At 41.4% G+C, this 574,595-nt stretch overlaps 2 protein-coding genes, 3 long non-coding RNA genes and 3 pseudogenes across 60 annotated transcripts, besides 24 other annotated features; 6 read left to right on the top strand and 2 right to left on the bottom strand.

Annotated features, from left to right (window-relative positions):
- The first annotated feature begins 5,127 nt into the window (after nt 1–5,127).
- On the top strand, nt 5,128–89,926 carry LOC105376095 (uncharacterized). Of its 13 annotated transcripts, XR_007061586.1 has the most exons (12): nt 5,128–5,493; nt 18,070–18,211; nt 19,078–19,175; nt 21,253–21,373; nt 21,469–21,562; nt 43,617–43,715; nt 54,414–54,506; nt 54,665–54,898; nt 56,938–57,199; nt 62,173–62,250; nt 65,905–68,985; nt 75,855–76,759. It is a non-coding gene; the product is annotated as an uncharacterized LOC105376095 (long non-coding RNA). The 13 variants fall into 13 exon arrangements; XR_007061588.1 differs by lacking the exons at nt 5,128–5,493; nt 18,070–18,211; nt 19,078–19,175 and adding an exon at nt 89,669–89,926 and having other exon boundaries at nt 21,124–21,562; nt 75,855–76,373; XR_007061589.1 differs by lacking the exons at nt 5,128–5,493; nt 18,070–18,211; nt 19,078–19,175 and adding an exon at nt 76,766–76,802 and having other exon boundaries at nt 21,124–21,562; nt 75,855–76,373.
- Nucleotides 23,596–318,334, bottom strand: PRUNE2 (prune homolog 2 with BCH domain). 42 transcript variants are annotated; one of them, XM_006716984.3, is made up of 22 exons: nt 318,148–318,334; nt 266,324–266,428; nt 262,683–262,885; nt 258,735–258,898; nt 238,800–238,952; nt 235,852–235,946; nt 125,783–125,941; nt 116,981–123,578; nt 115,557–116,319; nt 67,643–67,722; nt 64,703–64,903; nt 56,959–57,132; nt 54,192–54,200; nt 50,406–50,508; nt 49,638–49,769; nt 48,691–48,777; nt 41,412–41,510; nt 37,243–37,278; nt 36,672–36,710; nt 31,560–31,607; nt 27,411–27,457; nt 23,596–26,820 (listed from the first exon to the last, which is right to left on the bottom strand). In XM_006716984.3, the coding sequence occupies exons 1-21, from the start codon at nt 318,181–318,183 to the stop codon at nt 27,436–27,438; spliced, it is 9,306 nt and encodes a 3,101-aa protein (XP_006717047.1). In that variant the 5' UTR covers nt 318,184–318,334; the 3' UTR covers nt 23,596–26,820; nt 27,411–27,435. The 42 variants fall into 42 exon arrangements, 41 of the variants coding, with proteins under 41 accessions (XP_006717047.1, XP_047278841.1, XP_006717046.1 ...); XM_047422885.1 differs by lacking the exon at nt 27,411–27,457 and adding an exon at nt 298,524–298,615; XM_006716983.2 differs by lacking the exon at nt 27,411–27,457 and having other exon boundaries at nt 56,959–57,129.
- Nucleotides 55,791–55,840: an enhancer, noted in NCBI's record as "active region_28479". NCBI's record gives its function as "activates an Ori minimal core promoter by ATAC-STARR-seq in GM12878 lymphoblastoid cells {active_cell/tissue: GM12878}" and the evidence as "EXISTENCE:reporter gene assay evidence [ECO:0000049][PMID:35858748]".
- Nucleotides 55,851–55,960: an enhancer, noted in NCBI's record as "active region_28480". NCBI's record gives its function as "activates an Ori minimal core promoter by ATAC-STARR-seq in GM12878 lymphoblastoid cells {active_cell/tissue: GM12878}" and the evidence as "EXISTENCE:reporter gene assay evidence [ECO:0000049][PMID:35858748]".
- Nucleotides 81,983–82,596: an enhancer, noted in NCBI's record as "H3K27ac-H3K4me1 hESC enhancer chr9:79284679-79285292 (GRCh37/hg19 assembly coordinates)". NCBI's record gives its function as "activates a minimal SCP1, AML or CMV promoter by ChIP-STARR-seq in primed H9 embryonic stem cells {active_cell/tissue: H9 hESC(primed)}" and the evidence as "EXISTENCE:reporter gene assay evidence [ECO:0000049][PMID:30033119]".
- Nucleotides 100,732–101,233: an enhancer, noted in NCBI's record as "NANOG hESC enhancer chr9:79303428-79303929 (GRCh37/hg19 assembly coordinates)". NCBI's record gives its function as "activates a minimal SCP1, AML or CMV promoter by ChIP-STARR-seq in naive H9 embryonic stem cells {active_cell/tissue: H9 hESC(naive)}" and the evidence as "EXISTENCE:reporter gene assay evidence [ECO:0000049][PMID:30033119]".
- Nucleotides 167,839–167,888: an enhancer, noted in NCBI's record as "active region_28481". NCBI's record gives its function as "activates an Ori minimal core promoter by ATAC-STARR-seq in GM12878 lymphoblastoid cells {active_cell/tissue: GM12878}" and the evidence as "EXISTENCE:reporter gene assay evidence [ECO:0000049][PMID:35858748]".
- Nucleotides 168,499–168,568: an enhancer, noted in NCBI's record as "active region_28482". NCBI's record gives its function as "activates an Ori minimal core promoter by ATAC-STARR-seq in GM12878 lymphoblastoid cells {active_cell/tissue: GM12878}" and the evidence as "EXISTENCE:reporter gene assay evidence [ECO:0000049][PMID:35858748]".
- On the top strand, nt 176,656–199,789 carry PCA3 (prostate cancer associated 3). 3 transcript variants are annotated; one of them, NR_132312.2, is made up of 4 exons: nt 176,658–176,775; nt 194,888–195,052; nt 195,925–196,107; nt 196,336–199,789. It is a non-coding gene; the product is annotated as a prostate cancer associated 3 (long non-coding RNA). The 3 variants fall into 3 exon arrangements; NR_015342.2 differs by lacking the exon at nt 194,888–195,052 and having other exon boundaries at nt 176,656–176,775; NR_132313.1 differs by lacking the exon at nt 194,888–195,052 and having other exon boundaries at nt 176,656–176,775; nt 196,060–196,107.
- Nucleotides 195,657–196,856: an enhancer, noted in NCBI's record as "CDK7 strongly-dependent group 2 enhancer chr9:79398353-79399552 (GRCh37/hg19 assembly coordinates)". NCBI's record gives its function as "activates an origin of replication core promoter dependent on BRD2, BRD4, P300/CBP, MED14 and CDK7 cofactors, with strong dependence on CDK7, by STARR-seq in HCT116 cells {active_cell/tissue: HCT116}" and the evidence as "EXISTENCE:reporter gene assay evidence [ECO:0000049][PMID:35650434]".
- Nucleotides 199,547–200,048: an enhancer, noted in NCBI's record as "H3K4me1 hESC enhancer chr9:79402243-79402744 (GRCh37/hg19 assembly coordinates)". NCBI's record gives its function as "activates a minimal SCP1, AML or CMV promoter by ChIP-STARR-seq in naive H9 embryonic stem cells {active_cell/tissue: H9 hESC(naive)}" and the evidence as "EXISTENCE:reporter gene assay evidence [ECO:0000049][PMID:30033119]".
- Nucleotides 200,049–200,548: an enhancer, noted in NCBI's record as "H3K4me1 hESC enhancer chr9:79402745-79403244 (GRCh37/hg19 assembly coordinates)". NCBI's record gives its function as "activates a minimal SCP1, AML or CMV promoter by ChIP-STARR-seq in naive H9 embryonic stem cells {active_cell/tissue: H9 hESC(naive)}" and the evidence as "EXISTENCE:reporter gene assay evidence [ECO:0000049][PMID:30033119]".
- Nucleotides 299,983–300,579: an enhancer, noted in NCBI's record as "OCT4-NANOG-H3K27ac hESC enhancer chr9:79502679-79503275 (GRCh37/hg19 assembly coordinates)". NCBI's record gives its function as "activates a minimal SCP1, AML or CMV promoter by ChIP-STARR-seq in naive H9 embryonic stem cells {active_cell/tissue: H9 hESC(naive)}" and the evidence as "EXISTENCE:reporter gene assay evidence [ECO:0000049][PMID:30033119]".
- Nucleotides 310,271–310,770: an enhancer, noted in NCBI's record as "H3K27ac hESC enhancer chr9:79512967-79513466 (GRCh37/hg19 assembly coordinates)". NCBI's record gives its function as "activates a minimal SCP1, AML or CMV promoter by ChIP-STARR-seq in primed H9 embryonic stem cells {active_cell/tissue: H9 hESC(primed)}" and the evidence as "EXISTENCE:reporter gene assay evidence [ECO:0000049][PMID:30033119]".
- Nucleotides 318,404–318,463: a silencer, noted in NCBI's record as "silent region_19964". NCBI's record gives its function as "represses an Ori minimal core promoter by ATAC-STARR-seq in GM12878 lymphoblastoid cells {active_cell/tissue: GM12878}" and the evidence as "EXISTENCE:reporter gene assay evidence [ECO:0000049][PMID:35858748]".
- Nucleotides 368,603–369,104: an enhancer, noted in NCBI's record as "H3K27ac hESC enhancer chr9:79571299-79571800 (GRCh37/hg19 assembly coordinates)". NCBI's record gives its function as "activates a minimal SCP1, AML or CMV promoter by ChIP-STARR-seq in naive H9 embryonic stem cells {active_cell/tissue: H9 hESC(naive)}" and the evidence as "EXISTENCE:reporter gene assay evidence [ECO:0000049][PMID:30033119]".
- On the top strand, nt 382,540–383,445 carry LYPLA2P3 (LYPLA2 pseudogene 3; annotated as a pseudogene).
- Nucleotides 423,926–424,426: an enhancer, noted in NCBI's record as "H3K4me1 hESC enhancer chr9:79626622-79627122 (GRCh37/hg19 assembly coordinates)". NCBI's record gives its function as "activates a minimal SCP1, AML or CMV promoter by ChIP-STARR-seq in primed H9 embryonic stem cells {active_cell/tissue: H9 hESC(primed)}" and the evidence as "EXISTENCE:reporter gene assay evidence [ECO:0000049][PMID:30033119]".
- Nucleotides 424,427–424,927: an enhancer, noted in NCBI's record as "H3K4me1 hESC enhancer chr9:79627123-79627623 (GRCh37/hg19 assembly coordinates)". NCBI's record gives its function as "activates a minimal SCP1, AML or CMV promoter by ChIP-STARR-seq in primed H9 embryonic stem cells {active_cell/tissue: H9 hESC(primed)}" and the evidence as "EXISTENCE:reporter gene assay evidence [ECO:0000049][PMID:30033119]".
- Nucleotides 426,409–426,922: an enhancer, noted in NCBI's record as "H3K4me1 hESC enhancer chr9:79629105-79629618 (GRCh37/hg19 assembly coordinates)". NCBI's record gives its function as "activates a minimal SCP1, AML or CMV promoter by ChIP-STARR-seq in primed H9 embryonic stem cells {active_cell/tissue: H9 hESC(primed)}" and the evidence as "EXISTENCE:reporter gene assay evidence [ECO:0000049][PMID:30033119]".
- Nucleotides 431,875–433,173, top strand: FOXB2 (forkhead box B2). The gene has a single exon (NM_001013735.1). It carries the CDS (start codon nt 431,875–431,877, stop codon nt 433,171–433,173), a length of 1,299 nt encoding a protein of 432 aa, NP_001013757.1.
- Nucleotides 433,174–447,098: 13,925 nt separating this feature from the next.
- On the bottom strand, nt 447,099–467,350 carry LOC105376096 (uncharacterized). The gene is made up of 4 exons (XR_929973.3): nt 467,270–467,350; nt 449,805–449,916; nt 449,615–449,711; nt 447,099–447,360 (listed from the first exon to the last, which is right to left on the bottom strand). It is a non-coding gene; the product is annotated as an uncharacterized LOC105376096 (long non-coding RNA).
- Nucleotides 450,264–450,922: an enhancer, noted in NCBI's record as "OCT4-NANOG hESC enhancer chr9:79652960-79653618 (GRCh37/hg19 assembly coordinates)". NCBI's record gives its function as "activates a minimal SCP1, AML or CMV promoter by ChIP-STARR-seq in naive H9 embryonic stem cells {active_cell/tissue: H9 hESC(naive)}" and the evidence as "EXISTENCE:reporter gene assay evidence [ECO:0000049][PMID:30033119]".
- Nucleotides 450,923–451,580: an enhancer, noted in NCBI's record as "OCT4-NANOG hESC enhancer chr9:79653619-79654276 (GRCh37/hg19 assembly coordinates)". NCBI's record gives its function as "activates a minimal SCP1, AML or CMV promoter by ChIP-STARR-seq in naive and primed H9 embryonic stem cells {active_cell/tissue: H9 hESC(naive and primed)}" and the evidence as "EXISTENCE:reporter gene assay evidence [ECO:0000049][PMID:30033119]".
- ATP5MFP3 (ATP synthase membrane subunit f pseudogene 3) lies at nt 452,610–453,027 on the top strand (annotated as a pseudogene).
- Nucleotides 476,240–476,440: a silencer, noted in NCBI's record as "peak7269 fragment used in MPRA reporter construct". NCBI's record gives its function as "represses an SCP1 promoter by STARR-seq MPRAs in K562 erythroleukemia cells {active_cell/tissue: K562}" and the evidence as "EXISTENCE:reporter gene assay evidence [ECO:0000049][PMID:32103011]".
- RFC5P1 (replication factor C 5 pseudogene 1) lies at nt 484,898–485,512 on the top strand (annotated as a pseudogene).
- Nucleotides 492,239–493,438: an enhancer, noted in NCBI's record as "P300/CBP strongly-dependent group 1 enhancer chr9:79694935-79696134 (GRCh37/hg19 assembly coordinates)". NCBI's record gives its function as "activates an origin of replication core promoter dependent on BRD2, BRD4, P300/CBP, MED14 and CDK7 cofactors, with strong dependence on P300/CBP, by STARR-seq in HCT116 cells {active_cell/tissue: HCT116}" and the evidence as "EXISTENCE:reporter gene assay evidence [ECO:0000049][PMID:35650434]".
- Nucleotides 499,697–500,279: an enhancer, noted in NCBI's record as "NANOG-H3K4me1 hESC enhancer chr9:79702393-79702975 (GRCh37/hg19 assembly coordinates)". NCBI's record gives its function as "activates a minimal SCP1, AML or CMV promoter by ChIP-STARR-seq in primed H9 embryonic stem cells {active_cell/tissue: H9 hESC(primed)}" and the evidence as "EXISTENCE:reporter gene assay evidence [ECO:0000049][PMID:30033119]".
- Nucleotides 540,587–541,095: an enhancer, noted in NCBI's record as "OCT4-NANOG-H3K27ac-H3K4me1 hESC enhancer chr9:79743283-79743791 (GRCh37/hg19 assembly coordinates)". NCBI's record gives its function as "activates a minimal SCP1, AML or CMV promoter by ChIP-STARR-seq in naive H9 embryonic stem cells {active_cell/tissue: H9 hESC(naive)}" and the evidence as "EXISTENCE:reporter gene assay evidence [ECO:0000049][PMID:30033119]".
- Nucleotides 541,096–541,604: an enhancer, noted in NCBI's record as "OCT4-NANOG-H3K27ac-H3K4me1 hESC enhancer chr9:79743792-79744300 (GRCh37/hg19 assembly coordinates)". NCBI's record gives its function as "activates a minimal SCP1, AML or CMV promoter by ChIP-STARR-seq in naive H9 embryonic stem cells {active_cell/tissue: H9 hESC(naive)}" and the evidence as "EXISTENCE:reporter gene assay evidence [ECO:0000049][PMID:30033119]".
- Nucleotides 541,605–542,113: an enhancer, noted in NCBI's record as "H3K27ac hESC enhancer chr9:79744301-79744809 (GRCh37/hg19 assembly coordinates)". NCBI's record gives its function as "activates a minimal SCP1, AML or CMV promoter by ChIP-STARR-seq in naive H9 embryonic stem cells {active_cell/tissue: H9 hESC(naive)}" and the evidence as "EXISTENCE:reporter gene assay evidence [ECO:0000049][PMID:30033119]".

Below are 574,595 nucleotides of genomic sequence, written 5' to 3' on the forward strand. Positions count from 1 at the left end.
AGTTCTAATTCAAGGACACAGTCAGGCTGGTGCACACAAGTGTGGGCCACAGAGATATTGGAAGATGGCATAGAACCAAGTGGGAAAAGAATAGGACCTTGGCTCTATCTAGAAAAGAGCTTCAGCTTCTCCTGGCAAAGCTTACACTAGTGAGGAGAGTTTGATGGTCAACACCAAACCCAGCTATAGATCATTGCAAGTGATCATCTTCAGCAAATGCTGTACAGAGATAGTTATGCTGATGTTACTGGTTGGTAAAATAGTGTATTAACTCCTTTAATTTTTTTGGTCATCTTTACAAATTGAGAGTTAGAAAGTATATGAAGATGTGACATCTGAAATCAGTAGCCAGTGTCCTGGTCCTGAGCATAAGTAGCAGTCACCCTAGTGACCTTAAGATTAGGACCCAACCAAGACCTTTCTGAACAGGCCATGCCTGAAAAAAGCAGATTAAAGGACTACAGCCTTTACGTAGTCCTTCAATCATATGTAGCATGATTTTGGGAGACCCAAGGAAGGGGCCCATCTAAAATCTAGGTGATTCAATGGCAAATCTGTGAAAGCCATTACTTCAGAATTCCCACCAAAAATTCCCACCAGACTTGCCTTTTTGGCCTAAGTTTTGGTTGGTTCTTAAAATGCAAATATCCTTGGGAGGGATAAACATTAAGCTTTATTGGTCACTTCCACTTTTGTATGAATGAGACAGTGCTTTCCTGACTAGGTCTGTTAAAGGAAGAAGCAGAATCAGATGCTTGAGTTCATGTAAAGAAATGCCCTAAAGAAGAGTGAACCAGGAATGGGGAATCTACATATGAGGAACAGAGTAGGATGTAGAGCAGAGGTTAGCAAACTTTTTCTTTCTTTCTTTCTTTCTTTTTTTTTTTTTTTGAGACAGTCTTACTCTGTTACCCAGGTTGCAGTGCAGTGGCATGATATTGGCTCACTGCAACCTCCACCTCCTGGGTCCAAGCAATTCTACCTCAGCCTCCTGAGTAGCTGGATTATAGGTGCCTACCACCACACCTGGCTAATTTTTTTGTATTGTTAGTAGAGACGGGGTTTTGCCATGTTGGCCAGGCTGGTCTCGAACTCCTGACCTCAGGTGATCCACCCGCCTCGGCCTCCCAAAGTGCTGGGATTACAGGCGTGAGCCACCGTGCCCAGCCCAAACTTTTTCTATAAAGGGAACATAGGCAATATTTTACTCTTTGCAATGCTTATTGTTTGCATTGCAAATACTCAACTCTGTCATTATAGAGCAAAAGAATGAGCATGGCTCTTAGAATAAAACTTAATTTACAAAAGTGAGTGGTGGCAGGCAAAATACGGCCCAAGGGCCACAGTTTGCCATCTCTTGTACAGAGGTAAAAAAAAAAAAAAAAAAAAAAAAAAATAACCATGGGCCTTGGAGACAGATAGACTTGAATCCAAATCCTATCTCTAATAACTACTAGATATATGGTCTTACGAAAATTAGTTGATCTCACTAATCCTCCTTTATCTCAAATGTAAAGTGGGATAGGAATACCGACCTCCAGTATAGCAATAAAGTCGAGAGAAGATTCTAAATATAAAGTCTTTAACGTTGTGCCTGGCACATGTAGACACCCAACAAATATTAGTCCCGCTTCTCTACTTTGACTTTTCCTTGAGCTGACATTGTTCAAAGTATGTGGGTGTGAATAAATTCTTTTTGGTCATTTGATTAACTGGTAATCAAATGGCAGATCCTAGAGAAGTAGAGTATGAACCAGGATATTTCTGGGATCCCATGTTTCTTGGAGTGATAGGATGAGACTTACTTGAGATGTTGCATGAAGTTTGGAAGTTACTAAAGGGAATTGAAGATTCTCTGTATCAGGACATCTTGGTTGCAAGCAAAATAAATTGACTGACTAATTGAAACAAAAAGTAAATTTACTGGAAGAATACGGTGCAGCTCATAAGATCCAAGAGAAGCCAGATAATTATATTTACAGCTAATGAAACAGCTGAAAGAGATCTTGGAAGAAGAATTTCGTATCAGTCTTGACATGGCTTCTAGAAAACTAAACCTTTTATATTGAAACATTTAGCCCAATATGCAAGACCCATGGAGAATTCAGATTGGATGAAGTTGGTGACAGGTCTGCCCCTTCACTGTTTTGGAGGGGGAAGACAAAGGATCTTGGGCAAGGATCTTCCAGGGGACTTCCTTAGTGGAAGAGCCGGCACCTGGATTTACAAACTGGTTGAGTGAAACTAGATTGTGGTCCCCATAGTCAGCACTCATGACAACAAAACATATCAGGATTATTGGATTATCAGACTCAACAAAACATATCAGGATTATTGGGATGAAAGGCCCCTTGTCCATCTGCTAAGGATTTCCCAACCTTGGCACTGTTGATGTTTGGGGTAGGGTAATTCTTGGTTGTCAGGGGCTGTCCTATGCACTGTAGAATGTTTAGCAGCATCCTGGTCTCTACCAAGTAGATGTCAGTAGAAGTCCCCCTTCCTCCCAGTTGTGACAACCACAAATGGCTCCAGGCTTTGCTAAATATCCCTAGGGAGAGCAAAATCCACTCCAGATTGAGAACTGTAGGGCTGGCTCGCATCCTGGGGATTCCTCTCAATGTCCAATATGCCTGGTTTGGTCTTATGTAACCACTCCCTTAAAGACTTGGTTGACCCAGAGGATAGGTTCAATTTAGTTCTTGTGATCCACCCTGCTTCCTGAGAGGATTCTTTATTGTTGAACTTACCACAAAATATTTAATGAACATTTTATTATGACAATTCTAACCATTCTCAAGTTCAGGTAAGGCTTGCATCTTCAGTGGCCTAGACACTCAAAAGCGAATGCATAGATAAGCAAATAAATATACGAATGGAAAGGACAGAAAGCATACATCCAATTTTATCATCTGCACAGTAGCTGTTGTAGTTCTTTCCTTTGCTCTACCCTAAACCTAATGCCTATTCTTCCTTTCTGATTTCTTCTGGGGGAATTACCACTCCCTCTTCCACAAATCATGCAGTCATGGGGGATTATAAAACCAGGTCCTCCTCTTCTCCTAAAGAAGCCCAAGGTTCCTGGGGGATTCCTGCCCCAGAGCCTTTCTCTAACATTGCCATACCTGTAGTGGCAGGCATGTGACCCAAGCTTAACCAGGTGGAATTTTCTCCCAGGAGTATGAGTGTGAAAGTGGCAAGGAAAAGAAAAGGGAGAAAGGAAAGGAATGGATGAGTGTGGAATGTTGGCTTCCAAAGGGACTTATAGAGCATCTGCTCCATTGTCCTCACTGCCTTGAGAGGCAAGTGGGGCTCAGCACTATGAGATGACTTTCCTAGGTTGCTGTGTAGGGAAAAAGTGGAGCTGATGGGGTCTTTGGGGAAGGAAAGAGAGAGAAAAAAAGATGGAGATGGGCAGAAGAAGGAGAGGGAAACCAAGCAAGAAGGAAGGGAAGGTGTTTCTCATGAAGGGAAGGTGTTTCTCTCATGAAAGAGAGAGAAAAAAAGATGGAGATGGGCAGAAGAAGGAGAGGGAAACCAAGCAAGAAGGAAGGGAAGGTGTTTCTCATGAAGGACGATGGTGTGGATCCACTCACTCATGACCCAGGGCTGTGGCTTGCCTGCCAGACCTTTGGGCTCTGAGGGAAATGAGACAATCTGGGCTTTGTCAACTCATGGACAACCTTCCACGTCTTCTTTGAAAATATGTGAGGCTGGACTTGGCAATAGCTTCCTCTTTGAAACAACAATTACTCCCATTACTGCCAATTCTTATTAAGCTCTATGTGCCCTGGCTATCAGGCCATTGCATGTATTTCTTCACTGATTCCTCCCAGAAAGCCAATGAGATAGATGATAGTATTGTCTCTATTTTATAGATGAAGATAGTGAGCATCAGAGAAGTTAAGTAACTTGTCTAAGGGCAGAAACAAAGTTTAAGCCAACACAGTTGCGAAACCCCTGACCACAGACAGTGGGGGGATTTACAGCTTAGATCCTGCTAGATCCAGGCCCTGGAGAAATGGAGGTGAGGACAGGAGAGTTCCTCATCTCCTGTTCCAGCTCAGACCTTGTCCTATCTCTATGCCTTCAGCTCTTTAAGCAGGACTTAGCTTTTCGAACTTGATTTTGATCTGGCTTTGGAAATGCAGCTGCCTTCTGCTGAAATGGTCCCACTCTCCATCTGGTGAATTAACTTGCTTTTCATCTCCTCCTCCCTCCCTTGGCCTGTGGGTCACCGGGCTACTCGATAGCACCTTGGCCAGAGAATCAATGGATAAGGAAGGGAAAAGAAGGAAAACTTAGCTCAACTCTTGTTACCTGAGGCAGCGACTGAAACCAATGCCCACAAAGGGGGTTTTGTATTTCCCATGAATTTAAAATGTTTCTGTCACTCATGCTACCAAATGTCCTGAGTTGGTGATCCAAAAAAGAATGCCGTCATTGTGCAAACAGGGCAATTTATAAGAAAATTCTTCACAGCACACAGCTATGCAGTAAAACCTCAACCCCAAGGAGCTCATTGCTAAGCTGTTTCTTTGTTTCTCCTGCCTTGATTGGGGGTGGAGGAGAAATGAGGGAGGAGTAGCACTGCTGAAAAGCCCAAGACCTTCAGGAGGTCCAAGTCCTGCCCCCCACCCTCTTTGTGGGTCAGTTCATGCCCCCCATGGCCTCTGTGCTACTCCCTCATCCCTACCCCCTCATTTTCTTTTCTGTCTGCCATTTCTAGTCCTGGTCAGGGAACATAAAAGCTTGGTCTTGAAATTGAGATGTCTCTATGCCAGAAAGTTACTAACAAATTACAAGCAGCTGCAGTCAACATTGGCTTCCGACAGTCTTGACCATTTGGGAGAATGTTTTCTGGTGGGGCTGGCAGTCAAGAGGAAAAGGAGGCCATCCTCATCAAAAGGGCAGCACGCATCTTTTGAAAACGTTCTCTTTTCTTTGCTTCTCTTTCCTTCTCTTTTTCCTTTCTTTTCTCTTGCTTTTTTAAATGCTCTCCCTCACAGAAGGAGGGGAGCCACTATTGTGCAAGAAAATTCTCTATTGGCTTGCAGCTTAGCGGTGCAGTAAAAGTTTGCTCACATGCTGAGGGGCAATTCCATTTTAGCTGAGGGGTGATTCTATTTCAGGCCTCAGGCTGAGAGAGAAACAAGAAGGTGAAAGTTCCTAATGTCATCAAACAAAATTACAACAAGTTTAGTTTAAAGATCTTAATTGGCTTTTATTTGTGATTCTAGAATCAGGCAATTCAGAATCTGCCTCATTCTATAAAGTAGAATGTTGTGATGAGCTGGGAAGAGGAGGTTGGTTTTACAAACAGAAAGGAGCTGAGGAAAGCAGAAACAGAGAACCGGTGGATTAGTCGTTTCAAAGTTACCTTCATTATAAAGATCAAGGCAGAGGGGATTTCCTCATCATGCTCATTGAGACTGGCCTGTTTGGGGATTTGGCTGTTATCTCTCTCTCTCTCTCTCCTATTTATTGGAAGTTCAGGTAAGCAACTTAGTTTTGGCTTGGTGGTATGGAACATTAGCATGAGTGACTCTATTTTGGTTTGATCTGTTGGGACTAGTGCAGGAGCTCATTTCAAACCAGTGGCCTCCTGTACATTTTATTTAACACTAATTTTGACTGAATTTCTTTCTTAACTTACTCTTCTTGAAAACTACTTCTTCTTCTTCTTTTTTTTTTTTTTTTTTTTTTTTTCAGAGGGTCGCACTCTATCACCCAGGCTGGAGTGTGGTTGTTACAGGAAAGGGGTCCCGATCCAGACCCCAATAGAGGGTTCTTGGATCTCGCTCAAGACAGAACTCAGGGTGAGTCGATAAAGTGAAAGCAAGTTTATGAGGAAAGTAAAGGAATAAAAGAATGCCTACTCCGGCCGGGCGCAGTGGCTCATGCCTGTAATCCCAGCACTTTGGGAGGCTGAGGCAGCGGATCACGAGGTCAGGAGTTCGAGACCAGCCTGGTCAATATGGTAAAACCCCATCTGTACTAAAAATTCAAAAATTAGCCAGGCGTGGTGGCACGTGCCTGTAATCCCAGCTACTTGGGAGGCTGAGGCAGGAGAATCCCTTGAACCCGGGAGGTGGAGGTTGCAGTGAGCTGAGATTGCGCCACTGCACTCCAGCCTGGGTGACAGAGCGAGACTCCATCTCAAAAAAAAAAAAAAAGAAAAAGAAAAAAAAAAAGAAAAAGAATGGCTATTCCATAGACATAGAAGCCCAGAAGACTGCTGGTTACCCATTTTTACAGTTATTTCCTGACGATAGGCTAAACAAGGGGTGGATTATTCTTGCCTCCCTTTTTAGATCATATAGGGTAACTTCCTGACGTTGCCATGGCATTTGTAAACTGTCAGGATGCTGGTGGGAGTGTAGCAGTGAGGACAGCCAGAGGTCATTCTAGTGACTGTCTTGGTTTTGGTGGAATTTAGCCAGCTTCTTTACTGCAACCTGTTTTATCAGCAAGGTCTTTATGACCTGTATCTTGTGCCAACCTCCTATCTCATCCTGTGAAATAGAATGCTTTAACTCTCTGGGAATGCAGCCCACTAGATCTCAGTCTCATTTTACCTAGCTCCTATTCAAGATGGAGTTGCTCTGGTTCACACACTTCTGACACAGTGACACCATCATGGCTCACTGCAGCCTTAACCTCCCAGGCTTAAGTGATCCTCCCACCTCAGCCTCCTGAGTAGCTGAGACTACAGGTGTGTGCCACCACATCCAGCTAATTTTTGTATTTTTTGTAGAGACAGGGTCTCACTATGTTGCCCAAGCTGGTCTGCTGGTCTTGAGCTCCTGGCTGCAAGCAATCTGCCTGCCAAAGGCCAGGTGTGAGCCACCGTGCCCGGCCTATTCTTAGACACCCCTTGAATGCCAAAGTGAATTAAATTTTCAACTCTATTTTCTCCTCCTTTGATCTTCTTTTAAAGATTTTGGGGGACATATTATTAATATGTTTCTAACATTTCATCATAAAAAGTCTCAAAGAGAGACAGAAAAAAGGTTACACTGCATCCTCATCCACTCTGGGTAATTTTAAAGCTAGCAAAAGTAGGGAAATAAGTGGAATTAAATAACAAACGGGGGGAGGGGGAACAAGATTCTCACTTTAGAATTCTCAATAATAAAGGCATCTCAGCTACACATTGACATGTAAATTAACAAGACTTTCATCTTTTTGGGGCTCGGCCTCTGGCCCATATCCTTAAAATGGGTCTTTAAAAGGAAGGCTCCTATTAGATGCTCTTTGTGGTCTCTTCCTTGCCACAGGGATTCATGATTATACCAAGGGCTTGGATGGTTGGAAGGCAGATGAAACCTGAGATTTGAACAGAGCCTCATAAATCTGTTGTTAGAAAAGCCAGCCTGCAACCCAGTTGATAACATCCTGGGGAGCTGCAGGTAGGACCCAGAGGAGGGAAGAGAGAGTGTGGGGCAGATCAGAGAAAGTTGTCCCTTGCCTCCCAGGGGTTAAAGTCAGCGTCTAGCCTGGGAGATAGAATCTTCAGTGGTCTAGACCAGACCAGAGCTTCCTGAACTTCAACAGCCCCAAAAACAACCGACCTGGGAATCTTAAGATGCAAATTCTGATTCAACAGGTCTGGGGGTGGGGGTGGGGGTGGGGCTGAGGGTGGGCGGCACTGAGAACCTGCATTTTTATCAAGCTCCTAAGCAAAGCCAGCTCCTAAGCTGCAACCTATGCAGGCTCTGAACTTGGTTTTAACACACTATTTTCGCCTTAAAATTTTAAATGATTTTTAAATTTGAACTTGTATTTTGTAAGTCTGATGGGGCAATCCAGCCAGCCGGAGACTAGAAGAGATCCACGCAGTGCAGTAGGAATATGCGTGGCCACAGTCTTTTGCGTTCCATTTGCATATAGTACTTGAGATGTCCCATGAGTACAAAATTTTGGTGGGAGTTCAGCAAGTCCTAAGCGGTGTGTTAAGGCTGTGACTTGGTAAGGTTTGAGTCACTGACAGCCTGGAGAGGCCATGCTTGCCATTGGTACCAGAACTTGCTATGAACACAGAAGGAAGGCAGTGATGTTCTAAGAAATATGAATGACCAAGAAACCCTGTCATATCCCTCCTGGGTTACTTCCCTATATTAGCCAACCACGGATGCTAAAATGATGACATAGAAGAGAAGGGAAAGTTCTTTTTCCTTTCAGTCCTTCCCTATCCTTCAGGAAGTGGAAGGTACTGTGAGTAGAATGTGTGCTTGTTAAGAAGTAAAACAAAAACAGTTGAGTGCCTTTATTTAGTGTTTCCACTGTTCTGGTAAGAACAAAATACACCTGTGTGTACAAGTTACAAAATACAAGTTATGTTATTTCAATGATTCCACCTTAGGAATTAAATGCTTAGATATTTGCATTTAAAACTGGCATTGCTTGATAAAAACGATGAACGGTAAATCCATGTTAGTCATTAAAAATGTTTTTTTAGTTAGAATGACATTAAATGGGCCGGGCACGGTAGCTCACGCCTGTAATCCTAACGCTTTGGGAGGCTGAGGTGGGTGAGTCACCGGAGGTCAGAAGTTCGCGACCAGCCTGACCAACGTGGCGAAACCCCGTCTCTACTAAACATGCAAACTTTTGCGGGGCATGGTGGCACACCCCTGTAATCCCAGCTATTCGGGAGGCTGAGGTGGGAAAATTGTTTGAACCCAAGAAGCAGAGGCTGCAGTGAGCCAAGATTGCACCACTGCACTCCAGCCTGGGCAACACGAGCGAAACCCAGTCTTAAAAAAAAAAAAGAATGACATTAAATGGCAAATATAAAACACCATGACAAGTTGAGAGACTGTGGAAGAAAGAGAGAAGCTTAACATGTTTGCAAATGTAGTGGCACTTTCCCCTGCTTTTTGAACAGGTGCCCATATTTTTATTTTGCATCAGGCCACACAGATTATGTCGCCAGCCATGCTCCCAGTTGATGCTGATGCTGCCAATTCACAGACCACACTTTTTTTAAAAAAATTATTTTTTATTGTTGTTGTTGTTGTTATTGTTGTTTGAGATGGAGTCTAGCTTCCTTGCCCAGACTGGAGTGCAGTGGCGCAATCTTAGCTCACTGCAACTTCCGCCTGCTGGGTTCAAGCCATTATCCTGCCTCAGCCTCCAGCGTAGCTGGGACTACAGGCGTGTGCTACCACGCCCAGCTAATTTTTTGTATTTGTAGTAGAGACGGGGTTTCACCATGCTGGCCAGGCTAGTCTCGAACTCCTGACCTCATGATCTGCCTGCCTTGGCCTCCCAAAGTGCTGGGATTACAGGTGTGAACCACCACGCTCAGCTGTTATTATATTTTTTAAATTGTCAAATAATAATTGTACATATTATTATTTTTTGTCTTTTTGGTAATAGCCGTCCTAACTAGAGAGAGATCATACCTTATTATGGTTTTGATTTGCATTTCCCTGATGATTAATGATGTTGAGCATTAAAAAATATATTTGTTGACCATTTGTATATCTTCTTTTGAGAAGTGTCTGTTCAGATCATTCATCCATTTTTTAATTGGATTACTTGGTTGTTTTTCTTTTGTGTTGAGATTTTTAAGTTCCTTATATATTCTGGCTATTAATCCCCTGTCAGACGAGTAGTTTGCAAATTTTTTCTCCCATTCTATAGGTTGCACAGACCACATTTTAAAAAGTGGGAGTCTTGAGCCAGGTTTTAAAGCCAGATGGACCTGGATTCAACTGCAGATTGTACTGCCTGCTAGTTGTTTTTGAAATCTTATATAATATGACGTATGAACACTGTTTTTCGCTCAGAGGAGTGGAGGAGTTAGGGCAGTGTAGCTCCTCCTGGCCCCCCTCAAGCTGTCCACCCACCCTAGTTCCTGGTTGATGGTCCTAGAAAAGCAGCCTCTAGTTCCTATCGAGTGGGGCAGGCTTAGAGAGCAAACAAAGACTAGAGTCTGAGAAGATTAATTGGTGCTTTTTATAGTCCATTCAGTAAAGGAATATGTACAAGAAAGGCAAAGCATTATCTTTCTGGCTTATCAGTAATAATAATTGTCTAGCTTGGTATGTGACATTTTTGCTCACATACTTTAATCTCTTTATCTATCCAATGTGGATGATAATTCCTCCCAGGCAGACATTCAAAAGACACTCTATTCTTTAAATTTTTCTTCCCGTCTGCAGATCTGAGGTGAACGAGGGCTACATCTCTCCCCTACTGTTGGTCGTTTACCTTTTGGTCCCTCTGCCAAGATATAAGCTCTTTGAGAAATGGAATATGTCATATCTCTATCCCAAACCCATCCCTGCATAGCCAACTCCACCACAGAATCAGTATTATTATTATGCCAATGTTTTATATTGGATGAATACAAATTATCTGCTTTAGCCAAGCAAAGGAAAGATTCAGACCGGGTGCAGTGGCTCATGCCTGTAATCCCAGCACTTTGGGAGGCCGAGGTGAGTGGATCACCTGAAGTCAGGAGCTCGAGACCAGCCTGGCCAACATGGTGAGACCCCATCTCTACTAAAAGGACAAGGATTAACCGGGCGTGGTGGTGGATGCCTGTAATCCCAGCTGCTCAGGAGGCTGAGGCAGGAGAAAGGCTTGAACCCAGGAGATAGAGGTTGCAGTGAGCTGAGATATTCCAGCCTGGGCGACAGAGTGGGACTTGGTCTCAAAATAATAATAATAATAATAATAATAATAATAGTAAGAAGAAGAAGAAGAATTTCAAAGTGCCATTGTTAAGATACTGCACATTCCCTCCAGATTCCTGTTATTATCTACTGTTAGTATTCTTCCTTCTCCTCTAGTCTATCCAAATCAAACAAACCCTTCAAGAATTAGCTATATGAATTTTGTGGGACTTCCAGGGGGTCCGTCCGATCCTAGCTCTGCTCTGTTTCCCCATCAGTGTCTTACCAGAATTTACTTATAAATGACTGCAGCATGTTCAGTCTTTCACGTTATTGAGAGTGAGGGAGAACGTCTGCATGTCAGAATCCCCAGCATAAGCCACATCTTTGGTCTGATTGGCTGACCCCCGAATCAATCCTAGTGGCTAAAGTCATGTTAGAGGTTGATTAGTCTAAATTTGAGATTACCTAAACTAATCACTCTGATGAGAAGAAAGTGATTCTGTTGATCCATTTAGGACATCTTCTTGCTGAAAGTGGGTTAATCCCAACCTAACAAACCACGATGGGCAAGGTAGTGGTAGAATAGCGATCGGTAGACAGTCTAGACATTTTCTTGACTTCTTATGACTGCTCTGATAGATCTGTTGTCTCTGTTAATAGACATTTCTTCTTTTAGGACTAGCCGGGCCCTTTGAGATAATAGCTTAGCTCTCATTTTATATAAACATAAGGAAACGAGGCCCCATGGGGAATAAGGAAGGAGCTTGCTCAAGATCACATGTCTTGTTAGTGGCAGAGCTGGGACTAAACAACTTGGTCTAGCCCTTAACCATACACTGTCCTGCCATTGAGGGATGTTGTACTTATATATTTTCTCTCCTTCTAAATACTAAGTTTCCAGGGGCCAAAAACAATGTATTCTGTCTGCACCATGGTATTTTGCTTAGAACAATAATGAAAACTTAGTTTAGGATTATAAACACATTAAGCAGACTCAATAATATTAGTGGAATGAATAAAAACTGTTTATCACCAAAGTGCCAAGCAAAAGTCACACAAGTTAAACTATTATTATTATTATAATCATCATCATTATTATTTGAGATGGAGTTTCACTCTTGTTGCCCAGGCTGGAGTGCAATGGCACGATCTCGGCTCACTGCAACCTCCACCTCCCGGGTTCAAGTGATTCTCCTGCCTCAGCTGGGATTACAGGCGTGCACCACCAAGCATGGCTAATTTTGTATTCTTAGTAGAGATGGGGTTTCTCCATGTTTGTCAGGCTGGTCTCGAACTCCCGACCTCAGGTGATCCGCCTACCTCAGCCTCCCAAAGTGCTGGGATTACAGGCGTGAGTCACCGCGCCTGGCCTAAACAATTATTTTTGAGTAGTTATCACTGTGATGTGACCAGAGAGATAATGTTTTTCCTCTCTTTTAAGTAAAAATGATACAGGAATTTAACCTAAAATTCTCAGACTTATGAATAGTTTCTATATATCAGAAAATCTTTATACCAATCATAGCCTTAGTTAAATGTATATGCATTCTTATATACCTATAGCTCTATATTTCTGATCTCTATATCTATCTATTTACCTATCTATCCATCTCTGGTATTCTTAAGAAAACACCTGTATGTAATGAAGGTGTAATGAAGAAGCCACTGGAGCCACTTGATTTATTAACACTGTTTTTCACTCAGAGTAGTGGAGGAGTTAGGGCAGTGTAGCTCCTCCTGGCTCTCCTCAAGCTGTCCACGTGCCCTAGCTCCTGGTTGATGGTCCTAGAAAAGCAGCCTTTAGCTCCTATCGAGTGGGGCAGGCTTAGAGAGCAAACAAAGGCTAGTGTCTGGGAAGATTAATTTATGCTTTTAATAGTCTATTCAATAATACCACAGATCTGTCACTTTATTTGTCTTTTCATATGCCTTGTGATTTTTTTGTTGAAAGCTGGACATGATATCCTTGGTAAAAGAAACTGCTATAAACAGGCCTTTGGTATGAGGTTTTATGTTTTTCTGGCAAGGACTTTGGCTGTGTTTGCTGTAGCAGTAGGTGTTGAAAGTTAAACTTTCATCTGATGTGCTTGTTTTTGTCTCCCTGTTGTCTTTGAGTTTCTCTAAAGGGCTCTTAAATTGTCACTTTTTTTTTTTTTTTCCTTGAGACAGAATTTTGCTCTGTCTCCCAGGCTGAACTGCAGTGGTGCGATCTCGGCTCACTGCAACCTCCAACTCCCAAGTTCAAGCGATTCTCCTGCCTCAGCCTCCAGAGTAGCTGGGACTACAGGTGTGCACCATCATGCCCAGATAATTTTTTTTTTTTTTGTATTTTAAGTAGAGATGGGGTTTTGCCATGTTGGCCAAGCTGGTCTTGAACCCCTGACCTCAGACAATCTGCCCACCTCAGTCTCCCAAAGTGCTGGCATTACAGGCATGAGCCACCGCACCTGGCCTTAAATATTCTCTAGAGACTTATTAAATAGTTCTTCCCATTGTTTTCCCCTGTTATTAAACACCAGCCCTATTAATGTGGTAGAAAATGTGTGGGGAAAGGAAGTGTTCTACAGTCCTGTAAATAGGTCTCAGACTTGTAGTGAGCCTGTGCCCCTCGGCTGGCACCTTCACCAGTGCCTCTCAGTTTTGTTTTGTTTTTCCCTCTCAGGTGAGATGGGAAGGCTGGAGCCCACTGCAGTTGGGTATTTTCCTTCACCCAGGTCAACCTAGGCTCCAGTTTCTCTTGAGGACAGGCATTGTTATTAAAAAACAGAATGTTCTGGGCAACTTTTTAAATGGCTACTTTCCCCCACCCCATGGGGGAATCACTTGGGAATTTTTCTCTGATCTTACAATGTAGCGGCACTCCTGGAGTTAAAACTCAAGAAAGTGTGGGGTTTGCCCTACAACAGCCCTCTCCCTGAATTTTTAATTCTCTCAGCCTTGTCCACGCTGAGCCTCCAGCCATTCGTTAGTGGCAGTTCAGGTTTTCCAGATAGGATGCTCGTTCCTTTGGAAGTTACTGCTCCTGGGCTTCTGCTCTGGTAAGTTGTGATTCTCTCTATCTGCATGTCAGTCTCTTCAGTTTGGGGGACAGCTGTTTGCTCTATGGCCTCAGTTCTCTGATGGATATAAGAAGAATTGTTAGTTTTCAGCTTGCTGGGTGGACAGAAGAGACAACTTCCAAGCTTCCTACGCACCTGACTGGAAACCAGAAGTCTCCCCCATCATTTAATTTAACTTTTCCAAATTGAAGTTTAGAGATATTCAGTCTCGCCTGGGTGTTGTGGCTCACATTTGTAATCCCAGCACTGTGGGAGGCTGAGGCAGGAGGATCGCTTGAGGCCAGGAGTTCGAGATCAGCCTGGGCAACATAGCAAGACCCCATCTCAAAAAAAAAATGTAAGAAAGAGATATTCAGTCACTCACACAGGAGGCAAAAAGCCAGAACTGGAGACCTTGGCTGATGTGACACCTAAGCTGTTGATCTTTTTCATGAAGGTGAGGCGAACACCTCAGAGACTGGCCTGGAGCCCTTTAGGAAGTTATTGCTGGGTACCATGCCTTTGCTTATCTCCATGGTCATAATGGGACCAGATTCCCGTACTCACTGGAGCAAATACAAGGCCTGTCCCAAATAGAGATGGGGAAGTGTCCCAGAGAGGTGCTTTAGCACTGTGCTTCCCTACCTTTCCCCGAAGCTTGTCCATATGGCCAAACAGGAGGACTCATAAAAGTTGAAAAACTCATTGGCTGAATAATGGTGGGAAAATGAGTATATTTTTGTCCAGAAAACATTCTCAAATGTGTGGGTCCCACACTCAGGGTGACAGTGTGGTATGACCCCAGACTCTGCCATTCATCTTGTACAAAGTTGTGTCTCAGCAGGTGTCATTGACATTGAACACAACAGCAACAGCATTCTCTGGGATTGTACAGCACGAAGCCTGACACCCTATACTTAATGTCAGGGAAACACTGTGCATGAATGAGCTGACAATTTGGGGATGGCAATTGGCCCAGTGTCTCTCCAGAGCCCAGCTTCACCAACCACAGATTATTTTCTGGCATCAGATGCTGTATAAGGGGCCCATATTCCTGGGGGAGCCTTCATGACAGGCTTAATTCTGAGAACTGCATCAGAATCTCCAGGTTTAGGGCAGGGTCCCATGACAGCAGGAGCTCTAGCCTTTTTTTTTCCATTATATAATTATTATTATTATTGAGACAGGGTCTCACTCTGTTGCCCAGGCTGGAGTGCAGTGGCATGATCTTGGCTCACTGCAACCTCTGCCTCCAGGGTTCAGGTGTTCCTTCCACCTCAAACTCCTGAGTAGCTGGGACTACAGGCACACACCATCACAACTGGCTAACTTTTGTATTTTATGTACAGATGAGGTTTCACCATGTTGCCCAGGCCTGAGCTCAAGTGATCCATCTGCCTTAGCCTCCCAAAGTGCCAGGATTACAGGCTTGAGCCACTGCGCCTGACCAGGAGAGAGTTCTAGCCTTTTGAACACTTTCATCTAGAAATTCCAGTATCCCTGGAAGCCTAAGCTGAAATTAGCTTGTTATTTTCTTGGGGCCACACTTACAGGTTTGAGTTTCTTTTGGGAGGCCAAGGGGCAGTTTAAGGACTTGTGGCAGCTGCATCCCCATCTCTCCTCTGAGCACTGGGCTCTGCTCCTTTATTCTGTAGGAGGGATTGGGATGGTGCTGATTATCAGGTGCTCAGGGGCATGGCCATGCTTCACCATGGCAGAGTTTGAACTGTGACAGGAGGTGGTAATTTCCCTCTGCAGGGATTTCTGTTCTATCCACTTACATGGCTTCAGGTAATGTTCATTTGTCACAGGATAATTTACCAAGCTATTTAGTGCTGTTTTCTACTCCCTGCCAAAAAAGATTTCAAAAGGAGGAAAAGGTAATTTTATCCTCGTTTCCAGGAAATTCTGGGCTGCCAATCTTAGAGGCCATGTATTAGTTATCTGTTGCTGCATAACAAATTATTCCAAATCTTAGTGGCTTAAAACAAGAAATACTTATTATCTCACAGTTTCTGTGAGTCAGGCATCAGCTGCTTAGTTGGCTCAGGGTCTCTTGTAAGCCTGGACTCAAGTTTGGCTATGGTTCCAGTCATCACAAGGAATATCTTGAGGAGGATCCATCTGCTTCCAAACTCACTCACATGGCTTTTGGCAAGCCTCAGGTACTCTCTGGCTGTTGTCCTAAATATCAGTTCCTTGCCACATGGGATTCTTTGTTGGGCAGCTCACAATTATGGCAGCTGGCTTCCCTCAGAGCAGTGAGGGAGGAAAAGAGAGAGGGGAAACAAGATTGAAGTCACTGTAGTTTTATAAGCTAATTTTGAGAGTGACATTTCATCACTTTTGCTGTGTTCTGTTGGTTAGAAGTGAGTCACTAGGTCCAACCCACACTCAAAGAAGGGGATTACACAAAGGCATGAATACCAGGAGGTGGAGCTCACTGAGGGTCCTCTTGAAGGTTGCTATTCTGGGTTATTAATTTTTTTTTTTAATGTGTGGTTCCCAGCCCCAAACAAAGTTGCAAGACATCTGTTATAAAGCTCTATCTAGGCCCCTGTGAGGAAGGTGAATTCGGCAGGGTGTTTCTTGGAAGGTATGGGGTCTGGAGATTGAGTTGAAAGACAAGGAGTTGCCCAAGGTTAGCAATGAGGCAAGGACTTGAGGAGCTGTGGAAGGAAAGTCCACAAGCATCAATTTCCTATCAGGAAGTATCCTATGTGGCAGCAGGAACTTTTGATGACGTAAACACGTTTGCTGGGGGCAATGAACATCAAACACCATGGTCTCAGTAACTACATAGAACTTACCAGATACCCTAAAGGTCAAAAAGCCTGCAGAGCCACCTGCCTTTGAATGGACCACAGGGTCTTGGACAATGAACATCCCCATAGCAAACATGTGCCAAAGATCAAACAACATTTTCTAGGCAATTTGTGACAGATTTCACCACTAAAGAGTAAAAGAGCCCACATAGTGACTGATATTGGGAGTCTTCTCATCCTAGTAAATGGGGATATCTTAGTCTTTTTGTGCTGCTAGAAAAAAATTACTACAGTGGATAATTTACAAAGAATAGAAATTTATTTCTCATAGTTTGAGAGGCTGGAAAGTCCAAGATTAAGGTACTGACATTCAGTGACTGGTGAGGGCCTTCTTGTTGTGTCCTCACATGGCACAAGGCAGAAGAGCAAAATAGCCCAGCTAGCTTTCTCCAGCACTTTATTTATTTATTTATTGTTTTTAGAGAGGGTCTCACTCTGTTGCCCAGGCTGGACTGCAGTGGCACGATCACAACTCACTGCAGCCTCAACCTCCCAGGCTCAAGCAATCCTCCCATCTTAGCCTCCTGAGTTGCTGGGACTGCAGGCATGAGCCACTACATCTGGCTAGTTTATAAAATTTATAAAATTTTTTATAGAGACAACATCTCCCTATTTTGTCCAGGCTGGTCTCAAACCCCTGGCCTCAAGCACTTTTCCTGCTTTGACCTCCCAAAATGCTGGGATTACAGGCATGAGCCACCGTGTTTGGCCCCTCCAGCACTTAAAAAAAAAAATTAAAAAGAGACAGGGTCCCTCTGTGTTGCCCAGGCTGGTCTTGGACTCCTGGGCTCAAGTATTCCTCCTGCCTTGGTCTCCCAAAGCGCTGTGCTGGGATTACAGGCATAAGCCATCGCACCCGGCCCCCTTTAGCATTTTTATAAGAGTTTAACCACAGCCATGAGGATGGAGTCCTAATGATTTAATCATCCCTAAAAGACTCACTCTTAATACCATCACACTGGGTCTTAGGTTCTAACACATGAATTCTAGGGGAACACCAACATGCAGACCATAGCAGGAGGTTAGAACCAGATATAATCTAATTTAGAAAAATTAAGCATCACATAGACATCTCTTTTATCATGGTATTATGAAGGTATATTATACTTATATTTATCACTTACTTCATCTTTATCACTCTTTGTAGTAGGTATCGCTTATTCTTTTTACAGAAAGAGGAACTGCAACCCAGAGAAGTGAATATATGTTTAATGAGCTAACACAGAAGAAGAAACCAGGGCTGGAGAACCCCCTGTATTGTGAGGGGTCATTTGGAATCACCTTACCTGGCTTAAACTAGCAAACGAGAAGGAAGGAAATATATTGACTAATATAATAGACAAGTCTGGAGTTAAGACTGCAATCAGGCTGCACCGTTGATTCAGGGGCTCAGTTAAAGCCTTCAGGATGCTGTTTCCCCCCCGTTCATCTCTATTGTATGCTTCCTCATTTTCAGGCTTCTTGTGGTAGCAGGATGCATCCCAGCAAGTTCAGACCTAAAACTTTCCAGATTCAAGTGCCCCTAAAGATGTGGTGGCTCTCACAAAAGTCCCTGCCAAATCGTATTGTGTCTTTCAGGTCACATATCCATCTCTGAGTCTGTCACTGGGAGAATGGGATGCTTTTTTGGACCAGGCCTGACTTACATACCCATCTGGGACAATAGGACTTTCTATGGGGACAACTTCATCTGTACATGGACAGAGACTGAAGAATGGAGGTAATCTCTCCAGGATTGAGTATTGTTGAGTAGAGGTATAGTTGATTTCCACTGGTAGAAATGATAACTCCAAAGATGACATTTTATTGCTCGATTGGATAGTACTCAAATTTTCATCTATTAGGTAATTCATTTGAACATTCCTGATGTTACGTCTCCTGTTTTCTGTTCTTTTGACCAGTCTTAACATCTTATTTAACATAATTAATTAATGAGTTAAACAAATCTTTAACATCTGTTCACTTTGTGTGAAAGTCATGTTTTTAACTTTCTTTTTTCTGAGACAAGGTCTCACTTTGTTGCTCAGGCTACGGTGAAGTGGCATGATCACAGCTCACTGCAACCCTGACCTCCTGCGCCTCAAGCGATCCTCCTGCCTCAGCCTCCCAAGTAGCTAGAATTACAGGGGGCTCCACCATGCCTGGCTAAGTTTTTAACTTTTTGAAAATTGTATTTCAACAATTGAGAGGAAGCTATCTTCCTCTCAGTATCTTCAGGGATATCATAGCTTTAAATTTAGCTAACATTTTAAACAACTTGCCATCCAGGTTAGCCAGACTTCTTGAAAGTGGTTCCTCCAGCCCCCAGCCAAGCTGCCCTGGCAGATGCTATCTGGAATTGAGATGAGCTGTTCCTTCTGATTCCTGCCCAAATTGTAGATTAGTGAGCAAAATAAATGAATGGTACTGTTTTAAGCCACTCAGTTTTGGGGTTATTTGTAACACAACAATAAATGAATGATACAAGGAGACTTTCCTTTACATACATCTTTGTCTGAAATTTTTACAACAAACCCTTGTTACATTTAAAATTTTGCTGTTGTTGTTATTTTTTCTGAGACAGAGTTTTGCTCTTTTGTTGCCTAGGCTGGAGTGCAGTGGTGCAATCATGGCTCACTACAACCCCGACCTCCTGGGCTCAAGCCATCCTCCTGCCTCAGCCTCTCAAGTAGCTGGGACTACAGGTGCGTGCCACCATGCCTAGCTAATTTTTAAATTTTTTTGTAGAGACAAGGTCTCACCATCTTGCCCAGGCTGGTCTTGAACTCCTGAGCTCAAGTGTTCCTCCTGCATCAGCCACCCAAAATGTTGGAATTACAGGTGTGAACCACCGTGCCTGGCCTACAATTTTTGAATACATATTTTGAGGAAAAATTAAAATTAGAAACGTAGCAAGAGTTTCTTTACGTACTTCCTTTACTTATATCCTAAGTGATATTCAATTTCAAAGTCATTCTAGTTGTCAAAAGATATTTCTTCAGCAAATACTGCTATGACAGTTACTCTTGATTTCTTAGATCATTTTTCACTGAAGAGAACAGAAAAGGTAAGGGAGGATGAAAGCTGTACCTGGACTATAAGGAAAGTAAATATTATCGAGGGCTGAATTTATTGTTCATTTTCTTTCCTGCTTGATCAATGCTCCTTTCCTGGTATCATGTTCTCCAAACTTCAGGTGAATGGATCAACCTTTTCCCTATTCTCGGTTTGGAGAAAGTGTTTTCCTGGGTTATATTTTTCATTTATAAGATATCCCCACCTATTGAAGGTGGGGGATTGGGATGAGGCTATTTTTGCTTCAGAACTCATTGGCCATTCCATTGTTCCTCAAGAGTGGCTCCACCATGCAAAGTGAGGGCTGGCTGGTTCTGGAGCTGGTTTTTCTCGGGCCCTACCGTGCCCTCTACACCTCACCTGTGTGCCCCGCTGAGAGCCTGCTTAGGCTTCAAGGCCAACTCAGATGCCCTAACTGGAAATCTCTTGATCTTGCCTGGTATTTAATTCCACTTCTTTTTGAAAACTAATTTTCCTTTGCAGAAACACCACTCCCCTACCTCAGTCACTATGGCTTGGTTGGGGCTGATTCCCTTCTCTCTCTCCAAGGGTAAACATACGACCCAGGCCCAACTAAGCCTGCATAATCCACCCCTTCAGTTACAGTGGTTGGCTCATAGACAGGCAACTAAGCCGGTCCAGTGACATGCAGCCCTGGGTCTTCTGCTGGGATTAATGGGAAGGAGGTGACCCTTTCCAGTAGGCTGAATCCCAGTTTGTGTGATTTCAAAGACAATGAGGTAGTACAGAAATTGTCTCATCAGCTCGGGGAAGTGAGAATTTACTAACCCCCTCCTCAGGGATTGGAGGGGGCACAGAGAAATGATGGTGGGAGTTTGTAGTCTGAGATTGAAACCAGGCTTTGAATAATCTGAGTTGTGCTAGTTGAAGTCATGGAGAAATAGCAGAAAAGCCTCCGTCTGAACATTGAGAAACACCTTGAGAAAACAGAGGAGCTCAAAGAGGAACTTGCAGAAGGCACCAGGGGTATGGTGGGCACAGTTTCCAGGCAGCCTTCAATCATCCCTATCTCCTGATAGTTACACCCTGTGTCCTACTCTCCTTTTGAGTGTGGCTAGATCTAGTGACTGACTTCTTTTAATTTTTTTTTTTTTTTTTGAATTTTTACTTTTTGGAGATAGGGTCTTGCTCTGTCACCCAGGCTGGAGTGCAGTGGGGCAATCATGGCTCACTGCAGCCTTGACCTCCCAGGCTCAAGAGATTCTCCTACCTCAGCCTCCTGAGTAGCTGGGACCACAGGCAAGTGCCATCTCACCTGGCTAATTTTTATATTTTTTGTGGAGACAGGGTCTTGCCATGTTTCCCAGGCTGGTTTCAAGCTCCTGAGCTCAAGCTATCCACTTGCCTCAGCCTCCCAAATTGCTGAGATTAGAAGAATGAGCCACTGTGCCTGTGACTTACTTCTAACCCACAGAATAGAGCAACAGTGAGAGGATGTCAATTCTGTGATAGATTGCAAAATATTGTAAGTTCCTAGCAGTCTTTCTCATTGGTTTCAATAAAAAAAAGCTGCTGTGCTGGAGGGACCCATGAGGCAAAGAACTGAGAGCAGCCTTTAGCTAACAGCCGGCAAGGAATGAGGTGCTTGGTCCAGCAATCACAGAGAAACTGAATCCTGCTGATGATCATGAGGGTGAGCTTGGAAGCAGATTCTGTCCCAGATGAACTTTGATTGTGTCTTGTTAGAAACCCTGGACCAACTCCTTGATTGCACCTGTGAGAGGCCCTGAAGCGGAGGGCCCAGCTAAGGTGTGTCTGGATTTCTGACCCACAGAAACTGAGATCATAAATGTGTGGTTTTAAGCCCGTAAGTTTTGGAATACAGTAGATCTTCATTATTCACAGATTTTGCACTTGCAAATTTGCTTACTCGCTAAAATTTATTTGTATCCCTAAAATCAGTACTCCAGCACTTTCACAGTCATTTACGGCATCTGCAGAGCAGTGAAAAATTTGAATTGCCTGAGATACATGCTCCCTGCTGAAGTCGCACAAGGTAAGGCTCTGTCTTCTTGTTTCAGCTCTCAGCAACAAGTATCCTCTTCACAGTCCATGTAGTTTCCTGTATTTGTGTTTTTGTTTTTTGCATTGTTGCGCTTTTTGTTGATTTTACTGTTTAAAATGGCCCCCAAGCTAGTGGGGGCTATTTGGTATTCCTAATGCAAGGAGGCTGTGATGTGCCTTATGGAGAAAATACCTGTTGCAGAAGCTTCATTCAGGCGTGAGTTATGTTCAGGCTGTTGGCTGTGAATTCAGTGTTATCAAGTGAACAATATACATTAAATACAATATCTTTAAACTGAAAAACACATAGAACAAACTTATGTATTGACCGGTTGCCCGAGGAGCAATGGATCAGTGTTCACTAACTCAGTGTTCTTGTTGACTTTATAGGACATAACTACTGTGAAAAATGAGAGTCAACTGTAATTTGTTAATACAGCAATAGATATTGAATACTGTGGGAAAGCAGGGTAATTCAGCTCACTGGTCTAAGGAGGAAGTTTCACAAGGAAAGCGTGATCCAGTGTTAAGGGCTATAGGTCTCTCACTAGAGGTAAGGCTAGAGAGATCATGGGTAGCAGTTATTGGTGTCTAATGTCTAAGTATCATTGGAATGGTTATATCTTGAGAAGAAATAATTTTGTCTAGTTAAAGAGGGTTATTTTGAATGGATGTGAATGAAACTATCTAGGAAAATCAGGCTCGTGAGGCAATCTGCTTGCTCCGTAAAGCCCACAGCTGTGTGAGGATTGATGTGTCAAAAGGCACCAGCTCTGAATTAAAAGTTCCATGACTGCACAGGATGATGCAACCCAGGGCGGGCTTCTGGCACGCTGCAGCACATGGACACAGCCAGCACAGGGACACTGCACACACAAGAGAAGCTGTAGAAGGGAATGGCTCCTCAGGGATCCACAGTGCCCCAACACAGCTTTTCTGTAATCTATGACTGAAAGTCTTGGCTTCCACGACTGAAGTTGTCTTCATTTTATTTATTTTTAACTTCAGCTTATAAAAGGCCCCTTATGATTTTGATTTTTAATTAGGCTCCCAACTTTATCACTGATCTCCATGCCCTACCCTTACCCAAATGAGTGTGTTAAGTCCTTAAATACACATGGATTTTGGATAATACGTAGTTTTGTGTGTGTATGTTTAACAGTTATGTAAGTGGCACTGTGCTATAAACATCGAGTTTGTTCTTTTTCCGCTCTACCCTATGATTTAAGTGTTGCTTTATGAACATATAGTATGTTGCTTCTCACAGCTGTGGTATACTAAAAGGTGTATTCAGCACGATTTACCCAGCCCTTTCCCTAGTGCTGGACACCTAGCCCACCTCCAGTTTCCACCACCATAGTTAGGTACGAGAGCAGAATGAATGTAGCAGTACGTCTTGTAGTTGAATGTCCTTCCTTTGCCTGCAATTACTTGTCAGCCTTTTCTTCTGTTTCTTCCCTTTCTTGGGTAGAGGACAATATCTACCAGAACTCATTTTTAGATCATGAGAACATGCAACGTCTCACTTCTTGTAGAGCAATTTCTCCTTTGGCTAGTCCAACAACTTTCTCAGAGGTACACATGTGTTTATTAAGTTAAAAAAATAGCACAGTGGTAATTCTCAACTCTGGTTTTGCCTGAAGGTTGTGAAAATGGGGAAAAAACCCCAACTAAAAATAAAATGATATTTAAACATTTTAATTTAAAAATAAATATATGCCATAAAAAGGCAAGGGGAAGAGAGAGGAAAAGACAAAAATCAAGTAACCATGAAACATGGAGATGTTTCCAAAGTAAGAAATCGCTTATCCACAGAGTAAACAACAGTTTGAAAGCTCGGTGTATTGAACTCTGAGATAGGAAAGGCAAAAATGAAGAGAGAATAAAGTTTGGGTGTACAGAAAAACCAAAATGTATACAGTCCTCCAGTACCAAGTGCCAAGCTAGATTGATGTTGAGATAAAACTGCTGCAAAGTGAAGCCAGAGAAAAATTCTTGCTGACTCAAAGAAAGAAAACCATCACATGCAGAATCAATTTTTATTTCTGAATTATACAGTGAGGCTATATAGATATATTGTGTCATTAAAGACTTTTATATTATTAATCTACATTATGGAGAATTTATTTACCAAAACGAAGTCTAACAGACACTTTATTCTGAGCAATCCAATGCATGATAGAAAAACCTTTAGATATATAAAAGATTAATTTGTGCACATCTAAATGTTTCTAAGGGAACAAACTACTGAGGCATTGTGATAAGACGAGAGTTGCAAACATAGTACCATAACTGAATATTTAAAATTACATCTTAACAAAGGCTAGGAGTAGTGACTTCCTCACACACCTCAGAGAATGTCTTAGAGAGTAACCCCATAGAACATTGTATGGCTTCAACAGAAACTTCAGGATTTTCTTCCACACTGAGCTACTGCCCTCAAACAAACTTTCTCACTCCTTGACACTATCTTCTGTGCAAATTTCTGTTCTTTCTCTTAATCAAGGAGCTTTGAGAAACAATGCTTTTGCCCCAATGACCCCTTGGTTCCCTTAACTACAGATCTATAGGAGAAATGCAAAGCAGTTCCCAGAAGTCAGAACCAAAGCAAGAATGTTCAGAGTGCAAGAGCTAGAGAGCTAAATCATGTGAATGTTTACCTCTGTCTACCTATCTGCTTAGGGATTATTTTTCTAGGATTCATCTAGGATTCTATTTACTTGGGGTGAATGTACATGGTAGCTTTTCCCTAGCACATGCAATTAAATTAATTTGTCTTTTAAGATAATAAAATAGCAGATACCTAAATATCAGAGTGGTTATGCAGCCTACAGAACAGCTGAAACAAAATCATTGGGACAAATGCCCATAATTTTCATGTAGGAAGATGAGGCTTCAAACAGCATACCACCTGAGTAGTTTTCCATAGATGAGCTGGACAAGTTAAAAATATATATATAAATGGTGAGATTGTTGCTGTGTCTGTTTGGCTATAACAAGAGCCCTCTATGAACAGCTCTATGCCCTCAGGTTTGCACCACTACACTGAACACTGGATTTTTCATTACTTCCTGTGACAGGGTGACCATGGAATTCATTTTACAAAATGGGATGCTACTGAGTGAAAGTAGCAAATAGGTGAACAAACAGGAATATTGGGTAACTGTATTTACGTCAACACTGTGTTCTGGGAGAGGTGTAATTTGGGCTTTCAAAAGTGGAGGTGGGCTGTGGGAGGGGGTGGGCTGTAGGGTTTTTCTGTCCAACAAGCCAGATGTTATGAAGGAGGAGATCCAACAGAACATACAATTCAACAAGATACTCGCTTGAAAGGATCAAGAGGAGAAAAGAGAAAACGATGGAGGCTTATGGAGGAAAGAGGGCTGAACTGCGTGTGTGTGGGCACGTGCGGAAGGACGGGAGGAGACAGAGGTGAAGCAATGAGGTCAGAGAAACTCAATCACCTGTGCAAAGATGTCGACTTTAAAGTAGTTACAAGCTCCTTCTACCCAGGACTCCAAATATCCTGGACAGCTCTCCCCAATGAATTTTCCACCATGAGACTAGGGTGGAACCGCTCTCACCCCTTCATTTTTATTTCTGCCAGCTTCTTTGTAATAGGAGACACTGGAGACTAAGAATGGTTCCCAGAGTGAGGCACGGACTTCAGCCAACACCTGTATATACTAAAGAAGTGCTTCTAAGAAGGCTTCATTTTGGCAATTGCAACCTAAGCAGTGATTTTGTGGCTAGGACTCCTCATGTTTTTCAGCAAGCCATTTCTTTTATTTCACTGTCTGTGGATGTCAAAACATTGATTTTTGACAAAAATAAATTAGTTTGCAGCCTCATTTGTCCGTTCTGTTAGAGAAACTATCTAAATACAAATTGGGGTGGAGTAGGAAAGGATGCGTTTGCTAGAGCAGGGGTCAGCAAACTTTTTCTGTAAACATAGTCAATGTTTTAGGCATTGTGGGACATACGGTCTGCTGAACTGCTCAGCTCTGCGGCTGTAGTGTGAAAGTAGCTGTAGACAGTACAAAAACAAGTTTGTGTGGCTGTGTTTCAGTACCACTTTATTTATCGGCACTAACATTTGAATAATTTTCATGTGTCATGAAATATTCAAAAAAAATTTTTCCAACCCAAAATGTAAAAACCATTCTTAGCTTGCAGTGGTGAGCGAGACTTAGCTGTGGTTTGCCACCCCACCTCACTAGAGGCCTACAGACTTGAAATCTTGTTGGCATTTTAAAGGGCATATGAAGACTATAAAGGAAATATTTTGTACATGAAAGTAATACTCATATTTAATTTTAAGCCTATGATCAGATTACGGTGTTTTAAAGCAGATCACTTTTTATAATGCATGCGAGAGAGGAATTCATGAATAACTGAATGCTACCAAATGATTTTTGAGTAGGCCACCTTGCACTTGAGTTCTTGGCACTTAAAAGGTAACCTCTGGAGCTGAGTTTATGGCCTGAAACTCAGAGAGCTACCAAACATGCAACACGGATTCTTAAATTTCACAATGTGGTGGTCACCAACATTCATCAGGAAAATGATGTTAAAAGACCAATTTACATAAAATATAATGCCCAATTTGACAACTAAAATAAAGTTGACGTGGATTAGAAAGCCCGGCTTCCCTTTGAGAAGTTAAAGGAGATTCTGGTAAACAAGAACAAAACGGGCACTTAGCTGATGATGGTTTTACACCTTGTGTGGTTTGTGGCTGTCCTAGTCAGGCTTAGGATTTTAAAGGTGGAGTCAAACAGGGGAAACTTTCCTGGGGAGAGTTGAGACCTGTGTACTTTAAACCTAATGCAATCACCAAAAGGAAATCCAGCTAATCTATGGAAACAAATCCACTCATACTTAACAGTGGATTAAAGGTATCTTACTGGTAAACACCAGTCTAAGGGACAAAGTATCACTACACCGTGTTAATGAAGTATTGAAATGGAAGGTCCTACTTTCTTGCTAAGGCTCAACTAAAATCTTTGAGGCACATAATTGGCAAAATAGGAAAGTACACACAATTTCATAAAATATCTTAAGAGTAAACAAACTTTCTATTTTTCCCCTTAGAAATTTAGAATGGCACCAGGTAGTGCAAAGTGGAAAAAGGTAACATCAGCCCTGTCTCTTTCAGGTAGATATGTTTCAACAGAACCATGAACCAGAAAAGCATCCTCTTCTTCCAGCATGGCCAACTAAGGCTTTTCTTTCAGCTTCAAGTCAATACTGCAAAGAAAAGAAAAAGAGAGAGAAACATGAGAAACCAAATGAGAGACATTTAGTAATGATTTGGGTAGCACTGTGTTTGCTTTTTTCCTCAAAGGACATACTGAAAATATTTAAATCATGCAAGTTTCTTATAATAGAAAAATCTGGTAAAACCCAATCCTCCTCTTGTCAGGCTTTTCTCCAACATATGAAATCTGTTTAGTTCTACAAAATCGTTTCTGGAAGCATTTTACACCTTTTCAAAATGATCCAGGGAGGTAAAAAACTCATGTAAAGGCTCATTCCCAAAGTCAATTAAGATAAGGAGCATTAGTGTATTCCAGAAATCATGCCATTTTATTTAATAAGTGACCTTTCCTTGTGAAGCAAACAAATGTTCTGCCTCAAGTAAGTAATGTCTGACAAGCACTAAATAGTAAGAAATGGTAAACAACAAAACAACACCAAACATTTTCTAGAAGCCAAAGGAATTGACTGAAAGGGGTTAGCCTACCTTACTGAGATGGATGTTTATAACTAAAGAAAAGCTTGTTTTTCAGAAGGTCAAATGGGTTCCCAAGTATCTGAGGAGTAAGCCTAAAACTCACTCGAATCACGTCTCTCTTCTGCTTCTTAGTGAACACAGCACAACTTCCTACCGCATCCACCCAAGAGGAAGAAAACCAAAAGCCAGTAAATAGAGGAAGAATTTCAGTTGCGATAAAAGAGAAACTATTAGTTTGCAAAGGGTGATTTGGCACGTATCTGTGGATTTTGCTTATCTCTGCTCCCTGAGCCATAAGCTTGCATGTTGCAAAGGTTACTGTGCTTTACTTGTGGAATTTGCGGCAGCTGAGCAGTGTTCATTCTAGAAGCTTTGCAAATAAAGCCACTGGCAACTCACGCTGCCTGCCCATCCAGTTTACAGTAGTAAAGTATCTTTCCTTTGAAATATAGTCAGCAATTCCGTCACTTATTAGCAGTGGGGACTTGGCCAAGTCACCCACCTTCTCTAAGTTTCCATTTCTGTATCTGTAAAATGGAACGGTCATACCGCTTTCACAGCTTGCTAATGAATAAGTCTAAAGCATTTTCAATTGTACATAATGAACATATCATAATGTCTGTTATTATTAGCAGCAATAGTACCTCGGTGGATTTTTTTTGTTGTTGTTTTGTGTGTGTGGTTTTTTTTTTTTTTTTTTTGAGATGGAGTCTTGCTCTGTCGCCATGCTGGAGCTCAGTGGTGCGATCTCGGCTTACTGCAACCGCCGTCTCCTAGATTCAAGCGACTCTCCTGCCTCAGCCTCCCGAGTAGCTGGGATTACAGGCAGACGCCACCATGCCCAGATAATTTTTTGTGTTTTTAGCGAGACGGGGTTTCACCCTGTTGGCCAGGATGATCTCGATCTCTTGACCTCGTGATCCGCCCACTTCAGCCTCCCAAAGTGCTGGGATTACAGGCATGAGCCAGCATGCCCGGCCCCTCAGTGTTTTTTTGAAATGAGCAAATAGCTCTTCGCTTTATTACCCTACTTGCAACAATCTTGTCTCCTTTGGAAAGCCAAAATCATCATGAATATTTCTAGTTTTCAGGCCCTCTGACTTGTTTTCTTACCTGCAGAGTTTGCTTTAGAGGTATCCTCTTTTTATCCACTGTGACCCCGACATCTTTTTCATATACCTTTACAAAACAGGTCATTTAAAAAATATACTGTTTTTGCTTTTAAAAGGTCCTTCCTGTTCCCGGAAATCTGTAGTAAGTTTGATTTGGTGATTGGAAATTTGATTCTTTCTCTCACGGTGTTGGTTGACTTTTTCCCATAGATGAAGAGAATATTTACTAAACCAAAATTTGGGGCACATCGTCTAAAAACTGCGAGAGTGGGTCAGAATATGTGAAATAGTCTTGGAAGCTTAAAAGAACATGGTCACCTTGTTTCACCATCGGGCCCCTGAGCTAACACTTACACCAGGATGCCCATCTCGATTATTTTTCGTACTGACTTTTTTGTAAATCTTCTAGGATTTAATTCATCCCTTCAGCTTTCGTTAACTCAAAAGCTAAAAGACTGGAACCTGTTTACCCAGTTTATGAAATAAATGAGATAGTCAAAAGTGAACAATTTTCTTGTAAGTAAATACAGGAAACCACTTGGAAGGTTAATATTTGAGAGAACAGCAACGTTGTGGAGTTAACAAAGCTATTAACAATGATGCTAATTTAAGCTTCTTCAAATAGAGCCACTCTTGATCACTGTACTTTAAACAAATATGTAAAAATATAAAAAGGCATGTTGCAAGTTTTGGAACATGAAGAAATTCATAAAATCCAAACCTAAAAGGGAAGGAGACAAGCACCCAGGGCTATTTAAAAATAAATAAATAAATAAATACATAAATAAATAAATAAATAAAAGTATCCTTTTTGGAAAAAAGAATACTTTTAATTAGAATTGAATATTCTTAATCCTCGGGCAAATGGGCTTAGTTTTCTATAAGCAACTTTTTCCTGAGACAGAGCAACCTTCTGATAATTTTACAATAGGCCATTTTTGTGTCTAACACGTATTAAATGAGGTTCCTTACAAACTGTCAGACAATATTGTTTAATGATGAATAAAAACATTTGCATTTTATGTAGAAAGAAGAAAATGGGCATAACCTTCCCTTCTGTCTCTGAGGAAAATGAGAGGCCACTACGATAACAGCACACACTCCATCTTATTCTTGGACTGATCGAGCCCATTGGAAGAACCCTTGCCCATTTTGCAGTGTATTCATTCAACACTAGCTCTGGAAGGTGTAAAATGCTTCCACACAGAATGCTCCTCTGTCCTTGATGGCCTACAGTGTAAAGGTGCCAGAAGAAGTAAATGCAGCCCTTATTCTAATACCAAAGAAAGCCAGAAATCCAGGACTGGAAGTCAGAAAAAAAAAAAAAATTCTTGGTTACTCTTGCCCCTTATCCTGATCTCATCATCCACACTGTGATCTTGTGCCTCTTAAGGGCTCAGGAAAGAGAGGGCTGAAGAAAGGGAAGACTTGAGAAGAATATGTTCTTCTAAAAAGTGGGAAGTAACAATAACAATTTGTAGTATCCCTCCCTCCTCCATGCCCAGCCCTGAAATGAACCCAGACAGGAAGCAATGGTTGCCCTCTTCCCAACCAAACAGCCCTACGTAGGAATAAGAAGCAAGACAGACAAGGCAAGCAAAGAAGTGGGTAAGCCCCAAGATGTAGCAGCGATGGGCCAGCCATTGGCTGGGCTTCCACATGTGCCCTCTCTGCTGCTTGTTAACTGTGGGCTCTGTTAACTGCTCAAGGGGGGTGCTGTTTTGCTGAGGGAAGAAATAGTTGCAAAAAGAATTATCGTGCACTGGGGAATTGAGGTATTATTGCTTTGCAGAATTTCATGTGCCAATTTCCTTGAAGCAATTGTTATCTTCATCTAAAAGAGGTGGGACAACAGTGACCTTTGGAAAAATAGCTGTGTGATTTCAAAGGTCTCTCTATGGTCTTTGTTCTTTTTTTAAAATTTTATTTAGAAAAAATAAATTTTCCTTGCAGAGCAGGGCTAACTCATAGGCATGCATCCAGAATTGGCCCAGTCTTTGCTCTTTGTGAACTTTTTCAGTTGGGACTGTCTCTGGAGTTTTTGTGCCTAAACTTCCTTTAAGTTGCAAGGTCAACATGGCAAATGTGAAGATATTTCACTATAATTTTCCAACTTCCTTTTGGACCTCAACGCAAAGGAGGTCCAAAGACAGCAAAAGGTGACAATAGAGATGAGACACATTTAAAACTGATCTTTCCCCTCTGCTTCCTGATTGCTAGGAACAAGGGCAATGTTAAATTCTCCACAACTCAAACCAAATTGGAAGCTCCTTGTCGGATGACCAAGTTCTCTCTGAAAGCTTGCTGGTGACCACAGTTTATTCCCTGAAACTGACTTGGCCACTAATTCGCTCTGTTCTCTTAGGTGAATAGTTTTGTCTTTCATTAAATTGGAAGTGGTACACCCATCTAGCATTAAGACCACCTCTTTCTGATTTAAAAACCATTGGCCCTGGAGCTATACTGCCAAGGTCCAAATTCCAGCTCTGGGCCATTTTTACAGCTGTAAAACAGTGGGCTGGTCAGATCGTCTCTCCATGCCTCTCTTTCCTCATCTGTGAAATGTACCTCATAAACTTATTCTGAGGATTAAAATCAGACACTGCGTGTGAAGCTTTTTACAGTCTGGAACGTGGTTAAGAACTCACTACATGTCCAATTTCTGCTTCTCACAGGATGGCAATCCTCTAAATAGATCATTCCTACAGTCTCATACAGGCTCGAATTCCTCCTGGATGTTGCAAAACAAGCACATTTTCTCTCCATCCACCAAAGTATTAAATGGAAGTTCCAACTTCCACTAATTAAAATAGAGATGATGTCATTCAGAAAGCAGAATTGCATTCCTCTTGCCCAAATGTTCTTACATCTGGTCCTAATATTCATTTTCTTCCCATTTTTGGATTGGAAAAATAGAATGCCATGTCCACAGGTTGTCCTTTAGAAATTTAAGGGGTGATCGTGAATGAAATGGTGTGAAGCTGGCAAATATAGCTTCAGGTTTCTAATTTCAGGAATGGAGCACAGGAAAGCTGAACATCTAAACAGGGTTTACCCAGTCCTCAGTGTGTTTTCTTTCAGAGCCCAGCCATACAACACTACAAGTAACCACATAGCTGTTATTGATGGTGAATTCTTACTCCTTCTCCATAGAAGACATTTCTGGATCATTGTAAAGGCAGCTAGTTCTGAGTGCAAGGAAAAAATAGGAAGCAGTCAACATTTCCCCACTGTCACCACTGTGAAAGCACAACAGATTTGAGGCATTTGAAACTGTTTAATGTGGTCCCATTGCTAATACTGAACAAATCCATACCTGAACAGATGATAAGATTAAGCTGTAACCCTTACCATTGGTTTTGAAATACAAGTGATTGCCCATGATATAAAAACACAAAGCAAAGATTAAAAACTCCAAACACCTCCAGTGGTCTCTTCTGTCCTCATTTTTCCCTGCCTTTTCAATTTGTCTTATTCAGGGGACATATTACAAAATTGTTTTGGTACCCCAAATAATAAAATACACACAGAGGAAAATCCCTCTCAAGCAGCCTAATTTTATTCACCCATGAACACAGTTAATTTTCAGTTTTCACGAGAATGAGGATTTCCCAATACACTGAAAGAAAAAATGTCAGCGTCAGCTCTCCTCATTGTTGTTGTTACAGAAATAACAGGACACTTACCACTCCATACAGCTGAGCTGTGTCCAGGTGATACAAATGAATCCTACCATTTACCTCAACTGAGTATGCCCAGAAAACAAATGTAACCTTATAAAATAATAAATAAAAGTGTTTTTATGGCATTTATGTTTTTTGTGTAGTATTAGCTGTTTTTGATATACTGGTGTGATTTCTCTGTGAGCAAATTTCAAATTTGCTTCCTATTAATTCTTGATGAATACTCATTACACCTCAACTTTTATACCCCTCCCATAATTTTTTTTTTTTTTTTTGAGACAGAGTCTTGCTCTGTCGCCCAGGCTGAAGTGCAGTGGCACTATCTTGGCTCACTGCAACCTCTGCCTCTCAGGTTCAAGCGATTCTCCTGCCTCAGCCACCCAAGTAGCTGGGACTACAGCTGCATGCCACCATGCCCGGCTAATTTTCATATTTTTGGTAGGGGTAGGGTTTTGCCATGTTGCCCCAGGCTGGTCTCAAACTCCTGGACTCAAGCGATCCTCCTGCCTCGGCCTCCCAAAGTGCTGGGATTACAGGCGTGAGCCACTGTGCCCGGCCTCCCATAAATATTTTATTATTGACAAACAAACACTATTCTATTTAAAGAGCTTCTATGATCCTTTTTAAGTGCAGTTGTCCTCTTAGTAATATAATTTCACAAGCTAATTTATCTGTTTGCACATAAGAGGATCCATGATGAAGGTCAGGTGTTTTGTTGAAAATGACAGGCGGCTATCTCCCCAGGTGAGATAGCAACCTTCCTTTCTCACTCCCCACCCTTCTTGCTGGTGGTCTGATATTTTTATAGGGAATATTTGGGAATTCCAGTGAGCAAGGACAGTCAAGTAAGTGTTGACAGCGTGCTAAAAAAAACCTAGCAAAGCTGGAATGGAATCAAGAAAGGGCAATCTTCCAAACTCAGCTTTTCTGCTTTTTAATTTTGAGTAATCCTCCCAAGGAAAACAGCAATTTGCAAACCCTTTAATACTGTCACTCCAAAGGCAACACACGGATGCTTCCCAATTTTCAAAATAAGAATGGTTCTAGGTATACTATTTATCCTTCAGAAGTATAATACTTTCTTTCCTGTATACAGCTAAGGTTTTAAAGAAAAGATAAGGCAGGCTGAGGAAATCACCTTCTGAAGTCAATTAGAGTTGGGGTGCAGTTTGAGTGGTGGTATGTGTGTGTGTGAGGGGAGAGGGAGAATGTTGAGAAACTAGTGGGCATAAAGCAAAACAGTGGACAGATAGGTTTTGTTCCCTGACCAAGTGTACGTTTGCCTTTGGTTAGACCTAGCCTGAAGCTTTCTGAACAAGTCATGTGGAAAGTCAGGCGCATCTGTCAACAGGAAGAACCTGGGCATGTCTGGCTTCTAACCATAGATCTGCAGTGATCATGTTTATCATACAGTTTCTCCTAGAATTCAGGGGCTACTTCAGAGGCTAAAAGGTAGTTGAAAAAATGTTGCTGGTGGCCGAGATGGTGGGATTCTAAGGCATTCCAATCACCTGTGGGGTCAACAGAGTAGAATTTTTTCTCTGTACACATTTTCAAATGTGCAAATATATTTCAATTCCTCATACATGTGATGTTACCATCAAAAAGGTAGGATCAAAAGATCCTAGAGGGAGGATTCTTCAGGCAGATGGCTTACCCACTGAATCCAAAGCAAGAGCATAGACCTCCAAAACAAATCTGATTATTTTTATTTGGCCCTTGACTTTTAGGCAGTGGTTCTCAAAGCTGGGTCCTGAGACCAGCAGCATCAGCATCACTGGGAACTTGTTAGAAATGCAGACTTTTTTTTTTCTTGAGACAGGGTCTCACTCCGTTGCCCAGGCTGGAGTGTAGTGGTAAGATCAATTAGCTCACTGCAACCTTGAACTCCAGGGCTCAATGGATCCTCCCACCTCAGCCTCCCATGTAGCTGGGACTGCAGGCACATACCACCATACTTGGCTAATTAAAAAAATTTTTTTTTGTAGAGATGGAGTCCTGCTATGTTGCCCAGGCTGGTCTCTAACTCCTGGCCTCAAGCAATCCTCCCCACTCAGCCTCCCAAAGTCCTGGGATTACAGGGCTGAGCAACCTCACCTGGCCAGAAATGCAGATTTTTAGGCTCCACTCTAGAGCTGCTGAATCAGAAACTTTGGGGGTGAGACATGGGATTTCGTGTTTTACCATGTGCTCCAGGTCATTGCAATGCACAATAAAGTTTGAGAACCCACTGCTCAACAGCAATGAACTGAATGTTATGCAAATTCATTAATTTATGCAGCATAAATTTACTGAGCATCTACTATGTACCAGGCACGAGCATAGTGCTTCCTTTAGGAGGGAGATCAAAATGTCTCAGGACCCTCTGAGCCATTTAGACACATTGGGAGAGGGTAGGTAGGGGTAAGGAAGAGAACAAAATAGTGGATGTGAGAGAAAAAAGAGAAAGCTACAAAACTACCCAAAAACAATAATCATTTTACTGTGGCAGCTAAGCAGAAAGAGTATAAATATAGAGGAAAAAAATCTATTAAAAGAAGCAAGATTTCATGGTAATAATGAAAGAAACATGACAATATGACTTTATGACAGGTTTGTCTGAAAAATTATTGATGTTCTTTCCCCCATCTTTTGTCTTCAAAATAGCGCTTTAATTTCATAAATATGTTATCATCCTGAAAAAATAAATCTGAAAGAAAACTGAAAAAATCTGAAAGAGAACTCTCACTGAGCGTTCTCTCTCTCTAGGAAATCTCATGATACAAAGCAATTTGAGTGCAGGTAAATGCTAAAGGGATGTTACACCAACACTCAGTTCCTTGATTACTAGTATTTTCCTTACTTCCACAACTTCTTGTTTGTGACAGTTGGGATCAAGACTAAGAAGATTTTTTAGAATAAAAAATTACACAGTTTTGAGTTTCATTATCTAATTGGGTGTCAGTTATCTTGAAAGAAAATGAGAAGACTGGAATATTGTAACAGTAAACTCCACTAATGCTAAACTTTCTAAAGCAAAAACCTATCCTTTAATTTTTAACACAAAAGATTGGCACACTACAAGCAAATAATCCTATAGGTTATTATAATAAAAATGTACCATAGGGGAAAAATGTCTAAATGGATTGTTTTAATGAGGAATTGGCATTTACAACTATGCAGAAAATGTCTATTAGTTAGATTTTATTTATTCAGAATTTATAGCTGTTAGGACATTGTCCAGGCCTTCTGCTTTTGCAATGTCTATTAAAATGGGAGCTGGTTTTAAAAATTAACAGCATAAGCAACATTTAAAATAGGGAAGAAACTTAATGTGCTTAATTCAGCAAACTTTTCAAATAGTACTTGGTTATATCTAACATGTATTATCAGAAAATTTCTTTGTAACTTGGAAACGAGAAAAGAGAATGACTGGATTTTTTTTTTTTTTTGAGATGGAGTCTCGCTCTGTCCCCAGGCTGGAGTGCAGTGGCATGATCTCGGCTCACTGCAATCTCCGCCTCCCAGGTTCAAACGATTCTCCTTCCTCAGCCTCCCGAGTAGCTCGGACTATAGGCGTGCACCACCATGCCCAGCTAATTTTTGTATTTTTAGTAGAGACGGGGTTTCACCATGTTGGCCAGGATGGTCTCGATCTCCTGACCTCGTGATCCACCCATCTCGGCCTCCCAAAGTGCTGGGATTACAGGGGTCTGACTTTCTATTGGTTGGGCTATTTTACAGCTCAATAGGGGCAGAGGTTAACTTGTAGTTTCTGTCCAGCAGAGATGCAAATAATTTCTGTCCAGTGGAAAAGACAACCTCAATATTACAGTTTATTGCCCTGTTGTTTATTAACCAGTTTTGTATCTAACCCAACAATCTTATCCAAATATTCTTCTATAAATTGCCTATAGATATCTAGCTGCTCAAATGTTCTTTGAACTGGCTTTAACACCTTAGTGGTTCCTGCATTAAATAATTAGTTGAATAAAATCATTGGCATGTGTTCATTTTATATTTGCATGAGAGTTGTAATTTTGCCTTTTTGAGATTCATACTTTAGCAATAGTGGGCAATGACTTTTGTTTTTCTATTCATCAAAATAGCTCAAAGGCTGTTAGTTAAGCAATATTTCCAAAGTCATTAAGTAAGTTGTTGTTTTAATTCATAGAAGGCCGTGAAATTGATTCTACAAAAATCTTCCAAATCTCGATGTGTTATTATTCCTCCCCACTGGTATGAATTAGTGAGGTTCTGTTGCCTCAATACCTAATGATCATCTCGATGTCACACTATATGTGGCAGTGCCTGTGATGTGCTCTTTTGTTGTGGTGCCTAGAATTGCGTGTACATTAAAAAACAACAACAACAGTGACAAATACATTCCTCAGTATAAGCAAGATCATGGGGAAAAATAGATTGTAGTAAGAATAATAGAGATTACATCTATCATAGGAGAAAGAGAATTTCTAAAGTGCATTATTATCAGGAAGCAGGAATAAAACACCAGGCATGCAGATTTTCCCAATTCAGTTCTGAAATGCAAGCCAACATCATGCCAGCCGCTAAACGAAAACCAAGTCTTACTTAGCTGCCTCTGATGCTTCCCTCAGTTCTTCATCCAGTCTGCAGGAGCAAAAATTATTGGTGTGGAAAAGAAACAAAAGAGAAGCAAGCACAGCATGAGACAGTCACTCAGCAAAGCAGGGCCAAATGAAAGTGGTGCATATGTGCTTTTCGAAACTGTCTTCTGGAGCCCTGAGACGTACTCCTTCCATTAAATATGTTGTCATTGCCTCCCATTCAGTGTTTATGTACATTTACTTTGCAAATTCCTTCATAAAATGTAGACATAAGTTGCAAAGGGATCAGAAACATGCTGGCTGAATAAAGCTGAAAACATCCACGTCAGTCTGGTGGGTACAGTTCAAGTTAGCTTGCAGCCTGGGCCAAGTCAGGGATGTATCTGGTTTAGTAGGTTTCAGTTGCAAATTAGGTTGACCTCAACAGCTTTACACACAGGACAAAGACTGAAAATGGCATACAAAAGACTGATACAGTGACCTCTTGCTCTGGTAGCTTGTTGAGGTCACCCACAAGTAAAACACTGGTGTACACACACAGGGTCCAGCATGAATAGGAGATCAGGAGATTTTACCTCACACTTCTCTTATAAGATCTCTCTTCATCGTACCTTACAAGATAAAAAACGAGTGCCATAAGGAAAATGAGCAAACAGATGGGAAAAATGACAAGTAAATGATTTAAATGACAGTCAAATCATGAGAGAAAATGCCTATCCAGATACAGTCATGCACCATGTAACATCATTTGGGTCAGTGATGGACCACATATATGGTAGTGGTCCCCTAAATTAGAATACCATAATTTGACAGTATCTTTTCTACGTGTACATACACAAATACTTACCATGGTGTTATAGCTGCCTGCAGTATTCAGTACAGTAACATGCTGTACAGGTGTGTAGCCTAGGAGCAACAGGTTATAGCAGATAGCCTAGGTGGTGTAGTGGTCTCTACCATCGGGGTGGTTTGTATAAGTTCACTATGATGTCTACACAATGATGAAAACATCTAAAGACGCACTTCTCAGAACATGTCTCTGTCATTAGGTGATGTATGATGGTAATAATAAAATTGACATTTGGGGGAAATCTTATTTTCATTAGAAAACAATCAATGTTTATAATTTATAAATATATGCAGTCAAACCTCATTATTTGCAGATTCTATATTTGTAAATTTGCCTCTTCACTAGCATGTATTTATAAACACAAAATCAATACAAAGTACTTTTTGGGTCACTTGTGGACATGTGCAGAGTGGAGAAAAATTTGAGTTGCCCAACATTCATGTTGCCACCTGGCAATGTGTGAGGCTCTGTCTTCTTGTTTCATACTGTAAACAAGTGTCCTTTTCACAACCTTTTTAGTGCCTTTTTTTCCGCTCATTTTTGTATTTTTCCTTGGTGATTTTGCTGTTCAAATTGGCTTCCAAGCATAGGGCTGAAATACTGTATTGGGAATACTAGTATTCCCAAGTGCAGGAAAGCTGTGATGTGCCTTATGAAGAAAATATGTGTATTAGATAAGCTTTGTTTATGCACAAGTTACAATACTGTTGGCCATGAGTTCAATGTTCATAAATCAACAATGTATACTAAGTAAGGTTCATTTAAACAGAAACACACATAAAAAAAGGTTATATATTGATTGATTGATGAAAACATTGTGACCAGATGCTTGCAGGAACTGAACATCCTGTATTTTCCCTTGGAACACTATTTCAGTATTCACTAATTAAGTGTTTGCAGTGACTTTATAGAACATAACTGCCACAAATAATGAGAATCAACTGTAACCAATGATTATAAATTTGGTTCTAGGTTGGGCAAGTTTTTCTTTCATTTAAGCCCTTTGATGACAGGCTCCATCTCAGCTGAGGACTGGTTGTGGGAGTGGCTGAGATTAGATCCTTTGAATGTTATTCAGTGATAAAAAGGAGCCATGGCTCGTATCCATTTGAAATTTGCAAAACATGAAATTGAGGTGATGAAGGTCAGTAACAGAAATGGCAGAAAGGACATCCCAAGGAGATGAATTACAGAAAACAGAACACATGGACATGTGGGCAGCACATGAATGGTGGTAAATTTCTTTCTCCAGAAAAAAATTTTTCCAACTAGAACCCTTCCTCCTGAAGTAACTTTTCCCAAATGGAGCCCTTGAAAACTGATGTGTGCAGTTGAATGAAAAATGTCCTAGGTATACTTAACTTCTCATTTGAACTTTCCCATATGATGGAGAGTCTCTAAAAGCAACAGGTGTAACAATAAATAAGATTCTGGATTGCGAACTCTGTGCTGGGAGGCTTTGCAAGTGCTTTGTGTACCCTGTTTGCATTCAACCCTCAGAACCATTCCAGGAAGTGCAACTTACTTCCTTACTTTACAGATGCTGAAGCTGAGACTCAGAATATTTTAATTAATTAATCATTTTAATAGATGACTTGAAGTCTCAGAGACATTGAGAGGTAGGAGAGAAGGTTCAAATCTAAGTCTCTAAAGCCCATTCACTTTTCATTCTATTGCCTCTGTCACACCATGGAAGTGTTACCGTGTTTACTTGGAAAGTGGTCAATGCTCAATTCCACTAGAAGAGAGAATGTCCTTGTCATCTTATAGAATGTGAGTGTTTCCATACTTCTTCATCTTTTTTTTTTCTTCTTCTTTTTTGAGACAGCGTCTCACTCTGTCAACCAGGCTTGAGTGCAGTGGTGCGATCTCGGCTCACTGCAATTTCCGCCTCCCAGGCTCAAGCAATCCTACCACTTTAATCTCTTGAGTAGCTAGGACTACAGGTGCATGCTACCACACCCGGCTAATTTTTGTGTTTTTTTCATAGAGATGGGGTGGCGGGGGGCTCACCATGTTGCCCAGGCTGGTCTTGAACTCCTGGACTCAAGCTATCCACCCTCCTCAGACTCCCAAAGTGCTAAGATTACAGGTGTGAGGCATCCCTCTCTGCCTCCATACTTTTTAAATTTAAAGAGTAGAAGTGGGATTTGAAGACGGAGTACACCTTTTTGAGGCAGCAGCCCAGAGCTATGAGGTATGCTGGTTGTGGAAACGCTGTGAAGCTAATGAGGGTTGAAGCCGTCATTAGGATCTAATGAACACTCCGTTTGATTCAGCTGAGCCCAGCTGACCACCGGAAGCCCAGTCAGTATCCTGTGTTCACGCCCGATATTGCTTATGTAGGAGAACCAAATGAATCTACTTCTGAGGTTTGAATTTTGAAGGATTCTCTGAGAGAGGTAAAGGAATCTACTAGAAAAGGACATGGGAATTTTAGTGCCAGGCTGACCTGAATTTGAATTTCCGTTCCATCTCTTCCTGGTTCCTACTTATACTGTGCATAAGTAACTTCCTACTAAGTTACGTCCCCTGCATCTGTAAAACAGGGGTTTACTATAAGAGTTAAATAAATGATATAAATAGAGCACTGCTATGCTTGGCATATCATAGACACACATTACATGAGAATTCTTTCCTTCCAGTTTCTAGGCTGGGCCTTTTTAATTAATTAATTAATTTTTTAAAGTGAGAGGACTCTTTTTTGGAATCCCAAACGAGAGGTACATTTTGCTATCCATTTTATGGAGGAAGATGAATGATACTTGCCTGTTTTCTTTGAGCTAATGGTTAAGTCCCTCTCCATTCAAATGAAATGAAAAAAGCTAGTGATTCAGATACAGTGAACAACAACAAAAAAAAAGACACACAGAAAACAATCGTTCTTTGCAACAATGTACCAGATACAACTGTTCATTCTCCGATATCCCTGTTTTAAAATCCCAGCTCCAAGTATTTATTTTGTTAAATTTTATCCTAGTTTTTGTAGCATCATCCTGAGACCTTCAGTACCCATGCAGGATGCTGACGCTGATACTGCGTTACCCTCTATTGAGCAAGGAAACCATTCCTCACCACCTCACCCACCACTGGGCAAATGCCCTCTACTTAATCATGACAAACAAAAAAGGTTTAGAAGAAACAGAGAAAGAGTTATTTCTTTCTATTTTCCTAGCATCATGCAGATAAATTACTTTGTATAAGACAATAAAGAAATCCAAGCTATGCTAAGACCGTCTTGTGTCTGTGCAGAGTGGGGGACACAAGAAACTGATACACTGTTAACCAGTAGAGACAGTATACCAATTAACCAATGTAACTGTTACTTTTTCCAAAGTGGTAGTAAAGTTCAAGCTAAAAATGAACAATAATCAAATAACCCCAGGAAAAGATTAGGTGAAAGAGGATCTAAAAGAACACAACAATTATCTATAGGTTATAGGAAAAAATTGTATTTATTGGAGGATATTTAATATTGTTTTAAAAATAAGATAGTGCCATTTCCCCTGTTCCAGAACTGACCTCTTTTCCAACCCACTTCTCCAAACACACACTTTTTTTTTTTTTTGATACAGGGTCTCACTGCCACCAGGCTGGAGTACAGTGGCACGATCACAGCTCACTGCAGCCTTGACTTCCCAGGATCAGGTGATCCTCCCATCTCAGCCCCCTGAATAGCTGGACTACAGGCAAATGCCATCACGCCTGGCTAATTTTTATATATTTAGTAGGAATGGGGTTTTGCTATGTTGTCCAGGCTGATTGCAAACTCCTGGGCTCAACTGATTCTTCCACTCAGCCTCCCAAAGTGCTAGGATTACAGGCGTGAGCCACCACACCCAGCCTCAAACTAGTACTATTTCTTAACACATCTCTGAAACTGTCAGGACTTACTTGATGATGCTCTCTGGAATGTGGATGCAATCCATTGGGATCAGCCCACTGAGTTCTGATAAGCTATTGACATATTTAATTTTACTGCTGAATTTTGAACTAAAAAAAAAAAAAAGAAAAAAATATGTATCATTAGTCACTACCTTATCCATTCTAAGGCTATTGCCTTTTCTTGAAAATCCTGATACTTAACACCTTGCCACAGCACTCTTACTAAGAGGCTAACATTATTTGACGAGTTACAATGTGCCAGACACTGTTTTGTTGTTGTTGGTGGTGATGTTTTATTCTGTTTTTAAAATTTATTTTTTAAATTGCCATGTAAAAAAGTATAACATGATGTTCTGAAATATGTATACGTTGTGGAATGGCTGAACTGAGCTAATTTACGTATGTATTACTTCACATGCTTTTTTTTTTTTTGATACTTAAAATCTACTCTCTTAGCAATTTTCTAGGATGCAATACATTGTTATTAGCTCTGGTCACCATGTTGTTCAATAGGGCTCTGGAACTTATGCCTCTTAACCGAAATTTTGTGGTTTTTGACCAACATTTCCTCACTCCCAACCCCCAGCTTCTGGTAACCACCATTCCACTCTCTACTTCTATAAGCTCAACTTTTTTAGATGCCACATATAAGTGAGATCATGCAGTATTTGGCCAAATGCTGTCTTAAGTGGTTTACACATATGAATGCAGGTATTTCTTATTACAGCCTAGTGAGGTAGACACTATTATTATCCTATTTTCAAAGATAAGGAAACAGATACAGAGCAGTTAAGTGTTTACCCAAGGTCTCACCATTAGTAAATGGCAGAGCCTATACTAACCTGGGCAGTCTGACTTTGGCATTCACACTCTTGACCATATATTGTGCGGCCTCCCGGTGGTTCCTGCTACTCTGAATAGTCACTACTTTATGCCTTGTTTGTCTCTGTTTACTTATTTGTTTGTAACAAACAAAAATCTTACCATTAGTTCTTTCAGAATCTACCAAGTTTGATGATACTTTAAAAATATATGTAAACTCATTTTTCTTTTTTTTTTAGTTTATTTTAAAAATTTTTGTTTTTTTTTTTTTAAAGTTTTAGGTTGAACGTTTATTCTGGATGAACCAACATTCAAAAATATGTTCCAATAATTGGATTTGAATTACAAACAGCTTTCATCTAAATGTGTTCGTTTTAGAGATGTGTAAATGCACAGAGAACAACTTGGAAGGATACCAATGAAACTGATAAAAGATTTTGCCTCTGGGGAAGGGGATTAGGAACAGGAATTGGTAATTGTTAAAGGAAGAACTTGGTCTTATGCATTTCTGAAGAATGCATTTTCTTTTTTTCTTTTTGAGACAGAGTCTCGCTCTGTCGCCCAGGCTGGAGTGCAGTGGCACGATCTTGGCTCACTGCAAGCTCTGCCTCCTGGGTTCACGCTATTCTCCTGCCTCAGCCTCCCGAGTAGCTGGGACTACAGGTGCCTGCCACCATGCCTGGCTAATTTTTTGTATTTTTTTAGTAGAGACAGGGTTTCACTGTGTTAGCCAGGATGGTCTCCATCTCCTGACCTTGTGATCTGCCCGCCTCAGCCTCCCAAAGTGCTGGGATTACAGGCGTAAGCCTCTGCACCCGGCCTGCATTTTCTTATTACTTGTGTAATGGCAAACTAATTTAAAAAGTATATCCAAGGGTCTAACATTCTTGAATGGTTTCAAATGAAAAGGTCTCTCTAGTCTACTGGGATCTTGCTGAGCTGTCTGCCATCTGTATTACCTTGTGTTCAACTACTATGCATTCTAGTAAGAAGCTTTTTTGAGGTGTGTCTTCTATCCATCTATCTTTAATACTTTACTTGCAATTTTGGCCCTGGGCCCAAGACACTTGTGAACAACCGTCCTCTCCATACAGTAGCTTCTGTCCCTCCTGATAAGTCTTGGGTCAACACACACTACCAGTGATATGCTACATTAAGCCTTTTTCCTCCTGTGGAGTTGTTGAGCTAAATACGGTTTTGATAAAAGACTGAGTGGGTGACTGAGAGGGAAAAGAAGTCATGCAAAAGGAAAACCTCCAGCTCCAGTGTTAACATTCACTGGAATTTCGCAGTTCTCTGAACATGCCATGTTCTCTCTTTATTGATGTATTTGTATCTGGCGTTTTGTCTACCTGTTTCCTCAACCTGGATTGCTCTTCTCTCTAATTTCAGCTGGCCAATCCTGCTAATCCTTTAAAACTCACCTGGAGGGAAGGCCTCCTTCTGCAAAGCCTCTCTTGATGCAGATTATCAGCTTTCACTCTCTACCAGGTATACCCCCAAACTCACCCTCACCTTGAGTCATCACCTCCTCAAGATGCAATTGTATCCTGTTATTGTAACTGTTCACTTGTCTGCCCATGTCTGCTCCAGGCTTTGTGCTCCTTAAGGACAGCAATCGAGCTATGTGATTTCCCAATCCAGTGCTTGGCACAGACAAATTACTAATTTTTTCCCCCAGCTTTTATTCAGGGGTACATGTGCAGGTTTTTACATGGGTAAACTGCATGTCACAGTGGTTTGATGTACAGATTATTTTGTCACCTAGTTAATGAGCATAGTACCTGATAGGTAGTTTTTTGATCCTCACTGTCCTCCACCCTCCACCCTCTAGTAGTCCCTGGTGTCTGGAGTATACTCAATGTTCAGCTCCCACTTATAAGTGAGAACATGCGGTATTTGGTTTTCTTAGGATAACTCACTTATGATAATGACCTCCAGCTCCATCCATGTTGTTGCAAAGGAAGTGATTTAGTTCTTTTTTATGGCTGCTAGTATTCCATAGTGTATATGTACTGCATTTGCTTTATCCAATCCACTGTTAATGGGCATCTAGGTTGATTCCATGTCTTTGCTATTGTGAATAGTGCTGCGATGAACATACATGTGCATGTGTCTTTACGGTAGAATGAGTTATATTCCTTTGTGTATTTACCCAGTAATGGGATTGGCAGGTCAAATGGTACTTCTGTTTTAAGTTCTTTGAGAAATCTCCAAACTGCCAATAACTCATTGTTTAAAATGAACTTGCCATATACCTCTATCATAGATGCTACCCTTCAGTAGCGAGAAGACCTATAATACATTTTAGTGATCTCTTTTTTCATATCTACAAGTTGCTAACACTGAAGTAAATTGACTCAAAGGAGGATCTTTAAAGAGGCTCCTACATGATGAAACTGTAGAATACAATTATTAAGTACTTGATGTAGGTTTTCTTTAGAATTGGGCAGACAATTGGTTTCAAAGACGGAGCCTATCATTTCTAGGCTGTGTCACCCTAGACCTGAGGTTGGTAAATGATAGCCCGTGGCTGAAGCCAGCTGCTGTCAGTTTATTATTATTTTTTTAGAAGCTAGGACTCACTCTGTCACCCAGGCTGGAGTGCAGTGGTATGATCATAGCTCACTACAGCCTTGGACTCCTGGGCTCAGGTAATCCTCCTATCTCTGCCTCTGGAGTAGCTAGGACTACAGGCACATGCTACGCTGCCTAGCTAAATTTAAAAAAAAATTTTCCAGAGTCAGGATCTCCCTATGTTGCCCAGGCTGATCTTGAACCCCTTGCCTCAAGCAATCCTCCTGCTTCAGCTTCCTGAGTAGCTGGAATTATAGGCACAAGTCTATCTGATTTTTATAGTCCCTGAGTGAAGGATGATTTCTATGTTTTTTAAGGTGGTTTAAAAAATGTAAAAATAAAAATATTCTATGATGCCGGCTGGGCGCAGTGTCTCGTACCTGTAGTCCCAGCACTTTGGGAGGCCGAGGCAGGCGGATCACTTGAGGTCAGGAGTTCAAGACCAGCCTGGCCAACATGGCGAAAACCTGTCTCTACTAAAAATACAAAAATTAGCCAGGTGTGGTGGCACATGCCTGTAATCCCAGCTACTTGGGAGGTGGAGGCAGGAGAATCGCTTGAACCTGGGAGGCGGAGGCTGCAGAAAGCAGAGATCATGCCACTGCACTCCAGTCTGGGCAACAGAGTGAAACTCCCTTTCAAAAAAAAGAGAATATTTTACAATGTAAAAATCATAGTAAATTCAATTTCGGTTTTCATAAATAAAGTTTCATCAGAGGCCAGGCATGGTGGCTCATGCTTGTAACCCCAGCACTTTGGGAGGCTGAGATGGGAAGGTCACCTGATCTCAAGAGTTCAAGACCAGCCGGGGAAACATGGCAAATCCTGTCTCTGCCAAAAATACAAAAACTTAGCCAGGCGTGGTGGTACATATCTGTGGTCCCAGCTACTTGGGAGGCTTAGGTGGGAGAATCACTTGAGCATGGGAAGGCAGAGGTTGCAGTGAGCCGAGATCGCACCACAGCACTCCAGCCTGGGGCAACAGAGTGAGGTTGTCTCAAAAAAAAAAAAAAAGTTTCATCAGAACACAGCCACTTACTTGTTTGCATGTTTCCTACGGCTGCTTTTGCTCTATAATGGCAGAATTGAGTAGCTGTAACTGAAATCATAGGGCCAGTGAAGCCTAAACTATTTACTAGTTGAATCTTTATAAACAATGTTTGCTGGTTCCTGCTTTAGACAATTTATTTGACCTCCCTGAACCTCAGCAGTTTTTCCTATATAATGGAAATAGTAAACAGTATCTGCTTCAGGCTGGGCATGGTGGCTCATGCCTGTAATCTCAGCACTTTGGGCCAAAGCAGGCAGATTGCTTGAGCCTAGGAGTTTGAGACCAGCTTGGACAACATGAGACCCCATATCTACAAAAAAATAAAAAAATTTAGCTGATTGTGGTGGCATACACCTATAGTCCCAGCTACTCAGGAGGCTGAGGTGGGAGGATTGCTTGATCCCAGGAGTCTGAGGCTGCAGTAAGCCATGATCGTGCCACTGCACTCCAGCCTGGGTGACTGAAGGCGACCGTCTCTCAAAACAAAAAACAAACAAAAAAGTATCTACTTCAGAGGACTGTCATTAGGTTAAATGAGATAATGCAAATAAGCACTCAATAAATTAAGCCATTATTAGTCATAATTTACCACAACACTGTTGCTATAATTTTATTATTACTGTTGTTGTTATTATCTTGAAGCTCCCTTCAATAAGTAGTGTTGAATTATAATAATGTTTAATAGCCTTACAGTAACAAATGTTTTCTTATTGTTAAACTACATTTGGCTTGAGGCTTTCTCTGTAGTTTGAGTTCCTAGGTAGCTAACTGCAACCTAACATAGTATGTAAACAAAATTCCAACCTAACTTATGAGTATATTTTTGCAAAGACTAGCTGAGTCTCAGCCAATCAAAGCAGCTGAGCTTCAGCAATCACAGGTTGCCAAATGATCAGACCATGACCATATAAGGCAAATGCTTCATCACACTGTACCCAAATAAGATAACTGCTGAGCTGTACCCAATCAAGCTATTTCTATACATCACCTTGCTTTTCTCTGGACAAATACTGTCTGCCCACTTTGCTGGGAGGAGCTCTCTGAACCTCTCCTGGTTCTAAGTCATGCTGGATTCATAAATCATTTTTTGCTCTAATAAACTGATTGATTTGTCTAAAGTTTATCTTTTAACATTACTTAATCAAGAAAAAACATTTGTTTTATAAGTGCTGAATTATTAAGCAAACATCGATGAATCAGTAACTATGCTAATGTTTACCTTTCTACCCATTAAACTTTTTGAAAGCTTATCAGCATACATTGATTCCTACTCCCTAGTTACAACATTTCCTGAAAATATTAAAATAAGTGGCTCTTTGTATACCTTAAATAGGTCTAATATTTTTGTTTGTTTTTTGGAGGCACAGTCTCACTCTGTTGCCCAGGCTGGAGTGCAGTGGTGTGATCTTGCCTCACTGCAACCTCCTCCCAGGTTCAAGCGATTCTCCTGCCTCAGCCTCCCTAGTAGCTGGGACTATAGGCACACCACCACCATGCCTGGCTAATTTTTTGTGTTTTTAGTAGAGATGGGGTTTCACCATGTTGGCCAGGCTGGTCTCAAACTCCTGACCTCAAGTGATCTGCCCGCCTTGGCCTCCCAAACTGCTGGGATTACAGGTGTGAGCCACCCCGCTTGGCTGCTCATAATATTTTTAAAAGCAATTTAACACAGTATGGTAAACAGCTAATCTTTGCCAGAGGGAAACTAGGGTGAATCCTGCTACTCAATTGAAGATAAATTGAAATTTTCCCATCTTAAAATTATTAATTAATTTCGTCTAAAAATTCTGATAACTTCGTTTTTTCAGTGGTTTCTTCTTGTGTATAATGAAGATAATAACAGTATATCATGTGATTGTTTAGCCTTCAGTTTACCATTTTAACAATTCTTGATTTTCAGGTATATTTTTCAGCATTAGCAATTGGAAGTGGGGAATAAGAATAATAAATAAATATAACTAAATACTTAACAAGAAAGGTAGAATTTGGAAGCTACAGTAAAATCTATGTACACACAAAAAAAAGATTTTAAAGTTTATCTTTTTCCCCAGAAGCAAAGTTATCAGAATTTTTAAAAGAAATTCATTAATAACTTTGAGATGGGAAAATTTCAATTAATCTAATCTGTACCCTGATGGTGGGCAAATTTTATTGTTTTTAAAGCTATCTAGAAAGTAAATACTATCCCTTTCATTTAACTATTTGAAGTCTTACTATATTATGAACATAACTTATTTTACTTTGCATCCCTAAGATGTAAGGTTATGCAAAACCTAACATAAAATAAGTGACAAATAAATATTCACTGAATTGAAACCAAGACTCCTCAGGGGTGATCAAAACACAGCTCTCAAAATGGCTGCCCAGACTCTATATAACTTTGGTAGTTATATAAACGTTGTGTAGGTCTATTCAGAAGAAATGGCACAATTGAGACATGATATGGCTTCTGTTTCTGCCCTTGATTCATCTTTACTTTCCATTGTCATATTACTCTACCTTTCTATTCTCTACATAATAGCATATCACTTTAAATGTATTATCTATTCTCCTTTCTAATGTGGCATGAAAATCCCACCACTTCATCTTCCGTGTTTATAGCAAGCAATTTAGAGGTCCTGTTTTATAATGATCTGGGGGAAATATTCATCATGACAGCATTTTCTCTCTTAATTCGGGATTCTTGATGAATAGTCCAAAGCACCTTTCTAGGAAAGACAGAGACAAATATATTTCCCTGGGTACTCTTAGTTTATGAATTCTTGTTTTTAGGACAATGAGTACATATTTTTTAAAACTACTAGTAGTACTTTTATTTTATGACAACATTAACTGTACCTTATAAAAGGTCGTGTCACAGCAAGGATTGTTCTGATGAACCAAGATGGATGAACAATGATGAATGATTTCAAATTCTTCCTCAACCTATTTTGAAAAAAGAAAAAAAATACATTACTCTTAACCCATTTTCAGTGGGAATTAAAACATAAAACATATTCCTAAATAAGAATATATATAATTTAAGTCTGGCATGGTAGCTCATGCCTATAATCCCAGCACTTTGGGAGGCCAAGGCAGGCAGATCACCTGAGGTCAGGAGTTTGAGACTGGCCTGGCCAACATGTTGAAACCCCATCTCTACTAAAAATAAAAATAAAAATAAAAATAAAAAAATTAGCTGGGCGTGGTGGTGCCCGCCTGTAAGTCCTGGCTACTCAGTGGGTTAGACAGGAGAATCGCTTGAACCCAGGAGGCGGAGGTTGCCGTGATCCAAGATCATGCCACTGCACTCCAGCCTAGGCAACAGAGTGAGACTCCAACAACAACGACAACAACAAAAATGTGTGTGTGTGTGTGTGTGTGTGTGTGTGTGTGTGTATAATTTTAGGGAGTTCTATGCAAGTTACTATTACCTGGTAGGAAGATATAGAATGGCCATGATTAATTACAAGAATGCTTTTTGAGATGTAATTTGAAACTTGTATGATTCAAACGTCATTTTCTCATAGAAGTAAATGTAAAATAGAATGGTTGTGTTCTTAGAGTGCATGAATCTATAACCAACATGGTGTATTTTTGTTTAATGATGCTTTTATTCTCGTCAGTATTACCTTTACTATTTTGAAAAGAATACATGCTTAATAGCAACTTAGACAATTTATTTGATCTTATTGAGACTTGGTTTCTTCTTGTGTATAATGAAGATAATAACAGTATACCATGTGGTTGTTTAGTCTTCAGTTTACCAAAATCAAAATAGTGATTAAATAATAGAGCCCACATACCGTCTGTCAATCATCTGGTAGCATTTCTTCATCCAGCCTAGCCCTGGCATCCTCCTTCTTGGGGTTGCACCATTCAAGTACACAATCATATAGTCTTCAGCTACCATCAACTCTAAAGTACTTATTACATATCTGATCACAGGAAGGAAGAGGAATGTTTTCAGTTCCCACATCCTATTGACACCATAATTACATAACATCAAAAGTACAGGGTGTATGAAATTTAAGAATGATTGTGCATATTACCTCTTTACCTTGGGAAGAATACAATTACCTAAGAGCATTCCTCTGAGAGTATTACTCATTTATCGGTATGGCTATCTATCTTTTAAATGGAGGTACACTAGAAAAATGTATGGGTTAGAAAGAATCCTGACTTTCAAAACTGTCAACAATGTTATCAAATACTAAGGGTAACTCAGGTTAAATAAGGGCAGATATTAATGAAGTCAGGTTATAGTCAGTCTTAGCTGACTAAGAACATGTTATGAAGGAACAAAAATAATACTTTGCCCAAAGGAAATGTTACAGAATTTTAAAATGCAAGCAAAATTCTGTTCATCTTGGTTTCAGTCTAGTCTACCCACAAAAGAGCTCCTTTAAAGGTTTTAGCCCCTTGAGCAACATTCCTTGACAGAAACCTTACTGACTTTTCACTGAAGGCTTAGAACATTCTACATCATCTATTTTCTTTAATTAAAGGTGCTCTATCTGCCATTACATGCCACAGACATTAACTCAAAGCACTTTGTCATAAGTATCACTCACAGGAAAAGATTTTCCATGACATAGTGGTAATCCGCCCGACTGCTGTCTGGCAGAAAACAGGCGGCAAACACAATGATGGCATTTAGACCGTCCCCATAGTATCCTGGGGGACAAACAAAAAGACACTTGTAACCAATTGAAAGCTCTTAACAAGGTAATATCTGACCTAATGGATAAATATGAAGCCTTGGCAAGTGTGTCTTTGTGGGTATATTAGCAGCATGAAATGGGGATTATGTTGACTATAGGTCTGTAGGTATATACCCATATAGTTATCTTTCAGTGGTTAACATCTATGTTTTATAGAGTGTTAAATATATAGGGCAATTATATTTGCATATGTAGGCTATTTATATATTACGGATGATTATATTGTTGTACATAGTTGTGAAGAGGGTGTGTAAATATTCGACATCACAAAAAAATGAGAGGGGGCAAGACTGACCTAAATGTCAGATTTATATCATACTAATACATAAGTACTTATACAGCACTTCTTTCTTCTGATGGCTAAGAAAGAGATTCTGTTTGATCCTCTATAGTTCTTTTTAGTCTTAGACACTGCTTAATTTAAAGGGAGAATTTAGCCACTGAAGTGCAACATAATCTCTCATCCACACACTCCAGTGACCAAATACTAGTGAGTAGACAAGTAAAACACCTTTATTTTGATTTCGAGGCCTGCAGTGCCCCTGGGATCAACAGACAGTGTGAGAACCCATGAAAAGTTCTAGCCAGGCCTTGTTCTGTCCAATATTTTACTACCATGTAATCACCAATGGGTATGTAGAGTTCTGAAAAAACTGACACATTGGGCTCTGGGAGGACTGGACCAGGCTTAAGCGTATGTCCTGTCCTCCTACTCAAAGCTTGGAGGAAATCTCTATTTAATGATTCTACAGTCCAGAGCTATATGACGTTCCCCCATCTTTTTTGCAGTAGAGTCACACTCTCTTTGTAGAGAACATCTTACTAAACTGCTTTTCAAGAGTTAATTAACTCCATCCAAATCTATATACAGCCAGGCCGGGCGCCATGACTCATGCCTGTAATCCCAGCACTTTGGGAGGCCGAGGTAGGCAGATCACTTGAGGCCAGGAGTTCGAGACCACCCGGACAGCACGGTGAAACCTTGTCCCCGCTAAAAATACAAAAATTAGCCAAGCGTGGTGGCACACGCCTGTAATCCCAGCTATTTGGAAGGCTGAGGCAGGAGAATTGCTTAAGCCTGCGAGGCAGAGGTTGCAGTGAGCCAAGATCGTGCCACTGCCCTCCAGCCTGGGTGACAGAGTGAGATTCTGTCTCAAAAAAACAAACAACAAAAAAACTATATACAGCCAATATTTTACTGCCACGTAATCACTCAGTGAGTATTTAGAGTTCTGAGAAAATTAACACATTGAGTTCTATTAAGGGGCTAAGGTTCTGAATTCTATGAAGAGGAAGAAAACTTCCTCTCATAAGAGGAGGAAAACTAAAGATGGGTCTGGCTAAATTATATTTGAGTAGTATAAAATTCTGTACTTTTGGGAAAACTTGAGAATTGCTTCCTGGTAACATGGAACTGAGGAGTGGAAGTGCTACTTGCAGGAGCTGCTGAGAAAACAGCAGGTGGGAAATGCGGAAAGTGTGGCCATTGAAACTCCGGGGGTCAAGGAACATGTAGATACATCTCAGGACACCATTCCCCATCTTTTGAAAGCTCTGGCATAATTTTGGAATTGCCCTGTCTTTTAAGTAAGCTTTATATTCCCATAGTTTCTTTGAAACTCACAGCAGGTGTCAGTCAGACCCCCACAGGTAACTATATGGAATGTCATGCATCTTTCACACTTAAAAAGGGAAGCAATGTGTGAATTTTTTATTTTTTAGTATCCCTGTCTAAACGATTGAAATTGATGTCATATAGTTTTGGACTGTTGAATCATTAAAGAGATTTTCTTCAAGCTTTGAGTAGGAGGACAGGACATACGCTTAAGCCTGGTCCAGTCCTCCCAGAACCCAACGTGTTAGTTTTTTCAGAACTCTAAATACCCACTGGTGATTTCATGGCAGTAAAGTAATGGCTGTGTATAGATTTGGATGGAGTTAATTCACTCTTGAAAAGCAGTTTAATAAGATGTTTTCTACAAAGAGAGTGTGACTCTACTGCAAAAAAATATGGGGGAAGAGAGCAAAACTAACTAAAAATATACCCAATTATGGGTTTGTGTGTATTACTAATTTGAGGTAGTTGTATACAGTATTTATACTACAAGTGGTGATACGGTGTTGTTGTATACAGTATTTATACTACAGATCTTAGAAGATGCTACCTATGTAAGTATTCAACTGATGCAACACATGTTTGTGAGAGAGCAACGTAGTAGCTTCTCTGGATATTTTTGCTTTCGTTCCATCTTTTCCAATATGCAGGGTATTTATCAACTACTTTTTAGAATGCAATATGAAGGAAAATGGCAGGAGGAGACATATCTTAATACAAAAATTGCTTGTTACAATAATTTCATTTCTGAAGATGCATAATTAAATGGAAATCCACAAAGGATATGGTGGCTTAGCTATACTAATCCTCATACCGCACAGATAAGCAATTCATCCTCAGCATGACGAAAAGACAGACGTTCATTAAAAGAGACAACAGACATAATGAATCCAACTTAAAAGCAAGAAAGCATCCTTTCAAAAGCGTTTTTCTAAATGTAGCAATCTGGCTCCAGAGTGTTACAGTAATTTCAAGATCATGACCACTCAGTTACTTTGATTTCTTTCTTTATTTCCATGAACTTCTAAGAAATTTTTTTCGAAAGGGAAAGACTGAGGTTTATAAACAGTACTTCAGATGTCATTTTAAATGGCAGTTCAGCTCACTGTGTAAATGCTGTCTGCCCTTGGAATGTTGCAGCGTCATGTTCATCCAAGTTTATTTAACTAAAGGAATACTACGGGATCAACCTACTACTTCATGATCGCTGTCTAAGTAAGAAATGTCTCGATATAAAAAGTATGGAAATTTATAAATGAAAATGAAAATTTATAAATGAAAATGTGTTATTTTGGGCAGAGAAGCTTTAAGAAGGGAAGAAGAGGCAAAAAGAGCAGGAAGAAAGTAGCAGGAGAGGGGATAATTAAAAGAGGGAAATAAAAGAAAGATTTCCACATGAAAGTTTTCCTCCAAAATCAAGAGCCAGTGCCGTTGGCAGGCTTGGGAGATATTTCAGGTAATACTGTAATTTTTCTATAGCTGCTTCCTGCTAAAAAAAGTTTAAATTTAAATTTAAAAAATCAGATAATACTATAATTGCAAGCAAAGTGCAATAACTAGAATGCATAGGATCAATCACTTTTTGCCCCTCCCAGATACCTTGAAGGGGTCAGCTAACCCCTCAATTTCTATTCTCAAATATGCAGCTTACTCTAGTAAAGTTTCCTGTTGGCAACAGCATAATTCATTTGAAGTCTGGTTTTTAAAACATTTCTTTCATTAGACTTTCTTCTCAATAAAGGTGAGGTGAATTCAAGGTGTATGTGCTGGGTGGGGTGCATGAGCAACCCCCCCCCAGGAGTCTCCTGAGACCCTCTGAAGCAAGGACGCAAACCTTACCTGAGTGACACAGACAGGCATGAAAGGGATGTAACACAAGTTTGCTGGCCAGCAATGGAATGGAGACAGAAGGAAAGATGTCACAGTCGCAACCAAAACATACACACACACACACCAGCCAGCAACTCTTCTCCTCATTCTTTCCAGGGTCATTTGTCCAGCAAGACTTCAGAGAAGGTTACCTGAATCTCCTATAATGAAATAAGAGAAGTAAAAAAAAAAAAAAAAGAAAAGAAAAAGAAAAGAAACTCCTTGTTAAAATTACTTGGCATTATTGTTCTCCATTATTTAAATGGGTTTCTCAGCTCCAAGTTCAAAAAAAAAGCCAGTTCTAGCCTCAGAGGGACCCCGTACTGTTGGCTGAGCAAAACCATTCAAACCCCTCTTTGCTTTTATTTATGCAGATGGCAAGGATATTGCTGTTGGCTCATAGGATGTGAACAGTGGTGTTGAGATTACCCTCATTTGGCTGATGATGTCATTGAGGCCCAGAGAAGGTAAGTAATGTACCAAGGTTACAGACTAGTAAGTGACAGAGATGGGTTTTGAGCCCCATTCTTCTACATTGTGTGCAATAGCTCATATCAAGGTCACTAAAGCTGAAGACTGAATTATTTATTCAAATACTGCCATCATGCACCAATATTCTCAACAGGTAGGACACCTGGCAGGGCCTGGCTTTGGGGCTAACTTCTGCAGCTCTTTTGATTGCCCCCACCTTACAGTTTTTGGCACAGAGCACTGTGTAGCTGGCACTTCTCTACTGGCCCGAATGAGAAAACTTCCTCAGAGCAAAATGTCAAGCACCAAATAAGATTCATGTTTACTGTGAAGTGATTGCTGCTTTTTAAATGCTTATCAGAAGCCGAAGGACAAACTCAGTAGGTTGGTAAGTAAGGAGATTTTTCATCATTATGGTCTAAGAGAGTGCTGTAAACTCCTAATGTGGAAGACAAAGCTTTAGCAAATTCAGAAGTAACATCTGAAGTATCTTTACCTACAGAGCACAAAAGCTGTTCAGGGTGTAGGAAAAGGTGGCATCTCTCTAAAGTTCCGGATGGGTGCAGCCAGAGGCACATTTCATGCAGGCTGGTGCCTGGAGAGGGCCAAGGCAGGGCTGGGGAGAGGGGAGGTGGCCTTCTCTTCAAAACAAACCAGACAGTCACACAGACAAAAACTGAGCTTGCGACACAGAATGGAGACGAGCAAATGGCAAAGGGAGGAGGTGGCAGGGACGGAGAGCACAGCAAACCAGGTTAGCCCTGAGGGCTCAGGTGAATTGTTACAAGACTGTGACAGGCAGAAGCAGTGGCTTTTTCCCAACCATCAGTGCACTGATGATAATCATTCTCTCCTGATTCAGACAACAGCCCACCTAAAGAACAAGCAGGCGAGTCTACTGGAGTATTAGCAGATAACTAGCCCTAGAAGAGCAGCAGGACCATGAGCTTCCTTTCAACACAGGGACTCTGCATTTAGGAGCTGATGTTTATAGGGCTTATCACTGGGTGACTTTGATGTGACAGACATTTTAATTTTTTAATACTTTTTAAAATGAACACAGACTACTCTTACAGGCAGCCTTTGTTTTGTTTCTATTTTCAAAAAGAAAACAAACCAAAAATATCTGATGGGTGGTGCAAAGGAGATGTGACCTGGGAAGATGGGGAAGATTGAGTGTTCCTCTTATGGTTTTCACATAAAAACAAAAGGGTTGACTCTACAGCCAGCTGTGTGTCACTTGCAGCAAGATGGGGCCAACTCTCATTCTGAAGGGCTACGGGCATGATTTCCCTTAGAGGAAACTGCTCCTGACCCCACAGCAGCTCTCAGCGGGGCATATTTCCATTTCAGGTCAAACAGTAAGGCAAGACAAAGAAAGGCCATGGCCAGGGCCAGGGACTGGCATTCACCTTTGCTACAGTGGTCAGGTTCCCTGGGTGGTCCTGATACTTATGTGGGGGTAGCAATGTATGGGATGGAAGGTGAAAAATCTGCTGGCGGAGAAAGGTTTGATTGAAATAACAGATCAGCCTTCTGCTTGTTATAATAGAAAACAAAAGCAGTGTTTTGAGGCAGTGCTAAGACTCTCATTTCCCTGTCCTCATTAAGGAAGAGAGAACTGAGAGAGCAACAACTGCCTTGTCAGCTCACACTCTTTCTGAACAGCTGGGTGGTTACAGTGGCACCTCAGGCTCGGGAAAGGAAGGCACGCAGCAGAAGAATCAAAATGCTGTCGAGGTTTTCTGAAGTTGACAATGTTAAATGTGTTGCTTCCACTCATCTGACTTTTTGTGACTCCCAAATTAATCAAGGCCACATATGCTCCAGGAGCCCTCAAGAAAGTGCTGGAAATACAAACACACTTTTCTCTCTCCCTTGTCTCTCACCAAACAGGTGGAGGCTTTGACTGGGGTTGGCTGTTGTCAGGCCTAGATTTAATGTAGTTTACTAGTTTACAGAAAGGCAAACTTCAGTTAGGGGAAACAATTACCAGGCTAAGTCTAAAAAAAAAATCCCCAAAGCTTCTGAAGAGGATTCAAAAGGCCATTTTGTAATGAGAAGCACCTCGGGGGTAGTGTTATGACACAGGCCATGGTGTCACATACTCTGTTCAGTTCAACCGTACAATGGACTGATAAGAATGCCAAACAGACATTTAAATTAGACAACTATGACTTTCAATAAATTTGCACAAGATGATCGCTATCAGATATGTAGCATGAAAAGCCCGTTTTATATTGGAAAGTTGTCTTTGCCTAGTAGGATTTCAAATGTTTATTGAATTGAATATGAGGAAATATACTTAGCTCTATAGTTCCCTGAATATTGGCTCTAGAATAGGGTCTTTGAGATGTCATGTTCCGGAGAAGTCTAGACTCACTTCATGATTTTAAATAAAATGGCTGCCCCTTCCCCATTTCCCAGATTCATGCTGAGCTCGACTACCTCCGTGAGAAATGACTCTCCTGTAGGGCTCGATGACCTTCATGTCAATGCGCTGCTCTTGTTCTCCAATGACCACTGTCCTCCAAAGCCGGTTGTCCTCCCGTTCCTCTTCGGCCGTATATTCTGGAATAGACTCTGACTCTTGGCCAGAATCTTTGTTGGCTGTGGGATCTTCTGGAAACAAAGCACAGAGCAAGGCTGAAGGAGCAAGACCTCCACAGTGCAGCTAAACAGCCAAATGGTAAGCTTTACAATACAGTACTCCTACGGGCAGCCTTTGTTTTGTTTCATCCTGCAGAAACAACCTGATCAAAGTCCTTGTTTTGTACAGCCTTTACAGAGCTTAGCACTATCCTGACCATATAAAGTACACTCAATGAAGTCTTCTTTTATTAACTGAACAACCACATCCATTGCTAAGGCCATGCTGAGGGGGAGACTAGGTGCAAAACTTAAGCTGTCTTGCATGGGTAGTGGTCCAAGGACCAACTCATCCTTGATCAGGGTAAAGAAAGATTGCAGGTCTTTCTAATGGGGTGAAAGGCTGTGTACTAGACTCAGAAAATCTTGGGGTTTTGGGGCCACATCTCTTCAGTGCTCAGAGTCTTTTGGGGCCCTCAGCTTGGAATCGTGATGATACTACAAGCCAAGACTCCTACTCTAAGACTCTTACAACTGGGCTGAGCCCCCTATTGGGAGCATATCTGGACATAAATTTGATATTACTTTCTATGTACTGTTTCAAAATATGCCACACCAAGACTTTATAGTGAGAAACAAACAACTTTGTAGACCAGAAATGCTCCAAGACCCCAAATGCACAAGACTCCCAAATTGATGGGTGCATAAGACAATAAAAAAGCCTACTGAGCATCCTCTGGGAAGAAATTTACTCTTGTGCATTTAAAAAAAAAAAGTAACCATTTTTATTAAAAAAATAAGCAGCAATTGTTTCCATTTTTACTAGAAGTATTAGTAGAGCTTAATGATGGTTATTCTTTGTATGTTTAAGTAATCTGAAAGAAAAGATTATTTATAACCTTCACAATAATTCCAAGACATTATCATTCTTATTTTTCCATTCCTGGAAAAGCACCATTGAATTTACACTGCATTTCACTTCTTTCTATGGCACTTTGATGATAATAACAGCACTATTGTGTTAAGTATTGACCTTGTACCAGGTACTAGTTGGTATTAAAATGGTCATTATACCATTATATTATTATACCATTGGCATTATATGCAAAAACTGACTCTGAAGTGGTTTGCCTCAGATCACAGTTACTAAACAAATATAGTCAAAACCTTTACCTTTTTCAGCCCTTCTAATCTACCACATTGTACCTTGAATGTGTGATTCTCTTTCTTATTTATTTTACAAAGAGACTGTGAGTCCCCTGGGCTAAGAAACTGTGCCTTGAATAACCTTTAATATTCACTTCCAGCAACCCACTCCCTACTTAGCTTACAAACTTACTCAGAGCACTCAAAAACAATTGGGAAGGTGGGTGAGTAAATTAAGAAAAACTTGGATAGTTTCCTGGAAATGGAGCTAATCTGTAAGGAAGCCACAACACTGCCATTATGTTCTGGAAGAATCTGCAATTATATATTCAGAAGTGTCTAATTACCAGTGACTTAGATAGCAAAATGAAGTTCGGTTGGGAAGCAATCCTAGCCTTTTTTGCCAACACCAACAGCTACCACCACCTACAGAGCCTTGGCTCACTCTGGCTTCCACTGTGTTCCCACCAGCATGCGGCAGCTTATCAAGGACACAGATCATAAACCACTGGCTTCAGGCCAAGCGTCGTGTCCCTTGTGCAAATCCACCCATCTCTTTGGAATCCCTTCCTGCTTCTTCCTTCCTACATGGGTTAGGACCCTAGGATGCTAATCTTATATCCCTTCCTGGAACTCAATTTCCCATCTGGTCTCTACTCCCCCAGAACTCTGGATTCTGAAGCAGGTTTGTATTCTGATGCTCTTGTACACACCCTCCTTTCCCTCTAGTGAACTTTCCATCCACCAGACCCTCTTCATCCTGTTTGGTACCCTCTGACCTGCTCTAGCTTTACCCTGGTCATCTCTGTGGGGTGAACGTAGGGTTGTTTTGTTTTATTTTCTGCAAATTTTATTAAAATTCCCTTATGTAAAAAATTTTTGATTGGGTGTGGTGGCTCAAGCCTGTAATCCCAGCACTCTGAAGGCCAAGGCAGGTGGATCACTTGAGCTCAGGGGTTCAAGACCAGTCCTGGGCAACATGGCGAAACCCAGTCTCTACAAAAAATACAAAAATTAGCTGGATATGTTGGCATGTGCCTGTAGTCCCAGCTACTTGGGAAGATCACGTGAGCCCAGGAGGTTGAGGCTGCAGTGAGCTATGATGGTACCACTGCACTCCTGTCTGGGTGACAGAGTGAGACCTTGTCTCAAAAAACAAAAATTGTATACTACTTTCTTTATTATGGTTATAGTAAAACACATATCACATAAATATAGTCAACTGATCTTAGACAAGGAGCAAAGGCAATACAATAAAGCAAAGATAGTCTTTTCAACATAGTGCTGAAATAACTGGGCATCCACCTGTAAAATAATGAATCTGGACCCAGGCCTTTGATCCTTCACAAAAGTTAATTGAAAATGGATCATAGACCTAAATGTAAAATTCAAAACTGTAAAACTTTTAGAAGAGAAAATGTAACTGGCCTTGGATGCAAAGATGACTTTTTAGATACAACACCAAAGGCATGATCCATGAAAGAAATAATTGATAAGGTGGACTTCATTGAAATTAAAACTACTATATAAAAGACAAAAATCAAGAGAATGAGAATAAGAAGACAAGCCACAGACTGGGAGAAAACATTTGCAAAACACATATCTGATGAGGACTGTTATCCAAAATATACAAAGAATGCTTAATACTCAACAATAAGGCCAGGTGCAGTGGCTCACGCCTGTAATCCCAGCACTTTGGGAGGCTGAGGTGGGTGGATCACGAGGTCAGGAGATCAAGACCATCCTGCCAACATGGTGAAACCCTGTTTCTACTAAAATACAAAACATTAGCTGCGCATGGTGGCATGCATCTGTAATCCCAGCTACTTGGGAGGCTGACACAGGGGAATCGCTTGAACCCAAGAGCTAGAGGTTGCAGTGAACCGAGATTGCGTCACTGCACTCCAGCCTGGCGACAGCACGAGACTGTGTCTCAAAAACAACAACAACAACAACAAAAACTCAACAATAAGAAAATGGGCAAAAGACCTGGACAGGTACCTCACAAAGAAGATATACAGGTGACAGGTAAGCATGTGAAAAGATATTCAATATCATGTGTCATTACAGAATTTCAAATTAAAACAATAGCAAGATACCACTACATACCTATTAGAATGGCCCAAATCCAAAACCCTGACACCAAATGCTGGTGAGAATGCAAAGCGACAGGAACTCGCATTCATTGCTGGTGGGAATGCAAAATGGTCCAGCCACTTTGGAAGAGTTTGGCAGTTTCTTACAAAATTAAGCATACTCTTACCTTACAATCTAGCCATCATACTCCTTGGTAATTACCCAAATGCACTGAAAATGTATGCCCACACAAAAGGCTTCACATGTATGTTTATAGCAGCTTCATTCATAATTGCCAAAACTTGGAAGCAGCCAAGACGTCCTTCAGTAGGTGAATGGAAAATAACCTGTGACTTGTCCAGACAATGGAATATTATTCAGCATTAAAAAGAAATGATCTTTCAAGCCATGAAAGGATATGGAGGAACCTTAATTGCGTAAGTGAAGGAAGCCAGTCTGAAAAAGCTGCATATTGTATGAGTCCAACTACATGGATTCTGGAAGAGGCAAAACTATGGAGACAGTAAAAGCATCAGTGATTGCTAGGGGTTGCGGGAAAGGGAGACATAGGCAGAGCACAGAGAATTAAGGCAGAAAAACGATTCTGTATGATACTACAATGGTGGATAAATGCTGCCACTATACATTTGCTTAAACACATAGAGTGCACAACTTGGAATCGTGATGATACTACAAGCCAAGACTCCTACTCTAAGACTCTTACAACTGGGCTGAGCCCCCTACTGGGAGCACATCTGGACATAAATTTGATATTACTTTCTATGTACTGTTTCAAAATATACCACACAAAGACTTTATAGTAAGTGAGAAACAAACAGCTGAACCCCTCATGTAAACTATGGACCTTGGGTGATAATGATGTGTCAATGCAGGTTCATCAGTTGTAACAACCCAACCACTTGGCAAGGGATGTAGACAGTGAAGGAGGGTGAATGTTTGTAGAGAAACAGGTACAGGAAAACTCTGTACTCTCCGCTCAGATTTGCTGTGAACCTAAAGTTGCTCTAAAGAATAAAGTTCATTAATTTTTAAAAAGCAAAAAGCATTAATGAAAGTACCAGGAATACAGACATGCTTCATGAAAACAATGAGAATGACCAATGCCACTTATCTGTTACTGTGTGATGTGTATTATTCTTCCTCTGCACATACACAGACACGTTTATTTTTCAAAGAGTATGATTATTCTATATATTCTGCATGTTCTATACAGATTGTTCTATAATTTGTTCCTATCATCTATTAAAACAGTACAGGTTTGAGACCAGCCTGGGAAACGTGGCAAAACCTCATCTCTACAAAAAAATATACCAATTAGCTGGGTATGGTGGCACATGCCTGTAGTCCCAGCTACTCAGGAGGCTAAGGTAGGAGGGTCACCTGAGCCTGGGTGGTCGAGGTGGCAGTGGGCTGAGATTACATCAGTGCACTCCAGCCTAGGTGACATAGTGAGGGCCTGTCTTAAAGTATAGATAGATAGATAGATAGATGATAGATAGATAGATAGATAGATAGATAGATAGAATAGGCTTTTTGTCTCAGTAAATATAAATCCTGCTCATTTTTAAGAGTAGCCCTCAAGTATTCCATTTTGCTGATGTCTTATAGTTTACCAATTCCATGGACACAACTATTAAAGAAAATTGCTTGAAAGAGAAGACCAATTGAATATATTTGATAGTGAGCTTCACAAATTTTCCATAAGCAAAATTGCATTGTGAGCAAAAACCCTGGCAGAGGTGTTTGGTCATCAGCTACTGAATAAAACAGGCAAATGGCCTGAAAACCTTTAGGCATTTGGTAGAGTAACGCTTACTTTTTTTTTTTTAGAGTCTCCCGCAAGTCAGGAAAACTGGATAAAAAGAGGCCTAAATGTGAGCAAGAGCTATCATGTTTGGCTTCAAGTATGTAAGTCCAATCTGGTAACAGACCCTTTCCCATTCATTGTTAGCATATTCACTGGGAAGCAGCATGGGCCAGGAACTAAGGGCAACAATGAGCTGTGTGACCTTAGGCAAATTACTTAACTTCTCTGTGCTTCATTGTTCTAGTTATAAAATGAAATAAATTAAATGAAAACTATATAATGAATTATATAATATAATGAGGTATATAATATACAATGAAAACTATATAAATGAAAAATATATAGTACAAATATATAATATATAATGAAACATATATAATGAAAATATATACACGAAAAATATAATATAAATGAAAAAGTATTCATTAAAAGAAAATAAATTATGGCCCAAATGTTTTTGAAAAACTATACCTTAAAAACCCCTATTTTGTTTAGAATGTACATTCCTGGTTCAAAATGGTCGCGTGAGAAACCTAAGAAACAGGCTGCTTTCAAGCATTTATTTCATACTTCAGAACTCAAACATATTTATAATCCAACCCTCTTATACAGTCACTTATCCATGTCCTCATGTTTACAAAATATAGCTATTCAGAGGCACTTTGTGTTTTCAAAGTTTCAACCTCTGACTATATATCTTTCATTTGAAAATTAAGGTAGATTTAAAAATTCAACTTAGTTTACAATTCTGTCCTTTGCATTTAAGACCTAAAACAGGGTTGTGGCCATTAAACTGGTTCTTTCAACACAGCTATGTTAACTACATTAAAAGAGCCATGTCAGCAAGTGGCAGTGTTAATTACCAGCTTGCCCAGCCACCACTGCTTTGCTCGACAGTTTTACTATGTTTAAAAATAAAAGGTTCAGATGTGGTGTGACAAAGCTCTCCTGACAAAAAGGAAGCAAATACGGAGGCAAGAGAGGGGCCAGTTGGGTCATGCCACAGTCTTCTGTGGGATTTTGTCAATATATTAGCAGGAAAGGAGCAGGAGCTGGTAGGGGCAACTGGGATGGATAGAGGAGCTGCTGAAGACTCTCTGGGATGACAGGAAATAGTACAAATTCCAGACCTTCTTTCACCTCCTATTTGTGTATTTCAACCTACAGAATCAACTACCCAGATAACTACAGAAATTCACACATGATAAAAATGCAATATAAAATCTCTACTTACACTAAAGAACTTACTCATGTAACCAAATACCACCTGTACCCCAATAACTTATGGAAAAAAAAAACTCTACTTAAGCATAATAGACTATAAAACAAGTCGTTTAGCCATTTCCTTTTTGAGGAAATAAAGCCTTAAGCTCTGTCAAGGTAGAGTCTGAACTGCACTGCTCATGTCGGCTCAATGACCATTGGTTGAAATAATTAGCTAATTTGGTGAATTTTCTAATTATGCTCTTCTAGGAGTGGAACTGCTAGAATTAGCATGTCTCTAAAAGTCAGGCCACCACTTAATTGTGGCACTGTATTGCTTTTAAGATTGCGTGAATTTTAAAAATGAATAAAAGCAATAGCTGTGTCCCAGACTCTCTCGCTTTCACTTTCAAATATTATAACTTCAGAGAATTCCACCCTGGCTAGAACTGAAACAGAAACTACATAATGCCATTTAAAAAAAAATGATTGTATTTGTACATATTTCTTAAACCAGATTTCATAGAGTAAGAGAAAGAACTAAAGAAAGACTGAAGTTCATATCAGGAGTGTCAGTCTTGGATGATCTGAAAACTTTTAATTATCTTCTTTTTTATCATTTCTCTCACTCCCCCTAAACCATCCCTTCCTTCCTTCCCACTTTATTGGAGACGCAGGATCAAATATAAAGTCCTTGCTCCTGTGGAGCATACATTCGAGTGGTAAGAGAAAGACAATAAAGATGCAAACAAATAGTTAAATAATACAATTTGAATTAGTGATACGTGGAAAATAAAATGAACACTGGGACAGAGAGTGACTAGGTGGTGGGAGTCGGGAAGTGGGAAGCATCTTTGATTACAGAGGTCAAGGAAGACTTCTCTGAGGAGGTGACATCTGATTAACATCTGAATAAAGAGAAGGAGTCAGTCACGTAAGGATCTGGGGAAAAGAACATTGCAGATAGTGGGAACTTATACAAGAAATTGGCAAGCTCTGATTTCTCTTCTTCAAATTTTATCGTCCTGATTAAATTCTCTTCCCCTGCAAACCCAGCCCCAGGTTTCTTGTAACACAGCATGTAACAGTCTTCCCTCAGCCCCAGTGCCTAGCATAAATGCTAGCACAGAGTGGGGGTTAATAAAGAGCAATGGTTATGTATGGCCTCTGTGACCCATACTTTCTCTGTCAGGCTCCAAACTGTCAATCATGGCCACCTATAACCTGAAATAAAAACAGAAGCTTCTAGAAATCACAAAAAGGATCCACTGGCACAAAAATGAGAGGTCTGTTAGAAAATCTTTTACTTATTTAGCATTTAACTTTGGCCTTGCCAACTTAGTGACTTACCATGGCCAGTGTACTCAAAAGAATCTGCTTCATCGGGGGTATCAAGTTCATCCACATTGATGTCAATTTCATCTGGACTGTCCAAGTTATCATCAGAGAGAATAGATCCTTCACTTTGGTCCAGAGAAAGATTGATATTTGGGGCTGTGAGCTTGATTCTCCGAGGATGAGTGTCATTAAGATCCAGAGAATTAGGAGGTTCTAAAGAAGAAAGAGAACAGCAACATCAAGTATTAAACCAGAGGAGCAATCTAAATCAAAAATTTCAAAATCCCAAATGCTCCAAAATCTGAAACTTTTTGAGTGCCAACATGACGTGTCAAGGAAATACTCACTGGAGCATTTTGGATTTCAGAATTTTGAATTTGGGATGTTCAGCCAGTAAGTATAATCCAAATATTCCAAAATCTGAAAAAATCCAAAATCTGAAACACTCTGGTCCAAGCATTTAAGTAAGGGATACTTAACCTATACGTGGCTGCCAAGAGTGGGTTTGGGCCCAGTGGAAAACATTTTTAAAGTCCTTTCAGCAAAAGCAGACCTGATAGAAATCTTTGTATGAGATATAGACACCCTTCTTGAAAGCAGCCCTCTGTAACTGGATCCTCCCAACCCCCTCAGCCTTGGCCATGTAGAAACAGGAAGTAGGAGTTATTACTAAATGGTTAGATAACTAGTTTTTAGAATTTCCCTGTTCAAGTTTGAAAACTTGAAATTGCTATAATAATTGAATTAAATTTTCACGGGGTATACTGCATAAGAAAAATAGTTAAGTTTACATATACAGTTGTCCCTTGATATCCATAAGGGATTGATTCCAGGACCCCTGGTGGAAACTAAAATGTACAGATGCTCAAGTCCCTAATATAAAATGGTGTAGTGTTGACATATAACCCATGCACATCCTTCTGTATACTTCAAATCATCTCTAGAATAATTATAATACCTAATACAAAGTAAATAGTGTTTGCACTGTGTTTAGAAATAATGACCAGGAAAAAAAGTTTGTACATGTTCAGTACAGATGCGATTTTTTTTTCTTTGAATATTTTTCTTCTGTGGTAGGTTGAATCCACGGATTTGGAACCATGGATAGAAAGGGCCAACTATATTTTCTAATCGTTTGTGTTGACTTTGCTCCTATGGAATGTACGTTAAGAACTTTGTCATGTTCACAGACACTCCCAAAATACTTCTTTTAGGTCCTGACAACTCTGTATATGATCTTCAGTGCCCTTTACCTGGCCGAAGTATCCTCCCAGGTAACATTCTTTGAACTCACCCAAGCAGTCACCAGCTCTTATGCCAATCTCGCTTGACATTGGTTCCCATAACATAAGTGACAATCTTATGTGTAGGCTCCCTCCTCTCATTGTAGTATGCATCTTCCCGCTCAGCTGCCTTTCATTTAATAGAAGCAGAGCTGGAGAAGTCATTTTTTAACCAAGCTTAAACTAACAAAACAAAGGTAGAGACATACCCTACTGTAGTATAATAAGAAATGTATTTGGTCTTTGGCCCTGGTTCCAGGCACAGAGGTCTTAAAACCCTTGTCATTTCCTAAGGTGGATAGTGTCAGAATTGAATTATAGGACACCCAGTTGGTGTTCATTAGAAAATTGCTTGGTGTGTGGCAAACAAAACAAAACAAAACCCTACACATCTGGTCACAGAAGTGTTCAGTGTGAGAGCAGAGTAGGAGAAAACAGTTTGTTGCCTTCACCTAAAACCAGAAATGACAGGATTCCTAAGCACGAAATATTTTGAAGACCATTTGGCATACCCTTCAACTCTGGAATTCTGGCTCTGGCCTTGTCCTGGAGAAATTGGCACTGTTCCCCTGTCAGTCATTAAGCTTTTTCTTTTCTGAATGGAACATCACCCAAACTCTGTTCTAGGTAATGGTTTTATGTATTACTTGAAAAAGGTTTCTATTGACAAGTAAGTTTCAACACTGAGTTTCTATATTTCAGGAATTTGCAGAGCAGTGATGTCCCAAAGAATTCTTTGTGATGATGAAAAGGTTCTATATTTGGCTATTGAGCACTTGAAATGAGGCTAGTGCAACTGAAGAAGAGCATTTTAAAAAATTGTTTTTAATTTTAATTAATTTAAATAGCCACATGTGACTAGCTGCTTACCATATCAGATAACCATAGCCTTAGTGCCTTTATCATTCAAAAGTACATTGTGAACTTGGAAGATTCAAATAAACATACTGTGGTTACCAAGCATATTTGGCCATAGAACATTTAGAAATAATTCTGTTACATGACTAGTATTTTGAAGAATGCATTTCAAATACTACGACAGAAAAGAAATGTAATTGCCTTCCTTCTTCCTACCACACTGTAGGCTTGGCTGAGAATACATGATTCAGGATCTTGGTATGATCCTGGAGTTGGTGTAATGCAAGAGAGTGACCCTGGAATACAGTGAGAGTCATATAAGTTGCAATTGAAAAATTAAATTCCTTTTTGTGTATGCCTTGGGTTGTAAACCCCTAAAATGTAGGGTAGTTGTTTTTTATTGTTGTTGTCTTGGTTTTGGTTTTGATAGTTAGGATACTGAGCATTCTTGATATCACATTTCCAATTTTAAACATTCTTACAATTATGTGTAAATGCGGAGAACTTAGACATTAGTCAGAATTTGGTACAATATACAGTAGCCAATTATCACAGGAACTGAAAACATTGGCAGATAAGGCTGTGGTCTAGGAGATAAAATGCAGCCCACACTAGCGAGCATCAGTATTCAAGCCAACTCTTAAATTAACCAAATGCAGCCTAACACCTTCATATCACACATTTCTTTTTTCCTCTCACTGTTATCACTGAAATCATAAGTTAGATGCACAGGAAATAATTCTTTCACTGAATAATGAAAACGTTGGGATACAGAATACCAACGAAGGAAATGAACAAATGCTGCTCTCACCAGGCCTCATGTCTGCAGCACTGGGACTCAGCACGCCCTCTTCAAAGGGGATGTCCATTCCTACATCCTCTGACAGTAGTCTGCAAAAAAAGCAAAGCAAAGCGCGTCAACAACAACTGTGTAAGACTTCATTTCTTTTGAAAAGGAAACCCACAGAGTCCAGGATAACATTTTCAACTCACTTAAAATAAACCATGTATGGGGACTGAATCCACTGTAAGTGGTCCCAAATTAAAGACTTTCTGCAGTTATGGTAAATGAGAAAAATGGACACCAATTTCACTTGCTTACATCAAGTCACTTCTGCTAGCTCACTTAATAAACACACACCAAGTGGGAAACTCAGAAATAGGAAATGCAAACAACTAATAAAATATACTTCGGGGACATTTAATATATATATATTTTTAACAACAGGGTCAATATATGTGCTTTGTACACATCTCTTACTCTGTAAATTTGAGTATTTTAATTAAATTCCCATGGACAGAGGGAGAGCATATTCTGTTGATCTCAGTTTTCATTTGTAAACTAGGGATATACACCTACTTCACCACGTTGTTTAAAGATTAAGCTACAAAAGTAAAGTGCCTAACACTCCTGAGCAGGCATAGACTGATGTTATTTTTCTTCCTTTTTTGAATATTTAAAGAGTCACTGTGAATATATGTTGGTGAAGATGGCTCTGGTCATGACTTCCCACCTCTTGTTTCTAATCAGTGCTGAGCCCACAACCATCTGTATTAGCACATTTGGTAAGAAGTGTAGGGAAACAGGAAATACCAAAGGCAATTGTGACGAATCTATATGTTCTTCTAAGAAGCTGACCACTGTTCACGATAAATTTCTCTTGATTTATTTTCATCCCTGGACCTTTGTTCAGTAAGACCCCATTTACCATAATATATATTTCTTCTCTGTGAGTTTCACGTAATTTCATTCACCTAGGGTGAGTCCTTATGATGTGGGCACTAACCTAATTTTAAACATGATAAACCTTTATGTTAAAGTTCTTAATTTAGTCCCCTTCTGCCTCTCTTACTGTACTTTGCACTATGTAACGCTGGATCTACCAAACCTTTGGAGTTTAATCTGCTTCTCCAGGATGCAAGTCAAATCCCCTACTGTCAATAAAGCACTATGATGAAAGAAAATAATCTGCACCCTTAGCGATTACTGCATTTGCTTCATTTATTCAACAAATATCTATTAAGTGTCTACTATGTGCCGAGGATATAGAGGAACAAAACAGACCCGTCTCATTCTCGTGGTGGAGTTGGGATGATGGAGCTAATACAATGACCCCTACCTTCAAAAACTCAGTGCTGCTCCCCTGGATAGAGGTAAGTGCCTGTGTACTTACCTACCAACTCCTGAGACCCCTTCAAAAGCTCAGCATCAGGGAGTTTCTTTGTCCACATTCTTCCTGTGGCTTTGACCCTGTGTGTTCTCTAAAACTAGACCTGTGCCCTGGTAGCAAAGGGGCATGCAAGAGGTTGGCATGTAAGACAGACAATAATGTATCAGCAGGAACAAGACAACCTGTGCCAAACAGAGATACACTATGATAGGTGGAATCAAACCACGTTATTCAGCAACAAAGATTGGGGAGGTATGCAAAGAGAAGATCTGCACCAGGCCCCAGTTTTGAAAGTCCTAGGACCTAGAGGGACAGATGTCTGGGTATCCCATGATCCTGCAGTTTTTGGAATTCCTTACAATGATCTTTGTCATTTTGTGTGTTCTCCTTGACATCAAACTTCTCGTACCTGTCAAGTAGCAAAATGCTGCTATTAAGAGCCACTGGGTTTAAATCTTAGTTCTACCACTTACTATGTTGGATTGAATTATTGAGCCTGAAATATTCTAAAGGCACATGTACATTATTTTTCTAGTTATCTGCCTAAGAGTCAACCTTGAACAAAAATAAAGATATCAGATTTCTATCTGCCTGACAGAGCACACAGGATGTGGGCCTTGGCATCAAAATAAATATGATGGTTTTAAAATAGATAGGATCAGCTTAAGTTTAATAGATTTTTTTAAACAATTGTGAATTATGGGCAACATCATGGAATAATTGCAGGAGTCCTGCCTGGATATGAGGTTTTAGTTCTGAGTTATAGTTCTGCTGCCAGTATCAACAAGCTGATTAACTCTGAGAAGATTAGTTGGCCATTTCTGTGATTTTAAAAGGGGATAATACCCAACATCACAGTGACTGTGGAGAATAAATACAATCCAAATAAAAGTACTCTGTAAGTCATAAAGCACTGTCTGAGTTTAAGGTATTACATACCCTCCACTTAAAACATAGTACAGGAGCAGTGGTTTAATTAAAGTATGTGTCATGGTTGGACAAATCATAATTAAGGTCACTATAATTTGGGCATTAGTCCAGGTAAAAGATAATCTTATTACTGCACAAATCTCCACAGAGCCTAGAAATGCTCCTCAACTCATTGATGTTAGAAAATAGAGCCTTTGCCTCTAAGTGCTCCTTTTCAACACAAAGCAGAGACCCTATGAAGAAGGCACAGATTTCTTCCCCCTGTGTTAGCATGCACCGGGGGAAGAAAAATGCTGAAGGCTGTGATCAGCGGATGACCCAAGGAGAGAGATTCACACAAACCCATGGATATTAAAGAAGGCTAGGCCGGGCGCAGTGGCTCACGCCTATAATCCCAGCACTTTGGGAGGCTGAGGCGGGTGGGTCACCTGATATTGGGAGTTCAAGAACACCCTGACCAAGATGGAGAAACCCCATCTCTACTAAAAATACAAAATTAGCTGGGTGTGGTGGCGCATGCCTGTAATCCCAGCTACTCGGGAGGCTGAGGCAGGAGAATTGCTTAAACCTGGGAGGCAGAGGTTGTGGTGAGCTGAGATGGTGCCATTGCACTCCAGCCTGGGCAAAAAGAGCAAAACTCCGTCCCACTCCCCCCCAAAAAGAAGGCTATAGGGACATGTTAGAAAACCCCTGGGACAGAGGGAAAGCTGAGCCAGAATAGCCTAGAAGCAAATCTAAGAGAAACCCAAGTCACGCTCTTTGTAAATACTTCAACCACATTCATACATTAAGCCCATAAACATTTGCAGAAATGAAGTGGCCAAACAGCAGTTGTTGACTAAGCAGGACAGCAGTTTTGTGATCAGTAACTGAAGCCTCTCAAGATCTGTTAGGTAACAAACCAGTCCAGTGTAAAGGTCTGTATTTTACTTTATCTATCTGTAGCCTCTACTTAATTTTGAGTTTCTTTATACAGAATGGAGCTAACCAAGAGGTTGAGGGAGTTGTAAACACAAGTCAGGCTGTACTATGGCTGAAACAGCTACATGTCTCCATCTAGAGGATGTATTAAAACTGCTTCATGGTTTCTTTGCTGGATGGTACTGTGACATTAACACCATGTGTGTTAGAAGATCAATGTATTATGACATATTGATCTTCACCAAGTATTTCTGGCTCTCTGCCTTTTGAGTGCATGGTAGTATTGCACTTTCCTGTCCCCTTTGAAGTTAGGGTAGCCACATGACTTGCTTTGGCTAATGAAGAAAGAGTGGAAGGGAGAGATGTCGCTTCTGAGCAGAAGGCTTAGGAGCAAGCGTGTGAGGAGCCACATCCTCTTCCCACATAGGTGGCTGTGGAGGGGCTCGGCCAGGCTGTGTCCCGAGTGCCTCTGATGAGCAGAGGCCTCGATGAAAGCTTGCTGGAAATGTAAACAAGAAATGAACTTTTGTTGTGTTTTGCCCTGAGATATTGTAGTTATTTGTTACCACATTACGATCTAGCCCATTCTTACTATATAGCTGGCCTTTATTGTTTCAAAGGGAATATTTGACTTATGCTATGCTCAAAAATTTATTTCCTGATTTGGGTAACCAATTTTCCACATTCTTAGCCCAGATTCATATTGACAGTAAATATCTTTACGTCTGGATTGCTAAAGCATCAAAGCATATAGGAACAAAAAGCTTGAAAAGACACTGAATGCTTTTAAATATTCTATAAGACTGAGTATTAATATATCACCTTTAGGGTTTTTGTCATAGCCTTTAATCACTTGCCAATTTACTTAACATTTTCTTTAGATTGACTTATTTTATTAAGGTTATTTTGAGAGGAATGTTTGTATCACTAGTGTACAGGTTGAGTATCCCTTATCCAAAATGCTTGGGACCAGAAGTATTTAAACCTTCCGACTTTTTTGGATTTTGGAATATTTGCATTATATACTACAAGTTGAGAATCCCTACTCTGACGATCTGAAATCTGAAATGCTCCAATGAGCATTTCCTCTGAGTGTTGTGTCAGCACTGAAGAACATGAATTTTGGAGCATTTTAGATTTCAGACTAGGGATACTCAACCATTATATGTAAACTTAAATCACTCACGTAAAATAAATGGTGAGTGATTTAAGTTACATAAAATAAATAACATATATAGAAAAAATTAAATATAATAAAAATAAAATAATACTATTAAATTTAAGTTAGAAACCCCTGGAATCTCACTCAGAGGTTTTTCCTCTTTGCTAAAAGAGAGATGTTAGGAAGTGTTGGCTAAGTCTGACAAGGTGTAAAGCCATGTATCATTAAAAATACAAGAAATGCTATATGAAATAGCATACTCCAAAAGTTACTAATACATTTCCAAGCTTAAAAAAATAAGATTAAGTCCACAGGTGCCAGAAATAAAGAGTTATTATAGAAGGCTGATAAAAACCTAGCACACAGGGTTCTTGCACTGGACACAGGACTTAGGGTCTCACAGCATAAGGGACCTCCTGGTGATGGAAGAAAGGCCTAGACCTGAACTTCTATATAGGGCTCTGGACCTTCAGGAACTTTCCCCTTAACAAAAAGGGGATGGAAAAAAACTCTCTCCTCTGGCCTTGGAGGTTTTGGGTAGAAAATAAAAAGCAACCAGTAGGAGCTGGAGACACTAGCTGTGGGCCGCTCATGTCTCAATTTATATTACCTGAATGATGTAGAAATGAATCAAGAAATTAAGATGAAAATTCATCTAGGATCACTGAACACCTAGGACCCTAGGGTTCCAAAAGAATCAGATGTGGGCCAGGCACGGTGGCTCACGCCTGTAATCCCAACACTTTGGGAGGCCGAGGCAGGTGGATCATGAGGTCAGGAGTTCAAGACCAGCCTGGCCAAGATGGTGAAACCCCATCTCTACTAAAAATACAAAAATTAGCCGGGTGTGGTGGTGCACACCTGTAATCCCAGCTACTTGGGAGGCTGAGGCAGAAGAATCACCTGAACCCGGGAGGCGGAAGTTGCAGAGAGCCGAGATTACATCACTGAACTCCAGCCTGGGCAACAGAGCAAGACTCTGAATCAAAAAAAAAAAAAAAAAAAAGAAAGAAAGAAAGAATCAGATGTGAAACCACTTGGTAGTGCTTACTTCTACAAGCAAGTTTCACTGGAAATCCAATTAGGTGCAAGAAAAAACTCTCTGAAAGATGAGCTCATATAAAAAAACCCTATAAACTACACTTGGGAAAAATACTTTGAGGCATTTCCAGGAGATGCAATAAATAGAAAAATTAGCAATAAAAGTAATAAAATAAAAGAATAGCATGAAAGAGGCCATAATGATTAAAGAATAATATCTAAACCTTTGTTGTGTTAAACCACTGAGATTTGGGGTTGTCATAGCAGGTAATGTCACCAAGACCTCAGTAGCCATTCTGCTTAAAAAAGAAACATCTAAAACATAATAATGCAGAAGTGTTGACAAGAAAGTGGTATTTTTAAAAAACAGAGAAATACTAAACACAAGAAAGCATTACAATATTATTATTATTTATCATTATTGTTAGTATTTTTTGGTACAGTCGTCCAGGCTGGAGTACAGTGGTGCAATCTTGGCTCACTGAAGTCTCCACCTCCTGGGTTTAAGCGATTCTCCTGCCTCAGCCTCCCAAGTAGCTAGGATTACAGGCACCTGCCACCATGCCCAGCTAAGTTTTGTATTTTTAATAGAGATGGGGTTTCACCATGTTGGCCAGCCTGGTCTCAAACTCCTGACCTCAGGTGATCTGCCTGCCTCAGCCTCCCAAAGTGCTGGGATTACAGGCATGAGCCACTGCACCTGGCCAGCATTACAGTATTAATGCCCAGCAAAACAGACTTCAGAAAAGGCATTATTAAGGCTAAAGAAAGTTATTATTTAGTGATACAAGGAATAATTCTTCAGAAGATGTAATAATTGAGAGCCAATGTGTTCTTAACAACATAGCCTCAAAATATGTAAAACAAAAATTGAAAATACATTATAAGGCAAAATAAATTTCATGGGGTAAAATCTGAGTATACCTCTCAAGAATTTATAAATTAATTTGAAAAGAAATATATAAGAATATGGCAGATCTGAACAATGCAGTAATATAGCTTGATCTAATGGAGAGATCTGCAGTCAATAAAAACACAGTTTTTTTTTTTTGAACTCACCAAAACTTACCATACGTGATGTCTCATAAAATACCAAAAGTCAACATCACATGTACTATATTCTCTGACTTCGGGGCCATACCTCTAGTTATCAATCACAAAAAGTCTCCAATCACAGTTTGGAGACTAAAAAACACACGTGTAAGTAACCAAACAATAAAGCCCTGCACATCCAAACTTGTGAAAGCAGCTAAAGAAGTTCCTAGAGGAAAATAAATAGCCTTAAGTTCAGATTTTAGGAAATAAGATGAACTGAATTAGCTAAGCATTCAACTCAGCCCAGGAAGTTATAAAAAGAAACATGCTCTTAGGTGACTTGATGCTATTTATGCTAAATCTTTGCACCTTCTCTAATGATCCTGAATACCACCAAATGGAGAAAGAACGGTGATAGAAATGGAAGTCTCCAATTTGAGAATGAAGCCCACGTATATTCGTAGATTGTGTGTTTCTGATACTTACATTTCTTCATATGGAAGGCTAATTGCAGTATGTGACAGAGAATGAAGGACAACAAATGCAGAACTTTTGGACATAAATGCACCTTCTTGCCTTTAGAACAGGTACAAAATTAAGCCCATTCTGCATTTTGTATTTTTTCAACGTATCTGAATCTGGAGGGATTTGACTGTTGTTGTAGGATTAGCTTTGCCTGAGATTAGGTTCTTTTTAACAGGAAATGAGCAGTGAGCCAAGAGCTGGCACACACATACCAGTAGCATTTCTAGATGGTAATGTTTCCTGACAGACACGGATATCCAGCAGCAGGTGGCACCCCTTTTCAGGAATAACCACTTTTACAAGATTGGCCACTGAAATATATACCTCCATAAAAAGTAAAGTAGCAGGTCATGACATGGGGTCCATTGTTCTTTAGAAAAATACTGACGGTTATGCTGATATATTTTGGGAAAATGATTACATAAAGAGAAATATCTCTTGTGTTAAGAGTTCCTTAATACTCTCCTGGCTTCTTTCTAGTCTATTAAGATCTGCTGGACTGATAAGGTTGCTGTCTCTAGAAACAGAGATAAAAAGAAAAAAGAAAACACAAACAAAACCTTTCATGAGGTGCTTGCCTTCCCTCGTTAAGAATATCAATTAGCCTATGGGCTGGAGGACTGCCATTTGAGGGTTCTTGTCTGATAAAGTAGGCTGCTCCATTTAAGCCAGCAGTACATGGCACCCTGTGAACCACAGAGTACTTATCAAATTACTCAAAGTAGGAGGTGAGACTGAAGCAGCACTGAGCTTCACACTTTGCCTAATCAAGCTAATCCCAAGACAGGAAATGCTACAATAGGAAGCTGGGGTCAAGCCCATGAAATAACGCTCTTTAGCAACAGTTCGCTAACCCAGCTGGGCCTCTCTCATCCTAGAACAGGTAAGCACTGTGGCCAGGCAGGGAGAAGCATCTTAGAAGCCAGCCAGCTGAAGAGAGATGAAGGAGGGAGGTGAGAGCTGGAAACTGACTGCACACAGTAGGAAGATAAGCGCCGAGCACTCGCCCAGACACCTTCTTTAGGGAATGTGCAAAACTGCAGAAACCACAGCTAAACATTCTCAGGTTCTCAGAGGTGGGGGACACGACGCAGCCTCCTTACCCAGGGTCAGATTCTAAAATTCTGCAGGGAGCAAAAAAATCACTTGTAGCTCAATGATCCTCAAACATTTTCTTGAATTGTTCCCTGAATAGAGTGTACATGGTTTTGCATGTCAATTTTTTTTTCTTTTTACAGTGAGGCTTAAACATGAAAATTTGAGGAACGCTGAGCAGGAATAGAAGGAAAGCCTACATTTTTATCATTTCAACCTCTTTGCTTTTCAGAGAATAATTAACTCCTTGGCTGTGAATGATGGATGCATGGAGAATTCTACCTCTTGCCTGCAGGCTATTTGCTAGCTTCTTTTAATATTTTTCCTATAACCTTAAGATCTATGAATAGATTTGTTTGTTGTGGAGAAGATTAAATTAGATGGCATAATCTCACATTGGAGAGGGGCATATACTTATTTAGGAAGTGAGTTTACAGTTCACAACCAGGATGGCTCAAAGGGATCTCAAACTGAACATGTTCAAAACCTAATCCCACATCTTCCTCTACGCAGATCCGCTACATCCTACCTTCTCTGTGACGACTTTGAAAAGTGTCCATGAATTCTTTGACACTCTTTTCAAAAGGTGGAGCCTAATTTCCCGTCCCTTAAGTGTGGACTGATGATTTGCTTCTAAAGAACAGAATAAGGTGGAATGGATGGTAGGTGACTTCTAAGGCTAGGTCCTAAAAAGCACTGTGTGCTTTGTTCTCTCTTGGGTCTCTCAGTCTGGGAGAAACCAGCTACCCTGTTGTAAGGACAGTCAAGCAGCCCTGTGGAGAGTCCATGTGGCAAGGAACTGAGGCTTCCTGTGAAAATCCAGGAAGGAACTGAAGCCTTCTGCCAACAGCCATGTGAACGAGCCATCTTGGAGGCAGATCCTGCAGCCTGGCTAATGTCTTGATGGCAACTTAACAAGATACCTTAAGCCAGAACCATCTAGCTAATACACTCTTGAATTCCTATTACAAACACTGGGAAATAATCAATGTTTGTTGTTTTAAGCTGCTAAACTTTGATATTATTTATTTTATTCATTTATTTTTTGAGACAGGGTCTTGCTGTATTGCCCAGGCTGGAGCGCAATGGAGCGATCTCGGCTCACTCCAGTCTCCATCTCCTGCGTTCAAGTGATTCTCCTGCCTCAGCCTCCCGAGTAGCTGGGATTACAGACGTGCACCACCATGCCGAGCTAATTTTTAGGAGAGATGGGGTTTCACCATGTTGGTCAGGCTGGTCTCCAACTCCCAGGCTCAAGTGATCCTCCCACTTCGGCCTCCCAAAGTGCTGGGATTACAGGCATGAGCCATTGCACCTGGCCGAGATTATTTATTATACAGCAATAGCTAACTAATACATTCCTCATCCTAGTGAATGTCTCTACATATCACCTGGGCACTCAAGCTCCCAAACTGGCATTCACTCTTACTTTCTTTTCTTTCCCACCATTTCTTCCTCATCCAGTTGGCCATCCAATCCTATAAATTTATGTCATCCTCTCCACTCCATTCTCACTACAAAAGCCTTAGTTCAAGTTCATTTTTTTCATGCAGAAACATCACCACCTTTCTGTTTACGATCGTCATCCCTACCTCCTCCAAATTATAACTAATATCCTTCTTCATCTTAACCTTGACACCACCTTCTTGTGTTTAAATCCTTTCAATTCACCACTTCAGGGAAAGAATTTGGCTTCAGAGAAGGGCTCACAAGGCCCTCTTGACCTGGCCCCTAAGCCCAGACTCAAGCCTCCTTTCTCATTCCCCACTCCCCACTTAGCCTTGCCAATCTTGCTGTCCTGTACTACTCAGTGTGGACATCTCCATCCTGGAACCTCGCCTCCATCCCACAGAATCGGGATCTGGGACCTCACCTCCACCCCACAGAGTAAGGTCCTGGGACCTCACCTCCATCCCACAGAGTGGGGACCTGGGACCTCACCTCCTCCCCACAGAGTCGGGTCATGTCCCATAGCACCCTGTGCTTACCTCACGTGGATGCTGCCATGTTCCTATGATTTCCTGTTTGAAATGTGTCTGCCCCCACTCCTCCCCACTGCCACCCTCTCCACACACACATGAATCTCCTGGGGGACAAGCACACCCAGTGCTTAGCACAGGGCTCAGCACATGGTGGAGATGAATGAGTCACTATTGAACAACACAGATTTAGACACGTGAAGGTGCCCTGCCCTTTGGGTAAAGTGCTCCTCAGAATGTCTCACCACATAGTGAAACTTGACCATAAAAATTATCTTCCAGGCCAGGCGTGGTGGCTCACACCTGTAATCCCTGCACTTTGGGAGGCTGAGGTGGGCAGATCACCTGAGGTCAGGAGTTCGAGATCTGTGGGCGGCAAGCCACCTAGGTGCCAAGGCAAAAGACTGAGGGCACGAGCTGTTTCAGTATAATAAAATATATAAAACAACAAGAATTATACTAGATCTAGATCATAGACATGATTATATATGAATATCATTAATCATTAGTTCGTAGCAATTACTCTTTATTCCAATATTATAAGAATCTTCACTCTATAATCATAACCTAGGAAAAACCAGGCCATACAGTGATAGGAGCTGAGGGGACATAGTGAGAAGTGACCAGAAGACAAGAGTGTGAGCCTTCTGTTATGCCCGGACAGGGCCACCAGAGGGCTCCTTGGTCTAGCGGTAATGCCAGGGCCTTGGAAGACACCCGTTGCCAAGCGGACCGTGGTCTAGCGGTAGTGTCAGTGCCAAGGGAAAACACCCGCTACTTAGCAGACCTGGAAAGGGAGTCTCTCTTTCCCCGGGGAAGTTTAGAGAAGACTCTACTCCTCCACCTCTTGTGGAGGGCCTGACATCAGTCAGGCTTGCCCGCAGTTATCCGGAGGCCTAACCATCTCCCTGTGATGCTGTGCTTCATTGGCCACGCTCCTAGTCCGCTTTCATGTTCCATCCTGTACACCAGGCTCTGCCTTTTAGATAGCAGTAGCAAAATTAGTGAAAGTACTAAAAGTCTCTGATATGCAGAAATAATGGCGTAAGCTGTCCTCTCTCTCTCCCTCTCTCTCTGCCTTGGCTGCCAGGCAGGGAAGGGCCCCCTGTCCAGTGGACACGTGACTCATGTGACCTTGTCAATCATTGGAGATGACTCACACTCCTTATCCTGCCCCTTTTGCCTTGTATCCAATAAATAACAGTGCAGCCTTGCATTCAGGGCCACTACCAGTCTCCGCGTCTTGGTGGTAGTGGTCCCCCGGGCCCAGCTGTCTTTTCTTTTATCTCTTTGTCTTGTGTCTTTATTTCTGCAATCTCTCGTCTCCGCACACAGGGAGAAAAACCCACTGACCCTGTGGGGCTGGACCCTACAGAGATCAGCCTGACCAACATGGAGAAACCCTGTCTCTATTAAAAATACAAAATTAGCCGGCTGTGGTGGTGCATGCCTGTAATCCCGGGTACTTGGGAGGCTGAGAAAGGAGAATCACTTGAACCCAGGAAGCAGAGGTTGGGGTGAGCCAAGATCGCATCATTACACTCCAGCCTGGGCAACAAGAGCGAAACTCTGTCACAAAAAAAAAGAAAATTCTCTTCCAACAAATTCCTTTTGATAAGAAGTTTAGCTTTTGTCAAAACATAATTTAGAAATATAGGTGATGCTTATGGGAGTGTTTTACAAAGAAGTCATCACTGTGAACCCAATTAGGCAACGGTCACTCTCTGGTGTGGCACATATTGTGCTCTCTCCTCCAACAGTAAAAGCTCTTTGATAATATTAGGAGCAACTGGGAGTGAATTTGAAAGAATGAGGTTCTTCCGAAGGGAAGGGGGAAAAGTAGACCATTGTTTTTCTTCAGAATTGGAGACAATCTTCAATGCCAGGGATGCCAGCATCTGCAGGACGCCCAAGTGAGCAGCAGAACTGGCTGGGCTGGCAGCATAGGCTCCTGCCATCTGCAGCCCCCATTTCACCTGCTCAGCATCTCCTGGGATTTACACTTTGGGAAGACTGCCTGCCTGCCCCACCCTCCTGCCCATAAGATAAGCTCACAAAGGGTCCCCTTCCCCACAGTGCAATGCAAAGCTGCACTCTTGCAGTCTGACTTCCTGCCCCAAGTAGTTCAAGAGTGTGAAGTCATCCAAATGCCTTGGACAAGCTGGCACCAGAAATATGAACCACAGGAACACACATAGATAAGATATTCCTTCAACTGCTGCTCAGCAGTTATATTTGCTAATCTGCAGGACATGGGAGGGTTGCCTTTGACTTTTCTGGAGGTGGAATCAGCACAGTGTTTCTGGAAGGGCTAGATACTGAATATGTTGGGCTTTACATGCTCTACAGTTTCTGTGGCAACAACTGAGCTCTGTTGTCCTAGCACAAACGTAGCTATAGACAATATGTAAATGCATAGGTATGGCTGTGTTCCAATAAAACTTTATGGACAAAAATAGGTGGCTGACTGGATTGGGCTTGGTGGGTAGCGTAGGGGGAGGTTTGACAACCGCTGTCCTAGAGTCTAACAACTTAAATAACATTTCATTTTCTTAAAGTTGAATATATATTTAAAACTGTGAAGCTCTCATATTGGTGCAAGTGGTACACCCAAATGTGTTTCTATAAGGAATATAAATTGAGGTACAGTTTTTGGTTGTAGTCATCAAAATTTTAAATACACATAGCCTTTGACCAGCTGTTCTAAGAATATATAGTGCAGAATACTCACAGGTATATACCAAGATATATGTAAAAAGATGTTTACTGTAAAAATACAAAAACAAAACTGGAGGGTTTTCAAAAACAGTCTGAATTTGATGATCATGCAAACACGAAATAATTAAAAATTTCTCAGATCTCTGATTTTCCCAACTGTGCTATGCTGAATCTTCCTTCCCTACATCATGCTATCTTGTTACTTTCAATTACTAAAATCTAATCTAGTTTAAAACATCCAGTTTCTCATCTAAAAATTCTATCTCCTTCACTCTCCTACCTGGGCCAACCAAAGCTGTGCTTCAGGGAATTTGGGATAGGAAGGGTTCTCCCATTCCTCCTCTTACCCCAGGATTCTGATCTGTGAAAAGGGCCTGGGTGGGAGGGTGAGGTGGAAGCTGGAGAGAGGCCTGGATCATTCTCTCACTCCTCTTCCCAGCCTGAACTCTGGGAGCCCCTCCCTCTGTTGGAAACTTGTAGGAGTTCCTTGAGGGCCTGTGGGGCCTCCCCACTGTACACTTCACTGATACAGGAGGACCGGCTTCATTCCACATCTTCCTTTTGTCCTCAGCTCCTGGCACTGCCTCTGGCTGGGGACTTCTCACCTTGGGAGGCATCGTCGTTTGGAGGGCTTCCATAGCAAAGTATCGCACACAGTAACTTCACCAACAGAAATTTACTCGCTCACAATTCTGGAGGTTGGAAGTCTGAGATCAAGATGTCATCAGGGTTGGTTTCTTCTGAGGCCTCTCTCCTGGACTTGAAGATGGCCATCTTCTCTCTCTGTTTTCACAGTCATCCCTCTGTGTGTGTGCATGTCCTAATCTCTTTTCCTCATAAAGACACCAATCCTACTGGATTAGGGCCTACCCTAATGAATTCATTTTAAAGAAACCATCTCCAAATAGAAGATAGGACTTCAACATATATGGATTTGGAGAGACACAATTCAGTGCATAACAGGTGGGATATTACAAAATGACTCAAATCTACTACTGTCCATGGGGTCACTGCACCCACAGAACACCTATACCACCTTGTCCCTCCACACAGTGATCACACTGTGTACAAGATCACACACAGTACAAGGTCACACCACCACCACCCTCTCAAGAATGTTCTTTTCTTTTCCTTTTTCTTTTTTTTTTGAGATGAAGTTTCACTCTTGTCACCCAGGCTGGAGTGCAGTGGCGTGATCTCGGCTCACTGCAACCTCCGCCTCCTGGGTTCAAGTGATTCTCCTGCCTCAGCCTCCTGAGTAGCTGGGATCACAGCTGCGGGCCACCACACCCAGCTAATTTTTGTATTTTTAGTAGAGACAAGTTTTCACCATGTTGCCCAGGCTAGTCTTGAACTCCTGACCTCAGGTGATCCACCCACGTTAGCCTCCCAAAGTGCTGGGGTTACAGGCATGAGCCGCCATGCCCAGCCTCGAATGTTGTTTTCATTGGCTCAGGCAGGATCAGGGCAGACCCACAGTCCAGTCTAAGCTGACTTCCAACTGGGCGTGAGATGCCAGTCTTCCTTGTGGAAGGAATTCCAACTCTTTACCCAGGACTCTTCTGGGGCAACCCTCACTTGGCTTTGGAGGAGCAGAAAGGGATGCACCCCAGTACTCCTAACAAGGCAATGACTTCATAATTCCCTCACTCCTCCCGAGTCTTCTGCTCACATGGAATGGGTTGAGTTGGGTAAATCTGAGTCACCTTTTAAGAAGCCTTCAGGGAAGCATCTACCCCAACTGCCAAGAGCTTCTTGCCCTCTCTCTCTTTGGGATAAAGAGTACTTTGCACCACTTTGCCCTCAGCCTTGGACCCTAGTTGTTCATTCAGTGACTTAACAAAATCTTCGGGGAGGAGCCAAGATGGCCGAATAGGAACAGCTCCAGTCTACAGCTCCCAGCGTGAGCGACGCAGAAGATGGGTGATTTCTGCATTTCCATCTGAGGTACTGGGTTCATCTCACTAGGGAGTGCCAGACAGTGGGCACAGGTCAGTGGGTGCGCGCACCGTGCGCGAGCCGAAGCAGGGCGAGGCATTGCCTCCCTTGGGAAGCGCGAGGGGTCAGGGAGTTCCCTTTCTGAGTCAAAGAAAGGGGTGACGGACGGCACCTGGAAAATCGGGTCACTCCCACCCAAATACTGCGCTTTTCCAAAGGGCTTAAAAAACGGCACACCACGAGATTATATCCCGCACCTGGCTCGGAGGGTCCTACACCCACGGAGTCTCGCTGATTGCTAGCACAGCAGTCTGAGATCAAACTGCAAGGCGGCAGTGAGGCTGGGGGAGGGGCGCCCACCATTGCCCAGGCTTGATTAGGTAAACAAAGCAGCCAGGAAGCTCGAACTGGGTGGAGCCCACCACAGCTCAAGGAGGCCTGCCTGCCTCTGTAGGCTCCACCTCTGGGGGCAGGACACAGACAAACAAAAAGAAAGCAGTAACCTCTGCAGACTTAAATGTCCCTGTCTGACAGCTTTGAAGAGAGCAGTGGTTCTCCCAGCACGCAGCTGGAGATCTGAGAACAGGCAGACTGCCTCCTCAAGTGGGTCCCTGACCCCTGACCCCCGAGCAGCCTAACTGGGAGGCACCCCCCAGCAGGGGCACACTGACACCTCACACGGCAGGGTACTCCAACAGACCTGCAGCTGAGGGTCCTCTCTGTTAGAAGGAAAACTAACAAACAGAAAGGACATCCACACCAAAAACCCATCTGTACATCACCATCATCAAAGACCAAAAGTAGATAAAAACCACAAAGATGGGGAAAAAACAGAACAGAAAAACTGGAAACTCTAAAAAGCAGAGCGCCTCTCCTCCTCCAAAGGAACACAGCTCCTCACCTGCAACGGAATAAAGCTGGATGGAGAATGACTTTGACGAGCTGAGAGAAGAAGGCTTCAGACAATCAAATTACTCTGAGCTACAGGAGGACATCCAAACCAAAGGCAAAGAAGTTGAAAACTTTGAAAAAAATTTAGAAGAATGTATAACTGGAATAACCAATACAGAGAAGTGCTTAAAGGAGCTGATGGAGCTGAAAACCAAGGCTCGAGAACTACGTGAAGAATGCAGAAGCCTCAGGAGCCGATGCGATCAACTGGAAGAAAGGGTATCAGCGATGGAAGATGAAATGAATGAAATGAAGCGAGAAGGGAAGTCTAGAGAAAAAAGAATAAAAAGAAATGAGCAAAGCCTCCAAGAAATATGGGACTATGTGAAAAGACCAAATCTACGTCTGATTGGTGTACCTGAAAGTGATGGGGAGAATGGAACCAAGTTGGAAAACACTCTGCAGGATATTATCCAGGAGAATGTCCCCAATCTAGCAAGGCAGGCCAATGTTCAGATTCAGGAAATACAGAGAACGCCACAAAGATACTCCTCAAGAAGAGCAACTCCAAGACACATAATTGTCAGATTCACCAAAGTTGAAATGAAGGAAAAATGTTAAGGGAAGCCAGAGAGAAAGGTCGGGTTACCATCAAAGGGAAGCCCATCAGACTAACAGCGGATCTCTCGGCAGAAACCCTACAAGCCAGAAGAGAGTGGGGGCCAATATTCAACATTCTTAAAGAAAAGAATTTTCAACCCAGAATTTCATATCCAGCCAAACTAAGCTTCATAAGTGAAGGAGAAATAAAATACTTTACAGACAAGCAAATGCTGAGAGATTTTGTCACCACCAGGCCTGCCTTACAAGAGCTCCTGAAGGAAGCACTAAACATGGAAAGGAACAACCAGTAGCAGCCACTGTAAAATCATGCCAAAATGTAAAGACCATCGAGACTAGGAAGAAACTGCATCAACTAACGAGCAAAATAACCAGCTAACATCATAATGACAGGATCAAATTCACACATAACAATATTAACTTTAAATGTCAATGGACTAAATGCTCCAATTAAAAGACACAGACTGGCGAATTGGATAAAGAGTCAAGACCCATCAGTGTGCTGTATTCAGGAAACCCATCTCACGTGCACAGACACACATAGGCTCAAAATAAAAGGATGGAGGAAGATCTACCAAGCAAATGGAAAACAAAAAAAGGCAGGGGTTGCAATCCTAGTCTCTGATAAAACAGACTTTAAACCAACAAAGATCAAAAGAGACAAAGAAGGCCATTACATAATGGTAAAGGGATCAATTCAACAAGAAGAGCTAACTATCCTAAATATATATGCACCCAATACAGGAGCACCAAGATTCATAAAGCAAGTCCTGAGTGACCTACAAAGAGACTTAGACTCCCACACATTAATAATGGGAGACTTTAACAACCCACTGTCAACATTAGACAGATCAACGAGACAGAAAGTCAACAAGGATACCCAGGAATTGAACTCAGCTCTGCACCAAGCAGACCTAATAGACATCTACAGAACTCTCCACCCCAAATCAACAGAATATACATTTTTTTCAGCACCACACCACACCTATTCCAAAATTGACCACATACTGGGAAGTAAAGCTCTCCTCAGCAAATGTTAAAGAACAGAAATTATAACAAACTATCTCTCAGACCACAGTGCAATCAAACTAGAACTCAGGATTAAGAATCTCACTCAAAACCGCTCAACTACATGGAAACTGAACAACCTGCTCCTGAATGACTACTGGGTACATAACGAAATGAAGGCAGAAATAAAGATGTTCTTTGAAACCAATGAGAACAAAGACACAACATACCAGAATCTCTGGGACGCATTCAAAGCAGTGTGTAGAGGGAAATTTATAGCACTAAATGCCCACAAGAGAAAGCAGGAAAGATCCAAAATTGACACCCTAACATCACAATTAAAAGAACTAGAAAAGCAAGAGCAAACACATTCAAAAGCTAGCAGAAGGCAAAAAATAACTAAAATCAGAGCAGAACTGAAGGAAATAGAGATACAAAAAACCCTTCAAAAAATTAATGAATCCAGGAGCTGGTTTTTTGAAAGGATCAACAAAATTGATAGACCGCTAGCAAGACTAATGAAGAAAAAAAGAGAGAAAAATCAAATAGACACAATAAAAAATGATAAAGGGGATATCACCACCGATCCCACAGAAATACAAACTACCATCAGGGAATACTACAAACACCTCTACGCAAATAAACTAGAAAATCTAGAAGAAATGGATAAATTCCTGGACACATACACTCTCCCAAGACTAAACCAGGAAGAAGTTGAATCTCTGAATAGACCAATAACAGGAGCTGAAATTGTGGCAATAATCAATAGCTTACCAACCAAAAAGAGTCCAGGACCAGATGGATTCACAGCCGAATTCTACCAGAGGTACAAGGAGGAACTGGTACCATTCCTTCTGAAACTATTCCAATCAATAGAAAAAGAGGGAATCCTCCCTAACTCATTTTATGAGGCCAGCATCATTCTGATACCAAAGCCAGGCAGAGACACAACAAAAAAAGAGAATTTTAGACCAATATCTTTGATGAACATTGATGCAAAAATCCTCAATAAAATACTGGCAAAACGAATCCAGCAGCACATCAAAAAGCTTATCCACCATGATCAAGTGGGCTTCATCCCTGGGATGCAAGGCTGGTTCAATATACGCAAATCAATAAATGTAATCCAGCATATAAACAGAACCAAAGACAAAAACCACATGATTATCTCAATAGATGCAGAAAAAGCCTTTGACAAAATTCAACAATCCTTCATGCTAAAAACTCTCAATAAATTAGGTATTGATGGGACATATTTCAAAATAATAAGAGCTATCTATGACAAACCCACAGCCAATATCATACTGAATGGGCAAAAACTGGAAGCATTACCTTTGAAAACTGGCACAAGACAGGGATGCCCTCTCTCACCACCTCTATTCAACATAGTGTTGGAAGTTCTGGCCAGGGCAATGAGGCAGGAGAAGGAAATAAAGGGTATTCAATTAGGAAAAGAGGAAGTCAAATTGTCCCTGTTTGCAGACGACATGATTGTATATCTAGAAAACCCCACTGTCTCAGCCCAAAATCTCCTTAAGCTGATAAGCAACTTCAGCAAAGTCTCAGGATACAAAATCAATGTACAAAAATCTCAAGCATTCTTATACACCAACAACAGACAAACAGAGAGCCAAATCATGAGTGAACTCCCATTCGCAATTGCTTCAAAGAGAATAAAATACCTAGGAATCCAACTTACAAGGGATGTGAAGGACCTCTTCAAGGAGAACTACACTCACTTGAGCACTGCTCAAGGAAATAAAAGAGGATACAAACAAATGGAAGAACATTCCATGCTCATGGGTAGTAAGAATCAATATCGTGAAAATGGCCATACTGCCCAAGGTAATTTACAGATTCAATGCCATCCCCATCAAGCTACCAATGACTTTCTTCACAGAATTGGAAAAAAACTACTTTAAAGTTCATATGGAACCAAAAAAGAGCCCGCATCGCCAAGTCAATCCTAAGCCAAAAGAACAAAGCTGGAGGCATCACACTACCTGACTTCAAACTATACTACAAGGCAACAGTAACCAAAACAGCATGGTACTGGTACCAAAATAGAGATATAGATCAATGGAACAGAACAGAGCCCTCAGAAATAACGCCGCATATCTACAACTATCTGATCTTTGACAAACTTGAGAAAAACAAGCAATGGGGAAAGGATTCCCTATTTAATAAATGGTGCTGGGAAAACTGGCTAGCCATATGTAGAAAGCTGAAACTGGATCCCTTCCTTACACCTTATACAAAAATCAATTCAAGATGGATTAAAGACTTAAACGTTAGACCTAAAACCATAAAAACCCTAGAAGAAAACCTAGGCATTACCATTCAGGACATAGGCAAGGGCAAGGACTTCATGTCTAAAACACCAAAAGCAATGGCAACAAAAGCCAAAATTGACAAATGGGATCTAATTAAACTAAAGAGCTTCTGCACAGCAAAAGAAACTACCATCAGAGTGAACAGGCAACCTACAAAATGGGTGAAAATTTTCGCAACTTACTCATCTGACAAAGGGCTAATATCCAGAATCTACAATGAACTCAAACAAATTTACAAGAAAAAAACAAACAACCCCATCAAAAAGTGGGCGAAGGACATGAACAGACACTTCTCAAAAGAAGACATTTATGCAGCCAAAAAACACATGAAAAAATGCTCATCATCACTGGCCATCAGAGAAATGCAAATCAAAACCACAATGAGATACCATCTCACACCAGTTAGAATGGCAATCATTAAAAAGTCAGGAAACAACAGGTGCTGGAGAGGATGTGGAGAAATAGGAACACTTTTACACTGTTGGTGGGACTGTAAACTAGTTCAACCATTGTGGAAGTCAGTGTGGCGATTCCTCAGGGATCTAGAACTGGAAATACCATTTGACCCAGCCATCCCATTACTGGGTATATACCCAAAGGACTATAAATCATGCTGCTATAAAGACACATGCATACGTATGTTTATTGCGGCATTATTCACAATAGCAAAGACTTGGAACCAACCCAAATGTCCAACAATGATAGACTGGATTAAGAAAATGTGGCACATATACACCATGGAATACTATGCAGCCATAAAAAATGATGAGTTCATGTCCTTTGCAGGGACATGGATGAAATTGGAAACCATCATTCTCAGTAAACTATCGCAAGAACAAAAAACCAAACACCGCGTATTCTCACTCATAGGTGGGAATTGAACAATGAGATCACATGGACACAGGAAGGGGAATATCACACTCTGGGGACTGTTGTGGGATGGAGGGAGGTGGGAGGGATATCATCGGGAGATATACCTAATGCTAGATGACGAGTTAGTGGGTGCAGCGCACCAGCATGGCACATCTATACGTATGTAACTAACCTGCACAATGTGCACATGTACCCTAAAACTTAAAGTATAATAAAAAAAAAACCAAAAACAAAAAAAACTAATAGCCAATATTTTTAATAAATTAAAATTACATTAACAGTTGACAAGAAACAGAATTATGCAAGTACTCTAAATCAAGCTTGTTTAACCTGCGGCTGCAGATGGCTTTGAATATGGCCCGATATGAATTTGTAAACTTTGTGAAAACATTAAAAAAAAAAAAATCTTCCACTCAAATTTTTTTTTTTTAACAAAAATGTAAGTGCTAATCTAAATGCCTATCAGTAAGGGAATGATTAAATATAGCATGAAACACATTATGGTATTTCAATGTAAAAAAAAATCTAAATGTATTGACATAGAATGGTATTTAAGACGTATCTAATGAAAACTCGTTACAAAATGGTACATTTAGAATGATACTATTTCCATAAAATTATATACATTTATATGCATTTTTAGATATGGATAATATCTAGGAAGAATACATTGTTAATAGCAGTTACCTATGTGGAGTAGGTACAGGGGCGAAAGGAATTCCTACATTTGATTCACTTACTTTTCTGTGTTTCAATTTTTAAAATATGAACATGTGGCAACATTTTCAAATAAAAGGTAATTTGAAAATATTAAGATTCTATGCACTTCTAGGAATTTTGGGCAAATTCAAGTTAATGTTAGAAAAAAAGAAGTGCCTAGTAAGTAGTAATTTCAGTTGTTTATCAGTAGCAATATTACGATGTCACATCCACTGCCACATAATCGGGGCTCCTGACATTTTCCAAAATAAAGTGTAGGAAGCAGCAGAAATAGCGAAGCACATGAGCTGAAATGTTACCATTGAAAAAGAAAGCCAGAAAAACCCGAGCTCAGATTAATCCATCATTATGGAGGTCCTGCTGTTCCCACTGTCCACATGTCTATTATATTTGTTCATCTTCACAAATATTTTCTGAAGGTCCGATCTGTGCAAACAGTGGGTATTTTAAAATAAATAAGACACACCTGCTTCTCATGGCAGTTGCTGTATATAGCTTGGCTGATTCATCTTTCGCAATAGGTTGATTTAAATGTATCTAATTCTATCCTTGCGTTGCAGTCTGTTTTCCAATATCTGCAGTCTGTTTTCCAATTCAATAGTTTCTCTTTTGCAATGGTCTTTTCACTTTGGTTTCTTTTACTGTTGCTTTGTCTATTTTGTTAGATTTACTTTTCTTTTTTCAGTTTTGGATTTTTTAAATTATTTGCTTAAAAAAAATTCATTATTTTATTTATGTTCTTGTCCTTAAAGAAAAAAGAAACTCCTTGATTTTCACATAGTATTTCTCTGACTTCGAAAGCCTTTATACTTTTAAAATTAGCATCGTTTTTGATAGGATCCCTTTAAGGCATTGTTTTCCGTTCCTGTTTCACAGGTGAGGAAAATGAGGCAGAGAATGAAACATTTCCATCTGGATGACCAAACCGTCAGCTCCTAAAGGGCCGCAGAGGCTGAGGGCGCTGCTGGCAGCCGGCCCTCTGTGGACATTTGCTGAATAAACAGAAGATATGTGCACCAGTGTTCGCTCCTTTGGGTGATACCATCCCATTTTTATTTTCTGGATTTCCTTCCTGATGGGTCCATTGTTCCTCATTTTCCTCTAGCATTAAATTCCTTTATCTTTTCATTCCCACACAGTCGCTGCCTGTGGTTGAAAATTGAGTCACCTCTCAGGCCCCAGTGACTTTCCTGGAGAAGTCCAGGAAGCAGGCCTGCTGCAAGATCCGGGCAAATTCCTGGAATCCATTCCCCGAGGTCAGCATATGAGCTCAAACCTGGGACTGACCGGGGCAGACATAAGAAGGAACACTTCCCCCACACCCCACGAGGATTTGCACTCGAGTGTTCCAAACCATCCTGGGGCGAACGGGACACAGTGGGGAACAACTGGTCATATCTTTATGCCAGCGTTTGCCAGAGCCTGCGCCCAGAGAACCAGCTCCACAGATCTATGCCAAAAGGCTCTATGCCAATTAAGTTTGTGAAGCATCATATATTATATTCTCTGGGGATTGGCCGGGCTTGGGGGCTCATGCCTGTAATCCCAGCACTTTGAGAAGCTGAGGTCAGGAGTTTGAGACCAGCCTGGCCAACACGGCAAAACCCCGTCTCTACTAAAAGTACAAAAATTAGCCAGACGTGGTGGTGGGCGCCTTTAATCCCAGCTACTCAGGAGGCTGAGACAGGAGAATCGCCTGAACCCGGGAGTGGAGGTTGCAGTGAGCCGAGATGGTGCCACTGCACTCCAGCCTGGGAGACAAGAGCGAGACTCCATCAAAAAAAAAAAAAAAAAAAAAAAAAAAGGAAGGAGAAAGGGAAAGGAGGGAGGAAGGGAGGAAAAAAGGAAAGGAAAAAAAGAAAAAATGAAAAGAAGAAAAGATTTCTTGGTCAAAATGAGACATACAAAACCAAACATTTCTAGAGGACATCTCAGAGTCTGTAACAGATTCTTGGGCATTATAAAGACCTTCCTTGGCCGGGCACGGCGGCACACGCCTATAATCCCAGCACTTTAGGAGGCCGAGATGGGCGGATGACGAGGTCAGGAGATAGAGACCATCCTGGCTAACACGGTGAAACCTCGCCTCTACTAAAAATACAAAAAATTAGCCGGGCGTGGTGGCGGGCGCCTGTAGTCCCAGCTACTTGGAGGCTGAGGCAGGAGAATGGTGTGAACCTCGGAGGCGGAGCTTGCGGTGAGCCGAGATGGTGCCACTGCACTCCAGCCTGGGCGACAAAGTGAGACTCCGTCTCAAAAAATAAATAAATAAATAAAAATAAATAAATAAAGTCCTTCCTCCCTTCCTTCGAGAAGCACAGGTCTGAGACATAACCCCAAGAGATATGTGGGCCTCTACGGACAGCTAGGACTGCATCTAACAAGAATCTAGTAAATGCAGCCTGAACTGCTCTGTGGTATTTTTATTCCAGAAAGCCTCAAGATTCAGGAGGCAGGCTGCCTGCACTTGAATCTTGGCTCTGACCTTTTAAAATGTGCAACCTTATACGAGTTACAGAATTTCTATATGCCTCAGTTTCCTTATCTGTAAAATGCGAAAAGTAACACTACTTACTTAGAAAGTTGTTGTAAGGATTAAATGCGTTGATTTAGGTAGGGATAGGGAACACTGCCTTGCCAATCATGACTGATGACATATAAGGATTAGATATTGCTGTTACCATCATTTCAGTAATTTTGTTAAAAATTAAATACAATAGTGGTTTTCAAAACCAAGTGACCTGGATTCCAATGGAATTTTTTGAAAAAATAGGAAAATCTATTCTAAAATTTATTTGAAATTTCAAGGGACCTCAAATAGCCAAAACAATCTTGAAAAAGAATAAAGCTGGAAGTCTTACACCTCCTAATTTTAAAACTAATTACAAAGCTACAGTAATCAAAACAGTATAGTACTGGCATAAACACTGATATAGCTGAGCACTGTGGCTCACTCCTGTAATCCCAAGTACTATAGGAAGGCTGAGATAGAAGGATTGCTTGAGCCCAGGAGTTTGAAGCTGCAGTGAGCTATGATTGTATCATGTCACTGCACCCCAGCCTGGATGAGACTCTAAAATAAATAAATAAAAAGACAGATATATAGACTAGTGGAACAGAATAGAGAGTCCAGAAATAAACCCATGCCTATATTGTCAAATGATCTTTGATAAGGTTGCTGAGACCATTTAATGGGGAAATTATTCAACAAATGATGCTGGGAAAACAAGATATCCACATGTAAAAGAATGAAGTTGGACCCTCACCTTATGCAATATACCAAAATTGCTCAAAATGGATTAGCAATAAAAACATAAGACCCAAAATAGAAACTTCTAGCATAAAACATAGAAGAAAAACTTCATGACATTGGATTTGACAATATTCCTTGGATATGACACCAAAAGCATAGGCAACAAAAGAAAAAATAGATGGGACAACATGAAACTTAAAACCTTCTGTGCATCAAAGGATGCAATCAAGAGTGAAAGGCAACCTATGGAATGAGAGAAAACATTTGCAAGTCATATATCTGATAAGGGGTTAATATCTAGAATACATAAAGAACTCCTGAAACCCAACAACAAAAATGTACATAACCTGATTAAAAAATGGGCAAAAGAAATGGGCAAAGACATTTCTCCAAAGATGATATGCAAATGGCCAACGAGCATATGAAAAGATGCTCCACATCACTAATCATTAGAAAAATGCAAATCAAAACTACAATGATATATCACTTCATACTCATTAGGATGGCTACTGTTAAAAAAACAAACAAAAAACAAACAAACAAAAAACCAAAAACCAGAAAATAACAAGTGTTGGTGAGGATACAGAGAAATTGGAACACTTGTGCACTGTTGGTGGGAATATAAAATGATGCAGCCTCTTTTAAAAACAGGATGGTGGATCCTCAAATCGATTAAAAATAGAATTACCATATGATTTATCAATCCCACTTCTTGTTATAAGTCCAAAAGAATTTAAAGTAGGATCTCAAAGAGATATTTGCACAACCACATTCATAGCAGTTATAGGCATAATAACCAATAGGTGGAAGCAACTCAAGCGCCCATTAATGGAAGAATGGAAGTATTAGTCCATTTTCATACTGCTACAAAGAACTACCTGAGACTGGGTAATTTATTAAAAAGAGAGGTTTAATTGACTCAGAGTTCTGCATGGCTGGGGAGGCCTCAGGAAACTTACAATCACGACTGAAAGCAAAGGGAAAGCAAGGCACATCTTACATGGCAATAGAAGAGAGAGAGCAAAGGGGGAAGTGGCACACTTTCAAACAACCGGATCTCGTGAGAACTCACTCATTATCATGAGAACAGCAGCGGGAAGTCTGCCCTCAGGGTCCAATCACCTCCCACAAGGCACCTCCCCCAACACATGGAGATTATAATTCAAGATGAGATTCAGGTAGGGACACAGAGCCAAACCATATCAATGGATAAAGAAAATGTGGTATATGCATACACGAAATATTATTCAGCCTTAAAAAGGAAGAAAATCCAGTCACAGGCTATAGTATGAATGAACTTTGAGGACAGCATGCTAAATGAAATCAGCCAGTCACATAAGCGAGTCACACATGAAAAAACAAAACAAAAAACCATTACTGTATGATTCCACTATCTGAAGTATCTAAAGCAGTGACATTCATAGAAACAGAAAGTAGAATGGTGGTTGCCAGGGGCCGGGGAGATGGGGAAATGTTGTTTAATGGGTATTGAGTTTTAGTTTTAAGAAATGAAAACGTTCTGGAGATCTAGGCACGGCAATGTGAATGTACCTACCATAACTGAACTGTACACTTAACAATGGTTAAGACGGTAAATTTTATGTTATGTGTTTCTTACCACGATTAAAAAAAAAAAAAAAAAGCAGGTGCCCTGGGAAAGGGTACAAGATAGGTTTTTCTAAGCTCACAAAACCACCTTTGGATCATAAATCTGAAGGTGGACAGCCTGACAGGGACACTTAAGAGCTGTGGGATCTGTCTGTGAAGATCTCGACTGTGTGGGTGCCCACCCAGGTGCACTACAGCTTGATGTCCTGGGACAGCTGATGCTTCCACCACTGCTTCAATTTAGGCATCATTTTTACCCCTGAACCACCAGAAAGGTGCTCTTCAACCGCTCCCACAAGGAGCTATATCCTATCAGCCTGTGGAAATAAATCATCTCAGAATGTCACATAAAACACTTGTAAAAGGATCCCAGATTTATGTTAAAAACTCCTTTCAGGGAATTCTTATCAGCTAGAGGTTATTAAAAAAACTGGCAATTAAATCTAATCTAGTCAGGGTGTATCTTTTTAAAGACACAATGTCACCTTGAAATTTTAAGTAAAGTCCAAATAGTTTATTTTTAAGATAAGCTGATATTTTAAAGATGTATTTTAAATACATTAGGAGGAACTCTGAGAGTCATGGGAAGTGGCAAAGGCAGAGGAGGTGACAAAATGAGACCTCCCTGGAGACCAGAATTAGCAGGAGACAGTGAAGGCGATAAAAATGTTAGGAGAGAGAAGAGATTTGGCTCTTGATCTTAGCCAGAAGCCCCTCAGTAGACGGAGTGATTTAGACTTTAAAAGAGGCTTTATTTTCTCAGAGATATTAATAAAAAAACTTTTAAAAAGTCTTATTCATTATAAAAACATAGTTTACTTATAGAAAACTTACCATATATTTTATATATAAAAATAGAATTATATATGATAGAAAATATAAAGGAAAAATATTCCTAAATTTTGCCACTATGGATGATCACTATTAACTTTTTTTTTTTTTTTTGAGTTGGAGTTTCACTCTTGTTGCCCAGGCTAGAGTGCAGTGGCGTGATCTCGGCCCACAACAACCTTCGCCTCCTGGGTTCAAGCTATTCTCCTACCTCAGCCTCCCAAGTAGCTGGGATTACAGGTATGCGCCACCCCGCCCGACTAATTTTTTGTATTTTTAGTAAAGATGGAGTTTCTCCATGTCCATGGTGGTCAGGCTGGTCTTGAACTCCTGACCTCAGGTGATCTGCCTGCTTTAGCCTCCCAAAGTGCTGGGATTATGGGCGTGAGCCACTGTGCCCAGCCCCACTATTAATTTTTTATTTTATTTATTGATACACAATAGATGTACATATTTTGGGGAGTACATGTGATAATTTAATACATTAATATAATTTGTAAAGATCAAATCAGCATCACTTGGGATGGCTATCACTTGAAATATTTGTCTATTCTTTATGCTAAAAAATATTCAAATTTTTCTTTTAACTATTTTAAAAATATATAATAGATTACTCTAAACTATAGTCACTCTAATGATCTGGCAAAAACTAGGGCTTAGTTCTTCCACCAAACTGTACTTTTAATTGACCTCTCTTCATCTTCTCCTGACCATTAAATTTTTTAGTGTATTCAGATGTAATAGTTAGCCCAGTGTCCTCCCCAGACTCTTTCTTCTTTTGATAACAGCACCTCTATTCCCCTTTGGGGAATAATTTCTGCATCACACTAAGTCCCAGGGTTTGAGGGATGAAGGTAATTTCCTTTCCCGTCAGAGACAGGCAACTGACCCAGGACTGACCAATCAACAGAGTCCCCGCCCCTGCCAGAGTGATTGGTTCCACGAATAAGCACGTGACACCAGTTCTTCCAAGGAGACTCAACCCAGATTTTGTTGAAACCTCTGGGAAAAAGAAAGCCTTTCTCTGGGGATTGCAGTTGACTGTAATGTAAACCTGAGGGCCTATGGAGAGAGGAACCCACTGTATTAAGAAACAGAGACAATGAGTGAAGGAAAAAAAATGGGTAAACATTGACTGCGTGGTTGGAGCTTTCTTATTCACTTCTTCCTAGAGCCAGATTAGTTCTTAGGTTTTCATAATATGAGCCAATTAATATTCTTTTTAACCTAAGCAGGGTAAGTTGAGTTTTTGTCACCCATCACCCAAAATGACCTCACTGATAAAACAGATTGGGAAAAATATGTATGTTCTCAGGAAGCTTACATGTGGTATATTCTTGATTATAGAGACAGGGTTAACTCCCATATAAAGGAAGTGCCAGGGTCATGAACCCTGAAATTAGGCACACCTTCATATATTTGTTGGATGAATGCATTTCGTTTATCACTCCTCTAATTCTGAATGCAAATGAAAGAATATCATAGAATATCATGGGAGGGGACAGGCCCTGAAACCTGATGCTAACATATATGTGCATGTATTTATCTATATATATATATTTATGCCCCCATAAATTATATTTGTGTATGTATATATACATATATACACATATGTATTTGCATACCCCATGAATATTTTTGTGTATACATAAAATATATATAGTATACATTATATGTACATATTATATATATATACACATATATACACACACACGAATATATATTGATGGGATACAATGTGATGTTTTGACATATATTTACACTGTAGAATGATTAGATTAAGAAAATTGACAAATCCATCACCTCACATACTTATGTTTTTTGTGGTGAAAACATTTAAAATCTACATTTTTAGTAATTTTGAAATATACAATGCATGATTATTTATTATAGTCACCACTCTACAACAGATCACTAAAGTTTATTCTTCAGATCTAACTGAAATTTTGTACCCTTTGATCAATCACTCCCCTTTCCTTCATCCGCTTTCCAGTCTCTGGCAACCACCATTCTACTCTACATCTACGAGTCTGAGGCTACTTTTTGAAAAAGCTGCTTGAGTTTGCCTGGCCTGCTAGTTTGTCTCCCAGCACGGTTTCTCAGAGACAAGTCAAAGGGAGCAGGGAGAGGAGGAGGAGTCAGCTGCAGACTCAACCCCAGGGCAGCTCCAGAGTCCCTGTGCTCCCTTCCTGTCTCAGTCTCATTTCCTCCACTTTCCCAATGGTTGGGGTCTAACAGATCTAAGTTAGCTACCTCTTCGCAGTGGCAAAATTCCAGGTTAACTTAGGGTTTCAATATTCTTTGAGGATTCTGGACTTCCTTAGATATCCAGCGTAAAGCTGATGGACTTCTTCAGGTCCCTTCATACTCATTGTCCCACAAGAAATTTCTCCTTAGCCTTTCACACCAGTTTAAGAAAAACAATGCTCACAAACAGGGAGGCAATCTACCCTGGTGGGGGTCAATGGGACTCACTCCACTTCTGCCTCTTATTTATTTATTTTTGAGATGGAGTCTCGCTCTGTTGCCCAGGCTGGAGTGCAGTAGCACAATCTCAGCTCACTGAAACCTCCACCTCCCGAGTTCAAGCAATTCTTCTGCATCAGCCTCCCGAGTAGCTGGGATTACAGGAGTGCACCACCATGCCTGGCTAATTTTTCTATTTTTAGTAGAGACGGGGTTTCACCATGTTGGTCAGGCTGGTCTTGAACTCCTGACCTCAAGTGATCCACCCTGCTCGGCCTCCCAAAGTGCTGGGATTACAGGCGTGAGCCACCGCGCCCGGCCACTTCTGCCTCTTATTAACCATGTAAATGTGCTAAAATTACTGACTTCTCTTAAGACTCAGCTTCCTTATCTGCAAAATGGGAATGAGAGGACAGATTTCAAAGAGATAATGAGTAAAGTGCTTGGCAAAAGTTCTATTATATGATTACATCTAATATTACTATTATATTATTAGAAGATGCTGGGTTACACTTAGCCTTCTATATTTACTCTGGGTCTCCAAGGAGGTTATGGATCCCCCTGAAGGGATGCAGAGACTCATCACTGAAGTACAATAAACGGTTTATGGGGTTGGGGGCCTGTCACCAATCACAGGACCATCAGGAATTCCTGGCACATATGCTGTCACATTCCTAAGGTATCTATTATGGGAGGAATTGCATCCTCCAAGATTCTTATGTTGAAGTCTTAACCCTTAGTACCTCAAGGTGTGTGTTTGGAAATGGGGTTTTTGCAGAAGTAATTAAGTGAAAATGAGGTCATTCGGGTGGGCCATAGTTCAATATGAATGGCATCCTTATAGCAAGAGGAAATTTGGACACAAACACACACAGAGGGAAGACCGGAAGACCAGAAGACATGGGGAGAAGACAGCCATATGCAAGCTAAGGAGAGAGAGGCCTCAGAAGAAACCAATTCTAGCAATACCTTGATCTCAGATTTCCACAACTGTGAGAAAATAAATGTCTACCGTTTAAGCCACCTCATCTTTGGTACTTTGTTATAGCAGCCCTAGCAAACCAATAAAGTATCAGATCTTCACCGGTATATCCAGTGTCAAGGAGGAGACTCTTGACTCTGGAAGGAGTATATCAGTCCTTTCATTCATCTTCTCTGCTAGAAAGCCCTTCTATGGCTGCCTGACAGATCTCCAGGGAGAGAGAGAAACCTAAGTTAGGCCCCTTGACACTGGGAGAAAGAGGTCATCCCGCTTACTTACATGTATCCTGCTGCACAGTATAATCACATTCTATGAAGCTAATTATAAGACTTGATTAATTTCATACCCTCCTGAGGGATACATTCAGTAATCATACGGCTCTGCCAACCTCTTGGGGAGAACTGATTCATTTAACCATCTCTTTTTCATTTCTATGTCTTCACTGTATAAATGTAAACAGATATTCAGGGAAGAAAATGTGCTTATGCTTTTAAATAATTGTTGTTCACAGAGTTATAGCATTACATGAGATTCCATGACTCTGTCTTATACATCACTCACATTTTTGGGTTACCAGGTCCCTGCTGATAGATGAAAGTACTGGAAAATAAACATAACAGCTCAATACCAGCTATATACTCATCCAGCTAATGGCAAGCACATAAAAAAACTTGGTGAGACACTCATCATAGGAAATCCAATCTCTGTCTTTATTGCAAAGACAGGAGCTCTTTTGTTTTTATTTTTGTTTTTATTTTTTTGTGACAGGGTCTCACTCTGTCACCCAGGCAGGAGTGCAGTGGCATGAACACGGCTCACTGCAGCCGTGACTTCCCAGGCTCAAGTGATCCTCTCACCACAGTCTCCAAGTAGTTGGGACCACAGGCATCCACCACCATGCCTGGCTGTTTTAAAAAAATTTTTGGTAGAGTCAGGGTCTGACTGTGTTGTCCAGGCTGGTCTGGAACTTCTGGTCTCAAGAGATCCTCTCACTTTGTCTCCAGAGTAGATGGGACCACAGGTATGTGCCACCATGCCCAGCTAAGTTTTTAAAAAAAGTTTTTTGGTAGAGATGGTGTCTCACTATGTTGCCTAGGCTGGTCTCAAACTCTTGGCCTCAGGAGATCCTCCCATCTTCGCCTCCTGAGTAAGTGGGACCACAGGTGTGAGCTACCACAGCTGGCTAAGGCATTTTTTGAAAATTTTTTCATAGAGATGGGGTCTCACTGTGTTGCCCAGCCTGGGGTCAAACTCCTGGCCTCGAGTGATCCTCCCACCTTGGCCTCCCAAAGTGTCAGGACTACAGGCATGAGCCACCGCACCCAGCCCAGCCATGAGCCTTGATTACATCTGAACTTAGTCTAATGTACAAGGAAAACTTCCCCATGGCCAGCCCGGGAATGAGGCTCAACTCCATCCCACATTTGCTTTCTTTCAATGATCTCTACTGACCTTTCTATAGATAAACAGTCTCTAGCTCTCCTTTCATCTCCATTTTACCTGTGTCCTCCTTACCTACCTCATGCTCAGCTGCTCTCTTGGGATCACACTATGTTGGTTTCACTCCTATTTTATTTTAGGAAGAACTATTTTTAGAACATCCAATTTCATCAACCTTTCCTGGATATTTCTGGGAACTGGATGTAGAAAAATATAATTGTTAAGGGGTAACACTGGTGGGCAATGGTGGCTTTATGAATGGGACTTTCATCTTGGGTTTGAGCAGCACTAAATCCTGCTTTTCAGGGCAATATTGAAAGCATGTGTTTGGTTTTCAATTTTTGGATTGGAAGGGATATTGAATGCTCTCTCTCTCCAGGTAAAACCATATCAAGATTGTTCTAGTAATCTGCCTAGGGTTTCCAAAGCAGACTGCCACAAGCTTTGACAGTTGTAGCTTCTTTCTGATACTCACTGTTTGTTTCTCAGGCCATTCATTCCGGTAGGAGTTCAACAAACATTTGAGTCCTAGAGCCATATGGAAAGTGTTAGCCTCGGGGGAGGCTGTATTACAAAAAGAATGGATCAGAGACACATTCTGCTCTCAGAGAATTTAAAATCTAGGAGGATAAAGAGGAAAAGACACATACAGGTTCACACAAAACAGCACAGGAGGGGCTAAAAGACATGAGAGTCCTACACGAATTTCAGAGATAGCAGCAGTTCCTCCAGATGCGGGGGTAGAGTAGAGCAATCTAGAAGCCTCCAATAAAAGGTGGTATCTGGCCCGTTAGTAAGCCAGGGAGGCAATGAGGATAGATTATATCTGAACTCTCCTGTTCTTTTTCTTCCCACTTTCTCCTCAGTTCCTGAGCCCACAATCAAGACTCATTCTGTTCTTGCAACCTATGAGTCAGAATCTCCTTGGAGCTTGTCACAGACAACATTTGGCCTCACCCCTGCCCTGAAGCTGGGTGTTCTCTTTCTATAGCAACTGCCCAGGAAGTAAGAGCCTGACCAGAGGAAAACGTCACCATCCTCTTCACACCCCATCCCAATAGGTACACCTCAGTAGATACAGAGGTCTGCAGACCTGCCCTCTTGGCAACAAAGAAAGTGTAGTCATAGAGACCATTGTCCAACACCAGGACCATGACCTAAGGCTGATGAATCAGATGTGGTTTTTCACTTGCAGTAAGTGTTGCTGCCCAAGTCGGCTCTGTCTTGTTCCATTGAGGAGAGAGTTTTGTGCTTTCTTTGCTTGCTTATATGAACTTATATCAAGTAACTCACCAAGGCTGCAGGTTCTCAGACACGAAGAATGAAATGATGACCTTTCACAGGGCTTGCCAATTCTTCTGTGGGCACCTCCCCAGTAGGTTCTCATCTTCCTCAATTTTCATGCCCTCTAGCTTTCTTCCGTGTCTGCAGTTCTAAAACTACCTCCCTTCTTTCCATCCCAGGAACAGTTCCAGCCTTGACTTCCAGTCTCAGGTGGATTGCCACTTCCCATCTGCCCTCCCATTTCTCTTGCATCATTGCCAGTCTATTGCAATCACAATACCCAGCTCAAGAAACATCAGCTTTCCATTGCTGACAAAAAACACTGAATACAGACTTCCTTGTTGCAGCCTCAGGGCCTCTTAACCATTTAGAATAATCCATCCTTAGCTTCTCCAGCTGCTCTACCTTTTAGGCAAAATGAGATTCTCTTAAGTCTCCCAACTCCAACCGATAGCTCTCCTGACTCCATAGCTGGGTTTATTATATTCCCTCCAGCTGCAGTGTTCCTTCTCCCAACCTATTGAAATCTACCTCATCCATGAATCCTGTGGTAGCCACTCTACAACAAAGGAAATGAAGCAACACTTTCTGACCTTTAAGCACCCAGAGCCCCACCGTTGTGTAATCTCTTATGGAATTGATTTCACTCTGTCCTTCACAGCCATTTATTTTACTCTCTCCTCCCCACACTAGAGTGAGGAGAGACTGCACCTTAGTTACCTTTGTATCATATGCATTTCTTAGGGATAGCATCCTGTTAATAATAAACACTCAAGTTCTGACAGTAGAGTTGTTTCATTTTCCCCAAATGCATATGAGTTTAAGGGTTGTAAATGAATTAGGAAATGCCACCTTATCCTAAAAATAGAAGAGTGGTAGATTTATTTTTAAGCCATGAAAAATGTTAACGCATGGACTAGATTTCTTTTCTTTTTTTGAGACAGATTCTTGCTCTGTCACCCAGGCTGGAGTGCAGTGGCATGATCATAGCTCACTGCAGCCTCAACCTCCTGGGCTCAAGGCATCCTCCTGCCTCAGCCTCCCAAGCAGCTGGAACTACAGGTGCATGCCACCACATTCAGCTAATTTTAAAATTTTCTATAGAGACAGGGTCTCTATAGAGACCAGCTCAGGCTGGTCTCAAACTTCTGGTCTCAAGTGATCCTCCTGCCTCAGCCTCCCAAAGTGCTGGGATTGCAGCCATGAGATACCGCACCAAGATTTTTTTCTCAAAGGCCCTGGGATGACAGGAAGTAGCACAAGGTCCAGAGCTAAGACCCCTGAGTTCTGATCCCAGCCAAGCCACTGATTGGGTGATCTTAAGACAATCACTCACTCTAACTAGGACTCATTTTCTGCCTGTAAACTCAAGAAGTGAATCCAAATGAATTCTAAAATTTAGTTCAGCTTCTATTACTTTAGCAGTTGAATTTCAGGATTCAAGAACAATACAAGGAATCAAACAACTATCAAAATAGCAGGCAAATAGGCAGCTATCAGAACAAGATAGAGCCAACCTTGGCAACAGCCCTCTAAGGAAAAGAGTGCTCAAATGAAGGGCATCTACTCCAGCTTCTTCTCCAATGCCCCTCTTATGGGGCCAGAAGTTTCAGACTAGCCTGAGCAACATAGTGATAAACCTATCCACAAGCATCTCATGATTCCTGCCAGGATTAATCCAGAAGGAGCCATGTTCTTTGTCAACCTGGCAGACAAGATACCAGGGGACAGAATCTGTCCTTCTCTACTTTTCCTTCTGCCCTTTCTCGCCCCTTCTTCCTTCCCCCAACTACCAATTACCCTTAACTTGGATTGGTAAGGAATTGAGAAACCATCCCAGATACAAATACTACTCTGGCAGGAACTTGGTTCATGTAAAGCCTCTGCCTGCAAAATCTTGACAATAGCAAACAGAGGGCAAGCAATTCCAGGCTAGTTAAGTAGGAAAAAAACCCAGCTTTTATTTGCTGTAGATAAACCTAAGCTTTTGCACTGTAACCTATATCAGGTACCTGAACCTATGTGCAAACCCTGCACCTTGTCCTCTAGCTAGAAAGGGTGAAGTTAAAAACTCAAGAAAGTACTGTGATCTCTTATTGGAGAGATAATCTTCCCAGGAGTACAAAGCCACTCAAGATTGAGAAACCAAGTGGAATGTAAATAGAAGTTCACTGGGATGTACCAAAGAGAGCACTAACCATTGGGGAAAAAAAGTTAATTTGACTTCTTGTTAATAGGAAGGAGAATCTGGCTCACTATCCTCAAGTATCTATGAGGCATTAAACCTTATTTAGGACATAAAGGGTAACTTTGCATTACAAAGCTACATCTCACAGGGATGTTTAGGTGCTGCTGACTTCCAATGACAATAACCTCATCTTGTTGTTCTGAGTTGGGGAACAAGGTCCACACCATTTTAGAGTACTGAGCTTTCAGTACCCTAAAAATGTTTAATTTGCCCATAGAGACATTTCCATAAAAGCCGTTTTGTTTTATTTTACCTCCCAGATAGGAAGTTTCTCTTAGCAATTAAGAGCAATTCCATGGGTCATTTTTTTGATTGCCAGGCATCGTAATCTAATTATTCCAGATTTTACATTCCGTGCATATTATCTGTTATGATTCTAAGAAAACTTTCATCAGATGAAGATTTTGGAATAGACTCATGCAGGAGCCGCTCCCATTTTCTCTACAGGAGGGGCGCAGGGCAGCCATCTGGCTGTAAGTGGTCCTGGAAGCTGCACTCACATAGCAGCTTACATAAGATCAAACCATGTCAACAGTTCACATCAAAGAGGGGGCAGTGGATGGAGATTATGCCCCCTTTCCCTTTCATCCACATGGCCAGTACCCTGATCTCTGGCAGAGTCACACTTTAAATCACTTCTACTAGGTAAGAGTCTACCGTTGTTTTCTAGTTACCACACAGAAATTTAATAACCTGTGTATTCCTGGTTGAAACTGACCAGGTAGTAATTTTTTTACTTTCTCACATAACTTAGTTTCTCAGTGAAATACTGATATCCTTTCAGTAGAGTATTCTTTCTTGATTTTGAAAAGACAAAGGGAACAACATAAGCCCATGTTTGAGGATGACCTATTTCTGCAGCTTAAAACTCAGGTAAGACTTAAAGGTTACAAGATTCTTTAGAAAAACAGATGCACTAGCTTCAATAGCAATTAGTAATAACATTTAAAAAATGCCTCTCTACCAGAGCTGTCCTGCTTGTCAAATAATCCAAAGAGACATTATATTTCTCATTAGGCAATAGTCCCAAACAGTTTCAAATCTGTCACTTCCTTTTATTTTTCTCTCTCCATTTTCATCATAAATATAAAGGAAAACAAAATGATTACAGCTGTGCAAAGTCTGTTTCCTGATTACCTGATAGCCAAGAAAGGGGCGGGGACAGCATAACGACCACAAGCTTTTCTAGGATGAGTGGATACGGAATAAAATGCAGCTGGCAGCTGTCAGTTGCAAGGGGCTGGGCAGAATTCGGCATCCTCTCATCCCCCTCCCGTCTCCCCCGCCAACTTCCCAGCAGCAAGAGATTAGTCTTTGAGAACAACACTCTCCATCTCATTCTGTCCTTCCCGTACCGATCTCCTAAAAGCTACACCAGGACCCACCTACCTTCTGAGGATGAGAGGAGGCTTTCTAACGGAGGGTGAGAAGGATGCACGACTACAGCTCTTCAGCATCTCTCTTCTGAGCAGTTAACTGGAAATACAGATTCGCCTCCATTTTCTGGTCACATGATCTCTGGCACATCTAAATAAGGATGATCACCTGCCTCCCAGATCTCCCCATGCAGCCGCTGTGGCTAGGGGGCACAGCTGGGGCTGTGCTGAGTTTCATTTGGGAATATACGATACCCTTTCACCCACGTTGTGGAGTCAAAAATGCTCTTTAATTTTTATGTCAGTTGAGGAAAACTGCTGCTACTCCTGCTCCCGAGTGAGACTGGATGTGAATGGGCTCAAAGCACAAGTTGTAAGGAATTTAGTTCTCTTGAAACCTCTTTTTAAAAAAAAATCCTGTAGTTTCACAGCACATACCTATATGACAGCAATGTAATTATTTTCATTGAATGAACAATGGTTAAGATCATAATAAAATGGACTGTGGAAGCATAGCAGGATTCATAAGGAAGTCCAGCTTCGGTCCTAGAGAAAGTTAGGATGCTTGTCTAAGATCAGTACGACTTCAGCGACTGGGAGAAAAAGGGGTGTGGAAGTTAACCTGTGGACCCTGCAGTCACAAGGCCAAGTTCAAAGCTGATTTCTACCACTTATTAGCAAGTGTGGACGTTACTAAACCTCATGGCACCTTAAGACTGCTCATTTACAGAATGGACAGTAATCATGATGTTCTTTAAAAATGGTAAGATAGCCGGGTGTGGTGGCACGTGCCTGGAGTCCCAGCTACTCAGGAGGCTAAGGCAGGAGAATCTTGAACCCAGGAGATGGAGGTTGCAGTGAGCCGAGATTGCATCGCTGCATTCCACACTCCAGCGCTGGCAACAGAGTGAGACTCCCTCCACCCCCTCCCCCCCTCCAAAAAAAAAAAAGGTAAGATAACCTATGTAGAGACTCTGGGTTAAAATAAACTCACAGTACATGTTAGCTACTACTACTATTATTAATTCTAAAAATGCCAGCAGATATATTGACACAATTAAGGCAAACAAAGTATTAATGAAATGTTTACAAAATAGAAAGGCATGTGTTTATTTGTATGATCTTCAAAAAATATATATTATCAGATAAACCAAAGACTTCTAGCAAAATGTCAATTTGGGAAATAACTAAATATCCAATGTTACATAATCTTTTTCTTTTTTTGATGGGGGGGGCAGGTGAGGAGGGGACCATGGCAGAATAGGGGGATGGGCAATTTTAGGTAATCTCCAATTGACCTAACTCTAATGGAATGGGAAAGTGAATTACTCAGCAGATGACCACCAGGGTAGGTGCTTAAGAGATGTTAGCACCTACTCTTTTTTTTTTTTTTTTTTTTTGGAGACGGAGTCTTGCACCATTGCCCAGGCTGGAGTGCCGTGGTGTGATGTCAGCTCACTGCAACCTCTGCCTCCCAGGTTCAATCGATTCTCCTGCCTCAGCCTCCTGAGTAGCTGGGACCACAGGCGTGCACCACCACGCCCAGCTAATTTTTGTATTTTTAGTGGAGACGGGGTTTCATCATATTGGTGAGACTGGTCTTGAACTCCTGACCTCGTGATCCACCCGCCTTGGCCTCTCAAAGTGCTGGGATTACAGGCGTGAGCCACTGCGCCCGGCCTTAGCTCCTATTCTTATGGTAAGAAAGGGAGTAGATGAAGAAGGTGCAAATTTTCTATCTTTATTTAAACTAAAAGCCTACAAAATTCTTCATAATTATGAATAGTCATGAAATAATTTCTCACGTGCCATGTATCTTTCAGCTATGAAGGAGACGGGGGTGGGGCCCACAGGAAGGTGTCACTTTGCAGGGTCACTGGCTGTCAGAGGTTCAGCAAAAGCATGGGTGAATTTTCCCAAATCATTAGGGGAGAAAAAATAACTTCGGAGCTGGTTGTATCTTGGGAATGTCTGCCCAGGGCAAAGGCTGAAAATGGGGATCTTGTCTTTAAGAAGTGCTGGCTCATTAGAAGGGGCTTCCTTCCCCATTTGGGAAAGGCAGCAACTGAAGGCTACAGAACAGACACTGTAACTAATTCTGTTTTATTTGTTTTGTTTCGTTTTTTTTTTGAGACGGAGCCTAGCTCTGTTGCCCAGGTTCGCCCAGGCTGGAGTGCAGTGGTGAGATCTCGGTTCACTGCAACCTCTGCCTCCCAAGTTCAAATGATTCTCCAGCCTCAGCTTCCTGAGTAGCTGGGATTCCAGGCATGTGTCACCATGCCCAACTAATTTTTGTATTTTTAGTAGAGACAGGGTTTCACCATATTGGCCAGGCTGGTTTTGAACTCCTGGCCTCAGGTGATCCTCTCACCTTGGCCTCCCAAAGCGCTGGGATTACAGGTGTGAGCCACCACATCCGGCCTAATTCTGTTTTAAATAATAATATCTGTTTTGGAACTTAGCAGTTGGCCAGGCACAGTGATTAAGTTATTGTCATCAGGCCAATCATAGATACCTTAAAAACATTTTAAGTAATACTTCATTAAATGGAAATGTGGGACATAGGTTATCACCAGTAATACTCCTTTTTGTCTTGCAAGATGTTCTCACAGATTGTGCCAGGGCAAAACAGTCCTAACTCAGAGTATGCTGGGCATTTGAGGAAATGCATTATTTTATTCATTATACAAAGGCAGTTAAAAAAAATTTTTTTTAAATAAGAATTACTGCTTAACTGCAGTAAATAGCATTCTATTATGTTGAAAAAAAGGGCACGTAGATGTCAAATTCTCCAGTGGAGTTTTAGTTATTCTCTGAGAGCCTAATTAATACTTTTAAATTATTATTTAATAAATGGAAGTTTAAAAAATAAATATAAAAAGGTCTTTGAAGATTACATATTATCAACAGCTGCTTGAGTTGATGGTATAATAGATGACTAATTAAATAAAACCATGTTCCTCTCTAATAAAAAAAGTTATTATTATTATTATTTGAGATGGTCTCACTCGTTCACCTGGGCTGAAGTGCAGTGGTACAATCTCAGCCCACTGCGATCTCCATCTCCCAGGTTCAAGCAATTCTCCTGCCTCAGCCTCCCAAGTAGCTGGGATTACAGGTGTGTGCCACCACGCCTGGCTAATTTTTTTGTATTTTTAGAAGAGATGGGATTTCACCATGTTGGTCAGGCTGGTCTCGAACTCCTCACCTCACGTGATCTGCCCGACTCAGCCTTGCAAAGTGCTGGGATTACAGGCATAAGCCAGCGCGCCCAGCCAGGAGAAGTTATTTCAAGGTGAAGAGATTATAATACCCATGGTATAGGCAACAGATGACCAAGAAGGAAAATTGAACAGACACACCTATTTTCTCCCCATGAGGATGAGTGACTAACAAAACTCTAAGAAAACTGAAAGGCTGAAAGAATCTTGGAGGAACTGTAATGAACAAGAAAGGCATGGGAACACTGAAAATGGGTAACTATGGCCTCAAATTACAAAAGAAGGAAAAAGATGGATTTGGTAACTTGAGAAAAGAAAGATGCATATTCCTTCCAAACTAAAACTAGCACATCTCCCTTGGGAAAAGAAGCAACAAATGCCAGAAATTATCACAGTGTCATTAGAAGCAAATTATGTTGAGCAAACTACCCTTTCTTTTCTATTCATTCAATCAGGCCTATTTATGGGGTGTCTAACATGTGGCAGGTGCTATTCTAAGCAACAGGGGTACCGTGATGAACAAGACAAACCAAACTCCTGCTTTCTTGGGGGTTATACTCTCATAGGTGGAGACAGATGCAACAGAATCAATTAAATAAATAAGTAAATAGAAGATCTTTTCAGATGGAAAAAAAAAAGTAGTAGCAATAAAATAAGGCAGAGAGATGGAGCAGAGTTCTCGACACTGGCAGTGTTGACATTTGGGGCTGGATAACCCTGTGTGGCGGGGGGCACTCCTGTGCACTGTAGGATATGTAACTGCATCCCTGGCCTCTGCCCATTAGATGACAGCAGTACCCACCCCAGTTGTGACAACCAAAATGTCTCCGACGTCAGCAAGTATTCCCTGCTGGTTCAGAACCGGCAGCTTGGACTTCTACAAAGGGTTACCCAATCCTGCACTGACTTTTTGATAGCCTTTGTTCCTGAAGAACTCTTACATAGATCTCAGAAACTGATCCTCCAATGTACTGGAGAAACAGTTAACTAATCGTGCACAGGAACATCTCAGGACAGTTTTCAGAGGCTGAGGTCCACCACTCTCCAATTCGGCTAGCTGCACTGAACAGCTTCTGTTTGCTTCGTCAGCTCTACTCTCCTACTTTCTCCATTTTGCTTTCTGCCCCAAGCCTCCCTCACCCTCCGACTTCCACTAGGTTTTTTGTTTGTTTGTTTGTTTGTTATCCAGGCTGGAGTGCAATGGCATGATCTCGGCTCACTGCAACCTCCCCCACCCAGGTTCAAGTCATTCTCATGCCTCAGTCTCCCGAGTAGCTGGGACTACAGGTGCCCGCCACCACACCCAGCTAATTTTTGTATTTTTAGTAGAGACGGGGTTTCTCCATGTTGGCCAGGATGGTCTCAAACTCCTGACCTCAAGTGATCTGCCCGCCTTGGCCTCCCAAAATGCTGGGATTACAGGCATGAGGCGCCACGCCCAGCCTCCACTAGGTTTTGACCAGTGAGGATCCCTGGTGGGAGATGCGGGGGAAGAGGCGGGAGTGCCTCCCGCTGGCCGTGTCCCTCACACTAGGTCACTATGCCTTTCAGGGTGGCCTTTTCTACCTGAAATAGTCTTTCTGGGTTCTGGTCATCACTCTGTCTCCCCACTCCTGGGGTCTAGGAAGAATAACAGCCGTACTGCTCCTGTTCTTGGGCTACGCACTATTCCTTGTGAGTTCCTCACACTTTGCCTCCATCTTCGTAAATACTCTCTTTATTAAATCTCTCAAATTTTCCTAATTTGAATGTGTCATCACTTTCTTGCTGTGCCCCTGATATGCGAATATACCCTGCTTTCGAAAGTCATGGCTTCTTGTCTTCCTCAAATACCAGCAATTTTCATAGAGATTTTTTTCCCCCTAAAGCAAGCAATGCCACTAGTTGTGATGTTTCAAGTTTCCAGCCAGAGAAGCACCTTGGGTTTTTCCTCAAACTAGAAGCCAATACAACACAAATGGACTCCTTTGTGGGCGTTCCTCCCACGGGGAAACAGAGTTGCACCACCTCATCTTGGCACTTGTGGCTCTCTCTGGCTGTAAAATCCCTCACCACAAAATACCACACCTATAAATATTTGGAAAACGTAAATGAACATTGAGGGGCTTTGATGCTCTCCCTTCCCTCTGGCCTCCAACCACTCGAGTTGGTCCCACACACCACAGATGGGGAGCAGCCCACTGACATGGCACAAGCACTCACAGATCCACCGTGGGAGCAAATATTTACTCAGGTATCAAAAAAGCCCAGTAGGTCACAAGACAGTCTGAGGAGTCAGGCATGGGTTCTGGCTCAGTCTGTCTCAAAATATCTCCTGTTACACTTTATGTGCCTTTCAACGAGATAACGGGAGAACAGGAATGAAAACATCAACCTATAGAAGCAGCTCAAGAGAAATGCTTGTTTGGGCAGCTGTGTTTCATTGACAACCACTGGGCTAGACAGAGAAGACTTAAATTTAGGTCCTAACCTCACCACTTTCTCATTTCTGGATGACATGAAGCAGTTCATGTGTTAAGTCAGTTTGCTCATCTGGCTGGGAAATGGGGAGAGGAACACTTGCCCTGTCTATCTCAAGTGTCATTTGGGTGGACCAAAGAAAATAATCTATTTGTCAGTCTGCAAGCACTTACTATGGAAAGTCTGCTCTGGGTAGGGCTGGCCAGAAATGTAGAAGTGGGTGGAGGGCATGACAGAGAGAGAAAGCAAGAGAGAAGAAGGAAATGAAGGAAAGAGACTAAGTCCTGAATTAAACTGCAAATGTAAAGGATTTTTTTTTTTTTTTGACAAAGTTTTGGTCTTTCACCCAGGCTGGAATGAAGTGGTGTGATCTCGGCTCACTGCAACCTCCGCCTCCTGGGTTCAAGCGATTCTCTTGCCTCAGCCTCCCGAGTAGCTGGGATTACAGGCGTGTGCCACCATGCCTGGCTAATTTTTGTATTTTTAGTACAGACGGGGTTTTGCCGTGTTGGCTAGGCTGGTCTCAAACTCGTGACCTCAGGTGATCCACCCGCTTTGGCCTCCCGAAGTGCTGAGATTACAGGCGTGAGCCACCGTGCCCGGCAAAGGACTTTTAATGATACTTATCACCACCAACTCACCAACATACCACACCAACAGATCAAATATAATTACAAAAATAAATGAACACAGAGTCAGTGCTAAGTTTGTTCTTCCAGGTTTGGTACAGGGCAAAGCCCAAAAATGGTGAATAGGCAAGGGCGCACTGGAGTTTAGAGAGCATCAACTCACCTCTGAGAAACGGCAAATGTTCAGAACTGGGGTACAGCTTGGTCTGCCTGATGTTTCTCAGGGTTCCCATTATCCAACACTGAGAGAAAGAGTCAACTGATTTTTAAAATCTATTTCTCATTTTCAACATTCACGTGGATAAAAGACCCAATGTACTAAACTCCCCAACCATAAGTCATAGACAGAAAAAGTCTGACTTCACGAAAAACAAAAAGATCTCACGGTGTCACTCATAAGCAGAAAGATAAATTCTTTTCTACAATGTTATCAGACATGAAAAAAGGTGAAAATTACTAATTTAAAAAGAAAAGATGCAGACAGATCACCATAGAACCAAATACACTGTGTTCGAAGGTCATCTTTATTTCAGGGAATACTGAATACCTCACCTCACAGAGCTAGGAAACAAGATACAGCTCCACAAGTATGAGGGTCAGGTGATGTCTCAATACTGTTTCAAAAGTACATGACACAACGATTTCCTCTCTTCTCCTTCCCCACCCCACCCCCACCCCCTCCCTCCATCCCCCATGGCTGCCTGTATCTCCAAAAGATTCATCAGTTGAATATCATCCCTTTTCTCAATCCTCTTGGAAATGATTTTTTAAAATTCCCTTGCACATTATTTCCTTGCTCATATCTATGGAAAGCCAATATATCTATATATCGATTATCACATTTTCATATAATTCAGATAGTGACTTTTAAAATTTTAATGACTTAATCCTTGTTTAACATATAGATCAGATTTTTTACTATAACCTGTGATAGTTAATGTTTATGTTTCGACTTGGCTAGGCTATGGTGCCCAGTTATTTGGTCAGACACCAGTTTAGATGTTGTTGTAAAAGTATTTTTTTAGATGTGATTAACATTGAAATAGGCAGACTTTGAGTAAAGCAAATTACCTTCCATAATGTGAGGGGGCCTTCATCCAATCAGATAAAGGTCTTAATAGCAAAGTCTGAAGTTTCCTGAAGAAGAAGGAATTCTCCTGAAGACTGCAGCCCAGAAACCTGCCTGCATTTCCAGCCTGCAGCCCTGCAGAACTCACATTCACGACTGCAATGCTGACTCTTCCTTGAGTTTCCAGGCTGCCAGCTTGCCCTATAGACTTCAGACTTGCCAGCCCCCATAATCGCATGAGCCAATTCCTTAAAATTCTCTCAGTAGCTAGCTAGATAGCAAGATGGAGATCTAAATACAGATATCTCCTATTTGTTCTGTTTTTCTGAAAAACCCTAACATGTAACCAAATTACCCCTTTCTTCACACATCATTCTTCCAATCATGCTTTCTTTAAAATAAACAGCTAAATGTTTCTTCCTTTTAAGAAAGGTCTGTGTGCTACAGATTACCCTGCAAATGTTCTTTGTGACTATGTAGGAAAGATCAGGCACATCCATCACTGTCTTGGGGAACTGGTATTTGATCCCCTGCTGGACAGGTCTATAGCTGGAGGATGACCAAGGTGTTGGCAAAGGATTCTGGAAAGATTGATCCTAGGGAACATGAATGCAGTGCTGCAAATCTCAAGGGAGAGAGGTTATCTTTCAGCCCTAGTAACAAGTTTTGTTAACAAGAGTCAGTAGGTGGCATATGAGGAGAAAAGGCATTTTTCTCATGCTTTCTCAGATTTTCAAAATGTGGCTTGCAGCTCTCAAAACAGTTTGGCAGCTAAGAGAGGCTGAGGCTGAAGGAGGGGAGGGAAGAAGCTGATTTGCAGCTGGTGAGTCATATTGCACATACTATGAACCTATTTCTATTTAAGAAGAGGCTTTCTTAATTTTCTTTTTTGCAGAATGGTCTTGATTTTGGATCTTCTGTTCTATGATCAGATTATGTGTCAGAAGATGTTTCCAGGTTTTTGTTTGGGAAACCACAGCTATCTCATTGTTTTGCTTCTGTGATTACCTTCCTGTCCCCATGGCTTCCTTCATAGTATTCATCCCAGTTCACTCAGCTAGCTTCTTACCCTCTTCTTTGCCTTTCCAAATTATGACCTTTCCTTTAGTGACTTTCATAAGCCCCTTGAGGAGTGCCTTCATAAGCCCCTTCTGTCATTAAAACATTTTTTAAAAATTTATTTTATAACTTTGTTGGTATAAAGACAAATCCACTTGAAAGTATAATAATTTTTTCTTCTGACTATAAAAGAAAATATTCTCATGGGCTCCTTAAAGTATCATGGGCCCTGGGCACTCTGTCTCCTGTGTCTGACAGAGAATAAGCCATTCCTGCTGCCTGCTCCATAAAGGCGCCCGAAACAGATATCTCTCCTCTTATTTCCTCACTTGTATAATTCTTGTCTCGCAGGGTTGCCCTATGTAAAGTGAAATAGCGCAGAGTGCTTAACACCTGGTCCAACAGCAAATAGCCTGTAGTTAGTACCCATTTTATACTTAAACTGACATTGGGCATTGACTAGCTTGACTTAAATATTACACTGCTATCTACCTTTTTACTTATGTCTAACTCTTTAGTTAAACTGTAAACTCCTAGACGGCTGACAGTATGTTTTAAACCAGTGGTTCTCAAGCTTTGGAGGGCATCAGGAGTTGCTGAAGCTCAGCTGGCTGGGCCTCACCCCCAGAGTTCCTGATTCCGGAGGTCTGAGTCGGAGCCGATAATTTGCATTTCTAACAAGTACTCAGGTGATACTGATGCTGCTGTTCTTAGGACCCCACTTAGAGAACCACAGTTTTAGACAACTCTTTATTCTCCCAAAATCTAGCACAGAGGGAGACTTACACATTCACAGTAAATTATTTATGCAAAAGATAATACACATGCCGGAGGGAAAATCTGCCCCATCCCCATTGTGAGAAAAGTTTCAGTACTACAAAAGCTGAGCAGAAAGGGATGAGCAAAGAAATCTTGTTGAAAGAAAAGGTGCTGGTGGCACAATTGAACACTGACTGTCATCTGTTGGATCTCGGGGCATGTGCAAAATGCACACAAGAAGCCAAACAATAGCTCAGCCAACTCATGGCTGCCTGAGTTCTGAGCTCAATCTATAACAATGCCAGCAGGGCTGCTGGGATCCATCTGCTACTCTCTTTCTGATAACGGATCTGGGGTCTCTCTGGAAGAAAATAGCTTGACAGGAAGAAAGAAGGATTAGGCCAGCTGACAATGTCTGGATTTATGAAGCTGCCCTGGAATATGGTAGAGCTTTTAACCCCTTCTGCACTTGGCTAATCCTCAACATACCCCAGCTATTCTTTCCATTGTCCTTGTTCCTTTCATCAAGAAATGTAATTTGTGAATGCCAAAGCTCCCCTGGACACATTCTGTTTCCACACAAATTAAGTTCCCAGAATTTAATACTGCAGGAAGCCTTGAGATCTTTCAGCCCAACTCACTAATTTTACGCATGAGAAAACCTAAGCCTGGGATTAATCCTAAAATGTATAATCAGTCATGGTAGAGGCAGGCTGGAATCCAGATTCCTTGACTCACTGTGGGTATGTGATGTGTATAGTCCTTTACACTCCCAAGCTGAGTAGCAAAAATATATCTTTTCTCGCTTTTTTTTTTTTTTGAGACGGAGTCTGGCTCTGTCACTCAGGCTGGAGTGCAGTCACACGATCTCGGCTCACTGCAACCTCCACCTCCCAGGTTCAAGCAATTCTCCTGTCTCAGCCTCCCAAGTAGCTGGGATTACAGGTGCTGCCACCACCCCAGCTAAGTTTTGAATTTTTAGTAGAGACGGGGTTTCACCATGTTAGCCAGGGTGGTTTCAAACTCCTGACCTCAAGTGATCCACTCACCTTGGGCTCCCAAGGTGTTGGGATTACAGGTATGAACCACCGCACCTGGCCGATATCTTTTCTCTATTACATTTTAAGGAGAAAACATGACTTTCCCCGTTACTTAAGTTACTTTTCACAATTTGTTCTTTTGTCCCTGGAAGCAGGTGGGCTTCATAAACACAAATGAAGAGAAATGAAGAATGCTAAACAGTTTCAGCAGAGACTGGAAGCTTGAGGGCAGTGATGACATCCTATTCCCTGATATATGCCCATTGGCTACCCAGAACCACGGCACAGAGCAAGCTCTCAAAAACCACATGGTGAATGAATGAATGAATGAATCACTGATTTAATGACAGTTTGCCAATTTCTCTGCCAATTAGGGAATGAATGTGTTACACTGAGATTTGGAGACTGCTGTGGAGCCTGTCTCTTATCTAACTATAAGTTAGGTGCTTACATAAAACCAGAAAATGCCTTGTATTTGAAAATATGAAAATGCCTCTGTATGCTAAGCGGTGTGTCAACTGAGAAAGTACAGGCTTTGGAGGTGGCAAGCTTCGAATCCCAGGTGTTCACTCTGGTTACTTAATTCTAGGCAAATTATAGAAAATTTCTGAGCCTTGAATCCCCCTACTCAACCCTACTCCTTCCATTCCCCCCACTGGCATGTTAGGATTAAATGAGATAATGTATGCAAACTGCCTTGCACATAGTAGGTGCTGATTAAATGTTAGTGTCACTTCCTTGTATTCCCAACTGCCTGTTGAAGAGTCATGTAGGTATTCAAGTAGGTGGGGTGGCAGTTGGGGGGTAGGTATAAGACTGAATGAAAATTGAAGGGGCTTTTTGGCTGAAAATGTACATAAATTATCATTATGGTTATAGTTATCTAGTAGCTGCTTTTACTGATGGTGTGCCTTGCATTCAATATAAGCAAAGCTGCTATCATCCAGGTATTCCTCATATTCCATAACCTCTAACCATTTCCCAGGTTTCTAAATAAATTGCTTTTCAGGAAAAAAAATAAATCTAGCTTTTTGCTTACCCATTTGGTCTTGATATCCTGGTTCCGAGCTCAAGGAACTCTGTCTCCTCCTCCATTTCCGTGTCAGGGATCATGTTTTTCTGAACAGGCTGTGGTGAAAGCATTTCCCATTCATTGTCATGGGTGACAGCCTGCAACGTAACTGCATCCGGGCCAGCCCTGCCTCGGCTCTTACTCTTCTGTGATTGGCTGACTGGACCAGAGGCTTCCTCTAGTGCCAAAGATTCTAGAGGCTTCATTTCTTCCAGAATCTGCAGCTGGGGACCCTCACCCAAGCCGAGTTCAGAGAACGGCTCCACAGTCTTGCCAGACCACCCAGGCCCTGAGTCCCTGGCATCCAGTGATGGATCACCAACCTCACTATGGCCCAAGAACATCCAACTCTGGTCTTGTGCAGGGCTTTCAAAAGATGATCTCGTATCGCTTTTAGAAGACATTTTCTCTGCAGAGAGACCTTTTCTTTCATTTAAGGAGGCTGGCTGACATGTGTCTGGGAAGCTTGCTAACTGAGTTCCCTGCAGCCCTGTTTCTTTGGAACCTACATACAATTCTAATTCAGCTATGCTTTCTCTTTCTTCACAGGTCTCTGGCTTTGAGTGTGAATTTTCTTCACGGTTTACAAGTATGTAATCCATGTGTAGTGCATGACGATCTTCATTCTTCTCTGTACATCTTTCTTCCTTGTATTCTGATTTTATCTGCTCAGGCTCTTTGGTAGGAATTGTTTTTTCTTCTTCCAATTCTGATATTTCCTTGCTGGCACCTAGAAGTGGAAGTTGAAAGTGAGAAGAGGAGAAAAAGGTTTAATTAACACATTGTGTGATTTGTGATCCTTGCAAATGATCATCTAAAAGAGGTAATTTAATATTTTTTATATATTTTATTTATTTATTCATTCATTCATTTGAGACAGAGTCCCGCTCTGTCACCCAGGATAGAGTGCAATGGTGTGATCTCGGCTCACTGCAACCTCCACCTCCTGGTTTCAAGCTATTCTTCTGCCTCAGCCTCCCGAGTAGCTGGGACTACAGGCACCTGCCCCCACGCCCAGCTAATTTTTGTATTTTTAGTAGACATGGGGTTTCACCATGCTGCCCAGGCTGGTCTCGAACACCTGACATCAGGTGATCCCCCCTCCTTGGCCTCCCAAAGTGCTGAGATTACAGGCGTGAGCCACCGCGCCCAGCTAGAAAATATTTTTATTTTGTAGAGTCATTCGATTTTCTCGTGCACTATCAGGAATAGGTATTACATATGCACTAGATTTTACTGCTGTTATAATACAGGACTTAGTGAGGCATGCCTTGAAAATGTAGTTAGTTTTCTCTCTACCCTCATTGGTAGGAAGAGTGTGTCTTACAAATATGCACTAGTTTAATCAACGCAGCAGTTTCTTGGAAGTGGAAGAATGGAATGTTTCTTACCATTTGGTGGTCCTATGTCTCCACCTGCTGGTAAATCAGAATTATCTGTTTCTACTTCCCAGTCAACGTTTGATGGAGACAAAATGTTGGAGCCTGCTCCTACCGGCAAATAAACGGACTCAGGGTCTTCACGAATATGCAGCACAGCCAGCTGGGATCCAGGCAGTCTGTTTTTGGTCTCAGCCTGGTTTCCCTCACTTCTTCGATCAGGAAGTGCAGAAAGCACTATCTCTGCTGCTCTGCATCCCAGAGATTCATCCTCTGGAGACCCAGCTTCCTCTATTGTTTCAGCACTCTGGGCAGGTTCTGTGAGATAAGACAAATCAAAGGGAGGTGTGTACGGTGCCAGCGACTGCTTCAGAGAATCTTCCTCCAAAGGAGGGTCACCACCATACAGGAAGTGTTCAGGCTCTCTCAGTAAATCTTCATCGATATTCTGGCCCATTACATCATATTCAAAATCACCCCACGAGGCTTCAGATGAGCAGATATCTTGCTTCCCTAGGTCCCCATCAACTGGCGTTTCCGGATGGCCTTCGGATAATGTCAGTTTACTCATGTCATCTATTGTTCCCGTGGATGTGTTGAGACCTGAGGCATCGCTGAAACTGTGGTCAAAGGCAGCTTCGCTTATATCCAGACAAGTGTCTGAGGCTAGCAAAGCATCAGGAACCAAGGCAGGATTCTCTGTGGATAAATGTGGATCACCATCAAACAAAGCTCTTGCACCAGGCTGACTTTCAGGAGAAAAGCTGTCTGATATCCAAGAACCGTCACCTTCTGGAGTTGGCTCTTGGTGAGTTACAAAAATGCTAGTTGCCACATTTTCAATCCTTGGGATTCTTCTGTCAACTGGTTCCAAAATTGGTGCCATATCTGGGCTGGCTCCTTTTTCTGATACTTGTAAACCTGTACTGTTGTCACCGTTTATTTCAGAAGGTTCAGGTGAACCTTTATGAGAGGCGGGCTGAGAGGAGCCCTTTATGTCTGCTTGATAGCCAATTGGAGGCAGCACAGTTGCGTTTTCAGAATCGAGTTCTGCATTGGATGGGACAAACTCCCGTCCAGGCTCATAAATGGGTTCTTCATCTATCTCTGGCTCAGTGAGACAAAGCTCACTGGATTCCACTTCAGGTCCCATGCAAGCACTGAGGTGCTTCTCAGTCTCTTGCTTTGCTTCAGAATCGTGACATATATCAGGGCTGTCGGAAGCCTGAGAATTGCTGTCATGTTCGCAGTGCGTCAGGATATCAGGATTCTCACCATCTGCTTTCAAACTGAAGGGCTTCTTAGCATCTATCCACAAGTCAGGCGCGGCAGAGGCCAGCTGCCCACCCTCTTGAAAGTTGCCATGTAAAATATCTGGCACAAAGGTACCTCGGGAGTCCTCACTTGGGGTAGAGCCATCCCATTCAGAGCCTGGCTTCATTATCAGTTGGGTGGGAGAACTGACAGCAGGAAAATTTTCTGTGGCAATGCTTGAATTTGTCATCTCACCTAGGTATGATTTTTCTTGTTCCCACTGATTTGTTTCTTGACCTTCATTAGTTGAAACATTAGATGTAACACAACTATTTTCCTCTGCGTGAGTAAAGGCTGTGTCCGGATGATCACAGACTGGCAGCATGGTGTCCTGACACTGCTCTTGGGTAGGTGTTTCAGGAGTCAGCTCATCACCAGCAGCAGACACAAAGGTTTGCTCTCTTGAGTCCTTTTCTTTAATTTGGTCTAATTTTACAAGCTGGCTGAACTTGTCAGCATCTGGGTCTGGCTGCCTTGGTTGAATGTTCCAGAGTTGCTCATGGGAGTTCTTCCCATTACCTTCCAGAAAGGGTGACTGATGGTTGTCACTAAAAGGATTAGTATAGTGTGTTTCCACGGGCTCAATATCACCCTGAACTGGTACTCCCCAGGGACTGGCATTTTGGTGTACTGAAGAATTTATCTCCAACACACCACTGGAGTCAGACAGCTCCCTTTCAAATGGACTTTCAATTAGTCTCCCTTCCTGGGGTGAGGCCTTCCACCACTCAGTGCTATCAGCTGAGAAGCCCAGCATTTCCAGTTGAGAATTATCTTCGTTCTTTGGGAACGAAGCTTTGGGAGATATTTGCCATGCAACATCTCCTGTTGTCCCTGTTTCTGGAGAAGATCTCTTCTCCTTCTCCACTGCTGTAATCTGCATTTCAGTCTCCGTTAATGGTGAGAAAGTCCAGGGATCAGGGCTGCTTTGTTGATTGTCACAGAATGGGTTTGACTTATTCTCATTCTCTGCTGGCTCTGAGCTGTCTAGGTAGTCATAAATATTTTCAGACTTAGGATCAGCTGTGACCAAGAACTTATTAGATTCATTCAATGAATCCCAAGCTCTGGATTCATCCTCAGCAACGTGGCAGTTGGCCACCTGGATCTCTTCCTCTATTGACTCTTCACCACCGACACTGTCATCATCAGAACCTGAGCTTGTTGAAATGACCCTGGCATCCTCTGGCTGCACAGTTGCAGAAATGTCATGTTCATTTTTCTCCTGGTAGCTAGCAATTAGATTGCTTTCCTGATGTGTCCCTGAATGTTCAGAATATTTGCCTGTTTCAGGACTGGATAAAGAGGAAAAGGAATCACCATCAACTGAGTCATTCCAGATCTCTAAAAATGTAGGAGTTTTGCGATCAAAGCTCTTTTCAAACTCATTTATTCTGTTTTTCTCTAAATCCTTCACTTTGGTAACTATTTCTACTTGGCCATCAGTGGTAATTAGTTCAGATTCTTGGTGATTCTGTTCACTCCAGTTGCCTTGGTTTTCTTCTTGATACCCAGAACTGGGTTGCTGGCCCCAGGAGGACAGTGCAACTGAAGAGTCATTTAACTCAGGACTTGATGCACTTGAATGAGTATACTCACTAGAAATAGTATCTCTGTCAAAATTTCCAGACGAACCGGCTCCTGGAAGGCTATTTTCAGACCCCTTAACGTCAAGATTTTTGGTTATCTCAGAACATGTGCTGCTGACATGCACATCACTGTCTATAGGGACGTCCCCAAAATCAAGACTTCGGGGAACTCTGTGAGGTGGCCCTCCACCCACGTTCTCTGGCTCTAGAAAGTTACATTCTTCAGTTTTCTCAAGATCCTTTTCAGGTACAGATACATATTTTGTGAAATTCATCCCATCTGAAGTCTCAGTAGTTTCACCTGAATTTCTTTGACTCATGAGGTGTTTTTCATGGGTATCTTTTGGCTGCAGGTTATCTGCGGACATCCCTGTTTGCACATCACGGGAGTCTAGATTGTAAGACCCCTCCTCATACTCTAAAACTTCCTCTGGTTCCTCGGTTTGAGGACTGAAAGTGACAGCAAGAGAGCTGATTTTGCCTGATTTAATGCAGATTTCCTGATGTTCAGATGCAACCAGAGAAGACAGTTCCTGGTCACTCTGCCCTTTTTCAGAAATCCCTGAGGCATTCTCCACACCAGAGGCGATCACCTCCTCTTCATCAAGGTGCCCCCTGTCAGTGGCTCCCTGGGCTTCCTTCTCACTTTCACTTTGTCCATCGCCATGACCTTTCCATGGATCTGGGTGTGGAAAATACCCTGGATTCTCAAGCCTAGTCGCCAAGGATGCTGCATCACTTTGCAGGGTTTCCCTCTCTGTGTCCTGCTTGTCAAGATGAGATATAAGTGCCTCTGATTCACTGGTTCCAGAGGCTGCTGGCGCATCTGGGGAATGAGTGTCTTTAACATTTGCTGAATGGCTGGGGATTTCAGGAGGCAATTCCCTTTGCTCTGAATCTGTGATATGTGAGGAGCCTGGTAACATGAATGATGACATGTCTTTATCTCTCATGACAGAATCCCAAATACTGTTTGCAATTAGCTGCCCACTTTTCTCATTCAATGTGTGATGTTCACTGGGAGCACTGTCCTTGGTATGCTCATCAGAGGCAGGGAGCTCCCAATCTACCTGATTTGCTTCCTGATACTCCAAGCCCCAGGGTTCCAGCTGTCTCACTGTAAATCGGGTTTCCGGCTCGGAACCTTCAGCCATGTATCCTTCTGTTTGACCATCACTGGGGATTGCCGCACCCCCACTGCAGTCATCCCAGTCCAAATCATTGTCCATATCTGAGATCGTTGCAGTGGACTGAGTATCCTCCAAAATCACTCTGTTCCACAAGTCGAGACTGTCAGGGGCCGTCTGCCGGGAGTTGGTGCTGCTGTGCAAAAGTGTGAGTTGTCGGTTTGTTTCATTGTACAGTTGCATCATGCTGGGGTCGTCGTAACTGGACTGGCTGCTTTCCCCGACGTCATCCTCCATGGAGATATTCTTACCATCTGTGTGCTCTGTCTTGAGTTCATTTTCATCCAGGTTGTGAGTGGTATTTATTTCAGAACTGTTATCTGTATGAGGTGAAGCCCACATGTCTAGGTTCCCAGGACCTGAACTGATTCGATTTCGAGATGACTGTTGCAGTGACTGAGGAGGAATGTCAGTCTCCTCTGCCGTGGAGTTACCATCTTTTGACTCAAAACCTTCCTCTTTAGCAAATGGCTTGTGTTCAGTTTCCTTTTCGTCTCCAGCAAATGTTGGTGATGTGTAAGAGTCTGAGGTGGAATAATTGGTATCTAAGGGGGAAGGCACCGAATCTTCTCCTAGGTTGGATGCACTGTAATCAGAACATTTGTAAGATAAGAAGGAATCTTCCCAAGGAACTAGGACATCTGACCCTCCTTTCTTCATATTCTCCTCAAAAAGGTTCCAGGAATCTACCTTTTCATATACCTTGCCCCTAGTTTTAGGATCCACTAAACCATTCTGATCTTCTTTTGGTGGCTTAGAATTAGTCCATGTGTGATCCAGATCAGAACTGGGATTTCCAGGTGCAAAGATGTGATCCCTGGAGTCATTGTTTTTCTTGCCCCAGATTTCTGGAGCTGCTTCATTGTTTATCTCACTGGGTGAATTGTCCAGTAGTTCTGAAGAAGAAAAGGCAAACCCACTTTTTGCCATGGCCCACTCATTCGGGTCCCTAACAGAAGGTGTCTTGCTGCTTGTTGGGTGCAAATTCCAGGTATTTTTTAAAGCTTCATCATGATCTTCTTTACCAAATGCACTCCAGGCTGGGAATGGCGCCACAGCTGCTGGTTCACCATCATCTGTAGGATTTCCCCAGGGCTCGGGCATGGCTGTGGGAGAGCGACCAGAATGCCACAAAGAAGCAAAGTCTTCTATCAGGTGGTTTGTTCCTTGGGGAGATGTATTTGGCAAAGGTGACTTCTCCATGGGCAGGTTCTGGAACGGCAAGCTTTCCTCATTTTTGTCTTGAATATCATTGCTACCCAGTTCAGGCTGACCAAATTCAGACTCCCAGGGACCTGACTTTGTAAATTCGAGGCTCTTTGGTTGAAATACAGAATCTGAGGCTCTCCTATCAATGGAGCTTGGCTTATGCTCTTTCCATGATTCAGGGCTCTGGAAAACAGATTCCTGTTCACTGGAACTCCACGCATCTGCAATATTTTTGGAGTCAATTTCCAAACCACCCCACCAGCTGCTGCACCGTGCATGGGTCTGAGGTGGCCCCATGTGACCTGTGTCAGTTGCTTTTTGGGTCATATCTTCTGTATAGAGTGAGGCTGGTTCTTCAGTGGATGGCGAGCTTTCTACTAAACTATTCATGGGTGTTGGTGGGATCCTCTTTCCAGTATTTTTTAGCCTTTCTGGGGAAGGGGATTCATCTCCCACAAAATCTGTCAGGCTCAAATTTCTTTCAGAGTTATCTCTGGGACTGTCTTGTCTCTGGACAAACTCCTCATCATGTTCCACAAGGCTATCTTTGCCAGCCCCTGACAAAAGTGAACTGGATGAATAATTAGACATGTTGGTTCCCATGCCATCAAGTCCTTCAGGCCCAGCGGGGAGCTGTCCTTCTGACAGGTCACTGTTGGGGAAGAAGTCATCTGCTGGGGAGTAGTCTGCAGAATGAGAAGATTGCTGGGACTGCCCAGAAGCCATGGGTGCTGGGTCAAAATTGAAGAGGTCGAAGTGCTCACCGTGTTCTCCAGACCATGCATGTTCCTCCGCCACCGCCCCTTCAGGGATGGGGCTGTAGGAGTCAAGCCCTGGGAGAAGGGTGTGGTGAGGCCCAGCACCTTCTCCCACGGGGCTGTCGTCACTGAGGAAAACAGAGCTCTCCTTGGATGAGCGGCTGCTCCTAATGGTAGCCAGTCCGCTGTCTGGGCTAACAAGGTCTACATTGGCATCCACCTGAGCCTGGTTAGAATCATTGAGATCTGGAGGGTTCTCTATGAAATTCACAGAGCTGGGTTGTGGCTCTATGTCAGAACCATACAATTCCATAATCCCAGAAGACCCCTGGGAGAGGGGGGCACTGCCTGCCACGGCTTCTGTTGAGGATGTCCGGCTATTGGAGACCATCTCTGGACACCTCCTGTTGATGACTTCCTTGACAACGAGAACCACCTGATCACAAGTCACTGAAGGGTCCTCTTGTTGGTACACCAGGATCTCATCACAGCCACAGTCAAAGGGCTCCAGTTCTAGGCAAGGGTTCTGACACTCTTCCAGCTCACAGCAAATCTGTCGGAAGGCACAGGAATTTGTGTCAGCACTCAAGCACTGTTGCACTTTGCAATTGCACTTTGCAATTTATCTCGCTTAATTTTTAAATATAAAATTAATCTGTGTTCATCTGTCTGAAAAAGAAGATCTCAAACTTAGAAAGTTCTGATTACTGTACCACCAACCCTTTCTCCAATTCTATCCAACTGTCTCTCTGTTTAATTCAAAATCCAGGTGCTCGATTTTGAAGGCTCCTGAACGTTTGGGTAAAGGAGTTTAAACCACCTATTCTTTCCTAACTGTAATATAATACCATCTTCCAATAGCAATGTAATTCGAGTTGCAAAAAAGCAGAGATAATGCATGTTGCTGACAACTATAGGAAAAGTGTTGGAATAAGGGGACAATATCAGGAGACAGGCTGTTGTTTGGGAGGGGGCAGCCAGGGCTGCTTGAACCTCTGATAGCTTCAGAATGCAAAAGAGAGAGTAGGAAAGACAAAGATGCTCCCGCAGTCTGATCTTTCCGAACAGCACTCAGGACCCCTCAGTCCCTTTCACCCCAGGTAACGGAGGCATGGAGCCCAAAACAGGCAAAGCTAACCTGGGAGGCAAGGGGACACTGACGGATGGTCAGTGTGAGGCCAGAACTGGGTTACGGCTTTCTGATTTTTAAGGAATGTCAGGAGTATTTTGTTGTGCTGGGCCTTTGAAATGGCCCCACGGGATTAGTAGAGATAAAATTAATAATAATAATAACAACCACCACTACCACCATGGAGCTCACATAGATACTACTACTACTACTAATTAACATTTATTGAGTGCTTTCATGTGCCAGGCATGGTTCTAAGGGTTTTATGATCATTATCTCTTTTAATCACCACAGTAATTCCACAAGGTAGGAACTCTTTTTATTCCTATTTTACCCATGAAGAAATGAAGATACAGGAAGATTAAATAACTTGTCCAGCAACACACAGCTAACAAGTGCTGGAGCCTGAGTTCTGTACCCAGGCAACCTAGCTGCAAAGGCTGACTCGGCCAGTGGTGTGACCACACAGGCCAAGAGGAACTCGCTAGGCCAGAGCCAGGACTCTGTTGCTTAAGATTCCAGCGATCCACCTCTGGCTATTGCTAGGATGGGGAGGGTGGGTGGGGAGAAGAGAGGAGGACTGGGGTCAACTCAAGAGCTTTTAACTCCTTCATCTGCTCTTCTACTTTTGTCTGTTTCCAATGAACCAATTTTCACATTGGTTTGAAAAAGGGGTCTACTGCTAAAAGTGATGTGAAAGCCGCCATGTTGTAGGCTTCCAAGGCCTAAATCCCGTCCCTGGGAAGCCAGTGACCAAAGATGAAATTTAGCTTTGAAACCAAATGCAGAGGAAAGTGATGAAAAAACCACAGGCTGGTGATGCAGGTCAGAGGAGGAGATGCTCTTTCACATTCGGACTTGAGAGAGCCCGAGAGTACCCATAGGCATGGGTCAAGAGAGCTACAGTGGAGCTCTTGGGGGACAGAAAGGAGGATGTAGAAAAGAAAGGGGCAGAGACTGTGCCTCTAGCCACCCATGGATACATAAGGCATTGAATCCATTAGTGAAGAGAAATAAGTAATGAAGCATCTGGGGCCCCGTGTGGCTCCTATTATAATGAATCATGTATGTTCTCATATTAGTTATTAAGTACACCTGGCTTGGTATATCCGATGGCCTATTTTGATTAATTTATCTAATTCTTTTTTTTTTTTATTTCCTAGGCCTTGGGTTAAAAGACTCAGCTATCAACCTGGAGGATAACTGATTACCTAGTCAGAGTTCTGGTACCTGGAGACAAACTAACTTTGATTAAAGCATCAGATCACCAGGTCTTAAACACTGGGCACCAAACCGGTCCTGGGACAGGGGCTAAACCTTGTCAGTTATGATCAGGGAGCAGTCCTAGAAGAAAATAGCACCCAAAGGAGAACTTGCTCTTTTGGGAATGAGAAAGAGCTAATGTTTTGCACTATGGATTCAGTCAAGAAGAGAAATGCTTTTGGGGCTTTCTTAAAAGGCCAAATGTAAAAAGTACCCCCATCATTTCCTAAAACTCAAACCTCTAGGACTCTACCTCTTGGGCTAATTGCTCATGAGCCACCAATCTGTTCTGTCTTGCACTGTGTGTTCTGAGAGCCAGCAGGTTAGGACAGAGGGAACATGACGGGGTCAGAGGAGGGGCTCACCTGACTGCACAGCTCCATGTTTTCTGAGTACACAGCAATCTGTCGTCTCGGCTGCTGCTCCTCTGACAGATAGCTGGAGAACAGGATGAGGACATCAAAACCAAACTTGTCTGTAAATGCTTTCAAGTCACTGGTAATATTGCTGTGAAATAGACAATTCTGAAACGACAACAGGAAATTTGATATTAATGTCAAACTGCCCAGCTGCGGGGAGTTGTTCCACAAATTTGTCCAGTCTTATGATGTATTTAGGAGAGATATTTATTATTTAAGGCAAGTGAAATACAGTTTGCTTTGAGAAGGAGTGGAAACTTTCATGCTATGGCTTAAAATACACTTTGCTTGTTTGTTTTCCCAAACCATGTAAGAAAGGAGTTTTTGCCATTATTAATAATAGTTTAGACAAAGAACAGATATCCTAAACATTTTTTTCTAAAATATTTATTCAGATGCTTAATTTGCAAATCCTATTTTCCCTCTTGTCGCTTATAGGATCTATATACGAATGTCTGCTATTGTTACAATTTATCACAATAAGAATAGGAGGAAGTTATTTCTTCCTGTATTTTTTTTCTAATGATTATTATTAACTCCAAGGAGAAATTCCTACGAATCAACATAGCTGAGTTTACTGGGTGATCTTTATTCCAGTGTAGAATTCTGGGAGATTTTTAAAAGAGCTGTGATGTCAGATTTGCTTGTTCTATGTGGCAGCTGTGGAGGAATGAATAATTGCAGAAAGGGATCCCAATACCTCAGATTACCCAGATGTGGCTCATATCATTTGCAAAAATGTTCTGGCTGCTTCAAGTTTTATTTACTGTATGTATGTACTTATTTATTTATTTTTGAGACAGGGTCTCACACTGTCACCCAGGCTGGAGTGCTGTGGCGTTATCTCGGCTCACTGCAACCTATGCCTCCTGGGCTCAAGCAATCCTCCCAGTTCAGCCTCCCAAGTAGCTGGGGCTACAGGTGTGTATCACCATGCCCAGCTAATTTATTGTATTTTTTTGTAGGCGTCAGGTTCTGCCATTTTGCCCAGGCTGGTCTCGAACTCCTGGGCTCAACTGATCCACCCACTTCATCCTTGCAAAGTGCTGGGCTTACAGGCGTAAGACCGCACCCGGTCCGGTCTTTGAGTTTTATTAACTACAATGAGAGCCACTTTCTCTGTGTGGGTGTCTCTCTTCCTTAAAGAAGTACAGTGAAGAACATATGCTAGCCCCTAACATAATGCCTGGCATATACTAGTTGTTCAAGAAATGTTTGTCGGATGACTGGAGAGACAGGTACACAAAATCAACCTGTGCTCCATCATCCATAATCTTCTATCATAGTCCACATATATATCTATCCTAGCACATATATGATCATACCACATAATTCATCAACTGACAGTCTATTGTGTCACTCAACAAAAAACACCATGATGTGCACTCAAGGGATTTAAAAGATTCTGTTCATTTTTTCTGATTATAATAGCAATCAGAATTATGCCTGTCATGGGTAAGATACTAAAACAACACAGAAATGTGTACCACAGAAAGTGGAAGTGCCACACACATCTCCTAGGACAGCCACTGTGAAGATGTGAACGATGCCGTGCAGAGAGTTGCAGATTTCCCCATACCCACATTAATGTCTATGTGGTCATTCTTTGAAACTCGTGGATTGGGTATTTGTGGCTTAGACTATTTACCAGCCACTTCAAAAAGCCATCATACCCGTACTCTGTAATTCTGCTGAGTTGAATCTCAAGGTCTGTGAGGCTCTGAAGAGGGCACACAAGACCCTGGGTAGGTAGGCAGGCAGGCCCCGCCCATCACGGGCTTCCATGTTTCGAGGAGGCTTTGCTGTCTACTCCAAGGCAGCCACTCTCATCTGGCATCTTACTGGGCCACTTTCCCTTTTTTGGTTGCAAGGAATTGCACATACGAATCCACAAAGGTCTCAGGATCTATTCTCATGCTGATGAACATCAAGGATCTATTGTAATGACATTTATGATCATATAAGTCATATGCGTTTGGAACATATGCTTTTGGAAGTGTGTGTTCCAAAGTGTGTACTGTCAGCTTTCATGCTTTTTATTTATTTTCCAAATGGCCTAATAACAATCTTTAAGTAGATGTTTAAAAAATTAATTCATCCACAATAGAAAGACATTAAATATTTAAAAGGAGATTTTTTAAATAATCAAAACTCATATACAATGTGTGTTCAACAGATAAAATTATTTCAAACCATCATTGAGGGTGAATCAAGAACCTCATTGCTAAACTTGTAGCAACTATGAACTGTAAAAAAAGATATAGCCCTGAAAAAAATAAAAAGAGACTACAACTAACTACAACTTATTTCCAGTAACTGAAGGCTTCAGCACAATAAGCCTTACAGTTTTCCTTTCTAAGTATTTTTCGTTATGTATATAAAGGCCTCCAAATACATTTATAAACCCTTGAAAGAAGACACACATTTCTAAGAGATTTTTACATATAACAAAATTCTCACTACACTCCTGGCCGGGTCACTGAAACAAGAGGGGGCAGGTTTTATTTGTATCTGAGCATAAGATTAAGAATCAGTAGAATCAACACTGTTCAAAGCCACACTTGTGGAAAGTTTCCTATTCAAAAATGCCGGCTGATCTCCAAACTGTTTTAATTCTTCTGTGTTAAACTGATGGCTCTAGGACCTCGATGGACTCAAGTCCAAAAGCATTGGCAACACCAGGCATCTTGTTGGAAATGCAGAGTCTCCGGCAAAACACTAGACCTATTGAAGCAGGATCTGCATTTTCCAACAATCCTAGGAATTGGAATGCACGTTGAAATCTGAAAAGCACTACTCCAGAGAGGGATTTATTAGTTGATATATTTTCCTACAAACCAGTCCTTTGGACTCTCTCAGCACTGTCACAGGACTTGTACTGACTCACACTGCCAGCTCTTTGTTCCTATGGCAACCTCATCATAAAAGTCCCCTTAGGGTGTGCGTTTCTGGGCCGATTTGCTACAGGTTCTCATTTAGCAGGTTGGGCACTGGATCAAGACTATATTTTCTTTTTCTTTATTTTTTTTTCAGAATGGTATAGGTATGTTTATTTTTAATTTAATTTAATTTTTAAAATTTTGTTTTAAGTCCTGGGATACATGTGCAGAATGCGCAGGTTTGTTACATAGGTATATGTGTGCCATGGTGGTTTGCTGCACCTATTGACCCATCATCTAGATTCCCTCCCCTCGCCCCCCAACCCCCCAACAGGCCCCAGTGTGTGCTGTTCCCCTCCCTGTGTCCATGTGTTCTCATTGTTCAACTCCCACTTATGAGTGAGAATATGCAGTGTTTGGTTTTCTGTTCCCATGTTAGTTTGTTGAGGATGGTGGCTTCCAGCTTCATCCATGTCCCTGCAAAGGACATGACCTCATCCTTTTTTATGGCTGCAGAGACTGTATTTTCATCATGTCCCTCAAGTGCTCTAGCTCAGTTTTCCCCTGGGTGACCCCAAATTCCACAGGACCAAATGAAGCACTGATAAATCAAAAAACTATTTGAATCACCTAGGCAAGTTAGAGAAACAAAATACATTTTACAATAACCCTAAAACAGATTCTCATCAGCTCTCCAAGCCAGATTCGATCTTACTGGCCTTGGGATAATGTCAAGAGTTTCATGTTTAAAACAGAATTAAACAAGGGAATGAGTGAGAATCTTCAGGATTCCAGGAGGCAGAGCGTGTTTGTTCTGCTTTTATGCCGGTGCTGTTTGCATAGGGGATAATTTATTATTGTCTTCTAGCTACGCAGGGAGTCATGTGCTGCGGTGGCTCTTATGTTGCTGACAAGCTAGGCTGGCCCTGAATAAACAGCACTTCATCATCAACACAACCCAACTGTAGATACAGGTTGGCATTTTATTCCCCCCATCTGCCTTCTACCTGATAAATTACTGTTTTAGTTACATGTATACAAATACTATTTGTTAATCTGCTCAAATGTCTCCAAAATGTTCCCCCCACTTAAATTAAAATTATATACGTGCATACATATATATCTCCCATTCAATTTACTAAGGATTTAGACAATAAAAGCACTTCCTGTTGAACTTACCACCCCCCCCACCAGCCACACACACCTTCTGCATTTGTGACCCCAGCCTATAACTGCTGCATGGAATTTAGGAAGTTACTTTATGAATCATTGCAACTGGGAATTGGCTGGCAAAATCTCATACTAATGCCAGCAGTTAGGGAGAATGGCAATTGCTCCCTGTCACAGCCCTTTGTCACTCGTGATTCCGAAGGGTCGATGACTAAACATTTTTAGAGGTCACGTGTCTTGTTGTCTGAGTAATTTCTAGTTTGGGAATGAGTGGGAAAGCCTGGAAACGTGGGGAGAAAAAGCCTTTGTTATTTCCTGGTCAAAAAAGCTAAGGTGTAGGTCCCAAGAATCCTAAAAGAAGTTGATGCTCATTATAACCCAGAGGAGGAAAACAGAAATAATACAGCTGTACCTGAACTAATATCAAAACCAAGATAGTGATAGTGATGGTGCCCCATAGATTACTCCATTCACAGCTGAAAGTGCAGATGCAGTGAAACCTTTCATTCTCACAATATCCTATTTTACGTTTTTCATTGCTCAGAAAAAGGCAGTCTTTATGCTGTCTGCTGGTAGCTTCAGTGCATCGTGTGAAACAAAAGTGATGTAAAGAATGTCTTGTAAACATTTCAGTAGATATCCTTGAGAGACAGAAACCCTCTTCTTGCATCACTCACACATGCTCACCTTCTGTTGTCTTCTCAGTCCCCCTGGTGGGGGATCTGGCTCCGTCATTTCACTGAAACTCTCTTCTCAAAAGTACCAAGCACTCCGAGGTTGCCAAATCCAAAGATAACATTCCATTTCTTACCCTACTTGATTCTCTACAGTATTCCATGAGATTGACCCTCCCTCTGTTTTGAAACACTTAATTCCTTCACCTTCCTGACACCACACACCTTGTTTTTCTCCGGATTCACCGACTGCCCTTCAGTTGCCTTTGCTGGTTGCTCTTCCTTATTAAGCCTCCAAATATTCACACCCAACTTTGTTTCCTGTCCCCTTTCTCTTCTCTCTTTCCACTTTCTCCTTGATGATCTTACCCAGCCACATGGCTTTAAAACCATTTGTCTGCCACTGATGACAGAATCTACATGCACATGAGATCTGCATGTAGCTGTTTAATAAGTATCTCAAGTAAAATATGGCCCACCGCCTCCTCAGTTGTGTCTGTCCTATTAAATGGCACCACCGTCTACCCAGTTATTCGAACCCAACATCTAGGAATTATCCTTGATTGTTTTTTTCCTCATCTCTCACGTAATTCACCAGCAAATCCTATTAACATTGCCTTTAAAATATATCTGTAGTCTAAACACGTCTCTAATATCTCTTCATCTCCATTGCTGTCCTAGCCACAGCCACCATCATCTCTTGCCAGAACTTTAGCAGCAGCATCACAGCTGGTCTCTCAGTAATGTAGTCTCCACATAGCATCAAGGGGCAGCTTTATTTTATTTTTTTTCCACCCCTTCCCCAAGAGGCAGCTTTTAAAAATATAAATTGAATAATGACACTCTCCTGCTTAAAGCCTACTGAAAGTTTCCCAATGCAATTATTATTATTACTTTTTTTTTTAGCTAGGAGGAAAAGGTTTAATGTCCTCAAGAATAAGAGTTAATATAAATCAATGAAAAAAGGATATATACCAATGGAAAAACTGTTACAAAACATAAAAGACAATTCACAACTGGAATTCAAATGGATAATAAATAGATCTGAACTCATTAATCAAAGAAATCCTTTAATAACACAAATTTTCTTCTTTTCTTATTATTGGTAAATATTTCCAAATGGGCACTATCAAACTTTTTTTTAGAAATATATTCTTTTTTTTAGGCCGAGCATGGTGGCTCACATCTGTAATCCTAGCACTTTGGGAGGCCAGGGCAGAAGAATCACTTAACTTAGGAGTTTGAGACCAGCCTGGGCAACATAGTGAGAGCTCCTCTCTAAAAGAAAAAAAAGATTAAAAAAATATATGTTCCTTTTTTTTTTCAGAGTTGGGGTCTTACTCTGTCACCCAGGCTGGAGTGCAATGGTATGATCATGAGTCACTGCAGACTCAACCTCCTAGGCTCAAGCTGTTCTCCCACTCAGCCTCCCTAGTAGCCGGGAATACAGGCGTGCACCACCATGCCCAGCTAATTTTTTTATTTTTTGTAGAGACAGGGTCTCACTATGTTGCCCAGGCTGGTCCTGAACTCCTGACTTCAAATGATCCTCCCACCTTGGCCTCTCAAAGTGCTGGGATTAGAGGCATAAGCCACCATGTCCAGCCTAGAAATATATCCTAACGAAATAATCATATATGTACACAAAGATTTGTGGACAAAGCTGTTAACTGGATTATTACTTTAATAACTAAAACTTACAAACAATCTAAATGTCCAACACTAGAGCAATGGTTAAGTAAATCATAGAATGGTCACACAAAGGATTGTTAAACTGCTATTAAAAGTTATGCTATCAAAGAATACTTAATGACACAGGAAAACACTCATGATACAGTGTTAACTGGAAGATAATTTTTATAACCACATAAAAGTAGAATGTCATTTCTAGACGTATTCAAATAATACGTATTGAATTCTAATATACAATGGACATTAAGATTCACTGATATTTATTAAAGTTGTCATAATTTAGCCAAATTGCTATTCTGAAACCTTATTGTGTCTCTCCATTATTTTAGGGAGCTCATGCCAAGGTAGTAAAGACCTACGAGTCAGCCAAACATGAGGTTAACCCTCGCTGTGACACTCACTAGCTGGGTGACTCAAATCAGTTACTTCATTTTCATGAGCCTTAGTTTCCTCATCTGTAAACCCTCACCTCATAGGACTGTTGTGAGAACTAAAAGCATATATAAAAGACTGGTCAAGTGCCTGACATATAGTAGACAATAAATATTAAGCCTCTTTCCTTTCCTGTTTTTTTATTATTATTTTTTAGGTTATTCTCAGGATTTATGGGATTAAATCTGATTCATAGAAAGTACTTTTGCAAGATTCTGTCTGTGGGGACTGGTTATGACAATTTTTGCCTTATGTTCTCCATAATATATGTGAACTTTCAAATAATAATCACACACATCTTTAAGTCATTTAAGTGATTTACATGTAAAATTCTTAGATGTGAGATGATGGAGGAAGTTGCACAAAGTTAAATATGAAGTAAACTCATATAAAAATGATGTAAGGTTTGGGAGGCTGAGGCGGGCGGATCACAAGATCAGGAGATCGAGACCACGGTGAAACCCCATCTCCACTAAAAATACAAAAAATTAGCCAGGCGTGGTGACCGGCGCGTGTAGTCCCAGCTACTCGGAGAGGCTGAGGCAGGAGAAGGGCATAAACCCAGGAGGCGGAGCTTGCAGTGAGCCGAGATCGCACCACTGCACTCCAGCCTGGGCAACAGAGCGAGACTCCGTCTAAAAGATGTAAGGTATAAAACCTACTGATAGGTCAGTGTTTATCTCATTATCAAATTTTCTATCCTTAATTCCAAGTTAGACTCAGTGAATGAGCTTCTGTCTGCCACTATGCAAACAACAGCTTTTAAAGCATTAAAAAAATGTATAGTGATTTTTCCTTCAGCTAAATCACAATGAATAGTCTTTTTCATCATTTCCACCGTTTCACCTCCAAGGGCCAAATGACCTTCAGTGAATTTTACTCCTGGTGCTAATACTTCCCACATAGGTCAAGCATTCTGGACTATACCTATTATAGTGTTGTCTTCCTCACAAATTACAGATGAAATATATTGAGTAAGACTTTTATTAAGAATAAATTACTTTCTAATGTCAGGAACAAGCAATTCCCAGATTTGTTATTTCTGGGTTTTTTTGTTTGTTTGTTTGTTTTTGCAGGAAATGGAAAAATCAAGTGAGTATATGTCACTTGTAGTAAAATGCTTGCAGATAAAAATAATTACCAAGATTAAAACACCAGTGTGTACGGCTGCATTTTTGGGAACAGTGAGTCTTACAAACACAGTGTGACAATTCCTAACTACCTTGCAAGCACAGTGGCCAGCCTGGACTGCTGAGTTACTGAAATTTAAGAGTACAGTTTGACATTTACAGTCTGCATGGATTTATTTCTAGAATGAGGGCTATTTTTTAAAATCGAGATATAAGAAAAATGCTGAGGTATGTACACAAATGTTCTAACTTGAAGGGATTATGATTTATGCAACCAAAATTCCATTGTAATATTTAAAACATTCAGCAATAATAAAGTCTGATAATTTTGACAGGAAAATGATTTATGAGAACACCACATGCATAAATTAAGAGATTTTATTTATTTTGTTTTTTGTACACTCTTTAATTGGTAAGCAAAGATATTTTCCATGTTTTTTCCAGATGTCATTTATTTATACTCTATTGTTCTTTTTTATTTTTGAGACAGAGTCTCTCTTCATTGCCCAGGCTGGAGTGCAGTGGTGTGATCTCGGCTCACTGCAACCACTACCTCCCAGGTTCAAACAATTCTCATGCCTCAGTCTCCTGAGTAGCTGGGATTACAGGCGTGTGCCACCACACCCTGCTATTTTTTTTTTTTTTTTTGTATTTTTAGTAGAGACAGTGTTTCACCATGTTGGCCAGGCTGGTCTTGAACTCCTGACCTCAAGTGATCCTCCTGTCTCAGCCTCCCAAAGTGCTAGAATTACAGGTGTGAGCCACCGCGCCCAGCCTACACTCTATTGTTCTTGTTTTTATGAGGCAGCCAAAGCATCATAGTAGTAAAAATTCACTGGGTCTATTAAAACTATATTAGACATCACATTTTGAAAAGAAAGTTAGACAGTACATATTATCATTCTTTATAGCTAAAAAGAGAGCCCTTTTGTGAAAATATTTTGTGAAAATTAAAACTACTACAATATGTACATGAATATGTAACACATATAAATGCCAATATAATCTTCATTTACGTCAATAGTATATTGCCTGACATAATTAAGTATTGCCTCTGCATTAAGTGCTCTGTTAAGTACTTTGCATCATCTCATCTAAACTTTAAGATGCCCCTGTGAGATAGGTAACATGGTCTCTGTTTTGCATTGAGAAAATGGAGGCTTTGGAAGGTTAAGTAACTGATGCCACCCAGCTCACAGCTCGTATGTGGGACAAATGGGACTTAAACCCAGGTTAGTTTAACTTCAGAGCCCATGTTTTCACTCCTGTTTTATCCTTAAATGAGAACATCCCTCCTCACCAAAGATATTATTGATTAATTCAGTTTTTAATAAAAATAGTTTTTAACTACTCCATTTATTTCAATTTGGTGTTGGTTCTCTCTTGTCACTACACACAAGCAAGCAACATCCTTGATTTTGACAATTGCTAACAATAATGCGCTGCTTACGTCTTTTGAAGATCGAACATTACCATGCTTTGTGAGCAATTTCCAGTTATTCATCTGCTCTATAAAATAGAACTGTAGGGTGACTGTTAACTATATGTAAGATCCTAAAATTGAAAAAACCCAAAACTTCTATAAAGAAGAATGTTGTGATATTCTTGCAGTAGTATGTACTTTTGAAAAGTTGGGCATGCAAGTGTACACAGGCAATGGGTGGGAAAACAGGAGATGTGGCATAATCACTGGTTATCCAGAAGTATCCTCACGTAGACTTTCTTGCTCTGGTAGCTTAGACACACAAGCAACGGAAGAAGCCTGCTTTACCATTCAGTATGTACAAATCTTATTATCTAAAGATGCTCCCAATATAAGCTGACTTACGTTCAAAAACTCAGAGAAACTAGAAATTAGAATTGCCAGAGGGGAGTAGAGAGGCTAAAGGGGCTTAGTTTTGGTTTGGTTTGGTTTTTTTCCTGACTTAGCAGGTTTCTTAACAGAAGACCATAAAAGCGAAGTCCTCTCACTAAGGTACAACTATGAAAGGCAATCATAATAATGTCATCCATCTGCAAATGCTTGATTTAGGTTAAGCATGTCGTAAGTATGAAAAGAAAAACCAAGAGTTCTTCAAGCAAAAGCTCTTGTGATGCCCTCTTTTGAGTTGAAGAATTCAAGAATAGAGGGGGAGATAACATGTTTATTGAAAACTGAAAATCACTGCTTTCTTGTCATGGAGCAAATATTTATTACCTCCTATAAGCATATCTTTCTTTTTTTTTTTTTTTGAGATGGAGTATCGCTCTGTCGCCCAGGCTGGGGTGCAGTGGTGCGATCTCGGCTCACTGCAAGCTCCGCCTTCTGGGTTCACGCCCTTCTCCTGCCTCAGCCTCCCGAGTAGCTGGGACTACAGGCGCCTGCTACCACGCTCGGCTAACTTTTTGTATTTTTAGTAGAGATGAGGTTTCACCATGGTCTCGATCTCCTGACCTTGTGATCTGCCCGCCTCAGCCTCCCAAAGTGCTGGGATTACAGGCGTGAGCCACCGCACCCGGCCAGCATATCATTAATGAAGGGAGAGAGAAAATGTTTGGGAGATAATTCATCTGAAAGCACAGGTTAAGAACTCCTTGAAATCAGGCTGGGTGCGGTGGCTCATGCTTATAATCGCAGCACTTTGGGAGGCTGAGGCGGGCAGATCACTTGAGCTCAGAAGGTCGAGACCAGCTTGGGCAACATGGTGAGACCTGTCTCTGATAGAAATACAAAAAAAAAAAAAAAAAAAAAATAGCCAGGCATGGTGGTGCATGCCTGTGGTCCCAGCTACTGGGGAGGCTGGGATGGGAGGATTGGTTGAGCCTGGGTGGGGGTGGAGGTTGCAGTGAGCGGAGATCCCATCACTGCACTCCAACCTGGGTGACAGAGCAAGACCCTGTCACACAGACACACACAAAAAGAACTTCTTGAAATGAAGTGGGCTGATTTCAGGCACACCTCAAATAAGGGAGTTAAAATTCTTTCCCATCTTTTTCCATCCCATCCTATCTTCCATAAAGAAGCACTGTTGTTACACAGACAGAGAGTTGGGCCTGGAATAAAAGTAGTCCCAGGCACTCTTACAAGCAGTTAATAATAGATTGAATACTTGAATGGGGGAGTTTCACAACCAATCAAAGACAAATAAGTCATCACCTCATTAACTAACAGCCTAATTTACATTTTCTTTAAGGACAGACCCATAATCAGGAAAACTTTCCTCTATTGGATGGACTTAAGTGCTTGGCAAGGAAAGGGCTAGACTGCTGTTTCCTTTAAGGGCCCCTTTTTGTTTCTGTATGTTTATAAGGATTTCTATACGGGAACGAATAATTCAGGACACACATGTAATGAAACCCCGCTCATTAGCCATGCTCTATTTTTGAAATGGTAGAACCTGGGCTACACTCTAGCTCCCAGATAAAAATAATAATAATGAATGATTTCTATAATTATGTATAGATTAAAAAAAAAGTCCCTGTTGGCTTGTTTTGAGCCATGAGCCTGAACACTGACAGCTTTATTTTCCTTTGTAAAAATAAATCATCTAGTTTGAACCCAATTTCAAGAAAGCAGGAAAACCTTTTTTCCTCTCTGGGTTCCCCTTTCTGATTTATGGAAACCACAAGGCAAGTCTCCAGAGCACTTTCTGCACGTGTGCATTGCACACACTTCTGATTTTTCTAAGCTGTGTCAATATTAACCTGACCAAATGAAGATCAAACTGTCTCTTTTGTTCCTCACGCTCCTTGCATGGGGAGCACAATATGGCTCTTGTCAGAGGTGCTTCATCATTTTGGCTCAATGAAAGTGTCAGTACAGTTTGGGATTCGTTCTTCATGGGCAGATATCCTGATGGGTCTAATGAAGCCTCTCTGCTGACAACTCATTTGCTAAAAATACCCAACCATCGCCAAGCTTAAGTGGGGAATATGGTTGTGCCCCCTTTGCTATCAACCCAATGAAAGTAATTAGTTTTTTTTGAAGTCTAAAAAAAAAATCTATCTATCAAGGCACACACCTTTCACCACCCATCTATGTGTTCTTGCTCATTTCCATTTGCTCACTGATAAACTTTATGACATTCTTAAATTGGCATATATAGGGTAAACACCAATCTTGGAGCACACATGCAGAGCCAGCAGTCTGTGTGTACCATTTGTTGCAGTCTAAGCTAATTACCAGAAACCCCCTCCTGAAAACAGATACACTCTGGGGTTTGTGGTTTTACTTTTGTTTGGAGATGGCTGTGTTTGAGAAGCTGGAGGAATCCCTCTTCAGGTAAGGATGCTGCTGTCATGACTGTCTCAGTCACAAGTCACAGAAACTTAACTGTAACTGATTTAAGTAGAGAAAGAAGTCAGCAGGATCTGGGGAGTGTTCCCACAGAAGCCAAGAAGAGCCTGAGCACGCGCTGGGAGAAGGGCAGGGGTTGCCAGGGATATGCAGGTCGTCCTGCCTCTCCATCCTCTTCTGGCTGCATTCTGCTGTCCTGCAGCCAACTGGCATCCTCTACACGGTGGGAACCACAGGTGGCTGCAGCATCTCTGTGTAGACCTTGCCAAATGAGTCACGACTCCCTTTTGGTCATGAGTTTGAAAACCCTGGAGAAAGAACTCTGGTTGTTCCCACTTGGGTTCGGTGCCTATCTCTGGGCAAAACAATTGAGGTAGATTGGAAAGACCACAAATCACAGACACCACACCAGTTATAACAAAGTTGGTGGGTAAGAGTCACTTCCTAGAAGAGGGATGCTGAGCAGATAAGCCCATAGGTGGGCACTTTAGACATCAAGCACGAAGGTGTAACACGCATACACAGGCACACGCACATACATTCTAACACACACATGCACACTCATCAGATACTTTCCCAAAGCCCCATTTTAGTTCCAACCAACCAAGCCTAGTTGTAGGGAGAATCATGATGCTTGGAAAGATAAGTTTAGTGAGACAATTTAGTTAACTTTTATTTTCATGTTAATTTTTATTTTACGCTCCAATTAAGGAGGGTATTAAAAAGAGGAGTGATAAATCTATAAAAGCGTTAAGCTTAGAGAATGAAAATTATGCTGAATCAATTGAAAATACATTGTACTATTTAAACAATCCAGGAAAAAGCAGTCAAGCCTCCTTAATCTTTATTCTTTCAGGTCAACATGAGGGTGTTTCTCTTTTTGGCCCTTGAAGTCTTCAGAAGCTCAAATCTCCACTATAACTGTCAAACTTCCATTGCTATTAGTACCATCTATGAGGCATTAAAATGCTTTAAATACAAATTTGAAATGTTCTACAGGCCCAGCCTTCCAGGCAGAGAATACCTGGGCTCACTCTGGTGGAACAAGAGTAGTAATTTAATTGTCATTATTTTATACAAGAGTGATTTATAGAAGGGCTCTAAGCAAGCCAAATACAGAAAAAAACCTAAATTCGTAACAGATAAAAAGTAATAACTTTAGACCAGGGTTTCTCAACCTTGGCACTACTGACATTTGGGGCTGGACAGTTCTTTGCTGTGGGGGCTGTCTTGTACCTTATAGGGTGTTTATAGCATATCTGGCCTTGACCCACTAGATGCCAGTAGCAAGCTCCCTGCCCTAGTTATGACAACTAAATATGTCCCCTGTGGGGCAAAATCACCCCAGTTAAGAACCACTGCTTTAGAGAAAAACAGCAGGAGACTCTTAGGAGCTTACAAAATAATTCAAGTCACACTCAACTGTTTCAGAAATCTTACTACATAAAGCAAGACACATGGTTAATTCTGCCTGGTTTAACAGGCAGGAGAACTAGAAAAGTAAATCAGGGATGGGGAGCATCTACATGAATACTTTTTATTAATTGGCCAAATATTTCCTTTTTCGAAGCCAGTAAAAATAACATCTTTCCATCAATTGTCTTTTAGTTTAGATTGCTGTGCTTATAAATGAAACCAAGCTTCGATTCTCTTAAACAAAGAAAACAGCAGGATGGTTTAAAAGAGCCAAGATTTTATAAAACATCTACTTCCTATTCCAGGAAAATGAAGTTTACCCAGGTATTTTCCAGAGTTGTTTCTTTCTTCTTCTTCTTCTTTTTTTTTTTTTTTGTCAAGCAAAGTTGTACTATTATTCCAACTTAGTTATGGGTAAACAGGGCTTTTTTTTTTTTTTTTTTTTTTGAAACAGGGTCTCACTTTGTCACCCAGGCTGGAGTGCAGTGGGGTGATTTCGGTTCACTGTAACCTCTGCCCCCAGGTTCAAGTGATCCTTCCACCTCAGCCTCCCCGAGTAACTGGGACTACAGGTGCAAGCCACCATGCTTGGCTAATTTTTGTATTTTTTGGTAGAGATGGGGTTTCACCATGTTGTCCAGGCTGGTCTTGAACTCCTGACCTCAGGTGATCTGCCTGCCTCAGCCTACCAAGGTACTGGGATTACAGGTGTGAGCCCCCCGACGCCTGGCCTTAAACAGGGCATTTTTAAATGCCAAATCTTATATTTAGGATTCCTGAAAAATCTATCTTTTATCTCCATAATGGTAACCTAAAATATGGCAGATATTTGAGGGTATAGCTATGTTATGCCACACTCATGGGGCATTACAACTGTTCAATGAATGGCTAGCATTCTTGCCTGATAACAGGCTACCAGCATCTTTGCCCAATAACTTAGGCTATGTGGAAAAACTCATCAAAACCCATTAAAACCCATTTCTGGGCCTGAATTATCTAAACCTGTATGTTCACATCTCAATCCATTCTCAACCCCGGCTATACCTAAGAATAGCCCAGGGAGCTGTTAAAAAAAAAAATACAAGTACTCACAGCCCACCCCATGAGATTTAAATTTAATTGGCTTAAGGGTGAGGCCTGGGTATCAGTATATTTTTCAAGGAGGTACATTGATTAATGTGCAGGTAGGGTGGAGAACAGGAGTCTGTATTGACATAAAGAAATATTTTCAATTTGTATTGTCTACACATAGTTTCTACATCAGTGATTCTAGTTTCTATTCTCTAGTCATTGACTGAACTTTGATAGTCACTGGGGAAAAATATAAATTCCAAAAACTTGGTTCATATTTGCGTATGTGTGTTTTTAAATAAGCAGCCCTAACTTCTCCAAATGAGCAAATAATAAAATGTAGTGCTTAAAAGAATAGGCTTTGGAATACAGCAGCCCAGGACTCACATCCTAGCTCCACAGCCTGTTATCTCTGCACCTTTAGGCAAGTTACTTATTAGGCTAAGCTTCAGTTCTTTCCTCTGGAAAATGAGTATAATAACCTACTTATAAAATGAGAAAATGTATAAAACACTTAGCTTAGGATCTCTCACACAATCAGCCCTCAATACATAGATGGTAGTCAGCAGCAGCCAAGACCCAACAGCTACAACTCCATTAACAGTAAGTTTATTTGTCAATTAGGGCATTAGAATAATCCATTTTCAGGGACAGTTTGGAGATTGTCTTTCTACCTTATGTATGTTAGAAATAGTCCTTTTTGCCCTAAGATTCTTTTGTTGCAGCCATTGTTTAAATTACGGAGCTACAGAATTTCTGATTAAAAGAACTCTCAGGTTTGGAGAAAGTGTGGGACAAATGAACCAGAGAGTGTAATGGAGCAATGGGTTCTCCAGGTGCTGTCTTTAGGATGTGATCTAAGTCAATGATCCTCAAACTTTAGCTGAACTCATGAATCACCTACAGGGCTTCTAAAAATACGGACACCTGGGCCCCACTTCTAGCGTTTCTGATTCAGTAGGTCTGGGGCTGTTAGTTCTAGCGAGCTCTCAGGTGATGCTGATGTGGCTGGTCTGGGAACCACAATTTGAGAACCACATTTTTATCTAAAGCAAGACATTTCATTTTTCTGAGCCTCAGGTTCCTATCTGTCAAAAACAAACAACAACAACAGCAACAAAAAAAGCCAGAGTCCATTAAGGTATAAAATTCTTGCTTCTACTTTGCTTGGCTCTTTAGAAATGAAAGTATACAGTAGCATTCTTCTACTGTATATTTTTTATATTAGCTGATATGATTAGGACAAGGAGTTGGTTAATTAAAAATTTGGCTAAAGAGGTAAACTGTTAAAAAGAAATGTTTTATTATAAAATAAAATAAAACGATCTTATTTGAATTCAAACATAAAATAATGCATCCATTTATAATCTTTTCATGTAGAACCAAGGTCTTTTAAAGTATTTTTTTCTTTTAAAATATTTAAAAGCATGGGTTTATAGGAGCTTTCCAACTTCTTTGTTGCAGCCATACATATAAAATTTAATTTTCCATTTCTAATTTCAATTTCCTTAATGTGGAATAAAAACTTAGACATATGTAAAAAAATCTGAACACAGACTCCTACATTTTTACAAGTCTGCCAATTTTTTATAGCTGTATTATCCTAATTTGAGACCATATTTTTCTTGAGAGCATGTTTCATTTCATTTTCTTGTCTTTCCAAAGCATTAATCTTAGAAATAACTACCTTAGTCCTATTTCATCAGTTTATTCAAGATTGTGTAATTATATTAACATGTACAATTGATTTAAATAGGTTTGGAGCAAACACAGCTGATACTTGGCAAACATTAAATGCAGCTAATCCATATGTACACACCTGTTCAGTCTAGAGAGTTTTTGGCTGGCTGTCAGCATTCAGCTAAGGTTATCGATGAGTATACGTTACAGGGTAGAGTGGACAATGTCATTTAGTTCAGTACATTAGTTAAGGGAAGATCAATAAAGAGAGCTTCTACTGTCAGAGGTAACTGTGCAGCCCTACCTCCTCACCTGTAGAAAAAAGATACATATAATCTTGTGATTTTGAGTCACAACATATATTAACCCACGCATCTGTAACTTAAACACAAATCACCTGGGATTCTTGCTAAACCACAGATTCTGACTCAGGGGGCCTGAGATTCTGCATTTCTACATGCTCCCAGGTGATGGCTGTGCTGCTGGTCTGTGCACCACATGTTGAGTAGTAAGATATTAACCAATGCTACCAGAAGCCATAAAAAAAGGAGAGGTTCTACCCCTGAAATAAAAGATGAAAGAGGGCCGGGTACGGTGGCTCACGCCTGTAATCCTGGCATTTTGGGAGGCCAAGGCGGGCAGATCACGAGGTCAGGAGTTCAAGACCAGCCTGACCAATATGGTGAAACCCCATCTCTATTAAAAGTACAAAAATTAGCCGAGTGTGGTGGTGGCACACGCCTGTAATCCCAGCTATTCGGGAGGCTGAGGCAGGAGAATCGCTTGAACTTGGGAGGCAGATGTTGCAGTGAGCTGTGATCGCACCACTGCACTCCAGCCTGGCGACAGAGCTAGACTCCGTCTCAAAAAAATAAAGAGACGAAAGAGATGAGGCAATCTGAAAGGAAACACCAAACATTCTTAACATCTCTCTTTTGCAAAATGCGGAACCCAGAGAGTGTGGAATTTATCTAAGTAGAATGCAGGATCTCAATATGATAGAGGAAATGATTTCACACTGAGAATATGGCAACAGAAGAGTGGCTTGCTGGTCAACCTCTCTCAGAAGATAGCTTAATGAGCAATGGGGCTTTCATATTTCATATTTCTTTATGCTATGAAAAATGAAAAAGATATATATACTTGCTGCTGTGGAAATATTCCAAGACATATTATTATATGGGGGAAAATCAAGTTTAACACACACATACACACACACACACTATAAACATATATTCCCTCTCTCTATCTATCTATCTATCTATCTATCTATCTATATATATATATATTTTTTTTTTTTTTTTGAGACAGGGTATTGCTCTGTCACCCAGGCTGGAGTGCAGTGGTAAGATGTCAGCTCACTGCAGTCTTGACCTCCCAGGCTCCAGCGATCCTTCTGCCTCAGCCTCCTGAGTAGCTGGACTGCAGGCACACACCACTATACCCAGCTAATTTTGTTTTTTTATTTTTTTGTATAGACAGGGTCTCATTATGTTGCCCAGGCTGGTCTTGAACTCCTGGACTCAAGTGATCCCCCCATCTTGGCCTACCAAAGTGCTGGGATTGCAGACCACCATGCCCGGCAGGAACAATAAATATATTTTTTAAACTTACAAAACAAAATTGTATCTTTCTAGTACGTACCAAAAAGAGCAAGGAGAAAATTCCAGAAAAATGTACACCTCATTGGTACACTTATTATTTAGAAAAAGGACTGGTATTTGAATGAGGGTATAAAAAGGCCTTGAGCTTTGTCTGCATTATTTAGATTCCTTTACAGTGTGAACAAACTCATGTATTATTTATGTAATAAACTAAACAAAAGAAAGAGTAGCTTGCAATTACATTTTGTTAGTGATCAAAGCAAACCTCCTTTGCTTATAGTAAAGGAGTCAAACCTTTTTACTCAGACACCCCCGCTGCTCCCACCACTAGCAAGCATCAGGTCCTCTAAGGGACCCTGATACGTGCATTTATGTCATAGAAAATTACACTTGGCCGGGCGCGGTGGCTCACGCCTGTAATCCCAGCACTTTGGAAGGCCGAGGCGGGTGGATCACGAGGTCAGGAGATCAAGACCATCCTGGCTAACATGGTGAAACCCTGTCTCTACTAAAAATACAAAAAATTAGCCGGGCATGGTGGTGGGTGCCTGTAGTCCCAGCTACTGGGGGCTGAGGCAGGAGAATGGCTCCAGGAGGCAGAGCTTGCAGTGAGCCGAGATAGTGCCACTGCACTCCAGCCTGGGGGGCAGAGCGAGACTCCGTCTCAAAAAAGTAAAAATAAAAATAAAAGAAGAAAAAAGAAAATTACACTTAAGATACATTCTTTGGGGAAAGGCAATCTTCTCTTTGTCTATCATGGTCTAGAACCTCTGAGAAATCTGCCCTTACCACCCACGCACATTTGGCTTGGTTTTTGACATGTGTTTTGAATCATCCTTCTGTTGCCTTTCATTTACTCTAACTTTAGAATCAAGCAACTGCTAAGGATTCCTTATTTCTTATACAGGGGCAAAGATGAGCAGCCCAGTTCTCCACAGTGTCTGGTTAGCAGGCCTGATTAACTTAAGAATGTGTAGTGTCTAGGTTGTATAGTTTGTCTGTGTCTGATTTTTCCTGGGGCTTGAGACATCACATTAGTAAGACTCAAAGAGCATTTATCTTTGCTGTTCCCAGCTTCTAGCACGTCTCTTGCTGACAGCTCTGTCTGAGCTGGACTGAATGAGAGACAGAAGTAGACCTCCAGCAGCCACTGGACCCTGGGCCTGGCTCATGATTAGAAGATTTCATGTCTGTATGTCTGTATCTATCTCTCTGATTTTCCTCCATTATTCTCAACTCTGTTCTCACTCTCATTCTAAAAGGCCACCAACAGACCACCGATTTCTCTTGGCAAGAGGGAAAGAGGAGTTTACAAAAATACCTCAGAAGACAGAACTGGACATCTGCTTCTCGTCTCCATTGCTGCCATTTATATAGATTTTTTTAAATTTCTGAAAGTAGTTAGGTACCTGGTTACTTGGGGAAATAACGGTAGAGTCATTTTTCTACCTGCTGAGAGAGATCGGTCTTCTGCCTGAGTAGCCACAGGTATGGGTGCTTGCTCCTGCATCACAGTACTCAGCCTCCCCCAGTACCACCCAACACACACAATACAGCACTGCCCCAACATCAAGAAAACAGATGGCAACATCTTCATGGACTGAAGTGCTACTGCACATCAACACAGCTTCATGGACTGAAGTGCTATATTGCACATCAACACAGCTTGTTCCAGACCACAAATATCTGACTTCATTCCTTGGCTCTCTAGTGTCTTTGCAATACTCATAAACCACAGATTCATTCATTCATTCATTCATTCATTCATTCATTCATTCATCTATTTGAGACAGGGTCTCACTCTGTTACCCAGGCTGAAGTGCAGTTGCACAGTCACAGCTCACTGCAGCCTTGACCCTCTGGGCCCCAGTGGTCCTCCCACCTCTGCCTCCCACGAAGCTGGGACTACAGGCACGCCTGGCTAATTTTTTTTTTTTTATTTTTTGTAGAGACAGGGTTTCATTATGTTGCCCAGGCTGGACTTGAACTCCTGAGTTCAAATGATCTGCCTGCTTCGGCCTCCCAGAGTGCTAGGACTACAGGCATGAGCCATAGCACTTGGCCCTATGAACTTTGTACAATATCAGAGGTAAGACAATTAATTAATTTGCCTGTACAATATCAAGAGGTAAGATAATTAATTAATTTGCCCTAATCTTCACACAATTCACAGAACAGGAAAATATAATAACTGTCATTTTACTCTTAGGGTTTTTCCTGCTACTGACTTTGTGATCCAAAAAGATTTTTTTTTAAAGCAGTCTGTTCCTTAAAAGTTTTAGTTGTTTTTTTTTTTTCTTTGAAAGATGGATAACGTTAATGATTTCAGTAATCCTGTAGCCAAAAACTAGTTTGATTATCAAAGAACAGTGTTTACTGAATGCCTTCTATGTAGGGGATTCAGGTTATTCAATGGAAGGGCTACTCAAGTCTGGGCATCATGAAAATGAGTTGATTTGTCTGTTTCCAGATTTGGCAGCATTCAAACACTCAGAAGTCCACAAAAAGGACCTCCCTGGAGGTTCCACAGAAGATCTCCCCTCCTTCTGTGGAAAGGAGGGGCTGGGTAGATGTTTGTAAGGTGCCTTCCAGTTCTGATATTCAATGATTTAATAATCCTAAAATGGAAAGACGTTCAGGAGGTAGGGGTCGAATCAGGGACAGAGGAGAAGGTGGTACAAGCACAAAAAAAGTTTAAATTTTAAGATCATCGAACCTACAGGAAAAAAGATGGTGAGATAGTGAAGTCAGGAAGACCCTCTAGCTCTCAAATGAGACAGACTTCTATTTGAATCTCAGCTATGCCACTTCTCATTACACAACTTTGGGTGAGTTACTTAACCTCGAAGCCTTGGTTTCTGTATCTGAAAATGAGAATAATAATACCTACTACATAGTTTATCAACAGGATTAAATGAGATAGTTCATATAAAATGCTAGCAAAGTCCTTGGAATATTAGAAATAACAGTTTAAAATAAAAATGAGTTCAGATTGTCACAGACATAAGCATTTTTGTCTGTCATCCCTTCTTTTGGGGAGGAATCCTCCTAACTTCATATGGCTGACATGGGGCTGTCTTTACCCCTAACCTGAGCTCTAGGTGTGGCAGGTGACCCAGGCCTAGCCATACTCTGTTCCATCCACTTGGCCACGGTGATGGTTTCAGGAATAACATGTGACCTGAGCGAGGCTACTCAAAGACTCCATAGGGGTTTTTGAAGCTCCCTGTTCCTCTGAGACACGGAGATCTAGGATCACATGAGTCTAGAGCTGCCCAGAGCCATCCTGGAGAGTCATGGAGAGAGGAGTGTCCCTGAGGATGAGGACAACACTGACAAACAGAGGCAAGGGGTGGAGAAAAAAGGCAAGCCCTGGAGCTACCCAGAGCCATCCTGGGGAGTCATGGAGAGAGGAATATCCCTGAGGACAAGGACAACACTGAGAAACAGAGGGAAGGGGTGGAAAAAAGGCAAGCCCTGATGGCACACTTGGAGTTTGAGTCCAAGAGTATCAGAAGCTAGATCTATCCTGGATTATCAACAGAGCAGTTTGTTGTTTTCCTTAAGCAAAATTGAGTTGAATTTCTGTCACTTACAACTGAAGAATAGAGAGATGAGGCCACAACTTATGAAAACCTACTGATTATAATCAGAGAAATGAACATTTGCAGGAGCAGAGGCCACACAAAGAGAAAAGCTTTTCTTCCAAATTATTACTTGTTTACGTTTTAGAAGCAGAGTCCCCCACATTTTATTGAGGAAGATAGTTTTCTTTCTTCTTTTTTTTTTTTTTTTTTTATGCCAGTTATGACTAGCAGCTAGCCCCGTAGTGGCTGACAATTAAGTTACCGAGATACCAAAAGAACTGGGGCTCCTACCAGCTGGACTCCTACGAGCCCAGAACAAGGGAATAGCAGGAGTAACTGGAAGGCTGACCATGGAAGACTTTAGGATCACTCATTAGGCTGCACCAGCCTAAGAAGCTTCCATCAAACAAAGGTTGATATTATCATATGCAAAGAATCAAAACTTAAAAGTGTAACAATACTTAAAGAGAAAGTAAAATTTTATGTCTATAGAACAATATTGGCTTTTCTACATATGATCAAAATAATCTTAATTGATGTTCACCAATTCTTTAGCTGGTAGTAAGATAAGAATTGGTGATACCCATTTAACAGATGAGAAAGCTGAAGCTCAAAAAGCTTCAAAAATATTCCCAATATCATACATAGTTATTTGATGCTGGAGCAGGAACTGGAACCCAAGTTTTCTAAGCTTTATTCTAGTACATTTACATGCGTCATTTGTTCTCATTTGAGGTTGGGCATCATATCTGATAAGAACATACAAGGAAATTTCTTATTTCACATAACATTATCTTTTAATCATTTTTCATTCCCTTACTGTAATCTAAGGAGAAAATATGAAATACCAAATTTGCATAGCTGATGAAAATATTTTTCAGCCTTAGAGATTAGTAGGGTTTGTGTGAGTGTGTGTGTGTGTGTGTGTGTGTGTATTCAAAATTTGTAAAGGGATACTTTTTCTATATACTTATTTTCAGAAATAGTATAAGCACTCTGGTGGTATGCTTTCAAGAGACTCAATGTGGGTGTGTGAAAAAAAACCACATAAAGTAAAATCAGGCACAATGTCATATGACATACTTTATGCTATGGATAATTTCTGGTCTGGTATCTAAAAGAAAGAGGAAGTTCCAGTGTAAACCTCTAGAAGGAAAACAAAATGAACAGAAGGTAAATAATTTAAGAATGGTGTGTTAGTCCATTCAGGTTGCAGTAAGCAAATAACACAAACTGAGTAGCTTATAAACAACAGAAATTTATCTTTCACAGTTCTGGAAGACGGAAAGTCCAAGATCAAGATCCTGACATACTCGCTGTCTGATGAGCACCTGCCTCCTGATTCATAGGCTGCCATCTTTTTGCTGTGTCCTCACGTGACAGAAAAGGTGAGGTTCTCTCTGAGGTCTCTTTTATAAGGGCAATAATCCCACTCATGGGGGCTCTGGCCCCATGACATGATCACCTCCCAAAGGCTCCACTTCCTAATACTATCATTTTGGGGATTTGGATTTTAACATATGAAGTTTGGGGCAACACAAACATTCAGACCGGCGAGTAGGGAGAAAATAAAGCACTTCTTTGTACATGACTTCATTCTTGGGCTTCCTAGTATTCCAGTACCTGAACATGGCAGCAGAAGAGGTCTAAATGGAAGCAATTATTGTATTATCTATTGCCTCATACAGGTTTTGAGAACCACAAGCCTTCCTACCCTCCACACTGACCCGGGAAAGGTGGGGCCACTCTATGTGGTGCAGCATCCTTCTTTATGGGACAGTATAAGATGGTAAATGGAGAGGCTACCCCATTTCTGTTCGCACACAGTTCTGCTGTCATCAACAGCAGCCAAGTTCTTTTCGTGTGTAGCTGTATTCCTTCTTGATGAGATAAAACTAAGAAATGTGCTCAATTGTAGCCTTGCTGTATAGAAAGCACAAGAGGCTACCTTGTACCTTCTCTTCCTTATTTACAGGTTAGAGTCTATTTATTAGTAAGCTGCCAGGTTGATGAGTCAAGGAATTATGAAGCTCTGGCAGTTGCTTGCCTCCAGCCCCATCCTTTCTTGAGACAAGCACAGATGAGCATTCAAACCAAGCTCAATATTGAATCACTGGCAGTGCTCGACTGTTCTGCTAACATCAGTGACAGCAGAAATTTATAGACACCGCTGCAGGGCAGCACATATAGGTGTGGAGTGCATGACCATACAAAAATATTACAGGTCCCGTATTCAGAAACTGTACCAGGAGCTATCTACTTTAGCAACATAGCCTCAGGTACAAATTTACATGCAAGAATTCATATTCTACCAAATAAATCCCAGGCAAACAGAGTAATGCAAAAACATATTTCCTGCTGTCAAGAAAATTTCTGGCAAAATTAATCAACCATTCATCCATTCAGGCTCTTTGCATACCCTTTTGTCAAAGAGGGAATACTAAGAGATTTCTTTTCTCTTCCATGCACTCATTTCAATGAATTGAAGAATCCATCAAGCTTGAGTTGATTTATTGAACTGTCTCTTGGCTCAGCAGTACAACTACAGCAAATGAACTGGTAACTTCTCCTAAAACCAGCAGTGATTCAATTCAACAATATCTGATTTATTTAACTCTTTATAATTCCAGATTTAACTTATTTTTGCATTTCTAAGCAGAACAATTTTTTGGATAAAACCTTGCATATTTGCATGCATTATTTAGTATTCTGAAAGCAGTGATTAAAACATACAGAGCCTAAGACTTCTTCTTTTAAGAGACTTTAATAGCACATTTAAATTAGGTAGTTTTTTAAACAACGACTTATTTAAATACCTACAGCTGTGTTTTAAATGTTTCAAAGTGTTTTTTTTCTGGTGGTTAATGTTAATATTAACATTAGATGACCAATCACTTTGGTTTAGAGCACTAAAAACATACAAAATGCTTATTTTTGTATTTAATCATTCTACCAGGTAAGGAGAATCACTGTGAGGGGATATTTAAGGCGTAAACATTAGCGAGCAACCGAGCTGACTGTTTAAACACGGGTTTTTTCACTAAATCGCGTCCACTGAGCCCCATGGAGCCCATTTATCACACAACCAACTTTGCATTTTTCTTTGTAAAGATGTACGACCTTTGCCTATTAGATTTCATTAGCAGGGCACCATACAAGGCTCCTTTGCACATGGCAGGATAGAAAGCTCAACATCCTCGCCTCGAGGATTTGTGGGAACAAGCTCGTCTTCAATCTTTGTCCCTGGGAGGCACTTTTAACACCTGCCAACCATAGCACTATCATCAGAAAAACATTTAGAGATTTATCTTCGGGCTGGTAATTATAAGAGATAATTTGTTTGGAGTATGGATAAAGTTGGTCTAGCATAAACAAACTAGAGGCTCAAATTACATGATGAACATCATTAACTATTGATTTAACCACTGCAGGTCTGCAGGCTCACTGACACTCTCTGAAGATGGCGGGTTCCTAAAAAGTCATGAGAGTTGAGGGATGCATTTCAGTGTATGCTCAGAGACATCATGGCTTTCATCATCTTCCTTCTTCTTCTGAGTAACCAACTCTAGGTAACCTCTGTTTAGAAGTCTGAACATTAAGCACAAAAGAATTATTTGATACTTCTCATGTTTTAGAATTGAAATTACTTTGCTTTAGGAAGATTTTTAGAGGGATGAAGTCAAAGGTAGCATGTGTCATAGAGCACATTAACCTTTCAAAGCCCTTTGAAAGACTTTGAAATATATTATTATCTTATCACAGCCTCATAATCACCCTGTGAAGTGGGCAGAGCTGGTGTTGGAATCCAATTTTATAAGAAAACTGACACGGGGAGGGAGCTAAGAGCTTAAGGGCCTCAACCAAACTACATTACGCATGGATTACCTCGTATATTCCACTATTCTTATCCCATTTTCCACAAAGAACACCAAACTGCAGAAGTAAAACAGGATACTAAGGAGGAAGAGAAAAATCTCATGGACAAATATATAGTAGATGTAAAAATAAATGCTAGAGTGCAGGAGTAGAATTCCTGGTTTGGATACCAGCTGTAGCCCATGCAGCTCTGTCATTAAGTAGTGATGTGGCTCGATGTGAAAAGTGACAGCCTCAAGCTCTCGGTTTAGAGCCATGCCTATAAACACAGGAAGTACTCAATAAATGACACTATTAATAGTCTTTAATGCTATCATGAATGATGATAACAAAAAGAATGGGGTTGGCAAGCACCACTGAGCCTTTCCCAAATATAAGTCTATATAATCGCTTACCAGAAATCCCTGGAACCAGGGATATAGTTTGTTACTGAATTTTTTTTTTTTTAATTTGAGAAAGGTAAAATGGTGCTTATAATGTATACTATGAATCAACCCAAGTGAAGCCTAGGGCAGCTCCCCTAAAGCACACAAATATATATGCATCAAAATATATAAAGAGGGATAAAGGCCATAAATATCACATCAGAGTTTGCTGTCAGAGTTTCAAAAGCCCTAGAGTTTTCGGAACTCTTTAGATTTCAAAATTGTAGATGGGGGACTACAGACCTGGATTAATTCTCAATAAAATGTTAACTATCCACCAGGCGCGGTGGCTCATGCCTGTAATCCCAGCTCTTTGGGAGGCCAAGGCAGGCAGATCACGAGGTCAGGAGTTTGAGACCAGTCTGGCCAACATAGTGAAACCCCGTCTCTAATAAAAATACAAAAAATTAGCCGGATGTGGTGGTGTACACCTGTAATCCCAGCTACTCGGGAGGGTGAGGCAGGAGAATTGGGTGAACCTGGGAGGTGGAGGTTGCAGCGAGCTGACCTGGGCGACAGTATGATACTCTGTTTCAAAAAAAAAAACAAAGTTAACTATCAAATATCCAGTGCTCAGTGAAAAAGAGCAGGGATCATTTCTAATTATATGTGGAGGTTAATTTAGAATTAGGCATTGAAGACCGGGCACGGTGGCTCACGCCTGTAATCCCAGCACTTTGGGAGGCCGAGGCAGGCGGATCACGAGGTCAGGAGATCGAGACCATCCTGGATAGCATGGTGAAACCCCATCTCTACTAAAAATACAATAAATTGGCCAGGCATGGTGGTGGGTGCCTGTAGTCCCAGCTACTTGGGAGGCTGAGGCAGGAGAATGGCGTGAACCCGGGAGGTGGAGCTTGCAGTGAGCTGAGATCGTGCCTCTGCACTCCAGCCTGGGTGACAGAGCAAAACTCCGTTTCAAAAAAAAAAAAAAAAAAGATTTAGGCATTGAAGGGTCATCTGGCTGAGCCCCAACACGAGTCAATTCAAAGAGAGCCAAAAGGCATTAAAATAAAATTGTATTAATATGAACTCTACTAATTAATACAAATGGTGGATTGTTTGAAATTTGCATTTGCTTTCTCAATGAAAAAACATCTATTGGTTCTCAAATAATGCAAGACAAATGTTTTCCTTGCTTAAGAATAAGAACCCTTTATATTTAATTAAACATTTTTATAATTAAAACATAAATTTTAATATTTAATTAGAATTCCCTCTTAGCTAGTGATCGAGGTAGATAACCAAAATTCCTCTAGTTATCAGGCATCTGTTGGCTGATTGAAGTTATATGTTTCTAAAAGTTAGAAAACTAATTTTGTTTTTTAAATAATCACAAATTCACATCTCACTATTGAGATGGTTTCTCCTAGACACTCTTACATATTGATTTCTCCTACACTTATTTAAATTAGTGATGCTTGAACCCCACATCAAATGAACTCTTTCCTAGAGATAGGGCCACATTAAGATTTCAAAGCTGATTTCTTGTCAAGATTTAAGGGTGAAGAATACACTCACAAAAATTTTAAAATAATCTATGTGTAGGAACCCAAAAATTCCATTAAGTATAATACATTTGCTAATCATATACAAATATGGCCTATAAATGCACTGTGGTGTAAGTAGTACTCATTTCCCCATCAGCTGAGTTTTTAATTTAAATACACTGACAGAATTAGTTCTCAACTATCTCAAGACAACTGTTTTTCTTTATGTGATTTTTCTCTAACCAAATTATTGTAGTTGGCATCCCTCTTGAAGTTATCAAGATATATTTGCCATAACCCAAAGACATGTGTCATGGAATAGATGGCAACTAACAGTATCAACTGATAGATTCATGAAACAGAATACAGAGCCCAGAAAGCATATCTAGGAATTTAATATACTGTGGAGTCCTAATTAGGGAAAAGGAGTCAGGCTGGTGGGACCAGGGGAAAGCAAAGAGATAAAGCAAATAAGCTAGGAATCAGCCTTTCTTCATGGTCCAGAACATACAAACAAAAAGAAGAAGCAGAAAAGCTATAGGTCTGCTTTTCTTTATGGGCCAGGACATATGGCCCTCCTGCGAAGGTAACTCACATACCTCACAAACTTCCTGCTTACCATCAAACGCCTCCATTTATCAAAACACCTCAGCTGACAGAAGAATGCAAGTTAGCTCCCCCTACCTTGGTGTTATCCATCAGGCTGAGAACAATCCTATAAAATCTCCAGCAAGCCTTTGTCTCCTTGCAGTCAGCTTCCCGCAAGCTTATTTGCCTGTTGCCTCCTTGCAACACATTTTCCTACGTTCTCTACTAAATCTGCCTTTCTCTACCTACAGCTGTCTTGGTAAATTCTTGTACTCCCATGCCACTGGCCCAGATAGTCGTGGCTCACCCACAACATATATGACAGGTTGGTGTTTCAAATTCACCAATCTGGCTGTTTTGACTAATAAAATGTTAACAACATAATTGGTATACATCTGAAGAAAGAATGCTAGAATTAAATTTCAGATGAATTAGAGATCTAAACGTAAAAATGTTAAATAATAAACTATTTTAAGGGAATCAGGAGGATTACATAATCCTGTACCTGGCAGAGCTTATTAAAAACACCAAAAAATTCAAAGACTGTGAAAGAAAAGAGACATACTTGACTTTAAGAAATTAATACATTTTTAAACTATATGTTAACATATCATAAAGCCAAAAGATAAATGATGGACTAGGAAAATTATCTGCAGTACTTATGATAAACAAATATTAATCCTTAACATACATAACTTTAAAAAAAATCAATTAGAAGAAAGTGAGGCTGGGCATGGTGGCTCGTGTCTGTTATCCCAACACTTTGAGATGTTGAGAAGGGAGGATTACCTGAACCCAGGAGTTCCAGACCCAGCCTGGGCAACATAGTGAGACCTTGTCTAGACAAAAAAGATCAAGAAAATTAGCTAGGTGTGGTGGCATGTGCCTGTTGTCCAAGCTACTTGGGAGGCTGAGGTAGGAGCATTACTTGAGCCCAGGAGGTCAAGGCTATAGCAAGCCAAGATTGTGCCATAGCACTCCAGCCTGGGTGATAAGGTGAAACCTATCTCAAAAAAAAAAGAAAGAAAGAAAAGAAAAAGAACAAAAGGCAAGCAATCCAATTGAAAAATATGCAAAAGACATAAACATGCAACTGAGAGAAGTAAAAGCAAATAGTCAATGAACATATGAAAAAAGGTTCAATCTCATGAGTAAATCAAGAAAAAACCAATTAAACACAAATGAGATACCATTTTTACTATTATACATCTAAGATTTTAAAGGGAGAAAAAGGTCTAGAGCTGCTAAGGATACAGGAAAACCTCTCAAGTTGATAATAGTGAGAGTCATATGGTTTGGCTGTGTCCCCACCCAAATCTCATCTTGAATTGTAGTTCCCATAATCCCCACATGTCGTGGGAGGGACCCAGTGGCAGTTTAATTGAATCACGAGGTCGGTTACCTCCATGCTGTTCTTGTGATAGTGAGTTCTCATGAGATCTGATGGTTTTATAAGGGGCTTCCCCCTTTGCTTGGCTCTTATTTTTCTCCTTCCTGCTGCCATGTGAAGAAGGACGTGTTTGCCTTCCCTTCTGCTATGATTATAAGTTTCTTGAGGACTTCCCAGCCATGTGGAACTGTAAGTCAATTAAACCTCTTTCCTTTATAAATTACCCAGCCTTGGGCATTTCTCTATAGCAGCATGAGAATGGACTAATACAGAGAGCTACAACAAAATTTTGGAAAATAATCTGACACTATTAATATTAAAAATAAGCATAGCATAAGGATCAACAATTCTATAGTTTTGAGAAGCTAGTCCATGAAATAAAGAGAATACTATGTAGAGATATACACGTGAGAATAGTTAATGTAGCATTGTTCATGGTAGCAAAAATTGGAAATAGTCTGACCGTCCCTCTATGGGGAACAGTCCCATAGAGGGACAGTCATGTCCCAACCAATCATAGCAAAGAATATCATGCTAATATTAAATGACCGTCCCTCTTGGGGGAACAGTCCCATAGAGGGACAGTCATGTCCCAACCAATCATAGCAAAGAATATCATGTTAATATTAAAAGATTGATATAAATATTGATCTTATTTGACATACTGTTAATAGGAAAAAGAAAATTCCAGAATAATGTGTATACTATGATTCTATTGCTAACATTGATATAATTACATATTCCATACTTCCATATATTTATTTCCATAAGTATGTATATATGTCTGTATGCAGTTGTGTAAACACAGAATTTGTTAACTTTAGTTACCTTGGGGGAAGGTAGTTGAGGGTGTAAGAGTGCAGGTCAATTTACTAAATATTTCTTCATATATTTTGCATCATTTTTCTTAATAAAACAAGCTAGCATTCTTTTTGCAATTTAAAAACAGATAAAGGGAAATGAGAGAATAGTAAAACAAACTATGAGGTTGTCTTTGTTTTATATTGTAAAGAATCTGGATAATATGCTCAAGTTTGTCTAAGTGCACTAATAAACACTAGTGGTTGAGAGTTAACTGAGGCGCCTTCAGCAACTCATTTGTTAAACAGTCAGTTCCTTCTGAACGAAATGCAAGTCATTATCTACCCACACAAGAAAAAACTCTGCAGATGCGTCTCCTATGTCAAGTTCAGAGGCTGTGTTATTATAATCATTTATTCTGTTGGCAAATACTCTTGTAAGATTTAAATTAGACAAACCAAACTTTCCAAGTTCAAAGTGATAAAGGGAATTAAAGCACTAGATGAGTGACTAGGGAGAACTCCTTCCAGAAGAGAGAGTGGACACAGAAGCCTTCCACAGTAGAGAGAGGCCTCACTGGTGATAGGCTGGAGAGCAAAGGGTCCCAGGGACTTGGGGATTAAATAGATACAGGTTTTTCTACCCCAAGGGCGGGGCTGTCTACTTCTGACTCATTTCTACACCTCTCCACAGCTGCCTCCTACCATCCCTCTAGTATACACAGCCTTACATCAAAGCAACCCACACACCCTTCCTACTCTAAACCTTGGAGGTGGGGCAGAATATGAACTTGCTGAGACTGTTAGTTTACAAAGGCATACCCTTCTATCACTTGCTGAGTTCCCACATGTTCCCCACACAATGGGTAATCTCTCTTTTCCCTTCCCTATCCGACTCCTACCCCTACTCTGAGCCCCTGTTTGTTTAATCGTCCTTGAGAAAGAAGCCCCGGCCCTTAAGTCTCATCCCAGGGGAGCTTGCAGCTCTCACCAGGGCTGTGCCTCACCCAGCTGCTGGACTCCATACCAGTCTATGTGGTGCCTTCTCTGCAGGTAGCAGACCAAAGGATGCTGAACACCACTCTATGCCTCGATGAACATCTTTATTTGGCTTATTAAAGCTGGGACAGCTTCTCCTAGACAAGGTTGTTCTCTAGGAGAAGGCCCAAGGTCAAGCCCTAGACTTTCCCCACCAAGCCTTACCATGACCATACATTTATTGCTTTAACAAGCCCTGGAAAGTTACACTTTCCAGCAAAGAGGGGAGAAAACAGGAGTAGGCACCCAATGAAACCACCTTTGCAAAATTATCACAGAAAATTATGACAGTGAAAGAGGTCTGATTTAACCAACCTCCACTGCCTTTGGCCTTCAAACTGCCCTTAATTATTCCTCGGTTTAGGCCAAGCTAACTTTGGGGGACATTAAGTTTATAGTTTAAATAATAACAGCCCTTCCCTAAAATTCAGCTGCCGTTGTAAAGCTAATGAAAGGCTACCAGGCTAGGATGAGAGGAATTTGAATTCTGCTGAGGTGTAGACATAAACAATTGCCAACCCTCATGCCAGAGATCACAAGACGTACAACTTCCCCCATCAATCCTACAGATAACATCACTATTGCAGAATCTAAGATTGGCCTTTTAGGATGTCTTTTCAGGTTTTCTGCAAGTCTGATGACTGATGACTCCACCTGGACCTGCCAACCACTCCTGTGGCCCCACTCATAAGTGACTCAGCATGTTTGATGTCCCACACCTCTATGATTGCACCCCCAACCAATCAGTAGCAAGCACCCATTGCCTAGTACCTCCCCCTTCCCCCAAACTATCCTTGAGAAACCCTAGCTTCTGATTTTGGTAAAGGCTGATTTGAGTAACAGTAAAACTCTGATCTCCCGTTTAGCCAGCTCTACATGTGTAAATAAAACTCTTTCTCTATTGTAGTTCCCCTGCTTTGATAAATTGGCTCTATCTGGGCAGTGGGCAAAGAAGAACCCACTGGACAGTCACACTATTGCTTCTGTCTGCCCAGGACCTTTTCTCTTTTGTTAACTCATCCCTCTCTCCGACCACAAGGATGGGCATGTGATTCAAGCTGCACTAACCATAGTATTTCACCCTCACTTCCCCTGGTGACAGGTAAAGGGAATAGCCTGTGTCCCTACAGGCATCAGTCAGTGTCCTGAGCTTGAAGAGAGAAGCCCTTTTCTCTGATGATGAGACTTTGCTATGTGCATCTAGAGCTGCTGACAGTCCCTGTGCTCAGAAGGGGAGAATAAGGCCAACCCAGAGGGCAGCAGGATGTGATATTGTGAAGTATGTGTGGTCTTTGTCCCATCTTCTGGCAAAAGCTCCTAAAACCCGTGGACTCTCCAGAGGGATAAGACTGTCTTATCTCTCTGAAGATAAGATGACTGATGACTGTTGGCTGGGGGCCCCTAAATAGCTTCAGGATTGGAACTGGTCACTGGAAAGATCAGGGCATTATTAGAGGCTTGGGACTTTCAGCCTCACCCCCCAACCTCGGGAGAAGGCAGGCAGGCTGAAGCTTGAATTAATCATCAATTGCCAAAGATGTAATCAGTCATGCCTATGTAATGAAGCCTCCATAAAAACCCCAAAGAGCGGCCGGGCGCGGTGGCTCACGCCTGTAATCCCAGCACTTTGGGAGGCCGAGGCGGGTGGATCATGAGGTCAGGAGATCGAGACCATCCTGGCTAACAAGGTGAAACCCCGTCTCTACTAAAAATACAAAAAATTAGCCGGGCGCGGTGGCGGGCGCCTGTAGTCCCAGCTACTGGGGAGGCTGAGGCAGGAGAATGGCGTGAACCCGGGAAGCGGAGCTTGCAGTGAGCCGAGATTGCGCCACTGCAGTCCGCAGTCCGGCCTGGGCAACAGAGCGAGACTCCGTCTCAAAAAAAAAAAAAAAAAAAAAAAAAAAAAACCCCAAAGAGCAGGATTTGGGGAGCTTCGGGATAGCCGAACACACAGAGGCTCCTGGTGACGTTGCATGGGTGGAGGCTCATAGGAGCTCACACCCCTTCTCACATGCCTTGCCCTGTGCATCTCTTCCATGTGGCTGTTCATCCACATCCTTTGTAGCGTCCTTTATAATAAATGGGTAAATGTAAGTGTTTCAGTTCTACGAGCCATTGTAGCAAATTAATTGAACCCAAGGAAGCGGTCATGGGAACCCCAATTTATGCCCAGTGGGTCAGAAGTTCCAGAAGCCCAGACTTTTGACTGGAACCTGAAGTAGGAGGTGGTCTTGTAGGACTGTGTCCTTAACTTGAGGGATCTGCTGCTAACTCAGGCTAGATGAATAGGCTTGTGCAACTCCCAGCTGGTGTCTGCTGGAGAAGGGTTTGATTGGTGTGCAGGGAAATACCGCCACGCATCTGGTGTGTCAGAGGTGTTGTGGTGTCTAAGAGGTAGAAGAGAGTTCACAGTTTTGTAATATGAGCTAGTGAAACCCTCCCATTAAAAGAAAATTCTTTTAACGAGAATCAGTGGGTTTTCTGTCTTTAAAACCAGAGTTTTAACTTTAACTTTTGCATTTAACTACTGCAAAAGTTACTGTTTGTTGAGCCTTCAATGTGCCAGGAATTGTACTATATTCTTTAAACACATGGTCTCATTTTGATTTTATGTTCCATGATAATCCTATTCTTTCCTTAATTTTGTAAGTGAGGAGACTGAGCCTCAGAGGGGACAATGTGCCTAAGGTCACACGAGGTCAGAGTAAGAGCCTCAATTCAAACTCGGTTCTGGTGGACCCCAAAGCCTCCAGCCACTACTTCTGTAACTGAGTTGGTTCCTGTATGTGCTAGGACAACTTCTTTTAGGGAAGAAAATCAACTGGTCCTCTTAAGAAATGGATACTTGAAGAAGTTCTTTAAGCAGTACTGCTTAAGGATGACAACAAATCCCACTGTGGCAGTTCTTCTGAGTACAACTCTGTCTTCCTTAACACGCTCACTCCTCCTCCATTCTCCACTTCTTTTTTTTTTTTTTTGGAGAAGAAGTCTTGCTCTGTCGCCCAGGCTGGAGTGCATTGGAGCAATCTTGGCTCACTGCAACCTCCGTCTCCCGGGTTCAAGCAATTCTCCCGCCTCAGCCTCCTGAGTAGCTGGGATTACAGGTGCAGGCCACCATGATGGCTAATTTTTGTATTTTTTTTAGTAGAGACGGGGTTTCACCATCTTGGCCAGGCTGGTTTCAAACTCCCGACCTCATGATCCACCCATCTCGGCCTCCCAAAGTGCTGAGATTACAGGCGTGAGCCAACGTGCCCGGCCCACTTCTCTTATACTAGGAATTCTGGTCAAAGGTCAGACATTTTCTGTCACCAAGAAGGCCTGCTTTCCCTAACAGAGTAAGAATGAATACTGATATTTGAGGCAGTAGATAAATAAGCTTTGGGGAGAAAAGATAGTTCAAATGCAAAATCCTTTATTTTTTCAACCAAATGTTGAGGTTCTATCATGTTTGCAAATCAAGCCAGGTTCTCAGAATACAAAGCTGAAGACAAGGTCCCTGCCTGCTAAGACCCTCAGATTGTCTGGAGGAGACTGGCCGGAAAGACAACCAGGCCAGCTAATGGGATGCAGTTATGACCAGAGGAGAGGCACCAAATTCTGAACGGGACATCTTTAGAGAAAATGTGGATTAGTAACTGCTATGGCTGAGGGTGGAGGAAAGATTGGGGAGTGACTGTTAATGGGTTTTGGGGGTAATAAAATGTTTTAAAATTAGATTATGGAGATGGTGGCACAGGTCTATAAATACACTAAAAACCATTGGACTGTATAATTTTAAAAGGTGAACTTTATGGCACATAAATGATATCTCCATAAAACTTGCAGAAGCAATTTGACTTGGAGCGTCAGTGGAGGCGTCTTAAATCTGGATGACTGAACTGCATTAGAAGAGGTGAGTGGGTCCAGCTTGGTGAAGAAGTAGGGAAAGGCATTTCAGGTGGATGGAATAGTGGCATGCAACAAGGCACAGACATGGGAAAGAGCTGCAGAATGAAACACCATACATCGTAGGAGCTGCCCACGGTTCAGTACAGTGGGTGCAGGGGTATGTGCTGAGTGGAGGGAGGTGAACCTAGAATTAATACGAGTGAGGCGGAGCAGGGACCCCTCTTAAGGGCTTGCCACCCACTCCCGACCTCCGTAAGCAAGGAAATAAAGGAAAATCTTGAGTTCCTTCAAGGGACATTCTAGGCACCTAGGTAGCCCTGAGAAGAAAATGAGCAACCTAATAGTCAGAAGGTAATAATGGCTTAAAACAACAGCCAAAGAAGTTAGGATTACAAGACGTCGGTTCCATGTAGAAACTAAAGATTACACTGTAACATATACCACTGAGTTGTTTTTCAGAAATCTGGCCTCCCACCAAGTGGAAAATGCCATCAGCTGGTACAAAGACCTCAGATAAGGGCAAAACTGAGGGCTGAACTCTGACTGCAGTTCTTTGTTCTAAATTTCTTCCTAAGGGTCCTGGAGAAAGTCAGTCCCAAAGTGCAGACGTTAACATTCCTTTCTTCTCACCCCCAAGTTTTCAGACAAAGCCCTGCTTCCTTAACCAACTGCAAATCAGAGAATCTTTGAATCCATCTATGACCTGTAAGCCCCTCACTTCAAGGTATTCTGTCTTTTTCAGCCAAACCAGTGTATAACCTCCATGTACTGATTTGTAGTTTTGCCTGTAACTTCTGATTTTCTGAAATTTACTCCTTCCTTTAAAAACCCTTGCGTGTAACCGTTAGAGAGGTGAGGTCTTAAGTGTGAGCTTCCCAGCTGTCCTTGCTTGGCACCCTGCAAATAAATGCCCTCCTTTCTCTTGCTGCAAAACCTCAATGTAGATGTTTGACTTTACTGCGTCAGGTGAGCAGACCCCAGTTTGGTTTGTAACACAAGGATCAGAAGTCAGTACCCTCATTTGCCAAGCAGGAAAGTACCACTTTAACTGGAAATGTATGGAGAGCCACAGAAGGATTTTAAGAAGGGAACAGGGCATGACAGATTTGCGTTTCAGTGTGAAAGGGCAGACTGGAAATGATTTAGATTCAAGATCAGAATCGCTTTCTGATCTTGAAATAGTATTTGCTCTGACCCTGGTTCCTGACACAGTATTCCTACATCCCTTAGAATTTCCCGGGTGATAGGAGCGTCTTTTTGTTCTAATGAGATGACACTTGGTGGGCTTCTGGGTGGGCTTCCGTGTTGAAGAACACATCCATGTGTCAGGAGGGTGGTGCATTCCAACACCAAAGACACAGAAGCTCCTATGCTCAGGACCCTTCTCGACCCCTAGGTACCTCTTCATCTGTATTCTTTGTCATATCTTCTATTATATATTAGTAATAAACCAATAAGTGTAAATGTTTCCCTGAGTTCTGTGAGCTGTTCTAGCAAATTATTGAACCAGAAGAGAGGGTCTTGGGAACCTCTGATTTATAGCCAGTTTATCAGAAGCACAGGTGACAACCCAGACTTGTGATTGGCATGGAAGTTGGGGCAGTCTTGTGAGACCAAGCCAATGAGGCTTGCACTCATTCCAGGTAAACAGTGTCTGAATTTAATTGAATTACAGAACACCCAATTGTTGTAGCAGAGAATTGCTTGGTGTGGGAAAAAAACACCCCACACATTTGGTGGCCAGAAGTACAGAGGAGAGGAGAAAATTAGTTTTCCTATGCATAGTCAATATCTCCCTGTCAGGGCCACAGCTTGCAGGGCCTGAAATCCAGTTCACAATCCCAGCCAAGATGCATTTACAAAGTCAGTTTTTGCGGTGGGGCACTGTGAACTGAAGGAAAGAGTCCCTCATTTGCACAAGAGTCCATGGGCTAGTCTTGATTGCTATGCTCTGGGTAAGACAAAAGGAGGTACTGAACTAAGGCAGTCGCAGTGGGAGCAGAGAGAAGGTGACATGCTCACATTTGCCTTGTTGAGTTTGAGGCGCTTGTATGAAAACCAAGAGAGCTGTATGCCATTCCTTGAAAGGTATCCTTATGTGTCTAGAAATCAATGAAAGGTCAGGCTTACAAATATAATTGGGAAGTTGCTAATGCAAACCTAAAGGATCGTTTGTGGGAATGTGGACTGGGATTGAGACTCTGTAGCAAAAGGCATGGGAATTCACTGTTATTTATTGAACCAGACTAGGAGACAAGTATAAAGATTAAGGAAAGAAATGATTAATGTTCAACAGAAGGCTCCTGCTGTATCAATTTGCCAAGCTTTTTGGCTCAACATATTAGCCCACCTAAATCTAGACCCGTAACATACGCATAACGCACAAGAAGTTGAACTTCCTTTTTGCCTCACAAATAGCCTCATCTAATGCACTCTGCTAAGCAGTCTGGATGTAAACAGCTGTTCTTTGCAAGAATGCTAGATGCTCTTCACTGACAGATGGCAGAAGTTCCCTAGGGGACACAGACACACACACACACACACACAGACACACACACACACACAGAAATCTTAGTAGGGTCAATAACATTGATATTCATCAATGAAGTTACTGAAATTTAGAGTCAGTGAAAGGCCTGGAATTAAAAGCATACTTAAGTTAGTGTGTCTTCTAGGCTTAATGCCAGCACAGATATTATTATTTTGCATACTTGCTATGAACAAAAACACTTTCCATTTTATATTTCACTTTTAAGAGTCAGAGATCATTTGCAACAGTTAAATCCTTAAATGCTTGTCCTATATACCTCTGATTTCCTTCTGCCCTTGTCACAGGAAATAGAAGGCCTTTAAATTTGTATCTTCGTGGGAAATGTACCAGGCAAATCCATACTGAAATATGGCAGAATAGCTCTGTTTGGTTTGTTTAAATCAATATATTTGGAAAAAAACCTCTCACCGAAAATACTACTAGAAACTCTTACTGATCCCTCCAACCTCCAGTCAAAATGAATAACTAAATAGATTTGGTTAGACAGTTATTGTGATAGAAAAGAAAGGATAGGGCTATTTAGATTACATTCTTTACCAAAGTCTAAGTCAGAAAACTAGTGGTGGTTTGGAAGCAGTGGATTTTGTTCCTATCAAATTTAAGTGTGGAGAACTATCAAATTTGGATCTCATGAAAAGCCATGACATCATTTAGGAGCATCCACTGAAATTTCTTCTCCCCAAGACAGATAGATTAGTTAGGCTCTTCATAGACTCATATAACTCTAAAATTAAAATGAAAGAAAAATCAAATATCAGGATTAGATGGGCCTTAAAAGCTATTTAGATCAACGACTGACTCAATTCCTGTTTTTTTTTTGGTTTTTTTTTTTTTTTTTTGAGACGGAGTCTCACTCTGTCGCCCAGGCTGGAGTGCAATGGTGCAATCTCGGCTCACTGCAAACTCCGCCTCCTGGGTTCACGCCATTCTCCTGCCTCAGCCTCCCAAGTAGCTGGGACTACAGGTGCCCGCCACCACACCTGGCTAATTTTTTGTATTTTTAGTAGAGACGGGGTTTCACCGTGTTAGCCAGGATGGTCGCGATCTCCTGACCTCGTGATCCACCTGCCTCGGCCTCCCAAAGTGCTGGGATTACAGGCGTGAGCCACCGCGCCCGGCAACTCACTCAATTCTTAAATGCCTTATACCTCACTCTTGCAGGCAGTTACAAAGCCGGGGATTGAACACTTCTACAGACGGGAAGCTCATGACCACATGAGATGTTCATTCCATCTTTGGATAGGATATTAGAAAGTTTTTTTCCTTATATGGAAGTAAAATTTTCTCCTTAACCTTTTTTCTATAAGCTTTCAGTCTCCTGAATAGAAGGTTAATAATAACAGCAAATATTTCAGCACTTATAATACAGCAGGCAACGCTCTGAGCATATCACAGGGATTAATTTATCAATTCCTCAAAATAATCATTTTGGACAGGTTAATAATGGTATTAATATCATTCCCCAATCTACATATAGAAGACTGGGGTGCAGAGAAGTTAAGCAAGACTACGTGCTTTAAAAATATTTGATCCAGCAGTTGGTTAGGGATACTGACTCCAGAGCCCAAGTTCTACCCTTGAATAACCCAAAGATTGGGTAGTCCAATCCTTGAGAGCATTTGAAAAGAGTCATTGGGCTGCCCTCTGATAATTCTAATAGAAAAAGAAAACTATTGCTTTTAACCTCATCTATTAATGAGATATTTAAACTATGTATTAACTCTAAAGAAAGTATTACTTTTTCAAAGATACACTGTTTTGTTTTTGTTTGGAGACAGGGTCTTGCTCTGTCACCTAGGCTAGAGTGCAGTGGTGTGATCACAACTTACTAGAGTCTCCACCTCCTGGGCTCAATGGATCCTTCTGCCTCAGCCCCTTGAGTAGCTAGGACCACAGGCAAGAGCTACCATGCCTGGCTAATTTTTGTATTTTTTGTGGAAATGGAGTCTCATTATGTTGCCCAGGTTGGTCTCAAACTTCTAGATTCAAGTGAGTCCTGCCTCAACCTCCCAAAGTACTGGGATTACAAGTGTGAGCCACTGTGCCCTCCAAAAATATGTTTTAAGCATATTTATTACTAAAGGATGCAATTTATATGAAACTTACAATATGACATTAGAACTGAGAGCCATCTGCTTATGTAGGCCTGTGTTTTCTACTGCAACAAAATTTTTAAAAAGCTCTTGTTCTCTGTCAGGAGTAATAAGGAACCTTGTGAAACAGATGACCTGTGGGTTCTCCATTCTGGATGAATGTTACAACACCTGAGGGTGCATTTTGAAAAATGACCCCCAGGCCTGCCAGTGCTCACCTCTCCCCTGAGATTCTGGTCCAGATAATCAGGAATAGGGCCACGCTTCAGTAGTTTTTCAAAGTTGCCTAAGTGCCAGCACTTTGGGAGGCCGAGGCGGGCAGATCACGAGGTCAGGAGATCGTGACCATCCTGGCTAACATGGTGAAACCCCGTCTATACTAAAAGAAATACAAAAAAATTAGCTGGGCGTGGTGGCGGGCACCTGTAGTCCCAGCTACTCGGGAGGCTGAGGCAGGAGAATGGCGTGAACCCAGGAGACGGAGCTTGCAGTGAGCTGAGATTGAGCCACTGCACTCCAGCCTGGGTGACTGAGCAAGACTCTGTCTCAGAAAAAAAAAAAAAAAAGTTGCCTAAGTGATTCCACCATACAGGCAGGGCTGAGAACCATGGATCTAGTGACTAGACATGGTTCAGATTGCAAACCTGTAAAAGGCCACATGGCTAGTAGGAGGCAAAAGATGAGACTGAGACTGGAACTCAAGTTTTATGACTTAATAATCTGGAATTTTTTCCAATGCGTGTTATTGTCAGCATCTCTTCTTTACACCTAGTCCCTTAAAAATAAAAAAAATAGCCCTTTGCAGTGAAAAGGATGCACATGTGAGTGAACATAGAGAAAAGCTAGTTTTAAGGCTGCTTCAGGTTTGAACTACTCAGAACCTGCTAATTTGTGGGAGTGGGGGTGGGGTGGGGAAGCAGAATAACAGATCTATCTCTGCTGTGTTAGGACTTCCCCTCCTTGATTTTGCCGTCTGACACATAAATTAGTATGTCCCAGGACAGCCCAACTTCACTAACTTCACAGAAACATTCTATCATGTCTTAGGTCCTAATGAATCATCTATCCATGAACGTCCCTTTTTATATGGGCACGCATGAACATCATTTTCTAAGGAGTGCCTTCGGGTGGTTCTTACCTTAATTCAACTCCTTGCTGAGTTTTACCGGCCAAACACTTCCTGTCTTTCTTTTGAATGCTTGTGGAGCTATGGTGGCAGTTTGTACACTTGCTTTGCATTTGACCAGTTAGGTAGGACGTTTCCTAAGTCCATCACCTTAGCTCTTAAAATTTCATTAAAACTTTATATCCTTCCGGCCAGGCATGGTGGCTCACGTCTGTAAACCCAGCACTTTGGGAGGCCAAGGCGGGTAGATCACGAGATCAAGAGATGGAGACCATCCTGGCCAATATGGTGAAACCCTGTCTCTACTAAAAAATACAAAAATTAGCTGGGCATGTTGGCACACTGCTGTAGTCCCAGCTACTTGGGAGGCTGAGGCAGGAGAATCGCTTGAACCCGGGAGGCGGAGGTTGCAGTGAGCCGAGATTGTGGCACTGCACTCCAGCCTGGTGACAGAGTGAGACTCGGTCTCAAAAAAAAAAAAAAAAAAAAAAAACCCAAAAAAACAAAAGCAAAAACAAAAAAAACTTTTTATGGTTCCTTATCGCTCTTTTTAATATCATTACTAATTTATCTTTTTTATTCATTCGACGATTAAACAGATACTTATTGGAGGACTTCTGTATTCCCAAACCCTGATTTATTTTTCTTTAAGGTGCTTTCTCAAAACATGAAATCACACTGTATATTTAATTGTTTATGTGTTTGCTATTCGTCTCCCCTGCCCCCAGCACAGCAACAGGGACTTTATCACGTTCACACCATATCTTTGATACCTAAAGCACTGGCTCATTCACGGTAGATGGATACTTACTGAATGAGTGAAGAAATAAACAAATGAGTAAACGAATGAAAAAAAGATAAACCGATGGAGAGAGAGAATGAGGGAGGGAGGAATGGATGGCTGGATGGGTGGTTAAGTGAACACCATGTGCCACTCTGGGGATATAAAAAAAAATACTCAGCTTCCTGCCCTAAAGAATTTGTGGCTAAGCATTCAAGAAGCTACACTGTCTAGTGGGGGTGTGGACAAAGAACGCTGGGAGGAGAGGGCAGGAATCTAGAAGCCTGCCTTGAGGAGTCAGGGAAGGCATTCAAGGGGCAAGAAGGGGTCTTATTAAAATGCAGATTCTGATTCAGATACCTCGGGGAGAATCTGGATTTCTCACAAGCTTCCAGGTAACGCTCAATCTGCTGCTGACCATACTTTGTTTTTGTTTCTGTTTTGAGTCAGGGTCTCACTTTGTCACCCCAGGCTGGAGTGCAGTGACGCAATCTCGGCTCACTGCAGGTCGACTTCCCTAGTTCAAACGATTGTCTCGCTTCAGCCCGCCAAGTAGCTGAGACCACAGGTGCACGCCACCACGCCCCGGTAAATTTTTGCATTTTTAGTAGAGACAAGGTTTTGCCATGTTGTCCAGGCTGATCTTGAACTCCTGAGCTTAAGTGATCCACCTGCCTCGGCCTCCCAAAGTGCTGGGACTATAGGCGTGAGCCACCGCGCCTGGCCAGGGGATCATACTTTGAGGAGCGAAACTTTCAAATAATTTCCTGGTGGTCCTTCCCTTTCACCTCCTACCAACCACCAGCTTTGGCTACTAAGAAAGTGAAAGTAGATGAAAAATATTTAAAATTAACAAACCTCAGCTCTTCACAGAGCCATTTTGATGAATATCTGAAAATCCCCCAACTAATGAGAGGTCATGTAAGTGCATATGTCAAAAGGAACTGCTTTTTTAAGATAAAAAATTACTCTTGATTTAATGTATTCCACATTTATCAGTGACTTACCCTAACGTCTCTTCTAATCTGCATGAAAACGTCTCTGTATATCCTGGATCACTTACGGCACCCAGGAACTGTGAAGCTGGCCTAAACCAGTCCCTGGCAGCTCTCCTCTTTGAATTGGTAAACCCCTGGGAGCTGCCTGTATGGCTCACTGGCCAGATGGCGCTGCTTCCCCATTCTTTCCAGAGTTGCATGGCTGTCGCAACTAGGAACCAGGCGCTGGCTTTCCATCCTAACATTTGAATGCTTCCTCCATCAGAACAGCTGCATTCTCTTTGCCAACACATGTGTTTTTCAAAATCTCATTAGACATCTAACATTTTCAGCCAGATTGTGTCCTGAAGGCACTGTGGCCTCCCAGGAGGATTCCCTGAGTCTGGAAAAGGTACTAGGATGAGGAAAAGGCAGGTTATTAAAAAGTGGGAAACAGAGGACCTGCTTCAAGTCTGCAAACCTTTGTCATGGAAGCAAAATGGATGTTTCACGCCAAGTGTGAGAAAGCCTCCATCACCAGGGACAGGGGGGTGCCTTGATGCTTGATGCTGTTCCCCACCCACCCTGCCCGTGCCCTGCCCCCCCGTGATACTTAAACTGCAGTATTTGCAGCATTTTTGGGGGGCTGGAATAGCCAATGCAAGCAAAGTGTTTAATCAGTATTAATCTCCCAGAATGTCACTGTTACCAGCTATCAATCTGCATAAATTCTACTGCAAAACTTTAGGAAGAAATGCTATTCAGAGCAAATGATGCATCAAATTCAAACAGGCCATCAAGACTGCTAATGGATTTTAATAGCAGCTATTACAGCATAATAGTATTTTCCCAACAGCTGTTTGTTGATACAATTCTGCATTTACAGGACCTTTATATCCAATCCCAGGAGATGGCTCACCATTCATTTATAATCATTTGGTTCCACCTACAAACAAATGCTACTTTATTTGCATTTGGAGATTGTGAATGGTCTGCAGATCTGACCTACTCCCACCTCATTCAATGAAACCAGCAGCGAATATTACAAGCTAGATTAATTAGTTAATATTTAGATGTACTAACTACTGCCAGAAAAATACTGTCAACTGGCAAACTCAAAGAGAAGCTTTTTTTGATTGCTTGGCTGCATTCTGAGTCATGTTAGTTTTGAAAACTGCTTTTTACTCGTATGTAAATGAGTAAAGGGCCTAAACTAGGATTCAGACTGAAATTTCAGAAACTAAAGCATCTATAAACCATTCTAAGTTTTTCTGCTTGAGATGACTAATATTAGAGAATGCCAATAAATCACTGCCAGAGTGAAGGGCTCAACTGGTAATAATTGCGATAATAACTGAAGTGAGGAAGAATTTATTAATGAAGCTCAAAGCTTTGTTTCTTGTGGAATGGTCAAGAGATTACAACAGGCCAGGCATGGTGGCTCATACCTGTAACTCCAGCATTTTGGGAAGCAGAGGCAGGGAATCACTCGAGACCAGCCTGGGTAACATGGAGAAATCCCATCTCTACAAAAATTAGCTGTACATGGTGGCATGCATCTATAGTTCCAGTGACTCAGGAAGCTGAGGCAGGAGGATCCCTGGGCCCCACCCAAAAAAAGAGAGATTAGAATAGATCCCGAAAGTCTTAGTGCAGTTTTAAGCTTTAATGACTTCAGAAACATGCATACTAAAAACTTACATAAAACATCATTTGAAAGTTTGTTTTCATTCCTTTTATACTGATTTAGTTCTGTGAATTAAAAAATTTTTTAAATAATAATTTTTTCTTCTGGTTAACCTTTGCTATCTTCAATCAGGAGACTATAACAAAATAGAAAGTTCAAAATACATTATTCAAAACTTATAAAACTAATAGAGTAAAAGAGATGAAAATAACTAAACTTCCAAAAGCAGCGTTTTGTAAGCTTATAGTATTTCTATATCTGACAGTATTAACGCATAAAACTGCACTGAGGCTTTTGGGACCAACTGTGTAGAACTTAAATAAATGCAAACTTGGTGAAACTAAGAAGTAATGCTGAAGTCACCCTCCTGTCCAGCCATGGGTGGTATGGTTCTTAAAGGAATCTGCATGCATAACTCCTAGTATTTTCAGTCCAGGAGGTGCTGAGGGGTTTCCTTGCTTAGTGCTGCAGAGAGTTGCAGAAGAATCAAGTGGGAATAACAATGATAGGAAATAATTGCTCTGTTGAATCAGGGTGTCTGGTTGTTATATCTTTAAAAAAATTTTTTTTTTTTTTTTTTAGACAGAGTCTCACTGTCAGTTAGGATGGAGTGCAGCACCGTGATACTAGCTCACTGCAGTCTCAAGCCTCAAGGGCTGCTCCCGCCTCAGCCTCCTGAGTAGCTGGGACTACAGGCAAGCATCACAATGCCCAGATGAATCACGGTGTTTGGAAAGGATGCAGGCATTTTCTACCCCACAGAACTTTACAATCCATACAAGCATTTCTCTCTACATTATCACATTTAACCCTCAACACAATCTGGATAGGTGGATAAGAAGGCTGAAACCACAGGAAATTTTTGTGATGGGTCCAGGAAAAAAAAAATTACGGGTAGCAAATGGCTGTGAATTTAAAGTCAAAGCTTCTGATCCTTTTCTATTCCATGATCACCCTTGACCAGGGGAACTGGTCCAGGCAACGTAGTCTAGGAGGGGCTCAGGGGGTTCAGACAGGAGCAGATCAGAAGGTGGCAAATAGGGACAAGAACCTAAGGTCTGCTCTGCTCCAGTGCAAAGCAGGTGTTTGCTGGAGAAGCAGACTTCATACTGGAAGAAACAAGCCCCTTTTAGCTGGTGGCCACTGAGCTGACTGAGTTACAGTCCCCTCGAGGTAGAGTGTTCAGCCACAGAAGCCTTGCCTGCTCACCTCCCCGTCTGGGTCTCCCTCCCTGGAGACCACCATTTGAGGTGTAATGGAAATAGTGCATTTGATGCCTGCCTCTGTCACAGAGTTTTTGTGTGACTGTGAACTCATACTTACCTCTGATACAAACAGGAAGCAGGGAGATACTGGGTAGAAGAGGGCAGTTCCCTTACCCCACCCTCAATCCTGGAAACCCGTATCCCTAAATGGGAATAAGCATTCCTGTTTTCACACCCAAATGTTGCCTTTTGGCCCACCACGCCCTGCTATCCTGTGCCCACACAGACCCCAAACCCCAGGCTCCATGAGCAGATGAGCAGAAGAGCAGAGGGACAGCAGAAGAGCAGCGTGGCAGAGAAGGAGAGAAGAAAAGGAGTGTCTGAACATCGAGAGGACTTTGGCTGGGGTCATTTGGAGAGGAGAGTGGCTGAACTCCAGGGGAAGATCATCTTCCCACTCCATTCCCTTTCCAGCTCCCCATCCATCCTGCTGAAAGCCATCTTCGTCTGGCAATAAAATCCCCCACATTTACCATCTTTCAATTTATCCATGTGGCCTGATTCTTCCTGGATGCTGGACAAGAACCCAGGTACCAAGAGGGCACTGAGCTGGTTAACACTTAAGCCATCTGTGGACTGCAGAGTTAAAAGAGCACTGTAGCATGCCCACTGGGGCTTTGGGAGTCACAGGCACCCAGCCCTAGATGCTACCACGGGGCCGGAGCCCAGAAGCACTCGCCCTGGCTCCTGCACCTGCCCATCTGCGTGCTCCTCCTCCCATAAGGGGTTTGAGCACACAGCTGCCAAACAGATGAGCCACACCCCTGTCACACGTCCTGCGAGGGCAGTCAGGGAATTCTCCAGTTTCACTTCCTTTGTACACTAACATAATAATAGTTATCCCCTACAATTTAAATAAATTAGTTTAAAAAGCTGGTGCACTTGGCAAAGAGCTTGTCCATTGGCTCTAATCTGGCTCCTTGGTGTAGAAACAGGGCTGCCTTCCTCTTCCCTGGGTACCTGGCAGTTGGGGTCTGTTGATGGTACTGCAACCTGAGCACCCGGCACACAGCAGGCACTCCGTATATGTTTCTGAATGAATGGATGGATATCAAAACCATACTCACATTTTCTCCATCACACACCAGCTACTTCCCTGGTACCCTTTTGTCCATTACTGATGCTATAGGATATTATTTCTATCATTTTCTTTTCCTCATCACCTAGGGCAGATATTTTGGAGTCACCCTTGATATCACTGCTCCCCCATATCAGTACCAAAGATTCTTCTCTTTTTCTCTAATCTACTTTTTCCCTTCTTACTTTAATAATTCCAGGTCACATGCTTATGACTTGTATCCAAAACCATTAGAATAACCTCACTGCTCTTCCTGACATCTGTTTACCCTGCATTAGTCCACACTACATGCTGCATCCAGATTAATCATCCTAACTATGACCATGATTTTAGCCAAAAGCCCCCCAAAAGGAACAGGTATCACAGTATTCCACATCACAGCCACGTCCTACCTCTCCACCCTCATCTTCTATGTGTCCTTCTAGACTCACTCTACTTCAACCAAGCCGAAAACCCTGGCTCTCTACATGCATCTTAGATTTACTGCATTCATGCCTAGCAAGAAACCTGTACATGTCCAGACTCGGGCCGGGCGCGGTGACCTGTAATCCCAGCACTTTGGGAGGTGGAGGTGGGTGGATCACTTGAGGCCAGAAGTTCGAGACCAGCCTGGCCAACACTGCGAAACTCCATCTCTATTAAAAATACAAAAATTAGCCGGGTGCGGTGGCCCATGCCTGTAGTCCCAGCTACTTGGGAGGCTGAGGCACGAGAATTGCTTGAACCCAGGAGGCAGAGGTTGCGGTGAGCCGAGATCACACCACTGCACTCCGGCCTGGGTGACAGACTGAGACTCTGTCTCAAAAAAAAAAAAAAAAAAATACTCAACAGAGGTTTGCTGAATTTAATCCAACCAAATTTAATAGAATTGCCTGAATCTTTATGCTGAAAAATGAATCTGAATTAGAAGCCTCATTTGGGGAGTTTAAATCTACCTCATGCCTTTCTTCCTCCTCCACCATTGGTCCTGTCTTCTGTGAGATTGCTGCCCCATCTTTTTTTTTCTTGAGTCATAATACACAAACTGGTCAGAAGTGGAACACACCATCAAGGAAGGGGTGATGCATCTGTGAGGAACAGTCACCTATATTTGTGTAAGTCAGACAATTCTCATTTGATAAAATGGTGTCGACAAAAATTAATCATCTATATACCTCAAGTCTATGTTTAGGGGCCTTTAATCCCCAAATAACAAAAGACTTAGTCAATTTAATTTGTAAGAATTCTACTTTTGTAGACCTGAACTGGATACAATTTTATCTCTGGACATCAAAGCCCGGGGTCAAATGATTGCTTTTCTCTTTTGCTGGGAGTTTTTGTTGTCATGTTTTATACTTTAGACATTTTACTTTTGGTCACTAGGTGGCTCTGAATTTCCATTAGAAAGTGAAAGTCTTTAGAAAACACTGGAAAACATACATAATTTTCACCAAATAATTTTAAAATACTTCATTCAACAATGATTGACTTGAGAATATTAATCAAAGTTTATCAAAAGACCCATAAACTCCAAATAGCACTCTGTCAATCTATCTTATGTAGATTTTGAGATAGATTATTTATAGCTTTACATGAATTATAGCTTTTGCATTGGTTATAGGTACAATTTTTAAATGATTCATAAACTCTGTTCCAAATAATGCCACTCTGGAGCTATATCATATTATGTATCATGTATGGTCAAACAACTGGGTCCGTCATATTTAAAAGACAACTTCAAAATACTGTCATATAACTTTAATGGCTTTAAAGTCTTTCCTAAGTGTACTTTAGCAGCCTCCAATGCATCTGGTGCCAACTCTGAAATCATTTTTAAGGTTAGCAATTTTAAACAAAAAGAATGGTTAGAACAAGGACCTTTAGCCAGTTTGGAAGTCACCAACAGTTTCCTTCTGTTGTTGGAAAAAGTGATTTCTTTGCCCTGAGTTCTACAACAACCATTAAATGTGCTGCATTTGACTCCTGTAAAGATTTAACTTTTTTCCAAATCTTTAATGACAATACTCTCTGTTATTTCATCAAAAAGTGTGTTAACATAGGAAGCAGTGATCCAAAGTCATTTCCGGATAACCTATTAATAAGGGAGGCAGGAATGGCGGTTGCAGAAATGTGCGCAGAGAGAGCAACTACCATGGGAATAATCCAGATGGCGGTCTGCTTGGCTCGAACTTTCTGGAAGAGGCCCATCTTTAAAATGCTTAATACCACTTTTTACTATAGATTCCACACATGTTCATTTCTTAACAAACTCTGAGAGAGGTGGTGAGATACTCTTGCAGTAATTTTACCCCCAGCCCCCTGGACCATCCTTTTCAAACTCTCCAAACTCTCCACGTTTCTTTTTACATGTTCAAAATGCAGGCAGTGTAGAATGACTGTCTGTGGCTCCTCCAGTCCTAGCTCTTGTATGGAGGCGGAGGTCCCTACATACACGACCACATGAGATTGAGCTCCAGAGTCAGGCCCTTCGCCATGAGCATGGCTGTGGACACGTAAGGAGCCTCAGTGGCTCCACAACTTGGCAATCTTAATCCAAACAAACCAGGTAAAACGTTTTTAGTTGGACTCAAGATAAATCCCAGGCAGAGCAATCCTCAAAAGAAACCAGCAAACTGGATATTTGGTTTCTGATTTACAATTTTTTTAAAACAGACAAAATAGCTTCCTTCACTCCCCACTGTGTCTTTGGCTCCAACCTCATTGAATGGTTGCCATTTCTGAGACACATCCTCTACCGCAAACCTGCACTCCTCCCACCTCGTGCACCATCTCCCCTTCTAGCTCCATCTGGCAATGTGTACTTTTCCTCAAGTCCTGTGTCAAACGATGTGAAGACTGAGGTCTTCTTCTGGTCGGGGCAGCATTATAGCATCATGACAAAAAGCCCAGGTGCTGCCTGCACTGGAAGTCAAGTCAATTACTGGTCATGAGATCTTGAGCAAGTTACTTAATTTCAGTTGCCACATCCATAAAATGGGATCATAGCAGGACTACTGGTGTCACAGAGTTACGTGAGGTTTAAATAAGTTACCTTAAAGGACTTAGTACAGTACCTGGTATACTATGTGGCTTAAGTATTAATAGGCTTTGCAGTAAGTGTAGTCATCTAAGTGAGCCATAACAAGCATAGGCGTGCTTCTGGGAGTGCTCACCCCAAGTCTGAATTAGACGCAACTACTCTCTACTCTCCTGGAGAAAACATACTCGTAATACCACTTCAAACACAAGCTGGTGGTGTACTTGCCCAGTTCTACCAATGAACTGGGATGACACAAAAGTAATGAACAGATGAAGTTTCATATCCCCCGTCCCCAAGAGAGGATCTGGTGTCGTCTATTTAGCTTCCTTGCCTCTCCTGTGCTCTCTGAGGACTGAGAGATTAAAAGCCACGTTGGTGGATACTGCAGAAGAGCAGGTGGGGAGGAGAATGGTATGGCAGTGACAGGAAGTGCTGGGAGGCCCAATATGGAGAAGGAGAGGGGTAGTGGGGAAGAGGGAGTGGGATAAAGGGCATGGGGAAGCATGGGGAAGAGGGAGCTTTCTTCTGTGTTTAGACAGTGAGAGGTGCCCATGAGTCAATAAATAAAAGAGGAAAGGAAATTTAATGAGTTGCCATGGACTAAGCACTTCGATTGAGTTACACTGTTTGAAAGATATTAGTAAAGATGGGAACTCACATTTGGACAAGACTTCACTAGAGGAGCACCTTAGGAATTGACCTGTGGATCTCAACTTCGTTAGGGTTAAAAGATTATTTGTTGGGCAAGGGTAGGACCAATAACCTCATTCACAATGCATTCATTGATTCGTTGATTCACAGAGCAAATACTTCTGAACAACTCCTGTGTTTCTGGCACTGTTCTAGGCACCAGTGATATAGGAGCCAACAAGACAGACATGTCACTGCTCTCATGGAGCTGCATTTCAGTGCATGGAGGCAGAAAACAAACAAACAAATAAATAAATAAATAAATAAATAAGATAATTTTTAATAGCAACGTGTCAACATAGTGTGACGGGAAGGAGCATGATGAGACAGAAGGAAGGTTTAAACTGGGAAATCTGAGAAATGGTATGGTTGTATGTGGGTTGGCATTCTTGCATGATGGGAGTGGCCACCTGCTTTCATATTCTGAAGTCAGAGTGTTCCAGACAGAAGAAATAGCAAGTGCCGAGAAGCTGGCATCAGAAAAACAGAGGGGAGATTTGTGTGGCTGCAGCCGAGGGAGACCAGGAAGATCTGCATGGTGGGAAGGACCTGATGATACAGAGGTCTGTAGGCCATGGGAATGGGTTTGGAATTTTATTCAAAGAGCTATGGGAAGTGACTAGAAGGTTTAAAGTTGGGGAAGAGGTTTTGTGTTTCTGTTATATTTGTGTTTTATACAAATTACTCTGGTTGCTGTGTTGATAGGACAGCAGAAGGGTAGGAGCAGGGACACCAGTTAAGTTATTGCAATGGTTAAGGTGAGAGGTGGTGGCTGGGCCTAGGCCTTTTTGGAGTGAACAAGCTATTTGCTTGGCTTCCATGATCCTTCTCCCTCCACTGGAATGGAAGGTACTTGATATTAGAGATTTTTGTCTGTTTCATCACTACTGTAACCCCAATGTCTACAACAGACTCTGGCACATAGAAGACACTTGTTTAATGTTGCTGACTAACTATACTGAGAGAGAAGAATGATGCAGAGCAGATTTAGAGAAAAAGTCAAAGGTTCTGTTTAGCACATGTTAAATTTGAGATACCCATTAGATATTTAAATGGAGATATCAAGCAGGCAAGTTAGAGATATACGTTTTGAGTTCAGTAGCAGATGTACATTTGTTGGGGGCGTGACATTAACATATAACCACTTAGAGTGGACATGCAGTTAGAGAAAAGTCAATGAGCTGGAACCAAGCTGGGAATTCCAACATGTAGAAGTTAAACACAAGAGGAGGAGCCAGCAAAGGAAACAGAAACAGAGCTTCCAGCAGGTGGGGGGCATTTGGAAGAAAACGATGCCATAGAAGCCAAGATGAAATAGACATCAAGGAGAAGGAAGTAGTCAATTGTTTTGAATGCTATGAAGAAAGATAAGAATAGGTAAATAGTCCTTATATTTGATAACAGAGGTCACTAGTGATCTTGATGAGGGGTTTCAATAGAATGGTGGGATTATATACCTCCCTGGATTCAACTGAGGTAAGGAAGGCATACAGAATAGAGACAGGCACTATAAACAGCTCTCATAATTGCATTCTAGCAATTAGCACACTGTCTGATGGGGAGGTGGCTCAATCTTTCTTGCATAACTGAATGAATGAGTAAACTATCTATCCATCCATCTATCCATCCATCCCTCCACCCATCCTTCCCTCCATCCATCCATGGGGTTTGAGCCTTCAAATGTAGAAGGCACAGCCTTATCTAGTGAGAAGACATTTGGATTAGGAGTTAAGAGACAGAATCATACATCCACAGTCACTGTTTAGCTTTCTGAACTTGTCCAAACCAGTGCTTTTCTGGGACTCACTTTCCTTATCTATGAAATGGAGAGGTTAGTTTAGATAACCTCTAAGATCCAGCTTTAAAATTCTTGACTGAAGGCCTAACCTTTAGAAATATCTCGTTAGAGGCCAGACGCGGTGGCTCACGCCTATAATCCCAGTACTTTGGGAGGCCAAGGCAGGCTGATCACGAGGTCAAGAGATTGAGACCATCCTGGCCAACATGATGAAACCCCGTCTCTACTAAAAATACAAAAAAAATAGCCGCGCGTGGTGGCAGGCACCTGTAGTCCCAGCTACTTGGGAGGCTGAGGCAGGAGAATCGCTTGAACCCTGGAGGCGGAGGTTGCAGTGAGCCAAGATTGCGCCACTGCACTCTAGCCTGGGTGACAGAGCAAGACTCTGCCTCAAAAAAAAAAAAAAAACTCTTTAGAAATATACCAAAGTAAATGCAATATCATTTTTGATTTTTACAAACTAGCTTCAAGCAGAAAAGACAAAAGCTTCAGGGGATACCATATGTTCACTCCCCAGGCAAAGCCTATCTGTGTGGGATTAATGACAGCATTGAGTGGGTGGCTGTGTGCCTTGTGGGAGAATACGTTACTAATGGTCACTGGAAGAAAAGGAGTCAGCTTTCTCTTTTCTTATGTCTTTAACGATGCTTAACTCTCCCTTATTTAAAATAAAACACATATTAGATTCTGCATCTGAACCAACATTAACATTCCATTTCTTTCTGCTAAATTAACTTTCTTGGACAACTGGATCATGTTCATGGATAGTGCCTCTCCCATCCACTTTTTCTGGGAATCTTGCTTTCCTTCCATGTTTTGGTCCTTACATACCTCCCTCGTTTCATCCTGCGCCACTTCCCCCCAATCACAGAGGTCCAGTCACACTCGTCTTCTTCAAACATGTCAATTTTGCTCCTGCTTTAGGGCCTTAGGATTTGCCATTTCTTCAGCCTGAAATGTACAATCCCCAGATTTTTTCATGTGTAGCTTCTTATCACATAGGGAGTCCAAACATCACTTTCTCTGTGAGGGCTTTCTCTCCAAAGCACTGTTCTGCGGTCCAACCCTACCACTGTCACTGTCAACTCATACACAGGCATACACATACACAACGCATACACATGATCACTATTCAAAATGACCATTTTCCTTATTTATTGTTTATCATCTACCTCTCCCACCTCGCCACACCTTCCCCCCAAGGCGAAGGTAGGCTTCGTGAAATCTTAACCTTGCCTGTCTTATTCACTGCTGTATTCTGGTATAGCGTCTCCAACATACTTACTGATGAATAAATATCTGTTTAACAAATAAACTCTCTCTCCTCTACTGAAACTATTGTTGGCAGTCACCAAGGACCTATTCAAAACAGAATCTTTGGCCAGGCACTGTGGGTCACGCCTGTAATCCCAGCACTTTGGGAGGCCGAGGTGGGCAGATCACTTGAGGTCGGGAGTTCAAGACCGGCCTGACCAACATGGTGAAACCTCGTCTCTACTAAAAATACAAAATTATCTGGGCATGGTGGCACACGCCTGTAATCCCAGCTACTCGAGAGGCCGAGGCAGGAGAATAGCTTGAACTCGGGAGGCAGAGGTTGCAGTGAGACAAGATTGTGCCACTGCGCTCCAGCCTGGGCAAAAAGAGCAAAACTCTGTCTCAAAAAAAAAAAGAAAGAAAGAAAAAAGCACAGATTCTTTATTTTCCTTGCTTTCCACTTCTTCCTTGCCCTTGACTCCATTGATCACCTCTTTAAAAAGAAAAAGAACTATTTTCCAGAACCTTCGCTTCTGTGACTGCATGACACTACTCTCATGGTTGTTTCCCTACCTTCTTTGTTGACTTCTCATCTTCCTCCTCCCCTAACAGGAGGCACCTTAAAGCCTCATCTCTTGACCCTATTTTGTTTTAATACATATCGTGCATCTCTCGTGAATCTTTAAATGAATCCAGCCTGCCCAGCACAAGTCTATCCAGGGGTGTAAAAACCCAGCTGGAGGGAGTGCACACTGGCTCCTATCTTCTATCCGAACACTGTCCTTTTCGGTGTTTTCAGCATTACCCTTCCATGCCCACTATGGCTATTCTCATCTTCCCTGGCTTCCTAACCCTCTTGGTTCCTCACTTTGGGTGTAAAAGAGCAAGGACTGGAAGTATTAATAATTGTACATTCACATCTCTCTGATCTTCCCTGTTCTTTCTTCGATGATTTGGAAACTGCCCTCCAGCTATACGTGCATCACAGCGGCAGGTCAGAGGGAGTCCTGTCACCTCCCAGCCCCACCAATCCCTCCCTGGCCATCCCAGCACGGCTGCCTGGTGAGGAGGATCACATAAGTCTAATTCCCCTCCCCAGAAAGCTTGGCTATACCTTGCCCTTGAACTAGTACTTCCATGTCAATGATTTTCCTTTTTTTTTTGAGATGGATTCTCGCTCTGTCGCCCAGGCTGGAGTGCAGTGGTGCGATCTCAGCTCACTGCAACCTCCGCCTCCTGGGTTCAAACAATTCTCCTACCTCAGCCTCCCAAGTAGCTGGGATTACAGGCCTGCGCCACTGTGCCCAGTTAATTTTTGTATTTTTAGTAGTGACGGGGGTTCACCATGTTGGCCAAGCTGGTCTCAAACTCCTGACCTCAAGTGATCCTCCTGCCTTGGCCTGCTAAAGTGCTGGGATTACAGGCATGGGCTACTACTCCTGGCCCCATTTCAACAACTATCAAGTCTGTCTGCAGCCGCACCTAGAACGTTCTCTGGGTCTCTTATCTTTGGGTTGATATATATATGTATATGTATGTGTGTGTGTGTGTGTGTGTGTGTGTGTGTGTGTGTGTGTATATCCCTGCTGACTAGATCATCAACAATTTTGTCAAAGTTGAAGTCATCTCATAAAAAATTCACTTCAGAAAATAATTTATGGTTTACCTCACCTTAATCTGACCACTTTCTTTTGAATTTCTTACCACCCAAGTAATTGGAATCTTCTATGATTTAATCACAAATCACTGGACATTTGCATGGTATGAGACTCTGTATGGATTCTATGCTACATTAAAATAAAAAAGAAATTGTAAGTCTTTACTTTGCATAATTCCTACCACCAAAAACGCTGTACTTTATAAAAAATTTAAATTACAGTAGTAATAGATGCCTTGTTTTAACAAGTCAAACAAAGATATATAACTCGACCCTTTCCAGTCCTCTCAGCAGACCTTCTCAACCAATATTGACAGTTTAAGAGATATTCTTAGAATCTTTCATTATGGTACTCATATGCAGACTTTATCAACCAATATTGACAGTTTGAGAGATATTCTTAGAATCTTTCATTATGGTACTCATATATGGGTTGGATCTTATTGCTTTGCTTTTAAAATAAGAGATTATTATACTCTGGTTTCTCTTCAGATCGTATAAATCTCTTGCCCTTTAAAATATGAGATTAAATTATACACACTATTCTGCAGCTTAAAACAATTTTTTACTTCAATACACTGGGGACATCCCTCAGGGTCAATACATACAGAATAACTGAACTGTTTTCCAGTAGCTCCGTAGCACTTCTTTGCATGGCTGTATCATAATTGATTCAATCCTTCCTCTATTGATGGACATTAAGGTTGCTTTCCATTTCTTCCAAGTGAAAAATGTTGTTAAGAGTTTCGCTCTTCTTGCCCAGGCTGGAGTGCAATGGCACAATCTCGGCTCGTCGTCGCAACCTCCGCCCCCCGGGTTCAAGTGATTCTCCTGCCTCAGCCTCCCAAGTAGCTGGGATTACAGGCACGTGCCACCATGTCCGGCTAATTTTCTATTTTTAGTAGAGATGGGGTTTCTCCATGTTGGTCAGGCTGGACTCGAACTCCCGACATCAGGTGATCCGCCCGCCTCAGGCTCCCAAAGTGCTGAGATTACAGGCGTGAAACACTTTCAATATATGTCGTTATATTCTGATGCTTGTATTTCTGTAGGAGAGCTTATCAAAGTAGGCTTGCTGGATAAAAGGGAACGTGAACTAAAAACTTAAATCAACATTTCTGGATTACTTTCAAAAAAGCGGTAGCAATTAAAATTACCCTGAACATTCTGTCATAGTTTCTCAAAAATACTTTAAAATAAAAAAGTAAATGTTTATGTTTCAAATAATTAAATTGAAAACAATCCTGAAAATGTATTATAAAGATTAACTAGACAAGAGCAGTGAAGTCCATTTCTTAGGATTAAAAACATAAAATTTATTAGCATCATAACCTAATGCAGATATCCTCCCAGAATATCAGGACCTTGCCAATTTATTATTGTTAATGCACCAAAAATGTATTCACCACAATTCTTCAGTCACTAAAAACTCATTTTTGTTAATTTTACTATAACATTTATAGTAAAACTTTTTGACTTCATTTGAGGCAACATTCTTTGAAGATTATTTTTACCCTTACACTTGTTTTCATTTAATTAGAGTGTGTTTATTTTAGTTTCAACACAGGCATTTTACCTAAGTTTATTCTAAGTTTCTCTGGACTTTGAACCAAATACTTTTGGGAATGAGAATTCCTTGGGCATTAAAATATCAAGGATTTTTTTAAAGTGATAAAGTTTCTTTTTGAAAACACATTTTCAATCCAATCTATTGCCTTATTTTTAAAATATGTTAATGGCTTTTTCAAATGAATATATGATTCAAAAATTGAAAAGGACTCAGGATCTGAAATGTTATCCTTTCATGAAATTGACATTCATCTAAAATGGATTATGAAATATCTGGTGAAATATTATGGTAAAATTAAAATTAAAGCTAAAAGTAAACCAAATGAAACTAACATTTCAACCACAACAAAATCCTGCAAAACTGTTGAAAGCATTCTAGGTTTATTGCAACAATTTGCAATAAACTTAATTAAATGCTGATATGATATTTTCTTTAAAGTTTAAATTTTGTTTTTTAACCAAGAGCAGCTCAGTCAACCTAATAAAGAAAGTGAAGCCCAAAATCATTCCAAATAGCAAAGGGACAGTGGAGAAATCCAGAAATGACTGCTCATAATGGTCAGTATGATTAGTACCTCAACTTTGATAATATCTCAACTATCAATGCGAAAGTAAATTTGTGAAGGAAGATACCAAAAATTAAATTTCAAAAAATCTGAAAAAGAAGAATTAGTAATTGATAAACTAATAACTAACTAGAGACACTGTAACACTTACTAAATTTTTGCTACAAATTACCATAAATAGCAAGCTAAAGTAGATATGCTTCTTGAGAAATCGACAAAAAATTATCTAAAGATACTAAAAGATTAGCAAAACAGAAAACGCCACAGAAATGATTCTAAAGAAATATTATATAAATTATGATCATAGAAACTAGACATGATTTAAATATCATATAAATTATATTCCCATGTGAAAGGTTGCAATTTTGATAACTGGTGATCAAATATATGTTTTTGCATCTTAAATATATTTATAAGAAAATGGCCAAACTATATCCCTCAATGGTCATCAACTTAGGCATTTCTTTAATGCTGATACAATAACAAAATGAAAACGAATAAACTCAGAGTTACAGAGTCCTCAAAAGCTGTCAAATATGAATTATTTCTTCATGCACTTAATAAGTCCTACTATATGCTGGGCACTCTTCTAGAAGAAAGAGCTATGAAGCAGAGTCCCTGCTCAAGGAGACAGACACAAACTGCAGCAATGTGACATGAAGGCAGGTACAATGAGGAAGACTACGGTGAGTCGGGGGTCAGGGATTGCTGGAGTGGTAGGGTAATAATGGCTACTTTATCAAGGTGTTTGGGTAACACTAAGCAGAGTATTGAATGGCTGCAAATTGTACACATCAAAGCAGTTGTACACATTGAGTAAATGAATTTTCAAAAAATTCAGCAAAAGACAGAAAACAGGAAAAACCAAACCTAAATGTCATTCTGACTGAAGAGCAGAGCCAAGAATCTGCTACTGCTTTCTGTTTTTATTTCCAATTATTTCCCAGAGGGAGAGGCCACTATACTCCGTGTACTGCCCACAAAAGCCACCAACCACTCAGGTGTGGTTTGCAGACCACACCCTAAGTGAGAAAGGAAAAGCCACTCTGGCTTATTTGACAAAAAGCAGAAATGCTCACCTTGTGACAAGGAGGACACTAATGGCGTGGGACTCAGTGGGTTCATGAAGATGCCAAACACAAATCTGCACTACAGCAAATTTGCCTATACGAAGTCCGAGAGCAGAGTATGTGGCTCCACACAAACTACCTTTTAACCCAAGAATCCTGGAATTCCACTCCTGGCTTTAAACCAAGGTGTCAGCTGGGAAAGCCACCCTTCCGCCCTTGTAAGCTGAAGGAAAAGGGCTTTTTGTGTGTTGCTCGTTGTTTTTATCCTATCCTGGCACCAAAATGAACCACTTTTTGAGAAGACACCAGTGCCCACTACAGAGGGAAATAACAGAATGATCATAGCTTCTTAGCTACTGGTATGGTGTGGCTTTCTCAGGGATGGACTCTTCAATAGTTACAATTATTTTGTCAAAAATATTTATTTTAATTTTTTTTTTAAATGGCAATAGTCATTTTGGGGGCTATGCAACCACAGCAATACATAGGTTGGGGCATAACCAATCACTTGCTACGTAGTCTTGAAACTCTGGGAACTGTCTGTCTCCAAGCTCTAAGCAAACTCTTAAAGGAAACCAAAAATAACCTTCTGTAGTTTTGCAAAAGTCTCCTCCCATGGACAAGGTTAACTGCAACTTGTGAACATGGTAAATTATTTTCTTTCTTTTTTTTAGAGACAGGGTCTTGCTTGTCCCCCAGGCTGGAACGTAGTGGTGCAATCACAGTTCACTGTAGCCTTGGCCTCCCAGACTCAAGCAATCCACCCACCTCAGCCTCCCCAGTAGCTGGGACTATAGGCACACACGGCTGTATCCAGCTAATTGTTTAATTTTTTGTAGAGACAGAGCCTCACTATGTTGCCCAGGCTGGTCTCAAACTCCTGGCTTCAAGCAATCCTCCCATCTTGGCCTCCCACAGTGCTGCGATTAACAGGCATGAGCCACTGTACCCAGCCTGACTATGTAAATTATTGACAGACAGTCACACATGGATTTCAAAAAATTAAGTGGCTTTAACAGAAGTTGGGAAGCCCAACCAAGTCACTTTTTGCTCCTTTCCTTCAACAGGAAAAATGTATGTTTCCTCCAAAACCTTGCCACCTGGGAAAAGGAACAATTTGTATTTAGAAACAAAAATCAAATCAACAATATAATTTCTTACATTGAAATTTATAACCTGAGATCCTACCAGCTTCCCCTACTTTATATTACTTTAAGTTCATGCTTATTTCCCAAGTTAAATTTACTTCACCAAAGCGGTCTTTTGTTGTTGTTGGGATTCATCCAGCTTAAGGAAAAACTTTGAATTACTGTGTGCACTGACTGAGAAGGAATGCAATAAACAGGCCATGTTACTTCCAAATCCTTTTCATTGAAGAAATAGAAATTTCTGTAAACCCTGGGAGAATACCAGAATGAAGAATGGGAAGAAAGGTTGATTTATAGCGGACAATCTTTTCTTTATTCATGTTATCTGGCTTCCTGTAATACATTCATCCCGCAGTCACATCACATACACACTAGTACATCTTTTTTTTTTTTTTTTTTTTTTGAGACAGAGTCTCGCTCTTGTCGCCCAGGCTGGAGTGCAGTGGTGCAATCTTGGCTCACTGTAACCTCCACCTCCCGGGTTCAAGGGATTCTCCTGCCTTAGCCTCCTGAGTAGCTGGGATTACAGGCACCTGCCAGCAAGCCAGGCTAATTTTTGTACTTTTAGTACAGGAGGGGTTTTGCCATGTTGGCCAGGCTGGTCTCGAACTCCTGACCTCAGGTGATCCACCTGACTCGGCCTCCCAAAGTGCTGGGATTACAGGCGTGAGCCACCGCACCCGGCCAAGTACATCTTATGTAGGTGCAGTAATGTAAGAATGTTTTTTTCCCTGTTCTATGTTTCAACTGGTAAAGGGAATTCAACAAGGAAACTTACTTAGGAGACCCCATGTGTTAATTTTGGTAAAAATAACCCCACAGAAAAAAGGTGGAAAGTAATTGATGGAATAAAGCAGGTAGAGAAATGAGACTCCTTTATAAAGAGAAGGAGCAAGTGAAAACTAAACGAAATGACTCTTAGAAGACAGTAGATCTATTTTAAGTCTTCAGGGCTAGGAAAGGACAGGTATTTTTAAACTTAATTGGGTCATTTCAAATAATAATTAGATTATTTACTTGAAAACTTGGGCAGAGTAGAGGGAAAAGAATAGGTTTGATTCTTTTTTATTTTTTAATTTTAAAAAAATATTTTTTTGACACAGGGTCTCACTTTATCCCCCAGGCTGGAGTGCAGTGGCACAATCATAGCTCACTGCAGCCTCAACCTCCTAGGCTCAAGCGATCCTCCCACCTGACCCCCCTGAGTAAGTGGGACTACAGGTGTGCACCACCATGCCCAGTTAATTTTTTGTATTTTTTTGTAAAGATGGGGTTTCACCATGTTGCCCAGGCTGGTCTTGAACTCCTGAGCTCAAGCAATCCACCTGCTTTGGCCTCTCAAAGTGTTGGGATTAGAGGCATGAGCCATCGTTCCTGGCCTCCAGTTCAACCCTTTTTTTTTTTTTTTTTTTTTTTTTTTGAGATGGAGTCTCACTTCTTGCCCAGGCTAGAGTGCAGTGGCACGATCTCGGCTCACTGCAACCTCCACCTCCCAGATTCAAGCAATTCTCCTGTCTCAGCCTCCCAGGTAGCTGGGATTACAGGTGTATGTCATCATGCCCAGCTAATTTTTGTGCTTTTAGTAGAGATGGGGTTTCACCATATTGGTCAGGCTGGTCTCGAATTCCCGACCTCAGGTGATCCACCCACCTCGGCCTCCCAAAGTGCTGGGATTACAAGTGTGAGCCACTAGGCCCGACCCAATTCTTTAAACCAGAATAAAATAATGATTTAAAGAAAGTTAAATATGGAGGAAACAGGGGAGCTTTAGCACCTTTGAGTAGTGAAAAGATTGTAGATTTTAGAGACAGAAAAACATGAGTTCAAATTCTGTTACCAGCTATGAATTACTTTTTGTTGCTGAGCTTCTATTTCCTCATCTATGTAATGGGAACACTAATATCTACTACACAGATGAGTTATGAGAAACAAAAATAATTTACATAAAGTTCTGGGCACTCTGTAATCACTCAGTGAATTATAAAACACCATACTTCAAGTCCCAAAGAAGAAAAAAAATTTGCCCTGTTACTTGCTAAGCTGAACCGAATAGGACCAGACAGAAAATCAAGTTTATTTGGTCGGGGGGAAAGAAAGGACTTTTTCACTAACCATCTGTGTGAAACACTGGAGGAGAAACAAGAGTCTTAGAATTTGGGAGTATAAATGAAAACATCCAGCTAGAATGCATCTCTTTGCAATGACAAAGAGGAACAATATTCTCAGAGGACCATTTTGTACTTTGTCTTTTTTTTTTGAGACAAGGTCTCACTCTGTCTCCCAGCCTGGAGTGCAGTTGCACGATCACAGTTCACTGCAGCCTTGACCTTCCAGGCTCAAGCGATCCTCTCACCTTAGCCTCCAGAGTAGCTGGGACTACAGGCATGCACTACCATGCCCAGCTAATTTTTGTGGTTTTTTTTTGTAGAGATGGGATCTCGCTATGCTGCCCAGGCTAGTCACAAACTTCTCAGCTTAAGCAATCTGCCTGCCTCAGCCTCCCAAAGTGTTGGGATTACAGGTGTGAGCTACTCTGCCCAGCCTATTTTGTCATTTTAAAAATCATTTTCTCAGTCTGTCCATATTTCTTCTCTTCAGGTATGCAAGGAATGTTATCTCTTTACATTTGCCCTAGAACTCCTCAAATTTTCTTGGATGTGAAAATAGTTGTACATCATCCCATTTCAGGCAAATTCTCTTGGGCCTTACCTCTCCCAGAAAAAGCACAAGGATTGCTCACCCGGCCTTCATGCCGGCTATGCAGGCCCATTTCTAACACATCCTTCTCTAGCCTTTAGCTCGGACCAACACCAAGTACCACCATTTCTATAACTTCCATTACTCCCCTCCTCCTATGACTACACATCCCTAAACCTAATTCCACTCTTCTCTATTTCCTTCCAAAAAATTCCAGCATTTTCTGGTGTGAGATTTGGGAGGGATAGGAATAAGAAAGAACACTGATACTACTTCTAAGCATCCCTTCTTTATAACTACAAAAGACAATCTCACGTGCACAGAGTAATCAACTCATGAGTAAATATTTAACATTTCAGTAAAGACAGTAAGCACAAATGAAATTTTTTAAATTTTTGTAAATTTTAGGGGGTACAAGTGCAGTTTTGTTACATGGATATTGAGTAGTGGTGAAGTCTGAGCTTTTAGTGTAGCCATCACCTGAATAGCAGACATTGTACCCAATGGGTAATTTTTCATTCCTTACCACCCTCCCGCCTTCCCACCTTTTGGACTCTCCGATGTTATTATTTCACTCTCTGTGTCCATGTGTACACACTGTTTAGCCCCCACTTACAAGTGAGACCATGTGGTATCTGATTTTCCATTTTTGAATTATTTCACATAGGATAATGATCTCCAGTTCCATCCATATTGCTGCAAAAGCTGAGTAGTATATCACGGTATACATTTACACCACATTTTCTTTTTTTTTTTCTTTTTTCTTTTTTTTTTTTTTTTGAGATGAGTCTCGCTCTGTTGCCCAAATTGGAGTGCAGTGCACAATCTCGGCTCACTGCAACATCCGCCTCCCGAGTTCAAGCAATTCTCCTGCCTCAGCCTCCTAAGTAGCTAGGATTACAGGTGCCCGCCACTATGCCTAGCTAGTATTTCTAGTTTTAGTAGAGATGGGGTTTCACCATGTTGGCCAGGCTGATCTCGAACTCCTAACCTCAAATGATCCACCCACCTCAGCCTCCCAAAGTGCTGGGATTAAAAGTTATGAGCCACTGTGTCCAGCCAGCAGTTTTTTTTTTTTTTGTATGTTTGAAGATACATGAAGCTTTCTCTTGAGTTTCTTTCTCATTACCAAAACACATACACACACACACACACACACACACACACACACACACACACACACACACACACAAAGGGCCTGGACCTTTCTTCCACTCAGCGGAGATTCTCGGCACTCCTAAACTGTTCCTCTTGGGTTGGGTTCCCACATCTGCCACTGCACCAATGCCATCAGGGTAGCTTCCTCTTGGGCCCTTCTTTCTCCCCTGCCCCATAGCCCTTGAGGTTGTATATTGCTGAGAGATGATGTTGTTTGAAGGAGAGAAGTGGGGGAGGGCAGAGAAGGGAAGAAATGCAATGACCCAAAGCATGTGAAACTGCTAGGGACAAAGGGTAAGAAAGACCATTCCAGGATTCCACAATGAAGTAGGAGAGGGGTGCCAACCTCAGTTTTAGTAGGGAGGCTTCTCAGACTGCCCTGTTCTCAACAGTGGGGAAAAAGTCTTCTGAGAAAGAATATAATAAGCACAGGAATGGTGGGAAGGCAGAAAATCGAAGTAAGCAGGAGCACTGGCCAGCCATGCCCACCATGCTCTGTAAAATGCTATCCCAGGCACAGAGCTCTGAGCTCAGCACACAGATGTCACTCCATACAGTTTGCTGGCTGACTGAAGAAATGAATTTCAGGGGCAAGGACTCCTTTGCGCCTTCCCAAATGTATTCATTTATTCAATTCAATAAATATTTGTTAGTCCCAATTTATGCAAGGCATTCTTGGGGATACAGTATTAAATAAAACAGACAAAAATCCCTACCCTCGTGAAAGTCACATTTCAATGCTGGTGAAACACAATACATATATAAACAAGTAGACATGTTATATGTCAATGGTTGATGGGGCAGTGCAGAAAAATCAAACAGGATAAGGTGGATAGAGAATATCAGGGGAAAGGGAAGTATTATTTTATATAAGATGGTCAGGGAAGATGTCACCATTTACATGACATTTGAGCAGAGAATTGAAATAAGTTCAGGGGGCTAACTATGCAGGTATCTAGGGAAACTGTTTTCTAGTCAGAGAGGGGACAGCAGGTACAAAGTCCCTGAGGCAAAAGCATGCTTGCTGTGTTCTAGGAAAAGCAAGGAAGACAGCATGTCTATAGCAGTGGGAGGTGGAAGGATAATAAACAGTAGGTGAGGTTAGAGGGGACCAAATCATGTATTTTCCATCCAGAGGTTCCCAACCTTGGCTGCACATTAGATTTATTCTAAGGAGCTTTTAAAAAATACCAATGACTGGGTCCCAGCCTAGAGTGATTAAATCAGAATCTCTGGAGGTAGACTTGAGAATCTGATGTTTGCAAGTTTCCTAGGCAAGTCAAGGCTGAGGAAGACTGCTGCAGGCCATTGTAAGAGCCAGGCGTTGATCTCATTCAACCTTTCCCTCAGCTCTTCTAGAGACAGCCAGCATTCTCTTATGGCACAAATACAGCCTTTCACCCTCACAGAAAGACACAGGACAACAAATTCAATAAATTAATTCACTGGCATGGATGATTTTCTCAGACTAATTGTTTCCAGTTTGATAGGAGACAATTAAAGGCTGGAAGGCACTGGATGCCTGATGATGAAGTGGACTTTCAAACTGGGGCACTACTGAAACGATGGGATGGCCAGAGACACAGGAGATCAGTTGGAGCAAGCTCAATAACAAAGTGGTTCAACGAGGACTTGGAATTGCATGGAGCTGGAGCTGAAGTTTAGCCCAATTGTTTACTAGTTGAGTGAATGTGGATGATTGGATGATCATTTCTCATCTCTGAGCCTCAGGTTCCCCATCCATAAAATGGGATACACAGTATGATCTATAAAGTGGGATATAGTATGATCTACTTCACTGGGTTATTTGAAGGATGAATTGAGATAATTTATTTCAGGTGCCTAGAACAATGCCCAGATTAGTACATTTGGTGGAACTGAGAAATGGCATAACACCAAATTTAATATATGTCAGATGTTACTATGATTATCATTCAATCTCATAGTTTTGTCATGGCCCAATTTATCCTCACTTGTGCCTCAACAAATTGAACTGTTAACAAAGGAATCTCTGGTCCTGGGTAATGGCTGAGCACCACTGAGCATTTCCATTCCAGTTGGCTTCTTGGGTTTGCTAGCTGCATCACTAGTCATCTTAAATAAATGAAGTTTTAACATTTCTCCAGTGATTTTTTTATCTCACCTTTGAAGATACTATGTTATGTGATTAAATAAAGAACTTGAGAAGAACAGGTTTCATTAAACATAAAATCAATGTAGACGCAAATTTTCTGGATGGGCAATACTTATGTTCACAGGAAATGCTTTAAAATATGCAGAAGATAATTAAATGGCAATGGACAAAGTGAAAAACTTAGACTTTTTTTTTTTTTTGGAAGTATCTGGATGTTCCTTAGTCACTTAAAGGAGAACTGAAAAATAGCAGTGAGTTCCACATAATCCAACCTGTGAGATTAAGGCTCTTTGTGGGGAAGGACAAAGATCTGTAAATTTACAGTTTCCTTCCAAAGCCAACGTCGAATTTTGAAACATATCAAAGCTCTTCTTCAAGACAAATAATCTATAGTACATCTTTCTTATGGGATGCACTTATGAAAAATGGTGGCTGTCAACATCTAGTCACTTTAGCTCTCAAAATGGTTCATTTTAAGAGAAAGTTTTAGAATCTCATATTTATTCCTGTGGAAGGACAGCATTGTGGCTTGGACTTTATAAGGTCTTTATTCAACTAAATAGGTAAAGAAACCTCCATGACAGGAATCTGAAACATTGTCCCTGGTGCTCATAAATTCTCCACTGTATTGTCTGAAATGACTTATCTCAGTCCTGACTGTGGGCTCAGATTTACTGTACAGTTCATCAACTTCTCAGCATGATGGATAATGAATGTTTCATTTACATCGCTAATTGCCAAGCCATGGTTCCTGCAACCTTTAACCCGTATGCTTTGTCCCATTATCACCATATGTCAATATAATTGCATTTAACATTCCAAATGATAAACTTTCCTCTATACAGAGAAATATTTTTCACAAAGAAATCGCATAAGGGCTGCTGGTAAAATATAAGTCTATTACAGGAAATGACAGGGATTCAACTAGAAATATAGGAAGATTCTCGTAACTAGTAAAATCCATCGTCAGACAAGGACCCTTGATTTCATATGTAGGAAAAATACTGGTATTTTCTTAAGGATTTGTCTTTGTTGCCTTTTAATTGAACAAATGCATAAAAAGAGATTCCTAAAGTAGTGCAACTAAACTTTCAGGCCTATGTAAGATCCAAGAAGTACATATTTTTTAAAACTGGTTAGCGATAGCTACATGACCCAATTATATTTTCTATATTTATTTGATTATCAGCCAGTAAACTCATAATGAAGCAGCTGCGCACTCCCCCAACAATTGAGAATTGAACAAATTTCCAGAGAGAAGTGAAAAATATCAAAAATTAAAATCCTAAACTTGAAGACAAGTTGAGAGACCATTTAGTCTGGCCACCTGTATCCAAGATTCATTTAAAACCAAGCAGCGGCCAGGCACGATGGCTCACGCCTGTAATCCCAGCACTTTGGGAGGCCGAGGCGGGCGGATCACGAGGCCAGGAGATCAAGACCATCCTGGCTAACACAGTGAAACCCTGTTTCTAATAAAAAAAAATACAAAAAATTAGCCAGGCATGGTGGCGGGTGCCTGTAGTCCCAGCTACTCGGGAGGCTGAGGCAGGAGAATGGCGTGAACCCAGGAGGCAGAGCTTGCAGTGAGCTGAGATCGCCCCACTGCACTCCAGCCTGGGCGACAGAGCAAGACTCCGTCTCAAAAACAAACAAACAAACAAACAAACAAAAACAAGCAGCAAGAGGGTTTTGTTTTTGTTTTTGTTTTTGTTTTCAGATGTGGTAGGTGTTTCCCACAAAGACAGCTACTGAGAACCAATGAGGAGCCAGCTCCTCCATCGTATCGGGAGATGCCCAGGTGGGGATCTGCCCAGGACCACGCAGGCTACGCTGCAACCTAGGGTGTGCCTGCAACCCTCATCCCCGTGTGTTTCCCATCTGAGAAAGTGGTCTAGGACATCCACCAAGTTTTTATGCTACGTACCTGAGAATAATCCATGACATTTTTTCCTCCCTAGTCCCCATAGCCAGTCCATCAACACATCCTATTGGTTATTACTTAAATAAATTAGATATATTAAATATCTATAAAAATGTATCTTGAATTTTTCTACTACATTTTGACTGCCCCCATCCTACTTCAAACCATGGTCACCTCTCCCATGGTCTATGAAGGCAGCCGCTAACCCATCTCTTTATTTGCATTGTTACCTGCTTTCCATTAACTCTTTGCCACATCCCTATCCTTTTTATAATCCTCCAGTGGCTTCCCTTGAACTTAAAATAAAGTCTGAAGTGTTCACTCTGGCCTGGGAGGGCTTGAAGGATCTGATCCCACCACCTCTCCAGCCATGCCACTCCCTCCCCTACACTCACTATGACACATGCAGTTTCTAATGAATTTTCTTTCAGTTTCCTGAATGTGCCGACCTATTTCCCACTTCAGAGCCTTTGCACTGCTGTTCCCTTTGCCTGGAATGCTCTTACCCCTAGTCCTTTCCTGGCCTATATTGTATATGCTTGGTTTATAAACTTAAAAATTACTTTCTTTGGAGAACTTACACACCTCCCTATCTAATGTAAAATAGGTTATATACATTTTCTTATAACAGCATCCAATCATTTTCTTCATAGCACTTAAATTAGTTTGAAATCTACATTTATATGCATGATTACTTGTTTAATGTCTTGCTTCCTGACTAAACTGAAAGCTCCAAGAGGATAAGAATTATGTGTATTTTAGTTCCTTATGTTCCTCGTACCTAGCACATAGCATATAGTGTTGGTGAATGAGTTAACGGTGAATGTCTTGGTATTTCACCTTTCATCCTGCTGGACTCTAATTTCCTATAACCAACGTGTACAGCAAAATGAATGGAGATGTTGGAGTCAGAATACAGGTAGGCAAGGTAATCAGAGACATAGAAAGCATTGGGAAAGCCTGGCCGGGCGCGGTGGCTCACGCCTGTAATCCCAGCACTTTGGGAGGCCGAAGCAGGTGGATCATGAGGTCAGGAGATTGAGACCATCCTGGCTAACACGGTGAAACCCCATCTCTACTAAAAATACAAAAAATTAGCCCAGCGTGGTGGTGGGCACCTGTAGTCCCAGCTACTGGGGAGGCTGAGGCAGGAGAATGGCATGAACCCGGGAGGTGGAGCTTGCAGTGAGCCAAGATGGTGCCACTGCACTCCAGCCTGGGTGACAAAGCGAGACTCCATCTCAAAAAAAGAAAAAAAAGAAAGCATTGGGAAAGCCTAAATGGTCTACAGGCCACTTGGAAGAGAAGTGACACAACTCTCAGAAAGGGAAAGAATGAATGAATGAAAGAATGTGCTTTCTGGGGAGGAACAGTCAGCATTTTTGATAATTTCTGAGAGGCAGGTCAGTGGAGTAGTTAAGACCATGAACGCTAGGGCCAGATTCTGCTTCTTCATATTTTTACAGCCTTGGGAAAGTTATTCTCTCTGTGCCACACTTTGTTTATCTGAAACATGAAGACAACTACAGCATCTTCTTTACAGAGTTCTTCTAAAAATTAAATGAGTTAATTTTTGTAAAATCCTTCAAAGAGTCCCAGCCATATGTTAAGTTCCATGTAAATACTTTGCTAATAAAAATAAAATTTTGGAGTTATAAGCGCAGAGTTTCTTGGATAATACTGTTCTATGTCCTAAGGAATTACAACACATATACTTAGTGTTTCAATGAACACCAAGATAAATAAGTGAAGAGCTAGTCCGCTGTGAGTCTCCTCAGTGACACAGGGCTGGATCACCATCGACGGCACTTTCTGAGTACTCAGTGCAGCAAAGAAAGACTACAGACATCTCAATGGCAGGGGTGAGTTACATGGTAGAACGAAGAATAGACCAGAAGCCAGAAGTGCTGGCCTTTAACCATATACCTGCTATTCGCTAGCTGTGTACCCTCTGCAAATGTCCTGGGTCTTAGATTGGTGTCTATGAATTAGACAATCTTTAAGATCTCTTCTAGCCTCCCCCATGTTACGTGTCATTTTCCTTAGGTTTCTTTTAAAGTGCCCAAAACAGTCCACATAGTAGGTATTGTGGTGATTAAACAGAAAGGCACTGAACCACAAAGCAGACACTTGATTAACATCAGTTGTATCTGACTATGCCTTTTTTTGTTTGTTTGTTTTTTGGAAACAGAGTTCCACTCTGTCGCCCAGGTTCGAGTGCAATGGCACAATTACAGCTCACTGCAACCTCCGCCTCCCATGTTCCAGCAATTCTCCTGCCTCAGCCTCCCAAGTAGCTGGGATTACAGGCATGCACCAGCACGCCCAGCTAATTTTTGTATTTTTAGTAGAGATGGGGTTTCACCATATTGGCCAGGCTGGTCTTGAACTCCTGACCTCAGGTGACCCACCTGCCTCAGCCTCCCAAAGTGCTGGGATTACAGGTGTGAGCCACTGCTCCCCAAGAAGTCATATGACCTGTGGGATCTCTAGAGGGGACCTCAAGAGAATGGTGTGTGTCAGGCACTGCACTAGTGACTTTATGTAGATTGCTTCATTTGTTCCTGCCAACAGCCCACTGAAATAAGTATTAAAATTCTGTGCCCAGTGAAGAAACAGAGAGGGTGTTTGTGATGCTCGGAAACCAATAATATTGTGTGTAGCTCTCAACTCAAGTTCAGGGTATGCTGACACCTTGCCATTTGTCTCCTCAAATGGTCGTATGTATTTCCAGGTGAGAAATAAGAAAGGCTGCTGACTTTACCATCTGAGGCCACACATCTGCTGAAATGGAGATAATTAACATCACTAGAAACAGCAAGATGACAATATAATGTCTAAGTAGTGACATGTTTTTGCACATTTCCAGCCCCTTTAAATATCCACACACACAGGAAGCACAAAAGGAAGCACAGAGGTAAGTGCTTTATAAAGCACTCAATTTCTACTCAGAAATTTTTGATGGCCTTAAGTTCCTCTACTCGTTTCTATCCTTCCTACTCACTGTCCTCCCGGAATCCACTACCGATTTTCTATTTCTTGCCTCGTATTGTCTGACTGGCTCACTTGGATTTATCCTCACGGAGTCTGGATTTTCTACCCGGGCTCACCTCCGTCCCTCCATATTTGTCCTCCACTTTCACAGATCCCTGGGAGAAATGCCCGGCCGCCATCTTGGGTCATCGATGAGCCTCGCCCTGTGCCTGGTCCCGCTTGTGAGGGAAGGACATTAGAAAATGAATTGATGTGTTCCTTAAAGGATGGGCAGGAAAACAGATCCTGTTGTGGATATTTATTTGAACGGGATTACAGATTTGAAATGAAGTCACAAAGTGAGCATTACCAATGAGAGGAAAACAGACGAGAAAATCTTGATGGCTTCACAAGACATGCAACAAACAAAATGGAATACTGTGATGACATGAGGCAGCCAAGCTGGGGAGGAGATAACCACGGGGCAGAGGGTCAGGATTCTGGCCCTGCTGCCTAAACTGTGCGTTCATAACCAAATCATTTCATATTTCTAACCCTCAAAACAAAGCTGTTGTAATATCTGATCTCTACGGTTCCTTCTGGGCCCAACATTCTCCATATATCCAGCCACACTCATTTTTAATATTTAGTTCCCAGATCTGTACTGTGACCTTTCTACACTGTAGAATAACATTACTCATTTTGTTCAAAGACCCTTCGTGTTGCTGCCTAATATGTAGCTGACTGTTTTTCCTAAGGAGTGTTCTGGCCCAGGGGATCTGTGAACAGGCTGGGAAGCATCTCAAGATCTTTCCAGGGTTATACTTACTAGCACACAGCATGATCATTACGGAGTGAATTATCTAATCAACATCATCCTCAGTGTCTTTGCCCATACTGAAATTCATTTCCCACTTTTGTGCCCATTCTCAAGACCTCAAAATGTCATTCCATTAATATCACAGGATTAACTTTTTTTTTTAACCTGGAAGAATTCAATGTTACATGCAGCTATGGGAATTTAATTACATATTTTGTTTTCCAGTGCAAAGATGACTAAGTCCTTTATCCCTCCCCTTTGTTTGATTTTTTTTCCAGTATAAAGTTAAAATGCTTAGCCTTGTACTGAGGCTGTATACAGCCACAGCCTCTCCCCATCCCTCCAGCCTTATCTGTCATCACCATCAACCCCTCCCATGCACCTAAACAAAATCTAACTTGTAATTCCTTGAACATGTCAGGCATACATTATTCCTTCTGCCTGAGAAGCTCTTCCTTGTCTCTTAAATCTAGAATGATGTAAAGTTTTGAATAAGTTGACTATCTTACTTCATGCAAAGAAGGGACACATATGAGATTCATCATCACATGAGACAGCAAATACTAAAAGTGTAATTTGATTATAAGAGTTTAGATAAATATATGAAATGCAAGAGCCACAGAGGGAATGTTTATGGGGCACGTTTGTAAGCCTGGGATGTGAAGCAAAGGCAGGGAACCTCATAGTATCTTATATAATATACTTCATTTCTCTATCTCTATCACAATATCCAACAAGCTTTTCACAGAATTCATGCAGTGCAAATCCCCAAAGGTAACCTTTATCCATTTCATGGTGAGTGCGCTTTAGAATTTTGGCAAATCATACTGGTCACTTATCTCAACTTTGAGATGTGTTTGTCCTTGTAGTTAATTGAAAGAAATAGGGCACTCTTGTGAGCCACTTTAGGGTTCACTCCTGGCAATAAAGAATTTACAAAGAGCTACTCAGGACCAGTTGTTAAGAGCTCTGTGTGTGTGTGTGTGTGTGTGAGTGTACATGCCAAAGTGTGCCTCTCTCTCTTTGACCCATTATTTCAGACTTAAAAACAAGCATGTTTTCAAATGGCACTATGAGCTGCCAATGATGTATCACCACCATATCTCATTATTCTCCAGTAAATGTGATAATAATGTCATCTGTTAACATAAAAAAAGTTTGACTTCACAAAAGCAGCTGGAAATGGACAACCACAATATGCATAAATCTAACTCCTACCATCAGCTACACACTGCTTGACATATATTGTTAGAAGCACCTCGCATTTGTGGGTTCTCTTAAGCAAAATACTTGCATTAGGTCTCAGCTGGGGCTGTGCATCAGGCGGTTTGAGAAATATTCAATTCTCAGCAGAAGCCAGAATTTGAATTCCCTCATCTTTTAGGAATCATTTACCAGGTTTGGAGAGGATTCAGACAGCTCAGGTGCTTTCACTAATGTCTCTGAACTTCTGTCCCTCTTTGTGTTCATGGATAGTCCAATAAATAATGTTATCTTTGAACTGATGCTCATAGGAGAGAATATAAGAACTCTGAGTGATATCAACATTAGGGATTCAAAGAAATATTAGATTTAAGCTCACACTGGTCAAAAGGAACCAAGATACAAAGAACTCTGAGCTGTCATCGTCCCCATCTCTGTGAGCCACAACCAACAGCAGGACCCAACGCATGTCTGAGATCCTTAAATCAAGGAAACCAGTGTCATGAGTTGAATTCTCCTATTATGGATGCTAGCTTCTGGCCATCTCTGGCTCTCCTCTTGACACATATTAGCTTCTAGCCTTTGCTTCCACGACTTTTATCTTTTCTCCAACACATCGCTTACCAATCCTCTCTCTGCTCTGTTGCTTTGGACTTCCCCACAAGAATTTCAACGACTCTCAAGTCTTTTCTTCCATCCCCACCACTAACCTGAATGCCTAGACCCTTATTTTTATTAATTTCCAATAGATGCTGCCTATGGGCTATATTGCTTTAGATGAACATTAGATATTTAAAGCTCAAGAGGTTCAAAATCCAACTCATTATCTTCTCTTTCTTTCACCTCCCTGCTCCTCTCCCTATATTACTGATTGCACTGAACAGCATGGTCCCCAATGTAGCCATGCAAATGAGAAACCCAGTGGCTCCTTGTGGTACATGCATGCAAGACTGCTGAAGCCAGAAGGATGACTGATTACGCCTCATGGGTGGAGGGGACCACTCCTGGGCCTTCGTGATTGTCAGGAGCAAGACCTGAGATGCTCCCTGCCTTCAGTGTCCTCTGCATCTCCCCTTTCTAATGAAGATCCATAGAATTTGCTACATTTGAGAATTCCAATTAGGAACTCACATGTTTTATCTGCCCTATCAATTTTTTAAACTTGCTGAAAATTAAGTTTTTTCAAAATCTGTCCTTGTAAATTACTTTTTCTTACAGTGTCTTGGCATACTATATCAACTTTGATTCTTTGTTACAACTTTTCTTACTCTTTTATCACCAAAGTGGCTTTTATTCTCTTTATTATTATTATTTTCTTTTACTACTATATTACGTTGTTATTATTTTGTTCTCTATAGTATCAATTTATTTGATTTAGTTTCAATTTATTTTTATTGCTGACTTTTAAAATAAGTGATTCGGGGGGTGGGAGAACAGGGGAGGGAGAGCATTAGGACAAATACCTAATGCATGTGGGACTTAAAACCTAGATGATGGGTTGATAGGTGCAGCAAACCACTATGGCACACGTATACCTGTGTAACAAACCTACACATTCTGCACATGTATCCCAGAACGTAAAGTAAAATTTAAAAAAAAGTGATCCTTTGCCATGTTTGTTAGCCTTTTTCTACATACAGTAGTTCACTTTTCCACTTATAAATTTATTTTTTTAAGGTAGAAAATTGCACACATCGCACATGCTCATCCCTTTGTCTCCATAGCCAAAGACACTGCTTTGCTCCAGTCCTGCAGCAGCTTCAACCTGGCCTGTTAATAGCAATGGCCTCCACGATGCTTTCATGGTCACTAGACAGTCCTCTCCAATCCCGCCTCCCACTGCCCACAGGAGAAAGCCCCGTCTAGTTGCACAGTGCCGAAGGCCTTAGAGCCCAGCTCCTCCCGACTTCCTCTCCTGTGACCGCAGCTTCCGGCCCTGTCTGTGCTGCCGCAGCTTCCCACATCTCCATGGTCACCAAGCGTTCCTTCCCACACATGGCCTCGGAACATTCCCTGTCTAGGATGCCTTTTCCCCCTTTCTTCCACCTAGCTTCTCCATCCTTTAAGATTCGGCTCAAGAGTCCCTGACTTCTGAAGCCATTACCAGCAACTAAAGTTCTTTGTGCCCTCACCTGGTTTTCTAATATTTGTCAATAGACTATGAGAGCCTTATAACTCACAGGACCTATTTCTTTGAAAGATTTGTGTCTCCTAAAGACATGGCATTTCCTAGGTAATAATTTCCCTAGTTTTACTGAAGACATAAGAGTCAAAACACCATCAAGCAACCATCAGATGTTAACTCACCAAACAGATATATTCTAGTCGAAAGAAACATCTCTTACCGTGGCTAGAGTTACCACAAGTAAATGATTGTGAATTCAGTTGATAGTTATTATATATACTGGACATTAAACTCACAAACCACTACTTTCCTCTTTGTAAACTTCTTAAGGTGCACTGTAGCACAGTGGTCCCAGGCATGCATTTGGAGCCAGAGTTCCTGGATTGAAAGGCGTCTCTATTCACCAGCCATGTGCCCTTGGGGAAAAGCTCAATCCTGCTCATCTGTAAAATGGGGGTGTTGACAACAATGACAGTGTGTGGCAAGTATTGAATAAATGCACAAAGAGCACTTAAAGCAGTGCTTGACACAACTTAAACATTTGAAATTTGTTCATTATCATCACTATTCCAATTTGACAATGAAGACAACCTGAGTGGGGCCACATCTGGTGACTGGAGATGGCAGAGATCACAAATCTTATAAGAAGAGAGAGAGACTCATATTTGCAAGTAGAGAGAAACTAATTAATTCTTGACACCTGGTTAGCACTCAAAACAGGTCTGGTTCATGGAATTAAATGAGTCAGGTCCCAATCTGTGTCTCTGTTTTATTAATGTGAATCTCAGGAAAGGGTATGTATATAAGCTTCAAGATGGAGTTAAGGTAGCTCTATCCTGGCTGTGCCTTGTTAGGAAGAGCAAGTATCATACAAACTCTCAAGGATCCTTCTCTCCCAGGGAAGACTCGTGGGAGGGAGGGCCTAGTAGGAGCTTGAGGTATTTCCTCATAATTTTCTTCAGCCTCCACCCTCATATTTTCAGATGGACAATAGATATGTTTACATTTTTGTGAAAAGTACTTTGCATGCACAGCTTCAAGACAAGCCCCTTCAAGTATTTATATTGCCATCTTGAGCCAATATAAAAATCAAGAAACTTCACCTTCCAGATAATTCCTCCTGCTTTGATAGTGTTTTACCTGTGACGATGGGCTTCATATCCACTGACCTTTCAAACATCATGACTCTTTGATGTAACCATAGCAATCACTATTATTCCCATTTTACAAAAGAAGAAATGGGGCTTGAAGAGGTTTTGACTTGCTGAAGTTTATGGCACTAGTAGATCATGGAGCCAAGACTCGACTCCCAGACTGTAAATCTCTCATCCAGTGGTCTTCTCACTGTATCCAGGAATCACACCTTCTTTCCAAATAAAAGCTGTTACTCTAGGGGGCTCCAATGTGGAGGCCTCTCCTCTGCAAATAGCACTTGGTGGATCAGCAGCAATATTCAAAACAGAGACGACTACTGGCACATGCAGCTTCCCTAGAAGGCCCTCCATTAGGAGTCGACCAAGGAGCAAGGTAGGAACTCTTCAATTAGATACCACCAAGCATCCCCGCAAGGTTTCCCCACACACTTATGGCTGGGAGACAGGGCTATGGTCAGTGAGGAGAGTTTTCTGCTTCACCATTGATTAACATTCTCCTGCCTGGGCCTCTCCTCTCTCCTCTCACATCCTGAAAGTCCTGGGTGATTGACAACCAGGAATTATTGTCTACGAATCTTCATTAACATCTTGGTGGTCCCTAATGATGCATCAGATATGGAGGGGCTGGGCAGGGGATTCTTCTTAGAGGAGCTCATGGCCCTGGTTCTAAGAATGATGCAAGAAGATCCTCAGATAAATGTGCAACCCCCTCTTTATCATGAACAAGGGTCAAAAAGCAAAGGTAGTAGGGGTGGGGCCACTTCTAAGTTAATTAAGCCTTGGGAAGTTGCAACATGAATTTCCAGATGGGCCAATAAAATGCAGGAACTGATAAAGAGTCCTTGTTCCAAGGGTTTGAATGCTCTTTTTCTCCATGAAGCTTCCTCTGAACCCTCCAGGCTGACTTTGTTCATACTCCAAGTAAGCATGCAGGTTTACTAGAAGGCGGTTTTCTAAAAGCTAGGCTACCTTCTGAGAGCAGCTTGAGGAAAGAGGCCATGTCTTTGTGTCCCAACAATTCCCATGCTAGCACATGGCCCAGTTTGTTGCAATAATGAATTAATCAATAGATTATTTAGTGATATGTCAATTATAGAAAACTACAGCACTTCTAGCCACAGTGACCTCTAGTTAACTAGTTAATGGGGAATTTTCATGCCAGTAAAACATAAGAACATATAATCAGTCACTTCTGACATCTGTATTCTCAAATCTAAGAAGCAGGCCACAATAAAACTGCTACTCTCCCTCTCTCTAGGTACCATTTGATGTAGTTGCCATTTGTTTTGTACCCACCAGCAGTAACCCACTTCCCACCCTGACTCCCAGGAAAGCTGCATTTAATTAAATTAGGATCGGTGCAGGAAAAGCAAAGGAAAAAAGTCCACAATAGATCTTATAAAAATAAGAAGGAGAAAGGTTGTGCTTTCTCATATTCACTGGATGTGGATGTGTGTTTGCCATAAATGAGACCTGCTGTGAGAATGATGCTGGGTTTCCCATCTGGCAAATATCAGATTGAGACACACAACAAGAAATGATGTTTTATTCTTGAATTAATTCCATTCAGTTTATTTGGAGTGTCATCATATTCAATAAGCACTCAAGAAACAACATGATTGGAAATCCAATGAGGCTTCCAAATACAATGGAAGACAGTTAATGACCAAACTTTTTGAAGTCAAGAAAAGCACATTTTACTACTATTTGGAATTCAAGTTTAAAACTGATTCTTTTAGATAAATACTGCATGATCTCACTTATACGTGAAATCTAAAATAGTCAAACTCGTAACAGCAGAGAGCAGAACAGTGACTGCCAGAGGTTGAGGGATTGCAGTTAATGGGGAGATGTTGGTCAAAGGGCACAAACTTTCAGCTATGTGATGAGTAAGTTCTGTGGACCTAATGCACAGAATGGTGACTACATACTGTAATATACTGTATTAATACTACTGTACCATATACTGCACCAATTATCATTGGTACAATAATACTGCACCAATTATCATTGGTACAATAATACTGCACCAATTATCATTGGTACAATAATACTGCACCAATTATCATTGGTACAATAATACTGCACCAATTATCATTGGTACAATAATACTGCACCAATTATCATTGGTACAATAATACTGCACCAATTATCATTGGTACAATAATACTGCACCAATTATCATTGGTACAATAATACTGCACCAATTATCATTGGTACAATAATACTGCACCAATTATCATTGGTACAATAATACTGCACCAATTATCATTGGTACAATAATACTGCACCAATTATCATTGGTACAATAATACTGCACCAATTATCATTGGTACAATAATACTGCACCAATTATCATTGGTACAATAATACTGCACCAATTATTATTGGTACAATAATACTGTACCAATAATACTGACTTCCTGAGTTTTATCTCATCAAAGGAAGACCACGGGGCATCCACTGATCATGGCTGAGGTGATACAACTGCATAGCAGAGAAAGGACTCAAGGAGTACAATGGATTTGGAAGAATAGATAAAGAGCCAGACTACCCTGTCCCCCGACTAGATTCAGAAGCACCTGACTAAGGGAGGGGGAAAGAATCCGAAAGGAAAGCAAGAAAGCTGAGAGGCTGGTGAGGCCTTGGGAGAGATGCTGGTAGGACCTGAGAAAGGGCAGGGGCTGGGGAGAAGGAGGGAGGGAAGGGAACACTTCAGACAGATTTGAGCATGCAGGGGCATGCTCCCAAGGAGGGTCTGAGAAAGTAGACAACATCAGTGTTTCCTGTGCCTTTGTGCGAGGCCAGGGTGGGAGCAGTGTATAAGTGGGGTACTGATATGGTTTGGCTGTATCCCCACCCAAATCTCATTTTGAATTATAGCTGCTATATTTCCCATGTGTGGTGGGAGGGGCCTGGTGGGAGGTAATTGAATCATGGGGGTGGCTCTTTCCCATGCTGTTCTCGTGATAGTAAATAAGTCTCTGATGGTTTTATAAAGGGGAGTTCCCTGCACATGCCCTCTTGCCTGTCACCATGTAAGATGTGACTATGCTCCTCCTTCACCTTCCACCATGATTGTGAGGCCTCCCCAGCCATGTGGAACTGTGAGTCCATTAAACCTCTTTCTTTTATAAACTACCCAATCTCGGGTATGTCCTTATTAGCAGCGTGAGAATGGACTAATACAGGTACTGAGGCAGGTCAGGACTAAAGTCTCACAGAGGACAGAACGAGAGGAATGAGAGGGCTGCAGGATGCTTCTCCACATGCCCCCCAGGTGATATTGTTAGGCAGAGAGAAATAGGCCGGGTCATCAGGATGCAACATTCTCATCTGCATTATTCAAAAAATAAATAATTCTATCAGCAAAACTAACATATTATGGTTTTAATGTACATTTTGTCCACTACTTAAAGATAAATATTTTTTCACAGATTTATTAGCTATTTAAGTCTTTTGTTCTTTTTTAAATGAAAGATTTAGCTATGTTCTTATTAATTTGTAAAGATTCTTCATAAAGATGTTACTATTTGCCAATAATAGCAAATATTTTCTCAACTTTATTTTTATTTTGGTCTTTTAATGTAAACATATTTGTTTCTCTAGATTCAGGCAATATTATGCTAGCTATCTAGCAAATGCTAGTACAGTATTCATGATATGCTAGCAAGGTACTTCATTTTAATTACATTTTCTCTAATGTCCTTGGTGTCCCTGAAAGGGGGGGCTTACTAGTCCATTTTACTGGCAACAAAACTGATGCTTAGGGCTAAAGAATTTGTCCAAAGTTAAAGTGCCAGTATAAGGAATCCAAATCCAAGTCTATTATGCCATGTGGGGTTTGGTACATCTTCTGCAATTATAATATACAGGCAAAGCAGAGTGCAGAAGGAGCTTCCTGACTGTGGCTTCTTATACTGGAGGAAGTGGCAAATTAGTAGAATAAAGGGACACCGTTTCAAACACTGAGAGATATGTATACAAAGAGTTAAGTAAATAATGTAAATAATTCTGCACATAGCAAACAATGAACAATAAATAATAATGAACAATAAACATGATCGTTATTAACCCAAGAGGAGGTTTACAAGCAAAAGTTGTAAATGTGTTCTGTAAAGGGGTGGAGGATTGACGAACATTTGCCTCAATGATTAACAGAATGAAATCGATGTTAGTGAATGAAGTTAATGAATGAAGCTAAGCTAAGGTCCATTATGGCTATCTAGGGGCCATCTCATTAGAGCCACTGATGGCAACAGATACTGTACTGAGAGACCCTGCAGCTGGCTTAGAAGGGTGACTCTCTTACCTTCCACCAGGTTCCATTCAAACCAGAAATAACTGTGAAGGGAGCAGGAACTCTGGGCATCATTTGCTCAACTACATATCACCAGTTTGAATTGGCTTAGACTTAGAATCATAGAAGTTTTTACTCAAGAGGTCACACACATCTAATTTTCAGCCCTGTTCCTACACCCTGCCCATTATTGTTCTTGAAAAAAGGAAAAAGAAAAAAAAAAGGCTCAGAGAGGTTACACAATTATCTTATGTTCACCCAGCTAGTTCATTACAAATCTAGGTCTAGAATCCCAGTCTTTTAATTCCCATTTCATAGTTCTTTGTTCCATACAACATGGTCTATAGCATTTCAGCAAATCTGATATTTCTTCCGGCCTGCTTTTCAAAAAGGCGTGGGCTATAAAGACATTATGAACTTACCCAGTAAGGGCTTGGGCAACCACAGATATCCCTTTGTTTCTTAACAATGCTTTGCTTTGTCTGAAGCCAAGCAGGTTTTTTTTATTGTTTTAATAAGGCCTACTTTAATAAGCCTAGTTACTATTTATTGAGCACTTAATATATATCAGGAACTACTGAGAATTTTACCTACACTAAATCTTAAAAACAATCCTATGAACTAGGTTTTTAAGTATCTTTTTCACCAACGAGATACGGTGCTTCAGAGAAAATAAATAAATATGCTGATATGGCAAATGGCGGAACCAGGATTTCAGACTCAGGCCCTGGGGCTCAGCCTCAGGAGGTATCTGGAGGCAGTAAGGTGGTGGCAAAGAGCGCGGCCTCCGAGCGAGCGCGGTCGCTCACGCCTCTAATCCCAGCACTTTGGGAGTCTGAGGCAGGGGGATCACGAGGTTAAGAGATCGAGGTCATCCTGGCCAACACAGTGAAACCCTGTCTCTACTAAAAATACAAAAATTAGCTGGGCGTAGTGGCCGGCGCCTGTAGTCCCAGCTACTCGGGAGGCTGAGGCAAGAGAATCGCTTGAATCTCGGAGGCAGAGGTTGCAGTGAGCCCAGATCGCACCACTGCACTCCAGCCTGGCGACAAAGAGAGACTCTGTCTCAAAAAAAAAAAAAAAAAGAAAAGAAAAGAAAGAAAGAAAAAGAAAGAGTGCAGCACCTGGAAGGGGAATCCCTGGAAAGAAAGCTTAGTTTCTTCACCATTTAGTAGCTGTCCGACCTCGAGCAAAGTTACATACCTTCTCCAGGCCTCAGTCATCTGCTATATATGTATAATGGGAATGCAAATACCAAGTAACTACCTCATGGAGTGGCCCTAAGAATTAAATAGGACAAATCACATTAAGTTTTAAGCAAAGTGTCCAGAACATACTCAGAATTTGATATGTATTACCAATTATTATAATTATTATTACTTGAATTATCAGTCTGTTGATGTAGACCTACTAGAAGGAAAAAATACCCTCCAATGCTCTTCTGCCTGCCACGAAGGAAGGCAAGAGAAGTTACTGGACTCCCACTGCTCTAACATATGGTCAGAGACAACAGAGAAGCCTTACCTGGGAATGGGGGCCTAATTGAATGACGCTGGCCAGGGTGACTGGGTTCCAGCTGTCGGATGCTGAGAGGAAGCTTTGGCCAATCTCCAGAATGAATATGCATGAACTATTACTCTAGCTAGGTCTCAGTATCATACCCTATCAGTATCTCGGGCACACATGTGTCCAAAGAGCAGATCTGCCTTCTAGATAATGCTACCATCAGTAACACTGGGCTTCAAAGACATCACACCGTCAAAACACCATAACTATGGTCACCAAACTGCGGAGACCCAGACAAACATTGAGAGAAGTCAGGCACTAGACCCAGACCCCTGCCTTTGAGAGGGGTCTTATTTCTGATCCCTCCAATGTCATTCTGTGAATCCCATCTTAGCAGACCCCATTGGATCTTGAAACAGCCCCAGCCCAGAGACAGTTCACAATTCAACTTGTCTTGGTTTGTGATTCAACCTGATTTTGAGTTACTAATAGCCCCTGGGGGGGAGCATGTTCTCCCAAAAGTGATGTGATCATGTTATCTCTGCCTTATGGTTTCTTGTACACGAGCCTAAAAGGGGAAAGAGGGGGCACAGAAAGGGGCAGAGGAAGGAAGGGGAGATAAATGCAAATATTTTGTTCACCGTAAAAATACAGAATTTTATTGACAGGATCCAAATACGGTACTTTTAATGAATCATGTAGTCCACCTTCTATACCTGGTGGTTAGTACATCCCATTAATTCAAAGCCCCAGGTGTACATAAAAATCACACATAACTTTTTTAACAAATGGCCAGAAACCATTTAATATTGAAGTACTTCTGCCTGGACATTGACTTTTCATATTGAGAAAATTTCTGAGAGAATAAGACTCAAACAGATAGATATTGGTATTGGGACTATAAGACTACCGTAAAACAACTGCAGAATCTGATAAATCAAGGGAACTAATTTACTGTTCCAATCACTCACTTCACAGGTGCCTCATTTCAAAGTTTAACCCAGGCTCTAATGTTTAAATCAAGTTTGTGTATAATTTGGGTAAATAAAATGCTTTTCTTTACAAAAGATATATGATCACTCATAAAATTTTGCCAGGTAAATTGCTTAAGAACGCACAGCACTCTTCTATTAGCAACCTAAGATCCAAATCTTGCTAGCTCCAAAGGAATTTTTTAAATAAGCAAGAAGAGGAACTGTAGAAGGGACCACGCAATGGACTGGTTCAATGACAATATCATTAAATGACAAGGGCTGATAAAATAAAGCCTCGCTACGATCATTACCCCAGGGCACAGGAGAAGCACACATGCTTCTCCTCCTGAGGCCCTCATGCCCCAGGAAGGATAGGCAAAGAAACATGCGTGGTGAGAAAGCAGAAATCTGAGAGGATTCTGTAAAAGAACTTGAATCATCAAGATCCTCATTTTGGCACGGCCCCCACCACTTCTTCCCCTGATTGGTGTCACAAGTGTCTGGCATGCACTTTATGCTACTCACACAACCTGTTTTACTATAAAATGGGTAGACTGAAAGAATGCCTCCTTACAGCTGGCATTTATGCATTTCCTAATTGTCATAGTTAATTTTGTATGTGTCAACTTGACTGCCACATGGGATGTCCGGACATTTGGCCAAACATTACATTCTAGGTATGTCTCTGATGGTGTTTCTGCATGAGATTAACACTGGAATTAGCAGACCGGGTAAAGCTGACCACTTTCCCCCGTGTGGGTAGACCCCATCCAATCAACTGAAGACTCAAATAGAACAAGAAGGCTGAGGAAGAGGGAGCCTCTCCTGCAGAACTTCAGTCTTTTCTGGCCTTAGGATGCAAACTGAAACATTCATTCTTCTTGGATCTTGATCCTGCCAGCTTTCAGATCAAAATTAATCTAGACGCTGTTGGCTCTGTCTCTCTGAAGAACCCTGACCAATACACCCATTTACTGAGATTGTTTCCAAAATGAAATCACACACTCACACATACACACACACACAAGCATTTAACAGTGTTACTACTGGGAGAGGAATTGGGGAGAAAAAAGGGTTTACTTTACATTTTGATCACTGTGTACTGTTAAAATTTTCTAACTTTATATATGTATTATTTTTAGTTTAAAAATAGTAATAGGAATTATCAGGTCAGAAAGAATGTATTTCATTAGTTATAGTTTCTCTTTTACGTTCTATATAATTGAAAAAAAATATTTCTATAGGTATAAATATATAAAAATGCACAGAAAAAGAACTGAAAAGGGATATACCAAATTGGCAATTACTTCTGGTTTGAGATTGAGGTGATGATAGTCAAGGGTGAGTTCAGCTGTTTTTGTTTGTTTGTTTGTTTGGTTAGTTTTCTTTTCTTGGTAACATATGCATATTTTACCAGATAATATAATTATATGCTTATTTATTGTTATTCAAGAGAAAGAAAACTAGATAGTTATTATTTTAAAAATTGTTTCCCAAAAGTCTGAAAATTTAGAAGTTACATTCACCAAGCCGTCTTTTTCCTTTGTTTAATAGTTCTACCATACAGTTTATATAGGTGAAATGTGGTTTCCTTTGCAAATGTCAAGGGTTTTTTAACTTGTCTTTTTCATAGATCTTGAACCGCCCCCCACCCTGCCCCCCGCAACCAAGTACACAGGATCACAAGGGGCCTAGCCATTGCCCGCTAAAAAGCAGCAGCAGTTCTGGTGCTATGTTTCTGGAATGGTAGAGAGGGGAAGGGGTTGATGTATCCATCCGGTGTTTTAAACAGAAGTCCTGATATATTCATAAACATACAGGCAGGGTCTGAAGGGGAGTAGGAATGGGTGCTGCCTGGCAACCACCCTCCTCCTTCCTAAGAGCAGACACTCTTTAGCTGCGCTTTTTGTTGGAGCTCACTTTTTAGTTCAAATCTTGCCCTGTTTGTCTTTACAGATTTTACCCATGTGATAAACACATAGGATGAGAAGCACCATCAGAAGGGAATTCCTTTTCTCCCCTCTCCCATGATTAAAGCAACATGGAACTGAATTTCATGAGTTTCAATATAACAACCCTATTTTTTAAATTTCTTATTCTTAATTGTAGTTAAAAAAACATAAAACATAAAATTTACCATCTTAACCATTTGTAGGTATCTAGTTCAGAAGTATTAAGTATATTCACATTGCTGGGCCACCAATGTTTAGAATGTTTTCATCTTGTAAAATGAAACTCAATATCCATTAAATAACATCTGTCCATTTCTTTCTTCACCCAGCACCTGGCAACTACCATACTGGTTCCTGTCTTTATGAATTTGACTACTTTAGGTACCTCAATAAGTGAAATCATACTGTATTTGCCTTTCTGTATCTGGCTTACTTCACTTAGCCTCAAGTCCTCAAGGTTCATCCATGTTCTAGCGCGTGTCAGAATTTCCTTCCTATTTAAGGCTCAGTACTCTCCCATGGTATGTTATACAACATTTTGTTTAACCGTTCATCTGTGAATGGACACTTGAGTTGCTTCCTTGGCTACTGTGTATAGTGCTGCTATGAACATGGATGAACAATCAAATATTTCTAAAGTCATTTTTGAAGTGATTGCCATGAAAAAAAAATGCTAAAAATTAAACAGTGGCATATTCTCAGAGGCCTACACCAGAGCACCTTACATGACCACATAAACCACAAGCCTCCCCCATCTTCTCTATTATTAGAGCGTCCTTAAGCACACAACCAGGCTGCAGATCTAAGAGGAGAAGGGTCCTATACTAAACGGTGTGAGTTGGTCCAGAATCTCTTATTGGATTTGACTTCCCATGACTCTTCTGCATCCTGGAAATAGTAAGATACCAAGGACCAAGATCAGGAGAGGAGGCTTTGAGGAAAAGGGACACAAGTTACTGCCCTGCCTACTGATAACTTTGGAAAAGAACTTTTTGGAGAATTACACTTAAGCCAGTCCAGATCACCCTGGCAGGCTTCTTATGTGGGACAATGTGATCAGAATTTAAGATCAGTGATTTTTGGCCAAACGCGGTGGCTCACGCCTGTAATCCCAGCACTTTGGGAGGCCGAGGTGGGTGAATCGCCTGAGGTCAGGAGTTTGAGACCAGCCTGGCCAACATGGTGAAATCCCATCTCTACTAAAAATACAAAAATTAGTCGGGTGTGGTGGCACATGCCTGTAATCCCAGCTACTCCAAAGGCTGAGGCAGGAGAATTGCTTGAACCCAGGAGGTGGAGGTTGCAGTGGGCCAAAATGGCACCACTGTACTCCAGCCTGGAAAACAAGAGTGAAACTCTGTCTCAAAAAAAAAAAAAAAAAAATCAGTGATTTTCCAATGAGTGTACCATGTGCAATCCATAGGTGTACTGCCAAATCTTGATCAATATGTAAAATTTATTTTTGCCACACTGAGCATACACATTATTACTACAGAGCCTTAATTTAATATTGAACAAGGAAGAATATGATGTTCAGGATGTGTGCATGGTGGGGGAAAGAGGCAGGATCATTTGTCCTAAGTTAAACATAAAAAGTGCCCTGTTACATCATGTTGGGTCCAGAGAAAGAGCATGTGGTTATCAGAACATGAAACAACTTTGATCCATGAGTATATTAAGCCTGGGTTGTCAGGGCAATAAAATTTCTGCTCCAACAAGAAGGCAAACAAAAGAACTGCGTGATCACTGTAGATATCTTTATAGATACCATAAAACTCTGTTTTGTTTAGTAGCAATTGTATTGCAGTTAATACTGACTTGTTTGGTATGGTTTATAGTTTATTGACACTCAAATATGACAGGAACAAAATATTTTTTATTAGGAAGAGTTTAGTGACCACAGAAGAGGCTTAGACCACCTACCCATAGGTGATAGAAAAAGAGGCTGTGAGACCCGCTGCTCAAATGCCTGTTTTCTAGAAATGTCCCCTAGTGGCAAATACCTATCTGGAATGGGCAGCAGCAGTGGCCAAGAGACCAAAGACCCCAGATGAAAATCTCAGCCCTCTCTCTTTCTTTTTTTTTAATTATACTTTAAGTTCTAGGGTACATGTGCACAACGTGCAGGTTTGTTACACATGTATACATGTGCCATGTTGGTGTGCTGCACCCATTAACTCGTCATTTACATTAGGTATTTCTCCTAATGCTATCCCTCCCCCATACCCCCACCCCGCGACAGGCCCCCGTGTGTGATGTTCCCCTTCCTGTGTCCAAGTGTTCTCATTGTTCAATTCCCACCTATGAGTGAGAACATGCGGTGTTTGGTTTTTTGTCCTTGCGATACTTTGCTCAGAATGATGGTTTCCAGCTTCATCCACATCCCTACAAAGGACATGAATTCATCCTTTTTTAATCAGCCCTCTAGCTTTCTATTAGAGACATGATTGAGAATTTATTTGGAAACAGCAAAGCAAAATGTAAATGAGGTTTTTAAAATTGTTATTTATGTGCAATAAAATAATAACAATTTGAAATTTAAAAGATCCAGATTAATTTTCCAACTCTTCTTTTTCACCTTTAATTGTCAGCCCAAAGTGCTGTTTGGTGTTTTGACAATGGATTGCTAATCTCTGTGAGGTTAAATAACTTTTGGATTTTTTGATTTTGTAATTTCCTTCAGAAAAGGAAGACATTGCGCCCTACTCCTCTGGATATAGAATTCACCTCTACAGCGAGCCTCACACCCCTGTTCACCTGGATGGATAGAGAAGCAAGGGCAATTTTCATCTATTGAAGATTACACATAAAATGTTGAATTGTGTGCATACGCTGTCATAGAGTGGAAACAAACACTGAATAACATCTGAATAAATTACAAGATATATTTTATACTTAACATTTTTCAAAAAACACCTCCTGCTGTTAAAGCCCATGTCCCATAAACATCTTCAGTAAAGCAGTGATAAAAGCAAGAATAACAACCTCCAAATGATAAATTGGTCAAATTTAGAGAAGCCTAACTAAGCAGTGTTTTCCTTACCAGTCAAACGCAAAGGTTACACACACATGCTCACCAACTGCCCTCTCCTTGTTTTTTGATTATAAAACAATGACTTCATTTGTGTAGGAACTAAATATGAATAAAAGCTATTAACCAAGGTCTAGTAGTTATCTAACAAATATTTTAATTGAATGATGTTTCTACACATGACAGTATTGCATTAGGACTGCTTGAAAAGAAAATATTCACTGCATGCAATTTAAAAACTTTTTTCTCTCTTTGAAAAGGATAGCCTCAAGTGAAACTGATTAGCAGTAAAGAATATTAGAAGAATATATTTATACCATAGTCTATGTTTGGAATGCAAAATAGATCTAGAAAATTTGGCATGGATACAACAATTCAACATCCCTTAGCAGATTATTAATGAAAAGTAATAGAAAATTAATTGGCATCTCTAATTTTTAAAAATGATTTCTTTAATAAGAGCTATTTCTACTGGGCCTTTTTTTTGAAATGAGCAACTCTTTTTCAAATATATTATCAAAACCATTTGGAATCATTCTGGAATCTAATCTAAAAACGAACATACCTATCTCTTAAATCTTACCAGGTTATAATTTATTAATTTCCACTTATTGTTAAAAAAAAGTTTAAAGGTAAACTCTGGTAGCGACTACCTTGTGGATATAATAATAAGTAATATTAAATAGTTTCATATAATACAGAGCATTCTCTGCTATTTTCTATAATGGTAAATGTGGTAAGAGTAACTTGAGAAGGAAGTAAAGCAGCAAAGCTCCTTGGTTAGTCAAAGCCATCAGTGCTGCGTACAGACAATGTTCAGAATCTGACCTAGGGCATCAATAAAACAACTAAGACAGGGACTCTTTCAATGACACAAAAGCGTTATGTCATTAATGGAGCTTGGATTGTAGCAATGTATTCTTATAAGGTGACAAATTAACCATATGGCTACCTCGTAGACAACAAAACTAAAATATATTAAACTCTGTGGGGTAAATACACCCACAGGCAAATCTAACATACTGACATTTTTAATACTAATTGAAGCTGATTGATTTACGTATTTTACGTTCTCAACTCTCCAAAATGATGTATTTAATGTTTTATTTTTAAACACAATTAAAAAATAATATATAAATATATACATACTGCAAATGTAATACAGATAACAAATTCATTTAAGCCCATTTATGCACATTAGTAACACACCATGTGGCAGAAAGACTAGGACTACAAGAAGACCCCTTGGCGATTTATTTTATATTAAATCCCTAATGGCCTCTCCTTATCTTTGCAAAAATATGCACGAAAGTCCAGACTATGCAGCCATTGAAATGAATGGTTATTTATTTGCTAAACGAGAACCCTATGTTTAATGTTCCTTAGACATAAGGTAGTCTGGAAAAGTCGCATTCCTACAGCTCCATACATCATTTATTTTACATACCCTAACTTCTCACAACAGGCAGCGGAAAAATATCTCTGAACAGCATTGTAAGTTGCTGAGATTTTTGTTTCCAATTCCATTACTGGAAGATTAAATGTTAACATGTTTACTTGCTTCTTTAGCAACAAAAACAAATTCATGTACCATCTTGGTGCCTGACACATACATGAATATAAAATGGGAGAAAGTTTGCAAATATCCAAAACTAAAATCAAACAATGGATGAGTATCAAAAGTTCGAACTTACAAATTAATCTCAATTAAATACCAGAGAGAAAGCTTCATGCACTTTAAATTTGTCTACAAAAAAAAAGTACTAATAATTGGAAAGTTCTAAGAGTGTGTTCTTGCTCTTTCAAAGAGTAAAGGTTGTTTTCCCCCTTTGTATAACATGCTTAAAATATGCCACAAAACTCAGCCCTGGACATATTGGTTTTTAATATTCATGCTGACATCGACACACTTTGTTGTCAAGTGATTTTCTATTAAATCACTTGATTTTGGTTCACACAACCAAAATGTTTCAGTTCCAGAGATATCCAATATCTGTAGGTGATAGGAACATAAGCAAACCCACATTGTTCGCTCTTTCCCTCAATGCCTCTCCATCTAACTTCTGACAGCCTCAGATAGTCAAAATCAAGAAGGTTTTCAAGGAGAAATGCCTTCTAAGATGGTGAGAGATGTAAAAGCAGCGTAATGAGATTTCATCTACTTCTTTGAAAATGTTGTGATATCATGGTCTCACACACCACTTTGGGAAGGGTGGTGATACATTGCCTTGGTGCTTCAACTAAACCTTCTAACAGAAGCATTTACAAAGACGCAAATACCTAGCATGGAAGAATGTGTGGAATGTGAAAAGGGACAAGACCACCTTCCTTATCTTGGAGGAAGCAGTAACCTATTTTTCTCTATAGGACATATACAGATAAGCAGAACAAGCAGTACTTGTAAGTTGCATTTGCAGGGTCCTGCTTGGGGCTAATTCTTGCCCTGATCCTAGGTAAAAACTCAGCCAATCCCCATGATTTTTTCTAGAAACTCTTAGTTAACATAACTCCCCAGGCATTTCAGTTCACAATAGGAGTCTCAATTTCATAATCAAAATGTTCAACCCCGTGTCGTAGTCAAAACTGCAATCTCAGAGAGGGTTCAGCCTCTCCCCTGCCCCAGCTAGGCTGGCTGCTGGTGGAAGGGGATGTGGTCTCTCTCCCTTTCCTTCTTTCCCCACCTGTTCCTTCTATCCCTCATTTATCTTCCTAGCTGTAGATTCCTGACCCACTTGGGTTGGTGCACAAGGAAGCAAGATGAGGTAAGAGGGGTAGAAAACTTAGCACTTCGCTGTTACTTTCCGGAGTCTGTAAATATTAGACTGTCTGTTCTTCGCAGGTGTTTATACTGACACTTTGTCTCATGGGTCACCTGTGGATCTGTCAGAGCTCCTATCTTCCGTCTCCCCTGGGGCCCTAGACAACTGGAATGCATTTCTATTCCTCATTTCCTAGCGCTTGGGAAGCTGGCTCTGCCTCTCACATCTCTCCGCCGAGAACTGCATTGTGTTCACTCTAAGTCAGGCCTCTTGGATGAGATCTAAGAAAAATGCACACTGCCTCTCTCACACATGGCCCAGATCAGCCTGTCTACTAGTCTGACAATTTTTCCAGGGTGCAGGCTGCTCAGGACAGCCACCTATTCTACACCCCACTGTGACGCCAGCTAGTCAGCACATTTTTTTCACTTTAGATTTCCACAAGTGAGGTACATGCCCACTGTGTCCCCCAAACTGCACGGGGCACACGGGCCTCTCTTTGGCGGGCTTTCCAAACTATTGCCCAGGCTTCGGTTGACCGATTGATGCCCCCGCCCCCTTCCTCACAGGGAACCCATGTGTTTCAAAATTTCTTCTCTTTTCTATTTCCAAATTCCAGTCCTTTCATTCCCTCTAAGAGGGTGAGAGGTTTAAAAGCAGTGTACTGAGATTTCATCTACTTCTTTCAAAATGTGTCATGGTCCCATATCACTTTGGGAAGAGTGAGCTATCATCTTGGTGCTTCAACATAACCTTCTAACAGAATGTTTCTCTGCAAGGTGTCTTCCATGTGCCCTCCAGAGCCAGGCTTTACCTTCCTCCACCCTGTTCTCTGTGACAGCACAGCGACTTTATGGACAGCATTGAGTTTCTTCTGGCTGCTGACTTCCTGTTAGTTTCAGCCAACAGAAAGCCCCAGTGGGTGCTGGGAAGGAGAAAGAGAGTGGGGGCAGCGTGCTTGTTCCTACATTTCCTTTTGGTTGGGGTCAGCATGAACTTGGCCATTCCTTGACCAAAAGGCCCTCTAGAGGTGATCCTTTCTTTTCAACCATTTCCTCCAAGTTTTTTGAAAACTTCTCTCTTCCTCTTCCTTTCAGGCTTAAGGTGGTAACTTCCAGGATGCCACCCTGTTCCTTGCAGTATTCCTCACACTGTCTTCATTTAATAAAATGGGCTGGATACAGTGGCTCACGCCTGTAATTCCAGCACTTTGGGAGGCCAGTCTCCTTCCTCACTCTTTGACTGGCTCCATGACTTCCTTTAACAGATAGAATGTGGCATGATCTTGTGGGACATCTGAGTCTCAGCCCCCAAAGTTCTCACTTCTGACATCTTCGAAGGTTTCTGTTCCCACATAAGAAGCCTGGGATGAAAGACCACATGGGGAGAGAGGCCCAGCTGCCCCCGCATTTGTTCCAGCCTTCCCAGCTGAGGCCCCCCACCGCATGCAAGTGAGGCCACCCTGCATCAGCCAGTCCTAGCCTGTCCTAGCCCGACTCCTACCACGAGTCAGCTCAGGCAAGACCAGCAGAATCATGAGAATACTACATTGTTTTAGTAAGTTGTGGTGTGGCTGCGCACGGTGGCTCACACTCGTAATCCCAGCAGTTTGAGAGGCTGAAGTGGGAGGATCACTTGAGGTCAGGAGTTCAACAGCAGCGTGGGCAACATAGGGAGACCTCATCCCTACAAATAATTTTTTTTTAATTAGCTGCTACTCAGAAGGTTGAGGTGGGAAGATCGTCTGAGCCTGGGAGGTCAAGGCTGCAGTGCGCCATGATAGTATCACTGCACTGGAGCCTGTGTGACAGCGAAAGACTCCGTCTCAAAACAAAATAAAAAATAAAACATAAAAATTCTGGTGTGCTATTGTACAGCAGTAGCTAAAGAAACACGGGCTTTCCTGTTTCTGACACCAGAACTACTAAATTGTGTCCACAGCTGGCTAATTTGTCCAGGCAGTTCCAGACTACTATGGACTAGGTAATCATCAATGGTAACAATTAATTGATTCTTCTGTGACCTAACATAGAATAATGAAGTAAGAACAGGACTTTTGAATCAGATGTCCCTGGACTGGAATGCCACTTTCTGGTTTCAGGTAGAGTATTTTCTCTCTCTGAGTCTTCATCACCTATAAAATAGATATAATCACCTATGTCATTAGAAGGGTGTCAGAATTTTAGAAGATAATTCATGTAAAGCACCTACCACTGTACTGGGAACATAGTAGGTACTCAATGAAGGGGAGCTCCCTTCCTCAGTATCTGTGTATATGCATGCATCCAAAAGTTGAAACCTGAATCAACTCTCTCTAAACCAGTGGTTCAAAGTGCGGTCTCTGAACCAGCGGCATCAGCATCACCAGAGAACTTACTAGAAATATAAATTCTCAGGCCCCAACCCAGACCTACTGAGTCAGAAACTGTAAGAGTGGGAGAGTGGGGCCTGGGAAATTTGTGTTCTACCAAGCCCTCCAGATGACTCCTATGCAAACTAGACTTTAAAAACCACTACTCTAGGCTAAGAGAAATCAGGATAAAAGCAAGTAACAATTTGGATGTTTCTTCAGTTTGCACTTGAAAAATGCTTTCGGATACACTGTTATGGTGTTACTGGACTCCGTGCAGAAAGACTCTAAGGTTTTCTGTCTGTAAACATTTTGGGGATAGGCAGTTTCAAATAATTGCTTTATTTAATTTAACACTTATGAGGGGCTTACCATGTGTCAGGCACCATTCTTTTTTTTTTTTTTTTTGAGACGGAGTTTCGCCCTGTCGCCCAGGCTGGAGTGCAGGGGTGCCATCTCTGCTCACTGCAAGCTCCGCCTCCCGGGTTCACGCCATTCTCCTGCCTCAGCCTCCTGAGTAGCTGGGACTACAGGTGCCCACCAACACGCCCGGCTAATTTTTTTTTTTTTTTTTGTATTTTTAGTAGAGACAGGGTTTCACCGTGTTAGCCAGGATGGTCTCAATCTCCTGACCTCGTGATCTGCCTGCCTTAGCCTCCCAAAGTGCTGGGATTACAGGCGTGAGCCACCGCACCCGGCCTCAGGCACCACTCTAAGCTTTTTGCAAATATTAACCCATTTAATCCTCAGGGTAATCCTTGGAAGTAGTTACTAGTATGATGCCATTTCAAAGACGGAACACACTGAGGTTAAGTAACTGGTGGAGGATCAGAAGCCGGTATGTGTCAGAGCGAAGACTCCAACCCAAGTAGATTCCATACCTTTAACCACTACCTCATACAATGTGTGTGTGTGTGTGTGTGTGTGTGTGTGTGCGCGCGCGCGTGTGTCTGTCTCTCTCTCTTAGACAGGGTCTTGCTTTGTTGCCCAGGGTGGAGTGCTGGAGTGCAATGGCATACCACAGCTCCTGCAGCCTTAAACTCCTGGGCTCAAGCCATCCTCCCACCTCAGCCAGCCTCCAAAGTAGCTAGCACCACCATGTCTGGCTAATTTAAAAAAAAAAAAAATTTCTTTTGGTAGAGATAAGAATCTCCCTATGTTCCCAGGATGGTCTCGAACTCCTGGTCTCAAGTGATCCTTCCACCTCGGACTCCCAAAGTTCTGGGATTATAGGCATGAGCCACAATGCCTGGCCTCGACCTCCCTGTACTATGATCTTTGCTTTCTGTCAAGGAAGGGTCAGCAATTTGCAACACTTCACAAATTCCCTGGTGGTCAGCAGCTACTCAGTATTTCACACCATGATATAATAAAGAGGTAATTATACAAATTATACACAATAATATCATATATGGGGAACTAGAATTTATCTTTTACTTGAAGATTCAAACAGCAGAGTGGTAAAAATGGATTAATGCTCTCTCTTGAGCATCCATTTCATGTTTAATCCTGAGAAACACCCAAGATAGACACAGGGAGAGAGGAGGGACCAGTGTGATGTTCATGGCATTTTCACAGACTGAGAAAACCCAGAGCTGGGACCAGGAAAGGGCCTTAGGAATTCTTGTTTTGCAGCTAGAGGGAGATTCCCTTTACAATTAGGGAGAATTAACTAAAGCTCTCGTCCCACTGGAAGCTGGGTAGCAGAACAAAATTATAAAACAATCGAGCACATACTGATGTCTGTCTGTCATTTTCTCCATTAGAAAGAACTTACAGGCCAGGTGTGGTGGCTCACGCCTGTAATCCCTTCACTTTGGGAGGCTGAGGCGGGTGGATCACCTGAGGTCAGGAGTTCGAGACCAGCCTGGCCAATATGGTGAAACCCCGTCTCTACTAAAAATACAAAAATGAGCTTGGTGTGGCGGCAGGTGCCTGTAATCCCAGCTACTCGGGAGGCTGAGGCAGGAGAATCACTTGAACCTGGGAGGCAGAGGTTGCAGTGAGCCGAGATCATGCCACTGCACTCCAGCCTGGGCAACAGAGTAAGCGAAACTCTGTGTCAAAAAACAAAAACAAAAACACCTTCCAGCTTTTTTGCTTTGCTTTGTTTTAAATTTCTAACTTGATGAAAGGTATGTGATGCTTGTGTTGTCTCTGTCACCAAACAAAAAGGACTGTTGACTTGGTTTCAAAGTTTCAAAAGTTAAGAGGCTCATTTTCTGTAACCTCATATTTCACATTGTATCACGTTAGGATATTGTGTGGGGATATCCCAACAAGTGCCTTTTGGGTTTGCACATGTCCTTCCCATCTCTTTTGCCCAATCTGAGTCCGGTTGTGCCTCTGGGGCTCCTCCCAATGGTTCAAGGGATTTTAAACTTGATCTACATTTGAAGCTCTCAGCCTATTTTCCAGATCCTCTGATACTCAAACATTATTCTTGCTCCCCTCTCATCACCCAGCCTTCTCCATCTCCTACACACTCTGAAATAATCTGTCAGAAGATCCTCATCCTGCCGTGCTGGCTTACTCTGGATCAAGAGACAAAGACTCCAGCTCTATCTCTGATGGACCGAGTAGGAAGAATCAGGCAAGTGCTTCACTAATTAACTGGATTACACGGTCCCCCCACCACCCATCAGCCAAAGGCAGGCATCCCAGTCTCTGTTGTCACCCTCACAGTCCTCAATGCACGCCTGCCACAGCCTGTCGTACATTGCTCATTATTCTCCCATTTGCATTCTTTCCTGTCTTTGTACAGCATGAGTCAACCCACCAGGTTTCCCAGAGCTTAATCCAGAAGGGACCCAAACACTAGGGGTAAGTCCATTTCACTGCTGCTTTTAACTCAACATCAATAACCATGCTCTCTCTCCTCCCTCCTAGTTCATATTCTTCTCTGTGCCTGGAATGTTTTTCCTTTGCCACCCACCTTCTACCACCCCCTCCTTCACAACAAACCTCATTTACGTGGCCAACTTCTGCATGTCCTTTACATTTAGTTTCAACATCATCTTCTCAAGGGAGCACTTTCTGATCTACCTCCCCTTCCCAAATTAGGCTATGTGCTTCTTTCGTATAGGTAGTGGCCCATTAGAGCCAATTATAATTGCCAATCATCCGTAAGCTTAGGGAAGACAGAAACCATTGCACTGCAATATTTAACCTCTATTTCAGGGACATAATAGCTACTCAATAATTTTTTTATTGAAGGGATTGGGAGGGGGAGCTGCATGATGAGAAATTACTTAATTGGTACAATGTATGTCATTTGGGTGATGAATTAAAAGCCCAGGGTTGGGCGCAGTGGCTCACGCCTGTAATCCTAGCACTTTCAGAGGCTGAGGTGGGTGGATCATGAGGTCAAGAAATCGAGACCATCCTGGCCAACATGGTGAAACCCCGTCTTTACTAAAAATTCAAAAATTAGCTGGACGTGGTCGCGCGCACCTATAGTCCCAGCTACTCTGGAGGCTAAGGCAGGAGAATCACTTGAACCAGGGAGGCAGAGGTTGCAGTGAGCTGAGATCGTGCCACTGCACTCCAGCCTGGTGACAGAGTGAGACTCCATCAAAACAAACAAACAAACAAAAAATCCTGATATGACCACTATGCAATCTATGAATGTAACAAAATTGCACTTGTAACCCATAAATTCATACATATAAAAAAGGATTTAAAAATAAAATAAATGTTTGATGACAAATGACCACGTTAATGGGTGATTAAGTGGATGGATAAAGTGAGTACATGCATTCAAGCCCTCCTTGTCAACCCTGGTGTCCCAAGGACACATCAACTGGTCAGATTGGCTGTAGACTGAGCTGGTGGTGTCAATGACTATAGTGTAGGTTGAGAGCTTCATTGTTTGGGCTTCACGGGCAGGAAGGTTCAACATGACTGTTTCCCTTTTGGTTTGGGATAAAAAGCAAGCACTGTTAAGTGCCAGAACAATGGAGCATCATCCACAGGTGCGCCTGGCATACGCATTTGCAGAGAAACTGAAAACTAGATTACATCATGGTATCATGAAAAGAATGTTAATCTAAAATGTTGAGGGGCAAAACATAGACACAAATCTTCACTGTCATGAACCACCTTTTCTAGAAGAGTCTTCTAAAGTTCATTTATAACATGAAAATAATAACAGACCTATTTCAAAGGGTAGTCATGGAGGTTCAATGAGAAAATAAAAATCAAATGTAAGGTATATACACTCAAAAAAGGTATGATAGACATTCAATGAGTGTTGGCTACTATTATGTTCATTTGCTAAAATTCAAATTATTCAAGGTATTGACTAGCACCATGCTATGAATACAATAAGCATCAAGTTATCCTTTTGAAGGAATACAAGAAGACAATAATAAACAACCAAAGCTTAGTTGTAGCATCTTACCTGTTTTCCTGTTTCCACCACTAGGCGACACCACTGACCTGTAATAATCCACTCTTCTCCAACAGGCTCAGCACAGCCATCCTTAGCAATCATGTCAATTAAGCAACAGTAAAAGAGATGTCTATCCTACACAGTAACTATCCTAAATTATTCCTTTGTTTGACTCTCCTTATTTCTCTGAGTTGCCACTGGCTATGTGGTATAAATTTGTTTTTTCATTTTAGCGTGTACTAAAAAAAAAGTCTTTGTTACTTAGGGAACCAATTCAGTATTGACCATGGATGGGAAACAGGCACTCTAACACAAATGTAGTCCACTGTTTCACTTTTATATAGATTTCTCTGTCACAAGAAAAGGGAACAATTTTCCTCTAGTTTCACAGCCTGCTTTTCTATGACAGGTTGATACAATGTAGTAATTAACCATTAAAATATTGCATATGATTCTCAGGAGCGTTACAGACAAACTAATTTAAACCAAGGTCAGGTCCCCAAATCAGCAAAATAACTCTGAAGGGAGGGGAGAGAGAATATAAATGAGAAGAAGTAAGCAACAGCTGCTATTAAAAGTAACACTAGGCAGCTAAAACTGGTCTGAGCACATTCCTAAAAATGTAATTAGCCAAATCCTTCCAGAAATTAAACCATCAAAATGACATTATAGTACACTTTAAAAATGTATTTACAGAGTGAAAGAGCAGTCATCCTAGCATATCACTATGTCCTGAGGGTTTCCCTTCTCATAAAGAAAAATGTAGACAGAATTAGATATTGTGCTATGAAGAAAGTTCCAAGTGTCACATATATTTTGTAAAAAGCTACGTCTTAATTCCCTCAGCAGTGCTAAAGTTGAGAATGAATTAAATCAATAGGCTGGTTTCTGGTTTCTTTGCCCAATTATGGGATGACTAAAATGACTAGAACAAAAGTCTACCAATGACTTTTCCAGATACCAACAGTTATTGGTATCTGGTATCAAAGGCAATGAATGAAGATAGAGGTGCTGAACTCTGCCAGTGTCGTGGAGCTTGTTTCTCAGAAAGCCAGACATTGAGACCTCATTTCCTTCATGAGTAAAAGGCCAACTTATCTCCTCCTGCTCAAGGATTTCAATTTCTAGACTTTCTGAAGGTCTAGAAACATACAAATTTTATTTATATAAGGTGCAGTGATGCATAAATTTATTCAAAAATGCTTTCTGACAATACGCCCATGCCCTCAAAGGTGACTGTGAACTTAAAAGAGAAGTCTTAAATAAGGAGCCAGAGGTGCCAGAAATACCCAATTTAAAGGGAAAGCCTTAGGCATTTTGGTGACATATGGAAAGACTTTTTCATAGCTTTTTAACCTGCATTACGAAGTTACTAGAAGGCAGTACAGTACTACCTAGGCAGAAGAAGTAGCCGTGAAGAATGGCGCTGTAGTTGCTGAAAAGGAGCATGTGGACATACGGAAGAGGAAAAAGCTGTGCAAAGTGTACTAAGAAAAGGAAAGAGGGGAAGTGATCAAACTGACATGGAAAATCCATGATGTTGTCCAGATGGTATTATCAGAACTCACGGGTATAGTCCAGGATGGTGAAAGCTCGGGAGGAAAATGATAATCCAGGATGCATCATTGCAGAGAGCAAGCTCTGTGTCTCTAGCCGAATAGAAGAGAGCAGAGAGCTGGGAAGACAGGGCTTCCAAGGCATGAGCCTAAGTCCCCAGCATGCATGATGACCAACAAAGGGAGGCTATGGTGGCTGTGATGTTTTGTGTCCAAAAAGAAAAGAATCTAAAGACTAATTATTTAATTTTATTTGTCCTTTAAACACAACCTGTTATCTTAGCTGCAGGGTGGCCCTACTTTCTCTTAATCTGAATTAAAATGGTTAACTATTGGAATACAATACCATTGGCCAAAGTACATGAAACCAACTAAGTAAATTATGAATCAGAAATCAAGGTTCTACTTTCTTCTTGATTGTTAAATAAATCACAATTCCTTTGTTTTGCATTTTAAAAAAAACTATGAGCACTTCTACTACGATATCTCACAAAGAGATATACTTCGACTACACACAAATGATTGGCATGCTAAAATTCTAGCGACCTTATGCTTATGCCCAACACCACATAAATTGTACACTAACAGCCCCTGTATATGCCAGACTGTGGTAGGCAAATAACAGAAGGATTTATAGAAGAGAATGTGACCGGAAGCAATTTTCTCTTGATGGCCACCTTCAGCTCCATCCCTCCCCAGATGCACATGTGTCTCTGCACAGCAAGAACTGGAGTCTAATTTCGCAGTGCTGTGCCGGAGCTGACGTGTAACTGTTGGCAAGAGCTGACTGTTAAATTTTCAGGCAATTTGCAAACCCGTTATTTGCAAGTTAAACACAGTCATTATAAAAATTAAATTACATAATTTGTGTTAAGTAAATTATGTTAAAAGCAAAAGTAATACATTCTCAAAACTCACCCCTTCTTAATCGTGCCATTATATCTACTGTTATCAATGTTCTTGGGGTCATTTACATCTGTACAGTAGAAAGGCTATATAATGATATACTTCTGCACATCTCTTCCCAAATCTGTTTTGATGATGTCTTGTTGGTATTTTGAAATTGGCCATGGTAAGAGCATTTACGCTATGGAAATTGGAAAATACTACAAATCAGAGCTTGTTTTATTGGTTTATTGATTGTCATGACCAGGTGTTGGCAAGCTCTGGCCCACAGACCAGTTCAGCTCACTGCCTATTTATGAACAGCCCATGCACTAAACACATTCAAATAGTTGTTAAGTTCCTCCATAATATCCTCAGTTTGGGCTCCTGGAATGCAAAGCCTAAAATATCTACTATCTGGCCCTTTTCAGAAAAGAATTGCTGACCCCTTGTCTAGACTCGAGAAAGTCATGGAGAAAAACTATACTAAAGATAAAACATAAAAGTGTGTTGTGTCTCTAGTCATCACATTGTGACTAGCATACACACACACACAAATAAGGAAATATTCTTCCAGTATTTGAAAACTATTCTTTAATTCAGCAAAGAAGTCACTTATATTGTTGACAAACAAATGAAGTTCAAGCATATTTCTTCATTGTTTCAGTTTCTTGTAAAGGGAGAATCAAAAACATCAACTACATTTTTGTTGCAATTACACTCATTCATCGATTGCAATGCAAGAGTTACACAAAAATTAACTAGTTCATTCTATGAGAATTAATTGGTCTTACGAAATTTACAATAAAAGAATAAAGAGTATACATTGTATACTATATATGATATATTGTGTATATCATATATATCCTTTATGTATTTATATGAGACAGAGTCTCTCTCTGTCACCCAGGCTGGAGTGCAATGGCACAATCTTGGCTCACAGCAACCTCCGTCTCCTGGGTTCAAGCAATTCTCCTGCCTCAGCCCCCCAAGTAGCTGGGATTACAGGCACCCACCACCACACCTGGCTAATTGTATTTTTAGTAGAGACGGGGTTTCACCATGTTGGCCAGGCTGGTCTCTAACTCCCAGCCTCAGGTGATCCACCCGCCTCGGCCTCCCAAAGTGAAGGGATTACAGGCGTGAGCCACTGCTCCCGGCCATGTATCATATATATCCTTCATATCAGTAATATGTAAGAGTGGGTTTTTTTGAGAACCTGTTGTTAAACATTTACTAGCATACCACTGCTGATTCCCCTTATAATCAATCTGGGCTGGTCTTCGGGACTCACATGAATAACAGAATATGCTGGTAGTGATATTCTGAGACACCTGAGGTTAGGTCACAAGAAGAATTGCAGCTTCCATCTGAGTCTCTTAGAAAACATGTGGCACTCTCTTGTGGCACTCTTTTAGAACCTAAGTGTTATGCTCTGAGGAGCCCAAGCCAGGTGACAAGTACCAATTGAGTTCCCAGTTGACAACCATCTGAACACAACTGCAGGAGACACTCTGAGCAAGAACCCCTCAGCCAAGCCCCCTAAAAACCCATAAAACTATGAGAGATAATGATATGTGGTTTTAAGCCTCTAGGTTTTGGGGGTGACCTGCTACACAGCAATAGATAACTGAAACACCATTTTATTCTGGGGAGGAGACAGTGAAGGGGTAGCTAATTGGGCCCATTGCATCAAGATCCCAGGAATCCAAGGTTGGGGTATTGCAGTCCTGGTTTATTCCATGCCTTTAGTGCAAAAACACACATGCAGGCATGTTGGGGGTGGGGGACTTAATGAAAAGGGAAATGGTTATGAATAATATATGTCCACATTTGCATATAAATCTGCATCACCTAACACTTTTCTTTACATGTATCAAATAAAATACCACCTAATGAAACACTAACTGTACCTATTTCACTCACTACGAGTCAACCGTATTTGGGCTTCCTAAAATGGCATGCATCTCCTCCCATAGTTTTCCTCCTTTCTAGATCAAGCCAAATAACTGTATTTGTGGCTAGAGTCACTAAAGTTCCCTGCAGCCTGTTGATGAAGTCGTATCCTCATCATACCTTATTTCACTGTTTCATTCCCATTTCACAGTTGCCAAGGAGAGTCAGTGGAGATTTCTGGGACCTGAAGAGGGTTTATATCTGGGGAGGATCTATGTTTCATATACCCCCGCCCCAATCTTCTCTACCTGCTCTGTGTGAATACATTTTTATCAGAGTGTTTCAGGAGAGGAGGAAGATCCAGAGCACCACCCTATGCCAAAGAAAGCATGAATGCAGAATGTGTAACTTCATGATGGCTAAACCTTGGATCCCTGCTTGTCTGAGTCCATACAGGCTGCAATAACAAAACACCTTAGACTGGGTAATGTATAAGTAATAGACATTTATTTCTTATAGTTCTAGAGGCTGGGAGAAATCCAAGATCAAGGAGCCGGTGGAACTGGTGTCTGGTGAGAGCCTGTTCCTCATAAATGGCACCTTCTCACCGCATATTCACATGGCAAAAGGGACAAACATGTCCCCGCAAGCCGTTTTATAAAGGCACTCATGCATTCATGAGAGCAGAATGCTCATGATCCAATCACCTCCCTAGTCCCCTACCTCTTAGTACTACTTCATTGGGGATTAAATTTCAACATATACATTTTGGAGGGGCACAAACATTCACACTACAGCAGTGTTTATATAATCCCTGTTGCAAAATCATAGCTAGAAAAAGTACTCAGGTATTTTGCACCACTTAGGGAAATACTGTTTATTTACAGAGAATCATAACTAGATAGACCAAGTTTTGTGATTCATTTAAGTCCATTTGAAACTGACCAATAGGTAAAGCAGAGAAAAGTTGTCAACAGAAACATCAAGTTGTCTCCAACTTGAGTTTAGCTGGAGATACAAAATAAGAATTCTGCCAGGTGCGGTGGCTCACGCCTGTAATCCCAACGTTTTAAGAGGTTGAGGCGGGTGGATCACCTGAGTTCAGGAGTTTGAGACCAGCCTGGCCAACATGATGAAACCCCATCTCTACTAAAAATACAAAAAATTAGCTGGTCGTGGTGGCGGGCACCTGTAATCCCAGCTACTCAGGAGGCTGAGGCAGGAGAATCACTTAAACCTGGGAGGCAGAGGTTGCAGTGAGCCGAGATTGTGCCACTGTACTCCAGCCTGGGCAACAAGAGCAAAACTCCATCTCCAAAAAAAAAAAAAAAAAGAATTATATTATAAGCATTTCTAGGTAAAGAGATTTTACAGACTATTTTTGGACATCTGTAGAAGGCACTACCTACATACAAATTGTAAATATTCTAAATATTATCAGCTTCAGCCACTTAGTACAATTTTCCAAAGACAAAGTGCTGTTGCTGCTGATATGATAAACCATTCTTTACACAGGGATTTTTTATTCTTTCATCTCGGTTACATCTCATTACCAAGAACCACTCATAGCTCAATAGGAACGAAAGTCCACTTTTCTGGGTCCATGTTTCACTCTTTTATCCTGCTAATGTCCTCAAGAAGCTAGGAATTATCCGTTCTAAATTAGTTTAAAATTGTAATTCACACTTCAAATGCCTCACACCGACTGACTGTTAAATCCACACAATCAAAGTTACCTAACTGTATTTGTCATTTGCTTTAAGTGCTTTTGGAATTTTCGACAAAATATGAACTAAGAACTCCTAATTCCCCAGCTACTCGGAGTTTGGTTATTTGGAGTTACTATAGTGCTCAAAAGTAATGCTGTTTTCATTTCAGTAAAAAATCTCTACCATTAAAATTTTTCACTAACTGACTGGGATGCTCTATATTTTGAACACAAATTTGAAAAGGCTAAATCACAGCAAGAAAAACCAGAACACCCACATCCTTGAATTCTAGAGACAGTCTGAGAAAAAAACAGACTTTTTCCTTCCTACACGATCTGTCCTATCCAATCCTTCTTTCCATAATCCTTTTTCCTATTACTTTTATCTACTTGACTTATCTTGCCAAATCTTCTCTGTATCAGGCACCAATAATTAGCTTCACAATGAGCACCTAGAACTTGGATTATGTTTATAGTTCAAAAATTAAAATGATTTTTTCAGGAAGCAAAGGTGTGAAGACTAAGAGGAAGAAAGTTTGGTACAAAGAGTAGGGAAAGAAGAATGCTAACCAAGGATTGCTTAAGGATGTCTAGGCTGTCTGACACCCTGAGTTTGGGGCAATGACTGATAGCTGATGACTTACTAGTGAACCCCTGAGTGGGCTCAAATTCTAATTAGTCTTGCATGCTGGCACCATGACCCAAGCAGTATACACAGGGCTAGAATAGGACTGGCCTGGGATTTGGGTCCTGGCTCTACAGATTAGAAAAATGATTTAACCTCTTTAGATTCCAATGTCCTTACCTCTAAGATAGAGATTATGGCAGACACTGGCTAATTATTTTCCAAATTGGTTCCTTTTCATGGGCACATCTATTTGATGACATTTTTCAGCCTCCCTCCAGTTACATGTGACCATGTGACTGAGCCAATGAAATATGAGCAGAAGTGATGAGTGTCACAACCAGACCAGATCCATAAAAAACTCCACCCTTGGCCCTCCAAGCTCTTCTCCCTGTTGACAGATAAACTGGAGATGTCCTCCTGAGCAACCTTGGAAACCACATATTGAAGATGGTCTCTGAATCACCCCTGGCCACCTGACTGGGAACACCAAATAGGATTGCTACATGAGTGAAAAATAAACAATTTCTGGGCTGAGTCACTGAGACTTGTTTATCTGTTCCAGCTGCTGGAGCTACCTTCACCAATACAGGGGTAATCATAGTACCTTTTACTGGGAGGATTAAGTGAGATAATGCTTACTCAACTGCCAGGTACACGGTAAGCACTCACCATCATCAACTTTTACTGTAGCAAGGAAGAGTTTACAGACCTGAACCCAGAAAGAAATGGATGCACTCAGGATTTAGAACCTAGAGGAGAGTTTTCACATATTTCTATTAGTTGGGCAAAATGGCTTTGAAAAGTCATCTTTTCAAAATATTTCAATATGCAAATCATATGCTCACCAATATGCTAAGCAATATGCTAAAGATTTACTAGTGATTTGCTGACCAAAATCAAATCATTCACATATTTTGAAAAGGTGAACTGGTTCAAGACCAGTTCAAAACTAACATATGCTCCCCCAAGAAACGCTATGCACTCTTTCACAAAATAAGAGAGTTAAATACTCTACAGGTACTTTCATCTTGGCCACCAACAAACTCCAAGCTCAATGAGAAATCATATTGTGTGCATAAAATTGGTAAACCAGATTTCAGACTGGTGCGCTGAGTCTCAAATCCTTGGTTACAGTGGCTCACTTATGCTTCACTGAGGCCTGAGTAAACGTTCCCTTTTGTCAGGAAGGAGTTTAGCAGTGATCTTGGGAATTCATTCTGGTCTGTGCTTTGAATGCTAATGGAAAACATTAGTATTTTCCCCTGGGCAGTACTCCAAGGTGCAGTATGGCTGGTAATCTCTGTGCAGGGCAGAATGAGTCAGCGGCCTCTGAGTCACTTTACCAGGATGCATCCCAGGCTTCACACAGCAGAGTGGCTGGTCATGAGGAGGTCTGAGGCCCAGAGCACAGCAGAACAGCCCAGAAAGAAAGAGAGAAAACGGCCCTGAACAATTCCCTCAGACTCCAGTTCTGAAGAAAGGAGATAAAATGCCAACAGCTGAAAGTCCTCACCGTTCCTCATTTAAAGGAAATTGATATGAAATAAAAATGTGGGAGCAACAGATGAAATATGCTTACCAGGCAGCAGGTTCATACAGGCAATCTTAAAATTTTAAGTTTTATTCTTTTAAGTTGTCTGAAAAATGACTACTGTCACAGTAGTATACATTAGGGGTTGAATTTTGTCCCACAAAAACTTTTATGTTGAAGTCCTAACTCTCAGCACCTCAAAATGTGACCTTATTTGGAAATAGGGTTGTTGTAGACATAGTAAACTAAGATGAGGCCAGGCGCCATGGCTCATGCCTGTAATCCCAGCACTTTGAGAGGCTGAGGCGAGTTGATCGTTTGAGCCCAAGAGTTTGAGACCAGCCTTGGGCAACATGGCAAACCCCATCTTTACAAAAAATGCAAAAATTAGCTAGGTGTGGTGTGCACACCTGTAGTCCCAGCTACTCAGGAGGATGAGGTGGGAGGATCCCTTGAGCCCGGGAGGTGGAAGTTGCAGTGAGCCTTGACTATGCCACCGCACTACAGCCTGGGCAACAGGGCAAGACGCTGTCTCAAAAAAATAAATAAATAAACTAAGATAAGATTACTAGATGGGTCCTAATCTATTATGTATCCTTATGAAAAGGGGAAATTTGAACACAGAGACATGCATAGAGGGAAGGTGATGTGAAGATGAAGGCAGAGATCCAGGTGATGCTTCTATGCACCAAGAACACTACAGATTACCAGCAAACCATCAGAAGCTAGGGGACAGGCATGGAGCAGATTCTCTCCCACAGCTCTTGGAAGGAACTTATCCTACCAACGCCTTGATCATGGACTTCTAGCCTCTAGAGCTGTGAGACAATAAATTTCTATTGTTTAAGACGTCTAGTTTGTGGTTCTTTGTTATGCCAGCTCTAGCACACTGATACAGCACATACACAAGAATAAATCATACTGCAATTGATCATAATAAAAAGTGATCAAGTCAGTGCATGGCTATTGTCCTTCCTGAGTAAAGACGCTAATAATGACTAACAGTCTTTTGGGAGATGCTTAAAGAAGATGTAATAACATTTGGTGTCAGCAAGGGAACCATTAATGTACTGCCGTGAGCAACCTTGCTTCAGTGGCACTTCATTAGAATGAAAAGATGTTTCTTCCCCTTAACGTTTTAATATACTGCTTTACTAGGGAGTAAACTAGGCCCAAGAAGTATAATCATTACCAGTTCTGCTGGCAAGGGAATAAAGGCAACGTTTGCTCTTTGATATCCATAAATTCTCTTCTGATGATCAAATCAACAAGCAACAAAAAGGCCACAAAGGATCAGGTGTAACAATAATCAACAAAGGGGATTCCAATATGTCATGTGCATTCCCCCACAAGACGCATGCTACTTTCACACTTGGAATGGCTTGGAGGCTGAGCGAAATGAGACTGCAGTTATCTTTTCCCACAGTCCCCTTATTAAGAAGAGCTGCCCCTCTGGCCATGCCTCTGATAAGGCCATTTCTACACACCGCCCCTCAAAATCTCATCCATTCTGACTTCCTGTACTGAGCAAAGCATTGAAACTCTATTATTGTAATTACTTGCTTTTTATGTATTTCATTCAGTAACTTATATAACAATGAATATTTGTGAGATAACTACAATAAAAATGAGAGACAAGGGGTTTAGAAGCTTTCTTCTTATCAGAGTGCCAGATAACCTATAACTATTGAAGGCAGTGGTTTCTACCTCCCAAACTCAATGGTTCCCTCTGAAGAGCATGCTGTGTAAGTTACAGGGAGATAAATCTTTCTAATTTTCTGAATACTTCTACCCAAGAAAATTAACTGGGTCATCAGCCGTATAAAGGCCATGACTTACACAACGGTAGAATTACAGCATTGCAAAGAACCATTGAAAATGCAAGGAATCTTCATTCCCATATCCCCGACATGCTGCAGAACCTATAGTTGATTTCTGCCAGTGACAACAGCTAACGACTTTGCAAAGCCTCCCACTCCGTTTTTGGAGAGCGGGATAAGCATACTTTCTATAAATATGTGGGCCATTTTTCATCTGCTTGATGTTATCCTTCAACCATAGTTGTCTGGAAGAAACTGGTTGGGAGAGGAAAAAGTAGGCTGCTTTGGATGCCTAGCTAAGTGGCTTTGCTTTCCTAGCTGATTTATTTAAATCCAAAAGGAAATATAAATCAGATAGCAAAGGGGCGAACTGCAAACACCCATAAGTATTAACTAAATATTTGCATTTACTAAGCATCTACTATGTGCCATCACTGTTACAGAAAACTGAAGAGAGAGAGAAGTCAGATACCATCAGTACCCTCAATTAATTTAAAATACTATCAGACCATGATTAGAAATATTAAACAAATTCAAAAGCAACGGAAGATCTAATGTAAAGAGTGAAGTCCTAAGTTGGTCACCTAGACTACATTTAGCTAGAGTTCAGAGGGTGGTAATAAAAAATAGTGAATCTGTAAGAGTTATCATGATGCACCTTGGTTGACCATGCTTTGGAGGATGAGCAAGATTCGGAAAGTCATAGGAACTAAGAAGGTTTCTTTGAGAATACACCTAGATTCAAAGAGCAATTATATAACTGTTCCAAAATCCACAAAATAAGATTGTGAGGATTCTGTCAATATTTTTTAAAGTGAGGTTAATGGGAATGAGAAAGGAATGCTGAAATATAATCAAATATGAGTAGGGATTGGGAAAATACCACTGCATCACAGGACAATCTACAGAGAAAATTAAACTCTGACATTAACTTGGGAATTTTTCCAGCAGACAGATTGGATAACTGATTTGCATTTTTTCTTTCAAGGAAGATACAGGATGTTACTAAGGAGGTTTTTTTTTTCCACTTCTCAGTCATCTTTAATATCCCCATTATGCAAAAGTGAAAAGTTCTCATTCAGCCTATAAGAGTTTAAACTGTGTACCCTTCTTTATTATACACAAATGTCCTCCTTTCCTCCAAGATCATATAACACTTTCAGAGATGTGCTTAACCACCTGATTAATTACTGGACCTCTGTAAATTACTTTCAAGATTAAGATGATTATTTTATCACTTATTCTGCTTGATAGACATTTACAGTTTAACACATCTGACAAAGCCATTTGCATACCCCTATAATATAAATTGAGGTACATTAAAGCTACAGTAAGTCTGTAATATGAATAGCCTTAAAATAATTTGCTAATTACAGACAGTTCCCTAAGCAATTACAAGACATTCTATGTTAATTTAGGAAGGAATTCCAAACAAGGCATTTAAAACCTAATAAGATGCCATTAAATGAAGGAAGACAGAGGAGAGGGGAACAGAGAAAGAAAACCCTAAGGCTTGAACTAGTAGAAATGATTCTTAGAGCTACTGACCCTTGCAAGATCCATGTTTTCCTTGGGTTCTTAGGCACAAAGCAGAGTTCTAATTGATGGTGATTATATAGTTACTACCTCACAAATTGAATATATTTGTTGAATTGATTCACATCAATAACTAGTCATATGGAGCACTTATCAATCTGAAAGTCCATAGAAACAGTTGAGTCAATTTATCAAGTGCATACAATGAGAACATGCTCTGTAAACTGTGAGGTGCCACCAAACATCACAGTTTGCCTCCTAGTTTTCATACAGATTTATAAGCTGAATTATAATGCGTATGAACTGGAAATAAATTTGACAAAAAGATCACGAAAAGAAAGCACCTGGCTTGCTCTTGGGTTTTCTGAGGATGTAGACACCAATATGAGTGCCTGCTATTCCAGAGAAATATACACATTGATATAGTCAACATCACCATGAGAAAAAGAAGAATAGGTCGGGTGTGGTGGCTCACGCCAGTAATCCCAGCACTTTGGGAGGCCAAGGCAGGCAGATCATTTGAGGTCAGGAGTTCAAGACCAGCCTCACCAATATGGTGAAACCCTGTCTCTACTAAAATACAAAAATTAGCCAGGAGTGGTGGCGGGCGCCTTTAATCCCAGCTACTCAGGAGGCTGAGGCAGGAGAATCACTTGAACCCAGGAGGTGGAGGTTGCAGTGAGCTGAGATGGTGCCACTGCACTCCAGCCTGGGTGACAGAGCAAGACTCCACCTCAAAGAAAAAGAAAAAAAAAAGAATGGCAACACACAATTCTAAAAACCAAAACACAAATTCCTATAGAGCATATTTCATCTCCATAAACTCGACCTAAGAGCTAAGTGCCCAACCAAATGTAGATAACCTGGTAAAGACAATACAACAGTAAAGAAATACACAGACTTCTACAAATGCACAAATGTGCCTCTGTAAAATATAGTTCCCATTAGTTAGGTTAATTAAGATTAACATATAAGTCATTGAAAACTCCCAAAGTAGACAAAAGATAACTCACCAAGGAAACACACAAAGACAAAAGTAGCATTCGCTCTGAGCCATTCAGTTAACAGTTTGGAAGGAGGTTCCTTGTTAAGTAATACTTGAGTTGTCACCACTGATTACCAAAATGGCATGCATTCAAATAGTTTTGAAGATCAAAAGACAACTTGCTTTTTTTTCTTTTTTCTTTTTTTTTTTTAAGAAAAGTTCTATGAACAATACAGGGTGGTACACAGAAAATATGGAAGTGAACCTAATCACACATATCATAATTGCTATTAAACAGGTTAAATATACACCCACATCTGAGTGTTTGTTTTAGGCTTTGTTTTACTGAGATGAATGAAAGAGCATTCATCTTGAGAATCCAGGTTTGGCATTTTTCATTGACTTAGCATAGTGTTTTCACCCAAATAATAACCTGCCACTATATTCCAAGTCAAATGTATCACAAAGAAGCAAAGGACTATCATGGACTTATCCAATGGAGAGAGTTACATTCCAGTTGCTCAGACTGCAATTGTGGGAAATCAATCAATGCTAAAAAAGCATTCCCACCCTTACCTCAAGGTTCATGCTCACAGTACTAATGGCCACTTTTATTTCTCCATCTGACAGCTCCTTTAGATCTTTCAACATTGTCTGTTCAATACTTAAACCTGTGGATGACAGGAAAAAAAAACATTATGTTATACTTGAGGGATTTTTTTTTTGTAATATCAAGCGATGTTTTGAAGAATTTACTCTGTAAATTTCATTCTTTGCCCCTCAAATGTCACTTTTATCCACAATAAACACACACACACACACTAAGGCAATAATCACATCACGTCTGCATCAGTTAGGATCCCAATAGGAAAAATGCACCTCTTTTGCTGCAAAAGAAGATGTGTTAATGGCAGGACACTTACAGAGATGTGGGCTGGGTGAGAAAGTGAATAAAAGATGATGAGGCATCCAGAGACTAGCAAAGGGACCCAGAAAGAAAACAGAGATCTGTAACTTGAGAAGACTGGCTGCAGAAACTTCCACCTAAGCAGGAAGAAGGCAAGGAAGATCCACTACAGTCTCATTCTTCTCCTCGCCTCCATCCCTACCTGTTCCTAACTCTTCCTATTGGTCAAACCCAACCAGAAGCCAGTGTTGTGGGAGCCCATAAGATTAAATACTTAGGGGTCCACCTCTGGAGCCCCAGAGCAGACAAAGGCAGGGAATAAAAGGGTGGCGGTGGACAAATGAAGAAAAATTAACATCACCATGCAAACTAGTTAAGTAACACCAAAGAAAGCCAAAACTGGCTTTCAGGCTGCATTTAGGTAAGCCCCCATGTTTTCTAGTATAATTTCATTCAAAATGCACTTTACAAATGTGACTCGTAAGACTATCTTAATTAAGTTGCTTACCCTCGTAATAGGCTCTGACAATAAGAGTTATTAAATTCCCTAATTAATGGGAGTAATAATCCAGAATGGCTAAATTATCCAGAACTGCATAGTTGTAGTCAGTTGACCAATGGAACTCAATGAAATCTATCACAGTAAAGCAGCAAAGGATCTGGCTCGACATTTAATTCTCGCGCTACATTATTACGTCTGATTAGGCCTACTCTCTTGGGAGGAAGATCTATAATAAAGCCTGGTAAAGCACTGCACCCTTCCCAGACGTATGTTAAGGCTTCAGAGACCACTGCTTGCACTACCTACTTACAATGCTCTGTCAATCACATGAGGAAACAGACAGGCACTAAATATTTTTCTTTGACTCAAAAATTGAAAAGCCACAATCTTTCACAATGCAGCGTAAAATGATTCATTGAAGACATTGTGACATTAAAAGTTTGGTGTCATTGTGAAAATGAATGACAAAACACATTCCCTTGTGCAGCATACACACAAGGACATGCACATCTATGCATAGGTAACAGAAGGTGCAATGGACGCTGCAAAGGCCCCACCCCATTTCCTCAAACTTTCCCATCCCAGTGCACCCAGCATGATGCTCCACCACCAGCACCTGCCTCTCTTTTCCTGAGGGCTTTCCTTGGCCACCAGAGCCTACACTGGAGAATTAAGGCCCCCTGGGTCTGAGTAGCCCACACTCTTCCAGTGGTCTGCTGGTAAATGTTTAACGGCCAGTAACAAATCCTGATTTGTAGTGTTTGTCAATTTCAGGGATCTAAATACTCCTACCATGGCTGATCTCAAGCTACCAATCATCACTCAACTCACAAAATTCCTGAACATTTAACCATCAGCTCCTGGAGCCGAGATGAGCACACCACTGCATCCCTCAGGTGGGACAGAGTTTACACTCTTTCTCATGGTCTCTGGTGGGATTAAGCTCTGGTTTCCCATGGAGCCAACTTGCTTGCTGAAGCATTCCATTCCCCTATCAGTGTTGACTGGAACCACCTCCCACATAAACCACTTTGCCTCAGGCTCTGCCCCCTCCTGCCCCTGGGGATGGGGTTCCTGAACTAAGAGAGAAAGTTATGTAATTTAGTGTTTACATCTTAAAGACATATAGGCTGGGTTTAGGCCTTGCCTGGCCACCTGCCTGCTATGTGTGTTTGATGTTGGGAAAGCAATGAAGGCTTTCTGCACTTCAGTGTCCTCCCTCACCTGCAGACTGGGACGTCAAAGCACTGACTCTTGGGGTTGTCATGAGGAGGATTCAGCAAGAACATCCTTGCCAAGCTATGCCATCAAAACCTGTATACAGTAGGTATCCAGTGAATTATAGCCTTTTGTTATTGTAAAACAGTTGATCCAGGAAATTCACTGTCCTGACAAAGCCTAGACTCTGACAACAGTTTCTTCAACATAGCCATCTTCTCACTCATTTCCTTCTCAAATTAACTGATTTATGAAATCCCATTGTGCTTGATATTGCTCCTTCCATCTTCTCAAAATAGAATCCTATCAGCATAAGGATTGCATGTAATAATGCACCTGAGATATGCACTAGAGACATGAATTAACCACACATCCAGACACAAAGGCCTCGGAGGAGAGGCCACAGTACAAGCTGTCTATTTGCAGGGGAGTCAACATTATGTGCCTGAAAACCTTCCACCAGCACAAGCAATAGGAAGAAGGTGAAACACATTCAAATGTACCTTCTCAGCTGGGCATGGTGGCTCACACCTGTAATCCCAGCACTTTGGGAGGCCGATGCAGGTGGATGACTTGAGGCCAGGAGTTCGAGACCAGCCTGGCCAACATGGTCAAGCCCTGCCTCTACTAAAAATGCCAAAAATTAGCTGACTGTCATGGTGCATGCCTGTAATCCCAGCTACTTGGGAGACAGGCATGAGAATCACCTGAACCCGGGAGGTCGAGGTTGCAGTGAGCTGAGATCATGTTACTGCACTCCAGCCTGGGGGATAGAGTGAGACTCTGTATAAAAAACAAACAAAGAAACAAATATACCTTCTCAGGTCTGATGATGCTCCATGCCACAAACCATCCCTACTCGGGAGGGACAAGAGAGCTGGGGACAGAGTCACTCACCCTGAGCACTGAACTGGGTCTCCTGTAGGACGTTGATGATGTCCTCTCTTGGAGGCAAGTTAGGAAATTTTTCTTCCAGGATAGAAAGAATTTCCTCCTGCTTCTCTGAGATCTTCTCTGATTCCATGGTCATCCACTTGAAAAGAATGCTACCTGAAAGGTATGAATAAAAATGCTCTTAAAGCTTTCCAGCCAAGCCAGAACAGGGGCCAAGAAAATCAGTGTTTCCTGGCCTCTCAATCTAAGCTTTCCATTTCTGTCTCTCACCTGGACCAGAGTCCTCCACACGTAACATTCAAGAGCCAATTTTTAGAAAACAATTGAACCATCATCCAGCTTCATTATTCTCCAAGTACTGCTCTCTACAACTTAACTGACCCTAGCATACTCTATGGTACAGAATTCACAGATAAAGGAAAAAAATGTGTATATTCCCCCAACCCCACACAAACACACAAAAAGATATGCATTGGTCTTAAATGATTTCAAAAAGGAAGTTAGTGGTAAACTATTTAAAAGTCTAATCAGCCTTATTTCCTTTAAAGGACCAGAAAGAATACTGTTTCCACTCATTATATTATTAATTTTACATACAAACTTCTTCCTTTTCACACTAAATGAATGTATAATCCCACGGTCAACAGCTGAGGAATCTGACAAGGTGGCTAACCTGACGTCCATTTCTGATCTCCCAAGCATCATACACAGTTTTAAAGTCATTTACAATTATCTAATTATAAGGACTCACAAGCTGGGTCTAAATCACAGGTTTAAATTACAAAGTAATTTTCCAGTGTGAAGGACCTTGCACAAACTCCTGTGACTTCTGTGGATAATCTCATCTTGAAAGGGAGGAGTTAGCACCCCATACGTACTCTTACTCTTCCCTGCATTCCAAGCCCAGATTAACACAGAGTCACCATGGGAGAGAGAAGTTTCGCTTAATGACAAATGATTAAGCTCTCTAAAAATCCCCAAATCTGTTGACTAATCAAAGTACTACCGTCTCTGTTTCAGTGTAGCCTTAACGCCAGTCATGGGGGAGGGAAAATGGAAAATAAATAAAAGAGGAAAGAAGGTAAAAGGGGAAATAAAGCATCCAGTGAGGGAAAACTATGGTACCCAATCCAAACACATGGCCTGAGACCTACAGAACCTAGAGATGAGGTCTACATTTACCATCAAACATGCTGGAAAGTCCCAAGCAAGTCGTCTGGCCTCCGTTTCCAGTTTCCCATTTTTAAAACAGGAATAATACTGCTTTCCCAGCTCACAGTGTTATACTAAGCATCAAATGAATGTAAACATCATAAAGAAAAGTAAATATTGCTAAATATATTTAAAGCATTTCATCCATTCATTCCCTCACAAACAATTACTGAGTGCCTTTTATCGGCCAGGCAGGGCTCTATGCTAACGATTCAAGATTAGGCTAGAGATAACCTTGCCTCTTGAAGCTCACGGGAGATTAGAGGTTACAAATAAGTAAGCACAGACATTTTCAATAGCAGAGAATAAGAAATATTATGGGTGAAATACATAGTACTCTGAATCTAGGCCAAAATCTAGGGTTCAGAGGAGTCTTCCTAGAGAAAGTTAACCTAAGCTGAGCTTGAAGGATAACTAGGGACTTAAGGCAAAGACAAGAGGGAGGTCATGATCCAGAAAGAGCCTGTGCAAAGGCACTGAGGTGGGAGGGAATTGGGCCAGTTCAAGGAACAGAAAGCAATTAATTACAGGTAGATGGTATGATTTTAGCAAGGGAAATGTTGAAAAATTAGGTTGGAGAGATAGAGATAGATAGCGGGACCATGAAGGGCCTTACAAGCCGCCTTAAAGTTTGTCTTTTATATTTTAAGAGGGATGAGGAATCTTTCAAGAGTTTTAAGTAGGGAAAGTAACATGCTCACATTTATGTTTTATAAGAATCACTCTGGCTATCATGCAGAGAAAAATTTAGATAAGGAATATGGGGAGAATCAGTAAGGAGGCTGTTTTGGATAAGAAAAAAGGAAAGAACAGTCAGCACACAGAACTAAACAGATTCCATTTCAACAGTCATTTGAAGGTGGAGGGCAGCCAGCTGGATTTTGTGTATACCCTGTGGTCTGTCAATCTCTGACATAAAACTCATACTATAAAGATTATTTTTCCAGCCGGGCGCAGCGGCTCATGCCTGTAATCCCAGCACTTTGGGAGGCCAAGGCTGGTGGATCACCTGAGGTCAGGAGTTTAAGACCAGCCTGCCCAACATGACAAAACCCCATCTCTACTAAAAATACAAAAAATGAGCCAGGAGCGGTGGCGGGTGCCTGTAATCCCAGCTACTCGGGAGGCTGAGGCGGGAGAATTGCTTGAATCTGGGAGGCGGAGGTTGCAGTGAGCTAAGATCACGCCACTTCACTCCAGCCTAGGAGACAGAGTCTCACTCTGTCTCAAAAAAAAAAAAAAAAAAAATTCCCCTCTTTATTAAGGCAATGGTAAATATGAATTTCAGAAAAGATCTTCATCTGCCTCTCGCTCTGATAGACTGCTTGTACTAAGAACAAGGATAAAAGCTAAATCAAGTTTTTAAAAATCTGTGAAAGTATCACAGAGTTACCCAAGTAACTGTCTTGGAAGCTAAGGTCCTGGAGAGAGGGTAAGTGCACAGAAGTGAGCCCAACATTTGGTGTTGCTTTTCCTCTTAGGATATTTGCTAATTCATAAGTGATAAAATAAGCCAATAGGCTGAAAAAATTAGCAAATCTAACAGAAGTTTAACAGCCTATGGAGACAAAAACTAAAGTTTAGGGCCCTCTACAGAAAAGGAGTTTTAGTTAAGTAACCCGGTTTTGAAACAGGACCCCTAGAGAGTTATATCCTAGGACAAGGGTTGGAAAACTACAGTCTGGAGATAAAATCTGGCTAATTGTCTGTTTCTATAAATGAAGTTTTATTGGAACACAGCCATGTTCATTAATTCGCATATTGTTTATAGATGCTTTTGTACTATATTGACAGAGTTGAGTAGTTTCAACAGAGACTGCAGACACACAAACCCTAAGATATTTACTATCTGGACCTATACCAACCCCTGCCTAGGGAGAAGGGTGAAGCAAAAATGGATCAGTCTTCCTGAGGACCGAAATCCTGATTTGAATTGGCTTAAGCAGAGAATAGTTTTGTTTTGTTTTTTTTTTTTTAATCTGCCACTCTTCAAACTGCCTTTGGGGTTCAAAAGTAAATCCTCTTGAGAGCAAAATAATTTTGTCATCTTTAGTCTCATCATCTCCACATTTTTCATATACACTATTCAGCCATCCATAACAAATTGCCAATCACAAAGGAAATAGAAGAAATGACTGGAAACTCTAGAAGAATAAACTCATGAGGAAAAGAATAGAAACAGAATCAGAGGGGATTTTAAAAATAGCTGAAGAATTACAATAGAGAATTAGAATCTGTAAGTAAAATAATCAAATGAAATTTTAAAACTGTCAATTTAATAACTTAATTTCGAACTCAAATGTTTTTACAGCAGATTAGATGCATGGGGGAAAAGATTAGTGAATTAGAAAATAGGTCAGAAGAAAACAACCATACTGAAGCATGGAGAGAAAAAGCGATGAAAAATACAGAGATGAGCTTAAGAGAGATGGAGAAATGGAGCAAAGTCTAACAGATAGGCAGTAGTTCCCCTTGGAAAGGAGAGAATGGAGCTGTAGCAATATTTGAAAAGGCAATTGGTATACTAATTTTTCAAAATTAATGAAAGAAAGACATTATTCAAACGTTAAAGAAAAACTGTGGGTTGGGCACGGTGGCTCACACCTGTAATCCCAGCACTTTGGAGGTGGAGGTGGGTAGATCATTTGACATCAGGAGTTTGAGACCAGCCTGGCCAACATGGTGAAACTCCATCTCTACTAAAAATATAAAAACTAGCTGGGCATGATGGTGGGTGCCTGCAATCCCAGCTACTCTGGAGGCTGACACACAAGAATCACTTGAACCTGGGAGGCAGAAGTTGCAGTGAGCTGAGATCATGCCACTGCACTCCAGCCTGAGCGATACAGCAAGACTCAGTCTCAAAAACAAAAAAAGAAAAAAAAAAAAAGAAAAAGAAAAACTATGAGCCCAAATCAGGATAAAGACAAAGACAAACACCTCTAGGTGCCTGATAGTAAAACTGCTAAAAAAATTATGGAGAGAAAAAATAAAAATTAAACCAATCAGAGTAAAAAGGGCATTAAAAGTATGACTGACTTCTCAACTAAAATGATGAAAGTCTAAAGACAATGGAATTACATCTTCAAAGGGCTAATATAAAACAATTGCCCATCTAGAATTCCATACTGAGTGAAAACAATTTTTTTTTTTTTTTTTGAGACGGAGTCCTGCTCTGTTGCCCAGGCTGGAGTGCAGTTGCGTGATCTCGGCTCTCTGCAAGCTCCACCTCCCGGGTTCACACCATTCTCCTGCCTCAGTCTCCCAAGTAGCTGGGACTACAGGCACCCGCCACCACGCCCAGCTAATTTTTTGTATTTTTAGTAGAGATGGGGTTTCACCATGTTAGCCAGCATGGTCTCGATCTCCTGACCTTGTGATCCGCCCACCTCGGCCTCCCAAAGTGCTGGGATTACAGGCTTGAGCCACCGCACCCAGCCAACAAATTCTAAAAGAAGGCAAAATAAAGGCATTTCAGAAAAAAATGAAAGAAGTCTGAAAGTATGCGTCACAAGATCTACACCAAAAGAAACAGTAAAGGCAGAAAAAAATTATCTCATAAGGAAGCAAAGAAATGCAGGAAGAAAAGAAAAACATTGGACAATGTAAATATGTGGGTAAGAATAAATTCAATATTCACTGTATAAAACAATTATAGTAATATTTTAAAGAGTTTAGAATTATAGTAATATTTTAAAGTTTAAAATATTATATATGGATAATTAAAATACATTTTAATAGTAACAAACTGAGGAGAGGCTAAGTAGAGAGAAGCTGTTTTAGGTTCTAAGATTGTCAGGGAAATGATAAAATTATCAATTTATATGATATTTTAACTGTATGTTGTAATTGCTATCATAACCACTAAAAGAATATCAAAAACACTTATTTAGTATACAGCAGTAAAGAAATGAGAGGAAAAGAAGAAAATGTGTGACAAGTAGGAAACAAACATCAAAATAATAAATTTAAACCAGATGTAACAGCAATTACATTAAACACAGAGACAAAGCACTTCGATTCAAAGACAAATATCATCAAACTGAATTTTAGAAACCAAAATGACAATATACTGCTTACCAGAGCACACCTTAAATATAATCATCGGAAGGTTGAAGGTAAAAGGATAGAAAAACATAAACATGCGAACACCAATCACAAGAAAGTTGGTGTAATATGCTAATATCAAACAAAACGGACTACAAAACAAGAAGAATTACATGAGATTAAGATAAATATTTCTATATTAATAAGGGGTCAATCCTCTGGAAGATACATCAATTCTAAATTTGTATGCACTAATAGCATAGCTTCTAAATATATAAAGCAAAAACTGAAAAGACTAGATGAAAAATGAGATAAATACACAGTCACAGTGGAAAATTTTAACACATCTCTCGCAGCAACTCTAAGAACCAGCAGGAAAAAGTATGCAAAAATATAGAACGTTTGACCACCATGAGTAACAAACTTGACCTAATTAACATATATTAAATTGTTACCAACAGTGGTGGACTATACTTTCTTTTCTAGTACAAATGAAACATTTACCAAAATTGACCATCTGTTGAAGCAGAGTTTAAGTTCTAATAAATTTCAAAAGGTGGCCACTATAGAGTTATAGTCTGTGGTTACTTGAAAAATAGTCTAAAAACAATAACAAAGTAAAAACAATGCACTTCTATATAACTCATGGTAAAAGAAGAAATCACAATGTAAATCAGAATATATAATACTTTTAACTAAATGAGAATGAAAATATGACACTTTAAATTGTGAGATTCAACTCAAGTTGTGCTCTAAGGAAATTTTATACCCTTAAAAGCGTTAAGTGTTAAAAAAAATACACACACATTAAATTCACCTAAAAAAAAGGTAGAAGGACAAATATAATAAACACAAGGCCAAAGTTAAAGATGAAGGAAACAAACACATATGGAAGAAATCAATAAAACAAAACTTGGATTTCTGGAAAAAACTAATATAAGGAGTTTTGAAAACAATTCAAGAAAAAAAGAGACAGGAGAGAAAGAAGACATAGTTTACCAATATTAATAATGAAATCGTGACATAACTAGATTCTACGGACATTAAAAGATACTAACAACTTGGTTTTAATAAGTTTTAAATTTTAGAAGACATGGACACCACTAGGAAAATTCAACTTGCCAAAATTGGCAGAAAAAGAAATAAAAAACTAGACTAGTTTTGTATCTATTTAAAAATGAATCCATAGTTAAGTCCATAATTCCAAATATTTAAGAAATGTTAATTTTACACAAATTATCCCAAAGAATAGAAAATGAGAGATTTCCCAAAAGTCTAAAGACAATGGAATTATATCTTCATTTTATGAATTTTATGAATCTAGCAAAACCTTAATACCAATTAAACTAATACTAGTTTTTAAAACTAGTCCCAAGTCAAATTCAACAATTTATAATAGGATATTGCATAGCCACCAAGTAGGGCTCCCCCAAGAATCAAAGTACAAATTAACATTCAAAAAGCAATCAGTTATAATTGATCATATTAATAAAGAGGAAAAATCCTATGATCACCTAGATAGACAGATATCAAGTAGTAAAACTACTTCAGAAAATCCCAAAGTTAATCATTATGTGAAATCTTAGTCAAGTAGAAATAGAAGACAACTTCCTTATTTGATGAATGGCATTTATAAAAACCAAATACAGGCCGGGCGTGGTGGCTCATGCCTGTAATCCCCGCACTTTGGGAGGCTGAGGTGGGCGGATCACGAAGTCAGGAGATCGAGACCATCCTGGCTAACACGGTGAAACCCCGTCTCTACTTAAAATACAAAAAGTTAGCCGGGCCTGGTGGCAGGCGCCTCTAGTCCCAGCTACTTGGGAGGCTGAGGCAGGAGAATGGGGTGAACCCGGGAGGCGGAGCTTGCAGTGAGCCGAGATTGCGCCACTGCACTCCAGCCTGGGCGACAGAGCAAGACTCCATAAAAAAAAATAAATAAATAAAAAATTTAAAAAAAAATACAGAAAGCAGACGTCACAGTTAATTGTGGAATACTGAAAGACTTCCACTTCAAATCAGGAATGAGACCAAGATGCCGGGTTTTTTTGTTTTTTTTTTTTTAAGATGGAGTCTTGCTTGGTCGCCCAGGCCGGAGTGCAGTGGCTGCAATCTTGGCTCACTGCAACTTCCGCCTCCCAAGTTCAAGCGATTCTCCTGCCTCAGCCTCCCGAGTAGCTAGGATTACAGGCATGTGCCACCACACCTGGCTAATTTTTGTATTTTTAGGAGAGACGGGGTTTCACCATGTTGGCCAGTCTGGTCTCAAACCCCTGACCTCAGGTGATCCGCCCACCTCAGCCTCCCAAGGTGCTGGGATAACAGGTGTGAGCCACCGTGCCCGGCCCCAAGATGCCTATTATTCTTATTCTTACTCAACACCACACTGAATCCTAACCAGAGTGCAATAAGGCAAGCAAAAGAAGTAGAAAGTATAAATAAAGGAAAATAAAGAATAAACACTGTCTTTCCTCATAGATGACACAATTATGTGTGCAAAAAAAGCTCAAAGAATCTACAAATGAACTCAGGATAGTCAGTAAATTTAGCAAGTTTGCTGCATTAAGGTCAATAATACAAAATTACCTGTATTTCCATAAATAATCACAATTAAAAATCAAAAATTTAGAAATGCAATAGAATCAAAATATTAAATACTTAATGTGCCCTGGCTTACAGTCAAACCAAGAATCCAGTTTCTTTGATTTGGGGATCTTATTTTTTAAAGACATAAAATGGAAAGGCAGTATTAAGAAATTAACCTAACAGATATTACATTAAACAGAGACCTATGGAATAATTTAGTGAAAACAGACATCTGATATTGGCTTATAGTTAAGTTTGATATGACTATTACAAAGGAGATGATATACTGATAAAAGTATGAAAACTAACTCAGAAAAATGCTCATGATACTCTGAGCTATTTTGACTGCACAAAAACAGCTACAGCCCAACTTTATCCCAGGAACTCATCTTTGGCAAATTTTTCTACCTTACATTAGAAACCCATTTAGTTACAAACTTATTTTTCTGTATCATGACTTACAGCAGCCAGAGACACCTCTCAGCAAATTGAAACCTATTTTTGTAGCAAGCACTGACCTAACTTACAGCAAATTTTGCAGAATGAAAGAAATACTGAAATCCATAAGGACGTACCCCAAAGTATCTTAGCTATTCATAGGCAGGGTAGAGGGAAGGAGCGATTAACAGCAAGCAACAAAGAAAGCAATTATGAGGAAATAGTAACAAACACTTCATTCCATTAGAAAAGAAAGCAAACACAATATTCTTTGCTCAAAAGAATGGAGAAGTGAAGGACCTCTTGCCAAAAGCAATTGCAGTGCATTAATATTAAATATGATCTAATGAAGTCAGAAATTGTTTGGGGAAAACATTCAACACAGTAAAGGCGTATTCTGCATGACAAATTCTTAACAGAAAAGAAGGGTCTTAAATCTTTTTTTCTTTTACATAGGATTGATTTTTTTCATATTGAAAAAAAAGTAAGGAATGAATAACAGAGAGAAAGAGGGAGGAGGAAAATGGAAGGAGGAAAAAGAAATACAACTTAGTTTACGTTTTTGTCTGAAGAGGTATAAAAAGAAGCCTCTTTTTATACTGCCTACTATTTTATTAACTGCCTACTATTTTCATAACTTTAAAATGTCTGAATTTAAGAATAAAGATTATCTTTGTGTGACAGAAGAAATAGTGAACACTCTGAGGTTGAGGAATCATTTTGGTTTTATAACTAGCAGAAACAATCACTTCTTCCCCCTACCCCTAGTATCTTCTTCCTAAGTGAAACAGCCCTCCGTCTTCGTAAGCAAAACAGGCAATGTAATTCCCTCTGGATTTTGTAACCATTTCAGGAGAGAGATGATTCACTCTTTGGGCAAGAGAGAGAGAGAGAAAAAAAATATCTGGCTCTGTTCCTTTCCTATTTGACCTCCTTAAAAGGATCTTTTTGAAGCTGTTAATCCAGGCTACTAAAATAGCAAGCAACTATTCTTTATTAAAGGTCAAATGAAACTACCAATAGGAAGGAGAGAGTTTGTTTAAATTTTAAAAACCTGGGATATTAGTTTTTCACTTAGTCCTAGGCTAAGAACAGTCGCTTTTCTTTCTCTCTTTGTCTTGTGGCTCCTGTCAAGGCCTTACACAAATAAAAGTGAAAGGCCATTTGGGTAAAGTGTGGTCTTGATCTAAGCATGCCTGGTAATCAGTGGCTGAAACCTCATTGCCAGCTGGTTCCCAGAAACACACACGCACACAAATACAAATGTGCACGCATACAATCCCCAATGTGATGATTCAGCAATTTAATGGATCTTAAATTTGGCAGTAGTCCTCTAGCACACATCTCTGGAGAAATAAACGAATACAGGTGAGGACTCTGGCGGGTCTGTAACTGTTCACTTTTGGCACAAACCCAGGGCATAACTAAGCACCAACTTTAGCCACCATGACTGTATGATGTGACTTTATGGAACATTCATGCCTTGGAAAATGAACACAAAAAAATCTTAGAATCAGATAGGGGGAGGGAGAAGCCCAAGAACAGGAGAAGGAGAAAAGAGAGAAGAGAAAGAAAGCAAAGAAACAAAGAAGAACCTCAGCAAAAATAGGTGGGCAAGGAAGGGGAGAAGCTAAAAGATTTTCTTTCCAAAACTCAGGGCCATTTATGATCTCATCTTTATGAGCACGTTCCCTTCTTACACAAATAATTAGAAAGTAATGCTACATAAGTACGTGCCTTTCCAAATGAAAGTGGATACTAATGATTTGTTTCCTGAAATTTCTAAGTTTGGGGGTATATCCTACTAAAAGGCAACAGCAAGACCTAGCTATTGTAAGAAGTATTAATTTTGAAAAGTGCAAATTATTTCTATTTTGTTAAATCCCCCACAAAGCCTGAACACATTTTGGTCATAGATGAGTCACCTGTTGACATTTATCCATGACTGTCCTGCTAGGGCCCAAAGCAGAGTGACGGGGGACATTATTAGAAAAACACAAGCACGTTATTTCTATGCTGGCAACATGACACATACCTCTAATTAGTATACAAATGATCTTTTTAACGACATCCGTAATAATCAAGTTCTACCTCAATGTTTGAATAAAATAATATACCATAATGCAAACATTGATATGTAGCTACAGCTGTGTATAAGACTAAAAAGATTCAAATATGATTGAATTTAAATATGTATTTTTTAGATTTAGAGAAAAACATCAGCATGCATAGAAAAGAAATTTGGAGCAGAAAATGAGGTTGCTAGACTAAAGGTAAAGCTGATTAAAAAAATGAAGTTATTGGCCGGGCACAGTGGCTCTCTGCTGTAATCCCAGAACTTTGGGAGGCCAAGGCGGGCGGATCACAAGGTGAAGCGATTGAGACCATCCTGGCCAACATGGTGAAACCCCGTCTCTACTAAAAATACAAAAATTAGCCAGGCGTGGTGGCGGGCACCTGCAGTCCCAACTACTCGGGAGGCTGAGGCAGGAGAATTGCTTGAACCCGGGAGGCAGAGATTGCAGTGAGCCAAGATTGTGCCATTGCACTCCGGCCTGGCGACACAGTGAGACTCTGTCTCAAATAATAATAATAATAATAATAATAATAATAATAATGCTATTAAAGCAATCCCATACACTGATTGAGGAGCAGGAAGTATCTGACATGCTGTGCACAATTCCTGTATATGCCCCCACTGCATGTGGAAAAGGATAGAGCAGGGGTATTTCTATGGCATTATCAGGTGTCTTTTCAAGACTGATACAAAAAAAAATTTAGACTTAGTTGTATCTTTTTAAAATGAGAAACTAGTATATGTGTTTATTTCAGTAAAAATGATTATAATTAATCATATTTTAATTTTTTCATTGGCTCCAGGAAGCTCGTATCCAAAGTTTCAAACCAAATACTATTTTTTTTTTTTTTTTGAGACGGAGTCTTGCTCTGTCGCCCAGGCTGGAGTGCAGTGGCGCAATCTCGGCTCACTGCAAGCTCTGCCTCCTGGGTTCACGCCATTCTCCTGCCTCAGCCTCCTGAGTAGCTGGGACTACAGGCGCCTGCCACCACGCCCAGCTAATTTTTTGTATTTTTAGTAGAGACGGGGTTTCACCGTGTTAGCCAGGATGGTCTCGATCTCCTGACCTCGTGATCTGCCCGCCTCAGCCTCCCAAAATGCTGGGATTACAGGTGTGAGCCACTGTGCCCAGCCACCAAATACTATTTTTATTCCTCCAAATTTATAATTGTATCTGATCCTATTCCTTTCTGTACTAGTTTTTATTTTTCCTGATCTTGACCTTTTTTTTTCTCTTTTATTATACTGCATGCATTTTTGTAAGCCTCCTCAAATATTTTATGGAAGAAGGAAGGGCAAACATAATAAAATAGATAGATAAACCTAGACAAGTAGATTCTCCATTTAATACAAAGGTAGAGATCTAAAAACAATGAGTAATATATACTGTATGATGCCATTTATATATCATACAAATGCAGGCAGAGGCTGGGCATGGTGGCTCATGTCTGTAATCCCAACACTTTGGGGGGCCGAGGCAGGTGGATCACTTGAGGCCAGGAGTTCAAGACCAGCCTGACCAATATGGCAAAACCCCATCTCTACTAAAAACACAAAAATTAGTGGGGCATGGTGGCAGATGCCTGTAATCCCAGCCACTTGGGAGGCTGAGGCAGGAGAATTGCTTGAACCTAGAAGGCGGAGGTTGCAGTGAGCTGAGATTGCGCCATTGCACTCCAGCCTGGGCAACAAGAGCGAAACTCTGTCTCAAAAAAAAAAAAAAAAAAAAAAAACAAATACAGCCAGAACCCATCTGTACTGCTATGGGGTACACACAGTGATGTTAAAACTATAAAGAAAAGCAAAGAAGAGTATACCACAAAAATGGGAATACCAGTTAACGCTAGTTAGGGAGGGAGTGAGCAGTGGTGGGAAGGAGCACCAAAAGGTCTTTCTCTTTACCTGGATAATTGTTAAAAGGGTGCTCGCTTTGTGATAATTCCTTGAACTGTTTACATGTCCTTTTATACACATGTTTTGCATTCTTTTTGGTGCAAAGTATTATACTCCACAAGAGGGCTAAAATACATTTATTTATTTACTTATTTATTTATATAACCAAATGGTGAAAATAAAAAGAAATGCTTGCAAAACACTAGGATTTCTTAAAGCTAAAAATAGGAGTTTGTTTGTTTTTTTTTAAACTAGAAGGAACAACGTCCAAATTTTACACATTAAGAATGTTAGAAGGATGGACTGAAGGGGACGGAAATTAAAGTATTATAGCATTAACTGAATCAATACAGTCATAAAAATAGAGAGCACATAAACAATGTTGCAAAATTCCTTTTATGACAGTGTTTATCGAGGGCCTACTCTGTGCCAGGTACTGTTCTAGGTACCAGAGACACAACAGTGAAGCAGTGCACACAACACAGAAAGTCTCTTTTCTCATGAAGTTACATCCTGGAGTGAGGAAGCAAGAGGGAAGAGGAGGCTCCTGATAGGCAGAAAGAGAGATGACGAGATACTATAGATGAAACAAGCATTCCAGAAGGAGGGAACGGCTTATGTAAATCATCAAGAGTGGAAAGAGTTTGGCATATTTGAAAAGCTGAAAGGCTCTTGTGTCTGCAACACAGTGGGAAAAGGGGGAAATCTTACCAAGGGATGTGAGAATAGGCAGAGGAGAGATGACGTGGTGGTCTCTAGGGGTAGAGGTAGGATGCTTGGATTTTGAGTGAGACAGGTTTGAAGCCGGAGGTTGAAATGGCCTGACTTACAATTTACAAGGTCATTCTGAAGACTTCATGGCAATAGGTTTTATGGAGGAGATAGGGCAACAGTCAGGCAGCTAAGACAGTAGTCAAAGAGAGGCAGAATGGAGGCTTGAACTGAGTCACTAGCAGTGATCATGGAAAATGTAGAGGGAGTCATGTTATGTTCTAGATGGAGGGTCAGCAGGACTGCTGATGGATTTGCAGAAGGCAAAGGAAAGAATCATGTATAACTCCTAGATGATGGCTTTTAAGCAATTGGGTGGTTTACTGAAATGAAGAAATTGGAATAAAAGCAGGTTTGGAGGTACAAGAAACTAAAAGGTTCTACTGCAGCCGTGTTAAGGATGTGGTACTAATTAGACAAGCATGTGAAGATGTAACGTGGGCTTGGATATAAATCTGGAATTCTAAAAAGAGGTCACAGTTGGAGATACAGGCAGTCATCAGCCTGTGTATAATATTTAAAGTCTTGGAACTAAACAAAGTCACTTAAAGATAGCAAAAAAAGAGAAAAAGGACAAGTTTTAGGCACCCAACACTTAGCAACTGAGCAGAGGAAAAGGAGCTAACAAGTAAGATGAAGGAAGAGTAGGCCCAACTTTTTGCATATCAAGGAACACATTGAAAGTGACCTTTTTTTACTTTTGAGCACAGTGGGCTCAGAGCCATACACAGGGCCTTCTCCAAGAACCAAAGGAATCAATATCTTGGCCCACCTGAAATCCATTTACAGCACACCAGCATGCCCAAGCATGATGCATTCTAGGATACAGCCACGGGGATGAAAAGCAAAGTACAATCAAATTGATGAAGTACTTAGCTCATAGAAAATGTAGAGTTTTTTGGTACAATGTTTATACTAATATATTGTCCACTGAGGTCTAATTATGATGCTTTTAAAGACTCTTTCAAGTCTCAGCCATAAATATCTAGTCTCATGACATCTGGAAACAGACATTTGCTAACATTTCTTATGGCAAAGATGTGCATAAAATATCGGCATTCTTTCAAGACCTAGAAGAATACATAAAAATTTGTTCTAGGCTGGGAGTGGTGGCTCAGGCCTGTAATCCCAGCACTTTGGGAGGCTGAGGCGGGCAGATCACCTGAGGTCAGGAGTTCAAGACCAGCCTGGCCAACATGGCGAAACCCAGTCTCTGCTAAAAACACAAAAATTAGCCGGGCTTTGTGGCAGGCACCTGTAATCCCAGCTACTTGAGAGGCTGACGCAGGAGAATCGCTTGAACCCGAGAGGCGGAGGTTGCAGTGAGCCAAGATTGCGCCACTGCACTCCAACCTGGGCAACAAGCGCGAGACTTCCTCTCAAAAAAAAAAAAAAGATTGTCCCTAGGTGGCTGGCAAGATGATCAAATAGGAACAGCTCCGGTCTGCAGCTCCCAACAAGATCAATGCAGAAGGGGGGTGATGTCTGCATTTCCAACTGAGGTACCTGGCTCATCTCATTGGGACTGGTTAGACATTGGGACTGGTCAGCCCAGCCATGGAGGGTGAGCCAAAGCAGGGTGGGGTATCGCCTCACCCAGGAAGCACAAGGGGTCGGGGAACTCCCTCCCCTAGCCAAGGGAAGCCATGAGGGACCATGCCATGAGGAACGGGGCATTCCAGCCCAAATACTATGCTTTTGCCATGTTCTTTGCAACTCACAGACCAGGAGATTCCCTTGGATGCCTACACCACCAAGGCCCTGGGTTTCAAGTGCAAAACTGAGTGGCCATTTGGGCAGACACTGAGCTAGCTGAAGGAGTTTTGTTTTCATACCCCAGTGGCGCCTGGAACGCCAGTGAGACAGAACTGTTCACTCCCCTGGAAAGGGGGCTGAAGCCAAGAAGCCAAGTGGTCTAGCTCAGTGGATCCCACCCCATGGAGCCCAGCAAGCTAAGATCCACTGGCTTGAAATTCTCGCTGCCAGCACAGCAGTCTGAAGTCAACCTGGGATGCTTGAGTCCGCCATTACTGAGGCTTGAGTAGGTGGTTTTCCCCTCATAGTGTAAACAAAGCTGCAGGGAAGTTCAGACTGGGCAGAGCCCACCACAGCACTGCAAAGCCGCTGTAGCCAGACTACCTCTCTAGATTCCTCCTCTCTGCACAGGGCATCTCTCAAAGAAAGGCAGCAACCCCAGTCAGGGGCTTATAGATAAAATTCCCATCTCCCTGGGACAGAGCACTTGGGGGAAGGGGCGGCTGTGGGAGCAGCTTCAGCAGATTTAAACGTTCCTGCCTGCTGGCTCTATCCCCATTGAATCTGCTATCCCTATTGAATCCCCACCTGAGAAGAAAGCTACCACTGACTTTCTTCACAAAATTCAAAAAAACTACTTTAAATTTCATATGGAACCAAAAAAGAACCCGTATAGCCAAGACAATCCTAAGCAAAAAGAACAAAATGGAGGTATCACGCTACCTGACTTCAAACTATACTACAAGGCTACAGTAACCAAACAGCCTGGTACTGGTACCAAAACAGACATAGACCAATGGAACAGAACAGAGCCCTCAGAAATAATGCCACACATCTACAACCATCTGATTTTTGACAAACCTGACAAAAACAAGCAATGGGGAAAGGATTCCCTATTTAATAAATGGTGTTGGGAAAACTGGCTAGCCATATGCAGAAAACTGAAACTGGACCCTTTCCTTACACCTTACAAAAATTAACTCAAGATGGATTAAAGACTTAAACATAAGACCTAAAACCATAATAACCCTAGAAGAAAACCTAGGCAATATCATTCAGGACACAGGCATGGGCAAAGACTTTATGACTAAAAAACCAAAAGCAATGGCAACAAAAGCCAAAATTGACAAATAAGATCTAATTAAAGAGCTTCTGCACAGCAAAAGAAACTATCATCAGAATGAACAGGCAACCTACAGAGTGGGAGAAAAATTTTGCAATCTATCCACCTGACAAAGGGCTAATATCCAGAATCTACAAGGAACTTAAACAAATTTACAAGAATAAAACAAACAACCCCAACAAAAACTAGGCAAAGGATATGAAGAGACACTTCTCAAAAGAAGTGGCCAACAAACATATGGAAAAAAAGCTCATCATCACTCATCATTAGAGAAATGCAAATCAAAACCACAATGAGATATCATCTCATGCCAGTTAGAATGGCAATCATTAAAAAGCCAGGTAACAACAGATGCTGGAGGGGATGTGGAGAAATAGGAACACTTTTACACTGTTGGTGGGAGTGTAAATTAGTTCCAGCATTGTGGAAGACAGTGTGGCGATTCCTCAGGGATCTAGAACAAGAAATACCATTTGATCCAGCAATCCCATTACTGGATATATACCCAAAGGATTATAAATCATTCTATCATAAAGACACATGCACACATACACTTATTGCCGCACTATTCACAAAGACTTGGAACCAACCCAAATGCCCATCAATGATAGACTGGATAAAGAAAATGTGGCACATATACACCATGGAATACTATGCAGCCAAAAAAATAAAGGATGAGCTCATGTCCTTTGCAGGGACACTGATGAGGCTGGAAACCACCATTTCTCAGCAAACTAACACGGGAACAGAAAACCAAACACCACATGTTCTCACTCATAAGTGGGAGCTGAACAATGAGAACACATGGACACAGGGTGGGGAATATCACACACCGGGGCCTGTTGGGGATGGGGGCTAGGGGAGGGAGAGCATTAGGAGAAATACCTAATGTAGGTGATGGATTGATGGGTGCAGCAAACCACCATGGCACGTGTATACCTATGTAACAAACCTGCATGTTCTGCACATGTATCCCAGAACTTAAGGTATAATTTTAAAAAAGTTCTAAAAATGTGCATCAAAGTGATGATTATTTACAGCACCCAAAAATCCAAAGTAACATGGTAGCTGCTTATAAAGAGAACCCTTTCTAAAGAGAACTGCCCATATTATGAAAATAATGCTAAAGTTATTTTATAGGAACAGAGAAAACAAGTCCTTTTAGGTTTGATGTTACTACATAACTGGAAAACCATAAATTCTAAGTTTGAATTCAGTGATGACAGCAAAATTTGACTTGATTCCTCTTTTTTTTTTTTTTTTTTTTGAGATGGAGTTTCACCCTTGTGCCTCAGGCTGGAGTGCAATGGTGAGATCTCGGCTCACTGCAACCTTCGCTTCCTGGGTTCAAGCAATTCTCCCGCCTCAGCCTCCCAAGTAGCTGGGATTACAGGCGTCCGCCACCACACCGGCTAATTTTTGTATTTTTAGTAGAGACGAGGTTTCACCATGTTGGCCAGGCTGGTCTCAAACTCCTGACCTTAAGTGATCTGCCCTCCTCAGCCTCCCAAAGTGCTAGGATTACAGGCGTGAGCCACCACGCCCAGCCTACTTGATTTCTTTTTTGTATTTACTAACAATTCAGGAGCTTTTAAAAATTGACCTATTACTCCAACATAGTTTTTACCTCTGAACATTTGAGGTACCTCTTTAAAAGGCAGATTCCCTATTTAACCATCCTTTAGTTCCGTGATATGGTTTGGATGTGTGTCCCCTCCAAATCTCATGTTGAAATGTGATCTCCAATGTTGGAGGTGGGGCCTGGTGAGAGGTGTTTGAGTCAGGGGGGCCAATCCCTCATGAATGGCTTGGTACCCTCCCTGTAGTAATGAGTTCACCTGAGATCTGGTTGTTAAAAAAGGTCTGGGACCTCCCCAGTCTCTTGCTCCCTCCCTTCCCATGTCATATGCCAGCTCCTCCTTTGCTTCCTGCCATGCATGGAAGTTTCCTGAGGTCCTCACTAGAAGCAGATGCCAGCACTATGCTTTTCCTACAGCCTACAGAAGCATGAGTGAAATAAACCTCTTTCTAAATTACCCGATCTCAGATATTCCTTTACAGCAACACAAAACAGACTAATATAGTCCTTCTTGCCAAAGCTATTTAGAGAGTGTTCCATCTCCCCTCCACATACATACACACACATATGCATTGGCAAAAGGTCTCCAGAGCCCTCTTTCCACCATAAGAAGCCCCCTATGTCTTCTACCTCCCAGGGTTTAATGACTCTGGCTCTTTTATGACAGTAACAGTATTGGCAGGCTTCACAGGTAGAAGCTCTTCATCCTCTCACATTCCAGTTTCCAAGAGATAAGGAAGTGATGCCCACATTCTGCCAGCTTCCCAATGCCACTTCAAGCCTAACCTCAAGAAAAACATCTGATGTTAAGAAAAGCAAAATCCAGCCAGGTGCAGTAGCTCGCACCTTTAATTACAGCACTTTGGGAGACTGAAGCCGGTGGATGGCTTGAGCCCAGGAGTTCAAGACTAGCCTGGGCAATATGGTGAGACCCCCCTCTCTTAAAAAAAAAAAAAAAAAAAAAAAAAAGCAAAAAAATTTAAAGAGAAAGAAGCAAAATCTTTTACCATTGTTCATTTTTTGGTAGCTCTGCAAACTAAAACCAAGATAATTAACAAAAGGGTCTGCATTCCTTCTAATTCCCTAAATCTGAATATCATTGTTATCACTACCAATAACAGTCATATCTTTGTGCCAATGTATTTGTTTCATATTATTTTACTATTTGTAGAAAATTATGATAATGAGCTGCTTACTGACTACATTTCTTTTCTACTAAATAACGCATGTATTTTCACAACAATTAACCAAACTTCTTAGTTTACAAGATATTTAAACAAAATATTCTCTAGTGCTTGGCTGCACCACACATTTGTGCTGTTGAACAACTTTCCTCTTGGCTGAGATCCCCAATTACCTTCATTTTCCTTCTGCTCTGTCACAAAGATAAATGGTTGTGCTTACTTAGTTTAGTTGAGGGCACAGTTTCCCATAGAGCGTTTTTACCGACATTCATTGCCAGGAAAATATTTAAGGCAGGTTTACGAAGGCCATCAGTTCTAAACCTTTACAAGAATTATACACTTCTTGGACCTTTTCCCCTCCAAACTGTGGAAGAGACAGAGGAATTGAAGGACAGAGTCCTTAAAAGAGTTGAGTCAACATACTTTTGGTCTTCTTTTAGAATTATTTCAATCTGTTCATCACTGTTTTTCACTTTCCTGTGTTAAATACTTTTGAGAAAATTCTCTGTCTACCGTGTTCAAAATGGATTGGTGGTGCGGGGAGGGAAATGCTTTATACAAAAACCAGAACAGTGTCCTCTGTAAGTCAATAATGGAATTTCTGTGGTAATTTTGTGGTTCCAAAGTCGACTGACAATTTCTAGCTTGAAAACCACTCTTTGGAAGCAGGTGGCTCCACTGATCGAGATGAAAGAGAGATTACTAGAGTAACTGATGATGGTGTGTTCAGGACCCCAGGGCTTGAAACAGTTTGAGTGAAGACAGAATATGTTACAAGACAGGGGAGCAAAGGAGGTGACATCTGACTATAAAAGCCCTGACACAGTATCACCAAAATGAAGGGTACGTATTTTGCCATCCAAACAGTATGGTATAAACCAAGCATGGAAGAGTATCAGCAGATATTTCAACCTGGGAACTTGGCATTCTCGTCCCTATCATGCTGTCTTGGGGCAAGAATCACCTCTGGTAGTGATTAAAATTGCCAGAGGTGCTATTCCAGCTCCCTAACAGAGGTGCAGCAGTTCCATTTAATATTCTTGTCTAGTGAAACAGCAAAGGCCCCTCATGCCTATTTTTAAATGCACATTTTTAATATTCAGTATAATGCTACTCTTTAACAAACTCTTTACTCCCTGCCTCTCTGATGAAGCTTCCCGTGGTCTTTAAAGAGATTGTTAACCCAAGAATGGATCGCATTCTTTCTACATGAGCAGGCTGGGAGACACTCCATTAAGCCTTCCAGTATTTAATAGGAAGAGCCATCTCTCACCTCTGAGGCGATGAGCCAGTTGCTCGGTGATGAGCTCAGGAGCCTCTTGGAGAATCTCCTTTAGCACGAGAGAAGAGGAAGACTCTCGGAACTCAACGTTGGCATCGCTCTGCTCAACCGGATTAATGACTTTGACAACTGCTGATTCTAAAGTTTTGTCTTCACTGTAAAGCAAATGGAGGGGAGGAAGAGAAAGGGATATGGCATGTCTTATTACTTTTTGGAATGTTTAAATCTCTGCTCTCACACAAATGGCTTCCTCTCAATGACCAAAAATATGAGGGAACTCACATGACTCAGAAGACGGGAGCCTTATTCTACGTATTTTCACATTTCATTAAAACTATTTACTTTCCCCAAATTCTTAAAATACGTACATACCTTCCCAGCTTTATCCTGTGCTGTGCTCTTGGAAAATAATAGTAACTAACACTATTGGGCTTCCACCACAGGCCGGATACTATTATAAATACTTTAGGTGTATTATCATATTTTATACTAGAAAATAACACTATAAAATGAATTCTACAGGCTGGGCGCGGTGGCTCACAACTGTAATCTCAGCACTTTGGGAGGCCGAAGCAGGCGAATCATGAGGTCAGGAGTTTACGACCAGCCTGGCCAACATGGTGAAACCTCGTCTCTACTAAAAATACAAAAAATTAGCCTGACGTGGTGGCAGCTGCCTGTAATCCCAGCTACCTGGGAGGCTGAGGCAGGAGAATCACTTGAACCATGGAGGCTGAGGTTGCAGTGAGCCAAGACCGTGCCACTGCACTCCAGCCTGGGCAATAGAGCGAGAATCTGTCTCAGGGAAAAAAAAAAAAAAGAGTTCTATAAAATGTATAAAATGCACTAAAAATGACACTAGAAAATGACACTAGAAAAATCCCCATTGTATAAGTTTTTTTTAATACAATTTATACATTGTATAATACTTTTAAAAAGTATTTAAAAAAAAAACTGAGGCACAAAGAGGTTAAGAAATTTGTGCAACGTCACACATTTAGTGAGTAGACTAGCTGGTAGACTAGTGAGTAGACTAGCCAATAACCTGGCTCCAAAGCTTGCAAATCCAGTCACCGTGGTGTAGAGAAAACACTACTGGGCCTATTTTCCTTCCACCATTATTCTTCATACATGAGACAGAGCTGGCTTTTAGCAAAGGCAGGAAGAAAAGTTTGGATCAATCCAACTTTATTCTTTCTGCCTGTCAAAAAATAAGTGAATGGCAATGAAAGAAATAAAGATTTCTATTTATTTTTGAAAAGCATTCTATTTCATAAACAATTCTAGAGCTAGAGTTCACAATCCCAGCCTCAAAATCAGTCTAAATTTTTCCATTTTAATTGGTAACAAAACTATTCCTCAGATTTTGATTGACACACACTCGTTCCACAATTCACATTCCAATTGATTGTATTTATCTGTGTCTCTTTGTATTTGCTGGTTTCAAAAAGTTAATATGGCTGGGCATGGTGGCTCACGCCTGTAATCCCAGCACTTTGGGAGGCTGAGGCAGGCGGGTCACCTGAGGTCAGGAGTTTGAAACCAGCCTGGCCAACACGGTGAAACCCCGTCTCTACTAAAAATACAAAAATTAGCTGGGTGTGGTGGCAGATGCCTGTAATCCTAGCTACTCAGGAGGCCGAGGCAAGAGAATCGCCTGAACCTCGGAGATGGAGGCTGCAGTGAGCTGAGATCGTGCCACTGCACTCCAGCCTGGGTGACAGAGCAAGAATCCATCTCAAAAAAAGAAAAAAGAAATAGTTAACATGTAAATTTAGTCAAGCATATGATTTCCTGAATACCAATAATTGAAGTCAGTCAAATAAACTACCCGGAACTTTTAGCCACGTGTCAATGATTGATAAATATTATTCAAAAAAATTTCATTTGTTTCAAACAGCATGAAGATAAAAGCAGCCACACATGGGCAGGTTATTTTCAAAACTCCTCATAAGTAAATGAATTGCATAATAGATATCACAATACATTCATACCTAAATATGCTTCCTAAAAAGTTAAATACAAAATTATTAAACAGAAAAGGTTTTATTTCATGTATGCTAAGGTCAGTGTCCACTGGTTAAGGTTATCAACAACTTGCAAATTGCCAAACTGTGAAAAACTAACATTTTAAACTACTGAAGTGCTTAGCTGGTGAACCTTCATTCAGTAGCAGTGGAAAGCTTATCAAAAGGACATCTTCATAAAGTCTTTGATGGCAGAGAATTTGTCTTATTCCTCCTTAGGCACCTGTAGATTCTTGCATGAGTTAGCAATGCTTAAGTATTTATTGAAAGAGTCAGAAGATACAAGTTCTAATCCCCACTCTTCTACTAACTACATATGGTTCTTTGTTTTTATTGTTGTTGTTTGTTCTGTTTTGTTTTTTGAGGCAGGGTCTCGCTCTGTCATCTAGGCTGGAGGGCAGTGGTGTAATCACAGCTCAACCATGAGATGACATTGCAGCCTCAACCTCCCAGGCTCAATTGATCCTTTCACCTCAGCCTCCTGAGTAGCTGGGACCACAGGTACATACCACTATGGCCAGCTAATTTCTTTGTATTTTTTGTGGAGACAGGGTCTCACCATGTTTCCCAGGCTGATCTCAAACTCCTGGGCTCAAGTGAACCTCCTGCCTTGGCCTCCCAAAATGCTGGAATTACAGGCATGAGCCACCATGTCAAGCCTGCATGTGGTTCTTTGGACAAGTCGTTTGTGACACTGAGTTTCAAGTTTCTTGTCCGTAAAATAAAAAGTTTGAGCTACATGAATATTCAAAAAAAATCAATCCTTCTCTTGTAGTATAACATGCTATGAATGAATAAATCAATAATCAAATGACCTTCATAGCCCATCTCTATGTATTTTTCCATTTCACTACTGAGATTTCTTTCCTAAGAACCATTCAGTTTTATCCAGTGTTTAATTTCAATTTTTAATACACATGTTTGGCATCAATACATAAGACTATTGTATTGCTATAAGAAAGTGTTTGAAATGGTTCAAAAACTATAATTTTAGGCCAGGTGTGATGGCTCACACCTGTAATCCCAGCACTTTGGGAGGCTGAGGTGGACGGATCACTTGAGGTCAGGAGTTCAAGACCAGCCTGGCCAACATGGTGAAACCCCATCTCTACTAAAACTACAAAAATCAGCCAGGCGTGGTGGTGAGTGCCTGTAATCCTAGCTACTCAGGAGGCTGAGGCAAGAGAATCGCTTGAACCTGGGAGGTGGAGGCTGCAGTGAGCCGAGATGGAGCCAATGCACGCCAGCCTGGGCGAGAGATCGAGACTCTGTCTCAAAAAAACAAAACAAAACAAAACAAAACAAAAAACCCCCTATAATTTGGTCAATTTTATAAGAACTTTACACTTAAAGATTTCATATCTGAAATGCAAAAGTAAAAATGAAGGATTAGCATGACCCAAATTTTGCCATAAGAGAAGAAAAAGATATTCCCTTTTCTCTGCATGTCCTCTGCCTTGCCGTTGTTGTGTTGTTGTTGTTGTTTTGGGATTTTGGGGTTTGTTTGTTGTTTTTTTTGAAACAGTCTCACTCTTTCATCCAGGCTGGAGTGCAGTGGTGCGATCTCGGCTCACTATAACCTCTGCCTCCCGGGTTCAGGCAATTCTCGTGCCTCAGCCTCCAAGTAGCTGGGATTACAGGCATGCACCACCACCCTAGCTCATTTTCGTATTTTTAGTAGAGACAAGGTTTCACCATGTTGGTCAGGCTGGTCTCGAACTCCTGGCCTCAAGTGATCCGCCCACCTTGGCCTCCCAAAGTGCTGGGATTATAGGCGTGAGCCACCATGACCAGCATGTCCTCTGCTTTTAATACATCTGCCTAAACCACAAAAGTCCTGAGTAAAGTGACACTTTGCCCAGTAGAACCTTCATTGAGGGATTAAACCTCAGAGCTTCACAGTGGATCTTACCTCGCCAGCACACTGCTGCCAACAAGTGTTATCGATAACTTCCCTTCATCATTTAGCTGATGCAGGTTAATTTCATCCCGGAATATGTGGAATGATTCGGAAATATTTAGCTCTTCTAAAATAAACCTCGTCTCGGTGAAGTAGTTGAATTCAGTTCTTGGTATGTTCAGCACTGGTAAACACAGAACCCCTGGTGGACTGACCTACCAAGAAAAAAGTTGACTGAATTACTGAAAATAGCAGGAGGAAAGAATACAATTACATTTTCTCCAGCCTGGGGGTAACTGGTAAAAGGAATAGGAGTCTTCTGGCCTCACTAAACCACTTGGCATTCATAATCAAATTTTCCTGAACCCAATTAATAGAGTATTTTCCTCTGAGTGGCCCCTAACATTTTTTAACCTCTTGTTACCCTACTTGAAACATCTCATGCTTTATTTTATGTCTCATTTTAGACCCTGCACCATTTGTATATATAAATATATACTACATATGATTAAAATTTAAATAGATAACATTTGTATATAAATTTAAATATATGCATATATATAAATTGTGCAGGGGCTAAAATGTAAATAAATACATTTATATATAATACACATTCTCTTCTTTAAGAGTAACAAACTCACATATCTTTATAAGATTGGCAGAAAATTAGGACAATTGAGGCAGGGTGGGTGGGGACTGTGGGGACAGGGGAAGGCACATACATTGCATCTAAATGAGATGCCTGTCACTCAGCTCCAGCCAATGGTTCACATGTAAAAATTCAGGCCCAGTGTAGTTAAAACTTTAAATTAACGGGCTGGGTGCGATGGTTCATGCCCGTAATCCCAGCACTTTGGGAGGCCAAGGCGGGCAGATCACGAGGTCAGGAGATCGAGACCATCCTGGCTAACACGGTGAAACCCCATCTCTACTAAAAATACAAAAAAATTAGCCGGGCATGGTGGCAGGTATCTGTAGTCCCAGCTACTTGGGAGGCTGAGGCAGGAGAATGGTGTGAACCCGGGAGGCGGAGCTTGCAGTGAGCCAAGATCGTGCCACTGCACTGCAGCATGGGGGACAGAGCAAGACTCTGTCTCGGAAAAAAAAAAAACACACACACACACTTTTAATTACCCAAGAGCAGCTATAAATCTAGATTTGGGGTATTATTTGTGAAATTTAATTATTACAATTCATTTTTAAAAATTCAGAACGTCAGTCAGTAGAAATTCATTTACAAGCCAGCTTCAGCCTACAGACTATCAGATCGTGATCTCTATTGATTTCTTAAATCATAAAAAACATTTTTTATTAACAAGTCTCTTAGAAAACAGATCTGTGGCAACCAGAGAAAACAGGAGATAGGAGAGAGGTAGAGAATTGTAGTCACAATAATAAACTTGTTTTTGTACGGGAATGTTAAAAATAAAGGTGCTTTAAAAATTACTGTGAATGTACAGCAATAATCCTAACTATCAATGAGAGAATGTGGGGTTCAGTGACATGGAATTTGTGCATAACATAAATGGCCTTTACTCTCACACCATCACCAGCTTGTCACAGTTTTAACACCTTAATCATCTGTCTCCCCTTTCTAGCATTAAGAAGGCAGGGCTTTTTGATGGTTTTGTTCAGTTATGTTTCCAGTGTATAAACCAGTCTGGCACATAGTAAACATTTAGTACATATTTGTTGAATGAAAGAAAGGAATCAGCCACTGCTATAGCATACAAAGCACAAAGCCACTCCAACAAAGTGGGTTTTCTCCCTCCTGTCACGCTAATACCGAACCACAATTGCATAATAAGTGTTAACAACTTATGTATGGCAAGTTATTTTTCCTAATGAATGGAGGGTTCTATCTAACTCCTGATATTGAAACTTGAGTGGGGAAGAATCAATATGTAAATCAGGCATGTGGCCTGGGCCTCTCCTGGCAGGACCTGTTCTGAAGTTGATGTCACAAGAACTAGGTTCCAGCCCCAGTCTCTACCACGTAACTTTGAGAAAGCCAGTTTCCTCTCTGAGACTCTGTGTTCCCCATCTGAAAATGCGGCTCACTTACCAGAGTGAGAAGGATTTAAATGGGGTCACACGCATGAGGCAGAAAAGCTCTTTGCTTATCCTACATGTTCATACTCTGAGAGGGAGTAGTTGGGTTTTGAAAATTTAAATGGAGACACAGACCACTAGCAGGGGGCCCAGTAAACTACGAGAAAGGCAGAGAAATATAACCAAATTCTTAGTATGAGACCTTTCAGTAATTCCACATTCATCTCCATGCTTACTGGCAAACCTTTGAAGAAGAAGAGAATCCACATGTCTTTTTATTTTTATCTAGCCATCTGTCTGTCTGTCTATCTATCTATCTATCTATCTATCTATCTATCTATCTATCCATGTGTTTTATCTATCACAATTACTTTTTCTACCCCTTTTATTGGATGTCAAGACATTGTTGTAGGTGGTAGTGGTGGTATTATTGTTATATCATTTTGAAGTCCACGCCACTATCACTCTAAACATCAGTCTGGTTTTGTCAACTCTATGTTCTCTAGATAAGTGACATTTTCTTCTAGGAGTCAAAATACCAGTTAACAAAATTAGTGTTAATATGCATGTCTTAACAGAGGCACATTTATCTCCTCATACCAATTAATCTCCCTTGTAAAGTTCAACAAATTTTAAGATAAATTTGATATAAAGCCCACATGTAGAGATCAGAATATTTTACCCAGCATTTTTATCAGCTTCTGCCCTAGAGCAGTTCTTGCCACCCACAGCTCATTCTGGAAGACTAGCATTCGTGTGAATTTAAATCACTTTAGACCAGCTCTGCCTACTGTCAGGGGCCAAGGATCCAAACAAAATTGCAACAAAACAAATCAGATTCTGAAAAATTAAAAATTGTGTGACATTGAAAATAACACCTAGACACTCATAACATACATTTTTAGGCTTTACGTTAATAAAAAGCCCATTATCATGAGCTCATGAATTTTATAGATTTCAAGTTTTAAAGCAATTTGTTGAAAGGTATTTTCCACTTCCACAGGGGCATCATATGCTTCACAGAATAGAAAGAGTCTTCCTCAAGGGAGATGATCACTAACTAAGGATGATCTCGCTGTACAAAATCAGGGATACAAGGCAAAACCAAACAAGGACCTACAGGATGTAGATTTGACATGTAATACTCGTCACTGAAAACTCTAGCCAATGTGCTCTGCCATTTATGTACTGTTCACACAAGTTATTCTGCACGTATTTTTCTGCTCCCAAGGGCAGGACTATCAGCAAGGATGACAAAGGAAAACAAGAAATCTGATTCTTACTTTTATTAGTTCTATGAATTTCCATAAAATTAATCAACTATTATGAACACTTTAAATGTTTTATTTGAAAACATTGACCTTATTGAAATAATGTTTTATAAGGAGAGTTGGTAAGAAATAGCTAGAACAATGCCTAACATATAGTAGGTGCCCAATAAATATTTGTTGATTCATGGATGATAATACTTTATACTCTGCAACAATATATCAGAACATTAAAAATTAAGTTAATAGGTTCCTTTGTTTAGAGAAAATGTTTATTCTTAAAAGTTACATAATAATTCAAAATATAAGGAGTATTACCCTTTTTTCCCTCACCTTGTCTAGAAAGTAAGCATATGTGAAGGTAGAAATGAGAGAATCCAAGTCACACGATTTAGGCCCAATAACCACATGGACCTTCTCCAAGCGTTTGCTTCGATTCTGAAACAAATTCAAAGGAAACATCACAATTTAACAGGTGACAGATTAATATAAACATATTTTTAATATTTTAAAAAAGTATGCCTTATCCATATTGATACACAATGGCAGAGAATCATAAATTTATCATGAAGTTTTACATGAGAACATAAAAATTGTACAAAGTGTTTAACACTCTGAAATATTCACTCAAACTCTAGTAAACTTTCTGGAAGAGAAAATGTGGTTTTATTAAGATTACACATAATTTAACTTCATATGAACTGTATCTCTGAGTCGTAATTTTTTTAGTAAGTATCATTTTGTTCTAAGGGGCATAGTATTCTATATCATTTCTTTATATAAGATGTTCTTAATTTAAGAAACAAACAAAATGACTTTTTTCATATGTGTCTGGCATGCAACATAAGCAAACAGACACAGAGTTTGGTAAGGATTTATTTTTTTATGTCACATTTTGGGTAACAAGATAGGTTCTCTCTGTATTCTATTCTATAATTTAGTAAATGAAACTTGTAACACTTTTGTCTGTCAGAAAATAAAAATTAATTGTTCTTAAAAGGTGTATATAGTCAGCCGGGCGTGGTGGCTCACGCCTGTAATCCCAGCACTTTAGGAGGCTGAGGCAGGTGGATCATGAGGTCAGGAGATCGAGATCATCTTGGCCAATATGGTGAAACCCCATGTCTACTAAAAAATAAAAAAAAATTAGCCAGGTGTGGTGGCACGTGCCTGTAGTTCCAGCTATTCAGGAGGCTGAGGTAGAGGAATCACTTAAACCCAGGAGGCGGAGGTTGCAGTGAGCCGAGATTGCACCACTGCACTCCAGCCTGGCCACAGAGCAAGACTCCATCTCAAAAAAAAAAAAAAAAAAATATATATATATATATATATAGTCACCCCTCTGGAAGAGAAGACTTGCTATTTCATTTTCTGGTTAACTAAATAGTTATTTGAAAATTCCTTTGTGGAAGGCTGACATTCTTTTGCAACTTCCAAAGAACCAACTGCTTCTAGTAAATGTCATAGCAAAACTATCCAATACAGATAATTGTCATATAAATTAACAACTTTACGGTATGTCAGAGATGACATATGTACATACTTTCCCCACTTTTCATCACTTGTTTTAACTTCTCATTTTAGAACTACCTAGAAAGCCAACTTAGTTGTAATACTGTTCCAAAGGCTATATAAAAGGTTAGATTGCTCATGACTATTTTAATTAAAAAAAAAAGTGTTTATATGCAGAACAAAGATGAAGTATTATTTAGTTATCTACTACATATTTTACAAATGAATCTAAAAATTTGTCAGTGTTTATATGGAACTGCTGGTATCAGAGTCAAACGCAATAGGTTGTGGCTCAATAAATATAACAAACCAAATCTTGGAGGGGGCTAGGTTAGTCTATCATTATAGACAATGAAAGCAGTATCAATTTTGCAGATATAATCCAATATGTAACATTGCTAAATTAAAATAAATTTTTTTTCAAAATTGAGATATTGATCCTTGGCAAAACAGCATGATTTAAAAGTATGATATAAACTCTCTGAAGATAATTACAATCCCCTCCCTTGTCACTACCAAATCTAGCTTCCATTTCTTCCTCTCCCAGTTTCCTTCCCCTACACTCATAAATTTATAGTTGGCTCACTTGGCTAAATGTGCTTTAAGGGTTCTAGTCTAGGTCCAGTTCTCACTCTCAATGTCAGACTGCTTCCCCTGTGCAACACAGTCAAATATTCTAGAAGCTCCTAAAGAAAGGTAGGTAAATGGAATTACAGTCTATTACAACACAAACAAACACATTAGGAAATCATATTACTGCAGAATGCTATTCTTCCGAGAAGCTCAAAGATCTAAGTAGACATTACCTCATTTCTCTTCCCAAATCTTATAAGGCAGACAGTAAGAAGATTAGCAGCACTTTTTATAGGTCAGAGGAGTCTGTGATGGACCAGGGTGGTTCCCAGAATCCCACAGCACAGTGCAGTGAGCCCCATCTCCTCTGCCCTGTATTAATGCCATAATGACTTCTCAACACTATGAGGATCTCAGCGTCCACACAAGTGAGCACGGAATTCAGGGAGAAGAGAGAATGAAATACAGCAAGACTTCAGACATTTGTGAGATCAAAATTACCCCCAAAGCTGACCTATTTGCTTCTTGTCTAGGCTTGATCATTCCCTGACATAGCTTTGTGTTCCACCCTCAACTTACAGGAAAGAAGACATGGGGAGTGTAGCAAGATTTGTGTGCCGATTCATTACCAAGCCCAAAACCAATTATACTTAAGGAAGAAAAGGTGCTAAATGAAGACTGCAACCCCAAAGCATGCTACACGAACTCTCACAACTCAGGAACCCTGTAAGATAATTATAAGGTTAATTTACATGGATTGAATGTAAATGAATTAATCTTTCCTTGCTGACATATCTCTTTCCATTTAAAGAGAAAAAGGTATAACGGGTAAGGACCATAGCATACCCCACTGCAAAATTTTGAGGGTTCTCCTTGGTGTCATATGCCTCTCTTTTCTTTTTCTTTTTTTTTTTCCAAGATGGAGTCTCGCTCTGTCACCCAGGCTGGAGTGTAATGGCGTGATCTTGGCTCACTGCAACCTCCGCCTCCCAGGTTCAAGCGATTCTCCTTCCTCAGCCTTCTGAGTAGCTGGGATTACAGGTGCCCGCTACCACATCCAGCTAATTTTTGTATTTTTAGTAGAGACGGAGTTTCACCATGTTGGCCAGGCTGGTCTCAAACTCCTGACCTCAGGTAATCCACCCGCCTTTGCCTCCCAAAGTACTGGGATTACAGGCGTGAGCCACCGCGCCTGGCCAACATGTCTCTTTTTTCATGGTCTCTCATTTCTCTCCTCACTTTCCTTCATCCTATGCATCAAGTTCCTTCATGGTCATGGCCTCTTCCAATGCCATTTACCCATATTTGCCATCCCCAGCGCATATACAGTTTCCAGGCTTCAGCACTCTCTTTCCCCCTCCACCCCCATCCATCAAAATGTACCATCTTGGTGCCCAGGCTCTCAAGGACCCACTGCTCCTCCACCAGCAACTCCAATGAAGAATATATGCCAATGAGTACTCCTGAGTTAACGTGTCACCAATGTAATATGCTCTCATTGTAAAGAGACCCTCCAGAAATCATGCCATAATCCAAAAAGATGACTGGAAAAAAAAAAGATGACCCAGCTTAGAATGGTGGACCAGACAGAAAGGGACAGCCCAACCAGAAGGTACCTTTTGTGCCACCAGTAAGCCCTGAAAGAGATAGGCTTGGCCTCAGAATATCTCAGATGTTCCTAAGTGCCCAATTCCTACCAGTAACCACTGATAAGATAGAATTGCAGGGCAGCAAAGGGTAACCATGCTCAAACTCCTGCCTGCTTGGAGGAATAAAACATAAAATTAGTCATGTAGACTCACCCTGTACGTGAGCTCAATCTCTTCAAATTGGAATTAAGAACCAGAGAATACAGGGCCCACTCTTGAGCTTCCCCCCACAAATGACCTTGGTTGTGCAAACAGAGCAAACACAGGGGTCAAGCCAAGGCAGAAAATTCTGAGGACTGATTTCAGGTGTCTGGGGCAGGTAATGGGAGGTCCCCACGGTTCTGGTGCACCCTGAGGGAATGGGCCCATCTATAGGGGCTGCAACTAGTTCACGGAACCCAAAAGAGACTCCTGACCCCAAAGATCGTCTGCACTGCTCACTGAAGGTCTGTAGGCCCCTTCCTATCTCACATATCCACATATTCAGAGACTCTCAGGTGCCCAATCTTAATACTGATGTCCCTTGATACAGTTCAAATTGTGCTATGGATGATTCACAAACAGACAAATCATGCCCAAATAAAAGGGACAATAATAATGATAAATGTACAGTTTCATCAATTTGATTTACTATTGTCACCCCAACAATAAAAATCTGCTTGTGCCAGGCACTGTTCTAGGCTCTAAGGATATAGCAATAAACCAAATGGACAAAAATCCCATCCCTCACTGCACTTGCAATTTAGTGCATGGTGAACTGATGAACCAAATAATCAGATAATTTAAATGGAGAAGATGAAATCATAAAACGGGGATGGGATATGCTGAGGTGAGGTTCATTAGAAAGTGGCATTTGATGCCCATCAATGATCAACTGGGTAAAGAAAATGTGGCACATATACACCATGGAATACTATGCAGCCATAAAAAAGGATGAGTTCATGTTCTTTGCAGGGACATGGATGAAGCTGGAAACCATCATTCTCAGCAAACTAATACAGGAACAGAAAACCAGACACTGCATGTTCTCACTCATAAGTGGGAGTTGAGCAATGAGAACACATAGACACAGGGAGGGCAACATCACACACTGGGGCCTGTCAAGGGGTCGAAAGCAAGGGAAGGGATAGCATTAGGAGAAATACCTAATGTAGATGACAGGTTGATGGATGCAGCAAACCACCATGGCACGTGTATACCTATGTAACAAACCTGCATGTTCTGCACATGTATCCCAGAACTTAAGGTATAATTAAAAAAAAAAAAAAGAAAGAAAAAAAAAGAAAGTGGCATTTGAGTAAAGGTCTGTAGGTTAGGTAAGTGGGACTAAAGGGTGTCTCAGGCTAAGGAAAGAACAGGTACCAAGGCCCTGAGGTGAGAGCAGGCCCAGCATGTTCAGCAAATAATTATTGCCTAATGTATACATTTTCCAAATGTGACTCTGTAAACTCCTAGGTTGGAGGGACCCAGTCTGCTGAGTAAATATCCATTCCCTAATATCAACCTACACAAGCACACCAAGCATCAAGGAATCTCAAAAGACAGGCAACCCTTTGCGAATGCCTAAACCCAGTGCTCCCCAAACCCAATACAAAATGGAATATGATAATGGATTGAAAGAGATACTACACTGCTTTGTCATCTAGATACACTTCCAAAATAGATGGACAGAATCTTTTCATAATCAATGTAAAAAAGAAAGTATATTGACTATGCCAGGATTCCAAATCACTTTAATATGCTTTCAAAGTGTAATCCTATATACCGCTAAAATGAGACTTCTTAACTTCTTATCTCTTTTTAAAAGCCTACAAAATGCCTACATATTCAGATTCAATGGCCCATTAAATGAAGCTGCACTTGTTAGGCAAAAGCACTTTCAAGCCACCCAGAAGAATTGACCAGAAAGAGGGCTTCCTGGGCCCTCCTATAAGCCTAGGCCCCTCCATTTGCTCTTTCCTTCCTCCACAGGCTTAGAAGCAAGGTTGCTGCTGCCATAAACCTTTTAATAAAATGTCCCAATCCTATGGATTCTTCTTGCCCACTGCCCAGAAAAACCAATGCACCGAGAATAGCAAATATATCAGCCATGAAAGAGTTTAATCATCACAGGGCCAGCCAAGTGGGAGGTCAGGAGGTAGTTCTCAAATCTGCTTCCCCAAGAATTCAGAGGCTAGGGTGCTTGTTTGTTTGTTTGTTTGTTTGTTTGTTTGTTTGTTTTGAGACAGAGTTTCACTCTTGTTGCCTAGGCTGGAGTGCAATGGCATGATTTCGGCTCACTGCAACCTCCCGGGTTCAAGCAATTCTCCTGCCTCAGTTTCCCAAGTAGCTGGGATTACAAGTGCCCGCCACCATGCCCAGCTAATTTTTCTTTTTAGTAGAGATGGGGTTTCACCATGTTGGCCAGGCTGGTCTCAAACTCCTTACCTCAGGCAATCCACCTGCCTAGGCCTCCCAAAGTACTGGGATTACAAGCATGAGCCACCACGCCCGGCCTGAAGCCAGGGTTTTTCAGGGTACTTTAGTGGGCAGGGGCTGGAAAGCTGAAACAATTGATTGGCTGGGGATGAACTCACAGGGGTGTCTAAACTGTCTTTGCATAGCTGAGTCAGTTTCCGGGAGGGAGTCTCAGGACCAGGGGGTGTTTCTCAGCCTGCCAAAATGCCAAATCTGAAACATATCTCAAAGACCAGTTACTTAGGTTTTACAATAGTGATGTTATCTGTAGGAGTAGTTGGGGAAGTTATCGATCTTGTGACTCCCTTAATTGCTGAGGCAGTAAGCAATTAATACGAAAACAACAGCAGTATGTCTATTCCTTAGCAAAGTTCAAGCCCTTCCCGTAACTCTAACCTTGTGAATTTTTGTTAGTATTTACAAGTACAGTTTCCATTTTTTAACAAGGAGGGGATTAGTTCAAGGAAATGACTTACTGCCTTAAAACAAGTATGAGCAAAAGCAGTTCAGCCTGGTAGAAGCAAGATGGAGTCAGTTGGCAGATTTCCGTTACTGTTATCATTTCTGCAACGGTGGTTTCACAAGGAGCCCTTGCAATACAGTTATAAGATGACTTTTCAATACTCATGCTCAAATATCCCCAAATCTTTTTTCTGAAAATTTTTGGAACACTTTTTTCAAAAATAATTAATTGAAACGAATTTTGTTTTAAAAATATTTCAGACAAAACCCACAGAAGTTGGAGATTCACTTTCCACACACACTAAAGTGGGGGCACATTTCTTGGTCCCTCATTTCTAACCAAAAAAATGAAGAAACAAGAGAGAAATAAACCTCCTGAAACTGTAGGATGGTGTCTCCAAAGAAAACCAGAAAGAAGGTGGCCTTTGAACCAGTGAGTCCCTTGACTACTTACTAGCTCCAAGTCAACCAGGGTGTCTTCCTCCCAGAAGACTGGCTGCAGGGTGATGCGGAAAGGGCCCAGCCCCTCCCCAGGAGACCCCAAACACCTGTGGCTGCCACGATTCTAAGTAAGAAGACTTCCAAGGATGGGAAGGAGGAGACCTAACGTGCTGCTCACAACCCTACAGGTCCCTAACTCAAACCCAGTCACAGCCTCCAAGGAAGCCAGGTGGGAGGGGCAGCAGATGGTACCATGGCCAAGTGAGCAGCAGGGGCCACAGGGAGGCCTGGAGATGTCCAGAGGCGAGGCAAACACCCCCTCTGCAGCTCTGCTGTGCAGGGATAAAGTCACATTCTTTGCTGGTTTGGTAAATAAACGAGATGCCTCTTGATACTGGCCCTGGGTTTGAGATGATTTTGAGAACTCCTGACCTCCTCCTGAATTTCTCTTTGTTCTTTGTTTCCAACACCATTCTCTCCCTCCGGGTCTCAAATGTTCTCCAGGTAATGATGTAATTATGAGAAATTTAAAATCTGTTATTCGAGAAAGAGAGGAGACAGGCATCAGTGTGAACAAATTCAGCTATAAACTGTTCAGGCCGTGTGCATTTGGGCCTTCTTCTGTGTTCTCATATGTAAGAGGCCATTGTGGGTAGGCGATGGGGGAGGCAAAACCTAAACCCAAAGCCTCAGTTCCCCCCGGTCAGGCTTCTTGAAGCCTGGAGCACTGGACATCAACTAATCCACTTTTTTAACTTCTCAGCTTAATCCATTCTTCCTTAGCCTGTTTGCTGCCCATCTTGAAAACAAAGTTTTCTCAAATCGAGTGACCTCAAATATCATTTATATACTTCTGGATATAGTTTATATCTTCTGGATCATAAAAACGATGTGGCCAAGAAGTATTATTTTATTTACAGCATTTTTTTTTTTTTTTTGTATTTTTGTTCAGGATCCTCGCTCTGACGATGGCTTCAAAGGACAGTTTTGGAAGCAGCACCATTATTTTTCTTCCATCACAAAAAGTTAGGGATGAGCCCCGCAAATCTTTAACTTCCCTGAAGGGCTCCTAAGGGAATTGTCCTGCATAGCCTCCTGAGATGTTTTCATTTTCCAGTCATCCCACTGTTGTGGGGAGATGCATGCTTTTATTACCCACTGGTTCCTTCTAGCTGAAACAGGTGCCCTATTCTAGGAGTTTGACCTCCATGGTTTCACAGATCTTTATAATCTCTTCACCTTTCCTTTTTCAGCCTCAAGAACTGCAGTCTTGGCCAGGCACGGTGGCTCACGCCTGTAATCCCGGCACTTTGGGAGGCCGAGGCAGGCAGATCACCTGAGGTCAGGAGTTCGAGACCAGCCTGACCAACATGGTGAAACCCCATCTCTACTAAAAATACAAAATTAGCCAGGCATGGTTGGCACATGCCTGTAATCCCAGCTACTTGGGAGGCTGAGACAGGAGAATCGCTTGAACCCAGGAGGCAGAAAAAAGAAAAAAGAGAGAGCTGCAGTCTTTTTCATTTAGCCTCCTATGAACATATGTCTAGGTCACAAATCCTTTCCTTGTATCCTCTGACCTTGTGGCGTCCTGTGTCCTTTTACTGTGCTCAGGCCTCCAGGTTGGAGTCATGCAAAACCATCTAAGAAACAACTGAGCCTTAGGAAAAGCTAGAAGAGCTTCTTCTACTAAATGATAAACATCAAAGGCAGTCCAAGAGTTTTAAAGCCCAAATGAGAAAGAATGCCCCCGCTACACACACATAGCACCCTACACTCACGTCACCTAAGGTTTATATCTTAATGACTTCATAAAATATGTTCATTATAAAACATTTGTAGAAACTCACAAAAAAAAACCTAATTCCCAGTTAATTACTATATTAAATGTATTCCTTCTCATCTTCTCTCTGTACTTCTATGAGTGTTCTCTTTTGCAATAGTGTGACCCTATTACACATAATATTTTTTAACTTCTCTTTTCAAAATTAACAGCCCTCTAAGCATTCTTTTCAACTTCTAAAATTAAATCTTGTTGTGGCCATAGATGACTTCTGTTTGCTTTTGTAACTCCAGCTGCCAGCCTACTGCTTTGCACACAGTAAGTGTTCAATAACTATTGAAAAAGTGAATGTATGAATGAGTGAATGATGATAACATTTAACAGATATAGTATTTCTTAATACGGATCTTCATACTTTAGTCAATCCTCTATTGTTAGAGATTAAATTTATAATTATTTATTTTTTGTGGTATAAATAAAACTGCAGTGAATACTTCAGAAGATAATTTTTGTATCTATCCCTAGTTATCTCTTCAGGATAAATTCCTGGATCTTAAATTTCTGGGTCAAAGAATATATTTTAATGTTCACCAGAAAGTTATAGAAATTTACCTTCCCATCCATAAAAATACCTAGTTTTCAAACCTTGTGTATTTGAACATTATCATGTTGATCGGTAATGTTGTATAATGCATGTTTATTATGATTATGAGTGCTTTAGATCACTTTTATATATGGACACAAAAACATTACTGTCTTCATATAAACATATTATTTGTGAATTTTTCTCTGTGTATCTTTCAGGATGTTTATCCTATTCTCATTGATGATTAAACTGCTAAAATATTGTTAACATATTCAACTCTGGTAACATCAATAAAAAACTATTTTGTTTTCTGGCCTTGGGCATTATGGAACAACTTGTTCAATAAAGTTGCATTAAGTATGCAATAAGCATGCATTATTTAATATGACATTATCATTTGAGTACTAAACAACAGCAGCACACTCTGTACAATATTTTCCCCAATCTACCTACTTTGCTTCCTGAAAATGTTGCAACAATACACTTCAGACTGAGCTAAGAGCAGCCTAGGTTCCCTAGCTCTTGACTGGACTGCATTTGCTCCTCTGCTTTGCCTCATGTCAAAATGATAATGCAACTTAAAATTAAATCTAAACTGTCACTGTTGGTGGGAATGTAAATTAGTTCAGCCACTGCGGAAAGCAGCTTGGAGATTTCTCAAAGAACTTTAAACAGAACTACCATTCAACCAACAATCCCATTACTAGATATACACCCAAAAGAAAAGAAATCATTCTACCACAAAGACACATGCACTTATATGTTAATCACAGCGCTATTCCCAACAGCAAAGGCATGGAATCAATCTAGGTGCCCATCAAACGTGGATTGGATAAAGAAAATATGGTACAAACACACCATGGAATGCTACACAGACATAAAACAGAACAAAATCAAGTCCTTTGCAGCAAAATGTATGGAGCTGGATGGAGGACATTATCCTAAGCAAATTAACACAGGAACAGAAAACCAAGTACTGTGTGTTCTCACTTATAAGTGGGAGCTAAACATTGACTCTACATGGATGTAAATGTGGGAACAACAGACACTGGGGCCTACCAGAGGGGGTAGCAGGAAGGAGGGTGTAGGCTGAAAAACTACCTATTGGGTACTATGCTCACTACCTGGGTGACAGGACCATCTGTATCCTAAACCTCAGCAGCACCTAATACACCCATGTAACAAACCTGCATATGTATTCCCTGGATCCTAAAGAAATACATAAATAAATAAATATAAATAAATAAACAAATAAATAAAAATCTAAGGTGTCAAACAGTTCATTATCAAATGTCTTTAAAAGTAAGAACATTTTGGTAGGACAATAGCACCAAAAAGAATGATAAAAGGCAAATAACAGAGGGGATGATAATATTTGCATAATAGTTGTACCATTTTGCCATTAAAAGGGCAATATTTCTGACACACAAAGGGTTCCTATATATTGATTTTTAAAAAGACAAACAACCCAATGGAATCATCAGCAGTGGATGTGATCGGGGCAATTAAGAGAATAAGAAATGAATATATGAAAAGATATTCAGTCTCATTAGTAGTCATGGAAATGCAAATTAGACCAACAATAAAATGTCTTCTTTATTTTGGCTCATCAGATGGATAGAAATATTATGACTGATTGTCATGAGCAGCCAGGTCTGGGAACAATTGCCTTAAAGAGGACCCACGATAAGCTCTCAAGGACCATGTGGTCCCTGTCAACTGCAGAATATATCTGCAATTGTTTTTTGAGAAGCACTGCTTGAGTTGCTCTAGATCAAGCACAGTTTCAGAGAATTGCTGTTATGTTATTTAGATTTGCTGAAGTTCAGTGTTAGCAGAGGCCTCAGGATTCACCCAGTTGAAACCCTTCAGTGATTTCCAAAATGAGGTAGTGCACCTCAGTGTTAGAGAAGAAACAATGCAAATGCCTATTTATGTCATCCTTTTACATTTTCTGTTTTTTAAAATATGTTTTACAGCCAGAAATGGTGGCTCATGCCAGTAATCCCAACACTGTGAAAGGCTGAGGCAGGAGGACTGCTTGAGGTCAGGAGTTCGAGACCAGCCTGGGCAACATAGTGAGACCCTGCCGCTACAAAAGTAAAAATAAATAATAAAAAATGTATTACAATGTTCCTTATATTCTAGTACAGTAATACACAGTAGAATTCAGAAATAAATGTATGCATTAAGATAAAGTATTCAAAAGACTATTACTAATCTCACTGTACAATGAACAAGGGTTGGAGACTGGTTTTTACAGCTCAGCCAACTGAGATCCTCAGGCCTTTGTGTCCCCAAGACTTCCTAAGGCAGCGTGCTGCACACAGGAGATGCTCCAATCAATTTTTGTCAGTGAAAATGATAATATCGGATATAATAGTTGGGCAGAAGATAATTTTTAACTTTCTTGTAATGTCTTTGTCATGTTCTTATGAAATAACAGTATCATGGGATAAAACCTTGTTAATAGCACAAAAGTCAAAAGTTATACTATAGGCTGCAAATAATCATTCCTGTCTCAACCTTAACAGGCTCTCATTTCTCTCCCTTCTTTCTCCCTCTCTCTCCCTACACACACACACACACACACACACACACACACACACACACACCAGAGCATTATGACATGTGCATTATGCCCACTTCATGATCTAAAGTTCCAAAACTGAATTAAAATGATTTTATAAAGTAATGGATTTTATGAGTATTAAGTCATCACATATTTTCCTCTTTTCTCTCAAGACAAGATTCTTGACTTCTGAGTTGCTACCACATTCTAATTCATCTATTATTCTGAAGATATAGCAGTTGCAATAATTTCATTTTTAAATATCTCAAGCAGTGTGTACAGGTACACTATTGAACTCTACCAAAACATGACTTGCTATTAGTACATGCACATCCAGCAGGCCCAATCCTGGGGCCTAACATAGATACAGAAACCACCAAATTAGAAGGGCATAATTCTAATTAGCTACCAGGTGTTTCTTAGCTCTGTCCCCAACACTTGCATGATCAATGCATGTCTAGCATAAAGTCACTCTGAAATTCAAGTTTAAATGATTTCAAGACAAAAACTATATCCATTATATTAATAATCAGAGGTACAAGGGTTTTGCCCTTAGGCACTGATTTTACATACAGTGATTTCTAACAAATTCCAAAACTTCATATAGTGTTTTTTGCGATATTTTGTAGTTATTATAGTGTCTCATTCGGTTGACAAAATGTGGGAAATATTTTGTAAAGTTCAAATAACTTCCTACTGCCTATTCATAAGTAGAATGACAACAAGACATACGCCTGCCTTCCCCAAGGGTTGTTAAGTATTCAACTTTAGCCCTTTTTGCAAAACGCTGGCAATTTTTGAAGCTGGGAGATGGGCACGTGGAGTTCTCTTTGGCCTCTCTGCTGACGTATGTTTGAAAACTTAAGTACAAAAAAGGAAGGAAGGAAGGAAGAAAGAAAGGAAAGGAAGGAGGAAGGGAGGAGAGGAAGGAAGGAAGTGGGTAAGAAAGGAGGAAGGGAAAGAAAAGAGAGCGAGAGAAAGAGCGAGAGAGAATGGAAGGAAGAGGAAGAGAGGGAGGGAAGTAGGGAGGAAGTTAAGAGGGAGAGAGGGAGCGGATGGTCAGAAGGGAGGGAGGAGGGAGGGAATGCCCTTTCCGCCCGGTGCTGTGAACAGCCCAGGCCCCTGTGTGCACATTCTTGACAACGGGTCATGTCTTCGGTTTCAATCTGTGGAGGTGAATCAGCACTCAGACTTGTGCCTGGTATTAGTCAACCAAATATTTGCTGAAAGAGTGAATCAAAGCAATAAATAAGAAGCCCAAATTCTGAGTTCCTGGGCAGCTATAGCCTAGGCTGAGATTAGAGTAGCAAAAACAAGGGAATGGGTTGTCTGCCATCCCACGCACCTTTCTCCTCCCCCACCAACTGCTCTGTCCTCTCCCACAACACCATCAACCCCCCGCCCCCGCCCCCGCCAGCAGGTGTTTCATGCTGTTCATGGCTTTCTTTTTTATCTTTTATCTTATGCGGAGAGGGTAGGGGAGAACAACAGTGTGTTTATGACACCATGGGTACCCAACAAAGAAAAAACGAACCGCATCAGACCACGCAAAACGATCACACACCACGCTGACATGATTCAAACACCATCTCCTGTGATATAACTGAACAAGGAAATTGTTCTCAGTGGAGCTAGAATTTAAGGCTACATCAGCAATACTTCCAAGAGCTGTCAGGTTGATTCAGTATCAGAAAAAATGACTGGAGGAAAAGTAAGGACTGAGAGCCCTCACCTTGCTTTGCTTTTTGCAGTTTTGCTCTTTTGTTGTTGTTGTTGTTGTTGAGACGGAGTCTCACTCTGTCCCTAAGGCTGGAGCGCGGTGGCACAATCTCGGCTCACTGCAACCTCCACCTCCTGGGTTCAAGTGATTCTCCTGCCTCAGCCTTCTGAGTAGCTGGGATTACAGGCGCGTGCCACCATGCCCGGCCAATTTTTTTGTGTATTTTTAGTAGAGACAGGGTTTCACCATGTTGGTCAGGTTGGTCTCGAACTCCTGACCTTGTGATCCGCCCACCTCGGCCTTCCAAAGTGCTGGGATTACAGGTGTGAGCCACTGCGCCCGGCCGGTTTTGCTTTTTTCTCTTAATCTTGACAGCCTAATGTTATTCCTAGGCTCTTGTGTACATGTATCTAAATATTTATCCTGGCTACAAATTAAGACAAAAACAATAAGATGTGGAGAAATAGCCCCAAATTCTGGTTCCAATCTTAATTCACTAGAGCACTCAGGGGTGCTTCCTGCTTTTCATGTCATTCCTTTTTCCCGTAGACAGGAAAAAGAAACCCACTCTATATGCGAGGTGGGTGTAGACGAGATTTCTTTATTAACTGTTTCCTGACAATACATCAAGAAAAAACCTCATATGACTCAGTACATACATGACAGGCAGTAAATGGTGGCATAGGACATTTATAGTAACTTATATCAAAAATGGAGAAAAACATCCAAAATAACAAAGCTATGATACCATTCGAAACTCTTCCACCTGTCTTTTTCCACTCTTCCAAACACGTTTCCAAGCCCTCCACTTAGAATACAGAACCTTCTGAAAAACAAACTGTTCATCTTTGCACAGACATGTGCCATGAGGCTGCCTTGCAGGTGTCCACACATACACTCAGGCCTGAGCTGGTTTACTGTGCCCACCATCCCTAGCAATCCCCTGGACAAGGTGCATACGGGAGGACCACGGAAGTTAGTTAACAGCCATTAGGGAATTCTGTAGGATAGAACCCTCCCCTCTCCCCTAATATTTACACAATCACATGTACATGATCATTCACAGCAGTGTCTCTAAGACAAAGGACTTCTGCCCAGGGCAACAGCCAACTCACCTAGCGTCAATATGCAATAGCAATCAGAAAAAATTGTTACGACTTCTCAAATTTGCCCTGAAGACTAGTATCTTAATAATTAAGCAGCCCTAATTTTTGGTAGGAATTTCCCTTCTATTCTAGATTAAAGTATTTTCATTTTATTGAAAAAAATTGTGATTCATAAATAATTTTACTTTAACAGATCCTTGGGGGGTGGGGGGGGGGGCGGGGGGGAAGGAAAGGCTTCTGCCGCTGTACACTAAGTTCCCAGAACTTTCTTTTGTGAGCCTGTGTTAAGATCACGTCCTCTTACCGCGTCGCCCCTTCTGTAGCCTGCTGCTGTGCGGCACAGCTTGCCCCAGATACTTTAATTATTTCTGCTCCTTCGGATTAGAAGGGCTGGAGCTAATTAGTCAGGTCTTCTCCCCCTATGAACAAGCCAAGACGCGCTCGAAGACTTTTCCCAGAAGCTTTGCTTTTCTGCAGTCAGCTTTTTGTTGTCATAAGGAAGATCTATTGCTTTAATACTCACGAGTGTAAATGTCTGCATTTGGAATGGACGTCAGGCCAGTGACACCACACACCTGGCATGTCTGAAACCCACTCAGACATGGCAGTAATGAATAGATAAGCGACTGGAAGTGGGAGGGAGGAGAAGATTGTTTCCAGTACGGTGCAGGTATGCAGGTTCACAGGGAAATGTGCGAGGGATCTGCAGAGCAATTACTGTACTTTGCAAAGACGACAGTTTTTAATGATGCCATTATTTATTACACTGTGTGTTTTTCAGTGACAGAAGAACTCTCACCTTCCAGGTGACCTCTCAGGATCGTTCTCTCTTTCTCTCTCTCTCTCTTTCAAAATATTTTGCAAAATAGAAAACCCTTTTAAAACTAAACAGTATCTGGTGCACAGTAGATATTCAAAAAATGTTTATTAAAATACACATTTTATAGCAGAGAACAGTGCAATAGAAAGTAAATGCAGATGCAGCAAGATATAGAAATGCACGCATATATAAATTCCATATTATTTCACTGATATTTTAAAAGCATAAACATGTTGATATAAACTGAGTATCATGCTCTATTAAGAACAAGCTCTCCCAAAGGAAAGTTTAAAGTATTCTAAGCATCAGAGGCTTCCCACCTTGGGAAAATACGGTTTTATGATTCTAAGTAGTAAATAACCTATTTTTCAGCTGCTCAAACATTTTCCTTTTGTCTTCTCTCTTCTATGAGGAGAACTGACTTGGGTCTCCAGAGCCCCTCAATTGGAAAATTTTTTGATATTATCAATTTGAATTTTATTTTTGTAATTTTAAGGGAGATCATTAACTAAATAGATTATGGAAGGGACCTTTAATACAGAAATGTTTTCTATCTTGATGTTCTAAATAAGTCAGCCACATTAAAAAGAATGCTGTTATAGTAGAAGAATATTTTGTTGCTTTACTTTTTTATTGGACTTTGAATAAAAAAATACATATCCAGAGATTAACACATGAAAAAGATTTTTAAATATTATGAAAACCTTAACAATACATAATAAAAATGCATCGGATCACCCAAATCTTTTGCCATAATAAATAGCTGTAAAATAGGTCCTATTAAATATAAATTCTTGTCAAAAGAAGAGAGCAAGACTCCCTAACTTTTTTTTTTTTTGCAACAAGGAGTAACTTTTTAATACACTCATAATTTAATTCGCTGATAATTTAGTTCCCTCTTTAGAGCCTCAGAGTGGAAAGGAGAGAGAACATGCTAAAAAAAAAATCCTCCGGCCGGGTGCGGTGGCTCCCGCCTGTAATCCCAGCACTTTGGGAGGCCGAGGTGGGTGGATCACAAGGTCAGGAGATCGAGACCATCCTGGCTAACACGGTGAAACCCCGTCTCTACTAAAAATACAAAAAAATTAGCTGGGCGTGGTAGCGGGTGCCTGTGGTCCCACCTACTCGGGAGGCTGAGGCAGGAGAATGGCGTGAACCCGGGAGGCGGAGCTTGCAGTGAGCCAATATTGCGCCACTGCACTCCAGCCTGGGTGACAGAGCGAGATTCTGTCTCAAAAAAAAAAAAAAAAAATCCTCAATGGGTTGGTTTCCAGATGTGGTGGTAGGGGATGTTGACAGTAAGATGTGGAGTGAGGGCAAGAGAAGACAGGCAGGTTTGACATCATCATATCCCCATAACTGAAGCAAATCCCCATAACTGAAGACAGAAACCTAAGTGGCAACAACCAGTTAATAACAATACGGCAGCAAAGAGTACCTCACCATTGCACAACTCCAGGGAGTGCCATTCACATAAAATCCAAAGTGAATGGTGCCTACAAAGCAACTGCTGGGCAGCTACTATGGATCATGTTGTTTTTCTGAGCCTGACATCATTTCACAAAATTCTCAGAACCCTGTGTGGGAATCCTACGTTATCCCTATGTGACAGATAAATTTGGTCCATATAGACTGTAACTGTCCTAGAATGAGGATCACCAAAGCCTGTGCATTTAAGGACCACCTCCCTCTCTGCCAGTCATCCATATCCCTGGGTTCACATTCATGGATTCAACCAACCAGGCATAAAAGACACTCAAAGAAAAACAAAAAAATGGATGGTTGTATCTGTACTGAACATATGCGGACTTTTTTCTTGTCATTATTCCTTCAACAATTTACATAGCATTTACATTGTATTAGGCATTATCAGTAATCTAGAGATGATTTAATGTATACAGGAGGAAGCATGTCGGTTATATGCAAATACTATTTCATTTTATATCAAGGACTTGAGCATCCACAGATTTTGGTATCCAGGGAGGGTCCTGGAACCAGTTCCCTGTGGAAACCAAGAGATAACTGAACTATGTTGGCTAACAGCTGTGTCTAGTGCTTTGGTAATCCTGGGCCTCCAAGGCCCTGCTCAGCCCTTCCTCACTCTATCTGCTAGCCATTTTATATGTGTTTTTAAACTTACAGTGGTCAATCTTGATTATCTTGGGGCAAATATAAATTACTATGACAATTTTTTTAAGACAGAGTCTCACTCTGTTACCTAGGCTGGAGTGCAGGGGCACAACGTCAGCCTACTGCAACCTCCACCTCCTGGTTTCAAGTGATTCTCCTGCCTCAGCCTCCTGAGTAGCTGGGACTACAGGTACATGCCACCCCGCCTGGCCAATTTTTGTATTTTTAGTAGAGATGGGGTTTCACCATGTTGCCCAGACTGGTCTCAAACTCCTGGCCTCAAGCAATCTGCCTGCCTCAGGCTCCCAAAGTGCTGGGATTACAGGTGTGAGCTACCACGTCCAGCCTAGTTACGACAATTTTCTTAAAATTACGCTGTAGATAGTGACATTGTAAAAAATGAAAATAGTCAACATTTATACAGGTGACCACAAACACCTGCATACATAGAAGGCTTCTATTGTTTGGCCCCACCTAGAAACAACAGATACCATGCCAAACCCACAAGAGTCCTTGGCACCTGGAAGGGTAGGCCCTGGAACCCTGTGCCCTCATGGCCAGCAACCTCCACTGAGGGTGCAGCATCTGCAAGCCCCACCTTCCAAGCATCGTCACAGGCACATTCAAACCCTCCCCACCGCATCCCCTCCCTGAGCTCCTCCTCAGCTCTTTGCCCCTCAATGGGCTTCTAGAAACGTCTCTTCTAAGAAGTGGAGGAAGAGAGACAGAGCAACGATGCACAAAAGCCAGTCTTTTTTCACCTCTGCTGCACCCTGCTACAAATACAGTACAATTACTTACGCATTACAAGTCATGGAAGAACAATGTGGGGGCGCAGTGGACAGGAGCCATTAATTGCCCTAAGTGTTGGGAAGGCTTCACAGAGGAGGTGACTTTTGCCTTTCTTCAAGGGAAGAAAGATAAGAGTTTCCCAGGCTGAAAAGTAGCAGGAGCCTCTACTCTTCTTTTCATGATTCTCATTAAGTTAAAAAAACAATTTTACATGATGATTATGGAAAACACACACACACACACACACACACACACACACACACACACACACCCTCACACCTCAAAACTCCCTATTGGTCAGAGATATATACTGAAAAACTTACAGGTAAAATGACATGATGTCTGTGGTTTGTTTTAAAATATCCCAGGAAACAAAAGTGTGTATGTGTGTTAAGGAACGGATGAAACAAGATTAGCAAAACATTGATAATTATTGAAGGTAAGTGTTATGGATTATGTCCTTCCCCAAATACATATGTTGGTGTCCTATCCCCCAGTGCCTCAGAATATAACCTTATTTGGACCTGGGGTCATGCAGATGTAATTAGTTAAGCTGAAATGCTGTCATTAGATGGACCCTTATCTAACATGACTGTGACATTATGAAAAGGGGAAATTTAAACACAGAGACGTGAACAGAGGGAAGGTGATGTGAAGACACAGGGAGAAGCCCATCCACAAACCAAGGATCATCTGAGACCACCAAGAGCTGGGAGAGAGGCCTGGAACAGATCCCTCCTCAGTACCTTCCGAGGAAGCCTGGCCCTGACAACATCTTGATCTTGAACTTCCAGCCTCCAGAGCTGTGAGACAGTAAATTTCTGTTGTTTAAGCCACTCCATTTTTGGTGGTTTGTTATATCAGCCCTAGAAAACTAGTACACTAAGTCATAGGTCCACTGAGGATTAATTACGCAATTTTTTCCACTTTTGTATATGTTTTAGATTTTCCATAATAAAAGTTTTTTTAAAAGAAGCCTTGTATATAGTCTCAGAAATATTAATAATTCAGCTACACTCTGCCACTGTACTTCCCGAGGAAACCACCCAAAAGTGCCAAAGTAACTCTAATATCCAAAAATACAGCTGGTCCCCTCTTCAATCTTTGTGTCTAATTTCACATCTGTAATCCCTTTTCCCTTTTCAAGGGATCGCTGGTAAATCTCCCAAACGAGGCGCCAGAGAGCTCTATTGTGTGCCTCTTGGCTCTTTCGGGCTCCCAACAGCGCGTCTTCCTCTCAAGCATAATTGAAGGCAGCCTCACAGTGCCTTTGAAAACTGCATATGAGGCGAGGAGAGAGAGAACATCCTTGCAGCACAAACCCATGATGAAAGCTTTTGTGAATTTGTGCTCTGGCCAACTATGGACGGGCTACCCGATACACAATATCGATGGCATTTAACACTTGGTAGGCAGGTTAAGGAAAAGTACTCCATAAAGTGCATTAAATAACCTCATAATCACATTTAAAGGCTAAGTGAACTGGGGCCACCGCAAGTACTAAAATACATGATAACAAAAGCAGTCAGCATTTTCCATACCATATGCTTATAAATGTTATTCTGCAGGGAACCAATTAAAACTATGGAATACTTAGAGCACAGACATATGGAACAAAACAGGGCAACTTATCTTGTCACTGCAGTGCTTGCTCAGTACATCTCTTCGGGAGATGTAATACTGAATCATTAGTACAAATAAATGTGATCTTAATCATGAATACCAAAAGGCCACACCAGCACTTAAAGCTTTGGCTTTGGTGGCTCCATTATTGAGGGTTTTAAAAGGAAGGAGAACTGACTGTCTCCCAAAGAGTCACATAAAATACCAGCCATATTAAATATTCAAAAAATATCATTAGTACAGCAAATTTTTAATGAGGCTAAGTCTCTGTTTCCTCACCTGTTACACTGGAAAACAATAATAATGATATCCTGTGAAATTCAGAGGGTTGCTGGTCAAACCATTTAAAAAGTGCACATGAAAGCATGTTGGGGAGTCTAATGCTCTGAATTGGTGTCAGTATTGATTTTGTTACCGATGGAAAGAAGACATGCAGATAACCCAAAAGAAGCAATTATCAAGGCTGATTCTGACAGCCATTAAGTTAAAACTCTAGATGGAGCTTTACTAAGTTGTCTTGACATTAAAAAGAAATGAAAACTTAAAAAAAAATCTGAGATATATTCATAGGTCAGTCTAATAGGAAAAAGACAGTGGACATTTTCCATCCCATCGCTCGAGCTTCATTTGGTATTGCTGCTTAATTTAGAATTAACATTTAAAGGAACCAGACATAAATTTTAATAAGATGGTTCACAAACCTAACAGAAATAATGCTAGGAAATACAGGCTCAAGCATCGCCTCAGAACCAGAGCATGAGAGAAAAATAAAGGAAGAAATTTCTTAAAAGGGTAGAATGAGTTTGCAGCAGACAAAGTATATTAATTATCATGAGATGAGATCAAAAGTGGGCTGAGGTAGTGCTGTAGTGCAGGGGACTACATTAATTAATAATGAGTCAACAATAAAATGTCAGTAACAAATTATAAAACAATAATTTTACTTGCATACAACCTATTTTCTTGTCAATGATCTTTCTGCTATAATCTGCCTCCAAAAATCTATACTTCTGAGGCCTTTTTTTCCAAGCTTTTCTCCCGCTACACACACCCCAGTGTGTTTCAACCATACAGACAGCACCTGTATTCCAGGTCCCAATCTCACACACTTTTCAACCCCCAAGCCTTTGCACCAGCACCTCCCTCTACCTAGACGTCCCTTCCCCATTGTCTGCCCAGAGAACTGTGACTCTTCTTTCAAAACTCTGCTCAAATATCACTTTTTTCTGTGAAATCTACACTGACCTCCCCACCCATACCACCTTCAATACTCTTCAGTACTGGAGATTTCTGGGTTGTAAATAGATGTTATCATATCTATTTGTCCCAAACTGTGAGCAACTTGAGGGCTAGCTCTGTGTTTTTTGTTTGTTTGTTTGTTTGTTTTTTGAGACAATCTTGCTCTGTCGCCCAGGCTGGAGTGCAGCGGCATGATCTCGGCTCACTGCAACCTCCGCCTCCCAGGTTCAAGTGATTCTCCTGCCTCAGCCTCCCGAGTAGCTGGGACTACAGACACGTGCCACCATGCCCGGCCAATTTTTGTATTTTTAGTAGAGACGGGGTTTCACCATATTGGCCAGGCTGGTCTCAAACTCCTGACCTTGTGATCTGCCCGCCTTGGCCTCCCAAAGTGCTGGGATTACAACTGTGAGCCACCATGCCCAGCCGGCTCTGTGTTTTAGCCACCTGTGTGAGTCCAAAGTCTCAAGATGTTCTCTGCACATAGTAAATAGTGACTCAATAAATGTTTATAATAGAATGAATAGGGAATGTGGGCACAGAGGTTCTCTCAACACCCAAGTCATACCACTGCTATCCATCCTTTCTTCCTATCTATGTCCCTTTGACACGTATCTCAAACTTGGGAGAACATCAAAATCATAGGGTGGGTGCAGAAGGCACCAAGAATAACTGTTAAAAACACATAGCCCTGGTCCCATTCTGCTATGTTCTTATCAGGTAGATCTGGAGTGGGGCCCAGTTATCTGTGTTTTGAACAAGCTCCCCAGGTGAATGCAATACGCACAAACATTTAAGAATCATGGCTCTATGGCATACTAGTAGTAGAAATTCCTATTTCCTGTGAGGTAGAGAAAATCATCTCTACAAATCTGCTTGCAAAATCTGTTTCAAGAAAAATGAAGCAACTAGACACAGAGGAACCGTCTTGGATTTTAGAAGAAAACCATTTAAGTAGATAGATGGAAATAAAAATACACAATGAATAAGCAGAACTCAAAATTTCTCTGGATTTGACTCAAGTGAATTACAGAGAATTGTCGAAGCAAGGAATAGCATGTTCTGCTTGGAACACTTCCTGTTTTTCTGCAAGGAAAAGCATTCCATGTCCATGACCCACAATGCTAGAGGCACTGAGGGTTCCTCCTGCTCACAATACTGACCCTTTTTGGGGGCCAGATTCCCCTGGACTTTTCAGAAATTTTCCAAGGCAGGCAATGGGTGATATTGATTCCATGGAGGCACCTACATAAACAAATAGATTTAAAATTTTCTCTTTCTTTCCCTTGACCTATTCCCTCTTTCTGTGCTACTCGGGGCTCCTCCCTCCCACCTAGACATACCTATTACACTTGGTGGCGTTTTTGGGTGGGAATGAGGCCCAACACTGTCCCACCATTTTTAGTGGAATCAACAAAGAGATCATCAGCACCTGCCAGTCATTCTAACTCTTCTGTTTCTAATACCGCTGCTAGCCAAATAAGCTACTTCCCACACTAGTTTTAAAATAACCATTGGATCTTGGAAGTGACTTAAACCCAAGAGGAAATTTTATATATAATTACCCCAGTGCCTGCCATCTCTAGAATTACAGTGACTCTAGAGAAATGCTAATCAAACTGCATTACATGAGATATTTTTAAGCATGGAATATAATACAGGTTGACACATCTGAAAGAAAGTTGTCTCCTCAGGATACCATAAGACACATAAAGCTTTCTGGAAAAGAGGCAGGAGACATAGGATACTGAGCCCAACTCTACTGCTAACTAGCAGTGAGTCTTTGATCTAGATATATGTGTCTTCTCAGCCTCATATCTTCATCTCTAAAATAATGAGACTGGACCAAATGATCATTAAGATTCCCTTCAAGCTTTAATGCTCTAGAACAAGTCTACAAAAGAACATGGGTATAGAAGAGGTATCCCAGGAAGATGTGCATTTTAAAAGAGGACCTATACATTTTTCATTAAAAAAAAAAAATTCAGACCTGGCGCGGTGCCTCATGCCTGTAATCCCAGCACTTTGGTAGGCCAAGACAGACAGATTGTCTAAGCTCAGGAGTTCGAGACCAGCCTGGGCAACATGGCGAAACCCCATCTCTACTAAAAATACAAAAAATTAGCCGGGTGTGGTGGCAGTCACCTGTAGTCCCAGCTAATCGGGAGGCTTGCTTGAACCCAGGAGGCGGAGGTTGCAGTGAGCCAAAATTGTGCCACTTGACTCCAGCCTGGGTGACAGAGTGAGACCCTGTCTCAATTAAAACACACACACACACACACACAAAGGAACAGCTTTCTAATGGTAGAATTTCATGAATTGCTGCACTCAAGACTCTGAGGTGTCCTTCTAGGAACCCCTCCAATCAGACTACCCAAAAGTGATCCCCCCAGCTGCTGAATATCTCTTGAGGTTTGTTTGATTAATACATAAGAAATACTGAGACATTAGAGTACAGTAATCAAGCATCGGTGAATGAATAATCTGCCATTTGAAGAAGGAAAATTTTCTCTGGGTTATAAATAATGCACAGTTAAATGTTTTTACAGGGGCAGGCAACTGCTACCTTTTATAATATCACTTCCAGCCACTAGGGCTTAGAGAGAATACCTGTTTAGTGGACAGATTTGCTCAAGACAGAACATAAAAACTACTTAGGTATAGTGTAAGATACACCATGACCCTAAGCGGTAGAGATGCGGAATCTGGACTTAGCAGGAAGTGGGGATTTAGCAGTGGTAGTGTTATCAATAGATTCCAGAGCTGATCAAGCAAGGCAGAGGTAGGAATCAATAGCTGCATCAGCAAGATGCTGCAGGTCCTGCTGATTTCTCAGAAATTGTGTTCTGCAGAAGACAGGTCAGCACTATGGTGAATCAGATAGTCCTTGAGGCCACTGCAGAGTCAAGGTATTGATGACTCTGGGCACAAGAATGCAGGCTGACCCCAAGGACAGGACAGCCAGTTAGAGAACCAAGCATTCTCTTTGAAGATGGCCAAAGAGAAGGAAAAGGGAAGAGCAGGTGGAAGAGTCCACTCTTAAAGCTCATGGACATGTTCCAAGGTGGGAATTCTTTGTAGGCAGGGAGGGTGTCATGAGCAAGAAGGTGAACCACAGTGCTGTTATGAAGAAGCGATTGCCCTCTTGGCTTCATTTTTCTCATCTAGAGTCAGGTCGCTTCTATCTGTGCAATGAAAAGTTGCTTAGAGAGGACCACAGAAGACCCACTGTCCAGAGAGCTCTTGAATCCTTAGAGAGAAGCTCTGTTGACTATTCACTAAGAGATGTGGGCTAGATCACCAACTTCAGAAAACTTAGAGTTCAGTAAAGATTTCTGAGGAGGGGTAAGAATATTACGTAGTCTTTAGAGATTTTCTTCCTTTATGATCTGTAAAATCTGCAAGGACAAGGTATTCATTCTCCTGGGTTAATTGGTTTTGTGGCAGGTACCATTAGGATTAGAGCATTTCTTAAGCTGTCTTCTAAAACTTAAAAAAATCCTACTACTTTGTCCTGACAACCCCCACCTACTCACCCAAAAGCAATCTGAATTACAAGGAATTACTCTTATTTTAAAGTGTATATTATTAAATACATAATTATACAAAGACTTCCCTTCTAGTCCTTTCCATCACCAAACTGTTTTACCAGCAAACAAAATTAGGAGTTAGAAAGTATTTTTTTGTTTTGTTTTCCACTTGAACTAATGATAAAATCTTACATTGGAATAGCTTTACAGAATATACTAACCAAATCCATAGCTTTTACCCCAGTCGACCCTCACAACCATGATGAAAAGTGAGTCAGGAAGCCTGTGCATAGGAAAGCATTTTCCAAAGTGTGTTCCAGTGAGCACTAGTAAACAGTTTGAAAGATATTGAGTTTAACAATGTTTAAACACATGGCCACATCACAGGCCCTCTCAGATGCTTCATGTTAGTTCACTGTAAATCTCCACGTGTATGTGGTCTGTATGAGAGAGACAGAGAAAGAAAACAGACAGAAAGAGATGTTTTGCAAACTTATTTGATCATAAAACCATTTTTCCATTGCATATCTTATGTAATACATGTTGGGGCCATCTGCACACCCCGATTTTGTTAAGACACAATGAATGTCTACAGCAAACTTTTAGCTATGCTATACTCAACAACATTTGACAAATGTTTACTCAACATCAGTGAACAAATATTTACTGAACACCACAGCAGATATAAAGCAAACCAGGAGATATTAGCAAAATAGATTAAAACCTCTGCTTTTATGTAGCTTATATTCTAATGAGGAACAAGGAAATAAACTAAATAAATGAAATGTGTAACATATCAAATAGAGATGAATATTAAGAAGAAAAAAATAACAGGGAAAAGTAATTGTGTGTGTGTGTGTCTTGGAAAGGGAACAATATTTTCAATAAGGTGACCAAAGAAGCCTCCTTGGAATGATAGTTAAGTAAGGCCCCAAAGGAAGTGCGGGAGGGTTTGTTGCACATTTGGAAGAGAAGCATTCTCAGCAAAGGGTACAGCAAAGACCCTGAGGTGGAGGTATATCAAAAAAGAAGATCTGAAATCTGATTAACACAAGGCCCCGTTTTTTATTTCCACTGTAAAGATTACTCAGTTCTGTAAGAAAGAGGCCTGTCATATATATATATATATATATATATATTTTTTTTTTTTTTTTTTTTTTTTTTTTGAGACGGAGTCTCACTCTGCCACCCAGGCTGGAGTGCAGTGGTGCAATCTCGACTCACTGCAAGCTCCGCCTCTGGTGTTCATGCCATTCTCCTGCCTCAGCCTCCCGAGTAGCTGGGACTACAGGCACGCGCCACCACGCCCGGCTAATTGTTTGTATTTTTAATAGAGACAGAGTTTCACCGTGTTAGCCAGGATGGTCTCGATCTCCTGACCTTGTGATCCGCCCTCCTCGGCCTCCCAAAGTGCTGGGATTACAGGCGTGAGCCACCATGCCTGGCCAGAGGCCTGTCATTTTTTAAAGCCATCCATGTTTTAAGTACACATAATTCACAATTCCTGTACTTCACTGTGAGGAATCAAAGTCCTTCATTTGTGGTCCTCAGACCGCAGGGGGGTCCCTGGGTAACTTTGAGAAGGTCTGTGAAGTCAAATCTATTTTCATGAAAATTAGAAGACACTATTTGCCTTTTTTGCTGTGTAGACATTTGTACTGATGGCTTTTTTGCTGGGTAGACGTCTGCACAAAAGCAGTGGTGAGTAAAACTGCCAGAGCCTTAATCTATCAAATTATGCTAGTAGTCACTGTACTCTTCACAGCTGTGACCTCACAGGACCAAAATTGCTAGTTTCACTTGTGAATTTCCTCAATGAAACATTAAAAAATAAATTAATTTAATTAAATCCCAAACCTTGAGTACACACATATTTTTTAATACTCTGTGATCAAATGGGAAGTACGCATAAAGCATGTCTTTTGCATTTTGAAGACGAAGCATTATCTAGAAGTAAAAGCAATTGTGCGATTATTTGAATTGTGAGCTGAACTAGCTGCTGCTCACTAAGATGTATTTGTTTTGGAAAATATAGTTATTTTAAATAAAATGTTATTTTGTTAACATGAAACATGTTTATGTTATTTTTAACAAATTAAAAAATAAATAATTTTTTCCCATTTTTCATTTCTAATATGGTAAATATTGATAAATATAACACACACAAATAGAAGCTCTGGGACATCCTTGTTAATTTTTTTTTTTTTTTTTTTGAGACGGAGTCTCGCTCTATCGCCCAGGCTGGAGTGCAGTTGTGTGGTCTAGACTCACTGCAACCTCCACCTCCCTCCCCCTGGGTTCAAGCGATTTTTCTTCTTCAGCCTCCCAAGTACCTGGGACTACAGGCGTGCGCCACCATACCCAGCTAATTTTTGTATTTTTAGTAGAGACAGGGTTTCACCATATTGGCCAGGCTGGTCTCGAACTCCTGACCTCGTGATCCACCCGCCTTGGCCTCCCAAAGTGCTGTGATTACAGGCGTGAGCCACCGAGCCTGGCTTCCTCATTAATTTTTAAGAGTGGAAAGGGATCTAAGACCAAAACGTTTGAGAAGCACTATACTAATAAAATAATAAAAATGCCATGCATGGGGTTGTTTATGAGTATATATGAGTAAGTACACACATATATATGTTATTTTTAATTGAAGTGAAATTTACATAACATAAAATTAACCATTTTAAAGTGAACAATTCAATGGAATTTAGTCCATTCACAATATTGGACAACTACCACTCTATCTACTTCTTAAACATTTTTATCATCCAAAAAGACACCCTATACATATTCTCCATTGCCCCAGCAACCACCAATTTACAATCCGTCTCTATAGATTTGCCTTTTCTGGACATTTCTTTTTTTTTTTTTTTCCCCAAGATGGAGTCTCACTCTGTCACCCAGGCTGGAGTGCAGTGGCACGATCTTGGCTCACTGCAACCTCCACCTCCCAGGTTCAAGTGATTCTCCTGCCTCAGCCTCCCGAGTAGCTGGGACTACAGGCATGCACCACCATCCCCAGCTATTTTTTTGTATTTTTAGTAGAGACGAGGTTTCACTACATCGGCCAGGCTGGTCTTGAACTCCTGACCTCGTGATCTGCCCGCCTCGGCCTCCCAAAGTGCTGGGATTACAGGTGTGAGCCACCGCACCTGGCCCTTTTCTGGGCATTTCATATAAAAGGAATTATACAATATGTAATCTTTCATGACTGGCTTCTTTCACTTTGCATAATGTTTTTGAGGTTCAGCAACATTGTACCATGTATCAGTATTTAATTTAATATATTTATTTTTAATTTATTAATCTTCACCTATTCTTTCAAGGGTAAATGTGATTTCTGGTAAGAAAAATCTCTCTAATCTAATGTGGATATATGAGTATGTGTTTATAAGGTAATATTTTTCTCAAAGCATACATAGTATATTTACAGATTTCGTGTACAAATTTATTTTTGATTATAGGGTAAGTCCATGAAAAAATTATGAGGCAACTCCCCCAAATACTAAGGTAAACATTCACCTCATATATGATGATTATAATTACCATTCTCATCACCAAGCATGTAAAGTGCTTAGCTGTAAATGGTAGGAAATATTATTCATTTTGTAACATTTCCTAATAAAATATGTGTTTGCACACTGTATTAGGCCGTTCTTGCATTGCTATGAAAAAACACTTGAGACTGGTAAAGAAGTTTAATTGGCTCACATTTCTGCAGGCTGTACAGGAAGCATGATGCTGGCATCTGCTCAGCTTCCAGGGAGGCCTCAGGAAATTTCTAATCAAGGTGGAAGGCAAGGTGGGTGGAAAGAAAGCGGGGAGCAAAGCGTCTCACATGGTGGGAACAGGAGCAAGAGAGAGAGAGGGGAGGTGCTACAGACTTTAAAAGGACCAAATCTCATGAGAACACACTCACTATCACAGGAGCCGTACCAGGGGATGGTACTAAACCATTCATGAGAAATCTGCCCCCATGATCCAATCACTTCCCACCAGGCACCCCCTCCAACAATGGGGATTACAATTCCACACGAAATTGGTGGGGACACATATCCAAACCAGGTCACGCATGGAGGTAATTTTTGTTTACTTGGGGTTTTTGGTTTAGAGGAAATGAGTAGTTTGGTACAGTGGGAGATAAAAATAATTTAGAGGCAGGAGGGCTGCAACCAAGCCCAGAGCTGCTCTTTATTAGGTATAGTACTTTCAGCAGCTCACTTCCTCTTTCAGGCCTCAGTTTTCTTTCTTTCAGGCCTCAATTTTCTCAACTAGGTGGTTGCCTTTCCAAGCTTTTGTATACGTGACTCCATTTACCAAGAATCATTCACATACCATCTTTGTGGTTTTTGCCCTGGCCATAGATCCCCTGTATTATTTGCTCACATTTTAGTTGACTCACTTTTACATATAGCAAAATTGTTTCACAAAAACTACATTGTCACTATTAAATACAGAAAGCCAGTGTCAGTTGCAAATAGAAAAAACCTCGAGTCGTCCAAGAATCCATCTTACTCCCCACAGTAAAAAAACATCGCACCTTTCGGGTTCAACCTTGAACAACCACTTTCATGAATTAATAAGCTGAGGGATTGATTACTTCTAGAAGTTAAGATTCATTATTTGTTCTCTCTACCTTGGAAAAGCTGGTAGAAATGTCTGCAGCTTTGGATACCAAACTAACCATGTAGCACTTAGCAGAGCTTTGGGATAACAGATAAGTGACATTTAGCCTGGGGCTTGTTTTGAACAGGAGAAACTGGGTAAATTCAGGAAGCACAAAATTCTCCAAATAGTTACAATATGGCTCCTGAGTAGTTCAAACAATGGTACCACATTTCCATTATACTGCCTCTTGGACTCTTTGTAATGAGAGGAATTTCAGACACAAGGAGGCACTTGACTGACGCCTGACTCCCTTTTTCTTGGGTGCAGACGTTATTCCAGGAAAATGCATCATCTTCTCTACTACTTATACTGTGGAGATTTGCAAACTGACAAAAGTGGCCCCACCCTTTATCTGTGCCCCTTCCATGTGACGTTGTTGCTCCTCTCATCAAGAGAAGTCTCTTTCTCCATCCCTTGAATCTAGACTTGCCTTGTGACTTGCTTTGGCCAATGGATGGGAGAGTGGCTCATAGAGTGTCTAAGAAAATTAAAACAGTATATGAGACATGCTTAGCCCAGTGCCTGGCACATAGTAAGTCCTGGTTAAATGGTAGCAATTATCACTGAGAGTGTGTATGCAATAAACAGCAAAGACTAGGAATGCCTTGTCTGTTCCAGGGGCTTTGGTCTCATGTTTGTTTCCCTCTCCCTTCTCTCCTCTCTCCATTTGCCTATTCTGGTTGGGCCCAGATGTAACCAGTTGATGGTTTATCCTGCTGAAAGGCTTGCACAAAGCACACTTGGGTTATAGTTCCTAAGGAAGTGGTGATTAACTGTTCCATCCCTGGTTTCACTGCAACCCAAATAACCCCACCCTAGAGCTAAGGAAATTTACAACATAATCGGGTGGGGGCTCGTTTAATCTAAAATATCCCTTCTGGGTAAATTTAAACCCACACTGAAGAACTAGAAAAATAGCCACAGTGTACTGAGCGTCATTGGCTAAGTGCTTCAAATGCATTTAATCTTCACAACAAACTTCTGAACCCCAAATATGGATTGTATACTATCCTCGTATTTTAACAGATGAGAAAACTAAGACTTGGAGATGTAAATAATATGTCTGATTGACTAAGACTTAGAGATTAAATCATATGCCTTATTGGCCTAATAAACCAAGGACTTTATGTGCACAGTGCTGCAAGAAAAATACATAAGAACTGATTCTTGTTCCCCAACTTTCCACTGCCAGTGATCTCTTTCATTTTCTCCTTTCTCTGTGGACTCCATGTCTTAAAAGTTTTTATTTCCCATTGAACGGCATTACTAGTTTTAAAATATTAAAATGGATCCCTGCATGGGAGATCTCAAAATCCTGGAGTCCCTAGTTTGGAACAGTTGAACTAACACTGCCTCCTTGTTTTGCAATTAAAGAAACAGGATTCCAGAAAAGGCCAGTTATTTGCTAAGGTAACACAGCTCCTACTTAGAAAGGAAAGCACTAAAGCCCACCTCTCATTATTCCCTGGAGCCATTACTTTTTCCATGACATATTTCTGCTTCTGGAACATGGCACCAGCCACAGGGACAATTTGGAACCTAACCACCAGTAAGAGGAAACAGAAACAGAATCACTGAAGAGGTGTGTCTGGTTTTCACAGCGGCCAATCTGTGTGTGCCACACCTTTCACCATAGAGGTTATTTACCCAAAGGGAAGGAGTAAGGAGCTCCCCACTTTGAAACCATGCAGAATAAAGGGGGAAAAAAATCAAATACATTTTTAAAGATAGATGAACTCCAAAGCAGATTTAAAATATGTGTAAAACTCATTCACATATTACTTGACTAGGCGGCTTCATATGAAGACATAATGGTGTGTGCTGAGAGGGACACCAAACTAGGCCATTCTTCCTTTCAATTTAGGGTTTGTTTTATAAGATGACATAATGCCTTCTAGCTTGGTGCTATAAAGGCTGAAAAAGTGAAAGAAAGTTTCATGCAATAAATGAGACAAGGTGAATTTGAGAGTCAGGTGAGATCTTGCCCAGGGAAAATTGGGGCTCAAGATCTCTCACCCCATTCCTAGGCACCCACTAAGTCCTGATTACCTGGGTCTACCAGGACAGCTGAAAGGAAATAGGAAAGGGGAAGGAAAACAACCATTAATGTCTACAGAGCATCTACTTCCTACATGATAAACAGTGGACTAGGATTTAGAAGAAATGAACAGACTTACTCTTCAGAGCGGCAACCCCCGGTGACAGGCTGACTGTGTCAAAGGGCAGCAAAGTACGATGGCTATGCATGTAGACTTTGGAGTTCGACTGCTTGGGTTCAAAACCTGACTCCACCCCTTCCTGCCTTTGTGAGTATAGCTAGTTACTCACCCCTCTCTACCTCAGTTTCCCCATGTGCAAAATGGGGATAACAGTACCTACCAAATAGGGCTTTTATGAAAATAAAATTATTTAGTGAATTTTTTTTTTATTATACTTTAAGTTTTAGGGTAAAGAATCTATGCAATGCGGCCGGGTGCGGCGGTTTACGCCTATAATCCCAGCACTTTGGGAGGCCAAGGTGGCCAGATCACGAGGTCAAGAGATCAAGACCATCCTGGCCAACATGGCGAAACCCCGTCTCTACTAAAAATACAAAAAAAAAAAAATTAGCTGGGCATGGTGGCACACACCTGTAGTCCCAGCTACTTGGGAGGCTGAGTCAGGAGAATCGCTTGAACCCAGGAGGCGGAGGTTGCAGTGACCTGAGATCGTGCCACTGCACTCCAGCCTGGCGACAGAGCGAGACTCCGTCTAAATTAAAAAAAAAAAAAAAAGAACTTATGCAATGCTCTTACACGTGATCATGATGAATAAATATTACATAGCATTACATTTATGAATAAACCAAGACCCAAAGAGGTTAAGGAACATACCCAAGTTCACACAGCTGAGAAGTAACTGAACTTGACATTCTAATTCCACGACCCTTGTTCTTTTCCTTTCACCTTAAGGCTCTCAGGCTCAGCTGATGGGATGTGAAACAAAAACAGTTGTCAGGCCAGAAGCCTCATTATGTTCACTAGTAAACACCCCACACAGCAGTAACCTGCATAGCTTTACCCATTTCTACCAGGACTTGTCCCTTGAAGCCAAGCCACTGACTTCCGGACAGAAGCCTGGAGGCCTCTCCTTTCTGCCCTTGCTTGGAATTTCCCAGCAAACCACACAACTTCCCCACCCAAACAAGCCCCAAATGCACTGTGTTCACCTAATAAACCAAGAACTTTATGTAACATATTTTAAAGGATTTTCACTCCACACAATGACTGAAGCGGGTGAACACACAACCTAAAAATTAATGTCTTTAAGAGAAATTGTGGCTAGTTTTTTCAAGAGGCCAGAAATTTAAGCCCCTACTTTCTGGGTTAATTTTGGTTTTATTTATTTATCTTAATAAATACATTTTTAACTCAGGAACATAAATCTGATTATCTATTGACTCTAAAACTGGTGGTTTGGGGATTCCCAATATGTTTTCCAGGGGTTGAGATATCACAGTAGTAGAAATCATCCTCATCATTAGAGCACTCACTCAAAAATTCTGATTATGTGCCAGACATAGTCTAAGAGCTTTACATATGCTGTCTAACTTTATCTTCAGAATCCCTTATGAAGGAGCGTCTTTTGTTAGTCCCAATTTATATTTCTTATATTGGGAAGAAACTAAAGCACAGAGAATTTAAAAGATCTTCCAGGCAGTCATATTCCATAAATGCTTCCCTGGTGACCTAAAGGAATTCACCTAGCTTCCCCAAACTCCTAACTTGGGACATAGATGCAGCCTGAAGTCATCCCAAATGAAAACAACCCCTGCTCAACCCTCATCTGAAGGCATAAGAGATGACTAAATAGCTACTGGAGATTTTCATTAATTGAAACTGTCCCCCAAATCTCCTATTTTTTAAGGTTTTTAATTGGTCACAATCTACCCATTGATATGGCCATCAACAGAATACAAGTGTGGTTCTGTTCAGTGTCCACCAGATGGTGAATGCTAGCTCTCACCACGTAGCAGATTGCAATATTACTTCTAATTATTAACTTTCCTTCCTGTAAATGACAATAATCCGTCCCTGCACGGTGCCATAAAACTTTCAGTGCCTGCCCATGGGCAGAGTATACTTCCCACCCCACTGCTATTGGGCTTGGCCATGTAACTTGCTTGCTGTGGCTGATGAAGAGAAAGTGGAAGTGGCTCATTCCATTTCTGAGCAGAAGCTTTAAGAACGATTACTGGAGCCTACCAACTCCCTAACTCTCTTCTTCTACCCATGAGAGCAGCATATCCCAGACAGCTGTTGCTCCTTTTGCCTACATTCCAGAATGCAGAAGGCACTTGGAGCCACAGCTAACCCTCAGCAACTTGTAACATGAGCAGGAAATAGACCTTTAATGCTGAAAGCCACCGACATTGGGGATTTTTGCTACCACGGCATAACCTAGTGAAAGACAGTTGATAAAGAACCGCACCTAAAATGATTCCTAAAACCTCTATGATGCCTGCTGACCATCCCCAAGCTAAACAAAGTTCCACAAACCACTCCGGGCTCCCCACTATGTTAAGAGAAACAGAATTCTGTGTTAAGGGAAAAGGAATAGAAAAGCACAAAAGGGCAGTAGGAAATGAAGCATGAACCAAAAACACATCAGAGAAGCACAGTGACTAAGCAACAGCCATGAACAAAGGAAGAAAGGCATGAATAATAAAGGAGGACCATAAATAACTAAGCACCACATGGAACCACGCACCACTAACAATAGGGCCGGTGGGGACAAGAAAGCAAACGCGAAGGCCATCCAGTCACAAGGACTTCTGGGAAGATGGCATCAAATAAAGAGAAGAAACATTTTAAATAATTTAGATATGGCTGGGCACGGTGGCTCACGCCTGTAATCCCAGCACCTTGGGAGGCCAAGGCAGGCAGATCACAGGGTCAAGAGATCAAGACCATCCTGGCCAACATGGTGAAACCTTGTCTTTACTAAAAATACAAAAATTAGCTGGGCGTGGTGGCGCAGGCCTGTAATCCCAGCTACTCAGGAGTCTGAGGCAGGAGAATTGCTTGAACCCGAGAGGTGGAGGTTGCAGTGAGCCGAGGTCGCACCACTGCACTTCAGCCTGGGTGACAGAGTGAGACTCCATCTCAATAATAATAATAATAACTATTATTATTATTATTATTTAGATAAAGAGAGAAAGAGACCAAAAGGTGTTGAGGGGAACTGTGAATGGTTTTGTCTTAAAAGAAAGAAAAGTTTCATTCCAACATTAAGTTTTCTGTAGGGCGAGTGGTGTGCTTTCCTCCTCCTGAGATCATTCAAAGAGCTCAGTCAGAAGCTCTGCACTCCCTAAAAGACTGCCAGTTCCTTCAGTTCTCTTCTACTTCTCCCTCCAGCCTGTTAATGTTTTTTGTTGTTGTTGTTGTTTTTGAGACGGAGTCGCGCTCTGTCACACAGGCTGAAGTGCAGTGGCATGATCTCCACTCACTTCAACCTCCGCCTCCCAGGTTCAAGCGATTCTCCTGCCTCAGCCTCTCAAGTAGCTGGAATTACAGGCATGTGTCACCACACCCAGCTAGTTTTTGTGTTTTTAGTAGAGACGGGGTTTCACCATGTTGGCCAGGCTGGTCTTGAACTCCTGAACTCCTGACCTCAGGTGATCCACCCACCTCAGCCTCCCAAAGTGCTGGGATTTCAGGCATGACCCCACCGTGCCCGGTCGTTTTAACGTATTTATGGTCCTTCCTTGCTGCCAGGCACTGTGAAGTCACAAGGCCCTGTGTTTTGTATGAGAAAAGCATAAGGGATATGAAGAAATTTTAATACATATTAGAAATATGTATTGCATGCAGGGCCTGTTTTATGGGTCATTAGAACCCATGGCTCTCTGCATGGTGGCGTGACTGCAGATTTTTTTTTTTGAGACAGAGTTTAGGCTGGAGTGCAGTGGTATGATCTTGGCTCACTACAACCTCGACCTCCTAGGCTCAAGCAATCCTCTTGCCTCAGCCCCCCAAGTAGCTGAGACTACAGGTGCACACCACTAAGCCCAGCTACTTTTTGATTTTTAGTAGAAACGAGGTCTCGCTAAGTTGACCTGGCTGGTCTCAAACTCCTGTGCTCCAGTGATCTTCCCGCCTCAGCCTCCCGAAGTGTTGGGATTACAGGTGTGACCCACCTCGTCTGGCCAAAAAGATTCTTTTTTCCTCCCAAACCAATGATCTTACCTGAAATACAGTAGCAACAGACGCGGCACATCAGGCGTCTCACCACAATGTGATTGCAGCAAGGCCACACCTCCTCGGGGGGAAGCATGCCACTTCCACTGCAGGGCACCTTCTCCCAGCTGTGCAGCCCCCTCAGATTCTAATGCACCGCTCCTGCCTCCTGGCTCATCAATGCTCTGGACACTCACTACTCAGATTTGTGGGCTCTGGGGGACAGCAGCATTGCCATCTCCTGAGAGCCTGTTAGAAGTGCAAAATCCCGGGTTCTACCCCAAAGTGTACTGAATCAGAGTCCGCCTTTCAGCGAGATTCCCAGGTGACTCCAATAGGCATTAAAGTTTAAAGAGCGCTGCCGGAATGACCACTCTTCCTGAAGTAAGTATATTATGTCCCTGCAGTCTGTTGAAGTGGAAATATAAGCTAAGACTCTCAGGAATGGCATACCAGAAATTTAGCTCCAACATTCATTAGTTGTGTTCCCTAGAGCAAGTTACTTGACCTCTTTGAGCCTCAGTTTCCAGCTCTGCAAACTGGGCATAATGATGCCTGTCTCAGAGGATGACGGTGAAGGTCAAATAACATATGTAGCTGCACAGAAAACACTGATAGATGTTAACTCCCTGGCATGCTGACCAAGAGCAGGCTATGCTGAAGGGGGAGTGATAAGGATAAGAAGTGGTGTAAAGATATTTTGAGGAAATGGGGACAGGAGAGGAGACCCAGCATGGGATACCAGTCATGGTGAGATACTAGCTTAATTTGACTGCTCTTATCTGGCCCTCAATGCTTTCTGCTCTGTCTTTAAAATAAAGCAGAAGTATATTCAGAAAGGAGTTGGACAACTAAAAATTGGGGCATGCAAGGATTTACTTCCAGGACCCCCTGCCCCACAGCATGCTAATTATTTAGCAGGTGTGCACGATTTAACAACTATGCAGATCACATCAGTCTCTCAGAGTCAGTGATTCCACTCCCACCCAACATTTACAAGGAAATATCATCCCAAGTCTACTTCCCTCGGCATATACCGAAGCCTCCCAACACGGGGTCTGTAAAGGAATTATCATACTGTACACAAATCATCCAATTAGACAACAGACTTCTCTAAAAAAAAAATCATATTAAGTTTTCAGGGCAAGTATCAACCCAAAATTCTCACCAATACAGAATTACAAGTCCAAACTAACCTTGACTTCCAGCTGCCTAGATTTTCTTTCAATTATGTTTGCGGTTTTCTTTATTCACCAGCGTGAATTAATCAAATGCTTAAGAAAGATTGGAAAACACAGGCAACCCAGGACCACTCACCAGAGGCCAATGCATCTGATGCATCTTCATCTTTGCGCATATTGGCTTTAGCAATCATGTTGCCTTTGTCATGCTATGGTGATACAAAAGATTGGTAGGGAGATCTATGTGCTTCTTAGAGTTTTGAAAGAGCGGAATTTAGCTTCAGTGATATCAAACTGCACTAAACGAAAATTACTCCCCATTGCATCAGTGTGGGATGCATTTAGGCTTTTGGGCAGTTAATGAATATGATCCAAATGAAGAAACAGCTGAGAATGAGGAGGTTGGAAGAGAGAATTTGACAGAATTACACCTGCTCTGTAGCAGGGAAAGAGTTGATGTTATAGGCAATTAAACTTCTTTCCCACATTACAGAGAACTCTCAGCTGAAATGACTATAAGTGACATCCAGTCACCTGTTGTCCCATTACAGGCATGTCAGGTGATGCCCACAGGCCCTCCAGAGACCCTGCCTCTCAGGTGCCTTCTTTCCATTACAGGTGACACTTAGTCTCCAGAGCCTGTTGGGCTCAGCATGTTTCCACCAGTGACACATTCATTAATCTCACAGTTGCATACTGTACATCAGAGTCCATCACACGAAACTCCAAAGCTTGATGCGTATGTTTTCCTGTGTCAAAGAAAAGCGGCATCAGGATGAATAGATTTCACCGTTGAATAGCCTCCTCTCAGAAAAGTGCCCTGTATTTTCACTCGGACATTTTCTTTTATGTAGATGAATCCAAACCACTATGCTCTCAATGAGACCTTCAAACTATCTTTTGAAAACACAGATCAATTTTTCTTCGCACAGATGCTGGGAATTAGAAGACAGAGAATCTACGCCCACCTCTGCCACTTACTGGCTGTGTGTCTCTGGGCAAGGCTGGACTTAACCTCTCTGGCCTTGTTCTTTTCATTTGTGACATAAATATAATAACATGAACCCTCCTCAAGGTTAATCAAATGAGATCAAGTAGGTGACAACAGTTATGAAGGGCAACACTGTGCTCCGAGTGACCACACCGAGCAGAGCAGCAATAGCTTTACTGTTCCATAAGGCTCAATCTTTTTGAAATAATTGAGAGAGGAAGTGAAAAGACAAAGAGAAAGTAGCCCCCCCAGCCAGATTCTACCTACTGGTCTCATTAGCAGAGTTGTAACTGGTGTGGCACAGTTTCTGTTACGCTTGTCTCAACTCAGCAGGCAGGCCACTTCAGGTTATTTGCTCAGATCCACAATGTATACCATCAGGACACCATTCTCCCTCATACTGCACAAATTCTCTAACGTGTCGGGGTGTAGACTTCAGGGTCAAGAGACCTCAAATCTATGTCTGACTCTGTCACAATGTACTGTGGGACTAGTTAACCTCTCTGAGTCTTGAAATTTGGGAAGAGTTCACCCAGAAGTCAATTTAAAAAGATGTATAAAGAAGCTTAAGAATATTAATATCTTTTTCCCTAATCATTGCATACTGGAAAGCCAGTTTAAAGACATAATTCTAAACAGGAGAAAATGTTTTTATGTGCAAAGATGTTTGTCGTAGTAATTAACAATAGCAAAAAGGAGGGACAATGAAAAGGTTTAACCTCAGTAGGTCTTCTTTATTAAACTGTGCTCCATTATTTAAGATGTTGATTTTGAATACTATGTAATAACTTAGGAAAATAATAAATAATGTTAAGTAAAATAAAAATTGGGGTTGCAAGATATACAAATATCTTAAGTCCTGTGCACAAGGAAGAAAGACTGAGAAAACTACTTGCCAAACTATCACGAAAGGTCATGCTTCAATGAAAGTGGGTGATTTTATTTTTAGTTTTAATTTTTTCTTTTTATGGGTAATTTTTCAGCTTTCCTCTATTTGCCAAATATACCTTATTGCTTGTTTATTATTTTACAAAGAAACTGAGCCTGAAATATAATATGAGGAAACTGAAATAGATGTCTAAAGTCATCTGTTTCAATGCTAAAAATCTGTGATTAGGCTGGGCACAGTGGCTCACACCTCTAATTTCAACATTTTGAGAGGCCTAGGCAGAAGGATCACTTGAGATCCTTCATGACAAAGAACATGACAAAAGTTCGAGACGAGCCTGGGCAACATAATGAGACCTTGTCTCTACAAAATAAAAAACAAAACGTTAGCCAAGGCTTGGTGGCACATGCCTGTAGTCGTAGCTACTTGGGAGGCTGAGGTGGGAGCATCGCTTGAGCCTACAAGTTCAAGGGTTCAGTGAGCCATGATCTTGCCACTGCACTCCAGCCTGCGTAACAGAAGGAGACCCTGGTTCTAAAAACAAAACAAACAACAATAACAAAAAACCCCTATGATTCTATAGTAGTTTCCAGTGTAAAGGTCTGTGATTCTATAATTGTTAAAATAACTCACAGTTACACAACGAGAAATCGTAAATAAAAGATGATGGCCACAGAATGCTGTACTTAAACACAAGGAACCCTGATGGCTGTTTTCCACAGCCCTCCCTGAAGTGATGGGTCAGAGTGTACCCAGGGTGACATGGTGATCAGGGTGGCTGAATATAAATCCTGCTGAAAGCAGAAGTCCAACAAAGGGGCCAATTGTAACAAGTGTGGCTCAGTGTTTATGAGATTCATCAGAGCCATCTACGTAAATGCCAGCCTATGAAACCCTTTGTGTATGAATTGATTTGTACAGAGATGTTGCGCTTGGTCAGGAGGCTATTTTGGCATGAAAGAATTCCACAGAAGTGAGAAATGCATTTGTTCCCCATAAGGCTCAAAGTGATCTAATGGCTTAGAGGGATAATGAATTTTTCAAAACATTTTAAAAGCCAGCTCTGGGATGGCATTTTGATCTGCATCCACCACAGTGAGTTTATGTCTGGGTTTTCTGGAGACTGGAGCCAAGAGTAATGACACTTCAGGCCACGGTCCAGGGGTATCAGCCAAGTGGCAAGCACATGATCAGTCACAGGGCCACGAAAATTGCTTTGCTTCATGGATGGCTTTATTTTAGGGTCTTGCAAAGCAGATTCATAATTAAACAATAGAAGAAAGATTCACCTAGGGAATAAAATGTCTCCCTCTTGTTTATCTTTTTCTGTGACCTATATACATTTCTTAAGACCATGCTTGCAATTTGCCCACCATCTAAAGAGAAAAAACGAGTTCTCTCAATGATCTTGGTAAACACTCAAAAGATAAAACAAAACCTGAATCAAAGTTGTAAATTAATCCACAAGAATCGGCTAAAAGACTGCCCACCCTTCCTTGCAAGAATCCAGTCCTCCAAAAGGAAGCAGCTCCAGAAGTCTCTTTATACTGTAGCCAATGAAGGATGAGAGAATCATACCCCATAGTTTGACCAGGAGGTGTCGCATGAAAAACAAACCAGCTTGCTAAGGGCCAAGGGACATATTTAACTGTAAAGAATCAAGAATGGGGGACAGAACGGGATTTGCCCCTTCTTGCCTCCTTGGAGAGAGGACCAGGGACACTGCCTTCTCAGGGAGCAGCCAGGCACGTGTCCTGTCCTCTCAGACATACCCGTGGCAGGGAGCAGCTGATCTGTCCACATGCTGTGACATTTCTATCTTCTCAGAGCCAGGTGCCGGTCTGGCCAGCACCACTGACCACTTGTTACAGAAAATGTGTCTGAGGAATGTAAAGAGGATCAAAATGCTTCTGCCTCCAGGATGATCTTCTGCCTCTGCTGTTGCTGGAGAGGAGGAAGCCAACATGCACTTTTCTCTTTTTGCACCCTTTCATTAATTTTCTGCAGCAAAAAAAAAAAAAAAGGACCAGCCAGGTACGGTGGCTCACACCTGTAATCCCAGCACTTTGGGAGGCTGAGGTGGGTGGATCACCTGAGGTCAGGAGTTCGAGATCAGCCTGTCCAACATGATGAAACCCCGTCTCTGCTAAAGACACGCACACAAAAATTAGCTGGGCGTGATGGCGCTTGCCTGTAATCCCAGCTACTCAGGAGGTTGAGGCAGGAGAATCTCTTGAACCAGGGAGGTAGAGGTTGCAGTGAGCCAAGATGGCTCCATTGCACTCCAGCCTAGCAACAGAGCAAGACTCCGTCTCAAAAAATAAAAAAAAGGGACCTTAATGAATGGGCTTCCTTAAGAGGGAGAAAAAAAAAGCCACTCATCCTAAAAGTCCTGTTTTTTCAACTGAGGGGAAGAAATAATTTCCATGGGTGGAAACTCTTCCATAAGAACCTTTCAAAGAATTGCAAGGCCATCAGCAGTCTTCTGGTCCCTCACGGGCTTTTCTCAGGGACCTTATTTTATACCTCTGTGGTCATTGCTGTGCCTCCTCTGGAGTCAAGAACCAGATTTAGTTCTCCACTGAGAATGGGAGTGGGGCGCCAGGCTGCTCACATCTTGTACGTGCTGAGGCCTATTTATGCCTCCCCACATCAGACTCACATTTTTGCACCATCACCTTCCATCCTGACTCATGATCACTTGTTATAAACCATGACGTTTCACATATCTGGCTACACTCAAGAACAAGGTCTCCTATGCAAGAGGCTTTGTCAGACAACCGAAGCCTACCCTGCAAGCCACAACTTCTTTTCTATTTTTTTCTATGTTAATTATCTGAGTGGGAAATTTTTCTGAAATCGCTTATGCACCACACCTTTCTTCTTAAACAGGACACTAAATTTAAATGATCTTTTCCCCCTGATTCTTTAGGGTCATTACTATGAGCATCAGATATGTACTTTATGTCAGTGATGTTATGTCTGCCAAGGGCTGTGCAGATATTTGGGATTATTTACCTGACACCAAATGGAATGACACTTACTGGGGGCCCAGATCTGCCTCTATTTTATTTATTTATTTATTTATTTTTGAGACAGAGTCTAGCTCTGTCACCCAGGCTGGAGTGCAGTGGCACCATCTTGGCTCACTGCAACCTCTGCCTCCCGGGTTCAAGTGATTCTCCTGCCTCAGCCTCCTGAGTAGCTGGGACTACAGGTGTGTGCCACCACTAATTTTTGTATTTTTAGTAGAGATGGGGTTTCACCATGTTGGTCAGGCTGGTCTTGAATTCCTGGCCTCAAGATCTGCCCACCTCTGCCTCCCAAAGTGCTGGGATTATTGGCATGAGCCACCACGCCTGCCATCAGGTCTGCTTCTTATAGGTCCTGTTTGATTTTGGTTTTGTTTGTGTAGTTTCCCCATCGTAAGTCATCATCTATTACAGCCTCTGGCAGCCACCTCCCTTTCCATCATCCCCTTCTGAGAAAACAAGGTTGGTGAACACTGTGTCAAAGTGCACATTAAATAATAACCTCAATGATGGTAGCTAGCATTCATGTGTTTTGCTATGCTCCCAGCATTTCTGTGAATGATTTACAAGTATCATCTCGCAAATAGCCTCAGAGATTGCACTTAGGGAATTTTCCTGTGAGAAAAGAACTAACTGATGATAGGTTTTCAATAATCAACTTTAGTTGCCTTTGCCCAATTCCTAGTTTTGGGGTAACTTTGGGTTGGCTGATGTGCCAGGGAAGTGACCGTGGACATAAGAACTGTTGCACTTACAACGCATCCTGTCCTGAATTGTGGAAGGATGTTCATACTTGCTTCCTTCTTGAATCCTTTCATCGCTTTCTTTTCTCCTATTTCCCCTCCAATTCTGCCTCCACCTTCCTTCTTTCCTTTCTTCCCCTTTCCTTCACTTCTGTGTGTATCGTGAGCATAATCAACAGTTTTCTGGGGCGCTGCTAAACCAGCAGACTGGAGAGCCAAAGTGGACTTGACACAACCGAGAGCTGTGTTCTAACCCTGGATCTTCTCCTGCCTAGACCCCCTGACATCGGTCAATCCATCAAAGTGGTATTTAAGGCCACCAATAAGAGAGTGGCAACAGTGAAGAAACTACAAAACCAAATAACCTTGGTGGCAAATAAGAGGCATTTAAACTCTTTTAAAAATGCATTCTTGTTCTTAACATTTCACCAAATGATGCCCATAACATTTCTAATTACTCTAAAAGCTAATCACACACATTCTCCTCCCAATCGTTTATCAGTTAATTTTCTTTCAAATGGGCATGCAGTGAGAACAATCTCACAATGTATTCAACCAAATCTCAGATGGCCTAACACCATGTTTTTCTCATAGCAGGATTTCAGTAACATTGGTTGATATTCTGTTGTCCAAAAGATTTTAACATAAAACAAGCAACACAGAAGAATGAACCCCTCTTGGGTCAGCGTGAACAATATATGTGCAATTTCACTAACTTACCACTCAGCCCTCCTATAAACTTGTCAAGCTGTTCACTTTTAATTTAACAAGAATGAAATGTTCCAGGAGATCTTGGGGGAAGAGGTGCTTATGGTATGAGGAAGAAGGTCCTAGAATTGAAGTCAGGTGATCCGGAAGCAAACTCCAGCTCTACTCTTTGTGGCTATGCAACCTTAGGCAAACCTCTTTTTTTTTTTTTTTTTTTTTTTTTTTTTTTTTTTTTGAGATGGAGTCTCGCTCTGTCATCCAGTCTGGAAGGAGTGCAGAGGCATGATCTCGGCTCACTGCAACCTCCACCTCCCTGGTTCAAGCAATTCCCCTGCCTCAGCCTCCCAAGTAGCTGGGATTATAGATGCACACCACCACGCCCAGTTAATTTTTTTGTATTTTTAGTAGAGATGGGGTTTCACCGTGTTGGCTGGACTGGTCTGGAACTCCTGACCTCAGGCAATCTGCCTGCCTGGGACTTCCAAAGTGCTAGGATTACAGGCATGAGCCACTGCACCTGGCCTGGGCAAACCTCTTAACCTCACTGAGCCTCAGTTTTGGCAACTGCAAAAGGAGATTAGTACCTACCTTACAAGACCATTGTGGGAGTTAAATCAAATTTTAAAAGTATCTCTTAGAGCTAAGACAGATATTCCACAAATTCTAACTGAATTGCAAGACAGCTAAGAATTGTTCCTGTTTCTGTGAAATGTAAATAGGGCTTCCTGGCTCTTGTTTGCTAGTGGCCTTTTCATGTTTTTATTACTGTGCCTGGAGATCACGTCCTCGTCTCAGGGCATACACACATGCAGCAGCCCTGTGAGGCCAGTGCTACTACTGTTCTCATTTACAGATGATGAAACTGAGACCCGGGGAGGCTAAGAAACTAAGATTGTGTGACTAGCAAGTAAAAGTGGCGGGGTTAGGATTTGAAATCAGGCACTGGCTCCACATGATTAGCCGCCCGGCTGTACTGCCTTTAGGGGGCAAGAAGTGGGAAGGAGGACAAAAGTCCTTCTAAGGGTCTCCTAAATCCACAACTCATACTCTAGGAAAATCTCCCAGGATCTGATTTAGGGCAGGCAGCCTCTGCCAGGGACTGCCTCACAGTTCCCCATTTATGGGCTCAGATATAAGGAAGTGTGGCTATTGCTGCTCTCAGGGAGGTCAGCAATCATCAAGGATGGGAACACAGACAATCTTTGGACTGTGTTGATGTTTCCTTTCAGCTACTTATTCTGAAGTCCCACACTATATTCTCCATTACTACAAAAAGCTAATTCTCAAATTTGAGTAGATGAACCCTGAATTAGGCCAGACTGGTCACCAATATATACTCAAGATCATATATATTATTATAAGATGTATTTATTTATTCTTGACAGTAACCAAAAGGATAACCTACTTATAATAAAAGTGCATATACATTAAAGTAAAAAAATTAAAACAACTATAATGAGATTAAAACTAAGTAGTAACAATTAAAAAAACAAAACAAAAAAAACCTTAGTTCGGAAATCCTAGGCTAAGAAAATGAAGCACCAACATAGCTTTAAGCTTCTGGGAAGCCAAAGCAAGAAATATCAAATGCATGGAGCCAAAGATATGCAATTTTCCTAGACATCATCAGTTCAAAAAGACTCTGGCATTACAGGCTAAAACAAATAACCTGGGAAGGTCTGGTCACATCCAGGAGAGTTAGATGAAGTGGAAGACCATGATCACGCTCCACCACAAACAGTCCCACTAGTTGGACGAGAGGTCTGACTCAGGATCATGCATGGGTTTACCCCACACATGAGGTCTGCAGTGCCAGGGCTGGACAGGAAGTCTGGAATGCCTAATCTTTTCTCTCAAGGACTCTGAACAGCTTCCCTGCCAATCTCTCTCATGATATTAGCACTGGTCAAGGGGCAGCAAGAGACTAGGCTGGGCTGACTTGGTACAGTGGTTGGCCTTGGGGGAGCCCAACTTCTAGTCTTTGAGCCACATGGAGGAGAACCTACGGTTCCAATGGTTCCACTGTTGGCTGATCTACCCAATGCAGTTTTGCAGAGGCTTTTAGTGCCCCATTCCTCTCCTCTGCCTCTCTCCATTCATGCTTTAGTTCAACCAATATTTATAGATCCCAAGCAGTCATGCATAAAAATTAGATTTTTATTTTGTCTTAACACTTTGTATTAAGTACTTACTGTGTATGAAGTACAATATGGTGCTCCTTGACTTTAGTGTCCTTCACCTTCTTCTAGCAAACAAATATGGCTTCCTGCCTCCTGACAATAGCCTTTCTTCAGATTCAGACCTCCAAAAATCTAAACCTGGCCCTCCGTTTATTTATTTTTATTGAGCCACTACAAAGTGTCATGCTTTGTGCAGGACTCTTGCCTTTAGGGTTTATTAATTCTAAAACCACTCTTTGAGCATCAGGTACTGCACCAGAACCGGGAGATACAATGGTGAGCAAAATGATACAGACCCTGGTCCCTACTCTCACCAAACTGGCATTAATCGAACAAACATGCCCAATAGAGATATAATGACAAGCGGAAATAAGTGATCTAAAGAATTACCAAAATACCTGACTTAGACTCAAGAAGCAGGTGAGGGGGCTCACTTAGAAGAGTCTTTTCTTTGTCTAACCTAAGAGGCAGGAATTATTTAAGCCAAGGAGAGCTGGAGGAAAAGCCAGAAAGAAGCTGGATAGCAGATCAGGTCATACGAAAAGTGTGTCCATTCTCCTAAGAACAATGGAAAGTGATGAGGAGGTTTTAAGGGAGGGGTAGGAAAGGTGTGAAAGATGCTCTCAAAATGATCTCCCTGGAAGCAGGGTGAAAGCAGTTTGCCAGCCATTGTGGTCATCTGGGTGACTTAAGGATAGGGTGGGTTAGGGAAGAGATGAAGGAAAAGGAAGTTTTCAGCTGGAGAAACTGGATGAATCACAATGCCATTCACTAAGACAAGGAAGTACAGAAGAGGACGGGCTTGGAGGCAAGTGGAAAGACCCACCATTGTTCCAGGTTCTGTGCTAAGGGCTATGAATACATCATTTTGGCTTTGCAACAAACATGCAAAGTAGGCATCACTTATTCCATTTTTCAGATTAAGAAACCAAAGCTGTGTTTATCAGCTTGATTATTCTAACCCAAACTTTGTGGGTCTGATTTTCCAGGGTGATCTAGAGCCCACTAGTCTCATAAGAGCTCTGAAGAAGAAAGACTTCCTTTCCCTGGAAACCAAAGTCCAAAGCCACAGGGCTCAGAAAGAAATGGATTTGGGACAACGCTAGAGATTTTGAGTACGCTAATTTGAGACCCCTAACAGGGTAGCCACGAATGACTGTGCAGGTTGTGTACTATACAAACTCAGAGGGCACTGTTCATATCACCGTCCATAGGAATGCTGCCTCCTGAATACATCAGCCCTCCCCAGTTTCCTTTCAAGAAGACTTCAAACTCCAGGACTCTCCCATAATCCCCAAGGTTCAAGAAAAATCAGTAACTAACGTTGCATCCCCTCTCTCTGGTCCCCTGATATTGTTTCCTCTTTTGCAGCCTTTATCCAGATCCAAGTATTCTTCCCTCATTCTTCTCACTGCTCAGGTAACATTCACGGAGGGGTAGGTTCCCTCTACCCCCTCCCTGGAGGAATAATGCCTCCATCACCAAGCCATTGCTTACAGGAGCTCCCCAGACCAGTTTACCAAACTCAAAATTATGTTAATATCTGCCCAAATAAATGTTACACAGAAACAAACTGGTTATACCAAAGCCATCAGCTGTTTACTTAGTTGACAAAATAGTCCCCATATCACTGCCTAAAGGGTGACCTTGCTCACCTGATCCCATGTCCTCCAAGACCCAAGGTGCTGTCTGAATCACAGGGAGCACCTCTCTTCCTTTGCGACAGACTGATCCACTTGAAGATCTGTTTACACTAAAAAAGTATGGCTCTTCTCCAAAGGTCCCAGGACTGGGACAATCCGCAGCTGTTCATCTGAATGATCTGGCAGTGAGAAATGAAGCTAACTCCAGGACCAAAAAAATCAAGGGTTCATTCCTCATCAGCCCCTAAGCAAGGGGTATCACATTCACGGGAAGTGCTTTGGATTCCTGAGTTTCCTGCTCATAAATGCTCTGGCAAGAGGCATGGTCTCAAGAGCACCTGCCCTGGTTTGCAATGGGGCAGGAGCTGATCCCATGGTCTCTGATCAGAATAAGCTCAGCTCCTGAAATGAAACAGCTCTGCCAGCTTCTTCATCATTACTAGTCCTTACCACAGCAGCCCTTTAAAAGGTATGAAGCATTCACTTTAAATATCCTTTTTATTGATACGCGGAACTTTCTTCCCATGCAAGAGGAAATCAGGAAGAATATATGCCTTCAATTTCCAATCAAGTTGATTATTCTGCAGACATGCTGCCGTCTTTCTTTCTTTTTAAAACCCCATCTCCTGTAATCACTCTAATGCAGTTGTTCATTTAGAGTTTTGAATGTACTTTCTTGTCCCTATGGCACATATCACAGAGTATGAGCTGACATTCAAGTCACCTAGAATTTTTCTTCTGTAGAAGTCCACATATCAACTAATACCTACTGCAGAAATGAGCCCTTCTTCCACAGCTGTCACTGCTGAAGTAGCAGATGCATCCCCTGGACTGCAGTAGTGACTGTCCACCTTCTTGTTGAAAACAGCATTCCTGGGACACTGATGTGCCCTGTATCTTGCTGGTGACAGCTGACAACATCCCCACCCCCGCCACCCAAGGCTGGCTCCTGACCTACATCATAGGGCATGAGGGCTGCGGTGATCTCCACCCATTAACAGCTGCTTGAGTTGCATCACCTGGGGGGGTCTGGGCAGTGAGGGAGGCTCAGCAGCAGAGGCCCAGTGTGGGGAGCCTGGCTTCCTGCCAGCCAGAGCCTCAGAACTCTCTACCCATCCCCAGATGATTCCTCATGTACTTCATTTTTTCCCCCCAAACTTCATGGGAACATGGACCATTTACTGCCATGAGACTGTCCTTGTCCTGAATACTTTCCTGAGCTGACCACTATGAAGTTGAGGGTCATTTCCCAAATCACAGCATAGAGCAGGGAGCCCTCATTCCCTACACTCCTTCAACTTCTCTTACCATAGAAATGATGTAACTAAGAACAGAAAGCATGGCTAAAACTTAAGGACTGATCTGGAATATAGGATTTGATTTCTGCAACTCTGAATGGGCAGGAGAAAAAAGAAAATACGTTTGCACTCTCTCTAGTTTTGGTAGTAAGTATCCAGACCAAAAATATGGCTGGGTTCTCACATCAAGGAAGTGATTTCAACTAGGAAGCGCCACTCTTTGATTACGATCTCAAGCTTGCGGGGCTTGCTCTCAGATTGCTTATCCTACTGTTATTATTGCTTTAACAATCCTCGTGTCAATTCCATATGTGTCATTCCTTGTTTGTCTAGAAGGGAGCATTTCTGGAGACTGCTTGGAAGAAGTAACTACCTCCCTAGCCGTGCCCCACCTCCAACCAAGTTTTTCACAAATATGCTCCAGCCCCCAGCCTGTCCTAACCAGGCAGAAGTCAGGCCCACATGAGAAGCATTTGAGCCCCAGGAGGAGGGATGCCTCTGAGGCCACACCTGGAGTTTACTTTTGCCATTTCTGATAAATACTGAGTATTCTCAGGAGGGAGGGAAAGGTATTAGAAAGGGAGATTTAGGGAAAAGGAGGATGGGATTATGTCAGTGAATCTGCCTCAATTTAAAGAGTAGTAGGGCCAGACTGGGATTAAAAATAGAATTGAGAGTGATCTCCTAACTTATTGGAAATCAGCTCCAAACTACCTGATAAAAATTCAAAATATCCTTTTCTTTCAAAGACTTCTGTTCAACCTAGGGGCCTGGCCTAGAATAGCAGAGTTTCCTCTCTCCTTACAATGACAGATGAATAATAAATGTTCCCAGTCAGAAAAAAAGACACACAATTTTTCCAACATTTTGATTATTGGAGATTATATCTATGGCTAATAGCAATTCCATTTTGCAATTTAAAGTTCTTTTTGCCTATTGGAATTAGCTAGCCCCAATGATGATGAGGTTATGTTAGGACTTTGGAGGAGTCATTAACTATTTCAAACCATTAAAAAATATATATAATGCCCACAGAATAACAAAGCAATTAAGCCAAATAGGAAAAAAAAAAACCAAACTAGTAATTAGGCTTTTTTGTTTGTTTGTTTAGGTATCATATAGCTAAACTTCTAAAGAAAAACATTTAAAACATAGCTCCTACATTCTAATTCTGGTCTAATAAGGCTTAAGTAAAAATCAGCATGGTAAATTTCTTCACCTTAAAATGTTTTCCAAAGGATTGGCTGAATTTTTAAAAATCTTACTATTTTATTTTATTTTATTTTATTTTTGAGACTGAGTCTCGCTCTGTTGCCCAGGCTGGAGTGCAGTGGCACAATCTCGACTCACTGCAACCTCCGCCTCCGAGGTTCAAGTGATTCTCCTGCCTCTGCCCCCCTAGTAGCTGGGATTACAGGCACACGCCACCATGCCTGGCTAACTTTTGTACTTTTAGTAGAGATGAGGTTTCACCATGTTGGCCAGGCTGGTTTCGAACTCCTGACCTCAGGTGATCCACCCGCCTCAGCCTCCCAAAGTGCTGGGATTACAGGCGTGAGCCACCACACCCGGCCAAATCTTACCTTTTTATTATAAATAAATTTCCCACAAGTGAATGACATTGACTTAATTCTTTTTCTCCAAGAAAAAGGTTATCTACCCTCTAAAGGAGAATGTTATCTACTACTATATTTGAGTGTCATACATTAAGTAAAAATCTTATTACCTAGAAAATGTAACTTCTCAGGAAAATATGACACTAAAAGTGACCAACACACCTTTGCTGTGGCTGGATGTGAAAGGTTAATCATGATTTCTAGAAGAAGCTTATTCCAAGAAACGATAAAATTAGCAGTAATTGTTCTGGCTAAGACATGAAACTGGTAACAATATTTCAAACAACCGCTTCTCTTTCCTGTCCTTTTTTTTTTAATGATGTAGAGCAATTGCTCGTCTAATGAAGGGTAAATAAATTACAGATTACTTTCAACTCATTACTCGGAAATAGGGAAACTTCCATTCCAGCAACTGCTCCTCAGAATTGAGACAAACCTCTTGCTCATATCAGACCCCACAGTCTAAATGTTTATTGTGAAAATATTGATAAATAAATGTTATGGGAGTGAAAAACAGATACAGCCCAGAACTCTGTGTTTGTCATTGATTACCATTTTCATACACACACACGCACAGTTGCCAAAATTGTCTTTCATTTTTGAACATTTCTCCTTCATTACTAGGTAAAGAACAGAACATGTACTTATACTATCAGAAATGCCAAATACTTACTTGAGTTTCTGAAATTAGTATTTTCATCCATGTGCTCTAGTAAAACTATAAAAGGGTCAATAAACACAGAGATGATCACAAACTTCCTCAACTCGGAAATCTCCACAAACGTTCAACTCTCTGGGAGGTTTCAGGTAGAAAGTTTTATATAAGCACTTATCAACTTTAATGGTCTTTTACAAGATAGTTACAGTTAGACCATTGTAAGGATCACACTTCCGTCTGCACTCTGAATGGTGGTTCAGGCATCTTTGGGCCCTCCCTTCCTGCACTCCCTTTGTTGTGCGAGGGTAAATGAGTTACAGTAATAACCCTGCAAATATCCTGCCTTGTGATTAAAACATTACCTTAATGCAGACTTTACATTTTGGCTTCTATGAAGGCTTAAAGGTTAAAGGCATCATAAATTATGCATTTCTTTCTATGCCAGGCCTGTAAAAGGTGCTTTTACAGTTCTTTAAAGATATTGCTTCTAAATGAGTACAGGCTTTTCTTTTTTTTTCTGCCAAAACAGAAACATTTCCATTATGTTTATTACTGCTGTGCTGGAGAGCCAAAACAGTTTGGAATTAAGAAACTGCTAGAGTCTGTTGTTTCAGAATGTGTAGCAACTGTTAACATACACAGTGGAGTTGCCCATTCACTGTTTGGACAGTGATATGGTAAACATGGGCTAACACACAGGTCTGCTCCCGGGAGAACGATGATCTGGTAAACTCCAGAACACCAACAGTTAGAGCTTTCCCCTTCTGCCTCCGCCCCAATTTACAGATGTGAACAGGAATTAGCGAGACACAAGACACACTAGAATATCCCTAACTCCTGCAGTGGAGCAAGCTCTATTCTGTGGATTCTCCAGTACCACACATGTCCTTGCTACCCAGCACCCTGACTTCCTCACTTTTGTCACCTCCAGCTGAAGTACAGTTCTAAGGGTCTCTTTTTTTCCTTTTACACTTACACGTAATGCATCTGCAGAAGGCTGGGCTCTTTATCTCAAGGAAGACCACACCCATTTATCCCTTAGCTTTCAGGAGCAAACTGCTGATTTAGGGACCGAAGCTGGACTGAAGCGACCCAACTTCAGCCAGGCCACAACCTCCTTCAGCTCTGCACCTCGTCTGGTTGCGGTGGAGGATTCTGGAGACAGATTGCCAGCTTTAAGAGCCAGAGTTCCTGAGATTTCTTCCAGGAGACAACCCGCACACCCTGATAACTCCGTGGCAAAGTTGTTTCTTCCTCCTCTGCTGCAACACCTTTTCCTCTCCACCTTTCCATTAGCATACGCGCGCGCGCACACACACAGCTTTGCTCACTCAACTTACCAGTTTAGATTTGGCGCGTTGCAAAAATTCTTCCATGTCGTGGCTAGGGGTTTGGAACCCGGGTACTCGGAGGGGCGCAGTGGAAAATCTCGGCCCAAGGAAGACGAGCGGGGTCCCGGGAAAGTGGCCCGCCGGGGCGCAGCGACCGACTGCTCCCTCCTGCCGCTCTGAGGCGGCTGCGGCGGAGGCTGTGCTTGCGCCCTCGACCGTCTCGCCCAGGGCTCCCCGCCCCACCCCTCGCCCGGCCGCCGGCTCTGGGCACCCGACTCTGCCCTAATAAGGAAAGTGGGTGTGCCGCCCAGGAGCCCCGGGGCGCGCCGGGCACGCTCTCTGGCACGCGCCTCGGGCGCCGTGGCGCGTGGGCGGAGGTGCAGGGGTATGGCGAGGGGCTCCTCCGCCAATCGCAGGGCCGTGCTGCGGCCTCCTGACGTGGCGCGCCGAAAGCTGCTGCAACCATGGACAGCGCCCAGAAGTGCGAGCCAAGTGCAAGGGGCTGCTGCAGAGGGAGGCTCTGCCGCAGGCACCGCCGCGGTCAGCGGGGGAAGGTGGGAAGAGGGAGACGGGTCCCAGGAGAGCCCCCGCCTCGCCCAGCGCCTCACTGGCTGGCTGGCGCGTTACGGAGCACTCCGGCGGTCACTTAATGATCTGGTCGGCTGGCCTGGCCGGGGGAGGCACTCAGCTAGATTGGCGTGGGAGGGACGAGGAGAGAAAGAGGGGAGTTACTGCTGAGCTAAAAGCAGTACGACCTTGATGGATAATAATCAGAAGAGCAGGCTAGGAGGTTGGGCGAGGCTGCGTCTTTCCTCCCTACCATGAAAACATGTCCACACAACAATGGGCATCCACAGTTCACCCCAACTAGGTGCCCTTATGTCAGCCCTGGGACTAATGCATAGATACATCCTTCTGCAGTTCCCATCCACTGACATGTACCCTCAGGGAAAGCTGGGGCAATAGAACCTTGCTAAGGTGAGGTGCAGTCTGCAGACCGGCAACATCAGCATCGCTGATCTTATAGAAATGCAGAACCTCAGTCCCCTGCTCCTACTTACCAAATCAGAATCTGTGTGTTTCTATGAGACCCTCAGATGATTTCTATGCTTGTTAAAGTTTAAGAAGTACTACAATGAACAAATGAACTTATATCTACAAACCTTATTTTAAATCATGGGGTTTTGTTGTATGTAGCCTTGTCCGGTCCCCAAACACACTACATCAGGCTTTCTCTGACCTCTGGGCTTTTGCACACCACCTGTAAGATCCTTCCAGCCCTTGTCCTAGCCCCCAGCCTCAGCTGTTCTACAGAAGTAGCCTCAACCCTGACTGCACAGTAAAATCACATCGTAATCACCTGAGACTTGAGAAAGTACTGATACCAGGGCTTTATCCCAGTCCAATTAAATTAATATCTCTGGGCATGGGGCCACAGCATTTCTGTGGAAAGTGACCCAAGTGATTCTAATGTGCAGTTCAGGTGTGATGCTCTGATTCTCGATGAACTTTACATGTATCTAAATCACTTAGAGGGCTTGATGAAACACAGATTTCCGTGCCCCATCCTTAGAATTTTAGCCCTAATAGGTGTGGCTTAATGGGCCTGAGAATGTCCATGTATACAATCTCCCAGGGTTTGCCGATGCTGCTGATCCAAAAACCACACTTTGACAGTGAGTGGCGTAGAAGTTCTCTTTCTCCAGAAAGCCTCCCCAACACACTTTTCCCTTCCCATCCCCAGACTGAGTTGGTTGCCCCTTCTGTATTCCCTCATAGCAACTTACATTTTCCACTCTGCTATAAATTGCATAATTATTTGTCTATGTCCTCCACCAGGCTGTGAGCTCTGTAAAGACAGGGACCTTGCCTGTCTCATTCACTGATGGAACCCTAACATGATGTATGTTCATGTCATATACAGGTCCTCAATAAATATGTTTTAATGAAAAAAGGTACATATGGAAGGGTTTTTTTTTTTTTTGCTCTATTTCTCCTGTCTCAATGTGTGTCTGTTTTCTTGTCTGTCTCTGTGTGTATATGTGTGTCTCATGATCCAATTATTTTTTATTCAGAAGGATCCAATGAAAACAAATCAGCAGGGTCCACAGATCTGATTAAAGGAGAGTGATAAGAATATTAAGCTCCAGGTGACATTCAGGGGTGGGCTTTGTGGAAGCTGGAGATTCTGTCTGCTTTCTGTACTGACTTAAGTAATTTAAAACCAACCAGGTAAAGCAAGTATTTTGTCAGCCTTTAAATCTGTGAAGTTGCACACAATTCAAGTAACATTACTGAGAAAAATTCTAGAGAATGCCTTGCCTCTGACTTCACTGGGGAATTTAGCACCAATTACATAATACTGTTTTATTCCTCTAGCTTTGGCTTATAAATATTCTAGGTAGGTATCACACATCCTTGAAATGTTAAAAAAAAATTCTGATGGACTCAAATTCCAACATCAATCTCCCCATCTTTTTCTCCACCAATAATGTCCCTTCAAAAGTTTATCAAAATTAACATTTTCTATGAAACCTTCCTAAGCTGACCACCTATATTAGCTTCCTGGGGCTGTTTTAACAGAATCTCACAAATTCAGTGGCTTGAAACAACATAAATGTATTACCTTACAGTTATGTAGGTCAAAAGTCCTACACAGGTCTCATTGGGCAAGCAAGGTATCAACAGAGCTACATTCTTTTTTAGAGGCTCTAGGGGACAATCGACTAGAAGCTGCCCATGTTTTTTGACTTGTGGCATCTTCCTCCATCTGTTTTTTTCTTTCTTTCTTTCTTTCTTTTTTTTCGAGATGGAGTTTCCCTCTAGTACCCCAGGCTGGAGTGGAATGGCACAACCTGGGTTCACTGCAACCCCTGCCTCCCGGGTTCAAGCTATTCTCCTGCCTCAGCCTCTCGAGTAGCTGGGATTACAGATGCGCACCACCATGCCCAGCTAATTTTTGTATTTTTAGTAGAGACAGGTTTCACCATGTTGGCCAGGCTGGTCTGGAACTCCAGACCTCAAGTGATCTGCCCGCCTCGGCCTCTCAAAGTGCTAGGATTACAGGCATGAGCTGCCGCGCCCAGACTTACTCCATCTTCAAAGCCAGCAACATTTCATTTCTCTGACTGTTCTTCTAACCTCCTTTTCCACTTTTTAGGGGCCCTTGTGTTTACATTGGGCCTATTTGGTTAATCCAGGATAATCTCCCCCATTTCAAGGTCAGTTCATTAGCAACCTTAATTTCATCTGAAAACTTAATTCCCTTTGCCATGTAACCTAACATACTCATAGGTTCTAAGGATTAGGTTGTAGACATCTTTGGGAGGTCATTTTTCTGCATACACCACAAACCATACATGATGTTATTTGGTAGCTATCGGCATTTGATCCTCCAATTTTTATGATTCCATAGCAGCCAGAAATCTAGTGACTTTAACTCTAGGTAAGATATTGTCAACCCTGGCTGCACAGTGGAATCACCTGGGAGCCTCCAAAAAAACAAACTAATGTTCCAAGCTCCATCTCTGGAACATTAAAACAGAACAATTCAGAACAGAAATTCTGAATTGAGCGATCTTGAGAGGGGCCCAGGCATCAATATTTTTTCAAAGCTCTCCAGGTAATTCTCCGTGTAGTCAGGGTTGGGAACTACTGCTGATGTTAGATGAATTCGCATTCCTCAGTCACTCAGGTACAAAACCTGGAGTTCCCTTTGATTTACTACACTCTGCCACCCACTGTGGCCAAATAGTCCCCAGTCCAAAGTGTTCAAACTTTAAAAAAGCCTCCTTCAACTTCCTTTCTTTCTATTCCAAGCACTACGATCGTAATTTATGTATTTGTATCTGAACCTCATTTCACCCTCTTCTCTCTAGAGTCCCTTGTCCTTGTTGGCAGAACAATCCCATTTCCTCTACTCTTTGCTTTACTCTCTCTCAGATTTCTTGATTCCTGGACTCCCCTCATTTGAGACCTGTATCCGAACTCTCTTTATTTTTGAAATCATTATCTTGAGTAGATTAGTAAAGTGGTTATTATGGATTAAATGCCTGTGTCCCCCCAAAATTCCTGTGTTGACACCTTAACCCCCAATGTGCTGGTATCAGGAGGTGGGCCTTTGGGTGTCATTAAGTTTAGATGAGGTGGTGAGGGTGGAGCGCTCATGATGGGATTAGTGTCTCTCTCTCTCCCTCCCCCCACCTCTTCCTTCCCACCATGTGAGGACACAGGAGAAACATGGCCATCTGCAAGGCAGGGAAGTGTCCTCATCAGGAACCAAATTGGCCAGCACCTGGATCTTGGACTTCCCAGCCTCTAGAACTGTGAGAAATAAATGTCTGTTGTTTAAGCTGCTCAATTTAAAATATTTTGTTATAGCAGCCTGAGCGGACTAACACAATGGTAGTGCTAGGGGAAAAAAAAAGAAAGAGACTTAAGGGATCCTCTGATGATGCCATCTCCTCATATTACTGAGATGGGACCAAGGCCTGGAGTAGTTCAGCATCCTGCTCAGACTAACAGAGCTACTTTGAAGCAGAGGCCAGGACTGGAACTCAGCTCTCTTTCATTCCTTCCTTGAGCATTTATGAAGCATAGACTATGCTCTTATAGGATTTTGTTTACCCTAAGATGCATAAGACATGATCCCTGCCCTCAAGGAGCTCACAGGCTAGTCACTACCAAATAGATAAATGCAGTGATTGAGAAATGCATCTGGTGTGATACTAGTTGAGATGCAATATGTTGTGGTAACTAAGACCCGTATGCTCATCTTTGCTCTGTGTGGTAGATTAATCATGGCTGAAAATTCCTTGATACTTCTCCCAGTGAGAGGCAGGGTCTATGTTACTTCTTGAATCTAGGAGAACTCTGACTTCCCAAGCAATAAAATATTACAGAAATGACATCATGCCAGTTTCTGGGACCAAGTTCTTAAGTGATTGGTAGCCTCGACCTCTTGTCTTTTGGAATACATGCTCTTGGAACCTATCCATCATGCTATGAGGAAGCCCAAGCAGCCATATAGAGAGGTTCACACAGAGAGGAGCTATGAACTCTGGGTAACAGCCCAGCTGCCAGCCGCGTGGTGAGCCATCTTGGAAATAGATTCTCCAGCCCAGTCAAGCCAGCTGATGCCACATGGAACAGAGCTAAGCTGTGTCTGCTAAGCCCTGCCCAAATTCCTGGCCCATTAAACTGTGGGATATAATAAAATGATTGCTATTATAAGCCATTAACTTTCTGGGATTTGTTCTGCAGCAATAGATAGGCAGAGCATCTGGCCAGTTACCAGCTCAGAAAGTTAGGGCAAGTTATCCTTTCTAAGCTTCAAGGTCTTCATCTATAAAATAGATGAATAGATAATACTCCCTCTTAGGACTGTCATGAAGCCCAAATGCAACAATATATGCAAAGTGCCCAATTCTTGGCCAGTTGCTGCCGTTATTCTGATTCCCAAGAGTCTGTTAAGGAGAGGAGAAACTTCATGCAATAGCTGTAAGTGGAAGAAAGAAAATCCATGAAGAGAACCCAACAAGAGGAAAATCTCCAGGTCAATTGTGGATGGAACAGCAGTCACTAAAAATGTGACATGATTTAATTATAACTTGTGTCTATTCTACACCAAGTAATATCTCCCAAGGTTATATTCCTTTGCAACCTGGGCTTCATATGATAAGAGGCCTGTTTCAGAGAAAGGCACTGCAGATGTTTCTCAGCAATAACACATCTACCTGTACTACTCACTAGTGAAATATAACTTGCTTAGGGGTTGTATCCCCAAATTACCATTCCTTACCCCCATGGGGCACTAGATCTTTCCTCTGTAGACTCTCACAGGAGCACTGTAGCTCTTCATCCATCTCATGGCACACCTATTACTGTCAGTGCCACCACAGGGGTATCTGAAGATTTCCTTATCTTAACCAGCTTCCCTGGTGCTCACAGCATGGTATCAGAAAATCTGGATATGAGACCTTGCTGTGTACTTTTGGGCAAGTTATTTATTATTAATCTCCTTATCTATGAAATAGAAGATAAATACCTGCCCTAGTTACTTTACATGATTGTCATTAAAGAATCAAATGCTAACATCCCTACAAATACTGGGAAATGTTAACAAGGGAAAACAGAATACTGAAGAAATCAGCTTGGTTGGCAAAAAAAAAAAAAAAAAAATACCTGACATATGCTATCCTTTTAAAAATGAAATGTAGCTGGGATGGCAGCTGCTGATTCACTATTTGGGCACATTTCCAAGCTAGCTTCCTCACTGACCAACAACACCTCTCACAGGTAGATTCTCCTTGGTGCAGATGGGTTATGTTCGCTGCTTTTAAATTGTTTCATGTGACACAAGAGGTTCAAGAAACTGCATCTCACACTTGAACTAAATTTAAAAGCATTTTAAGCTTATTTCAAGGACAAGAGATAGAAACAGGACTAATGTGCATTAACTAGGGCCTCTCATTTAGCCTGTAAGCAACTGTTAAATGTCTGTTTTTTTGTCCTGTGGGTGGTCAGATACTATCCATGTTAGCAAATAATATTAAGAGGAATTAACTATTTTTTTTATTTTGTGGTTTAGCAAGAATATCCAAATTTTTTAAGGTAAGCTTTGCAAGACTTTTTTTAAAAGGAGTCCATATAGCCATTGTCTTCTCTGAGTTTCTGTAAAGAAAGGAAAAAGAGGAGTGATTGAGATTGTCAGAGCTGTATTAGCAAGTGGCAGGGCCCAGACCACTTGGGAGAATGTCCTGAGAGTCAAATGCTCAGGCTTTGAACGGGGTACATACAACTTGCGTCATTTCTGGGAACCACAGACATCTTGAAGAGCAATGAATTTAATTTGAAAGGACAGTGGAGGAGAGAGGAAGTACTCCGGCTCTGTGAGTCATCAGAATAATAAGGCAGTGGCTGCCACTTTCAGGTCTGTTGCCTGTGGAAAGATGTAGATAGGGCCTTAAAGTCCCAGCTTCCTCTCACACTATACATTCAGGTGGCTTCAGTTTTATACACGCTCTTCCTGCAGAAAGGTATCTCAAGTACCTTCAAAACAACGCTGGCTCTCTCAGTTACAGTATAAACTTTAACTCATGATCCCATCCTGCATTTCCACTGAGGAAGTATTTGGCAAGGAAAGTAGAATGTTAATAATTTCCACACCCTGAGAGTCGACCAACATGATCTCTCATCCTTGCAATAATGCTGTAAGGCCAGAACAATGGGAACTGCAACCAACCTATTCTAGAGCTGAAGAAACAGGCCCAAAATTGTTTACTGACATGCCTGAAGATTGAAATCTAGACTCTGTATTCCAAAGTTCAGGCCTTTTTCATCAAAAAGGCTAATGTTTATGAAGAGTTTCTTTGCATGAAATATCACTTTAATTTTTTATGTGTATTAATAGCATTTAGTCCTCATAACAAATGTATAAATCAGGTACTATTATCCTCATTTTAAAGATGTGCAAACTGAGGTACAAAGATGCAATTTTCACAAAATTACTCAGGTAGTAAGTAGCCAAAGCAGGTGACCAGGTCCAGAGCCCAGGTACTAAGCGACTGCACATCACTGCCTGTCCACTGGCATGGGCTACCCAGCTGCTCACCCAAAAAAGCAAATGTGGAGACTGGAGAAGAAATGAGTACTCACCACATGGCACTTTCAATTGCTCTGCCACAGTTAAGAATGAGCTGGTCACCCCTTCACCTACCTCTTCACCCCTTCACCTACTTGGCCACATAGACCTCATACCTGATGTTTGCAGATGAGTCAGAGAAATCACCAGCAAGAAAGAGGTAAATGTCCCAGAAGCTTGATCAGCACACATCATTAAAAGCTCCTGTCATCAATGATGGCTCAGCTAAATCATTGCTTCTTTCCCATCAGGTTCTCCTTTACCCAGCCCCCGTCCTCATCTCTCCCCTCATCATTCTTGAACCTCACCCCTTCCCAAAAAGTGGAACACTATTATGTTCTGATGGTTAAATGCTTGAGTTTTAGTCCTTTGGATAGTGATGTTAGTCCTTTGGATAGTGATTTTAGCATCTCCAGGTCTTAGGGTCCTAGGAGAAACAGAAGGCTTGAGTGGATGTTTCCAACCTTAACATTCTATGATTACAAAATGGAATCATACAATTCTTAGATCCACAAGAAACATGAAAGTGTACAAGAGAAATTGTCTTATTTTTGTTAAAAAGTCTTTGAATATCTTTGTAGCATTAGATGTTTGTGTAGAACAGAGGGATTATGTTAAGATGGCATAAAAATATCCACCTGTAAAAAAAAGTAATCAAGTATTTTAAGGAACTTCAACTCAAAGGTCAGTAATTAAGACATGTAGACATGTAAATAACAAGCCTGGAAAGAGAAAAATTAGCAAGATTTGTTAGAGGTATGTGTTTTCTTAGGTATCAAATCCTAATGTCCTCAGAGAAATTTTCTATTCATGACAGGAAGCCTGGAACCAAAAAAAAAAAAAAAAAGAAAGAAAGAAAGACTCAAATTTCAGGCTAAAGGATGCTGTTCAATTGTTGTCTAACAAAGGCCATTGATCTCTCTTCTTATATAGTGGCAATATTTCACTTAGAAAAAACTGAATTCAGTATGTAATGTATTTTCAATAATATTGTGTAGAAAGCAGTAAAATAAAAAACTGGATATTTAAAAATGTCCAACAAACTGTCGATTTCAATGAGGGCAAAAATTATTTGCTCTGCATTTTCCTTCTCTAAATCTCTGCATTATAAAACCACTGAAGTTCCAGAGGAAAAGGAAGAAGGAAATCCAAATCCATTAACGCAGAGCCGCAGTGTCCACCTACAGCATTTGCTTCTTTGCTGTATTTTCTTTAAACTGGGCAGCAAAGCAAAGGACCTGCTTCCCAGCAAACATCTCCGTCATACTCTCATTGACCTACTCCCTGGAGACACCACCTGCAATTCATCACTCTTGGGAAATGCTGCCACCCAATTTCTTCTGTTTCTGTCAAGGATTCATTCACATTAATATTCCACTAGACTTAGCTCAGAAAGTTGTTAGAAACCGATACTACCTCTTCTGGATTCCAGATTCCTTCTACTATGTGCCCCCCGCACCCCACCCCCACCTCCTTCACCCTGTCACCTTCCTTTCTGTGAATGAAGGGGAAAAAAAATCCTAAAAACGGTTTTAAAATATGGAGTCAGCAGTTGGGGAAGGGCTGGACTATTACCACTCCAATACTGCTATAACAGCCTCATTTTCATGTTAGTTTATTTAATAATAAACTTCTATAGATTCACTTTTCCCAGTAGTTGTTAGTTGAAAAGATTTGTTGATGTACAAAAACCACAAGAGGAAAGTCATTGTATTTTGGAAAAATGTCATGGAAATCACCAAAGCCATCCAGTAACAGTTGGCAGCTTTTTGGGGGATGGCAAATGTTTTGTGTTGAATGCTGTGTCATCCACCAAATGTCAACTTCAGGTAACGAGTCTTCACATCTTCTCCTTCCTGTGGAACCATAAGGCTCCAGAGGACAGGGCTTTGGTCTTACTCCTCTCTATATTCCCCCAGCTGCTTCCAGCACAGTGCCCTTTCCATGGTAGGTCCTCAAATAATTATAATAACACGTGTTGATCAATTCTCCTCTAGCTGAAGCCTTGAAAGAGAGAGGCTCATCAACCAGGTAGAAATAAAAAGAAATGCAGGTACTTCTGAAATGCTTTATTAGGTTCTATAAAGGGGTTAAAATGGTGATTTTTCAATCGTATTCAAAGACAGCACAGCATCTTTTAGAAATCTGACTCTGGCTAGAGTAGACCTGGAAACACATTGGATGGAGGAATCACAGCAAGTCACTAAGATCAGAATTACTGCTGGACCATGAAAGTAAACAGGAAAAGACAAAAAATATTTTAAATTAATCCCAAATATACATCTGTTAATTGCCATTTCAATTCTTCAAATATTTGCATATGCAAATGTGCCCATTCAACACTGAATTATTAAAATTGAGGCAGACAATTGAGCTTTGCACACAGCAAAGGCAGCCTGGAATGGAGAAAACTGACTGGAGGTTGAGGAGAGAAAACATAGGAAACTTCCACTCTTTCTCTTTGTGATAAGGGAACCTGGTAATGACCCAGAGACCCTGGGAACTCTGGAAAAGGGCAGCTCTAAATGGAGGAAGGACACCTTGCAGGGGGAGAGGAATTAAGGATTTGTTTGGTTTTCACAAACATGTCTACGGTAAATCCCCGTGTGGAGAGAATGCTTTTTAAGCTCCTGTTATGTCCCAGACACTGGACAGGCACACAGACCTGTGGTCTCGCAGAGGCTTCAGGTGTGATACCCCAAAATATGACTGACACCTTGGAAACTGAAAAAACAGCAGAAGTAGGAAGGCGTCTCTGACCTTCTCTCAGGCTTTCCTCCCCTGAAGCAGACCATAAAACCCAGGATCGTCACTCTCCGACCTCTTCTGTTCCTTCTCCCCTGAAGACACTCATGTGGCAGGTGCCCACACAGAAGAAACTGAACAAACAGGTCTTACTACATTTCTCCCAGTTTGTTACCTTTGGATCAGACCCTTTTGTCCTTCAATTATACTTCTGTATGGCTGTCCATAAAAATACAGTTTTCCCTGGGTCTTTGGGGCTTTGCTTCTGAAGGCTCACATGTCATGTAAGATTTACATGAAATGCATTTGCAAGCTTTTTGCTTATTACTCTTTTGTCATAGGGTTGTTGGCCATGAACTTTACAATGAGTGAGGAAAGAAATCTTTTCTCCCCTACACAGACAATAAGCAAGAAAACAAATAATTCAAAATGTCAGAGAGTAGCACACACTACAAAGATAAAGCAGAACGATAATGATTGGAGTAGAAGCAGGTCTACGTTAGATTAAGGGGCTAGGAGTCTGTCTGAGGAGATATTGAGACCTGAATGGCAAGAAGAAGCCAGCCCTGTAAGAATAGATGGGAAGAGATCAAAGCAGAGGGAATACATGGTCAAAGGTACGGATAGAAGGCCGACCCAGCATGAGCGGGGGAGTAGATGTGCTCAGAGAGGCAAGGGGAACTCATAGGGCCCACTCGGTCAGGGTAGGATGTTAGGGTTTTATTCCAGATGTGGTGTGAAGCCATCAGAGGAGGAACATGTTCTCATGTGTGGTTTTATAAAGATCACTCCAGCTGCCATGTGGAGGGCAAGGCTGCTGTGTAGGGGCGGAAGAGTCCCAGACCTCTTAGTGCTCTATCTCATCACCTACCTAAGAGATAGTGATGGCTTGGACCAAGAAAGGTAGCAATGAAAATGAAGAAAAGGAAAACAATAATAACATAACATATATTTTGAAAGTAAAGCCAACATAGAAGTAAAATAAAAATCAGCCTCCACTAATTGACTACTTCTAATGCTGTACATATTTATACTATGGCATTAATAATACTAAAATAGATTGTGCTAATAAGGCATATTTCAACTGTGTGAAGATTTACCACTGTGAGTCACAACTCCTGATTTCCCAAAATGGAAATTACAGAAAGAAGCCAAAAAGACCAATTCAGAGTGACCCAGTGTAGCAGATGTTGGAAATTTCCTGGCTGCTACTATTTGAACATTCTTCCTGTATTTTGGGAATTCCTCCATAAATAAATCCTTGATGGGAGGCAGACCCCTAGCCGTAGTTCCCATTGCAAAACAATTTTTGCCGTAGCATGGATCTGTCAGTTATTCTTAGCATGGAGCCTTTAGAGCGCCATGTGCTCTAATTCACATGATCTCGTTCCACATTAACCAAAAAGTCTTTGATTGTGATTTGTCTCTACAAGGAGATCTTTCTACAAAGAAAAGAAAAAGAAAACGACCAGCATTTTTTTAAACCGCCTAATATGGCCAGCATTGTGATAGGAATCTGAAAATATATTGTTTCACTTAATCCTCAAACCATCTCTACCAATTTGGTATTATTGGCTTTATTTTACAAATTAGAAAAAAAGAGAGAGAATCAGAGAGTTTAAGAAATTTACCCAAAATCACATTGTTACTAAGTAGCAAAATCAAACTGCTCAATTCAAATCCTGGTTAATTCCAGAGTTTTCGGTGTAGATTTGCTTTGCGCTTTATGGATCTCATAAGAAGGAAACAGTGGTCAAGAAAATGAAAAAATACTACAGCCATCTAGACTGATTTACATGTAAAAGGGGATAAAATTGAGATCAGGAAAACCAGAGGACAGGGAGAAAGAAGAGCCAGAGTGCAAAAAATTTGGGGAGGATTTGCAAAATGTTAAGGGATAAAAAGTGGGAATTTTAGGTAACTGCCATCTGTGATGTGTGAAATATTAAAAAAGAAATGTGAGACGGAATTTTAAGAAAATATGCTATGTATGGGTTTCCTCTTCGGTGCAGCTTCATGAGATTTCAGGAAAAATTACATTGTTTTCAATGCTTTGAGGGCTACCTGACTGGAGTTTCCTTTATGAGGACATCATTGAGATGAACCATGAGGCAACCCAGCCTCTTGTAGGTTGCGTGAGTCTCTCACGGAATTTTCTGTTTCAAGCAGAGAGGAGTAGCCCATGTCTCTTTCAACCACACAACAGTGACTTCTGAATAAACAAGCAACCATAATATCCCTATGGCTGCCTCTGGCTCACACGGTTTTGAAAGATTCCAGTTGCTACATCTCCACCAGAGCCTTGTGTGGCAGTAGACTAGAATCACGTGAAGTACGTATATAATTTTCACAACTTTAATTCTGTAAGTGCGGCAAAGGGAAGAAAAGAAGAATTAAAATAATGTTAGAAGACAAAACCAATTATCATCCTAGGATGTGCTTCATCGTGTTCCTCAATTATCTCCATCCTGCGATTGTTTATTGTGTCTGAACCCCGTATTCAGATTGGAGAAACCCATTTAGGTGTACTTTATAGATGTTTTCAGAAGTTTTCTAAGGCAATTTTGACTCTACTTGATTGTAATCTTAGTGGCTGACTTGACCATGTGCAACTCCACTAAACTGCCAGCCCAACGCTGGATACAAACAGGGACAGAACATCCCAACAAGGCACCTGAGAAGGAGGTAGCCTTCTATGTTCCAGGAACAAAGAAAGTGCTCAATAAATGTTTACTGAATGGATGGATGAATAGACAAGTGAATAAACAGCCAAAAAAACACGCACAAAATGGTTCGGTCCTAGTCACATTCCCAGATTCTCTTATGGCACCAACAGCATAAGGGCCAGTGATTTCTCAGGCCAAAGAATCCCTTGCAAGGAGAACCCCCCAGGCAAAGTTCTTCAAGATTATCAATTTCCCTTTTAGAATGCTCATCAGTAAAATGGAAATAATTTCTCCAGGCCAGGTGTGGTGGCTCATGCCTATAGTCCCAGCACTTTGGGAGGCCAAAGCAGGCAGATCACTTTGAGGTCAGGAGTTTGAAACCTGACCTCAAGATGGTGAAACCCCATCTCTTCTAAAAATACAAAAAAATGAGCTGGGCATGGTGGCACATGCCTGTAATCCCAGCTACTTGGGAAGCTGAGGCACGAGAATTGCTTGAATCTACAAGGCAGAGGTTGCAGTGAGCTGAGATCACGCCATTGCACTCCTGCCTGGGTGAGAGAGTGAGACCCTGTTTCAAAAAACTAAAACAAAACAAACAAAAAAAAAAAAAAAAAGAAAGAAAGAATTTATCCTTCAATCTCCAACCCATCCCCCAATTCCAGCCTAGTGTTCTCATCCTACCTTTCAAATCTCTCTTTTTACCATCCCTTCCGTTCAGTACTTACTTGTCCTGTGTCTCTTTTTATCAGGGCTTCCCATGCTACAGTGGATTGAACAGTGCCCCTGGACCCTGACAAAAAAAAAAAAAAAAGATATGTCCATGTCCTCACCTTTGGAACCTGTGAATGTAAACTTATTTTGAAAAAGATCTTTGCAGATATAATTCTTTGCTTCTTCGCAAAGAATTCTTTTACATCTTTGCAGATGTAAAAATCTCGAGATGAGTTTATCCTAGATTTGGGGTGGACCTTTAATCTAATGCCAGGAGTCATAAGAGCAAGGCAGAAAGAAACTGGAGACACGGGGATAGAGAGGAAAATGAGATGTGAAGATGGAGACAGAGACTGAATCAATACGTCTACAAGCCAAGCAACACTGAGGATTGGCAGCAGCCATTGGAAGCTAGGAGATAGGCAAGGAATGGATTGCCCTCAGAGCATCCACAAGGAACCAACCCTGTTGACACCTTAGTTTTGGACTTCTGGCCTCCAAAACTATAACAGCATTTTTTAAATTGTTTGAAGCCTCCAAGTTCATGGTAATTTTTTTTTACAGAAGACCCAGAAAACTAGTTGGCCATAGTGGGTCACACCTGTAATCCCAGCACTTTGGAAGTCCAAGGTGCGTGGATCACTTGAGGTCGGGAGTTCAAGACCAGCCTGGTCAACATGGTGAAAACCCGTCTGTACTAAAACTACAAAAATTAGGTGTTGTGGCTGGTGCCTGTAATCTCAGCTACTAGGGAGGCTGAGGCACGAAAATCACTTGAATCTGGGAGGCAGAGGTTGCTTGCAGTGAGCCAAGCTCATACCTGCCACTGCACTCTAGCTTGGGCAACAGAGTGAGACTCAGTCTCAAAAAAAAAAAAAAAAGGCCAGATGCAGTGGCTCACGCCTGTAATCCCAGCACTTTGGGAGGCCGAGGCAGACAGATCACAAGATCGAGACCATCCTGGCTAACACGGTGAAACCCTGTCTCTACTAAAAATACAAAAAAAAATTAACTGGCGTGGTGGTGGGTGCCTGTAATCCCAGCTACTTGAGAGGCTGAGGCAGGAGAATGGTGTGAACCTGGGAGGAGGAGCTTTCAGTGAGCCGAGATGGCGCCACTGCACTCCAGCCTGAGCGACAGAGCGAGACTCCATCTCAAAAAAAAAAAAAATTGATACGCTGATACACTTGGTGATTGCATTGGCTATCTCTGGCCTTTAGTAATGACCAATTGACATTGCAATATTCTTAACAAGGGGGTGCTAGAGGTAAAAACCTAGAAAAAGGATTTCTTCATCTCAAGTGGCAAACCTTTGGTTTCAAAAGCATTGGTGGAAAAGATATTTTGGGGATGCGGTGGTGATTTCAGCTGCACCCTTCAACTTACATTGAGTGGGCAACTGCCATTGATACTTACAAGAAAAGAAGGCAATGCAGAGACTAAAGCTGGCAATGCTCTGTAGGTCATCAGCATGGACAGCTCAGAGTCAGAACTTGATCTTACTTTATATTCATATTATTTAATAAAAGGTACATATTTTATATATGCCTTTAAAATAATTAGAATTTTTCCAATGGCTTTGCAATAACATTTGATGTCTGTGTGTAAGAGAATTATAGTCCTTACAGTCATGGGGCACAAGCATTCCCTGATGGCCTAATTTCACAAACAGCCTCTTACATCACTGCTGCATTCTTCCAGTGAGAATCAAATTATAGCATACATATGACAACTTAACATCATGTTCTCACATAGCAGTCTCTGGAAGCTAACTCAAACGCTTCTTTTAAGGGAGTTTAGTTTCTATTGAAGGCACTAGTGTGATTCCACCACATTTACTATACAGGTGAATTGGTTTCATAGAATCATTGAACTTCAGGACTCACACATTGAGTGCAGTTCCCCCCGGCCTCTAAACGTGCGCGCGCATGCGCGCACACACACACACTGATATGGTTTGGATTTGCGTCCCCACCCAAATCTCATGTCGAATTGTAATCGTCAGGGTTGGGGCCTGATTGATTCTTGGGGGCACACTTCCCCTTGCTGTTCTCATGACAGTGAGTGAGTTCTCATGAGATCTGGTTATCTAAAAGTGTGTAGCACCCCACACACACATCCTCCTGGTCCAGCCATGAAGGATGTGCCAACTTTCCCTTCACCTTCCACCACGATTGTAAGTTACCCGAGCCCTCTCCAGCTATGCTTCCTATACCACCTGTGGAACCGTGAGCCAATTAAACCTCTTTTCAATTACCCAGTCTCAGTAGTTCTTTATTACAATGCCAGAATAGACTAACACACATGTACTCATTCTATTCATGTGAAAACTGAGGCTTGTCTAAGAGCATTCAGTTATCTAGAGGCAAAGGGGCTATTCCTATGCTTTTATCAAGTAGAAGACTATCACTCTTTCACATGGGAATTTCTTGAGTAGCTCCTTTGTAAATCCTTGGCGAAAAGATCTACCAGGAGTGATTAGGGAAAATGAAGCAGGAATCTAGTTGGCTAGATAAGCCAATCAAGCTGTGGAGTAGAAAATGACAGAAAATGCATAGCCCTGTGGCAAAGCAGGACTTAGAATTCTGGAGACCTTAACCCCCAAATTCATGCTATTTTCATTATGCCAGCTGACTCCCCCCATTGATCATTTCTGATAGAATCACAGCTTCTTAGAACTAGATGACTCAGTGGTCCAAATCTTTATTCCACTGCAACAGAAGCAACACAACCACATTAAAAGAGTGGTTTACTAGCTACCAGGGTAGCAGTACCAACAAGGTCAGGAAGATCCCCACCCGTGGGCTTAAATGGAGTATATGGTATGATGATGGAAAATTAGATAAAGGACTCCTGGAGATTCTAATCACTCTCTCCCCTTCCCTCTCTGTGTGTCACCAAGTTCCCTGCAGATCAACAATGTATGCCAAAACAATTAGTTAAAAGGTTTTTATAAATAACAATTTTCCAAAGTGCAGAGACTCCTTGGAATTATTGCATAATTATGCTAAATCCCTGCAAAATTTGCTTGCCCTTAATGGACCATACTGACCTGGCTGAGTATGAAATATGCCCAAATATACCTGAAATTTCTTTTAACCTCTAAATGAGCTATAGAAAAGAAAAACTAGAGATAGCAACAGGTACTATGAATCATCAGTATTAGAATATACAAATTACAACTAGCACATATTACTGTTTTAAGCATCAGTATGGATTTTGAGGTGAAAATAATGGGTCCTCATATACTGTTAGGACTGGAGATTTGTACACACTTTCCAGTAGTATGCTAAATGTTTAATAGTCAGCTCTCCATAGAAGAGGGGGAAAGCTCTAATTTGTTTCAGAGTTCCAGCACACCACTGACACTTTCTAAATATATATATATAAAAGGTGTTTACAATGTGCCTGCCATCTGACTCAGAAAACCTACCCTTAGGAATGTATTAGCAAAAAATAGTCAAAGAAGTGTGAAAAGATGCATATGCAAGAATATTTGCCACAGGTTGTTTATGATATCAAAAATTTGGGCCTGATACAGTGGCTTACACCTGTAATCCCAGCACTTTGGGAGGCCAAGGCTGGTGGATTACTTGAGCCCAGGAGTTGGAGACCAGCCTAGACAACATAACAAGACTCCAAGTCTACCAAAAATAAAAAATTAGCTGGATGTGGTGGCACATGCCTCTGGTCTCAGCTATTTGGGAGGCAGAGGCAGGAGGATCACTTGAGCCCAGGAGGCAGAGGCTGCAGTGAGCCAAGATCATGCCACTGCACTCCAGCCTGGTTGATAGAAAAATGATTTTTTGGGGGGAGAACTCATTGCTCATAAGTAGGGTAATGTAGCTCTGCCTACTTACCCTCAACGCCCTGCCCCAAACCTTAACCCCTGGAAACCACTGATATTTTTATAAACTCTATAATTTTACCTTTCCCAGAATGTCACATAGTTAGAATCATACAGTACGTATCCTATTCAGACTGGCTTCTTTCACTTAGCAATATGTATTTAAGGTTCCTGTATGTCTTTTCATGGCTTAATAGTTCATTTTTTTTATCGCTGAATAGTGGACTCGTATTTAAAATTCTTTGAATCTCTTTTTCTCATTTGTAGTAGGAGTAATAGTGCCACCTTCAAGGATTGTCATGAATGTTTGATGAGATAATATATATATATATAAAGTTTCCAGCACATAGCATGTAGTTAATAAACATCAGCTCCTTCCCTCAATAATTTGGATATGAACAATGTGGCAGGCTGAATAGTGACCCCCCAAAAGATGTCAACATATCAATCCCTGTGAATGTGTTTCTTGCATGGAAGATGGGAATCGCAGATGTGATTAAGTCAAGAATCATGAGAGGTGAGATTATCCTGTATTATCAGATGAACCCAGTGTAATCACAAGAGTCCTTATAAGACGGAGATGTGAAGGTTAGAGTCATAGAAGGTGATGTGATGACAGAAGCGGAAGTCAGAGCAATGTGGCCATGAGCAAGGAATGTGGGAAAGTCTTCTAATGCTGGGAAAGGCAGGGGATGGATGGATTCTCCCCTAGAGCCTCCAAAAGGAGCACACCTTGGCTGACACTTTGATTTTAGCCTTGTAAAACCTCCATCAGACTTCTGACCTCCAGAAATGAAAGATAACAAATGTGTATTGTTTTAAGCCACTGAGTTTGTTCCAATTTATTCCAGCAGCAATAGGAAGCAAATACAGGTGATTAACCTCAACATTCTCTTTCACTCCCTTCCAGTGTGTCTCCCCACATAGAGAGTCTAGAAATAAAAAAACTACATTTCCTGGAATCTCTTGCAGCTAGGGTTCTGATCACCTACTTATCCCCACTTGGATGCACTTGTGCAAGGTTTGGAAAGTGGAAGTGAGGCAGAGATAATTTTCCTGCTGCTTTTGGCTGAATTTCACTAGAAAATATGGTAGTGCAGATATATTTCTGCAGCAGCATTCCAGCAGGGTACTTGTAATTCCCAGCTTCATGGGAGTCAAGATGCATCTGTGAGGAAAAAATGGCAGATTCCTGATCCTATAGCAACTTTCTGACTCCCCACCTTCATGGAAGAGGTAGTTGTTCCCCTAGGTGGTAAGCTCTCAAGTGTCCTGGGAGTCTCCCAAAAACCATCTCTTCCACCAGCACTTCCATGCAGCTAATTCTTTGTATTAAACATTTCTGCTTAAAATAACTAGAGTTGCTTCCCTTTGCTGCAACTGAACCCTGACTGATACAGTCTCCATTTGCACACCACCCCAGGGGAGGCAGAAGATGTCAGCTGGGAAATCTGGATATTCTGAGATAGCATACATCAACTGGGAGGCGACTCTTAACAACTCCACTGCTGTGTCTCACAACACACCAGGGTTTCCTGTCAATCATTGTATTATATCCTCTACTCACTTTTCTTTAACCAGGCCCTCTCAGTTTTGAGTTTTCCTCTTAACTGGGTCAAAATGGGATTACAATTTTGGTGCATTCAGGAAGTAAGGATTGCTTTTTAAAAAAACTTAAAGATATTCTTAGCTCCTTGGGAGGCTGAGGTCAGAGAATTGCTTGAGCCCAGGATTTCGAGGCTGCAATGAACCATGATTACGCCACTGTACTCCAGCCTAGGCAACAGAGCAAGTCCCTGTCTCTGAAAGAAAAAATAAAATTGTAAAGACACAGTAGTGAGTTGACTCCAATCTCCCTCCCCTGCTGCAACACTCATTGCAATGGTTCCTATACCTACCACAATGTGCCACCCTTGAATGAAGTCTGCCTTGCCATTAAAAAAAAAAATAGAGACATTGTATAACATAATGTCTTTTAGCCTTATGAAAACAATTTTTTAAATTACCCACACTAAAGAAGAAATAGGTGATTGGCAGACTCCAGAAACAAAGGACATTTATTGCTGTTCTCATGAAGAAAGATGAATGTTTAAAAGGTTAGAAAAGGTCTTAGCAATTTATTTATATTGATTTGGATGAGTGATTCTGAAAGACAATGTTTTCTCTATGACTCTTCAACCATGTGAATGTTCCTTAAAATGCATGGCAACCACCCTGTCAACACAGTTTTCCAAATTTCCCAGAAATTATTTTAAAATTTTTAATATGCTTAATCCACATCTCACACTAAAAACAAACAACCTCCACCCTCCCCCCTCCCCGCAAAAAAAGGCTTGTTAGAATTTCCAATTATGCTACAGGAGAATAAGTGCTAGGGAAATCATGGCCACTGGAATTAATACATTTAGTTAAAGTGATTTGGGAACTCAGCTCCATAAAACTTAGGTTATCTTTGTAGAGCTCCATCCTGCTCTGAACTTTCTGTCTAGTGCTCGACTCCTTTGTTTTTTGTTTTGTTTTGTTTTGTTTGTTTTGTTTTTTGTTTTTGAGACAGAGTCTTGCTCTGTTGCCCAGGCTGGAGTGCAGTGGCACAATCTCGGCTCACTTCAACCTCTGCCTCCCGGGTTCAAGTGATCCTCCTGCCTCAGCCTCCCAAGTAGCTGGGATTACAGGTGCCCGCTATCATGCCCAGCTAATTTTTGTATTTTTTTAGTAAAGATGGGGTTTCACCATGTTGGCCAGGCTGGTCTCGAACTCCTGGCCTCAGGTGATGTGCCCATCTCAGCCTCCCAAAGTGCTGGGATTACAGGCGTGAGCCACCGTGCCCAGCACAGAACTTGGCAATATTTTTCTAAGCAGAGCCAGACAGGAAATGCTTTAGGCCCTTTCGGGACAGAGGATCTCTGTCACAACAATTCAGTTCTAGTTCTACCCTTGTATGACCAAAGCAGTGAAATCATCACAAGTGTATGTGGCTGTGCTCCAAGAAAACTTATGTGTGAATAGTGAAATTTGGATTTTGTACAGTTTTGCAAGTCACAAAATATTATTTTTCTTTTCACTTTTACTCAACCATTTAAAAATGTAAGCATCATTCTTAGTCACAGGCCACACAAAAACAGGCAGCAGTTGGATTTGGCTCACAGACCATAGTTTGCCAACCGCTGCTGTAAGCCTGGCCCTGTCCCTTCCAACTTACCCCAAAATTCTCATTCTGATAAAGATTGGTTTACAGAGCCAGGATGGAGATGTTGCCTCCTAAAGTTCAGTATTTCCTGGGAGAGGAGAAACAATTTTATTTTGTCTTTTTTACCTGGTGCTCAGCCCTTCCCAGTCTAGCTGCCACTTACCCTTCCCACTCCAATTCTTTGTCCTTCTACACCCAAACCAGCTTACAGATCTCACCTAACCTTTCTCTAGTCACATCAGATTACTTGCCTTTCCCTAGAAAAGTCAGACAGTTGTAAACTTCCACGATTTTGTTCACGCCCTCCAACTAGCACAGCCTCTCCCACGTCTCTACCTAGATTTTTGCTCATTCCTCAGCTCAGTGTCATTTTTTCTTTCCCCAGGAAAGTGAGGTGAGGGCAATGGACCGCACACAGGCAACATGCACAGAATCGAGTGAGTGAATGCGCAGACCTGGGCCTCCTGGCTGGGAGGAAAAGGGTTTTGGAGAGCCATGGGGTAGTATAGGGTACTCCATCCACCAAGCAATAATGACAAATTTGGAGGCTGAAGAGAGGGGACTGAAGACAAACAGCTTGCTTCTGAATGTTGCCAAAGGCTGCCCTGTCCAGAATGGCAGTCATTGGTCTCAGCAAGCACAGTGGTTCTCTGATGCTACTGGGGCAGCAGTCAACAGCTCAGGCTTTCCTTGGCACATCCACGACCATGTCACCACTGCAATGTCATGGGAAATCCTAACAGAGCTAGCCTTTAACATTTTTCATAAAAATCCCAATTTCTTTTCCTGTTTCTTTTTATTAATAGAAAGGTGAAATAAACCTTGAGCCCATAAAGAGTTTGCTGATAATTAAAGAAGCTCAAGAAGGTAAAAGAAATGGAAAGGTTGAATTTTAGGAAGGAGAGTGGAAGGGCGAATTGCAAATAAATGACAATGTTGTCATCTTTCTAAATTTTCTGAAGATGAAAAGCCACATGATTTAATCACAAAAAGAAATGAGTCATGGCTTTGCTATGACTTACGTCAACATAAGCCATCTTTATCTGACCACTTTGATAATTAAAAAGCAAAATTCTGTAATACTAAAGTTTTAAGTGGACAAGATAGTTTTCAATTCTAACCGTATACAAATGTCAACTTTTTACTTTTACCCATAGTTTGCTAATGTTTCCAAAACACGAAGACCAAACAGGGCCTAGACTTGTGAACGATGCTCCAATCCTGTTCTCTTTATTCTAATTTTACCCATATTCTCTTCACAAAATGCCTGCTGAGCTATACCAGCTCCTAGTTCCTTGCATTTTTCTCTTATGAATTCTTGGAGATTATGACAAGATAATGAGACAACTGCAGAAAGTTTTACATTCATTTTCTGCTTAGATAATATTGTAGCCTGTACTGATAAAAATTTTCAGCCAAGAATTTCTGATATAAATCTAATAGTTTGGCCATTAGTGATTATTAGTGTCACATCTAAGAAAAATTCTGGTTGGTGTTATTTATTAAAAGCAATCAAAATGTGCCATTATGGTCCTAATTATAATATTTACTTGGATGGTCTTATTTCTCTGCAAGAAAAAATAATGCCAGGCAGCTGCTAGAACTTCTACACTAAGCATGTAAGAAACAGGGAGCCTCAGTAGAGTGGAATGATGTCCTTGAAGAGAGTTACCCCTTACACTTATAGAATGTTTTGTTGATAATAGTCATAAAACCTTAGTAATCGAAGCATTGCACTTTCAAAGACACGCATAAGGTTAAATGAGACAAAACAAAAACTAAAAGAACTTCTGTCCCTGAAAAGATGCTGGAATACCACAAGTTGCTGGCCCCACCTCTACCCCCAGGTCAAGTATTGAACAAGTAATTGAGCAGGTTTACCCTACTAGTTTCAGTTCTATTTTATTTGTTTTTGTCTTTAAAAAAAATTAGGACTTTCCTTATTCTCCTTTGAGCTTAGCAACAAAATTCAAAGAGTGTTTACTCTAACTTATCCATTATTTGGGTATTTTCTAGTGGGAGGGCATTTCAACATATCTAGTCTTGATAAGCTCATGGAAATAGGAAATCTCATAAAATCATAAAATCCTTTTTTTTTTTTTTTTTTTTTTTGAGACAGAGTCTCACTTTGTTGCCCAGGCTGGAGTACAGCGGCGCCATCTCGGCTCACTGCAACCTCCGCCTCCTGGGTTCAAGCAATTCTCCTGCCTCAGCCTCCCAAGTAGCTGGGATTACAGGCTCCCACCACCACACCCGGCTAATTTTTGTATTTTTAGTAGAGACAGGTTTCACCATATTGGCCAGGCTGGTCTCAAACTCCTGACCTCAGGTGATCCACCCACCTCGGCCTCCCAAAGGGCTGGGATTACAGACGTCAGCCACCATGCCTGGAAAATCCATTCTAGGCTGGGTGCAGTAGCTGATATCCGTAATCCCAGCACTCTAGAAGGTGGAGGTGGGAGGATAATTTGAGCCCAGGAGCTAGAGAACAGTCTGGTCAACATAGAAAGACCCTGACTCTAAAATAAATCAACAAATCCCTATTTAGGTTTACTTGATGATTTTTACAATAAAACCTGTGATAAATGCTTGTGGGGTTTTTTGTTTGTTTGTTTGTTTATGTTTTACATTAATTTTTATTTTTATTTTTTTACTAAAGTAATGCGTGTACTTTGTTTTAAACATCAAGTGGTGAATTTTCTAGATAAAGATAGGAAGATAAAAGAGAGAGACAGACATGCCAGGAAAATCCTGAAATCCCAAAATCAACAACTGTGCTGAGGTGCCCACCTGCCCTGAAGCCACCAGGAAGCCTCTGTTCCCATCCAGGAGCCACCAAGACACAACAAGCGTGGCAGGAAGCGGAAGCTCAGGACCTCGTCTTCATCTTTGGGGCTGTATGTTTCATTGTCCACCAGAAAGACCTCTTCCAGTCCCTCCGCTGAAGAAACTTTTGCTCGAATAAATATTTCTATCCAGTTTCGGCAACTTTGATTCTCACACAAACACAACCTCTGAAGAGGATGACCTCCACTTTTTGTAATCAATGACATTTACCTTTCTCAATTACCACTGTCTCTTCAAATAGGAAAGCGAGGTTCTCTGTGCCATGATGTGGGTTGAGGTTTGACATATCCCAGGAATTTGGGCTGTGGGAAGGAAGGAGCCAGCTTAGCTGAGTGCTTGCTATGGCCAGGCACACGGAGGGAAGTGAGAGGGGCTATGTGTTCCTACCACCTTCCAGGATCCTTTATTTCAATCTGCTAAAATGACTTATTTTTTGAAATACATAATAATTTCATAAAGTAGTCAGTGGGGAAAAATAAGAAAACCTTCTATACAAATATTCAGCAACTTTTGAAAATGAAAAAAATCAAGTAATGACCCACCCACAGAAACTATCCCAGCCATCCCTTCCCCCATTCTCACATCTCACTCTTTGTGCAACTGTGGAGGCCCTCACAGAGCCAAATGCCCCCACTAAGCTTTCAGGAAGGGCAAGAGCCAAGTAGCTTCACATATCACAACTGCAGACACTGGAAGTTTGGGAGTACTTGAGTCTGAGTTCAGAAGCTGGGGAGCAGTCTCTGACCTGAATCTCCTAGTGGGGAATGGTAGGTGTCGTTCCCCAGGATCCTGATTTTTTATCGATGAAGTCTGGGGATTTGGGGCCTGCTTCTCACCTCTTGACTTAGTATTAATGTAAAAGGACAGCAGTCCACCCTGCCCTTTCTCTACCCTTGTGCATACTCTAGAACAGTAGGAACATAGACATTCCAGTGCTGTGGGTGTATTGGTGTGGAGCTGTCAGGGAAGTGGCTCTGGGCCTTGTTCATCTCCTTCCCCCCAAATAAAGGTGTTCATCAGTGACCTACCTTCCTTTCTGTTTCAACCCCAGTAACCCTGCAAACATCTCAGTGGGTGATGCAGGTGGATGAATGTATGTGCAGGAACCTCAACTACCTCCTGCTGGGCACTGTAGACCTATGTGAGGTGGGGAGGGTGAAGAGTCCCCTTTCTCATCTCTTGCTTCCCCCAACAGGTGGATTCTGGAGTGTGGGGTTGGAGGCAGAGGAAAGGTCTCACCAGACCTAAGGTCTTACCAGAGCTAAGAGGAAAAGGAGGACATTCCATTTTCAAGCTTGAACAAGACATCTTTATAGATCTCCAAGTGGCACTCTGGTCACTCTTCAGCTTCAAGATGAGAATTACATTCAAAGCCAAGAATAGAAAAATTGCCTTGTCTTACTCTGCTCAGGGTTCCACAAAAAAAGCCATAGACTGGATAGCTTAAACAACAGGAATTATTGCCTCACAGTTCTGAAGCCTGGAAGTTTGAGATCAGAGTGCCAGCACGGTCGGTTCCTGTTGAGGGCTCTCTTTCTAGCTTACAGATGGCCACCTTCTTGCTATGTTCTCACATGATGTTTGTAGTATTAATTTGTCTGGGAGCAAATTTTGAACTGGGCCATGAGGTTTCCCTACCAGTGGGAATCTTCTCAAGGGAATGCTCCTCACAGAGTCATTCTTGATGATTTCATGCAAGACAAAGGGATCACCTGCCCTTCCATGGTGGAAGTGCTCATGGTGCAGCCACACAGAGCCTGGAGAAAAATGGGACAGAGAGTGACAGAAAGCTTGATAGGTGCTTGAGTGGGAAAAAAAAAAAAAAAAAAAAAAGGAAAAGGGATGGAAAGGAGAAAGAATGAAGCAGATGGAAAGGAACAGGAATGTTCCCATCATACTTAATCATGGCTCCCAAACACACACAACCCAATCCAAGCCCCAGGACTTTTTGCCTGATCAGGTTAACATGGAACACTTTGGTGCCATTCCAACAGAAGTGTGAATAGGTTTATCTTTGAACACAAAGTGATATCTGCATAGATGTTGTCAGACAAGGCAATGCCCTGCTTAGGGAAGCCATGCTGGATGACAATATCCTCTCGATCCCAACAGTTTTCCCATCAGGGTTGGGTCACCACTTTGTGACCTTCGTGCACTTGGAGGAGCCATGATAGATTTATTCCAGAGATACCTGCACCATTTGAACCACAGGTCAGTCCTGACCCTTCTGCCAAGAAAACAGAGGTCCTGGTACTCGCTGTGGATCTCCACCTAGCTCATTGAGGAAGCATGGCCAAAGGCACCAATAGTTCCTCATTCTTATCCATATCCATGTCATCTGGAACAAAGCTGTTGAAGGGCTAAATGAGCTGACCATTCATGAAGAAGATTTTGAAGGGGCTGATGCCCCTAATGAACAAGGCAAAGGTGGAATCCACATGAATATGTAATGAAAGAAGCCACTGAAGCCATCTGATGTACAAACGCTGCTCTCTACACCTAGAGGGGTGGAGAAGTTAGGGGGACTGTGGCTCATCCTGGCTCCATTCTACGCTCTTGATCACAGTCCCAGAAAAGCAAACTTTGGCTCCTATACAGTAAGGTGAGCTTAGAGGGCAAGCCTAAAGCCCTGGGAAATTCATTTCTGCTTTTAATAATCTACTTAATAATACTGCACATCCATCATTGTATCTGATTATATCAACCTGAAGTTCAGAGAGACTCAGTCACCCATTAGGTGGAAAAGGCTTAGAGAAAGGGAATGAGACGCCCTGCCAGTGATCTCTTTCATGTGTCTGAGGCTCAACAAACTCTCACAAAAGGGAAGTTTGTAGCTTGAATGAGCTCAGGGACTGGCCTTGGGTCACATGGAAAGCATTCCTGGATCTCATATATTTGCATATCTCCATAAACACATAGGGAGTGAAGCAGTCAAGCTGGATTTCCATACTCATGGGCCCTGGTATGAGACCTGCCCCAAATGGAGAGGGGGAAGTGTCCAAAAGAGACCACCCAGTCTTGCTCTGCTTCCAACACTGTGTTTCTCCTCTCCTTCCCCAATCTTGCCCATATGGGAAAATAGAAGAGCCTAAACAAACAGAAAAGCTCATTGGCTAAATAATGGTGGGGGAGACGAGAACATATTGACTGGAAACATTTTCAAATGCCTTATGTTCATAATCAGAGCTCACAGTGTGGCAGGAACTGAGAGACCATCATTCACCTTGTACAAAGTTCGCTTCAGGAGGTGCTGGTGTCTTTTAACTCAACAGGAATAGGAATTTCTGGAGTTATATAATGCCAAGCCCTACACTCCATGCCTAATGTCAGGACAATGAAAATGCATGAGTGGCTAGATGCCTGTTATGCATTCCTATCCAGGCTCTCATATGGGAGGAGAATTTAGCTAAGTGTTCCTGAAACAGGAGATGAGGCTGAAATTGGTGTGTGTTGAAAGAGGAGAAGTTGCCCAAGCTTATCAGGGGCTCCAGGGACTTGAAGAAAGGAATGTGGAGGAGATAGGCTTAAAAAGCATCAGTGTCCTGCATGGAAGTGCCTAATGTTACAGCAGGACTTCTGATGGGTACGCTGGAGTAGTTGCTGGAGGACAAAATAATCATCCTAGTTTTGAGGGCTACGAAAAAGAGGCTGGTGCCCACATTCGGTACAGAGACTGTAAAGTTACTCACCTTTTAGTGGACCAAATGGCTTGCACTATGAATTCCCAGTAGCAACAATAATGGAACAAAGACCAGAAGATCCTTCCCAAGTATTTTACTGAGGCATATATTTTGCTAAAGAAAGTTTACTACCACAATGGTGTCTGGTATGAGGTGTATTCTCATCCTAGTAAATAGTAGAGACTGATAGAATTCAATTTTGAAAATTTATATGCTCTCTCACCTCAGCATTGTCAAACAAATTTATGCTTTTCTATTTATTGTATCATTTAATATTTACAACTCTTTGAGGTAGTAAGTGCCATTTATCTTTTTTAAACAGAAGAGAAAATGAGTCACAGAGAGGTAAATATATATTTAGCAGGCTAGCATAGAAGGAGCCAGCAATGGAGAAGACATTTTTTATTATTTGAATGCAAGTGAAAAAAAAAAAACACAATTCAACTGCTTTTTGTTTTGTTTTGTTTTGTTTTTCTGTTTTTTTGATGAAGTCTTGCTCTGTCACCAGGCTGGAGTGCAGTAGTGTGATCTCAGCCCACTGCAACCTCCACCTCCTGGGTTCAAGCAATTCTCCTGCCTCAGCCTCCCAAGTACTGGGACTACAGGTGTGCACCACCATGCCGGGCTAATTTTTGTATTTTTAGTAGAGACAGGGTTTCACCATGGTGGCCAGGATGGTCTTGATCTCTTGACCTCGTGTTCCACCCACCTCGGCCTCCCAAAGTGCTGGGATTACAGGCGTGAGCCACCGGGCCTGGCCTAATTCAACTGCTTTAAACAACAAAAGTGAAAATAAGTATTGACTCTGTGAATGACAAATCTGGGATGAGGGCTGCATTTGGGACTCAAGGTTGTTGCAGAGGCTCAAATGATGTTCTCGGGGTTCAGTTTCCCTCTAACTTGGCTCTATTCTGTTGTATTTCTTCATCAGCAGGTTTCATAAATGGAAGCACATCTGCCAGCAAGCTCAGAGTGAGATTCTCTTAGATGCAAATGCAGCTGAAAATGCATTGCCTCTTTCACAAGAGTCCCTGCAAACATCTTATTGTTTCTGCTTGGCTCCAGGTGGGCCACATGCCCCTCACTAAAATAGTCACAGGGCATGGAATATACTTCTTTTGACTGGACTGAGTCACATACTCACTACATGTTGACTGAGACTGAAGAATCAAGGTACTTTCCCTGGAAATTATTTTTGTTTGGCAGGGATATAATTGGCCTTCACTGTATCTCAATGAGCTAAACTCTTCTTTGATGACTACAAAATTTTTACTTGATTTGAGTTCAAAATAGGCATAATGACATAAAAACAAAAGACTAGCAATCCACATTATCTCCTATCTGTCACCCAGTGGAAAACAGATCTCCGTAATCTATTAATCCATTTATACAGGTCACCGGATGGTCAAGAGCATGAAACCAAATTCCCAATCATTGCTGCCGCCAATGGGGAATAACTTTTCATCTGTAAACAAACCAAAACATCAAAAACAAAACCCAAAATTAATAGAAGGAGGATAATCTACATAAACAGAGACTGAGCAAAATTAAAGTTCTATTGTTGCTTGAGACTCACGTCTACAAGTCAAGAAAAGACATGCTGGGCTAAGCTGCCCACAAACCGCACTTCTCTGTCAATGAAGTTTACCTGGCTCGGTCAAGTGACTCCATCACTCACCTCCATGAATGACTTCCAAAACTATTTAAAAAACAAAAGATTATTTTTGAAAGAAGGTATAATCTTTTTTTTTTTTTTTTTTTTTTTAAGACGGGGTCTCATTCCAGCCCAGGCTGAAGTAGTGCAATGGCATGATCAGGTCAGGGCTCACTGCAGCCTCGACCTTCTGGGTTCAAGTGATGCTCCCACCTCAGCCTCCCAAGACGCTGGGGCTACATGTGTGCACCATCACACCTGGCTAATTTTTGTATTTTTTGTAGAGACTGGTTTTGCCATGTTGCTCAGGCTGGTCTGGAACTCCTGGACTGAAGCAATCCGCCCGCCTTGGCCTCCCAAAGTGGTGGGATTACAGGCATAAGCCACTGTGCCCAGCTGAAAATATATTTTTAAAACATAAATGTAAATTTATTATTTTAAAACATTTTGGCAAACAGGAAACGTCCTTAACTAGGAAAGAGTTATAGGCCAAAAATGCATGTTAAATACTCAATAGGGAATTTTAAAGATATCTTTCTTAGGACTTGGCTACAAGACAAAAATACACAGTTTAAGAAAAAAATTTCTTTTAAGAAAAATCCACTTGGAAATTTGACTGGAAGTTCATTACATTCGTGTATTAATTTGGGGAGTAATCACAGTTTCATAATATGAAGTCAACCCAACCAAGAGTGTGGAAACTTCTGCATTTATTCAGGTTTGTTCCATGCCTTTTAGTAAAGTTTTACCTTTTTCCTCACAGAGGTATTATAAATTTTTATCAATTCTTAGATATTTTACTAATTTTGTTGCTACTATGATTTTTTTTATTATACTTTAAGTTTTAGGGTACATGTGCACAACGTGCAGGTTTGTTACATATGTATACATGTGCCATGTTGGTGTGCTGCACCCAGTAACTCGTCATTTAACTTTAGGTATATCTCCTAATGCTATCCCTCCCCGCTCCCCCCACCCCAAACAGGCCCCAGTGTGTGATGTTCCCCTTCCTGTGTCCATGTGTTCTTATTGTTCAGTTCCCACCTATGAGTGAGAACATGTGGTGTTTGGTTTTTTGTCCTTGCGATAGTTTGCTGAGAATGGTGGCTTCCAGCTTCATCCATGTCCCTACAAAGGACATGAACTCATCATTTTTTATGACTGCATAGTATTCCATGGTGTATATGTGCCACATTTTCTTAATCCAGTCTATCATTGTTGGACATTTGGGTTGGTTCTAAGTCTTTGCTATTGTGAATAGTGCCGCAATAAACATACGTGTGCATGTGTCTTTATAGCAGCATGATTTATAATCCTTTGGGTATATACCCAGTAATGGGATGGCTGGGTCAAATGGTATTTCTAGCTCTAGATCCCTGAGGAATCGCCACACTGACTTCCACAATGGTTGAACTAGTTTACAGTCCCACCAACAGTGTAAAAGTGTTCCTATTTCTCCACATCCTCTCCAGCACCTGTTGTTTCCTGACTTTTTAATGATCGCCATTCTAACTGGTGTGAGATGGTATCTCACTGTGGTTTTGATTTGCATTTCTCTGATGGCCAGTGATGATGAGCATTTTTTCATGTGTCTTTTGGCTGCATAAATGTCTTCTTTTGAGAAGTGTCTGTTCATATCCTTCGCCCACTTTTTGATGGGGTTGTTTGCTTTTTTCTTGTAAATTTGTTGGAATTCATTGTAGATTCTGGATATTAGCCCTTTGTCAGATGAGTAGATTGCAAAAAGTTTCTCCCATTCTGTAGGTTGCCTGTTCACTCTGATAGTAGTTTCTTTTGCTGTGCAGAAGTTCTTTAGTTTAGTTAGATCCCATTTGTCAATTTTGGCTTTTGTTGCCATTGCTTTTGGTTTTAGACATGAAGTCCTTGCCCATGCCTATGTCCTGAATGGTATTGCCTAGGTTTTCTTCTAGGGTTTTTATGGTTTTAGGTCTAACATTTAAGTCTTTAATCCATCTTGAATTAATTTTTGTATAAGGTGTAAGGAAGGGATCCAGTTTCAGCTTTCTACATATGGCTAGCCAGTTTTCCCAGCACCATTTATTAAATAGGGAATCCTTTCCCCATTTCTTGTTTTTTTCAAGTTTGTCAAAGATCAGATGGTGGTAGATATGCGGCATTATTTCTGAGGGCTCTGTTCTGTTCCATTGGTCTATATCTCTGTTTTGGTACCAGTACCATGCTGTTTTGGTTACTGTAGCCTTGTAGTATAGTTTGAAGTCAGGTAGTGTGATGCCTCCAGCTTTGTTCTTTTGGCTTAGGATTGACTTGGCGATGCGGGCTCTTTTTTGGTTCCACATTAACTTTAAAGTAGTTTTTTCCAATTCTGTGAAGAAAGTCATTGGTAGCTTGATGGGGATGGCACTACCTATAAATTATAAGAGTTTTATTCCTTTTATACATTACCTATAAATTATAAGAGTTTTATTCCTTTTTTCTAAGTCATATATTCATTTTTTTCTGATCTATTAGGATTGGCCAGGACTTTGACCAGGGTATGGCCTTTTGTTTTGGAGGGCAATCTGGCCAATATCTTTAAAAATAATAATAATAGCTTTAGTGAGATATAATTTATATGCCACATATTCATTCATTGAAAGTGTACAATTCAATGGTTTATAGTATATTCACAGAGTTGTGCAAACATAACTACAATTAAAATGATTAATTTGATTACTTCAAAATTAAAAACTTCATTTCCCTGAAGAACACTATGGGCAAAGTTCAAAAACACTGATGGGGGTCGGGCTCTGTGCCTCACACTTGTAATCCCAGCACTTCGAGAGACCAAGGCAGGAGGCTTCCTTGAGGCCAGGAGTTCAAGACCATCCTGGGCAACATAGCAAGAGCTTACCTCTATAAAAACTTAAAAATTAGCCAAGCACGGTGGCATGTACCTGTCTTCCTAGCTAATCGGGAGGCTGAGGCAGGAGGATTGCTTAAGCCCAGGAGTTCAAGATTGCAGTGAGCTATTATCACACCACTGCACTATAGTCTGGGAAACAGCAAGATCCTGACTCAAAAAAAAAAAAAAAAAAAAACTGATGGATCGAGAGATGTTTTCAATATCTAAAACCAAAAAGAGACATACATAGAAAACAAGTAATTCCTATAAATCCAAAAAAAGACAGGAAACACAATTGGGTAAAAAATATAACAAGCAAGCTACATAAAATTAAGCACAAAAACGTTAAGAAATGTAAGAAGAAATAATCAAACCCATTTGTGGTTAATCAAATGCAAAATAACCAAGCATGGTGGCTCACACCTATAATCCCAGCAGTTCGGTGAGCTGAGGTGGGAGGATTGTTTGAGGCCAGAAGTTCAAGACCAGCCTAGGAAACATGGCAAGACTCTGCCTCTACAAAAAATATTTTTTTAACTAGCTGGGTGTGGTGGCATGTGCTGTTGTCCCAGCTACTCGGGAGGCTGATGCAGGAAGATCATTTGAGCCAAGGAATGCAAGGTTAGAGCGAGCTATGATTGTGTCACTGCAGTCCAGCCTAGGTGAGAGAGTGAGACTCTGTCTCTTAAAAAAAAAAAAAAAAAAAAAAGATAGAAGAAAGAAAGATAAGGTGGCTCACGTCTGTAATCTCAGCACTTTGGGAGGCTGAGGCAGGCAGATCACCTGAACTCAGGAGTTTGAGACCAGCCTGGCCAACATGGTGAGACCCTGTCTTTACTAAAAATACAAAAATTAGCCAGATATGGTGACGGGTGCCTGTAATCCCAGCTACACAGGAGGCTGAGACAGGAGAATAGCTTGAACCTAGGAGGCAGAGGTTGCAATGAGCCAAGGTCTTGCCACTCCCCTCCAGTCTGGATGACAGAGCCAGACTCTGTCTCAAAAAAAAAAAAAAAAGAAAAGAGAAGAAAAAAGAAAGATAAAACAACAAAGAGACATCACTCTATGCTATCAGATTGTTAAAAATTTGAAGCCTGGACAATGTAAATGTTGGCAGTTATATGGGATATAAGGGCTTTTTGGAACTCCTGGTAGGAGCATGGATTTGTGCAATCATTCTAGAGATATATCTGCCAATATGTTTTGAAAGTAAGTATACAGATTGCTAGCACATGGCATATATTCTCAGTCTCACACAAGTTCTTGAGGGAGCATGCACAAAGTTCATCACTGTGTCATTTATAGTAGAGAGTTGGGAGAAACCTAAATGTATATCATTAGGAAGAATGGATAAATGAAATGTTTTAGAATACTAGGCAGCAATCAGAAGTGATGAGCTGCATAAATATATGGCAACATGAATGATCTTGACAAGATCAATTCAAGATGATAATACATCAAGAACTATCATTATAAGCACAATCTTAAGAAGTACATAGATCAATATAAAAACAAGTAGCTCAGATAGTTCCTTGCTTGCCTCCAGGGAAGGTAGTAGAGGTGACAGTGTGACTGGTCCAGGGAACTGCTACTGGGGGTTATAATGCCTTTGGTAGTATTTGATTTTTTTAACCTTTATTAAAAATATTTATGAAGCATTTGTAAAGAAAATCATCCATAAGAGGGAAAAGTGTGTTTCCTGTGAGTCCTTGGCCAGCTCCCTTAGGGAATGATTTCTTCCTCCACTGAGCCCCAGGAAGACCGTGCATGGCTCTGTTCGAGTGCTCTTCACATTTCACAGTGATGGTTAGCTCCTGCTGAGCTTGCCTGCCCGGGTGGATCCCGCTCCCTAGCTCAGCTGACTTCACCTGGCACCTAAAGCAGCCTAGTCTGATAGGATGTGAAGGGCAACCTCCACATGAGAAAAATCAGTCTCTCCAGGTCTAATTATAAACAGACCTTGAATCAACCCCTGGGAGAGGAGAGGGCTGCCATGCCACTTGCCAGTCCCCTCCCTCCTACCCCACCCCATGTGGGTGGGGAGCCTGATGGGTTTGATTTCTACACAGATTCCTTGCTCCACTCCCCACTGAGGGGCCTTGCTATGATTACAGCTTATTTCTGGACCCTCAAACTTCGTAGTTAGTATCTTTCACTCTTATCTAGCTTGTCTGAATCTTCAGGGTGGACTGTGCTTCTGACAATCTTTCTTCCACTCCTCCTTCTGCCCCAGCAGCTCACTGGTATCTGCATACATGTACCTCACAGTCCTGGCAGAACCTGAGACACTGGCATTCCTCTGAGAATGAAACTCCTCCTTGCGTAGAGCTCAGAAGTCCCCAGCACCACATCCTACCCAGGCCTTTTCATCTTAAATCTCATAGATATTTATTCTAGGCTAGAGTTGACTCTAATTTACCCATTTCCTAGGAATGTGTCCATTAATACCATCAGCAAAAGGGCTGACACGGCTGGGCATGGTGTCTTGTGCCTGTAATTCCAGCACTTTGGGAGGCCAAGGTGAGAGAGTTGCTTGAGCCCAGGAGTTCAAAACGGGCCTGGATGACAGTGAAACCCCATCTCTAAAAACAAAATTTTAAAGAAAAAGGGCTGACTCTTTCTTTTTTTCCTTTTTGTCCAAATACTGTGTTTACTTCTACAGCCCTGGTACTAAGTCAAGTGGCTAGACCATTTTAGCAAATATTTGCTATTGGATGTTAACTAAATTAGTTCTTCTCAGTTAAAACCTTGTACCCTGCTCAGCTGTCTCCTTCTTCCTGTCTCCTCTAGATGACCACCATTTTTCAGTTGTTCCAGTCATAAGAGAAACAATTCATTTGCAGTTTTGCCTCCAACATTCTTGACTGTGAGATCCTAGAGTTTTCTATTTATTTTTGTCTCTCTCAGTGCCTAGTTCAAAACACAGGACATAGAAGGTGCTCAACAAATTTTTACTGAATAAATAAATGAAATGAAAGTTTGAATGAATAAATGAATCTGTTTCTCAGAAGCTCAATAGAGCCTACAAATGCACTTTTCCATCCATTAAATATTAATGTAGAAGCCAGCAAAGTTTCCCGTAAGAACTGTTATCCCTTCTTTAGGAAGCTTTAGCTGTCTCATGACAATGTAAAAAAAAAAGGATAAGATTGTTTACTATAAGTTGCTTGGGAATTCCATACACTCATCAGTGTCAAACAGAGGAAATGTGCAGTTTTCCAAACTCATTATGACTGAAAATCAGCTTTAATCAGTATATCAGCATTGCTATATGTAACTGTAATTTTTAAAGACCCCCTTCAGGTGGTAAAAGCACTCTATCAAAGAGGCCTCAGCTCACTACTCTCCTTAAAATTGACACCCTCATACACCCTAATGCCATGCCCCAACTCTCTGTTACCTTTCCTTCTCTGCTTTTCTCTGTAGCACTCGCTACAGTCAAGGAAACTCACCTAGTGCCCCAGGAAAATCAGAGACTTTCTGTAGTGATGGACATATTCTGTAGTGATGGACATATTCTATATCTTGCCATGGTAATGGCAACATAGGTATATACACTGTTAAAAATCTTGACCTGCTAAAATTTGTGCATTCTAGTGTATATAAATTATACTTGAATAAAGTTCTCAGAATTAGGAAATTAAAGAGCTATAAACATAAAATTATGCAATTTTTTTATATTATATACTGCAATAAAACATTTTTTAAAGATGAATGCCTCAAATCTCTGACTATGGTTAGTTATAAACTGAATGCCTGTGGCCCCCAAAATTCACATGTTGAAACCCTAATCCCAGTATGTATGATTGTATTTGGAGATGGGGTCTCTAAGAATATAATTAAGAGTAAATGAAATCATAAGAATGAGCCCTGCTCTAATAGAATTTGTGTCCTTATAACAAGAGACGCCAGGGAGCTGTCTCTTCACCTATGCATAAAGAAGTCAGGTGAGCACAAGGAGAGATGGCGGCCATCTACAAGCCAAGAGAGAGGCCTCAGAATGAAACCTACTTTGCTAGTACTTTAATTCTGGACTTCCCAGCCTCCAGAACTATGAGAAATAAATTTCTGTTGTTTAAAAGGCTATTCAGTCTGTGGTGTTTTGTTACGGGAGCTATATTAGTCCGTTCTCACACTGCTAATAAAGACATACCTGAGACTGGGTAATTTATAAAGGAAAGAGGTTTAATTGACACACAGTTTAGCATGGCTAGGGAGGCCTCAGGAAAGTTACACTCATGGCTGAAGGGGAAGCAAACAAGCAGCAAGGAGAAGTGCTGATCAAAAGGGGGAAAAGCCCCTTATAAAACCATCAGATCTCAGGAGAACTCACTGACCTATCACAAGAACAGCATAAGGGTAACCACCCCTATGATTCAATTACCTCCCACCAGGTCCCTCCCACAACATGTGGGGATTATGGGAACTACAATTCAAGATGAGATTTGGATGGGGACACAGTTAAACCATATCAGAAGCCAAGCAGACTAATAGAGCAGTGTAATCAACTGACAGCCCCAGCTACTGCCCACTCTGAAGTTCATCACTTTATTAGAGCCAAGGCCACTTTCCCTGCCTGCTGCTCCTCACCAGTCATTGAACATGGCAGGAACGCTAAATCCCGGAAGAGGTGGGATTCCTCTGATGAGCCATTTGGGCTTCAAGACTCCACATCAGCCTTATCAAAACTTTGTTAGAACTATGCTACAGTCTTAAGATTTTTCCTTTTCTCTCTCCTCCACAGTAGTCAATCTGGCATTCCGGTCTGACAGCTCTCCCAAGCAACTTCAGCTCCTTCATATTTTTTCTCTGACAAGCATTTCCCCCAATAAATCTCCTGCATGTATAACACCATCAAGACATTTGCTTCCCAAAAGACCCAAGATAACATAGCTCCCTAAAAAAGGAAAAGAGATCAAATCAATAAGTTAGGTGCCAGGGGAAACAAATAAGCTGTCAGTTAACAAGAACAATTAGAATAGTTAAGAAAATTGAAACAGTGACTACTTATATGACAAACTCGCCTGACTATTTACTGGTGTAAAACTGGTGTTAACTGTGCTATCCAAGGGAATTGAGCTTTCTTTGAAATCACTGACTTAACTTCAGTTTGTTGAAAACTCCTAGCCACTCTCAAAGTACTTCCAGTTTTGGCTTCTCACCACACCTCTACTCAAATCTTGAACAAGCCAAAATAAATTATTGTTCTTAGTCATTGTTTATTGTCAAGGATATGCTAATAAGATTGTTGGAGAAAATCAGGTCACAGAGATCATGAAGCTGGACATTAAGCTACCAAAGACTTTGAGGGACTGGCTGTGTCTGGATAGCTCTGGAAACATCTCACCTTTATTTAATTACTTAAAGTAATTCAGTTCATCACCCTGCTTCAGGCAGGAACACAGTGTATAGCAACAGCACTTAATCTCATCGTTCCCTGCCCATGACTCCTTCCTGCAGGGTTAGTTCGAATGATGGAGGATGTTCTGTCATTACCCATGTGCAGCAGTGACTTTATGATCACAGGGGTGTGGCTTGAGATTGGTCAACAAGTCATAAATTTTCTACCTCTAAGATCTCTGGACATTCCTGTCTGAGGAGCGATGTTGTGTGGAACGCTTTGTGCTTCCCAAGCACTAGGACAGAAAATGCAAAATAACTTGGATTATCTTCTTCTCTAAGTGGTCCCGTCTTCCAATTTAGAACTGCAGTTTGTTTTTTAGTGGTTGTTTTCATAAAAACAAAAGAAAGCGACTCAAGGATCCATAGGTTTTGTTTGTCCAGAAAAAGAGAAACTCTATTTTGGTTCAGGCCTGCTCTCTATAATAGATGCTTACTCTCTGACTTTATCACGAGTAAGTCATATTTTACTTCCCTAGTCCATTCACCCTCTCATTCCTCTAACCTCTAACCTCAAACTCTAACACCTCAAACCTCTAACACCTCCTGCCTACCTCTGCTCACAGCTCAAGATGTTGCTTCCAAATCCCCTAAGAACATCACAGCAATCAGCAGAGAATATCCACCCATCACAAATGCATGTATTTACCAGCATCCGTACATATACTCTGCCTTCCTAACCATTACTTTAGATGGACGACAGTCCACCTTTCTAGCTAACGCCAGCTGCCCTTGTACACACATGCATTCTCAAGGCTATCAGGAATGGCATTTCTTTGTTCTCTCCTACATGAATAATTTTCCCATTGCTACTAGGTCATTCTCTTCAGCATACAGACAGGCTATTGTTTAGCCAGTCTCTAAAAATGACAACAACAATAACAACCACATCATCATCAACAACAACTAAAGAATTTTACTCCTCCCACTTCCAGAAACTGCCTCATATATCTGCTTTCCTTCCAAACAAAACAATGCCTCAGAAAAACAGGCTATATTTGTTATCTCTAATTCCTCTCCTCCCATTCTCTCTCCAGTGAGGCTTCCTCCCACATCACCACCAACATTGCTCTTCTCAAGGTCAACAATGACCACAGCATTGCTAAATCTAAGGTTGATTCTCAGTCCTCATCTTATTGACCCAAAGACAGCATTTGACACCATTGAACACTCCCTTATCCTTGACGCACATTTTTCACTTGACTTCCAGGTTACCACACACCGCTGGTTCCCTCCCACCTCCTGGTTGCTTCTCAGTCTCCTCTGCTGAGTCCTCTTCTTCTCCCTCCTGGAGACACAGGACACAGTCTTGCATCTGTTTTCCTGTCTGTCAACACTCACTCTCTTGTTGACCTCATCCAGCATTCACAGCTTTGAGTAACATATATCTCAAGGATTCCCAAGTTTACATCTTCACCCTAGACCTCTCCCTGGAACTCCAGACTCTTATATCCACCCTCCTGCTTCACACATGCACTTGAATGTCTCATAGAAATCTGAAACTGAACATGTCAAAAGCCAAAGTCCTGACCTTCCTCATCTCAATGAATGAAAATCTCCTCCATCTAGCTGCTCAGACCAAAAATCCTGTGTCTTCTCTCTTTCTCTTACTCATTCAATTTATTCTAAATTTCTGTTGACTCTATCCTCAAAATATATCCAGAATCTGACTGCTTCTCAACACTTCTACTGGTGCTGGTCCAAGCCACTGTCATCTGTCCCTGGAATTATCACAGAAGACTTCTAACTAGTCTTCCTACTTTCACCCTTGCCTCTCTAGAACCAATTTTCAACATGGCAGCAAATTATTTTTAAAAGGCAGTCAAATAATGTCATCTTCATGCTCAAAACTTTCCAGTGGCTCCCACTTCTCTCAAACAAAAGACAAAGACAGAATCTGGCCACTTCTCTGTTCTGATCTCTCACTAACCACCTTCACTCACCTTACTCCAGCCATAGTGATCTCCTTACTTTTCCTCAAATCAGCATGGTTTGCTTCTACTCCAGGGCATTGGCACTGGTTGTTCTCACTGCCTGAAATGCTATTCCCCTAGATAGTCTTCCAAACACCCATCTTTTCCTTTCTATGCTTCAGTTTCCTCAATGGTCAACTGATAAACTTGAGGTAACAAGATGACCCAACTCATATGTGTGTAAGCCAGACCCTTTTGACATCAGTGGAATCACACTATGTGTATTATGCTATAACTCTCTTTCCAACTTTAAAATATGTCCTTGAAATGCCACATTTTACTCATATGATCTTTCTTACTTTTAAACCATATTTATTTCACCTGTTGCAATGTATTCCACAATATAGATATATAATACTTTATTTATAAGGATGCTTAGATTATAATCTATTTTTCTCAAACTAAAACAATTCTACAAGACCCTTTTGTGCATAGGTGCAAGTGTTTCTTTAGCAAGAATACCTAAAAGTGGAGTTGTTGGGTTAAGGCATAAGCACATTCCTAAAATGGAGGCTAAGAAAATGCCTCCACAAAGATCATGCCCTTTTACATACTTAGGCATTTCTCTGCATCTTTTCCACCATTGGATATTAGTAATCTTTAGTTTCTGCCAATCAAAAGAGCAAATCTATCACTCCCCAACGATGTGAAATGTCATCTTTATCATATTTCAAGTTACTATATGTATTCAAACACCATATCTTACCCTTTTGATGATTTTATGTTTTAAGGCCTAAGAAAAATGACCTCCCATTACTCTTTAAAAAATTTGTTTTTTGCTAGCTATTCTTGCCTGTTTGTGTTTCCGTATATTATTTAGGATTAGACTGTCAAGTTCCAATAAAAATCCTACTGGTAATTTTGGAGGGAGGGGATCATGTCAAATATATCTATTAGGCTGGGCGCGGCAGCTCATGCCTGTAATCCCAGCACTTAGAGAGGCCAAGGTGGGTGGATCATTTGAGGTCAGGAGTTCAAGACCAGCCTGGCCAAGATGGTGAAACCCCGCCTTTACTAAAAATAGAAAAATTAGCCGGGCGTGGTGGCTGTAATCCCAGCTACTCAGGAGGCTGAGGCAGCAGAATCACTTGAACCCAGAAGGTTGGAGGTTGCAGTAAGCCAAGATTGCGCCATTGCACTCCAGCCTTGGAAACACAGCAAGACTCTGTCTCAAAACAAAACAAAACAAAAACAAAAACAAAAAAAAGGATAAGGAGAAGAGACATATTTATGATATTGAATCTCTTGTTTGAAAATATCATGTGCCTTTCTACTTATTTAAGTCTTCTTTTTCCATCCTTTAGAACCACTTTTAAATTTTCTATTGATCCCTCACATTTCTTGCTATTGTAAGTGCCACACTTTCTTCCATTTTGTCATCTAGTGAGCCACATACATGAAGACATATGTTTATTAATTTGTGGCAGCCAGCTAACTAAATTCACAATTTGTGAAAACATTTTAGTTGTTTCTCATGGATTTTCTAGGAAACTAATTGTAATATATTAGTATTTAATCTCCTATTTGATTTTTGGGCATTTTTTTCTCATTGTGCTTGCAAGTACTTTCAGAGTAATCGAGGCATCATTATCAGCAGGAATACGAATGTTTTCAGCGGATGTACGTCACGGTTTCAAGTGCCTACCTTCTGCATCCCTTTCTGGGTTTATACCTACATTATGAGGCTTGGTAGACAAAGGCCACCTCTTCTAAAGAAGGTGAAAATGCTAGATATTTTCCTAGCCTCGACTGCGGCCAGGGTACAGGCACGTGATCTGGGCTTGGCTCATTTAGGTACGCTCACGCCAGGAGTTGGTAATGCAAGAAGGAAGAGCGGATTCTCTCCTTCTTGGGCCAGTTGGAGCAATAATGGCCACACATTTGAGTTCTTGGGGCAGAAGCACAAACAAATGCTTTGGGAGGGACTACCCTTTCACATTTTTTCTATTTCTGCTAGATAGTTGCTCTGCAGATTTTTAAACAATCTATTCATCAATCTTATTCATGTATGGAGTTTTCTTTGGTAGCTCTCGATAGCGTATTATAAATTTCTGGGAAGGAGTCTCAGATAACTTTCATTAAATTTATTGCTAGATGTTTGAAGCTTTAATGATATTGTAAATAATACATTTTAATTATTCTTTTAAAATTTGTTGCAAATATGTGTAGAAATATAATTGACCTATTGTATTTCACTTATTATGTCCAACGGTTTATCTGTACTTTTTTAAAAAAAATTCTACATACATAGTCTTATCATCTGTGAATAATAAGAGTTCTATTTTTTACCTTCCAATTCTCATAGCTTTAATATTTCTTTTTCTTATTTTGCCACTTAGGGCTTCTAGTACAAAACTGATAAAAGCAATTTTAGTAGGTATCTTTCTCTCATTGCCAGTCTCAGGGGGAAGTCTTGTAATATTTCTCATCAGATATAATATTTGGTTTATTTGCAGGTTTGGGGTGTTGTTCTTTTAGATTTATCAAATTAAAGATTTTTTTCCATTTAAAGTTGTTTTTAAATATAAATAGATTTTGAATTTAAATCAAATGCTCTTCTATATCTACAAAACTGGCCATGATTTCTTTTCTTTATTCTGTTACTCTGGTGAGTTACATTGATTTTTAAAAATTGTTTTAATTGACAAATAATAATTGCATATACTGGGTACAATGTGATGTTTTATATATGTTTACAATGCGGCATGATTAAATCAGGCTAATTAACAAATCCATCACCCCACATACTTTTTTGTGCTGAAAACATTTAGAATCTATTATTTTAGTGATTTTGAAATATACAATGCATTATTATTTATTATGGTCATCATTCCATGCCATAAATAACAAAAGCTTATTCCTCCTATCTGACTGAAACTTTATACCCTTTGATCAACATCTCCCTTTTTCCCATCCACCCTCCTTCCCCAGCCTCTGGTAACCATCATTCCACTCTCTTTTGATGCTAACCCAGTTTCACATTTTCTAAATAAATCACATTTGGTCATGATGTATTATCCTTCTAAGTATCACTAGATTCAATTTGCTATAATTTGCTTAGGATTTTTTGCATCGGTGCTCATGAAAGATGTTAAATTTCTTTTTTTGTAACATTCTTTACAGATTTGGAGATCAAGTTTGTATAAGCATCAAAAACTTGTAAAGCTGTTTCCTTTTTTCTCTTCTCTGGAAGAGCTTGTGTTAAATTTCATGTTATTTCATCCTTTGATGAGGGACAGAATTCACCTATGAATGTGTTCCATCTTGCTCTTTTTTTTTTTTGAGACAGAGTCTCGCTCTGTCACCCAGGCTGGAGTGCAGTGGCACGATCTCAGCTCACTGCAACCTCTGCCTCCCAGGTTCAAGCGATTCTCCTGCCTCAGCCTCCTGAGTAGCTGGGATTACAGGCATGCGCCACCACACCCAGCTAATTTTTGTATTTTTAGTAGAAACAGGGTTTCACCAGGTTGGTCAGGCTGGTCTCAAACTCCTGACCTCGTGATCTGCCCACCTCAACCTCCCAAAGTGCTGGGATTACAGGTGTGAGCCACCATGCCTCGCCCATCTTGCTCTTCTTTAAGAACTTTTCTTTAAAGAAAGGAGTTTTTTATTTGTGGCAAGTTTTTAATTACCTATTCAATCACTTCAACAGACATAGAACTGTGAAGAGTTTACATTTCTTACACAGTTTTAGGTAAGTTCTGGTTTTCTAATAATTTCTCTCCATCTAAATTTTCAAATGTATTGGCTTGAATTTGCTCATGATATTCTTTTGTTGTTGTTTTGGGTTTTTTGTTTGTTTGTTTGTTTTTGAGACAGGATCTCACTCCATCACCCAGGCTGGAGTGCAGTGGCATGATCTCGGCTCACTGTAGCTTTGACCTCCCAGGCTCGAGCTATCCTTCCACCTCAGCCTCCCACCTCAGCCTCCCAAGTAGCTGGGACTAGAGGGATGTGCCACCAAGCCCGGCTAATTTTTGTATATATCGTAGAGACGGGGTTTTTCCATGTTTCCCAGGCTGGGCTTGAACTCCTGAGCTCAAGTGATCCACCCACCTTAGCCTCCTAAAGCACTGGGATTACAGGTGTGAGCCACCACATCTGGCCTACTCATAATATTCCTGAGGAGATGATAAAAATCAGCAGCTTTGGGGATGTTCACAAGGTAGGCTCTCTCCTCTATACTGCCTACCTGACAGGAAGCTGAACTGAAAATATGGCTGGTATCAGTGATTTCTTGTTCAGCCCCAATCCCCTTCGTCTTCATGCAAAGCATGGGGACTGACAAACCCATCCTAGCATTATTGGATTTGTTGGTTTCGCCTCTCAGGTGTAGCCTTACTTCAGAGAACTGTGTTTTAACAGTTTCATTTGAATTCTGCATTCACAGAGTCCTCTTTGCATCTTCCCGCATCCTGTTTACATTTGGATAAATTTGTTAGCTGTTCTCTTACACTGCAATTCAGAGTTACAGATGTGTCTCCCAGATTCATTGAAAATAGTGTTTAAGTTTCTATTTCTCTGGGTTATTATGTTTTGTTTGGGTTGGTTTTGCTTTGGGATAATTTCCAAAAGGAGATGTAGGAAAATGCTATTACATATTTAGTTCACTTTCTAAAATAAGATTAGACAATTGTTACATTCAATAGAATCTGACTATAATACATTGAATGTATAAATATTTGAGAAGAATTATCATTTTCAAAATACTGTATTTTCCAATTCAGGAATATGGTATTTCTCATTTTTTCTTTAGGTCTTCTGTTATGTCTTCCAACAATGTTTTTTAGTATTGTCGTTGTCGTTGTTGCTTTCAGATAGCATGGCACAAATACTTGAAGGTTTATTCATAGCTACTTCTGATTTGTTTTTCTATCAGTAACTGATGGTCTCATTGGTTATGGACATATATGAAAACTCTATTTCATTTTGCATTGTCATCATTTATTCAAGTATTTTTGCAGTAAAGTGTTTATCAGTGTGCCATTTTATGGTCTTGAATCTTCTAGGAAGACAATCATGCTTTCTGCAAATGCAATCATAGTTCCCTCCGCTGTTCCTTTCAAATATTTACCTGCCTGATTTATTTCTGTGTGTTATTCCATTGTCCAATACACACAGTACACGTAGTGGTGATTAGCACCCTTATGCTATTTCCAAGAGAATGCTTTCAGGTGATCCACCCGCCGCGGCCTCCCAAAGTGCTGGGATTACAGATGTGAGCCACCAGACCTGGCCCTCTTCTATATGTTTTAATTATGCATCTTTCAAAGTTTCCTTCTACTTTTTCTTTCCTTAGGTGTAAGTTCTTCTGTTCATTGAGTCATCAGCTGTCTTAAATGGCATTCATTGTTTCTAAACATTTGATGATCCTGAACTGTGGGTTCAGCTTTGAATTTGTGATTCCCTTTCAAATGTGAGCATGTTTGCAGATTTTCTCAGTCTACTTCTGGTGACTAGGAGAAAGAAGCAGGTTGTACAACAAGTTAGGATCCAAGAACAATTTGTTGTCTGTAAAAAGGGCGCTCACTCCTGCCAGGTGTTGCCAATCTTCCAGAGCACAGCCCTAACTCTTCCACCCCAACACTAACAGTCACAGGTGCATCTGTGGACAAGCCCCTCTGCTGCTGAGTGCTTGGCAAAAGTGTGTCAAGAGGCGTCAACACACTTTAACACCAGAATATTGTTTCCCAACTAACCACCCTCCTGGTTACACCAGGGATAGTCCCTCTTTTACCTTCAAGATTTTACCAACCTCACTGCTGCTCTCACCTTTTGCATCCCTCTTCTCCTGGCCATATTCTCTTATCTGCCTTCTCTCTCCTAGTGTGTAGTGATAAGAATGATCACTGTTTTCTGGATTTCAATGCAAGTAAACTCACCTACAAAATACGCCATTAAAACAATTGTGTAGGCTGGGCATGGTGGCTTACGCCTGTAATCCCAGCATCTTGGGAGGCCGAGGCTGGAGGATCACTTAAGGTCAGGAGTTTGAGACCAGCCTGGCCAACATAGTGAAACCCCGTCTCTATTAAAAACACAAAAATTAGCTGGGTGTGGTGGTGCACACCTGCCATCCAAGCTACTTGGGAGGCTGAGGCAGCAGAATCGCTTTAACCTGAGAGGCAGAGGTTGCAATGAGCTGAGATCATGCCACTGCACTACAGCCTGGGTGACAGAGCAAGACTCCCTCTCAAAAAGACAGAAAGAAAAAAGACAATTGTGTTCAGCCATTATGGAAAATGCTCAGCAGCTCAGCAGCAGAAGGGCTTGCCCACAGATGCACCTGTGACAGTGGGTGTTTGAGCGAGAGAGTTAGGGCTGTGCCCTGGAAGACTGGCAACACCTGGCAGGAGTAAGAGCCCTTTTTACAGTATGGAGGGGCCTCAAAAAACTAAAAACAAAATTACCATGTGATCCAGCCACCCCACCTCTGGGTATTACCTGAAAGACTTGAAATCAGTATGTCAAAGAGATGTTTGCCCTCCCATGTTTATTGGAGCATTATTCACAATAGCCAAGATAGGGAACTGACCTATGTGTCCATCAAGTAATGAACAGATAAAGAAAATGTGGTATATATACACAATTAAATATTATTCAACCTTTAAAAAGGAAGAAATTCTACAATTTGTGACAACATGGATAGAATTGAAGAACGTTATGCTAAGTGAAATGAGCCAAACACAGAAAGACAAATACCGCATGTCCTCACTTACATGTGGAGTCTAAAACTATTGAATTCATAGAAGCAGAGAGTAGAATGGTGGTTAACAGAAACTAGGGGGATGGAGAAAATGGGGAGATGACAGTAAAAGAGTACAAACCCTCAGTTGAGCAGAAGGAATAAGTTTGATTTTTTTTAGGTCAGTGGCACAGCATGGTGAATATAGCTAATAAGTGAGTTCTGCACATTTCAATATTGCTAAAAGAGTAAGTTTCTAATGTTTGCATCACAAAAATGTTAGACTTTCAGATATGGATATGTTAATTAGCTTAATTGAATCTTTCCACATTGTATTCAAAAATCATAACACCATTGTGTACCCATAAATATACATAACTGTAATTTGTCAATGTATAATAAAAATAGTCTGCATGCAGTGACTCATGCCTATAATCCCAGCACTTTGGGAGGCCAAGGCGGGCGGATCATCTGAGGTCAGGAGTTCGAGACCAGCCTGGCCTACATGGTGAAACCCTATCTCTACTAAAAATACAAAAATTAGCCAGGTGTGGTGGTGCATGCCTGTAATCCCGGCTACTCAGGAGGCTGAGGCAGAAGAATCGCTTGAACCTGGGAGGCGGAAGTTGCAGTGAGCTGAGATTGCACCACTGCACTCCAGCCTGGGTGACGCAGCAAGACTCCGTCTCAAAAAAAAAAAATAAATAAATAAATAAATAAATGTTTAAAAATTTGTTTTAAACAACTGTACAAACTTAAATAGAAACTGGCATTAGATCAGTGATTCCCAACCAGGTGTGATTTTCCTCCCACTCTAGAAACATTTTTGGTTGCCATGATGAAAGGTGTGCTGTTAGCATCTGGTAGTAAAGACCAGGATGCTCCTAAACTTTCTACAGTGCACAGAACAGCCCCCAACAACAGAGAATTATCTGGCCTCAAATTTCATATTGCCAAAGTTGAGAAACCCTATATTGGATGATATTAAGAAATTATTAATTTTATAAGGTATGATGACAGCATAGTGGTCAGGGTTTTTTAAAAGTTCTTATTGGTTAGAACTGCATATTTAAGCATTCAAGAATAAAAAAGCATGATGTCTGAGATTTGATCTAAAATTCTTAAAAAAATAGAAGGGGATAAATTCAATAAGATGGGGGAAAATGTTCATTTTTGAAGCTGAGTAATAATTACAGGTGTGTTTATTATATTAGTCTCTACTTTTATGTTTGACATTATCTGTAATATAAAGCTAAAATATTTGAATTATTTTTAAAAGCAAGACATTTCTGGCATTTTTACAATCTATGTGTTTCTTAAAAATACAAAATAAAATAGATATTATTTAAATTGCAATAATTTTATTAAAATGCTGGGGTTGGGCAGGGTGGCTCATGCTGTAATCCCAGCACTTTGGGAGGCTGAGATGGGTGGATTACCTGAGGTCAAGAGTACCTGGCCAACATGGCGAAAGCCTGTCTCTACTAAAAATACAAAAATTAGCAGGGCATGGTGGCAGGCGCCTGTATCCCAGCTACTCGGGAGACTGAGGGAGAGAGAATTGCTTGAACCTGGGAGATGAAGATTGCAGTGAGCCGAGATGGCGCCACTGTACTCCAGCCTGGGCAACAGAGTGAGGCTACATCTCAAAAAATTAAAATAATAATAATTTTTAAAAGACACTGAGTTTAAGGGCTTGGGGGTCAGAGACATCTCAAATGGAGTTCCTCTGTGCCTCTTGATATCTGAGCAGGAAACACAGAGTGTTTTGGGTGAAGGCAAGATATTAATAAAGGTATGTCATGAGAAAATGAGGAGACCACCCTAACTAGTAGATTGGGATGCAAAATGAGTGAAAATAGGACTAGAATAAGGCAAGCCCAGGCTAGGAGCTACTTAAAAGGCAGGCAGAGAAGTGAAATTTTGCTATGATAGAAAATAGAGCACTGTAGTTTAAGGGGCAGATTAATTTTCCGGAAGTAGTCTGCATGAGGATTTTTGGAGAAAAATATTCAATACACAATAATTATCCTATTAGGTCTAAATTAACAATTATGATCATATTAGGAGAAAATATTTATGATATTATTTTTGTCATGCAGCTAACACAATTATTCCTGGCTATTGATGACAATGGGAGAAATGAAAGGTGATGTGGATAAAATCCAGGGACAAGGAGAAGGACTGGCTTTGGCTGCAAGGGCAGGAGGTGAAGGTGGGTGCAACTGTAAGTCAGGCTGCAGGTTCTGATGAGCAGGGACACTAAGGGTCTCTAAGTCTGAGGATGAGTTATCAGCTAAGACTAATGATGGAAGAAGGGCCATTGGACCCGTAAAAGAAGAAAAAAAATAATTCCAGGAAGAAGCCCACTAAGTAGGATTAATGCCGATTTGAGGCTTAGGAATAAACTTAAGCCTCAAATTGGCATTAATTAAGCTAAGTTCATTCTCTTGTGCAATTTAAGTGAGCCAGGTCCATTCGCTTGTACAATTTTGTCCATCAACATTGAACTGCTCAAATGGAGGCACAGGGAAGATAGATGGGAGGGTTATTCCAAGGTTGGGGTTTTGTCAAGTGAGTATGAGTATGATGAACAGAAAATGGGGAGGAAAGCTGACAGTGTTTGCAAAGGAATGACTGTGTTGAACCTTGAAATCTACCTGGATAAGAAAGAAAGAAAGTAACAAGAAGGTGATGAGGATCAATGGATTGATTGGCTGTCTAAAGAACATCAAAGGAACATGCCCGTGGGTTATCTTAGCAAGCAAACTGGAAGGACAGGAGGTCTCAGTAGAAAACAGGATATCTGGGAAATAAACAGCCATGTTGTTCACACAAAGCCTGTTTGGTGGTCTCTTCACAAGGACGTGCATGAAAGCCTCCAGTGGTATACTGAGTTGGTCAGGTCCCCCATTTTGTCTGCTTCCAACACCCCCAGTTCTCCTCTTTGGTGATTGAATGGTTCAGGGAAACTGGCCTTTATAAGAATTGAGAATCTCTCCCTCTCCCTCTCCCTCTCCCTCTCCCTGTCCCTCTCCCTCTCCCCACGGTCTCCCTCTCCCTCTCTTGCCACGGTCTCCCTCTGATGCCGAGCCGAAGCTGGACTGTACTGCTGCCATCTCGGCTCACTGCAACCTCCCTGCCTGATTCTCCTGCCTCAGCCTGCCGAGTGCCTGCGACTGCAGGCGCGCACCACCACGCCTGACTGGTTTTCGTATTTTTTTGATGGAGACGGGGTTTCGCTGTGTTGGCCAGGCTGGTCTCCAGCTCCTAACCGCGAGTGATCCGCCAGCCTCGGCCTCCCGAGGTGCCGGGATGGCAGACGGAGTCGCGTTCACTCAGTGCTCAATGGTGCCCAGTCTGGAGTGCAGTGGCGTGATCTCGGCTCGCTACAACCTCCACCTCCCAGCCGCCTGCCTTGGCCCCCCAAAGTGCCGAGATTGCAGCCTCTGCCCGGCCGCCACCCCGTCTGGGAAGTGAGGAGCGTCTCTGCCTGGCCGCCCATCTTCTGGGATGTGAGGAGCCTCTCTGCCTGGCTGCCCAGTCTGGAAAGTGAGGAGCGTCTCTGCCCGGCCGCCATCCCATCTAGGAAGTGAGGAGCGTCTCTACCCGGCCGCCCATCGTCTGAGATGTGGGGAGCGCCTCTGCCCTGCAGCCCCGTCTGGGATGTGAGGAGCGTCTCTGCCCGTCTGAGAAGTGAGGAGCCCCTCCGCCTGGCAGCCACACCGTCTGAGAAGTGAGGAGCCCCTCCGCCTGGCAGCCACCCCGTCTGGGAAGTGAGAAGCCCCTCTGCCCGGCCAGCCGCCCCGTCCGGGAAGGAGGTGGGGGGGTCAGCCCCCCACCCGGCCAGCCACCCCGTCCGGGAGGTGAGGGGCGCCTCTGCCTGGCCGCCCCTACTGGGAAGTGAGGAGCCCCTCTGCCCGGCCAGCCGCCCTGTCCAGGAGGTGTACTCAACAGCTCATTGAGAACAGGCCATGATGACAATGGCGGTTTTGTGGAATAGAAAGGGGGGAAAGGTGGGGAAAAGACTGAGAAATCGGATGGTTGCCGTGTCTGTGTAGAAAGAGGTAGACATGGGAGACTTTTCATTTTGTTCTGTACTAAGAAAAATTCTTCTGCCTTGGGATTCTGTTGATCTGTGACCTTACCCCCAACCCTGTGCTCTCTGAAACATGTGCTGTGTCCACTCAGGGTTGAATGGATTAAGGGTGGTGCAAGATGTGCTTTGTTAAACAGATGCTTGAAGGCAGCATGCTCGTTAAGAGTCATCACCACTCCCTAATCTCAAGTACCCAGGGACACAAACACTGCGGAAGGCCGCAGGGTCCTCTGCCTAGGAAAACCAGAGACCTTTGTTCACTTATTTATCTGCTGACCTTCCCTCCACTATTGTCCTGTGACCCTGCCAAATCCCCCTCTGCGAGAAACACCCAAGAATGATCAATAAAAAAAAAAAAAAAAAAAGAATTGAGAATCTAAATTAATGCAATTTAAACCATTGACTGTGTATGTGAGAGGAGAGAAAGACCCTCTCACATTGTTTTATATTCAGTAAAAACCACAAGGAAGTAAAACCAAGACAGGCAGCCCAGCGCCAGGCCCGAAACCAGGCCTGGGCCTGCCTGGCTTAAACCCAGTAGTTAAAAATCAACTTATGATTTAGAAGCTGATGTTATTCATAGATTCCTTACATTGTATAGAAGAACACGGTGAAACTCCCTGCGCTGTTCTGTTCCTCCCTGACCACTGGTGCGTGCAGCCCCTGTCATGTACCCCTTGCCTGCTCACATCAATCACGACCCTTTCAAGTGAAATCTTTAGTGTTGTGAGCCCTTAAAAGGGCAGAAATTGTGCACTCAGGGAGCTCAGATTTTGAGACAGTAGCTGGCCGATGCTCCCAGCTGAATAAAGCCCTTCCTTCTACAAAAAAAGAAAAAGAAAAAAGAAAACAGGATATCTGAAATTAAGACTGCAGATGGAGTAGTTTCTGAAAATGACAGGGTCCAAGGTGTGACCACGGGACCAAGTGGCTGAACTGGAATGAAGTTAAGAAGCAGTAAGGTAGGTGATTACCAGAGACCCAGCGTTAGTGCAAACAGTCTTTCTTTTCCTCTTCTGCTTAATTTTCCACAATCCCTTTACTAAAGCAAATGACTGCTTTTAAAGGAACATGTGATGACATGTATATGTTACATGGATGCCTGACGAACCTCATTTCATTCAGGATGCTAGGGTTAGGTGGGGTATGGAGGAGCCTGGGGAGCAGGGAGATGGCATGGGGCTTTTCTGCGGCAAAGCAAGAGAGCTTGAAGAAGAAATGGAGAAATCAGGGCTACTCCATCAATGTTGCCTTAAAGCCAGCCCTGGCCAATTTTCACATACTGCACGTTGAATTTGACATGCATCTGAAAGAAGTTTATAACCTAAAATGCATCAGATAAATTTGATTTCATAGTGATCAGTTATTTTAATAATACCTTAAAGAATCTCATCTATTTCAGAAAGGATTACCCAAAAGGTTGATATCTCTTTTTGAGCTATCCACAGCAGCTCAAAACAGGATCTGACTTCAAGCTAGATGAGAAGAGATTCTTTTTGTCACTGAGTAGCTGCCCAATAGTGGAAAGGTCAGTATGTTCTTGTTAAATTATGAACAACGTAAGTAGCCTCCTGCCTTCCTGTGGCTGCTTAGGGCAGAAAAAACCATACCCGAGCCAGAAATGCCCACTCCGCCCGTGTGAATGTATTAAAGCATCAATAACGTCTGTTGTTTTCTGTACTTTTTTACTGTCAGGCTCAGTGTCCACCTATAGGGATAAGCAAAGGCAGAAAGATTAACTTAAATTGCACCAATTGCAAGAATATCCACTTTGCTTCATTCATTTATCCAACAAATATTTACTGAAACTGTCCTGTGAGCTGGGCATTCTGCAGGTGCTATTGACAGAGACTAGAGACAGTTCCAGCCCTCAAGAGATTACAGGCTAGGGAAGGTGGAAAACCAGATAGTTTCAATATAGAGGAGATCCAATTCCTTAGATTCATTTACTTACTCCATAATGTTTGTAAGCTATGGGCCAAGTATTTTGTTAAGCCCCAGGAATAAATACAGATATAGTCCCTGCCTTGATGAAGTTATGTACAGCATGTGACATGAGCAAAGAGGAGGTAATCCTGACTGGGCAAGCAGGGAAGCCTCCATGGAGGATTTGCCCTCTTGTTGAATCTTGAATGCAGAACAGAAGCCTTAAGCACAGAGGCCTGGGAAACATCCCGAGCAAAGCATCAGAATCAAGAAATCTCAATGCATTTGAGAAACTGCAGGTAGATTAGAATGGTTGGGACTGATGTGTGGTATGGGGAGCTGCAAGAGATGAGGCTGAGGAGAGACTGTAAAGGAAGGTGTACATCATGTTCAGAGATCTCAGCTGTACTCTGCAGATGATGGTAGGCTGTTTAAGGACTTTTTTTAGCCGAGGAGTAATATGATTGGACTGCATTTCATATAGATCATTCTGCAGCAATGTGGAAATTGGCTTTGTGTCAGGCAGGACTGGAGACCAGGAGCACAGTTAGAAGTTGAGTGCAATGATCTTGGCAAGAAATAATAAGGGTTTGAACTAAGACAATGGTACTGAGGGTATAACAACAAAATAGGATGAATTTGAGAAATATTTAGCAAGACTAAAAAGCGCTTTGAGTTGGTGGTTAGAGATAGAAGCTGTAAGAATTGGAGGACTCAGAGATGACTTCCAAGTATGTTTGGGGTACCACTAAGCAGATTATGGCATTGTTGACATATAGAACGACAGGAAAAGAAATGTGTTTCCATTTAGATAACCACGATGCAATTTTTGCACTAATGGAAAAAGAGCAGCAGAACAGGTTAGGTTAAATATGTAAGTTTAAAATATAGTAGAGAGGCCAGGCGCAGTGGCTCACACCTGTAATCCCAGCACTTTGGGAGGCCGAGGCGGGTGGATCACCTGAGGTCAGGAGTTTAAGACCAGCCTGGCCAACATGGTGAAACCCCATCTCTACTAACACTACAACAAATTAGCCGGGTATGGTGACACACGCCTATAATCCCAGCTACTCGAGAGGCTGAGGCAGGAGGATCGCTTGGACCCGGGAGGCAGAGGTTGCAGTGAGCCAAGATTGTGCCACTGGACTCCAGCCTGGGCAACAAGAGTGAAACTCCTTCTTTAAAAAAAAAAATATATATATATATATATACACACACACACACACACAGATATATATATATACATATACATATATGTGTGTGTATATATATGTATATATATGTGTATATATATATGTGTATATATATGTGTGTGTATATATATATGTGTATATATATATATGTATATATATATATTAGAGAGACTTGTCAAAATTTAAAAACTTTTGCTTTGCCAAAGACTCTGTGGAAAGGCAGGCTATCCTTGGAGAAATATTTCCAAGCCACATATTCAACAAAGGCCTTGTGTCTAAAATACATAAATAACTCTCAAAACTTAATCAACAAACAATCCAATTCGAAAATGGGCAAGATATTTCACCAAAGACATGAGCTGATATTTCACCAAAGAAAATTTATGGCAAATGAGCACATAGAAAGATGTTCAACATCATGGACCATTAAGGAAATGAAAATTAAGGCTGGGTGTGGTGGCTCACTCCTGTAGTTCCAGCTACTCTGGAGGCTGGGGTGAGAGGATGGCCTGAGCCCAGGAGTCTAAGGTTGCAGTGAGCTTTGATTATGCTGCTGAACTCCAGCATGGATGACAAAGCTAAACCCTGTCTCAAAAAAAAAAAAAAAAAAAAAAGAAATGAAAATTAATGCCACAATAAAATATCACCACACATATCAGAATGGCTAAAATAAAAAACAATGGTAACACCAAATACTGGCAAAAATGTAGAGAAGCTCATCACTCATACATTGCTGTGGGAACATAAAAATGTCACAACAACCCTGGGAGAAAGTCTGGCAGTTTCTTACTCTCACAAAATTGAATCTGGACTTAAAATTCAACCCAGCCATTGAACGCTAGGGCATTTATCCCAGAGAAATTAAAACTTCTGTTCACACAAAACCATGCATGTTTATAGTAGCTTTCATCGTAACAGCCAAAAAGTGGGAAAAAATCAGATGTTTTTCAATGAGTAAATAGCTAAACAACCTAAACAAACTGTGGCACATCTGTGCTGCGGAGCACTAGTCAGCAATCAAAAGGAACAAATTCTTGATACAGAAAACTGGAATGGGTTTCACAGGAATTAGGATGAATGAAAAAGCCAGTTTCAAAAGGTTATATACTATATTATTAACATTCTTGAGTGTTACATAAATTATATAAATCTAGATATATATACATACACACACAAATGGGTGCATGTAAAACTGGTAAAATCTTAAGAAGCTCTGAGGATTGCACCAATGTCAGTTTCCTGGTTTTCATTCTGCACTATAGTTATGCACCATATTACCATAAGAGAAAACTGGGTGAAGGGTACACAGGATCTCCCTTTATATTTTTTTCAAACTTTCTGTGAATCTATTAAATATAGAGAGATATACATTTACAGATTCGTATGCAGTATATACGAAAGAAAAAGCAGATAATTGATAAAACCTGTTCATTGAAAGACAGAAGAGTTGATTCTAGTGCACAGATGGAGAGATTAGCAATAAACAGGAAGGATGATGCCTCTTCTCTAAGAGAGGTTGAGGAAATAGCCACAGATGCAAGGAAGTAGGTGCTGGGGATAGAAGGACAAAATATAAAAATATAAAAAATATCTACACCTAATGTTGTCTACATTTCTTATAGCAGAGGAGTCACAACCACCTGTCAAAAGTGATGAGGGTGTGGTGATTACAAAGCTGGAGTGAGCTGAAAGTTTGTAGTAACCACTGAAGAAATAAGAAAAAGTTTTTTTTTTTTTTTTTTGTTTTGTTTTTTTTTGAGACGGAGTCTCCCTCTGTCTCCCAGGCTGCAGTGCAGTGGTACAATCTCGGCTCACTGCAAACTCCACCACCCAGGTTCAAGCAATTCTCCTGCCTCTGCCTTCCAAGTAGCTGGGATTATAGGCATGTACCACCATGCCCTGCTAATTTTGTATTTTTAGTAGAGACAGGGTTTCATCATGTTGGCCAGGCTGGTCTCGAACTCCTGACCTGCAGTGATCCACCTGCGTCAGCCTCCCAACATGCTGGGATTACAGGCGTGAGCCACCACGCCCAGCCAGAAAATGCATTTAATAGAAACATTGTATTTCCCAAATTTCTTAACCTCACATTGTCTGCAGTGCTGTCTAGTAGAGCTTTCTGAAATGATGGAAATATTCTGTACCTGTGCTGTCCAATACAACAACCACTGAGCACCTGAAATGTGGCTAATGTAACCGAGGAGGTTCTGTGGCTGGAATGTGTCCCCCAGATGTTTCCAACCTATGCAACAGTGTTGGGGGCTGCAGCCTAATAGGAAGGGATTAGGTCATGAGGGCTCTGCTCTAATGAATGAATTAATGTTGTTATTGCAGACATGGGTCAGTTATTGCGAAAGTGGGCTTGTTATAAAAGCCTGTTGAGCCCCTTCTCGCTCTCCCTCTGCTCTCTCTCACCCCCTCACCTTCCATCATGGGATGATGCAGCATGAAGGCCCTCACCCTTGATCTTGAACTTCCCAGCCTCCTGAACTGTAAAAAATATGTTTCTGTTCTTTATAAATTACCCAGTCTGTGGTATTCTGTTATAGCAACATAAACTAAAACAGAAAGTAAATGTTTAATAGTATTTAATTTTAATTTAAATAGTCACATGTGGTTAGTGGCTATCCTAACCACTTAGACGGTGAAGCTAACAGTTGCACATCATATAGAAGCCGTAAATGTCCAACCACAGTATAGTCCTATTGGATAGTTAGTAAAGATCCAGGCCTAAAATCCAAAGTATATCATTTTCTTCCTAATATTCAAAGTATATCATTTTCTTCCCTTTCTATGTTTTTCATAATTCAGTTTGTACTGAAACTGCAATTCACTATGAAATCCTTGGTTCTCAAAGCTCCAATAGCCAGCTTTCAAGCAATTCCATCTACTATTATTTCTGAATTTCAAATTCTCTTTGTTGCGCTTATATCTCAAACTACTTGGCGGTGAAGTCTTATTGAAGTACAGCCTTAGAAGGTCTAAAACTATAACATATACGTGGTTTTGTTTTTTTTTTGGAAACTTTCTAAGCCCAGAGCAGACTCTGGATGGTGCATGAGCCTACTCACTCTCATGGTGTGGCTGAAGGGCTGAGGCTCTTCTGATAGGTCCTCAGGCCAGTGACAGAACAACTTCCAAACTCAACCACAGACTGATGACCCCACCTCATTTCTTACCACTCTCTACATATCTTGCTAAGTTTCAAATACACCAGCTACCTGACATTTCTGAAACCCAGCAAGGACTTTCTGGCCATGGAGCACTCAATAAATTACTTCCATAAGTGAATGAACAGAACAATGGAGAAATGCAAGAGGTTAACAATGTTCATGATCAGTGCTCCTCCCACCTTTACCACCAGGATATTTCTGCCCGAGTACCAAGTCAGCCATCAGGATCCTGTCCTTCTCCTTGTACCTGCTCTTTACAAATTCATGTCCCACTCCCTTTAGGCCCTTTCTCCCAATCACATAAGGATAAAGAACAAGAAGTGCCCATCTGCAGTGATCCTTAACAGAAATCCAGTTAGCCAGGACAATCACCACTCCTCATTCAAATACTGCAGTAACTCCTCAGATGACATCCTTGAGGCAAGGGCGTGACTATCCCTCCAGAGACATTTCACCAGGGCCTCCAATACCATCAATACAAACTGCTGTGCTGGCATGTTCTAGATGATTCTCTTCCAATCAGCAATTCTTTGCAAGAGGTAAGCCCTAAAATCTGTTGACTGAAGAACTTCCTGGGGTTGCAACTTCCTGAGTACATGACTGGTTAACACAGTTTTGGAAATAGAGGCTTTAAGTAATTCAGAGCCAGCCTGCCCTCTGCTCACAGATTGGCTTTTCAGAGGTGCTCTGAGGAGGGTTTCAGTGTGGTCAGCCTTTTCCCTGTAACCTGAGAGCTTGGCTAGTGCCCCTCAAGTGTTTCACTGATAGGGAAGAGCAGCCTGGTGGAGACTTTCAAGGAGAGCTTACACATTAAAAATTGATGTGGCACTTTAAAGTTTAATATTTAAACAAAACACTTAGTGTTTACTGGTACCGCACATTTTGATCAGTACCAAATGTGGGGAAAATTCTGTTGAACTGGGGGAGCATTATTAAGAACACTATTTAGTATTCATGGCCTATATGCCTAAAAAGTCAATTTAGGGTTTTTAGCCTCCAATTATTCCAGAATAATGTTTTTTTTTTTCAGCCTAGAAATGATAAGTTGGAAGGACTGACTGCCATCTCTTCCAATAGCCATGAGTGCTGAAAAGCCCCCAATCTCTGCTTCTATAACAGCCACTCTCAACCTTTATTTCTGCAAAACATTTAAGACTGCCACCATTAACTATAAATGATAATACAGAAATCCAATTATTTTAAAAATGCATGCACCTTAAACAGGGTTCTTTCTGAGGAAGTGAATAAAAGATGCATGGAAACACAAAAACTGACCAAAATTTCAGAGTGGGGATTGGGTTTCTATATGTGACAAGTCAGGAAGAGGGAAAACAAACCCAAAATAAAAGAGAATGATGAAAACTACCTATAATGAAATAGCCCAGCTACATCCAGGTGGTATCTGTTTTTTTAAATTATTTCTTTATTTTTATTTCTTTATTTCTTTTTTATTTTTTTTGAGACAGAGTCTTGCACTGTCATCCAGGCTGGAGTGCAGTGGTGCAATCTCGGCTCACTGCAACCTCTGCCTCCCGGGTTCAAGTGATTCTCCTGCCTCAGCCTCCTGAGTAGCTGGGATTACAGGCATGTGCCACCACACTCAGCTAATTTTTTGTATTTTTCGTAGAGACGGGGTTTCACTATGTTGGCCAGGCTGGTCTTGAATGCGTGACCTTGTGATCCACCCACCTTGGCCTCCCAAAGTGCTGGGATTACAGTATCTATAGGGGTAAAATAGTAAGAGTGAGCTATAAAGTAATGCGGCTGGCTACACAAGCCACACACAGGGACCAGTCTCAATACCTTCTCATGGCACCATCTGGGTGCTGACTGTGCAAGGACAGTGTGTTGGGGAGTGGAATAGCGTGTGTTCCCATATGAGTATCAGTTAAGGTTCTTGTGGCAGGTAACAGAGACTCACTTTACCTAACTTAGACCAAAGGGGATTTGTGGAAAGGAATATCAGGTATGCCACAGAAGTGACAAAGGATGGGGAACTAGTTTGGTAATGGGCTGGGGCAAGGGCCCTGCAGAGGACCAAGCAGTTGAGGTGGGAACCCCAGCTTGGTTAGTTCATGCCATCACTGTCCCTCGGCAACCAGGAATGATCTAAAGTGTCTCCCTCGGCCATTTACTGCTCTGACAGTCCCAGAGGAGAGGCCCTGACTGGCCAAGCTTAAGTCACTTATCTGCGCCTGGCTGTACTGGAGGAGGAGAGAAAAGGGCTCATTCATTTGGCACCTGTTTTTTGAATGTGTACTAAATGCTAGGCACTGTCCTAAGGCACTGGGATACAGCTATGGCTAAACAAAGTCTCTGCCCTCCTGGTTCTTATATTCTAGTGAGGAGTCAGATGTGAAAAACAGTGAAGAGGGCTATGAAGAAAGGTAAGAAAACTCAGGGTCATAGGCTAGGGCAGGGGAGACTGTTGTAGGTGTGATGGTCAGCAAAGCCATTTTTGAGAAGGCAATATCTGACCAGCAACATGTAGCAAGTGAGGAAGGAGCCCACAGGACCATCTGGGGAAATAGAAATCCAAGGTGATTAGTAATGGCAAAAGCCCAGAGGCAGGCATGCGCTTGGCATGTTGGAGAAAGTAAAGCAGCACAAGCAATTGGGAGAACTACAGCGCTGGAGGAACGCTTTCCTCCCCTGAGGTTTTATTCCACAGACAGGGAGCTCCATTAGCAGAGCACCCCTGGCAGTCAGACTTGTTTGCCCACTCACAGGGGAGGGGAAATTCTCCAATGAGAAACTGAGATGCTCTTAGGGGAAAGGCCTCTGTCTGGTGGATGAATGTTGAATGTCTACTGGAATTTCCATCCCCCTCTAGCTTGGTGGGCACCCTTCAGTGTCCTGAAGTGGGTCTGTATTTTAGTATTTCAGTGGTCAAAACACTTTTCGCATGGTTTTTTGTTTGTTTTTGTTTGTTTGTTTGTATTTGTTTTTTGAGATGGAGTCTCACTCTGTCACCCAGGCTGGAGTGCAGTGGCGCGATCTCAGCTCACTGCAACCTCCGCTTCCTGGGTTCAAGCAATTCTCCTGCCTCAGCCTTCCTAGTAGCTAGGATTACGGGATTACAGGCATGCACGACCACACCCGGCTAATTTTTGTATTTTTAGTAGAGACAAGGTTTCACCATGTTGGACAGGCTGGCCTCAAACTCCCAACCTCAAGTGATCTACCCACCTCGGCCTCCCAAAGTGTTGGGATTACAGGCATGAGCCACCGCACCCAGCCTTCAGCACTGTTCTCACTCAAGCAAATATATCTCCTTAGTTGCACTAGCAGATTAATTTAAGCAGAAGAAAGGTGTGATAAATCCGTATTATTTATCATAGGTATACACTGAACTCACTCTCATCAAAATGTAAAAGCAATTGAGATGTTTTGCCAAGTTCATCAAAGTAAATTGTGCATAAGGAGAAAAAGGTAAATGAACATTTGCCCATCTTATCATTTTAGGTTCCCTAGGATGGCCTACTGCTGGACTAGAAAAATCAGAGAGGAGACCTCACTCTTATATTAAAATCTAATGGGCTCAGTCTTAAAGTGTTCCACATGCCTTTCTAGATATCTTTTTCTTATAGACCTCCAATATTCCCTACTGATAAGATGCAGGAATAGGAGCCATAAGGGATTAACCAAACAGTGACCATTTGGGAGAAATCATATATAGAAAGAGCAGTAATAACGTTTTGGTATGCATATAGCCTCTTTGCTAAAAATGCCTAATTTGAGTTACAAAGCAGATTAACTGATTAAAAAAAAAAAATCACTGCAGGCTTGATGCCATGGCTCATGCCTGTAATCTCAGCACTTTAAGAGGCCCAGGCAGAAGGATCGCTAGAGGTCAAGAGTTTGGGACCAGCCTGAGCAACATAGAGAAACCCCGTCTCTACAAAAAAAAATTATTTAAATTTGCTGGGCATGGTGGCATGTCTGTATCCCCAGCTACTCTGGAGGCTGAGGAGAGAGGATCACCTGAGCCCAGGAGTTTAGGGCTACAGTGGCCTATGATCATGCCCCTGCACTCCAGCCTGGGTGACCGGGCAAGACCCTATCTCTAAAAAATAATAAGAATAAATTTTTTAAAAAATCACTTTAGGTAAACTAGGGAAGATATTAACACTCAGCTGGTTCTTCAAAGCTGGGGATGAACACTGTGCTCAGTATTGCTTTCCGAGCCCCCTGTTCATAATGACAGTTATCAGGGGGCAGAAATGGCAAGCATTTGATTCAAGGAGTGAGCCTCAGAGTGTCAATGAAGTGTGGGGCAGCTTTGGTAATGGCAGCTGCAAACAAGATGCATGGATTTGGAAGGCCACCCAAACTCCTATCACCACTTAAAGTACTTCACTCATTCAGCATGTGGATATATGACTTTAGCTTATGATTTTGCTCCCTACTAAAATGCAAATACCCCTGGAATGGTGGATTACATATACTACTTAGGTTTTCCTAGAAGAAGTGGAAGAACTTGCTGGAACTCTGGCTTCCTGAGGGACAATGGTGCTAATCAGTAATAGAAGGTGGCAGCTTGAGTTGGACTGAAATTTCGGAATTGCCCAGGACTAGCCCCAGCCTATTACCCATGTGGGATCTCATCTTCTCATATGCCAAACCCCTTCCAAGTGCCCCAGTGCCTAAGCACCCACTCCCCAAGCACCCACTCCCCCACTTCTGGCCTGAACCTGGTCGTTACTATCCTGTGAGGCGTTTCCTAGATGCTCAACAACCCCATATACGTTCACATGCATCGTCTCGTTTAATTCTGTGCTTTGTTCCATCATTCCCTCTGAGCAAAATGGCTGCCACCTCTACACCACCAACCCAAATTCAATCCTTCAAGTTCAAACCTCACCTCTTCCACAAAGTCTTCCCGTGATCCCTCCCGCTAATAGCAATCTCCTCCTGGTCTGAATTTAAAGCACTTATTTTCTGAAGTAATCACTTGGCAATGATCCATACTAGTCTTATGATTTCTTTCCATTTTCAATGGTCTCATATGTTTGCTTCTGCAACTTGGCTATAAATGAACAGGAGGGGCACAGCCTATGTCTTTTTGTAGTATTACACAAGATCACCTTCTTCTAATAACCCTTTGAACCACGGGTATCACCACTTTTCTCCAGCCCATACCTACACAATACCACCCAACTTTGCAAAGTTATAGGTGACAAAGTACATATTGGTCCTAACCCATAAATATCCATCCTTTTAAATGTTCAACAACCCTGTGAAGAAGGTTTTATGATTTCTATTTTAGAGGAGACAAAATTGAGACGCAGGATGTTAAGTAATTTGCCCCAATCTCATTGACAATTTGACTAATCACATTGCTAAGAAGTGATAGTATTGTCAAGTGACAGTTTCACTTACTGTGCCAGATTATGCTGCTCTAGAATATATTCCCAGAATCTAATACTGTTTAGATCCTTATAGCACTTCACATAGTAAGTGAAAAGAACTGAGATTGCTTTTAAGAGAGCAAGAGAGTGAGAAAGCTCACAGGTAAATATTGGTAGAGAAATTAGCAACGAATATATAATTGGGAAGTATAGTTCTCATCCTTTAGTTGGATCTTTACAGAATCAGTATATAGGCTTCAGGACGCCTGTGAACCACTTGAAATTAAAATGAAATTGTACCAGGAATGTGTACATCTGTGCATATTGTGGGAGGGAGAGTCCACAGCTTTTATAAGATTATTAGAGTAATTCTCTGCCAGTCCTCAGGGTGATCACACATCTTTTGCTTTTCTCTCTTCCTGGCCCATAAGCAGATGGCACTGTCCCACCTCTAGAAGCAAATACATCCATGTGACTTGGGGCACTGAAATGTGAGAGTGACTTTGGGCACTTTTGGACAGAAACCTTAAGAGACAAAGCTTACCACATTTCATTTCCCTCTGGTATCATGGTTGGCAATGGTCAAAATGGCAGCAACTCCATTAGCTCAGGCCCCTGAGGCTCTGCAAATCGGCCGGTCCCTCCTGCCAATCCAAAATGGACATGTAGTGTGAGGAAAAAAAAAAGCTTTGATGTTTTATTCCAAGGAGATCATACGGCTATTTGTTCCTACAGCACACCCTCATTTGTCATCGCCGATACACATCTTTAACCCCTCAAAAGTTAAAGATCACTTTAACCCTAATGAATGAAGTCCTAACAGAAGACGAATTCCAGGAAGAATTTCTTCTTCTCTTCATACCGATGAGAGCCATATACTATATTGAATTCTGCCTTAGTATTCCAATTACCTCTGAGTAACATTTCTCCCTATGGTAGCATATGACACATTGCTCTTTTTTCCTTCGTAAGTCACACACAATCACTCATGAAGGAAAAAATTGTGCACGTAAGTGCCAGAAGCTCCTAGGAGAAGGAAGCATGATCATGAACAGCTTACAGAGGGGAAGAATTCCTCAGAGATTTGGGACCATTTTCTCTGTTTGTCCCATTAGTAGCTCTGAACATCCATATGAATGGAATATTCCATTAATCACTTAGTCAGTTTCCATGGCTCAAGACAGTTCTCCAATTATCATGCACAACTTGGCAATATTCATCTCTCTAAAATGTCATTTGGAGCATGTCATTTTCTTTGTCAAAATCAGGCAGTGTTTTCCTAGTACCAACAGGACAGAAGTACAAAGATGTTGCCTTAGCAGTCAAGCCCACTTGCACACAGCAACTATCAGTATCATGGGTATTGATGCCATCACCCAGCTTCCTGCCCTCTGTATACCTCATACTAACCAGACCAGTTGTCTCTTAATGCCCTGAACAAACTGGCGTGTCTCCACCTCAATACCTTTGTTTACTCTGTTCCCCTTGCCTGGAATGTCTTCTCTCCCTCCTCTCACACAAATCCTCCAAAACTACAAATTCACTTACTCTCTGATGAAGCGATTGACCTCTAGGTATCTATCTCAAAGACTGACTGGAAAAAATATGAAATGCTATTTATTGCAGCACTATTATGATAACAAATGACTGAAAACATCAAACTTTCCATTAAAAGTAATGACTGAACAACTTGTTAGAGCTGTGCAATGAGATACTGTGCAGTCATAAAAAGTACTGAGAAGTATCTGGATATAGAGTGATCTCTAGGATATATTAAGTGAAGACAGTACATTGGGGGAAAATGTGTGTTCTGTGTTAATAAATAGCTAAGGCACATGGGCTCATACTGAGTGCTAGGGAGGCTTCCACAGCCTGGGATGGGGCAGAACACCTGTAAGAAATCCCTTTGAGGCAACCCAGCCTTCTTGAGTTAACTGCAGCAGCCTTCCAAAGACTGTGAGTAAGGTAGCAAACCAGATATCCCCAGGCATAGACCCCTACAGGCACAAGTGGAAAGCAACGAGAACTTCCCAAAGACCCCAAAAGCAGACAGCCAGGCTGTAAAGCAAAGAGAGATCTCCCAGGGCTCAAAATTCAGACAGTTCATCTGTAAAGCAAAAGGAGATCCCTGGAAATTCACCAGTGTTCAGACTCTAATTCTTACTGAAAAGAAAGTCCTGATTCTACCCTCGAAACATTTGAAGCCAGTGGAGAATGGAATCAAACTAAAATGGCAACAAAGCCCAGACCCAAATCAATGACAAATTAGTGTGCCTTACTCAGAGCCTGAGAGAAGAAGGAGTGTGTCCTTTTATGGGAGTAAATGTTCTTTATCTCCACCTCTACTGTTGTTTAAGGAAAATGACTACCACACAATCAAAAATTATTAGTCACATGAAGCAACAAGAAAATGTGATATATGAGAGGTTAAGTGAAAAAAAAACATCATTGGAAACAGATCCAGACAAAGGAATTATTACACAGGAACTTTAAAATAAACATGTTAAAGCTTCTGATAGACAATGTGGACAGAACACATGAGCACATGAGGATTTCAGCAAAGAGATGGAAAGTATAAAAAGAAATAAATGGAAATGCTGAAAGTAAAAATTATACCAGTAATGAATAATTAAGTGTACAAGCTTAACAACAGATTGGACACTGCTGAGGAAAGAAATTATAAACCTGAATTCGGGTCTAAAGAAACTATACTACTCTCTTCCTCCATTGATGCTTCTTCTCCCATCCCTCCTAAAGGCACAGCTGGGCTGAGCCCTGTCCACCATCCGGCTCCCTCATGTCAAGTACATCCATATCTGTCCCCTTGTGCCTAGGATCCCTGTGACACTGAACATGAAGACGGTGATGCCCTCCTAGTTTGACCCAATGGGGCTGAGTCCAGGTGCCTCAGAGGACGAGGCTGGCATCAAGAAGGCAGTAGAGAACTTAAGGTCCCAGCCTCTCCTCGGCCTCCTCCCTTCCCTGTCCCCCCAGGAAAGCACTGGGCAGTGCCCCTGTCTGGCTCCCTTCCTGGGCCCCTTGGCAGCTTCCCCACATCCAGTCATGCCCCCTCCCCCAAGTCAAGGACTTGATTGAGCACTAGATGAAGAATGTGGTCCCTGCCAATCAAATTGTCCTGGGTAGCTTTTCACAGGGTGGGGCTCTGCCCCTCCACCCAGCCCTCTGGCTGGCATTGTGGCTTTGAGCTTCTGGCTGCCTCTGCTCTGGGCCTTCCCCCAGGCAGTCAACAGCAGTGCCAAGGACCTGACGATTCTTTAGTGCCATGGTAAGCTGATCCCCATGCTGCCCATATAGTTTGGGGCCCTGATGGCCGAGAAGCTCCGTTCTGTTGTCATACCTGCTGGGGTCCAGCTCGAGACATATCCCGGTGTCATGCACAGCTCTTGTCCTTAGGACATGGCAGCTGTGAAGGAATTTCTTGAGAAGCTGCTGTCTCCTATCTAACTAGAGTTTCTAGTCCCCAGTGCAGTCCCTACCTCATGGGGGACCCAGCAAACAAGCTGGAACCTTGGCACCATCTTGGATCTGAGCCTGTTGAGCCCCTGTCCCCACCCTTCCTGACCTGTTCTCTTCCCACAGACCTCTGGGGCAGGTGGCAAGGCCTGGCCAGCCCTTCCTTACTGGCCTCAGCCACTTAGCTCTATCTGCAGCAAGGGTGGGCTGCTTTCTTACCCCATTTCCCTGGAGGCAGGCCCCCCTGGCAGCAGTATTGGAGGGGCTGTAGGCAGCTGGAGAAAGGGCCCTAGCTGCTGACCCACTCACTCAGGACCTCACTCACTAGCCCTGCTTTGGGTCTCCTCCTGTGACCTCAGGGTTTGGCCCATGGGACCCTTCCAGGTCCCTGCCCCAACTGATTCTGCCCAGATAATCATGTGTCTCTCCTCCCTTTACTCCAGCTGCTTCTCAATCATAAACACGGCCATGGCCCCAGGGCCCCCTTGCTGCTTTGGGCTCCCCATCCCTGGGCAAGAGTGTTGGTGAGGAGGTGGAGTCTTTCAAGGGGGTCTTTCCTCAGCTGTTTCCCCTCACTGTAGGGCTAGGCTCTGCCTCCCCCTTACCCTCTTCCTGCACAGTTCTGGAGCCTGCTGACTGAGGTTCAGGTCTCCCCCAGCTGTCTCATCCCCAGTTTGTCCCACTCTAAGCATGGAGGCAGTGGGAAGGAGTTGTGTCTCATCTTCTGTCTCCATGTGTTTTGGGGTGTTTTTCTTGTTGTATCTTGAATTCTGATAAAATTAAAGAAATCATTTCCTCAAAAAAACTATACCAAAGGAAATACAAAAAGAATGGGGGAAAGTGGGATAGAACATCTGAGATCTGAGGAACAATATCAAACAGTCTAACACATGTGTTATTGGAGTCCCAAAAGAAGAGAAAAAGAGATGAAACAAAGACACTAGAAATATTTAAAGACATAATAACCAATGATTTTCCAAAACTGATTAAATACATCAACTTCAGGCAGAATAAATATAGGAATACCAGCAAACCTCAGCAAGTTAAAAAAAAATTTAAAAATAAAAACAACTAGCCGTACCGTAGTCAAACAGCTAAAAACCAATACTGAAAATAAGCTTTAAAGTAGTCAGAGAAAAATGACATATTATATGCAGGAATCAATGAAACAAATGATGCCTGACTTGTCATCAGGAAAAAAAGGCAACTGAATGACATTATTAAAGTGTTGAAATAAAAAAACTATCTACCTAGAATTCTATATCCCACTAGATGATCCTTCAGAAATTATGATAAAATAAAGACATATTCAAAAAGACAAAAGGTTAAATAATTCATTGCAAGCCCCTGCATCACAAGAAATTCCAAAGGCTGGAGTTGAATTATCCCAGAGGGGAGCCCTGAGGTGTAAGAAGAAGTTAGGGGCACCCAAAAAAGCAAACACCTGGGTTAGTGTAAAATGGCTTTTCTTACCTTTATTTTAATATTTTTTAATTTCTTAAAATACTATTCACTATCTGAGGCAAATATAATAATATCTTGTTAGTTAGAAAAACCATCCATCCATTTATGGCCCCCAAAGTAAGCATTTATCCTGACTTTTCTATATAAACTATATCTCAGGGTAACCAAATAGTTGGGAAGGGGAAGTTTCTCTCTCAAAATATGCCAGTTAATAAAAAAAAAGAAAAAATTAAAATATCAATATTTTACAAATTCTAATAAGGAGGAGATGTAGGAAAATATCATCAGTGACTGCTAACAGAACAAAAGAGAAACAACCAAGAATTCTATGACTTGTTGTACATATACTCACCACCACCTACAGAAATACTCTTGGCTGAGCTGGTGGCTCATGCCTGTAATCCCAGCACTTTGGGAGGCCAAGGTGGGCGGATCACCTGAGGTCAGGAGTTCGAGACCAGCCTGGCCAACATGGCAAAACCCCATCTCTAGTAAAATACACAAATTAGCCAGGTGTGGTGGCAGTTTCCTGTAATACCAACTACTCGGGAGGCTGAGGCAGGAGAATCGCTTGAACCCAGGAGGTGGAGGTTGCAGTGAGCCAAGATTGTGCCACTGCACTCCAACCTACGTGACAGAGTAAGACTTCTTCTTGAAAAAAATGATAATAATAAAGAAATATTCTTGTCAAAAATAATTTAATCCAAATCTGAGTTATCCTCTAGAGTTGATAGGCTCTAGCTCTAACTACCAATTTACAGAAAATACAGAGGACAGACTATTCTCCCTCTCCAAGGCATCATCTTATGTGAATACATGTGGCTGCTTACTAAGAACATTTTTTTTTTTTTGAGTCTTGCTCTGTCGCTCAGGCTGGAGTGCAGTGGCATGATCTCAGCTCACTGCAACCTCCACCTCCCGGGTTCAAGCAATTCTCTTGCCTCAGCCTCCCAAGTAGCTGGGATTACAGGTGTCCGCCACCACACCCGACTAATTTTTGTATTTTTAGTAGAGACAGGGTTTCACCACGTTGGCCATTCTGGTCTCGAACGCCTGACCACAAGTGATCCACCCACCTCGGCCTTCCAGAGTGCTGGGATTAGAGGCATGAGCCACCATGCCCAGCCACTAAAAACATTCTTAATCACTGATTTTTTTTCTTTAAAAAAAAAGAAAGGTGTACATTTTACATTTTTATGTCTTGTCCTAGGATGCTTAATATTAAATGTGTTGAATGCCAATCATATGCATTTAACACATTCAGTGGAGTTAAATTCCCTTCAAAATGGCACAAATATCTTCTCAGTGCCCTAGGGCTAATGCCCAAATTATAGTGTGATGAATCTAGAGAAAAATAGCTCCAGCCAAACCAAATAAAGGCCACACCAGCCTTCACATGCCACTCAACCTGAACCTGCCAGAAGGATGCTGCTGAAATATGCACCCATTCTTGACCCCACCAGCCAGCTCACTCAGCTCCAATTGCCATCTAATTTATCAGTAGGAATATTAATAAACAGAACATATTATAGCATCTAGCTATGAAATGACATAATTTAGAACTCATGCTACAAGATCCATTCACACATCCTGTGTAGTAATGTAAGTACACTTACCTATTTACCCAGAGGTTGAAAATACAAAGTGTTGACTGCACAGTGACTCCACTGAGAAAGCATCATTCCAGGTGATTTGTATGTTCACACATCTTTCTCTCATTCCAATCACCGCCCCTTCATCACAGTAATTCTCATTAGAATGAAAAATTAAGAGCCAAGATTTAGGCTTGGGTTACTGGCATCGATTTTAAGTAGAAAGTTTAATTTCTACTACAACTTTATTGTACTAGAAATTTTCTAGTAAAACTGAAAAAACTGGGGATTATTTTCTTTAATAGAAATCCAGAAGAATAAAATGCAACCCACCAACACATGAGCTATGGAAATACGTAAAGAGAACTCACAACAGCTGCAGCATCCTTAGCCATACTGGCTGATGGATTCCAATTCATCCACCACAACTGATTTAATATGAGAGTATAATTAGTACTGCTGATTACTATCTGGTGCCAGATATCCCAAATGCCCCACCTTCATGCTAATTAATCTTGAAAACTTTCCAAGCTTTCCTCTACCCTGCCTGCCTCTGTTCCCTGCATCGGTGCACACATAGCGTTCTACTCAAACAAACAGTGCAACAAGAACAGCATCACTAGGTCTTGCACACAGTTGGCACTCAGTAAATGTTTGTTTATTCAAATCACTGCTCCTTCATCACAGTAATTCTCATTAGAATGAAAAATCAAGAGCCAAGATTTAGGCTTGGGTCACTTTAACAGGCATTAATTTTAAGGCCATGGAAATATATGTGATCAAGTTGATAGTAAAAAGCAATCTTTAGAAAATCTAAGGAATCATCAAGGGGTAACTTTGTCAGAATACCCTACATTTAGACACTGAAAGATGAGAGGCTGTGTACCACTAAGGATGTATTCATATGTCACTGATCTGAATGAAAACAGCAGAAATCTAACAGAAACAAGGCTGTGATGCTATTAAAACTTAGGCTACGGGACTAAAGACAATGTAGCCTCTAATCTTTTCTATGAATACAGTTTTTACTGAAATATTTGTGAAGTAACTAAATGCATTTGATAAAGGATGGAGCAAGAATTATCTTCAACAAAGATACGGTTCACAAACCTTTTCATTCTGTGCTCCCTTCCTCAGTCTGCCCCGCTCCCTACAGCCTCATCAATCCAGCATTGCTTCTGCATTCTAAGTAATCCCCCCGACCCCAACAAAACATAGTGGGTTTTTGCCAGGAGCCACCCTTACAAAACAGCGGGTTAGAGTTCTTCTTATTAGAGTGGTGGTGTTAAAGATAGGAGGCAGAGGAAGATAGCAAGAACAAGCCCAAGAATGGGAAGAAGCAAAGTCAAAACGTCCTGTTTGAAAAATCATTTCCCTATCAACTGTGGGGGGTTTTGTAGCTCCTATTCACGCTTCCTAATGGAAGACACACACTACTCCTCTGTGGAACTAAACTTTCTATTTGAGAAACAATAGCCTTGATAATTCAGCTTCTTAATAATTCTTCCTTAAATAGGAAAAGAAAAGGAATGGTTGAGGACTGGGATTCCCTGGCATTTTTAATCTGCAGCACTAGCTTCACTTGAGAAGGCAGTGCTTTTAAGTGCTAAAGGCAGTTCTGGTGAGATAAACTTATATCACTGAGAAAATTTAACACATCTTCTCACCACCTTGTTTGTCTTCAGATGTGCCCAGCAGCGTCTACAGGAATGGCGTTGGGGCTTTAACATATGGGCAAGAAAGGGTACGATTGGGCAGGATCATTTTACCCATTCATAAGCCTTATTTTTTATTTTTTGGAGACAGAGTTTCGCTCTGTCGCCCCAGCTGGAGTGCAGTGGCACCATCTCGGCTCACTGCAACCTCCGCCTTCCAAGTTCAAGTGATTCTCCTGCCTCAGCCTCCCGAGTAGCAGGGATTGCAGGTGTCCTCCACAACACCCAGCTAATTTTTTGTGTGTTTATTTTTAGTAGAGACAGTGTTTTGCCATGTTGGCCAGGCTGGTCTGGAACTCCTGACCTCAGATGATCCGCCCACCTCAGCCTCCCAAAGTACTGTGATTACAGGCTTGAGCCACCCACCATTCCTGGCCCCCATTCATAAGTCCTTAACTCTTCAGCATAGTACTTAGACCCCAATGCAGCCCTCTCAGGCACCTCTCTGCCTCATCTTCACCAAGTCCACTTCTCCTTCTCCCCTTTGCTGTAAGCATTTCCCAAATCTCAGTTTTTGTCCCACTCCCCCAGTGCTTCTCTCTCCACATGTTTCCCATAGTAAGCTGCAGCAGTCTCAGAAATCTGACCTTTGACTCTGATTCTCACCTCTTTATCTCCAAAATCAGACATATTTACTAAGCATTGGCCAGTGCAGTGGCTCACTCTTTGGGAGGCTGAGGCAGGAAGATTGCTTGAAGCCAGGAATACAAGACCAGCCTGGGCAACATAGTGAGACCTTGTCTCTACAAAAAATTTAAAAATTAGCCTGGCATAATGGTACATACCTTTAGGCGAGACCCTGTGTCTAAAAGAAACAATCTGATGTGTTTGTCCAAAATTAAAAATGTCATCTCCATCTGCAAAAGTATGGAGAAATTATAAGGCAAACATTAATCCAGAAAAATGTTATAGTTATTACACATTGACACATATAAATATATAATATGCATGTGTACATATTATATATGATATATAAATACTATAATAATAGACAATATAAATATGATCTATAATAGATAATTTACAAAAGAAGAAAAGCAGATCTCTACTATATATTTGGGAGAAAAAATAAACTTGAAGAAATGCAAATTCAAACAATTTAAACAGAAAAATTGCCATAACTGTGGATGATAATTTATGCACAAAATGCTCATTGTGCCCTTGCCATAGTATCAAATTGGAGATCTTCTAACTGCACAACACTAGGGTAATGGTTCGGTAATTGTGGTACAGTGTACACTAGGATTTATGGTGGGCTTTGGGGGATCATCATATATTTCATAAACAACATGCATTGTCCCAAACAGTGGAGATTTAAACTGCTTGAGGTTTTCAGGTAAATATGAAGGACAGATATGTAGACTTCTGCATGCTTCTAAAACTCCATTAAAACAACAGTAAAGGATGAATGACAAGTACAAAGAGAACTATAGAAGGGATAATAGTGGATGTGATATTTTGATAAAATTTCAGGAGTGGAAAACAGATGGAGAAATTAGATTTGATTTGGCAGAGCTGAAAGAAGCTGAAATGCAAGTGCATATGAAGGAAGATACCAATGAGAAAAAGCTGATCTACCCCCACAGAACCCCTGAAAGACTCAGGAAGTGGCAGTCTAAATAGCTAAAAGAGAGGTTTTTGAACGTTCTCACCACAAAGAAATGCTAAATGCATGAAATGACGGATACACTAAATACGCAGATTGGATCATTATGTAACATATACATGTATCAAGACATCAAATTATACTCCATACATAGGTACAAAGCATCAAAGATTTTCTAAATTAAAAAAAGAAGAAACTGGCAGTCTCAGCCTCAGTGGGGGAGAAGCATGTGGCAAAATACTGATTGGAAATCCCTAGGGAAAACAATAAAAGTCCCACATCCCACCATCTCTTTGAGCAGTCAGGCAACCACCCTCAACTGTTCCCCAAAAGAGACAGGAGATTTAATATCCAGAGAACTGAAACAGAAAGACTCTGTACTTGAAGACTCAAGTACGGCAGAGGGTTGTGATGATGATGCCTCCGATTAAAAATGGGAATTAATTGACAGTCTGCACACTGAGCTGCAAGACCCTCAGCTCTCTTCCTCAGCTTTCTGTTCAAGAGAACCAGCCACCAGGCTTATTAATACATCTTCCAGGACTGGATTCCAGGACCGGACTCCAGGACGTTTCTCTGGAAGAACTGAATGGTCCCAAAGAATACATCTATAGGCTCAGGCATTTAGGACCCCCCCAGGTTTCACCCACCTGCACAGAGATTCCAGTCAGCATGTTAGTGCCTCACTCTGAAATATCAATGCACAGCCACAAACCACTAGACGTGAGGAAAGCCTTCCTTATGAAATAGACAGACTGAAACAAACAGAAAAATGTAGCTCGGAGGAAACAGAGACAATGCAGAAAATAGAAGAAAACTACAAAACAAATTGATAACTTCAGTGAGATGAGATGTTTCACCAATGAAATAAGAACAAAGGAGAAACAAGAAAGAAAACAAGAAAAGCTATAAAAGATCAAAATATAATGGCCAAAACTGCCTAATGAATCGTCAGAATCTTGTCTGAACCATATATGGGATTTCTACGTGGATTCTGTTTTAATAGAAAGAGACTCACTAATAAAAGAAAAATTTTAATGTTTTGCTCTATACAATGCATTACTTCCAGCTATTTAAAAATCACACCCAATGGAGTTCTTAATAACGTGGGAAAATGCTTATAACACTGAGTGAGAAAAGCAGAAAAAATTTATTAGGTATTAAAGGCATGTTTTCAGGCATTACAGCTATATGCAGGCATATTTTTACCTGTGTATTTGTGCATATTGCTTTATGGATGTGTTGACCATCTCCCTAGATGCCTAGCATTTTTACTTTTCACTCTCTCTCTCTCCACCAAATCTAACTTGTCTCTGGAGTGGGAAAGCTTTGCTGTCTCAATCATGGAAGTGCACATGATCCAGTTTCCAGATTGACAACTATTTTTGTAGAAACTTACTTTCCTCTGATAATTAAAGAGTAGCTTTAAACAAAAGAGCAAAATAAGACATAAAAATACCTTCCGAATATAAGTTTCTGAATAGGTCCAAATAGGACAGTTTACCTAATATGTTCCCTGGGGTCTTGCTCACGTCTACTCAGTCCTGTTTTACAGATGATTATTACTGGCTGGTGCGGTGGCTCACGCCTGTAATCCCAACACTTTGGAAGGCCGAGGCGGGTGGATCACCTGAGGTCAGGATTTCAAGATTAGCCTGGTCAACATGGTGAAACTCCATCTCTACTAAAGACACACAAACAAAAATTAGCTGGGCATGGTGGCGCATGCCTGTAATCCCAGCTACTCAGGAGGCTGAGGCAGGAGAATCGTTTGAACCTGGGAGGTGGAGATTGCAGTGAGCCGGATATCTTGCCACTGCACTCCAGCCTGGGCAACAGAGGGAGACTCCATCTCAAAAAGAAAAAAAAAAAAAGGTATTACAAGCGTGGGGATCTAATTTTCAAATTCAAAGCAAGCTAGCAGCAACCATTAAGCAAAAATTGATCAGCATTGAGGCATTAAGACAAAACACTACTATGTAAAGACAGGAAAGTAGTTTCTATAATTGTTATTCAATATAATCAAAAATTTTAAAAATAATTCTGAGCAACCCATGGACCTGCCAGTAAGGAAATGGATGAATCAATTATAACAGATCTATATAATGGAGTATGATGCAACCATGAAAATGGAACGAAAAGGATCTCAGTATACCAATGTGGAGTGATCTCCTGGGTGTGTTATTAAGTGAAAAAGTCAAATTGTGTAACAGTACGCTACATTTTGTAAAGGAAAAACAAGACTAATACATACTTGTCTGTTATTGCAAAAATAAACATGGAAGGATAAACCAAAAACTAATGATGAAGTGATCATCTATAGGGGACAGAGGTGGAATCAGGTAGAAGGGATAAAAATGAAAGTGAGACTTCTCTGAATATCTTCACCTAATTTTAATTTTTGATTCTTATGTTGACATACATAACTCAAAGATAAAATTTACTGAAAACAAATTTTTGTTTGTTTGTTTGTTTTTGTTTTTTTGGGGTTTTTTTGAGACTGAGTCTCACTCTATTGCCCAGGCTGGTGTGCAGTGACGTGATCTCGGCTCACTGCAACCTCTGCCTCCTGGGTTCAAGCGATTCTCCTGCCTCAGCCTCCCGAGTAGCTGAGATTACAGGTGCCTGTCACCACGCTCGGCTAATTTTTGTGTTTTTAGTAGAGACAGGGTTTCACCATGTTGGCCAGGCTCATCTTGAACTGCTGACCTCAAGTGATCCATCCACCTCGGCCTCCCAAAGTGCTGGGATTACAGGAGTGAGCCACCGCACCTGGCCAATAAATGTTTATATAAAACAAAATGAAACAAATTTATATAGATATCAACATTTTCACATAATCACAAAGAAGAAAAAAATATTTCAAGTGACTTTTAAGCTTAATACACTGCTATACATTTTTAGTTAGGTGTGTTATGAAGACAAAAAGAACTACAAGAAATTTTAATTTTCACTTAGTTTGTAGTAGTAGTAATATTGGTGCTGTTGTTTTAAATGTTATAGAGTGAAGCAAATAACAGTAGTCCTCTTTTATCCATGGTTTTGCTTTCCACAGTTTGTTACTTACTGTCAACCCCAGTCCAAATAAATTGAATGAAAAATTCCAGAAGCAAACAATTCCTAAGTTTTAAATTGTGTGCCATTCTGAGAAGTATGATGATATCTCACACCATCCCACTCCATCCTGTCCAGGACTTAAAACATTGCATTGTTCAACACATCCATGCTGTATGTGCTACCTGCCCATTAGTCACTAAGTAGCTTTCTTTGTTATCAAATTGAAAAAATGTAGTATATACAGAATTTGGTATGATTCACAGTTTCAGGAATCCATTGGGAGTTACGGAGGCTAAAGTAACTCCATCTTGGATGCTAATCTACCATGTTGACTTCTGATTAATCCCAGTTCCTGGAATGCCTCTTTATCTACTGTTCCTTGTGTAGGAGCATGTACTTACTGTAAGCCCTGCCCCTAGGTCAAAACAACCTTGATGTTATCACACAAATTATTGGCTGTGACATACATAGCATACTTGTCTTTTCCTGGTAGGTTGCCCTATAGAACATGTATACCCTTTTCCTACAGTATATAAACCCCCAGTCTGTGGGGTAACAGTGTAGGGATCCACCCACTGGAGGCATGGCTGCTGTTCCCAAGTTTCTATTAAATGTTTCTTTCTGAGAAACCTGATTTGTCAGCCTCTTTCTTCAGCCTCTGCTCACCATGAAACAGGAATCTTGGAACATATCCCCCACACAGAAGAGAGGAGTACTGTAAATAAATTGTTTAGTGATATTGGTAACTAAGATTTTTAGTGTAACAGAAAGATATACAAATATAAAATCAAAGAAGGTAAGAAATAATCTATAATGTTGAATTTAAATTAGAAATATTATTATGAACTCATGTTTTCTTCTTTTCCTTAATTGGTTTTATATAATTTGCATGTAATTAAATTCACCCATTTTCAGTGTATAATTTTTGATAAATGCATACAGTAATCAGCATCACAAACAATATGTAGAATATTTCTCTCACTGTAAGAAGTTCCCTTTTAACTCCTTGAAAGCAATTTCTCCCTTCTACCCTCAGCCCTTGACAAACACCGTACTGCCCTCATGAAATGAGTTAGGGAGGAGTCCCTTCTTTTCAATTGTTTGGAATAGTTTCAGTAGACATGGTACCAGCTCTTCCTTGTACCTCTGGCAGAATTCAGCTGTAAATTTGTCTGGTCTTGGACATTTTCCGTCCAATTTCAGGACGTGTTGTTAGCCTATTCAAGAATTCAATTTCTTCCTGCTTCAGTCTTGGGAGAGTGTGTGTGTCCCAGAATTTATCCATTTCTTCTAGATCTTCTAGTTTATGTGTATAGAGGTGTTTATAGTATCCTCTGATGGTAGTTTGTATTTCTGTGAAGTCAGTGGTGATATCCCTTTATCATTTCCAATTGTGTCTGTTTGATTCCTCTCTCTTTTCTTCTCTATTAGTCTAGCTAGTGGTCTATTTTATTAGTTTTTTCAAAAGAACAGCTTCTAGATTCATTGACTTTTTGAAGGGTTTTCTGTGTCTCTGTCTTCTTTGGTTCCACTCTGATCTTGGTTATTTCTTGTCTTCTGCTAGCTTTGGAGTTTGTTTGCTCTTGGTTCTCTAGTTCTTTTTGTTGTGATGTTAGATTGCTGATTTGAGATCTTTCTAGATTTTTGATGTGGGCATTTAGTGCTGTAAATTTTCCTCTTAACGCTGCCTTGGCTGCATCTCAGAGATTCTGGTATGTTGTCTCTTTGTTCTCATTAGTTTCAAAGAACTTCTTGATTTCTGCTTTAATTTCATTATTTACCCAGGAGTCATTCAGGAGCAGGTTGTTCAATCTCCATGTAGTTATGTGGTTTGGAGTGAGTTTCTTTTTTTTTATTTTTTTTTATTTGATTGCACTGTGGTCCAACAGACTGTTATGATTTCAGTTATTTTGCGTTTGCTAAGGAGTGTTTTACTTCCAATTATGTGATCAATTTTAGAGTAAGTGCCAAGTGGAGATGAGAAGAATGTATATTCTATTGTTTTGGGGTGGAGAGTTCATAGATGCCTATCAGGTCCACTTGATCCAGAGCTGAGTTCAGGTCCTGAATATCTTTGTTAATTTTCTGTCTCAATGATCTGTCTAATATTGTCAGTGGGGTGTTAAAGTCTCCCACTATTATTGTGTGGGAGTCTAAGTCTCTTTGTAGATCTCTAAGAACTTGCTTTATGAATCTGAGTGCTCCTATGTTGGGTGCATATATATTTGGGACAGTTAGCTCTTCTTGTTAAATTGAACACTTTACCATTATATAATGTCCTTCTTTGTATTTTTTTTATTGTTGTTGATTTAAAGTCTTCTTTGTCAGAAACTAGGATTGTGGCCCCTGCTTTTTTCTGTTTTCCATTTGCTTCGCAAATTTTCCTCCATCCCTTTATTTTGAGCCAATGTGTGTCTTTGCATGTGAGATGGGTCTCTTAAAGACATACCAATTGGGTCTTGACTCTTTATCCAGCTTGCCATTCTGTGTCTTTTAACTGGAGCATTTAGCCCATTTACATTTAAGGTTAATATTGTTATGTGTGAATTTGATCCTGTCATTATGATGCTAGCTGGTTATTTTGCAGACTTGTTTATGTGGTTGCTTCATAGTGCTGCTGGTCTCTGTACTTCAGTGTGTTTTTGTGGTGGCAGGTAATGGTTTTTCCTTTCCATATTTAGTGCTTTTTCAGGAGCTCTTGCAAGGCAGGCCTGGTGATGTCAAATTCCCTCAGCATTTGCTTGTCTGAAAAGGATCTTATTTCTCCTTAGCTTATGAAGCTTAATTTGGCCAGATATAAAATTCCGGGTTGGAAATTCTTTTCTTTAAGAATGTTGAATAGTGTCGTTTCTGTATCTTGGCTATTGTAAACAACGCTGCGATGAACATGGTAGTACAAATATCTTTTATTTGGTCTTCCCCCAATCTCCTCTGGCTTGTAGAGTTTCTGCTGAGATGCCCACTGTTAGTCTGATGGGCTTGCCTTTGTAGTGACCTGGCCTTTCTCTCTGGCTGCCCTTAACATTTTTTCTTCCATTTCAACCTTGGAGAATCTAAAGATTGTGTGTCTTGGGATTGATCTTCTCATGGAGTGTCTTACTGGGGTTCTCTGGATTTCCTGAATTTGAATGTTGGCCTGTCTTGCTAGGTTGGGAAAATTCTCCTGGATGATATCCTGAAGTATGCTTTCCAACTTGGTTCCATTCTCCCTGTCACTTTCAGGTATTCCAATCAGTCATAGGTTTGGTCTTTTTACATAATCCCATATTTCTTGGAGGTTTTGTTCATTCTTTTTCCTCTATTCTTGTCTGCCTGTCTTATTTCAGAAAGATAGTCTTCAAGCTCTGAGATTCTTTCCTCCACTTGGTCTATTCTGCTATTGATGCTTCTGATTGCATTGTGAAGTTCTTGTGTTGTGTTTTTCAGCTCCATCAAGTCAGTTCTGTTCCTCTCTAAATTGGCTATTCTGGTTATCAGCTCCTGTACTGGTTCTTAGCTTCTTTACATTGAGTTAGAACATGATCCTTTAGCTCAGTGAAGTTCATTATTACCCACCTTCTAAAGCCTACTTCTGTTAATTCAGCCATCTCAGCCTCAGCCCAGTTCTGTGCCCTAGCTAGAGATGTGTTGGGTCATTTGGAGAAGAAGCAGCACTCTGGCTTTTTGAGTCTTCAGTGTTTTTGCGTTGATTCTTTGACATCTTTGTGGGCTTATCTCCCTTCGATCTTTGAGGTTGCTGAACTGTGAATAGGGGTTTTGTGGGGTCTTTGTTGTTGATGTTGTTGTTATTGCTTTCTGTTTGTTTGTTTTCCTTTAACAGTTAGGCCACTCTTCCATAGGGCTGCTGTGGTTTGCTGGGGGTCCACTCCAGATCCGAGTCACCTCAGTCCCTCCCTGGACGTATCACCAGCGAAGGCTACGAAACAGCAAAGATGGCAGCCTGCTCCTTCCTCTGGGGGCTCCATCCCAGGGGGCACCAACCTGATGCCAGCCTGAACGTTCCTACAGGAGGTGTCTGGAGACCCCTGTTAGGAGGTCTCACCCAGTCAGGAGGAACAGGGTCAGGGACCCACTTAAAGAAGCAATCTGGCTGCCCCTTGGCAGAGCAGGTGTGCTGTGCTGGGGGGAGCCCTCCTCATCCAGACTGCCCAGACTCTCTAGAGCCAGGAGGCTGGGAAGGCTATGTTAGCTAAATCACAGACAGGGTGGCCACCCCTCCCCCGGGGACTTCGTCACAGGGAGAGATCAGATGAACTCATGATTTTTAAAAATAGATTTCCTAGTTCTGACCGTTGAAAGAGTCTAGAAGTACCAAAACTCCGGTAGCAATTAGCATACCTAGTATCTGGATCTTGGCTTCTAAATACCATTCCCCAATAAAAGGAATCAAATATCCTCAGTAAAAGGTTGAATTCCAAGTCTGGGGCAAGGAAAGGACAAGATGAGACATCTTGTTTTGCCAGAAAGCAAGGAAGCCTTTACTAAAGAAATGATAAGGGCATATCAGTAAAACACAGCAACCAGTTTTCAGGGCTTCTACTTGGCAAATTTGGGGAAATTGTAGCCTCAATAAGTATAATGAATTGTTAAATATTGAATAAATGAAAAGGCATAAGTCCACATACAATACTCAAAGGAGGCAAAACAAAACAAAATTAATTTGGCACCATGGAAGATTATGACTATTATTTTAACTTTCAACTCCTTACTCTGAAAATTGGAAATTAAAACAAAAGAACTATTTTCCCTGCTTCCTAAGAGCAATGGTAGTTAATCTCCAGGTGATCTAGAAAAGCTTCTTCAGAGAAGAATGTCGGCTAATAAGTTTGCAACCCCCAGTGAAATAATTGATTCAGAAAATGACTAAATCAATGAATGTTAAAATCATTAGTTAAAAGATTGCTGGGAAAAGGACAGTGTCATATATCTCCAGTTGCTTGCTAATTGCAAAGGGGAAAATGGGCCTTTACAATCAGAGATCTACTTGTCACAACAAAACCAAGTAACTTAGCATCATTAATAGTGAAACAACCTGGCATTTTGTGCCTCCTGATGTGGTGCAATATGAAGTACACAATAACATTTATAAAGTTATCTGGCCAAAATATTCTACCTGAATCTCATCAAGGTTTCAGAGCTGACTTCCAGTTTATAGTAGCTACAAGCAAGAGAGGAACTAGTTAAAAGATAAGATATTGCATCAGACACACTTATGTATCAGATCCTCTCGGCCTCATCTGTCTCCAGGGACATTGTGTTCAGCTCCAGGCATCCTTGCAGAAACCAAGTCTGCCTGGGCTCCAGAAGACTTTATGTGGGCAGCACCCTACAGTGCTGCTTCTCATCCCAGGCTTCCCCCGAGACAGAGATATGAAACTTCGCAGCCAGTTCCAGGCTTGCTCATGCACAAACTGAAAGGAGGGCAGGATTCACTCTGTAGGGTGCACATGACTCTTGCATCGGTGGAGTATGAAAGCCGGTGGATACATTCTTCCCTGTTGTCTCCTTCAAACAGATCATCTTAAGAAACAGCCATTGACATGCTGTCTCAGATGATCCCACAAGATAAAGTAGCCAACCTACTTAATAGTAGAGAACGGGAAGCATGATAACACATAGTCATATCACCTCACTCCCCTTCCCTGCCTCATTACCAACTGTACACACCCACACCTGCTCCCCAGGCCTGAACTTCCAAGGAGAATTGTAGCATATAGGCCTTGCCTCAGGTTCTAACATCTGAGGAACAATGCACGTTAAGAATGATCCTATGGGTGGGGCGTGGTGGCTCACGCCTGTAATCCCAGCACTTTGGGAGGCTGAGGCGGGAGAATCATGAGGTCAGGAGATTGAGACCATCCTGGCTAACACTGTGAAACCCCGTCTCTACTAAAAATACAAAAAAATTAGCCAGGCATCGTGGCGGGTGCCTGTAGTCCCAGCTACTCGGGAGGCTGAGGCAGGGGAATGGCGTGAACCTGGGAGGCAGAGCTTGCAGTGAGCCGAGATAGTGCCACTGCACTCCAGCCTGCGCAACAGAGTGAGACTCCGTCTCAAAAAGAATGACCCTATGAGGCAACATATCTAGAATGCAGGATAATCCAAATGACAATAGGCCTTGACTTAAATACGTATATATGTATATGTGTATTTACATATGTATATGTATATATACATACACTCAGCCAGGAGCGGTGGCTCACACCTGTAATCCCAGCACTTTGGGAGGTGGGGTGGGTGGATCACCTGAGGTCAGGAGTTCAAGACCAGCCTGGCCAACATGGTAAAACCCCGTCTCTACTAAAAATACAAAAATTAGCCGGGCATGGTCATGCATGCCTGTAATCCCAGCTACTCGGGAGGCTGAGGCAGGAGAATAGCTTGAACCTGGGAGGTGGAGGTTGCAGTGAGCTGAAATTGTGCCATTGCACTCCAGCCTGGGCGACAAGAGTGAAACTCCATCTCAAAAAAAAAAAAAAAAAAAAAAATATATATATATATATACACACACACACACACACATATATATGTATATATGAATGGATGAAACAACTAAATGTAATGTGTGAGCTTTGATTGGATGCAGTTGAATAAAACCAGCTATGAAAGGTATATGGGAAATAACTAGGAAATTTTGAATATGAAATGGATATTAAGTAATACTTGGAAATTACTGTTGATTTTCTTAGATATGGTCATGGTTTAGCAGTTACATAGAAGAAAGTCTTTATTGTTAGGAGTTATATGCTGAATATTTAGGGCTGATGTGTCATAACATCTGCAACTGGCTTCCAAATATTTCAGAATATGTATATATTTTTTTGAAGGAAAGCATTTATACCTTAAAAGATAAATACACAGCTAGATGTCCCCCAAAAAGTAAAGCAGCTGTTCAGAAGTACTCATTCCTCAAAAGCTACAATTTCACTATAGAATTTAGTCCACCCACCATGTGTAAGCGTGAAGGATTGTGAGAGGGCCTTTCAAAGGAAAGATGAGATGGCTCCACCTGGTATGTTGGAATAAGATGCGAGAAAGAGAGAGAGAGAGAAAGAGAGAGTTGAGGGGTGGGGGAAGATTTTTCTAAAGGAAATACTAAGATTTTCTTCTAATTATCCCGAAATTTTAAAAATAAAAGTTTTCACTTAAACTGAGAAACTTGAAGATTTCAGTGTGTTCAACTGCAGGTAAGAGCGCTAGACTTTCCTCGAACAGAAACTGGTTACCTGTGAAGCCCTATACAACATGCTGTGAGCACAGTGCCTACAACACTAAAGGCCAAATGACAGTTCAAGCTGAATCTGGCTCAATTTCCTAGAAAAATGGCACCATCTGCTGGCTGGGCAAAGGCAAACTTTATAGACCTGGACTCTGGTAGGTCAAGGAAATCAGTACCATACTGCAAAACTTTCAGGATTTATCTCTGTGATTGGAAAGAAGTCTGAGTACATTCTATGGATAGTCATCCCTTAGGCAGAGGAGAGAGATAATCTCTCTCATTTCATCACATTAAAGTCCCATAAGAGTTTCCTGGGATGCTTCTGCTTGTTCTTAGCAGAGAATGAGAATGTCAACCAGCCTATCAAGGATAATATGACCAAAGTACCCCATCCTTTTACCCTGCCACCTCTTCATCCTCCAGCCCCTGTCACTTTCTAAGATTCTAATATTTCTGCTCTCAACTCTGTTTTGCTTTTGTAGAAACATCCGATAATATGGTGATCAGTTCAACAGAATGACATATTCACCATGTCCCCAAGGAGGAGATGACTGAGATTTCAAATTCTCAAGCAGCCTCAATGCAGCCAGAGATTTAAGAGGGCTATGTGTCCAGAAGGAGACTCTGGGCAAACGCAGAATGGATTCAGATTACTCAAATTCCTGTCAGATTTCTTAACCTGGTGGGCTATACCAAACCCAAAAACTTTAAGCAGCCTCTACTTTTGCTTATTTTCTCCTAAGCCCAACCTTGGCTTTCTTTTGAATCTCTATGAGCAGAGACATGGCTCCTTAAGAAAGGAGACACTTCAATCCTGTTATAGGCTAAACTGTGTCCCCCAAAAATTTATGCATTGTGGCCCTAACCCCCAGTATTTCCAAATGCCTATATTTGGAGATAGAGCCTTTAAGTTAAATGAGGTCATTAGTGTGGGTTCTAATCCAATATGACTGATATCTTCATAAGAAGAGGAGATTCGGACCCAGACACACAGAGAGGGAAGACCATGTGAAGACACAGGAAAAAGGGCATCTGCCAGCTAGGAGAGAGGTCTCAGAAGAAACCAACCCTGCTGCCACTGCGATCTCAGACTTCTAGACCCTAGAATTTTGAGAAAATAAATTTCTGTGATTTAAGTCTGTGGCACTTTACTTTGGCAACCCCAGCAACCTAATACAAAAGTCCATCTTTTAACAGTAGCTGAGAGAGGGAAAGGGAAGTGATGGAAATTGATGTGAAGAAGAAGCATGTCATGGAAAGAGGGGGCTTTGAAGCTTCTCCCTCCTGCCCAGCCTCCACCCACTATGGCGCATGGTGGGCTTTTGAGGACTCCATTAGGTCTTTGACCCACATCAGAGGTCCTCTTTCTTGGAGCTGAAATAAGGTTGAGAAGCTTTGAACTTCCTCTAGCTATTCGAGAATGTAGCCAGCAATTAACTTGTTTATTGCCCTTTACATACCAATTAGCAAACAACCATTTGTTGCTGAGCAATGTGTAAAGCTCTGAACAAGGAAGAACTTACATTTCTTATAAGTTAATTACATTTATTTCACCTTTTCCAATTGCAAAAGCAAAACATTTTTATCAATGAAAGCAAAGAAGATATAAAATATAAAGGAAAGATTGTCATCTGTAATTTCCATCCTTAGACAACTATTATTTACTGTTTTAATCTGTTTTATTTCAGTCATTTTTCTACACATATGTTTAACCAATTAGGTTCATATACATAGTTTCATATTCTGCTTTTTTCACTTAACATATTGATAAAACAGTTTTCTCATTTTATTAAGTATTATTGTCTTCTCTATCTTCTTGAGACTTGTGTGATACAGAGAAGTGAGGTCAGCAATAAAGATCCAAGAGGGGGTCCCCAGCCCCATGCAACCACTACCAACAAGCCAGTGAAAGGGCATGGGCTCCATGTCATTGATGCAATGCACATTTGCTGACCAGTCCCCTGTTACTGCTATAGCAGCCATTGGCAAGACAGCCTGCTGCAACCAACGTGAGCAGTGATCACAATGACCATGACCATGCAAACACAGAGAAACAGTCTCTCTTTGTTCAATTCGCTTGATAGAGGTTTAAATCATTAAACAGTCTCCATATCTCCCTATTTAATTCTCGTGTCTCATGACCTACTTTGCCTTTAGACTTTCACACTTCTTTAATGCAAATTCACCCTGCTTTGACACCACACTAACATAGAACCAAATTAAACTCTCTTAATAGCTTTCTTGGTCTCTGGAGAATGCAGGTCTGTTTCTGTCCAGACCCTATACCCCATTTTCTCTGCCACAGGTGGATATAGTTCTTTTTTAAAAATATTTTTTAATTTCAATAGTTTTGGGGGTACCAGTGGTTTTTGGTTACATAGATGAATTGTATAGTAGTGATGCCTGAGATTTTAGCGCACCTGTCACTCTACCCAATATGTAGTACCCAATATGTGGTTTTTTATCTCTTGTGCCCCTCCTATCCTCCCCCTTGTGAGTCTCCATAGTCTGTTAAATCACTCTGTATGCCTTTGCGTACTAATAACTTAGCTCCCCCTTGTAAGTGAGAGCATATGGTATTTGGTTTTCCTTTTCCGAGGTGCGTCGCTTAGAATAATGGCCTCCAGCTCCCTCCAGGTTGTCGCAAAAGACATTATTTCATTCTTTTTATGGCTGAGTAGTATTCCCTGGTGCATACATACCACATTTTCTTGATCCACTCATTGGTAGAAATTATTCTTGAAAGGTCTTTCTTTTTTTTTTGTCATTTTTTTTTTCCTTTTTGTGGAGAACGGGGTCTCTCTATATTGCCCAGGCAGGTCTCGAACTCCTGGGCTCAAGCTATCCTCCTGCCTCTGCCTCTCTGAGAGCTGGGATTACAGGCATGAACCACTGCACCTGGCTTGTGAAAGGTCTTTCTAAGAAATTTTAAGACTTGCCTTTCCTTGCCCTTTTCTCCAGTTACCTTGCCTGTACAACACACTTAGATAACACTGAGACCAACACCAACCTCCCCTAAACACACACACACACACACACACACACACACACACACACACTATACCCAGCTGGCCTCATCTCCCTTCTGAACTCAAGGGAGCTTTAGGAGTTTCTTCAACCCTACTCCATTTCTCCACACCTCTTCTTCTCCCTTTAGAGCATGCTGTTCTAAGTACTTTACAGTGATTAACTCAGTTAACTCTCACAGAAACCCTTTGAGCTAGGTACCATTATCCACATTTTAAAAATAAGAGAACTCAGAGGAGCAGAAGCAAAAATGACTAACACAAGTCCAACCGAAGCCACACAACTAGTAAGTGGGCAAATCAGAACGTGGAGTCCACATTCTTGCTTTAGAAGCTTGTTGCACTTGGCCAGGCTTGGTAGCTCACGCCTGTAGTCCCAGCACTTTGGGAGGCCCAGGCGGGCGGATCACGAGGTCAGGTAATCGAGACCATCTTGGTTAATATGGTGAAATCCCATCTCTACTAAAAATACAAAAAATCAGCCAGGTGTGGTGGCACATGCCTGTGATCCCAGTTACTCAGGAGGCTGAGGCAGGAGAATTGCTTAAACCAGGGAGTCGGAGGTTGCAGTGAGCCGAGATCACACCACTGCACTCCAGCCTGGGTGACAGAGCAAGACTCCATCAAAAAAAAAAAAAGAGAGAGAGAGAGAAAGAAAGTTGTTGCACTTAATGGCTACAATGGTTAACACGTGTTGAGAACTTACTCTGTGCTAGATATTCTGTAAACAGAATCTCATAACGACCCTATCAGATAGGAACTATTATTAGCTCCATCTTACAGTTGAGAAAACTGAATGTATTATAGTCACTTCACCCTCTTACCAAGTCAATCATTGGCTTCATTGAGTTTTTTTGTTTTGCTTGGTTTTTACATTTACTTTTTATTTTTTATTTTATTTTTATTTTTTTGAGAAGAAGTCTTGCTCTGCCGCCCAGGCTGGAGTTCAGTGGCATGATCTCGGCTCACTGCAACCTCCGCCTCCCAGGTTCAAGCGATTATCCTGCCTCAGCCTCCCAACTAGCTGGGATTACAGGCATGCACCACCACGCCTAGGTAATTTTTGTGTTTTTAGTAGAGAGGGGGTTTCACCATATTGGCCAGTCTGGTCTCAAACTCCTGACCTCAGGTGATCCACCCACCTGGGCCTCCCAAAGTGCTGGGATTACAAGCATGAGCCGCCACACCCAGCCTGGTTTTTACATTTATTTTTAATATTTATATTTACATACAGTAAAATTTACTTTTTTGGATGTGCAGTTCTATTGCCAAATACAGAGAGGCCTATATCCACAACTACAATCAAGATAGAGAATAGAGTGACTCCCTTCCATGGCACTAACTCCTGGCTAGCTCTCCCCTTCACACCGCCAGACCCAGTGGCAGCGGCGAGGGACTTTGACTCCCAGGATGGGGGTGGGGATGAGTCCTCAATGGGAACCCTGGTGCAGAAGGTGCGGGGTGGTGGCACTGTCAGCAGGGACCACTGGGAAGTTGAGGATGAGGACATCAAAAATAACTGGGAAGATAATGACAAAAAAGAAAAAAAACAAAGAGGAAGCAGAAGTAAAACCAGAGATTAAAATTTCAGAAAAAAATAAATAGCAGAGAAGATAAAAGAGAAAGAACAACAATAGAAGAAAAGGCAAGTAGAAATTAAAGAGAGGTTAGAAGAACCTGAGAACCTAAAGTTCTAAAACCCAGAAGAACAGAAGAACAATTTAACAGATAAACCGTGCTAAAGAAATTATAGGAAGAGTCAGACCTCAAATTAGCAAAGGAAATTTTCATAGTTAATAATACAGGCAGGGCCCAGTGGCTCACACATGCCGAGGTGGGCAGATAACCTGAGGTCAGGAGTTCAAGACCAGCCTGACCAACATGGAGAAACCCCATCTCTACTAAAAATATAAAAAATTAGCCGGGCGTGGTGGCGCGTGCCTGTAGTCCCAGCTACTTGGGAGGCTGAGGCAGGAGAATCACTTGAACCTGGCAGGTGGAGGTTGCAGTGAGCTGAGATCACACCAGTGCACTCCAGCCTGGGCAACAGAGCAAGACTCCATCTCAAAAAATAATAATACAGTTTATGGAATAAATGCTATGAACCCATCTTTAAGAGATGACTTTACAGAGTTTGGAAAGTTACTAAAAGATAAAATTATACAATATGAAAAGTCACTATATTATGCCAGTTTTTTGGAAGTCTTAGCTGGATATGTGTGTATTTCACTGGAAATTGATGACTTGAAAAAGGTTACCAGTTCACCAACTGTGCTTTACGGTGAAAAACAAAAGCAAGCAAAGCAAAGCCAAAAAGAAGAAATGTGTGGTTCCTGGAGGGGGGTTAAAAGCCACCATGACAGATGACCTGGCAGGTTATGGTGGTGATGATGAAGCAACATCATTGTCTGGGGTAAATACCTGAGATTCATTGTCTCACGTCCACGGAAAACTGGATGTGGACATACAAAGAGTGAGGTGCACAGTGGAAGTTTAACAGGTAAAAGAAAGAGAAAAGCTCTCTGCAGAGAGAGGGTGCCTGGAGAAATGGGTTGCTGCCTCCACGGTGAAGGGCAGGAGGTTTTATAGATGAGCTTGGGGAGGCGGTGTTTGATTTACATAGGGCGCAAAAGATTAGTCGGACCAGGTGTGCCGTTTGCATAGCGTGTGAAAATCTGGCCATCCCCACTCTCATCTTTTATTATGCAGATGGGTTCTCTACCTGGCCGGCACCATGTTGCCTATTCTTTTACTGTACCATGGTGACAAAGAAAAGGGAAGATGAACTCTCCATGTTGAACATACCTGGCCCTCAGGTAGCCCGTTTGCATTGGCACAGCTGCCGGCATTCCCACCGTCCAAGCTTCTGGCTTGCTTATCCATGTCTGCAGCTCAATTTTTCAGGCTGCTCTTTGTTAGAAAAGAAATTATTTGGGGGCTGCCTTTTTTTGTTAAAAGGGAAATTCTGCCGAGGAAACTTTTACCTTCACTATCTTCCTGGATAACTTACTTACTTTCTTTTTTTTTTGATAGAGTTTCGCTCTTGTCACTTAGGCTGGAGTGCAATGACACAATCTCGGCTTACTGCAACCTCTACCTCCCAGATTCAAGCAATTCTCCTGCCTCAGTCTCCCAAGTAGGTGCAACTACAGGCACGCGCCACCACGCCCAGCTAATTTTTGTATTTTTAGTAGAGACGTGGTTTCACCATGTTGGCCAGGATGGTCTCGATATCTTGACCTCATGATCCACCTGCCAAAATGTTGGGGTTACAGGCGTGAGCCACCGTGCCTGGCCTCCTTTTCCTTCTTAATACGATCTAGTATCTAAAAATAAGAGTACCAAGCCCTAGAAAAGTCTTCAAATAGCCCAGCCTGTGGGCTTGGTGGCTCACACCTATAATCCTGGCAGTTTGGGAGGCCAAGGAGAGTGGATTGCCTGAGCTCAGGAATTCAAGACCAGCCTGGGCAACATGGCAAAACCCCGACTCTACTAAAAATACAAAAAATTAGCTGGGCGTGGTGGCAGGTGTTTGTAATCCCAGCTACTCAAGAGGCTGAGGCAGCAGAATGGCTTGAACCCAGAAGGCGGAGGCTGCAGTGAGCCAAGATTGCACCACTGCACTCCAACCTGGGTGACAGAGTAAGACTCTGCCTCAGAAAAAAAAAAAAAAAAAAGCCCAGCCTGTACATCAGACCCTTCTCTACATTTTAATGTGATTATTTGTATAGGCTTCTTACTAGTGAACCACCCTGAATGTTTAGAATAAGCTTCTTTGGTCATGGTTTACTTTCTTCCAATGTGCTGTTACAATCTACTTGCTGGTATTTGACTTAGGATTTTTGCATCAAGAGTTTTAAGCGAGGTTATTCTGAGGTTATTTCTTCCTTGTGCTTTTTTGGTCAGGTTTTTATATCAGTGTTATGCTAGCCTAATACAAATAATCACGAGGCCTTCTTTCTCTGTGGCATTAGATAGCTAAAATAACTCATCCATCTTTTTTCTTTTCTTTTCATTTCTTTTTTGAGACAGGGTCTCGCTCTGTCTCCAGGCTGGAGTGCAGTGGCATGATCTCAGCTCACTGCAACCTTTGCCTCCCCAGTTCAAGTGATTCTCCTGCCTCAGCCTCCCGAGTAGCTGGGACTACAGGTGAGCGCCACCACACCCGGCTAACTTTTGTATTTTTAGTAGAGATGGGGTTTCACCATGTTGGCCAGGATGGTCTCCATCTCTTGACCTTGTGATCCACCCATGTTGGCCTCCCAAATGCTGGGATTACAGGCATGAGCCACTGCGCCAGGCCTCCATTCATCTTTTGTTTTTTTTGAGACAAAGTCTTGCTCTTGTCCCCCAGGCTGGAGTGTAATGGTGCGATCTCAGCTCACTGCAACCTCCACCTCCCCGGTTCAAGCGATTCTCCTGCCTCAGCCTCCAGAGTAGCTGGGATTACAGGTGCCCACCACCAAGCCCAGCTAATTTTTGTATTTTTAGTAGAGACAGGGTTTCACCATGTTGGCCAGGCTGGTCTCGAACTCCTGACCTCAGGTGATCTGCCTGCCTTGGCCTCCCAAAGTGCTGGGATTACAGGCGTAAGCCACCACGCCCAGCCCATTCATCTTTTCTATAAAGGTTTGTCAAGTCACTTTTTGACAAGAAAAATGAGGGGTTTTTTTATACAAGATGGAGCTATAGGTTGTCTCTGCTCAGACAGGCTTTCCTTAATTTCCACCCTTCATTTTATTTTCTTTTTTGTTTCTTTGTTTTGTTTTGAGATGGAGTCTTACTCTGTTGCCCAGGCTGGAGTGCAGTGATGCAATCTCAGCTCACTGCAATCTCCGCCTCCTGGGTTCAAGCGATTCTCCTACCTCAGCCTCCCTCCTGCTAGGACTACGTGCACGAGTCACAATGCCCAGCTAATTTATTGTATTTTTAATAAAGATGGGGTTTCACCATGTTGCCTGGGCTGGTCTCAAACTCCTGAGCTCAAGTGATCTGTCTGCCTCAGCCTCCCAAAGTGCTGGGATTACAAGTGTGAGCCGCCGCGCCCAGCCTTATTTTCTTCTCGCTACCCTCACCCCCTTCCTTCTGCTCCTTCCAGGAGTCTCAGCAAAAGCTTCCTTTTTACAACTTGCCTTTTTAGTACTCTTCTAATTTTACCTGGAAAATGCCATTTATAGTATATTTACCCTCCCTATTTGTATGTGTCATATTGCTGAGTTAGAAAATCACAAAACTTTTCATCAACGTGGTTGTTCCAAGACAATGTTTTGTTGTGGGAGAGGTAGAGGTGGTACTCTGAAGCTATCCTAAATGTCTATAGGATGTTTCTCAGCAAGCCACATGCATCCTAATTCCCCTCTCTGGTTTTGGGTGGTTCAATATTATAAAGAGAAGCATTGGGGGAGCAAATATAAGACCACAAATATTTCATGCAATATCAGTTATGGCTATAGAAGCAAAGGAAACAGAGAACAGAAATAACTCTGTGAGCTAACAGTGTAGGGATGGTAGGCAAGGGTAATTTCTCAGATGAAATGTCCCTTTAACTATGCTTACAGAGAGGGCCTCAGAGGCAAATCAGGTTATGGCTTTTAAAAACTCACTACTATTTTTAGACCATGGCATATTATAAAATAATTTATTTTTGACAATTCTATACAGTCATCCGTTGGTATTTTAGGGGAATTGATTCCAGAACCCTTCCTGGATACCAAAATTCCTGATGTTCAAGTCTCTTATATAAAATGGCATAGTATTTATACATAACCTACACACACCCTGTTGTATACTCCAAAGAGGCCCTTTTGACATTTTTGTACAATTCTTCTCTAGGGTAATGACCATTAAAAGTTAATTTATTCTAAAGGTTAATGTAAATAAATTTTGAATGTGAATCTATTGTATTTGCTTCTAAGATCACACAGAGATCTCTTGTTTATGCCCCCCTTTTGTTGGCAGTAAGATCTTTTTTAGATTACAAAAAAAATAAAAAGAAAGAACCTTCAAGCTCGCCCTAATAAGAAATCTCTTTGCAAAGTCATATCTAAAGTCATAAGTCACTTTAAAACTCAGTCCACCACGGGAACATGCTGAGCTCTGGAACGAGGTGGTGCCTGCGGTGGCCTGTGTCCCAGAGGCCCCTTCAAGGTGCTGGCCCAGCTCTGCAGCTCATCTGTTGACTCCTGCTCCCTCTGCTGGCCCCGCTGCTCAGTGGCCATCCCCAAAACAGTATGTGTGTCAGATGTACGATGGGCCTCAGGAGACAGCAAAGACTGGTCCTTTTGGGGAAACTGAGTCCCAGTTGGTGATGGGCCTTGCTCAAACTCAGTCAGTGGCAGGGCCAGCACTGCAGCCAGTCTTCCCACTGTTCCCCAGTCCTCACAATTACACAATTACTCATGGCTACTCAAATATTTTAGAGCTTGGTGGTACTCCTCACCTATGAGCTGCTTTTCCAAAAACAAACACATTTCAAAGTGCATATATTATTAATTTATAATGTACAAATAATGGTTGACATTTTGACTGAGTTAACCGAAAGATTTTTTTTAAAGGATTCTGTTACTGATGCTGGTGATACACATAACAAAAATAATGAATCCCAAAAACACTGCGCTGAGCAAAACAAGCCAGACATAAAATAGTACATGTGTAAAGTTCCATTTATTCCTTTTACATGAAGGTCCAGAACAGGCAGAACTACCCTATGCTGATAGAAATCACCTCACTGATTGCCTGGGACAGGAGGAACTTCCAGTGGGCCCAGGGGAACATTTTAGACTGATGCAAATGTTCTAGATCTTGATTGTGATGTTGATGGCACAGCCACACACACTTGTCAAAACCCATTGAACATTTGTCAAAACCCATTGAACTATACATTTTATTTTATATTATTTTATTATTTTTTCTTTTTGAAATAGGGTCTCACTCTAGCCCAGGCTAGAGTACAGTGGCATGATCACAGCTCACTGCAGCCACGATCACCCAGGTTCAAGCAATCCTCCCACCTCAGCCTCTTGAGTAGCTGAGACTACAGGCACGCACCACCACATCTGGCTAATTTTTGTATTTTTTGTAGAGATGAGATTTTGTCATATTGCTGAGGTTGGTCTTGAACTCCTGAGCTCAACTGATTCTCCCACCTCGGCCTCCCAAATTGCTGAGATTACAGGCATGAGCCACCTCACCCAACTGAAGTACACATTTTAAATTAGTGCATTTGTATTTGGTGTAAATTGTACCTCAATAAAGTTGGTTTTAAAAGAAAAAAACTTCTGGGCTAGTCAAATCATAAACTCTAATCAGTTCTTTCAACCTGAATATACCTGGACCTATTTTTTAAAAGAACAAAAAAAGGTCAGGAGCAGTGGCTCACACTGTAATCCCAGCTCTATGGGAGGCCAAGGATCACCTGAGGTCAGGAGCTCAAGACCAGCTTGGCCAACATGGTGAAACCCTGTCTCTACTAAAAATACAAAAATTAGCGGGGCATGGTGGCATGCACCTGTTAATCCCAGCTACTCGAAAGGCTGAGGCAGGAGAATTGCTTGAACCCAGGAAGCAGAGGTTGCAGTGAGCCGAGATGGCACCACTGTACTCTAGCCTGGGCAACAAGAGTGAAGCTCCGTCTCAAAAAAAAAAAAAAAAAAACCAATAAACAGACATCCTCTTGCTTCAGTATTTGGCCACATGCTTTGATTTCCTGAAAAAGAATAAAAACCTAGATCCAAAAAGCAGGGTCGGAGGGAAATCATAGTTTCCACATGTTTTCTCATAAGATAATTGAGTGCCAAAGACAACACGCCAACAGGAGAAATAAAATTATGGCAAGAGCATGATGCTGGGTGGGAGGTCTTTTGAATCCCCAGCCCAGCTCCTCACCAAGGTGTGTGCTCTGGGGTGGAGGCTCAGCTGCCAGACACAACTGTGACTTGGAGTTTCTGTTCCACCTCAAACTTTCTCTCATGTGACAGTGGCTACACTGCACGGTGACCCCACTTTGATTGCCACTCTTCATAAGCCATGCACCACGACTTTCTTTATGGCTCCAGGTCCTATGTGTGTGAATTAGGACTTAGATGGAAGAAAATCCAGTTCTGGATTCTGGGTTCAAATTTGCTGGTAGAAAAATAGGGATTTGTTTATTTATTTTAGAGACAGGGTCTTGTGTTGCCCAGGGTGAACCCAAACTTCTGGGCTTAATCGATACTCCCACCTCAACCTCCCAAGTAGCTGGGACTTCAGGCACCTCACCCAGCTTTGTTACAAACTCTTTAACTCATGTATTCCTTACAGCAACGTTCTTTGCGAGATACTGTTATCACCCCTATTGTACAGATGAGGAAATTGAGATAGAGAGAAGTTCAGTAGCTTCATCAACATTATAGAAGGGACAAAGCCAGGCAGCAAACCTAGGCTGTCTGTCCTGATAGCTCATGCTTTTAATCAGCATGTTACAGTGCCTCTCCACACTGCAGAAGAAAATCAAGATGTGGACGCTGTTATGACCTGAATGTTCCTGTCCTCCCAAAATTCATATGTTGAAATCCTGTCAGTCAAGGTGATGGTAGTAGGGGTGGTTCCTGGGGAGGATGATTAGATTATGGGGGTGGAGCCCCCATGAACCAGATTAGTGTTTTTATAAAAGAGGCCCCAGAAAGGCCTTCAGCCCCTTCCACCATGTAGGACAGACAGAAACGATGCTGTCTAGGAGCCAGAAATCAGGCCCTCGCCAGAGGCTGAATCTGCCAGTGCCTTGATCTTGGACTTCTCAGCCTCCAGAACTGGGAGAAATGAATATCTGTTGTTTATGGGCTACCCTGTTATAACAAATAATAGCCCAAACAACTAAGACACTTTAAACCCTCACTACTCAAAGTGGGGTCCATGGATCAGCAGTCGCAGCACCAACCAGGAGCTTCTTAAGTATGCAGAGCCTGATCCTCCCTAGACCTACTGGCTTAGAGCTGGCATTTTAACAAGATGGGCAGGTGGTTCACTAAAGTTGGAGAAGAGCTGCTCTAAACAAGAAAGTGTTCAGTTTCTCTTGCTTTGTTTTGCTCTGTTTTTGCTTTTCTTTTAGTCCCAGGCTCCTCTGAGAATCTGATGAAAGTCATGGATCCCGGGCAAAAAATTGTGCACAGGATTTTGAAGAGGAGTTCATAGATTCATGTTCATGAAACCCTATTGTGGAGGATTTGAAGGTGCTGAGGACCAGTCCTTTATGCTTTCCATGCATTATTACATGTAGTCCTTATAAACCCACTGTCATTAACATGGGAACTTGGAGAGGTTAAGTAGCTTGCCCTAGTCATAGCTAGGAAGTGCTGACACCAGGGTCAAACTAGACATTCTGCCCTCAGGGCCCAACTATAACGCTTTTCTGCTGAGAGGGGTGACTCAGCTACAGTGATTCTGGGGAATATCCTGATACGACTTTCCCCTTCTCTGACAAGTTCATCCTCTCCACTACAGTATAGTTCCCATGAAGGAAGCGCCAATGGAGTGATGAGGTAGGGGCCACTGCCTACAGAGGAAGCTTGGCCGGATGGCAGGTGGATCCTAGCAATCCACGTGATGGTGGGTGTCCTGGGAAGGTCTCCTGTGTATCTGCCTGACACATTTCCAACCTGTCCAGCCTCAAGCCACGTGCCGATGCATAACTTTCACCTATATCACTCTCCTACTCTCAACCGTGGTTGGCAAAGAGATTTCCTTTCATGGGCCAACTGATTGATTGGTAGTGGCTGCTTGGTATTCCAATATTAAAGAGACGCCAGTTGAGGACTGTGGTAGATTAGTAACACCTGCCCCCCAGTGGCACAGGATAGCACAGTAGTAGGAACCACCTGGTCCATTAAATCACTGCTTAATTCCCTTGGCTTTCCATTCTTTTATTTAACACACCTGTACTAAGTATGAATTCTGTATACACAGCCAAAGCACTCTTATCCATCCTAACGGAATGACGAACTTAAACTGCCTGACAGAATGAAGTATTACTAACAAGCACATACACCTTAAACATTTCATTTTCAATTAAAACACTTACGTACTTACAAATTAACCACTTTTAGAAGAAGGGCTAAGTCCCTTTGCTTCTGGGCCCACTCTTTTGGAGTTTCCCATAGAATTTTTTCACACCAGACTCAAAATGCACCGTTTTTTCCTTTCTTTCTTTCTTTTTTTGAGACAGGGTCTTACTCTGTCACCCAGGCTGGAGTGCAGAGATGTGATCATGCCCCACTAAAGCCTCGACCTCCTGGGCTCAAGTGACACTCCCACCTCGGCTTCCTGAGTAGCTGGGACTATGAGTGTATGCCACCATGTCCAGCTAATTTTTATTTTTTGTAGAGAGAGGGTCTCCCTATGTTGCTCAGGCTGTTCTCGAACTCCTAGGCTCAAGTGATCCTCTCACTTTGGCCTCCCAAAGTGCTGGGATTACAGGCATGAGCCACCACGCCCGGCCAAAATGCACTATCTTTTAAAGATCCTTCCAAAGCAATATTGCTGGCAGTATCTTAACAGATTCCCAGTTACTATCGGCTTCCCCACACCTCATCCAAAAGCAAAATTTATGGGAAATTTATATATGTTTCCAAGCATTCAACTTAGTTTTCATAGAAATAATCCTTTTCTTTCCCCCTCATAAAGTTACCAAACCACACATTTCATCAAATTATATAATTACGTAACAAGTATAATTTGTACAAAGAGATTTGGGCAGAAACACAACTAATTACTGGAGGTATGCTACTCAACCAGCTGCAAAGGGTTTTACGGAGAACTGGAGAGCATTAGTTACTCTCATGAGCCAGACAAGTGATGGCCAGTTAGCAGAGTTTTGGTTATACAACGCAGAGCCCTCTCTGGTGACACTCAATTAAATGAGACTCTCTATTAGTCAAAATTTCCATGTACAATGTTCCTAATATGTCTGTAAGGCATTAAAGTTCCTGATGTAGGATGGGCACGGTGGCTCATACCTATAATCTTAGAACACTGGGAGGGCGAAGTAGGCAGATTACTTGAGTCCAGGAGTTCGAGACCAGCCTGGGCAACATGGCAAAACCCCATCTCTACAAAAAATACAAAAATTAGCCATGCACGGTGGTCCAGGCATGGTGGTGTGCACCTCTAGTCCCACCTACTCAGGAGGCTGAGGTGGGAGGATCGCCTGAGCCCAGGGAGGTTGAGGCTGCAGTGAGCCATGATTGCATCACTGCACTCCAGCCTGGGTGACAGAGTAGGACCCTGTCTGAAAAACAAAACAAAACAAAGAGATCCTGCTATGACTTGGAATTATAAAATGAAAAGGAACAAAAGATTAAAATATGTTCAGATAATCCTTCCTGATGTCTTCACCTTTTTTTGCAGGGAGTCTTTTGACATCATTTTAAACTTATGTTCTCCCATAAGAACTCTTGTAATTTAGCTTTTGTCAAATCTGAAACAAGGAGAGGTTAAAATATATACAAATTAAAGTAAGTTTGTGATCTCCATAGTGTTGTGATAACTTTGTTACATGTAATACCCTGAAGAAAATATTGATCTTGGCAACTAAAAACAGAAACCAAAAATAACAGTGGTTAAGACAAGAGAGATATTTGGGTTTTTTTTGTTTTTGTTTTTTTCTTCTCACAGAGATAGGCAGTCTGGGGCTAGAATAGCAATTCCAGGTTCATCTGGAATGCAGGCTCTTTCTTTCTGTCCAACAGCCTTACTTTATGACTTCCATCCTCAAGTTTGCTTCATGGTCTCAAGATGGCTGCTGCAGCTCTAACTATTACGTTAGCATTCAATGCAGGATGAAAATAAGGGAAGGCCACAAACCATGTGCTTCCCTGTCAATTCAGGCCCCTTAGAAAAACTTTCCTGGAAAGCCCCACCTAGTGACCTCTGCATACTTTATCACTGGTGCTCTTATCTGTAAGAATATCTAAAAACATCATTTTATAGCTAGGCACCAGATTCAACGATTTAGAGTTCTTGTTACTGAGAAAGAGGGAAAGACTGGATAGTGAGTAGAGTAGACAATCAACAATGTTTCCCATAAAATATAATCTGGCCAGGCACGGTGGCTCATGCCTATAATCCCAGCACCTTGGGAGGGTGAAGGAGGAGGATCACTTGAGCCTAGGAGTTCAAGACCAGTCTGGGCAGCATGGTGAAACCCCATCTCTACAAAAAACATGAAAATTAGCTGGACATGGTGGCACATGTCTGTGGTCCCAGCTACTAAGGAATCTGAGGTGGGAGAATCACCTGAGCCTGGGAGGTCAAGGCTGCAGTGAGCCATGATCACACGCTACACCACTGCACTCCAGCCTGGGTGACAAAGGGAAACCCTGTCTCAAAAAAAAAAAAAAAAAAAAAAAAAAAAAAAAAAAGATTAAAAAAATCCTAGCAGGATATTCTAAAAACTGAAATATTTGATACACACCTTGTTTCCTGACTGGTCCAGATAACCGGGAATTTCTGTATATTGCAAAGATCTATTGATCTTTTGCTTTGGAAAAGTGCTGTTTAGTTGTTACAACTGTTTTAGACACCATATGGAACACTTGTTTTATTCATTCCCTAACTCCATTTCAAGCTACACACTACCCAAGACATTTGTGTCAGGTGCCAGCTCAAGCTCACATGGATGTTGCTACCATGAGCAGAATTCCACTTCTACAAAGTACATACTGCGCATACTCAACTCTGTAGTTGTGAGCTTTTAGAAATATTGGTCAAGGTCATATTACCAATTTTTGCCAATCAGTTGCACCTGAGAACACAAGACGCACTAGGCAGGCAGCAAAAAGCAGCTGACTGACTGCCCAGGGTGGCTTGCCTCCAGTTTCTTTTTTACAATCTTCAAGGCAGCCAGTGCCTTTTACAAGGGTGCAATAAGTTCTCTCTTCTCCAGTATCCAATACAACAGTTGCAACAGTGTATCTTAGAACCATTTGGAAATACAGTTCACCAAACACTTAACAAGTGCTGACTTTGTTAGAAGATGGGAATGCCCTCAAAGATTTCACCCCTACGAAGGGAGATGAGATGTGAGACACTGATTCACGGGTAAAAGGAAGGCCTACAGAGATTGTGGAAGAAAGTTCATAGCTTCCTTACTTCTACTAAGTTACACTTGAACAAGCCCCAGCCCACAAGGCCCCTTCCTTCCCAGTGGTTGTCCTGGACACTCCACTTTTTTTTTTAAACCTTCATGGGAGGTATTGGATTGCCTTGCTTTTACTTTTTTGGGCATCAAAGTCCCATTCACCAAGCATCTCCAACTATAATTCGTTAGGCTACGTGTAATCAATTCCTTCCTCTGTTCCCATCATCTCTAATGCTTCTTTCAGTTGCTCTATTGGCTGGCATTGCTCACTAATGACAAGACCTCACTAGGACCAGGCGAGATCATTTTGGCTTCCATTGTTGGACCATACCCGTGACCATCACCAACAATGTCAAACACTTAACAACCTCTGACACCCTTTAGCACCATAGCTCAGACTCTCAGATTTAAAGCATGATGGAGGCAGAAATTCAGCTGGCCCCCAATCACCCCTCTCTCACAGGTACCATCTCAACAACGGTTATGTACCTCTACCTCCCCAAATCCACCTCCTTCCAAAGTCTGAACTTCCAGCAGTGGGGAAATGCCCTCTCTCCTAAATTCCTGGTTCCATCCTCCAATGTATAAGCAAATTGTCTGAGGTCAGAATCGTGATTCCCAGTGAACACACTAGTTCAAGAATTTGGGGTTACTTATGTACACAAATAAATAAAGATACAATATAAATGAATGTAACAATGTAACAACAGACAAGTATGAGGAAGAGAGTACAATGGGTATATTCTAGTACTCAGAATACCAGTCATACATATGAAATTTGTTTTTTTTATCTAAAATACACTTTTTCCATACAGTAATTCATTTGAACTCAAAGACTCTGGCATGTACAGAAATAGGTCAGGTATTATCATTTTAAACATGAGAAAACAGAATCTTAGAAAGGTTAAATACCTTTCTCAAAAACCTCTCAAACAGTACAATAGAACTTCAATGTAAATCCAGATCTTCTGTCCAAATCCAGTTCTTCTTCTACTACATTATCTGCTGATGGGATTACTCTAGTGTTCAGCTCATTGTGGGGCAGCCTTAACTAAGAAAACATTATAAATCTCCCTCTTGGTTGGGCGCGGTGGCTCACGCTTGTAATCCCAGGACTTTGGGAGGCCGAGGTGGGTGCACCACTTCAGGCCACGAGTTTGAGACCAGCTTGGCCAACATAGTGAAACCCCATCTCTACTAAACATACAAAAAATTAGCTGAGTGTGGTGGCAGGCACCTGTAATCCCAGCTACTTGGGAGGCTGAGGCAGGAGAATTGCTTGAACCCGGAAGGCGGAAATTACAGTGAGCCAAGATTGTGCCATTGCACTCCAGCCTAGTCAACAACAGCAAAACTGTGTCTCAAAAAAAAAAAAAACTCCCTGTTTTTCAGTATCAGAGCCTACTATGTGAGTTTCCAAGTCTTCCTTAACTTACCAAACTGAATTACTCCTTTAGATCTCTGTTATTCCTCCCACTGGGAAGTGGAGTCATTTCCTTCCCCTTGAATCTTGGCAGGCTTTGGTGACTTGCTTCACCAATGTAACATTGCAGAAGTGATTTATGAAGCTAGGTCATAAAAAGCCTGTCAGCTTCTGTTCGGACCTCCTAAGAACTCACTCTTATAAGCCTGCTGCTATGCTGTGATGAAGCGCAAGCAGCCCATAGAAAGAGCCATGAGGAGAGGAAACAAGGCCCCAAGAGACAGCCCTGTCTGAGCTCCTGGCCAAGAGCCATGTGAGGGAACCATCTTAGAAGTGGATCACCCAGTCCCCGTTAAGACGGATGAGCTGTCTCCACCCAACCTACCCAACTTGCAGATCCATAGACCAAGTAAATGATTGTTATTATTTCAAGCCATTAGGTTTTAAGATGATTTGTGTCATAGCAAATAACTGCAGCCTACCTTTCCAAAACCTTCATGGCTAACAACAATACGCAAACAGAAGTAGTAGCATATATCAAACTGGCCAATACATTATGAATATTTGCATGTTTATTTCACTTACATATTCTATTTTATATTTTTAAAAGTAAATGAAGAGGCCGGGCACAGTGGCTCACGCTTGTAATCCCAGCACTTTAGGAAACCTAGGTGGGCAGATCACCTGAGGTCAGGAGTTCAACGCCAGCCTGGCTAACATGGTGAAACCCTGTTTCTACTAAAAATACAAAAAATTAGCCGGGTGTGGTGGCACACACCTGTAATCCCAGCACTTTAGGAGACCTAGGTGGGCAGATGACCTGAGGTCAGGAGTTCGAGGCCAGCCTGGATAACATGGTGAAACCCTGTTTCTACTGAAAATGCAAAAAATTAGCCAGGTGTGGTGGCACATGCCTATAATCCCAGCTACTCGGGAGGCTGAGGCAGGAGAATCGCTTGAACCGGGGAGGCGGAGGTTGCGGTGAGCTGAGATCGCACCATTGCACTCCAGCTTGGGCAACAAGAGTGAAACTCTATCTCAAAAAAAAAAAAAAAAGTAAATGAAGAGTACCCTCTAATTTAAAAAGAAAAAAAAAGGCAATTAGATGAATTGCTTTAAAATGCCTTCAACCCTAAATAATAAAAATCTTATTATAAATATATTAGTATTTTGTTTGAAACTCTGTGAAAAGAATTAGGCCCTCCAGCTTTTACAGTTCCATGAAGGGCTTCTAAATATAGGAAAGTAAAACTGAAATTTATGTCAGTTTGTTAATGGCATCACTTAAAACTATAACAGTTAATTAACTAATTAACAACTTAATTAACTCAGCAGTTAATTTACTTACTTGAGTTCACTTAAATTCTCTAGATGTGATTTAATGAACTTTCAGTGTAATTTCTGACTAACCATGTAAATTGTATGATGTATATCTCTTTGATTTGGATTTTTTTAAAAAAATAATATTATTTAAGGCAGAACACTAAGCCTACTAGGGAGTTTTCAATTTTTTCTTCAATAGGGAAACTCTCTAAACTTCTGGCAAGTAGCAAGTTTCCCATCAACCTTGCTGGGGTATTTTTTGTTATTGTTTTTGTTTTTGAGACAGGACTCACTCTATCATCCAGACTGGAGTGTAGTGGCATGATCTCGACTCACTGCAACCTCTGCCTCCTGGGCTCAGGTGATCCTCCCACCTCAGTCTCCCGAGTAGCTGGGGCTACAGGCATGTGTCACCACATCCAGCTAGTTTTTGTATTTTTAGTAGAGATGGGGTTTCATGTTGGCTAGGCTAGTCTGGAACTCCTGGGCTCAAGAGATCTGCCCACCCCAGCCCTGCAAAGTGCTGGGATTACAGGCATGAGCTAATCCACCCAGCCCCACTCAGCCTTTTTACTTTCACAAAGAAAATCATATTTGGATTTGCTGGCTTGTTTAAATGCATCAAAATAAGATTCACAAATCAGCAAGCTAATGTGACCAAATTTCATGATAGTTTATTAATAATTAATTATCCTATATTCTTAAAAAATGGACATTGAAACAAACAATAATTGAAAAAGAAAGTGTTATAAAACATTTCTCTGGTCCATGGATTTACTTATTTAACCAATATGTTTACATAGCAGTAGGTAATGTCAGGTTACTCAATATGTGGCCCATCAACCTGTGCCCATCTATGAACTGTTTTTACCAGTGGGAAATGAGAAGAGAACAGGAAGTAAGTGTTTAGATATATTTACAGGACTTTGAGAGAATAAATGTACATCTATTGACTATCATAAAGAGACATTTGGAGGCCAGGTGCAGTGGCTCACTCCTGTAATCGCAGCATTTTGGGAGGCTGAGGCAGGCGGAGTCAGGAGTTCAAGACTAGCCTGTCCAACATGGCGAAACCCCGTCTCTACTAAAAATATAAAAATTAGCCGAGTGTGGTGGTGAGTGCCTGTAATCCCAGCTACTCGGGAGACTGAGGCAGGAGAATCGCTTGAACCTGGGAGGCAGAGGTTGCAGTGAGCCGAGATCGCACCATTGCATTCCAGCCTGGGCAAAAAGAGTGAAATTCCACCTCAAAAAAAAAAAAAAAAAAAAGAAAAGAAAAGAAAAAAAAAAGAGAGAGAGACATTTGGGCTTGTATTTTGCCCCGTATTTTTATTTTAGTTTTCTAATCTTTCATTTTTATTGTGTTTTACAAACATCTCAATCTGCAACAGATTGCTTTTTTTTTTCAAAGCTGGTTCTTTTTCAAAGATGGTTTGGGAAGCACTGATTTAACTGTACTAACTACTGTGGCAAACAAAAATTGGATAAAAAATGATCCCTGCTTTCATAAAGTTTGCATATTAATAAGAAAGGCAGGTTGTGATTGTTGCATAATTGAAGTGTAAACAACATGTTCTAGACACTTAGAGGAAAAAGATGATTCTACAAGGAAAGGTAACAGAAGGCTTTGTGGAGGAGGCAATTGTTGAATGAGGTCTTATTTGATGAATGAGTAGAGTTTGGGGAGGTAAAAATAGAAGAGGATACACATTTCAGAAAGAGTGAACAATGGGAGTGAAGTCAGGGGGGAAAATGCGGCTATGTATTCGGAAGAGCATGCAACTGACCTCCTTTGGTAGGAGCAGAGGGAATGTGATAAATCTAGAAGGATAGACCCAGAGGCCCAATTGTAGAAGGCTTTTTGAATGTGAAGCTAAGAGGTGTGCACTTGCCTAAGGTCATCTCCAAACTGCTATTGAAAATTTCTGAGCAGAGAAGTGGTGGTGTTCTTACAGTTGTGCTTCTGACAGAGGAATTCGAGGGGAGAAAAACTGGAGAATTAGATGAGGAAGGATACTCCAGATTCTTCAGGTACAACCTGATAGATTCAAGTCATCTTAAGACCCTGCCAACTGAGATTTTTAAAAGTACACTTTTAACCTTTCCAAAGTAGTGATCAACAAGTGAAAATACAACAGCAATTTACCCCAGAAATCTCCTGAGTAAGTGACAGGTTGCTAACATTTATGATGCATTCGCCGTGTGCATTTTAGGTCCAGTATCTCATGTAATCATCAAAATCACTCTATTTCAGGTTCTATCATCCCCATTTTACATATGAGTAATTTGAGGCTATAAAAGTTAGGTCCCATACCCAAGGTCACTCACTAAATAATAAGAGCCTAGGGCCAGGCTCGGTGGCTCACGCCTGTAATCCCAGCACTTTGGGAGGCTGAGGTGGGTGGATCACAAGGTCAGGAGTTCAAGACTGAAGCCTGGCCAAGATGGTGAAACCCCGACTCTAGTAAAAATACAAAAATTAGCCAGGGGTGGTGGTGGGTGCCTGTAATCTCAGCTACTCGGGAGGCTGAGGCAGGAGACTCTCTTGAACCCAGGAGGTGGAGGTTGCAGTGAGTCGAGATCATGCCATTGCACCTAGCCTGAGCAACAAGAACAAGCTTCTGTCTCAAAAAAAAAAAAAAAAAAAAAGCACCTAAAATTAACCAAATCAGTCTGATGCCAAAGTCCATTTTGGCACTATTGGATGCCAAACAAAAAGTAATCACTCAAACATGTTAGGCTTTCCCTGCATAAAGGATGATTTAGAAGACAATTAAAATCCATACCAGCTATCTACTTGAACCTTATGAAGCCCATTCTTTGGGAATGTCTGGGATTTTATCTGTTTTTCCATCTGAAAGATGAGACTACAATGAACAATAGGAAGATGATTTTTCTTTAGTAAGAGCTGAGGATATTTTTATATCTATAAACTCTTGAATATTCTTGCTTCACAAAAGGACCAGCACAAGTTGCGCTAAAAAAAAAAAAAAAAAAAAAAAAAAAACTTAGCCAGGCACAGTGGCTCACGCCTATAATCCCAGCACTTTGGGAGGTCAAGGCAGGCAGATCACTAGGTCAGGAGTTCAAGACCAGCCTGGTCAACACGGTGAAACTCTGTCTCTACTAAAAACACAAAAATTAGCTGGGTTTGGTGGTGTGTGTCTATAATCCCAGCTACTCAGGAGGCTGAGGCAGGAGAATCGCTTGAACCAGGGAGGTGGAGGTTGCAGTGAGCCAAGATCACACCACTGCACTCCAGCCTGGATGACAAAGCGAGACTCCATCTCAAAAAAAAAAAAAAAAAAATCTTATCAATATAACAAAGCAAATATATGACTGCCTATCCAGAAGTACAAGTTACAATGGCAAGTCTGCACTTGAATAAATGGTGGCAATAAAAGGTGAAAAACAAACACTATAAAGTTTATTGATTTGCCTAGTTGGAAAGGAGAAGCTAATGGAACAGAAACTACTGATCATAGCACCATTATTCTCTAGAAATGTGAGCAATTTCAAAGACACTATTTTTATCTTGAAAAAGATTCTAATTTAATTGTCTTCCATACTATAAATACAATTATATATCTGTTGTTTGAGAATATTAGAAAAAAACCTTTAATTAAAACAATGCACATGATTGAGATAGAAATTCTAATAGAGGCACTTCTCTTTGAGCACGTGACTTAGGAACTTACTGACAGTTGTATCCTCCAGTGCCAGCCCCTGAGAAGCTCCGAGGAAGAGCAGTATTTAGTTTCTCGTAACTGTTTCCTAAGCGTAAATAGAAATGTCTAATTATGTTGCAGTCTCCTTCATCTACTCTCCTTGCCAATCTCTTTGGCACACAATCCCAGCCTCGATATTCTAACTAGTGTTCAGATTCCCAGGCTAGCTCACATGAGTAGCCAGATTCAAACTGTAGCAGAAATAAGATTCAAGAAAAAATAGTATAGGAAAAAGAATGGGAGACAGGACAATGTATGTTCTGGTTATCTACTGCTGTGTAATAAATCACACCTAAACATAATGCCTGAACAGCAATGGTTTGTTAGCCCATGCGTTTCTGTAGATTGACTGAGCTCAGCAGGGAGGTTATTGACTAAGGTCTCTCATGCAGTTGCAGTCAGGTAGAACTGAGGCTGAAATTATCTAGAAGTTAACTGGACTGGACATCCAGGACAGTTCCTTTACTCACCACATATGACATCTCACTTGGGATGGTTGGCAGAGCTGGTGGCTGATCAGGCATCTCTCTCTCTCCAAGAGTGCGCGCTCTCTCTCTCTCTCCCCCGCCAAGCTCTCTCTCTCTCTCTCCTTGGCTAAACTGGATTTCCTCACAGTGTGAGCCGTAGGACTTCTTACCTGTTGGCTGGCACTGCCCCCCCACCCCCCAATCCCCACCACCACCCCAGAGTGTGTGTTTTAAAAGGGCAAGGCAAAAGCTGCAAGGGTCCTTCTGATTTGGCTTGAAATCATACTGCACCACTTCTGCCACATGCTACTTGTTCCCATGGGACTGGGTCAGATTTAATATGAGAAGAAACTGCACAAGGGCATGAATTCCAGAAGGCATGGTCCAATATGGGGGTGGGAGCCAGTATCTTTGGAGACTAGCAACAGAAGGGGATAAGAAAAGGACCTTTTAGGGTTGTGATCAGTCTCAAAGGAGAAATTCAAATTTTTAGATACATTACTGGTTTAACAGGACTTAAAGCGGAACAGTACCAACTAGCTGGGATCCTATCTACCAGTTACAGTATTATTCCTAGGGGAAATTTCACTTTGAGTGAAATACATAGTGGTTTTAAAACAAAGTATTTTTAACACAACCAATTTATGAGTGTGGGATTGGGAATCTGCTGATCATAAACTTACTATCCACCAAACTAGGCATCTCTTGAAAGTAAAACCTTTCTGTTTCTCCAACATCCAGTTGTCTGTCATTCTGATTTATTTTACTTCAGAGTTATGAATGATCACTATGAATACAAAATACTTAAAAGAATATAAAAACAAAATTTTTGAACCATATGATTCTATATAACTTGAATCTCCCACTTATATCGTTGAAAGGCTTCTTAACAACATAGAAAATTCTATATTTCTATTGTCAATAATTATCAATACACACGTGGGGCTGGCATTAAATAATGACTACGGATTCCTTTCAAGGAAGTTTTTGTTTCTTTTGGAAAAGCACCTCTATATTTGTAGGTGCAACTTCGAAGTTCACAACTTCCAAGAGGAAATTTGGGATGTATTTCAAGTACCGTTTGATTTGATGTTGTCTAAAGTTATCTATGAAAAGCATTACAGATGGTTGGCACAAATCAAGGTAGATTGGGGTTTTCACACAGAAGGGAAACCAGTGAACCATAGCCTGGCATTTCTAGAAGTGCCGCTACCCCAGGAAACTCACATCTCTCCACCTCCATCGCTGTGCGGAGAAAACCCGCACCGAAGGCGGCTTCCTCTCTAAGGCGGCGACCAGGGGAGACAGCGCCCCCTGCTGACTAAAATCACGCAGGCCTCGTTGCCAAAGTGCAGCGGGCGCAGCGGGCGCAGCGGTCTCCCGGCTTCCCTCCCGGCGCCCGCAGCCTGCCTAAAGCCTTTCTGGAAACTCGTGTTTTCAGCCTCAGCCTGGCAGACTGCGGAGGGCGGGCCAGGAAGAGTCAAGGAGCCGGGGGTCTCAGACTTTGCTCACCCCTTGGAAATCACCTTCTCGACCCGCTAGCCTAGGCCGAGACACAGTCTGTATTCTGAAAGCCGCCAGTCCCACCAGGGGAGGAGAAACCCAAAACAGAAGGAGCAGGGCCCCACGGCTGGGCTCGTGACGAAGCATTTAATGACCTTTTTAAGGAAACGAGGGAGGAGGTGAGGAGGCCAACAGCCGCTTAGGAGAGCCCGAAACGAGCAGGCTGGAGGAGTTAGGTTGAAGAGAGGTGTCAAATTAATTTCCACCAATTGTGTGTGAAATCGTTGCCGAAGTCTACTTTGGGATACCCAGAGATAACTTCGTTACGGGCACCCTGCTGACTTAGGAAAATAAGCCTTACTACCCAGTCAGGCATTTAATGTGGATGTTAAATCATTTGTGATTACTAATGTCTGAGTACTTTGTCATTGCCAGGCCCTCATTTTCCATCAGAGCAGTCCTAATTGATTTAAATGGTCTGTTTCGCCTTGGTGCACGCATGATCACATCGTAAGTGGTCTTTAGGACTATTTTAATTGCCAAGGATGTTTTTCCTTAAGAAAATCTCTGCCCAGAGCAGAACAAATTATTATTGCAATCTACAAATACACAAACATTGTTTTTCTCCCCTCTCTGCATATTTTGTTACAGCAGCCTCTCTCTTGTGTTTTTTGGGGGGAGGGAGATTCCAGTCTTAATTTATGCAAAATTAATTGATATATCTTTTATAATTGATGTGCTGTAAAATTAATGAGTAATTTATGTAATTAGTCAATTAAGGATAATTCCAGCATATGTTCAATATGCCCAGAAGGTGTACTTTACAAGTAGTTATTTGTCCAGGAGTTTGATGCTGAGAAAACTACCTAATTAATTTTTTATGCATATCAGCTTAGTATCTATTTAACAGCTCCCTTTGTGATAGCAGATTTAATATTTATCTTTCTAACATGTCTGAGAGGATGTACAATGGATAGCCTCTTGGTGCCTCTAAGAAGGCCCTTCCAGTTGGATGCCTCCTCACTTTAATTATAAAAGATCTTTGCTCTGATGGATCAACAACATCCGCCCCGCCCCCCCAACTCCACCACCACCACCAGACACACACAGACATGGGCGGGCACCCACGTGCCCAAAGGTGCGGTATGTGATGTCAGGGACGTTATAAATCGCCATCATTAGAAAATGTTTATGTGGAACGAAGAGATCATCTGGACCCACCTCTTTAATATTCTTTACCCCCCTCTCCTTTCCCCGCCGATGACCCTTTAAATGTATCTTAGAGGACTTCAGGGGCTTTCGAAGCATAGTGAGCTAGATCTGTTGGCTAATTAATTGACACTGTTTTGAATATTCATATCTAATATAGCCAGTATGCTCTTAATTACATTGTTGGACTTCTCTCCAAGGAGGCTAAATCACCAAAGACTTAATTAATGTAATGTATTCCAGAACTGGCTGGCTGAAAAGGAAGACAGTTACTGTCAGGAGTTTAACCGCGACACCTGGTTGCTGATGTGCGGAGTCTTTGTTATTAGTCGTCGGAGGGAGCGCAAGAAAGTTATTTAATTTTTAATCGTTGGTTATTTATTTGGTGGTTATGGTTGTCAGTGGCCGCTACCTAAACAGACACGGCCCGTAGGAAAGCTTCTGGATGTTGGCCAAGAGGTGTGAGGCGCGGGTGGACTGTAAAGGGGAAATTGCTCTGCTAGGGTGACACAAACGCTTCCCATCTCCACGCTGATTGCGCGCCCCGGGCCACAGGCAGTGTACACAGCCGCGGTGTTCGAGACGAATCTCGCCTCGAAGAGTGGAGATTTAAAAGTCAGGTTTCTGACTCTGGGCAGCACGTAGGGTCTTTGCGGAGTGAGTTTCGGTCAGACGAGAGCCTGGGGTCAATGTCGAGGTGGAGCGACGCTGGCACGGCAACCCTGAGCCTGCGCGGCCCGGCGCTATCCCCTGGCTCTCCGCTGCTGGCTGGACCCCCTTGTATCCTCCTTCCCTCAAACTCGCACACCTACGGCTCAGACAACCCAGCCAGTCTCGCCCGCGAGCGGAGGTGCTAGAAACTTTGGGGGACGAAAGCTGGGCTGTCTTTCTTGGCCGGTGGCACTGCGAGAGAAAGCCGTGTGCACCCCGCGGCTGACCACTCCAACGCCAGATACATCCACCCGCTCATGTACCGCCGTCGGGCTTCATTTTGTCGAGCTCTTCTTAGGTACAATTAGATTTGGAGGAAGGAAAAGATGATGACTTCTAACAGCAAAAACGATAATAGCATCTTATGTATTTACAATGCTTCACACTTTACAAGGCGTTTTCTGACGCTTGGCACACAGTAGGCTCTTGATAGAGGTTTACTGGATCAAAGTATTCCAGCAGTCACTCTCAAAATCCCACGTCTCAGAATCGCACTTTTAAGGCAACAGGGTCATCGCCACTTTAGAGAAAAGGAAACTGAGGCTCAGAGAAGAGGCAGTCGCACAGCCAGTAGGTGGCGAAGCTGGAGCTCGAGTATCGTCTCCTAAATTCAAGGCCAGTGCTTTTTTTCTCCAAGAAATAAATGCCCCTGACCTCAGGCTTTTCCCTTCTGCCCTCCACCCTCGGGCATTCCGAAAAGTCAAATCGAGCTTATGCACTCAAATCCAAGTAGGGCGGAGCCAAACCTGTGTCCTGGGCGCCTGCCGGGCAAGGCGCGGGGACTGGACGGGTCGGAAACGGGGCAGGGATGCACTTCGCAGAGATGTCAGGTCGGGTTGGTGACGCTGGAGGCGACGGATTCCTAAAACGTTATAAGGGGTTGACGGGTGGCGCTGCTGCCCTGCAGCGTCCCCAGCTGCGCAGCTCCTGAGCTCCCCGCTCCGAGCGCCCAGACCCCCAGCGCCACTCCACCGTCGAGATCACAGCTTCAAACCTCAACTCCTTGGAGCCTTCGAAGGCGCAGTTCTGACTACTGAGTATTTCCTGGAAAGAAAAAGAAGCCCAAAGCGGTGAAATGATGCCTCCAGGGTCATCCAGGCCTGGACTCGAGCTGGAAGCCACGTTTCCGAGTCCTGGGGCTGGCTTTCTCCTACCCTCTTCAAATCCACTTTAGGAGTTTCGTCTGGGAAAAGTATGCGCCGAGAAGTCAGCCGAAGGTCAGGCAAGTGCCAGGCTAGCGTGACCAGGAAGGCTCCTGGGAGGACCCCAAACGTAACTAACCCAGGCAACCTTCCGCACGTCAGCTAAGTCAGTGCGTAAAGGGAGAACCCATGGAAATTGAGATGTGCGCCTAAACCTTTGCCTTTTTTCTAGCGCTGTACGTCGTCCTAGCCCTATCGGTAACTTGTGTTCCTCCTCGCCCTGGGCACAGCTGTCCGCAGAAGCCGTGGGAAGGCCTGGCCTAGATCCAGCCCAAGGAGCGCGTGAGACCCTCCAGGGGCTGGGGGCATGGAGGAGAAAGAATGAATAAATAACCGCTCCTAAAGTTCCACATCTTTTTTTACTCCCCTCCATAGAGCCAATTAAACGCAATAAAAGCTTGCATGGAACCCCTCTTCCTAGCATAGCGTCGCCAACAATTGCCTAAGGGGTAAACCAAATACGCCTGAGATAATTACACTAAGCCCGGGGCAATGATTTGCCTGCCAGCGTCCTGAGCGCCAGCCAATATTTGGATAGTGCAGTAGTTGTTTAAAAACAACAAAAAAAAATTACTCGCGGAAACTTGAAACCGACTGGTTGGTGCCAGGGTGGTTACACGATCTGTTTTTCTTGAGAGGGGGTCTGCAGGCAGCTGGAGCGCGCGCGTTCCGGCCCCCGCCGGTGCCACTGAGCGCCTGCAAAACTTGTCGGAATTAACCTCCGGGGAAGTAGGGGAAGAGGAGAGCGCGCCCCCCTCCCCACCGCGGCCCCAGCTCTGCACCCCGGCCCAGTGCCGCGCTTGGAATCCCCCAGGATCCTCCGCGGCGGCCGCAGCCCGCCACTCTCCAAAACAGACACGCGACCCGAGCTCCCTGTCTGCGCTCTAGGCAGCAATTGCGGCCTGGGCCGCCGCGTCCGGCTGTGGCCTAGGTGGTGGGAAGTACTTTCTACCCTCGCCAAGCACAACCTGAATGCGGAAGCGTGAGGCTCGGGGCGCTTCGCTCAGCCTCCGAGACTGTTTTGTCCCAGGTTGCGTGGAACCTGGCTCGCCGAGGCCGAAGACACTGGCCAAGCCCCTGGCGTCCCCTGGCGCTGAACCTGAGGTTGTGGCGGCGGGTCTGCGGGCTGTAGCGAGCTCACCCAGTGAGGGCCTGGCTCATTTTTTGTGCTCAGGGTTCGCGTTATGCGCCCAAGATTTGTCCCGGGAGTCCCTGAAGGGCCCCTCCCCTCGATCGGTTCCCAGGAGCCGCAAGTGCCCAACGGGCACGGTCCCAGAGCTGCTCCCCAAAAGGAGACTCTGCTGTTCCAGCAACCCGCGGAAGGGATGCTATCCGAGGTATCAACAAAAGATCCCTTTGCTCGAGCTGCGTGTGGGGTCGAAGTCCGGAGAGCCCTTAAGTGTGCGGCACGCAGAGCTCCTCAGCAGCGGCCTGACAGCGGTGCAGGAGACCCCAGCTTCCTGGGCTGGGACAGGGCTGTTGTCTCACGGTCTTGTTCCAAGGAAAAGGAGCCACCTGGCTCCAGCAGGCTCTTGTCAAACTGTGAGCGTCCTTGGAATTCTGTGGCTTCCCGAGGCCAAGAGGCTGTCCGCTGCTCGGCTCTCTCAAGTGTCTCAGCGGACAAAAATCGCGCAGAAACTCCTATGGCAGGAGGAAAGCTTCCGACATACAGTGAAAGAGAAAACATCTTACTTTGAAAAGGGCTTAGGACCAAGAAGCTGCTCTTTTCCCCGGGCCTTCTTGCAAGCTTCAGTCGTAACATCTATTCTCAGACGTCTTCTGGCCTAGGACAAACTGGCCACATAGAGCTAGCCAGAAATCTAGCTCCTGACTAAAGATGGAAATTACGGGCCTGACCCGCTCACGGCACTCCTGCGACCTGGCTAAGCCACCCCACGGACAGACGTGCTCCCACCGTCCAGCTCACCAAAAGCCAGAAGCTGAAAACACCCGATCTGGTGTCACCAAGGTTGCTAGTTAGGGGGCAGCCCCCCAAGCAGCTGGGCCGATGGCTTTCTTCCAGGTTAGGCGTGGGAAAACCGAGGGAGCCATAGTGTCCAAATGCTCCTTTCTCCTCAAATCGCCTAACGGGAAAGGACCCGTGAATTTCCAACTTCAGCCACCCTATTTTACAAATAATGAAACAGTCCCAGAGACGGAGAGTATACTTGTTTCTAAACTCTGCTTTTCCTCCCAGCTGAAGGGCAAAGGTAGCCAAAACGAGTATACAACTTCAGGTTCTCCCTGCAGTAAACTGGGGTTTCCTGCTGGGTGTTTGGATGAGTGCAGAGCAGGAACCTCCAAGCAGAAGGACCTCACTCCTGGGTTCATCCACCTCTCCCTCGCAGATCACACCAGGATCCTGTGGACTGATAATTTTTGCTTCCTATTTAATTATTTCCATTCCACCTCCTGCCTCGCCCTGGCCCCACACCACCGTGCTAAGAATAGCAAAGATTTCCTTCCAGCACACACAGGTGATGGGACCCCTGAATCCCCAACTCTTACTTCTGGCCCCAGCTCAGACATCGCCATCCCAGAGAAACCTCATCTTGTCCAACTCACTCGCTCCAGGAAAGTGTGGTGGAGCCTCCATTCGCCAAGCCCTTTAGTGCCTATTCTATTAATTTCTTGGTTACTGTTCGTCTCACCCTCTATACCGCGATGGTGGAGCTCGGATACTGTCTCCTGTCTCCCTGCACCTGGTGCCTCACATGCAGTTGGCGCGCAATAAAACTGAGATGAATTTGGCATTTGGTGAAAACACCCCATGCTTTCTTCCCCATGAGTTTTTCCCTCCAGCCCTCTAATCATCGGGGTTTCTTGCAGAGAAGAGGCCTTGAGGACACGATACTCTGAACTTGACCCAGAGTGTCTAGCCCAGGAAAAAGGGTTTGTAAGGAGAGAGAAGCTCACAGCGAGTAGATGAAAACAGGGAAGGGTAAAAGGAAGGGGGCGGAAGAGGGAGATGCCAGAGAGAAGAGAAGCAAGAAGGCAGTGTCCTGTTCCCCCTCCACCGTGCTTGGTGGCCCGGGTGGGGCGCAGCTGCGGGAAATGCACCCGGAGCTGTGCCCCCTCCCGGCGAACAGCCTGCGCCACCCGCCGCACCGGGAGGTGGCTGGGGGCTGCCGAGCGAGTGGTGAACGCGATGGGTGGAGAGCGCCCGAAACGAGGTGGAAAAGGGGGCGGGGGCGAGGCACGGCGCCTTCTTGCCCCTTCTTCAGCTACAGACGCGGCGGCGGCGGCTGAGTCCCTCAGCCTCGGTCATGTGATAGTCTCGAAGCGCTAGCTGCGGGGGTCTCGGCGTCTCGGGGACCATTACAAAACGCAGCCAGGAGAGCGCGTCGCTGCCACTGCCGTCGCCTCTCCTCCTCAAGACAAGCCCGGGAGAAAGGCGGCAGCTGCGGCGCGGACGGCTGAGCCTCCCCGGCCAGCACTCACCCAGCATTCGCAGACGCCCTCTCCAGCCCGCCGCTCGCTCCCAGAGTCCTGCGCCCCACACTCCTCAGCAGAACCTGCGGGCGCTGCCGCTTCAGAAACCACCAAAGTTTTTTCTCCTCAGCGACAGCCTAGGGCTGCGCGTCTCTTCTAACCCCGGCGACGCTGCGAGCCTCGGAGAAAAGAGAGGCGCCCTAGAAGCCAATCTTCTCTCTCCTTACCCTGATTTTTCACTCCAGGAAAAGGAGAACTCCAGCGCGGTCTGGCTAAGTGCCTGGCCAGGGGCCTGCGTCCAGGGCACTGGAAGTCCTGCTGTCACTGGCCTCCAGGACAGCAGGCGCAAACTCAGATTTAAAGGGCCAGAGTCTCTACTGCCCAGACCTTCCTCCCAGCCATCTTGGTCTGGGTTTCCCTCGGACCTAGAAAAAGCAAAGAGGCCGGGAGGAAACACGGCCCCTTGCCACTCTCCTCTGCAGCCAGCTCCAGCACTCAGTCTTTGGCCACCCGGGGGAAGACGCAGAGAAGGCGGCGGTAAACCTGGTGCACTCCGCCCGCGACTGTGCGCGCCAGTCGGCAACCGTCGGGGCCAGAAGTTGCCAGCTTCCGAGAGCTGAGTAGGCCCGAAAGGCCAAGGTCGGAGACACCAGGCAATTCGGAGAAGGCAGGAGAGAGAAGCAGAGAGGGCCTGGAGGGCGAGAGGGCAAAGTGGCGGGACTGGAGGGGCCGAGTGGGAATTAGTGGGGGCAGCCAGGCCCCAGGAACGGAGTGCGGAGAGATTCTGTGGTCCAGTGCGGGCCGGAGGGCGGTGGAGGAGCCGGGGGCGATGCCGCGGCCGGGGAAGAGCTCGTACAGCGACCAAAAACCGCCCTACTCTTACATCTCGCTGACCGCCATGGCAATCCAGCACTCGGCCGAGAAGATGCTGCCGCTGAGCGACATCTACAAGTTCATCATGGAGCGCTTCCCCTACTACCGCGAGCACACACAGCGCTGGCAGAACAGCCTGCGCCACAACCTCTCCTTCAACGACTGCTTCATCAAGATTCCGCGGAGGCCCGACCAGCCTGGCAAGGGTAGCTTCTGGGCGCTGCACCCCGACTGCGGGGACATGTTCGAGAACGGCAGCTTCCTGCGGCGTCGCAAGCGCTTCAAGGTGCTGCGCGCCGACCATACTCACTTGCACGCGGGAAGCACCAAGAGCGCGCCGGGCGCCGGTCCGGGAGGGCACCTTCACCCCCATCACCACCACCACCCCCACCACCACCATCATCACCACGCTGCCGCACACCACCACCATCACCACCACCCACCCCAGCCGCCGCCGCCGCCGCCCCCGCCGCCGCCGCACATGGTACACTATTTCCATCAGCAACCGCCTACTGCTCCGCAGCCGCCTCCGCACCTCCCGTCACAGCCCCCGCAGCAACCGCCCCAGCAGTCGCAGCCTCAGCAGCCGTCTCACCCCGGCAAGATGCAGGAGGCGGCGGCCGTGGCGGCGGCGGCGGCGGCGGCCGCGGCAGCCGCGGTGGGCAGCGTGGGACGCCTGTCTCAGTTCCCACCCTACGGGCTGGGCTCGGCCGCCGCCGCTGCCGCCGCGGCCGCGGCGTCCACGTCAGGCTTCAAGCACCCCTTTGCCATTGAGAACATTATTGGCCGGGACTACAAGGGCGTGCTGCAGGCTGGAGGGCTGCCCTTGGCGTCCGTCATGCACCACCTGGGCTACCCCGTGCCCGGCCAGCTTGGCAACGTCGTCAGCTCCGTGTGGCCGCACGTTGGCGTCATGGATTCGGTGGCCGCCGCCGCGGCCGCCGCAGCCGCAGCCGGAGTCCCTGTAGGCCCGGAGTATGGGGCCTTCGGGGTCCCGGTCAAGTCCCTGTGCCACTCGGCAAGCCAGAGCCTGCCTGCCATGCCGGTGCCCATCAAGCCCACGCCTGCGCTGCCGCCCGTGTCCGCGCTGCAGCCGGGGCTCACTGTCCCCGCGGCTTCGCAGCAGCCTCCGGCGCCATCCACCGTGTGCTCCGCGGCCGCGGCCTCGCCCGTTGCCTCTCTGCTGGAGCCCACAGCCCCTACCTCGGCCGAAAGCAAGGGCGGCTCCTTGCACTCGGTGCTAGTGCACTCCTAGGGGACCCGGCGGGCGTGGGGAGACCAGCGGGGTGAGAGACGCCGGGCCCGGAACCGCCCAAACCACCCGACGGGGAGAGGGCGCCCTGGTCAGGCCGGGCAGAGCTGGCGAGTCTCAGCCTTTGCTGGAACGGAAGGTATTTAAATAGACGAACAACCCCGAAAAGTGGATTCTCCAGTGGTCTGAATAAATATAACCTTCCTGGTGTCTGTGTTTATACTATGTTGTACAATCAGATTAATGAAAGCCAATTTTCAGGTAAGAGTTTCTATTGTAATTAATATAAATCCATAAGTTATGGGGGGAGGGAACGAAGGAGGTTAGGAAAGCCTCATTCGCTGGTAAATTGGAAGTCGATTCTGACCCTTATTCCTGGGAGCAGAAGCTGGCAGAGCTAAACCTCCCGCGAAGAATCCAACAGAGAGTGACGCTGAAACGGATCTCAGCCACCACGTTTCTCTCTGCTGGTCGCATCCTCGGCGGTCGCCTCTCGTGAACATTCAAGACAAAACTGCCGTCCACTAAGGAAATTTCGTTTTATTTAAGAAGGAAAAGAGGAAGCGTTTGATACCGTTATTTTCCTAGTCAGCTAAATGGGCAAGGAAACGGTGTCATGAATAAAGTCGCTTTGGAGGGGGAAGGGGAGGAGAGGAGGCAGCGGGAACCCCACGAAATATCTTTGGGAAACAGCTAAGGTTCTTGGCTCTGACCTGGGGGTCAAGAAGGATAGGAGGAACCTCTAGAGCAATTAGTTTGTACAAAAGAGAATGGCAGCAGCTTAAAGGGTAAAGCCCCAAATTCCAAAAGTTGGGAAACACAACCAAAGGGAGACAATACAGGCGACTTTCCACCTGCAACTTGTTTGGGTATCAGTCGGATGAGAGCCCAAGAATAATGTGAATTCCCACGATCCTTTCTATTTGGAATTTTAAGGAAACAAATCACTTGTATAGCGGGATTTTGTTTCCCTAACTTACGAATGCAGGAAAAACTCGGCACATCACTCGACAATATTGCTCTTAACGCTTGCAGAAACGTTCCATGGCTGTTCCCTTCCAGTCTCCTCGGACGGAAGCAAGGGGACCACCCAGTCACCTTTGCACGCTGCGGCTGTTTTTGTATTCCGTGTGCTGTTTGAGCGCTTATGTCTTTCAGGCGAATTAATTCTTCAGTTTCAATTCGTGAATGGGAAAGAAACTTGCCTTGTCGCTCTTGCCCTTCCCCCCTCTTGAGCCCCAGGGAATAGCACTTTACTCGCGACACAATTTTGGGAATGGAGGGGGGCAGAGTGGGGAGAAATCCGCTTTGCCCTTTGGCTCTAAGTCACCTCCGCCTCTTGTCCGCGCCGCGTTCGGGTTGTGACTTTGTTTATGTCTGCTGGTGTTGTACGCGGTGTTCTCTATTAAAGCTTCTCTCTGGATATCTATGCTAGCCCCGTGTGAAGGTGTTTCAGTTCTCCAAGGATGAGGCCGTGGTTTGAGTGCCCACAGTTAGGTTAGGGTACTTTGCAAATCCTTCCCCTCCCTCTTATTTCTTAACTTCAGAACTTCAAAGGGGTGAGTACACGGGCGAGCCACCAGTAAGCACCGATTTCCTTCATTGCTCCTTTCAGCCTTTGGCACAATCATCTCTTTTACTATCTATTATTATTAGTAGTAGTATTTTAGAGACAAGATCCCACTATGTTTACCAGGCTGGTCTCGAACTTCCGATCTCAAACAATCGTCCCATCTGGGCCTCCCAAAGTGCTAGGATTACAGGCGTGAGCCATCACGCCCGGCCACCACCTATTTTTAATATGTCCGTTTCCTAATTGAACTTAAGTCCACCACCATGGTAGAGACTGAATTAGCAAAAACCCGCAACAGTGCGTTTTTCCTGTCACCACTATCCGTCACCTCTCTCCCATTTTGAGGTCCTCGACTACCATCTAAGGCCAGGAACTCGGTGTCAGCGGGGTGGGTGCCCGACGGCGCCCCCTTAAGTCTGCGGTCCTGGACGGAGGCAGCCGGGTTGGCGCCGGGACACTGCCGCTGCCGCATCAACTAGGCAAGCGCGCCCAGCCACCGCCGCCTAGAAGACCTGTTGCGCGCCGACACCGCGCCTCGCGGGAGGCCACAGCCTGGGGCCTGGGACCGCAGAGTTCTTGGTGGGTGAAAGCCGGCGGCCAAGCTGCTCGAGCTGCGGGAAGGGAACCCTTGGGCAGCGGCTGCTGCAGAGCTGCTCTGGGAGTGGGCCAGGAGGCCCCGGCAGGGTGCGGCGCCTCCGCTGGGGCCTGGGAAGCCGCGTCCCGGCCTCCGCCCTCCACCCTTTAGCACAGGTCTACTTTGAACCAGCTTCCGTGTGCCCAGCCAGGCCAACGAAAGTCACCTCTGACCTTTCATCAGAATAAAATAAAAAGCCAAAAGACCACCCATGCACAGAATGACAATGGCAGGGGCAGGAATGGGGAGGAAGTTAGGTTACATCTTAAAACTAGGTGTTTCAACGAATCCCTTATTTACAAATCCCATTGCGGCGTGCCTCAAAGTTTTGACTTCGCCTGGGAGACATTTCTTAGGCCAGAAGTTTTGTTTTGGGGGCTCAAACAATTCGGGAGTATATCCCATTCTTCCAGCTTGAGACTGCCACGTTTCCTGTGAGGTTTTCCTCTCTGTTATTCTGGGACTATTGAAAGAGAAAAGAAAGAAGGCGGAGGGGACCCTGACACGGGAGTTATAAATCTGGGGGAACTTTGGGGTCTGGCTTCCTTGTCCATCTCCAGGTGATCTGAAGCCCCGGCCCCAACCTAGTTTAGCAGCAGCGAGTTACCCGGCCAGAAGAAGGGCCTGGGATCCCAGGGGTTTCTTCAAAGCACCTCCTCTCTCTTTCTCACCTGCCTGAAAGGCCCAGTGTGCTTTTTAGGGGTGCCCTCGGTCCTGCTTTCAGGAGAGAGGTGAGGCCCAAAGCGACCTGCGGCGCCGGGTGGGCTGGCTCAAGGGTCAGCCTCTCCAGAAAGAGAGGAAGCTGTGGGCCATGAAGCTTCCCGGCACCCAGCCCCTGCCGTGGAACCCCCTCCTGCATCAGTGAGGTAAACACAGTGGTTTGGTTTGGTTTTCACAGTAAGGAGAAGGAGAGAAAGAGCAGAGATGAGGAGGCACAGTTTTCATCCAGAAGGGAACCTTGGTTCACAAAGGAAGCTGTGAACGAAGTGGAGACTGGAGAAGGTGGGGGGGGTTCGTGTAAATAAACAAGGGGGCGGGGCTTTTCTGCCAAGGCCCTGATCCCAAGGGAGACCCCAATTAAGGCCCTGGACACCGCCCTGAAGACCCTTCTTCATTAAGATGGCGCCTGGGTTCCTTGAACCCTAACTGTATTGTGAGGGCTTCATCCCCAGTAGCACCTACTACCGGCGTTGCCAAGCCGGGAACCTAGCAAGGAATAGTCTTGACAGGCCTTTGGGATACCAGGACTGGGAGACCCCCCAGGCCCAGGCTCACTGCTGTCACCAGAATCATATCTATATATCCAAGTGCCAAAACACATCCACTCAAAGACATCCGGGCCGAGTTTGGTGCTTATTTTAAATATGCTAATAGGGGTCCAACCATTGACAAAGTATTGGTTTGGCAATAATGGAAGTTTATAGAGAACCACTAAAACCTGTATAAGAGGAATAATAAATTAATGATGATATTTTGGTAACCCTCTCAACATGAAGTCATGCTCCTAGTTTCCAGGATGATAGAAAAGGCTGTAGTTGTTTAGCCTGTATCCCACTTAAGTGAACCCTGAGAAAGACGAAGAGAAGCAATGAGGAAGGAGGGTGGTGTTGATATTCTTAAAATAAAAGTAGAAAGAAAACAACTTGGAATGAACCACTTGATTATATTTTGGAGGGAAGTTGAGAACAGAGTTAAGGGCCAAGGTTAGGATGAAGCTACGTTAGCTATCATCCCAAGGAGAACAGGCCTTCCCATAAGGGCCGGGACTGGCACAGTTGGCATCTGGCACTTAGGAAGCCTGTCAGAAAGGCTGGCTTGTGGTCAATTATCTCCTTAAGTAGACTGGCATTAGTCCAGCCAGGGAGGAGGACTAGTTGCATCCATAGGAATCAGAGCCAGTTAGCTGGAAGTGGCACTGCTGAATTCCAAGCATCTTTGCATTGAGCAGTTTAGAAGGCTGATCAACACATCTCCTCCTGGGATTCAAAGGTGACATTTGCCTGCTTGGCACTAGTACAGGAAGACTCCAGCTGAGTGTGGAAATAGAGTGCCTTAGGAGAAGCAACACTGATCATTAAAGCCACTGATTCTCCTCAAATTCCATTCATCTGACAAAATTGCCATTTTCATTCCATTTCATTCCAATGCCATTTCATTTTTCATTGTATCTAACTATGAAATGGGAAGAAAGGATAGCCTGGGGACATGTTCAGGCTTGGATGATGTGGCAAGGACTTGAAGAGGTATTTGTGTTAACCAGATTGTGTGTCTGTGAGTCTGTGTGGGAGTGCAAGAGCAGGGTGGAGTTAGCGTTGAAAATGGAAAACTAAAGAAATAGTTGCAAAAGCCAGGGATAAGCTAACCTCTTTTGGGTTTAAAGGCAGAGTGAGGATCCAAGTGTAGCTGGGAAGACCTTGAATTCCAGAGGACAAAAACAATTTCTTCAAGTCCAGCATTCCCCATTTTGCTCATTCGAAGTATTTACATTAACTTTATCTTACAAAGTTGAAAAGCTACCTTATATCCTTTGGGGGAGATTAAAGAGATCTGCTTGGGATTTTAATTCAGTCTTAAACCATTGTTTAAATGGTATGAGTCTGGCAAAACTTCAGCTATACTCTGTCCCAAGCACTTTTCCCCTTTAACTATTCCCTGTGTGTTTTAAGGAAAATTCAAGCCACATGTTTCTCTTTCCCCCTTGCATCCAAATGTAGTTTTATTGAATTTTAGCACAGTCCACGAAATTCAAATTCTGAGTTTTAAGCCATAATATATTCATATGATCTATACTCAGTCACATGATAAGCACATATATTATTAAGCAGAAAATAAAGCATCTGAGAACTACAGTTATATGATTATAGTAACATTTCTTTAGACTGAAGAGCCACACTGGATGCCACATTAAAAAGGATGTTATAAAATTATCAAACACTTTTTAAAAGCTAACATAGTGATTCATGAAAACATTTTAAAAGAATATTGGAAGGAGGTTCTTTTTGTATTTAATTTAATCCAAACAGTTCTTTCCTGACACAAGGAACAGTGTCTTTTGTATACCTGAGACATCCAAGCTTTGCTCATAAGTCACTGACCTCATAACTGCAGCATCATTTTTAAAAGGAGTTAAAATTTGCTATCCGATCTGAGACACTGCCAGTCTTGTCAACACCTTCCTGGACAACATGTTTCTACTGTTACTGCAGAAGGATACCTGGGAAGAAAGGAGCTAGGGAGCTGAGGTCCAGGACCAGCTAAACTAGATTTATTCCAGAAAGGTTTCACAAAGCTGAAACACACAGATTTAAAAAGGAAGGAAAGAGGGAAGGAGGGAGAGGCAGAAATGTGCCTCCAATACTAACCAAGCAAAAATAAAATTAAATTACAATTTCCTTTTTCTTTTTTTTTTTTTTTGAGACATAGTCTTGCTCTGTCGCCCAGGCTGGAGTACAGCGGCGCAATCTTGGTTAACTGCAAGCTCCACCTCCCGGGTTCACGCCATTCTCCTGCCTCAGCCTCCCAAGTAGCTAGGACTACAGGTGCCCACCACCATGCCCGGCTAATTTTTCTGTATTTTTAGTAGAGACAGGGTTTCACCGTGTTAGCCAGGATGGTCTCGATTTCCTGACCTTGTGATCCTCCCTCCTTGGCCTCCCAAAGTGCTGGGATTACAGGTGTGAGCCACCGCACCTGGCCTAAATTTCAATTTTCTAACCTAATGCCATTGTTTTGGTTTTCTCTCAGGAAGCTATAGATCAATTATTTCAATGTATATTACTATATCTATGACACTAAAGAGAGTAAACTATGTAACTCTCAGCCTCATTTATTGCCTAAAAAGATGAGGCTTTAGTCTGCCTGCGAATTCCTCAGGATGAGGATTCTGTGACATTAACTTTGTTGTAATTTATTTTATAGGAATTAACCTAAATCCCCATAGGGAAATGTTTAAATAAATTATGCTATTTGCATACTATGGAATATCATGCAGTCATTATAAGTAATGTTTATGAAAATTTACTTCTAGTAGAAAATGATTATGAAAAAAAAAAAAAAGACCAGGCACAGTGGCTCACACCTGTAATCCCAGCACTTTGGGAGGCCGAAGCAGGCGGATCACCAGGTCAGGAGATCAAGGCCATCCTGACCAATATGGTGAAACCCTGTCACTACTAAAATACAAAAAAATTAGCCAGGCATGGTGGCACACACCTGTAGTCTCAGCTACTCAGGAAGCTGAGGCAGGGGAATCACTTGAACCCAGGAGGCAGAGGTTGCAGTGAGCCAAGATAGTGCCACTGCACTCCAGCCTGGTGACAGAGCAAGACTCCATTAAAAAAAAAAAAAAAAGATTATGAAATCCTATTGAGGAAAAACTATTTAATAGATGCAGTACGGTCTCAACCCTGTAACATACATTGAAAAGATACTAAAGAGCACTATACCAAATATTAACAGTAATGTCTTTAGGTTGGTGAAATGTCATTTTTTATGTGTGTTTTCCATATGTTCTAGGTTGTTTTAGATTATCTGCACCAATTAGGTTTTATTTTAATAATTAGGAAAATAATTACTCAAAAATATATTCAGCCAATATAACTGGCATTTTAACAAAATGTGGATCTTTTGTTAAGTTTTTAATTTTAATTTTTTTTTTTGAGACAGAATCTCACTCTGTTGCCTAGGCTGGAGTGCAGTGGCACGATCTCGGCTCACTGCAACCTCTGCCTCCTGGGTTCAAGCAATTCTCCTGCTTCAGCCTCCCAAGTAGCTGGGATTACAGGTGCCCACCACCACACCTGGCTAATTTTTGTATTTTAGTAGAGACGGGGTTTCACCATGTTGGCCAGGCTGGTCTTGAACTCCTGACCTCAGATGATCCACCCACCTCGGCCTCCCAAAATGCTGGGATTACAGGCGTGAGCCACTTCACCCAGCAGATCATTTTAAAATAGTAGTTTAAGTCTAGGGGGATGGGTGAAGAGCTGACTGATTGAAATATAAAACCAAACAGCAGCAAAGACACATGGAACCCTGCACAGCTTGCTATCTTCCCGCTGTGCCTTGCACCACAGCCCCCATTGCAGCCAGCCCTTCAGGAAGAAAATGAGGCTACCGCTTTACTTCAGGAATTTTCTGAGAATCACTGTGCCATAGAGCTGGAAAGAAGAAATGTTAAGGGGTTAAAATCGAGCTCCAGGAGAGAAAGACCAATTTTGCCTGTCCTTTGTTTTTGCTCTGTCCAGGTCCCCAGCCAATTGGATGGTGCCCACCCACACTGAGGGTGGTCTTCCCCACTTAATCTACTCAGATTCACATGCCAATCTCCTCTGGAGACACCCTCACAGACACACCCTAAAATAATGCTTTAGCAAGTCTCTCGGTATTTATCCCCTAATCCACTCAAGTAGACACCTAAAATTAACTATCACAGCACAGAACTTCTCAAAGTGTGGTCTGGGTTCCAGCAACATCAGCCTCACCTGAGCGCTTGCTAGAAGGGCACACAGTCTCAGGCACCACTTGACATCTGCTGAGTCAGAGTCTTTGCTGGTGAGGCCCCAAAATGGCTTGGGGGCTTGCTGAAGAGTAAAATTCACGTCATTGTATTACTTCTTCTACTGGCTTCCTCTCTTTTCACCTTTTGTGTTTCATGAATTTTTAGTAGCCTTAAACCCTTTTTGAAATTAAGAAGATAATTGACACAAAGTTCTACATTCTACCAGGTTAGGCATTTCCTTGCAAATGAAAAATAATATACAGTTTTCCAAAATAGTACTGTACTTTTTATTAATTCTAGCTGGCAACTCTTTTTGTGGAATGGCAAGGTTTTCAAGGGGAAAAGTTTTAGATACTAGTTCTATTACTTTGATTAAACCTGTATTGTGTCTTCCCTATCTATGCCAAAATTGTTTTTTTTTTTTTTTAATTCAAAAAACCTACAGCTACTCACGATTATTGCATGTTTCAGAAGGGTGAACATCTCCCAACTTTTATGCCAGAAGCCTGATAACTTATTGAAAATGGTCACAGATAATTGAGATGTAGATTTTCAAGTAAGTTTCAATGGAGAACTAAAACTGTTGAAATTATAAGACTGAATTTCTAACCCAAAGGAAAAAGAGAATCCAAGTAAAACTAAATATATCCTGCTTTGGACAGGCGCAGTGGCTCACATCTGTAATCCCAGCACTTTGGGAGGCCAAGGTGGGCAGATCACCTGAGGTCAGGAGTTCGAGACCAGCCTGGCCAACATGGTAAAACCCCATCTCTACTAAAAATACAAAAATTAGCTGGGTGTGGTGGTGGGTGCCTGTAATCTCAGCTACTTGAGAGGCTGAGGCAGGAGAATCACTTGAATCCGTGAGGCAGAGGTTGCAGTGAGCTGAAACTGTGCCATTGTACTCCAGCCTGGGCAACAAGAACAAAACCCCATCTCAAAAAAAAAATTAAAAAAAAAATGAAAAATCCTGCTTTACTAGCTTGAAATACAAAATAGATCTTCTTTCTTTCTTTCTTTCTCTCTTTCTTTTTCTTTTCTATTTTTTTTTTTTTTTTTTTGACGGAGTTTCACTCTTGTTGCCCAGGCTGGAGTGCAATGGCGTGCTCTCAGCTCACTGCAATCTCCGCCTCCCCGGTTCAAGCAACTCTCCTGCCTCAGCCTCCAGAGTAGCTGGGATTATAGGCCTGTGCCACCACACCCTTCCAATTTTGTATTTCTAGTAGAGACGGGGTTTCTCCATGTTGGTCAGTCTGGTCTCCAACCCCCAACCTCAGGTGATCTGCCTGTCTCAGCCTCCCTAAGTGCTGGGATTACAGGTGTGAGCCATGGAGCCCGGCCTGATGATATTTCTTTAATATACAAAAAAGTTGCTTTCTCATTCCAGTTACTCCTAGAAATGTATTCCTTGTCAGAGAACTCCAGAGGCCGACTCAGACCTAGTTATGCCCACCTCTTAAAGAAAAATTGAGGTCTATTAGATCTAGTAACATTGCCTTTCAAATTTTAAGTGCATATGAATCATCTGGAGAGGTTTTAAAACACAGTGTTTTGGGCCCCACCTTCAAAGACTCTGACTCAGCAGATGTGGAGTGGTGCCTGAGACTGTGCCCTTCTAGCAAGCACTCAGGTGAGGCTGATGTTACTGGAAGCCAGACCACACTTTGAGAAGTTCTGTGCTGTGATGGCTAATTTCGGGTGTCCACTTGACTGGATTAGGAAATAAATACTGACAGGCCTGGTAAAGCATGATTTTGAAGTGTGTCTATAAAGGTGTCTCCAGAGGAGATTGGCGTGTGAGTCTGAGTGGACTAAGTGGAGAAGACCCACCCTCGATGTGGGCGGGCACCATCCAATTGACTGGGAACCCAGATAGAACAAAAACATATCTATCTATGGTAGGTCAATGACAACTGCAGCCTCAGATTTTCACCTTTCCCTGCATTCTTGCCCCCTACAATGTCACTTTCTAGATCTTCACATCCAGAGGTGATTATTTTCTCCCCACCCTTGACCTGTGCCAGTCTTGTTACTTGCAGCTCAGCCAATAGAATGAGGAAGAGGTTACAGTATGCTAGTTCTGAGGCTATGTTTCAAGAACCTTGCATGCTTCTGTTTCATCCCTTAGGTGCCTGCCACTGCCACAAGGACATAAGGATGAGTGACCACGTGGAGCAGAGTTTGGGTCATCCCGAACTCTTCTTTGCCAGGGGCAAAGAACTTGTAGAGGTCTTGTTTCTGCTAGTTACCTATGTCTTATAGCTCTAGCTCTCACAGAGTTGGTCCAACATATGGCTCATCTCAGTGTCTAATGCATACTGTCCTTTACCCATAAATAAACCAGTGCAAGTGGCAAATGTCAGTGTCTGGAAGATTTGAGTTTACCTTTAAAGCCATAGTCATAAAGTCAAGCCTTCTTCCTTCCTTGCCATAGTCATAAATTCAAGCCTCCTTCTTTCCTTCCTTCCTTCCTTCCTTCCTTTCCTCTTCCCCTCCCTCCCTCCCTCCTTCCTTCCTTTCTTCTTTTGAGACAAGAGTCTTGCTCTGTCTCCCAGGCTGGAGTACAGTGGCACAATCTCAGCTCACAGCAACCCCTGCCTCCTGGGTTCAAATTATTCTCCTGCCTCACCCTCCCGAGTAGCTGGGATTACAGGTGTGCACCACCATGCCTGGCTAATTTTTGTATTTTCAGTAGAGATGGGGTTTCACCATGTTGGCCAGGCTGGTCTTGAACTCCTGGCCTCAAGTGATCTGCCCACCTCTGCCTCCCAAAGTGCTGGGATTACAGGCGTGACCCACCATGCCTAGCCAAAGTCAAATATTTATCATTTCTATTTTAAAAATCCTTGTGTCATCCTTCTACCAAGAATTTCTGACTGGTTCTTTATCATTATCCACCCTAATCTCACAGGTTGTGTGGCCCTGGTGCTCTTGTTTGACTGTTTGATCTTCCCTTTCCTTTTCAGCCACTACCTTTGCCCATGACCCTATTCCCCTTCAACTTCTGCTAACTCCTGATTAAGGGCAGTTTAATTCTCTCTCTTTTCCTGTAATTCCTTAAGACCTTAACATTGGGACTTCACCTCAATGAAAGCGCTCCATTTTCCTAAAAAAGATAGCTCTTTTTACAAGAGAAACTGAAGTTTTCACCACTGAAATCACATTTGAAAATATAACTGTAAACACATATCCATTCCAATGCATTTATTTATTTATTTATTTATTTTGAGGCAGAGTCTCACTTTGCTGCCCAGGCCGGAGTGCAGTGGTGCGATCTTAGCTCACTGCAACCTCCACCTCCTGGGTTTAAGTGATTCTCATGCCTCAGCCTCCCAAGTAGCTGGGACTACAGGCAACACACCCGGCTAATTTTTGTATTTTTAGTAGAGATGGGGTTTCACCATGTTGGCCAGGCAGGTCTAGAGCTCCCAACCTCAGGTGATCTGCCCACCTCAGCCTCTGAAAGTGCTGAAGTTACAGGCCTGAGCCACCAGGCCTGGCCCAAACCATTTATTCAAGACTGTAGTTCTGGAACCATGCCAGAGGCTGACAACAAAACCTGTTCTCTATTGTGCCAATTATTAAGCTATTGCCTCTCACTTGCAACCCCCCCCTTTCCTACTCTGCTCTAAGATGCTGTGACTAGGACTCTGCAAACTACATTTCTGCTTTGCCAGCTTGCTGTGTGTTAGATTCTGATAATACGGGGCTCAAGTGGGAGTCAACGAGTGCAAAGAAGGAAGAAACTTGCTCCTTTCTATTTGTTTCTTCTGGAGCTTCCTTCTGCTTGCAATTCCTGGAAGCATCACACTGGCAATGTTTCTTCGCCCTAACAATAGCAGCTTCTTCCCATAGCAGCAGCTGAACTCAGGTGGAAGTCTGCCAATACTTGGAGCACTAGCTTTATCCTGCCCCCATCTCAGAGAAAACAGCACCAGTCAGCAGGTGCCCCTGAGGTTCTGAGGCTTAGCTCCACTGGGTCCTCCTCTAACTTTCTAAATATTAATAACTCCAGCTTCTTCCTTTTGTACTCTCTGCCCTAGGGATGGATGGTTGCTGCTTTTTACAGTTGCTACATCTGTGATACATTAGACTTCTCTTTTTACCCTTTCAGTTTCTTCCACCTTTACACCTAGTTAATCCATTATATTAAATTCTGTCAGTAAAACTAACTGGAGAGGTTTGTGTCTCCTGGCCAGAATTTGATACATCTATCATCAAGGACCTGCTGGTCTGAAGCAGAAGACTGTCTCTTCCGAGAAAGGTGTATGTCAAAGGAAGTAGAGGAGAACGTGGATGAGAAAGTTAAAGTTCAAATTTATCCTGGGAAACAATAGGTGTAGACATAGATATGTTCATACATACCAACCAAGGAAAATATTTTAGAATTTCTTCACTTTTGCGAATATTAAAGTGTACTCTTTAAAAATAACTGTTAAAGCATGGCATGACCTTGTGTCTTTTCTGCATGACTTTCTTGCAACTTGGCTTTGAAAAATTGAATCTTGCGCCGGGCACGGTGGCTCATGCCTGGCCAATATGGTGAAGCCCTGTCTCTACTAAAAATATAAAAATTAGCTGGGTGTGGCGGCACGCCCCTATAGTCCCAGCTACTCGGGAGGCTGAAGCAGAAGAATCGCTTGAATTCGGCAGGTGGAGGTTGCTGTGGGCGGAGATCACACCCCTGCACTCCAGCCTGGGCGACAGAGCGAAACTCCATCTCAAAAATAAAAAAAAAATAAAAAAGAAGAGAGAAAGAAATAAAGAAAGAAAAATTGAATCTTTGTACGATAGATTCTGCAATCTCAATGTGACAGACCCAATCCAGGAACAATTTGCCAGGGTGAGGCTACTCCAGACCACACTATTTAGCTTCTGTCCTTCAATAACAAGGGAACAAAAAACTCAATTCTCCCTGAGAAGGTAGGAGACTAGAGAGCAAAGTGGTAAAAACTTCAACATTGAGTACAAAGCAAAACAAATCAAATAGGTCAAAGGTAAATAGAATGTTTCTGACTTTGACAAAACATAAGTACAGTCAGCCCTCCATATCTGTGGATTCTGCATTCATGGATTCAACCAACTGCAGATCAAAAATATTCAAAAAAATTATGTCTTCACTGAATATGTACAGACTTTTCTTGTCACTATTCCCTAAACAGTGCAGTATAACAACTATTTACATGGCATTTACAGTGTATTAGGTATTATAAGTAACCTAGAGATAAATTAAAGCACACAGAAGGATGTACATAGGTTATATGCAAACACTGTACCATTTTGTATCAGAGACTTGAGCATCCTCTGATTTTTTTTGTACAGATTTAAGGGGTACAGCAAGTACAATTATGTTACATGAATATATTGTGTAGTGGTGAAATCTGAGCTTTTAGTATAACCATTGTCCAAATAACAACTTTGGATTTTGATATCCAAGGGAGTTCCTAGAACCAATCCCCCATAAATACCGAGGGATGATTATATATTGAATGTTTTATATATGATTTCATCATTATATATTGATGATTATATATTGAAGATTATAGATTTAAGATTATATATTGAAGACTACTTACAATAGTCAATAATTTATTGAGCTTCTATGAGTTAAATGCTTTACATCTCAAATCCCATGTAAACTCATAACAACTCTTTAGTTAGGTGCTTTCATTATCCTTAATTTACAGATGAGAGAACTGAGGCATAAACAGTTCAAGGAGCTTTTTCAAGGCCATGCAACCAGTAAGTAGGTGAGAATAAGAACCTAAGTTTGTCTGGTATAAAGCCAGAGCTCTTCACCGGGAGATACTGATTCACCTTAAGTTCTTTAAGAGTGTTACATAAAATAATAGCAAGTTGGAATAAACATACTTCAAGGAAGTTTACAGTTTCCTATTATATCAGCAAAGCCATGTTTAGAATAGTAGTTTTGAAATAGTATTCAAATGCTTTCCAAACCAAACACCAAATGAAGGAACTCAAGAGAAGTTCGAGAATTATGAGGTCCATGCAAGATTTAACTTAAATGACAGCAAGCTGACACACTACATATTATTTTACTGGTTTGATATTAATATTTACGGAAACTTTTTCAATGTTTCTTGAGATGTCTTTTTCATCTTTGTCTCTTCATTAACTAGTATAATACCTGACCCATGATGCATTTTTAATAAAGATTTGTTGAAGAGAAAGAAGAATTTGGTCAATTCATATCTCCATCATGATTTAATGAATATTCAAATGCGTAGACTCTCAGCCTACATGGTTAATTTTTAAAACTTAGGTAACTAAATCTTAGTTAGCCTGAATGGCCTTAAGAGAGATTCACAGAGAGTCAACTACTTTGCCAAGGTCATTTAGCGAGTGTGTGATGGAACCAGGATTGGAACTCAGGGCTGTCAAACTCAAATCCAGCTCTTATCCAGTGTTCAACTGCTTTGAATAGTCTCTTCTCTCTGTTTCTTAATTTTCACATCTGTAAAACTGAAAAAATAATGTCTACTTAATTAGATTTTATTTACTCAATAAATAAAGTCAAGTATGTTGACAATTAAAATTGAAATTCATATTTTCAACAACCAGTTGAGAAACGTTTCTTAGTAATTGGAGACAGATTGCAAAAACTGTCTTTTTTTCTTTTTTCTTTTTTTTTTTTTTTGAGACAGAGTCTCGATTTATCGCCCAGGCTGGAGTGCAGTGGCGCGAACTCGGCTCACTGCAAGCTCCGCCTCCCAGGTTCACGCCATTCTCCTGCCTCAGCCTCCCGAGTAGCTGGGACTACAGGCGCCTGCCACCGCGCCCTGCTAATTTTTTTTGTATTTTTAGTAGAGACAGGCTTTTACCTTGTTAGCCAGGATGGTCTCGGTCTCCTGACCTCGTGATCCGCCTGCCTCGGCCTCCCAAAGTGCTGGGATTACCGGCGTGAGCCACCTCGCCCAGTGAAAAAACTGTCCTAACATTAATATGATTTAGTAAAGGATGCCAGATGAAACAAGGAAATTGTTTTGGACAATATTTTAAAAACTAGATCCAGACAGTGTTTCTTACAACTTTTCAGAGCTGTATGATGACTTTAAAATCATATTTATAGAAACAATTTCCTGGCTTTAAAATTAATTTTGGCATTATACGGTATTTACTTTAAAGTAAATTTTCTTTGTTTCAAAAACATCAAAAGCATATTAAAAGAAACACTGGGCTGGGCGCGGTGGCTCACGCCTGTAATCCAAGCAATTTGGGAGGCCGAGGCGGGCGGATCACCTAAGGTCGGGAGTTCGCGACCAGCCTGACCAACATGGAGAAACCCTGTCTCTACTAAAAATACAAAATTAGCTAGGCATGGTGGCGCATGCCTGTAATCCCAGGTACTTAGGAGGGTGAGGCAGGAGAATCGCTTGAAACCCAGAGGCAGAGGTTGCGGTGAGCGGAGATCGCGCCACTGCACTCCAGCCTGGGCAACAAGAGCGAAACTCAGTCTCAAAAAAAAAAAAAAAGAAAGAAAGAAAGAAAGAAAAAAGAAACATTGTAAAATGATTTGAACATTATTTAAAATGAACTTTTAGAATATACCCTAGTAAGAAGGCAAAACTCGAAATTGACTGTATAATCAAAAGTCCACATGAAAATGGATTCGGCCGGGCGCGGTGGCTCAGGCCTGTAATTCCAGCACTTTGGGAGGCCGAGGTGGGTGGATCACCTGAGTTCAGGAGTTCGAGACCAGCCTGGCCAATATGGCGAAACCCCATCTCTACTAAAAAAACAAAAAATTAGCCGGGGGTGGTGGCACATGCCTGTAATCCCAGCTACTGGGGAGGCTGAGGCAGGAGAACTGCTTGAACCTGGCAGGCGGAGCTTGCAGTGAGTGGAGATCATGCCACTGTGCTCCAGCCTGGGCAACAAGAGTGAAACTTCGTCTCAAGAAAAAAAAGAAAATGTGTATTCAAACAAGATGATGAGTACCTACTTGCCATATAAATCACAACTGCTTTCAACACCCCAGGTACACCTCTTTCTCTGTCTCTCTCTCTCTCTCCCCCCAACACACACCCCAAGGAAGTTGATTCTTTCTGTATCCAACTAATGAATTTAGCCTTCCTTCAAAGCCCAACTTAAAAGCAAACTCCTACCTGATATATTGTAGGATGTAGAAGAGCAAATATTTCCTTTCTTTCTTCCAAAAAGTAATCTCAATTTTCCTCCATTGTCCTCTACTCTCTGTTCTTAATCTCCTCTTTCCTAATTTTTTTTTTTTTCTGACAGAGTCTCACTCTGTCCCCAGGCTGGAGTGCAGTGGCGTGATCTTGGCTCACTGCAACCTCTCCCTCCCGGGTTCAAGCGTTTCTCCTGCCTCAGCCTCCCGAGTAGCTGGGGCTGCAGGCATGCGCCAACCACGCCCAGCTAATTTTTGTATTTTTAGTAGAGACAGGGTTTCACCATGTTGGCCAGGATGGTCTTGATCTTTTGAACTCGTGATCCACCTGCCTCAGCCTCCCAAAGTTCTGGGATTACAGGCATGAGCCATCGCGCCCACCTCCTCATTCTTAAAGCATGTGGTGAAAACCGTGGTACAGCATGCTTTGATTTGGATTGGACACGTACTGGCTCTCCTGACAAAATGGAACTGGAGAATAGTATGACCTTCACTTTTATGGAAATCTTCATATTCCTTACTGCATGGTGTTTTCCACTGTGTGTGTGTGTGTGTGTGTGTGTGTGTGTGTGTGTGTAACAGATTTACCCTTTGTAGGTCTCCTCAAAGCTGATTCCTCCAGAGTTAGGTAAAGTCTTTCTTGTCCGACTCTATTTGTATCTTCCATGTCCTTCCATTCCATGTCCTGCAACATGAAATTATATGGGACTCAGGGCCTCCCTCCCAAATTCTTGCAGCCATTTTCATCATTCATTTTAAGACATAACGGGGGCTTTACCTGTAGGTGGGCAACTTGCTTCACAGCAGATTTAAATTGACCAGAAGGATCATTCTAAAGTTCAAATTCTAGACATCTCGCCATGAAAAATGTTGGCCTTTGTGAACACCATCTAAAGGGCAATATGGTGAAATGAGATGAGCTTGAGGTTTGAATTCCATCTCTGAAATTTATACCTTAATCACTTTGATGATAATAATTAAGTATTTCTAGTCTGACATGAATCCTCAAAACAACTGTTTGCAGTAGCTCCTATTCTCCATTCCCACTCCCATTTCATAGGTAAAGAAACTGAGGCTTAGAGAGTCCATTTTCCTCCCACAATCACACAGCTAGTTAATGATTGTGTCAGGACTGGAACTCAAGGCAATGAAACTCAAGCCCCAGTTCTTAACCTCAATTTTATATAGCTTCATAAGTTCCATAACTTATTTCTCAGTTTTCTTACCTTAAAAATTGAACAAATAATTGTACCTCATTGGGTGGTTGAAGTAGCAACACAATAAATATTAGCTTCCTTTCACTGGAACTGTGGAATTGCTAAATCAATTTGAATCAAGACCTTTGGTAGAAACAAGTGAACATTATAGGTAATGCCCTGAATTTCATCCTCTGTTTTTCCAAGTAATTATAGGCTTCCCAATGACCCAGGTGCTTCTTGGTTGCAGATTTGAGTCTCCTACAAAGAGCAGGCTTCAGAAATGCCTTCGTTGGTCCTTAGCAATTTAAACACCTTTGCTGTGAGGGATTGAGGACTTTTAAAAGAGCACTTCTCACATTTTGTTGACAATAGCTTTTCCCTTTACGAATAGAAACAATTGTGTAAATTTACATATGTATCAATCTGAGCAGGGTTAGCTGTGTATTAACTTGGGGCAAGGAAAACTTAAGTCTAGAAAAGGAAATTGTCTTTAGTTTAACAAAGGAGAGGAAATTTACTCCTACTCCCCACCAAGAAGAAGAATGGACAAAGAAAGTACAAATGACCTATAGCCACATGGCTAAACCCCTTTCTCCTTTCCACAACAAAAGATCAACATCCAGTGACAATATTATGATGTTGATTTTGTTTTATACTGATGTATCATCAATTTTCATTTCTTTTTTTCTCTTTTCACATCATGTGAGATAAAGCCAATGATTGTGTACTTTTGATGAATCACAATGGCCTTTTTAATCTTTTGTTCTTCCCCTTATTATTCAACTAAGACAACATAGAGCCATTTCCAAGAGTTTACACAAGCCTTTTTTTTTTTTTTTTTTTTTTGGTTTCCCATGCTGTAAGTTGAAAGACCTGAGTACTAGTGTCTGCAATTCCTTTCTTCCTGATACTGAGAAAACAACAGAACTTCTCCTAAGCTTTAGTTTCCTTATTTACATTAATCAATTCCACATTTATCAAGCACTCCTTATGTAGCAAACACTGTGTTGTTGGGAGTTGTGCAAATAATGCTGCTCTATTTACCCCCACAAAATCACTGCAAGATGAAGTGTCCAAACACTCGGTCCAGCACCAAAAGTTGATAATTATCTTGTTCTAAGAAGGTCAGGTGAATGAAAGCTCTTTGTAGACTAAGTGTGCTACAGATGCTAGTGATGGGGATGGTGGTAATGAGGAAAGTGATGCCGGTGACGATGAGGAGGGGGGATGCTGTGAATAGTATCCATCCAGTGTTAGGAAAGTATTGATGCTACTGCTCTAGATTCATTGCAGATTTCAAAGTGGCAAACAAAACTTTTACGGGCATGGAAATGGAGTAGGAAATGGTAGACCTTTTTTTTTGCCTTGATCTAACAGAAGGTTGCTTCATGGAGCCTATAAGCCTATAGCACGTACATTAACATTATGTTCAAGTTCTCAAGATCAGATTCCTGGGATATCTCTTCCACATGCAACATTAACATTCTTCTTGACATATTTTATAAAGTGCCAGCCAGAGTGAGACAGAAACTCAGATATCTAAGAGCCTACTGAATTATTTGTAATCCTCGAAGCTGCCAAATGAAATTTATAGGTTGTAATATTTTCAGAGCATCTCACTAAAAATAACAATCCCAAGTCCGGGGGTGATGGCTCACGCCTGTAATCTCAGCACTTTGGGAGGCTGAGGCAGGTGGATCACGAGGTCGAGAGATCAAGACCATCCTGGCCAACATGGTGAAATATCGTCTCTACTAAAAATATAAAAATTAGCCAGGCGTGGTGGTGTGCACCTGTAATCCCAGCTACTCTGGAGGCTGAGGCAAGAGAATCCTTTGAACCCGGGAGGCGGAGCTTGCAGTGAGCTGAGATCGCACCACTACACTCCGGCCTGGGGACAGAGCAAGACTCCGTCTCAAAATAAAATAAAATAAAATAAAATAAAATAAAATAAAATAAAATAAAAAAGAATCCCAGAACTGATTACCTGCCCCTCCACACAGTAGGCATTATTTTTAGTACACTGAGCACTCTTTGGCATAAAAGATAAAAATGAGACACTTGACACTCACTACTAGTTTGTTCCTTGAGTCAAATAAGACTAAAATCTAGGATTTAGAAAATATTATTATTCTCAAAAAAAAGAAAGAAAATATTATTATTCTCTCTTTTTTACACATGATGTTGATACAGTTTCTAAAACAATCCCAAAGTCACTAAACTATCATTCTAAAATAAACATACTTGAGATTTCTGAATTTCTAAATTTAAAATATATCTCATATTAATACTAAAGTCAAGACTTAAGACTCTATAGCCCAATATCTATTTCACTTTTTAAATGATTGGTCATTGTGGATACAGTCTGGTGAGAATCTAAAATAGGCACAGTGGACCCCAGGTCTCCAAGATGACATCAGTCATACCAGTGAAGGACAAGAAACATCTGGAGGTCAAACTAGGGGAGCTGCCAAGCTGGATCTTGATGCAGGATCGAGTCATTGCCGCAGGGATTCAAAGAGGTTACTACTGGTACTACAACAAATACATCAACGTGAAGAAGGGGAGCATCTCGGGGCTGACCATGGTGCTGGCAGGCTACATGCTCTTCCGATACTGCCTTTCCTACAAGGAGCTCAAGCACAAGCGGCTATGCAGGTACCACTGAAGAAGGGGACACGCTCTGCACTCCCCACCATGACCTTCTTGGCCCAAGCCCCACCATGAGGAACACAATCTTGATCGTTGCTGAATCCTTTCATATTCTAATGGGAATTAACCTCCAAATAAAAGATGACTGGTTATATATATATGTGTGCGTGTGTGTATATATATATATATGTATATACATATATATATACACATATATATATGTATATACATATATATATACACATATATATATATGTATATACATATATATATACACATATATATATATATATATATACACATACGCACACACATATATATATATGAGTTAAGGCCAGGCACGGTGGCTCACGCCTGTAATCCCAGCACTTTGAGAGGCCAAGATGGGCGGATCACTTGAGGACAGGAGTTTGAGGCCAGCCTGGCCAACATGACGAAATCCCATCTCTACTAAAAAATACAAAAATTAGCCAGGTGTGGTGGCGTGCGCCTGTAGTCCCCACTACTCCAGAGGCTGAGAGGTAGGAGAATCGTTTGAACCCAGGAGGCGGAGGCTGCAGTGAGCCAAGGTGGTGACACTGCATTCCAGCCTGGGCGACAGAGCAAAATTCTGTCTCAAAATAAATAGATAAAATAAAATAAAAGTTAAAAATTATTTGGATAGATGCAAATTCAAATGCTTTGTGTTAGATGTGTGCATTTTCTGTTGCTGCTGTAATAAATTACCATAAACCTAGTGGCTTAAAATAATGCAATTTGTTCTTACAGTTTTGGAGGTCAGAAGTCCAAAAATCAGTTGTCCAGGCTAAAGTCAAAGTGTTGGCAGGACTGGCTTCTTCTGGAGGCTCTGAAGGGATAATTCACTTCCTTGCCTTTTCTAGTTTCTAGTGGTCCTCTGTATTCCTTGGTTTGTGACCTCCTCCTTCATCTTCAAGGTATGCTTCCATCATCACATCACCTTCTCATCTTCTTTTTTTTTTTTTTTTTCAGACGGAGTCTCACTCTGTTGCCCAGGCTGGAGTGCAGTGGTGCGATCTCATCTCACTGCAACCTCTGCCTCCCGGGTTCAAGCAATTCTCCTGCCTCAGCCTCCCAAGTAGCTGGGACTACAGGCATACACTAACGCACCCAGCTAATTTTTGTATTTTTTTTAGTAGAAACAGGGTTTCGCCATATTGGCCAGGCTTGTCTCAAACTCCTGACCTTGTGATTTGCCTGCCTTGGCCTCCCAAAGTGCTAGGATTACAGGCGTGAGCCACTGCGCCTGGCCCACCTTCTCATGTTCTGTAGTCAAATCTTTGATGGGGTTAAGGGCACACCACCCCAAAATATAGCACCTTGGCATTTGAGAAAATAGCAGAACCAGGAAGGTCACTTCACCTTTCACCACCCTTCCTCCATGATGCAAATCATAAAACCTAGGAAGAATTTTCTGATCTTCTCCTGAAGCATGTCATAAGATTCTTACTAAAGAGGTGCCCTCCCTATATCTGGGGGAAAGGAACTAAGACAGAGATGCCAAGAAGAAACTGAACAAACAGGCCTCACTAATTTCCCCTCAGTTGATTACCATTAGATCAGATCAGACCCCTTTTATCCAATCATACTTCTGCATGACTGTCCACTCTATTAAACCTAAGCACAGAAATACATGGGTTTCTCTCTTCCTTTGGGCCTTCATCATTTCCTTCTTGCTTTTTTTTTTTTTTTTTTTAGACAGAGTTTCGCTCTTGTTGCCCAGGCTGGACTGCAATGGCACGATCTCGGCTCACCACAACCTCTGTCTCCTGGGTCCAAGTGACTCTCCTGCCTCTGAGTAGCTGAGATTACAGGCATGTGCCACCATGCCTGGCTAATTTTGAATTTTTAGTAGTGATGGAATTTCTCCATGTTGGCCAGGCTGGTCTTGAACTCCTGGCCTCAGGTGATCCACCTGCCTTGGCCTCCTAAAGAGCTGGGATTTTTTTTTTTTTTTTTTTTTTTTTTTTTTTTGAGGTGGAGTCTGGCTCTGTCGCCCAGGCTGGAGTGCAGTGGTGCAATCTCGGCTCACTGCAAGCTCCGCCTCCTGGGTTCACGCCATTCTCCTGCCTCAGCCTCCGGAGTAGCTGAGGCTACAGGCGCCCACCACTACGCCCGGCTAATTTTTTGTATCTTTAGTAGAGACGGGGTTTCGCCATGTTAGTCAGGATGGTCTCGATCTCCTGACCTCGTGATCCACCCACCTTGGCCTCCCAAAGTGCTGGGATTACAGGCGTGAGCCACCATGCCCGGCCAGGGTCTTCAATTCCTTATGAGGGCTCCCATCTCACACAAACCTTATTAAGTAAATGTATATGCTTTTCTCCTGTCAATCTATCTTTTGATGGGGCCTCAGCCATGATCCTAGTGATGGGTAAGGAAGAGACTTCCTTTCCCCCACATTTGCCTCTGCCTTCCTCTTGTAAAGACACTTACGATAACGCTTAGGGCCTGCAGGATAACCTCCCCATTATAAGATAGTTACTTTAATCACATTTACAAAGCCCTTTTTATTATACAAATTAACGTTTTCAAGTTCTGAGAATTAGGAAGTGGGTATCTTGGGTGGGAGGGGACATTATTATGTCTACCACACCAGGTGAGTCACTCATTAATATGGGGCTTTTGTAGACCTTACCTAGATTTTCTACTCCATGAAAAAGGTAAAATAACATTTGATTTCACATCTAATCAAGATATTCATCACAGTAACTTCTACGGAGAACTCCAACTAGAGCACCTGACATTCAAGATTATGGGGCAGGACTAAAGGGGTCCCACAATAAATCTCACAGATTAATTGAAGGCAAGGTGATTTTGTATCCAAAGAAATCTGTTGCTTGCTTTCTATCTTCATCTCTTTAATTAAAGACACAGGCAAAGCTAACAGGAGTCAGCCTGTGTTGAAAAACTGAAGTAGGCTGGGTGCAGCAGCTCACGCCCGTAATCCCAGCACTTTGGGAGGCTGAGGCGGGTGGATCACCTGTGGTCAGGAGTTTCAGATCAGCCTGGCCAACATGGTGCAACCCTATATCTACTAAAAATACAAAAAAAGTTAGCTGGGCATGGGGCCGGGGGGTGCCTGTAATCCCAGCTACTTGGGAGGTTGAGGCAGGAGAATTGCTTGAACCCAGGAGGCAGAGGTTGCAGTGAGCCGAGATCACACCACTGCCCTCCAGCCTGGGCAACAGAGCAAGACTCCATCTCAAAAAAAAATAATTTTTTTTTTTGTAAAATTTCCCTAGTAACTGATGATGTTTAGCATGTTTTCATGTGCTTACTGGCCATATTTATGTCTTTTTAATTAAGGTGTTTGGTCAAATCTTTTGCAGTTAAAAATAATGAGTTTTTACTGAAAAAATAAATTTTAGAGATAGGGTCTGTCACCCAGGCTGGAGTGCAGCGGTGCGATCATAGCTCACTGCAGCCTCAAACTCTTGAGCCCAAGCAATCTTCCCTACTCAGTCTCCTGAGTAACTGGGGCTACAGGTCCATCACACCACTCCTAGCTAAATTTTTAATTTTTTCAGAGATGGAACTGGGGATAGTAAGTGGGGGGATAGGGAGATGTTGTGGAGGTCTTGCTATGTTGCTCAGGCTGGTCTTGAACTCTTGGCCTCAAGCGATCCATCCACCTCTGCCTCTGGAGTAGCTGGTATTACAGGCTTGAGCCACTGCACCCAGCTAGAGATACTTAATCTGGTTAAGAAAATGCAAATTGTACCACCAGAGAAAACTTCATTTTTCCCTTTGAAGTGAGGATTACAAGATAAGGATCATATATATATATATATATACACACACATATATAATTTTATTTTATTTTATTTTATTTTATTTTGAGATAGAGTTTCGCTCTTGTTGCCCAGGCTGCAGTGCAATGCGCGATTTCAGCTCACCACAACCTCGGCCTCCTGGGTTCATGCAATTCTCCTGCCTTGGCCTCCTGAGTAGCTGGGATTACAGGCACCTGCCACTATGCCCGGCTAATTTTGTATTTTTAGTAGAGACAGGGTTTTTCCATGTTCGTCAGGCTGGTCTCGAACTCCTAACCTCAGGTGATCATCCCGCCTCAGCCTCCCAAAGTGCTGGGATTACAGGCGTGAGCCACCGTGCCCGGTGGATCTTTCCAGTATTTAGGATCCCATTCCTTAAGTGGGGCTGGGAAAGAGGGGATGTAGGAATGGGGAGGAATCTGACTTCAACAATTGATGTGGGTTTGAGAACCTTGGATCCACCCCCTAAGTACTGACATGCAAAGAAACAGCATGAAAAGGAAAAAACATTTAAGGGTTGCTGGACCTCAGTGAAAAGGCAGAGGTTTATATGGTTTGTAATACATGAGGAGCTTCACATTTCCTCTTTCAAAGAAGAGGAAAACAGTAGCATTTTGTGTGTGTGTGTGTGTCTGTTTATTTGGAAGAGTTGATTCTCAGTCATTGATACTAAATGTAAATTCCAGAAGTTCAAATGACAATATCTGGTGACTCCTTTACAAACCATAGGACAGGAGTAGGCACCTGTCAGAAATAAGGCAAGTTTTAACTTTTTAAAAATTGTGCAGGATGTCACCGTATTTTCAAAGGATTTATGACACGTGCTCGAGTGATAAAGATCTGCTCATATAAAAGTTAACATAAAGCTCCATTTTCCATTGTTTTCATATGGAGAAAGTGTTTTGAATTCCAAAAAGTGTTTTTCCCCCAAACAATTTGAAATATCTCTGCCAACAATGGGATGGTACACTTCATTTGCCTCCACAGTTGTGTTCCTGAAATACAAATTACGTTTTTTATAACTCAAATTGAATATTAACATTCCCAGACTCCCCATTATGTAAAGAAATTGGTACATGTATGCTAAAAGCAGAGCATACATAGATTATACATTGTTTCAATAATAGAGAATAATAGAGGAACTGAGGCACAAGAGAATAAGTGACCCCAGAACACCAACAGACAATGATAGCTCTGGGAACAGACACAGGATTTTTGACTCCCAGCCAGAACCATGAAAAATATACCAACTTCCCTTCCTAAAGCAGAGCACATTTTTATGATTGACTATAGATTTAAAACCTTTAAAAAATGGTCTTTTTATCCTCTAAGGCATTGTTTCAAACATGAAGTACCTGGAAAATTATTTCAACTGTGCACTTTGTTGTGTCCTATGTTGACCCAGGCTTGATTATCAACAGGTTTTGTTTTGTTTTAATATTTGATTAAGTCTCCATCCTAGATGGAGTATTTAGATTTGCTACTTTTTAACTCATGGATTAGCTCTGCACTTGGGGAATCTTTGGACAGCATCAAACCCACCTACAGAATTCTGTGATTTAATTTCACTTATGAATTTAAAGGGCTTACAGCTGCCTTCACAGTTAAATGAGGATATACGGAGATGTTGCCCTCCCTGGCAGAGACAATTCCCCAAACAGCAGGACTTCTGCACTCTCAGGCATAGATAGTTTGACCAAGGAGAGTGAAACTAGCACACACAAACACAAACATGTCATCTGAGACTTTCAGAAAATGGGGATCCTGAGGGAAATCTTAGAGCATAAATTACTTCGCAGGCTTGTTTTTTTGTTTTTTGTTTTGTTTTGTTTGCTAGATCTTGGTTGAAAGAGATTTGTGTTCTTTCCAGATGCACAGCTGTGGAGTCTCTGGGGGAATTTCTTGCTCTTTTTCATTTTTGCATATCAACCAAAAACTGAGATCTAAGCACCAAATGTAATATCACAAACCCCACAGATGATGTGCGTGGGTTTTTCAAAGGAGACTAGACAGGGAGCTGATTAAAATCCAAGCTGGGGATTCTGAGGGCTATGCTGCACCACGGGTAGCAGGGTGAGAGGCAAGACAGCTGAACAGGTGGGATAAGGCCTTTGTTTTGTGGTTGTTTTTGTTGTCATTGCTGTTTGTTCAGTTCTCACTGTGGCTCTAACCGTTAGTATAAACTTGGCCAAATTAATGGGTCTTTTGTTATCTCAGTTACGCTGGTGAAATAAATATTTGTTACATGAAAAAAATTAATAAACAAACCATAGATTAATTTTTGCTTTACTTGTAATTAGGTATGTGACCTTAGCCAAGTGATTTGATCTCTACTCCTTTATTTCTCTATCTCATAAGTTAGTCTAAAATTTATCCTGGTTCCTTTTTTTTTTTGAGACAAGGTCTTACCCTGTCACCAGACTGAAGTGCAGTGGCACGATTATACCTCACTGAAGCCTCAACCTCCTGGGCTCAAGTGATTCTCCCACCTCAGGCTCCTGGATAGCTGGGACTGCAGGTGCATGCCACCACATATGGCTAGTTTTTCATATTTCTTGTGAAGACAGCGTTTCGCCATGTTGCGCAGGCTGGTCTTGAACTCCTGGTGTCAAGTGATCCTCCTGCCTCCGCCTCGCAAAGTGCTGGGATTCCAGGTGTGAGCCACCATGCCCAGCCTCCATACTTTTCCTTTCCCTGAAGGAAGAGGAGGAGTGAACTAAATATTCTCACCTTGCTTTTCTCCTTCCCTCTTGTCTCCTGGTAAGGCTCCTACTGGCCAAACCCAACAGAACACCATAAGGCAAGAGAATCGGTTTGTGAAATCCACACAGGTTTGCCTCCTGGGGAAGGCAGCAGGGTGGAAAAGGATGGAGAATGTACAGTGAGGAGCAAAGAACCCGGCCGACCTACTCTAGTGTTCACCAGAAAGAGCTGCAGTAGGGGCAGGGAGAGTGAGACTTACCCAGACATAAATGTTGATGTCACCGGGCATGGTGGCTCACGCCTGTAATCTCAGCACTTTGGGAGGCCGAGGCAGGTGGGTCACTTGAGGTCAGGAGCTTGAGACGAGCCTGACCAACATGGTAAAACCCCGTCTCTGCCAAATACAAAAAATTAGCCAGGAGTGGTGGCACATGCCTGTAATCCCAGCTACTTAGGAGGCTGAGGCAGGATAATCACTTGAAACCAGGAGGCGGAGGTTGCAGTGAGCTGAGATTGCACCATTGCACTCCAGCCTGGGCAACAAGAGCGAAACTCTGTCTCAAACAAAACAAAACAAAACAAAACAAACATAAATAAAATAAATTTTGAAGTCCAACAGTTAGCCCCAAAATACCTGTCCAAACACCAAGAGCCCTTAATACTTACCATATGTTTTGGTATCCTTTTTATCAACTCTTATCTATAAAATATCTATTTTTAAAGTAACTTTAAGAAAATGTCTTCCTTCATGCTCTAGTCTAGGATCTAGAAATTAACATGTTACTGTTTTTTGTCTAAAAACATTGTTTAAAATGTTCAGTGAAATGACCCGTGCAAGTTTCATCTCAAACCCATCATTTCAAACTAGGCTAAACTATGCTGCTACATTTACCAAGGCAGGATGTAGTCAATTACTAGCTTTCTCATTAAAGTACTGAGAACTTACAAAAAGAAAAAAACAATACTCTACAACCTTGTAGCACCCATTAACAAAGCACTTAGCAGCCTCATATCATTTTTTTTCTTTTCTTTTCTTTGAAGTGGAGTTTCGCTCTTGTTGTCCAGGCTGGAGTGCAACAGTGTGATCTCATCTCACCGCAACCTCCACCTCCCAGGTTCAAGCAATTCTCCTGCCTCAGCCTCCAGAGTAGGTGGGATTACACGAATGTGCCACCACACCTGGCTAATTCTGTATTTGTAGTAGAGACAGAGTTTCTCCATGTTGGTCAGGCTGGTCTCAAACTCCCGACCTCAGGTGATCCACCTGCCTTGGCCTCCCAAAGGGCTGGGATTACAGGCATCAGCCACCGCACCTGGCCTCATATCCTTTCTATTCAAAGCACTTTACCATTCTTTTATTAGAGATTCCGTTCATTATCTATTCAAAGTAGAGCAAAGTTTGTTTTGTTTCCTTTTCTCCCTTAAGTTACTAAGGAAGAAAGTTAATTTTGTCCTTAAGTTACTAAGTTTTAAGGGAAAACCCATTAGGTGACTGCCTAAGGTCATGCAACAGAACAAAGGTGAGAGATAGAAGAAATCTGGGAATATAATTAATGTTAAACAACAATAATACCTCAAATGGCAGCTTCTGAAACCAAGCTCAGGACTATGGCTAATGGAATATAGTTTCTACTGATTCAGAAAACAAATCGAATATGGGTTTTGAATGGCCAGAGAGCTCTCTAGTTACAGAGCTTGTATTAGTGAAAATAGGCTAAGCTATGCTGCTCTAACAAGCAGATTCTGATCTCAGAGTGGGTAACACACACAGAGCCATTTTTTTCTCCCCAACAAAATCTGCTGGAGAGTGGCCTCTTTCCAGGGCAGCTCCCATCCAAGTGGTAAGTCAGGTTTCTAAGCATTTCGTTTTTTAATTATGTCATCTGGAACATGTGACTTCCAAGTTGCCACAGCGGAGGAAGGGAGAGCTGGAAGGCTGCACTTAAACGCTTGAGCCCAGAAGTGACACACATCACTTCCACTTAACAGCCATTGGTCAGAACTAGTTACATGGCCCTACTTATAGGCGGGAGCTGGAAAGTGTGTCAGACCACATGATTTGTTGGTGAGAGATAAATGTCTCTGCTACAGTCCTATCTATAACTACTTATGTAGGCAGAATAGGGGTTGCAGAAGTGGATGAAGGAGACTCCTTAGGTACATAAGAAAAGGTTACTTTTTAGGCAGGGCGCAATGGTTCACGTCTATAATCCCAGCACTTTGGGAGGCCGAGGCAGGCTGATCACGAGTTCAGGAGATCGAGACCATCCTGGCTAACATGGTGAAACCCCAGCTCTTCTAAAAATACAAAAAATTAGCCGGGCGTAGTGGCTGGCGCCTGTAGTCCCAGCTACTCGGGAGGCTTGAACCCGGGAGGTGGAAGTTGCAGTGAGCTGAGATCGCGCCACTGCACTCTAGTCTGGGCGATGGATTGAGACTCCATCTCAAAAAAAAAAAGAAAGAAAGAAAAGAAAAGATTACTTTTTAGTAAAAGAGTCTTGTTCTCTCTACCTTCCCAGGGATCTGAACTTTCTTACAAAAGAAGGTTAAAATGGATGTGCTTATTAGTGTAACATTATTATTGAATATCATTCAGGGATGTAGCTAAAGGAAATATGAGGTAATGGCAAGAGCACAGGATTCAGAATCAGATACTATAGCCTCAACTCTACCATGTCACCATGAGGATATTGCTGATCTTCTTTGAGCATGTTTTCTTTTTCCTTTTTTTAGGGACAGGATCACACTCTGTCACCCAGGCTGGAGTACAGGTGGCACAATCATAGCTCATTGCATCCTCAAATGCCTGGGCTCAAGCAAACATCAGTTTTCTTATCTGTGAAATGAGGATAAAAATGTCTCCACTTAAGGGTTGTTGCAAGGAAGGTGTTGCCTTAGTCATAAAAGCTAGGGAAGGTGTTCCTAACGAAAAACAATTCGTCAGAGACATGAAGGTAGAGGAAGAATTCACACATGAAGGGGGCTGGGGAAAATGATTTAAGAAAAGAAACAGGCCTGGCGCAGTTGCTCAAGCCTGTAATCCCAGCACTTTGGGAGGCTGAGGAGGGTAGATCACCTGAGGTCAGGAGTTCTAGACCAGCCTGGCCAACATGGTGAAACCTTGTCTCTACTAAAAATACAAAAAATTAGCCGGGTGTGGTGGCAGGTGCCTGTATTCCCAGCTACTTGGGAGGCTGAGACAGGATAATTGCTTGAACCCAGGAGGCGGAGGTTGCAGTGAGCCAAGATTGCACCACTGCACTACAGCCTGGGCCACAGAGCGAGACTCTGTCAAAAAAAAAGAAAAAAAAAGAAACAGGCTCTGTGCTGAGAAGGACAACTTCAAGTAGAAAGACTGAAGGAAAGTTACAGTAGTGGTGTATAAGAGGGAGATTAAACATCAACCTTGCAAGCCGTGTTCAAAATTTTGGTCTTCATCCTAACAATGAAAGGAAGATCTTAATGGAGATCTCTTAGGTTCTAAATAAAGGGAATGATAAGATCTGACTTGTGTTTTAAAAAGATTTCCCAGGTTGCAGTGAAGAGAATCCATTAGTAGGGAAGAGTAATGTCAAAGATACCAATCAAGAGGCCATTGGAGTAAATCAACTGATGAGTTTGGATGAAGTAGGTGTAGAGAAAGATAAGATGAAGAAAGGTATTTAAAAGGTAAAATTAATAGGACTTGATGGGAAATGGGATATAGGGTATTAGGAAAAGGGAGGTGTCAAGAATTGCTGCTAGGTTTTTGGCTTGCTTAAGTGGATGAACAGTACATTATTCCCCGAAATTAACCCTGTAAGAAGATCAGGCTTGGGATATGGGAGGAAGATCAAGAATTTACTTTTGGACACATGCACATGTATGTTTATTGCAACACTGTTCACAATAGCAAAGACTTGGAGCCAACCCAAATGCCCATCAATGATAGACTGGATAAAGAAAATGTGGCACATATACACCATGGAATACTATGCAGCCATAAAAAGTGATGAGTTCATGTCCTTTGCAGGGACATGGATGAAGCTGGAAACCATCATTCTGAGCAAACTATCACAAGGACAGAAAACCAAACACTGCATGTTCTCACTCATAAGTAGGAGTTGAACAATGAGAACACATGGACACAGTGAGGGGAACATCACACACCGACTTGTCAGGGGGTGGGGGGAAGGGGAGGGATAGCATTAGGAGAAATACCTAATGTAGATGACGGGTTGATGGGGACAGCAAACCACTGTGGCATGTGTATACCTATGTAACAAACCTGCACATTCTGCACATGTATCCCAGAACTTAAAGTACAATAAAAAAATTTTTAATGATATATTTTTGCATTCCTTTACTTGCCACTTTTTTTTGTATATTTTTAGATGCATCCCCTATAAGCAGAATGTTATTGGATTTTGTTGTCTTTTTTAAACCAAGTCTGACAATTAAAAAGTTCACTTTCGGCTATGGTGAAATTTCGTTCCTTTGAGTAATTCAAGTGGAGATGACAGGAGTAAATATCTCTAATGTGTAAAATGCCTGATTTTCCTGGTGCACAGTACACAAAAATCAGTGACCATTATTATTGCCATTATTTTTATTTCTATTATGACTTTTAGGGACTTTCACAACTGGTGTCCAGTTTACCTGCTTAGACTAAAATAGTATTATTTGCTTTCAGTCATAATTTGCCATTCTATTTTCATCTATTCTATTTCAATTTACCAATTATTTATGGTCCAATTTAGATGTCACTCTCTCCATGCATAAAGCCTTTGCTTATTCTCAAAAAATCTTCAGCCTCTGAAATCCTGTAAAATTTTGTGGTTCTCAAATACTAGTTCCTGGCGTTATTCCAAATTGAGCTATCCTGACTGGAACCTCTTGTCCTTCTAGTTATTACACTCTCTTATCCCCTCCTAGACAAATTTTGGGTCTCCAGTTTCTACATTCCCTCTGTTTTCCCTATCAGCATCCCTCCCATCTTCCCTTTCTTCCTTACCCATTATTTCAACAACATTCTTGTCAATACTTTCAACCTCTTTGTTTTTCAGTCCTTCTATTACAATTGTCTAGCAAGGTCGGGCACATTGGCTTACGCCTGTAATCCCAGCACTTTGGGAGGTTGAGGTGGGCAGATCAATTGAGCTCAGGAGTTCAAGACCAGATTGGACAACATGGAAAAACCCCCATCTCTACTAAAAATACAAAAATTAGCTGGGCATGGTAGTGCATGCCTGTAATTCCAGCTACTCGGGAGCCTGAGGCAGGAGAATGGCTTGGACCAGGGAGGCGGAGGCTGTAGTGAGCCAAGATTGCACCACTGCACTCCAGCCTGGGTGACAGAGTGAGACCCCATTCTCCACTCCCCCAACAAAGAAAAAATTGTCTAGCAAAATCTAACCCTAGATTAAGCCAATCATCTACCACCTCCAGGATTTTATCTAGGCTTGTAAACACTGCTGGAGACATTCACACTATGATGAGAACAACTATATGGTACTGTTATTGGAAAGGGATCCTGATCCAGACCCCAAAAGAGGGTTCTTGGACCTCATGCAAGAAAGAATTCGGGATGAGTGCATAGATTAAAGTGAAAGCAAATTTAAGAAAGTAAAGGAATAAAAGAATGGCTACTCCATAGGCAGAGCAGCAGCATGGGCTGCTGGTTGGCTATTTTTATGGTTATTTCATGATTATGTGCTAAACAAGGGGTGGATTATTCATGAGTTTACTGGGAAAGGGGTGGGCAATTCCTGGAACCGAGAGTTCCTCCCGCTTTTAGACCGTATAGGGTAACTTCCAAACATTGCCATGACATCTGTAAACTGTCATGGTGCTGGTGGGAGTGTCTTTTACCATGATAATGCATTATCATTGGCATATAATGAGCAGTGAAAATGAGCAGAGGTCACCTTTGTCACCATCTTGGTTTTGGTGGGTTTTGGCCAGCTTCTTTACCACATGCCATTTTATCAGCAAAGTCTTTGTGACCTGTATATTGTGCTGAACTCCAGTCTCATCCTTGTGACTTAGAATGCCTAACCTCTTGGGAACACAGCCCTGTAGCTCTCAGCCTTATTTTACCCAGCCCCTATTCAAGATGGAGTCACTCTGGTTCAAACGCCTCTGTCAGTACAACATAAATTTGTATTAAGGCTCCTATGAAGAACTCATTTCTTTCCTACTGTCAAGCAATTCTTCTAAGTTTCCCTAGATTTCCAACATGCAACCTCCCCACACCCTTGCAGTCAGCAGACGACCTTGCTTTTACAGACAAAAAAAAGAAGGCTCCAGATGAGGCCTAATGTAATTCCCGGTGTGAATTCATGAACACAGCTGAATCTATACTTACTCTCTCTTAATGTTCTCAAATCATAATGGGAGAAATTGTCCCCTCACTGTAGGGCTACTTGTTATATAAACTCCATCTCCATTTCCACTCCAACCACCACCTTCAGGAATTGGACCTTCTCTCCATTATCATCAGTGTCTTCCTCTGTACTAGCTCCTCCCTGTTAGCATTTAAACACGCCCAAATCTGTCCCACCTTTAAGGCAAAACAAAAACACTCCCTTGCAGTCACACAAACATCCCTTGCAGTCCTGTATCTTCTCTGCCCTACTCCCTCTCCATCTCCATCTGTCTCTGTTTTTTAACATCATGAAAGTATTTGATCCTTCTTAAAGCATTCTCTTCCCTTTGCTGTCATGATATTGTGTTCACCTAGCTTTTCTTTAACCCCTCCAATTACTCCTTTTCCTTAAACATGGGCTTCTTCTTAAATGATGGTGTTGTGTTTGGTCTGAGATCCTCTTCTCTACTTCCTCTCTGCACTCTGAGCATTAGCTGGGCATGGTGGCACACAACTGTGGTCCCAGCTACTTGGGAGACTGAGGAAAGAGGATCGCTTGAGCCCAGGAATTTGAGGCTGCAATGAGCTATCACACCACTGCACTCCAGTCTGGGTGACAGAGTGAGATACTGTCACTGAACATTTTTTTCATACATTAAATAATATACTCTCTCTCTGTGCAATTCTGTCTACTCTCACAGCTGCAAATTACCATCTGTGTTGATGGTCCTCAGCGTATAAGTATCTCAAACTCCAATCTCCCTCTTTAGAGTCAGACCTACACATTCTTCCCACCTCCTGGGTATCACTGATTGGTTGTCCCACAAGCACCTCAAGCTTATTATCTAGCTTGCACTCACCACTTTCTCCCAGACCTGCTCCTTCTTCTGCATTCAACTTTTCAATGGCTAGCAATACAATTTGCCTCAACAGAACCCTGGGCATCACACGCTAGTCTCTAAGTACCTTAAGGCAAGTATAGTATCTGTTTATTCACCACTGTACATCCAGCACTGTGGGGCAACACTTGGCACATTGTAGGAACCTGATACATATTTAAGGGATAAATTAATTACTCCTTACTCTCTCTTATTCCTTGCATTCAGGAAATCACCAAGTCCTGTCAATTCTTCTTTCTAAATATTCTTTCAATTCTTCTTCTTTTTTTTTTTTTTTTTTTTTTTTTTGAGACGGGGTCTCTCTCTGTCGCCCAGGCTGGAGTGCAGTGGCGCGATCTCGGCTCACTGCAAGCTCCTCCTCCCGGGTTCATGCCATTCTCCTGCCTCAGCCTCCCACATAGCCGGGACTACAGGCGCCTGCCGCCATGCCCGGCTAATTTTTTGCATTTTTAGTGAGATGGGGTTTCACCGTGTTAGCCATGATGGTCTCAATCTCCTGATCTCGTGATCTGCCCGCCTCGGCCTCCCAAAGTGCTGGGATTACAGGCGTGAGCCACCGCGCCTGGCCCAATTCTTCTTATTATTATGGTCACTAACCTAGTTCAAGGCCACCATTATCTCTTTAATAGTCTTTCAGTTGATCTCCTCACCTTGCCGCCTATTGCAGAGACTGATAGTTATACCCAAGGCCTATTCTCCCATCTTCTTTTGCTACTAGAACTGAGCCCCATGCCTCCCAGTTAGAGGCCACATTTCCCAGTCTCCCTGGCAGCCCTACGTGACCAAGCTACAACATCACCTGGCATTGTTCTAGTCAACAGTCTGAGAGTGGGCGTGATATGAGCACCGTTGATGCTCCTCCTCTTTCCTCCTTCTGTGACTTTGCTGCAGTTTGGTTATAAGTAGATGAGATGGTGCTGAATCAGGTTCAACTTTGCAGGTAAAGGGAGCACAATAGGGAATTGAAGAGCTACAAGATAAAAGGAATCCTGTCCTCTCCAACTGCTTGCCATCTCAATCTTTTATATGAAAGAGAAATAAACCATTTTTATTTTTGGAATCCCAGTTATTTGGCTTCTGTTAAAATAACTAAGCCAATATCCTAAGTACTAATTCCTTCTTTTTCCCAACCAGAATCCTTCTTCTGCAATCCAACTAAAATGATCTTATTACCCTGCAAATATGACCAGTCATTCCCTTGGTCTTATTCGTTTTTGTAGTCTTCAGAGGGCTTAGTATATGATCTTGTTTATAGCAAGTATTCAAGAATATTGATTATTGGTAAATTATAAAGTTTATTTTCTAGTGGTACCTAAATTGTTAAAAATAATTGACTTTTAATTGTATGTGACACAGCATAGTCAGTGGATGAGGTAGCAGCTTAAGGCTTCCACAGCTTCTGAAATCACCCCAACATAGGCAGCATCCCCCAACTCCATTATCCAATAACCAACGGATCAGCAAACTCTCTGATGCTGAGTCTTATTCACAAGGATGAAGTTCCCGTGTGTGTCACTTACCACCCTAAATGAAAGGAAGAGAAAGAAATAGAGAGAGAGATGAAAGGAGAGAACAACGGGGGAACGGGGAAGGAGGAGAGAAAACAGTATTGAACTTTGTTTAGTGAGAAGTAGCAGAAGGTCATTAGGAATTTATCCACAGTTACTTGGAAAGGTAGGCTGTATTTATGACCACTAAAAATTAAGCCGTAATAATGAGTCCAGGTGCTATATTTCTGCTAGGAAGGTGATCATTACAAGTTTAGATTCCGATTCAGCTAATGTTTGTTGAACTCCTACTGTGTGCTAAGAATTGTGCATGGGAAACCCTCCTAAAATAATTCAGTGTTGAAATTCCACTTGCCCTCTAGGAAGGGTTTCTTGACTACCCAAGACTTGGCAAAATCTTCAAGAACAAGACTGTGTTATAAACCTCTCCATTATCTCTTTAATAGTCTTTTAATTGATCTCTTTGCCTCGTCTTGCAAATCTTCTCGAGTTCTAATCAGCTCAACTCGCAGAGCTGGGCTAAAATAAAAACTGTGTCAGAAATAGTGTCAGAAATTCCATCAAGTTTAGAGCTGCCTCCTCTCCCAAATGTATGTTTTTCAAAGCTTTGCTAATTTTTCTCCCAGTGTACAGCATCATAAATTTGATAAACATGAATCATCAGTGAGACTCTATCAGAGAGTGCCATCAATAATGTAGTTGTTTTTCACAAAGCACTGCATTACACTTGACATTTGGAAATGAAATCCACGTTTTTGTGTGACATACGGAACAAATTGCACTAGACGACTGGAGGCACCTGGGCAACTGATGTTTTCATTTGGGTTCCTGCAGTTCCTCGTTATTTTGTATTCACTTTCTCTTGTTCTTTGTTTTCATTCAAATTTTGCATCTCAAAAAACAAAGTAATCCAGATGTCAAAAAGCAATGAGGATCATTTGGAATCCAAAGTGTCCTGGTTCACTGTAAAGCTTTTTTTTTTTTTTTTTTTTTTTTTTTTTGAGATGGAGTTTCATTCTTGTTGCCCAGGCTGGAGTGCAATGGCATGATCTCAGCTCACCACAACCTCCGCCTCCTGGGTGGAAGCAATTCTCTTGCCTCAGCCTCCCGTGTAGCTGGGACTACAGGCATGCACCACCACGCCCTGCTAATTTTGTATTTTTAGTAGAGGCAGGACTTCTCCACGTTGGTCAGGCTGGTCTTGAACTCCCGACCTCAGGTGATCCACCTGCTTTGGCCTCCCAAAGTGCTCACAGGCATAAGCCACCGCACCTGGCCTCACTGTGAAGCTTTTAAGTGGTACAAGCGCTTGTTGTCTTTCCCATGGATTGTAGTACTCATGGCAGAGAACAAAGCAACAAGTATTAAGGCAATGTAAATAATCAAACTTCACCCACTCACTGAATAAAATGCACTATACTTTCAAAAAATTGATCTCACTTTAAACCCCACTGAAGTTTGAATACTCAATACCTGTTGATCTAAACAGAAGAAACACCTGAAGCCTTGAGGCATAGTAGCTTTCTGAAGAACAAAAAAACAGATTAATATTTCACATGGAAAGAATTTTTCAAGTTCTCTAAACAAGTGAGATAGCTCACATTTACCTCCAGCATGGGTCTTTTGAGTTCCATTGGACAGAAGGGTATCAGTTAAATTGTAAACATCACACACCTGCTTCCATGGTTAGCAAAAGCAGCATACTATAAAAAACAATGAGATCTCCAAATCTGGAAGATAAAATAAAATATAATAACAGCTGTTAACATTTCTTAAGCATTTATGACACAATAACACTGTACTAAATATTTCATCGGGATAATGAAATGTTTTTATCACATCAACCCTTTGAGACGGGTGCTCTTGCCCTATTTTACAGATGAAGAAAAGGAGGTCTAGAGAGGTTACCAATGTTGCACAACTAGGAAGAGGTGAAGTAAGGATTTAAACACAATATAACTTTTTTTTTTTTTTTTTTTTGAGGGAGAGTTTCCCTCTTGTCCTGGCTGAATTGCAGTGGCACGATCTCGGCTCACTGCAACCTCCACCTCCTGAGTTCAAGCAATTCTCCTGCCTCAGCCTCTCTAGTAGCTGGGATTACAGGCATGCGCCACTACGCCCGGCTAATTTTGTATTTTTAGTAGAGACGGGGTTTCTCCATGTTGGTCAGGCTGGTCTCAAACTCCCGACCTCAGGTGATCCACCTGCCTCGGCCTCCCAAAGTGCTGAGATGACAAGCGTGAGCCACCGTGCCAGGCCCTAAATACAATGTACTTTGTTTGTTTGTTTTTTGAGACAGAGTCTCGTTCTGTCACCCAGGCTGGAGTGCAGTGGCGCGATCTCGGCTCACTGCAACCTCTGCCTCCCGGGTTTAAGTGATTATCCTGTCTCAGCCTCCCGAGTAACTGGGATAACAGGCTTCCACCACCACTGATTTTTTGTATTTTTTAGTAGAGATGGGGTTTCACCACGTTAACCAGGCTGATCTCTTGCACTAGTAAATACCAGAAATTTTGTGCTTTTCAACATATAAAAGTTTAGTTGGGGCCGGGCACAGTGGCTCATGCCTGTAATCCCAGCACTTTGGGAGGCCGAGGTGGGTGGATCACTTGAGGCCAGGAGTTCAAGACCAGCGTGGCCAACATGGTGAAACCCCAATTCTGCCAAAAATATAAAAATTAGCCAGTTGTGGTGGCCAGCACCTGTAATCCCAGCCACTCGGAAAGCTGAGGTATGAGAATTGCTTGAACCTGGGAGGTGGAGGTTGCAACGAGCTGAGATTGTACCACTGCACTCCAGCCTGGGTAATAGAGCAAGACTCTGTCAGAAAAAAAAAAAAAGAAGAAGAAAGGAAGAAGAAAGAAAGAAAGAAAGAAAGAAAGAAAGAAAGAAAGAAAGAAAGAAAGAAAGAAAGAGAAAGAAAGAAAGAAAGAAAGAAAGAAGGAAAGAAAGAAAGAAAAAGAAAGAAAGAAGGAAAGAAAGAAGGAAAGAAAGAAAAAGAAAGAAAGAAGGAAAGAAAGATTGGTTTTATTTTTAAGCACTTTTAGGTTCATAGCCAAATTGAGCAGAAAGTATAGAGAATTCCCATACACCCAAATTCCCCCAACCACATACACACCACTTACACTATGCATTCTATAACTTTAAAAGTGCACGATGACACATATCCAGCATTGTAGCATCATACAGAGTAGTTTCAGTGCCTAAAAATCTGTGCTCCACCTATTCATCCTTTCCTTCTCCCTAACCCCTGACATTGATCTTTTTGCTGTCTCCATAGTTTTGGCTTTGCCAAAATGTCATATAGTTGGAATATGTAGCCTCTTCAGAATGGCTTATTTTACTTACTAATATGCATTTAAATGTCATCCATACGTTTTTATATCTTTATAGCTCATTTCTTTTGAGTACTAAACATTTCATTGGACATACCACAGTTTCTTTATCCATTCACCTGCTGAAGAAAATCTTGGTTGCTTGCAAGTTTGGGCAATTATGAATAAAGCTACTATAAACATGCATGTGCACGTTTTTATGTGGGCAATAAGTTTTCAACTTATTTGGGCAAATACCAGAGAGTGTGACTGCTGGATCATAAACTAAAAGTATGTTTAGTTTTGTAAGAAACTGCCAAACTGTCTTTCAAAATGGCTGTATCATTTTATATTTTTATCAGCAATGAATGAGAGTTCCTGTTGTTTCGTATTTTCCCCAGAATTTGGTATTGTCAGATTTTTGGATTTTGGCCGTTCTAATATGTATATGGTGATATTTCTTTGCTGTTTTAATGTGCAATTCCCTAATGATATGATGTTGAGCATCTTTTTCTATGCTTATTTGACATTGCCATCTGTATATCTTCTTTGATGAGGTATCTGTTAAGATTTTTGGCCCCTTTTAAAATTGGGTTGTTCATTTTCTTGTTGTTGAATTTTAAGAGTCCTTTGTATATTTTGGAAAACAATCCTTTATCAGTTATGTATTTTGTAAATATTTTCTCCCATTCTGTGTCATATCTTACATTCTTTTGACAGAGTCTTTTGCAGAGCAAAAGTTTTTAATTTTAATGAAGTTCAACCTATAAGTTACTTCTGTTATGGATGGTGCCTTTGATATTGTATTGAAAAACTCACTTAGATTTTCTCTTATGTTATATTCTAAAAGTTTTATGGTTTTTCATTTTGCATTTGTGTGTATGATTCATTTTGAGTTCATTTTTGAGAAAGGTATAAAGTCTGTGCCTGGATTAATTTTTTTTTTTTTTAATTGATCATTCTTGGGTGTTTCTCGCAGAGGGGGATTTGGCAGGGTCATAGGACAATAGCGGAGGGAAGGTCAGCAGATAAACAAGTGAACAAAGGTCTCTGGTTTTCCCAGGCAGAGGACCCTGCGGCCTTCCGCAATGTTTGTGTCCCTGGGTACTTGAGATTAGGGAGTGGTGATGACTCTTAATGAGCATGCTGCCTTCAAGCATCTGTTTAACAAAGCACATCTTGTACCGCCCTTAATCCATTCAACCCTGAGTGGACACAGCACATGTTTCAGAGAGCACAGGGTTGGGGGTAAGGTCACAGATCAACAGAATCCCAAGGCAGAAGAATTTTTCTTAGTACAGAAGAAAATGAAAAGTCTCCCATGTCTACTTCTTTCTACACAGACACGGCAACCATCCAATTTCTCAATCTTTTCCCCACCTTTCCCCCATTTCTATTCCACAAAACCGCCATTGTCATCATGGCCCGTTCTCAATGAGCTGTGGGGCACACCTCCCAGACGGGGTGGTGGCCGGGCAGAGGGGCTCCTCACTTCCCAGTAGGGGCGGCCGGGCAGAGGCGCCCCTCACCTCCCGGACGGGGCGGCTGGCCGGGCGGGGGGCTGACCCCCACCTCCATCCCGGACGGGGTGGCTGCCGGGCGGAGAAGCTCCTCACTTCCCAGACGGGGTGGCTGCCGGGCGGAGGGTCTCCTCACTTCTCAGATGGGGCGGCCAGGCAGAGACGCTCCTCACCTCCCAAACGGGGTAGCGGCCGGGCAGAGGCGCTCCTCACATCCCAGACGGGGCGGCGGGGCAGAGGCACTCCCCACATCTCAGACAATGGGCGGCCGGGCAGAGACGCTCCTCACTTCCTAGATGGGATGGCGGCAGGGAAGAGGCGCTCCTCACTTCCTAGATGGGATGGCGGCCGGGCAGAGACGCTCCTCACTTTCCAGACTGGGCAGCCAGGCAGAGGGGCTCCTCACATCCCAGACGATGGGTGGCCAGGCAGAGACGCTCCTCACTTCCCAGATGGGGTGGCGGCTGGGCAGAGGCTGCAATCTCAGCACTTTGGGAGGCCAAGGCAGGCGGCTGGGAGGTGGAGGTTGTAGCGGGCCGAGATCACACCACTGCACTCCATCCTGGGCACCATTGAGCACTGAGTGAACGAGACTCCGTCTGCCATCCCGGCACCTCGGGAGGCCGAGGCTGGCGGATCACTCGCGGTTAGGAGCTGGAGACCAGCCTGGCCAACACAGCAAAACCCCGTCTCCACCAAAAAAATACGAAAACCAGTCAGGAGTGGCGGCGCGCGCCTACAATCGCAGGCACTCGGCAGGCTGAGGCAGGAGAATCAGGCAGGGAGGTTGCAGTGAGCCGAGATGGCAGCAGTACAGTCCAGCTTCGGCTCAGCATCAGAGGGAGACCGTGGAAAGAGCGGGAGAGGGAGACCGTGGGGAGAGGGAGAGGGAGAGGGAGAGTGATATTCTTTAAAAATGGTGTTGGATTAATTTTTTTAAAATTAAAAAAGGCCCAATGATATTGTTCCAGTATCATTTTGTTGAGAAGACTATCTTTTCTCTATTGCTTTGCCTTTGCTCCTTTGTGAAAGATCAGTTGACTATATTTGTGTGAGTCTATATCTGGTCTCTCTATTCTTCTCCACTGCTCTATTTGTCTGTTCTTTTACTAGTGCCACACTGTTTGATGACTGAAGCTTTATAGTAAACTTCTTTGTTTTGAGACGGAATCTCACTCTGTCGCCCAGGCTGGAGTGCAGTAGCGCTATCTCGGCTCACTGTAACCTCCAACTCCCTGGTTCAAGCGATTCTCCTGCCTCAGCCTCCTGAATAGCTGGAGTAACTGGGATTACAGGTGCGCATCACCATGCCCAGCTAATTTTTGTATTTTTAGTAGAGATGGGGTTTCATCATGTTGGTCAGGCTGATCTAGAGCTCCTGACCTCGTGATCCACCTGCCTTGGCCTCCCAAAGTGCTGGTATTACAATCATGAGCCACCGTGCCCGGCCTCTATAGTAAACTTTTTTTTTTTTTCTTGAGATCGAGTCTTGCTTTGTCACCAGGCTGGAGTGCAGTGGCGTGATCTCAGTTCACTGCAACCTCCACCTCCCGGGTTCAAGCAATTCTCCTGCCTCAGCCTCCCAAGTAGCTGGGACTACAGTCACGTGCCACCATGCCCAGCTAATTTTTGTATTTTTAGTAAAGACAAGGTTTCACCATGTTGGCCAGGATGGTCTCGATCTCTTGATCTCATGATCTGCATGCCTCAGCCTCCCAAAGTGCTGGATTACAGGCGTGTGCCACCGCGCCCAGCCTATAGTAAACTTTGAAGTTGGAAAGTATTTATCCTCTGGCTTTTTTTTAGTCTTCTGACTTTGTTCTTCTCATTCAACATTTTGTTGCCTATTCTGGATCTTCTGCATCTCGTATAACCTTTAGAATCAATCAGTTTATTAACATTCACAAAATAACTTGCTGGAATTTTGATTAAAATTGTGTTGAATCTATTGATCACATGGGGAAGAACTGACATTTTAACAATATTGAGTCTTCCTCTCCATGAGTGTGAAATATGTCTTCATTAATTTAGTTCTTTGTTTTTTTTTACTATCAGAGTTTTGTATATAGAACTTGTACATAGTTTGTTAAAGTTATATCTATGTCAACTCTTGAACAATGAGGGGATTAGGGGTGCTGACCCCGCAATGGAGTTGAAGATCCAAGTGTAACTTTTGACTCCCCAAAAACTTAACCACTAATAGCCTACAGTTGACCAGAAGCTATACTGATAACATATGCAGTAAATTAACACATATTTTGTATATATATCAAACTATGTACATGTTGTATATAGTTGACACTTGAGCAACATGGCTTTGAAGAATGTGGGTCCACTTATACAAAGATTTTTTTCTTTTCTTTTCTTGTTTTTGTTTTTTGAGATGGACTCTCGCTCTTGTAGCCCAGGCTGGAGTGCAATGGCATGATCTCAGCTCACTGTAACCTCCACTTCCCAGGCTCAAGTGATTCTCCTGCCTCAGCCTCCTGAGTAGCTGGGATTACAGGTGCCCACCACCATGCCTGGTTAATTTTTTTTTTTTTTTTTTGTATTTTTAGTAGAGACGGGGTTTCACCACGTTGGCCAGGCTGGTCTCGAACTCCTGACCTCAGGTGATCCTCCTGCCTTGGCCTCCCAAAGTGCTGGGATTACAGGATTACAGGCATGAGCCACTGCACCTGGCCTACAAAGATTTTTCTTCATAAATGTATTGGAAAATTTTTTTGAGATTTGAAACAATTTGAAAAAATTCACGGATGAACTGTGTAGCCTAGAAATAATGAAAAAAATAGGAAATAGGTTTATCATGGATGCATAAAATATATGTAGATACCAGTCTATGTTATCGTTTACTACCATGAAATAAACAAAAGCCTTTAATAAAAAGGTAAAATTTATCAAAGTTTATGCACACAAGCACTTACAGACCACACGTGGCACCATTCACAGTCAACAGAATGTAAACAAATATAAAGATGAGGTATTAAATCATAACCTTATAAAATACACTGTAGTACATACTGCACTGTAATAATTTTGTAACCACCTCCTCAAGCTATTGTGATGAGGTCAAGTATTTCGAGTATCTGCTTAAAACACCGTGTGATGCTAACTAATCATCTCCACATGAGCAGTTCATCTCTCTAGTACATTTTGCATCACCGTAAAAGTGATTTCTTGCAGATCTCACATATTTGTTCATCATGTTTAGTGCAATACTGTAAACCTTGAATAACACTATGGGAGCCACACATAGTGCCACTAGTGATGTTGGAAGTACTCCCAATAAGCAAAGAAAAGTCATGACACTGCAAGAAAATGTTCATTGCTTGATATGTACTGCAGATTGAGGTCTGCAGCTGTGGTTGCCTGCCATTTCAGACAGATGATTCATCTTGTAAATAGACCACATAGGCTGGGCGCTGTGGCTCATCCCTGTAATCTCAGCACTTCAGGAGGCTGAGGCGGGTGGATCACTTGAGGCCAAGAATTTGAGACCAGCCTGGCCAATGTGGCAAAACCCTGTCTCTAGTAAAAATACAAAAATTAGCCAGGAGTAATGGGCTACACTTGTAGTCCCAGCTACTCAGGAGACTGAGGCAGGAGAATCACTTGAACCTGGGTGGTGGAGGTTGCAGTGAGCCAAGATGGTGTCACTGCCTTCCAGCCTGGGCGACAGAGCAAGACTCTGTCTCAAAACAAACAAACAAACAAACAAAAAACCTCATAAACTTACAGTAGCTGTACAGAACTGTAAATGTATTTTCTCTTTATTAAGATTTTTCTGGGCCAGGCATGGTGGCTCATGCCTGTAATCCCAGCAGTTTGGGAGGCTGAGGCAGGCAGATCACTTGAGCCCAGGAGTTTTGCCACCAGCCTGGGCAATATAGTAAGACTCCATCTCTACAGAAAATACAAAAGTTAGCCAGGCAAGGTGGTGTGCACCTGTAGTCCCAGCTACTCGGGAGGGAGGTTGATGTGGGAGGGTCCCTTGAGCCCAAGAGTTTGAGGCTGCAGTCAATCGACATCATGCCACTGCACTCCAGCCTAAGTGAGAGTGAGTATGGACAACTATGTAGAAATACGTTTTTTTCTTAACAACATTTTCTTTTCTCTAGCTTACTTTATTGTAAGCATAGTATATAACTTATATAACATACAAAATATTTCCTGGAGCTCAGAAAACAATACCCCAAAATGAAGGTCTCAGCAGCAGCCTCAGAAGCAAAAGTTTTTCTCTGACCATCTCCTGCTCCCCTGTCTCTCAGGCCCATTCTCTCCTGAGGCTAGCCGTAGAAACTAGAATCCCTCTTCCCCGGGCAGGTCTTAGAAACCAGAACTCCTTTTCCTGAAAGCCAGCCATAAAACCTAAAAATATTCTATGTAAAAACTAGCCATAAAGAAATCACCTGAGGGACCTTGTTTGACTGGAGGTCATGAAACCCCCATTCCAGAGAGGGCCCTGCCCCATACTCAGAAGGCGGGAACTCATGCTCAGAGAGGGCAAGAAGAATCCGGGCAGACAGGCCTTGCTGTCTATTAACATTAGATCAGACCCTTTTTGTCCACTTATATTTCTACATAGCTGTCCATACTTTGTTGAACCTAAACATAAAAATGGACGATTTCCCCTGTATCTTTGGGTCTTCATTCTGAAGGCTCCTATGTACACATGTTAAATAAATGTGTATGCTGGCTGGGTGTGGTGGCTCACACCTGTAATCCCAGCACTTTGGGAGGCTGAGGCAGGCGGATCGTGAGGTCAGGAGATCGAGACCAGCCTGGCTAACATGGTGAAACCCGTCTCTACTAAAAATACAAAAAATTAGCCAGGCAAGGTGGCACACGCCTGTAGTCCCAGCTGCTTGAGAGGCTGAGGCAGGAAAATCGCTTGAACCCAGGAGGCGGAGGTTGCAGTGAACTAAGTTCGCGCCACTGCACTCCAGCCTGGGTGACAGATGAGACCCTGTCTCAAAAAAAAAAAAAAAGTGTATGTCTTTTCTCCTATTAATCAATCTGCCTCATGTCAGTGATTTTTAGCACACCTTTAGGTGTTAATTGCCTGCTTATATTATCAGTATGGCTTCCAATCAACAGTAGGCTATTTGTAGGTAAGTTTTTGGGGAGCCAAAAGTTATACTTGGATTTTCTAATGTGTGGAGGGTCATGTCCCTGAATTATTCAAGGGTCAACTGTACTGTACTCCTCCCATAAAATAAGCTAGAGAAAAGAAAATGTTATTAAAACAATCAAAAGGAAGAGAAAATATATTTACTATTTATCAAGTGGAAGTGGATCATCATGAAAGTCATCTTCATGTTCTTTATGTCAAGTAGGCTGAAGAGATAGATGAAGAGGAGGGTTTGGTGTTTCTATCTCGGGGGTATCAGAAGCAGAAGAAAATTCTCAAACAAGTAGACCTGACAAGTTCAAACCTATGCTGTTTAAGGGTCAACTTTATTTCATTTTGGGGGATGTTGATGTAAATGGTATTGTGTTTTTAATTTCAAATTCTACTTGTTCATTGCCGGTATATAGGAAAGTAATTGACTTTTGTATATTATGCTTCTATCCTGCACCCTTGCTGTAACATGTATTAGCTCTAGGAGTATTTTTGCTAATTCTTTTGGATGATCTGCCTAGACAATCATGTCATCCAAGAACAAAGATAGTTTCATTTCTTCCTTCTAATTTATATATATTTTTTTATTTCCTCTTCTTGCCTTTTGCATTAGCTGTATTTTTTTGTAGATGTTTATTATCAGATTTTTAAAAAGTCCTCTATTCCTAGTTTGCTGAGAGTTCTTATTACAAATGTGGGTTGAATTTTGTCAAATGCTTTGTCAGCATCTATTGATATAATCATGTGATTTTTCTTTTTTGCCCTGTTGATGTGATGGATTATATTAATTGATTTTCTAATGTTGAATCAGCCTTGCATACCTGAAATAAAAGTCATTTCATTGTGATGTATAATTTTTTTTACTCGTTGAATTTGATTTGCTCAATTTTTTTAGGATTTTTTTCATCTATGTTCATGAGAGATATTGGTCTGTAGCTTTCTTTTCTTGTAATTTTTTTTGTTTGGTATTAGGGTAATGATTGCCTCGTAGAATAAGTTTGAAAGTATTCCTTCTGATTCTATCTTCTGAAGGAACTTGTAGAGAATTGGCACAATTTCTTCCTTAAATATTTGAGAGAATTTACTGATAATCGATTTGGGACTGTTGATTTCTGTCTTGGAAGGTTATTAATATGATAGACATAGGTCTGATATAGTTTGGCTGTGTCCCCACCCAAATCTCATCTTGAATTGTAGCTCCCATAATTCCCACGAGTTGCTGAAGGGACCTGGTGAGAGATAATTGAATCATGGGGACAGTTTCCCCCATACTGTTCTCATGGTAGTGAATAAGTCTCATGAGATCTGATGGTTTTATAAGGGCTAACCCCTTTTGCTTGGTTCTCATCCTGTCCTGTCTGCCACCATGCAAGATGTGCCTTTCACCTTCTGCTATGATTGTGAGGCCTCCTGAGCCACGTGGAACTGCAAGCCCATTCAACCTCTTTTTCTTTATAAATTACCCAGTCTTGGATATGTCTTTATCAGCAGCATGAAAACAGACTAATACAAGGTCTTTAATAGATATTTCTTTAATAGATGTGGGTTTATTCGGATTGTTTATTCCTTCTTGTGTGAGTTTTGGCAGATTATGTCTTTCAAAAAAACTGATCATTTTACCTAGCTCATCAAATTTGTGGGCATAGAGTTGTTCATAGTATTTTTTTAATCATCCTTTAAATATCTATAGGATCTGTAGTAATATTCCTTCTTTCATTTCTGATACTAGTAATTTGCGTCTTGTCTCTATCTCTCTATTTTGTTTTTTTGTTATCCTGGCTAGAGGCTTGTCAATTTTATTGATCTCTTAATAGAAACTGGTTTTTAATTTTATTGATTTTTCTCTATCAATTTCCTGGTTTAAATTTTATTGATTTCTACCCTAATTTGTATTATTTATTTTCTTCTGCCTACTTTGAATTTAATTTGTTCTTTTTCTGGTTTCCTAAGGTGGAATCTTAGATTATTTATTTTACATCTTACTTCTTTTATTTAAAATTTTTTTTAATAAATAGAGGTGGGGTCTCACTGTGTTGCTCAGGCTAGTCTCAAACTCATCCCACCTTGGACTCCCACCTTGGCCTCCCAAAGTTCCAGGATTGCAGGTGTGGACCGCCATGACTGGCCTTCTTTTTAAATATATATATTCAACTGGGCCTAGTGGCTCATGCCTATAATCCCAGCACTTTGGGAGGCTGAGGCAGGTGGATCACCTGAGGTAAGGAGTTTGAGACCAGCCTGGCCAACACAGTGAAACCTGATCTCTACTAAAAATACAAAAATTAACCAGCTACTTGGGAGGCTGAGGCAGAAGAATTGCTTGAATCGGGGAGGCAGAGGTTGCAGTGAGCCAAAATCATGCCACTGCACTCCAGCCCGAGTGACAGAGGAGGGCTCCATCTCAAAAAATAAAATAAAATAAAATGAATATATATACTCAATGCTGTAAGTTTTCCTTTAAGCAGCATTTCACTGCATCCCACAAATTTTGTTGTTTTATTTTTATTTTCACTTAGTTAAATTTTTTAAAATTTCTCTTGAGAGTTTTTTTTTTTTTTTTTTTTTTTTTTGGAGATGGGGTTTCACTCTTGTTGCCCAGGCTGGAGTGCAATGGTGCGATCTTTGCTCACTGCAATCTCTGCCTCGCAGGTTCAAGCAATTCTCCTGCCTCAGCCTCCCGAGTAGCTGGGATTACAGGCGTGTGCCACCACACCCGGCTAATTTTTTGTATTTTTAGTAGAAACGGGGTTTCACCATGTTAGCCAGGCTGGTCTTGAACTCCTGACCTCATGTGATCCACCCGTCTTGGCCTCCCAAAGTGCAGAGATTACAGGAGTGAGCCACCGTGCCCAGCCAAGAGTTCTTCTGTGATCTTGGTTGTTTAGCAGTGTGCTGTTAATCTCCAAGTTGGAGGAATTTCCAGCTATCTTCTGTTATTAATTTCTAGTTTAATTTCACTGTAGTCTAAAAGCAGAGATTTATCATTTCTATCTATTTAAACTTGTTAAGATGTATTTTATGGCCCAGAATGTGGTCTATTTTGGTAAATGTTTTATATGAGCTTGAAAAGAATATGTATTCTGCTGGTATTGGATGAAATATTCTATGGGTGTCAATTATATCCAGTTGATGATAGTGCTGTTGAGTTCAACTATATCCTTAATGATTTCTACATGCTGGGCCTATTCCTGATAGAACCAGAATAGTGTTGAAGTCTCCAACTATAATAGTGGATTCATTTATTTTTCCTTGCATTTCTATCCATTTTTGCCTCATGTATTTTGAAACTCTGTTTTTACATGCACACACATTAAGGGTTGTTGTGTCTCTTAGAGAATTGACCCTGTATCATTATGTAACACCCCTCTTTATCCGTAATAACTTTTGTTGTGAAGCCTACTGTCTAAATTAATACAGCAACTTCAGCTTTCTTTTGATTAGTGTTAGCATGGTAAAAAGGCTTTAAAAATTCTCTTCTAATCTAAGAAAAATTACTTTAGCATTTGATACATTTAGTTCTGTTCTTATTTTCACTGTGTATTTATCTCATAAAATGTTATCATAATATGAAAATAAAAAATATAATATTTTTCCTCTGAACATTACATAATAAGCATTTTGCTGGCTGCTACTACATAATCTTCATAGCCATTGTAATCGGCAGATTAATAGTATTCTTTTTTTTTTTGAGACAGAGTCTCACTGTGTTGCCCAGGCTGGAGTGCAGTGACTCAATCTCAGCTCACTGCAACCTCCACCTCCCAGGTTCAAGCGATTTTGCTGCCTCCCAAATAGCTAGGATTACAGGTACATGCCATCACACCCGGCTAATTTTTGCATTTTTAGTATAGACGGGGTTTCGCCATGTTGGCCAGGCTGGTCTCAAACTCCTGACCTCAGGGGATCTGCCCACCTTGGCCTTCCAAAGTGCTAGGATTACAGGCATGAGCCACCAGAATAACACCCACCCAGAATCATAGTATTCAAAGGCAAGGAAATAGTTTCTCTCCTAATGCTTCCAAAAAGGAACACAATCCTGCAAACACCTTTATTGTAGCCCAATGAGACCCATGTCAAACTTCTAACATACAGAACTGTAACAAAATAGATTTGGGTTGTTTTAAGCCAAAAAGTCTGTGGTAATTTGTTATAGCAGAATAGAAACTTAACACAACTGCTGGAGTTCAGAAAATGACACCTCAAGGTATGGTGTTTTGGCATGCTGATTACTTTGCATTGAAAGAAACAGAAGACTTTAAAAGGTGTCTCGGAACCAAGTACTTCCTAATCTTTTCTTGTTTCTTCTCCTTCCCCAACCCCTAGCGCACCCCCTTCCCCGCCCTGCCAAGTGTAGGAGAGGGATCTCTCTGGAATTTCCTTATCTGACTAAGGAAACTTCTCTCCAAAAGAAATGCAGTGGTCTTAAACCATCTTCCCAGGAATCTCATCAAGTAACCAGGAAAGATTAACACCTGAAAAAGAAAAAAGACTAAAAGTTATCACCATGTCTAGACAGACTTTTATTTTTCTTTTGAGACAGGGTCTCGCTCTCTTACCCAGGCAGAAGTGCAGTGGCATGATCACAGCTCACTGCAGCCTCGACCTCTCAGGCTCAAGCGATTCTCCCACCTCAGCCACCTGAGTAGCTAGAACTGCAGGTGCGCACCACCATGCCCACCTAATTTTTGTATTTTGGGTAGAGATGGGGTTTCATCATGTTGCCCAGGTTGGCCTCTAACTCCTGGGCTCAAGTGATTCACCCACCTCAGCCTCCCAAAGTGCTAGGATTACATGCATGAGCCACTGCGCCCGTCCCAGATATGGTTTTCATCTATTCTTCTAAGGGCAGCTGAGAGATTTCCTGGGAGACTTTATCTGCATAATTAGACAACCTTTGTTCAGAGTGAACTTCCACCCCTCACCTTCCTGCCACCTCCCCTAGAGCTCAGAGGAACTTTGTCCCCAGCCATTGTTCTTTGGGTTCATTCAATTTCCCTGAAAAACATCTTACATGGCAGCAGGCAAGAGAGCGTGTGCAGGGGAACTGCCCTTTTTAAAAACCATCAGATCTCGTGAGACGTATTCACTAACATGAGAACAGCATGGGAAAAAAATGCCCCCGTGATTCAGTTACCTCCCACCAGGTCCCTCCCACAACACATGGGGATTATGGGAGCTACAATTCAAGATGAGATTTGGCTGAGGACACAGCCAAACCATATCAGTAGGGCATAACTCAAGATGGAAAAATAGAATAAATGACTAATCCTAGGATAGTTTAATAGGATACCTTAATTTCTGTCCTACTTTCCAAAAAGTTTCTGGAGCCAATGTCTGAAGTGTCCTTTCAATGGAACCTGGTGGATAGGCAAGAGTGGTGATGAATATTGGGAAGGTGACCGTGGAACAGTAGGAGCAGGACGTCTCTAAAGGTACAGTAAACTCCTTCTTCAAAGAAAACATCCACATATTGGTTGATCAGATATTTGATCATTAGCTCCAATAAGTTTTAGCTATTGGTAATTAATTGTGATTCAATGGAATGTTATATAGCCATGAAATCATATATATATATATATATATATAATTTTTTAACAGATGTTTGTGATATGTTGGTAGACAAAGAAGGTAAAGATTTGGAAAAAATTTGCAAGGATTTATACCAAAATGTTTACAATGACAATCTCTCTCTTTTTTTATTTTTTTTTTGTTTTTTTTTGAGATGGAGTTTTGCTCTGTTGCCCAAGGTGGAGTGCAGTGGCGTGATCTTTGCACACTGCAACCTCTGCCCCTCACCCCCCAGGTTCAAGCGATTCTCCTGCCTCAGCCTCCCCAGTAGGTGGAGTTATAGCTGCCCACCACCACGCCTGGCTAATTTCTGTATTTTTAGTAAAGATGGGGTTTCACCATGTTGCCCAGGCTGGCTTTGAACTCCTGACCTCAGGTGATCCACCCACCTCAGCCTCCCAAAGTGTTGGGATTACAGGCATGAGCCACCACACCGGGCCTACAATGACAATCTCTTGACAATCTCTGGATGGTAGGATTTCAGAGGAGGTGTTTTTTGTTTGCTTACACTCATGTGACAATGTCAGGGTTCTATTATTAGCTGTGAAGACACATTGGAAACATAACATATTCAGAGATCTATTATTAACTGTGAGGACATGTTAGGAACATAACAATTTTCTTGGGTCCACTCAGAGCTGATCACCCTCACGGCAGACAGTAGTACAAACCTTGTCCGGGTTGAAAAATACCAGCCACATTTCTCATCAGAACATCCTGAGCACCATTCAAAAATTTATCAGTGAACATTGACTGTCACATCTACTTCTCTATGGCCATCTAGAGGTAAAATAGGCTAACAACTCTATAGCTGTACTGAACAACTACACAAAGAAGAATTCAGCACCTTGCTCTTGGAGGAATAGGTATCATTCAGAAACCAATCTTGAGCTTTGCCAGTACAAGATAATGTTTAAGAAAGGCTTAAGGCCGGGCGTGATGGCTCATGCCTGTAATCCCAGCACTTTGGGAGGCTGAGGCAGGTGGATCACTTGGGGTCACGAGTTCAAGAGTAGCCTGGCCAACATGGCAAAACTCCATCTTTACTAAAAATACAAAAATTAGCTGGGCCTGGTGGCATGCACCTGTAGTCCCAGCTACTCAGGAGGCTGGGACAGGAGAATCTCTCGAACCTGGGAGGCGGAGGTTGTAGTGAGCTGAGATTGGGCCACTGCACTCCAGCCTGGGCAACAGAGTGAGATTCTGTCAAAAAAAAAAAAAAAAAAACAGGAAAGGTTTATAATGAAAAGCTAATGTCATGACTCAAGATGGTCAGAATGCCTGGAAGAACGTGATTGAGAAATTTATTTTGCTTCATCTGTAATTATCCTTCAAAGATAATCACCACGTTGCAGTCCTGCCTGATATATGAAGTTCCAAGCTAGTCCTTTGACTCTTGAACTCATGGTTCCCCATATGAGAACCCCATAAAAGAAGAGAAAGTTGGCATAAGATGGATTGCAACCACGTGTAACTTTCTAGGGGAGACATGTAAAGGCCTTAAATGTCTGGCAGAGGACCAATGTGGTTTTTGGGAAGGGAACGAAAGGGAATGGTTACATGTGTATGGGACACTCCTTCAAGTCTGATTTTGCCAGCATTCTGGACTAGATGTTGAATCCAGACCTCACCATGGACTATAGAAATATTATGGTGTTGAAAACCACAACAAAGTTGGCATTATATGATATGCTTTTTTGTACATATAATTGACTTTCCATCGTCAGTTCAAATACATGTATTGCCCAAAATGGGAGACATTGAGTAAGGACTTTCTATTGACACCAACCATTGAAACGATTCAGCAAAGTTTCCTCCTTGCCGCTTTTAAATCAATAGAGACTCAATCATTGCAGAGGCATAGGCTTGTAGCTGTAATTTGCAGGACCCAGCCACAGTTTGAGAATAAAGAACACAGTTATGTGATGAAACTGTAATCATCCAAAAATATTGGGAAACAGAGTTCCAGGGCTTGAGTTGGCAAAATTTTAGGCTGGGCGTGGTGGCTCATGCCTGTAATACTAGCACTTTGGGAGGTCAAGGCAGGTGGATCACTTGAGGTCAGGAGTTCGAGACCAGCCTGGCCAATATGGTGAAACCCTGTCTCTACTAAAAATACAAAAATTTGCCTGGTGTGGTGGCACATGCATGTAGTTCCAGCTGCTGAGGCAGAATTGCTGGAACCCGGGAAGCTGAGGTCGCAGTGAGCCGAGTTCGCCCCATTGCACTTCAGCCTGGGCTTCGCACCAAGACTCCATTTAAAAAAAAAATTTTGTTTTAAATAGTAATGCATTTGTGATAGGTACAGTAGCAATATAAAAAGGAAGATCTGATATTCACATATCTCATTGTATTGCTTATTTGTGGGGGTATTTCAAGATAACTGTAGATAGGTAGATAGATAGATAGATAGATAGATAGATAGATAGATAGATAGATAGATATTAATAGGTAAACTAGAAGCTTTCAGAAGCTAAATTGGTGTCTTTGGGTGCTCGGTGCGTAATCAGTGAAATCATAATGCCATATCACCTGCCAGGAATACTAAAGTATTTGAAATAAGCTCTCAGACAAGAAATAATAAATGCCGTTAAAAATAGTTTTTATTTCCAACAACCATTCAGATAATTTAGCAACCGTTGTACATTTTGGCACCTGCTGGGAAGAAGTACGAAAACAGTTCACACTGAGAGGGTGAACAGCTCATTCTGTAGACACTAAGCTAGTGAAACAGAGCATCACTGTTCCACGTTGTCAAAGGACATTGTAATTCTTTAGCTCTCCCTACAGTGTTGTAACTCCAGCTTCCCTCAGGATGCTGGAGATGGACAAGTGGTGCCAGGTCTGTGCTGAAAAAATCCTCAGGAAGTTCACGGAAATAAATTCACAGTAAACTTAAGCTAAGTTACTGAGTGGTTAAAATGTACCTCCTGCCTGTTGATGTTTTGAAGCCCCATAGGGGTCTATTTTTTCATTTATTCATAAGTGTTCACTTCCCTTCAGTGAGTAAGAATTAGAATAATAGTTAACATTTCTGGACTTACTTTTCACTAGGAACTGTGCTAATAATGTTGCATGCCTTGTTTATCATTCCCATTCTCATACAATATGAGGTTGGTACTACCATTATCTTCATTTATATGCACAGAAGATGATTTGGTCAGTTCCTATCTTGCACAGTACCTAAGTGAGAGACTCCAGTATTGAACCCGGGCAGTCTAAATCCAGAGCCTATCCTCTTAACTACTATTTCACACAACCATTCTATGCAATAACTAAAAAGTATTAATCATCCTTCAAAATATTACAGACCATAATTATGCCAGTGTTCTTTTCATCACTATCAACTATGTAACCATGTTTTGTTCTTTAAGAGCTTTTCTGGGTTTTATAAAATGTCTCATTCTTAGGCCAGGCACAATGGCTCACGCCTGTAATCCCAGCACTTTGGGAGGCTGAGGCGGGCGGATCACTTGAGGTCGGGAGTTCAAGACCAGCCTGACCAACATGGAGAAACCACGTCTCTACTGAAAATACAAAATTAGTCGGGGGTGTCAGTACATGCTTGTGATCCCAGCTTCTCGGGAGGCTGAGGCAGGAGAATCACTTGAGCCCGGGAAGCGGAGGTTGCAGTGAGCCGAGATCGTAGCATTGCACTCCAGCCTGGGCAACAAGAGCGAAACTCCATCTCAAAAAAAAAAAAAAAAAAAAAGTCTCATTCTTGACCAAAGCATAAATCCTGGGGAGGGGCTGGTGGGTGAAGAAAGAAGGAGACCTTCTCACCACTGGAGAGCTGATTAATTTACAATTAGTAAAGGCTAAAAAGTCCCTTTCTGAAACTTTTGTTTGGAGCCCTAAAATTAAAATGCAGTCACTGAATTCTATCTCTTTTTGGGAAAAGAAGATCTAGACAAGCATTAACTTTCTAGGTCTCAAATCTCCTCTCTATGGCTAAACTGAGAATTCCATGGTGTGGAATTTCAGTGTGGAACCTCTGCCAGCGCATATGGATATGCCCTTTGGACTGATTCTCAAAGCTCAGTCTTTTACTTTTTCAAGTGTATGTCATTAAAAAAAACTTTAAACATACAGAGAATATGAAAATTTTAAAGGAATAGTACAATGAACAGCCTTAGACACATCATTCAGATTCAACACCCATGTACCTACTACAGAGATGTTAACATATTTTGTCATATTTGAATATATCTGTACGATAAGAAGAATAAGAATATTCTCTTACATAATCACGTACTGTTAACACATCTGAGAAAATAAACAGTATTACAGTATTTTTCTTTATTTTCTTTTTCTTTTTTTTTTTGGAGACGGAGTCTAGCTCTGTTGCCAGGCTGGAGTGCAGTGGCGCGATCTCGGCTCACACTGCAACCTCTGCCTCCCAGGTTCAGGTGATTCTCCTGCCTCAGCCTCCTGAGTAGCTGGGATTACAGGCACGTGTCGCCATGCCCAGCTAATTTTTTTTTTTTTTTTGTATTTTTAATAGAGATGGGGTTTTACCATGTTGGTCAGGCTGGTCTCGATCTCCTGACCTCGTGATCTGCTCGCCTCAACCTCCCAAAGTGTTGAGATTACAGGTGTGAGCCCCAGGCCTGGCAATAAACAGTATTTTTCTAATATCCTACAACACTCAGTCTACATTTGAATTTTTCTACTTGTTCCAAAATTGTCTTTTATGGCTGATTTTTTTGCACCAGTGTTAAAACAATATATATGCATTGCCTTTGGTTGTTGTATTGCTTTAGTCTCTTTTATTCTAACAGTTCCCCCTCTCTCCTTTTTTTTTTAATTTTAAAATTAATTTTTTAAAAAATTTTTAGAGATGGAGTCTCACTCTGTCACCCAGGCTGGAGTGCACTGGCGTGATCTCTGCTCACTGCAGCCTCTGCCTCCCGGGTTCAAGCAATTCTCTAGCCTCAGCCTCCCAAGTAGCTGAGATTACAGGAGTGCACCACCACGCCCAGTTAATTTTTATATCTTTAGTAGAGACGGGCTTTTGCCATGCTGGTCAGGCTGGTCTCGAACTCCTGACCTCAGGTGATCTGCCCACGTCAGCTTCCCAAAGTGCTGGGATTATAGGCGTCAGCCACTGCGCCCGACCTCCCCACCCCCCCACCATTTTTTTTTTAAAATAGCATTGACATTTTGAAAGTATCAAGAAGTTCTTCTATATAGAATGTTCCACATTCTGTGTGTATTAGGTTGTTTACTCTTGGCATCATTTGACTTCATTCCTGAGCTCTTATATTTCCTGTGAACTAGAAGTTTAAGGGCCTAGATATATCTTGGTTTAACATTCTTTCGCCAAGAATACTTCGTAGGTAATGATTTCATTCTTGAAGGACACAATGTCAGGTATGTCATTCTGCTCTGAGTGTGGGCATTGGTTATGGTGATGGACAATGAGTTCTCTCCCTTATAAATACATTTCTTTTTCTTTGAAATTATCAAGAAATCTTAGCCGGGCACAGTGGCTCATGCGTGTAATCCCAATACTTTGGGAGGCCAAAGCAGGTGGATCACCTGAGGTCAGGAGTTCAAAACTAGCCTGGTGAACATGGTGAAACCCCATCTCTATTAAAAATACAAAAAAATACAAAAAAATTGCCGGGTGTGGTTGCAGGCGCCTGAAATCCCAGCTACTCAGAAGGCTGAGGCAGGAGAATTGCTTGAACCCAGGAGGCGGAGGTTGCAGTGAGCCAAGATCGCACCATTGCACTCCAGCCTGGGCGACAGAGCGAGACTCCGTCTCCAAAAAAAAAAAAAAAAAAATTGGGGGGTTATAATTTGGCACCATTAATATGAATTGTTCCACAACATGTTTTCATTTAATGACTTTATAATCCATTGATGATCCTTCCATTCACCATTCTTTCTTGTATTGATTGCCTTTTGTTCCTCTGTAAAGGGCTTTTGTGGTTATAATACCAGTTTGATAGGTTCCTATGTTTTCAACTCGAGGGCTTGATTTTTGTTGTAGGGTTTGCTTTTTTCTTTTTAATTAACTTAATTTTTTACAGACAATACACACAAAGTTCAGAGTTAAAAGTATGTGAAAAAGTATATACCTAAAAAAATTGAAATCAAGGACTTGAACAGATAGATATTTTTACCCCCATGTTTTAACTTCATTATTCACAATAGCCAAAAGGTCTATTGATGCAACCCAAGTGTCTTTTGGATGAATGGAGAAACAAAATGTGTTGTATATATACAATGGAATATCTATTCAGCTTCAAAAAGGAAGAAAATTCTGATACATGCTACAGCATGGATGAACTTGAGGACATTATGCTAAGTGAAATAAGCCAGACACAAAAAGACAAATACTGTATGCTTTCACCTATTTAAGGTACCTAAAGGAGTCAAATTAATAGGGAGAGAAAGAAGAATGGTAGTTGCCAGGGGCTGGGGAGAGGGAAGAATGAGAAGCTGTTTTTAACAGGTTTGCTTTGTAAGATGAAAAAAGTTTTAGAGATTGAATACACAACAATGTGAATGTACTTCACACTCCTGTACTGTACACTTAAAAATGACTAAAATGGTAAATTTTATGTTATGTGTATTTTATCACAATTAAACATAAACGTACATCCAGGTGTGGATCATGCCTATAATCCCAGCACTTTGGGAGGCCGAGGTGGGCGGACTGCCTGAGCTCAGGAGTCAGAGACCAGCCTGGCCAACATGGTGAAACCCTGTGTCTACTAAAAATACAAAAATCAGCTGGGTGTGGTGGCACGCACCTGTAATCCCAGCTACTTGGGAGGCTGAGGCAGGAGAATTGCTTGGACCTGGGAGGCAGAGGTTGTAGTGAGCTGAGATTGCACCACTGCACTCCAGCCTCAGCAATATAGCAAAACTCCATCTCAAAAAAAAGACAAAAAAAACAAAAAAAAAGATATTCTTAAAGAAATCTCACTTCCATCCCTTTCCCCTCAAGCTCCATAGGTTACTATTTTTATTATTTTCTGACATCTTTCTGGAGTTTCATTTTACAAGTTAAACAAGTATATATATGCATTCTTACCCCTTTCTTACACATAATATACACTAAAAGGTATAGATCCAAATTTATCTTTTCCCAAAAAGATTATAATAAAGTAAGTGGAGTCATAGCTTTATACGTTTATTTCTTATACAATTTTGTGTTTAGATCTCACACAATTTTTTGTTTCCTCTTATTGATGGAAATGGTGGAAGTTACACAAACCTTCTGCAGTAGAACTCCTGTGACTGTTGTTTACATTGTCACACAAATGGAGAAGATTGCTTCTGGTGCACCATGACACACATACACACACACACTCATACACACTCTCATACACACAAACTTTAGTTCTTGGTCTGATGAAGAAACTTGGTTTTAGATTTTGATAATAAATATCATCAGTTTCTAATTGACATTATTCTGTTTTTTAAAGTTTCTAAACCTCTTCTGCTTTTTATACCTCCTAATACCATTGATAATATAACCTCAAGAAAATGGCAGGATTTGCTCATTCAAAACTAATGCAGAGAACTCCCAAATACATGAACCAAAAATGGAACTGAAAGGAGAAATAGATAAATCCATAATTGTAGTTGGAGATTTTTCAACACCCATCCCTCACTTGTTGATAAAGTAGACAGAAAAATTATACAGAATCAGTTGAGACGGCACTAGAGAGGCAACCCTTATTAATGGTGACTGCTGTTTCTCTATCTAAATTCCAGTTGCTTTAACTACCAATTCTACTCCTTTCCTGATATCTGGCATAGTGTGTGCTTCAAGTGGCATTTCAGCTCCTGATAGGTTGAGAACTTGAGAAAATGATGTAATCGTCTCACAGGTTCTTCCTGCCCACTGCACAGACAAAAAACAATTCACTGAGACTGTGAAATAGATAGGCAACATCCTGATGGCAATAGATTGGCATCAGATAGGCAATACTCAAGGCAGGGTAATTCATATGATATACCAGCCATGGAGGATTTTTGAGGAAAAGGAATAAAAATTATATAGGTCTGGTTGCACCTTGACTAACCAGTCCAAAACTGTAAAGATTTTTGAAGATGAAAGTTGGAAAACTGTGAATATAAGCAGCGAAAGGGCAAGTTTCTTGACTATTTCTGCAGTAAAGAAAGAGTTCAGTTGACACTAGCCTAGCCATGTGGTAGACAGAGTTAGTACTCAAATCATTCTTCCCAAAGGCCTAGAGGTTTGGGTTTTTCAAGGATAGTTTGGTGTGCAGGGGAAGAGGGAATAAGTGCAGCTGATTGGTTGGGGACGCAATCATAGGGGTGTGGAAAACGGTCCTTGTGCGCTGTTTCCCTCTGGGTTGGGGGCCACAGGACTGGTTGAATCATGAGTCCAGGTGGGGTTAGTCTGAAAAACATCTCAAAAGACCAATCTTAGGTTCTACAATAGTGATGTTATCTACTGGAGCAATTGGAGAAGTCGCAAATCTTGTGACCTCTAGCCACATGATTCCTGAGCAGTAAGGGATTATAGAATCTTCACTTACGTTTTAGCAGAATTCAGGCTCTTCCCATGATCCTAATCTTGTGGCCTTTCATTAGTTTTACAAAGGCAGCTTCAGCCCCTGAAAAAGGAGGGGAGCAGTTTTAGGGAGGGGCTGTTATTATCCCTGTTTCAAAGTTAAATTACAAACTAAATTCCTCCCATCGTTAGCTTGGCCTACACCTAGGAATGAGTGAAGACAGCCAGCCTGTGAGGCTAGAAGCAAGATGGAGTCAGCCATGCTAGACTTTTCTGCCTGTCTTAATCTTTGCAAAGACAGTTTCAATGAGAGTGTGAAAGCTGCATTTCGGTAATCCAGGGTATGGAGAACATGTTAAACAGTTAGTCTTGCTGAGACATAGAATTTCTAAAAACTACCCTGATGGGAGAATGTTTCAAGTGAGCCCTCCCCTACCATCTCTACCACAATAAATTCAAGGACACTCAGGTATGGTGACCTTTCAGGGCCTCTCGAGGAATTACAGTCGTTCTCTCCCTGTTTCTCCTGAAAATCACAGCACAGTGGCCTCCAGAACCCCATCAGGAAATGAAAACCTTTGCCTTTAATTTTGCAGGAATTTCTACAGCAGCAGCCGGACAGGAAGAATGCACCATCATGGAAGATCTAACTCTGGGGATTGGGAAGACCAAATTTGCTCTCTAAATCACTCTGGTTCAAGTTCTTACGTCTCATAGTGGTTGCAATTAATTAGGAAATATGAAGAAGTCATGACCCATCTTCTTTCTGTGTTCCCACTGATTAGCAACGATCAAGCACCAGGCCTGGAAGAAATATTGTCAGACTGTGTTATGTTGGGTTGTTTTGTTTGGTTTGGTTTGGTTTGGTTTTGGTTTTCTGTTCTGAGTCAGAGTTTCGCTCTGTTGCCCAGGCTGGAGTGCAATGGTGCGATCTCAGCTCACCACAACCTACGCCTCCCGGGTTCAAGCGATTCTCCTACCTCAGCCTCCCAAGTAGTTGGGATTACAGGCATGCGCCACCATGCCTGGCTAATTTTGTATTTTTAGTAGAGACAGGGTTTCACCATGTTGGTCAGCGTGGTCTCGAACTCCCGACCTCAGGTGATCCGCCCACCTCGGCCTTCCAAAGTGCTGGGATGAGCACTGCACCCAGCCTCGTGTATGTTGGTTTATGAGTCACCCGGGAAAGAATGCCTGACCCATGGTTGTCATTTGGCAATGGGGCATGCAGGCAAACACCACAGCTCCATGGGACCCCACAAGAATTTATTACAAAGATTTACCTGAGGCCATCAGACAGGCAACACTCAAGGCACAGTAATTCATATGGTATACCAGCCACAGAGGATTTTTGAGGAAAAGGAATAAATATTATATAGGTCTGGTTGCACTTTGACTGACCAGTCCAAAACTGTAAAGATTTTGAAGATGAAAGTTGGAAAACTGTGAATATAAGCAGCAAAAGGGCAAGTTTCTTGACTATTTCTTAGACACAAGAGTATTTTACTGGTTTCTAGTATGTGACTTATACTCTGAATACTCATTGCAGACCATTTCTATAAGTTGTTTGTCCTAGCTTTCTAACTTTCTTTTTTTTTTTTTTTTTGAGACGGAGTATCGCTCTGTTGCCCAGGCTGGAGTGCAGTGACACGATCTCAGCTCACTGCAAGCTCTGCCTCCCGGGTCCACGCCATTCTCCTGCCTCAGCCTCCTGAGTAGCTGGGACTACAGGTGTCCACCACCACGCCCAGCTAATTTTTGGTATTTTTAGTGGAGACGGGGTTTCACCATGTTAGCTAGGATGGTCTCGATCTCCAGACCTCGTGATCCACCCACCTCAGCCTCCCAAAGTGCTGGGATTACAGGCGTGAGCCACCGCACCTGGCCTGAATGTCCTAACTTTCTTAAATGTCTTTGAAAGTATAAATCAGAAGGCTGACACATTTTTTTGTAACAGGATAAATAAATAATTGACCTCTATCATATTTAACCAAATAACCTGTAAGGTAAAGACATAAACATAAAATAGAGGAAATGTGTGGAGAGATAAAACTGGTGTTGGTAGGCCGGACGCAGTGGCTCATGCCTGTAATCCCAGCACTTTGGGAGGCTGAGGTGGGCGGATCACCTGAGGTCAGGAGTTCGAGACCAGCCTGGCCAACATGGTGAAACCCCATCTCTGCTAAAAATACAAAAATTAGCCGGGCACAGTGGCACATGCCTGTAGTCCCAGCTACTTGGGAGGCTGAGGCAGGAGAATCACTTGAACCTGGGAGGTGGAGGTCGCAGTGAGCCAAGGTCGTGCCACTGCACTCCAGCCTGGGTGACAGAGTGAGACTCGGTCTCAGAAAAAAAAAAAACAAAAAAACAATACAACAACAACAAAACTCATATCTCAGGAAAAGAGACTAAAGGTCTATACCCAGGACACCACATCCAGACAGACTTTTCACCTATCCTTCTGAGAGCTGCTACCTGAGAGAATTTATCTGCACATTAAGACAACCTTTGTTGGCAGTGCGGTTCCTCTCCTCACCCTCCTATAGTTTGTTGTCATCATCCCCTAGGAGCCCCCAGCTCCTATTTCTTTCTGTAGCTCAAAATGCTATTTAAGCTTCAACCCATCTGGCCTTCTTTGAGTCTCAAACTTTGTGGGAGCCCTGTGTGTATGCACATAATACATTTGTATCCCTTTTGTCCTGTTAATGTGTCTACTGTTGAGTTTATTTATTTATTTATTTATTTTGAAACAGAGTCTTGCTCTGTTGCCCAGGCTGGAGTACGGAGACATAATCTCGGCTCACTGCAACCTCTGCCTCCCGGGTTCAAGCGATTCTCCTGCCTCAGCCTCCTGAGTAGCTGGGATTACAGGTGTCTGCCACCACGCCTGGCTAATTTTTTTGTATTTTTAGTAGAGATGGGGTTTCACCATGTTGGTCAGGCTGGTCTCGAACTCCTGACCGCAGGTAATCTGCCTGCCTCGGCCTCCCAAAGTGCTGGGATTACAGGCATAAGCCACTGTGCCTGGCTGCCGAGTTTATTTCTGAAACTCAAATATTGAACCTCCAGAGAGAAAAGAGAAGATTCTGTCACATCTATACTTCTTAGAATCTGACTTTTCTAGAAAAAGGTAATATCTACACATAGCCAAGACCTACCCTTTGGGTAAACTAGGAGGTTTAATTTTTTGGTAAACTTAGATAAATACGAGGAGATTAAAGGCCTCTTCAACTGTTAGGCAGAGCCATTGTTCACAATGGAGCGTATCCCTTGGTGTGATGGATTGCATTGATGTGTGGCCTTCTCGCTTTGAATGTGTGCTGAAAATATAGATGAGCAAAAGTACAGACAGTAGTAACACAGAGTCCATGAGATCTCCAAGCTGAAAAGGCTGAGAATTCAGACAGGAGCTAAGGGCTTTTCATGGTTGCTGAACCTAAAAAACTAAGTTTGTCAGACAAAATTGTAATACTTGGTACCAACTCCCCATAATAAAAGATTTTATTTTATTTTATTTTTTTGATTCAAGTCCACAGGAGTCTTCAAAGGAGACAAGGAGAAGGTGACGAAGGACTCCAACACAGCAATTTTTATCTGCAGGCTCTGTTTATACTTCATGCTTCCTAGGTTTGGTCTTACCGAAAGAGTTTTCTAACAGTCAGTCTGTTATAATCTAGGTCAGAGCACTTCATTTTGGCCCTTGGGAGATTAACCAGCCACTTGAATGCTGATTTACTGCTTAAAGGACTAAAGACTTTTAAAATCATGGGCCTGTAGCTTGCGGAGTTTTGAAAATAAATCTTCCTGACTGTGCAGCCAGGCAATGCAGCTGCACATACTTTTTGAGGACCGAGGTTTGTATTCATCTCAAACAATTTCTATGAATTACAAAGTAAGGTGATACCTTCAAATTATGTATACTTTCCTCCCGCAAACTTTTGCCTACCCCCCAAAAAACTATTCATTATAAAATTTTCAAGCCTATCGCCTTAACCTATCTCTCTTGAACCTTGTAAATACATATGCTTCATATCCCATCGGTGCAGAGTGGACACAAATACTATAGTTTGTTACTGGACAAGACATCTGATTGACAAATAGCATTAAAGGAAATATTGGTTAACGGCATTGAAGTTAGAGATCACTCTTCTTCAACATTAAAAAAAATCTCTTCTAGTCTTTGCAGATAGTAAAGGAAATCTAGTTAAAATCTCATTAAAGAACCATGCCAACATCACACAAGCTTAAAAGAAAGACTTAACATATTAATTTGCAGAACAAAGCCAGCTCAAGCCTACAAATAATCTATTAGCACATTTGGCAATACGGGGCTCTAACACTTAGTTATTCCTACAGCCTCAGGAAGCCAGGGCCTTCCTGTGGCCTTCCCCCATCCTCATCCTACCCCCAACCCCTTTGCACCTGGACCCCGGTTTTTGTGTGTGTGTGTTATGAAGAGGGTTATTTTGCCACGGAGAGAGGAGGACTTTCATGACTTCAAACATGGACATTAGATCAAGTTTTTATCTTCACCCATAATCCTGCCTTTGATGTCACCAGACTGAAACCTCTCAGAATAGAAAGGGGGAGCTGTGAAAAGAGGCCTAGTTCATTTATATGTTTAAGTGCTGCTACCCTGATTCGCTCGGGTAGCATTTTCATTTGTCTTCTGCTTTGCATCCTAAAGGCAGGCTTATACCAGGCAATTATGAATGGCTCCTCTGAACAAATAATTGAAATTCACAAGTTGTGGGGTATGGTTAAACAATGTCTGGGTTGGAGGTGTGAGGTCATACATACTCCCTCAGGCATTATTAAAGTTACAGGCACTCTCCTTACCAGATGAGTATTTGTCTTACATTAGCTTTAATGACAACTAATCAGGTAAGCTGCATGTGCTGAAGACCGAGCCGTCGCTCTTTACAAAGCCATCAGAGATCAGAGCTCTGTGGAAACAGCAAATTCTCCAAGAAACATGAGGTCCCAACGTGGCTACCCAGTTTTGAAAATAGGAGTGGATACAAAGTAGATTTAATTTCTGGAGAAAAAACATTCTTTTGAGGTTAAGAAAAGACAGCGACGTAGAAATTCTGAGTTCCAGATTTCGAAGAGTTCCTCTTTTCTACACAACCGGGGTAGTGTCATCTACGCAGGAGGCTCGGGGTGAATGTTTGAAGGCCAGTATATTTGCACATGTGCATTCATACTCACACACCCTTAGCTGACTAATTACAAATTAATTACTCCAAGACAAGTTCTGCCCTCTGCTGTGTATATCCAAATTGGTTAATATAGTGGTGTGTTCTCTAAGGAAAAGATTTATGCTCGCTTATAGAACATAATAGGCTCTTGTATTAACATGAATATTTGTTCTAAAGTAGAATCAATGTAAGGCAGCACAAGCAGCAGTCTTGAATGGGTCCTGTTCTATGAGCTTTTAAAGGAATCTCATAATAATGTAAGGGGACTCTCACCTCTAAGGCTGTCCTACGACTCAGGGCTCAAAATTAACGGTCCCTTCCACATCCTAGTGAAAAGCCAATGTATCTCACCAGGTCTATTATAATAAAAACACCTGATGGGGAATCTTGCCCTTCTCCCTTATTTGCTAGCATCTGTGGACTACATGTTTGGAGAGAAAAGAAAAAACAGGCAGAATGGAAAGTGTGTAATGATAGTATCTACAGATGAGTCAGATGCCCTGGAGGACTGCAGACTTCTCCAACTATATCTGTGTGAAAGACTCCCAAACTTGTTTTCTAAGTACAAGGAGATGTGTTCTCCCAATAAGATTTCCTGGAGTTAAATTCTAGGGCAATGAAAGAAGGAACTATTTCCTCTCTCTAGAACCTTAATTAATATTGTGATCTCAGAAATTCTATTTTCTCATCTTTCTACCAGAAAGTGCTTGAATTGACAAGGAAACATCAGAATTAAAAACTGAAGATTAGATTAGTACGAATTGATACCCATAAATACAGATACATGCCTACAGGTAAACAAAGATAAACAGAAACAGAGCAGATGTTTCTTATGACCTTATTTGTAATTATAAGTGGGAAATAATGTAAATGCCACTTATTAGGGACTGGTTAAATAAATACGGGACTTCTGTGAAACGGATGTGGCATTAAAAAGAATGAGTTAGATTCAGAGATGATTTAAGGACTTCAGTGACCCGAACAGTGAAAACATAATGGTACTCCCCTAATATGTAATGCCAATTTAAAATAAATTTAAACCACAAAACTCAAAATCAAATCAAAATTTGATTTTGAAATTAAAATAGCTTCTCTCTAGATTTTCTTAGAGTCTGAACATATCTTGCAACATACTTAAAGGATGGGGTTTCCATTCTTAACGCCATCTGGATTCGGTTCTAAGAGGCAAAAACTTATGATCCTCAATTTTTCTGGTTCAACAGAAATAGCTAGTATTGAAAAACAAAAAAGCAGAGCAGAACAGAATAGCGGTTGAAAGCTGGGGTATGTCAGAGAGCCTAGGTTTGAATTTTGCCCTCAAAACTTACTAACTTTGTGGTCTTGGACAAATTACTTAGTCTCTCTGTTTCTTCTGTCATCCTCTGTATAATGGAAATAATAAAGTTACCATTTCAAAGCATTAAACAATACTACATAAAATGATTAGTCCTGTGCTTGCAGCAGTAAGCATTCAATAATTACTATTATTAAAGACTTTTGATGATAGGAGTGATGCTCTCACAGAATCTGATTCAATCTTCAGAGCAATTAGACAAGACGTTCAGGGACTTGGGTTATAGTCTGTGTTTTTGTACTAAGTAGCCATGGGACCGTGGTAACACCTCTATTTTATATTTTGGTTTTCTATAGATTCTGAATGTGTTCATTAAACAAGTTGACTTAGCATCCAAGACCCTTCATGATTGACATCCTGTTCACCTGTAGAAATTCAAGACGAGGCTGGGTGTGGTGGCTCATGCCTGTAATCCCAGCACTTTCGGAAGCCAAGAGGGGCCGATCTTCTGAGGTCAGGAGTTTGAGACCAGCTTAGCCAACATGGTGAAAGCCCTCCATCTCTACTAAAAATACAAAACTAGCCGGGCATGGTGGCGTGCACCTGTAATCCCAGCTACTCGGGAGGCTGAGGCAGGAGAATTGCTTGAACCCAGGAGGTAGAGATGCAGCGAGCCAAGATTGCACCACTGCACTCCAGCCTGGGCGAGCCAAGATCGCGCCACTGCACTCCAGCCTGGGAGACAGAGTAAGACTGTCTTAAAAAAAAAGAAAGAAAGAAAGAAAGAAAGAAAGAAAGAAAGAAAGAAAGAAAGAAAGAAAGAAAGAGAAAGAAAGAAAGAAAGAAAGAAAGAAAGAAAGAAAGAAAGAAAGAAAGAAATGTTAGATGAATGTGCTCAGTACATAGGACTACCCTGAGAGGAGGACGGCCAGTGATCTGACATGAGACTGTATAGCTGGCATTCTCTGGCAAATTTACCAAGACAATATTTCGCTGGGGGACTTCAACTCCACTTCTACTTAACCAAGCTCTGAAACCTGATGTATAAAACCAAAGCATGGGAAATACCAGTGTGATGTAGACAAGGTGACTCCCTGAGTGACTAGCCTGGGTTCCATGTGGGTGATCTATACAGGAAGCCCAGTTAGAGCCCAAAGATTGTTTGGTGAACGTGAACCCAGAGTTGGGGGAGTCAGATATTGTGCATTTTTAAGGAACTCTTCCAGATATTCCTCCTTGCCATAATGACTGAGCTGAGATTCCTTCTAGGATGGAGCTTAGACACATTCTTTCCTTAGTTATGTTAATACTGTGCTATCAGTAAAGCCTGGGTAAGCATCAGTCTCTCTAAGGGGACTTTGTCTTACTCTGAATGCTCATCATATACACCATTTTATAGTTTAATTCTCAGAGAATAATCTATTTTTTTGGCTACAAATCAAATTTGTAAAGCTGCGTTTCTCAAATAATCTGTAGTGAAGGACCATGTTTTTTTGTGTGTGTTTTTTTTACTTGTAAATTGATCATTTTTATTTATTTATTTATTTATTTATTTAGAGACGGAGTCTCGCTCTGTCTCCCAGGCTGGAGTGCAGTAGCCGATCTCGGCTCACTGCAAGCTCCGCCTCCCGGGTTCACGCCATTCTCCTGCCTCAGCCTCCTGAGCAGCTGGGACTACAGGCACCCCCCACCACACCCGGCTAATTTTTTTGTATTTTTAGTAGAGATGGTGTTTCACCGTGTTAGCCAGGATGGTCTCGATCTCCTGATCCTGTGATCCGCCCGCCTCGGCCTCCCAAACTGCTGGGATTAGAGGCGTGAGACACCGCGCCCGGCCGATCATTTTTAATTGTATATATTTATGGGGTACAAAGTGATGTTATGATTTATGAATACAATGTGAAATAAGTCAACCAAGCTAATTAACATATCTATCACCTCAAATATGTAACTTTTTTGTGGTGAGAACAGTTGAGATTTACTCTCAGCATTTTTGAAATTTACAACACTCTATTATTAGCTATATTCACCAAGCCATGCAATGGAAAAAAGAGAAACCCATACTCCTCTTGTCTAACTGAGATTTTGTGTGCCCCTTGATTATCATCTCCCCATTCCCACCTATTTCCCCAGCCTCTGGTGGCCACTATTCTCCTCTACTTCCATGAGCTCAATTAATTTAGATTTCACAAATAAGAACATTTGGTACTATATTTACCTTTCTGTGCCTGGCTTATTTCACTTAGCATAATGCTCTCCAATTCCATTCATGTTGTCACAAATGACAGAATTTCTTTTCTTTTTAAGGCTGGGCACGATTCTATTGTAGATACATACTACCTTTTCTTTATCCATTCATCTGTTGATGGGCATTTAGGATGATTTCATAACTCGGCTATTGTGAATAGTGTTGTAATGAACTTTGACAAACTGATTTCAAATCTTCTGTGTAAATATCCAGAAGTAGGATTGCTGGATTAGATGATAATTCTATTTTTAGGTTTTTGTTTTGTTTTGTTTTGTTTTGTTTTTTTGAGACAGAGTCTTGCTCTGTCGCCCGGGCTGGAGTGCAGTGGTGTGATCTCAGCTCACTGCAACCTCTCCCTTCCAGGTTCAAGCAATTCTCCTGCCTCAGCCTCTCGAGTAGCTGGGACTACAGGCGTGTGCCACCACACTCAGCTAATGGTTTTGTATTTTTAGTAGAGAGGGGGTTTCACCATGTTTGCCAGGCTGGTCTTGAACTCCTGACCTCAGGTGATCCGCCCGCCTCGGCATCCCAAAGTGCTGGGATTACAGGTGTGAGCCACCACACCCATTTATTTTTAGTTTCTTTGACAAACCTCCAAACAATTTTCTGTAATGGCTGTACTGACTTACATTCCCACCAACAGTGTACAAGGGTTACTTTTTCTCCAACTCCTTGCCAACACTTGTTATCTTTGGTCTTTTTGTTAACAGCCATTCTGACAGGCATGAGGTGATATCTCATTGTGGTTTTAATTTGCATTTCCTTAATGGTTAGTAATGTTGAGCATTTTTTTTTTCATATATCTGATGGCCATTTGTATGTTTTCTTTTGAGAAATATGTCTATTAAAGTTCTTTGCCCATTTTTCATTGGATTTTTTGTTTTCTTGCCATTGAATTGTATGAGCTCCTTACATATTTTGGAAATTAACCCCTTATTGGGTACATGGCTTGCAAATATTTTCTCCCAGTCTGTAGGTTGTCTCTGTGCACTGTTAATTGTTTCCTTTGCTGTGCTGCCACTTCTCTTTTGTTTGCTTATGTTCCTTTTTTCCTTTCTTTCATTTCAATAGGAAACAAAACAGAGCGAGTCACCTTGTCCACATCTCACTGGTATTTCCCATGGTTTGGTTTTATACATCAGGCTTTAGAGCTCTATTAAGTGGAAGCAGTGTTGAAGTCCCCCAATGAAATATTGACTAAGTTTCTGAGTATGGGTCTTGGTAAATTTGCCAAAGAAGGCTAGCTATACAGTCTCATGTCAGATGACTGGCCGTCCTCCCCTGAGGGTAGTCCCCTATACTGAGCACGTTCATGACATTTCTACAGGTGAATAGGATCTCAATCATGAAGAGTCTTGGATCCTAAGTCTTGGGAAAAGATGGTGTTTGGTCACACGAAGAAGTTCTTCAGTGTCGATTTCTGAAATTTTGGTGCACTCATCACCCAAACAGTGTACATTGTACCCAATGTTTAGTCTTTTATCCCTCACCCCTCTTTCACTCTTTTCCCTCAGTCCCTAAAGTCCAATGTATCATTCTTTTTGTTTGTTTGTTTGTTTTTTGAGGAGTCTCACTGTGTCACCAGGTTGGAGTGCAGTGGTGTGATCTCGGCTCACTACAACCTCCAACTCCCTGGTTCAAGCGATTCTCCTGCCTCAGCCTCCCGAATAGCTGGGATTACAGGCACGCACCACCATGCCCAGGTAATTTTTATATTTTTAGTAGAGACGGGGTTTCACCATGTTGGCCAAGATGGTCTCCATCTCCTGACCTCATGATCCACCTGCCTCGGCCTCCCAAAGTGCTGTGATTACAGGCATGAGCCACCACACCTGGCCCATTGTATCATTCTTATGCCTCTGTGTTCTCATAGCTTAGCTCCCACTTATAAGTGAGAACATATGATGTTTGGTTTTCCATTCCTGAGTTACTTCACTTAGAATAATAGTCTCCAATGCTGCCATGTCTTAGTTTGATGTCATTCATTCGTCTATTTTTGCTTTTGTTGCCTGAGCTTTGGGATCCAATCCAAAAAAATCATTGCCCAGACCACTGTCATAGAGTTTTCCCATATGTTTTCTTCTAGTCGTTTTACATTTTCTGGCCTTATGTTTAAGTCTTTAATCTATTTTGAGTTTTTTGTACATGGTGTGAGGTAAGGGTCCAATTTCATTCTTCTACATGGGGATAACCAGTTTTTCACCACCATGTATTGAAGAGACTATCCTGTTCTTATTGTATATTCTTGACATGCTTGTTGAAAATCCCAATCCATTGTGGACTGATGTTTTTGTTAAATACAATAAAAATGTCACAAATATATTAATCTGCATGAAAGTTTCTTTCTTTTTTTTTTTTTTTTTTTTGAGACAGTCTCACTCTGTCGCCCAGGCTGCAGAGCAGTGGTGCAATCTCGGCTCGCTGCAAGCTCTGCCTCCTGGGTTCAATCAATTCTCCTGCCTCAGCCTCCCAAGTAGCTGGGACTACAGGCACATGCCACCACGCCTGGCTAATTTTTTGTATTTTTAGTAGAGATGGTGTTTCACTGTGTTAGACAGGATGGTCTCAATCTCCTGAACTCGTGATCCGCCCGCCTTGGCCTCCCAAAGTGCTGGGATTACAGGCGTGAGCCACCGCCCCTGGCGAAAGTTTCTAAATTTAATTTCTGTACATATCTTTCTCAGATTTCTACCAGACAGTTGGAGGACCACCGAAAGTCTTTGAGGAGCTTGCCCCAAAATCCATACTTGGTTGAATTTTAAACTTCTTTTTGAAAAAATTAATGCTCAGGTTTCTCCTTATTTTCTAAACATATATTGGGCCATTCCTCCTTCTCCTTCCAAAGTGAGGCTCCTTCTCCTTAATCTTCACTTCTGGAAATGCTGGCAGGCTTTTGAGAGCCAACTCAATTGATAACTCAGCTGATAGTAATTTCTCTTCCTCAGGCTAAAGTAGCACTTTGTGTCTTCCATACTGTACAACACATGGTCTTAGTTTAGGCTTCCCCAAAAGCAGACTCTGAGTCAGGGATGCAAAGGCAAAGAGTCTGTGTGAGAGATGATCTCAGGAAATACTGGTAGAAGAGTAGGGAAGGAGTGGTGAAAAAAAAGGAAGGGAAAGCAGCCAATAAAATGTTCATTGTTTACTAAGTTACCGCTGTGGGCATTGGGAGCTTGATCAGGTTGAGTAACTTAAGAAACCAGTATAAATCCTCAGTGTTATGCTACCAGAGAAGCAAGGGATCTAGAGGATTTATTAGGGGTGAGGGCAATGTAATTCCCCAATATGTTGGCTTGCCAAAGTGTTCAATGTACTCTCTGGCAAAGAAATGCAAGTGTGGCAGTTGTAGATATCTGTGAGGAGATACACGTAAGACGTGCACAGCAAATGCAACATCTATGTCTTTAATTACGGTTATTGGAGTGTAGACTGTTTGAGGTTAGGGGCTATAAACGGTCCTAATTTTACATAAGGCACTTGATAAATATGTGTTTCTAGAATGAATATAAATTTGAGAAGTGTTCATACATGTAATTTTCTTACTGGAAAGTAAGTAGGACACCAGCCTTCACATTTCAGAATGTTAGTTAGTAAATAGATTAATTCTTACTATTTTCTTTCATTGAAGTAAGGGTTTATCTTTCTTGCAATAAAACACAAGTAGGTCACTAAACTGTGTATTCCTGGATTGATAAGCTCTCTGAAGTACTGAGTCCTTTCAGGTGCAGGTGGAATGCCGCTGTTCTAGCTCGAGCAGTGCTTCTCAAACTTTAATGTGCACGCAAATCAAGGAAGCATCTTATAAAAATACAGATTCTGGTTCAGTAGATCTGGGGTAAGGCCTATGATTCTTCTTTTCTATCTGGCTTACTGATCCTCAGACCACACTTTGAATTACAAAAGCATAGGTCATAGAATTAACAGTGTGATTCCTTGGGTTACTGGTCCATTGAATGTCTTTGCTTTACAACATTCCAAAAGGCTTCAACTCCACTTCCACTGCTGTAATAGAGCCAGCTTGTTATATCGGCTCCCAAGAGCCAGTTAAATTTTCAGGAATTTGACAAGTCAGTTGTTAGCTTGAAATCAGCCATGCTGGGAGTACTTACACCGCATGAGTCAGCAAATTTTATAAGTCAGAGTTTGTTTTCCAGAGAGCTGGTTGACCAGTATATGCATCCTTGTTGCCTCCAACCCTGAATACTACTCTGCCCCATCAGGCATGCACCCAGAAGACTATGAAGATCCTTCGATCCTTTGGGGTATTGGTAGGAGTGGGGGGTGCTACAGAGGGTAAGAAGACAAGAATCTCTGAGTTGGAATCGAGGAAGAAATGCAGACAGAGGTAATTGTTGTTGTTGTTGTTGTTATTATAAGTTATTTCATTCTTGAGAATTTTTTTTTTATTTTTTTATTTTTTGAGATGGAGTCTCACTCTGTCGCCCAGGCTAGAATACAATGGCAGGATCTCGGCTTACTGAACCCCTGCCTCCTGGATTCAAGCAAGCCTTCTGCCTCAGCCTCCCGAGTAGCTGGGACTACAAGCGTGAACCAGCACGCCCGGCTGATTTTTGTATTTTTAGCAGAGACGGGGTTTCACCATCTTGGTCAGGCTGGTCTCGAACTCCTGACCTCAGGAGATCCATCTGCCTAGGCCTCCCAAAGTGCTGGCATTACAGATGTGAGCCACTGCACCTGGCCTGAGAATTTATTCTATGAAAATATTTTAACAGAGCAAAACTGTCTATTACAATATTATCTGTGAAAGTAGAAGAAATGAAGGCTGGGTGCAGTGGCTTATGCCTATAATCCCAGCACTTTGGGAGGCCGAGGCAGGCGGATTATGAGGTCAAGAGATTGAGATCATCCTGGCTAACATGGTGAAACCCCGTCTCTACTAAAAATATAAAAATTAGCTGGGTGTGGTGGCGTGCACCTGTAGTCCCAGCTACTGGGGAGGCTGAGGCAGGAGAATCGCTTGAACCCAGGAGGCAGAGGTTGCAGTGAGCCAAGATCCTGCCATCACACTCCAGCCTAGGTGACAGAGTGAGACTCTGTCTCAAAAAAAAAAAAAGGAGAAAAAATGAAATATTATGTATCCATTAAGCAAGATTATTACTAAGCCTATAGAAATATATAAAATGTGCATAGATAATGATGTGGGGACAAAAGCAGAATACAAATATGATAGTTGTTATTATGTGGATTTGTTGCTTCAACTGTGTAGAAACATGGATGCATTTAACAAAAAGAGGAATGAAATAAATACAAACAAAATCCTGGCATTATAGTGCTAGTTTTAGAGGAAAATTTTAAAAAATATTCTGAATATTGTAGCCTATGAAAAATAAAACGTAACAAAACATCTTAACTTGTCTAATTATATTTATTTTCAAATTTAAAAAAAAGTACATCAAAAGTAAGAACAGGAGTCGGGCACAGTGGCTCAGACTTGTAATGCCAGTACTTTGGAAGGCCAAGGCAGGAGGATTGCTTGAGCCCAGGAGTTTCAGACCAGATTGGGCAACATGGCAAGACCTTGTCTCCATAACAAAATTTAAAAATTAGCCTGCTTGGTGGCTCACACCTGTAGTCCTAGTTATTTGGAAGGCTAAGTTGGGAGGATCACTGGAGCCCAGGAGATCAAGGCTGTAGTGAGCCATAATTGCACCATTGCACTCCAGCCTGGGCAACACAGCAAGACCCTACCTCAAAAAAACAAAACAAACAAAAAAAAAAAGTAAGGCTAACCAAGCAAAGTCAGGAGAAATATGAGTAATAGTTAACATTTGTTATGTGTTACATGTGAAAAGCACTATTCTGTGTTCTTTATAAGAATTAGCCCAGTTAATTCCCACAACCTATGGTTGAGGAGCTTTTCTTATTGCCATTTTGCAGATGAGAAAACTGAAGCACATAGAGGTTTGTAAGTTTCCTAAGGGTATACGGCTGGTAAACCACATAGTTAGGTTTCAAACCTGACTCTTGAGCTCTGTAAATTCTTGAATCTTCATAAAATAGTTTTTGCAAAGTTCTTTCTGTCTTTATTTATTTATTTATTTATTTATTGAGACGGAGTCTCGCTCTGTAGCCAGGCTGGAGTGCAGTGACATGATCTCGGCTCACTGCAACCTCCACCTCCCAGATTCAAGCAATTCTGCCTCAGCCTCCAGAGTAGCTGGGACTACAGGCATGTGCCACCACACCCAGCTAATTTTTGTATTTTAGTGAAGACGAGGTTTTACCGTGTTGGCCAGGATGGTCTCAATCTCTTGACCTTGTGATCTGCCCACCTAGGCCTCCTAAAGTGCTGGGATTATAGGCACGAGCCACTGCGCCTGGCCATTTATTTTTTTGAAACAGGGTCTCACTCTGTAGCCCAGACTGGAATGCAGTGATCATGGCTCACTGCAGCCTCAACTTCCCGGGCTCAAGTGATCCTCCCACCTCAGCCTCCCAAGTAGCTGGGACCACAAGTGTGTGCCACCATGCCTGGCTAATTTTTTATTTGTATTTTTTAGAGATGGCATATCCTTATGTTGCCCAGGCTGATCTCCAACATTTAGGTTCAAGTAATCCTCCCACTTCAGCCTCCCAAAGTGCTGGGATTATAGGTATGAGCCATCATATCTGGTCAAAGTTGTTTCAGAAACAACAATCCTATCTCAAGCAAGAAAGATTCAGCCATAATTGTTTGTTTGTTTTAAAAAATTAACTTTGACCTGTGAGAGAAAAGTGTAAAATTAAAGGCAATTTCTAATAGACTCAACAGTCACTCTGCAGAAATAATCAGTTCCTTGCTGACTGAGGTAAGAAGAGGCTTCCCCACTCTTGTAGGCAAAGATGAGCCACAATCAGGTTCTAGGTAATCTAGACCTCTCCACTTCATGTTTCTTCCAGGAGCCAGAAGATAGGTCGCATGTTTTAAACGTAGGATGTCGGCAAACATCCAGCCTGTCTTTCCTCACGCTCTTCATCTGCTGATTGGGATCACTAGTGTATTAACCCTATTGCCTTCAGTTGCCTAGGAGAGCAATATACGATGGCTATTCATTCAACAAATGTCCTAAAATCCCAAAGTATAGGAATTCTTAGAAAATGTATGATATCAATATAAGTATGTATAGGCCAGTCATGGTGGTTTATGCCTGTAATCCCAGCACTTTGGGAGGCCGAGGTGGGTGGATCACTTGAGGTCAGGAGTTCGAGACCAGCCTGGCCAACATGGTGAAACTCTCTACAAAATATAGAAAAATTAGTCGGGCGTGGTGACGTGTGCCTGTAATCCCAGCTACTTGGAAGACTGAGGCATGAAAATTGCTTGAACTCGGGATGGGGAGGTTGCCGTGAGCCGAGATTGCGCCACTGCACTCCAGCCTAGGCAACAGAGTGAGACTCTGTCTCAAAAAAATAAAAATAAAAATAAATAAATAAAATATAATTACGTATAAATATAAAGTATAATCCTTTCACATACAGCTTAACAAGAAATTTTATTTAATGAAATACCATTAATTGTACTGTGACTAGCACAGAATATCAATTGTCTTGTTGAATATAGTGGACATAATTCCTAGCCTTTTTTCTTTAAAAGTGTAACATACTGGCCAGGCGCAGTGGCTCATGCCTGTAATCCCAGCACTTTGGAAGCCCAAGGCGGGCGGACCACAACATCAGGAGTTCTAGACCAGCCTGGTCAATATGGTGAAACCCCTGTCTCTACTAAAAGATACAAAAATTAGCCGAGCGTGGTGGTATGTGCCTGTAATCCCAGCTACTCGGGAGGCTGAGGCAGGAGAATCGCTTGAACCTGGGAGGTGGAGGTTCCAGTGAGCCGAGATCACACCACTGCACTGCAGCCTGGGCAACAGACAGAGACTATTCCATCTCAAAAAAAAAGAACATGCTGACAATACCTCTGGATGAGTAAATAAATTACTTTGTGCTAACATATTATGAAATAAATTAGAAAATATTATGATTGCATTACTTTCATCTTAACATCCAAGTGGTTCTTTGCCCTCAGAGCCAATATTTGATTTCACAAATAACCGCAAAATTGGAAAAAAAAGTAATATTATTACAATAAAGTTGTATGCAAGCATTACAAAATAAAGAGATTTTGCAACTGCTGGTTGCATTTTTCTGTCAGCTGCTCTACAAATTCAGGCTAAAAACACTTTAACTGCATTCAAGTTGGTTTTTGCAAACAAGCCTTTTAGGTTTAAAAGCTGTTCAACAGAATTGACCATCTTTGTAACTCTTCAGTTTCAAAATGCAAATAAATGGTCCTCTAGGTGCTCCCTATGTATTGTTACAAAATCTACATCCTTTTCACCCCTTTTATATCCCTTTTACGGCTATTAATTTTTAATTCTGGAGACACAGTCACTGTGTTTCTGGTTCTCTGGCGGGAGATAAATGTGATTTAGATCCTGTTTTATGTACGCTTGGGGTTGATGGTTCTGATTGTATCTATTTCCCAAGAGAAAAATTGCTGGTCCCCACAAGTCCTTCCTTGCTGGTCATAAAACAAATATTAAATAATGGCAATAAGCTATGAACCTTCTACAGTGCTCCAATGTTTAATTAAACGATTGCTGGTGAAAATAGCTAGTTATATAGAGAACTCACATGATTTACCTTATGTGTAGACCATACACATTTCTCGGGCCCTCAAGACCTCCTAATGCATGTACAGAATATCAACTATTATTTCTTGAGCCATATTTTTATAACTTACAGCCCTCTGGTATGTTGATGGGAGAACAGGGGCTACCCAAGTTGTGTTCTCTCAAAACTGGATTTCTGATTCCCAAACAGAACTGTTTTTTGACACTTAAAATAAACAAACCCTGTAAGTCTGTTACATTTAATATTTTATTCTCCACCCCTCCCCGCCCCCCCACCCCACCCCCACCCCACCCCCTCCCCTGGCTATTTAATGTGAGGTTTGTAGAGAAGTAAAAAGCTTTTAAAACTTCAGTTCTTCCTTTCATTACTTTTATCAAAGAATATACAGAAAAGAGCTGGAAGAGTTTTAAAATGCAAGCCTTGATGACATTCTGGAGCTCATCTAAGTATACTCTCTCTTTTCTTTTTTGAGACGGAGTCTCACTCTGTTGCCAGGCTGGAGCGCAATCTCGGCTCGCCGCCATCTCCGCCTCCCGCGTTCAATCGATTCTCCTGCCTCAGCCTCCTGAGTAGCTGGGACTATGGGCGCACGCCACCACGCCCAGCTAATTTTTGTATTTTTAGTAGAGATGGGGTTTCAGCATGTTGGCCAGGATGGTCTTGATCTCTTGACTTCATGATCTGCTCGCCTCAGCCTCCCAAAGCGTTAGGATTACAGGAGTGAGCCACTGCGCCCGGCCGTAAGTGTACTCTATCTTAATCACTTATAATTTTGTTTACAGGAGTATAATCCTCTCAGTGCTGTTATTGTCAGTCTTCCAGAGATTCTGCAAAGATTATTAGCTAAAGTGCATAGGATCTGTCCTAAAAGGCTCTAAGGAAAGATTTTAAAGTAGGCATTAGGATCAAATTACGTGTGTGCATGTGCATAACCACAGAGTGGGCTCCTCCCACCCACACACACACATATTAAGTCAAAATAGAGATACTTTCTATTTTTTGTGTATCTTTTTAAAATGGGTTTTGGGAACCCCTGCATGTGTCCCCCACTTATCTCAAATCCTCACAATTTATTTCTTCTCCCAAAATTATAAAAAAAATTTTTCTTTCTAGGGGCAAAAATGTTCCTAAACATTAATACATATTTAAGAAATAAGCCAGAGCTGAGTGATTTCACTTCACTGGGGATCGCTTTACTGATTGCTACAATGCTGTGGACTCATTTGGCTGATCCAAATATGCACTTAATTTCTGTCTATATAAATTATATGCCAATATGATTTATATCTGATTATATATAATTTATATAGATATAATTTATCTGTATATAATATCTCTCTATCTACATCTCTCTATATGTAATTTATATATAATTTATAGCTACACAACATAAACCAGATTGCGGTGATGAACATTCTCCAGAAGCAGAGGCATTTCAGGTAGATTCAAATAAATGATTTGCAAAGAATCATCAAAAATCGATCTTCTGTTCAGAGCTGCACTTCATTAAATAAATGTGGGATTCAGTCATAAAAAGAAAATAATATGCCTTGACTAGCTATGTTTCACCTTTTAAAAGAGAAAGAGAGAAAAGGAAGGAGTGAAAGAAGGAAAGAAGAGATTTTTTTAAAACTTTAAAATGTTGTGATAGGGTAGAAGAGAGTGGGATTAGGGAGTTGCGGGGTTGGGGGAGGATTGGTCCTGGCCATCTTATTTCCATTTACTGACTGTATTACCTTGGGAGAATCAGTTCATTTTTCTGAACATCAGTTTACTCCACAGAAAACAGGAATAATAATGCTCATCTTATAGGGAACAGAAAGATATTTACACATAAAAGCTTTGGAAACCATGAACTCACATAGGTTAATTCAACGTGTTAATTCAACTTCTGTTTCTATGTCATCCCCAGTGTGAGACAGGAAAAGCTTTATTTTCTCACTTTAGTTGGATTCTATTTGTGACACGATGGTTTAAAATCATGTCTTAAGGAGATGATGGCTTTGGGTATTAGTCAAGTCTACAGACTAGTGCTTTTCAAACTTCAGTGTCCACACAAATCACCGGGAGTCTTGTTAAAGTGCAGGTCTGAGGCGGAGCTTGAGATTCTGTGTGCCTAACCAGCTCCCAGGTAAGGCCAGGGCTTGAGAACCCTGCCTAGTTTTTGATAATATTAAGGGCTGCTTCACCACTTCCACATGCTGAGCACACATTATTTATTGGATCACAGCACAGAGTTGTAAGTGCTGCTGCTGATGTCATTCGAGTTTTCTTCATGGTGATAAATACGTCCTCTGGGAATGATTGCAGCCAACAGAGAGGACTGTAAACTGAATGACAGGATGAGGCAAGTAGGGGAGAGAGTGATCCATGGAAGAATCTGCTGCTTCTCCTCCTCTCTTGCCTGTCACTCATGATGAATGGCTCTATGCAGAAAGGTTGAACTCAACTGCAGTGGTGACTTGCAATTAAACTCCCCACGCATTCTTTACTATGTCTTTCATTGGCATACTGTCCATAATATGGACCATAATTACGGTCCATAATACATTTCATACCAAGGTGGAGACAAACCTTCATTTTGGTAGATTGTTACACACATAAGCATCTATCTCTCTTATTAGGGAATTTACTTTTATACCTTAAAGCAGAGGTTTTGGCTTCATAACATCAAGATGAAGCAATAATAAGAAATACAAATGACAAATTACAATGAATAGTACAGAGGCGAGCCATCTTCACTAAAAGCCACATAGACACCTTAGTCTCCACTTTTTAAAATCAAGCCATTCATCCAAGAAATATTTATTGATTCCCTACAGCATGCCAGGTATCATTCTGGGATCTAGGATAAAGGATTGAAAGAAATAACCTCTGCTCTGACAGAGCTTACAGTTTATACAAATAAGAAAATATACAACATACCAGGTAGGGATAAGTAAAGAAAAAAAAAAAGATAAAGCAAAGTAAGGAAGAAAGGAAAAGCAGATGTGGGAGTTTTATTTTACAAGAGGGGAAGATGATAGTGATAAGGGGGCAGGGAAGACTTAAAGAAAGTGAGATCAAGATACATGGATGAGCCCGCCTTGGCCTCCCAAAGTGCTGGGATTACAAGCGTGAGCCGCTGCACCCAGCCTACCCTTTCTTTAATCTCTAATTTTTGTTTTGTCAAGATGGAGTCTTGCTATGTTGCCCAAGCTTGTCTTGAATTCCTGGGCTCAAGCAATCCTCCCGTTGCATCCTCCCAAAGTGCTAGGATTAAATGCCAAGTACAATTACCCTTTTAAATATATGTTTTATTTTTTAAAAAAGTTTACCTAATTTGTATACAAATATTCTGATAATCTATTACATACATCTTTAAAAAAACTGTAATACTATTTATTTTAGAACATCTGTTAATGAGTGATATGATTTGATTCTGTGTCCCCACCCAAATCTCATGTCGAATTGTAATCCCCACACATTGGAGGAGAGTCCTGGTAAGAGGTGACTGAATCATGGGGGCAGACTACCCCCTTGCTGTTCTCATGATAGTGAATGAGTTCTCATGAGACCTGGTTGTTTTAAAAGTGTGTAATGCTTCCTCTTTCGCTCTCTCTTCCTCCTGCTCCAACCATGTAAGATGTGCTGGCTTCCCCTTCACCTTCTGTCATGATTGTAAGCTTCCTGAGGCCTCCTGGCCATGCCTCCTATATAGCCTGCAGAACTGTGAGTCTGCATAATAACCAGCTAACATCGTGATGACAGAATCAAATCCACACATATCAATACTAACTGTAAATGTAAATGGGGCAGGCACAGTGGCTCACGCTGGTAATCCCAACACTTTGGAAGCCCGAAGTGGGTGGATCACCTGAGGTCAGGAGTTTGAGAGCAGCCTGGTCAACATGGCAAAACCTCATTTCTACTAAAAATACAAAACTTAGCTGGGCATTGTGGTGGGTGCCTGTAATTCCAGCTACGTGGGAGGCTGAGGCAGGAGAATCGCTTGAACCTGAAAGGCAGAGGTTGCAGTGAGCCAAGATGGTGCCACTACACTCCAGCATGGGCTATACAGCGAGACTCTGTCTCAAAAATAAATAAATAAATGTAAATGGGCTACATGCCTCAATTAAAAGACATGGAGAGGCAAGCTGGATAAAGAACCAAGAACCAAGACATTGGTATACTGTCTTCAAGAGACCCATCTCACATGCAGCAACACACATAGGCTCAAAATAAAGGGATGGAGAAAAATCTACCAAGCAAATGGAAAACAGAAAAAAGCAGTGGTTGCAATCCTAGTTTCTGACAAAACAGACTTTAAACCACCAAAGATAAAAAAAGACAGAGAAAGGCATTATATAATGGTAAAGGGTTCAATTCAACAAGAAGATCTAACTATCTTAAATATATACATACCCAACACTGGAGCATACAGATTCATAAAGCAAGTTCTTAGAGACCTACAAAGAGACTTAGACTCCCACACAATAATAGTGGGAGACTTTAACACCCCACTGACAACATTAGCAGGTCATTGAGGTAGAAAATTAACAAAGATATTTAGGACCTGAACTCAGCTCTAGATCAAATGGACTTGATAGACAACTACAGAACTCTTCACCCCAAAACAACAGAATATACATTCTTCCCATTGCCACATGGCATATACTCTAAAATCAATCACATAATTGTAAGTAAAACGCTCCTCAGCAATTGCAAAAGAACTGAAATTATAACAGTCTCTAGGGTCACGGTGCAATCAAATTATAAATGAAGACTAAGAAATTCACTCAAAACCATACAATTACATGGAGATTGCATAATTACTCTTGAATGATTTTTGTGTATATAGTAAAATTAAGACAGAAATCAAGAAGTTCTTTGAAACTAATGAGAACAAAGATACAATATACAGAATCTCTGGGACACAGTTAAGGCAGTGTGAAGAGTGAATTTTATAGTACTAAATGCCCACATCAAAAAGTTAGAAAAATCTCAAGTTAACAACCTAACATGACAACTGAAAGAACTAGAAAACCAAGGGAAAACCAATCCCAAAGCTAGCAGGACAAGAAATAACCAAAACCAATACTGAACTGAAGGAGATTGAGACATGAAAAATCATTCAAAAGATCAATAAATCCAGGAGCTAGTTTTCTGAAAAAATTAGTAAAATAGACTGCTAGCTAGACTAACAAAGAAGAAGAAAGAGAAGATTCAAATAAACACAATCAGAAACAACAAGGGGAATATTACCACTGACCCCACAGAAATACAAACAACCATCAGATAATACTATGAACAACTCTACTCTATGCACATAAACTAGAAAATCTAGAAGAAATAGATAAATTCTTGGTCATATACACTCTCCCTAGAGTGAACCAGGAAGGAATTGAATCCCTGAACAGAACAATAATGAGCTCTGAAATTGAGGCAGTAATAAATAGCCTACCAACCAAAAAAAGGCCAGGACCAGATGGATTTACAGATAAATTCTACCAGATGTATGAAGAGCTGGTACCATTTCTACTGAAACTATTCCAGAAAGTTAAGGAGGAGAGAGTCCTCCCTAACCCATTCTACGAGGCCAGCATAATCCTGATACCAAAACCTGGCAGAGATACAACAATAAAAGAAAACTTTAGGCCAATATCCTTGATGAACATTAGTGCAAAAATCCTCAGCAAATACTGGGAAACTGAATCCAGTAGCACATCAAAAAGCTTATCCACCACGATCAAGTAGGCTTAATCCCTAGGATGCAAAGTTGGTTCAACATATGCAAATCAATAAATGTGACTCATCACAGAACTAAAGACAAAACCCACATGATTATCTCAGTAGATGCAGAAAAGGCTTTTGATAAAATTTAACTCCATTCATGTTAAAAACTCTCAATAAACTACGTATTGAAGGAACACACCTCAAAATAATAAGAGCCATATATGAGAAACCCACACCCAACATCATACTGAATGGGCAAAAGTTGGAAGCATTCCTCTTGAAAACCGGCACAAGATAAGGATGCCTTCTTTCACCACTCCTGTTCAACATAGTATTGGAAGTCCTGGCCAGGGCAATCAGGCAAAAGAAAGAAATAAAGGGCATCCAAATAGGAATTTCTATCCCTGTTTGCAGATGACATGATCCTGTATCTAGAAAACCCCTTAGTCTCAGCCCAAAAGCTTAAGCTGATAAGGAACTTCAGCACAGTCTCTGAATACAAAATCAATGTACAAAAATTGTTAGCAATCCTATATCCCAAAAACAGTCAAGCTGAGAGCCAAATCAGAAACAAACTCCCATTCTCAGTTGGCACAAAAAGAATAAAATACCTAGGAACACAGCTAACTAGGGATGTGAAAGATCTCAACAAGCAGAACTACAGACCACTGCTCAAAGAAACCAGAGATGACACAAACAAATGGAAAAACATTCCATGCTCATGGATAGGAAAAATCAATATTGTTAAAATGGTCATACTGCCCAAAGCAATTTAGAGGTTCAATGCTATGCCTATCAAGCTACCATTGATATTCTTCACAGAATTAGAAAAAACTATTTTAAAATTCATATGGAGCCAAAAAAGAGCTTGAATAGCCAAGGCAATCCTAAGCAAAAAGAACAAAGCTGAAGGCATCATGCTACCCCATTTCAACTATACTACAGGGCTACAGTAACCAAAACAGCATGGTACTGGTACAAAAATAGACATGTAGACCAATGGAACAGAATAGAGAACCCAGAAATAAGACCACACGCCTACAACCATCTGATCTTTGACAAACCTGACAAAAACGAGCAATAGGGAAAGGATTCTCTATTCAGTAAATGGTGCTGGGATAACTGGTTGCCATATGCAGAAGATTGAAACTGGACCTCTTCCTTATACCGTATACAAACATGAACTCAAGATGGGTTAAAGACTTAAATGTAGAACCCAAAACTATGAAAATCCTGGAAGACAATCTAGGCAATAGCATTCAGGACACAGGCACGGGCAAAGATTTCACGATGAAGATGCCAAAAGCAACTGCGACATAAGCAAACATTGACAAATGGGATCTAATTAAACTAAAGAGCTTCTGCCCTGCAAAAGAAACTATCAACAGAGTAAACAGACAACCTACAGAATGGGAGAAAATATTTGCGAACTATGCATCTGACAAAAGTCTAATATTCAGCATCTATAAAAATGTAAACAAATTTACAAGAAAAAAAATTAAAAAGTGGGAAAAGTACATGAACAGACATTTTCCAAAAGAAGATATACATGTGGGCAACAAGCATATGAAAATAAAAATTTCATTATCACTGGTCATTAGAGAAATGCAAATCAAAACCACAATGAGATACCATCTCACACCAGTCATAATGGCTATTATTTTTTATTTATTTATTTATTTATTTTTGAGACAGAGTCTCACTCTGTCCCCCAGGCTGGAGTGCAGTGGCGCAGTCTTGGCTCACTGCAAGCTCCGCCTCCCGGGTTCATGCCATTCTCCTGCCTCAGCCTCCTGAGTAGCTGGGACTACACGTGCCCACCACAAAGCCTGGGCATTTTTTTTTTTTTTTGTATTTTTAGTAGAGACGGGCTTCACCGTGTTAGCCAGGGTGGTCTCGATCTCCTGACCATGTGATCTGCCCACCTCAGCCTCCCAAAGTGCTGGGATTACAGGCATGAGCCACAGTGCCCGGCCCAGAATGTCTATTATTAAAAAGCTGAAAAATAACAGATGCTGGTGAGATTGTGGAGAAAAAGAATGAGAAAAAGAAATCCCACTGTTGGTGGGAGTGTAAATTAGTTCAACTATTGTGGAAGACAGTGTAGCAATTCCTCAAAGACCTAAAGACAGAAATACCATTCAACCCAGCCATTCCGTTTCCGGTTAGATACCCAAAGGAATATAAATCATGCTATTATAAAGACACATGCATGCATATGTTCATTGCAGCACTATCGACAATAGCAAAGACATGAAATAAACCTAAATGCCCATCAGTTATAGATTGGATAAAGAAAATGTGGTACATATACACCATGGAATACTATGCAGCCATAAAAAGGAATGAGATAATGTTGTTTGCAGGGACATGAATGGAGTTGGAGGCCATTATCCTTAGCAAACTAACACAGGAATGGAAAACCAAATATCACATGCTCTGACTTGTAAGTGGAAGCTAAATAAAGCAAACACATGGACGCATAGAAGGGAACAACACACACTGGGGCCTAACAGACAAGGGAAGGTGGGAGGAGGAAGTGGATCAGAAAAAATAACTGATGGGTACTAGGGTTAATACCTGGGTATTAAGATGAAATAATCTGTACAACAAACCCACATGACCCTATGTTTACCTAGGTAACAAACCTGTACATGCAAGCCTGAACTTAATGTAAAACTTAAAGAAAAAAGACAATCAGCAGATGCCAACAGAGATGGAATTATACATGCTTGAAACAAATTAAATAATAGGCAGCTTCAGCAGAGAAATAGAAGATAAATAGAAGAACCAAATGGAAATTTTAGAAATAAAAAATACCATAGCTGAATTTAAAAGCTCAGTAAATAGGATCAATACCAGAATGGTGGGAACAGAGGGAAAAAGTCAGTGAATGGAAAAATAGAATAATAGAAATTGCTCTGAAGAACAGAGAGAAAAAATAGACTGAAAAAAAATGAACAGAGGTTCAGAAACAAAACTAAAAACTAACATCATTTCATCAGAGTTCTGGAAGAAGTGAAGGAAGAGGGGAGGGCTGGAAAAACACCTGAAAAGATAATGACTGAAAACTTCACAAATTTGACAAGAGTTATAGACTTATAGATTCAACAACTTAAGTGAAGGTTAAACAGGATAAACCCAAAGAAATTCAAGTCAACACACTTCATAATTAAACTTCTGGAAACTAAAAGCTAACAAACAAAAATCTTGAAAGCAGCTGGAGAAAAACAACAGCATATCTACAGAGGAAAAGTGACTAGAATTACAGCATATTTCTCATCAGAAACCAAGGAGGCCAGAAGAAAGTGGTACAGGTTGAATATCCCTTATCTAAATGCTTGGAGCCAAATGTGTCTCAGATTTTAGATTTTTTCTGATTTTGGAATATTTGCATATATAATGAGATATCTTGGAGATGGGACCAAAATAAAAGCACAAAATTTATTTTTTTTGTTTCCCATGTACCTAATACACGTAGCCTGAAGGTAATTTTGTACAATATTCTAGAAGATTTTGTGCATGAATTTTTTTTGTTTTTGTTTTGAGATGAAGTCTCACTGGGTCGCCCCGGCTGGAGTGCAGTGGCACGATCTTGGCTCACTGCAATCTCTGCCTCCCAGGTTCAAGTGATTCTCCTGCCTTGGCCTCCCAAGTAGCTGGGATTATAGGTGTGTGCCACCACCCCCAGCTAATTTTTGTATTTTTAGTAGAGATGGGGTTTCACCATGTTGGCCAGGCTGGTCTTGAACGCCTAACCTCAAATGATCCACCTGCCTTGGCCTCCCAAAGTGCTGGGAGTATAGGCATGAGCCACTGTACCCGGCCTGTCCATGAAAATTTTGATGGCATTTTGACTGTGACCCATCACATGAAATCAGGTGTGAAATTTTCCACTTGTGAGGTCATGTCAAAAAATGTCTGATTTTAATGTATTTCAGATTTTGGATTTTCAGATTAGGGATGCTCAACCTGTTTATTTTTTAGGTATGAAATAAAAGAAATGTCAATCCAGAAACCTATACCAATGAAAATATCCTTCATGAATAATGGAGAAATCAAGACATTGACAATACTTACATTAAATGCAAATGGTGACTTACATCAATTAAAAGACAAAGAATCCAGCAATATGAAAAGAATAATGCAACATGACCAAGTGAGATTTCTTTTGCAGATGCAAAGCTGGTTGAATATTCAAAAAGCAACTAATGTGATCACATACTATATATATAATATATACATATAAAACATACATATAATTTTATATATGTGTATATAAACTATATATAATACACATATTATAATCACATTACATATATTATATATAACATATATATATTGTTGTTTGTCCACAGTTCCTGGCTCATAAATCCCATAGTCCTTATTATTTCCTGAGTCACCAAAGCAATAACCATATATTTTGTTAAAGTATTTAGCTTTTTGTCCTTGGTTCCTGAAGCAATTTTGGAATAGCTTCAGAGCAATAAAGGTGAAAGATAGTCTTTAGTTATAATGTGGGGGTGTTTTAGACTCAGAAGCAGGCCTCAGGAAACAGAAACTCTCTCCCATCATCTCCAGCCCTCCTTTCACTTGCTTCTTTTCTCCCCAAGGCAGGCCATAGAGACTAAAAATTTAATCTTCCTTTGCCTTTCTGTCTTGGAGCTGGTCATACAGAAATTCTCGATATACTCTTGTCCGATAGTAGGTCATACGATCTTCATTCCATAGGGGTTCTGGAAAGAAGAAATGCTGCAAAAGAGAAGGCAAGAAGAATATGAACAAACAGGTCTTGCTGGGTTTCCTCATTCAATCTAATAGTATTAAATCGTGCCCTTTTTGTCCAATCACATTTCTATACAGTTTCCCATCCTTCAATCATGCTTATCCAATGACATCTCCATAAAAGGCCCAGAGGACAGGGTACAGAGAGCTTCCAGACAGCTGAACACGTGGAGGTTCTTGGAGGGTGGTACATCAGGGGAGGGAATAGAAGTTTTGTGCTCCTTTCTCCATAACTCGCCCTATGAATCTCTTCATCTGTATCCTTTGTAATGTCCTCTATAATAAACCAGTAAATGTAAGTAATTGTTTCTCTAAGTTATATGAGCTGCTCAAGAAAATTAATCAAATCCAAAGAGGTGGGTCATGGGACTCCCAACTTACGGCTGGTTGATCAGAAGCACAGGCACAACAACCTGGGGCTTGCAGCTGGCATCAGAATTAGGGCACACTCTTGTGGGATGAGATGGAGCCCTCACCCCATGGGATCTCACACTCTCTCCAGGTAGATAGTGTCAAAACTGAAATGAGTTGGAAGACAGCCAGCTGGTGTCCATGGCAGGATTGATTGCTTGATTGATGGTGGGGAGAAATCCCCATATGTCTGGTGTCAAAAGTCTGCTGTGAGAATATAGTGGGAGTTTGTTTCTTCTACACGGTAACCCATGTTATGCAACAACAACAAAAAATCACATACTTATATCAATCAATGCAGAAAAAGAATTTGATAAAATTCAACACTGATTCTTGATTTCATAAAAACTCTCAGAGGAAAAATTGGAATAGAAGAGAAATTCCTCAACTTGGTAAAGGCTGTCTATAGGAAACCTCCAGCTAATATTTGACTTAGTGGTGAAAGATTGAATACATTTCCCCCAAAATCAGAATAAGGCAATGATGTCTGTCCTCACCACTCTTACTCAACATAGAACTGGAAGTTCTAGCCCTTGTAATAAGACAATAAAAGGAAATAAATGATGTTCATATTGGAAAGGAAGAGGTAAAACTGTCCCTAGTTATGGATGATATGACTGCCTATATAGAAAATCCCAAGGCATCTACATAAAATAATATTCAAAAATCCTATTACTAATAAGTGAGTTCAGCAAGCTCCCAGGATATACTATTGATGTGGTTTAGATGTTTATCCCCCAAAACCTCATGTTAAAATTTGATCCCAGTGTTGGAGATGAGACTTAATGGGAGGTGTTTAGGTCATGGGGGTGGACCCTTCATTAATAGATGAATGCCCTCCCTATTGGGGGAAGGGAGTGAATGATTTCTCACTCTAGTAGTTCCTGTGAAGCAGGTTGTTTAAAAAAGACAGGCACCTCCCCTCTCCCTTTCTTGCTTCCCCTCTTGCTATGTGATCTCTGTACATGCTGGCACCCTTCACCTTCTGCGACGAATGAAAGCAGCCTGTGGCTGTCACCAGATGTAGATGCCCAATCTTGAACTTTTCCAGGTATGAGAATCATGAACCAAATTTCCTTTATAAATTACCCAGCCTCAGGTACTCCTATATAGCAACACTAAGTGGACTAAGACACAAATATATATGCAAAAATCAGTTGCATTTCTATGTAATAGCAATGAGCAGCTGGATACAGAAATTTAAAAAGCAATATAATTTATAATTTATAATTGCTCAAAAATTCTGAAATACTTAGGTATAAATCTAACACAATAATTATAGGATTTATAAACTGAAAACTACACAACACTGATGAAAGAAATCAAAGATCTAAATAAGTTGAGAGATATACCATGCTTATGGATTGGAAGAATAAGCATAGAAAGATGTCAATTATCCCAAAATTGATACATAGGCTTGTTGGGGGCTCAGAAAATGATCCCCCTAAGTATGGTGTTTGGCATGCTGAGTACTTTTAACTAAAGGACATAGGAAGCCTCCTAAAGCAGCTTCAGAGCCAAGTGGTCTGTATCTTGATTGCTTCAATGTCAATATCTTAATTAATTGTGGTATTGTACTATATATACATTTGCAAGATGTTATCATTGGGTAAAATTGGGTGAAGAGTATATTCTGTTTCAGCTTCAACTACTGTATTGCAGTGTAGTCCTGACACTAACTTCCTGAAGTTAGTGCAAACTCCACAAGTTAAGGGTTCAGTTTTCCATAGGCTTCCCTCACTCCAGACTCCAGCCACTCTTTGGAGGTCCTCAGACCACCCACACTTCTGACTCAGTGGCTGCAAATTCAGGAGTTCCCACAACCACCTCAGGTTTAATTTATAGAAAGACTCACAGAACTCAGGAAAGTATTATATTTATGATTACAGCTTTACTAAAGTACAGATCAGGACTAGCCAAATGAAGAGACACATAGGACAAGGTCTGGAAGGTCCTCAGTGCAGAGTTTCAATGCTGTCTCCACATGGAATCAGGGTGCACTTTCCTGGTATACTTATTTGTTCACCAACCAGGAAGCTCCAGCATGTTTTCTCCACCTCCCGAAGGTCAGGATGTTGGGCTGATATCACATGGCTCAAAGCCCCAACCCTCTAATCACACGGTTATTCTTTCAGGGCTGACCAGCCCTTAAGCTGAGGCTATCTAGGGGTTTAAAATGAGTTACCTAATTAGCATAAAATATCAGGTATGATCTAAGGTACTGATGAATAACAAGGACACTACTATTACTCAGGTAATTCCAAGGATTTTGTCTCTCACCCATGAACCAGGACAAAGGCCAGTCAAATTATTATACAACAGGACACATGGATGTCTCTGTATTATCTCTTGCAACTGCATGTGAATTTGCAATTGTCCCAAAATCAAAAGCTTTTTTAAAAAAGCTACCTAGAATATCAGAAACAAAGTCAATACCAAACACAGAAAGAAACAAAGAAAGTCAATACCAAAATTTGCTTTGAAACATGATAAGAAATGAGGTTCTAAATTAAGAGTTTTAAACTGTGGTGCATGAACGCTTATGGACTATAGACAGGATTCTGCAGTTCCATGGATTTATTTCCCAAATAATTTCTAGAAACATTTTTCAGAACAATTTATTAAGTATTTTCCCCTTCCCCTGTGATGATTCTTTTTCATATGTTAATTTCTTATCTATAGTTGGGGTTCAGAAAATAATATCCCCAAAATATGATGCTTTGGCATGTTGAACATTTTGAATGAAAAGAAATTGGAAGACCTTAAAAGCTACCTCAGAACCAAGGACTTTCTTTTTTATTTTATTTTTTTTTGAGATGGAGTTTCACTCTTGTTGCCCAGGCTGGAGTGCAATGGCACAATCTTGGCTCACTGCAACCTCCACCTCCCAGATTCAAGTGATTCTCCTGCCTCAGCCTCCCAAGTAGCTGGGATTACAGGCATGTGCCACCATGCCCGGCTAATTTTGTATTTTTAGTAGAGACAGGGTTTCTCCATGTTGGTCAGGCTGGTCTCGAACTCCCCACCTCAGGTGATCTGCCCACCCCAGCCTCCCGAAGTGGTGGGATTACAAGCATGAGCCATCATGCCCGGCCAGAACCAAGGACTTTCTAACCTTCTTTCGTTTCTCCCTCCCAAGTGCAGGGCTTTCTCTGGAATTTCCTTATGTGACAGGAAACATCTTTCCAAAAGGAGTGTAGTTGTCTTAAACGCCTTCCCTAGAAATCTTGTTAAATAACCAGAAAAGTTTAACCATAGGAGAAGTCGATCCATTCCTGGATAGACTTTTTATCTATTCTTCTGAGGGCAGCTTTGAGAGATTACCTAACAGACTTTATCTGCATAATAAGACAACCTTTGTTTACAAGGTAGTTCTGCCCCTGACCTTCCTATAACTTGCTGGGTTCATTTCATTTCCCAAGAGAATCATTTACAAACTGTTGTCTGCTCTTTAGGCCCATTTCTTTCCCTTGAAACTACCACTCCTGATTGCCCACATCCTCCATTTTCCTCTTTCCCCTGAGGAGAGTGTTATTTAGCCTTCAGCTATCTAGCCCTTCTTTGATTCTCATATTTTGTATGGCTCTGATGCTTACACACAATAATAAATTTGTATGTCTTTTCTCTCATTAATCTGTCAATTGTCAGTTCATTTCAACAGACTCAGACCTTCAGAGGGGGAGGGAAAAATTCTCTTCACTCCTACGATATAACAGGATATATTTATCAACTAGTTTTTCTTTACGAATGATCTGTCTTCTCTTGGATATCAGTTCACAACGATTAAATAATTTTAACTTTATGATATATTTTATATTTTATTCCCTTCTTTCATTCTTGCTGTTAAAAATCCTTAGCTCAGCTGGGTGCAGTGGCTCACACCTGTAATCCCAGCATTTTGGGAGCATAAGGCAGTGGATTGCTTGAGCTCAGGAATTCGATTCCAGCCTGGGCATCACAGTGAGACCTCATCTCTATATTAAAAAAAATTAGCTGGGTGTGGTGGTGCATGCGTGTGTTCCCAGCTACTTGGGAGGCTGAGGTGAGAGGATCATTTGAGCCCAGAAGGTCAAGGCTGCCACTGCTCTCCAGCCTGGGCAACAGAGCAAGACCCTGTCTCAAAAAAACTTTGTTTTTACTGGTTTTGGTTTTAGTTACTATAAAATATTTAGCAACTAGCCATAAAAAAAGAATGAACAAGATATTTGTGAATTAAGGTGGAGTGATTTCCCAGATACATTAAGTAAAAGAAAAAAAAGCAATAAGTAAAAAAAATTTATATTACTATATTTTGTGTAAAAATAAAGGGGCAATATATTTTCTTGGCTTTATAAAAAGAAATAAAGAAAAGATAAGACAAAAACTAATGAAAATGTTTATAGGTGTTAATTGGGAATAAATGGAATGAATAGGGATAGGAGAGAGTTTTTCAATATTACCTTTTAATATAATTTTGACATTTGATCCATGTAAGTGGTTTACATATTATTTTAAAATCAAATGAAATTTTAAAAATGGGAAAAAAATTACTAACATTGAAAACAAATAGAACTTCACTGTACATAAAGTTGATAACATAGCCAAACAGAAGAATTAATTCAAGTAACTTTTATACATGGAAGTCTGGTTGAAAATCCTTAGAATATTTTAGGGGCAGAAAAAACAAACAAAGAAGCTTGACTCGGTTGTTAGTTGTCTTAGTGGAATAATTCTGGAACTTTCTGTGTATATGTAAGATAGAGCAAATGAGTAAATGAATTGGTTCTTTGGTGAACCAAGTCCCTTGCTGTGGGGAAGGGGAGATACACTTGTGGAATAGAGGAATGTGAGGGACCCTGTGATGTTGGATTTGAATTGCAGTATCAGTATAAATTGAGTCCCAGGAGCAATTAGCATACCTAGAGCCCAGAATGTGGCTTCTACATACCTTTCTCACAAAAAGGAACCAGGGTTCTTTGTGGTTAGTTCCAGGTGTGAGGTGGGAAAATTACAGAAGGAACCTGGAATATCTTAAGCCTGAAAGGAAGGAAGTGCACTAAAACTCAAGGGAACACAGGAACCAATTGGCCAAATATGGGACAATTTGAGCATCAAAGCCGGTCGTTTAAAAATGAATCTTTTAGTTTATTATAATAAGCAAAAAGAAGAGATGGACAGTGAAGAAATTCTTTAGAGAAAGTGCCAGCTAACAAAAGTAGAAAGAAATACAGAATTAGCAAACCACCACCATACCACCACTACATAATGATTGAGTCAGGCAAGGATCATCTACGAATTCTGAAAGCAATGTGGTGAAAGGTCATCTTGAAATGGGATATCCACACAGTCTGAAAGACTACAGGGTCCTCACTAATTTTAGAGAAAATGTATGTCTTCACAACAGAGAAATGTTGTGCACACTACCTTAATCGAATGATCAAACTTGACATTATCAATAATGAGACAACCTGACGCTATGTGCCTCTCTTATGAAGCAATGGAAAGTACCTATGTTGTCAGCCATGTAATATTCTCTTACCAAAAATGCTTAACCCTATACAAATTAGTTAGGCAGAAGGAATAAGATCTAGTGTTCAGTAGCACAGTAGGGTCATTAAAGTTACAATAATTTATTGTATACTTCAAAATAACTAGAAGAGAAGATTTGGAATGTTCCCAACACAAAGAAATGATAAATGTTTGAGGTGATGGATATCTCAATTACCTGTATTTGATCATTACACATTGTATGATTGTATCAAAATACCATATGTACCCCGTAACTAAATACAACTATTATGTGTCCATACAAATTAAAAGTTAAAAACACATTAAAAATACTTAACCCTAATATAATTTTGTGAGGATATAATTTAACAAATCTAAATGATGTGACATTCTACAAGACAACTGCTCTGAGCTCCTCAAAAATATCAGTAACATGAAAGTAAAAAAAAACCAGAGGCTTATTGTACTGGATTTCAACAAGCTTGAAGAAACATGGCAACTAAATAATCCTCTGCATAATCCTTGATTGTACTCTGGATTTTAAAACAAATCTATACAAATACATGATTTGAGTAATTGGTGGAATTTGAATATTAATTACATTTTGGATAATATTATTGTGTCTGCTGGGCACAGTGGCTCACACCTGTAATCTCAACACTTTGAGAAGCTGAGGAGGATTACTTGAACCCAGGAGTTTGAGACCAGCCTGGGCAACATAGTGAGACCTCACCTCTATAAAAAAAAATTATCTGGGAACGATGGCATGCACCTGTGGTCCTAGCTACTCCAGAGGCTGGGATGGGAGATGGGAGGATCGCTTGAACCTGGGCAGTTGAGGCTGTAGTGAGCCATAATTGCAGCATTGCATTCCAGCCTGGGTGACACAGCAAGATCCTGTCTCATAAAAAAAAAAGAAAAAAAAAGAATATTATTGTGTCAATCTTAAGTATCTTGGGAGTGATAATGGCATTGCGACTGTGAAGAATACATACTGAAGAATTTAAAGGTGAAGCATCATGATATCAGCAAGTTACTTTCAAATGATTCAGCACAACAGAGAGGGCAGAGGCACAAATGTGGCACAATGTTAACAACTGATGAATAAGGGTATGGAGGCATTGTGGTTGTATGTTGCTGCATACCAAACTACCCCAAAGGTTAGTGGCTTAAAAAAAAACTCATTATATTTTACCATTTTATGGATCAGGAATTTGGGAGGACTTTCACTGGATGATGGTTCTGCTCTAAGTGGCATTACCTACAGTCACTTGGTGACTGGCTATTCACACAGCTGATGGACAACTGGTTCAGAGAATCCAAAACATGCCTGGTGCTTTGGTGGAGATGGCTGGATTGAGCTTTCCCTCTCTGGGTAGTCTTGGGGTCTCTCATCAGCCTCTTCACCAGGGTAGTGGAACTTAACATGGAGGCTCAGGGCTTCAGGAAACCCCCTAAAAAAGCCAGTCTTCTTGAGAGCTAGGTCCAGAACTGTCACAGAGTTCTGAGTTAGATTTCAGAGCAATCTAAAATCTTCTGCCATTTTAGATTGCTCAAGAAGTCACAGTAGTTCAGATCCAAGAAAAAAAAGGGACCCCACATCTCAATGAGAAGAGTGTAAAATAACTTATGACCATCTCTACTCCACCACAATAGGTTTCTATAGTTTTGAACGTTTTCAGAATGAGGGGTGGGGGAAGTTTTAATTAGTGTGTTTGGCATTGTTTTGCAAGTATATCCGTACCCTAAACTCCTAATTGTTTTTTATTTTGATAGTTCCGAGTTCCTCTCCAAAAAGTATATACCAGTTTGCCTAGCAAAAGTGCATGGGAGTCACTGTGTTCTTCATTATTCGAAATAGTTTTAAAGTATACCTATACTGTGACATATCCCTCATCAAAAAGTGGAGTCTAATTCTTCTTCCATTCATTGTGGGCCACACTTAGTAGCTTCTAATGAATAGGATACGGTGGGAGTGATGATGTGTGATTTGCAAGGTGAGATCCTAAAACGAGGTCCAGCTTCCCCCTGAATCCTTGTCTGTTGGGACATGCACTTTGGGAGCCCTGAACTGACAGCTAAGAACCCTGGCTACTAGAGTGGCCAACTTTTTTGAGGGCCAACGTGGACACAACTATACTGAATTTAAAAAAAAAACCCAAATGTAATAATCTAATATGTAATGAATAAGTATACTCAAATGTGTTATTACTTTAACATAAAATATGAAAAATGGTATTTATTTGAAATTATATGTTCTGTACTACTTACTTTTATGTTAAATAAATGCTATTATTTAAACAAAACAACAATAAGCCTAGATAGCAGTGGCGGTTAGAAGTGATTAATAGCAGGATTAAATAAGCAATATGTGTGAGAAAATATAGCAATATTTTTTGATGTTTCTGTCTTCTGATACAGCAATTTATTTGAACTCTTTTTAAATGCTTTATTGGACTTTTTAATATTTCAGGTTATATTTTTATAAATTCTTTTTTTTTTTTTTTTTTGAGATGGAATCTTGCTCTGTCTCTCAGGCTGGAGTGCAGTGGCATGGTCTCTGCTCACTGCAACCTCCACCTTCTGGGTTCAAGCGAGTCTCCTGCCTCAGCCTCCCACGTAGCTGGGATTACATGCTTGAGTCACCATGCCTAGCTAATTTTTGTATTTTTAGTAGAAATAGGGTTTCCCCATGTTGGCCAGGTTGGTCTCAAATTCCTGACCTCAGGTGATCCGCCTGCCTCAGCCTCCCAAAGTGCTGGGATTACAGGAGTGAGCCACCACGCCTGGTCCTTTTTTTTTCTTTTATGTAGTACTAAAACTGAATACAGGCAAAAGTAAGATTCAGTTTGACTTGCAGTTCTGCTTTTATCAAACCCATATTACACTGATTCCTGGTGTCAGGTCAATGTGATGTCAATTAAGCTAGCTATCCTCTCAACAAAAATGCCTATGTTCCTTTGCACATGAAATACTCAGGATATTACTTACTGGCAACAGCAGAATTTGGACCTGTGGTGCTCTAAAAATGCCCGTCTGTTCTGTATCCACAGGCTTGTTCTGGTACACCAGCTCATCATTAAGCAGGTGCTTTGCATCTATAACTTCATCGTTATAGGCTATCCATGTCTAAAATGTCCATGATTTTCAAACACTCACATTAAATGTCATGATTAATTAAGTCTCTCTCAGGGAAAATTTTTGAACTTGTAAAATTGAAAGTAGATTTGACATCAACCTAAAAAGCGTTTACACGGCAAAGGAAACAATCAACAAAATGAAAAGGTAACCTGCCAAATGGGAGAAAATATTTGAAAACCATATATCTGACAAGGGGTTAATGTAAAAAAATATATCAGGAGGCCGGGTGCAGTGGCTAATGCCTGTAATCCCAACACTTGGGAGGCCAAGGCGGGCAGATCACCTGAGGTCAGGACTTCCAGACCAGCCTGACCAACAAGGTGAAACCCCGTCTCTACTAAAAATACAAAAATTAACCAGTCGTGGTGGCGGGCGCCTGTAATCCCAGCTACTTGGGAGGTTGAGGCAGGAGAATCACTTGAACCCAGGAGGCAGAGGATGCAGCGAGCCAAAATCATGCCATTGCATTCCAGCCTGGGCAACAAGAGCAAAACTCCATCTAAATAAAATAAAATAAAATAAAATAAAATAAAATAAAATAAATATATCAGGATAGCACACAATTCAATAGCAAAAAAACCCAAATAACACAATTTAAAAATGGTCAAATGACTTGAATAGACATTTTTCCACAGAAGATATACAAACGGCCAACAGGTATATGAAAGGGTACTCGACATCACTAATCATCAGGGAAATGCAAATCAAAACCATAACAGGTTATCACCTCACACCTGTTAGGATGGCTAGTATCAAATATAAAAGAGATAAGTGTTGGAGAGGGTCTGGAGAGAAAAAGAGCCCTTATACACTATTGGCAGGAATGTAAATTGGTACAGCCATTATAGAAAACGGTATGGCAGTTTCTCAAAAAATTAAAAATAGAACTACCTTATGATCCAGCAACCCCACTTCTGGGTATATATCCAAAGGAAAGGAAGTCAGTACCTCAAGGAGACATCTGCATCCTCATGTTCATTGCAACATTACTCATAGTAGCCAGCATATGGAGACAACATAAGCACTCATCAGTGGATGAATGGATGAAGAAAACGTGGCATATACACACAATGGAATATTATTTAGCCAAAAAAAAGAAGAAAGCCTTGCCTTTTGTGACAACAGGGATAAACCTAGAGGACATTATGCTAAGTGAAATAAGCCAGACACAGAAAGATAAATACTGTGTGATCTCACTTATATGTTGAATCTAAAAAAACCAAACACAGAAACAGAGGGTACAACAGTGGTTGCCAGGCAGTAGGTGGTGGGGGAAATGGGAAGATGTTGATCAAAGGGTACAAACTTTCAGTTATAAGATGAACAGGTTCTGGGAACCTAATATACAGCATGGGTGAGGGTGTGTTAATTAATTTGATTGTGATAATAATTACAAAAATGTATACACATATCAAGTTATCATGTTATAAACCTTAAATATAGCTATAATATTTTTCAATTAAATATTTTTAAATAAAAAAAGAAAGTAGATGCCGAGCAACTTGAAGTTTTAGTAAAGAAATGTAAAAGATTCTGTTTTTTCTGGTGGCAATTTTTTGAGTTCTAAAACAGTCTTGTCCCAAAAAATGAGGTTTTTTTTCTTACTATATGAGTTTTTGTTACAACCTACACATAATATCAACAATCAGGTGATCAAATGATCAGTTCATTCTTTTCTAGGTTTCCTATGACCTCTTCAAAGATAATTCAACCAGTTTTGGAGAAACAGCAAGTAAATTTTTGTTATACTATAATCCTATACTCAACGTTCATCTTCAACATATTTTCAAACTAGAGAAGGACATTCTTTTTGTTCCACACTTTGAAAATCTGATATTTTGGCAGGCCAACATTTTAGCATCTTTTAAATAGTCAGCAACAATGGTAACCATCTTGTATGTTCTAGTCTCAGGAGGCTGGCCCCTCCCATTCTATAAAGTCGAAATCTTATTAAGGGCTTCCATGGGTTTTGAGAAAAATGGCAAAGAACCAAAATCTTTCACGATGAAGGCCTCAATATCAGAAGTAAGCAAATCACACTCCCTTTTAGCGAGTCATGTCAAGGTATGCAGGTCATTTAATAGGTAAGAGCTTTTTGTTTCCTCTGCTAAGAAGTTTATGGGCTGAATAGAATTTGCCAAAATATATATCTGCACTGTCTATTGTATATGTAGATGAATGAGCAAAGTCTAGTTTGTATTTGGATAAGATATAAGCCATCTCTTATTTAATGTTTTCTGCATTTTTATTAAAATCTTTATAGAATTTTTTTAAAAGATTATTTGAAACTCCCTTTCCAAACAAAAGTACTTAAGAGCTAGGGGGAGCATATTTTTGCTGTCATGAGTCAACATACTCATCTAGAATTTATAGTAATATTAGAAATTAGATAAGGATTTAGATTTCTTTTAACATTTGCTAGGCCAATGGTCTTAACATTATTTATTGGCCAATACATATTTTACCAACTCTGATGGAGTTGTACTGTGTCGGCTTAGCAAAGCTGGAGCTGTGAATTGTGTTTCCCATTACCTTTTCCTCAAAAAAAGAGTGTCTCTTTTAAGTTTTTAAATTATTAAGCATTCAAAGATCTAGGCTACACAGCATTAAATCCGGTTTTATCCTGAAAGAAGAATGAAAATTAATGAAATTCTAGTTTTTATTCTAATAGGTAAAAAGAAGAAATCAACTAAGAAAGAAAGTTTTGCCATATAATGAGCAATATTTTAAAAAATTAATGCTTATGTTAACCTGAGTCATTCTTGTAACTCAAGCCGGAATTAATTTATTCCACTGTAGGCTTTTTACTTGTTATATATTCACATTTATTAATATTGTACATAATCTATTCCCAGTTATCCATGTTAATTTATTTAAGACTTTGCCATATCTTCTTGCCTTTGGAACATCAGCCATTTCAGTACTTATTAGCTCTTACTACAAAGGATTTATAGAAGTATCAAGAAGATTTTAAAAACGGAGATCATGCATGGGACTGAAGGTGGATAAAAAGGAAGTAAGTTGTAAGATAGTCTGCCATGTACCACAGGCTCCATATTTACTACTTCTGTTCACTTCCTTGAATTTAGAGGAAAGATTTGGTGTTTAGAGAAGTTGGAAATGATGATTATTGAAAAATTCTAGTTTATCTCTGGCTTTTGATTTTCTGTTTCCTCTTTGTTATGCATGATTTGCATGATTTGCAGAACTAACCTAAGTTAGTTCTGGGTTCTTCTCAAATGATAACCGAAAGCCTGAGATTAAACATTAAATTTATTTCCAAAGCTACTAGTTTATTGTCAATAGGAGAGATATCTGTGCATGTGTTGGTTCAAGTGATGTAATTGTCACTCTCATCAAAGGAATTGCCTCTCATTAGATTTAGTTTCATTCTCGAATAAGACATCATCATAAATATGATATAGGATTCATTTCAAAAGATCAGACCTATTAAATCAGTACTGGAGACTGCTAGAAGATATAATTTTTAAGTACATTAAACACTCTTAAACACATGACCCGTCTTCCCCCAGATACTTCTGAGAAAATGTAATTAAAATGTAGTCTGTTTTGTGGTGTTTTTTTAAGGAAAAACTCATCAAATCTTTACAACATTAGAATATTGCATACCACAAGTGTTTGACTTTATTCCACTGGATTTGAAAATAAGTGCATAGTACTTATCTCTGCGTATAATGGAGAACCTGAAATGTGTGAAGACATGCTTCAAATGATGAAGAAAATGTAAATGTATCTAGTTTAAGGGGAAATAGACTACCTGCTAATTGCTTCAAGAATTGAGTGATTTGGAAGACCTCAGGAGAGGGTTCATTTCTCTGATTTGCATACACTTCGCTCTTGCTACCTGGCTTACCACAAACGCCTCGATGATGTTGCATGTGGAGTGTTCCTCATCAACACCAGAGATTGAGAAGGATCCAGTGGCTCTGGGGACCAGAGAGCTTCTTCCCTTAAAGAAGCCGCCCTTCATTGATATCCAGCCCTTCAGAGAGCAGACTTCATGTTTGATAAATGATCTGGTTTTCTTGTTACTATTACTATTATTATTATTGCGCAAAATTAATTGGCTTAATTTTCTTGGTGAGCTTATTAGTTAATACAGTTCTTTCAGCTCTCATAGAGAGTCTCTCTTAGACAGTCTAATAAAAAGGGCAGAAAAAAAGAAGTAATATTATTTTTATTTCCTTTCAGAGCTTTTAACACTTGGTAATATAAATAATCAAGGACTCTTAAACCACAAAATCAAATGCTTACAGCCTGCTTTTTATGCAGGTGAAGAATACAAATTCCCTTGGGGGAGATGAATGAGGTAGAGGAGAAAGTGTGAGAGAGGAACAGGACAGAGGTGCATGGAAATGGTCAGAATATAAAGTGTATCCATAGAGAATGGGGACAAAGGAGAACTGCAGAGGAGAAGGCAATAAAATAAAGATGGAGCAAAGATTAGCAGAGGGGGGAATAAAGTGGGAACAGAAAGGTAAAGCAGAAGAAAAGAGAGAAAAAGTAAGTCGAAGAGGTAAATGGATTTTTCCTTAGAAAAGATAGAACTACAAAGGAAGGGATATGTAACATAAGATACTGTGATATGGAGTGTGCATTATACCACTTAAAAAAACAACAAAAACCTCCATATTTACCACAATTTATGTACAGACTGCATTGAAAATCTGACCCCGCACTCTTGCATAATTTTTTGAAATTTATAAACCTGTGTTTTTCATATTGAGGGTATTAGCAGTGCTTGAGAAAATCAAACTAGTTCTTTCCATAGTAGACAAAAAATATTTTTAAAGAATGTCTCAAAGTAGCAGCTTCTAGTTATATAAGAGGGTAATCAAAATGTTAGGATTTTCATTTATCTTGAATACACAACCATGATTTGAAACAGTATAAAGGGTTGCAAGGCATGTCAAGGATAAAATGCACTTTAAAAATTAAAAGATTCATAAGGTTAACTTTCATTTCAGAGAAATCTGTTAAATATGAATGTAAAAATGAATAAAATATAAGGTCATAGGCAAATCATCCTGTTTTCATGAACCTTGATCATATAATAGAAGTTACATTTGTTACTGAAATGTGAATGAAGATGGAATTCAAGATAAGGTATTAATCATAATTAGAATGACTATGACAGGTCTGTGGTGACAAATACTTAACAAGTAGTAAGAATGCTTATTCATAACAAACCTCTTAATTCATTAAATTCTTCATTAAAAGGGCAACCTCTTAATAAGTTCAACATAAAGTTGGTATAACATGCTATTTGCATTTTCTCTCTTTTTATTTCCATTTTAGGAGTGTATTGTTAACAAATTGAGATAAATCATTTAAAACATATAATTACTTGGATATAGTCGCATAGTAATTCCCTAAGCAATTGCATGGTTATAAGTTGTCAGTGTGCATATTAATTTATCATAGCCACCAGCCTCATCTTCATTGATTTGCTACTAGCTGTTAGAAAAACAGATTAAGAAGAACATGCTGCCCTTCTCTGAAAGTTTCATTGAGGCACAAGTAGGGCAAACACTGCTTTCCAATTAGAATCCTGCTGTTTGCCAGGACTTGACAATGACTAATTACAGTCCTAAATGACTTATTATGTTTGAATGCATGATTATTTATAAATACATTTTAAGAGCTGCATAAAGAATCATTCCTGGTTTAAATATGAAAGGCTACTTTTGTGCAAAGAGCAAAGACCTGTTGAACACCTTGAGGTCAAAGAAAAAAGACATTTTAATGTGAACGTTAGAATGTGCTTAGGCAACCGTTGTCTTACAAAGAAAAAAAAGTGATTAAGTAGTCTACCGTAATGAAGTTGTAAGAGGATAAATGTTAGGTTTAAATCTCATCACTACTGACTATGAAATTTGTCACTGGCCAGGCACAGTGGCTCACACCTGTAATCCCAGCATCTTAAGAGCCTGAGGCGGGAGGATCGCTTTAGCCCAGGAGTTTGAGGCTGCAATGAGCTGTGATGGTGCCACTGCACTCCAGCCTAGGTGACAGAGTGAGACCCCATCTTTAAAAAAAAGAAAACAAAAGAAAAGAAACAAAAACAAAGCAAAAAAACTTTATCACTGTAGGATTTTTAGAGGGGTTCACTGTTCTTAAAATATAGAATTACCTTCTCAGGGGTGCTAGGAGAATTAAATAGTTAATACGTGTACAGCACTTTGACCAATGCCTGGGATAGGGTAAGTGCTCAATGAATTTTAGTTTTCATTGTTATTCTGTAGCTGAGTGACAGTAACAATGATGAACTATATGGCAGGTCCTGATTCCAGTAAAGCTGGAGTACAATTTTTGGATGTATAACTGATTTTTGAATTTTTGAATCATTTTAGGCAGTTCATTTGATCATCCATCATTCATGAATCAGCTTCTATGAGTCAGGCGCTGTGCTAGGCATGGGAAATAAGATGAATACCATGCACAACCATTGAATTGAGTTTCTTTGCACTGTAACTCAAATAGATGATGAAGATAGCAAAGTGGAGTTACAAGTTGTTTTATCAAAAAACTGCTTTTAAACTTTAAAATTTTTTTAAATTTTGAAATATGTGTAACAGTAGAGAAACTATTATGTTAAACACTATGTTTGTACACCAACTTTAGCAAATCTTAGCTATTTCTATATTTTTCATACACTCATGTGGCCGATAGATGTAGGGTGACCCCCAATGATTTCCCACCTTTGTTTCCATGCCTTTGTGTAACCTCCTCCCCTTGAGAGCAGGCAGGATCTCTGACTTCTAACAAGTGGGTTATGCCAAAGGTCATAGACTATCACCCGTGTGATTATTTGGTGTTATATACTTGACTCTGTCGCAGCAGACTAAAGTGAGTGAGTTTCCTTGCTAGCTTGATGAAATTAAGCAGGCATTTTGAGGACGTTCCCATGGCAAGAAACTTCAGTCAGCTCCTAGGGTTTGAGAGCAAACTTCAAGTAAAAAGCAAACAAAACGCTGGGGCCCTCAGCAGACAGCCACAAGGAAATAAATTCTGGCAACACCTGAATGAGCTTGGAAGCACATTCTTCCCCAGTTGAGCTTCTAGATGAGAACACAGCCCATCTGACACCTTGACTGCAGGCTTACGAGGCCCTTCACTGAAAACCCAACTATGCTATCCCCAGACTCCTGACAAATGGAAACTGTCTCTTAATAAATATGTGTTGTTTGAAGCCACTGAGTTTGCAGTTATTTATTACACAATAATAGAACACTAATACAACTTCTAATAATATCACAAATGACTCAAAGGCAAGAGGTTCATCCCTCTTGCCTTTAAAAAGGGAAAGATTTCTGTAATGCAGAGAAGTCTATCAATATCATGAGAAAAAGTCCCAAAACCTTTCCTAGGAATTATTCAAGTGTTTAATGTGTCCTGCTGGCATATAGACTGTCATGCTATCTAATCTACAGTTAGAGTCCGTTTCGTTATATTCCAGGATACTTTTTAAAACTCACATCAAATAGCTATTTTCTAGTCTATAAGCTTTGTGTTCTGGAATTATTTTGTTCAATTGTTTCAATCATTTTATCATCTAGGATTAAGAATTATGATTATAAAAAATAAAAAAGAATTATAACTATTTTAACTTTTTTTCTTTATGATCCACTTCATTATGAGCTTTATCATTTTCTCTGGAACTTCCTAAACTGAATGCCTTCTTCTCTTTGCCCTTCCAGACTCACTCCCTGCCCTTCTCTGCTCTACTAACTGGGCCCCAGGAATAGACTTGTATGGATCACAGCAATGGGTGGCCTTTCCCAGTGATAACCAAGTTATACATTTCTTTAGCTCTTTCTTCTAATATTTCAGACTTTGGATATTATCCACTGGCATCCTATAATGAAAGATAAAATTTTGACTCTCTTTTATTCCACTGTCATATTCACATGCGTATACTTTTATCCCCTATCAAACAAATTATATATAAGCCTGTTTTTTTGTTTGCTTGTTTGTTTGTTTGTTTGTTTTGGTGGGGGATTGTTTGTTTTTTGAGACAGTGTCTCACTCTGTAACCCAGGCTGGAGCGCGGTGGTGCAGTCTCAGCTCACTGCAACCTCCATCTCCTGGGTTCAAGCAATTCTCTTGCCTCAGCCTCCCAAGTAGCTGGTATTACAGGTATGTGCCATCATGCCCAGCTAATTTTTGTATTTTCAGTAGAGACAGGGTTTCACCATGTTGGACATGTGGAATTAAATAAAAAAAAATAGACCAGCTATCTTGGAAGTGCATGAGATATTTCAAAGTTTTCCAAAACTGTTTCACTCATGGCTTTGGAAGCTTCTCTTCCTTTATGGAGTAATTTCTTCAACCCCAAATTGAAGTACTCACTGAATTTGACTGTGAGGTTGTGTAAGATAATGTCTAATTAATTACATTCAAACAATAAGTCTTGCATCAAAAGCTTATAAGCTGTCTTATAAGAAAGCTCATTTTAAAACAAAGGCAATTTATAATTCCACAATACTATGTATCCTGCCATTTTGCATTTGTTACAAAATGGCCCAGTTTTATCTGGGAATACATTGTGCCTCTAAAGCGCTGCATGATTAAATCTAGTCACTTAAGGTTTAAACTTTACTGGCTATTTCTAGTAAACAAGAAAGCTTTGTATCTAGAATGCTTTCCTATAGCCTAGGGAACAACATTTGTACTTCAACTAATAAATCAACCACAAGGTTGCTTTCTTGGTTCTTTTCTCTTTACATGGTTAGTTAATTCTCAGTATCTTCTTTTGAAGAGGAAATTTTGGGTTTTGCAACTTTGCCATATGGCTTCAAGAAGCTGAGGTAGGGATGATAAGCAAGTTAGGCTTTGGTTGAAGGAGAAGAACTTGGAATTTATAAATGTCTCAGGTATTTCCAATAAATTGGAGGTCACCACAAAAGATGTTAGGATAATAAATCTACCCTCTAAGTATATACTCCCTTTACCCAGCAGGGAGCCTCCTGGGATCATTTGTCTGCTGTTCATTATCTTGTCTGCATTATTCAACAGCTCTGTTCTTGCTCAATGGGCTTCAGAGAGCTTTTAACAGCTGCAGCATCCTCCAATTTTTACTTAAGTTCTCTTTCTCTTTGTTACACACACACACACACACACACACACAACAGAAAAGAAAAAAGGAAGAGAAAGAAGACTTGTCTTTAACACCCAAGTGCTACCTGAGTAATTGAGCCCATATTATAACTAAACTTGTGTATTTATTCTATATTAACTGTAGTATTTGGGGGCCCAAAAGAGAAAGCTTACATTTAAATACTAAGAATATGAGGATTTAAAAAAATATTCCAAACCATCTAAAAGACAATGAAAAGGCAAAACACATTTAATTTCTTGGAGATACTAAGTTTAAGCTCTTTTTAGGGAAAAATTTCCTTTTGTATCTGGCAAACCAATAAAGTTTTTAAAAAATCACCAAAAAATCTACTACATGATTGAAAAAGAAAATAAGCTTTGAAGAAAGGGAGGAGCCAGTTTATTAGCCCCACCCAGGCCAAAACCTTTGCATTTCATTTGTTGAAATTAGGACAAACTTAGCTGTTCCCTCAGGTATGTTGTTTTTCAGAAAGGCTGACAATGTTTATGACTATGATGAGACTTAATAGTACTCCCCTTAATCTAACTAACCTAATGCTATTGAGGTAAAATAAAGTATGGTATTGTATTTATCAACCAGATGATGGATAGTGTAAAATAGTTTTTCCAATAACCAGAAGCAGGAACCTATTTGAAAATAAAAGTACCTGATGACAAGAACTGCTAACAGTGGCTGGAAGGAATGGGCAAGGAAGCATTAAACCCACAAAGAAGCTCATGGAGGCACTTCAAGGACTTATCAAATGCTGACTGTTTCATCTAAATTACGTGACATTCAGAGGACTAATGAAATTTTTCTAATCTAGACTATGGAGACCCACTGTGATCAGTTCTGATCCCAACATCTTAAGGTAAAGAATATTTTAAAAGCTGAGGTAAATGGAAAACAGCATTTAAAGATAGATCTAGCTCATGTTGATCATAAGGAATGGCGTGGTTATCCAGTGATAATGTGATTTGTAACTATATACTACATGAGCCATTCATTTTTCTAGGAAGGCTTTGCTTTGGACTAAAATGTGTAGAGGGTGAGAGTTGGGAAGAAGAAATACTTGTGGACAAAATTAAGTCATTTAAATTTGCTCCGGTGGCCCCAAGACCCTCTGACCTTTAGTAAGAAAATAAGGTCCACAGAGGTTACAGTCCATGGCCAGAATGGAATGTCTTGATCCATGTATAATAACAAGGGACTGCAATTTCCTAGCATTAGATCATCATATTAAAAACCAAGGGAGCTTTTCAGCACCACCATTTGATCAGATTAAGATCCTTGGTCTTGTACAAAACACAGCTTGTTAGCCACCCAAAGGCTGAAAGCATCTCTAAAGTGTCATAGAAATGCTAAATAGTCTCAGGCACCTGGACAATGCTTGACATCCAAGTAAAAACCAAAGACCTCCTCAACTATCAGAATATTTGTTACTGGGAAAAATCTAGATAATTAACTGAATCTGTGATTGGAAATATGTAAATAAGTGCCTGAAACTTTTATCTAAATCCTTAATATAGTTTTAGCTGGACCTCCCAAAGCACATTAAATGCTGTGAAGACAAATATGGCCTTTGTCACTTGCTTTCCAAGATGCAGGACAAATGTCTAAGAAAATTGTAACAGCTATATACTGCCTCTCAAAATTATATTCTGTATTATTACCCATATCAAATCTGAAGCTGCTTCCTTAAACTATTAAAATTCTGTTTGCAAATGTAGCATTTGCCCTTGAATATCAGATCCAATTTTGCACGTGCTTTGTACATTAATAGACGGTCTATCTTACAATGCAGTAAATTTGATTTTCATCATTACCACTTATTTTGTATGCAATCAGCACAAAACAAAATGTTTAAGATGGTGCATGTTTAAAGCAGCTTCAGTCTCACAAAACAGGTACTCAAATTGACTTTGGGAACATGACTTCAATTTTTTAATTTTAATTTTTATTTTTATTTTTCGAGATGGGGGTCCCACTGTGTTGTCTAGGCTAGCCTTGAACTCCTGGGCTCAAATAGTCCTGAGTAGCTGGGACCACAGGTGTGCCACTACACCCAGCCTTTTTTGTATTTTTAATTTTACCACTACTAGTATAAAGTCTCAGGGAGGAAAATATAATTATTTGATATATTTTACTATATTTTGGGAGCTGATTTCCACATTGTCTGCTAATCAAGACAATTTGTATAACAATAAGAAAAAACTAGAGTGTTTTTGGGGACTGGGGTCTGGAGAATGGTGGCCCCCTTTCCACAGCTCCACTAGGCAGTGCCCTCTGTGTGCTCCAACCTCACATTTCCCTTTGACATGGCCCAGGTAAAGTTTCTCTGTGAGGGCTCAGTCCCTATAGCAGGCTTCTGCCTGGGCACCCAGGCTTTCTCATACATCCTCTGAAATCTATTCAGAGGTTCCCAAGCCTTCTTCATTCTTAGATTCTGTGTGCCTGCAGGCTTAATACCACATGGAAGCTGCCAAGGCTTATGGCTTGCACATTTTGGAGCTGGAGCAGAAGCTTGAGCTGTACCTGGGCCCCTTTGAGCCACAGCAGGAGCTGGAGCTAGAGCAGCTGGGATGTGGGGAGCAGTGTCCCAAGGCTGCACAAGGCAGCAGGGCCCTGAGCTTGGCCCACAAAACCGTTCTTCCCTCCTTGGCATCTGGGCCCATGCTGGGAGGGCCTGCTGTGAAGGTCTCTGAAATGCTTTCAAGGCCTTTTTCCCATTGTCTTGGCTATTAGTACTTGGCTCCTTTTTAGTTATACAAATCTCTCTAGCAAGTGGTTGCTCCACAGCCTGCTTGAATTATTCTGAAAACGGGCTTTTCTTTTTTACCACATGGCCAGGCTGCAAACTTTCCAAACATTTGTGCTTTGCTTCCCTTTTATTATTATTATTTATGTATTTTTTCGATAACAGAGTTTTGCTCTCCTTGTCCAGGCTAGAGTGCAATAGCACAATCTCAGCTCACTGCAACCTCTGCCTCCTGGGTTCAGGCAATTCTCCTGCCTCAGCCTCCCAAGTAGCTGGGACTACAGACATGCACTACTATGCCTGGCTAATTTTTTGTATTTTTAGTAGAGTTGGGGTTTCACCATTTTGGTCAGGCTAGTCTCAAACTCCTGACCTCAGGTGATCTGCCTGCCTCTGCCTCCCAAAGTCCTGGGATTACAGGCGAGAGCCACTGCATCTGGCCTCCTCTGCTTCCCTTTTTTTTTTTGAGACTGATTTTTGCTCTTGTTGCCCAGGCTGGAGTGCAATGGTACGATCTCGGTTCACTGCAACCTCTGCCTCCCAGGTTCAAGCAATTCTCCTGCCTCAGCCTCCTGAGTAGCTGGGATTACAGGCATGCACCACCATGCCTGGCTACTTTTGTATTTTTAGTAGAGGCAGGGTTTATCCATGTTGGTAAGGCTGGTCTCAAACTCCCAACCTCAGGTGATTGGCCTGCCTCAGCCCCGTAAAGTGCTGGGATTACAGGCACGAGCCACTGCACCTGGCCTGCTTTCTTTTAAATATAAGTTCTATCTTTAAGTCATTTCTTTGCTCCTGCATCTGAGTGTATGCTGTTAGAAACAGCTAGGTCACTTCTTGAACACTTTGCTGCTTAGAAATTTCTTTTGCCAGATACCCTACGTCATCACTCTCAAGTTGAAATTTCCACGGATCCCTAGAGCAGGGGCACAATGCAGCCAGTTTCTTTGCTAAGGTATAACACATGTGACCTTTGTTCGAGTTCCCAGGAAGTTTCTCATTTTCTTTTTTCTGAGACGGAGTCTCACTCTGTCTCGCCCAGGCTGGAGTGCAGTGGCACAATCTCAGCTTACTGCAACGAATCTCCTGTCTCAGCCTCCCGAGTAGCTGGGATTACAGGCACAAGCCATGACACTCAGCTAATTTTGTATTTTTAGTATAGATGGGGTTTCCCTATGTTGGCTAGGCTGGTCGCGAACTCCTGACCTCAGGTGATCCACTCACCTTGGCCTCCCAAAGTGCTGGGATTACAGGTATGAGCCACCACACCCAGCAAGTTTCTCATTTTCATCCGAGACCTCCTCAGCCTGAACTTCACTATCCATATTACTATCAGCATTTTGGTCACAATCATTTAACCAGTCTCTAGGAAGTTCCAAACTTTCCCTCATCTTCCTGTCTTCTTCTGAGCCCTCAAACACTTCCAACCTCTACCCATTACCCAGTTCCAAAGCTGCTTCCAAATTTTCAGGTATCTTTATGGCAATACCCCACTCTCAGTATCAATTTTCTGTATTAGGCTGTTCCTGCATTGCTATAAAGACATACCTGAGACCAGGTAGTTTATTTTTAAAAAGAGGTTTAATTGGCTCATTGTTCTGCAAGTTTTACAGGAAGCATGAGGCTGACATCTGTTCAGCTTCTCGGGAGGCCTCAAGAAGCTTATAAAAATGGCAGAAGGCAAAGGGGAGCAGGCATGTCACATGGCAGAAGAAGGAGCAAGAGAGAGACAGTAAAGGAAGAGATGCCACACACTTTTAAACAACCAGATCTTTCAAGATTTCACTCACTATCATGAGAACAGCACTAGGGAAATGGTGCTACACCATTCATGAAGGTTCTGCCCCCATGATCCAATCACCTCCCACCAGGCTTCACCTCCAACACTGGGGACTACATTTCAACATGAGATTTGGGTGGGGACAAATATCCAAATTGTATCAGATTTTTCCAGTTTTAAATAGTTAAATGAATCAAAAGAAAAGTAATACTCATGACACATAAAATATTTAAAAATTCAAATTTCAGTATCCATATATAAAGCTTTGCTGGGACACAGCCACACTCATTCAATTATACATAGTCTATGGCTTCTTTTGCACAATGCCAGAGTAGAGTAAGTAAAGTACTTTTAACAGAAACCATCTGGGCTGCAAAGCCTTAAATAATTTACTATCTGGCTCTTTACAGAAAAAGTTACTGATCCCTGGGTTCGACTCTGTGCTAAGGACAATGTATATGTTATTAAATTTAAGCAGCTATAGTTGCAAAACATTTTAGTAATTTAATTTATTCCTCACCATTGTTTAGTCCTTTGTATATTTTCACATCATTTAAAAAAGTTTCTTCCTCCCAAAGAAACATATCACCAATGTGAATAACTTAAAATTTGTCATTACTAGAATAATAGTGCAAAGATAAGTTAAGTGCTGTCTTCCTCTTATTTCTTGTCTTTTAAAAGATGTCCCTTCCTTTCTTTCTACCTCTTTATAAATTGTATAAAATTTTCCTCTATAATAGTTGGAAAATTCCACAACTCTTAGAAATGAATCAAAAATACTAACTTCTTCTCAGGCAGTGCCAAGAGTTCTGTAATATATATACTTTCCCAAACAAGACTGGCAAACTTGGCCACTGAAGCAGCTGTAAAAATGGAAATGCAATCACAGAAGGAGTTATCAGCCTGATGAATTGAGGCGTCTTGACACTACTTGACATTCATTCTCAATTACCAAGTTCAGGCTTCTTGCCTTCATTGAGCAGCACTACAGAGCACCTCACATAAATAAGTGGATTCTGGGCAGCCACGATGGTGTAAGTAGCATGCTTCACTTCTTCAAAGGACTTGGGTCAGCCGACGAAGCACTAAGCATTAAATTATTTCTGACAGCAGCCACAGGCTATTAGAATGTAACCCCCCTCTCTCTTTCAGATGTTTATCTTTGAAGAATCTACTCACATTTTTATTGCAGTCATAAAGTCTGTTGTAATGATAAAAATAAAAAAGACATCTAACGTGTACCTACACACTGGAGCAGAGCTCTGGATATATTAATTGGTTTCTCTTACTCTTTCTTCAATCTGAGTAATAAGGTAAGACTTATGGAAAGTTCAAAATGGAGAAAACTTGCTGTGGAGTCAGTAGGATAAGAGTCCGGGATGTAGAAGATATTTTGTTTTCCCAAGAACATAGGTGGAAATGAATAAGGAAAGCCGAGTTTTGTCCAGACAGGTATGTTTTTGTTGCAGTGTTTATAGAAACATCATGAATTATGAGATATGAAAATATCTATAGCTTCCTTGAAATTTCACATTTCATAAAATTGTACAATGTTAGAACCCAAAAAAATTCATGTTTTATACATTCACGTCTTTATTGTGTGTCTAACACGTTTCAGACATTGTGCTAAACAGATACGTGTATGATTACCAGTTACGTTCAATGCTATTAAGGAAAGAGCAAAGTACTTTGACAGAGTCTAGCAGGAACAATGTATGTTAGGCTTGGGAATAGGTAAAGGTCAGGCAAGGTTTCTCTGAGGGAAGGACATTTAAGCTGAGTTGTGAAAGGAAGAAAATATGCCAGGCAGGAAAAATGTTCTATGACCAATGGCCAGTGGTGTGTGGTCCTTTCAAGTGAGTGAATAGGCCACTGAGGTTTGGAGATATATTCCATAAGTGTTGATCCCATCAACATGAATAACAAGATTTTTCCACCTGCCTGGCAGATTTACTGATTGAAATTGAGATTTTTGTTTGGTGGAAAGAAATGTGTTAAGAGCTCAATTATTTAATCCGTAACACGCATTGTTTACTAAATCATATGGTTAGTAGGAAAATTAAAGTTCTGGAAAATGTCTGTGATATGGTTTGGCTCTGTGTCCCCACCCAAATCTCATCTTGAATTGTAATCCCCACATGTTAAAGAGGGACCTGGTGGGAAGTGATTGGATCATGGGGCAGTTTCCACATGCTGTTCTCATGATAGTGAGTGGGTTCTCATGAGATCTGATGGTTTAAAAGTGTAACACTTCCTCCCTCGCTCTCTCTCTCTCCTGCCACTTTGTGAAGAAGGTGTCTGCTTCCCTTTCACCTTCCACCATAATTGTAAGTTTCCTGAGGCTTTCCCAGCCATGTGGAACTGTGAGTCAATCAAACTTCTTTTCTTTATAAATTACCCAGTCTCAGGTATTTCTTTATAGCAGTGTGGAAACAAACTGATATAATCTGACATGGAATCAACTAAATGTATTCAATATCTACATTTTCTCAGCTTTTTGGTATTATCATCATCATTACAAGAGATTACAAAGTATGGGGATGGAAACCTGCTTCCTATCTGTGGCTGCATTACCATGACTTAAGATGACTTGGTCCTAGAAACCATTTGCTTTGTAAAAGCCTCAAGAAGACCGACCCAAGAGTTCCAGGCCAATGTTACAACATTTTATCCTATAAAACCACACATGACAAGAGACTCATTCCTTTCTTCTATGTAAATCTCTGACAAATATATCACTAAGGGAATAACAATGATCCAATGGGGAAAATATGGACAAATAACTTAAACAGGCAAATCAGAAGAAATACCAACATACCTCTTGACTGAGCAGTTTCCATTCTAAAAATGTATCTTACAGCTACTTCTCCACCTATGCAAGAAAGTATAATTATGAAAATACTTATCATAGTACTGTTTGTAAAATAAATAAAAAGTGGAAATAGCCAAATTGTTCAATAATTGGATTATTGACAAATAAAATTCAGAATATCCAGATAACAAAATACTACACAGCAATTAAAAGAATGAGGTAGATATATGAAAAGCCATTTATTGATATGAAAAGCCATTGTCTTAGTCTATCTTCTGTTGCTTATAGATGAATACCTGAAAATGGGTAATTTATTTTAAAAAATAATTTATTTCTTATAGTTACAGAAGCTGAGAAGTCCAAAGGTGAGGGGCTACATCTGGTGAGGGCCTTTGTGCTGGTGGGGACCCTCTGAAGAGTCCCATAATGGCATAGCGTATCTCATGGTGAGGGGTTGGGCATGCTAGTGTGATATCTTAGTTTCTTTCCTGCTTCTGCTTCTTATATCACCAGTTCCCCTCCCATGATAATCCATTAATCCATGAATGGACTAGTCCATTCATGGGCACCAGAGTCTCATGATCAAATAACCTCCAAGACAACTGCATCTCTCTCCAGGTTTCTTTTTTTTTTTTTTTTTTAGACAGGATCTCACTCTCTCACCCAGGCTGGAGTGCAGCAGCATGATCACGGCTCCCTGCAGCCTTGACCTGGGCTCAGGAGATCCTCCCACCTCAGCCTCCCTAGTAGATGAGGACTACAGTTGCATGCCACCTTGCCCAGCTAATTTTTGTACTTTTTGTAAAGACGGTGTTTCGCCATGTTTCCCAGGCTAGTCTTGAACTCCTGAGCTCAAGTGATCCTCCTGCCTCAGTCTCCTATAGTGCTGGGATTGTAGGCATGAGCCACCATTCCCACCCCCTACCCCAACCTGTCAATATTGCCACACTGAGGATTAAGTTTCAACTTGAGCTTTGGAGGGAACAAGCATTCAAACCACAGCAACCACAAGATATAGTGAATGAAAAAAGCAAAGGATAGTGTGCCTAGTAAGATTCACTAGTCATTTTCTAAATGAAATATATAACACATGTGTTATTGGCTGAACTGTGTCACTCAAAGCTGTGTGTTGAGTTCCTAACCCCCAGTAACTCAGAATAGATTGTATTTGGAAACAGGACCTTTAAAGAGGTGACTAAGTTACAATGAGGCCATTAGGGTAGGACCTATCTAATCTAACTGGTGTCCTTATAAGAGACTAGGACACATGGAGAGACATCAGGGACACACACATTCAGAGGAAAGGCGGTGTGAGAGCACAGCGAGAAAGTGGCCATCTGCAAGCCAAGGAGAGACGATGCAGGAGAAGCCAAACCTGCCAAACCTTGATCTTGGACTTGTACCTTCCAGAACTGTGAAAAAATATATATATTGTTTTGTTTAAACCTCCCAGACTATGGTATGTTGTTATGGCAGCAACAGCAACCTAATACAATATGTATATATGCATATATGTATGTAGAATATTTTTGGATGTATACTCAAGAAACAGCTGATGATATTTATCTCAAGACAGTGTGACTAGGGGTCTGAGGTGAAATCTCAGTCACACACTCTATTTTGTACTTATTTATTTATTTATGAGACAAGGGCTTGCTGTGTCACGCAGGCTGGAGTGCAGTGCTGTGATCTCGGTTTACTGCAACCTCTGCCTCACGGGCTCAAGCCTACTCCATGTCAGCCTCCTAAGTAGCTGGAACTACCATATCTGGCTAATTTTTTTGTACTTTTCCTAGAGACAGGGTTTTGCCATGTTGCCCAGGCTGGTCTTGAACTCCCGGGCTCAAGCGATCCACCCACTGTCAACCTCCTAAAGTACTGGGATTACAGGCATGGACCACCACACCCCGTGTTTAACTTTTGCCATATACATCTATGGTGAGTTTGAGGATGTCTGCGCTGATCAAGGAAAACTCGGGACCATGAGACTGTAGTAGTTTTATTGCGCCCTGCTGGAACAGGGTTGCATGAGAGAGGAAGTGCCCATGGAGTAGACCTTCCAGAGACAATGGCATGGGGCCACCACTCAGAAGGAGAAGAGGGCAAGGGAACTCTCAAGGGAGAGAGGAATTATAGAGGGGTTTCGTGTGTCTAAGCAATGTCATTCAGCAACAAGTTGGGAAATTGGGTCAGAGAGCTCTGAAGGGCAACAGTAGTTCAGGGTCATTTATAACTATGGGATTTATCTTCTGTTTGGCTAGGTCGTGGGGTGCAGTTGTGTGGGGGTATGCAAAGCAAGTAGACTGAATGGCTACAAATATGCTTATTTGGCCTATATCTAAAGCAAATAGATGTGTAAAATTTTGAGTTCGGCATCAGTGGCCTTTGAGCTAACAGTCCTACTCTGCTGTGAAGAAATAAACAACATAGGGGCCAATATAAGGAACCATTTTTAACCCATTTATATAACAGCATCATTATCATTATCAAGATCATTATTGTCATCATCAACTATTTAATAGGAAAACAGAGATCTGTCCAGGTAGAAGTTTCACTCTCCGAAAAATAAGGTATCAGGCATTTTCACTTCTACTCTCCTCCACAGGGAGACCACAGACCACCCCCACCCCTTCCTCTGAATCCTCTACACCATGGCCTTTACCTAAGGCTGACAAGCTTGTGTGTACTGAATATCAGGATTTTTTTTTTTATCTCTCCTGGGAACTCATTTTACATTTTCTCAAAATGTGTTAATATACATTCATTGGTAATATCCCAGAGTCAATATGTCCTGAAAAGAAAATAATATCTGAGATATATTGGTTGATCCACAAACAGAATGTCTATTTTTCTTTTTTCTTCTTTCTTTTTTTTTTTTTTTTTTTTGAGACAGAATCTCGCTCTGTCACCTGGTCTGGAGTGCAGTGGCACGATCTCAGCTCACTGCAACCTCTGCTTCCCGGGTTCAAGTGATTCTCTACCCTCAGCCTCCAGAATAGCTGGGATTACAGGCATACGCCACCACATCTGGCTAATTTTTGTATTTTTGGTAGAGACGGGGTTTCACCATGTTGGCCAGGCTGATCTCGAACTCTTAACCTAAGCTGATCCACCCAACTTGGCCTCCCAAAGTGCTGGGATTACAGACATAAGCCACTGTGCTCGGTGCAGAATGTCTATTTTTCTAAGTAGCAGAATTATCTACACTAAAGCTTTGTGAGGAATAGGAGAGAGTGGAATCTTGCATGGTATAATTTTATTAAATGACCTCTAAGATTACTCACAGTTTTTTTTCTTTTTTCTTTTTTTTTTTTTTTTTGTGAGATGGAGTCTTGCTCTGTCACCCAGGCTGGAGTGCAGTGGCGCGATCTCAGCTCACTACAACCTCCAGCTCCCAAGTTCAAGCGATTCTTATGCCTCAGCCTCCAGAGTAGCTAGAATTACAGGCATGTGCCACCATGCCTGGCTAATTTTTGTATTTTTAGTAGAGACAGGGTTTTACCGTATTGGCCAGGCTGGTCTCGAACTCCCTGACCTCTTGATCTGCCTGTCTCAGCCTCCCAAAGTGCTGGGATTACAGGTGTGAGCCACTGTGCCTGGCCAGATTACTCAAAATATTTTATATTGTAATCTAGTGCCAGATATAATGCAGGTGGGCACTGTAAGAGTCCAAAATGAGAAAGCTCAATAATAGCTGATTAAGAATGGAATTTTCTTTTCTCTTTTTTGTGAGATGGAGTCTCACTCAGGCCGGAGAGCAGTGCGTGATCTTGGCTCACTGTAACCTCTGCCTCCCAGGTTCATGAGATTCTCGTGCCTCAGCCTCTTGAGTAGCTGGGATTTCAGGTGTATGCCACTACACCCAGCTAATTTTTGTATTTTTAGTACAGACACGGTTTCACCATATTGGCCAGACTGGTATTAACTCCTGGCCTCAAGCGATCTGCCCACCATGACCTCACAAAGTGCTGGGATTACAGGCGTGAGCCACCACGCCCAGTCTAGGGCAGAATTTTCATAGAATCATTAGGACTTGAGCTGAGCCTTGAGGAATGGACGACACTTGTATAAGAAGCAAAAAAATTGTAGGCAAGATGTCTTAGTTCATTTTCTGTTGTTACAACAGAATACCTGAGAAGGGGTAATTTATAAAGAAAAGAGGTTTATTCAGCTCACAGTTCTACAGGCTGGGAAATTCAAGATTGGGCAACCTTACCTGAAAGCTGCTGGTAAGGGTTTTGTGCTGCATCAAAACATGGTAGAGAGGCCAGGCACTATGGCTCATGCCTGTAATACTAGCACTTTGGGAGGCTGAGGTGGGCTGATCACCTGAGGTCAGGAGTTCAAGATGAGCCTGGCCAACACAGTAAAACCCTGTCTCTACTAAAAATACAAAAATTAGTTGGGCATGGTGGTGTGCGCCTCTAGTCCCAGCTGCTCAAGAAGCTGAGGTTGAAGTAAGCCGAGATTGTGCCACTGCACTCCAGCCTGCGTGACAGAGTGAGATGCCATCTCAAAAACAACAACAACAACAACAACAACAACAACAACAAAAACCACACACACAGACACACGGTGGAGAAATGAAATGGGCACTGGGTATGTACACAAAAGGAAAATCGGAGAGGCAACCTTGCTTTATAACAACATGCCCCTGCAGGAACTATTCATTTCCACAAGAACTACCCAGTCTTTTGAGGAAGACATTAACCCATCTTAATCATCTTAATGACCTAATCACTTTTTTTTTTTTCTTTTTGAGACAGAGTCTTGCTTTGTCACCCAGGCTGGAGTGCAGTGGTGCGATCTCAGTTCACTGCAACTTCCGCCTCTTGGGTTCAATCTCCTGCCTCAGCCTCCTGAGTAACTGGGATTACAGGCGCGCACCGCTGTGCTCTGCCAATTTTTGTATGTTTAGTAGAGATGGGGTTTCACCATGTTGGCTAGGCTGGTCTCCAACTCCTGACCTCGTGATCTGCCCACCTGGGCCTCCCAAAATGCTGGGATTACAGGCGTGAGCCACCACGCCCGGCCCCAATCACTTCTTAAAGGCACCACTTGCCAACACACTTATACTGAGGACAAGTCTCAACATGAGTTTTGTGCTGTGGTTTCTCGAACCATAGCACATGAGAAACAGAATTGTAGTGCCAAGGTCCCACTCACGGCAGGAGGAACCAGGGAAGAACATCAGCCTCAAATGCCTCTGCCAAAGATACAAGGTCCAAATACCAACTGGTGGCCAAGCTAAAGCTCTTCCTCATAGAGGCCACAACAAAATAACACAGGGGTGATGATCACTTCAAGGGAAATCAGAGTTAGAGCTAGAGGAGCAGAACAAAGCCATCAATAAAACAAACCTAATGGTCAGACAGCAAAGGCATTAGCAGTAAGAGGTTGAGAACTGAAATGGAAGTCAGTTTAAGATAAAAAGTTCAAATAGAAACCATGAAAATCTGAGGGTGTAGTAACCCTATTTTATGTAGTGCCCCAGGACAGGCTCCCAAGGTTTAGGGGATATATGGAGGAAAACATAACATTTCCCAATCAGATGAGATGTTTCAGCAATGTTCAATTTTTTTTTTCTTTTTAGCAATGTCCAATTGCTTTACAGACGAGAAGCTGATGTCCAGAGAGACTGGCTTGCCCAATATCATGTAACTCATAGCTGTTAAGTATGCAAAGTAAAAATGGAGATAAAATGATTGGGTTTTTGTTCTTTGGGATTTGTTTGTTTAACATTAAGAAAATTAGTTTAACTACAACTGAGAGTATGTATAGGAAAATAGAAGTAGAATGGTTCCTGATACTGGAATCATGAAAGATGGTAGAGAGCATAGATATGGTGTTTTAAGAAAATATGAATTACTTCAAGCCCAGAAGATAAAAATGTGCATAAGAACAAACAGGAAGATGCTGACATCATGTTGCATTGTAGATGTATGCTTGTGTGTGTTTTCAATTTATATATAATTGGGATGGGCGCAGTGGCTCACGCCTGTAATCCCAGTACTTTGGGAGGCCGAGGTGGGCGGATGACAAGGTCAAGAGTTCGAGGCCATTCTGGCCAACATGCTGAAACCCCGTCTCTACTAAAAATGCAAAACTTAGCTGGGTGTGGTGACGCACACCTGTAGTCCCAACTACTTGGGAGGCTGAGGCCAGAGAATCTCTTGAACCTGGGAGGCGGAGGTTGCAGTGAGCCGAGATCTCACCATTGCACTCCAGCCTGGCGACAGAGCAAGAAGGCTCCATCTCAAAAAAAAAAAAAAAAAAAAAGTATATATAATTGGCTGGGCGCAGTGGTTCATGCCTACAATCCCAGCACGTTGGGAGGCCAAGGCAGGTGGATCACTTGAGCTCAGGAGACCAGTTTGAGCAACATGGTGAAACCCCATCTTTACAAAAAATACAAATACTATCTGGGCACGGTGGCACACACCTGTAGTTCCAGCTACTCAGGAGGCAGAGGTGGGAGGATCACTTGAGCCTGAGAGGCGGAGGTTGTAGTGAACTGAGGTCATGCCACTGCAATCCAGCCTGGGTGGCAGAGTGAGACCCTGTCTCAAAAAAAAAAAAAAAAAAAAAAAAAAAAAAAATATATATATATATATATATATATATATATATATGTATATGTATATGTGTGTGTGTATATATATACATATATGTGTGTGTGTGTATATATATATACACACACACACAAAATTATTTGTAATATAGGCAGTGCTGATAATAGTCTCTGACAGAGATGAACCCCTGAGGAGAGAAGGTAGAGAGGGTAGAGAATCACCTCATGTTGTTTATGTAGGGATTTCCGTCATTTCCTTGAAAAGAAATCACTTAATATTATGTTATTTTATTATGGTGTGTCTCTGTTGGTGTATGTGTGTGTAAAATTAGTTAGTACTTTTTAAATAAAACATAAAAATATGAGCTGTACGTCCACTGGTATTAAGATGGGTGGCCTGTCAATGTAATGTTGTTTAAATGCTAAAAAATAAAATAAATTTTTATGAGAAGAGTCCCTTGAGGATACAAAACATGTATTTGCCCTAAGTAATAAATGAGGTTTGTAATTGACATAAATAATTCTTCAATTGTAGATGTTTTAGGAGAATATTGTTTTTTGGTGATAAAATGCCTAGGGTGAGATTTGATGTAACGTTTTGGGACAAATAAACAATGTCTTGGTCCTCAGTTTCTACAGGGTATTCAAAATTGTCCTTACTACTACAACTACTATTTCTGTCCCCATTATCTATTACTAGAAATATATATCTATGTAGGCCGAGCGTGTTGGCTCACCCCTGTAATCCCAGCACTTTGGGAGGCCAAGACAGGTGGATCACCTGAGGTCAGGAGTTCGAGACCAGCCTGGCCAACATAGGGAAACCCGTCTCTACTAAAAATACAAAAATTAGCTGGGCATGGTGGCACATGCCTATAATCCCAGCTACTCGGGAGGCTGAGGCAGGAGAATTGCTTGAATCCAGGAGGCATAGGTTGTAGTGAGCTGAGATCGCACCACTGCACCACAGCCTGGGCAAAAGAGCAAGACTCTGTCTCAAAAAAAAAGAAAAAGGAAAAAAATATATATATGTAGCACTTTATCACTCCAGCCACAGATGACTATCAAGTCATATTTTTTAAATGTTGACACTGATAGGTGGCATATATAGTGAGGTAAGAATTGTATGAGTTTCTGAGCATTTGTTTTAGTAAGCATTCTAAAATTAAGCTCAGAATTTTTGTAACATATAAAGCTGAATAGACTGCAAAAAGCCTTTATGAAGACTGCCTGAACTTCTGACCACTTACTTAGCGAACAACATAACCTTCAAAGCATTTGCAAAGTCAATCAAACATTTTAAAGTTTTAGCAGTTTTATAAGTATAAAACTGCTTTATCTGTGGATAAAAAAAAAATCTATAGTTGATGCCAATGAAATGTCACAAATGAGGTCAAATAAACTAGGAAACCACCCGAAACTCCACTATGTAAGGCAAGAGAACATTGAAGGAAGAAAATGAATTGGAACTGAGAAAAATAATAGTAAAACTCTATAGGATTAATAAATTATCAGCATTGTTTGTACTATAAATGTTCAGCAAATTGCAATCAACCCTGGAGGAGTTTGTTGTAGAAAACGTGTCTTAACTCTGAACCCTATATTCACATGTGGCATGTACTTCTCTTTTCACTGGACACAAATATGGCTTTTATAATCAGAAGAAGGTAACTTCCTACACAGTTGACATTTCCAAGCATCATTTATAATTCACAGGGACAGATTTTAGATTGAATCAGTATGTATTATCTCAAATCTGCATTACCTAGTCGAAGTTCTGTCATGGGACTCATTAAGGGATATAACTGAGAACAAGATTTTGAATTGTGTCTACAAGTAAATGAATAAAATGTTAATATTTCATTAATGACTGCTAAGTTCTCATGGGTTCTATTGTACTCACTATAAAATGTATAGTGTTTGCCAAAATATATGATCTTATTCTTTGAATAGTTTATTTTACAGATATAGAATCTGAGGCTTAAAGGAAAATTGGCAAAATTGGAACTAGCACCTATGCCTTCTCTTTGTAAACCAAGTAGTGTGTTATTCATCAAACTATGCCAATATCCGGAAAATCAGGGCTCCACCCTGCCTGTTTCTAGAAGCACCCTTCCACTTCTATCCGGAATGGATCTTCAGTCCCTACATTCATGATGGCTGTGTCTGGTGCTTGCTAAAGTGTCTGTTCTGATTGATTTCTTTTTTTTTTTTGAGACGGAGTCTCGCACTGTCGTCCACACTGTAGCGCAGTGGCACGATCTTGGCCCACTGCAACCTCTGTCTCCGGGGTTCAAGCAATTCTCCTGCCTCAGCCTCCCAACTAGCTGGGATTACAGGCACCCACCACCACACCCAGCTAATTTTTTGAATTTTTAGTAGAGACAGGGTTTCACCATGTTGGCCAGACTGCTCTCAAACTCCTGACCTCAGGTGATCCACCCGCTTTGGCCTCCCAAAGTGCTGGGATTACAGGCATGAGCCACTGCGCCCAGCCCTGACTGATTCTTAATAATTTGAATATCACCCTTGATCAATACAAACCTATTCAGTACCAGATTTTCAAGATTGCTAAAGGTAGTCACGGGGATTAAATCCATTCTGAAGATTGATGGCATAATATGAACATTAGTCAAGTGACTTACTGACATGTGCTTAATGAAAGCTATAACTGTTGAATAACTGAATAAACATTGGACATTAGCCATTGTTTGGACTTAGTATAGAGTAATTTTTTATGGGAAAGACAATGTAATAGCAGGATGTAGACAACTTAATCCCCAGAATAAAAGATAGCTATCTTAATCTGATGGTATATGTAGGCCTGCAATTATATTTTAATAGTATGCTTTATTCAGTTTAGATAGCTATAAATATCTTTCCTTGTCTCTACACAGTTTGTCTAATCAGATTTCAGTGACTGCATACTATGCTAATGGATATAGATTTGATTTTAACTATGACATTACCACTTTAAGATTAAATGTAATGGTAATAATGCTTTTGGTAAACTCACGTTTGAGTTTATATGATACAAGCCATTAAAATATTACTTTTTTTTTCAATGAGTTATTATTTTGATGATTTAGGCTCCTGAAAGTCTTGTAATTCTAAGGTGTGAACTAACTTAATTTATCTTGGAAAATGTGAAAATGTTCCTTGAAGGTACAAATTACTTTCACAATAAATACCAAATGATTTTGATTTGCTTAACATAAAATTTAAATCAATATGTTACATGCTTTTGTAGGGAATATGTCTGTCTATACATTATTTCTGTGGACAATAAGGAAAAGATTCCAACTTTGGAAAACTAGAATATAATGAGTTTGGAATAAAAAAGTAAAGCCCTATTCACGGCCATTGTGTTATTATGTATGATATAATTTTCACAATCAAAAAATACCATTTGGATATTCATGCTATCATGGTTGTTTGGTACTTTGACTGCTGCCGCTGTTTCAGCTCAGACAAGAGTGTGATTTCATCCTGAGGTCAAATCCCATGCAAGCACGATTTATCGAAGCAAAATTTCATCTCACAAAAGCGTAATGCATTCTGCCAAACCTGTTCATGCCAATGCAGGTCATTTAATATATAATTGGCTGCAGCTGGCACTCACACAAGCTGTGACATTTTCTATCAGCAACAGGGTAGTATTTGGAATGCCAAAGAAACAATTACATGCTGCAGATGAGAGCCTGAAGTGGAAAAAGAGGAAATGCAGTATTAAAGAAACCAGCCCTTTTCCATTTCAAAGAGGTAGTGAGGAAGCTACAGTACCTGTCATTCTACTTTCTTCTATAAAATGTGAGAAGTGAAGAAAAGAGAAAATATTGACTTGGGAAATAAAGGATGAAATCATTTGGGGTCTTCTGTTTAGAGAAGGCAAATAAAATAAAGAGAGTATTAATTAAAAGGACCCAGAGACCACTTAATATTAAGGAAAAATGGCATTGACTCATAAAATGTCCTTCCGTTGGTAAATAAAGGAGAGAGAAAAAAACTGAAAGATGAATGGAGGAAAAAGGAATGAAAGAAATAAAGTAAGAGAGGAAGTAATCCTTATAAAAAGAAAATAGACCAGGAGAATTTGGGAAAATAGAAACCTAAATAAAAAACTGTAGCATCAGTAGATTACTTTAAACGCTTGTTTTCTCTAGTAGTTAAATGTAAAATAATATAACAAGGATACAAAATTTTGGGGTCACCCATTAGCAAAGATTAAAAAGAAATTTAATATCCAGTTTGGGCAAGTATGTGGAAAAACAGTCTTGTACACTGCTAGTGGAAATATAAATAAATAAACTGTGTGTGGAACTAATGGGTAAAACTTTATTAAAATATTCATACCCATTGACTCAACAATTCCCCTTGGCTGTGCATGGCAGCTCACGCCTGTAATCCCAGTACTTTGGGAGGCTGAGGGAGGAGGACTGTTTGAGCCCAGGAGTTTGAGACCAGCCTGGGCAACATAGGGAGATCTGCCTCTCCAAAAATTAAAAAATTAAAAAATAGGTGGTTGCAGTGGCACATGCCTGTGGTCCTAGTTACTTGGGAGGCTGAGGTGGATTGCAACAGAGCAAGACCCTGTCTAAAAAACAAAGAAACAAACAAAACAAAATAAAACAAAAATCCTTATAGGAGAGACACATATAAGTATGAAAATATATGTATACAAGGATATTCTCTGCAGAATGGTTTATGGTCAAGAAAAATTGAAAAACAACCAAAATAAGCATATGACATTTAAGTTCATCCATACAGTGAAATGCTATACATAAGCTAGAAATAATTAATAAAATCATATGTTAATAGAATGTCCAATATATATTAAGTGAAAGTGCCTACAGTAGTAGTAGTAATACTAATAATGAGCATAATAAAAAGTTAATATTGTATGATTCCAACTATATGACATTCTGGAAATGGCAAAACTATGAAGACAGTAAAACAATAAATCAGTGGTTGCCAGAGGTTAGGGGAAAGGGAGAGGTGAATAGGCAGAGAACAGAGGATTTTTAGGGCAATGAAATTATCCACTATGGATACTTGGATACAAGTACATTCTACATTGTATCTTGATATATCTAGAAGATATAAGATACAATGCATCTTGTATCTGCATTGTATCCTGTATCTCAGTGTACAGAGCTGGATCTGCAATGGTGGATACTTGTCATTATACACTTGTTAAAACCCATAGAACCTACGACATCAAGAATGAACCCTAATGTGTATATGGATTTGGGGTGAGAAGGATATATCAATGTAGAATCATGGACTGTAACAATGTACCACTCTGGTGGGGGATGTTGATAGTGGGGAAGGCTGTAGGGGAAGGAACATGGGAACTCTCTGTACTTTCCACTCAATTTTGCTGTGAACCTAAAACTGATCTAAAAAAATAAGGTTTACTGAAAATTTTTAAAAATTAATATTTATCCAGTGGTATGATCACAGCTCACTGCAGCCTCAACTTCTCTGGCTCAAGCAATCCTCCCACCTCAGCCTCCAGAGTAGCTGGGACTACAGGTGTGCACTATCATGCCCAGCTAATTTTTTATTTTTTTTTGGAGACAGGATCTCTCTATGTTGCCCAGGCTGCTCTCAAAATCCTATACTGAAGAGATCCACTCACCTCAGCCTCCCAAAGTGCTGGGATTACAGGTGTAAGCCACCACATCCTGCCAAGAACTTATTTTTCATGTCGTGCTAATCCGTTTATAGCATTATCTCATTTAATTCTCACAAGAATTTTATTACATAGGTAGTATTTTTATCTGCAGATGAGGAAATCTGAGACTTACAGAGGTTAAATAAACTGCCCAAAGATGCTCATAAGAGACAGAGCTGTGTCTGAAAAGCAGATGCTCCTGGCTCCCACATCCAGGCTTTCCACATGGGGCATGGGACTTACTGGGCTCCCAAGACCAGGTCTTGTGTAGATTCTCAAAGTCCAGATTCCCAAAGTATAAACAATCCAGTTTTAGAAGAATTATCTTACTAAATGCATAGGAAAAAATACAGAGTGTTGGCCAAACTGTTAACATCCTTTATTAAGGAGAAACTGTTGGATTGTATTACATTCTGTTCATTTCTGCAAGGTTTGTAATTTTTTATAACAGCACTTACTTCTCTATAAAAAGAACAAAAACCAATAAGTTTAACAAAATGCATAATTTTTTTTTCTTTTTTTGAGACAGAGTCTCGCTCTGTCCCCAGCCTGGAGTGCAGTGGTGCCATCTCGGCACACTGCAACCACCGCCTCCCGGGTTCAGGCAATTCTCCTGCCTCAGCCTTCCGAGTAACTGGGACTACAGGCGCACACCACCACGCCCAGCTAATTTTTGTATTTTTAGTAGAGATGAGATTTCACCATGTTGGCCAGGATGGTCTTGATCTTTTGACCTTGTGATCCGCCTGCCTCAGCCTCCCAATAGAGTGCTTAATTTCTGAAAGTTGATAGCAAAGTAGCATTCTAATGTGACTGATATAGGCCCAGCGCAGTGGCTCATGCCTGTAATCCCAGCATTTTGGGAGGCTGAGGTGGGTGGATCACCTGAAGTCAAGAGTTCGAGACCAGCCTGGCCACCATGGTGGAACCCCGTCTCTACAAAAATACAAAAAATTAGCTGGGCGTGGTGGCAGGCACCTGTAATCCCAGCTACTTGGGAGGCTGAGGCAAGAGAATTGCTTGAACCTGGGAGGCGGAGGTTGCAGTGAGCCAAGATCGTGCCACTGCACTCCAGCCTGGGCAACAGAGCGAGACTCTGTCTCAAATAAAAATAAATAAATAAATAAATAAATAAATAAATAAATAAATAAAAATAAAGTGACTGATATGTCTTTAATCAATGTTCTAAGAACTTCTGAATGCAAAGATTCCCAAATGCCAGTCCATGAACGTGTGGTATATTTTATTGCACACACCTATTCCTTGGCCCCAAATGCCCCATCCTACTCAGTTCAGTACATTTAGAATGGAGCTCAAGAATTTACATTTTTAAAAAGCTTCCCAGGTGATTCTGATACTCAATCAGGTTTGGGAATCACTGTCTAAGGGAATGTGATTTATGTGGATCAAAAGAAGAAAGAGAGAGATTGCACCATATGGTATGTTAACTCTTTAATTTCATTTTAAAGGTAGTGTCAGAGAAAGAGTTTCTATATCATCAGTATACGTAATATTACTGAAAACATGCCTACAACTTTGTTCATGTGAAATATGGCAATAATTTATATTTACCTTGGAATGGAGGGAGGAAGGGTGTTTGTAAGGTTGTATAACTGAGTAATTAAAACATTCTGGCATTGGTGCAGAGATAGATATCTAGACTGACAGATCATAGTAAAGAGCACAGAAACAGATCCAAGCATAGGTGAAACTTTGGTTTATCCTAGGGTTGGCCATAGATCAATGGGCAGGATGGCATTGTGCAATGGGCTACCTATATTGAGGGGGAAATAAGATGAACAGTTAGCAGAGTGCCTGATACTTATTGGGCATTCAGATTTTTGGTTTAAGAGAGCAACTGCTTAAAAAAAACAGTCCCTTGAGTTCTACTTTTCTAACTTTCTACGGTCAGGTGCCTTCATTAACTGGGCCTTCTCTTCCTCTTCCTCCTCCTTCACCTTTCGTTAAATGTTTGTGTTTGCCTTGATTCTTTCTTTTCTTTTTCTTTTTTTTTGAGATGGAGTCTCACTCTGTCACCAGGCTGGAGTGCAGTGGTGTGATCTTGGCTCACTGCAACCTCTGCCTCCCGGGTTCAAGCAATTCTCCTGCCTCAGCCTCCCAAGTAGCTGGGACTACAGACACTTGCCACCATGCCCAGCTAATTTTGTATTTTTAATAGACACGAGTTTCCACCATGTTGGCCAGGATGGTCTCGATCTCCTGACCTCGTGATCCACCCACCTCGGTCTCCCAAAGTGCTGGGATTACAGTCGTGAGCCACCGCGCCCGGCCTGCCTTGATTCTTTTCTTGGTTGTCTTCCATTTTCTTCACACTCTACCTGCTCTCCTGGGTGATCTTATCCATTCTCATGACTGACCACCAAAGACAAAAAGAAACCCTAAGTCTTTTCTTTCTAGTGGAGGATTTTGTCCCAAATTCTGAATTCATATTTCCAAAGCTGAAGGTATCTGAAAGGCATCTTACATTTATTATCTTCTCTCAATGCTTTTTCTACTGTAATTACAATGCAAGTTAATGAAATCACTATCCAACCAGTTTTCCAAGGTAGAAACATGTAAGACCAACTTAACTTGGTCTTCTCCTTGTCAACCGACCACCAAGTCCTATAATTTATACCTCAAAAATATCTCTTAACAACTCTCCATCCCTGTTACCCCTGCCTTAGCTCAAGTTCTCACCATTCTTCCCTCTACAATTGCAGGTCTCCAATCTGGTCTCCCTCCTTTCCATCTCTGGAAGGATGGAAAATACATTTCACAATCTTCCAATGTAGAATGATGTGCTTAAAATCAAATTAGTAAAAAAAGAAAAAAATCAAGTCATGTCTGCCACTCCCCTTCTTAAAGGGCTGGTGGATTATGAAAGCCTACACAATAAAGTCCAGATTTCTTATTTGGCAAATGATGATAATAATAGCAATAGCATACAAATGCCTATTTCACATATGAGCAAACTGAGGACCAAAAAGGTTAAATATCTTTCCAAAGGTGAAGCTGGGATTTGAACCTAGACTAAATCCAAATGAAGACCATACTCAATTCAAATGTCACTTCCCTGACCTAATGTAGGTGTTTACAGATTTTTCCCTCCAGATAAGCTGTGAACTCCCCAAGGACAGGAATGGCATCTTATTCATCTTTGTGTCTCAAGTGTCTAGAGTGTGTGACACAGAAAGGGTGCTTAGTATATGCTTGTTTTCATAAAGTGGATGAAGGAACAGAGAAAGGAAAGGAGTCAACGAAATGAGTGAGGTGGTTTTAAGAACATGATGCTTTTAAAAAATACTTGAAGAATTGTTGTGTAGAAAGGCTTTATTTTCCTTAGAGTAGGGACGCTTCACCTGAACTCCATGAATGAGTTTAGGGAATGCATCTTTCTAGGATGAGAGTACATACTTTCACAAGTCTCACAAAGCTATCCGTGATCCAAAATAAAAATGTGTAGAAACCTTGGCTGGTTGTGGTGACTCATGCCTGGAATCCCAGCACTTTGGGAAGTCAAGGTGAGAGGACTGCTTAGGCCCAGGAGTTTGAGACCAGCCTGGGTGATACAGGGAGACACTGTCTTTCCAAAAACAAACAAACAAACAACAAAAAACCCACACACAAAAACACACAAATAACAAAAAACTTAAAAATTAGCTGGGCATGGTGGTGTACACCTGTACCCCCAGCTACTCGAGAGGCTGAGGTGAGAAGATCACCTGAGCCCATGAGATTGAGGTAGCAGTGAGCCATGATTACATCATTGCACTCCAGCCTGGGCAGCAGAGCAATACCCTGTCTCAAAAAAATACAATAATAAAATAAAATAAAATCTTTACAACAAAATATTGAAAGCTCTGAATTGGTGGATGCATTCAAGCAGAGGCCAGAAAAACATACTCAGAGATACAAAGGAAGGAATTTCCACAGAATTTAGAAGGGCTGAAGACTAGGCTAAAATAATATCCACATTCCATCAATCTCTGTCAGTCTGTAATTCTAAGATGCAATCCATAACAAATTTGTCTTTTCTCCTTCTTCTTCTTCTTTTTTTTTTTGAAATGGAGTTTTGCTCTGTCACCAAGCTGGAGTGCGGTGGCGCGATCTTGGCTCACTCCAACCTCTGCCTCCCGGGTTCAAGCAATTCTGCTGCCTCAGCCTCCTGAGTAGCTGGGACTACAGGTGCCCGCCACCACACCTAGCTAATTTTTGTATTTTTAGTAGAGACAGGGTTTCACCACGTTAGCCAGGGTGGTCTCAATCTCTTGACCTCGTGATCCGCCCACCTTAGCCTCCCAAAGTGCTGGGATTACAGGCGTGAGCCACTGCACCTGGCCTTTTTTTTTTTTTTTTAATCTTTACAAAGAGTTTGATCCTTTCAGAAGTATCAGGGCATCGCATCTTTCTCAGTCTGTTTCCTTTACCTTTCCAGGTACTAACCACTAACAATCATCTGTAGGTTTCTTTGCATTTCTTAGCAAACAACTCACATGTAAATTCTGTTGACATCTACAGGCACTGGCAATTCCTGCTTCTCACATCAGCTCTCCTCCTTACCTGTTGTGTAGCCTGACTGTTCATTTATCACTTTTCTTGCTTCCTAGGTTATCTAGATTTTAGTTTACATTGAACAAAACTTTGAAGCATGAAGTACAGAAATAATTGTTCTGTAGACTTAATTGCCTCTAATAAATTGACCCTTTATTGGGTCCATTTTCCTTTTCCCCTCAAAGACATTTAGTTATTCCATAATTGCTGTTGACATAACAAAAACTTTCAAAAATATTTATATTGCTACTCTCCAAAAGATAGTAATAAAACAAGAGTTCACTTTCATGATATGTAGAAGTTCTTCCTAGTAACTTTTCCCCATATATATTTCATTATTTGCATCTCCAAGTGATTAAAAGGATGCAGTACATTTTAAAGGATAGATTTGGACAAATGTGGACGTTATTCAGAAAATAATAATATAATTGTTTATCATTTTGTGCACATCCTCAAGTTATTGTACCTTTACTTAGAAATATAACAAATATTTGTAGTTTTTTTATTAAGAACAGCCATTGGAATCAAGATTAAATAAATAATTTTTGTTTGGTAATATATATTAAATTTTATGTTTTGTTACTAAGGAACAGTTTAAGACTTTTGCCCCATTTCACATATTCAGACTTTCATGATCACCCTTTCAAAATGATAAGTCAGGTCTAAAATGGATTAACCTTCCTGTTTCTCAGTGTGAGAAGTAATGAGTGAGGCAAATGTAAATTACTTTTATTGTTTTTATTGGCACAAGTCAAAGAAAATGCATCAAAAAGAACATCAACTCTGAAGGAGTAAGTTGGTTTCCTATTTCAGCCAATACTTGCTGCCATCTGCTGGCCTAAACGGAAAGCTGCAAGGAATGGACAGCTGTGTAGAGGGAGTTGGATCAGGTTTGTGCCAGAGCATTTACATAGGGCAGGGAGGAGTTAATTACCCAGAATTGTCCTTTTAGAAATACTGTCCACCCCAGCTTCAGAGCCAGCACTTTCTGACTGGCAAAGAGAAGAAGAGGGTAGATGGTTGATGGCTATCTGTCCCCAGAGTAATAAGTATTTGCCGTGGTCTAAGAGTCTGGTGATGGGCACCTTTATTTCAAGCTCCACCTTCCTTACGCTGGTTTGCAAAGCAATAGAGTGCATTTCTTATTGTGTGGCATAACATTTCCTAAAATGTTGTCTCAAGGAAAACTCTCTCTCCTTGGTCAGTGGTTGAAGGTTAGGTACAAATTGCAACATTCAGACACAGAATTTTGAAATATGTGGGTGTTGATTCTAAAATAAGGAAAGGCCGGGCGCGGTGGCTCACACCTGTAATCTCAGCACTTTCGGAGGCCAAGGCAGGTGGATCGCTTGAGACCAGGAGTTCAAGACCAGCCTGGCCAACATGGAGAAACCCTGTCTCTACTAAAAATACAAAAATTAGCTTGGCGTGGTGATGCATGCCTGTTATCCGAGCTACCTGGGAGGCTGAGGCAGGAGAATTGCTTGAACCCAGGAGGTGGAGGTTGCAATGAGCCGAGATTGCACCACTGCACTCCAGCCTGGGCGACAGACAGAGATTCTGTCTCAAAATAAAAATAAAGGAAATAAAATAATACAAGAGTTGGCACAAAAATCTGAATTATGCCTCAGATATGCTTCTTACAGTTTGACCAAAGATTTGAAGGGTTCATGCTGATACATGGAAGAGGAGCATTCTCAGCAGATGGAACAGATAGTACAAAAGCCCTGTAGTGGAAGGACTGGCGCATGTTCAAAGGATAGCTGTAGGATAGTGTGGCTGAAGCAGAGTGAGCCAATGTAGAGCAGGTCATTGCTTCTCTTGGAAAATGGGAACATCAGAACACAGTGGGCTCCATTCCCACATTGCTGGGGCAGAATATGGCTGAGCCTATTAGGTGAGACATGAGCTTCCCTGCTCAGCGCCGTTCCCATCACTTCCTGTTATCTCCCCACACAAAGCCAGAGGGTCAGTTGTCATTAACCATCTTTGCCATATATATATGTGTGTGTGTGTGTGCGTGTATATATGTATATGTATATATATGCATATATATACATATATATGCATATATATGTAGAGAAAACTCTATATACACATATATACACACACATATTTGTGTATATATATACACACACACACACACACACACATATATGTAGAGACTTTTCTTTTAACCTATGTGAGACAGAGCCTGCTCTGGCACACCCCTCTTTTCTTTTTAGTGACTGACATATCTTTTATCAGGGGATGGCATGGACCCAGTTAAAACTTATATTTTCCTTTATCCCTTGTAGATAGTAATGACCAACGACATATATGTGGAAGTTTATGGGCAGGACATCAGGAAAGATTCTTTTAAAATGGCTGACTCAGCTGCAAGCATTCTTTTATTCCCCCTTCCTTCCATTACTTCCTAAATAAAGAGCAGACATGATAGCAGGGGCTTTAGTAGCTATTTTGGATCCTACACTGACCTAAGGATGGAGGTCAAGGGCTCAACATGGTGAAGAAGATAGAACAAACCCAAATCTCTGATAACCATGGAGCTAATATACCAGCTCTGGACTGTCTCCAATAGAACTCCTTCTTCTTTTCTTCCTCCTCCTCCTCCTCCTTCTCCTCCTTCTTTCTTCTTCTTTGAGAGGGAAAAAAATCAATCCTTATCTTATTTAAGCCATATATTTGGGTTTTCTGTTAAAAACAGCTAAATTCAATCTTGCCTGATAAATCACAACTTTAACAAGACTGGGACAAAGAGAGGCAGACTGGGAAGCCTGTGTCTTCTTATAAAAATGTATGACTTTGTATAAGCATGAAGTCTATTTCTCTTTTTTTTTTTTTTTTTTTTTTTGATGAAGTCTCACTTATCGCCCAGGCTGGAGTGCAATGGCTTGATATCAGCTCACTGCAACCTCTGCCTCCTGGGTTCAAGCAATTCTCCTGCCTCAGCCTCCTGAGTAGCTGGGATTACATGCAGGTGCCACCACACCCGGCTAATTTTTGTGTTTTTAGTAGAGACGAGGTTTCACCATGTTGGCCAGGATAGTCTCGATCTCTTGACCTCGTGATCTGCCGCCCTCAGCCTCCCAAAGTGCTGAGATTACAGGCGTGAGCCACTGGGCCCAGCCCTAAAACATAGTTTCTGGATCAATTTGCTTATTAGTCTCCCTGTCTCCAGCCTCGTCTCCATACAACCTGTTATCGTTCCTTTCTTCTGGGTGATTTTTCTAAAATTTAAGTCTAATTACTTAGGGACCCCAGGCCTGATAAAACACCATGTCTAGAATTTTCTTCCTCGCTCTCTTTGCCTGGGTAACAGCTAATGTATTGTCTGGGATTGGTTTATGTCACCTCCTCCAGGAAGTCCTTCCTGACACAACAAGTGTGAGTTGGTTCATCTTCCCTTTTACTCCCTTTGCTCTCTCTATTCCTCCACATGTCATGCAACATTAGGGATGATCATTGCTTGATTAGATGACATTTCTCAGTAAATTGTAGGCTTCACGAGAGCTATGCTGTTCACCATTTATTCTCAGAGCCCGGCACATCGTAGGTGCTCTATAAGTATTTTTTGAATGAACGGATGATAGATGGGTGGATGAATTCAAGAGCCTAATTAGCTCTTCATATGGAAGTAGCCGGGCTTACGTGGAGATAATCAGGTTATGAAAGAATCTAGATAACCACAGAAACAGAGGAGGAGGAAGATCAAGGATAAGGTACCTCTAATTAGGAAACCTTTTCACTTCTGAAGATTCTTTTAGGAAAACTGGTAAGTAGAAAGAGAGATTGAAGATTGAGGAGGCCAGGAGCAGTGGCTCACACCAGTAATCCCAACACTTTGGGAGGCCAAGGCAAGTTGATCACCTGAGGTCAGGAGTTCGAGACCAGCCTGGCCAACATGGCAAAATCATGTCTCTACTAAAAATACAAAAATTAGCTGGGCGTGATGGCGGTCACGTGTAATCCCAGCTACTCAGGAGGCTGAGGCAGGAAAATAATTTGAACCCTGGAGGCGGAGGTTGCAGTGAGCCGAGATAGCACCACTGCACTCCAGCCTGGGTGACAGAGTGAGGCTCCATCTCAAAAAAAAAAAAAAAAAAGAAAAGAAAAAGAAAAAGAAGATGGAGGAAACAGAGTATTCCTATTCCAATAATTAAATACCATTCTTCACTTCACTGACTGTTCTAAACACTCAAACATTAAATAAGAACCAACTAACAGTAGAAATAAGATAGGAAAATCCAACAATGCAAGCAACATACCAGATTCAGCAGTGTGGATGGGGTCGGATGCAGAACAAAGAACAGGAGACATACAATGTAGTTCTATTTGCATTAGCCTAATGTTCTTCTTTGCAGGTTAAAGTCTCATTCATTCATTTATACCATAATGAACTGTCTACAATGTACCAAGGACTTGCTTTGAGGAAAAGTGAAAAGGTTTTTTTAAATTACAGTTTCAAATACAAGGGAGGCAATATGTTACATTTCCCTAAGATTCATCATAGAGCCTATTAATTCAGTTTTTGAATGAATCTACTGAATTTTTATATGTTGAAAAGCACAAAATTTCTGGTATTTACTAGTGCAAATAAAAAATAAGCCATTAAGCTCAGGCAGGTGGATCAGTTGAGGCCAGGAGTTCAAGACCAGCCTGGCTAACATGGTGAAACCCCATCTCTACTAAAAATACAAAAATTAGCTGGGCATGGTGCACATGCCAGCTACTCGGGAGGCTGAGGCATGAGAATTGCCTGAACCTGGGAGGCAGAGGTTGCAGTGAGCTGAGATTGCACCACTGCACTCCAGCCTGGGCCACAGTGCGAGACTCCATTTCAAAAATAAATAAATAAATAAATAAAGGCCATTACCTGGGCACAGTGGGTGGCTCATGCCTGTAATCCCAGGCTTTGGGAGGCCAAGGCAGGTGGATCACTTGAGGTCAGGAGTTTGAGACCAGCCTGGCCAACATGGTGAAACCCCGTCTCTACTAAAACTACAAAAACTAGCTGGGCATGGTGACGCATGCCTGTAATCCCAGCTACTTGGGAGGCTGAGGCACGAGAAGCCCTTGAACCTGGGAGGTGGAGGTTGCAGTGATCCAAGATCATGACACCGCAATCCAGCCTGGACAATAGAGTGAGACTCTGTCATAAAAGAAAGAAAGAAAGAAAGAAAGAAAGAAAGAAAGAAAGAAAGAAAGAAAGAAAGAAAGAAAGAAAGAAAGAAAGAAAGGCCATTAAAACCAAAACAGTCTAAATTACCCTTTTACATACAAAGAAACCCAAGATAGTTGGTAATTTTACAAAACGGCTCAGAAAGGTAATTTCTCCACTTTAGTTACCTATATATTTCAGATGCTATTTCCACAGGATGATATTAAGTTCCTGATTATTCACCTATATTGTAAGAACTTCCTAGTTCACCACAACTCTGTGATACTAATTCTTTTAAAATTAGGTATGTCCGTTTTCTGATTAGCAGGGTTTACTACACAATTAACAGAAGGGGCGTGAAAATCAGCTTAATAAAATTCTCCTTCATGACTGATTTTTGCACCTTTGGGACAGGTGGTCTTAGGTCAGTTGCCTTGGAAAACAGTTTGGGATGGAGATTTGCATACAGGAAATTTGCAGGGAGTGCTCTTGGGAATAACCCCTGTAGGGGAATGAGGGAAACAGGGCTGGGCAGAGGGAGAATTCAAGTGGCAGAGAAGTTGCAACAGAGGCCTCAGCTGAGCCTAAGAAAATTTCTGACTTTTAAAAAGTCAGGAAACAACAGGTGCTGGAGAGGATGTGGAGAAATAGGAACGCTTTTACACTGTTGTGGGAGTGTAAACTAGTTCAACCATTGTGGAAGACAGTGTGGTGATTCCTCAAGGATCTAGAACTAAAAATACCATTTGACCCAGCCATCCCATTACTGGGTATATACCCAAAGGATTATAAATCATGCTGCTATAAAGACACATGCACACGTATGTTTATTGCGGCACTATTCACAATAGCAAACACTTGGAACCAACCCAAATGTCCATCAATGATAGACTGGATTAAGAAAATGTGGCCCATATACACCATGGAATACTATGCAGCCATAAAAAAGGATGAGTTCGTGTCCTTTGTAGGGACATGGATGAATCTGGAAACCATCATTCTGAGCAAACTATCGCAAGGACGAAAAACCAAACACTGCATGTTCTCACCCATAGGTGGGAATTGAACAATGAGAACACTTGGACACAGGGCAGGGAACATCACACACAAGGGCCTGTCGGGGGGTAGGGGACTGGGGAAGGGATAACATTAGGAGAGATACCTAATGTAAATGATGAGTTGATGGGTGCAGCAAACCAACATGGCACATGTATACATATGTAACAAACCTGCACATCGTGCACATGTACCCTAGAACTTTAAGTATAATAAAAAGAAAAAAAAGAGAAAATTTCTGGAGTTGGGACAGCCTTTCAAAAGTTGTCCTATATCTAGACAAAGGAGCCTAGTCCTCTACCCCTTCATTAACCAGTCATTAGATGTGGGCTGCTCCTGGGGAGGGGGCATTTGGCTTGGGGGAGTCAACTCTTTTCTGCCCAGGGCAACAGAGAGGAACTCAGTTGTAAACCACCAGCAGCTTTCAGAAGCTGGGGAAGGCGAGGGGAGGGCGGTGAGTTTTGGTCCTGAAAGGAAGCTGGATAGGGCCCTACAGACTCCTCCTCCTCCTCCTGCTTATACCCTAGCTATATAGATATAAAGTTACAATTAATGTATTTAAACTTTTACATATTGCTCTTATTATAGCTACTTTCATATCTCAATGAGTCAGAACTAAAAATATTCCTGGCTCTTTGTTGTGTGTTCTTGGATCAAAGACAGAACAGATTTACACCATTACCAGGATTAGTGTCTGTGAACAATCAAACTAAGTAATAAGTTCAATGTGTTCTGTCCCTTTAGGTGAAAGGAGTAATAACTACAGGAGTGAGTAAACAAAGATCATTCCAAGTATTATATTTGGCTGGGCAGGTGTTACAGGCAGACAGATGCCAGTAATATTCAGTAACTAGGGAAAAGGAAGCAGGTCTTTTCTTTCAAGGCAGGTGCCTCCCTATTGCCTCCTGCAGTTCCCATAAGACCTTCCTGATCCTTAACATGTCTCTCACCTCCTATCAGTGATGACTGGCACAGAGCTGCCCTGGCATTCCTTGCAGTGGCTCTCAGCTGCTCTGCCATCCTGCTGCCCTCATGATTCTGGTATCGAGATAAAAATTGCTATGGACTTTCATTAGTTTTGAGGCCAGAGTTAACAGAAGTAGCTTGTTTTTTTAACCAAGGTAAGCTTGTCCACCATATGGATGTTAACTACAGATCCATGTTATTTCATTGACTTAAAACAATGGCATTTGAATATATCCATATTTTCTGCTGGTCCCACCCAATGCTCTTTCTGTGCCTGAGTAGACTTGTCTAATGTCTTCTGTAAAGCTGAAAATAAACCTTTAAAGTAGCTCACTTGGGAAAATAGAAATGTAGAGGTCGATAGGAAATTATGGTTGCACTTGTGATTACTCAGTGTCTTAAATAATATTGAAAAGGGAAATTTCAAAATTATCCATGTATTAAACCATATGTATCCAAACTAAACACGTACTACTTAATTCTTTAAAAGGATTGGGCTCTAGTAAGACAAAAATAAACCCAGCTAAATCATTTCTTTATATCAACTGGGTATAAACACTTTCTCAGATTTGCATGGTGTTGACTGAAATTCTTGTGGAAAAAAATGTCCAGATTGGTGGAGATGTATTAAAATCATCATAATTCTGACAGCATGTTTTATCCTTATTGGTTCCCTTATGTATTAATAAACATATAGAACTGGATGAAAGAGATGTGTGCAACGATTATTGATTTTATAATAAGTCAATTGCATATCTCACCTGACTAATCAAAGTCAGGATATTGCACCTCATAGAATTGAATGAAAATGCTCCCTGAGAGCAGGCACTTTGACTTGTGTCCTCAGCCCCTAGAACAGTTTCTGGCACATAGTAGTAAATAGAAATAATTATTTATGGCTGGACGCAGTGGCTCACACCTGTAATCTCAGCACTTTGGGAAGCCGAGGCGGGCAGATCTCCTGAGGTCAGGAGTTCAAGACCAGCCTGACCAACATGGTGAAACCCTGTCTCTACTAAAATACAAAAATTAGCCAGGCATGATGGCAGGTGCCTGTAATCCCAGCTACTCGGGAGGCTGAGATGGGAGAATCACTTGAACCCGGGAGATGGTGGTTGCGGTGAGCTGAGATCACACCACTGCACTCCAACCTGGGTGGCTGAGCGAGACTCCACCTCGAAAAAGAAAAGAAAAGAAAAGAAATAATTATTTATTCAACTAATAAACAGATGGATAGTGAAATCAGCTATACTTTGAAATGTCTCATAGGAGATCGTAGGAGAGGCTGTGGAAGCCTGAAGCAAGGAAGGCTAATGAGATAGCTGAGGAACATACTGAGTACAAGGAACTGAAATGAGCATCACGAAGATTTTTTTTAAGACTAAAAGCCCTACCCTCACAGGAATGTTCCTTAAATATTTCTGAAAGAAAGATATATTCAAACAAGGGCAAAAGAAGTCCTTTAATCAAGAGATGCTTGAGTCCCCTCAGTTAATTTAATCCTGTAGATAGAGCTTGCTTTATTATTATTTTTTTAAGGTCCTGTCTTTTACATCCAATGTGATTTCTTAAGGTTGAGGGCAGGTTTCTCTCATGTCTAGGCAGGATATCTCACTGCTGCAATCTCATGATTGGAATCCCAGCAATGTCCTTTAGTGTTTCCTTTGGCAGGGATCAAGTTCCTTCTTGCCATTCTACCCACTCATGATACAACTTTCAGCAATATCAGCTATTTATGATTCCTGTCATCTTGAAAAATACCCAATTCTGGCCAAGTATGTTGTGAGAAAATGCTATAGAAATGATCCTTATTTATTTGTGTTTCCATAATTTGAATCAACTTTGATCCACTTTCGTGAAGGCTTCCTGTTTCTCCCAAGCAGTTGTGGGTTCTTCTTCCAGGTTTCTGTTGTATATTGAACATGCATCCTTCATGACAATTAGTATATTGTAGCATAATTGGTGTATTAGTCAGGGTTCTCTAGAGGAACAGAATTAATAGGATAGACGTCTATATGAAAGGGAGTTTATTAAGGAGTATTGACTCACAAAAGCACAAGGTGAAATCCCACGATAGGCTGTATGCAAGCTGAGGAGCCAGGAAGCCAGTACGAGTCTCAGAACCTCAAAAGTAGGAAAGCTGGCCAGGCGCAGTGGCTCACGCCTGTAATCCCAGCATTTTGGGAGGCTCAGATGGGCTGATCACCTGAGGTCAGGAGTTCGAGACCAGCCTGGCCAACAAGGTGAAACCCCGTCTCTACAGAAATTAGCTGGGGGTGGTGGCATGCACCTGTAATCCCAGCTACTCGGGAGGCTGAGGCAGGAGAATCGCTTGAACTCAGGAGGCGGAGGTGGTAGTGAGCTGAGATGGCTCCTCTGCACTCCACCCTGGGCATCAAGAGCGAGAATCCATTTAAAAAAAAAAAGTAGGGAGGCTGAAAGTGCAGTCTTCAGTTTGTGGCCAAAGTCCTGAAAGCCCTTGGCAAACCCACTGGTAAGTCCAAGAGTTAAAAAATTGAAGAACCTGGAGTCTGATGTTCAAGGACAGGAAGCATCAGCACAGGAGAAAGATGGAGGCTGGAAGACACAGCAAGTCAGCACCCTCCAGCTTCTACCTGATTTTTCTAGCTGTGCTGGCATCTGATTGGATGATGCCCACCCACATTGTGGGTGGGTCTTTCTGAGGGTGGGTCTTCCTCTCCCAGTCCACTGACTCAAATGTTAATCTATTCTGGCAACACCCAGATACACCCAGCAACAATACTTTGCATCCTTCAATCCAATCAAGTCCACACTGAATATTAACCATCACAATTGGTCATGTGCTTTCCTTCCCATAGATGCAATGTTCCTTGAAGAAAGACTGTGTCTCCATATCTATTATAACCTGACACAACTGGTGCTTAGTAAATATTCATTAAGGTAGAGATTGGTCTGACTTACTAGCTACAAGGAGGATTTATGAACCTTAATATGCCTGTCAGTATTTTGAGAGAAGTCTGGATATGTCCAACCCATCCTTAACCCATTCCCCGTTTAGAAAACAAATGTGCAGCTCACTGCCAGTGCAGTATTCTCAGGGCAAATGGGAAATGGGTTAAGGGGATATATGTTAACCAAGACTAAAAGAAGTCAATAAAACTTTTTTTCTTAATTGCAACACTTCAGCTATTCTGTTCCAAGTCATCTTTCCTCATTTTGCCATAACAATCCACAGTTCATTACTTTAGGTTGACCCATGTGAAACTGATGATAATCAACTATTTTAGACTAGGACACTCAGCAATATCATATGGCTTAACCTAAAAATGTCAAGGAAGATGGGAGATGTGAACTTGTCAATGCATCTAACACCTCCAGGGGTATCATCTAATTTTCTTGTAAGCTTTTGACACCTTCTCCTTAGAACTATAAAATTGCCACATAACTCAGTTTTCCTTGGCATCTTTGCAACAAAAATATCCCTAGGGTTTCCTCCTACATGCAAAATAGCAGTAAATTACCATGATTACAAAGGTAAAGGTAAAATATCCTGAAACAAAGAGAAATGCAGATTATCATTTGGTGGACGTGTTTTGCTAGGGAAATAGGTGATGTCAGAGGGCTGCCTTCTGTTTCTATTCTAAAGAACAAAGGTGAGAAAAAATAAGAATTAATGTTGTGACATTAAGGACATTGTAAAAAAAATGCAAAACATGTCTGCATATGTAGGTGTGTATATATATTTCAATTTTCTATTTTATTAGTTGTGGCAATTATAATTTGGTTTACAACAAACTTTACTAGCAAAGAAAAGGAAGGAAGGAAAAAGGAAGAAAACTAGGAAGAGGAAGAAAAAGGGGGGCGATGACAAGGAGAAAAAGAAGAAAAAGAAACAAGATCTCCTTATTTAAAAAGAATTAATCCTCTACTTGTGTTTAATGGAGCAAAGCAGCTGCTATGACACCTTGAAAGAAAACTGTCAACAATTCCACTGATCTCCTTGAAGTGACCAAGTCATGGTGGCAAAGTCAAGCATGGCTCACTCATGAATCTCAGACATTTCTGTCACCAGAGTCTACACCCTGCAGACAGTGGCAGGCAAACAAGGGGCAGGAGATAGGCTCAGTGCCAGAGACGTCAGCATTGTTGAGGAGCAAGCTTGACCATCCAGGATCATGTTGGGTTACAGAGGTACAGAAGTGTTGGGATATAGAGATTTAACAAGAGTGGGTTCAAAAGAGACGACTGTCAGCCAGGCATGGTGGTTCACACCTGTAATTCCAGCACTTTGGGAGGCCGAGGCAGGCAGATCACTTGAGGCCAGGAGTTTGAGACCAGCCTGGCCAACATCATGAAACCCCATCTCTACTAAAAATACAAAAATTGGCTGGATGTGGTGGCGCATGCCTGTAATTCCAGCTACTTGGGAGACTGCAGCAGGAGTATTGCTTGAGCCGGGGAGGCAGAGGTTGCAGTGAGCCGAGATCATGCCACTGCACTCTAGCCTGGGCAACAGAGAGAGACTCTGTCTCAAAAAAAAAAAAAAAAAAAAAAAAAAAAGAGAGAGAGAAAGACTACTGTCATTGTCATTATACTTTGAGTTATATTCATACTCCAGGAAGGAGAAAAATGAAGATTCATGGATTAAATGTGGAAATCTACTAGGAAAACCAGAAACCTCCTGTCTGACTGCTTTTATTTCATTTCGTGGTTTTCTGAAATATTTTTAACATTTTGAAAACTAAATCTTGACCATAAATATTTTATTTTATGTACAAATAATCTACAATAAAGATATGATTATCAGGTTTGAAATTGTAGTAAACTACTTTAAAAGGAGAAGATTTAGAAAGATGGAAGCATAGCACACTCTCCTGGCTCATGTGTGTATCAAAACAATATGAATAAGCTCCACTCACTTGTTTCTTCATGTACAACTTGCAAGATTTCTCCACTTTTTTCTGTCTCCTCCCATCTCCCTCTCTCCCTCCCTCTTAGTTTTAAAGGGTGTTTTTTTCTGAATACAAAAGGAATACATACCCAGTGAAATAAATTCAGTGATCATCAAAACATAAAAGAAACTCAGAACT

The sequence above is a fragment of the Homo sapiens genome, chromosome 9 (assembly GCF_000001405.40).
Source record: "Homo sapiens chromosome 9, GRCh38.p14 Primary Assembly".
NCBI lineage: Eukaryota > Metazoa > Chordata > Mammalia > Primates > Hominidae > Homo > Homo sapiens.

Coding starts and splice junctions, on each gene's coding strand:
- PRUNE2 (XM_006716982.2), bottom strand. CDS start 318,183: ATGGAAGAATTTTTGCAACGCGCCAAATCTAAACTG. Junction 258,899..262,682: donor GGCAGCAGTGTGCTGGCGAG/GTAAGATCCACT, acceptor TTTGCTTTACAG/TGAAGACAAAACTTTAGAAT. Junction 49,770..50,405: donor GTCATGGAAAATCTTTTCCT/GTGAGTGATACT, acceptor TCCTGTGATCAG/ATATGTAATAAGTACTTTAG.
- FOXB2 (NM_001013735.1), top strand. CDS start 431,875: ATGCCGCGGCCGGGGAAGAGCTCGTACAGCGACCAAAAACCGCCCTAC.